At 36.7% G+C, this 576716-nt stretch overlaps 2 protein-coding genes across 7 annotated transcripts; both read left to right on the forward strand.

Annotated features, from left to right (window-relative positions):
- The first annotated feature begins 16703 nt into the window (after window positions 1-16703).
- ERC2 (ELKS/RAB6-interacting/CAST family member 2) lies at window positions 16704-462148 on the forward strand. 4 transcript variants are annotated; one of them, XM_051627871.1, is made up of 19 exons: window positions 16704-16957; window positions 29182-29985; window positions 72781-73197; window positions 107219-107293; window positions 116778-116933; window positions 122711-122878; window positions 153491-153658; window positions 177276-177413; window positions 184395-184535; window positions 185061-185201; window positions 195306-195499; window positions 201147-201158; window positions 213569-213704; window positions 250974-251134; window positions 318244-318391; window positions 336670-336804; window positions 352758-352823; window positions 402654-402841; window positions 459726-462148. In XM_051627871.1, exons 2-17 carry the CDS (start codon window positions 29329-29331, stop codon window positions 352782-352784), a joined length of 2874 nt encoding a protein of 957 aa, XP_051483831.1. In that variant the 5' UTR covers window positions 16704-16957; window positions 29182-29328; the 3' UTR covers window positions 352785-352823; window positions 402654-402841; window positions 459726-462148. The 4 variants fall into 4 exon arrangements, with proteins under 4 accessions (XP_051483831.1, XP_051483833.1, XP_051483832.1 ...); XM_051627873.1 differs by lacking the exon at window positions 185061-185201 and adding an exon at window positions 188634-188669; XM_051627872.1 differs by lacking the exon at window positions 201147-201158.
- Window positions 462149-477969: 15821 nt separating this feature from the next.
- WNT5A (Wnt family member 5A) lies at window positions 477970-492619 on the forward strand. 3 transcript variants are annotated; one of them, XM_051627848.1, is made up of 5 exons: window positions 477970-478266; window positions 481664-481797; window positions 482933-483198; window positions 487919-488211; window positions 489760-492619. In XM_051627848.1, exons 1-5 carry the CDS (start codon window positions 478261-478263, stop codon window positions 490216-490218), a joined length of 1158 nt encoding a protein of 385 aa, XP_051483808.1. In that variant the 5' UTR covers window positions 477970-478260; the 3' UTR covers window positions 490219-492619. The 3 variants fall into 3 exon arrangements, with proteins under 3 accessions (XP_051483808.1, XP_051483807.1, XP_051483809.1); XM_051627847.1 differs by lacking the exon at window positions 477970-478266 and adding an exon at window positions 479142-479278; XM_051627849.1 differs by lacking the exon at window positions 477970-478266 and adding an exon at window positions 481063-481240.
- Window positions 492620-576716: the final 84097 nt, after the last annotated feature.

Below are 576716 nucleotides of genomic sequence, written 5' to 3' on the forward strand. Positions count from 1 at the left end.
AGTCCCCGTCAGCCGACGTCTCGCAGGACGTTTTTAATCCTTAACTTCTGCTGTTTTTAAAGGGTAGATCTGTTCAGGAGTCGCTTGGGCTTCACTTCGGGCTGTTTCTGCCTGACAGTTGGACTTTGTGATCCAACCCGTTGCGATGGTCACGGTGTGGGGTGGGTTTCCCAAACAGTGCTCCAGGTGGTGGAGATGTTCTTGAGAAGCGTTTTAGGAGCCGAATGTTTGTAAGCACCGTCCAGTCTGTCGGTTTGTAGGTACAGGTTCTTGAATTACAGGACATGTAAACACGCAAATTAAACATCCACTTTTTGTCTCCTTTTTTTTAGGAAAAACATCTTCGACTTATGTAAGAAGGATTTGCCTGTGTTGAAGAGTATAGTCAGAGACAATAAAATGCTTCAGAGCCAGTTTAGATCTTTTAGTCTTCAGGATGGCATTTAAGCTTACATTTAAAGCCAAATGCTTGCTGAAATCCTGCATTTCAAAGGCTGTTAAGACCCTAAGACTTATCTTGAATAGTGACAGCAATATCAGTTTTGCCCTTTTGAGACTACAAAAGAAAACAAATAAGCAATAACAGAAACAGACAGTGAGGCCGAGTTTAATGTGTACACAAAATCTGCCCTCTGCCCTACTATCTGAACTGCTTTGTTTGTCTTTATATAAAATTAACGTGTCAGTCACGCAATTTTATCCTTTTTTTTCAATATTGCTTTGCAGCTGCTTATATGATATTTACTGATTGATACATCAGTTCATGAGTCTTTGAAACTTTCACTTAGGGATTAGAAGAAGGGAGGAAAATAAAAGAAAATCTGGAGTTTCCCAAATTAATAGATTTATTTTATATTTACAGAATTTGGAATAATACACCCAACCAGGCCTGTCTCCTAATTTGTGTTTGAGACAGCAGGTGGCAACATAGTTTCAAGCATGTCTCCAATGTTTAACTTTGTCATACACAAAATAATCTTATAAGGACTATAAAAACAATTTTTTTTTTTCCTGAAACAAGTTTCACATTATATTTGGGTTTCTTTTACTATTTTATAAGTAAAACATCTGTGTTTTGTTAGACAAGTGTGAAAACGGGTCCTTTCTAAAAGCTGATGGTAGTTGATCAAATGCAACTGAGGCTGAAAATAAAATTAATCTTTAAATTGTGTACTTGCCAGTCTACTCTATAGCCTGCTCTTTTATCACGATGTTCACAGCAACATTATGGCTGTTTTTCTGCTCATAGTGAGCCTTTCCTGAGGTGTCCAGGATGACATCAGAATTAAGTGGTCTTTTTAATGGAAATGACTGGTTTCAGGACTTGGAAAACAATAGTACCATTCTATTCTTTGTCTACAAGTTAAGCCTTCTAGAAAAGTTGTTCTACAGTTATGGAACTGGAGGGTCCAGAATGGGAGAGGCTTGAGGGGTACAATATGCAGGCTAAATTGATAATTAATCACAAATCTATTTCAAAAAGCCACCCTAATATTAAGAGCAATTCAGACTCTTAAAATCAAGCTGTTGGCTGTAGCACTGTGGGGATGGGGAATGCTTTCAAACATGTCCCCTATGTTAAATTCTGATCTATATTTATTGCTGGTTGTAAATGAACACACATGAAATGTTGCAGAGCATTCATGCATTACAGTAGATTACAGGGAGGCTGTAGTACAATTGTACCACTACATCACTATTCAGTATTGATAGCTGCAAGAAATAAATCACTTTGTTTAGGTCACACCAGTTCTACAGGAAACATCTACAGAATCAAGAGATAATTACATTTGTGAACTATCTGAAGAAATCCAAAGATTATGTTTCCTATTACTGCCTGTCCAAAATATTATATAAAGTGCTTACGCTTTTAGGAAGGAGAATAGAAGAGATGATATTTGTTCCTATGGAAAGCTTGCAGGCAGAGTTTCCACTCTCTTTCATTCTCTGAGAAATCAATTGCGAGCATTCTTAAGTCCTTGGCTTATCATTGCAGAGGACTGAATAAAAATTCTTTCAGGCTATGTGCGTCTCTCCTAAGGATCATGAAACACTGTACAAAGCACTTCAATCACTATTAATTAAACTTTCTAATAGCCCATATTAGCAAGGTAAGAGGATCAGATTTCAGTGGGAGGTAGGTGTTATGAAAGTCCAATCAAGTGTCTGTCTTGATCTCCAGACACATAAATACCATTATTATCTGGCCCTAAATGACTTAAGAGAACAAGTCCCATTGATTTTTCAATCACTTACGTACTCCTGAAAACCCCACTTGGAATTGTTACTTTTGTTTTCTAGGGAGAAAAATGGATTGGCACAATGTTGTTCAACGTTGTTAGTAATAGCTTCTGGGAGCTAGAGCAGTGGGGGTTTGGCCTGGTTTGTAAATGTATTTACAATACAAACGCAGCTGAGAGGATGGGCTCCTCAAGAATACATTTCCTTGGGACTTGCATATGGAATGTTGCCAGATTTGTATTTGTCACTGTATGGCAGAGTATTTTTGAAATAGCTGAATATACTGCAATGTGGTTTGTGTCCATTAATCTGTTTTTTAACTTAATTTTGTGGGAAGGGATTCCCAAACCTCTTCAGAGTAACATTGTTTTCATAGAAAGTGTGTCCTTTTACCTGACAGTGACAAACATAAATCATTATCCTTCCTCTTAATACTTGTATGTAGTTTCTCTGGGATATCCAGCCATTGCAGATGTGGTAAACTAAATCAGGAATGTCCTTAAGGTGTATTTAATTTTTCCGAAATAAATTTAGTAGTTTAAATTACAGAGAAGCTGTGAACAAGAAGGTAAGGTGGGCAAACAGTAGATCCCTGCCAAGAGCTCTACAGATGAGCATTGAAACAAAGATCACTACTGAAGAACAGCAGCCCTCAAAGCATGAAGATGTCTTACATGCTACCAGACAGGTTCAAATTCATACTTAGTTTTCAGGTCTTCAGAAATTAAGTGGGAAACCTAAACAGTTTTGGTCTTGCTTCCAATACTTTTTAGGGAACAGAAATGGAAGTTTTGAGACTTATTTTCTTGATTGCTTCCTGCAAAAGCACAACGATGAAGACTATCAAATTTGTGCAATTAAATGCTAGCATGAGATGGTGTTAATCTCTAGCTAGCATACTTGAAAATTAATAAAATTGCAAACTTGGGAGTAAACCACCCAAGTGTATGTAAATTGAACCCTACAAGTGGAGTTGGACTGTATCAGAACAACAGTGAGTCTTACTTTTCTATTGAGATAAACTCTTTAATTAGCTTCTTGGGCTTTACAGAATTTGTCATAAGTATTTGTGAAGTCTTTTCTATATTCAGGTATCTCACAAACACCTATGAATATTATTAACCTTTGCATGCACTATTGTTTGTGGAAATTGTTCAGAGATTACACACTTCACTGAATATTTTTTAAGAAACAAAATTGAGCCTTGCTTCAAAAAGACAAGTGTATCTGCTGCATATTTGTAGGCTGTACATGGCAGGTGGTACTTTGAAATTGCACATAGCTATATACAAAGTTCTCACCACAGTGATTTCCTGGCCTGTCCCTTCACATGGCAGTCTTAAATGAAAAAATTCTTAAATCCATCACAAAACTTATTTCAAAGTTTCTGTGACTAAAAAAGGGATTTTTATGTAGTGGTGACAGCACTGATAAAAAGTGTAGAAATAAAATAGCACCTATTGCACAGTGAGGCATAATGTTATCAAGCAAAGAATGGATTGTCATCTAGATTAAGAGGCTGCAGATTTTAACCAAGTTTCTTTCTACATTCTTACCAGTGAAGAAACAAAACCTCATGGTACTCTTCTGTAATACACAGTGACTGTCAAAACACAGATGAGTCGAGTAATGTTTCTTACCCATCTTCCCTTCATCAAATGTTAGGGAAGAGTAAAACATGCATAAATATAACTATTTTTTGGCAACGAGATTAGAATGTTAATTTCATAACACTAAGATGTAGCATCAAGTCTGTGTTTTTTTAAAATGAAATTACTAATGATTAGCCTATTAAGTGAGGATGGACCAGTTTTTCTTCTGAAGGATTTATAATATATTTTTCCTAAAAGTATTTTGGATGTAATTTATAACAAAACACTATTAAAGCAAAGATTACTCCTTAACATTTCATTATAGTCAGGAAAGCATCTCCTACAAGACTTACAAATGAGCCTCTTACTTCTCAAGCCTTGGCTGAAATGCATAATGCAGAAATCTGACAAGCGTTAAGTACAATTTGCAAGATGCTGAGAATTCAAAAGTCTTCATTGTCTAGGCAGGAATTCCCTGTACAGCAGGGAGTTTAGGTAGGTTTTCTGCATTTTATCAGTCCATGTTGTTTTATTAAGGCATGACAAGCATCTCAGAATTATGCTTTCACAGCTCAGAGATTTTGCTCCAGGTTAATAAACCTGATTTTTTCCTCTCCCATTTTTCCCCTTCATAAAAATCCAATAAACTGTCAAATATCTTATTTTCATTTTCTTGAAGGAGCATTCTTTTGGATAGAGTATCATATTTGCTCTGATGCATTCATCAGCTTCATGCATAGTAACTATCCCGTGTGAACTGACTAGGTTCTACTACACATAGCAGAAGCATTTACTATTCTAAAATTAACATCTCACATCATATATATATAAATACCTGATGTGACAACCACAAAAACTGTCCTCACAAGCAATCAGTTAGTAGGGACATACACTAATGAAAGCTAAATTAAAACAACCAAAACCTCAGCAAGAAATAGCAGAAAATAATAACCAAATAATTGAAGCAATAATTATGTTTATGTGTAGATGCTATCCAAGATGAATGATACAAATACAGTAGATCAAACACTAATAAAATAAAGCTATATTATACTTTAAAAATTCAAGATGTTATCTTAAACTCCAAATTAAGAGCCCGAAATAGTGGAGAAAAAGGGGAGAAAATTAAGTCCTTTGCATACAAAAAATGGATCAAGCCATTGAATTTTTCTGAGGAATCATTTGATCTGTTGTTACAGAGTTACCTTTCTCCCCTTCTCATTCTTCTATAAAGATACACTTTTTAGTGCAACTTATTTTTAGAAGAAAATATCTATTCATTGTTTAAAAAACTGTTAAGATATAAACAAGTCTATCAGTTAAACTGGGAATGTTCATCAGAGCCTGGCCAAATCATCATGCAGAGAATTTACTGGGAGAAAGCACTGAAGCAATCAAAGTTAAACCAGCTGCAGAAATAGAAAATAATAGCTTTAGCAAATGAGTGCTACTAGTAATGTTTCCATCACTGTGTATTATATTGTTTGTCTTCTTGGGATAAAATCTAACTTATTCAGAATCTGAACCATTCTTATTTCTAGAACTTAGGTAAAAGAACTATTCAGAAGGACCCCAGAAGGAAAGAAAAAGCATATGTTCCTGTTGTAAGGGATCCTGTCTGAAAAGTGAAAGGGATGTTCTGAGCTTCTGAGGCTGCTCTGTTCAGTTGCTAAAACCAAATTGAGTTGCATGACTGCCTCAACTTGGAAGTAAGGGAAAGTATGAAGATGCTTATTTCTTTACAGGAAATAAATGGAGCTCTGTAATATCATAAAAATAATAGAGGTAACAAGAATAAACAGAAAAATAAGAGATGTAACAATAATAAACAAACATCCTGACTAGCAGCATTAGTTAGAAAATGTGTGACTGAGAAATCAGCTATGAGTTGATTTTTACCTTCAAATGAAATAATGGAAGTATAAACAGGAGAGGAGATTATTGTACTTTATGTTACTGGGAGATAAACATATTCATGCATTTAAATAGATATCCTATATATCAATTTACTGCAAATCAAGAAGTGTTACTAAATGAAACCACACCTTCTTTTATGACGTGCCATAACCACAGGGTGACAGCATGCTAAAAAATCCTTATTTTCCCCAAAACTGTTAATGTGCTGTATACTTTTTACAATTCTTTCTCATGGGGCAGGAAACTAGAGAAATATTACCTATGTTAAAATAGTCAGTGAGGGACACAGGAAATACAAATACTACAGTTTATCCTAACATGACTTAGGAAAAAATAGTTGATATACCATGTGTATTGTATTCTTTAGGAAATATATGGTGTATTCAGAAGTTTTGTTAAGATGACCAATCTAAGATCACAGCACTTTTGTGTGATAAGGGAAGAGAAGCAGATCTACAGGCCAGAGGCAGATAGAAACAAGCGGAAATACCTAAAACCATGTTCAAGATGCTTTTGTATTTTTGCTAATCTGATTAGGAAAAATCTAAGTAGAGTACCAGCAGATTGAATAGAAGGATATTTGTGCTGAGGGATAAATTCCCTCATCTGTCCTTTTCTTTCTGCAAACAATGCCATTTTCGTATGTATTTCCATATTCTCTGGTCCTTCCCTTTATCAATATCTGTTTTTTTCCCCAAAATTTCAGCACATTTTGTTTTTCTTCACCCTTAAGCTATGGATTGTACAACGTACATGTACAATGTACATTCCAATGTACTTTGTACAATGTACATGGAATGTACATTGGATTCATGCTTATATTTAGGTAAAAGTGGTAAACTTCACATTCTGTATTATCTAGAATAAGAAGAATACGAGGGAAAAACTTACATGTCTGGTTAGCACAATTTTCTATTTGATCACATGGGTTTTTGGTTGGTTGATTATTTCTTTCCTTATGGTCGTTGTTGATTTAACCCTAAATGAAAAAAAAAAAAAAAGAAAAAAGAAAAGATATTATTTTCCTTTTCCTTGCTACTTTTGTAGTCCCTGTAAATGTATGAAGAATCCTGTTGGGCAAGTAGAATTTTGTATACATTTTCCAAAGATACTCTTGACATTACAGGCTATTTTTGATAGTGAATCTGTCCCTCAATTAATACAATGTCATAAATGCACCTAAATTGTAAATTTTATTATATTTTTGCTTCCCCTCCCTCAGAATTTCACAGTGGTTATTACGGTTGGCAATAGGTGAATCTTCATAGGTTTCTGTAAATTTATAAACTCTGCCCTAACTCTTCTATTTCCAGAAACTTGTGGGATTTCTCTTCTGTTTTGTGGAGTACTTTGTAAATCTTTTACTGACTAAATGGTGCATAAAAAAATTAATAAAAGCAGTAATAGCAGATTCAGGTCAGACTAAATAATTGCAGAAATTGGTTTGACTTAGAAACCATCAACTACACTGAACTCCTTGCCCCACAAAAAAAACCCAAAACCAACCAAAAAAACAAGAAAAAGGCTTTTAGAATTGGAAATGTTTTGCTTTTATCCTAATGTCATGTTTTAAACCTGTCCAACCCTTGGGTCTAGCTGAAACAGGAAATGCAGCATAATGGATGGAGATTTAACAAAAAAAGAAAAAGATAACCTGTGGTGATGTAATGCTTTCTGAACAAAGCTCATTAATTTTAACTTGCTTCTTAAATCAAGTTGGGCTTCGATATATTTCAAAGTAATTTTAATATATCTAACAAATGCTCCTTGCTGAGTATTGTAATTTTCATATGTGCTTTAGAATTTCTGAAGTTTTTGAAATTCATTTAGATGTAATCTTCAGTCTCTGAAGAGAGTGTTCATTGTATCTGTAAATAATTGTTTTGCAGAAAATTGGGAAAGCAGCCTGGATCTCTTGAATGGTTTATGATTAAATCCCACTTCATGATTAAGCTTTGCCAACTGTTTTGTTTCTACCATGAATGCTTTATATATATGGTGTGTATATACACATACATGCATATATTAAATATATATATATGGCGTGGTTCTTGTATGCATACACAAAAATGTATGTAAGTATATACTGTATTTCTTTTGTGTTTGTTCTGAAAGCTTTGTAGTGCTGAATTAGGTAAGTTTGAATAGAATCATTTGGGGACACTAGTAATTCAGGATGTACCTTTTGAAGAGGCAAAGGAGCTTTATTAAGAAAAGGAGATTAAAATGTTGTGCCATAGCTTTCAAAAGTGTTGTTCTATGCTTCAAAGAAAAGTACACTTATCTAGCTACCGCAAGACGAGACTGAATTTGTGATGACAAGCATGGCAACAAATCATCATGTAGCTTATTGTAGCTCAAGTCAGTCCAGTCTTCCTCCTACAGTGATTTTTCTCTGTTACTGCAATGCAAAGGTACATCTGATAGTGTTACTGTATTATAATTTGGAAGAAATTAAATCTGCCAGCAGTTATTCCAGTATCTACAAGAAATTGTGTGTGTGCTTTCTGACTTGTATTTAAGGAGTTAAAATACAGAGCTAGATAGATGGTGTGCTATAGTGTCAGAAATGACCAAACAGGATGTCCAAAGGTAGCTGGTCAAACAGACACATGGCTGGGAGCTGAAACACATTAATTGTTATTCCAGAATAATTGGGGTGTAACCTTTTGCCTTCCTACTTCCTTCTTCCATTTGCAAAATAGGTCAGTATTATTAAACCATTTGATAGGACTTTTCTTCAAATATGTTAGATTCTGGTCTAAGTGGCATCTCACTTTCATAATATGCACATTGCTCTGGTTCCAGTACCACAGAAAAATGCATTTTCATCTCTATGGCTACAGGGCATCACGCAACATGAGTTTTGGAAAATGTTAACAGATGGGCTTTATTTTTTTTTTTTTATTTTATCAAGGTAGACAAAATTACACTAATATTTATTCCACAGTATACTGTTAATTTATCCAAGTAACTGTATGACAGCACTTTCTAGATAATAATTGTTCCTTTTTCCCGGAGAGATATGTATTTAATATAAACAGTAATTTAAATATATACTTACTCAAATTATGACTCATGAACAGGTTGGATATGTAAATAAATAAATTAGGAAATTTAAAAATAGCTTAGAATTATACTTACTGTATTAATGAGAAGAGTGATTGTATCAGTAGAGCAGCAAAGGACAACATGGTTATTACATGAATCTTACATTTTTTATAGTTTCTCTTCAAAATCAGCATAAAAAGAATGTGTCTTAGGAAAAGAGAGGACAAAATGTTAAGAGATTCAGAATTTTAAATGAATGAATAACCATAATTCCATTGCAATTCCCCCCCCCAAAAAAAAAAACCACAAAAAACCCTACAAAACAACCAAAAAGCATTTCTAATTATTGCAGTAGTTTATTCTGGACTTTCCCCCCATCTCTCTTTTCCATTTCTTCCTTAGTATATTTTGTTCTACTTGCATGCAAATTTGTGATTTCTGTGCCTCTGAAAGTGTTCTGCTTTCCAAGATGATCTGCAAAAAGCATCTCTAAGATACATGCTAATTAATATGGATGGTTTGGTGACCACAGCTTAGATTTCAAATAGCAACATGCAGATCTTAACAATTTTCTGTTCTATATAAGAGCTGTGTGATTTTGGAACACCAGTCTGAGCTTCACTAGCATCCAGGATTTGTCTTTTAATAACTTAGTGTAGGAGAACTACTACCCCAACCGTCTGCTTTATGCTGAACTCTCTGAAGCAGCCAATTTTGTCTTCCAGAACATGGCTGCTGCACATGCTGGGTGCTGATTGCAAGTATTACCTTAAGAGAATCACTTTGCAATATTTAAGAAAATTACTCTTCTTTTAAATGCATTCTTTTGTGCTTTTATACTCCTGCTGGTTTCATCACACCAGGAAAGAGCTGACAAATAGCATTGTTTAACTCCATGGCTGCCTTTGCTGCTACATTGTGTCTATCAACAAATTGGGAGGAAGAAGAGGACGACAAAAAAATCAACAACCTGCAGCTTCTCAAGGAAAAAAAAAAACAACATCTAGAGCAAAGAATGTAGCTTGTCAACAAAAAGAAAGCCTGTGCTGTAGTGCAACTAGAGTGGTTTGTCTGCGTCACAAGATGGGAGCAGTGTTTGAGAAAAACCTGAAACAAACATTCACAGCCTCTGGACAGCCCTGAAAGAAAGAGGATAATGATAATATCTGCTACTGAGCATTTTTCCTTAGCTTTTGCATGTTTAGGCACATGAAATGTGCCTGTGTGTGTGCTAAACAGCCAATATTAGAGGTGTTGAAGATCTAATGGGTTTACACGCAAACAACCTGAACTCACCTTACATTGCTGAGTACTGGCTGCTATGCCAAACTAAATCCTTTTTAAGCCTGATCTTCTTTCTTCACTTCTATTCCTTATAATACGTTGTGGATCTCTGTAATCTCTGCTCTGTAACAAGAACACAGAAGTAAAGAGCCACTTCACTCAAGGGAAAATTTTCAACTACCAAAATATGTTGCTTTCTCTAGTTGTGTTCCTGTATTCCTATTTTTTTTTTCCTTAGAGACAATAAAGTAGTTTTGCTTAGATTCCCTTTTATTTCTAAATTAACCCTTCTATCTGTCAAGCATAGGCCATAAGGCTGTTTAGGATCCTAAACCTGAAACTCTACTGAAACACCAACATCATGAATCCCGTTAGTTGCATGAAAGAAGCAGGCAAAGTATTTCCAGTGAGATAAGGTTTGTGTAGAGAGGTAATATGATTTTTCAGATGAACTGCTGTAGCTGCAAAATATTTCTACTCATTTTCAGATGTATTCCAGAGCTGCCTGCTCAAGGTATTAAAAAAAAGGAATGTAGAATGTAAAAATGTATTTTGGAAAATCTGAAGTATATTTTAAATAAGGAGAAATGTTACTAAAAATATGCTGTTGTAACTACTGCCTCCTGTTTCATCCCAGTAGCTCCCTGGTTCCTCCATTCATGTTAGAGACAGTCATATATAGTCCTCATACAACACTAGCAGCACAGTCTGCTCAGGGATCAAGAAATCATGCTCTGTATTGTAGTCTGATCTCTTGTATTTTATACAAATATTTGTAATTGAGCTATATTTCAGCAATTAATGTCTTCATCCTCCATTTCACAGTGGCTGCTGCTGCTGTAACACATGGGTTGCCTGTCTGTCTTTTGCTGTACGTGTTCCTTTCCTGAAGATTCCACAATAAATTCAGTACTGCATGGCAAGATACTCCTTTATCTCAACATGAAAAATCTTGTGCTTCATAGTTTATAGATCACTTTATATAGGTGTCTTACATCCTGAAGGAGCAAGAAATGGTTTAAGTACAAAGGAGTTAAGTAATATTTGTGAGGTTTCCCATTTTCTTACCTTCTCTATAGCTGAAACATTTGTAGGAATTTTGCATAGGTATTTCTTTCTCTAGCTAGTAATTTCAGTAAAGAACTTCACCAATACTTCTATTTATTTCTGTCACTTTATTTTTTCTGGGTGTTCTGAATCTGTTCCTGAACATTTTTATATAGCTTCAGCAGAGATGATGAGTTTCTTCTTTCTTTTTCTTTTTTTTTTTTTTTTTTTTTCTTTTCACATCTGCATAAACACTATGCTACTCAGTGCTAATGGACCGACAGGGACGTACATATTTCTTCATTCTCAAAGGACTGAGCAACAGCTGTATATAGGCTTCAGTTTTGCTTCCTGTGATTTGAGGTTTCTGTCATTTTTCAGCAGCTTCAAATTAGTTTTCTTCCTAAGATTACATCTGAATGATAAAGAAGAAAAGGTATTTGGAAATCAAAGTTACTAGGGTATATTTAATCTATAACCAGAATTGGCTGGAAAGAAAATTAAGTTATTTCCACTAAGCTTTAGAGTTTTATGCTTTTCTGTTTTGTTTTGGTTTTGTGGTTTTTTGTGGTTTTTTTTGTTTGTTTGTTTATTTGGTTGGTTGTGGGGTTTTTTTATTTTTATTTTTTATTTAAGACTCCCAACAGACTTAATTAAACCGTGAGAAATCCCACAGAAATGGACAAAGGAGATGAGGCACAGTCACATACATGTTTTTTTTTTTTTCCTTTAAGCAGTAGTTTATCAAGTGATAACAGAAGCAAAATAGTTCCTTCAATTTCAAGAACTATGTTATGAGAGTCACCTTCTCCATCATTGCAGTCACACCTTGAGCATATTCATGCTTGCAAATTGCCTCTGCTGAGATTTGCAGTCCACTAGAAAGAGATGTGTCAGACTGACAAGGAGGAACTCCTGTACATTAGCAGCCATTTTTTAACTATTTGTAGGGAAATGTTATATAGCATCAAGCAGATGATTTCTCCCTCTGTATTTTAATTTGTGAGGCCTTTTATTTTTTTTTTCCTATATAGCTTAATAAAGAAATAACAAATAACTAGTTCAATTTAATAGATAAAATAAATCAAACTCAATTCCCCATAAATGTATACCTTACATAATCCTATGGAGCATTATGGAGAGGGTATAAAGTCTAACACCACCAAAACAGTAGCTCTATAGATCCTCTTTAGTAACATATGAAAGACTATCAAGTCCTTTTGTTATACACATCACAGTGGTGTGAACCTCATGCCTTTTATGTAACATCAGTTATTAGCTGATAACTGGTGTGACTGTGAGCTGGACTGGCCATCCATGGTCAGGCTTATTATACCTCTTGTTCTGCTGGACATGCAGTTCCTCAACAGAACCCACAACAAGTACAAAAGTAGGGAAGCATCTGCAGGTTCATTGTCAGTCTGATACTCTGCTACCTGGTATATACCCACTTTGTGGTTGTTTTTTTTCTTTAGTTTTTAAGTGATCATACAAAGATACTGTTTTTTTTCACTCATTTCACCTTGTTCCTTAATTTGATTTTTCTGGGAAGCTATTTACTGTAGAAATCTGATTCTATTTTGGGAGTATTCTTGTGGATCAAGTTTCTAGTTCCAACAGGCTTAGGTAGTTTAGTTCCTGCCCAAATTCTTCCACCATGTGAATATGATAAAGATAGTGATGGAGGCTTCAGTGCCCACCTGTTTAAAATTGGAGGAGATTGTCTGGCCAATAAAAGGTTCCCTTGCTAAAGAACTGCCCTGTTGCTCTGTTATGGGTGACTTGGAGAACTGAACCTCAATTACTTTCAGATAAAGTGCCTCATGTTGATGCACGTAAGTAGGAGTTTTAGTATCTAGATTTATTTTTCAGAAATGAGGTAGATATTTAAAAGCTTAGGCCTTACTGAAAAGTCAGTTGGACTCTTAACTCTAGCATGTCTAAACCGTTTTTAAAAAGTTAACCGTCATCTAAGAGTTTACTAGTCTGTGCTCATTTAGCAGCAGCTCTAGTGTAGTCACTGAGTATAGTTACAGATACAATAGTGGTAGCAGTAAAACTGTTCCCAGAAAACAGAACCAAACAATTAAATAAAAAAAAAAAAAAAAAGTAAATAAAGGACCAGTGATAACATTCTAGGTCTTAAAAAATTAAACCTAATTCAAAATGTTTTAATCTAGATTAACTGCATGCTGTTAGGGGCTAATGGAGTTAGACATTTTCTGAGAAGTATTTTTAGGTCTCTGAAACATATTGTTGACATAAAAGCCTGTTAATAGACTTATTGTGAGAAGTGGCAGCTGAAGAACTTTGGTGAGGTGGGTATTTTTACTATTAAGTAATTTTGCTATTTTTGCACTGTATGCAAATGAGCGGTGTGTGCCAGAGTAGCTCAATTTCTATCCTGAATAGATTAGCAGTGCAGTACATAATAAATTGTTTACATTATGCAGTTACAAAATAATAATATACTTTCCTTGTTTGTTTTTGCATAATAATAAGTTGTAATGAATTCCATAATAGCATATTGTGCCTTTATGTATAACATGTAGTAACGTTTTTCCATCCTTTATATAGTATGTGTCACAGATTAATAATAAACAAAACTTGACTAGGGATTTTGAAAACTAAGATAGCAGAGTTTGATTGGTGATCTGTCATGAGGAAACTATTCATTATTTATACTTAGAATAACTAAACATAAAAATTGTAATAATAGTATGTTCTACACTTTCCTGTTTCAAAAAGAGTATAACGTAGGCTAAGGAAAATAGCAGACTTTAAAATCAGTATTTTATATGTACTTTGTTTAGGGTTGAAGTTACACTCATTTAAATAAAAAAGAATGTTGTCATTTCAATGGGGCTTTCACAGCTCCTGATGTATCTTGATAATATAAGCAGAAAGAACTATAAACACACTGCATTTTAAAGCAGAAAGCTTTTAAGAAAGCAAAAAAATTCAGAAAACAAGCAGAAGTATCCTAGCCAAAAATATATCTGAAGGTAGAAACTGCCAAAAAGTGCAAACCTTATATATAGAGTCACATGACACTTATAAATACTGGTTTGTTTTACAACAGACTGCTTTCCTCTAACAGTTGGCTGAAAGATATTTCTAGTGGTTAATGCATCAGAACCTCTTACAAAAAAAAAAAAAGCTTAAAAAAAAGCATGCTGGTTTACTCACATGATCTGGCTTTCTTCTTTTTACTTCTTTTTGTCCTTAATGACACCCACCTGCATAATGACACCAAAGACAACACAGGTTCCTGTGATTAGGCTGAAATGAGAACTTTCATCAGCTGCAAATAAGTCAGTCTTAAGTACTTTTGTCATTTATCCTACCCTTTGGATTTGGATTCCAGCATTGTCTTAAATGTAAGGAATGAATATTATTGAAGGGTTTGGATTTTGTGACCCTGAGGCTGCTTGCATGGATGGTGTTTCTACTAATACAATAAGAAGATTAGCTGTGAAATTCTGACTATTTTTTTTCCCCTTCACTTGGACTGCACATTTTCTAACAACTCTTTTGGAACACAATTTGGCATTTTTTTTTTTTTTTTTTTTCACAAAGGTCTATACCAAATCATCTTGTCCATGGTGGGTATAACCTATTCTTTGGCACTGGTAGTACTGACAGTTGCCCTGCAGATGGTCTACTGCTCCAACACGGTCTACGATTAATTCTGCTATGAACTTTACTAAATGATAGCAAGCTTAATTCATTGCAACATTGTTGCAACCTTATGGCAACTCTATGGTATCTTCCTATAATGGTTATTCCTAGGAAAGAAGATTCCTGGACCACTGGTTGTCTTTCAAAATGATCCTAGGTTTTGCAGGCTTTCACAAGGCTCGTAACCTTCGCCAGTGAATGAGTCACAAAAAAGATAAAGCAGAACTTGATGTTCCTGTCTTTTCATATGGACAGGGATGGTGTGATACACTGTTTAAGAAACTGTCAGTAGCTGATGCCACTTAGAAGTCCTGTCATCATTAACAGTACTGAGATAGAATTGGTGTTAGCAATACTGAGAAAGGTCTGTAAGATATTCCTACTCCATGTTGAATCCAAATTAAGCACTAAACTTTAGAAAATGGACACTTTTTGTTCTTGGAAGCATCAGTTGTAGTGACCCACATTTTTCTTACAGATGCAGACTTGCTCAAGAGTACTTTCTGTTTGCTTTTTAGATAAAGTGAACCTATTTGTATACAAAACCATACCCCTTCTTGTCAGTTTCTCCAGGAACAGATTTTCTCTGTCTGTAATTTACATGGTTTTGTAACCTTTTTAACAGAAATGTCTTCCAGTAAATATGCAGGTTTGAAAAGCAACCAAAGCTTGCATTTTAATCATTGTTTATCCCACTCCTTTGAACTCAGAAAAAAATATTTGCCCTGTATTGCAATTATAGCAGAGATAGACATTGTAAGAGTAGGTCCTTTGGGGAAATAAACTGCTATACTTTTGTGAATTGCCTTCTAGCTTTGTTTTGAATATTTACATCTCTAAAGAAATATTCACAAGAGCAAACTGCTTCAACTGGCTTTGGATAATTCAAATACAACATTGAAGGGATTATGTTGGTTTTAAATGTGATTGGTTGAAATAAATTTCATTTGACATACTAGTAGCAATTCCATAAAAGCACTGCTTGTCGATAGTGGTTAATAGTGACTTGTATAGGTGCTTATGTGGACAAGAGAGGAATAAAATACAGATTACAGTAAAACAACTACAGCTGTGAAGTGCTGCTTAAACACATTTTTACAGCAATGAAGTTACAAGGAGGCTGATAAATTTGTGAGAATCTGTGTAGGTTAAGATATGAAGTTGAATCGAAGTTAAAGACTGAGGGTGATCAGTTACGATTGTATCAGGAGTAATTAAACTCAAAATATGAGAAGAAAAAAATAGAAGAGGAAAAACTTATTTTTTGAGATGAGAATTCAGTGATATTTATAGAAGTTTCCCTCTCTTTCCTTTTAATATAGAACTAGATTAATAAAATATCAGGAGTAATTTTTAATGCAGTTTACAGCTTTCTGATGAAAAGGGCTTTCAGGCTTCACATAGCAGCTAATCACCTGCTTTTTTTCCCTGCATGCTATTTTCTAAAAAAACACAAACATGGATATCCTCTTAATTGCTTTTCCACGTAAGGCAAAACACAGATTTAGATACTCTTTTTTTTCCTGTACATGTATTCACATATAGTAGTGGATTTCTTGAGCATCTGGCCTTGAACATTTTTGGCCTCTGGTGAGCAGGGACAAGAAAGCAATTTTGCCTCTGCAGTTTTATGCAGGCATCGGTGTATTTTTAGGCTACATGACAAAGGGTAACACACTTTCCTTTCAGACCTTTACAGGGTGGGGACTGGAACCCATGGGTTTGCAATGAATGGACAGAGAGAAATGCTCCGAGAAACCCATGGGCTTGCAGCGCGTGTGCCGCCGCAGCCCGCGCCCTCCGCCCGCTGTCAGAGCTTGCTGCTGCCCCCGGCGGCAGGCCGCTCGGCGCTGGTGAAGCCCCAGCTCCTCGGGAATGCTGGGAATGTTGAGTCAGGGACTGGCAATCCAGACAGCCAGGCTCGCAGCTGACTGAGGGAGACTCGCTGAGGGGCGGAAAGACGAGGGACAGGAGCACAGAAGCCTACCCCGACTGCAGCAGGTCCCCTCTCTTCCTCCCCTCGAAGGTGTCCGCTGGCTCCGGCTCTCCCTGCCGCCTCCTTCCTCCGCGCAAGGGAGATGTCAGCTGAACGTGATGTTGTAAAATCCATGTGAGGACGACAGACAGATGCAATGATTTGAAAGGTGAGAAGCTTAAACACCAATATAGCTGTAATACATTACTGTAAATTTATTGTAATTAAGGAAATTGCTATATATTGCTTTCTGCAGCTGTCTGGTGGCTGAAATTGGAAATGAATTTGCAGAACAGGCTTTTAATATTGCTTTAGAAATACGTTGTGATAAATGGGACCAAGTGCACATCTTATTCTCGTAACAGGGTGCCTCTCCCTACAGAACCGACAACCAGAAATGTCTCTTTGCAATTTCTCCTAAAAGCAGCCATCGGAGTGTCAGGTCTTTTGTGCCCAGTGTTTAAAAAGATATTGTTTTTAAAGTTTTCTAGAACAGAATAGATGAGACTTGAAAATTCCTGGCTTTATATCTAAATACTGGATAATGTTTGGTGTCTTAAAAATCGTGTCAGGAAAAAGGTGAGAGATTTCTGTCCCCTTTTAGTGGCTGGCAAATGGAAACCAGAAACTAACAGGATATTTTGCAGTTATATAATTAATGAATACTTACTGGGGTTCCTCATTTATGATTCTGTGGGCTTGGTTTTTTGGTGTGGGTTTTTTTTTTTTTTAACATATCATTTTAGGTTGGACAAGAGTGATGCATATGATAAAATCCACGCGTATATTCATCAAGGATACATATGTATGTTGCTGAGAGTACAAGATTAATAATGTGATGAAGCAGGAATATATATCTATTTTTTTTTTGTTAGTGTGTAATTGATTTCTAGGCGGCTACCTGCTAAGCCTTGTGATGGATGGGAATCTACTCCCTTAGCAGCGAATTGATATTTCCCTGTTGATGGACACAGCAGCCGACCACTTGCGTTGGCAGATACAAGCCCGTTGCAAACAAGCACGGCCAATACGTGCAGTCAAGAGGAGGGCAAATCCTACTTGTCAGGGTTAGTTCTCTGGTTGGCTTTTTAAATCGGTGATTTCATTTAACTGCTTGTTTGTTTGGGATTTGCTTTTATTTTCTATTCCCGTGCCCTCATTCCCCCAGCGCAGACCCAGGGCGACCACCTCATTCGCAGCCTCCTCCCAGCAGCTCCACCGGAGCAGGCCCTGCTCCTGCTGCCCCCTCCTCCGAAGGGCGGGGAAGGCGGGGAAGGTCCCTCCCTTCTATCAAGTCGCTTCTGCGCTGGCACTTTATTTCCCTGTGGCGAAGTGGAGGACGGAAAAGATCCTCCGTCTCATGCCTGCCCCCTCCCCCGCCAGCCTCCTCGCCGCCCCCTCTGAGGGAAGATGCTGTGGAGATCCAGTACCGCCCTACCCGCTCCTCAGGAAGCCGTGAAACTCCACAGCGTTGCTTCAGCTGCTCTTTCCAGGGCGCAGGGACAGACCTGCCGCGGCCGGTCGTTTTCCAGCCCCGTTGGCGGGGGGCACTTGGGACTGTATTCCCAGCCTCGCTCCTTGCCAGCGCGGGGTGGGGAAGGCAGCCTGCCAGCTCCCTGGCCCAGCTCCGACGGCTCTGTCAGAGCAGCGCATCCACTCCCCCACCTGCGTCTCTACAGGAACCCCTAAAGCCATCCTCCTTCCAGCGGGATTTCCTTGAATTCTCCTAACAGAAAGGACCTCCCCCCGCTCCACCGCAGCGCTCCCTGCCTCGGCCCCGCCCCTCCCTGCCCCCCGGGCGGGAACGCCCCGCGGGCTCCGAGGCGCGGGGCTCGCGCGGCGCTGCGGGAGGTGCCTTCAGCTCCCGCTTCTCCTCAGGGCCCCGCGGCTGTTTCCCGGGGTCAGGCAGCTTGTCATCTTACCCTGCTGCTAGTGCTGGCTGCTGTTCTCTGCCTGTTCTGTGGAAGAATTAAAAGGCTCATGAGGCTCCTGCCCCTCCGCGGTCTCAGGTGCTTGACCCTCGCGTTTCCAGATTTCTTAGTTCCCTGATTTAGAAGAGGGAAAGGTCCCTTTTAAGAGTCTACTCTTTTAAACGCAGAGTGTGTAATAGTAAGCTCATCTAGTTCTCTTAAGGAAATGTCTCTGTGGGAACCGCTTTGTTACCATTTCTTGATGTAAGAAACTGACAAGCCCAAGTCTTGGACTCACGAGTGACTGTGTTAAGGGGTTGTGTGTAAAGAGAACTCTTTCCACATCTCTTCAGTGCTTTAAAAAGAAGCCTTTTCATTACTGTTGTTTTTGTTTGAAAGCTCTCTGTGAAACAGTTTTCAAAACCATCAAGTGTGTTAGCATTTTGACTTTTCCTAGAGGAAATACGTGGGAGAGGACTGACTGTCCTGTCAGTGAGGGGAACATAGTTTCTTCTTCCAAAGGATGTGGGCAGTCCCTGAGATTTATGACTTCACAGCTCAGGTTGAAACTAGATGTTTAAACTATGGAGAAGCTGTACAGTATCCCTCACAAGTGCACCAGGGTGGGGTAGATCTAGTTAAGAAAAGAAAGAGTTCTTATTTGGTGTTTTTTGTGATGCTAGTTAATTTGTATCTATGTCTTCAAATAGACATTTTATTTTATCACCACTAACATTTCTAAAACAAGGGGAAGGAGGTAATGTTTTGCTAATGAAAATGAGTATGTGGACTGTCCTTGTAGGGTAGTGCTGGGCATTGAAAAGTGTTTCTGTTGGAGAAAGTGTGTTTAGAGACATTTGGAGGAGACTTTGTTGCTGTTATCTTTGAATAGCTCGTATTTTAATCCTGCTCAGTTGGTGAGGTACCTAGGACTTGCATGCAGTCTTCCTGAGTGTGGATTATTATATGATCTTATTTTCCCTCTTCACTCTAGCATTGGGTTATCATGCTTTCCCTGTCTAATTGTGGGGGGTTCTTTCTTCCGATACCATGAAGATGGGTTTATGAATAGAAGGTGTCTTCTGCCTTGAACTAAGATGCACCCCTTTTTCCCAGTAGGTAGAGAATTCAGTTGCTGAAATGGTTTCCCTCCTTCCTGAGCATGAAGGAGAAAGTTGGTATGCAGAGGCATGTTTTGTTCTTTCCTATTCTATTGTGCAAAATGGAGTTACTTGCCTTAGAAATTGTGTGTCTTTGGTCTTCCTGAGCATTGACCTCTTTTTACCTTCTATTAGTGTTTGAATGCCCTATTCTCACTATACTTATGATGTGCTCTCTTATCGTTAAGCTGCACCCCTCATATTCCTATGAGTGGTTCTTTAATTCCCCCTAACCTGCTAGTAGTTAAATTCTGGGTCAAATTCTGTTGAATAATAGTATAAGATAGAATTATGCATGCCAGTTGCTCTTCCTATGTCTCGCTTGCTCTGAAGGCTGCAAAAAGTTGGCAAGGGGAGTGGCCCATATTCTTAGCAGCCAAATATCAAGTAAGCACATTTGGCCATCTTAGAATATCAAATATACCTGATAATTTAGAGAATTCAGCATGCATGTTTTTGTAAAAAATAATTCTCTGGTGATTTTCTTGCTTTAAAAAGATGATTCTTGCCAGACCTTTGAAGGATGACTAACAGAAGAGTGGGTTGTTCACCTGTCAAACAGGGTGAGGCAATCAGCCTGTGTATCATTTCCAAAGACAACATATGTTCTCCCACCTGTGTGTCTTATGGTGTTTATTATATTTTTATCCACTATGATGCATTTGTTATCTTCTCAGTTTAATTTAGTTGTAAGATGCCTGAGATATATATGGAGATGATTAGTCAGATCCACCTAGAAACTATTACTGTGATACTGATTTTTTCCTTTTGTAATGATACTGCTCTTTTTTTTTTTTTTGGTGAGATTATATTTGTTTTCTTTAGTTATAGGATTGCTTTAGAATATTTTTGTGACATAAGTTTTAGGTTTTGAGTGATCTTGTATGTACTTAGCAATGCTGAAGTTGCTTCAATTATTTATTTTGCAATGCTAGCATTAGCATATATTTTTTACAAAGCCCTGGCAAAAAGGGCAAGAATTAAAGCATAATGAGACATTAAGTTCTTTGGTGATCATAGTTGATCCAGGCAAAACTCAGAAATGCAATTCTCTAAATAAACTGGCTAGTGATGTTTCTTCTGGTCGATATTTAGAAGAAAATACAAAGGCAGGTCAGCAGAACCATCAGTTAAATCTTTTTCTGGAGCACTTGATTTTTAATTGGTCAGTTTTTTGTTACATAATACATTTTATAAGGAAACAATCTTTCTGGAATAAAGTAATTCGGATTTATATTGCTTTGCTACTGCTTGTATGCAAGATGCAACAAACATAATTTCTTATTTCCTTGAAGCATTGTCGTGGACTGTTTGTGGGGTCTAAGAAAGTTTATATGCATTGAGATTCGATGTTTGTTTTCATAAGCAAGTGTAATGTCTCGATGAGCTAACGTTTGTAGAGTAGTGTATAAGTTGTGTTGTTGCTTTCTGCACTGTTGATCTCAGGGAGTCCTTATGATTCATTAGTCACAGCAGCTTCTGAAATGCCCTGCTTTGGAATATCTTAAATAGCCAGATTTTGTGTTGGAGTAGTTAGAACAATTAGGAACTCCAGCCTCATGTCCTTTTAGAGACAGGGTGCTGAGCTCTGACAAAGGCAAGAATAGTAGAAAAGATGTTTTAGCAAGGTCTCCAGATAAGCCTCCGTTACTGTCACAACATTTTGGTTCTCAGAAACCTGGAATTCCTTCACAGTGTTAGTGTAGAGTGTGAGATGGCCGATTTATATGTTTGTAAAGTTGTATGTCACTATGATCTTTTTAATTTGTAATGAGAATAATGGGGGACAACTCTAGTGTCAGAATTTGTTCTTTTAGGATGGCAGATGGAACATATCTAAACATTTGTGGTGTACCTTAGAGTTTCAAGTTGTGACGAGATGCATGGGGAGCCTTTGACATTTTTGGATGTTTAACAAAGCTTCAGCTTTTCTGAGAAATTTTAAGTTTAGATTTTTGAAAGGCAATACCAGCTTTCTGGAAAAAAAGTGCCTCTACTGAATGCTAGCTGAGTTCTAAAACTGTGAAGCTTCTATAAAAGAGAATTAAAAAGCTTTTGCTGACTGCTTAAATTTACTTGAGAGTAATATGACTGAAAATTCTGATAATTCAATCAGAACTGCTTGTTTTTCAACATTTTTCGTACTGCATTTTGAGCAAATATTTAATTGCTGAAATTTTCTGATTGCGTGAGAAGTATTAATTGCAGTCACCACACCTGACAATACTAGAATGCCTGACAACTTCATTTTCCATGTATGTCATTAGATGTATATTCAGCAGCCATTCCTGCTTTTTCTTTCATGTACTGTCTCTTTTGTCTGAAATAGAAATAAAGGGCAGGCAGATGTGATGAACTATTCCTGTGAGGTGTTAAGTGCCAGATCTCTTATCTAGCATTGATGGGAACTGAGGGACACAGCCAACTTGCAAGATCAAAACAGACTTTGAAACTAACTTTATACACAAATACATATATACTATTTTTATAACTAATTACAAGAAACAGTAGATAAATTAATGCTTATTGACAAATAAAAATAAATATTGCGTAGGCTATCGCAAACCTTACGCTTATATTAGAAATGCAGATTCAGGACACCCTAAGGAACCTAAATGAAGATGATGTTGCTTTTAATGTTTCCATATATGTTTTGCTTTTACAGACTTCTAAGGAGTAGCAGAGTAGTAGGAAGAGGTAAACATGGGTGATTTTCTTCTTATGATTAAAAAATTGGGGGGCAGAAATAAATAATTTGATCATTTTAATAGTGGTAAGTAGGAAAAAAGAGTACATTGCCCTTTTTATAAAAACAATGGAGGGCTTGTGTACCCCCATATGAACCATATGTTCATTATCATTTTGTTACTTTATTAAAATAAGGCGTGTTGCTCAGATTAATAAATAAAGGAAGCACAATTTACAATAGATTTTTCATTCCCTTTGTCTAGTTTGTACCAGCTTCTTGGGTATTTTTGTTTTTTGTTGTTTTTTTAATTTTTATTTTAATTCAGCACAGATAATAGAAAACATACAAATATTCTCTTTCAAGAAGATGTGTTGAGCCACTGTAGAGCTGTCAAAACCCAAGGTAAACCAAAAGAATGTGCCAGAAATATTTCTGGCTCTTGGTCACTACTTTGAATAAACATGCATCCCTGGGCTACTGTGTGCAGTGATGGTTTTAATTGTAATAAGCACTTATTTATGTGATTCCTTTATTTTTTTTTTAAAAAAATCCTTACTATTTGCTAGGATTTGTGTTTATGGAACAGAACTTTTTCTTCGAATCTCTTTCATTTTGTGGGGTCTCAAAATACAAGGAAGATGAATCCTGGTGGAGAATATAGGAGCATCATCTTCTGCATCATCTCTTATTACTTTTTTTTTTTTCACTATATGTTATTTGGGGAGGATAACTCTAAGGAAGAATATCTCAAAGTTTTATGTAGTATTATGAATGTTTGAGCTCTTGACTAAATATTAATATTGGCAAGTAGCTGTGCAAAACTATTAAGTTTTTGGCTAGTATCCAAACTTACTGCTGACTAGGTGATTCTGGACAGAGGAGGAGAGACAAACTCTAAATGAGCCCAGAGCTTTCTAAGCATAATTGTTAGGATTTTTTTTTTCTCACCCTGCCAATCTGTGTTTTGGTGGCTGCTCTGACCCTGTTCTGTCTGCCTGTGAAGATGGTGTGAAGGGTTAGTCTGTGAGATGTATTGACAGAAAGTGAGAAAGTACCTCCACACTCAAATACTGCTTATCAGTTGATGATAAGAAAACACAAACACTGACCCTTATGAAACTAACAGTGTGCCCTAGACTGAAAAAAGCCCAAAACAACCCCCCCTGCCCCCAAATCAGAAGGAAAACAAGTGTCTTTATCTTTCACTAAAAATGTTTGGCTGCTGTTAGTAATATGAAGAACAATTTCTGAATGGTTAAGATAATAGTAGTCAATGCACTTCCTGAACTTAGCTTGAATATTTTATCACGTTATGTTTTCTGTAATGGGAGTATCTCATTAGGAAAGATTTGCTACATTTTGTCATCTCTGGCCCTATATCTAGTGACTGAAATCTGTCTACATATCTGTGTGTTTTCCAGCATAGAGTGATTTGATAATTTTTTTCAATAAAGTTGTTAAATCTGCTGTAGAATTATCCACATTGCATGCTGTCTTAGCACCTGCTTGTTAGAGAAAGCTCTAATGTGAAACTGGTGAGAACTGTCCTAAGTGTTTTGGGCTTAGGAAAAATTTGACAGACATAATGCCAGAAGTTCTTGCTTGCTTTGAACTTGGTGACACTGATTCATTTAAATAGCTTAAGAAAATGGGTTGAATTTTTTTGGGTGAGGGAAGGATGTGGAACCAGTGAAAAATCAGAATTTATGGGGGTTTGTGAAGACAGTATTTCAAGGAAATGGTGTAATTATATAAAATGTTGAAGTAATGTATTTGGAAAGTAAATTGAATGAGACAGACCTTCCCATAGCATTGTATTACAATCCTATGTTTGAAGTCTCTACAAAAAAAGAATTGTAAAAAGGCAAATAAAATGCAATTTTCCGAAACCTAAGTGATGTGGATAATGTGAACCCGTGATGATGATGTCTGCAGAGTGCAGGTGATGAGAGAGGGCAGAAATGCAGGAATAAGGTAAGCGTAAGTTAGAACAGCCACTAGGAACTATTTTAGCAGGAAATAGACTATTTTTTGCTGGTTGGGATTTTCAAGGCTGATGAGAGCATGGTGGGGGAAATGTCTGCCTTCCATACCTCCGTGAGAATGCACTTTTAATTTTCTGAATCCTTTTATATAATTTTGTTTACAATACAAAATATTAGTCAGAATTATAATGGTTGTTTTTAAGTCATCCATTATGTGCATTCACATTTTTTTAAAGAAAATAATGAGAAAAGTAAATAAGCATTTATTTTTTTTCTTGTGCTATTAAGCTGATTTGGATTTTAAAACTCAAAATAATCCTACGGGAAAATGCATGTAGACCATGGTCTACAGTCTGTCCCAGATGGACTTTTTGTCTCAGAAGTTTTTAGAGTGTTAACCTTCATGAGTTTTATTTGAGCTTCTTTGTGCTTGCTACTGCAACATCTATAGCTCTGGGCTCTGATCAAGAGGAATGTTATCTCTTTAGTTATGGGTATAGTGTTTTTTTCTGTACCGCTCTCTTATCCCCATAATATATGGGATTCTTATGTTTCCATTTCATTCCACTTATCTTTCTCTTCACCCCTTCCACTATGGAGCGTAAGGGCTGTGCTTTAGTTCAGCAAACCCATCCTTGAAAAATTGGGTGACAAATTATTGCTCTCAAGTAATAATTTCAGCCCTCTCCACTCCAAATTAAAATAGCAATATAAAATCAATTTAGTTTTCAAGAAAGTGGAGCAGGCAGGATATAGATGATTCTAAGTTCATCCAGAATGGCTCTGTGTAAGCAAGTTCTGTGGGAAGATAGAAGGGATCTCCTATCTTTCTCTTTTACTCTGGGCAGTAGATGATCTGTGTGGCAATTGTTGAAGCCCTAAGGCTGGTAATGTTACTTCATGCCTCCAGTTCCTGATATGTTGAGACACACCATAAATCTCCTGAAGCTAGGAAGGCTGTACATATAAGCATTAAAGAGTAGAAAATAGTGTAGGTGCCTTTCTTCCTTCTTCCATAAGGGCTTTTACTGTGTCTGACACTTTTCATAGCCTTAAACATAGGCTCAGGGTTTTTCCTGAAGATGTGTACAGTTCCAAAAAGCACATTTTTACATGCCTTCCTTTTTCCAAGGTGTCTGTGAGAAAGTCAGTCTGAATAATTCAGGTTGTAGTAGGTAATGAAATGCAAATTAAAATAAAGACTTTATTTACATCATATTATCAGCTTTTGGTCTGTGAGCTGTCCTTAGCAGCTAATGACAATAAAATATTTATCAATGTGCTTCCATTTTCTATATAGAGGTCTCCATATTGCTTTTAGTCTTCTTAGGGGGAAAAAATAAAAATACTAGAATTTAAATTGTTGTGGAGGTAGTACCATTTTTTTGGTTGTTGGTCTTTTACCTCTGTTTTCCTGTTGTTTTCAGAATTTTCACAGGTATATGAAAATTACAATGTTGAATCAATATGCAAACATTATTACAGTAAAGGAGAAGTCTTTTGGATCAGAAGTCATGGTTTTCTTTTCCAGTAGGGCTTGATAATAAACATTGGAGTGCTAAGCATGATAAGTGTTCTCTACTTTGAAATGAGAACTGCTCAAAACTTCACACAAGTAGATAAAAGACAGACCACAAATAATGAACTCTGAAAGGCAAAGTTAAGTACCTAGAAAAACATATCAGAGACATAAATAAAAGGCTAAGTAAGATTTTAAGTGACTCAAATTAAGAAGCATAAAAAACTTATTCATCAGACTGTGGCAATGGAAAGGAAAAGGGGTATTGATATGGTATAAAGGTGTTATATACCTGTATTTTTTAAGATCAACAAATCTGCACCAGCCCTCACCACCTGGCCATGTATCAGCTCTGCTGCATCTAAAAATATTTTACGGTATCCAGTTTAAATTTACATTGACAATTTATGCTAGTAATCTTAGTTTTTTTACCAGGCCAGATTTTTTTGAGGAGAATTGTTATCGGTTGCTTTTGCTCAGAATCTGCCCTGAGTCAGTGGAAGGAAAATGGTCTTCAGCTCTGGTCTCATGTGATACCCTCTTTGAAGGAGCTACATAACTTTTTCAGGAAATTAGAAATATGCAAGGATGGATTTATCAGAGTTCATTGTAAGTTATGTTATTTCAGCCAGGGGATTCAACCACTGGAGAATTAGGCAATTGCATTGCCCCTAGTCACCATGAAAGATGTTTTTTATTGATCACTGCGTTGACATCGGTGGATGGCAATTTAAAAGGGGAGCAGGTTTTGGTATTCTAGAATTAAAAGTAGTCATGTTATTTGGAGTTACGTGATTCTAAAGTAGAAAAGAGTTGCTAGAATATAATTTTGTATCTGTCTTCCCAAATAGTTAAAAACTACATTTTTCTCATTGAAGTAGGTACTCCTGCTTTGCTTTGTGCGTAGCTGAAGTGTTTTTACACGGAAAAAAGTGTCAATGTATGTAGCTGAGCTGTTTATTCGTGGAAAAAAGTGGTAATGTTTTATGACAGAATTACTGATCTTGTTAATATGGCTTGCGTGAAACAATGTTATTTTTGGATTGTTTAATCCATTTTGCTCAGGGCAATGTTTGCATTGAAACAAATGATTTTTTTTATTAGCCTGGGTACAGTACAAAGAGTTCAGTGATTCCAGATTATCAATATTGAATAAATACCACAGTCTTACATTTTCCCCCAGCCCCTGTAGTGGCATTGTCAACACTTGAGTGCAGTGCCGTGCCTTCTGCCTCTGCATCCTGTGGCTGGGCACAGGACTCTTGTGACCTCTTGGGAAAGAGCTGAAAAATGGCAAGAATGGCCACTGTTGTATAATAGTAGTTGAAACATCTCAGCTTATTTAGATATATACTGGTATTTCAAATGAGGAAAAAAAAAATAAATTGCTTGAAACGATGCTGGCTGTTGTACTTCATAGAAACATAGCATATGCCAAGCAATTATTGGAATTCATATAAGCCATGGGGTATATATTTGTGTGGGATCTTGTTTGCTGACATAGTATCCATAATGTTTTATGCTAATATTGTTGGTGAGGATTTAATATGCTAGAGCTTATTAATAAATGTAACATCAAATCATCCTTCTGCCCCTGCATCAACACTTTTTTTTCCACAGCAAATGCAAAACAGATGTTTCAAAACAATGGGAAATAATGTATCAGTAGATAATGAGGATATCTTGAGGATATGCTTAAAGATCACTGGATTTGACTGAATCAAACTTTCGTTCTTGATGGAGCCAGGCATTTTCAGTAACGTCCAGTTAGGACAAGGGGCAGTGGGTACAAACTGGAGCATAGGAGGTTTCATGTAAATATGAGAAAAAACTTCATTACTGTGAGAGTGACAGAGCCCTGGAATAGGCTGCCCAGAGAGGCTGTGGAGTCTCCTTTGCTGGAGATGTTAAAAACCCACCTGTACACATTCCTGTGTGATGTGCTCTGGGTGATCCTGCCTGGCAGGGGGGTTGGACTAGATGATCTTTCAAGGTCCTTTCCAACCCCTACGATTCTGTGATTCTTCCTCTAGTTACCATTGAAATAAATGGTGCTAGATCTGATTAATGACTACCAATTTAATGCTACAAATTAATTGAAATGTTCAGATTTGTTTAAAAAAAAACCAGTGGGTCTATCTAATTCTAGACTCCTATTGTATGTTTATATTAATGCTATGTAAAATCAATAAACTTATTTGAAACTTGGTAAATGTAAGATGATGATATTGAAGAATTTGAACACAACAGCATTGGTCCACATGTATTTTTTTGTTAAATACATTACAAGGTCTATCAAAATAATATATCTATAGGAAAAAAAAATAAGAAAATGGTATTTTACGAAGCACTCCTTTTCTAAATGAAATCTTAGATTATTGTCATGTAACTTTTCCTGAGAAGCTTAATAACAAATATTAGCAAGCTAGTACTTCGTTGAACAAATAATACTGTATTGTAAACATTATAGTTGTTTAGAAGGAAATATTTGCTCAGATTAACTTAGTTTTATTGTTAATATTTCTGACTAAAACCTGTTTGTACTGGTTACAACGAAGTACTACAAACACTGTTTCCTTCATACTTTTCCTATCCAAAAACCTCTTTGTTAATCCAAGCAGATGTTAACACTCTTGCTTATTTCCTTGTTCTTTCTTAATTAATCTACCTGTACTAAAGAATATACAGAGCTGCTGAACTGCTACTTTTATACTATCTTTTGAAAATACAGTATCTTAGTTTGGGTAGTTCTTAGTGTCAAAAACAGCTATTTTTTTTTTTTTTCCTTTATATAATTTCACACAGTAAATCATTTAAGTTTACATATCAGATAAGATACTTTTTTTGGGCCCATAGTGTTTATTACAACATATAAAGCTTGTTAAACTACATCAAAATGTCAAGACTTTTTCTAACAAGAAAGAAATCTGCGGTTTTTTTTCCTTCTGAATGAAATTAGCTTGAAAATGCAATTTTAACTGCTCATTCTAAATACAAAAATGTATAGTACATTATATTTTTAAAGTAATTACTTTAGGAAGTAGGTTGCTTTGTTCTAGTATCTACTGATTACTTGTAAAGTTGCTTTCCAAGCTGAAAATGTACCTAATTTTGTAATATCTCTTTTCAGGTCTGACTTTGGAGGAACAATAGATTTTTTTTGCCTACTAGAAGAATGCAGTAAAACTGCCAATATTTCTAGCCGGAATTATAAATTTAATATTCAACTTAAGTGTTACTAATTTCTTAGTAAATAGTACCTCAAAGTAGAAGAAAAATGTACGGAAGTGCAAGAACAATCAGCAACTTAGAAGGAAGTCCCTCCAGGTCTCCTCGTTTGCCAAGATCTCCTCGCCTGGGCCATAGGCGAACAAGTAGTGGAGGAGGAGGAGGAACAGGTAAGACGTTATCAATGGAGAACATCCAGTCCCTTAATGCAGCCTATGCAACATCTGGACCAATGTATCTGAGTGACCATGAAGGTGTAGCTTCTACTACTTTCCCAAAGGGCACAATGACTCTTGGAAGGGCTACAAATCGAGCTGTGTACGGTGGTCGAGTCACAGCTATGGGGAGCAGTCCTAATATTGCTTCAGCTGGACTTTCGCACACGGATGTCCTTTCTTATACTGATCAGCATGGAGGTCTGACCACATCTTCACACCATCACCACCATCAGGTTCCTTCTATGCTGAGACAGGTTAGAGATAGTACCATGCTAGACCTGCAGGCTCAGCTTAAGGACCTACAGAGGGAGAATGATCTTCTCAGAAAAGAACTAGACATTAAGGACAGCAAGCTAGGCTCTTCTATGAATAGCATCAAAACTTTCTGGAGTCCTGAGCTAAAGAAAGAAAGAGTACTGAGGAAAGAAGAAGCAGCCAGAATGTCAGTTCTTAAAGAACAAATGAGAGTTTCCCATGAAGAAAATCAGGTAAGTAATTCTGAAAGTTCTTTCTGGTTTGCAGCTAAGTACTTAATGTTTTGATTATGGTGCTGTATGTTGTGCTGGAACAAGATTGAGATTTACAGCAAGAATTGTATGTCTTGGTCTGCCTGCCTCTTGCTGCTGAACAGTAGGAAAGCATATTAATAAAAATCTTAATGCAGATTATAATTTTCTTGATGCACCATTATTTCACATTATAGCTAAAGGGAATGATTGTCTATAAAACTACCCATTTTCTTATTTTTGAGACTTTCTTTAGTGCTTTTTTTTGCAGCAACTGTGTAAGTATACTCATTAACCTTTTCTGAAGAGGTACATGAACCACTTCTGTAAAATTACAATCAAACATCCAAAGGCATATTTTCTATGACCTGTATATGGATGTAGGTGTCCAATTTTTTAAAGTTAAAAGAAGATGTGATATTAACCCCACCCCCCATATGCAATATTCTGTAATTCTTTGTTACAGAATGAAGTTGAAGTTGTTTTCAGCTGTGTCTGGGAGACCTGGGTATTAAAGAGAGAGCATCTTGTAAATATGTATTTCAGATACCTCTAGTCACAACATAACATTATTTTCCCAGTTACAAAAAGGTTATTCATCCAGATTAAAATATTTTGAAGCTAGTCAGGCTTTGAGACTCTATGCTGTTTCACAAAGCTGTACAGAACAGAGGCACAGAATAGTTTAAAGAAAAAAAAATTTCTTACTGCTGTCTCTGCGCACTTTTTGGCTGCTCATCTGATTTTAAAGCTGCTCCTTTTAAGACCATCTGTTCACTTTCCCCAAACAAAAACATTATCCTGTATTTCACTTCCAGATTCCCAATCTAAACTTGTTTGTTGATAGGCAACAACAACTGAAATTTTTAGTGTACTTCCCAGTTTTTGATCATCAGTGCTTCTCACCAAACGTTCCACCTCTTAGGTGTGTCATGAACCTAAGTATCTCTGGAACTGGCAAGCCCGATACCAGTTACTTCAGTGGAAAACTGGGTCTTGATCAGGAATTTAGTACAGTGAATAATTTTATTATTTTCTTGTATGATTTGTGTATCTAGGCTAACAATAACAGTTACTGAATATTTATTTGTAGTAGGTGCACTTAGATGCTGCTAGAACCAATATTACCAAAAACATGTTTAGTGGTGATTCTGCTATTCAAAAACCTCATTGTTTAGTCATTCTAATCTTGATGGTGTCACCTTAGCAGTAGGGTAGCCTTTTTTATGGAAATGTCACAGTAATACCTTATATTGGCATTTGGAATCTGAATCTGGTGTTTAGAGACTCTGTCACCTGCCAAAGTTTTTTTTGTGTGTGTGCGCTTTGTTTTTTTCTAAAGCTATTTCCTCATCTTGAGGGGGAAGTAAATTGGTAATTCAGTCTAACTCCTATTAATTCATTAATGATATTTTCTTGTATGGGTTAACCTGACAAAAGGACTATATTTACCCTATCTATGTATTTAACACAAATCTTTATAATAAAATAATATATAGACTGGGTAGCCCAGTATTCCATTACTAACAAAATCATAGAATAGACATAGTACACAGTGATATACTAGTACTCTTTATGATCCAGCTACAACTTCTGTGTGCTTAGCTCCCACTGGACTTTTCTCTGAATTAGGCCAGTTGCTTTTGGACCTATGTAAAATTCTAGTGTCCACAACCTCTTATGACAGTGAATCCCACAGCTTAACATGTCATATTGTCATATGAAGAGCCACTGTTTTCTTGTGGGTGTTTTGTTTTGTTTTTTCTTCATTAGACTTTGACTACTTTGGCTAGTTTCTCCTGTTTCTTGTACTGGAATAAACATAAAATAGTTGATGTTTGGTGCTGGTCTCGGTGTCACCTGTGATTTTACAGGACATGGTCATTGCAGCTCTCCCTCAGCTTTTTTCCCAGACAGAAGAATCTTGGCATGTGTTCCTTTCATGAAATTGTGCTGCTACTTTGATTCTTTTCTGAATCTTTTTTCAGACCTATTGCATCTTTTTGAGGTATCATTATTTTCATAATACAGGTGTAAAGTGGGTTATGCATGGATGTTATAGTTTTTGTCCTTTTATTCTTGATGTGTCTTCCAACAATTCCCAACACTCAATCTGTATTTTTTCTAAATTTGAATTAATTATTTTTTAACTGCTGCTGGGTACTGAGCTAATATTTTAATAGAAATACTTATCACGACTGGAGAATCTCCCAATGGTTGTAATAATTTTGAAGGTAAGATTATTTACACTAGTGTCAATCTCATCTGTCAGCTCTTACCTAGTTGCTTAGTCATTGTGAATCTTTCCATTTTACTTTTGTCTCTACTGCCCTGAATAACCTAATAGCATGAGGAAAATCAGTCATCTTATTGTTCATCTTGTTCTTTGATTTCTCTGAATCACTTAGGACAAAGCCCAGCCACAGGTTCCAGCAAAATTCCACCAGGGCTTTCTGTTGGTTTTATGACTTGACCATGTGTTTCTGCTATTTCCTCTCTTGTAATCAAATATTTATGTATGGAAGGACCATCCCTCCTATCTAATTGCTGCACAGTTTTCTTGTAAGCATTTGGAGAGGAGTCTTTCTGAAGGAATGGCTTTGGCAGTCCACACTGATTGTGTCAGCTATTTTGTCAGTCTTATCTAGCCACATGGTATTGATTCTTTAAGCCAACTAATTTAACTGAAATTATTAAGAAAACTCTGTGATTTAAAAAAAAATAAATTATGTCATCTACCACATCTATACTAAAAAGTGATCCATCCTTGTGCAGCTGAGGGTTTCTGGCTTATGAAACTTCCTTTCTTAAAAGCAGACCTTTGGTACTGAAATGCTAAAAACTGTCTTCATATTGGCCAAGTGTGATGAAATTAAACCTGAATGGGGTCCTTAGTCTCACAGCCAACTCTGGGAACTCCTAAGAGGCTGGAAAAGGGCAAATCTAGCTGCCTGCCAAAAAATAAATAAATAAAAAAAAAATTGTTGCAGTTTCTGGAAAATATCAGAAGAACAAAAAGAAATAAATTATAAACTGAATTAATAGAGAAATGTAGAGGAAAATTACAACACACAATATGGGTTTTTCAAGAATAGTGTCAAACATCTTGGTTTTCTTGCATTATAGGAAAACATATTGACATTAGAAAAACCGTTTATGGTGTCTTAGAAGATTTTAATTAGCAAGCTGGTGGGACGTATGCAAGATGAAACTGCTGTTATACAAATGCCTCTCAGATAACAAGATGGTGTCAGAGTGTAATTATTAATGAGTCATGATGAAATTGGAAAGATGTCCTGTAGGATCTGGTAGGGATGTGTTGTGTTTGAGGCTTTCATCAATGTTCAGAATGATGAATATATATTACACACCCAGCTGGGAAGGGTTAAAAACATGCTGGAAAATAAGATTATAAATGAAAACTAATTTTGCAAATTGAGGAAGTAGTCTGAAAAAATATGTATTTCAAGAGAATTAAATATTTTGAAAACGAAACGAGACCCATGAAGAAGTTTGTGGACAGTAGCTTGGACATTCCCTATCTTCTTTTGAGAATGATATTACATTTGAGAATATGAGCTTGGAGCACCTGTTCTTTGATATTTTAATCTAGAGTTAGTTGTCTTTCTGTTCTTGTTCTTTGTGACGTATTTTCTCACAGCACAATTAGTATTATTCTATATACAAGTTGATTAAATACATAGGCAAGAAGTACTCTAAATCTTTTGAACTCTTTAAAGTAGTTCTTAATCTTGGAATTATCCATTTACAATCATCCATTTCTATCCCCTAGGTAGGCTTTCTAACTTGAATGTGTTATATAAAAGAGTTAACGTAGAGAGTTTCAAAGGAGAGCAGAAGGTTATGAGGTGGAAGGAACTGGGAGGACACAAGAAATGATTCAGCAGTATTCATTCCTAGAGTTGCTACCTGTCTATCAAAAAATGGGGACAGCTAGCTTATCCATTTGGATTAGCTGGTTCTAAGACAACATATTAATGCTTATCAGTTGACACGCTGCTTTTATGACACTGAAATAAATGAATTAGACTTACTGTGACATTTAAAAAATAAACTGTAAACTCAGCTGCACAAAATACTGTCTCTTTTCCCTACTGATAAATGTCATTACTGAATATTACTTAATACAAAATGAATGACTGTTTGCAATGAAGAGTGGTTCTTTTTAATGTATGATATGGTTATATGTTGTTGCTGGATACAAATGGTGAGTTTGATCCTTTTTTTTTCCTATTCTTACAGAAAACCAGGTGATTTTAATTTGCTTAATATGTTCTTTGAAAACATGTTATACATTTTGATCTTTTGAAGTTTATTTCCTGTCCTGATACTGCAGGAGCTTGCTTCTGATTAACGAGATGAAGAGAGAGGGTAAAAAGGATAGTGAACAGTTCCTCTGAGAGGCTTATGTTTTTGAATACAAATTATTCCTTGAAATAATTTTTATGTATCTGTAGCAATATGAGTAACTCATAGATGCTGCAATCAACAGAACAGAGCTGATAAAATAACCAGTAGATAATGGTGTATGTATTCTTGAAGTTGGTGTTCATGAGAGTAGTTACTCAGTGTTATTTCACGTCCTGTTTACTTTGTTTCATGATAAGTACCTCAACAGAACAGTAAAACAAAATACACTAAGAAATGTCCTTAAGTGATGTTGTCCTTCTTGGTATTAATTAAACTGTATTTCTAGTAAAACCTTGGTCAAGCTAATATATACATTCTTATAAAAAAAACAAACCACAACAAAACCAAACAAACAAAAACCCAAACCAAACATACCATAAGCTTATTTTGCTTTCTGATGTTTTGCACATAATTAAAATTAAACTCTTTTAATAATCTTTTTTACTTGTAAAAGAAGAGACGGAAAAGCAAGAGCTATAATTTAATTTGCTGTAACTTTACTAGTTTACGTCAGGACCAGTCAGTGGAGTGAAAAATAAATTGAAAGTTCTGTGTATTTATATGTGTAAGCTATACATACTTGGAAAATATGTATTAATATAGTCCTATAGTCATAATAATGTATCATTGAAAGATATTATTTTATTGTTAATTAATTTCAAAAGAAGCTTGCCACTACTTAACTTCACCCAAAGGTTTCCATGGCTGGGATCACCCTGTCTGCTTCCTAACGAGACAGTCCATTGCATAGACCCTGCTGACATCCTCTAAATACAAGTCAAAAGAAATTTAACATCTGTTATCTCCTCACTCTGTTTACTTCTGTGACTATTCATCTTCTTTTGAGGTATTTTATTTACGCCTGTTGAAATTCTGGAGATTTGGTCCTAGTGGAATATGCAAGGAGTGGCCAGCAATTGGGTCTTCAGCTTGAGTTCCCAGGTAGACAGTTTCTTAATAACCATCAAAGTATACACTTGATTACTGGTTGGAAAGGTGGTCCCCATTGTTCCTAAATACCAGAGGTAGTTAGAGGAGTTTTTCTGTGTATAAATACCTCTAAGCATGTCTCATTGTCTCTGTGTAAACGTGCACAACAACACAAATTTTGAAGCTTACTGTGAATGTTTGTGAAGTACAAGGTTACACGTGAAAGGTAAGGCTAGTAACCTGAGAAATGGAAATGTTCTGTTCATGTTTACTGTTTCCTGAGGTATGTTGTCACATCGATAAACTAATTAAATAAGAATAAAAATTAAAATTACCATTTTATTCCTACATATCTCTTTTCAAGAAAAAGTAATCAGTTTAAGTATTTTGAACTCATTTGTAATGTAGTATTTACAACCAGTGAAAATCTCTTTAAAAGCTATTTTAAAGCTAATAGGTTTGGCACATTCATTCACCTTATTTTCTGTTTTTCACTGTACTGTTGTTTCTGTTTTCTTTAGCTTTTTTTAATACTTCTGTCTTAAGAGCTGCATGCATACTTATTCATTTTAACTTCATTTTGGATGTTTTCACTGTTTTCTTAAGTTAAATTGGAAATCTAGGTAAGTGCAAAATATTTATTTATTTTTTAAATGAGATGTTCAGGCATTTACATGTGTGGAATAGATTAGACGTTCAATATAGAGCAAAACTTCATTATCTGAAAATGAAAGCATAATGAAACAGAAGTGTTAATAATGAGTCTCAGTCAATGTTCTTTGTAAAGAAACGTAAACAAGACCAGTCCGGTTTTTAAGGACAGGAAGATTGACTGTGTAGTAGAAGCAGCATTCCAATAAAAGGTGTTTGGAATTGTGTAACACTATATGGCCCAGAATTGTGATATCTTCAGCTTTGAACATATTCATATTCTTAGCTAATATTTGATGATACATGCCTGAGGTAATACTATAAAGAGTGCTGCTGCTTCTGTTGTGGCTTTTTGTCCTGTAATGGTGGTGATCATCTGTTGCACAAAATGAAGTATTGTAAGAGGAGTTCCTAGAAAGGCTTTGTGTTTATTAGTTGACACTCCAGCTGAATTTAGCATTTTCATCCTTTTTTCTTTAATTTCACTTGCAACTTCATATGGACACTGTATTCTGTGTTCCCTGTTCTAGTGTTCTCTGAAGAACCCTTCTGATTAACAGTAATGATTGTGTTGCTGTGTAAATAAAACCCTTTGTACAGAAGCCAGGATTCTGACAGGGTCTCAGGGATGATAACTTCAAAAATTTTAGATCTAGCAGGAGACAGACTAGGATAAAATTACCTTTGTTATCATTTCTTTAGGCTTGCAGTGCTGCTTGAAGGTATTCCTTCAGTACGTACTGGTAAGCCACACCTCAAACATGGCAGCTGTGGCTTTTTTGCTGCCTCCTGCCTTAAATTAGGGATGAGTCCAGAGTAGACATTCTACTAGGGTACTTTATGCTGTCAGAATGACATAAAGGAGACTGGGAGAGAACTAACTCTTGTATATAAACCATTGAGTTTTGTTAGAATTGGGAGGTATAGGATACATCATATAAACAGTAAACTATTTAATAAAGCAGGAACTTATTTTGAAAGCAAGGCTTAAAATGCATAAATAAATTCTCCTGAAGAAGTTAACTAAACATTTACTCTCATGAATGATACAGTTTATGACAGAAATCATAGATAGTACATTGAATAGAATCCTCGGTGAATTTCTTTCCACTGTTTGCAATAGAATCTGCAGTTCGTGATTTTAAAAAAAACAAAACCAGCAAAACTTTTATTTCTTTTGGCTTCTGCAAAGTGGTTTCCTTCCTGCCTTTTAGCTTTGATGAAACCTTACAGTTAATTTGAAAATAATGCTGGAAATGACTCTTAAGTTTTTTTCATCATCTAAAGTGGAGGAGAGAAAGGGCAGGAAGTTCTGAGAGAGACGAAGTCTTTCTCACTTAAATTTTCACTATAAATTTTTTTAGTCTGTACTGTTTCAGGCATTTTCCCTCACTTTGGCCCTTTCATCTTGACATTTCTCAGTGTTGTCCCTAATTCATCTACTGGGCAGCCAATAATGCCATATTCTATTAGCGTGCAATAGGGATCTCCATCCTCTAGGCTGTTTTTGAAAAACAACCCTCCTGGCTGTGCTGCAAAGCATTATTTTATTTTATATATGTATATAATGTATAGGTATATAATGTATATGTATATAATGTAAAGATAAACTTACTTGACACTTCCTAACCTTTCTCTTTTATGTTATTTTTCTGAATTTGTAAGATTCATTTCAGATTATTTTTATAGGATTGGGGGAATGTTATGATGGTGACTTAATTTCTTGGTCTCTGATTCAATTTTGTTCTGAATTTTTGTGTGTCTGAGAGTTACGGTTTGTTCATGTCACGCAGGGTCACATTCCAACTTTACCTGCTGTTTGCTCTGTCCAAGGTGTCTAGCATTCCTGACTATAGAGCTGTGTGCTTCCCAAGTGCCAGAGAGTCAGTTGTAAAAGCTGCCACTTGCAAGATATGATTTGCTACTTTTAATTTATTGCTAGATTATGTCAGTTGAGTTAGCAAAGAAACTAGCATTCAGATGCCCTTGGTATATTTTGTGGAGGAAACCTTCAGATTGGATTGCCTGCAGCAGGAGCAAATAGCTCTTTTTGAATTTAGTGATTTTTAGAATATTTGGACTGTGGGATGTAGAAAATGCTATAAACTTTGAGTTTCCTGAGGCATCTGCCACAACATAGTTATTGCTTTTACTCTTGGTGTTTGAAGATGATATGCAAAGCTAACAAACAACACGTTAAAAGAAGGCAGTAGATTTCATGTGTAGCGCTTTTCAAACCCTGAAGGAAAAGAAATAAATTATGGTTTTGCCAAAGGGAAAATCCTGAAGCAAATACATGTAAATATTTCAGAAAACACTGAGGTCTTTTAAGGTAATCTCTATTCCAGTTCCATCCATAATTAAATGAGAGTTTGATGTCTCTACCACATTACATTTCTGTAGAAGAAAAGTAAAGGTCAGCAGAAACTAGAGAAAAAGAATAACCAGTACTGGGCTGCAGCTTCAGGGGAGAAGCAAGCCTGGAAACAAGGTCTGTTTTTTGCACAGCCTGAATTTAACTTCATTCACCACAACTCTTTGGGCCCCACCATCCAGCCAGTACTGCCATCAAAATTACGATACTCCACTGGAATGATGAGGTGGTATTCTGGAAATCTGAAGTTCTTTCTGCAAAATCTGTGTTCAGAAAGACATCGTGTTGTGTACTATATGAGTTTTGCTAGGAAGTTTCTAATACTTGAGAATTTTGGCATAATTTTTAATTGTTGGTGTAAAACAACTGCTTAGAAGGCCATCACATTCTTGTGGATAAAATCTATTTTGATTTAATTTTTTAGCTAATTATGTTTATTCTTCTATACCACTTATACTTAAAACTCTCATTTATACTTTGGTTGAAATGTAGAAATGAATAAGCTGCATAATGGCATAGCTGTGTATGAATAATCTAGTACTTTCCTTACACTAGAGAGAGACTTTTGTCTTCAGATTCCCTAGTGGAGTTAAGGAAGGGATGAGGGAATTATAGAGTAGAAAGCAGAAGTATTGCTTAAGCAACCAAAACCAGGCATTGTTCATCCTGTTCAGGCAGTTCTTCACCTGAAGGGGGAGAGCTGTCGGAATGAGAACTTAAACACTTAGACAAGAATTCTCATGATAGGCTTTTCCACCTGAATACACTGTGTTACACTGACTTCAGGATAGCAAAATGAACAAGCAGTGTCAGTGTTACAAATTTCAAGAACAAATATTTCTAAATAATACTTCAGAGAAGAGCTTGTTTTTAGATGTGTATAGCTATAAGCAAAAATATTAATTGAAGCCACCAGTAATAAAGATTTTACTTTCAGTAAGTAGGGCATTGTCTTTTTCAGAACTCAGATCTCACGGTGTTTTGCTCTGTACAGAAGGGGTGCCACCAATGGCTAAGCATAGAATAGAGTATCAGAAGGAAGATTTTGCAAATTTGCAAGAAAATAGAATTTTCTTTAGGAATATATTTTTCCTTATTGTTTTCAACATTAAAGTCTTTTTTTCATGTCACAGTCATCTCAGAAGAAAGTGATAACTTCAGTTGGAAACTGTTGGAAGACCTAAGGTTCTGAGATATTTTTAGGTGTTCTTTTCCCGTATGTGTCCAGATGAGTAAATTTGTTTCCAAATGCATGAGGGAGAATCTATCCTTTATTTGATGAACCAAGTTTTTGGAATGATGTGGGGTAAAATATATAACAAACTTGGTCCCGTATTTATTAAGCATTTTTTTTTTGGCAAATTATGTGTATAATTTAACTGTTAAGTAAATGTCCTGAGTTATTAATATTTTAAATATCTAAAACTAACTCAATTACAAAAAACAGAGAGAAGTAGTTTAAAAATAAGAAGGCATCTTTTCCTTATATCAAATTAATCTCCACTTAATTATTGTTATTCTCTATGGTGTTTTCCTCTCTGCCTTTCTCCCCCTCCCAAGTTGTCTTTCTCTTCCTTTGCTGCATATATCTGCCAGTTTTTGAGAATGGCTTTCTTGTCCAGCTGGCATTCTTTTCATGGTTACTTTTTCTTTGCTCCTGTGGCTGCCAGATAGTGGAAACTTCGTAAAGCTCAGCATTGTATATGTATATCTGTGTGTGGTTTTGAAAGAAGACCCATAGTATGTAGAATTTCTATACGTTTCTATTCTTAACATCCTGATGAATTTTTACTCTTAATAGCTTTCAAGGTGTTCTTCTACCTTTGGATATCCATTAGGAGTGGGTAATCCAGCTTGTAGAGTTTTGTTTAGAGTGTTTCACTGAAGTTTCACTTATTTCAAATTCTACTGCTTGTGGGTTGTGACACTATATCCTCTCTATTTTAATATCCCAACATGAAAGTTTATCTGCTTTGACAAATCTGTGTGGTTTAATGTCTCCTGGCCTTTGCCATCTCATTCTTTTTCTGCAGGATTTTGGATCTTAATGGGAAGGGTGACAGAGTACTTGCATAGTCTCTTTATTCTTGTGCCAACCAGCAATCTTGCACATTCTTCTACTCATGCTTTTCCCAATAGTTGTAATTAGAATTTGTATGTCTGCAGGATGTGCTACATTAGGGATAAAATACTTGTTTTTTTTCCCTGGGTTAATTTTCAGCTGGATCACTTCCCTGAGTGCTCACATCTAGTCATGTGCTGGTGCAAAGCAGCTAAAGTGCTGGATGGCTCAGGGCAGGAGCTCAGATTCTGTGCTAAGCCTCTGTGCTACAGAAGCTTGACTGCCTTTGGCACTTTAGAAATTTCTTGAAAGAAAGCTTGAATATCTGTACTACACCACAGACATATATCAATGAGTACAGAGAATAATATTTAGACATCTTTATGTATTTTGGACTTGCATACTTGCATCATGAGAAAATGAAGTGAATCAGTGAATACTGATTCTTGTGACTGCAGTGTAGAGCAGTATTTGCCATTGAATTACATTCTCTTGGACAGATTTGTAGTACATTTTTGTTCTGATATAGTTTTTGGTGTTTGCTCTGAACAATTTATTTTCAAATGTCCATTTTTTAAAATTATTCTTTCTTGATATAACCTGATACAATCTTTCAGACTTGAAGTTTTATTTTCCTCTTTTTTTTTTTTCTAGAACTAAGTAATCTGTTTTTTAATTATTATCTGAACAGATGAGGCTTTCTAAAATGTGCAGAAACACACACAGTTTTTAATGCAAAAAAATCTAGGAAATGTATTTGGTTATGAAGTAGGCATCCTCCTTCTCTCATTTTATTGTTTAGCTCATTTTTACCAGATAGTAGAGAATTCTGGAAAATGTGTAACAAGGTTTGCTGCTGTTTGGTTTTTATTCAGCTTGCAAAAGGCTAGTGGGAGGATTGCGTGTGATCAAGACGAGTGAGTCAGTGTGTATGAACTCCTTATTTACACATTTTACACATTTACTCTTATCCTTTTCTTTTCTGTTTTGCTGTTCAGCTGTGACTAGGCATTTTCTTGGACTCATAAATGGAAAGTCTGCAGTGTCTTGAGGCAGGAATTCTGTACTCTGGAGCGTGGCTACTGACTTTTTCTAGACTGGCAAGGTCAGGCATTTAAATACCAAGAGTGTTCCCTTTTCATTGATGCTTTGAGTAGTGTAGTCACTAAAAGCAATGTTTTGTTCTGTTTCACTGTGCAGAAGAAAGACTGTACCAGACATCAGTCACATCTGAAAGGATAAAAACCTTAGGTGTGAGGAGCCATGAAAAAAGGTGAAGTTTCAAGTTCCCCAGACAGTTTTCCTTACCTTTTTCCATATAACTGTACTCCATGAGTAAGCACGTGGAGTGCTGTACTGCAGGATCAGTTTAGCTGAAAGAAGCAATCGTTTGGCAACATGTATGTGGACCAAATGGAGGACTTTAACTATTTTTAAGCCATTATAATGAGCATAAAAATTGATGAACTTGTGTTCAACTTTATCAGTGGTCCTTTTTTTCCTATTGGCTTGCTGTTGTCTAACCAAAATGGGTTTACATTGCATTGTTTACAGTTCAGGAAACAGGAACATCCCTTTCCTGGCAATCTGGAGCAAGTCCTCTTTGAGTCACACTGAATTTACCTTCCTTAGATGAATATCATCTAGTAGATGATACCTGTTCAAGTTGTTTAACTTGCTGCTTATAGCATGACTTTTAAGATATACACCGATTATTCAAATACTGAAATCAGGCTTCACTTTTTTTGGCAGGCTAGAAGCTGTAGATGGAAGAAAGGAGACTAATATAAGCTCTGAAAAAGCTAAAACAGTTTTAATTAAAGCAAATTAAAAATGTAACACCCCTGCCCCCCAGCAGCCCAGAAGACAATAACTAATTTATAAAATAACGATGCCTTGAAATGTTCCTTCATTTGTTTTGAATACTGAGAAGTGTAATTATTTAACTAAGGCTTTACACAGTATACAGCAAGTGAACAATTCTAATATAAAATTATTTTGAAATTGTGAAACTTTAGGGTTTAGACTTGAAGCAGGAAGACCCATACAAAATCAGTAAAGTAGTAGTTTTCTTTTGTGCATTAACATAACTGCAGTTCCTACGGTTATGTTAGGAGAGCAGGGAAGGTGGATATTCTCATGCAGAGGCAACCAATGAACTTGATATCAATACATTTGCAGCTGTTGGATAACTAAAAGCAGTGCAGACCATGCTGTTAAGGAGAACTTCATAATTCAGGATGGTTAACTAATATTTTGTTTTATAAAGCCTTCTTTTTTTGTTAAATTTTATTCACAAGTTGGTTGATTTTTAGACCAATATGTGTTGCAGCTCTGCTACTGTGTTGGTAAAATAGTGATAAAATTATAACTTAAGGTTGTTTCAGAAAGAAGGGGGTTTCTTGTAATGCCAAATTTGGATGAAATTATTTCAAATAAACTACTAATTTATTTTGCATTTCAAGAAATTATACTGAAAAATTTACTTATGCTTCCATGAACTCCACGGAAAATAAAGGAAGAAAAAAAGGTGTGAATTGAGGAGAACCCAGCAGTGGCTTTGGCAGGTTATATAGAAATGCTCAACAATTCTAGTATCACTTGTACTATGTGTATGCTGTACATACTGTGTATAAACTGTACACACTTCTACAGTTCACAATCCCGTTTACCAGAGTGCCGGGTAAGAATCTTAAGCAAAATAGAGCAACTTGTGATAAATGCCATTAAGAGCAAGTGTAGAGTCATACCTTTGCAGTACTTAGCATTTTAAAATTCTGCTTATGCACAAGTACATTGTTGAACTTTGCATTTCAAATTGATAGTTCTTGTATATGAAGCCATTCTCCATGTTATTGAAATTATGTAATTTTTAATTTTAATATCTTTCAATTTTCTGCCATTTTGCTTGTGGTTTCTTTTGCTTCAGCAGTCTATTCTTTGAATCGAATAGTATCCAAGCAATGAGTTAAGTGAGTCTGAGCACAGTCTTACAGATTTTTGTAGTGCTGTTCTGTTTTAAGTTGACATTTTCCTCCAAGGTGGGCAAAACCTGAACGATGCAGCAAACTAAAAGGCTTTAGTGATGTTTTCTATTGAAAGTTGTTTGTTTTATGTACAGAAATCTTTAAAATAATTTAGCTATGCTGTACTAAGTATTTAAGAAACAAGTATTTTAGATTGTCTGTATTTCTGAGAATTGTATCGTTTCATTCCAAAAACAAAATCTCCTGTACAGCAGCTAAAGAAGTTCATGCTCTATTGTGCAGCTGGAAATACTCACTCAATAAGCAGTTTTACTTTTTTTTACCCTGTTGGGTCTAGTGTAAATCTTGGTGTTCACAAGCCTTATTGTCAAAGATTTCATAGATTCTAAGCATATGAATTTCATTCCACTGTTGCTTTTGAGCATGGATCTCTGCCATCAAATCACTTCCTTTGCCTTCATCAATCACAAAGAAGTATTTTTATACTTTAGTGACTGAGGCTTTGATTTTTCTAGTGTGAAATACCACATTAGCTTTACATCGGCTTGAAGTATGGTTCCTGCTATTTTTGTTGCTTGTTGCATGGATACATACTGTGCTATAAGGATTTCATGATTAAATGTCAGCAAAACTGAACCCAAATCTGACCTTTAAGACTAGAAAAAGCTTTACTAAATAAACATTCCTATTAATCTTTTTAAATACAGGATAATATTAGTAAAGTTCAAATTTTAACTCTCTGTAGTTACTGATTGGCAAAATAGAAACCAGGAAGCTTCATATTAGTAGAACACAAGACCAGTGATTGTGCCCAAAGAAGTACAAGAAATACTTTTCTTGACATATCTGATTCCTTACTGTTAATTTCCTTTTTTCCTTTTTTGAAACTGAAAAGATAGACTTTCAGGCCTCCCTCCCACAGTGTTTGTCAGTTCTAGTTACTAACTGTACACTTCATAATTTTTTGGGTTTGTTTGTTTGGTTTTTTTAAATGGCAAAACTGGCAATTCGGAACCAATATTAATTAAGGAAAGGTGGCAGCCAGTGATGTCATCTGGTAGGGGAAAAATGGAGATAGAATCCCACCATTTTCCTCAAAGGGAGTGGGATGCACACAGGGAAGTTTTGAATAGGTAAGGAAGTCTGGTTATTATCTAAGGGTCTGGACTTAAATAATATTCCCTATTTGGCATCAGAGCTATAGTCTAAATATTAATTTCAACCTAGATATTATTTGACCGTCTTTTCATCTTCTGGGTAGACTATGGGTGTATTGATGCACAATGTGCTAGACAAACTGTGTCTCCCACTTTCCCAAGTTATTGTGTAAATTAACCAGGTTGACTTAGAAAAGCTGTACATCTGCTCTTGGTTGGGGACTGTCCCTTTCCTTATGAGCAAGGAGCACAGAAAAGAACAGTGATTTTTCCTGCAACCTCAAAAGATTATTTAGATTTTATTTAATTTTAAGATGGTTATTAGTTAAAATTAATGTCAATTGAGTAGATTGTTCTCCTTTCAGAACTTTAGGCTAATTTTCTTTTAATTGAGGGTGACAAACTGAGTCCTGAAAGGGAAATTGCAGTAAAAAGGTAAAGAAAACTACCTTGCAAAAATTAGATGCAATGGAAAAGTATTTTTTAAAATGTCTACTAAGTGGAGCACCAAGAAAATTTACATTTAAGAGTGCATAATGCATAACTAGTAAGAATTAACAGCTGGAAAATGCAATATTAATCACTACTTTGATCCTCAATGACTTTTATAATTATCAGACCTGTCTTCTCATAGAATAGCTGAAGAAGCAATGAATTTAAAGTATTTAAAACTCTTAAAGGACAGATTAGTGTTTAGGCTGCAGTTCAAACAAACAGTTCTATGCTGTCCCTGCTGTTTAGCTATATCAAAAGCCATGCATTTTGAGAAAAGTTTCATTGTCTTTGATTCTTTGCTTTTAGGACATTGTTTATTGTCTCCTATTTTAGCTTAGTGTTGCCTGTGTTTAAAAAGAGTTTATACTTTTAGTTACTTAAGCCTCCAAATGTTCAGTGGCACAGATAGTGTAGTCTTATTTCCTTGGCAACTGTTAATATTTGATCTGCAATTGCATCTTGGTACATGTTATAACCTGGCCATGTTCAAGTTATGTTGCCTTTCTTCTGACCACACCTTGTACCTGATTTTTATGTGAAACATGAATAAAATATACTTAAATGTAATACTGAAAAAAACCCCTGAGCTCGCTTCACTTTTTTTAAACAACTTTGAATGTAGAGTTTCTATCTTCTAATTGAAATATCTGTAAAATACATCTTATTGTATTGTGATATGTGATATATGATAAAGGATATGTGATAAAGGCCAACATTTACAAAAGACTATAGGGTAGCACAATAATTCATACTCTTATTTTTAGGTACCCAACACTTTTCTGTGTTTTTTATTTATTCATGTGTGTAGAATCCATAATCAATAGCTGTTAAGGGACCAGGAATTCCCTTCTTGTTGTCAGCAGAACAGCTCTGCAATAAGTTAGTCATAGTTCCTTTTATTCTGTTATTTTTAGTTCTATGAAATTTTCATTATTGTTTGTACAGTGGCAAAGCTCTACTGCTTTTCCCCTAATAACTTTTAGATATCTCCAGTTTCCCTTTAAGAGCTTTATTAATTAATAACTTGATAAAATAAGGGGAATGTTTTCCCAATATCGTAACAGAATTCTGTCTCTACCAGCAATATAAAAAGTATACCCCTTCTCAATTTTTATGGAATATCCTACTACATTGTACTGGTCAGATTTGCGTGGGTAGTAGGGGTAATTTTTGTCCGTATGGCTATAATTAGAAGCTGTGGCAAAGAATGCCTTGCATTATTTTCCTTTTTCCACATGTCTACAATAAGGCCCTTAGGACCACAATGCTCAAAGCTAACAAAAATTTGAAGGGAGAGAGGACCCTCCACCCATTTCTCTTTCAGGTAAAAGCTGCACTGTACCTTTATCACAAAGATTTTCTTATAAGCTTTTTTAGCTCAGAACTGCTCAGCTACATAATATGCACAATTCCTCTCTTTCCAATTGAGACCCAGTTATCACAAACCTGTGTGCATTCAGTTTTCATGGTTGCAGAAAGTCGTTGTCTAGGATTCTGACCAATACATTTAGCAAGCATTTTCAACACAGGAAAGGATACGATTTATAATATATAGTAGAAATATCAACTTATTGTGGCCATTTATTCTAGTGGGAATTCATAAAGCAATTAAAATCGAAACTTCTCCCATAAATGAGCTACTGTTACCCTTTGGCTTTCTCTTCAGACACTGAAACATAACAATTTAAAAATGGTGGCAACAACAGAGACCATCTGTTGATATTTTTAATATGCTGATAGGGAAGGAAACTTTTACTTTTCAGTCTTAATCACATAAAGGCTATTTATGTTTGACCAACTTTTTAGTTATGCCTGAGCATAACTACCTTTCTCCTTGATAATAGAATTCCATCAATGTGAATAAATAAAACCACAAAAGGTCTGGAATAGCTGCTGGTTTAGCATATTGGATGCCTTTCCAAATCCCATCCAGCATATCTGTTCCTCTCCATGATGAACTGCTGTGTTTTGTAAACTGAAGCAGGAATGTGTTAAAGTATTAGTGACATATCATTATTCACAATTACATGGCCTTACACTCCTCTGAATATCATAGAAGTATGGAAGCATTTTTCAGTTGTCTGTAATCCAGGTTTACATTGGCTATTTTGACTCTAAATATTTATAATGTTCCATTAGGTGGTTGGGAGGCTTTAGCGATTCCAGCATCCTTCTTTGTGAGGCTAAAAATATCTTGTCACACAAAAGTAGTTTGAAGACTCACTGCTGCTTCCTTTATTGCGGAAACTAGCAATCTGGATGGCTGGTTTTAGTTTTCAGCAGAGGCTGAAATAATAAAATGTTTAAACAATATATATTTAAAAATTAGTGTTTTGCCAGTGGAGCACTGGGATAATAAGACATTTGAAGGGAGGAAAATGTAGCTGGTATACAGAAAAAAACAGAATTACTTTTTCAGGATTTGGTACAAACTCAGAGGTTTTCCTTAGCACCTTGTTGTGCCATAAGTATAGGCTATTTCTTTCTTGCTGGATTTTACTGAATCTGTCTTTTGGCAAATCATTTAAGTAGTCAGATGCCTTTGATTAACTTAAATTGCTAAAATCATCTTGTTAATGCCGCCTTAATGTCTCAGGTTAGATGGGAAGCCCTGCAGTTTGTTGAATAAAATACTGGTTACAAGAAAATGTAGCACCACATCTGACCTCAGTACTAGTGCAGGGAAAGAAGCTGGTGAGGGCACAAACTGGTGAAAAGAAACTTGGTCCTAAATGCCTAGTTTGTAATTTCAGGGATATGCCAAGAAAGCATAGTTGTATTGATTAATGCCAGCCTCAGGTGTACTGGAGACACAAGCAAACTCTGGGCTTACCTGAGGGGAATACTAATTAGCACTAGCACACCTACTGTTCTGTCTTGAGCACTTAATTGCTTTAGCCCAGGTGAGAACAGGGATTCATAAAACAGAATTTAATGACTGTATTAGAAAAATGGTTGTGAATATGAACATAAATTAATCCCTAGAGTAATTTCCTCTCTAATATGAAATAGGAAATGTTTCTGCAAAGTTAGCTTTATATCTCACATAACAATTTAACTTTTTTACAAGACGTTAATGCAGTTTGGGTTTTTTTAAGTACAAAAAGGACTTATTCTAATGTATATGAGGAATATTGGAATATTTATTCAAATATTTAATTAGGTGGAGAAAGAGGTGTGTTTTTGATGGGTCAAATCCCATGGTCCCAGCTAGTTTCTATTGGGTGAGGTCATGTCTACCACTAAGAAATTGTATCACCTAAACTTCTGTCACCTTCTGGCTGCCAGCTTTGCTGTGCTGCTGAAGCACATGTGTGCTTGGCTGATTTTGCTGGTGTCTCTCCTCATTGGGAGACATTGCACTGGCAAAGGCACTGAGCATGGTGGGTGAGAGCCCAGAGCTTACAGCTGCTGACATTGCTGTGTTACTGGAGTGCGTCCAGGCTGGCATTTTGCCAGCAGCTGAATGTCAGCTGAGGCTGTGTGTCATTTGTGAAGGTGGTTTAGTGGAAGGACTGGATTTTGCTTGCCTCATTTTAAGATATTCTGGATGTTGTGGAAGCATCACAAAAAGGAGGCGATACCTTAGCACAGAAATTGGCAGTAAATGACCTATTGTGAAATACAAATTAATGTGATAACTTTGAACAGTCACCTTGCTTTGAAAAAGTTAATAATGTGATTACAGAAATATTTCTTTTAAAAAAATAATTAAGCAATTAAATTGTTTTATTAGGAATACTGTGCTATATTTCAGAAGCATACCTGTAACTGAATTTTTACTGTACCCTGAGACTACTTATATCATTCTTACTGTGCATGGAAATGGGTGACATAAATGCATATATGGTTTAGGAAAAACATGTCTGTCGTTACTGGATGAATGAAAGTATGTTGAGAGATGAGGCTTATGGCTTAAAAACATTTATGAAACTATAAATATATTGAAAGTGGGAGTTAATTGAAAAATTGTGAACTTTTTTTTTGTAGTTTCTAGATTTATTTTGTAACTGCTGTTTGTACCTTGGTAAAGGAAAAAATCAAATAGCAGACAGTAGGATAACTCCTGAATACATCTGAAATGTGAACATAGTCTTGATACCAAATACAAGAAAACAGGAGTGTATGAAGGCCCTGGCTTTTAGTTCCTTTAACTGAAGTGAATGTTGCTCCTACAATGCTCAGTACTCTTGGTGTAAGCAATGTGTTTTATGTGTCTTTTCTTGAGATAGAGAAGGATGTTAATTTTAAAATTAGTTTGTGCAAGCTCATACTTAATGCAATGTGAAAAATGTCAAGGGAAATTGGAAGCAGATCTTGCTACCTTAGCTGTTGAATTTGTGCTGTGAAACAATTTTAAGGTCTTGCAAAATCCCATCCTAAAGTAAAACATTAAGTTTTGAAAAAATGATGCAATACATACTTGATAGCACTTGATCTTTCACGGTCATGAAAATGTAGCACTGTGATCACCAGGACGAAGGAAGTTGCTAATTGCATGTGATAGATTGCTAGTGCCTTCTTCACTTGCTGTGAAAATAACAGCAAATATGACCTGATTCTCCTTTTATCAATAAAAATTAAAATCTTGTGGAAAATTATCTGTACAAAATGTGAATATGCGCTGGAGTTTTTGTGTATAGATCTATCTTTAAAACCTTTTCTACTTGTATCCTTTCTATTCGTATTCTGAATCATCCTATAGAAACAATTTTGCAGGACTTTGTGTTTTCTTTTTGAAGATATATATTCAGGACTTTCCATACAGCAATAAAGCTAACTGATATTTTAATGTTTTAATGTATTGGAAACAGTTATAATATTTCAGTCTTGTATAGTGCCAATGGCATATCTGGAAAGATTGCTATTTGTCAACAGTCCAATTTGTAAAATGGTCTACTAAAACCCATGTGTTTTAGTTCTATCAAAATCTGAAGTGTGATATCACATCAGTTGAATGAATAAATGTCTACAAAAGCCTTTTCCTCCTGTAAATAATACTGTATTCTCTAGCCAGGTGCCTAAAACCCCTTTCCTCATGAGGTTTTTTTATACATATATACATGTGTGTTAACTTTTTCTAAAAATGCAGTTATTTGGTGGTTATAGAGCAAGAACAGGGAATAAATGTTAAGAGTGTCTCAGAAGTTGGGAACTGAGTTGTTTATTAGTTTATGGTATTTTTGCATGCTGTAAAATACATTTAATGATATATTGGCCCAAGAGGAAGGTATTCAGTCTTTATAACGATGAGTGGCTGGAGAGTTAAATGCTCCTCTAGCTTTAACTTCATAGATTATGGTCTAATTCATAAATTCATCTTTCTCTGTGATAAAATTTAAATGGATGACTTTTAACTTCCTGTGCCAATTTTCATTGTGCCAAATCTAACTACCTTCAGTCCTTTGCTTTCCAGCAAAACTACCATCTGTTTCACGAAGAAAGGAAAAGAGTTGAAGTCTTGCAATTAAAATTGGCAATTTAACAATAGTGCTGTATTATTTTTATTGAACATTTATTTAACAAAGTGGTAGTCAAGTTTGCCAATCAGTGGGCCATTGTGTAACTTGATTTAATGCCCATAGGAAAGACAGCTGCTAAGAAGTATTTAGATTTTATTGGACAGATCAGAGAAAAAAAATTGGCAAATTCAGATTTTTTTTAACATTTATTTTTGCATTTTTTATGTGATGACATAATCAACTTGCAGTATTCATTCACAGAAGGTTGTTACTGGTTGTTATCTCCCTATATCTTCTCTTTTACCTAGGCTGTTCTGTATGTATGCAGGTAAAACAAAAATTTGATTTCTCCATTATGCTTGTGTTCAAACTTGCCTGTCTTGACTAGTTGTGTATTGACGGCACTGTCCCAGCTCTTGTTCTGGTTCCCCAGTTGTCTTTTTATGCCACTTCTTAGGTCAATCTCTTTGCCTTAGCTGCTGTATTACTTCCCCCAGGCTTATTGCTTCTCAGTGCACACTTCTTATTTGCATTTCTGTGTTCAGTGTTGCTTGTATCTGTAAGTCCACCCTATAGATAGAATGTCTTATTATCTATTTATTTTTCCCACCTCATGTGCCCTTTGCCAGCTAATGACGTTTTTCCGGTTTCAGCTCCTTGCCATTCTTAGCGCTTTCTTCTAGTTTTCTTGTCATGCTTTTTGCCGCACAGAAGTTCTAGCATGGTTTTTGTGCTGGGATTGCCTGTGCAGTTGGAGAATATACTTTGTGCAGATCCAAATGAGTATTAGTGTTTGCTTAAATGAGTTGTAACTGTTTCTGTTGGTGTCATCTTTCTGTTGCCATCACTTTCCCTGTGAGTTATAGTGTGGGAACGTTTGCAAAAACAAGCTTCTGGAGTGAAGGGGTGTCAAGTATTTGATAATATGACTTAATATTTTACTAAACATGAGGAAAGAGGGAGGCATATCACGTGCTTGGAATGATGGTGGAGGTAGGCTATGCTTCATATGCAGCTTCAAAATAATTATGAGCCAACAGAAGTGTGTTACTGCATGTTGAGAGAAAAATAATATGACAGTGGAAAAGGAAAATATGAAACAGATGTACCATATGGTCCTGTGTTGTTTTTTTTCTATAATAAAACCATGGGGCATGCAAGAATAAATGTATTACTCATTAAAAAAGTAGATTTTATTTCTTTTGCAAGGATTGAGGAAAGCTCAGGATTTATTTTTCAGATTGATTCAGTGGAGCTATAGTTATGCTTCAATGTAGTGTTTACTACTATAACACTGATCAAGTTTGTTAGCTTTTTTTTTTGTTTTCTCTTCTTTTTTGTAGTGGTCTTTTTTGGCGCTTGGGAAGGGCTTAAAATGGGCCTTGAATGCCCTGAAGAGCTGTAATAAATATTACTTGAACAAGAAAGGACATGGTTCTAGGTGCAGAATTTGAGGCCAAATGTACATGTATCCAAGACTATATAGGTATTACTGGGGAAATAATGGGTTTTAGAAGGTCTGTATAGTTATTATGCACTGGAAAGTGGATACATTTGCTAAGAATTCCCTGTTGTTTCTGGCAGTCTCCAATTATTTTGCAATAGCATAGGGTAGATCACGGCTATGAACATAATCCTTCATTTTACTTGTGGGAATTACCTGGATTATAGAGTGTATTTATTTAAAAAATATATCCTTACCTCCTTCCTAGAATTTTAAACAAACATTCTTTTAGTACTTCATGCAAACTGACCCACCGGTGAGGAATAACATGTATTTTTTCTTTTTCTTTGATGGGAAAGATGATATTTTGTTGAATGCTGGTTATAAGTGTGGTTATATAAGTTCCTCTGTGTTCTCTATGTAAATAATAGAAAAGTTTTACTGATTCATGGTGTATATGTGAATATCAGCTGTATGGTGTGTTTAATTAAAGTTCACTTCACTTTAATTTGCATGGAGCCTTGGGAATTGAAAGTCCTAGGTTTGTAAAGGAAATAATGAATTCTAGGTAGGGATTTGATTCCCTGCCTCTTTTTTTTTTTTGGCTTTGTGGTGTCATTCTGTAGGCTTCAACGAAGTTATTCCAGATTTGCAGAATAATGAGTAGAAGAGTTAGGCTCCAGTATAATCATAGAATTGTTAAGGTTGGAAGGGACCTTAAAGAAAGATTGAATATGCTGGGATTTTGTGTTGGAAGTGATAGCAAGTGGTTCATTATTCCACTGAATGCCACCCCAATTCCTCTCCCTATATAGGGCACCCCTAGAATCACATAATGTATTTGGGAGCATCATCCAAATGCTTCTTGAACTCAGACAGGCTTGGAGTTGTGACCACTTCCCTGGGGAGCTTGTTCCAGTGCTCATTTTTTAAAAAAGAGACACGGAGATGGTGGATCATCTTCCCTGTTTCGTGACTCTATGGAAATTGCTTACATTTCTGTAGATTTTGGATTCCAGTATGTAAAAATACTGGGATATTAGGAATAAGATTGTGTTATATATTCATAGCATTTGCGTATTCTAGATTGAGACTCAGTTATGCTATTGATGTACCTGGGCTAGACAGTCATAGACAGCTGCATGTGATTACTGTTCCTATTATGGCTTTGTCAGATGGCCTCTTGCAATGCATGCTTGTGATATCAGCTAATTTTCTGGTTACTGTAGAAATGTCAATTTGCATTCAAATCAAGGACTTCTGTAGAAGTTAATATGGTCTCTGAGTGTGTCTGAAAATGAAATCTTCCACTAAATCCTCTGGACACTTAACAATTGGAAAAGAAAGGAAAGCTCCACAATTTTCTCTCTCCAGCACATATCCTTGAAACTTCTACAGAAAAGAGATATTAGTCTTGAATTATTTCTGTAGAGTTTAGCCTTCTGTGTTTTAGAAATTAATCTGTATTGAAATAGCAGATTAGAAAAATGTTAAGTAGCATCACCATAATAACATTTTTTTTGTTCTATCTCAATTTTGTTCTGTGTCATTTACAGTAATTTATCACCCACATGACTGGTTTTTATGTCAGTAAAATAACTTGCTCAATATGTGCCTCCTGGTTTCACATATGAGACATCACATTTCTCTAATTTTTATTGAAATATTAGAACTTCACTTAATGATAGAGCTGTAATGGCATGTGAATATCCCAATGTGCAAAGCAGGAAGAGGAAATTGAAATTTTCATAAAGTATGTGTATACCTTGCTTTGAGATATTAGTGAACCTTGTGATTATTTTTTTTGGGAGTTTTATTTTTGTGAGTGAATTCAGACTGGCAGGACTGTGCACTTAGAACAAAGAGAGGGGCTGATCTATTATCTGTTGATGCTTCTCTGTAGCTGTTTTATGTAGTGATGTAGAAGAAAAATTCCTTAGCAGGCTTTTTTGATCATGGAATTCAGTTAAAGAATTACTTCTCCCAGCACTCATCTAGTTTTTCTAGTTTTATGGAATCCTGCTTTTAATAAGGGCATAAAACCTTATTTAAATTGGCAATGATGTATATTCTTTGTGTTATCACTACAATTTATTTCTGTAAAAATTCCGATTCCCCACTAAAAGCAATGAGGTTCAGCTTTGAATTTTTGAACATAAAAAGTTTGAATGATAGTCTTACTGTGGGTGTTCTGCAATACCTCCAGGTCAGATAATTTGTACAAAAAGTGAGCAAAAGGGAGTCCATCTTTTCTGTCAAGAGCATTTACTGAAAGTGGAGTCAAAGCTCCTATACTGAATAGACTAAAATGTCAGCCTTTGATACACAGGTTTTGAAGGGTAAAAATGAGGCCATTTTAGCAACCCCCTTAGGAGCTACAAGGGTTCCTTCATTTATTATCTAATGGGATCTAAATTTTTATGTTCTTAAAAGACTTTCATTATGCATACTTCTTACTTACAGACCCACTCCTGATAGTGTCTAGCTACTGTGTTGGTTGACACAGTAAAATAAATAGAATCAAACCCTGCTTTTGTAATATTGTTGGGTTTTTTTCTGTAGCATGATTTAATTTCCTGTATCGGTTCTAATCCACTTATTAAGATGAGCTGAGATTTCTGCACTGAGCCTTTCTTTTTTTTGGTTCCATGTGCTTTTTGATCCGTACTGTGAGACCCGCTGACTGTTGCAGCCTAATATAAAGCTTGTGATTACTTCTCTTGCCTACCAGTTCCTGTTATTACCTGACAATTACTTAAGAGCCTATGGTTTTGCTATTTCATCAAAAGTTACTGCTGTTCCAGTCATTTAAACTGTTACTTGCTAGGTAAGCAACTGAGACCTGTCATCTAGGAAAGGAGGGGGGAAAAAAAAGTAAAAACTGCTTTTTGCTTTCTTTGGCTTTTTAAATGTTATTTTTTGTTTTTTTTTCCTTCAGAAGAACGTTCATTGACATTGCTCTGGCATAATGTTTCAAGATAGAGTTGTTATGCCATGTAGGAGTCTAGTCTTTCTACTCATTTGAGCAAAAGAACTTTATAAAACTTACAAAGTATTTAAAAATATTTTATTTTGAAAAATCCTGTTTTGGGGATTACTTTTGGGGTTTTCTTGAGACTTCACAGGCTTCCTAGCAATCTTGCTAGCTTGCTCCAGAAAAAGTTAGTTAATGCACTTAATTTCCAGACAGACTCCTAATATTTTTACTTGGGAACCATTTTTTCACTTTTAGTAAGTGGCCAGGAGCATTAAAAAGGAAAACCAGTTTGTTTCCAGTTTCACACAGAGGGGGTGTGCCTGAAAGACTTACAGCACACCCTTACCTTTTCAGTTAAAGGAAACATTTCCCTACTGTTCAATGATTTTCCCTCTGGGTATAGTATCTTATTAATAGCTGCTTCCTCCATGGACAGTGTGACTGAAAGCTTTGTGGTATTTGTTCTTTACACTCTTCTCCCAGTGTATTTGGTATGGGACAGCTATAATCTAACTCAGGAGATAGATGAATAGATGGGGAAGAAAAAAAATCAAATTTCATGCAGCCTTCCAGTTCTTATTCAGGGAAAATGGCTGTGAAAAAATGTAAAGAATGGTCTCATGTAATAGATTTCAGTGTTATTTTGGTATTGCTGAATGGGAAATGTGTGAAAAGTTCTTAGTTGATAGTTTGGAGCAGTAGGATTAAATTTCCAAGTGATTGTGAGGAGGTTTTTTTTTTTTTAAATTACTTTAGTTTGTATGTAATTATTAAGATGTTACATATTTCTATTGTTTTCCCATCTCTAAAAATACATGACTAGCATATATTGTTGACATATTCTAAAATTATCTTAGTGTATGTGCAATTATAAATTACAAAATTTAAATGTAACTCATGCAGTTTTAACATTAAGTTGGGAAATCTGCATGCAGTATTAGCTTAAAAATAACACAAATAGTTCAATAAATTTAGAAACTCGCTCATTATTCCAAAGTGTCAGTGCATTTCAACTAAGGCATAACTGTGGTATGTCACATTTTCAGTAACAGACTTGCAGTATAAGCTGGAAGAAAAAACTTATTTATTTGCATTCCAATAGTGCTGAGAGATTCCAATTAAAATTATTTTATATGTTGTGATATAAGCAGCATCCAATGGTGAAAAGTCCACAGAATATGGATAACTCTGATTAACTCTATAAGCCTACACTTATTTTTCTATTAGGTTGAATGTAGGAGTAACTATATTCCCCCAGTCGTTAGAGTCCAAACCTGTTAAAACTATTTTTTTTATGCTTATTTGTATCATATTCCATCACCCTTGTGCTTGTGTATGTCAAGGAGTCACTGATTACCTAGGTAATAATGATATTGTTGATATAGTTATGTAGGATTTTGAAGCCCTATATGGTAGAACTAGAGAAGGTACTACTGAGCAAGGAAGGAAGGGTAAACAAAAACATGGGAGGTTGAAAAAGAAGTGATATGTAATAGAAATCTGTGAGAAAAGCATGAAGAAAAAAGAAATAGCTGGTATTTCTCATAAAATGAGAACTGAGAAATAGCAGATGAAGGTAGCAATATCAGAACTAGCAAAAGAGAAAAAAACCTGTTGAGCTGGTAGCTCATTGATGTAGGACTTTAGCTTCAGAAATTCAAAAAGTTATTAGATATATAAAAGTCTTTCAAGGACTGTTAAGTTTGGTTTGTTTTAGTTGTGTTTTTTTGGATATAAGAGAAGATTTCTCACTAGACTGATCACATATTCACAATCATTTCTTTAAAAGCACAGAAAAAGGGAGCACTTATGTTGTATTTAAACTGTGGTTGTCCTTTCCTGTCTGTAAGTTTAAAAGGTGAATCACCTGTGTGGACTGTATTCCAAACCTCTTACTGAATTTAAGAACAGAGCGATCATAGTCATGAATAACAAAGCCATCAGTGAATGGTGACATCATCTGGGCATATAAAATCAATCTGTGTTCCAGACATTCTTTCATCCTGGTTTTCTCAACCAGGGATTCTGTCTCCAGTCAAGAGAATCAAGTGCCAGAAGGTCATCTGTCTGGAACCTTGCTCACAGTGAAACTAGATTAATTGTCAACAGATACTCTTGTTCACAGGCAGATTGTGTTAACTCACTTAATAAAAGTGGTTCAAATTCTAGCAAATTTCAATCTCTAAATAGGAATTGCCACTATAAAATAGATGCTTAATATAAAAACAAGCAAGTAGATCAGTTACAGGATGTTTCAGGAGGCAATACATTTGGGCTTAATAAAGGTTACATTTTATTAGGGAAAATAAATATATTGAGATATACCATCTGGTCAGGGTTATTCTGACCTTTATAGACAAAGCTTCCTTTGAGTGGCTATCAGTTACCTTAGAAACCACTTAGAATTCAAGGAACTAGATAGAAAGTACCAGAAATTGTTCAGATGTAACGCATTAGTTTGAATTAAGAAAGTAATACCTGTTCAGAGGAAGGAAGACTGTCAAAAGGGTTGTTTAGTTTAAAATCAAAAGACAAAAAATGCTTCAATTTCTGTAACTTTTAAATTAGCACATTTTGATGTTTCTTTCTTATATCATGTAAAAACTTAGATTTTTCTGAGGAGGAAGAACCAGCAAAAGCATCGATGTTCTGAACAGTCTGATTAGCCAACACTGTTGCAAATATTCACATTATTGCTTCAGAAAAAAAAAATAAATAGAATAGTCTGAAAGTGTGCTATATTTGGATAATATTTATAACTAGCTACAGTGCATTGATTTATTTATTGAATAGCATTGTCAGATGCTTGCAATGAATCAGGCCTCAGAACCAGGAAAAAAAAGTCTGTGTATGAGTAAGAACATAGTATTCTGGTATTTTGTATCATACAATGGAATCTTAACACAATAAAAGCTACAAACAGACTTTCTTTTGTAGGTAGGTATGTGGTTATAAAATTTTTGAATTTTGTCATTGGGATAACTTTCAGCACGGTTTCATTTTGAACAAACTTTTAAAAAGGGATTTAGTATAGAAGAAAACACAAAAGAATTTGCCCAATAATTCTGAGTAGAGCTGCTTGCTTATTAGGGTTTCTTCTTAAAGTGTAAGTTAGACTAAAAAAATTTAGCTGAACAGAGCTCAAACACCAGGTTCCCAAAATGTTGTTTCACTACCTACATGAGCTATTATCAACTTGTCCTGAACTTTGTAGTTAGTAGGAGGAAAAAGGGAGATAGAATATTCTACAAAACAAAATATTAATGTAGAGCCTATCTGGTTATAAAAGTAATTCAATGTATAATTTTTCTTTATCTTCTGAAATGGCTGGAGCCATTTTCTTCTTGATTGTGTTCAGTGTTAGTTAAAAGATCAAGCTGACTGAAGTCTTTTAACTTGTCAAGTAAACATTTGGTATTATGCTTCAAGAAGGTCAGGATATTTTGCATTTTTTTTTTATTCCTGGAATTTATCTTCTATGGCCCAGCTTGATTAAACCTCCTGTGGCACTGAGAAAAAAAGAAGCAAAGCACTTAGAGCAAGAAAAGTGTTATTGACTAATTAGAGATTAGTGCTATGCAAATTTAACTCCCCCCGCCCCTCAAATACTCCTTGTGCTAAGCAGAATGTCATCACAGAAGAGTTGCTTGGAACTATACAGTCATTATTTTTATTTTTTTATTTTGCTTGCTATAAAGAGGAGAAAAGTCCAAAGAGTTAAAGAGTTTTAAGCTCATAGACAACGAAGCATTTTGAATTTGATTTGGGTGTGAAAGGCACAAAAATTATTTTTCCTTTAACAATGTTATTTTTCCATCTCTTTGCAACTGAAGATAACCAGCAGAGCCCTACAGGATGGCAGCATCTTATATTACCCTTTCCAAGGGGATTTTTTGACCAGTAGACTATGTGGGTGTCATGCTTCTGTTTTGTCTCAGAAATAACTTTCAATTTCCCTCCAAGCAAACACAAGTAGTCTGAATAGATTACACTGTAACATATAGACCACTTCTAGAATTTCAATTAACTGAGAGATGAAAAGGGATGAGGCTAATGTAGATACATGTTGATGTTTTACTACAGCTGATAAGATTTTAATAGAACCATAGAGTAGAATATATTTACTTTCATATTTATATGTGTGTACAAGGAAACTTTTTTTTTCGGAGGGTTTGGTTTTGTTGTTTTGGTGTTTTTTTTTTTTTTTTTTTTGAATGGACAACCTTCATCTTTTAAAGTAATCAATAATAAGTGCTTGAGATTTTCTACAATTGGCTTTATCACTATTTCTTGTGAGGAAGAATTCTTCAACACAGAGGAAAATGGAATGGTTATTCAGGTCATTATACCCATATGTGTTTCATATTGAATATGGATAGCACATACTCAGGATTTCTGTAGGCTCTATTTATCAAAGGAAAAAAAAATCCTCTCTAATAAGTATAATATGTTTTACTAAGGTTTTCGACAGTACAAGTGGCAGAGGGTTCTTTTAAGCTACATTTTTTCTATAAAAGAGTTTTTCATGATCAAGTTTCAGAATAGCCTGGAATTTTTTCGCTTGGTAGACAAAGTACCATGTCTAGGACTGAACTTGTATTGCCAATACAACTGGGAATATTAAAGAGAGAAGGTCTGTGCAACAGATGAATGATGAAAGCTGTTCGAGGTATTTCAGTAAGACAGCTTGGAAAGGGGAAGAAACCCAAAGAATATCTTTGGCATGGCTTGACTATTAAGAAAGATTGAATGTGCTGGGATTTTGTGTTGGAAGTGATAGCAAGCGGTTCATTAGTCCACTGAATTTCGAACTGTGAAAAAAGTTATAAAAAAATAGTACAAAATATAGTGGCTTTGAACTGCAGCTCTTTGGTTCACTGCTGTAGACATCAAAGAGGTCATTACTTCACTTAAAATTTCTTATTGTTTTGGGGTTGTTTTTTTCAATGGAATAAGGCAAAATAATGGTAATGAAGAGGAATGGAAGCAGGAAGAAGAGGGGAAAAAAGCATTGTAGAATTATATCCTGTTTTGCCTGGGATGATGATTAAAGACTTAGCAAAAGGAAAGCATTCCATTGACCACCTCTGTTCTCTTCTGTGATCATTTAACATTTCTGTATCAGGTATAGGAACTGATCATATGAAAAAAAATAAAGCCTGCAATGCAGGTTTCACTGCCAACATTCTGGCAAGTGATCCTATTAGAGATAAAAGGCAGTGTAGTACCTTTCAAGCTCTATTTTATTCTCACTTCTAGGACTTGTAATCTCTCTTTTCTGAACTCCGTGGTCATGCTTTTTGATGCCCAGTCCTTCTCTTTGAACACACTGGCTGTTCTGGTTTTTGCACCTCTTCCACACTGGCTGACAGTTCCATACCATGAAGTGGCACCATTCCTGAAGAAAAGTTCATAATTTTTTCGTATGTAGAAATAACTTCTAATAAATGTGCATAGGATGGTGGTGATAGCTGGCCTAAGAGTACACATTATAAAGACCAGTTTGGAATATGGGAAAAAAGCTAATGCATCATATTTTTTGTGAGACTGCCTTCAATGGTACAGCGTGAGGGTTTTTTTAAATTGTTTTGTATTTTTTTTTTTAATTGCCACATAGGCTATGGGGTGTGGAGGGAGCACTCAGCATTGCAGCTGATTTCCAGCAGCTTTCCACTTAAGGATCAACAAAAAGCAGCTAGAGCAGGAACAGAATTATGCTTTATCTCCCTGAGCCTTTATACACACCTTTATATCTCATAACCTTTATAAAGAAGTTTAATTTTTATTGTGTTCAGTTATATTTTAAAGAGTGTATGCGCTTTATCCGGTTGTTGTCTAAGTAATTTGTGCTGAAAAATCTTTTTCCCTAGAATTCTCCTAAAATCCTAGTGTGGTGTCTGAATTCTATCTAACGTTACGTTAATTTATCTTACAATAGTTAAATAATATAAAATATGAATGAAGTGCAGTACTGAACCTAGGTAATCTGGTTTCTGAGAGACTAACTGCAGAAATATTTTCAGTATTTTATGAGTTGGGATAGAAATTGTTATCAGTGTTGTGAACCAGAACTCAGAAAACACTGGAATTCTTTAAAAGAAGAAAAATATTTGTTTTCCTTGAGAAACATTTTGTCTGGGCATGCTTGCCTCCCCAGATAATGATTGCCAGTGCAGTCAGATGTATATATAACAGATGTACAGCAGAAACATTAAAACTTGAAAACCTTTGCAACACCACAAAGCAAACATAATAAAGGATCATGAAGCTTTCTATTTAAATCAAATGTTCTTCTGATGAAAGTTGTTAGATTAACTCCAGTCATAAAATTTAGTTCATTTTTATATAGTTATTTTTATCTTAGAAGTGAAGTTAAAAGCATGTGTAGTACAGCAAAGAAGATGGTGTTTCTCTGTTTATAATTGTTACTTGATGTTCTGCTTTCAACCTAATGATCTCAGTGAAGTTTCTCTGTGTCTAAAGGTTATACTCTGAAAAAGGCAGGGTTTTAAATCCCCAAACAGGGATATTGTTACATCTGTATGGTGGTTCACTGCAAAGCAATGATAGTGCTTTGGACTTTTGTGAAGTGGATTTAGTGGTATTTCCTGAAGTACTGAATAATATGTTGTTTTGCCCATCAGATTGGAAGACCTTCTAGGCACACTGGGGCACAGTATGTGGTATATTTTGCTAACATCTATTGTATGCTAAAATTTCTGCCGTTATGGCTATAAGGGGTTTTTTAATCATTCCATCATGTTGGAAAATAGTTTATTCTGCTCATTTTTTGTTTTTATTTCCATGTATTTTAACTAGTCATTATATCTGTGTGAGTACTTGGGGAAGTAACAGCCCCCCTATCCACAGTAGAATCATAGAATCATTAAGGTTGGAAGGGACCTTAAAGATCATCAAGTTCCAATCCCCCTGCTGTGAACAGGGAACCCTACCACTAGACTAGGTTGCACAAAACCTCATCCAGCCTGGTCTTAAAAACCTCCAGAGATGGGTCATCAACAACCTCCCTGGGTAACCCATTCCAGTTCCTCACCACCCTTATAATAAAGAACTTCTTCCTAATATCTAACCTAAATCTCCCCTCTCAGTTTAAAACCATTATCCCTTGTCCTATCACTATCTTCTCAATGAAAAACCCCTCCCCATGAAAATAATAATTCAGATATTCTTGATTTAGTTTTTGCTAATGCATGAGTTCCACTGAAAATACGTTATCTGGGAAATGCTAGGTTTAAAGGAAAGCTGCAATGGCAAAATACTTAATGAGCAAAAAAAACCCCAAACAGATCTGAGTGAGAACTTGTTGCAAACATGTAGGAAAATGCAGAGAAAATGTGAGCACTTATGGAAGAGAGGGAGTAATCAGGTAGATTCAAGCAAAATAAAAACTGTAAAGCCAGTTCATGCAGTTAGTACGGTCCATTTCTTGTGTGCTGCTCAAGAGTAAGAAAAAAATCATCCCGTTATGGAGATGCATCTGAGTGTGAATTGAAAAGTAGGAAGATCTAAGGTTACATAATTTCTTGAAAAGTTGAAAGAGCCCATATGTTTTTTTAAATTATTGACAGTAGCTTGATATGAGCTGAACAGAACACATGGAGTGTTTTGGTTGATGAGTATTAACTTTATACTCTCACCCCCAGAACAAATCACCTCTGGTCATAGAGTGCAAAAACTAGGGATTAAGGGAGGATGTGTTGAAGGGGATATTAGTCCTGATCACGAATCTGTGCTTAAATTGCAATGAATTTGTATTATATACACAACAGATGTGTAAGCATGTGATTTGGAAAAAAACCCCCAACATAGCATTACAAGTAAATAAGCCTTTTGTGCTCTGAGGTGGCTCTAAAATGCCTTACCCACCCCACAGATCTTGTGGTTTTTATCTGCACTGTGGACTGGTTGAAAGGAAATCAATATTGATGTGCTTGTAGAGCTTGTGTTGCCTTCTGTGAACATACGACTTAGAGGACAGACCAGATCCTGAAAATGCTTTACCTTTTCTTGCCTTAATAATTATTTTTTTGTGTCCAGTAGAAGAGTGGTTGCAGAGTTTTAATAACTACTTTTTTTCTTAATAGCTGTATGAATGGAATAATCTTGCAGCATGCTTACTTAAGGGCTGTTTGAGAAATAAGGAAAAATATGCTACAGGAGACTGTTGGCAGAAAAGAAGATAGTGGTAATAATTTAGAAATTCAGTACTGTGGAATGCAGTTGGCCTCAGATGACCCTTAGTACCTGCTTGTTTAAATGCAGTTGGCAATGAAAGGCTACCCAGAGGCTTCCGAGCCCTTTGAGTTTGAACCACTACTAAATAGTAGACTAGCATATGGATGTGCTATTTCAGCACTATAGCAATTAAGGTTATGCTGTGTACCTGGGGGAAAAAGAATCCACCAGCATACAAGGAAAGAAAGGAATGGGGGAAGGAAAAATAGCTGTAAAAAATCTTCAAGTAGTTTAAACTCAGTATTTACTGCATTCAGTGGCCCTCCTGTAGTGGTTTAATAGTGGATCTGTAGTCCTAGCTGAGAAATGTCTTGCTATTTGTGAATTACTTTCAAATTAATACCATTAGTTTAATATATTTTTTTCCTACAGAAATACACGGGAGCTTTTATAGTCGTGTTTAAAGAATGTAAAGTCAGTAGTAATTAAAATGTAAAATCCTAAATACTAACTGCCTAATTAAAATTCAATTTATTTTGTGCAGTACTGGATGTTGAATGATGATTAGGAAGATCTAGAGATTTAACCATTCTTTGATGTATGTTGCTGTGCTGTATTTGTAATTGCTTCTGTCCACACCCGCCCCTCTATTGAATTATGAGGGAAAAGTTGATATCTCTTTTAAGAAAAGACCTGGCTTAGGCTCTTAATTTTATTTTTCCTTGCTTAAAACTTCCGATTCTTACACAAGTTCATTTGTTTCTTTGTTATTTTGAGAATGTGACCGTAGTTTTCCCTTTGTTAATGCTTTTAAATTTTGCTGTAGGATGTGGATTTAGTGCCATCCTGTGGCAAAACTTAGTAACTGCAGTTTTATTTTTTTCGTACTGGATTTAGGCCATAATCAAGAAGATACTCCTATTAAAACTGACAGGAATAAATACAGATTTCACAAAATTTATTGTGAAACAAAAGTTTTCCGACTTATGAAAGCGTATTCTTTCAAACTGCTCAGACCTTTGGAGGTCAAAATATTGTCTTCTTAGTAATTTCTTTCCTGCGGATCTGCACTTCTTCAGTAACTCCGGATGAAATGTCTTTGCAGATGGTAGTCTTTCTTTGTGAAGCATTATTTTTTTCTCTGTTGGATCTAAATAAAAACTTTTTTTGATTGGAACTACTGAAATCTCTATATTGATTTTTTTTTTCTTAACTGTAGCAAAATGCATAGATCTAGAGCTCCTTTTCAGCTTGTTTCAATGGAGAATGATTATGTGTTATTGTTAATCAACTCAGTCCTATTCCTAGTAGAGAAAAAAAAAAATAGAAGTTGGAGAGTGCTCTTTTATGTATTTTGCCCGATTAAAATATAGTAGGGAGAGGTTTAAATTGGAACTTGATTTATCACTTTTTTATTTCTGGCTTACTGAAAGCTGTACTTGAAATAGTCATGTGAATAACTTATATTCCTATGATTTTGCTAGTGGTTGCGTTACAAGGATACAGTTATAAGTTTCCAAAATCAAAATGTGGAGAGGTTAGAGGTCTTACAGACTGTTAAGGTGCCCCACTCCTACAGTGTCCAGTGGTGATAAGATGAATGCATAGGTCAGTGAAGATTTCTTGAATAGAAACTTTAAGGACTGTCACAGTTTAATGCTGGGCCGGTAATCAATGAATGGCAGATGCTCTCTATTAACCCTTCTCCCTTCCCATACAGGGAAAAGAGAGAGAAGCAGTCATTTCACTTGTAAATGAAACATGTATATTTGCAATGCAGGGCTCAGGTTTTCATCTAGTCCTCTATTTTTCTTATTCTGTCTCTCAAATCAGTGTAAAATAATCACTGGAATCTCTCTGAGAAATCAACAAACCATATCAGTCTGTTACATTTCCCCATATTGTTTCTTAGATATGATATGCAAAACTTTTACAGTCTATGGCATGTGAAGGTCTTCTGAGAAAGGAACAGATGCTATATGTTATGGAAACAGTTGTTTACTATTTCTAATGTAATTCACATAATTCAGTGTTTTGTCCATTACTACTTACTGACAATAGCAAACATCTCTATTTCAGTCTCTTATGATCTTATTATTTGAAACACTGGACACCTATATACTTTTATGTGTGTTTTTCTTTGATAGCTTCAGCAGAACCTGTGCTGAAATTCCTGTCCTCAGAATTTCCACAAGAATTCCTGTCCTCAGATTTTATTTTATTAAAAAAAAATATATATAAATGTCACTTCTTTCATTCTTCGGAGGTACACTGCAAAATATGAAAAAGGAGCCCAGTTCACCCAATTTTTATCCAAGAAAAATATATTTTTTTTTCAAGTTAATGGTGATTTTCTGCTAGAAGTTCCTAAACTTTATAGGAAGATCAAACAGATAAAGTGAGCAACTGAAGATCAAATACCACAGGTTTTTCAATGTTTGAAATGTGATTTTGTTTACTCTCAGTGCTCTCCTTTTGTAAGTGATATCTTGACTTGGTGCCTGTAAAAGAATTCCTTGAATGCAGCTAGACCTCAGTTTTTGAGAAATAAAGTAATTTGCCTTTTTAGCATTCAAGATTTTTGTTATTATTTTGACTGAATCAGCAAACTGGACAGTATAATCTTCTATCCAGAAAGAGAGAAGAAGTTGCTTGTCAAACATTTTTTAGCTCATCAGGCTTTTTTAAAGGAGGGAATCAGAAACAATGAGTTCTTAACTTCCTGTTCTTAATGAACTGGAGTTTGCACAATGGTTCATACTGAACTAGTGTTACCAAATGTAATACCCAGGTTTTCAGACAGTTGCATTTCAGTTGCCTGTGACCACAGAAGCATGAATAGAGCTTGGCTCCCTATGACAAATGCAAATCTTAATTCACATGCAGTCTTGCTATTTAAGATATTCCCAGGATGTGATATTTGGCTTTTGATTCTGGGCCTACTGTGGTCATTGCTAAATCTAATTTCTTCTCAAGCCCCAACACAGCATTGAAAGGTGGCATCCTATGGCATTCTACAGTTGTAGGGGAAAAAAAAAAATAAAAAATGAAGTCCCTAGAGCTTTTTCGAGAAAGAAAATTGCACTGTAGTAAATCAGTGGTCTGTGATGGAATCTGACAGGGCAGTGTTCAGCCTGCTGCTGGTCCACCGAAAACACAGTATGTGATTTCAATTTGAGGGGAGCTTTGAATATATTTCTTAAAATGAACAAACCCAAACATACAAACCAAAGCACATCCCTGTCCTCTCCCAACATTTTATTAATGAATTTCTGTATTGATAACATAAATTTGTAACTGATTTTATGGAATAAAGAAGATTTTTAAACTTCTAATTATGGTTAGACTGTAACAAGTAATATTTTAATAATTTTTCAGACACTTTAGGAATATGTTCGCATGTTTGAAGATTGGGAAATAGTAGCCCTTATTGAAAGTTCAGTTTGTACCTCTGCTTCTTTGCTTATTGGTTTGATAAGACAGACATCAGGGAAGACTCTCTTCATATCCCACCCTTACATGGTATAATATCTGATTCCTGGAGTAGTCCATCTCTTTATTGCTTATCTTTTCAAATTGTAAGAAGTAATAAACTGATATAGTGCAATTGATAGCATTTCATGGCAGCTATTCTGTATTTGCAGTATGAATTACTAGAATTTCAGAAAGTAAAAGATTTAGTATAGGAAATGCTCACAGAAACTCACAAATGTTATTTTTGCAGGAACACTCTCATTCATAGGGGAACGCTAGTGGTCTTTCTGCTCTTTATTGGAGAGTACATTTGAAATGGTTCAGAACAGCCCCTGTTCTGAGCTATTGCAGAAGTACTCAAAATTCCAGTGTGCTCAGTGTGTAATAGTGCTTAGAACTTGAGAAAATATCTCTCAGCCCACAGCAAGTCAGAATTGGGAAAGAAATATATGTACAGATTGTGTCTTAAGAATTAGACGTACAAGTACTGTGGAACTTGCAATACTAAAACATTTTAGCCTGCAGTTACCTCTCAGTAATAAATGGAGATCCATTTTTGTATAATGACATCAAGTTCTAGGCAATACTTATTTTTTGTACCAAAATATTTTTGTGAAATGACCCAGAAAAGCTGACTGAATAGTAATGAAGTCTGATAGTTCATTTTAAGCATAATGTATTAAGTAATATAGATTTAAATGTACATGATATTATTTGACTTGCAAAGCATGGTATTAAGGGTATGTCTGATAGAATTTGACAAGCCACCCAATTAAAAAACATAAGAAAAATTAAGACAGTAAACAAGAATTCTTTTTTCAAATGCATGGTGCTGCCAGCGAACAGTGTTATGCAGAAGTTGTCTTGCATCTGTTGCACCTCCAGAATTTTTAGTGCTGAAAATGCGTTGTGTGTGTGATCTGAATCTCCTGTGGTTCCTCACAAAATTACATCTGTCTTCTCCTTTCATCTCTTTCTATCAGTCCTGTCATATTCAAGCAATATTCTTGTCACCTGATCCTTAGTGTTGTTGTTTGGATGCCAGGATTTTTAAATTACATTAGACAGGTAAGCAAAGGCATGGGGATAATCCATTTCTAAATTTATGACATGAAGAAAATATCTCCAATTCCCTTGCAGGTTTTCTCTTACAGAAGAAAGTAAAGATTTGCATGTTTGTCCAACTGATCCAGCCCTGTAAATTCTATATTTATGTCCCAAGACATGGGGTGTTCTAGTACACTTTATTCCCTTCAATGCATGCACCAAAGAGCCAATGTGATAATGAAAAGCTGCTTATTAAGATATCCTGTTCCATCAAAGAGTTAGCTGCTTAAAACAGTCATCTGTAGTATGAAGAATAAATTTGGAAAAAAATAGGGCATTATACCATGCCTTTTCAAAGGCTTTAGCAGATCATAAATGACTTGCAAAATCCTCTGTCACTTTTATGTGCATTATTAAAAGGAAAAAAAAAAAAAAAGAGTACACTGAAATCTTCAGTTAAGTTGTATTTCCAGCTCTTCTGGAAGTCTTTGTCACTAATCCATCCCGATGTGCTCCTGTGTATTCCTGTACTGCCAGCTGCCTGGTGTAAAGGAAGGCACTTCAGCCTCACCTCACATCCCACCGTGCAGTGTGGGGATTGCTGTTGCCTAGACCTGTTCTCTTTCCTGGACTCCAGTTATTCCTTCTAAACATGCAGGGTTTTGTGTCAGTCCCTGTTTTCACTTTGTCAAATTTTTTAGTTCTCACACCGGTTCAAAGTTCTGGCATTGAGAGGACAGAGAATGTTATCACAGTAGTCCTTGTTTCTCAGTTGTCCCAAAGCCAGGTAAGAGGGTCCCAGAAGACAAGGACATTTTGTCCTTGTGTTTGGAGTGGAAAAGAAACAGGATAATCAGGAGCTAAGAATGGAGCCATGAGAGATGGGAGCTAGAAGTCAACAAAAAGACAGTGGGAGGTAAGAGGGAGAATTGAGGCATTAGGTGGGGAATAATTACTCAAGTCCAATAAAGGAGCTATAGCACTTTTTGCATAGAGCACCAAAACCCCAAATAATCTTGGATATGGCTACAGAAATAGTTGTTTCTATTCTACTGGATGATCTTTCATCCCCTGTAGTCATAGTGCTGTAGTGAATTACTTAGAGCAAAAAATTATCAAAGAATGTACTCGGAAACCTTCAGCAACTTTAGTGCCCAAGTTTGAGTGATCCATTTGAGGAACTAGCATGTTAGTTTATCACTACGTTACAGGAAGCCGCTAGCAAATTATATATAAATGGATGTATATTTCAAAATCCATCACTTGATGATAGCATAAGACCATTTTCTGCCACCAAATTCTTCAAGTTGGTTTTCCCAGTCAAGACAGCCCCAGCTGTAACTGTAACCTTAAGTTCTTTCACTTCTTCCACATTAGCAGCAGGCAATTTTTTACAAGATGATAGACTGGATTCTTCAACATGCTCTTTGCTTTTGATGCCAGGGTGACAGTGCAAAGTAAAAGAAGTTGTGCACTTCTGGAAGTGGAGTAACAATTTAAAACCAGTGAGTCTCCTTGTCATTTCCTTGTCCTCCACTTTTCAGCATGTATCTAAGGCTTTGGAATGCTACGTCTGACCCAAGGCATACTGTGGCATGCAGACAGTACCTTTGGGACTAGCCAGTTGGCACATATTAGAGGAACTTCCTTGTGTAGAACGTGAATTGGAATCTGGGAAGGGCCGTTAATTTGTCTTTCTTTCACAGTTTTTTTTTTTTTAATTTATGGGACAAATTTTGAAACCTACACTGTGATTAATTCAGAGAATAATGAACTTCCTGTGCAATTCCATGGATTGCCTCTTGCAGTTGGGCTATAGAGAAGGAATAAAAATGTTCTGAAAAAACTGTTTATCTATTACCAAGAAATTGGCATAGAAATGTTTCTGATCAACTGGTCTGTTTTTAGTAGAAATTATGAAAAATATGATAGCTCTTGCTTGTTTTGGAAAATCCTATGAAGTTCTCTCTCTATGTACTGACAGCAGCGTGACAGATATTCACAGTACTCCTACATTCCTCCCCCACTGCAATTAATTTTACAATTTCTTTCCACCCTTGCAACATCTGTTCTTTCCTGCTCTTAGCTATCTAGAGATACAAAAAATTGTGCCAGCACAAGTCTAAATCTGGTCTGTCATATTCAGAGTTTTAAGTCTTGAACATATACAAAAATGGATTCTCTTATGTCAAAGTATCAGTAGTCTGCCACGGTCCAGGCTGTTAGTTTCAACATCATTACTGAGAAGCAGCCACAACTACTGTTGTGCTTAGTGACAACCATGGTTCTGGGTAGAATATAAGAACCATGTTTGTAGGCTGCTGTGGGACAGAAAGGGGAGGTAGCTGGTTTGTTGTAACTGGAATTGCTGTTTCAGTTCTGATTTCTAATAGTTTCTGTGTTGATCCAACCATTTTGGCTTTTACAGCTTGCATTCAGAAGGGTTGTATGTTAGCCGCGGGTATGTTAAATTTGCTTTTGTTTTTGTCTTATAATGCTTTAAATATTGTAGAGATTAGTTTCCCTTTGCTTAGCTAGAGTCTTAAAATAGTCTTAGAGTAATAAATATTGTCTACTTTATCACTGTGAGGACATATATTAAATAAGCAGATTGGAGAAAACAATTACATTATTTTGACTGTTTCTAGACTAGCAACTGATAGTTGCTGAATATTGCTGTTGCTTAGTAGTGAAATAATTTTGAAATGCAGGGTTTTGGCTTACTGTACTTATGCAAAGTAAATTTTATATGCATGTTATTTCAGCCAGTAATTATTCTGAAGAATGTATAAATACGAGATTCATTCTTCAAATAAATACCCTGGGACTGAAACTCTGTTAGCTCACATGGACACGAACTTGAAAATTAATTAAAAGGGAAATTTATTTGTATGATGTTGAATAAAATTTTGTTTGCTCGAAAGAAAGCATTTAACTTAGAAATGTTCTAACTCAATATAAAATGAAAGACAATTTAAAATTAAAAATAGCATGAAAAAGTTTAAAAAACTGAAATTCTAATTTGAAAAACAAAGAAGAAAGTATTTCTTGAATTACGTTTTTGAGAGGTGCTGTTTGTTAAGCATGATGCAAATTTATGAATAGCTTAAATGGATACAAATCTATTTTCCTATGGCCACTCATATTGAAAATTTTCAATAAGCTCAAACCAAAGCTTCCTTCCATAAGAGGAAAAACAAGTAAAGATGCATTAGATATATCAGTTATATGATTCCAAGTGGGAAGTAAAAAAAAAAGCTGGAAATATCACCTCACCCACCCTCTCCACCCCAGCCAGAAACAGCAACACAACCTGAACAGAAAAAGACCTCTTCTTTGAGCTTGAAGATAAAATTATGAATTCTTAAATACTTCATAAGAATCCCTTACTAGTCACGCCACTGAAACAAACTATTGAGTGTTATTGTAAGTAGCTTGCAACATCATCAGCTAAGCTAGAAAATGTTCTCTCACATGAGAATGGAGATTTTCCAGTGTATTCTTTGAGGCATCTGTCACTTTTTTTTTTCTGAGAATTTACTTAAAAGAAGTGAAACATTTTTCACTGTTCCCTTGCCTTTTCCATCTCAATAGTTGTATATTGAAGAATGTAATGTAGTGTGAAGGTGGTCTCTGTTATGGCCTTTAGTTTAAATTATTGTTACAAATTGTCAGCTTGTAGTTGTGCTAAACAAGAAGGTAGTATCAAAGGAAACTGTTGTTTGTTTGGTGGTGTGTTTTTTGTAGTGTGTTTTTGTTCTTTTGTTGTTTGTTGTGTTGTTTGTTTTTTATTATGTGGAGTTGCAGAATATCTATACATGCAAAAAAGTCTGGTGCTATGCATTTAAGTGCCCTGTTTCCTGCACCCAGGCTATGTGACTATTCAGAACTCTTCTTTCTATAAATTCAGTGTGTCATGTAGGCTGTGAGGAGGGGAAAAAAATAAGAAAAATAGATAAAAACACAATCTGAAATTTGCATAATAAGCCATAGTAATTTAGGAAAATTATCTAATTTCCAACCTTAACATGGTCAAAATCCTTTTTGATTTTGACTTGTGTTGCAGAAGATGAGATTTACCTCTTGAACAAAAAAAGGCCCTTGTGCTCAGATGTAGTACAGATATTCTATGACAAGTTACTGTGTTTTGAAAAACCTTAAAGTGTAAAAAAACAGTAAGATAAAACAGGAATGTTATTATTCATTGTGGGGTTGATTATTTCTAGTATGTTTTTCTTTGTCTCATCTATTGATCTATCTGTCAACAGTTTAGGTTTATATATTTGATTACTGTGAAGTTGTTGGTGCTTTTCTGTATAACTCAATAATTTTTTTTTTTTTCGGTTTAAGGTTCTTTTTGTTGAATTCAGTTCTTTCTGTTGAATCTCCTTTGCTTGCATCTGACCTTTATTTATGTTGATTTTGCTTCATTTTTTCATTTACCATGCTGTTCAGTTTTTGGATGCCAGGAGAACAAAGGTTTGTCCACTATTTGCAGTCCATTTATTTTTCGAAATTCACTAATGCTTATTGTGCTTGTTTGCCGGTTAGAGATGCAGTAATCCTGTTTACTAAACATGTTCATAGCTTTTGTTGCCAAAATAAAAGAAAAAAACCCCACAACCAGTCCCAACTTAGCCCTTCCCCAAAGCCCCCTTCAATTATAGCGAATGCCTTGATTGACTTTATAAACAACAGTACTGTTAAGCACTATGAGGGGCAGAATTACCTTTAGTCTATGAAGTAATTTAGAAAACACGGAATACTGAGTCTTTCAGCTTTACAGGTACATGTTGACTGATGGATGTGTGACTGCCTAGTGTTTTGGTTTGTTGGTTTGTCTTTGCTATTTAATTTATCTGTAGCTGACACTATTTTGTATGCGTGGTTGTTGTATCTTTTTTTTTTCTAGAAGCACTTAAAAGATGTCATTACAAATATGGTCACATGCATTTCCTATTTTATAAAGGTCATTAGATATTGGTTATCATTGATTCTAATGAATTTTGGTAACAGCATACCATCAAAGACTAATCCAACATTCAGATCCTAAACTGACTTTTTTTCCTTTTCTTTTCTTTTTGTTGCAGCATCTGCAAATGACAATCCAGGCACTTCAAGATGAGCTTAGAACCCAGAGAGACCTTAACCATCTTCTCCAGCAAGAAAGTGGAAACCGAGGGGCTGAGCATTTTACCATTGAGCTCACAGAGGAGAATTTTCGAAGACTTCAAGCAGAACATGATAGACAAGCTAAAGAGCTCTTCCTGTTGAGAAAAACACTAGAAGAAATGGAGCTTAGGATTGAAACACAAAAGCAAACACTAAATGCCAGAGATGAATCAATAAAAAAGCTTCTGGAAATGTTGCAAAGTAAAGGTTTGCCATCTAAAGGAATGGAAGACGAAAATGAGAGAACTCGAAGGATGGCTGAAGCTGAATCTCAGGTTAATCATTTAGAAGTTATTTTAGATCAGAAGGAGAAGGAAAACATGCATCTTAGAGAGGTAATGAAAAACTCATTTATTTTAAAAGTATTGTCAAAGTTTTTGCTCAGTTTTAGAAATATGCTTTAGAGTGTTTAAATGTTGCTGCTCTCACCTTTTCGTTAGAAAAGATACCAAGCATTTGTTTTACACCTCTAGTAAATACACTACAGGACTATATGAAATTTGAAAGCAAGCATAAGAAATTACGGAAGAAAATAAATCTTATTTGGGGCTTATTGTTTCTGACATTGTTGCTTTCCATAGTTTCTTTGTATTTTGACAAGTCAGTGTTTGGAAAATGAAGACTAGAACTACTGAAGAGGAAAGTAACACCTGCTGAGATAAACTAAACTGTTATGAATGCATGCTACTTTTGTATTTAATTTGATATCCCTTGTGTTTGAAATCAGTGTTTTAAAATGTTTTGCCTTCAATATAACAAAAGCTTCTGCCTGTGTGCATTTCTCATGTGTTCTCATGTGTAATAACCCAACTTTTTAGGTGGATGTACTACATAATGTTGCCACATGAAAACCCTGGGGTGATGGTCACATTGTTCTTTTAGAGGTCCTTAATTTGATCCCAAGCCCCCCTGCACCAGTTGTCCACGTCAGTTGTGAACCCATTTTTGGGACTGGATTTGGGATGATTGAATTAGTGCAACTGAAAGAAAATCAGGCCTAGTATCAAGCCTGTCTGTCTCTCAACATTCCAGCAGCTCATCAGCATTATTACATGCCTAGTGTCAGGCAAAAAAGACAGCGTGAGTCTTCCTCAGACCATTTTGCTTCCTACTAAGAAGGGTGAAAATTGCAGGGAGATTGAGTACAACCTACCCACAATAAGGGGAATCAAGGCAGACATGTCTGTTTCCTTAGAAACTTGTCTGAACTTTCAGTTGAGTAAAAGCACCAATTTGCCTGATGGATAAAAGCATTAATAAAATGTGTACAAGAGCATAGAAAACTAATATTGGCGCTTGTTCATCACTAAACACATGAATGCTAGAGATTAAGAACAGCTATTTATATGTACAGAATGTTGTAAAAATATTTTATGCACAATTACTATTATATGTAGGTTATGGCTACTTTAGTGTGTTTTTTTTTTCTTCCCCCTTTTTTTTTGTGTGTGTGTCTTCTCTAACCTACAATATGTATTGAGGACACAGTGGTATCTGGGGCATCTCTGAAGCTTGGAAAGTGGAAAATTTGCAAGGCACAATGGTACATTTCAGTAAAGCTTTCTTGTGGAGGTGTGGAACTTTAATCTTTTCATAGGGGGAATGTTAATTAAAAAGTGATGCCACCCATTAATGAAGTCTAAAATTCAATGCATCCTGAAAGGAGTTGCATAGGGAGTTAATTATAATGAGTTTGAGATGAGAGAAGATTGTAGGAGAAGTTCTATAAACTAGCAGACAATTTCTTGGTTTAGAACTGTTATTCTCATAGTAGTGTATACAGTCTGTTTTAAGGATGGATGATTTTCAATTATTTGTTTTGTTATGCGATTGTATTTCACCTGTTACATCATTAACACTTAAGTTTATAGATTCTAATTTGGGTATGTATTGGACATGAATAAATTTACAGTGGTAACATTAAGAAGGTTTCTAATTAGCACAGTAGGTGAGAGTAGTGAGAGAAATAGAACTAAAGAGAGCTTGAAATGGAGATGAAATGTAAGCTTCCAAGTAAACTACTTGAACTTCCAATTTATTGATTGGTCCAAGGCATGCTTAAAGGAAATCATATTGCTACTTGCTGACTGTGTGCTTTTCTCCTATATTTATACTGAATTAGTTTTATGTTTCAGACTTCCCCTAGGGTGACTCTCAGGGGTCAGGAAAAAATTTTCTCTCTCTGTTTTTATGAGGATATAGAGATTATTTTTCCTCTGGAGGGCTGCAAGTATAGAATGGGGTTTACTTACTTTTGCTTAGGACATGTGGGTATGCCTTGGTAACTTCTCAAGGCTTAAAAATTTACTAGGTTTGCTGTATGGATTCTGGGCATGCCAAATTGGCAGGAACTATCTAGTGGTTTGGAGACTTTGGCTAACAATTTCTGATTTTTACAATAATTCAATCCTTTGGGTGAAGGCTTTTCTGTCTCTAGCTCTCTCCGTGTTGCACATGGTATTTATGGATTTTGGTTTTTTAAAATTTATTTTTCTGCAGGTTTGAACTTTGTTGTAGGGAGCTTGGAAGTATGATGTGTAGGGTTACAAACCCCTTAGAATCTAATGTTTAGTAGATGGCTGCTTATTTTTCCAGGAATTTGGATTTGATCAAGTGGGCTCTTAGAAAATCCTCTGCTGTTCAAATTTTGTCTTTTACTCATTTTTTTGGGGTTAGTTGTTTGTATGCTTTGGAGGAATATCAGATATTCTGTATGGTTTTCTCTATTTGTTAGAAGTCCAGGTGGATCAACTTTTGATCTTCATGTGTCACTGGATAAGTCCCTGATACTCTGCAGTGCTTGTTTGAATTACTGTCACTGCATGTAGTCTTTATCCTGCTTGAGACAGTTTGCTAACATGATAAAACAGGAATTACTCTGTTGAATCATCTGCAGTCATCTTCCCAGTGGATTGTTGTGTTGTTTTTTTTTACTTAGTGTTTGTTAGTTTTCATCCTAGCTGTGTAAATGACCATGCAGAGTTAAGAGTTACTTGATTACTGGATTATTCCCCCCTGCCCCAACTGATAACGCTTTAAGAGTAAACTGGAACTTGGATGCTTTTCTAATTAATTCAATTGATGAATTATGTGCTATTTACTCAAATTGTGTTGATCTTTCTATGTCTTTAACAAAACATTTGTAATTTTAGAACTTCATCTAAAATATCCTTTTGTATTATTACAGGTTGAAGCATAGAGATCATGTGTTGAGTATATTTCTGAGAAACTATTGTCATGTGTAAGATACTGTTTGACCAAGTCCTGAATGCCATGTTTTTTAATTAGCTTTGCTATTTGACTTTCTGAAAATACACTTGAAACAAGTTAAGGAAGATAAACTTCTTTGTAGCAGTAAATTGAGCTATTATAAGCCCCTTACTTTTCTAGTGTCAGTCTACATTTACAATGATAGATTCTGATGTAGTCTCCACCTGAAAGAGTGCTATCTGGGAAAAAAAGCTGAGCAGAGTAGAAATGAGGTTGAATGTGAAAAAAATATCTGAAGACTACTGATTTTCTACAGCCTGAACGCTATAGTAAAAAGCGTATTTAGATGAACTTCTTATAACCTGTGCTGTTGGTATTTAGTTTAAAAATACTTTCAATCTGAGGTTTTTAATTTTCTTGAAATTTGAATGTATACCATCTTGCTAGCATTTAAATCCTAGCTGGAGAAAGGACTTCTTGAAAAATAGTGCCAGTGTCTTCTCTCCTGTTCGTTCAGTCTTTCAGATCTCTCAGCACGGTGGAATAGAGAGCTAATGGTTAAGAAGCAGGATAAATTCATTTTGTTATTATTAATCATCGTTGGGTGGAATTTCAAACAAGCCAGAAAATTAAACTAAAATGCTGTGAGAGAAACTGAAGTGACTGGTCATGAAACATTGACAACTAAGGACACCCTCTTCCATGCACTCATGTTTCCAATAGCTGTCAATTCCTGGACCTGCGTCCTCCTAAGCACTGATCATACTAGGAATTGAATAGCAAGGGTTATGTTCTTTGTTATTGCAGAGCTGCTTTTGTCTAGCTAGTAGTTTTGTAAAAGTTCACTTAAATATATTTATAGAGAAATAACTTTTCTTCTTCTCCTTCAATTTGTAAGTTATGCAGTGTTTCTCATACTTCTGCCCATTTCATGTAAGCACATGCATTACCAGAAGCCAATATCCTACTGCTTTATTCAAAATAATTTGCCAAATATCCAAGAATCATGGAGAAAAAAAAAATCTTTAAACCATTGATTGTTTCTTTTTATCTGGTGAATAGCGATGGCAAAATTTCATAATATAGCTGCTTTCAAAGATCTGAATTTTTTTCAGGTCTTAGATTATATTTCTAGGAGAAGGTATAGGGAAGAGCAAATAGCCATAAGAATAACTTGGGGAAAATGAAACAACCTCTTTTTCCTTTTTTTCATATTCCTAGCATATTTTGACTGACTTCAGTGTGTTAACTACCTGGCCCTCAGAGATTGTATATTTCTGCAGTCCGGGGTCTACTGCATCTTTATACTTTGTTTTACAGAGGCAAGGTGATAGGTTTACTCAAGTTCTGTATTTGAAAGTCTTAGGAATGGCAAGTTTGAGGCTTAATATACAGGAGGAGACTTCAGCTGATGTTGGAATCCTGCTCTTTTATAAGAACAGCAAAGAATATCAGTGTTGCTAAGGTTCATTCATGTTTGGGAAATAAGCTATGCAAAAAACCTGGGATTAGGCTTCTTTCCCTATATGAAGGAATTTAAATATAGGCAATGATCTTTCACAAGGCTGGCTAGATTCTCAGCTTTGCTTTAGTTATAAAGAAATTTCTCTAGTTGCTGATTCACAAAGGAAGGTAGAACAAATAAGTGATTGAATAGCAAAAAGCATAAGCAAGTGTTTCTGCTTCAGTTTTGAAGACGCAGCCTATTGAGAAGAGAATATTGAGCTCTTTTCCACGGTTTCAGAGAACTTCTGTCCGGTTTTCACTTAGTTTTCCATCACTGAATGTCTGTAACATCACTCAAATATTTTTGTTAATGTTTTTAAAAGGTAGCTGAATTTTGTTGATATTGTCCAAGACAAAATGATTTACCATTTGCTTTGATAAGGGAATAATGTATCCTGTATGGAACAAAGTCATCTTTGCAAACACACATAAGAAAGGAACATCCTTGGGCCTGGCAGTCTCCCTGTAAGTATGTTAATGGTTGAAAATCTGTCTTGAAACCATAATGTCAAATCATTGCATTTTAAACATTAAAAATTAAATACCATAAAGGTCACTAAATACACAGTCCTGTCAGAAAACACAACTGTCTTGCCTTAAAATTCTTAACCTGGTTATCATGTGTCTTTTCTAGAATTTTAAAGAAACTTCTTTTTTTCTTTATAACTTTGGGAGAATTGTAGGTAATACCAGGATTTTATCATGTGGAAATCTAGCACAGATGTTTGGTATTACTTTTTTTAAACATAGTGACCACACATTATTTACCCTAAGTACCATTAAGTATTTTTTTATTATTGCTATTAAAAACTTGCCTTAGGCAAAGTCCCACTAAATCTCTAGTAAAGTCAAATGTTAAAATTCCAGCAAGTATTTTATTATATATACATACACGTATATTACATATGCCCTTTCTATATCATACAATTTCACTAAAACAGAATCTGAGATCATATAGGATTTTATATACACATTTTAACTCCTATCTTGCATGTATTCTTGGAATATTGTTGCACATGGTTTAAAGCGACAGCTTTTTTATATTTAGTAGAAAGAAGAACAACACAGCTTCTTTATTATTATTTAATGTGTACTTTTAAACTTTCAAGAATTTTTTTTTTTTAAAAACTTGCTCTATCTTTGAACTCAGCTTGGTCAAATAATGGAGGCTGCTGAAAGGATTTGAACTGCCATCATGAATTAGTTATTGCATGTTTTTAAAGTTATTAATGGAGCAAAGTTCCTTCTTACACTGTGAGTAGAACAGATGCCTTGCAGACTTTTGGTGTTTACTGTAAATGTCTTACACTGGAGCCAGTAGTAATTTACTAAGGAAATGCTTTGTCGACACCAAACGTTTCTTCCCTGAAGTTAGTTATATAGATTAACAACCATTCTAGTCTGAACCTCTTTATTAGGTTCATTAGTACCTCCTTGCTTCTGTTTCTCCTGGCTCAGCTCAAATTAATCTAATCAGTTGCTATAAAGACTATTACTTTCTATCAAAATATCAATAGTAATATGTGTTTTTAAGGTGACCTCTTTAGTATACAGAAGCACTTTGCAATGTTGGCAGTCACTCCAGACGTGAATGTAGACAGAACCTGATTATACTCTAGAGAACAGTTATTACTTCCAACTTAATCTATTCAGTTTCTGTTATGCCCCATCATATTCTTGCCAGGGTGCTTGGTTGAAATGGTTTTTATATGTCCACTTGGAAGATTAGAAAGCTTTATTCTAATTAATTATTCTAAATAATCAGTTTCGTTAAAGACAGGATTGCTCTCCATGACATTACCAGTAGTTTGGAATCTAGAATATGAGAAAGCTGTCAGTTTGAAACTGATATGTAACAACCTCAGAAATTATTTTGGGAAGGGAGGAAAATAAGAGATTAATGAATAAGCTGAGTTTTCTATTCCTTTAAATAAATTAGAAAAAGAAAAAACTTGTCAGAACGTGGAAATGTGCCACTCCTACTGAAATGGATCTAGACTGAGAGTGATTATTCATCTCCTTGGTTGCTCTGCACAATGCAACACCTAAGCAGTGCTATCTGATAGAAGCTGGGTTTCCTATGATTCACTCAGGGAAAAGTAATATTTCTACCTTCTTGGAGCTGGTAAAAGTGATGCTGTGTTGTCTAAAATGTAAAGACAATAAATAAAAAGAGGAAAAAGAAACATCACTGACAGTTAAAAAAAACCCACCAAAGCCAAACCAAACACCAACTACAGAAACAAACAAAAGCACCAAAATATTGAAGCTGTAGCTTTACTGTATACATAGCTCATCATAATGATTATGTCTTGCAGTTCACTGGGATCAGTCAACTCAAAATTAGGGAAATGCTTCACAGAAGAGTATGAATGTATCTTGCAGAACTTCAGCAGTCTAAATAAAACAAAAATACTGTTCTGTGTTGCTAATGTTTGCATGCTCACAGTTTATTTTTAGCAAGTTATCTCTCAATGTTTTTCTTAGTGTAATATGTCTCTTTTATAGATGAGGAAAATGAAGCAACAGGTAAGTCAGCAAAACTGCCTGTGTCTTCTCAGAAACTCAGTAATGAAACAGTGGGAGGGATCTGCATGAATTCAATGTGCATTCCCTGACTCCTTTCAGTCCACTGCGCAAATGTAACTGCAGTTGTTCAAAGCGGAGAGTCTTTATTACAGAAAAAATTGATTTTAAAATCAAATAATGTATTTTAACATGCTAACTTGTTAAAGAGGTTTTGTTTAGAACTAGAAACTGCTGTAAGCAACTACAGTCAAATAACCTTGAGGAGGAGACAAATGGAAATGGAAAAATCTTAGAAAAAGTGTAGTACTCATAGTTGTGTGAGGAGTAGGTCTTGGGTAAGATGGTTTTAAGCTGTTACTTTATCAGATGAGTTATTGGGGTGGAAGAGTTGCCATTAGATGTGAGATTCCTAGGACAAATGCTGCTCCTTGCAAGCATGTGTTTCAAACCAGATAGACCTAGAGAGTTTATCAGAGGACCAGGTCTGCCTACTGCAAAGTAGTGAGTATTTTGAAAATTCAGGGGGATCGTTTCAATTCCAAGTGTGGGCAAGAGTGTACATCCTTAACATTTAATAACTTCTGGTTGTATCGCAAGCTCATCAAATCTCTTGAGGGGAAGATCTAATATTCTGAAAGGCCACTGTTTTCTATTTTCCTCCTGTTGCTTACTGTCTCTTATGTAAAATTATTCTGGTTGCTCTTCAGATTTTCTTCTCCCTGAAACATACAACTTCAAACACCAAACAAACCCACCAAGGCTTTTTAGAGCCACTTATGTATAATGAATATATTTAGAGTAGTTACTAGTTTTGTATATTCATATCACTGTTGCTTCTAAGATTAAGGACGGTGTTAATAGAGGCAGTTATATGAACTCAGGGGACTACTTTTGCAGGTCTTTAGAGTTTGGACCCTTGCCTGTTCCTTCCACTTTTATGCAAAAGAGTTGAGTAAAATTCCTGCTGGTCTTTTAATAACACTTCATAGTTCTTGCTGAAGGAAATGAAGTGATAAATAGAAATGATGCATGATCCAGAGAGGTGTGAATCAGAAATGTTTCCCTAAGTACTGTAAGAGAAGTGCATGTGCAATACCCTGTTATAGATTGAAACAATTTATCAGATTTTTCTGAGTGGTGAAAGACACTGTAGTGTTTCCTACTCTGTAGACTCAGGAGGTATAAGGGACATATCTAGTATATTCTTTATTGCTCTGCTTTTTGCACAGTATATTTGAATTTATTCCTTTAAATACACCTTTCATATTCTTTCCTAGACACTGGTGACCTGATTTCTAATTCACTTCAAGCAAGCATTTAATGTGAAAGTTTTACAAATGGAGTTAGTAAAGGGACATCATACTAAAGGGAATGTGCTTCACACATTTTTCTCTTTAAAATCTGCATTTCTGAAATGTATTATTTTCATCAATTAATATGTAACTAACAGATATAAATTTCTTTTTTCACACTGCTTTAATTGGCTTTGGCTCTTGACATCTTTTATTTCCCTGAAAATATTTACAAAAATAGGTGGCTCCTAGGTTTTAGATTTATAACAATGAATTTAAACTAAATGCTATGTTTTGTCTTTTTTTTTTTACTCACTATTTAACTGAATAAATTAATTGACTCATTAATTAAACTAAATAAATGTTTAGAAGAAGTATTCTCTTAACCACGTGATCTTTAGGAGACATGATGTCTTTCAGCAAGTTTCTGCAGTAAGTTAATTCTTTTTCTACTTTTTCATTATCAGCAGAAATTTTACAAGTTTTATTAACCAAAATTGTGGTCTTCAGATGCTGAACACAAAATGGTATGTTGTCTACTAGCTATCTGAAAGTATTAGGGGGAAAAAGATGTTACTAACTTGTGATCTTATTTGCCACCACTTTTTGTGACTACAGATAATGTTCAGATGGTATTTTAAGATTGAACTTGTTTGAGTTCTGGTTTCTCTTCTTCAAGTGAAATTGATTAATTGCAACTGTATATAAGCCATCAGAATCAGTCTGTTCTGCAGTATTGTATTTGACAAGAAACAATTGTTTGGTAATGAAGTAATACATTTTCTATGGTAGTTATATGCAGAATAGGTCAAACTGTGGTTCCAGTGGTTTGTTTGTGGCTGTCTTTAAACTGTGGCACTTGATGCTTCTTCACCAGTTCAAGATATCGCACTCACAGGGGAGCTGAAGTGCCATACTTCAAAATAGAATAATGTTTATGCCAACAAAAAAGAAAAGATACGTTTGTTTCTGCCATGCTTGCAAAGTGTGATTGAGTGTTGTAAGTTCCTAGATCTTACTAATGGAGAAATTTAGTAAATTTTGTTGTTTTAAATGAAAAAATAATCAATGATAATGTCATGTGAGCAGTACATGTTAAAATTCAATTAGGAATTACTTTATAGCTATTTTGATTATGCAGCACTATCCACATTGATAGAAGGGTTGCATGAACCTTTTTATGGTTTCCTGGAGGAACTGTGCTATGAAAACTGGAGGCATGGAGAAATGTAGCATATTCTGTTTACATGTATTAGTGTGATTAGGAGCCGAGATGAAAGACAAAACCAAACAAGCCAGATGGTAGCCCAAGAGTAGAGAATTTTTTTGTCTGATTTACTTTGTCAAAGTTCTTTCCTTTTGTACTTAGCAATTGGTTTATACTCTACTGTCATATAACATGCTAACTATCAAGTACTTAATGGTTTACTTCTGTTAACATCTGATTCTGCAGTCATACCTTTCTTTCAAGACGCTTGTGTAAACTCTTGTTCAGAATCTAGTTTTATAGTTTACAAAGAAAGATGTGAAAAAGTATCTCCTGAATAGTGCTTATGTTGGCATTTTGAATTCCAATGGGAATGTGACAGGTCTTCTCACTGAACCTCAGTACAACTGTGTACATGCTTGTACGAATAGTCCCAGTGAACACAGTATAAAATTGCATAGCATAAGGAATTTATATTAATCAAAGACCTAATTTCTGTGCTCCTTATATCACAAAACAAACCCCAAACATGGAGATTTATCTGAAACTGAAAAAAGTTAATAGAATACTTCATTATGATAAATGCTGTGTATTGCCTTAATATGGAGCACTACTCCCAAACACCACTTAGCATTTACATACACCTTGCTTTGTTTCCTCTGGAAAAGTTAGACTCCTGGATATATGTTTTCATGAATAGGCACTGTGAGGTTTATCAAGATAGACTTCCAGGTATATAAAATTCATTCAGCATGGGAGGTCATAGATGCTTATCAGCTAATGTCCTATGAATTGTTACAGCCTTGAAGGTACTGCAGTTTGCAACACGAGCAGACTGTTAGAGATCAGTAGGTTTGTAATTATGCAGCTTCAAATGTAATATTTCCTCCTAAAAAAAAACAAAACAAAACAAACAAAAAAAAAAACCAAACCAAAAAACCGGGAGGAAGAGCGCCTAAATAATTACGAAAAACCAGCCGGGATGGAACTTCATCGGTTGGCACCCTCCGTGCGAGGGCTGTGGGGTTGCTGTGGTCACTAGATGGCACTCGTGAATGAGGATTGGTTTTCACGGATCCCGTGCCCTGGTTGTTCCCTTGCGTCCCTCCTTTTACAATGACAGGATTAAGAGGAGGACTACCTCAGTTTTAAAGTCGATGGAAATACATTTTCACAGAAATGCAACAAGATTTTAAAAAACCAAATTTATTATTAACTCCGGTAGGAACTGAAAAATTGAAATATTCTATTGAAAACTTAATATTTCATCTTCATGAGTTATTAATTGTTCCTTCATTATCTTTGTGTAGTAAATAGTGCTTCAATCATTCTGTTCCTTGAAAAGAAATAGCTGGGACTTATTTAAAACAGCAAAAAGGATGCACTGTTTCTATTAAAATGTAAAAAGATTCAAAGGAAGGCTCTCATAGATCACACAATGGGCCTTTGCAATTTTTTTAGTTTTAAAATTTATAATTACTCAACATGCATAGGACTTTTAAACGTGAAATCAATAGCATAGAATATATGCAAGACATTAAAAGAATTTCAGAAACAAAACCTGTAACGAGAGACAGAACATGTTGAGGAGCTAGTGACCATTTGGGTTGAAGGAAGAAACAGGTGAATCTGAATACTGCCAAGTCATCAAGAATTTTTTGCCAAACTGCTACACATCAAGAAAAATTTGACATTTCTAAACACATCTCAAGGATTTTCAGTGCTTGACTTTGTGTTTAGCCCAGGGAGCCTCTATGCTATAATGTAGTTAAAACTAGACCTCATCTAAAAACCAGGATAGTAAATAAAATTAAAAAATGCAAACAAACTAGTTTCAAATTCTGCGTCAAACTTGTGTGTGTGTGTATAATGCCTTGTGACTTATGTCATTATACACAGAACCTTGGAGCAATAGGGATTGCCTCAAAATTTTTTTTCCCTTTCTTTTAAATGTGTAGTGAGCAAAGTAATGAAGCAACCTTTTACAGCAGTATTGAGAAGATGACTGGGGATGCAATTGCATCTTTTTGAAAGAAGAATTTAATATAAAATCGCTGATATTTATAATTTAATAATATTTTATAGTAAAATATGGTTGTGAGCTTGTCAAGTGTACAGGCAAACTGTGACAGCATATTAGGGAACCACCTTAGGTTATTTCAATTGTTAGCAAGTTTTTTAGCAAGATCTTGAGTTCCTGCAGCACAGAATAGAGCCACTGCATCTCACAGTGCAAGGCTTGTGTGAGACTCCAGCATTCCTTGTTTCAAAATTATAGTGAAGGATCTGGCATCCAAAAGAACAATGGTTTCAGTGAGAAAACATACTACTCTTCTACATCTTAAAACTCATATGCTGTATCATTCATGATTAATTTATCTGTCACAAATATTAGTAATTAAGCTTTATTTACATTTTTACAAGTGATTGTGGAAGTGTCAAATGAGAGTACCCAATACACTGCCTCCTCAGTTGTTGCCTTTGCTGTCATCTACTAAACATCAGTTTTGTTGAAGAAATACAGTACCTTCTGTATTTACCATACTGATAATTCTAGAGAATGTAGCTTTAATTATTTACCTTTATTTTTTCCTTTCACATAGAAGATTCCTGTGGAGATTTTTGAACAAAGTTGTTCTGGAGATTTTTTTTTTTAATTTTGTAGTGCAATTACACATATATGCCACAAACAACTTTTGCTTCTTGTAGTGCTCTCTTGGTGACCTTTCTCACAAAGGAAGTAGAATCTGTTTTTTTCAAAGTGTACCATCATAGCACAGGAAGAGGGAAGGATTTTTATTGCAGATGTTTTGTTATTGCCAACTGAAAAGTTCATCTATTTCAGGTCATTGATGGACTGAACACCTGCGTGTTTCAGAGTCAGAAGAATCAGTTTGTTCTCGGTTATTCCTGACTTGCTTGGAGAGAGTAATTTTCAGCTCTCAACTTGAAAAAGGCATATTTTCGCATAGGAGTACATCCGGCAAACAAAGGTTTTTCTGCTGATAACAAATCTCAGAAATCATTATCAATATAATGTTACCCTTTAGCCTCTCAACAGTATTGTGAGTGTTTACAGAGTTCTTGGCAGTGCTTGCATTCCATCTGCATCATTAATGCACAGGATGATTGGACGGAAGAGATTGGGAACAGATAAACATACTTCCTCTTCTGTTTTTTTCTTATCTAAAAAAAAAAAAGTTCATTTTAGCACCAACTCAGATGATAGAATTCATCAAAACAATAGTGGACTTCAGGATGATAAGACAGAGCTTCTGGAAGGATTCCAAATCAGGGCTACTTTAATAGTTTTTTTCCCACTCAACCCTTCAGCAGGAGGGGTTTCTTGTTGCTGACACATGTAGTTGGACGCCTGGTGCCACATGTGAACTTGTTCTTTAATTTGCTAGCCATTTTTTCCAGAACAGTTTGCATTCTGGCAAAATAAAAATACTGGTTTCTGTCTCAGGAAAACCTGGGTGTGTTTTGTCTGATGGAAAATGCATTTTAATTTAAAAATCCTTTTAGTACTTTGGAAGCAGATTATTAATACAATGTTATTGTATTAACAATAACAACCTGGGTTTTCCCAGTGCATGGATATGGTGGTTGAGCTTCAGAGGAATCTTTGATTCTATTTCATATTGTGGAGCTTTAACTAATGCAAATGTATTTGAGTATTTCCTACAGCCTCTTCCTGGTAGAATCATTGTGCAGTATGGCAGTGATAAGCTATGTAAATAAGAGAAACTGTAGGCTGTGTAATTATAAATACTAGTAAGCAGTGCTTGGAATTCGTAGGTACATCATCATGTTGTGATGTTAGTGGAAAGCTTACCAGTTATTTAAAACATGCTGATAGTCTTAGCAGAAGCTGTCCAGAGAAGATAAACAAAAGAATTAACTTCATGTTTAGTCTGCCAGTTGTGAGGGTTATTAATCTGTGGATTAGTTGCAAACAAGGATATGAAAGAGTTCTTGGGTCTGTGGCTGGTCAGAGATCTCTAAGGGATGGTTTTCTTAGCCAGTGGTTAGGGTAACTAATACCTGCATTCCTATCATTGCAGTTATTGTGACTGAAGCAGGAGTTCAGCTGGCATCTCCTGCATTGGCATGGCCTTTGGATTTCTACAGCTGTTTCAGCTGGCTGTAGAGGCCATGTTCAGTAATCTCTTAAATCAGATTTCTTGTCACTGCAGGAGAGATCTATTTGACATCTGTCTTCTCATGTTTAGTAGTATGCTTTTTGGAGAAATATTTACTATAGAAAAATAAAATGTAGACAATTGGAAGAGCATGAAGGAATTTGCAAAGACATCTTGTTATGTCAAATTCAAAAAGGTTTTGTCCATTATTTGAATAATTACACTTGCCATTGTGACAGCTAAATGTATTTGACTGTATTCCTTCCAGGTAAAAATTATTTTTTGTAAACTTGCAGGCACTAGTGTTTCTAGTTCTTAATAGACTGCTGCACCCTAAGCTTGCAGGGACTCACAGATTTGTGAAAGAGCTGCAAGAATTCTTCCACAGAACACCCTCCCCTCCTTTTGCTGATCTGAGTTGAGTATTCTAGTTCTAATATGTTCAAGTCCTTTGTCTCCCATCCCTTTTTTCATTTGACTTTGAAAGTGCAATTACTTTAGCAATAACAGTATCAACCCTTACCCACTCCGTCCCCCTGCACACCCCCCCCCCCCCTTACCAGTTCCACTCTCACCTGTACTCAGAGCACAGAAAGAATAGCAATAGGTCATGTCATGCCACCTTCTTTTATACTGTGAGTGTAGCTAGGAGGCATGTGCAGAAAAAGCAGCTGTTATAGCTCTGATACGGGTGTATAAAGCACACTAATAACCTTGTCTGTCTGTTACACTTACCTGGATAAACATGGAATATGGAGACAGCCAAATGTTTTTAAAAATGTATCTTACACAAATACATTTTTTCAGCAATATGAATTCAAGCTCCAATTTAAGCAATCTATAAAGATTGCTATCTAGTAATTCTAAAGCAATTTAATAATTCTGAATTGTAGTACCTGTGCTTCTGTCATGTGCTTTTCCATGTTTGTTCACAAGTGCAAAATGATTTTTTCTTTAGCAACATGGTAAAGTTTATACAAATAGCAAAAAGAAGAGAGGGTGTTTTTTTTTTATTGGTTTCTTGAATATAGGAATGTAGTTTTCTCTGTAGGGTACTTCCTGTATTCAGAAATAAAATTGAAGACAAGCTGTCTACATTTTGCACTAGTTCTGCCTTTTGCATGTATTTAGAGGTCTAAATGTCTGATTTGTTCCTTCTACCCTTCAAGCTTTGAAAAACTATACATCCTGATTTTTGTTGTAAAAGAACAACAAATTCAAAAATTGATACTTGCTGTGAAGGATAGACAATACATGCATGCAGCATGTTGAAACTGCATATTCTCTTACAGAATGCCTGGCAACTGTGGAATATATTTAAGAAAATATTTTCTCTGGTGCTTTCTTCTGTGAAGAATCTATCAAAACCTTGGTAGGAAAAGAAAATATCTTTAAAAGTTTTCATTATGTTCTCAGGTCTACTAAATCAGGGGTATTAAAAGAATATATTTATGTGTTCTGGTACCTAAACAAAGTAATTTGTAATGGGATTGTTTCACTTTGACAGAATTGCAAACTGTTATTAACAGTGTAAAATATTAAGTATGAGACCTTTTTTTTTTTTTTGCTAACAAGTTCCTGCAGGACGTAAGATTTTAAGATCTTGTCACACTTGGAGGGAGAGCCTCACCTAACCTGGAAAACAGGGAGATAAAAACAGAAGGAAATAGACCTGTAAAGAACAAAGCTCTTTGGGATTTTCAGGGACTGGCTTGGAATCTCTTGAAAAGAAACTGAGTTAATGATTGACCTTGCGGAAGAAGTGAAAATAATGAGGTGTCATTGATTTTTCATAATTGCCAACACTATAGGTGATAACTGGAAGCAATATATTGTTTTGTAGTCAAAACACCCTTCAAAAGCTATTTTAGCTGCCCTTATACCAGAACAGGCAGGCAAAAAGTCAGTGTGCTTATATATGAACCTGTTAATCTTGTCTGATTTAATGTACTGAAAAATCAAGCCTAACTGCTGTTCTCTTTTTTCATTTTGTTTGGTTTTTGTGCTTGTTTGTGTTTTTTTTTTTTTGGTTGGTGTTTTATTTTTTTTGTGGTGCATAGCTTTTTTTTTTCTTCTCTCCTTTTGTTTCTTTAATGAGCAAGTAATTCTATGACTTTTTAATGGAGGAAGGTCTGTCCAGCTTGTTTTAAGTGTTATGATAAAATAGCACTGAAATAAAGAATGGTTTTAAACTCTTATTTTTGGAACACATGGGCTGTATGAATTCAGGCTATGACTTATTTTGTTTGATGGACCCGTCTTTTCATGTACTCTTAATTATAAGAAAAAGGATAAAAATAGAGGAAATAGCTGAAGGTAGCTGAGGAAAATATTGTACTGCAGCTTGGAGAGTGGTGTGAACTTCCCCAATGCATCTTCATACTATTTAATGAATGTTCAGTTAGGTTCTTAGATTATTTTTTTCATTCTAGAAAAGGCTTTGATAGTCATTTTTATATATATATATATATTTAATTAAGTTTTTCTCCTTTTGCTTTCTCTACTCACTTTTGACTCAAAGCAGAGACACTTATTTTTTAAAGTATTTTAAGAATTATTTTTTTTTTATTTCTAAAGCACTGTTATAGGAGAACAACCAAGTAGTTAGAAATTATGAAGCACAAAACCTGGTTTTCTGTAGAACTTTGAATGTCTTAGTCATTACAGAAAAGATGCTGTGTTTCTACAAGACAAAACTCTGAATGTAAAATTAGGCAGTGCTTGGTTTTTCCATACTGTGGTTGTGTAGTCAATATTTTGTTTGGCAGAACTTCTGTGCCATTTGCTCTAGAAACTGGAAGGATGTGTATTGAACGAAGAGGGATAAGAAAAGAAATGGCGGTATGATAGATTAAAGGGACTATATGTGACTTGAGATCTGATGTATGTTTCTGGCTTTGTCACTGAGTTTCTCCTTATTGGTGGCCCATTTACAGGCAGAGCTTTTGCAAATGTCTGCTCGTGTTCCTGATTTTTCTGGATTATTTTCCTTCTGATGCTTAAAAATTCCGTAAACTCTAAGCTCTTAGAATTGCAGATGAAGTCATTGGAAGTTTCAGATAATCTATTGGGGGAAAAAAAAATAATCAGTTATCCAGTGGCTGGGGCATCTGACACTTTGTATGGTGGGACACATACTGAACAGCTCATGAATGAGAATGCTGTGAAGTCAGAACTGTGAAATCAAAGCACTATTAGGTAAGAATCCGGGAAAGGTATTTTTCAGAAATAGCCACATAAATAGGGGAGAATAAATATGTAACTTCAGAATAAAGTCCAAAACATAATATTAATTTGCACTTTGATTAAATTACAAATGTCACAGAACTTTTAAGAGCCTATTCATTAGGAGCTGTTTTTTATTTTTGAGAGATAAAGATCAAAATTATAAAAGTTATGGTCATTCATATGTTTAAGACATGCATTGTGCTAAAAAGAATGTGATGGTTTTATAGAATGCTTTCTGTAGTCCATTAGGCTGTAGTATTGCTCTTTCATAATTCCTTTTACTACAATAAATTGTTTAGTTCATGCATACTGTGTTTAGTCAATAAACAAACATACAGAGCATGTGGAAAGTTCATTTTCCAGAGGTTTTGGAAAAATCTAATTAGATGAGAAAATGTAGTGTTACGGTAATGCAAAAACTCAAGTATGACATACAGACACTTGTAATCTGAGCACTGCCCAGACTGCTTTCTGTTAAATGTTTTCTGTTGGAAATTACTTGCATTAAAACTGCAACAGTGCTTTCTGATGAGGGAAAACCCTTTGAATGATCCTGTTCTCATTACAAAACTTTAATTTCATAACTCAGAATATTCAGTATTCTCCGTTTTAATGTAATTTTACCAATGCAGTCATCTGAGATGTAGAAGAGGATGTACTTGTTCTAGATCTTGCTTGGTTTCTTTGAATAGGCTGTGCTGGTATTTCAGGATATTTGGAATCTAACAGGATATGATATTTAAATTCTTTAGAGTTAGTCTTGCAGGACACTGAGTGACATTTGAGAAATTAATTTTAAAAAGTAAAGGCAGCACAAGATGTGTTCAGGGCCTGGACCTTTGGAGTCCAGTGAGTTTTATATGTATTCATGTGAAAGTAGAACATTTGTGCTAAGACGATGTGCAAATCTCCTACCATTTGCAAAAACAGAAGGTGGTGTTGTTCCTGTGAAAGCTCAGTATGCCACTAGATTTTTAGTCCTCATAATGCTGCTAAAATGGTAAATAGCAGCTCAAGATTTCCCAGAATTCCTGGAGTGAAAACTCACTAGCTTTCTAACAGCTTGACAGAAGTTCTGCATTAATTCAAATGTCATATTCCCAAAGGAATATTTGAAACTTGAATTAGCAATAGGATTTTTTTGATGTGCTAGTGTTTTCCTAATAACATAATAAATTCAGTCCTTAAGAAAATGAGAGTAATACTTATGTAGGGAGGCACCATTTTCACGAGTGTTTAAAATTAAAGTGACTGTGCTTTATCCAAGCTTGAGTCATTATCCACTTTGTAATTTCGATGCTTCTCTGGTAGACGGGTACATGCAAGCTTCAAAAATGAACAGCATTTGCTATTTCTTGTAAAATACAGAAAGGTGTTATTGGCAGTGCTGATGCTATATTAAATGGCCTTGGAGCAAGGACTGAAGTTGAGTCACCCTGCTAGCTGTAGAGGCTTGTCTGTCTTCTGTGTTCCAGTGAATCTGGATTCATTTCTGCTCCAACGAGCTTTCACCAATGGAAGTGTAATATGCTGTGCATCACTCCAGGGTGCTTTTAGAAGGGAAGCATGATATTCAGTCTTAGCAGAGATAATCAGGATACGTCTTTTAGTTGCTCAAGGATGGAAGGACCAGGCAGAACACACTCTGAACATCCTTGTTAAAGTGAGTTCCAAGAGGAAGGCAAAGAGAACTCTTTAGTTCAGGTAGATCTTAATTCTGAGCAAGTCGCTTGGTTTGTATCTTAGAGCTGACAGTATTAGAGGCACTTGTGAACGCATGTGGAACGGGAGTGATAGACCTCTGCAGTACTGTCCACTGATGGAAGGAAGTTTCTATTTAAATGGTTTGGTTCTAAGTCCCTATATTCACAAATTACAACTAAGCTTCAGAAAGTCTTACTTTATAAATATCCCACCAGCCATGAGAATAATCAGATTGTTTGCTTCAGATCTAAATTTCTCTGATTCTGAAGGGTCACAGGACTTTGAATAGTAGGGGAAGCCTGTTGTAGTTATTTGTGTAAGCTGTATTATCTGGAAAATAATTTGCCTACAGTTTCCATTGGTTGTTGCTGTGTGCGAGTTGTTGTTCTTCCTCTGTTTTTCAGTCCTTACGCTGAGGCAGAGTTTCTTCTCATTCATGCTTGGAAGATCTGGTCTACAATCACCTTGATCCATATTTAATGACCTTATAGAGCTAATCTGATATTAGAAGTACAGAGCCCGATTTTTCTTCAGCTTGTATCAGTAGATAAACTTTTAAAATTTAGATGGGTAAAGGTAAATAATTATTACTAACAAATATAGCTATAAACATCTATATTCAGATGATGGCAATTGAGCAGAACTCTGCTGGTGCTTGCTTAAGCAATGTGCCTAGAACATTTTGTGTGCAACTATTGGAAATGAATATAGCTCTTGATCAGGAATACCTAGATCGAGAGTAAGGCTCAAGAGTGTGGAGTAATTTAAGGTAAAAATAATTCAGATTAAGTGTAAATTTTTTTTTTTTTTAAAAGCACTTAAACCCTCAATACCTTCAGAAGCAATGCATAAGCAAACCCCGTGTGCTAGATCTTATTTTTAATTCTAACTTTAAAAGTACTGTTTATTGTGACTCAATCATTGCAAATCAATCGTTAACTATGAAATAAGCTAGGGTAATTGAGACAATTACCAGGAACTGATTTTGAAAAATATTTTGTTGTAAAAAGTTTGTAGCGCTGTTATTGCTCAAGAGATAAAGATATTGAGATTCAAGACTCCTTCATTAGCTATAAAAGGAACCAACATGTTAAGAGAAATTTTGAACTGCTCTCAATTTTATTTTCTTAGCAAAAAACCCCTCATTGACTTGAAAATTTCTCACTTTGTGAAACAGTCATTGATTACTTAAGAACCCCATAAATTGATACTTAATGTGTACGTAGGGACTGTTCTGTATGCATACATCTGCAGATGGGGAGAACATCAGGGTGTAGCAGAAGAACTAAAGGGGGGCCTTCAGGGTGCCCCACTTCTTCCAGTGAACAAAGGGTACTGGTCATGACTGCACCACAGAAGTCCTACCAGCCTTTCTGTGGTAAGTTTCCTACAGTGAATGAATGATGTGTCAATTTCATTCATATTTATGTTTGTCACCACAGAATTAACAGTTTGTGCATGAATTTTGGAATATTTTTTTCCTCCTAATTTTTCAGTTAAATTTACTTTATCATTTTATTTCAATTTATCAAATTATCTTTTGTTTTAAGGGGTTGGAAAATGGTATGAGCTACAAATCAACTTAGGGTTTTTTTTGCCTTTTCCTGTCTTGCAGATACTTTTCTGTTAGGAAGTGCCTTGCATAAGAGAAGGGTCAGAAGAAGAAATTGATGATCCCATCTTGAAAGACTAAATTGAGGCAGGTAATGATAGTTTCTTGGCTCATAATTTTTCCCATTTGATATGAGGACTATATGGTAGCTGTGTCTTAGAATGCTGCATGTGATATATTAATGAAGAAAAGAACAGAATCACAATCCTTTTACCTAATTGCTCTGTGGAAAAAAAAATAAAATAAAGCTCCATTGTACCATTTTTTCTCTTAGATCACCCCTGTGATGAGACCATCCAGAGTACCATCATTTTCCTTCTAGAACATGTGGATCAGAAGAAGCCTGTGAAAAAAGGATTATGCTACACTCATTTTTTTTCTTTAGAAATATTTCCTCATGTTGTAAACTGTTCTAAAGAAAATGCTATCATCCAAAATTGCAATAAGAGCTTATAATAAAAGCATATAAAACATAGTTATTTTAAGTATGTTTTTATTACAAATGCAGAGGAACTTTGGTCTTGTTCTTCCTAAGATAGTACACTTCCAAACCTGTGCTTCTAGGTATGGTATGGAGGACTTCAACACTGAAAGAGACAAGTGCACATATGACATCTAATTTATAAAGATGTTTTATTGGTGATATGTTTGCTACTAAATGAAAATACTATAACCATTTCCTTTTTATTCTGTCCAAATCAAGTGAAGCTGATGTCAGATACTTCACAGTCTTTTCTGAGTCTGTTAACTTAATTTCATCTGCTGTGGTTTTGGAGCAGGGTGATGTCATTGATTAGTATTACACTTGACTTACACTGATGTAAATAAGGAGTCAAACCATTGGTTCACAGAGACCTACTGACCACTGAAGTTCAGTCTTCTGAATAATGGCACACAGCAATATCCAAATAGAAAATGAAAAATGTATGTAAAGGGAGCTTTTAGCATGCTGAGATACTGACTATGGACCTGTTACTGAAGAGATTTTTGTTAGGTAGGAGTTCCTGCCAGAATTTTTTGACATTTGTGGGATAAGTCCATCAATTGGCGGGATACGTGAAGAAGTGATTTTGGAAATGGAAGTTTATGTGGTAAGTCATAGGGGCCTAGAAAATCTACTAGAGTCCATAGAGAGCTGTAAATAACTAGATAGTATTTAACCAAGAAGAGATGGAGTAAGTAAACTATGAAATAAATTGTTTCTGTAATATGTCAACAGAGTTATGTAGTTGGCAAGTTTCCACCAGGTAACTTTTTATACTGTCTAGATTTCTGTTCTTACTCTACACGGTTTCTCTCTTCTGTGTACAGTTAGCATGTTATAGTTTTTAACCCTTAAACTATTTATAACTCTATTTTGAGTTATCCTGTGCCAAAATGTCTTTATGTCCAAGCTTTGTTATCTGATGTTAGCAGAACTTGGGTAATAGCTGTAAGCAGTCTATTGCTATATTTAAATTCAGGAAAATCTATCAATGCAGAGTTGCTAGGTAAGTTACTAGGTTTGTTGGTGTGGTGTTGTGGGTTTTTTTTGTTTTGTTGTTTTTTTTTTTTCTTCTCCCCCTCCTCCCCCCTTCATTTAGTGATAGTATTGTACATTCTGTATTCACTCAGCTTCTAAATGCACAATAAGTAGCTAATTAAAAATATGGAACATACATAAATGGCATTTATACCTGTACTGAAGATTTGACATGTTAAATCAGTCGTTTGCCCTTCAACCAGTGACAGAAATAGAAGATTCAGGCTCCCTAGTGATACACAGAAGGCTCAGACTAAATTCTTCACAAGGAAGCTTGGAAAAGCCTAGAAAGTAAACTACCATATTTGAAAGGATTGTTAGGACTGACCTTTGTCTAAGCCCATAAAAACTTAAGTAATAGATATGAAATAAATGTGAAATGCAAAATCTCAGGCAGCATTAAGATAAAGAGCTGTAAGAAATGAACCTGAGAGAACCGAGCAGATCAAGTTGCAATGTTTGCTCTGTAGTGTGAAGGTAGTATGAAATATAGAAGGATGTAATGATGGGACACAAGGTAATACTTTCAAACAGAAACAGGGTAGAAATTCAGATTAGATGTAAGGAAAAAATCTTTACTGTGAGGGTGGTGAGACACTGGAACAGGTTGTCCAGAGAAGCTGTGGATGCCCCATCCCTGGAAGTATTCAAAGCCAGTTTAGGTGGAACTTGGAGCAACCTGGTCTAGTGGAAAGTGTCCTTGGTCATGCAGGGGGTTTGGAACTAGGTTATCTATAAGGTCCCTTAGACCCCAAACCATTCTATGATTCTATGAATTAGAAATCAGGAATTTTTCAGATTTGCTTTTCTTGTTGTGACTAGGGATTCTCAGAAACAGATTGTTTTTTCCAAAGATAATTACTCCTTTTAAGTTCAACTAAACAAATGCAAATCTCCATAGTAACACTGTAGATTCTTCTGTTAACCTGTGCTCTTGCAAATTTGCTTATCAAACAGAAGGTGTTTTCACAGTTGTATAAATACAGTCTTTGTCATGTAGTTAGAATATAGAAATAAGATCAACAATTTTATTGGCCATTTTCCCTCTAGTAGCATGTGTTGTATATCCTTTCTTATTTACTTTGAAGGTATTTTATGTGCTTGGCTCATTTGTGGGGGGTTAAAAGTGTTCTAGAGGGGAATTTTAGCTATTAGTTGTACTACATAGCATATATTTAGTTCAAGACAAATGTTGGAGGGACAGCTTATTCACTGAGACAACTTTAACATGATTCTTTTACTATGTTAAGAGATTCTACATATCTCTGTTCATTAATGAGATAATTACCCTTCACCTATCATGGGAATTACTAGCAAAATCACCTGTGCTAATTGAAGCAATATCTCATAAAAATAATTGCTGCAGCTCAGAAATATTTTCGTAAATAATGAGTTAGAAATATTCATTTAACTTACGTAAGTAAATAACCTGAATCAGCCATTGCATAAATGTATATATTGCTTTAATACCATGACTCTTGGGTTAAGTTAGATTCGATTTAGGTCAGTAATCCTAAAATTACTTGCTTACTTCTCATTTCAGAATTAATTTCAGTTTTATGATAAGGGGAAACCATCTAAAGCATCCTTTTCCATGTCACAGAGACATTTAGAGGAGGTTCCTGCTGTTCTCTGTATCCAGGGGTGAGGGCAAGAAATGGAGAAAAATAGATAAGTTGCAGAGTGATTAGTGTGGCCCAGCTTTGCCTCCCCTGGTGCCAAACTTCCCCAGCTCTACTGGGAGACAGCACAGCATGTCCACTGTGCTGCTTAGAGGCTATTGAGCTGAAGAGAGGCACTGTGCATGCTTTCCACATCTCAGGAAGCAGCACTGTGCGTTCTAAAACCGGTGAGTCCTGATTACTGTTGGCCCATAAGGTGTCCCTAACGGACTATTTGTGAGTTGACTTTCACCAAGAAGTAAATAGTTCTGGAGTAGGACTTTTAGGACTGTTGTTGTTAGACTGGGCAGATGATGTAGCTCCATATGAAACACTGAATGTGTGTTCTGACCTACCTGTAACACCATAAAATGAGAATAGATCTAATGCATAATCAAAATGCTGTTGGCATGGCTTAGTGACAGGATGTACCTGCTTATGTATGGGAAATGTTTTGCATTTTTACTGATGAAATGGATGTGCATTTGGTCCTATGATTAGCGATGGACTGCAGGTTTTTCAGGAAAATGGTGGCAATGTGCTGGCTGGCATAACTAGCTAGTAGGCAGGAAGCAAGAGGCTTTGGGCTGAATAAATTGTTCTGCTTTCGTACGCACGGTGGGAAATTTACCACTTTTGGTGATAAAAAAAACTCTCATTTTGCAGATGACAACTGGTTTTCTGTTGCTGATGTCTACTTAAGATTGTGTGAAACTTAGCTGTATAAAGGTCCACATAGATGTCTGTTCAATAATGCTGGCAATCAGTATGTGCAAATATGAAGGTATGAACTACTAGTGCATAGTGAACTGCTAAATCATGTAGCTGGATCTAGTTAATGATGACTTGATATTCAGAAAGCATTTTTTTCCTGATTTATACATGGGTCCTATTGAACTGAACTGGGAGTCCAAAGTAAAAAAATTGAAGTTGAGACTTCTAATGGCTGTAACCCATCTGCTTTTTATATATTCTTCAGTTCATCTGTGGGACAGAGATCTCATGAATATGCATAGGCAGTTAATTGATTAGCAGAAACAAATCTTGAAAGAACACACCATTTAATAAGATATGGGTAGTAGATGTTTTAGCTTTCTTAAAGTTTGTTGTATTTGACAAACCATCTTAATTTCATGTTTTTTCAACAGTTTTTCTGAATTTTATGTTTTTTATTAGGTTATGAATCTTTCAGTAGAAACAGTTGCAGGAACTTCCTTGTGGAAGGGAGCTAAACCTGACCTTTGGATGACCTGATAGAAAATGACTATTACCCTGTTTGCAACTACACATTTATAGCTTTATGTTTGTGATCTGAAAATACACTTGTATAGTCCATCCTTCTCTATGCAATGCCACAAAGTTGCAGAAGGGCACCGAGTTAGAATTGCTGCAGAAATGATGTGGACTTTCCTGGTGTGTACCTGTAATTGTTACTTTCTTCCACTAGTCTGTATTTACATTATAGGAAGGGTCAACGGCTAAGTTTATCATAGTCTGATTTCCACAGACACCATTTTGAAAAAGTTATTCCACAAGGCATTTTGTCAGTGGGTTCTAATTATCTTTTGTCTTAAAGTTCTTTGTACTTAAATGGTGGTGCTGTCCTTGCGGTCATTTTGACATCTCTATATAGAATACAGTCTTTCACAGCAGAATAATTTGTGTTTTGCTCTATACTGTGCTAGAAAGGTCTACTTTCAGACCAGTCAATGTATTTCTGGCCTGAATCTGTTACAGCTAATTGCACATTAGTAAACTACATTGTTGCATTTCTTTGCTTTGTAGCCAAATACTTTGCATATTAGGAAGCTGGCTATTTAGGCATAAAACGTTGCAGTAGTATGAGTAATAAAATGTACTAGCTTTTGCACATTATGCTCCCAAGTGATTTTCTTTTTAGGGTGTTTGTAAGAAAAGGTATACTTTAATGGACACAAGGTTTTAAATAAACCACATCCATGTAAAATTTCAGTTTGTGTACTGCAGAAGATAGGAGTTGTCAGGATACTGAACAAGAGCCCAAAAGGGTTGATGGCATCTTGGCTCTACATAGCATATTTGCCTGAGCCTGGCTATGCTGAGGTCTGATAGCAGTGTACAAGCAATAATAGGTGGCTCAGTCTGGACTAGGCTCTCACTCTTTTATAATATGTGTTCCTTAACTAGAGTATGTGAAAGCAGACAAAGATTGTTAAAAATGAAATTGTTCATAAGATATGAAGGGAAAAAGGGTAATGAATGCATTTAGGTGTATTAGTGTTGGCACCCCATTGTGAACCATGCAATTAAGTAAACCTGAAGTCAGTTTGTTCACTCTAGGTTGTTCAGGTAATGGGCAGAGCAGGAGGTTGTCTTGATGGGAATCTGCCTGCCCTTGTTTGTGGTGAGAAACTGTGACTCATCTAAATCAGAAAGCCTTCCAATTTTTCCAGGTGTGTAGAGAAGGGTTCAGAATGTCCAATAGCATTCCTGTGTCAATGATTTCTGCCTCAGCCCCTCCTTGAAACTCTAAAAGAAATGTTTCCTTTGCTTGTTCAGCCCCATTTTGCTCCCCAAAGCATGAGAGGAACAGGAATGTGAATGGGGCTTCTCAAGAGAGAGGAGAGATAGGAAGAGAAAGCTGCTCCTTCTGGGGTGTGAACTGAGGTCCCTGGAGTACCTCCAAGCTGGATGTGAGAATTGCATTGTCCTGAGCTCCACATGAAAGAGAAGATTAGATCATTTGAAGAAAAATGGCCTGGAGAATAGCAGAAGACATTATTCAACCTTTGCCTGTTACTCTCTTTCAATTCCTTTCTACTCCCTAAAGATCTCCTGAAACTAGTGTCAATCTAAGAAGCCTTGAGCTGATTCTGCCATTATTTTGAAACAAAGATGACATGAAATGTTTAAAATAGGAGTAACTCCAAGTTTTTGACTTTGAAAACATAGATCTAGATATCAGATAATACATAAACATAACTTTTTTTTCTCAGTATATTAAAGCCCTTTTAATTGTTGAAACCATACCTACTGTCTTCAGTTCTTCTGAGGCAAAACTGGCTCCAAGAGTTACCAAACCAAACCCTATGCTTATACTGAGGTAAGTTTAGTGCCTAAAAATGTAAAAAATGGAAAGCCTTAGATAACTCTGGTTTGTCATTGCTGCCACATCTGCTTTACAAATGGTTGGATTTTTTTAAATACACGTGGTAATATGTTCTGTACAGAATTTGGTATCCTACATTATGTAGTGTCTTTTCAGTTTGATTCCAGTCTTACCCTGTTTACATCATCACATGGATTCATAAAGTTCTGAAAATTCTCCTTTAGGATCTGATATTAATCAAAACATTAACACCAGTAATTTCAGTGGAGATTATTTTGACTTAGATCTTTAGAGAAAATGAAGCCATTAGATATTTATGATATCTGTGCATTCAGCTTTTATTATAAGTACTGATGCACAGCAAAGTAGTTTGTAATCTCTGCCTTGCCCCTTGGGCTGTAGGTATTAATGTTCAACACATAGTTACACAAAAGATGCAGCCTCTAAACGTGTAAGGAAGTGGGGTTTTGCTGTTTTTTATTGCTCCAGGTAAAGAAAAGGAATGAAACAGTGATATTTTTTTTTTTAATTTATATTTTATTTTTCTTTAAAAAACACTGCTATACCAAAGAACCAAGGGACTTACACATCTGAAGTCTTATTAGCTCTGATGTTTGTTGGCTTTGTTGATTAAGGCCTGATGGTTAAATACTAAATAACCTAAACCAACAGTAATTTTAAAAGCATGTAAGTAAAACCCACCCATGTTTAAAAAAATCACTTTCTGGAGAATTAGGGAACTAAAAATCAAAACCATAAATTACTTTAGCTAGGGATTTCACTGAGACAACGTGGGAAGAGACAGTAAGGGACACATTAAAAGGTAGGCAAGAAATACAGTAACAAAGCAGTATATTCATTAATAAAAATGATATTAGTAGATACATCTATGGAACTATGCAACTATGAACTATGAAAATAAAATCCTGTGGTAATCAATTTAAAGCATTACAGCAACATGGGGATGTGCATCATGTAGGGAATGCATAGTGGGAATGTGCAGTGATACTTGGACTAAGAACTGATGTTTTATCAACATTTTTGTTGATTTCTACAAAAAAGTGAACAATGTGTTTGAAGTTCAGTGTACATTAACACCAGCTAATACATTCTTCAGTAAGCTTAGGAGATCTGTCCAGCAAAGTGTATGAATTATATAGTACTTCTGGCTCTGAGCAATCAAGTGTGACTACTTTTGGCAGTGTTATTTTGCTTCCATTTAACAAGTAACAGTTAAACTGGTTTTTCACTTGCATTCAGGCTGAAGAGGAGCACAGATGCAGAAGAGAAATTAAAATAGTCATTGGTTGTGTGCATAGGCATGAAGGTGGGGAAAGCACTAAAATGGATATTACCCTTTGTCTTTTTGCTTGTTTAGAAAAGAACTCTTAGTTTTTAGCTTTTCAAAGGAAACTAGCAGGATGTTAGTTATTTGAATATGAGAAGAACTATTCCTCCTCTTGTATGAACTGGCCCATAGAAATACCACAAGCACTGTACGTTGGCATTGCATGTGACATCCTATCTCACAGTATTGAATGTGCTTAAATGAAGAGTGGAGCTGGCACACAGCAGCATCTCTGTTGTGTGTTCTGGATCTTAGAATTGTGTTTGGTAATCTTTGTTGTGACTTTACCCTTTTATGCTTTCCCTGTGTCCTCCTCATGGCAGGAGCTGGGGAAGTCTACTCTTGGTTATGCCCTAATGTGCAATTCCATTATTGCTCCATGGTTAGTATTGTGTTACATTTGTTGTAAAACTGATGTAATATTTCTTTCTTTTTCAGCCTTGTTAAAAAGATTCTTTGTGTGTTCAACCTTTTAAAGAGTAAGGAACAGTTTTGGAGGGTGGAAATAATAGGTTTATTGGATAAAGGTTTTTTTAAAGACTATGGATTATATAAATTTGGTATGATATGTATTTTACATTATTAGAATTTGAAGGTATGATTTTAAAAAAAGATGAAGTCTTCAAAAAATGCATATCCCACACTCAAATACAAATGTCTAAAATACCTTGGTTTATAACTCCCACTTATGTTTCATTCATATGTCCTAAGGTAAATTCACTCCTTTTAGTACAGCTGGGTTATTAATAAATGTCTATTTTAAACAGTTTTTAAAAAATTGGCATGCTTCTCCATGCAGTCTTTAAACTTCAAATACACTGGAAAGAGAGAGGTTTTAGCCAGGATGTTTCCAGAATACACACGCTTTGCAGAAGTGTAAGTGGCGATTGGAACTTCAATTTTCTGAAAAGAGAAAACTATTTATTGTCAAGTTTCTTTCTCTGAAGGTATTTGTGAAGTTTTAAGGTTTTCCTTTTCTTAATTTTGGAGAAGTAATTTTGGTAAAAGGAAAAAAGATTGATGATATTGGGCAAAAAAATGAATTATCTTCTAGACATTTTGTTCTTTCTACAAAGAAAATAAATAAATTTTCAAGAATTCCACTGAAAATGGTGTTTCAGTAGCTCCTTTCAGGAAACATTCTATGTGCTTTCAGTTAGAAACTAGATTGTCCCACATGCATTTCAAACTCTGTACACAAATCGCTTTTTCGCTTGAAACTTTTTATATGTGGTCTCTTGCCAGAGGACACTTCCAGTATGACAACATACGTGGTCGCTTAAGGTGTTTTTGACATAAATGTCAAAGAGATGCTGAGTTTCTTAATTTCCTTAGAGTCTGTCTTTAGGCATATTGGTGAAATATAAGCCCTTTTTTATGCATGAGTTCAGGAGTAGATGGAGGTATGATCATTGTAAAAAATATTTTGGCTAGAGATTCCATATAGAGTTTTTATTCTGGTGCAAAAACTCCTCCTTCCTCCCTTCTGTCTTATTCACACACCCAAGTTTTCTAATGATGGCCAGAATGAGTGTCAGAATCTTGGTTCAAGGGTACTGCTGAGGCCACTGAGGTTATTGTTAGACTTGTCTGGGGTACTGGACTGTTAACTATTTTATAGTTGTTTCATGGTGCCTTTTTCATGCCATTTAGTCCTATATTCTGTATTCATCAAAACTCATATTTGTCTGCTTATCTCCAGTGGAGAGAGAATTAGGCATACATCTGAGGATTTTGCTTTCCTCTGAGAACTTAGTAAATTTAAATACGACTCATCTACAATGAAACTTCCTTGAGTACAGAACTCCTATAGTTATCAACTTTATAGCTTCCCATAATTTTTCATTTTATATGCTTGTGTCCCCATTTTCATTTTTTCAAACTATAAAATTCATTGGGATTTGACAAAATTTCTTTAACAGGTTCTCACAGGGTTCAAATACCTGTGGTAGTGGGTTTTTAAAAGACGACCAATAACAATGTGATTTCTGGAATCCTTCCCAATAATAAGGTTTTTTTTTTCCTACACTCTGGAGCCAGACATGAACATTTTCAGTCTTGTCAGCTTATGGTTTCCAGAAAGATAAAGACTTCAATCAGGATTTCTTAAAAAATACTTTCATCCAAATGATTGTGATATCGTTTAGGCTGAGGGATTGATGTGAAGAGTTAGAAAACAACAAAGAGAAGATAAGCTAATATGTTAAGAATAAATACATTCCTATATGTTACATTTTGGTAGTATTCTATTTAAACAGAATTTGACTAGTTTCTCTAATGGTATTTTTGGCTGAAGTAACACTACTGTTTAGACACTTCAGGCGAGTGACTGTGCTTTTACTGAAATTATTGTTCAAATTATTTATATATGGCTGATTTAAATTTTCAAATTCAGACAAGCTGATCATGTAGAAGCAATTCTAAGACTTTCTTTTCCAGGAGAATGGAAGCAGTCTGGTTTGAGGTGTTTGAGAGAACTAGCAGCTCCTATACTGTTGCCTGCTGTGATTTACAGATTTGTACATTTTACCTAGGAGTACAAGAAGCTAGATTTACTGACATGATGGTTTCTCATGCCTGTTTTTACATTGCCTTAGGTATAGTTTCTGCCATCTTTGATCCCTCTTTCTTTTTCCAGTGGTTATGTGATTCTCATATATTTGTTCCTATTATGTCTTTATTGTTTATAAATCTTGAATCTTGTGTTAATTTTTTATAATCTTCTGGTTTATGATACTGGTTTTCCTTCTCTTCTTTCATCTGTAGAAGCTTAGCAGTTGAAATGCAAGCAGTCACTGACAGTTTCATGATACCACCTCTACATTGCCCATTTTTCTGAAAGTCTTTCTTTCTACCACTTTGTGTCATGCTATTTTATGCAGTTTTATGTAAATGGGAGTGTGATTTCAGTGAAAGCAAATCTCTGAGAAATTATTAGTATGGCTGAACAGATGATGGCACAAGTACTTTATTATTTATATCAGTATCAAGAATTTCATTCAGTACTGTTCAGGTTAAAAGAAACTATCAGTGATATTGGGTGTTTTGTTGCTTGGGGTTTTTTGTTTGTTTGTTTGTTTTTTCTTGTTTGCTGGTTTTTAAAAAAGGGTTTTATTAGGCTCCATGGGCCTTTTATTACATGAAATTAAAAAGATATAGCAACATTGTTCAAAAAATGACATAATGGATAAAAATCTGCTTTCCTTAGGCTATAAGGACCTCATGAAATGTTCAGAATATCTCTTGGTTAGCTGTTCAGGCAAATTTGACACCCTCCAGAAGATTTCAGATAGCAAAATAATAATGTACACAAACTGGTAGTGTCTTTGAATCAGTACCCCAAAGGTATGTCCCTGAATCAGGTACCCCAAAAGAAAAAAATGTATACATGGAACAATATAAATTCATGAACTGAGCCCTGTGAGAGTCTCCAAACATTTGAATCTGATTGGAAGAAAACCCACACAAAATAATAAAGTGGGAGTCATTTTCTGATCTTCTCCAGAATCCTAAAGTCTGCTTCATTTTACCGTCATGGATAGAAAAGAAAAGCTTTTAAGTCAGCCAGAATCAGATTGATTCATAAAGCAAACAGGAAAAGTATTATGGGGCAAGGCTTCATGCTATGATAGACATCTAGGAATACTCATCTTTGGCAGTCTATTCATCTTTGGCTAAGGGGGTGGAAACTCTGGTTTGTCTCCCTGGGTAATGTGTGGAATCCTGTTTATACTCCAACTCAGTTTATGTGGCTTTGGGGAGCAAAGTCTGGTCTTAGAATTAGCCATAATTTTTGCTGATCAGATAGTGATATAACTGGCCAATGACTTTTCCATGACTTTGTGGGAGAACTATATGACAAATCTATGAGATTCTTATTTTTTAAAATGTTTGTTTAGTGAAGGTAATTGTTTCATCTGAGACAAACAGCTGGTGGTGATTGAGAGATTCCTGTTTTGCGAAGATTTCTTTCTTTTTATAATGCAGAGAATTGTAAATAAAAAACAAGGAAAAAGGACCATTCAGATGCACTTTTTCATGTCTAGTGCAAAATTAGAAATTTACTGTTGTCATATGTTAGAGGTAGTTTAAATATACGTAAATCTTTCTAACATACTTAATGTAATAAAAAAGCATGCAGACCTACTGAGCCTTATGTATGCATTCAAGTGCATGTACCTAATATGACTTATGCAGGCAGTGCTGTGGTTTATCAAGACATGAACGGGCTATGTTAAATCAGACTCTAATTTAACAGTTTATCTAACTGTTATGTTTCTGTGCATCCCTTCTATGGAAACAGCAGAGTGGGCAAAATAGAATAGGCAAGACAGGAACCCAGGCAACAGAGAAAAGAAGAAAGAGTTGGATATATTCTAAGAGCTTCAGTCATTGACTAAATTATCATTGTTAGCTATGGTACAAATAGGGAATGAGAAACTGCCCATGTCCCCAGACATTTGTGGCTAAGATAATGAACAACATTATTGCTGAAAAATGGGATCAACCTGGTGTGACCTAAAGGGTTTTAATTTACTAGCCATTTGACCATAACTTGGCTACTTCACAGTAATACTACAGATCATAAGTGCTTATCTATTTCTGTATGCATATTTTTTTCTGTTACTTATGGACAGCTTCTTTTTACCCAAAAATGCATGCTAAACCTGAGAGTTTTGGGATGGGTGTCTTGATATTACATCTTGTCGTTTACTACACTTCAAGTTAAGTAATCTATGTTTAGTTAAATGCAGCACCCATGACTAGCTTGTCTTTCAGCTATTTTAATATATTATACCTTGCAATTTTAAAAATGTTTTTTAAAAAGTTGTTTTTTGTCAGTAGATTTTAATTTAACAACATACGCCAAATCACTCCTACTACAGTCTTCAAACAGTGATTGTTTCTCAATGTCGTTGATAAGCAATATGCTTGTTGCTAAATAGAAAAAGGAACTGATTGGTAACTCATGATACAAAAAAATTATGACTCTTGAGCTGGTGGGTTATTTGGGAAAGAAAGACCCAGAAATGTGCTAGGGTAGGCTGAGTGCAGGCAGGATAATAAATGTGCACAATCCATAATTAATAATATTTTTGACTGTTAGTCTATTAATTGATTGTCATTGTTGTACATTGTTTGCTTCACTCAAGAGAAGGGGATTTGGGAGATGGAAGTAAAGATAATTAGGATCCAGAGTATTATGTTTTTTTGTGGCCCTGCTCCCAAATTTATGAGGTTCAGCTGGGAGAGGCATAATTTGGAAGACACAATAGCTTGGGTTCTCAAGTCAGTTGATGTTTTTGTGGTGAATGAACCTAGCTTCTCTGCCTAGCAGGCATAAGTGTATTTTTCATAGTTGTAAAGTTGGCTCAAATGTCTATGTGGGGTATTAGGGTCAAAAGAATGGAGAGAAAGGCATTTACCATGGCAATCCAGTCCTTGAGAGGGGAAGGACTCTAAAGAAGTTTTGTTTTCTAATAAATTGCTCAGACTGTTTGTAGCAATGGTATAAGCACCATCAAATTTGTAAATGATGATGTCTCATTACAGCTTTCACTTATCTATGTAGAACAATGTAGTTTTTTTATTAAGATATCTTATCCTGAGATACAATTCCTGCATTTATAAGTGACCGAGTGCTGCCATCTTTTTTCTTATTCTTTTTTTTTCTTTTTTTTTTTTTTTTTGTAAAGACCAGTAGACATTAATTCTGTTACCTGTATGTCTTAACTAATGCAATCTATTTTTCTTTTACCTGTGGGCACAGGTGCATTAAAAAATAGTATGAAAATGTGAAAACCAAAATGTAATTGCTACTGCAGAGGATGCTGCATCAACCCACTATGTAATTATTATCTTTAAAATGTCAGATTTAAATATGTCTTTAAATTGCTAATTTCAGATGTTAGAGGAATAGCTAAGAAGAAATGACAGTACAAGATTTTTAAATTACTTAACAGTGTTCGAATTAGTAGCACAACTGAATTAATTAAGTTTTGATGTTTAGGCAGAAACAGCAGCATTGTATTTAGATTAAGTAATTCCTTACTGGCTTTGTCACCATTGACATTAATTATTGATAGGGGGTTCAGAAATAGCGCATGTGCTGTCAGAGTTGCCTGTAATATAAGATAGGGACTGCAGTGATGCTAGAGGGATTCGAGAGAGAGAAGCACCTGTAGCATTTGGAGTTACATGCTTCTAATAACCAGACTTTCATTTTGCTCTAATAAATTCATATGAGTGATTAAAATAATAAAAGATGAGTCGTCAGGCTTATTTCTATCGTGTCCCTCCACAGGAATTGCATAGAAGAACCCAACTTCAGCCGGAGCCAGCAAAGATGAAGGCTCTTCAAACAGTTATTGAAATGAAGGTATAGTCTTTGCATGTTTTCCCATGTATTATTTTTGCATGAACTCAAGTACTGAATCTGGCTGGGATGGTGTTAGTTTTCCTCATAGCAGCCTGTATGGTGCTGTTTTAAATTTGGGACCCAAACTGATGTTTCAGCTGTTGCTGGATAGTGCTTACACAGAGTCAAAGCTTCCTCAGTTTTCTACTCTGCTCCCCCCGCAGCAAAGAGGTTGGAGGTGGAGAAGAGGCTGGAAGGGAATGCAGATGGGTCAGCTGACCTGAATTGACCAAAAAGATATTCTGTACCAAAGAATGTCATGCTCAGCAATGAAACTGAGAGGAAAACATTCAGAGTCATGGCATGTGTCTTCCCAAGTCACTGTTATGCATGGTGAAGCTCTGCTTTCCTTGAAATAGCTAGGGATCTGCCTGCCTATGCAAAGCAGTGAATGAATTCCATTATTTGCTTTCCTTTCCTGCAGAGCTTCGCTTTACCTATTGAACTGGATTTAACTGCATCCATGAGTTTTCTCACTTTTGTACTTTCAATTCCCTCCCCCATCCCAGTAAAGGGGAGGGAGTGAGCTGCTGTGTGACACACGTCTTCCATGGTTAACCCACAACACCTTGATTTATAACTTTTACTGTGACATCATTAAATGCTTCCTTATATTTCTCAACTTACTTTGCTGTGAAGCTAGGAATAATTAGTATTTCTTTCTCCTAGTTCTGTTGTCTCAACAAGACTTGATTAAAAAAGTGCAGCATTGCTCAATAGTGAGAACAAACTATTACTTTAAAAAAAACTTGGAGGAGAAAAAAAGTTTTAGGTGAGCTGAAGTAGATGGAATATACTGACAAACAGAAGCAAGCACAAACTCTCCAAGGCTGATGTAAAATGTTTTTATTATTGATATTTAAAAACAATATTTCTGCTAGTGATTATTTGGGCATCATTTTACATCTAACCTAAGGAAAATATTCAATTTAATGCAACAATATGACAAAATGTGATGAAACTCTTGTCTTAGTCCTGAATATAGTTTTCTTATATTTTATATTATTACTAAAGTGTTGTGGCTTTTTCCCCCACAATAACAGAAGATAAAAAAAAAATTAAAAAGTGAAAACTGATATTTTTGCATAATTCTGTGTCTAGAATATACATCTTTAAGAAAAATACCATGAGACTTGAGCTAATTTGTGAGTGGGCAATGCTGCCTGAAATACATTAATGATGGCCTTTCATTTCAGTCTGAAAAGGAAGCACAAATTAAAGACCTCATTTTGCCAGTGACTTCTGTTATGAGCAAATAAGTTCAGCATGTCTGAACATTGTGGTAAATACACACAACAGAAGGACTTCATAAGTACAGTATTTGCCTTTTAATAGATAATAATTAGTTTGGATTACCTGAGTAGCAAAGAAGGTACATCAGTGTCAGTATTCCATCCTCTGTTGTGTGTTTGCCTTTGACCTTCCCTGTTTATTCTAGTTTATTCCAATGTATGCAATCTAAAACTTAAATTCTATGATTCTATGGTTTTTGATGTAACTTGTTACCTCAAGTATACAGGAAAGTAGGATGATTATTGGCTGAGAACTTGTTTCATACTATTAATATTCAGAACTATGAATGTGAAAGTTTTGGGATACAGAGATAGTGTATTGGAATAATTTGTTGTCTTCCATGTGGGTTATTAACAATGGAAGGGTTATGTTGCTAAATAATTTGCAATTCCTCTTTCTGTACCAAAACTCTTTCAAAAAATAATGGAGGTGGTGGGTGCATGACACATGGATGACACATGTGATGACTGTAGTTGCAGCTACTCTGACAGTGTCTGTCCCTGAGGACAGTTAAACTGTCTTCTCTCTTTGTCTCCCAGGAGAGTTGGGAGTGGTACAATTTTCTACTTTTTAAAAATGCTCAGTGAGGACTTTCATTTGTCATGGGTGAGGCTGTGATCATCATCCTGCTGGAGCTTTCTGATGCAAAGCTGCCTTTTGCTGCTTTCCATTCTTATGAACACAAGCTCCTTTGGGGTTGCCAAGTCTGAAGTATCCCTAATACTGAAAAGAAAAAAGGGGCAAATGTAAGATGTTGAAATCCAGATGATTAAACAGCAGTTTTCATTCCAGGTTCCAACTTTGGAATGTTTTCAAGTAAATTTAAATTGTTTTAATCCAGACAGCATTTGTTTTGGAAAAAAAATATAAAAGAACATTTGTTTTGAATGATCCAGCATTGAAGCAGTAATTTCCCTACAGTGCTGAGGGTAGAAGGAGGGAGAAGATTGCACTCTAATATGGCAGTCTGAGGCCAAACACTCCCCTGTTCTGAGGCTCCAAGCAGTGTACATTTCTTTTTACTACACCCAGCCTCTTTCACCCCCTTGCCACATGAGCTTTTGTTTTGAGTCCCCACCCTTGCTCCCCAAGGCTCTGCCAGGAGGTAGCTTTCCCTCCTTTGTAAATCCCTCTATTCTTTCCTGTGGTTTTCCTCTGTCCCTTGACATTGCTGGATGCTTTGTGGTCCTTTACAGTCAGCCTTTCCTTTAATCCAATGAAGTATACCCATTTCTCCTGCCTATCATTTTATATGTGGGTTTTCTTGCCCTAAACAGCTTTTTTTTTTCTGCTCTACCTTTCCTCTACTGACACGGTCTTTGTTTCTCTCTGAAAGCTTTGCAAATATTGCCTTCTCTTTAGCATTTTTATTTTCTGCATAACTGTTGACTCCTTGACCAGTCTCTATCTTCTGTATACTTATTAAAAAAAAAAGAAAATTCACATCCTATATCTTGACTCCTATTGCTATTACTTTATTCCTTTCAGGCATCTCTTGTCTTTCCAGATGCATCACACAGGCCTTTCTTTCCTGACTTTCTTGTTTTGCTTCCTAGACACCTTTGCTTCCAAATGCACCATGTCTTTTTCTTTTCCTTTGCAGTCTTTACACTTTCCTGCAGCAGACCTTTTTCTCCAGTAGCCCTTCTTTCTCCAAGAAAGTGGAATCACAAGACAGGAGGAGGGCAGGATGCTTCCTTTTTCCACATACTTTCTGTTATTTCTTCAAATTTCTATTTTCAAAAACTTGCTTAATCACATTGTAGATGTTGATTTCAAGAGATTTGTTCTGCTTTGTTTTGTTCTCCCAGCCTTCCACAATGGTTTTCTGAGAGCCATTCTCTAGAAAGTGGGGAATACTAGGTATGCTGTCTGTATCCTGGATTTAGTAAAGGGTAGAAGTTTTGAAGTGCACATCTGCCCAAAACAGTGAGTTACATCATGGAGCTCATGGCATTCAGAGAAGAGCCACCAAAATGTTTTAAAATATTACCAAACAACAAATGACTTTAGAAGCTTAATTTTGTGTAGTGTAATAAATAGGAAATGACAGAGCAAAGAAATTATAGTCTGTAGATACCTACTCGAGATATCTTAATTTAAAACAAACAAACAAACAAAACAACAGGAAAAGTCCTCTCCATAATGTAAAGAAACATATTTCAAATTGCAGTGCATGAAAACTGGACATAGCAAATGCACATGAAAATATGGTGTGTATATTTAACAGCATTCATATAATTTTATTTGTTTTATACAGGAAGCCAGTTTAAAAACCAAACCCAACAAGCAAACACAAAACGAACACAACAACAAAAAATACACCTGGTACATTGAGATGTTGCACCCATGCACACTTTGTGTATTGTGATCTGACAAGTGCCAGATCACTGATATCTTTGAATACCAGTGACATCCAAAGTTGATTATCACTGACAGATACAATAAAAAAGGATAGAAGGAAACACGCTTTACATTATTTCAACAAAGATAATCCTGAGCACATGAATCAGGTCAAAATTTGCTCACCTCTTGTACTGCATTTTATTCTGGGATCATCAGTACAGGAAGGACATGGATCTGCTGGAGTGGGTCCAGGGAGAAATTTTTTACAATGAGGGTGGTGAGACATTGGAACCAGTTGCCCAGGGAAGTTGTGGATGTGCCGTTCCTGGAAGTGTTCACAGCCAGATTGGTTGGGGCTTGGAGCAACCTGATGTAGTGAAAGATGTCCCTGCTCATGGCAGGAGGGTCAAACCTAGATGATCTTGAAAGGTCACTTTCAACCCAAACTATTCTATGATTCTATGTTCTTTTTCAGACAGTTCTGGGCTTAAACTAGTGGTATCACTTGAGAAGAAATCAGAAATCAGTTGCCTAAAGATATGGCATAAAGCTAATTCTAAGTGTAGGGTGTTGACTATTCTGTAATATATATAGTCTAGCAACATGAATATAAAAATCCTTAAAAATGGTAAGCTGTAAAGTAAATGAAAATATTTGTGGTTTACCTTACTTACAGAAAGAGCCATCTTTGTATATTGATCCAGCTTTGATATTTCAGGTATGGGTTTGGTTCTACAAAAGCGTGTGTGTGTTTGCAGTGCAACATACCCCTAGTGTTAAGATTGCATGAAGTTTCACTTTTCCTTGCCTTCAGAAAGAAACTTGAACATTCTCTGTATTAACTTGATAAAGGTAAAGTATATGGTAAGAGTTGTCATGTATGGTCTGTCAACTGCTTGTGTGCATAGTTGCATTTAAATGCAAGTTTAATTAAATGCGAAGTTTCAAATATTTGTTTCTGATTGCTTGTTAAATGTTCTACAAGCAAGATTTTTGCAAACGTGTTTTAAATTTATCAGATATTTGAAATGATGAAGAGCAGGATTTCATTACTTTTCATTTCTGAGTAAAACAGACTGGAATGCTGTGCTGTTTACAAATGGTTTGATCTACTCTTTCTTTCCCCCTCCCTAATTGTTTAGGAGATGTGTTATAGCACTCTTATTGTAAGGAATAGATATATAAGATTCATTAAACATTATTGTGGAAACTCATTTGTAAACTTAGTCTCCTTTCCACTGTGCAATATTATTTTCTTGAGTGTCAGGACACACACTAATTTTCTCATGTTCCAGAAGAGATAGATTTTTGCTAGGTTCAGCATAGAAATAGCCCTAACCTCTCAGAGAATATCTGCTACAATATTTTAATAAAGGAGATGAGGAATAAGTATTGATTCCTGCTGGAAGGAGGAGATAGATTAGGGTGAGTATCCTGATCTATATTACAAATCCTGCTATATAATCTTTTAAGAGATTTAAAGGCCTGGCTGGAAAAGTCGGCACAAATGTTGCATTGTTGTAGAACTCAGATGCTGTGTATTAGTACCAGTTAATAGTAAGCTGCTTTCTTAATATTACTGCGAAGGAATCTTCTTTGTGATTCAACACAGACCTATGCAGTTTGTTAGAATGCTGCTAATGTGGATAAGTCTTAGAGGCTTGAAGGAAATAATTGCATCTGTTCCTATTTCAGTTTTGGAAAGATTGCCAGACCCTGTGCCACAACAAGAGCTGGCTGAAAGTTTTCCATTTGAAGTTTTCTGTGGGGAAATGCTGATTCAACTGAATTGGAAGAATTTATGGGAATGTGTCTATTCTGTCAAAAATTTTAGTGAAAGCAAAGCTATCTAACTTCTATCCATCCTGTAATTCATCCCAACTCACTGGTGGCAGCACCCATTGGGAGCTCCAGGCTGTCTGTATTGTCTTTAAGCAACAGGAGTCCTCACTTTCTAGCAGTTGACCAGCAGCCTGTCTGGTGTATTTGCAGAACTGCCAGTCCTGAATTGTACATACATTAACAGAACAGCACGTTTGATTCCTTGAACAGCCTGTGAAAGCAGGTGGAGTCTGACTTATCTTCTGTCTCATCATCACTGATGTTTTTGATAAATTATTCTGAAGCAGATTTTAGTCTTCAAAATTTGTGAAATTTCTGACTTCTATTCCAATAAAATGTAATACAAATTTGACAGGTGATAATTTTTCTACAGGTAGAAAAACTAATTTTTGCAAAGCTGTAATCACAACTTGCAGAGATAAATTGAAAATAAGCTTGGTGAGTTCAAACTCATTGTCATAAAGTACAAGTACAAAAAATGCTACCAAAATTTGTTAGATATTTCTTGTAAAGTTTAAATGTTGTTTCGTGATGTATAAACCTTCTAAAGAGTGTAACAGTCAGTGTTATAAATTATTTCTGCCATGTTATATTTGCAAACATGTAAAATACGACTGTAGTACAAAAAGCCAGACTCTTAAACACTTGGCTGGAGAGATTATATGGGGACTACTCCCAGATGAGATGTCAGAACAGGTCATGTAAGTATTAATACATTTCAGTGCAAAATCATTCTAAAGTGCAGCGAAGCTTAGGTTTTGCTTTTATCTTCAATAATAGGAGTAGAAAATTTCTAAAATGAAACCTGATTGAGCAAGCTGATTTGACTGTGGCATCTGCGAGAGCTACAATAATTTATTGTTGTGCATAAGGCCTGTTACCTTTTAAGATTCTTTTTTCCCTTTTCTTTCATTAATTTCCTTTTCATGCAATTTCACTGAATGATAGGATTTAGTGAGACTTCTTCCCCTTTCTTTTTTCATTCCATCCAAACTTTTAATTTTACTTTCTTCCTTTTTAAAGAAAAAAAAAAGTTTATGGAAGAAGTTTTGTGAACAGAACTGTTAACATCTCAAAAATATTTATTTTCTGTCATGGGAATGGGCTTGTCCTTTAATAGAAATATTAGGGGTTTTATTATCATAAATACACAGTTTACTCTATGGTATGAGTCAATCTGATTCCATGGACAAATATTAATAAAATGTTTAGGATTCTGCTATTGGAAATGTCATGTTAATAAGGTTAGGCTAACATACTGCTTTAAATTGCATTTTACCTTTAACTTGAAAAGCTATTATTAAAAAAATCCAACTCCATCATTATATTAGCTATAAGCATATAGCCTAAAAGCTGGTTGGAGGTCTTCCAGGATGGGGTAGGTAGTTTGTTGTGGTGGTGTTGCTTGGTTTAATTATTTATTTTTTTTTTTATAAGCTGCATCTCAGTGCGTTTCTGTTTCTACATTGATTTTTAGAATACTCTTTCTCTTTGGATGTACCCTTCAGGAAAGGAAAATATGCACTGCTGATTAAGATACTCATCAGCATTTTCAGTATCAGATATTTTCCAGAAAAAAAACAAAACCTCGTGAGGTAAAAGATAAGCAGCAAAGTTCAGATTCTAAGGATTGTTTCCTTTGCATTCTGACTTTTTTTTTCTTTTGTCTGGAGCATCTTCTCTGAAAGGGGATGGAGTTAATTTGGAAACTTGTAAGATGAATGAAAGTTTTTGGTATTCCCCTTCAAAATATGTTACTCTACCTGTATGGCATTGAACCATGTCTGCTGTCACAGAAGGTGGTTCTCTTCAACACCTATTTCAAATTCTTTTGTCTCAAGATTTCTTATTGAAACATTTTGCATCTTTAACGTTACTGAGCTCTTGTCTGTATTCAAACAGACTAAAAAAATCTTCAAATAGGATTCACAGTGCACTGCTCTGGTAGAGTCCTCTCACATGACTCCTATAGTGTGAATTACTGTTTATGACTCACTAATAATGGAAAAAGATGTGGAAAAATGAGTTTTTATTTACTTTACAAAAGAATAATATTATTAACTACAGTAAATGCTGTTTTTTGAGATGTGTTGTCCTAGACAGGGACAGGATTGGCTGAGAAGCAGCATTCTTTGTCTTTACTTAAAGGCACAAAATTATTCCAAGATGCTCTGCCCAGATACTCTGGGCAAAAGTATCTGTATGCACTCCACCATGTTTGGTGAAAGGGCATTAGCTTCTGAGAGAAACATCTTGAAAGACCACAGTTACTGTAAATTAAATCATGTTATCATTTTATTTTTAAGTATAATTCATCTGGGAGTGAAAATTGTAAAGAAAAAAACCAAAACTTAAATTGTATTATGAATACTTAGCCTGTTATATCTTGGCAAACATCCAGGATTTCAGACTGAACATTTTTACCTGTTATGAACAGCTTTTATACTGCAAATGAAATAGTTAAAATCTTTCTCATTCAAAAACCTCTATTGGTTTAATGTATCAAATAAGATAACAAAAGAAAATTTATCTCAATCTGAGACTCATTATTTACTATAAAGATAAAATGACATTGTTTAGTCCTTACACAGCTTTGATTCCATATGGATTTGTAACAGTAGATACTAAATCTCAAAAAGAATTTGAGTTTCATTTTTGCTTTATAGTGAAAGTTCAGATGCTTTTTGGAACTTTGAAATATCCTGTGTCTTAAGTTACTAAATTTGCCTGGTTGTATTATGAAAGAAGTAATTACAGGAGTTCTGGTTTTGGTTGCTTTTAGGTAGCCTAGAGCAAGCATTGGTGTACATCTAGGAATCAGGAAAATAAAACTAATTTGGAAAAAAAGGAAACACAGTTGTAGTTTAGCAGAGTGATTCAAGCTTAGCTTGTCTTGGTTAAAGTATAAATTAAGTTTGTATTTTCTCCCACATTAGCATTCTAGTTTAATATCCTGACCCTTTTTTTTTTTCTTTTTCATTGACTTCACTGGAACAGGAACTTCACCCCAATCTCTGATTTTTAATCGGTTGTTGCTCCTTCATGTTCTTGAACTGATTGTCTGACCATCTGAATCACAATGTTTTCTGTTTCTTGACAAACGCCTGCCAACTGGGCCTAAAGTATATTTCCTAATGAGTTGTTTAGCAATGCTCCTTTAAACAGAAAATTATGTGAGAAGTTTTTCCAAATAATTTTTTAATCTTTCTAACTTTCACTGAAGAGATTGAGTCCATTTCCAAATGACTGGCACCAAGAAAAAAAATCCCTGGGTGTTTGAGGTCTGTGCTGGCAGACATGGCAGCCATTGTCTGTGATGTAGAAATCTTTTAGTGGTTGTGGTTTTGTTTATTTTGGGACTCATAATAAAAAGTGCTCAATCATCCCATCTTAGTGATGTGACTGAATTAGTGTAGTAAAAGTATGTGAGGAGACAACCTTTGTGCTTCCTGACAAGGAAGCAAGCAACAGACTCTGGAAATAAGGAAACAGCCTCAGGCTGTCAGGTAATGAAGTGGCCTGTCATCCTGCAGCAATGGTGAACTTGTTGCCCTAGGCTGAACTTTGTGTTTAAGAGCTTGGAAGAAAAACTTGGCCTAGATGGCTAGCCAAGCAAACAAGATAGGTTATCATGTACATATCAGAAATAGGGGATCTTCCATTCTCCGTTCATCCCTAACTATATAGGAATGAAGGTGGAATTTTGACCAGAACATTTCCTCTACAGAATATGCAACAAAATGTAGCATTGCACGCTGTTTTCTGGCTGTGAAGAGGTCTGTGTTCTGCATTTCTTTAAGCTCAAATCAACAGAATTACTCTTGGTTTATGACATGTGCAATCTGGATATGTACCATCTATGTTTGCTATCTTATTATTTTGTTCATGTAAGTATAGCTGTTATTTTGTTATGTATTAATATACAAGTTTCATATAATTTTCAATACTTTTTTCCATAACTTAGGATACAAAAATAGCTTCACTTGAGCGCAATATAAGAGATCTTGAAGATGAAATACAGATGTTGAAGACAAATGGAGTTCTGAATACAGAGGACCGAGAAGAAGAAATCAAACAAATAGAAGTTTACAAGAGTCACTCAAAGTTCATGAAAAATAAGGTAAGGTCTATTAATAAAGTAACTTAATGCTGTTTAAATAATGGAAACAAAACTTTTAACTTGACTCTTTTCAACACAAGCAGCTGTCTGCACATCTTTTGTTGGTAATTCTCTGCTGTGTGATACTCTGTAGCTATGGAGGAGTGAAAATAAAAGGTGTTTGTTTTGATTAAGGAAGAGATAATCAAGGGGCTATTTCACCACTTCTGCAGAGGCTACTACAATGCTGAGTCTTCACTGTGTTCCCTTTTCCCTTTCTTTTGTATGGTGTTTTAATGTTGGCTTTTTGAATTAGTTCATAATTTTGACTTGCACTGTGTTGGCACAACTTGTGTATTTTTTTTTTTCTGTTTTTGATGGATTTGTAGTAGGGACTGTGTTTGCATAAATGACACTAAATTGTAATTTTCTAGTATTTTGAAGATGATGATTTGATGACTTTGTTCCTGCAGGGTACCTTTCATTTCTAATTATTGTACATAGATAATTACGAGTTGGCCATAAGCTGTTACTACATGTGTAGTGATGTAACACGTTTCCTGGTATCAGTCTCACAAAAGAGTATTCCTTCTTCATTTTTTTAAAAATACATCAGAAGTAAAGCTTGGTGTCTAAATTGTTGTCCCAGCTGGTCTTTTTATCTTTTTTTATTTCGATGTGCTCAGCTGCTGTTTTGGAATGAGTGCTCCAAATAGTCTTTCTTGTGAGTTCCAATATTTCTTTTCTGGTATTTTTATAATTGCCTTAAAAATTGTAATAAATAATGTTACACTTTGTGCTGATTTATTCTCACCTCTCTACCTTGAATGTGTTTTGTTTATGAAGTCATAAAATAATAAACTAAAGTCTTCATAAAAAGAAAAAAGTTTGCGATTATGGAGGCTGAAGCTGGTACTTCCATTTTCATATCAATTTTTTTTTTTTTTTGCAATAGCATTTAAAAATATTTTTAAGCAAAATTCAGATAAAGTAAAACAAGCCACAACATCCTGAAGTCAAAACACTGGAAGGGAAAGCCACGCATCTCATCTCTTGCAGTGATGTTAAAAATTTGACCATAGTGCCAGAATAAAACCTAGGCAAACAACTTTAGTAGTCATGATTATTATAAATTCTTACTTTATTTTAAAAGTCTTTCCATCCTAGTTAGTTTTCAATATTTAGGGTTTTTTGTATATGTGAAAATGGTGTATGTGAAATTTTAGGGAATTGAGATGGATTGATTTACTTTTTCTAAAACTGTGTGCTTGCAGAACTGCTTGAGGAAGAGCTGGTACAATTACCTCTCTAGAGGCCATGTGAGCAAGAAAAGTAGGAGTTAATTGGATTAAAGTATAGTTCCTTGCCTGCCATTTTCTGTTGATGCTGAACGTACTTAGCAATGTCGCTGTTTAACTACAACGTTTGCGATGTCAGGTAGATAAATACTATTGCCGCCCTTTTCGATTTGGGCAAGCTCAGATTCAGAGGAAGTATATAGCTTGTCTGTGGTCAAAGAATGAAACTTTCAGGACCTTCTGGAGAATCTGCATTCCCTGATTTTCAGTTTTCTTGTATAAATAGGATATAGCATTTTTTTTTTCATCTCAGAAGGGCTATTAGTGTCTCCCAGTCTGGAAACTCTAGCATCCTTTAAACTACATCACAGGAAATGCTGGTGGCTTGTATCACTGGGGAAAATTTTTATCTTTTCCTTGGGGTTTATGCTACAGAAGAAATGAGAGTGTTAATGCCCATATGGAATTAATATGTATTTATTAAAAAAAAAACAAAAATTACTCAATTGGAAAAAGTATCTTTTAAGCAACTGAAAAGTAGCTAGATTTCCTAAGTAGCATTGTCATCAAGAAAATAATTTTGCCTATTTAAACATAATTACTTTAAAAGCAATTCAGTTTTAGAAATGTAAAACAAAACTCCTAATACATCTCAGCAAATCTGTTTATCTAACAGTAAATGTACAAAGCCTAGTATGGTATTAACAATCTTATGATGTTTTTGTGAGGAAAAGCTTCAGTATATCCCTGTGGCATAGAAAGCAGATGAATGAGAAGACTATGAAACATGCCTTGTTTTGTCACAGTCTTCTGATCTTTGATGAATGCCACATTCTGATGAAACTTTGCCTGTTTTCTTTCACCAGTCCTTTTTTCCACTTAAAATTGAGATTTGCAGCAGAAGATACTATTTTTATCATTCATCTGAGAACCTTTCAAGGTGGAAAAGTATTTATGTAGCTGTCAGCAAACAGATCTTATTATACCTGATCTGCTGAACCTGAGATTGTTGATAAATTCTGATAAACAGAGGTCTTGATTGATGGCAAAGAGCAGAACAAAACTCTTCTCACAGTTAGCAAACTTAAGTGTTATAAAGCTCTTAATATTTCACATTTAATTTTTAAATAGAACTTGTTTTTAGTCTGTTCTTAATTTAAATAAATGAGAAAGTGCTAAATGGAGGCTAATGCTAAAAATTATTTATGTGAGTGGAGAGAATGCTGGGAAACATTCCTTTTCTTAACTTCATTATTAGTAATATTAACTCCTTCCAAATATATGGGCTTTAACTTTGACTTGCAGTTAAATAAAAGTTGTAGAAATGAGAAAGAAAACTTGCTTAGATTATTCTTTTCTTACACACTTGGTGAGGACTCTCCTAGCTCTGTTTTTGAAGAGGCAAAAATTGCTATCACTCGCATGACATAGAAATTGTGAAAACATGTATTGAAATTTTCATGACTAAGGGATATGAAGCTTCAAATATCTTCATTAAGGATATGAAGAAAACGCAAAGGATTATATGCATTTTAAATCATTTAAAAAAATGATTTCTGCTTTGCAAGACTTCCTTTGCATCCTAGGGGTTTGTCCTTTGTCTAGCAGCAAGATATTTTAAGGAACACTTGTGCATTTTTTTCAGGTGTGAGTTTGCACTCTGCAAATTAAGTAGTTCTTTGAATACCAGAACTCTCATGCTATCAACAGGAATGAGTATGAAAATCTAGTTATAGTTCAGTACAACTTCAGCAAATTACTGTTAAGATGAGTTTTAAAATTGTTTGGATTGTAACAAGGCTCTCTGTAATTAACGTTTGTGTGCAAGAGCTTTTCTCATGGATTGCATGTTCTACATGAGCTTGTAACAAAAATACGCAGGGAAGAAAACCTACAGAAGGTTTGGTTTTTATGGATAGGCCTGGAAATGTGATAAACATTTTATAAATAGACCTTGACCAATATAACCTGTTGAATCTACAAATAGACTTTGTAACAGTCTAGTGCATGCAACCACTCACTTCATTTGCATTGGTACTGTTTTCCTTTACTTAAATCCTTCACTTTAAAAGCAGTTGTCATTTGTTACAAGCGACCAGAGTCTTATAATGCATAAATCAGCATAGTTTCATTTCATGGGATTCTTTACTTACAGATTTAGCCTGTTAATTTTAATATTTCATATGCAGGGGAAAAGCTCTGATTTTTTGCTTTGTTTTCTTTGTTTCCCAGTTACTCCATGTAATGCCATGTAAGATTTGGGTGTGTAAAAATAATGTAAGAAAAGGGATAATGGCTTTCTGGAAATGCTAGTATATAAGGAACTGAAATAATGGGAGGTGACAGTGAATCATAAATTGAGAAGGAAGATAAAAGAACTAGGGTTTCAGGAAAGGAGGTGAGGCAAGATCATACTGGGTAATGTTGCAAAAGCAGTGACAGGCTAATTACAAGTATGAAATATGTGTGATAGTGGCAAGGTCAGGATCAGAGGACAAATTTGAAGTTCTTTAGATGCTACAGCACTTACACCCTGAATTGTAGTAATCTTCACTGCAGTCTTTATAAAGTACAAAAACATGTTTGCCTTTGTATTATTTTTTTTTCTTTTGTACTGAGCTCAGGAGATATCGTTGAATCCATTGAGAGCTCCAACACAAATTCTTCTGGCAATTTGTAGATATTGTAGTGAGAACTTTATAGTAACCAGGTTCTGTCTCTGAAACACAAAGAACATACCTGTGATGAAAATTAAGCCTTTTTTTTTGTGTGTGTGTGTGTTGATTATTTCTCAGGGTGAGTGTTGCATCATGGAAAAAAGTGGGAGGAGTTTCTAGGAGAGATTAAGCGTCTGTGATGTTCTCATGGGTTTTGTATAAAGCATGTGATGCAAAGAATATTGACTGCAGATATATGTTTTGTCTTTATATCTTGTAGGCAGATTTTGTCATTGTTCAGTATATATATTTTAGTCTCGGTTGCCATTCTTGCCTACACATTCTGGAAAGGGATGGAGGAAGGTTGTTTCTTTCAAAAGAGTCTTCTCTAGCAGTTTCTTAACTGTACTCTTTACATTTTATTGACATCTGTTTTCTGCATGGGCCTTCTTTTACTTTTATTTTTTCAAACTGTGAAGGTGATTGCTTTTAGTGCCAGTATAGATTCTTGATTTTAAACAGTAGCTCAGGGGTAGCTTGCCAAGTATCAATGATCTAGATAAACACTGAAGAGAAATAAGGAATGAATATATTAAGATGTACGTACATGTGGACTTTAATTGGAAGAAGCATTTTTAAAAATTTAATTAATGTCTGTTGGGATGGAGCTGATGGGAGAGAATGGAAAGAGCTCTTCCAAGCACTTATCTGGTTGTTGCAGAATCGAAACTTAAATTCTGAAGAAAAATGTGTAGGCCTTACTGTCATCAAGAAAACTTTCTAAATAAAAAGGAAGTGTGTTTTCTCTGACTTACGCAGATGCATGGAGATGTTTTCTCTTAAATCCTTCTCATGAGATATGCCTGAACTCAGATGGTGCACAGTGTTGTTTCACTGGACTTTAAGACAGAGTTGTATGTCACTTAATTCGCCATCCTTTAGTATCATTCTGTGTGTTGTCCAGTGCTTTCTTCAGGTTCATGAATTCTGCATCCATCACACTGCTGTGTTCTGTGGCTACCCCTCCTCTCCTGAGGAAAGGGAGAAAAATCACAGTTCCATGACGTTTACTGATGAACCTTCAATTCACTGTAATTCAGAAGCTCCTTCGTAGTGACTGGGTTTCTGCTGTTTCCCCTAGGGTATGCTTTTACAATCTCACAGACCTTTCACTCTGTGGATTTTTATAACATTTTCCCCAGACTTCTTTAAAGTTAATTGCTTTGGCTCGGCTTTCTTAGTACCTGAGAATTCCATATGAACTGCCAGAGAGGGGAAAAAAGGAGTTGGAGATGGTGGGTAACAACATACTTGTAAGAGGAGTAAGGTTAAAATTCCCCTCTTCTATTTTCCTCTTTGTATTAAGATGCCTGCTTTCCTTATCAGGCTCCTAAAAGGCCTTGCTTCACTCTGGCCAGTGGTAAGTCATAAGACTCATGCTTTTGGAAGGAACAGGCTATTGGATTGAATTTGTACTTTTATGAACACTTATTTTTCTATGCATTTTTTTCTGTCCTGTCAGACTTGCCTCACACAGGATAAATTCCTTTGAACTTGAGTGAGGTCCATGGTGAATTTATAGGCCAAATCATCATATATAATCTTTAAGAGTTTCCTTTTAACTTCTGCAAGAACAGGACCATCATTCTTAAAATAGGGTATGTTAATTTCCCAGAACCTCAGTTGAAATTGTGAGTGTAAAAAGTAAAAATCTTAATTCTCTTCCAGAATTTACAGCTGTCTAAATTGTATTATATCATAGTCATTTACATCTTTAAGCTTTTAAGTGCAACTATGAATTGGAAATGAAATTATTGATCTAACCCTTTTCCCCCCATTACAGATTGACCAACTGAAACAAGAACTCTCAAAGAAAGAATCTGAACTTCTTGCCTTACAAACTAAGCTTGAAACCCTTAGCAATCAGAACTCAGATTGCAAGCAACACATTGAAGTGCTTAAAGAGTCACTTACTGCCAAAGAACAGAGAGCTGCCATACTTCAGACAGAGGTATCGTATCTTCTAATTATAAACCCTAATAGAAATATTTAGTTAATAGCATGTGTCAGGGTGATGTGTTTTTTGCAAGTAAAAGGCAAGTTTTTAAAGAATAGTGAAATAATTTAAAATCCTTTAAATGGCAATATATTTGGTATATATTTTTGGTACTACACCAGCTCTCTGAGAATTTTTTTAGACACACCTATGATTACATTTAAAAAAAAAAAAACATTTGTTCCTGATTCTTATTGGCTTCAATGGGGCAACTGGGCCTTTAATGACTTGATTATTATGATCTTGTTCCTTGTTTGTTCATCTATTTGTTGACTGAGTTTTCCTTTTGGATGCTATGGCTTGATGCTACTTTTCTGCTGTATATTTCTGTTCTGAAGAGTGAAACTACTGATATTTTGAAAGGATCTGTTGAAGCGTGCATGATATTAATTTGTCATTATTGTTTCAAGTACAATCAACATTTATTTCAAAAGATAAATAATTTCAGTCTTTAAAACATGTCAGTGCATTACCTATGAATGTATCTAAAAAGTCAGATCATAAAAATACTGGTACTGGAATATAAGGTTGAGATGGTTGTCACATTTGAGAGCATACAGTCCATTAGTTTGTTTCCTGGGGTTTTAAAAAACTTCATAGTCTTGAAGTGCACAATACTGATTAGATATTCAGGGGTTAGAAATGAAGAGCAGTTTCTGAAGTTAAGTGAAACTGAGACTCACAAAAGATGTGTGGTTAGTTTGAACATAGTTTTTGCCTCTTTTGGCTAGACTTTGAATCTTCTTTAAACTAGCAAGCTATCTAGTCTTGTTTACAGCAGCTTTCTGCTGGTCAAAAGAAATACACTCATTTAACCAAACACAGGATTTGTCATGAATTGCTGTGAGAGCACTACTTGATTTCTCTTAACAATCATGAAAACAAGTGACAGATCTCTGTGTCCAAACAATTTTACAGGAAAGAAAATAAGGTTCTTCAAGGCTGACTTGCATGTTCTAATTATGTTCTATTGTAACATTTTTTTTAAGACCCTCAGGGTTTTGGCACATTCCTTACCACCCTGCTGAATGCTAGGGAGTTTTTCTGGTTAAAAATGGTTGCCAGAATGTCTCTTTTTCACAAACTATTATGTTTCAACTTCCAGACTGATTATGCAGAGTCTGTTGAACTGTGGGTATTCTGGATAAATGTGCTGGAGCTCTGAGGAGCACAAAAGCTGGACAGCAGCTGAATTTGTAAATTGCTTTGTCTACTCCTTTGTTGGCCAAAGTCCTTGTTTCTTAACAATATTTAGACGAAACCAGAAAGAACACACCCTTAACATAAGGAACAAAAAGACAGCTCAATAAAAACTGTTGACTGTAGACCACTCATTGGATGCTGTAAGTCTGAGGGGTTTTTAAAGCTGAAGTTTCTAGTGTTAGTCATGAGATGGTTGGAAGCAGGCTGTTTGTGCTGCTTGCACATTTTCTTTTTGGGGATGGAAATGTCTCCTTCTTTCTCTTATTTCTGCTTATTTACTCTTCATGTATTTTGACTGACCAGTGGGCCAATACGGGGACAATAAGAATGAAGTACTTTTTTGTTTGTTTTGTTGCATACTTCATGGTATGTTTTAATTAAGAAATTTGTGCCTTCAGGCTGCATTCTCCTGTTACATCCTGTACAAACTAAATGTGATGCAGCAACATAGGAAAGTTCAAAATGATGCCTCATATAACTCAGCAATGTTTGTCTTCAGGACTCAGAAATATCCTGTCTTTCAAAAGGACCTTTTACATCTCCACTTAATCTTTAGTTTGCAGAACTCTGGGGAAGTAGAGAGAATGATTATATCTCCTGAATATGCTGTGGTAGCAATCCAGCAGTGATTCTAGATGTAGCAGGTTTTGTTCTCTGCAACCAGGAATAGGTAAAATATTTTATTTGCTTATAGAAACTATCTCCAGGGCTCAGATCTTATCTAAGGGAGGGCAGTGGCTTCCAGCAGCAGATGGAAAAGCAGCTGCAGGGAGATGCAGGGTGAATGGCAGCCCTCCAGCAGGTGGAAATCATTATGGAAGGAATTTTTTACTGTACAAGCTATTGTTGGTGATTCCCAGATGAGTAAACTTAATAACGTTTTGGCCTGCATTAAACCATGCTGCTTTCTTCCTACATGTCTGCATTGCTTCTTTGCAGAATGGATAGTTCTTGTTCATTATCGTTGTAGAATTTTATGTTGTCCTAAAACACGCTCATAACCTGCCTTGAAGGGCTGCTTTCTGGAGGTGAAAGTAACCATCAAAGGTCAGTTCTAATCCTGGGCTGAAAAAGATACTGGTAGTTGCAGTGTCAACTTCTTGTCTAAATAGGATTACTGTGTAATCACCTTGCTGTAACTAAATCAGCTTAGTAAATCCTGTAATAAAAGAAATCCTCAACAGAATCTCAGTTGTTTCATAACAGGCCTTTTATGATTATTAATAGTGGTATTCTGCAGGTTATCTTCAGGTTTTGGAGACAGCAGCTGCATATGATGAAACAGGATGCAATTTATAGTATCACGTAGTGGTTGAGGTTGGAAGGAATCTCTCGAGGTCATCTGGTCTAGCCTTCCTACTCAAGCAGGGTTGCCTAGAGCTGGTTGTCCAGGACTATTTCCAGATATTTTAATATCTCCAAGGATGGAGACTTCACAACCAATCTGGGCGACATGTGTCAGCGTTGGTCACCAGTCATGTTTCCTGATGCTCAGAGGGAACGTCCTGTTTGTGCCCACTGCCTTTTGTCCTGTTACTGGGCACTACTGAAGAACCTGGCTCCATCTTCTTTACAGCATCCTTGCTGATATTTATACACAGAGATAAGATCCCATTCTTCTCTAGACTAAACAGTCCCAGCTCTCTCAGGCTTTTGTCATATGAAAGATGCTCTATTTCTTTAATAAAGCCCTTAAGTCCTTAATTACTTTGTGGCTCTTCACTAAACTCATGCCTATGTCTCTCTTGTACTGAGGAGCCCAGAACTGGACACAATACCCCAGGTGTGCCCTGGCAGTGATGAATAGAAGGGAAGGATCACCTCCCTCAACCTGCTGGCAACACCCCCCCTAATGCAGCCTAGGGCATTGCCTCTATTTGCCGCAAGGGCAGATTGCTGTTGTTCCATAGTGTCCGCCAGAACCACGAGGTCCCTTCATGCAAAGCTGCTTTCCAGCTGGTTGGATCCCAGTGGATACAGGTGCATGGAGTTTTTCTCCCTAGATGTAGAACTTTTCCTTGAACTGCATGAGACTCCTGTCAGCCCATTTCTCCAGCCTTTTGAGGTCCTTCTGAATGGCAGCATCACCCTCTGGTGTATCAGCCACTCCTCCCAGTCTTGTGCCATCACAGCAAACTTACTGAGGTACACACTGCCCCATCATCCAGATCATTAATGAAGATACTGAATCGGACTGGATGCACTATTGACCCCTAGGGTACAATACTAGTTCTACTTGAGTTCCCTGATTGTACTTCATACTTCTCCACCTCCCTCCGTGGGTCTCACAAGCCAGACCTAGTAGGGCATGAAGCTTAGAAGTAATCTGTTAGTATTCATTGAAGTTTCTTGTAGTTCAAGTGTCCCTGGAAGTTCACTAGTTTTATTGATGGTGATTTCTATCCATGTGTGTTATTCAGTAGAATGCATTATTTTGTGTATAATTTCAAGTCTGGAATTTTCATGATGTCTTGGGAAAATTAGCTCAGAAAATATTACTGCCTAAAAGTAGTGAACTAAGTGGACATGTAGACTTTTTTTTTTTGAGTATAGTTAATATCTTTCAACCAATGGTAACAGGATCAGATTTTGGGTACTTTGTCACGTGGTGTGAGAAAGTTTAAAACCAACTGTAAGTCCAGATCTAAACACAATGTGCTTTTTGTGTGGTGTTTCTTTTGTCTTAGTGATGGCAGTATTACGGTGGGGTTTTTTTTTGAGGGGTTTTTTATATAGGTCTATTTGACTTAAAAAGCTATCGTTTGAAATTTTTATTGACAGCTGAAACAAAAAGATAGAATCCTGTAAAGCAATAACTATCATGGTGGCCAGTGTTGGGAGGTCTGAAAATGGTTTATTGCCAGTAAATAGAAAAATGCTTGGAATCAGTCCTTAGAAGGTTCACCACCTCTGCTGCATGCATTTTATTTTGTTCCATTTGTAAGGGTATATATGATAGTAGTGCCAAACTATGCAAACTTTTCCTACCCTAATGTACATAGCCTTAGTTTTGATTATTTCTTTATTAATGATATGAAAACCCTGAGATAGGATGTAAATGAGCCATGGTCAGGCTACTCCAGCTATAGAACACCATAAATGTCCCTGTGCTCCATAGGGAATTGCTAAAAGGAAGAATATTAAACTCGCTGAGATTTTCCTTGCTATTTAAGTTAATTTTTAAATGAAGCCTTGTGCTGTTACTGCAGGAGGAAAGAGCTTAAAAAGCATGAATGATCCTTTTTGATGATTTAAAAAATGAGGCACTACCATTTGTATACTTTAAAAAGTGGTAGACAGTACAGTTTGAGACTGTAGTTGTGCATATTTGCAATGACTGGCACTTAACTGTTGCTCTTACCATCAGGAAAAAAACTTCCAGAAATTGATGCAAATATATTAATTTCATCTGTGTAGCTCAATGGAGAAAAACATTCACTTCATACAAAATTCTGACACAACCACACTTAGCACTTTATTATTTAGTGTGTCATTGCTTTAGATAACACACCTGCAAACTGGCAGGTGTGCTGTTTGGTGGTTAATGAACTGTGAAATAAGTAAATGTCTACTAAGAAGTTTTGTAAGTTGTAAGCATAGTCCTGTCAATGGAGAAAATGGATTAGAAGGTGAAGTCAGCACTGTAACTGGATACTGATATGTTCAGTGTACGTGTATTCATATAGAGAACCCAATAAAAATGAAGAGGGAAGGTGACTACAGCAGGTATTTATTGCAATCTGTTTTTTCTTTTAAACAAATCTGTTTATAGAGAAGGCTTGTGAAATGATTGACTTCTTGGCAGTTCTTAGTTTGCATAAAGAGCAAATAAAGCAGACAGCACAAAATACTTGGAAGAAAACTACAAACACTTTATTTTTCTTTCTATTACATTGTGGATATTTGATACTGCTTGAAATGTAAATCTGCTTTTAATTTTACAATAATAATGGTATAACTATAGTTGTTTCACTCACATTTTTATTTTTCTGAGTTAGAGTTTTACTTTGAAATTGTATTTTGCTATTGTTTTGTGATTTTTCTTGTTTCAAGTTGGGATGGGCCAGATATTTCAGTGTGGTCTCTGCTGCACTGCCAGTGTATTGTTCTGGTAGATCTGCTGTGCATGCAAAGGGAAGATCACACACTCTAAAAAACACTATTCTGGAGGCTTGTGCACCACTTTTTTCTGTCACTCAGCAACTTTTCACAGCTTTCTTGACTGTGTGCTTCATATTTCAAATTCAACTTTATCTTGGGTTGAATTTGCCAGTCATTTCACTTCTTATAGAGTTTTCACATTTTGTGGACCCCTTGGACAGTTTAGAACAGGAGGGAGCAACATAGTGGCAAGGGAGTAAATTCAGAGTCAAACAGAAAGAACACTTAGTTTAGCAAAATGTTATGTTTAAATAGAAGTAAACTGTGAAGCAAAGGTTTTTTTTCTCTCTCTCTGCTGGAGGATCTCAAGAGTTGGCTTTTCAAACGCACATCAGATGGCATGGTTTGGTTTCAGTGCTCTCCATGCTTTGAGGAGGAGGTTGGACTTGTAACCTCCTGAGTTGCATTCCAGCTTAAGTGACTCAATATTTCTCAAGTAGGTGATATAGGTAATACTGTCCCAAGGGTATGTATTTTCTACTTTGTAATTGATATGCTAGCATTCATTTATCCAGAGAGATATTATATGTTGTTTTATTTATTTGTCCTACCCCCCCTTCTGTCTTTTGGGACCACTATAAAAACTTGAAATGGAATTGCCTGCAGGAAAGGTGACAGAGTGGAGAGTTCCATTTGCAGGGCCTGTAGAAAGTAGTGCCCAGAGACAGGAAAACAGATAAAAAGAAAATGGGAAAGATGAAAGTACAAAGATAAGGGCTGTGTACTCTGTGTAAAGACTTTATGCAAGTTGTTTGGAACAAATAGTTTAATGAATGTTAGATTTATCTTACTGCCAAAGCACTTATTTTCATCTTAATTAAAGTGATATATAACCATGGTCTCCCCCACCCACTCCCCATCCTTAGATTTACAGAACATTACCTTGTTGCCATTTAAAACAATATTCCATTAGTTGGCTTCAATAGGTTTTTGTAACTGAGCAAAATTTACTTTGATAAGATAAATTCAGCTTCAATTACACTGGACTCTAGTGGATGGCAATGATCAGAAAAATATTAGTACTGTTATCTGCTGATTAAAAACCCTTGCTCTAACTGGAGATGTTTTGGGAGGAATTTTGATAGGATTGCTTCAGAAATGATTCTTTATATACTTGAACTATTGCTTATATTGTCATTATGTCTAAAGTGCCCACTTATGATCCTAGTGTATTGGCACTGTACACAAAGAAATCTGATGAGAAACCTGTCTCAAAACAGTATTGAAATTTCACCTGGTAGATGCAAAACCAAGGGGAGCACAAAGAATCTGTAGCTTTTCTAATAGCCATAATGACTGGTAGATGGAGCCCCCAGTGTAAAACTGTTAGTGCTGTTTTCACCTGATGCTATAATGATGAAGTGTGAGAAGTTACTTAAGTAGTTTTGCATAGTTTTGTTTTTTATTTTGTTATTGTTATAGAATGTGTTTACAAATTATCTCCTGCAAAATAAGCAGCAACTCTATTTTCTCCTGAATAATTTGATTCTGTCATTCTTTGGTGTATTTTCAACTAGCTGGTTTGGTAAACTTAGTGCAATTTCAGTTTTGTGGCTCCCATTTTTCTTTTCTGATACAGTGAAAACTGCTTTTTCATTTCATATATTGGACAAAGAAGAAATTTGAACATAAATGTACTATTTTTGTTTAGCCAAGTGAAGGAAAAGATGTGTGGCAAAAGCTGCCTTTCTGAAATAGATTTAGTTCTTCACATCTCTAGCATGGTAAGTCATGGCATTTGTGTAGCCTTAAGGCTTTAGTAAATAAGAGTCCTAGTGGACTGTTGGCTGGCACAGACATGTGGGAACAATCATCTTAGTTTCCAGTTGTTGCAGGGAAGAATCGCGGTTGTGCACAGTGAGCCATGAAAGCAGTGGTCTGACACTCAAAAACAAGCTGTGCTCAGCAACTACTGTGCGTGATAGCACCTAGTTAAATAAGGATATTAATGTCCTCAGAGCAAAATTTTTTAAAGATACATAGTTAATGAGAAGGCTGTGAATTTAATTAAAATACAAAATGTTCTCAAAGGCAGGATGCTAATTAACATTTGCTGGACTTGACTGGGTAAAATGTGATTGTAACAAAGTTCTGAAATAATCTGTCTCCTTTGAAAAATGTGCTTCTTGGATCTTTCGTCATGTAAGCAGTTAATGATGTTAGGAAACTGTTGAGTTAGTTGACTGTGGTGCAGTTCTCCATTTGTTTGATTCTTTGATTCTTGTGATTATTTTGATGTATGGCACTTTAATGTGTGGCATTATAACTTGGCTTTTCAAATCAATCCTTTGCCTTTCTGTTTCCTGTCATATACCTTCTCCCTGCTAGCATTAGTTACATTCTTGCTATGCAATAGAATTTGTAGTGCAGTGTTAGTTCAAGAAATAGGATTGTGGCATTAAGTAACTTGAATCTGTATAATTGCCAAGTATTAATGATAATCTAAGGCTTCCTGAAGAAGATGTGTTCTATAGAATCGGAGGTAAATGAGTGAAAAAGGAGCAATGAGAAGAGTCAGATTGAGCAGCAGATCAGAAGATGGGTTTAAACAGGCAGCCAAAGAATGCCTACAGAAACCAAAGCATCCTTATCCATTTTATTCTAAAGGGTGGTGAAACTGGATTTGCAGAGGCAAACCTTAATTCTGATAGTTTTGTATGCTTGGTGTTGATTTTTTTCAAATTCAGTAATAATTTTCAGTTGATGTAGTTTGTTTTTGTAGATTCTTCATATAGGGTGTGCAAATAATCATTGCCTGTGCTAGGTTCTCTTTTGCTTTCAGTGGAAGCAAGTTTGATGGAAGCAAGATTCTATTTTCTTCATAGTAATCACAGATAAATACTAAGATATTTCATTGTGGAGCTGTTTCATCTTTCTGCTTGGGTGGTATAAGAGGAGATTGCTTTTCTCCTACAGAATATATATATGTTATATATAAATATATATATATAAAATAGCAGTTTTATCTTCTTTGGTCATGGCTGATCTTTCAATATAAGAATTAGTTTGCTTTCTTGTTTATTTTGAAATGTTACCAAACTTTAGGAGGAGCTGAGAGGGGGAAGATAAGTTGCCTTTATTTCATCCCATTTTAGGATTTTATGCATGATTTCATAAAATTGTGGTGAATGAAATAGTACATATTTAATATAGCTTGTAGGTTTATGTTTGCAACAGACTGGAAACAATTGAGAGTAGTTTTTCTAAGCATAACCATAAACATAATGAAGTTTATCCTGCCAAGTGTCAGGCCACAAATACAGACAGACACGTGTGGTCAACCTGCCCTCTGTTTCTAGAAAAAGTGTTGTTGGACCAAATCAGCTAAGCTTAACTCAGGCAGGAAATCTTTGCCAGACTTAACCTAGACTCATATACATTGGTGACTCATGGTTGCTGCCTAGCCCTGCAGCTGTGTTGGTTTATCAGGCATGCAAAAGTTCAGGCTGAAGTGCCAGTTGCCTCTGTAATAATTTTTCAACATGATTCTGTGTACTAGTGTCCTGGCAGGAGCTGGTTTACTGGTTTACTCTGTGTCATCTTCTGTCATAAATTTTGAAGCAGTCTGTCACATACCTACTGACAGGGTAAGATTGAATGATGTATGTTTTTTCTGAACAAAAAAAATGCTTTCAGGAGTTGTTAGCTACCTGATAATTCTGCATCACGCATTTTTAGAAATTACAGCTTTTGTATAACTGAAATCAGCTCTCATTCCTCCTCCTCTAATTGGGAAGCTGAATGAAAAGGGATTATACAGGGAGTGGGAGCAGGCACAAGTGACCTGGGAGGAACAGGGAGAGACTCTATCTGAGCATGCACATCTAGGGTCAAGAAAGCCAAAGCCCACCTGTACTTTAGAATAGCAAGAGATGTGAAGGGCAACAAGAAAGGTTTATATAGGCACTTCAACAGCAAAAGACTAGGGAATATCTGGGCTCACTCATGAATGGGAGAGGAGACATGATCCTAAAAGACATGGAGAAGATCAAGGTACTGAATGCATTCTTCACCTTGATCTTTACTGGTAAGACTACCCTTCAGCAATTCCAGGCAAAAGTCCCAGGGCCAGATAAACTTAGCCTTGGTGGAGGAGGATCAGGTCAGGGAATGTTTAAACAAACTGGACACGCACAAGTCCCTTGGCCTTGCTGGAATGCACCCACAAGTGTTGATGGCATTGTGTCAATTATCTTTGAAAGATCATGGTGGTTGGGGAGGTTTCTGAGGACTGGAAGAAAGCAAATGTCACTCATTAAGAAAGGCAAGGAGGATCTAGGGAACTACAGGCTGGTAAGCCTCACATCAATCCCTGGGAAGGTCATAATAGGGAAGGAATAATCCTGGAAGCCATTTCCAAATGTATGACAGACAAGAAGGTGATTGTGAGTAGCCAGCATTGATTTATGAAGGGGAAATAATGTCAGACTAACCTGATAGCCTTCCTCAGGGAGGCAATTGCCATGACCAGGATTGCACATAAGCATTTACTGTTGGTGCTGCTGAATTCCTACATACTAGTGTTCCGCAAGATTGCGACTGTGTTCTGTTAATCAAGCACTGCCATTTCTCAGGGTTTTCTTGCTAAAATCATCACCTAGTATTAAAATCTCGTGTAAGTGTATATTCTAATTTATGCCAATGTACCACTTATTTTCAGTCTGTCTTTCATTTTAGCTAGAGTAATTACGTTTGCAATGTAACTCATGTTTAAAGTATACTTTGCCTTATTAAAATAAAGATGTGAAGGCAAGAGACTGGTCTTTATTTCTGTTCACGCTGGCGTAATATAGTTTACAGTTATTAAAAAAGCAGATTATAGGCATTTTCTGATTCTATTATTCTGTAAATTCCTTCCTGAAAATATTAGAAATTAGATTAAAATAAAATATATTTACAAAAAGGAAAGTGGTTATAACTAGTTAACAAAACACATGAATAGCAATGACTACATACACTTTGAATACATCAGGATGCTGAGACAAAGGACAAGATTAGCCTTATTTTCACTGTGCACAGGCCAATGATTTATGAATTTCACTAGCTTTCAGTTTGCATGCCTACTCCTCAAAATGTCTGACACTCTCCACACATGCTATTGTCAGGTTTGGCTTTTTTTCTCTAGAGCTTTTGGGGATATGAACTGAGAATATAGTGATTTTTCTTGTTGGTTTTACTATCCCTGAACATAACATAATTCTGTGAAAATAAAAGTACTTTTTTGGATGTGTACACGAGTAAACTCTGCCTTGTATTTTGTTTAAACTTTTGCAGTTTTTCTGGTTGGATTGTCCCCAAGAAAAGCTCTCTTTTTTTGCTGGAAGGCTGATAGTTTGATTTGAAATCTGACATTTTCCTTTGCTTATATTGGGTTGGTTAATTGTTAAGTGTTTTTACTAGAGCATTTCTCTTTTGCACTTAGTGGCAAAAACTCTCTTTTAAAGTACTTCATGTCTCTAGTGGCTCTGATGTTTTTTAGGCGAGTGGATATCTTGGAAGATAATCTTAGTTCAACTTCACTGTGGAAAGGATGGTTAAAGCACAATTACACAATAAATTCTCACCACCTGCATAATGAAAAAAGTCACAGGATAGCTGGAATTTTGGGACCTTCTAACTTGCTCTTGTGCAGTGCATTTGACACACATCCTATGCAGCCCAGTCCCTGCATGCCCCTCTCTGACTTTGGGGCAATCCTCAGGGAGGGTTGATTTGCTGCGGTTTTTTTCTTCCACTGGGTGTTTCCTTGTGTAGTGCCAGGCTTAGTGCAAGCACATTTAGTTGTCTGTGCTCTTAGTGCAGAAGTTGTATGAGACTGATAGATTGAGGCTTAAGTTCAAATCAGTCATAGAATCATGTACCTTGGGAGGAGGCTGTAGAGGCCATTTAACCCGAACTTCTGCTCAAAGCAGGTCTTAATTAGGGCAGGTTGCTCAGGGCTTTGACCAGTCAAGTTTTGGATAACTCAGGGAAGTAGATTCTATAACCTCTCTAGACACCTGTTCCAGTAGTTGACCAAGCTTGCTGTAAAAAACATGGGTATTTTGTGTCAAGGTGGAATGTCTGTGTTCCACTTGTCTCACCCTTTCCCAATGCACCTGTGAGAAGTTTGGCTCTGTCTTCTCACACACTCCCACTAAGTAACTGAAGACTGCAGTAAGATCTCCCTGAGGCTTTTTCTTCAGAGTGCACAAACCTGGGGCTCAGCCTCTCTTGGTATGTTTTGTGCCCCAGTTGTATGACCATCCAGGTGGGATCTCAGTTTGACTCATGCCATTATTTCAATATCTCTTGTACTGAGCAAGCCCAAACTAGGCAAAAAACCCTAAGTATGATCTCACAAGTTCCAGAGACAGTTTCCCCATCCTCAAAGTAGGTGTTGCCACTTCCTCTGGTGAGTTGGCTTTGTTTTCTGCTGGTTTAGCTATTGTAAAGAATTTTGTGTTATGAATAATCAAAAGAAGCATTTCTAGAATAAGCGTGTGGAGTTGTAATGTGTTAGCTATTATTCCAATAGTTATTAATAGTTATGCCTAAGTCCAAGAATTACTATCCCCTTGCAGTTCTAACAGAAACGATTTGATGAAAAGCTTATATTATTACCTGATTTGTTATTTAACAGTTCAGTGTATTAAAAATATTACACAGTAGTCCATCAAGAACAAGAAAACTTTTCCTATCCAAAAAAAAACTGTGTCACCCATAGACCAAAAAATTATTAGTAAATTTATCTATGTGATTGTATCTTATTTTTCTCCATTGAGACAGATCCAATTTTTGTTATTCAAACACCAGGGTATGTTTTTCAAAGCTTTCCTGGGTCAGTTGCAGAATTACTGGTAGTTGGTTTTTCTTGATGAGCAAATGGTTTTGATGAGCAGCTGCTCAAAGAGAACATGAAAAGGAGCCATGACAGCAATTTAAGTCAATCTGATAGCACCTGCTATCACCTGGTTTCATCTCTTCATGAAGGAGAAAGAGATCCAGGGCATGTTTATGTGGTTCTCTGCTTCCATCTCCAGTTGCTGTACTGAACCCCATAACCGTCTCACAGAGAGCAGGAATAAAGGCATGCCAGACTTTGAAGTTCAGGGCCTTTTTATTTATGTCATTATTTTTGAGCTGGCTGAAAAGTGACGTGCACGTGGGAGTTTGACACATGGGTAAGAATCATAACAGAATTCAGATATACTATGTTGGATTTTCCCAATCTAGGAAAGAGTTCTTGTATGGCTATAATAGTTTTATAGGTCTAAAATTTAGTGATAATAGTTAATGCAAATTTAAAAATATAAACAGTCATCATTTAAAATGTCAAATGTAGCAAGTGAGAGGGAACTCAGGATGGCAGCTGTGATGTGCCATATTGATAAATCAAAATAATAAATTCAAAACATATGATCTCAGTAATGTAATCCAGATTATGCATTAGAGGGTAAAGACTCTGCATTTTGAGCACTACAGGTTTACTTTGCCTTTGACCTGATGCCTCGATGTACGCTGAAGGTGCTGTTGCTGTGTTGTGATAAATCATATTTGTGCTCAAGTGGTTATATCAACCTAAATGAGACATACAAGTTTGATTTATAGTGTAAAACTAGAAAGGTTCTTATTCCATAAGAATTATATTTCCTTTTCTTTGTTGCATATGTTGCAGATGGAACTTTAAGGTACCAAAATTTAGTAGGGGGGAGGGAGAAAGCTACTTGCTGTGGTAAAGCCTTAAAGTGAGTGTGAGAGCATTTTTATACAAGTGATGAGAACCTCCTGGACATGATTGACTTAAATTAGCTTGATTGCTTTTTATCAATTGCAGCTGCACTATTTAGCATAAAAATGCAAAACATCCAAAAATCATTTGCCTTGCAGTGTAGTAGAAAGATGGTTTTAGTTAGTCTTTCAGATGTTTCAAATGTTTATTCTACACAGATTCTCTGAGAATGGATCCAGAACATATCTAGTTACAGAGAATTAGTACAGATATTGTAAACTTTGAGAAAATTAATTAAGGAAAATATGCTGCTTTATGAATTACATATTTAGGATTTTGTTTTTTTTTCCTTTTAACTGTGTTAGTAAGTTAAACAGTTCAAAGATATTTGTTGTAGTGGCATAATCAGACATCTGTTGTTAAAAGCTAAAAGAGAAAGACTAGAACTTCATATGTGATGTACAATTGTCTCACTTGCTCTCTCAGCCAGTGGCATGGTTGAAAGAGAAATTCTGAATGTATGTAAAAATAAATTTCTTGCTAAATAAGATGAGAAAATGTTAGGCCAATGTTGAGGATTGCAACTCATGTTGAATACTTGTCCAGGCAAATCTTGCTACTATTATTTAAAGTGTGTGTTCTGTTTATTGAGGTTTTGGTATCTATATCTAATTGCCATCTGAGTTTCCTTTTTGTGGGATTGTACTGCTTGTAAACTCAAGATCCTGTCTTTGTTTCAAAGGTTTCTATTTTTAATTGGCTTAATGATTTATATAGCACGTGATCTGGAAGCTAATTAAGTGCATCTTTGTATTCCTTCAATGCTCAATGTTACCTCATTTACAGGAAAAATATTAATATATATAAAACCTGCATCTTTTACTGTCATGGATAGTAACCAGCAACTGTGCTGAAGAAGAAATACTATTGTTATGCTAAGCAATAGACTATATTAAATAATGAGATTACCTGAACTCAATCTTTTGTAGACTTTTATGTGTTTTTGATACAGGATGCCTGCATTGAGGTAAAAATGTTTTATTACTCCTTAGATTTGTTTACTCTTTCTTGTAATTTCTTGGATAATTATGCCAGTTTGAGCCTTAGATTCTTGGAATTCAAGTGTTCAAAATGGAAAAATAGCCCATGAAGGGCATGCTTAATGATACTGTTTCAGTGGCTGAATGCCTATTAGAGGTAAAAACTTAAGAAATCACAAGAAAGTACGGGGACTATTTTATTACTATGGAAAGACACCTTTTGCTCCTCAGGTTTGTTCTTTGATAACATTAAAAATCACATAAAAATATATTGTTCAGCAAATAAAGTTTTAATTTTTTTTATTCCTCAGTTAGGTCTTGCAATCCAGTACAGAGATGAATGAGTGTAGAGGGTTGTATTTCTTCTTGCATAAATAATAGAAGGGTTTAGAAAGTTTCAGTTACAGAGGCACTTAATTGCATCTGCACAAGTTTACTGACAGACTGCAGAGGTATTACTGGGGGTATAACATATGCAGGAAGAACAAAGGCTGACTTTCTTGTCCTAAATTTAATTTTCAGGAATGATAGGTCTAAAACTCCCTGTTTTTGGTAAAGTGAGATGGAAATCAAAGAGGCTAATACACCTCTGTATTTGCAGATATGATTTTGTAACGCGATCTTAAAGTAGATCTATATTTAATAAATTATTTTCAGTTGTATGTGGTTGGTTTTATTCTCTAACTAGAAGCACTTCACTTCTTTTTTTAGACTTCCTTACTAAAGATGTGCTTGGAAATGACTTTCTTTGAAGCATAAATTTAAGCTCTAAAATGCTTGTGAATTTTCCCGTTCAGTTGAACTGTGTGAAATATGTATCACTGCATGGTATTGCAGAGAGCAAACCACTAGGTATTTTTTAAGACAATTTGACAGCACAGAGAGGAATATTAGCAGTTCTTTAACATGTCCTTTTTAACTTACTAGATTGGAAAAGTGAGGAGTTTATTAGGAGTTTATGTGATACATGTGCTGGTAAATATAAATACCTTTAATCCGTGCTAAAATTTGCATTAATATTCCTTTTGTATGCTGACATAGTCCTATTTCTTGAAATGTATCTTTATTTTCTCAGTTTTTTAAGGAGATTGGGAAAAGGAGCAGCATTTCACACCCCCCCCTCGAAAAACAGATGAGGAATGATACTTGCTTTCTTATTTATTTTTAGAATTTTCTTGAAGGGCAGATTTATAAGGCTTCATGTTAATGTCCATGGTCAGAGACCGGGAAGTGAATTTTCATACTCAGGTTTAATTTCCACTTCTAGTAAATCTGCTCTCATGTAGCCTCTACTTCCATGTTAAGTAGTTATACCCTGATTTTTAGCAGTAATATTTGTGTATACATGAATCTGCATATCTATATATGCACTAAATATGTATAGACTAAAATAAAATACACTAAATATATATACTATATACACTAAAAAGAATATTAAGAATGAATAAAGAGTCAATATTTAAAGAAAATGAATGTGTCTCAAATGTATTCTATAGCATGCTGGCAAAATCCTTTTCACAGTCATTTACACCTTCATATTTATTCCTGGAGGTGTTTAAAAGTTGTCTGGATGTGGTGCCTGGGGACATGGCTTAATGCTGGACTTGGTAGAGTAGGGTTAATCGTTAGACTCAATCTTGAACGTCTTTTCCAACCTAAGTGATTCTGTGATTTAAGAATAACCTGAGTCAAAAAGGGTTTAAAATCTTAAATCCTAGAAGTATTTAAAAGACTTACTTTCAAGTATGAAAACTCAACAAAACTCTTTTGTACACGTTCTATTAAATAGGAGGAATTCTGTTGATATTTTGTAGGAAACAGAATAGTTACTCAAAGTTTCCAACATTATTTCTAGCATACGATTTAGAACAGAATTTTCCACTTCCGTTCCCAGGTTGGACAGCATTAGGTCTGTAATGTTAGAATTGGTTAATAGAGAAACAGTGTACTTAGCATGGAAGAGAAAAGACCAGCTTGGGTTAATCATTGTTGAATTTTTTTTTTAAATTTTTTTACAAGGTAGACATTTTAGTTTGTACTCAGAATCTTGTGGCTTATGTGTTATTTGAATAATTTAGTATTATTTGCATATTACAGTCCAGCCTTCCAGCAATTTGGGTCTGCTGTGTGGAAAAAAAATCTGTAGAATGTTTGTTTCTCCTTCCTTCTTTAAAAACAGTGAATTTCTCTATTTTTACTTTACCAAAAATGGTAATAAGATTTTTATTCAAACTTTTCATAAATTCACTTTTCAGAGCAAACCAAGTCAAGAAAAAGCTTCATTTTGAAAGGCCTAGATAAAATATTTTTTGGAAATTTCTAATTGTGCATTTTTTTGGCTCAGCTGAACTTTTGTTTCAAGAATTAAAATACAGGAAACTTTTCCCAGGCTATTTGGCCTTGGTCTCTCTTGGAGACCACCATTTTATCACACAGAACTAGCTGAGAAGTTTGTAGGTGTTCATTTGTAGCTTTGTGCTGTGAACTGTTTTCAATGGCCATTTTAATATCCAACAGAGTTCTGAATTTTATTCCTAGGTATTTAATTTGAAGCTGTTTTTCAGGACCTCCTAGAAGAATGAAATGGCAGGAACAAATTGTCTGCTTTGTGCAAAATTGTTTTCCTTATGGCTAAGCAGTTCCTCCACTGCCCTATTAATTGTTTTGGTGTCTTCATTATGATCTATAGTAGTAATTGTATTTCACCAATATGTATTTCCTTACATACAACCAGAGTGTGACACTCTGGTTGTATTAGATCTATACCAGCCACTTTTTTTTTCTCTTTTTTTTTTTTTCCTTCTGGTTAGGAGCTTTATAGGTTGAAGATTTGGTGAAGAGAGCTGGGAAAGGGGGAAGAGGGAAAGATTTCTTTCAACTTGTTCCACTGTAGGTGATTGTGGTTTAATGATCTTTCCATCTAGGTTTTACTGCAGTGCAGGATCAAAAGTGGATAAGTAGTTAATGAAGTTTTTGTTTTTGAAATGTAATAAAGTGTACATGGTATCTGGTATTGTCTTGCATATTTTGGAGGAGGAAAGAATATGCTGGCATCCTGGACATGACAAGAGATTTATGGGTTCTAGACTTTCTTGCACTGTGAAGAATCAGAGTTGGGTCATATTCTCACTGAATTGGTGAGCAGTTGAAGAGTCTCTAGTCCCCATATCTTGGCTGTCCCTATTGGTTTTTGTAGGTTGAAGGGCTCTTTCTCTGAAAGTAGTTTTCGAGTTATTTGATTTGTGATTCTTTTCTGAAGGTTTCCCTTACATATTTAATAGTGTGAGACTAACTTCTATGATACAGTTTGTTTTCATATCTGACTTTACATAGCTTGTCAAGACTTGTACAAAACGAGCACACACCAGTTTTGTTTTAGCTTTCTTAAGCAGATGCTATTCTGTCCTGAGAAACAGAGTCTCTCCCAGATGGAATATGATTGTGGTAAACTAGTAAACCTATAGCTTCCAGCTGAATAATAAATAAATGCAAGATCAGATCTTGACATGTCTCTAACTTGTTGCTAGATGATCTGGCAGACTGGATTCAGTAAAAATATTTGGCAAGCTTGTCTCTGTTAGTATGTTAGGAAGCCTGTGACTGGAACTTATGCAGGAATTAAATCAGACATAACTTTTTATTTTTACTGTGTAACCCCTATTATAACACTGTATTTATGCAAATAATAAAATTATTGCTTTTATGTCCCTAGTTTCAACCTCATGCGTTTATTTGCAGTATTGTTGAGTCTTATCCTTTGTCATAGACTTTTCAAACACTTAAAAATGAGGTGAAGATCTGCCACTTCTGTGGTGACTGAATTTTTTTTAGAGTAAAATGCATTCTGCAATTCTACCTAAAGTGCCTCAAAAATGTTATTGCAAAGCTGACATAAAAAAAGGAGTTAACAGTCTGGAATCTGAAACTGTCCTTTTAGTCTTTTCTCAACACACTGCATGCATATCAAGCAGCCTCTCATGGTCTAAGTAGTCTTTCCCTGTCTGGAATTCTTATCACAAGCCAGCACAATCTCTGGAAAGCAGTTTGGGAGTCTGTTTCTGTCATAAGAAGTAAATACATTTGCAGTGTCTAAGATAGGCAAAATGGTTGCATTGCTGTTTCAGTAGGAGTGCAGTCTGCTTTTTGGTTGAGATTCTTGTTATTAACAAAATAGTTTAACTCTAGCAGTATTACCAAGCCTCATTTTCAACTGATGGGACATCTACTATCTGTAAGACATCTCTGAATATTGACTTACAGAATTAAATGAACATGTATGATACAGTGTTTTACAGAGCAGTTTCTTAAAGGGCTCAGAATATCATGGAAAAGCTGTTCGTTACCATACATCTGAAAACTACTCAGCCCTCTCATTTTAGATCTTGACTCACCCGTTGAGTCTGAAAATTGTAACATTTGAAATATGATCTAAATTGTGTATTTATATATATTTTTTTCTGTTTTTAATTTTGTAGATGTTGGTTTTTCTACAAAGACTTTTTTTTGGTAAACATTTTAACGTTTATTTCAGATCTGAGATTTTAAGAAAATAAGTCATTATCACATGACCCACAGAATGCTTTCAATCTTGTTCTCAAAGCCAGTTGCAAACCAGGCTTGTGAAGATACATGTCCGAGGTACTAGTAAAGGCTTCGGCCATAGTAGTAAATGAAAAGTTTCCAAGCTATTCTCTTATCCCTAAACTAACTGACATAATATAGGTATGGCTATTCAGGTATGTTCTCCTAATATTGATTAAACAGATACAAACCTTCAGAAAATTATTGCCATTAGCACTCTGGAAGGCTCCATGCATTAGATTAAAAAAAAATTAATAAAAAAATGTTGTTGCCATTAGTAGGTATTTGCTTAACTTGTTTCTGTGTAAGAGACTGCTGGAAAAATTGAGGGAACTGTAAATTTGCAAAAATCAAGTAATTGTGATATGCAGGTTGGCTACATAAATACTTGAGTTTTATGTAAGAGTCCTTAAATTTGAGTAATAGTTTGCTGTTACAGTCATAGCTTTTTCCTCTTATAATGTCAGGTCATACAAGAATATCTGTTCTTTTGTTACACCTTTTGTTATTCTGAGCACAGAGCTCTTTTCCCTAAGTGAGCTATTAGGTGATATTCTGTTGTTATTCTGGCTTATCTTTGGCGTAGACTAGTCAACACAACCACTCATATGAGAAGCAGTGTTTTGTACAGATACCACATTGAGGCAATGCTGAAAATGAGTTTTCAATTGTGCAATTCAAAAGTTTTAAAACCTTGCCAATTGTAACTACAAATATGTATTTATATTGTTTGCTTTTTAATCTCTTTCACCTCTTATGAAAGAGTTTTTGTTGCTGAAATTTTTGCTTTGGGATCTTGGATTTAAATTTTCTTCTGAAGTTCATATACCAAGTTTTACTTCCAAAGCAGAATCTCAACAACTTGCTCCTCTTAAGTATATTTTATGTGATTTGCATGTATTAAACATTTTCATTCCTCTGGAAAGATGGTTTGATCTTCAATTAGCCATTTCTGGTAAACTAAGACTACACTGCACTGCTAAAAAAAAAAAAATCATCATCATCAGTGGAGTTTGAGATGCCTATTTAAATAATGTATAGCCCTGTTACCAACTGAATAATTTCTATATGTCACCCAAACTCAGCTACATGCAATAAGAAAGAAATTAATTTTAAAAACCAGCATGTAAACAGGGTGTTTTGATACAGCTCTGTACTACAAGAAAATATACACCCAAATATGGGTAAAAAATACTATGAAGCTAGGAAAAAAACCTTAAAAGTTTAATATACTGACCAGACCTTTCTGGAGAGGGTGGCTGATGTCTGTAATTGCACAGAGTACAGAGACCTTCTGAATAAGGGCATGATGAAGTGTTGAATCTTCCTGCATAGTACCATTTTGCATTTTTATAAAATTATCTTTTAAAATCCTTTTATTTCTTTAAAAAAAACTTGATTGTAGGAGAGTCTGCGAGCTCTGGTTGAAATGTATAAATGTTGGGAATATGCCAGATGTTGGGAAACTGAACCTTGATCGAGCTATTTTCCCTTGAGAAGAACTTCCTTTATGGGCAAGTTTCAAAAATAGCCAAAACGGACCTTGTAACCAAAGTGACAACTTTTCTCTTCAGAACCTTACTACTGGCATGTCAAATATTCCACAAAATTTTTTTTTTTTTTGTCCATGCAATGTAGTAAAACACTGCACTCAGTTCTGATAGCAGGCAAATACCTTCTGTCTCACATGTGCAAGGGGAGTAAGCAAGAGGGTTGCTTTGTTTTATGTGCCTCAAAAGCCAGAGCTAATGAGTGAGTTCTCAGTCCTTGAATGGCCTAGAGAACCAAAGCTTTGGATTGAGGACGAGTGGTGGAGCTAAGCAGACCTGTAACACTTGCTGCTACTCAAAGTTGATATCAAGCCAGCTAGAGTTTACTGAGTATAGGAGAATATGGAGACTGGCTTGTTGAGACAGAGAGGATTTCACTTTCAGCTTTTATATTTGCAAAATTTTAGAGGTGGAGTTTTAATCAGAGAGTAAAAGTATTTAGAAGCTTACTCACGCTCATGAAAAATGCAGCAGCTTGCAGAAAAAAGGCTATAAATTTGTCTCTGCAAAAACGTGGGCAGGAGAGATACAAAAGCCAAAATTACATAGTTCTTGAAGAACACACTGTATTCTATTTAAAGTGAACAGTGTATGTTCAGTTTATTGTTTTAACCTTCTTCTCTGTTCACTGTGTTCTTATGAATAAAAGAAAAATATTGCCCAAACTGTTTTGTGTCGCTCTGTTTATGAGCTGGCTTTACATCCTAGAAGATAAGCTTGTAGCCAAGCTGATTCCAGCTGGACCTACTGATTTAGCAATGTCTGATAAAGTGGGTGATATAAACAGGTGTTCTAGTCTCAGAAAGGGTGAATAATGAGATTCTTCTCCAAGAGATGTCTCTCTCAAAACTTGTGATACAGAGAGGTCAAGGGAACTGCTCACCCCTGCAAGCATAACACAAGTTGTCTAGCTCAACACCTTTGCTTGAATGTTCTGAGCAGGTTACACACCGAAATATGATTTTAAAAATCACACCTTCACTGCTGTGTCAGCTATCTGTAATAACTGACTCCTAGTAATGAAACAGAATTGAACAGAGAAAACCATTTCATGTCAAAATTCTATTTTTATCCTGTATACAGCTAACAGGTCTATACTGAGGATTCTTATGCTATTGTGGAGTTCTACATGTTTATTTCATGAAGCAGTTAAATACATTGGCTTGACTTTAAAAAAAAAGCATTGTGGCCTCAATTCACTTTCTATTAATCTGATACAGTATAATAAAATTTGAATGTTATTGGAGACAGAAATTTCAAAAGTTAAAAGCTTCCAAGATTAATAGTTTTGCAAATTGGTTTTAAGTATTTTGAATTTATAACTATCATTATGTTGCTAAATAACATTGACTCTGGAATGGCTGTCTTCCTTTTGCAGTAATTCAAAAATATTATGACAGCTATCGTTTTATAGTGAGCATAAAAACCAGTGAGGTAAGTTCAATGAGGTAAGGTTAGTGTTGGAAGTTGTATTAACAAAAACTTTAAGTATTAGTACACGAGTTACAATTCCCATGTGCTTTCCAAAATTTGCTGGAACTGAAGTGAATATTAAATTCTGAACTTTGGACTAGTTGCTTTAAACTACTTTTAGTGGTAGGAGTAGGCAAAGTATGAATTTGAATAAAACAGCTGTTTGGCTTTTGGCTGCATTGATAAGCCACACATGATCAGAATTCCTTGTGGCACACAATGTTCCACAAGGATGAGTTTCAGTCCTGGCTAAAACCTTTTCTAGTGTAGTTTGACCAGCCAATATTATCAGTGTTCTCTTTTAAAGAGCAGCGTTTTTTGGACTAGTGGAAAAAAAGAATGAAAGAAAAATCAAGATTAATTAGTAGAGGTGATGGCTGGACTAAGCTGTTGGGGGAGGTAGGGAGCTGTGTGAAACATGTAGGTACCATCTTTCCAAGAGTAAGTAAAGGAGAGTAAGTGCATTTGATGCATTTGCACCATCAGGTGGTTCTCTCATCCTTGGACAGAAGGAGCTTGTGACAGGGATTCTGTGAGGGAAATGGTGGGAGATGGGATGAGTTTGCTTTCCTGACTTGAGCAGCCAACATCTTCCTGTGTTTATAAACCATCTTCTAACATTGCTTGCTGGCTGTTCCCCTCACCTGGAATGTACTCAGCTGCTTTAAACCCCTCTCCTTTTGTCAGTTCTTAAATACTGAAAGAAGACAGTGAAACAGGTTGCCCTTTAAAGAATATCAAGCCTGTTAACTATCAGCTCTATAATTTGCTGAATTAAAATGTAACCTAGAGCAACCATAGTACTCAGGGTAATAAGGGTGGGAATAATATTGAAATCATGGTCAAAAGTGGGATTTTCTTCTATGAAGAGAAAAAGCTAGCTAACTCACTGAATTTAAATTTGGAACAAGAATTCAAAGCATAGTAATTATACAAAATTCAAGTGTCTGCAGCGTCAAAATGTGGCAAAGTTGTTTCTTTTCTGCCCTGAATTAAATTTATGTTGATCAGGTGTTTTTGAAAGAAATGAATGTATTATCCTAAAGATTACCAGGTATAGCTATTGCTTTGAAAAAAAGTTGTTTGTCAGAATGAAAAATGAGGGAAAAATAAGACAAGGAGATAGTTAATATTTTATTTTTGTATTTTAGAATAGGGTCTTTTTGCTAGCTCTGAAGTGGAGAGTGCAGTTGGGAATAATTTCTTACGTTTGCAAAAGGACCAGTGTGAGGATTTGCTCTCTGTACTCAACTCGCTACTTCTGTACAGAAAATTGAAGTGACAGATCTTTTATTTTTTGTGTGGATTAAACTGGTTTTTGTCATCAAAACTTAGTGTATATGAATGTATAAATGTATATATGTATAAATGAATGTATAAATATAGGCACTTTCATAGCAGTTTGGTTTTAGATTAACCAAAGTGGTTCCTCAAAAGATGGCTGCATAATATGCTAAGCGAGCAAATAGTAGCACAGAAAAGTGTCAGCAGTCCTGTGGAGCCTGTAGTGGCTTCATGAGGAAGGAGGGGGATGATGGTACAAAAGGGCATAAGATTAACTCTTGGACACAGTGGCAAATATTGACTGCAGCGTGTGCTGGAACAGAGGTGGGATTAGAAGGGAGATTGACAATGGGTTACAGTTTGCCTCCTCTGTTACCTCGGGTACTACAGTACACTTAGTACTTGACTAGTTTAAAAAAATACAGCCAAACCTTTGCTTTAAATATATGTATTTACGTTGGTAAAATAAATAATTCTTAACAGTGAAACACAGTAGTGCTTCTTCATGCTTTACTTCCTCATGGAGCTCCATAACACTAAAAACACTTTCATAAATTATTTATATATAATATGGCATATAAGTTAAACAGTTAACACTAAGGAACTTCAAGAAATAGACGTCACTACTGGAGCTGGTCATGAGTGGCGGGTGATGACATGAAGATTAATCAAGTCCCACTTTGAATATGGCAATTTTTTGCCACTTACATGAACTTTTCTTTCTGAAGCATAGCCCAATTCTGAAGTTTTTGCAGTGTGTTGTATATTTCCAGAGCAAGTGACAGAGCTTATTGTATTAAATAGCTGAAATAAGTAGTTGCTGAGGAAAAAGAAGTTAGACAAAATTAAAAAGCAATTTACTTGGATGGAGGTCTTTGAAATGTTTTATGTGTTAGATATCAGATCTGGTTTTACTTTATTTTTCTGGAAAATTATGGTGTTCTTCAGGTTGCCAGGTTTTACTAGTAAATGTACTGCCAAAGCTTAGGAAAAATAAGTCAAGGACTCTTAAAATTACGTAGTGTTGAGTGAAAAGCCAAAGAGAGAGGTTTTGTGTACTAGAAATCCTTATCCTTTCAAATATAAACATATATATCTGATGCTGTAAAATGACCCATATTTAATTTCCTTTCAGATTATATTTAAAATGCCATAGGCGTAAAAAGAGGAGTAACAAAATGGCAGGCATTTCTCATGGTGTATTGGCTGCATTTAGAATACTTCATTGTTTCATTATTTTTGGGAGCTGTGATTTCACACTGCTGGTTTTGGGAAAGACATAATTTCTAATATCGGTAAATTCATCCTGGCTATAAATGAAGTAGTATATTTTGCTTCTTGTCTTGTAGAGGAGCTGATTTAACAGCTTTTTGGTTTTACACCATCTGGAGGTTCGTATTTGACTTATGAAATGATGTCATACGTGCTTAGCACCAAACAGATACCATATAGTAAAAGGTCACATGCAGTTCAGGCTGAGGTAGTTTTATTTCACGTTATGAGAAATGTAAAAGTCTTGGCTCATGATTACTGGAGGCAGAAAGAAGAATTTAGGGAAGGAGAAAATGACTGACATAACCAATGTTCTTGTAAACCTCCACATTGCATTCCTGTGAACAGAAAATAAATCTGTGTACTGAAGACCACACACAGTATGAGTTGCCTATTCACTCCCAGACTGGCACTGGCTCAGAGTTTTGCCTTTCTGAAAACTCATGTAGAGCATTGATTTCAGAGCAGCTGCTTGCTGTGGATGTTATTTGAGGGATGAAATGCCTATTCTATGAAAATACCTGGGCTTCAATGTGTGTGTGTTTTTTAGAATTAAAGTGCTCAGCTGTATCAGTCTCAAGACATCTGACCTCTATTTGAGGAGATGTAAAAAAATAAAGATATATTTGGCAAATTTTTTTTTTCCTTCCTAACAAATGTGTCAGGGCACAATATAATTTGAACTCCCCAAAAAATAGCTTCTGTGAAGGAAGACTAGCGATAATTCTGTTTCCTGTTCTTGCAAGGAGAAAAGGATGACACAGATCAAAAACCATGCTGTGTTATGAATATTTTTTCTTTTCTGATCTTAGTGGTTTTAGTCTAAGCTCTCACATGGACTTGGCTTTAATTATAATGTATAATGGTTAAAGTATTTCTGCACAGAGAGGAAGAAAAAGAGGGAGTATCATATAGGGTATTGGTATATGACAATCAGAAATAAGAATTTAAAAAAAGTACGGTTGACAAAAGGTTAGTTGGAATTTCTGTGATCCAGATTGAAACATGGCAAATGCTGTGTCAGTAACCCAGCTTGTTATCATCTTCCCATCATATTTGAGAAAGATTTCTGTTTCACCAGGAAGGTGAAAATCTTTTAAGAAGGAGTTTAATTGTAATTATGTGGAACTCAAATTCTGGATAGGACTGTAGAGCATTTGCTGACCTATAGTTCATTGGGAAAGGGGTGAGAAAGACAACATTTCAGTCTCCTAAGTATGACATTGGATTTGTTGTGGCTTGTAGGTGATGGCTCTGAAGCATCCAGAATTACTCACCTGTCAGAGAGTGAGGTGTAGGGGCAGGAGACACTGTTCTAGGCAAAAGTTAACACCACATACATCTAAATATATCCAGATCTTAACTCCACGTGTAACTTCTTATGCAAGAATGCAATGAGTGTTCATTAATAAGTGCTAAAAAGGTACCATGGAGTGGAAAGAATTGACCTAAGGTGTTGATTATTTACATGAAGATGTGTGGAGTAATCTGTTTATGGCATTAACAAGGAAACAATCTGTTTCTGCCTTTAGAGGCAGTCTAGCTAACTCTGAAATACTAGGTGCCTGATACTCTGTGGCACAGTGAAGGTCATAACCCTTGTGCTAACTTAAAGGGTTTTTGTGTGGCTGGCCTGAGTGTTAACCAGTGAAAAGAAGGATGAGACTGCAGCTCTGCTGCAGAGTTCCAAGTGCGTTTCTTTATGGTGTGAAAAAAAACCACCATTGTGCACCTTCTCTTATCCCTCCAGGTTGAATTTGTCTTTGTTTAGGGAATAGCAATATCCTATTAATTGTGCTATGAGCGGGCCAGTGGTGAAAGGAAATGCAGAAATGTTCAGTCATGTGGTGCTCTTTAATTAATGGCTGTGTGAGAGCAGGACTGAGGTCTGAAAAACTGGAGTGGACAGGGCTCTGCTCTCTTTTCCTACACAGGTTGTCACTCTTGGACTTCAGAGCAGTGTACTCCTCCTCACAGCTCTCCATCTTGGGCTCCCAAGGTTTAATGCCTAAAATTCCTATTCCCATGTTGAACTTAGCGAGCTGTGATGACAGAGGGTGTGGGAAGAAATCTGTGAAGAGGAAGAATTGTCTACTCAGCCCTTAGGGTGGTGACTGGGTGGGTAGAGAAGAAAAGACCATTGACTCAGAAACTGCCTGGTCCAGCCAAGCAGAACAGAACTGTATCAGCACACGTGTAAGCTGCTGTATTATCCCAGTCAGTAGGGAATGGTATCACTGCTTTGTTTATCTGTGGGTCTAATCACGTTCATCTCCCTTTGACTTCAAGCATTAAGCTTCTGCCTGGTGGCACTTGGAAAATGTGACTCGTAGTGCTGGACTGAAGAGAGAAGCCCTTCTGGAGCTTCTGCTGTGGTGTTACAATGAGCTTCTCAGCTGCAGCCTAAAGGTCCAACAGAGATTTCTGTGATTTGACTTATGCGGTTGCTTTCAGACATTAAGCAAATAAGTGATTAAGTTTAAAGAAGATGTGGTAATGAGTTTCACATGAGGTCTTTTGTGTTTATTAAATTTGCTACTAGTACCATTTCTGGTTCTCTAACTGAAATAGTAATCTTTGAATCTCATACTGCACACTGCTTACAAACTGCAAGATCCTATTACTGCAATATTGCAAGAAAGTATTAAAAAATAAAATAGATCCAGTAGAGTATAAATCTTTTTTCCAGTATATAGAAAAGCAATGAGCCGTTTTAAGAGCAGGAAGAACATGCATTTCGAGATCAAATAGATCATCTAAATTGGTCCCAAACCAAGTTTTAAAATGGCATTGCAAAACCTTTTGCTTCAAATAAATTTAGCATTACAGAACTCAGAATATAAATAAAAATAAATTTGATTTGCTGATTGTTTTCTACTTCAATAATAGTCTGATTAACCAGGAATGAAGTGCTTAATACTCATGGACCCTTTCTAGCTATTCCAACTGCGTAACTTAAAAATGCTAAACTATTATTTATGCCCTTTCAGTTACTTTTATTTAGCCTTTTATTATGAATAAACTTTATTAATTTGTGGGTAATGTAAACTTTAAACCCTAGTTCTTTATATTCTGACATTTGTGCTTGAACTTTGGATCAGTGAATCTAAAATTTCTCACTTGCCTGACTTCCTGCAGCCCTCTTGTGGATGGAGAATTACTCTAGATTGCCACATCATATATTCTCAGTCCAAACCTTGTCTTCTCAGTGGCGTACCTTGCAGCCAAAACAAGCCTTTGTGGGTCCACTTAATGTGAACACCTCATAGTTTCAGAGCTGCAGAAGAAAACAGTATCAGAAAAATGGCCTTTATTCAAGGAAACCTGTCTTTGTAATGAGAAATGTTTGCACTCGCTTTATCTTGGTTCTCTACTTTGCATGGTACTATAATGTCATTCTAATGGCTTGCAAGCCTTGCAAAGGATCTCCATGCCCATGCTGCCACCTTGGTGTGCTTTCTGTGCTGCATGGCTTCTTGCTTTCTCTGGGTGGAGCGGAAGGGCAAATGTAGAAGGAGGTCTAGAGCAGTATTTTTAGTTTCTCCTCTCTTGGAATTTAAGTTTCGATGTGTTAACCAGCCTCCTGGAAAACGGAAATATTTTGCTAAGAATAAACTCCTTTATTTCTGTGCACCAGGCTTGAATGTGGGAGTTTGAGACTGTACAAGGAATGCAGAATTGAATCCATGCTGCTTAACAGCTTGTTGGTTTTGTTGATCTCTTTATGATGTTTAAAATTTCATGGCTATACTATATTTTCTGGTGTTATTTTATTTAAAAATTAGCCTTTGAGGCTCACGTTAAAAAAAAACAAACCAAACACAACCAAACACATCTCTTTTGGTCTTTATAAACTTTATATATAATTAAATCTGATTTTTCCCAAAAATATCCCCACCCAGTATTCTATGCTGGGTTGCCTGTGAGCTGCTCAGTGATTAATTTGTAACTGAATTTCTGAACCAGAATGTGGAAAAAGGTATGATTTATTGAAAGTGTTCAGTGAAGGGACCAGTGCATGTAAGGTGCAATTCTGGCAGTACTGATGGTTAAGCCCAGACATAGTCTGTTGCTTTAATGAATTGAGTTGTCTACTATTTTATTACAAAAATACCTTTAATTACAAAGGTATTAGGAATAGAATTTATGTGATGGATTCTTTCTTTGGCATTAGTGAATTGAGTTCCACCCCCCAGCCCTTCCATCGTATTTTAGGTTAGACAAATAAACTGATAAATATTTAAATCTAGAGACATACATTCCACTTCAGCTTAATTGATTTTTTTTTCTCCTTTACAAATCTTCTTTGTCTGTTCAACTTAGCCCACTTTTCCATACACTTTTCTAAACGTTCATGTAGGAATAATGTTACTTGTTCTTTCTGTTTTAGTGAAATGAATAATTTTTCATTTTGCATATTATCAAGGTCAGCAAAGATGACATGCATCCTATTTTGAATCTCCTACAGTCCACAGGCAGTATCTTTATATTCTTGAATGATTACAGTATTGATTCATAACTGTCTTTTTCTTTCCTACTACATAAAAACTTCACCATTAAAACTTGCAAAATGTCTTTTTCCAGCTCTGCTGGAAAAAAGCACTTGCTGTTTCACCTTGTGGTGTCACCTCCAACATCAGATCACTTATTTGCTTTAATCCATTCCATCATTTCAGTTTAATTAAAGGAATTTGTGACAAGACCTATTATGTTGAATACCTTTTTGGAAGTTCTTGAGAGCCAACAGTCTGACTAGTATATTAGATGTTCTCAAAGATTGTATCAGTGAGCATCTTGACAGTGACTGTTTCCTCTCCTCTTCTCCATGTGGAGTAACACCTTTTCCATTTGGAATCCTACCTTACCTTGTGGGGTAACTACTGTAGGCAGTGCTTAAGTAGAAAGGTATTACCAAAAAAATCTAGGAATTTGAAGCTGTGAAGTAGGATTTTAAAATCTCCTTGGAAAAAGTTGCTTTCCTCTCTAGGTCTTTGTTTGTTCCTCATTTTTGACAATTTTTGTGTGTTTCCACCTGGATCCATGGGCATATGGTTACTGCTGTGCCCATGTCTATTTATATCGTGCATACTTTCCTGTTTCTTGATTATACTCCCCAAAGAGCCAGATCACTCCTTTTCCCTCCATTTCCTCCACCAGGTACCCATAGATCAGGTATGTTTAGATTTTCCTTTTTCTTGCCACTTTGCTCTTTGTTTCACCAAATGTTTTTCTCTCTTTTGATGATAATATTTATGCTGCTGTCCTTGAAGATGGCTGCTGTGTCCCCTCCCTCATTGTAATGAAGGACACACAGCTATTTTTCCTCCTTATTTCCAAATGCTTTTATGAGTAGCCAAGCTTTTAATTGCAATTAGTAGTAGAGCTGCTTGTAGAAACAACTGTATACAAATAGTAACCAGTATCAAGTGATCTACAGATTTTTTCCAGACCATAAGCAAGTATTTGCCTGACCATAATTTGAGAACTGTTTGAGCTGCATTAAAAAAGTAATAAAATTGTATTCTTGAGCATTTATACAGCAAAAAATGAGAAAACCAAGGTTACCAACACCTTCTGGGCTCTTAGAATGCTTTTTTTTTTTTTTTTTTTTTTCCTTTTTGGGATTTCTAGAGAAAAAAAAATAATAGTTATTTAATGTAGAAAAATTTGGTGAGGTTCTTTATTAAGACCTCTCTCCTTAGGAAAATCCTTGGCATATCCCTTCGTCTATTTGCCAGGGATTTGTTCTTAAATACAGAAAATTACAGTAAGGCCTATTTGTTAAAAAAAACTTCTGCACTATACACTGGAGGAAAGTGAATAACCTTATGGTTTCCCTAGTTGCCATGTGTTGGTTGAATAATTCTGTTTCTAGATTACTAATCTGTGCTTAAACCTGTGCAGTAACTTTAGTATCCAATTGCCCACTTTGTGGCTTTAATGGAGAAATTAAGTGCAGGATACAGAACACTATTGTCAGTGAGTCATATATTTAATAAGTCAGGATGATGTTTTTTTGAGTCCTTTATGCATATGTCAAGCTAGGACTGTTTTAATGCTATTTCATGTTTTGACTACTTTACTCTTTCATGCTTTGGTGCTAAAAGTGCTTTCATTGTTTAATTACATTTTAACATGTAAAAGAATCTCTTAGAGATAAAGTTGTCAAATATACATAGAAAAGAAATAAAACTTTCCTCAAGTGACAAAAAAAGGAAATTGGAAAAAAAGTAAATAAAATATGCTAATAATCTTGACTCAAACCTAAATAAATTTGATTTACTTACTGTAGGTTGATGCCTTGCGGTTACGTTTAGAAGAAAAAGAAACCTTTCTGAATAAAAAAACAAAACAACTTCAAGACCTCACAGAAGAGAAGGGAACCCTGGCTGGAGAGATTCGGGATATGAAAGACATGTTGGAAGTAAAAGAAAGAAAAATTAATGTCCTTCAAAAAAAGGTAAGATCACTGATGAAAGGATATGTTGTAAAACTTTTGAAGCATATTTAAAGGGAATATACTTATTTCTTATGGCACATGACTTCTAATACATAAAGAAAAAATGCAATGATTAAGTCTGGAATAATCACATAGTTCTCTAATATAAAATGTGTTACTGATCCATGGGATCATTTCAGTGGTATTATGTCTTAATCATATCATATCACAAAAATATATCATGCTGCAGTTAGCACAAAATTATTGGAGTTAAATGTAAGCCCTAAAAATTATGACAAAACTTATTCCTCAACATAAGGGATTGCCTTATCCTAACTGACAAGGATTGCTACTCTTTCAAAATAATGTAAATAAAATGTGTGCAACTGCTAAAAGGTTAGGATTCTGCATTCTTCTTTAAAGGTTTTTTTTGTGGAGGAAAGGGAGGAGGGAAGTGGAGAAAGAACCTAAATTAAGTCGATTATCTACTTTTCCTGTGAGCTAAAGACATTAAGAAGGGAGGCTCCCTCCAAACACCCTTGAGTCTGATTTCTGTTTTTTCACTAATTTAGTCAATTTCATTTACTCTCTTTGGGAAGCTGGATTTAATAATTATAGTTTCCATTGTAGGGGGTGAGGAGGGAATTTCCTGGAAAGGCAGCTCTGCAAGGATTCTGCATACAGTAGTAGAGTGTTTATTTGCCATATCTTTTTTCTCACACTCACAAAAATATTTATGCTAGCAAGGGATGTTCTGTGTGTGTGGTGTCTCACTATTGTATATCTATAGGTGCACTTGCTAGCATTCAGATATGTAAGAAAAAGTTCCTGGCATCAAATACGTTTTACTGTTTCTTCTCCCTCATTTTACAGCCACTGAAAGAATGTCTGCTCCTTATTCTCTATTGTTATGCAGGTTGTTCATGTTACTGTGGTTTCCCTCTAGGATTCATATTGAGTTCACATGGTCTAGCTGTGCCTCTGTCTGCAGTTGGTTAAATACAGTCTTTAAAAAACCAAGTCCTTATTTTCCAGAAACTGAAAAGATTAGCTTTGGCAAGCCCAGAAGTCAGTCCTATCAAAACTGGAATATAGATACTCATCCAGTTTAATCTTATTTCTGAATACTTGCCTTGTTAGCAGTGTAAAGATAGCAAACTGCAAGCCTTTTATCCTGTGCTGAATGCTAATTGCTTTTGAACATCACTTGAGAATTTTGAAGAAAAAAAATGTATTTTATGGTTAGTATTCCAGACTGCTCCCCTCCCTCCCTTCCTTCCCCAAACCAACAATTTACAGTTGGTATATTTAGATCTTCAGGAGATGGATCAGTAGGAGGAATGCGGATTCAGGGATCAGAATTGTGAGATTAGTATAACTTGTCACAGAGTTATCAGCACTGTCTGTCATGGAGATGTGCTCAGAAATATGCAACATGCCATTTGCAAATATGCCATTTGTGGTTTTAGTACATCATGGCTATTTTATTACAGATTGCAGATGCTCTTGCCTCTTTTGCACCTGCTCCTTAATGAAAATGATAGTTCTCAAGCTTCACTATCCCTCTGCCCTAAATTATAAAACATTATGCTTGTGAGCTGTATACAATGTGACAGATAAATCCTGATAACTACTACTTGCATAATCAGAGTTAGAAGTGGATTTTTTTTTTTTCTTCTGGTAAATATGCTTCATAAATACTGGGTTTACTTAGAGAAGAATGAATTGTAATTAAACAATTATTGAGTCCTCCAGTGGACTGTCCTGCCTATATATAATTTCTTTCGGACACTGCCCAGGTTGCCATCTTTCTCTCATGAACACCCTCTGAAAGTGAAGGAGTTACTTCTAGTTCTTCCTCCTAAGATCTCTCTAGGCGTTAGATTCTTCTGACTGTATTATTATAATGCTTGTCTCCATTTTATTATTTCTGTGCAGGGCCAAATTTTATACCCATGCATTTTTATTTACTTCTGAATAACGAGTTATTTTGGTGCCTTCATTCATTGATGAAAGATAGATGGCTACATCTCTCTTCATGCAGCCTGAAGTGCTTCAATCAGACTAAAATAATATTTGTTTTAACGGTTGCATTCAAGTCATTGAAGAAGGAAGAATTTGTACATAGTGCTTAAAAATGTTTCTGTCAGTAATATCCTGAAACTGACTAGGAAGGAAAATGTAACTTGGAAATATGTAATTTCTAATTCTGTAGTATTTCTCTTGAGTCCATTATTATCAGCCATGTTAAAAAACACAAAGCAGACCAAACCAAAACCAGAAAAGCTCTTTTTCGAAGTTGGAATTATTTCTTCTCCTTTCTGGATAGCTGTTATGCTTGAAAGACAGGACAGGTTCTGTTGAGGTCTTGTTACCAAAGGTGTGGAAGAAACAAGAACATTGGCAACAAAACAGCTGTGGTGAATCGCACAGGATGGCATAGAACACACATAATGCAACATGTTGCAGGAAAAAATAATGGGCTAGATAATAAGCTAATGATGCATTGAGCTTCCAAGCACTGGTTTTCATTTAATTTTTGACCTAATTGAAAACCCACTACATTATTTAGTATAACTGGTAGGCTTAGGAGAGGCCCAGTACTGGAACGTCATGTATTTAGAAGATTTGGATCAAGGGAGATTGGCATGGAGTAATAATAAACTTATTTCAATGTCAGAGGTGCAATATTACTTAATATTTCTTTCTTTTAGAATCTTTGGCACCAGTGTTCCATTTTAGTGCCAGTAAAGTTGGGTATGCTGTTTTAATAGCCTTGTTTAACCTGGCAAAGCTAGTCTTACACCTCATATCTGTCAGTTTAGCATGCAGAGGGGCAGACCTCAGAAATCTTTATTTATTTCTTACCAGAATGTGCAAATTCTATGATTATGGCCAAGTTGTAGGCTGAAGGGCAGAAGTGCAGAATGATGATTCTTTCATGTCCTTTTTTGCTCCCAAATTTTCTCCTTGACACAGTGGCTCTACCTGGTGTGTTTCGTCCTCTAGGAGTCTGTAGACGTTTAAAAAAACAATTGTACGCTTAGAAGTATGAGTATCAGTGTTGAAAACAGTAGCTGTTGAGACAGGAACAGCGTAGAGGATGTAGACCTGGATCATATTAGGACAACAGCTTGGGGAAATTCTTTTGTGAGGATTATTATAAAAGAGCACCACGTAAAGGGGGCTAATATAGTATTCTGCTTTGACTTGCAACATAACTTTTCATGTAAAATGTTACAGTTTCCATCTTTAATAGTTTAAGCTTTGTGATTGATGAAGTGCTACATGACTGAGGGCCCTAACCTACCAGCTAATTAGCATTTGTAGGAAATGTCATAAAGTCTTAGCTCTCATGTAATAATTGGAATCTGTACTTGAAATGGCTGGACTGTGCTCTCTAGGTGATGTTGTCCAGTTCATTTAAATTAAAATGTGTTGTATAATTAATTGCATACTTTACTCTTGGCTGTCTTCTACAGAGGGGAAATTTACATATGGTCAAATTAGGGGTATACCAGTGTAAACAAATTAGTCCTTCCCTTGTGCTTAGAAATTTGCATCAGTATTATTGCTTGATGCCGGAATTTTAGCTGAGAAGACCACTTAAATTGAAACTTCTGCATTCAGAGAGGTCCAGGAAGACCTAAGAGACTGATTTCTTTAATTTTATCTTAACAAATAGAAAGTGCAAGCACATTGCTGATAGAAGGTACATTTGATTTTTTTTTTTCCCCATGATTTAGTCAGTTGAGATTATGTTTCTGTGGTCCTGTAAAGGGATCATGATGGCGTGATGAAAGACATTAATATTAACTCGGACAAATTCTATCAAAACACTCTTAATAGACTGTCACATCAACTGGGATTTTGGAATTACCAAATCAGAATTCTATTATATTTCTGGAGTGAGACAACAAATTCTGAATTAGTTGTTCTGTAAAACAGACTAGTGGTCTTACAACAGACAACGAGTGTTGCTAACAAAAATTAGGGAGTCGTTCTGATACAAAATGAGTGTTCTTGTTTTGAAGATGCTGTGGTGACTATTGAGATGTGTATTACATTAGGAATGTTTCTTCAAATAATGTATGCTCACTTTAAGGATACAGCATTCAGTGTACTGAGTATTAGAAAACTGTACTTTGGCTGCTTATGCTTGCAGCTGTGCCAAGTCATGTTATGTTATTCAGATAAGGTAATCTGAAAGTGAAATTGAACCGAATATAGCCAATTGTTCATCCAGGGTGGTGGTGTTATTGATCCCAATACAACGTCAAAAACCCTGCTCAGGACCCTCAGACTTTGCACGTGGTACACATCAAGGCTGTCTGAATAAATATAGAAAAAATGTAAGCCTAACCAGTGCAGCTGTTTAGATGCTCCTGGCCTGTACACTGAGAACAGTTCCATTAAAATCAGACAGTGGCCATTTTCACTTTCCTTTATCTCCTTTAATTTCCCATTTTTTGTACCACACTGCACTTGTAAGTTTTTTTTCAGGTTATAAAAGGTGACTGGAAATATGTGTCTTAATGGAGGTTTACTTTATGAAGCCAACCCGAATGATCATCCAGCCTAAAACTTTATCTATGGGTTTAAATTAGTCCTTGCACCTTGAAATCCATGGTAATTGTTTTCCGGTCTGTTATTAAATCTGGTTTTTCCAAGGATTTTGCTGCCCACTGAATTTAGCAGGCCAGTGTTTTGTTTTTCCCCTTCACTTCTGATGATCTGCTTGTTACTGCTGGTTTTTTCAGTTCTATGTCTCAAAAGCAGAATAGTTGGATCACACACTTCTGCTTACAGACCTATTTGAAAGCAAGCACTAGTCTTTATAGAAGAAAATCACTGAACTCCTCAAAAGAAGTTTCATGAGATTCTAGACCCTTTTTTATCTAATGCCAGTTCTGTAAACAGGGGAACTTTTGAATATCAGGTATATTGTAAATAATGAAGCCTCAAGTAAGTGAAGAAATAATGACTGCGCCTGGTCTTGGTGTTAAAGTTGTTTGCAGATCTGCTCATAATAATCATGTCTAAGCAGGTCTTGTCTTTATCAGTGGCAGCTGACAAATTCATTAAATGGCTGGAGATTTTTTGGTACCAGGTGTTCAGAAGGATTCAGAAGCATCACTAGGTTTCAGTATAAATAGCTGAAGCTGCAAATGTGTCTTAGGTTATAGTAGTTATTCCCCACTGTAAGCAGGAAGGATCTATTCTTTAGTGTAGTCTTCACTTCTCAGAAAGCATGACAAGAAGCAATGTGTATGCAGTTTTCCAAGAAACGGTGGCTGCTTTTGGTCAAACTAGTTTGGTTCATATACCAGTAACATGCATCGCTGAAGAGGTAATGAACCTGTTTACTTGCATGCTTGAAAGTCCTAAATTCGTCTTTTGAAATCCTAAAATTTTAAAATAATCATTTGGCTGCCTTTGTATGCCACCTAGTAAAAAAGAAAAGATATATAATTTAATTCATTTGGGGTAAGAGGCTGATAGTGAAAGTGAAAAAAAGTGCTAGTTATTTGAAGAAACAGGCTGAAATATGGAATAAGTGATTTGAAGAAAGGCTGCATTATATTTGTGTAGTTTTAATTTTGTTTTGTGCAGTAGTATGATACTATGACTATATACATTATTAACTAACACAGTATTAACTTTCTAAATGTAATTACATATATGGAAAGGAGGCAATCAGTTGTAAGACCTAAAATGTTATGTAGTGCAATATATTAACGAGAGATTTAAAAAATCACTTTTTTGGGAAGTAGTAAATGTATATGTGCAGATCTCAGTATTTAGAATTTTAAAGATAAATCCTGAAGTGTACATATTGTAAGTTACTCTAGATCAAGTTATGGCAGCTACTTTTGAGGGGGTTCTTCACATGCAACTAAGATGAAGGGAATTGAATAGTTCAAGACTCAGTTTATATGTAATATACAGAAGTACTCTTAAAACCAGTATGCCATTTGCAAAGTGGGTCTGAGTTTAATGAGATAGTTACATAAAGGTTTCATACTGCTAGTGTGACACCAAGGTTCTTGGGGAGGAAGGAAGCTGCCATTCAGGGCTGAAATGTCAATAATAATTAACAAAGTTATCTTTAAGTTCCTAAGTTATATTCATGCTGAGAAAGCAGCTAACTCACATGCTGGGAATTTTAAACTGTGTGAAGAGTAATATTTTCTTTTCAATGGAGCTGGAGGAAATTTCTTTTGAAGTGTGAAAGAGCTAAATTGTGTATAGTGTGTCTGGGCAAAAATAAAGTAGAAGTTGTCATATTTGGGAGGTGCAGAAGAATTCAAAGGAATTATTTAAGGAAATGGATGACTATATATCAAAAAATGAATGAGGGAGAATCAGAATTGCTTAAGAAATGTATTTTTCTGTGAAATAGTCTTCCAAGAAATGTAATAGACATCTGCTGATTGAAATTAAAAACGATAAGGAAGATGTTCTGAATGTAATGGAGAATCATTTTACGTTAGAGAGGAGGTATCCTGCTGCCATGAGCGTTTATTCATGTGATTCAATGCTCTTGGAGCTGCACCTCTGAGTGGCAGCAGCCTGATGATTTCCTCACTGTCTCAACATGAAGGATCAGTCAGTTTTACACCTGCCAGCTGTTTATCATTGAATCCTCATCAACTCATTTAAATGCCACAAAACCAGATTCTTTAAAAAGTAGCCCATGGAACTAAGTTTGCACACACCCAAAAGGCTCGTGTGTCTGATTTACATGCTAATCTTCTCCTTGAAAGCTCTATACAGCTCCACTCTCCAGGTGACTGATTTGTGGTAGGGAGGAAGGAGGTTGGGTGGGTTCTTATAGACATTGAAAAGGGGGATTCACAGAAATATGCTGCAGCTGCCTCTCTGAATCAGCAGCCATTTCTCTCTGTGTGTTGTAGCTGAGTAAAAAAAGTACTCTGTGCAAGGCTCCAAAATTTAGGCCCACTGGATTAAATTACCATTTTAGACATATTCTGCAGTAGAATAAATACATGTGTGTTAAAAGCATAGCTGTAGCTTCAGAATATGTAAAGTGGCAAGCTGGGAATTTGTTGCCAAGTAATACTTTAACTAAAGCAACAGTTGCATTATTCTGCATATCATATTTTGTTACACAGCAGGGCTGATTACACCAATATTAATAGAGATGTTTAACTTGCATCTTTTTCCTTTGGAATACATAAGTTGCCACCTTCAACATAATCCTTTGTGAAGCTGGGAACTGTGCACCCTGTCCGGCTACTATATTTGGAGGTGTTACAGTGTAGAGGGAGCAACTGTTGATGCTACTAGTTTGGGGAGATGGAATTTTGTGTATTAAAGCTAAGTCTCCGTTCAAAGTTTATTAACGTTGCCTATAAGCAAAGTGTAATGATAAATTTTGAATCAAAATAAATGGTTTGTATGATTCTGTATCATGGTTCTAATATGCTGTTTCAAATATGTTGCTATCAGGTTTTTATTAATAATTCTTACTCCCTTTTAGCATATTTTAGCTAAAAATTATTAGAAAATTGTGGATAATTATTTTAGGAAATGCTTCCTAGGAAAATAAGTTCATTGGCTTTTTAATTACCTGCAGTAAAATCCATGAGAAGACAATTTTAAATCTTGATTGACTCAGAAATGTATTCTTTTGAGCCTATTATTACTGAACAATTCAAGCTTTGTCATACTCTGATGTGTGAAATATTTAGCAATGTAGTGACTGAATAACTTGTTAATGTAATAAACCATCCTGAAATAAGAAAGTAGATCCCGCTGCCCCTGTTGATCTTGCTAGAATAGGCAGTTACAGCTGAACTGCAGCTCGACCTAATGTATCACCAAGCATGTTATATCTGGTAATAAAAAGAGACACTTCCTAGTAAATATAAAAGTAGACTTATGTATTAGCAGTTGTTTTTTACCAATTTTGTAGTATATTAAATTTCGACTCTTTTGTTGGCATAGAATCAAACACCTTAATTTATGCATTGCTAGAGCTCCTTGATGTTGGCAGTCATGCTTTTCTGGTGGTATTTCATTGCTGGCTGTCTGAGCAGTCTGTGACTAGACTCTAATACCTTAGTAAACTGGATATTTTATCACTTTTGGAAGAGTGTCACCCCTCACCTTTGAGTGGAGCTCTTACTGGCTTTATGAAAGCCATGAAGTTCAAAGACTTAAGAGAACGAATGCAGATAAGTTTAATGGTAACAATAAATGAGAATTGTTATCTTCATACTTCTCCCTTCATATTATTGTTACCAGATGTAGCCAGAGCAAGTGGTGCCAATTTGGTCAGATTGCTTTGATAATTTTCTTGTTGCCAAGTAGTATGTATTTCTTGGTGGTAGAATCAGCAGTGGTATGTTTGAATATGAGTAGAATAAGTCCGACTTTACAATGGAATCTGAATCTAATTCACTTCCTTCTAGCACACCTGACTTTGATTTTTAACGCCTAGCCAGGCACAGTGCTAAGATCAAAGTGAAATAAGGAGAATGGAGTAAAGCAGTTCTTGGAAAGTAAAAAGGAAAATGGCATAACATTGCATAATCTTTTATATATGTAAGAAATATTGGGTCTATTTGCCCTTCAATTAGGAATAAATCTCATGCCAGTGTAAACCCGTATTTATCTGGGAGAAAAATCAGGGCCACTTGGTTCATTGTGTAAGAGATGCCTTGAATTGAGGCCATAGATCTCCATTCATGTCCCCAGACAGGCACAGTCCTTTATTGCTCTGTGTTTAACCCTATGACAAAATGACTGTGCACCATGGGAATTTCTATTCTCTCTGTAGTACCTGAGTGAGGGTGAGAAACTGCTGAAGGCCTACACGCATTTCTAAACTATTTGTCTTAAAGCAGCTGCTTGTTGATAGGATTGTGAGTTTGTAAAAGCATATTTTAAATTTGAGTGAAATGCCTACTGTGACCTATCCCAAAATCTTAATCTGTGGTTAAGACTGGATTTGTGTTCTGGCTGTCATGGGAGCCATAAATATCTTGATTTTAATGTTTATTTTTAAAAAAGAAATCTTTGACTTTTGAGAGTTCCAGATTTATTTTTTTTTTTTGCATGTCAGGAGGTGGATGTGTGATAGTAAGCAGCTGAACAAATGCAAAGAGCTTCAAAGTATAGAATCTAGACTACAGTGGAAGGTAACAGAAAACAGGAGTTTGCTAATTTAGTTGCAAAAGAGATCACCCCTGTGTACTGTCTATGGAAACTAGTCTGGTAATTTGCATTAGCTTTACAAAACAGCATTTCTACACGACAGTTTTACGTATTCAGTATTTTTCCTTGCTAGCACTCTAAATATTTACTAATTATTGTAAACTGTCATTTTATGAAATACATTGTAATTCCTCCTCTGCCTTAAAATGTATGAATTAAAACACTTTCCACGAGTCCCCATAAATTATTCCAACACTGGGGAGAGGAAGAAGTGTCACCTTATAGACAGGTAGCTGCAGGCTGGGCAGCAAAATGAACCAGTTCACACCATCAACCTTATGAGTTGTCTCCCCTTAGCAAGGCAGGAGCATTACTACTTCTTTGGGCATGTTGTAATGCTGACAGCAGTGTTTAATGCTGACAGACATACCTTCTTACCTGAGACCTGTGCTATAGCTCATGCGGCAGGATTCACTCCTCAGTAAGGGCTAAATCTGGGGTGTTTTTGGGGCGGTCGGAGGATGGGCAGTGCTGCAGTCACTGGTTGTCACTGTACCTTAAATTTTCTGCTGCAAAGCCTGTTAAAAAAACCCCAAACAACCCAAAACCACAAAAAGGCACAGGAACAGAATAGGAAGAGTTGCTTGTTTTAAGTTTTAATATACTTTTTCCAGAACACCTGATGAACTCTCATAGACCTACCTGGTTAACTTTTTGTAATAATGCTAAAATATGAATTCTCCAAGTAGAGCATGTGGAAAATAATATCTATATTATACTTAGCTCAAGAATGAAGCTCTTCCCTGTGTCTAAGAGGCTTTTTATAGCATTGAGCTGCCATCATTCAATCATTTAAAGAGCACAGACTTAGTATCTACCACTTTCTGAATGGGAGACACTGAAAATTGAGTTGTTGTCAGACTTTTGTAGTGTTCATTATTAAGCAATGCTCAAGTTTTAAAAAAATAATTTTGAAGTTAAAGTTAAGCACATGTTCTTGAGGAGAAAGCCTGACAAAAATTAAGTTTGTAGTAATGCTTGCAGAACTGCAGAGATAAGTTACTCAATATATGTAATACATTTTGATATAGTCATCATCTCTAGGGCACTTCAAAGTGTTATTAATTGAAACCTTCCAGCTTGCCACTCTTCTGAAGGTTTTATTTAGTATCTGTCAAACCCCACCATGGAGAGGGCATATGTTTCAGGTAGTAGTAGAAGTGAACATGGAGCTGCCAGGGTTTAACACTATGGGAGAAACAACTGCATCTGGCAGTCTTTGAAACTTTCCATCATCCTGTGTCATTCTCCAAGATAAAGTCTTAAATACCTGTCTTAAAAAGTAGGGAATATAAGTAAGAGGAAAAAATTCTACAGGCATCAACAACCTGATGAAGATCTGGTTGGGGGAAGAACTATTTCTGTGTCTTAGACCTATTATATACAAATTTTTCTTTATTTTTATAGTTGATGATATGGGAATGAGGCTGAGTTATACATATAAACCTGCTGATTTTTAGGAGGAGATATATGAAAAAGGGAATTCGGTGAAAGATTTAAAAATAAAAAGGGCAATTTTTCATACCAACAGCAAACTAACCTAAACACAGAACTAGTTCAGATTATTTCTACTTCCCATCCAGACCTTTGTCTGAATGCATTGCTGTGGTACCTTTGCTGCTACAGAAAATCTGAACTGTTCAGCAGATGTTGATTAAAGACATCCAAGTTGCTGTGTTTAACGTTTCAGTTTAAGTTTAGTGGTGCTTTGATAGTTTATATGTATGAAAGGCTGTGTCTGGCCTCCAGTAACTAATAGTGAAACTTAATACGTGCATTGTCTTTTGCGCAGCTATAGTGCAAATATTAAATTACTTTTCATAGTAACAAGAATCTTAGTTCTCAGATGAACAGCATTTTGAACACTACAACTCTTAATTGTTACAAACCTATGTACATTGACCATATGCTAATTTAGAATGATTAGGAAAAGACATCTTTAGAAGAAGGGGACAAGGAGATACATTATCCTGCAAAACTTTTCTTTCATGTAAAGTCATTACACTGTCCGTTATAGATGTATATAGATGCTCTCTCTAACCAAGAAAAGATGGTTTCCCAAAAGGAAATTTTCCAATACAAAGCGTATTCTTATTTCTAATTAATTCCTGCCTAACTGTTTAAGCTCTGCCTCTATGGGTTTTTTCCTGCTTCTTAACCACTGGCACTTAAAGAAACTCATATAAAATAATACCAGTGAAACTGGATTCTCTGTTACAAATTCTCAATCCCAATTTTTAAGGCAGGATGTTCTTCTAGAACAAATTAACATAGCTGTATTGAATTCATATAGTCATCCTTTATTTTAGTACCTAGAGGGCAGACCTGTTATTTTTACTTTCCATATAAAGTTTTTCCTAGTAGAGATTTTTTTTTTTAATATTTAAAATAATTTTCCATTATTAGGGCTTCCATCCTCTCCCTTCAACCTGTCTGCCCCATTGTTCCTTACTCTGAGAGTAAGGAAATGTACAGTTTAATATTTTCCCTGTCTTGATTTTGATGAAGCATTATTATTTAGAATGTTTTACAGGAAAATTAGGAATTAAGAGAATATTAGAAATCTCTGAAATTATTTCAGAAGACTTTAGGAAGAGGTATGTAATTAAGGATTAAAGTTGTCAGCAGTTTTAAAGCACTGTATTTATACTTTTTCTTCCTTCAGGTGTGAAATGTCTGATTTATAAATTCTATACAATCAATTTATCATTTAGAATGAAGAGCAGTGCACTTATATGAAAGTCTGTGAATTGAAAAGATAATACTGAGAGTTCTCTGTTTTGGAACAAACAAACAAAGAGATAATTAACTCTCAAGGGAATGATCTGTACCTTTGAAGTCTTTATACCAAATACATTTAATATCATTATACTGTTCTATGTAAAAGTCATGTTGTGAAACTATTAATATAAGGAGATCTAGAATTACTGTAAAATGTAATTTATGGCCAGAATTGTCTAATTAAACTAGTTGTATCATGCTGCAGTAAAAGTTAGACATCCGTTGTACTCGTAACTGTTAAACACTCCTGTAGAATAATATGATGTTTAAATGTGCATTCATTTTGCTTTTGTCTAGACTATTGTATCTTTTATAGCTTTCCATTGGAATAAAAACCATAGGAATTTTAAAATTCAAACCTTACAAAGCATGTTAAATATCTTTAAACCTTTCAAGAAGGGAAATAAAGGTATTCTTTCACTCAAGCTGATGATTTAAGTGGTAAGCCTAAGCTGCCAATAGAAATATAGAGTGATATTGGTAAAAACAAAACAGATATTCTGAAAGTATTACAATGCATACGTACATAAATTAGAAGTATATTTTAAAAGTCAAGAAAAAATGGGAGATTACATATTATGATAGATTTTAAATTTGGTGTTAATTCTTTAACTGAACTGTTTGCATAGATGTAAATAATAGCTCAATTGGGCTGTGACTTTATGGGCTAGAAATATTGTATTATAAACCAAAGTTCAGGAGTGACTGTGGAAAGAATGAACATAAGAGAACAAGAATAGAAGTAAAAAAACCCCTGAAAATCCTTCAGGTAATAATAAAAAATTATAAATCCCAGCATCGATGTGAAAAGACATGAATTGGCAACTACAGTTAATATCAGGAGAACCTGAAGAGAGAAGGCAGACTTTTATCTCAGATGTGACCTTCTTAAATAGTTACATTTAAAAAATATTCTTCAGTGTTTCAGTTAAGGGGAAAAAAAGAGTTCAAATACAGAGAAGAATTTTGGAGTGTTAATACCAGGAAGTTGAAGGGAGTGATTAATATCAATTTAGAAGAGTATTTGCAATGGGATGTGGTAGTAAACATTGCCAGAATTTCTGTCTGCAGAAGTACTGGATAGCAAAACAAAAGATAATGTCTTTCTAGGTGCCTTTGTGTCATCCCACCTCAAAAACCATCCTTGATTTCAAGGTGTTTCATTGCCAGAACAATGACGGAAATGTGAAATAGTGAGATAATAAGAATAGTTAGAGACCTGACAGGGACAGGAATCTGGCCAAAACTAAAAAAAAGCTTAGTTTTTCATTCTAATATTCTGAGGGTATAAATATCACAAAAGAGGAGAAATGGTTTTGGGCAGCGTAAAACTTAGAAAATGAGTAGCATGAAATCGGATTGACAAGGAGATCTGTTAAGTGACTCGATAGCCTTCAAATGGGAAAGGAAATTCAATTACCGTAGGTTTTTCAATGGTAGGTGCAACAGAGGCCACAGTCCTGGAAAGGATCTTAGTGTGTCATAGAGTGTTCCACTGCCCACAAGCAGGATTTGATGGAGATTCTTGCAGTGAATGAAAACATTGCATTTTCTCTAGGGATTAAGCCAGACTTCAGCCTCTCTGCACCAAAACCTGCTCAACCTTTTATATTTGAAATGAAGTGCAGTTTGTAAGGTTTCTGCCTGTTATTCACAACTCTAGATGATGGCTCTTTTCTGTTAATTAAAAAATAAATAAGTCTGTTTTCTGGGTGTCTTTCTGTTTTGCTATCTTAGTAATTTTCCTAAGTATGTGACATCCTAACTCAGGAAAAGCTATGGCAAATCTGTCTTTCTGTTATTTTTCTGAACTCGCTTTAGTCTTTCACTGGTTAAGATTGTTTCTGTTTTACTGCCTTGTTTTCACTGACAAATATTTCTTATTAATTTAGCAGGGCTGTGTTGCTCTTTAATAACTGCAATTACTTTGATAACATATTGTAAAGTAAAAAAGCTTTATTTAAAATGAGGTAATATGCTTTATAGTTTTTTTGCTTCTGATACCTTGGATACCAACACCTAAATCTGCTTGCAGAGCAGGTTGGTCATCTGTTTTAAAGCATATGTTATTCTTCTGATTCTTTATACATATTTCCCTTTTTATATTTGTGTATTTTAATGTAGTACCATAACATACACATCTGTGTTTGGTTTGTTTGTTTTTCTTTCTTTTCTACTTCCTGTTAGCCAGCATATTGATTTCTCTGTGTTCATTGCTCTGGAAGACTTCCCATACTGCTGTTTAACTGCCTCTTGCTCTCTTTCTGCAGCTCTTGAGGTGCCTATTCTTATTTTTATTTCCCTTGTAGCTTCCCTTTTTAGTATTCTCTATTGCCTAACACTTGTCTGTAAAACTTATCTGCTGCCTCTCTCTTCTCACCATCTGTTAACTTTTTTTTAATGAGACCTCCTGTAATTTTTCAATCTGGGCAGAGGCCCCCAAGTCTTCCCAATTGATACAGACATTATAGGAATGGCAATGTACAAACTGAAAGGCTATACACTGTTCATCTTCAATGACTTGTATTAAAAGTTCAAGTTTGCCAAAGCAGCTTTTTTTTCTAAATGTGAGTTTACTTTAGAGTATATGTACTTTGCTGCCTTGTATGCTACATAGCTTAACAGGTATTTTTATGCAGAATCTTACTGAAAAACTCCTGTGTAAGTTAACGTATCCTATTTTATATGCACCTATACCAAATAATACAAAACTGGTCATGAATAAGAAGTTGTCAGATGTCTTCAAACAGCTGAAATACAGGATTGAGCAGAAAGGTATCATTTTTCATTAGTAGTTTGGAGAAGCAGTGCAGGTCATATTTTCAGGTGCTCTCAATGTGCAATTGGGCTAGACTTCAAAAAAAGTTCAGCAATCAGTCTTTACCCTGTATCATGTAAAATATTGTGAGATGTAGGAATTCATACTGAACCAACCCAGCTTGAAAATTTGGCCATGAATATATACAGATGGTTGTTATAAGAAGCATTAGCTTGTTAAGAATGAGTGTCCATTTCTTTGTGTGTCATAACTGGAATGATTGTATTTGCTATCTGGAAAAATACCTATTGAATTTTGAGTTATATCACAATAAATAGATATAATGAGAGCAAAAACTTTTCAATGGATGTCTGACAAGACTCTGAGTCCTGCTTAGAAGAGGCCAGGAGTCAAGCTGTTTTGTTCTGAGAATTTATTGGTCCCTGAAGAGAAGGAGACAGAGACTGAGTATTTCCAGATACACAAGTGGATATTATCAGCCCAGGCTTCTTTTGGCTAGCTTCCTGGTGAAGGTTAATTTTAGCATTAAGTTCCAGCTCTTTCTCAGCTGGAGTCTGGCAACAGAAGCCAAGCTTTCAGTCCAGGAGCTCCTTTCTGTGTGATGGCCTTCTCTCTTGGCTCAGTTTGCCCACTGACCTGCTTTTATAGCCCTGTAAAAGTATCAGCTGACTGGAGGGCAGATCCCTGCCCTAAGCAGCCCTAGGGGAGTTTTGTTCTCCTCTCTGTATGAAAACTCGGCACACACATCTTGTTTCTTAATGCTTGTTGATTTCTTTGAATCCTTCCTGTTACCCATTCATTTCAATCTTATGTTATGGAAGAAATCTACAGTCTCACAGTAAGTAAAATGAGTGAAATATTTCCTGCAGTGGTTGCACAATAAAACAAACATGGTTGTTTGAGAAGAAGAAAAGACAACTATCACTTTTGATCCCTAATTGTAATTGCATTTACTTCTATTTATTGATGCAATAGGATGCTCTCAGTTCCTACATCTACATGAGAGAGGAGGCTGTTTCTATTTCTAGAATAATTTTTTTTTTTTTTTTTCCTAGTCACAGGTAATAGCACTTTATTGCAGGTACTGGCCAGAGAATTGGCTGCATACTCCCAGTAAATTATACACATTTTAGTGATAATAGTTAATGGATTATTTTCCTGTCCCAATATTATTTTTTCTGTCCCAAACTAAGGAAAACCTGAATTTTTTTCTTTGGGTAAGCCTTCAATCCTAGTGAAATTTTAAAAGATATCATAATGATGCTTTATGCTTCTGTACAGTTTTCCTTAAGATTTTAGTAAAACCCAGTTGATACTTCATACATTTAACAAACTGAATCATAAAGAATGTATAGTGACATGGGAAACACTTGCACATTATGTGAGCAGGTGTCTTGACTTTTCTGCTGACTTACTTGCTTTCCTCAGCCTACTTTAGGAAAGTTTAATTACTTTGTAACATCCATTTGGAAGCTTGATATCAATGTAAATTTGATGTTTGTTTTGTTCTTTGCTTCTTTACAACCACTCAATGGTGAACATGTTGAGTGGACTATCAAATAAATGGACAAAGTGAACCTACAAGACTAAACAGTATAGTAGGAAAAATGTCTTCTAGACCTTAAAACACCCCCTAAATCACTTCCTCCTTAAGAGGGAGATGTGGTGTCAGGAAACCTGAAAAAACACTTGTAGTAATTACAGTATAAAAGCAACTGTTATTCCTGTTCAGATGGCAGAGCCCTACAGCTTCTGTCACAGCTGAGAGGGGTTCAAGGCCTGAAACTTTGTTCGTAGAGCTTCTGAGGAAAGTAGGCGTCAGGTACTGCAAATCTGTGAAGACTTGATTTCTTTTCATGTTACTGTACCTGTAAAGTATGTGAGAATTTTGAAAACCGTTCAATTAGTTATCAACTAATGGGAAAAAGAAATGTAAGAAGTGGGTTTCCCTATTATTTTTGGAGTTCTGATAAAGTATTTGCAATCAAGTTCAATATATTACTGCAATCATGCTATATAGCAGACATTGTAAAAATACAAAAAAGTAAACAAAAATATAACTTCCTCTGTTTTCTCATTGCAGAAAAACAAGTATTAGAGCCAATTGTTAATATTTCACAGAATCATAGAATCCATTTAGATTGAGTAAAACCCTTAAGCTCATTGAGCCCAACAGTTAACCTAGGTTGAAAAATTGTATATGAAATTTTTGGCCTTATTTGTTTCCTTCAAATGAAAGAAAAAAACCCACAAACTACAATGGAAAGCCACACTGAACAGTAAGTATCTTAATACTTAGTAACGGCTTTGAAAATATTCAAACTTTGCAGTTAGAGAAAAAAAAAAAGAAAGATATTTACGCAGAGCTTGCGGCCATTGCTAGTCATTCAAACAGGAAGTAGAACATCTACGAGCAGAAGGAGTTGCCTGTCCTGGTTATTCTGTTTTCTCCTCCTGCAGCACTTCTGGTGCTGCCACCTTCTTCTAGTTTTTATCTTCATGGTTGCTAGAAATGTATTTGATACTTTTTATGGACAATCTTTTGTTGCATCTTTCTTGTTTAGAGGTTATATTAGTTTTTTGCAGTAAAGACGCATGATGATATTAGTGGTGGAAGTGGCTGAAATATTTCAGTCTTCAGTTTTCAAAACCATATGCATGCTGGCTTTGACATTATTTTAGTTCTCTGCATTGTAGATTTTGGTTTCATTCATACAAAAAAAAAGAGTGTATCTTAAGTTAGAACTAAATCTAATCTCAGGAAGGCTTGAATACACCATTTCTTGTATTTTTCTTAGAAATGGTTTTCAACTGCTTGTCATTACTTATGTAATGTTGATCCTTCTGGTCAAACCGAGTTATAACTGCCCTTCAGTTTTTATTTTGTGTTTGATGCTGCTGCCAACGTTTGTTAAGTACTTCTTCATACCTTTTACACCTCTCCCTTCCTGTCTCCCTATTTTCTTTGAAAATTTGAATCTCCAGATGTCAGCAACAGTGTAAACTCTTGTTTATCTGGTATTTTCTTTGTTTTGTTGCTACTACAGCTGCAGTGTTCAGTACTAAGAGCATGATTTCTTTCATTGCAAGTACTGTTTTCTGTGGTCTGGTCTTTCTTTTTCACATATTTGTTATATTTTCCAACTCTTTTTTTCTAAGAGAATATCATCTTTGTCTCTCATTTTGCATAACCAGTTTCTCTCTAGTGAAGGTATCTTCAGATATTTTTCTTCATTTTTCAATTGCACTTAGAGCTAGCCATACACACTGCATAGCTTATTGCTTTCAAAGAGTGGATGTGATTGTCTCTGTTTCACATCCTGTTGACACTACTGTAATTTTCCACATTCAGCTTAATAAGTTGTTGCTTATGAATAAACAAAATGAGTTGCACTCTTTTCTGTATTTTTTTCATATCAGGTGCAAATGTATAATATGCATCTCTGTTATATCAATTTATTTTTCCTTTAACTTTTTATGTAGATTAATTTTAATGCTTTATTTAGTACATTAGTGATAGCTCTTGCAGGTTAATAAGAAAATAGAGATATATATGGCAGTGAATAGCTTTCATAACATCTTGGGTGGTCCTGGAATGCAAGTTGTACAAGCAAGCACTCTTTTCTATAGCTCAGAATTTCAGCTGAATTCACAGTGCTGAATTTTTGAAGATAATTTATTCTAGCCATTGAGCAAGGCAGAGATCAAATTCTCGTGCAGTCTTCCACAACTGTCTGTAGACAGAGCCTGGCCTAACAAAGTTACTTGTACTTAGTATGTTATCCCAAGGCTTGACATTTGTTCTCTATGAAATGGGACACATGGCTTGCCAAACATGTCAGTGTGTATTACAAGGAACAACATAGATCCATGAGGTGTAGTTTCCCTGTAAATTCTTGGTTGGCAGTGTTAATACTGGATAATAGTAGCATTTTGTAAGCATATAAAAGATATCTCTTAGGTAAGTTACTGGTTTGTGGAGTTTTTTTGAGCTATTTTATACAGAATTATTTAAAAATGGAATTATATACATTAATACAATAAACATGCAAGAACATTACCCAGCAAAATGTGATGAAAAATTTGTTTCACTGAAGGGAGAAAAAAGTGTCACAAATGCTTCAATTTCATTTGTGAAATGATGTACAATTTTGTATTGCATTATTTCTGTGAAGACACTAATTAGAATTCAAGACTTATTTTTCTTAAGCACTGTATGAACTAAGATCTTTCAGGCCCAAAGCACTTACTACTTTGTTAAAGACAAGGTCACGTGTAAAGGTTGTCAACTTCAAACAAAGCAAAAGGGGAGATGATTCTGTTACGTTGGATAAAATGGGCACGGCCAGGTGGTTCTTAATAATGTAAAAGTAGTGGGTAAAAAAAAAAAAGTCTTTGATGGTATAAGAATAACGAACAACCATAAAAGTAAGTTTTCAATCCACAGTTTTGATCTGATCAGCTCTGTAATCCTAATGGCAAAAACCTGATGAGCTTGAAGAAGCAGAAGACATGTAATAGAGAAATGCTGTAACTTTGGAGGGGAAAAATCTAAGTGTAGCTCAGGACAAAGATTCAGTTTACCTTTTTTTTCTGGCTTCTTGTTAAGGTCTTAAGTATTTTTCTGTTTTTTTTAAACTTGACAAGTGTAGCAAAATTCAGAAGGATTATTATCTGTCCTGCTTGGATTACATGAGTTGGGAAGGGAGCAATAGGATAATTACAAGCTCATGGCACGTCTCAGTTGCTTTTGTCATCAGGTGAATGTGAGGGCTGATGTCTGAAGCAGCATTTGCTTAGCTCCTTTGTGACAGTCCCTGTGCAGTTGCACTTTGCTTCTTTGAACTGTACTCCTGAGGAAAGTTTGATGTAAAAACTATTCAGGCAAGTCAGTTGACTTCTGTGAAAATTGTACAGATCCATTGACTGGAGACTGTTTTCTCCTCGGGCACACACCATGTCTATGGCCAGAAATGGTGACAGTAAAGGACAGTGCTGGTCATAAGGTTTGGGCCATCTGATATCTCTGATATTTAAGAAAGCCTTGTGGGGGAAAATAATGAAAGAATACAAAGCTAGAAGAAAATTGTGAACCACGAGGTGTATTGTAATCTGAAGTAAGTACAATGCTGCTGTAATGCTCCAGTTTGGCAAATATAAATTTGAACGTAGTAAAAGGAAGAAACTTTGGAAATATTTTAAATTGAGTATTTTACCATGTTGTGGTAAGATTACCAGGCTTTTTTTCAATTACCTTAGTAAAGTTAAAGATTAGTGTAAATATTCCACTTTACTAAATATATTTAGTTGCAAGTAATTTTTTTTTCTTCTCAAAATTCTATTAACTGTTTAAAGTAGAATGTGACAGTATTTGAGAAATTGTTCGGTAGAATTAGTTTTCTTAAAATATGAAGGGTTTTATAGTAAATAATGACAATGACATTGTACAAAAGTTCTGTTTCCTCACCTGTTTCAGTTTTAAATTTAAATGAAACTATTCTTATACTAATGATCTGTCAATGGAACAGACATGACCCAAGTTTTCATATGAAATAAATATCAAATTGTTCTACCTTGAGAAATTTTGAATAGAGCAAAATGAAATTTAGGGATAGAAAAGAAAATGCTTGTTGTCTGAGATTTTTAAAAATCAGATACAGAGCAGAGTGGATAATGTGGGGAGCTAAGTGTAGGTGTTTGACTTTTCTGTTTCATGAGCTATGCCTAGGAAGTTTCTGATAAATTCTCTCTTACACAGTCTTAACCTCTCTTATACTTGGATGCCTGTCTGTGAAGGCAAATTGGTATAGCATGAAGTGTTTTCTTTGACTATGGAATATTTTTGCAAAGTCTGGAGTATAGTACCTTAATTTTGATAATGAAAGGAATTTTCTTTTGAGAACTTGGGTTCCTCTAGAATTTTAAATCCTGTCTGTGAGTGAGATTTAATTTAATCCCCTGAGTACTTAAGGAGCATTCCTGAGAATGTCACCAAAAAGTGGCAAGATTAGCACTTGCAGTTTATTGACAGCATGCCTCATAGCAAAGACATTTATCTGTAAGGGTATTGTTTTTAAAAAGGAATAAAATCTGTTTTAAGCTCTGGGAATATACACACTTTCCAAAATTCAGAAAGTATGGAACAGTTTCTTTTTGTACAGCTCAGGGCACAGGACGTAGCAGTTTACAGAGGAAAGAATTATATGTTGACAAAACTACACAGTAACTGATTTCTGATCAGATAAAAATATAAGGGCTTGAGGATTAAGGAACTCTTTACAGTCCCTGTCATAAATTTAATTCAGGCATGCTCAAAAGTAAGTAATTACTCAGCAATAAAATGGTATCCTTACATATATGCCTGTATCCAAATATATGTTGAAGAATGACAGAGGTTACCAGGGGATCTGTTATTCTTTCTGGGTCTAAAAAACCCAGGAAGAACTAAATCATATCTTGTGTTCCAAGATTCTAGCATGTGAGACTGCTCAATCTCTTTGTCTGCTGTAATATTTTTGAGAAGTTTGTGATTAACTGGTCATAAAATCTTGTCTGCATGAGCAGATCTTTACTAATCCTGTGTCCATCTCAACAAACAAACAAACACTCTGCTGTATTGATTCTTCTTTCACATACCCCAGTGTGGTCCAGTTCCCATCGAAGTACTTCCTTCCTATATATAGCACAAATAGAAGAATAATCAGATCCTTTCATCTTATTTTATCTATGGACTATCCACTGAATGACTTATTTAAAGCTGTTGTGATTCAGTGGGGATGTTTTTAATTTGCTGCCTGTTCTCTTTACCTCTGAGGAAAGAATTTTGTAAATGTTGAATAATTTTAAAACATGTTTTCTTAGTTAAGGGTTCGATCATATTTTAAATTAGTTTTAAGAGGAAGGAAATAGTGTAAATACTGTGGAATTCAGATAAGCACTGTGCATAGGAAAGTAGTGCTTCAATTTAGAATGCCTAGACTTGGTAGGTCAAGCTGATGATAATACAGGACCAGATCTTGCCTATGTTTCAAAGACATGTAATCTCTATTCTCTCTCCTGTTTTAATTCGTTTTTACTTGAGAAATTATTTTGAAGCTGAAGTGTGCAATTGCTTAAGTATTCCACAGGGTGTCATGAGGTAGTTGTTGGAATCATTAATACTTGGATGGAAGTAAAGAAACATAGTGTGCAGTCCTCTGAATACCAGTTAATGTAATTTTATATGTGACTAATACACATGCTATAAAATAAAAAGTTCTTAACTCATTAACACATGTATCTTATTTCTGTATCTGTATAAAATGTACACACAAAAAAATTATGAGAGGTCATTTACAAGAGTGAGCTATTCTCTCAGGTCTTCTATATATACCTTAATCTTTTATAGTTTACAGACCAAGTGGAATCTTTGGCTCATATAAACTATGAATATAAAAAATAAAAAAGGTACAATATTTATTTTGCCATAGTTATAAAGAATTTCTAATTGAAATGTGCTCCTTCAAATTTACTTTCAAATCTTAATTTTACTTTTAATTTTGTCTAAAATTTATATTTATTGAAATTATATGTATACAGTGCAAGCAGACGTACTGTGGATTTTATGATTTGTTATTATAGACGTATGTGATGTCAAAACTTAACTTCAGACTATCCTTCCTTCACTTGAATAATGTAGTAGGAGGACAGTTTTTACCAAAACATGCCCCAAATTAAAGTGTGCTTGATTATGGTGATGTATTTTTCCATATGGAGACCAAATTTTTATTGACATAACTGTTGACTTTTGCATGCTGCACATGCATTGAATTCAGCTTCATATGTGTAAAACTGCTTTTAAATACAGTTTAACAGTAATTGGGAAGGATCCTGCATCTGTTTAAATCTGAATTGCTTTAAGTGGAAATGACATTGGCCATGGGAAAATTACATTACTTTATGAAAAGAACAGCAAAACTTTCTTTCAGTGGCAACAGAATATGATCCAAAGTGTAAAATCACTGATGAACGTAAGAATTTGAATCTCTGTTGATCTTAATAATTTGTCTAATTTTAATAGCATATATAAAACCAGTTTTGAAGAAACTATACCTTATGGATTTGTGCATATTTATCCTATTACATAAAGTGCCATACTAAAATAATAATTAATTTTCTTGATACTGTTTACTTGATACTGTGCTAAGTATTATGGAACAAATGTTGGGTTTATGCCCGTGGCATAATAATGAGTGGCACTAAGAGCATAGGATGCAGGGAGGTTGACTCTTTTGACAGACAAATAACAACATTTTGCACATATGATATTCCAGATGTACTCTGCATTATTCCCAGAAAGTCATAGTGTCTTATAGCCACAGGTGATTGCCATGACAGTCAGAAGCTGAGTGCTTTTATTCAGATTTGCTTGATCCTGTGGAACAACTGTTTGTACAAAACTAGACCAGTTTAAGGTTCCCTGCCTCTCCCTTTCTTTGTCTGTCTTATTGCAACTGGGATAATTGAAAGGGGTAATTCCACACATACTTTGAATTACTGAGATAATGCAGTACCTTAATCAAGAGTGATTAATATCAGAAAATATTTAAATAATACCTGGCTACACTGAGTTTTTTTCTATAATTTATTAGGAAATTATACTTTTTGGCTAAAGAAAACAAAACATAAAGGACAAATTAAAAACTCTTTATATGAAACCATGTAAAACTTGGCAGTGTACTGAGGCATGTGTATCATATGTGTGATACCTATACATTCATTTGATCCTAGCACCCAAATCCCTCTTTGAATGTTAAGACCAGGTTGGTGAATATTATGATCTGTTTATATTTTCAGATTGAAAATCTACAGGAACAACTCAGAGACAAAGACAAACAGCTGACTAATCTGAAAGACAGAGTGAAGTCATTGCAGACGGATTCTAGTAACACAGACACAGCACTAGCAACCTTAGAAGAAGCTCTGTCAGAAAAGGTAATGTTTTCTCATGGGACCACGGGTGATCTAACACCTGTAGCAAAGCCTATGGGCCTTGTCACAAAGCAGGTGGCTTTGTTCTGCCAGGATGAGCAAGGAGTGTTCCTGGCTGCTGACCTGGAACAGGACTCTAAGGTAAAGATTGATGTCCTTTTAAATGGGGATGGCCTACCAGTTTCAGTGAGATCAGGGTTTTTCTTCCAGTTAACTTCGAATATGAGACAATCCAAGTTAATTTATATGCCAAAAAGTAGTACAAGCATCCACTTTTTTTTTTTGCATTTTAATGTGTATAACTTAAATGTGCACAGATGAGTGCAACTAATTAAAGTATTATGTGCCATTCTGCAGTATGTAATCCTAGGAAGGTATTTTGGACTGTATGTGACTGTAAAATGGTATTGTGGCTGTTGACACTAACACCTGAAATGCTAATATTGGATTTTAGATTGCTTTGTTTAATCACTAACATTTACTTGGTCATCAACTGTGAAAAATATTGGCATTATTATTACATCTGTGGCTTCAGATGGATAAGCTTTACAGCATTTATGCAGTAAAGAAACTACACACATTTTGTTTATATTTCACTGCTAATCTGGGTACAGTTCTCACCAATCTCACATCATACATACATGAAGTACTTTTAAATCTGTTTTTCCTTCATGTACACTGTCTTTTCTGGATTAGTCTATGTTGCCACTTTCCCAAAATGACCACACAGCTGAGAGTTAAAACACACTAACCATCATGCTACTGTTGTCAATTTGGAAAGCAGAGTGAGTGTCACACTGCAAACTTCCCAGTTCTCCTGTGCAACTGAGCATGAAGCAGTTAGCCAAAAGCCAAAGCAATCTTGTATCCCATTTTCTGCCTCAGCTCTATCTGCAGTGCTTCAGAGAAAATGCACTTATGCCCTACTTAGCTGGGGTGATTTGCTGAGTTACTATCTGTCTTCAGTGGTCATGCATTTCTCTGTTGAAAATGTTAAATTAATGTCAGTTTGCCAGGCTTCATAGTAGAAGCAACAAGTGTGGACGTATTGAGTAGAACATGTACAATTGTCTTCTCACTGCAAGAAATGTGAAAGGTTAAGTACTGGGTTAATGCCTAACCCAAATTAATGAGTGGCAATTAGTTGTTTTCAAGGCATTTTGTACCAGTACCATTCTAAAATCAGTTGAAATAAATGTAAACTGATACATAAGTGTAAAGGGGTTAATAATTTTGAAGTTTTGTATGTATCTAAAATGAAAATGTTCTGTTATTCTCAGTCACACAAGTTGTGACATATTACTAAACTCAGGATGCATGATTTTTTTTTAATATTGTAGTGAGGACTCTTCTCAGAGGCTGTGCTATAGAATTTCTTTGAAATGTGACAACACTAGAGACCCTGAGGGTATGAAAATTTTGTATCAAGCTTAACTTGATGACTGTAATAAAGGTTCAAAGGCTGATAAATGATGCTAGTTTTAATGTTTTGGAAAAATTAGATCCTTTTCTGAAATGTATTTTGCAAGTAATGTCTTCTTGATTTGGAATTACGTGGATATATATGAACAGACACTTTTTTTATAGAATCAGCATGATGATTTTTCCAAGTGGAATTGATTAGAACTCATGTGGAGCCCCTAAGGTTGAATCCTGTACAAAATAGTCACTTATGTATAGTTAGCTGAGAAAGGCATCTTTCCTGCAGTGTTTGCAGGCTATTTCGAGTCCCCTATACGGTGAATCTGATGGGAAGTTTTCCTCTGCCACAGAGATTTCAGTCTTTTTGCAGTTGATGAAGGCCCTGGGATCTGCTATGAACCAATATTGCTGAGAAGTGGTGTGAAGCTGAGTTGTGCTGTGGTGTCTGGTGACTGTTTCAGTTGCTTATGGAGAGATTGTTACTTACAAAAGCTAGGTGGCAGGATATAAAGGGAAGAACCCTGCATGTAGGTGATAATTGCTTATCATTCCATATTACTTCAGAAACGCTACTTTGGTAATCTAAGGAAAAGATAGGTAGAATTATAAAATAATAGGCTTTTTTTACAAATGAACATTATAACTGGAAAGTGTCAATTATTTTATGACATGCCCAAATAATTATGCAAATTAGTGTCTGTGTCAGTAATAGGAACACATGGCTTGAATTTTAACAGAAAATTTTAATTCGTTTTAAATTGTGTTGTTTTCTTATGACTCCCTTCTGTATTTTGAGAACTGTGAGCTTAATTAAATTATTAAATCATTAATATTTGTCCAGTTTCTGAACAAATACAGAACAGTATAGTTCCTACGCAGTTACTCAATGCTTTACAGTGACTGGTAGTCTGGAAAGCAGTATCCATGTTAAACTTTAAAATCTAGAATATGGAATGTCAGTTCTAAAATACGTGACCTTGCCCTTTAATTTCATTGGCTAAATTTGCTTATGAGAGAATCATGTTATAAACATTCAACTTCATGATAATTCTGATGGATTTTTTTGTTTGTTTGTTTTGTTTAATGTGTGACCACTTTGTCATATTGGGAAATCTTTTTACGGTTGAGGAATTCTTAGTATATTAGATTAAAAAAGAAAAGCAGCAGTACAGAGTAGAATTAATATGAGCTTTTGAGAAAGAGGGTACTTGATCTTAGAGCATTAGACACAACGAGGAGAAAGTTTCCAAGCATCTCTCTGCGTGATTTTGAATGATGTACAGAGATATTATGCACAATTCTTTCCCATTGCCAGTTTCTTGAAGGCCATACTTAGAAGGTAGGTTTTCTGCCTTAATTGTAGTCTCTGGGATCTACGTCTGCATTGAAGGAAGCCAGTAGGCATCTTCTAGAAGTTCATAATGAAATATTATATCTAGCTTTCTTGTGTCTTTTGGCAGCTAAATAAGTTGACACGTCTCTTATTCCTATTTGTGTCCAACTTTCCAATTCATTCTGGTTGGTCTCAGTGAGTGATCTTACTAGTCCCTGTTTCTGTCTGCAGTAACATTCTTAAGACTTTATCAATAGTTATTAACTTTTTCCACTGCAAATACTGGTAGAGATATAGAACAGATTTTTGTTCAAATGAGAAAAACCAAGAATCCTTGGTGATAGTTTCTTATTAAAAAGTGCATCAATATAAGTATTTTTAAATAAACTTAAATTTGTAATGCTTTCAAGAAAGGATGCAGCTTTCATTCAAGAAGACCAGCTCTCCATGGAAATACATTGCTAGTTTGTATGCTTTTTGTTCTTTTTCTGCTGTATCATCTTGTTTTGTACTCTGGGATTAGGCAGTTTTTGGCTTTACCTTAAGTTTTGTCAATTCCAATAGTTTTTGAAATTTAATTTATATAATTATGAAAAAAATGCTTCAGATGCTCTTTTAAAATAGAAATTAAATTTATTTAGACTAGTTTAATTTTAACTACAATTTATTTTAATTGCTCTTCTTAGTTTCTATGGGAAGAACATAATATTAAAACCTGATCATAGGATATGAGTAAATGATGAAGTTATTTTTAAAGTCCAAAACTCAGGCATTTGAGCATTTATGTTTTTCCTGCATTGTTCTTGAAAGTACTCAGATTGAAATTTTGGCTCTGAATTTGAAAATATGGCTCCTTGTTCTTCATGAAAATAGATTTTCCAAGTATCTGTCTCTGATTTTCTTTCACATTTCGTGATGAGGTAGCTTGGTAACACTAAATGAGTAATTACTATAAATATCATAAAATGGTATAAAAATTTCCTGAAATGGATTCCTTGTAATCTTTCTAATTTTCCAGCAATATTGCTGATATAATTTGTTGTCTTGTCAGGAATCAGAAATGAACCAGCACAACTTTAGGTATTAATTCAGTTCTTTACCCCGAAGTTCAGAGCCTCTCCTAAGTGCTGAAAATTCTTAACAATAAAGGTTACATTGCAATGAACAAAAGATAAGTTTACTCCTATTAAAAAGAAAAAAAAAAAAAAAGACGTTTGTAAATCAGAATATGCAAAACTGCTATCAGCTTCCTTGATGTTTTAACAAGAAACTTTTCAAAGAATATCTCAGCTCTTGGACTGGCCCAAAGCAGCTCAAGAGGTTGCTTTCATGAAGCTGATATTTATAAAGTTGGGCCTACTGTAGCAGCATACAGCAGATAAGCAATGGAGTATGTCTGATAATGGAGCTATATGCTGTGGCAATTCAGTTTCTGCTTCTGTGATAAAGTGCAAATAGATTAGACCTGTGAGGTCCTAGATTAGCGCTTAAGGAAAGCTCGCCAATGCAAATAAGCTTGGAACAAGAACACATTGTTGGGATTTCTGCAAGTTAGCTGTTAATCAAGTATAATGTGGTATATTAGGGCCTTTTAACACGTTTCTGACATTTAGCCTTATGCAGCTGACAGATAAATTAGTCTTCTTTTGTGATTGACTGACAAAAAATGTATACTGTTCATTAATAAGATGAAATAGTATTATGTTTAATTTGTTCTAGAAGAAAAAAATCATTTAGGTAAATAAATCTTCAAGAAAGAAAAAAAAAATGGAAAAAAAAGGTACTGCAACTGGAAGTCACTATTGTATAACTAGAGAAAAAACAACTTAATTTATCAGAGGGACATAAATGCTCGTAGTGGCTCCAGGAGGAACAGATTTGGAACAAATCACATGCTTTTTACTTAGGCCTAGTTTGACATGCAGTAGTAGACAAGTCCTATAGCAAGCATCTATACAGATTAATAACCCACATCTGCTTTTGATACTTGATCTTAACAGCTCATGTTACATAATAAAATACATTACATCATAGCTTACATTTGTTAGATAAACATTATGAAAAAGTTAATTTTTAAATATTTAATAATAAACAAATAAAAAAATTAGATGTAGATTAAAATTCCAATATGCTTAGTTGCACTTACACTGGGGGCTGCAATTAGCGCTCTAATAAGCAACCACTAACATTTCAAATAAGTAAGGATCAATATGAGAAGCTGAATTTTTCTGTTGCTTGAATTGGCATTTAAATATTTTCAGGGAAATGTATAACCATTAAAATGAAATTCATTTAAGAGCAGTCAAGTTTAAATAATTAGTTTAAAATAATAAAATATTCAGTTCATACAGAATCTTATTATCAGTTTTCAACTTGATACATGCCAATATTATGGCATTTAAATGAAAGGAGAGTAAATAAATGGGAGATCTTCAACAGGTTTAGTGAAAGGCAGGCATATAATAACTGAAAATACAAAGGGACAATTATGAAAAACTTCCCAGTCTTCTGTTTTGTAGTAACTAATTCCTTTGCTATGTAGTATTGAAGGAGGAACAGACTACCAGCAGAGGCAATAGACAGTTTTCAGCAGAGTTACTGAGGTGTTCAGTGTGACAAAGGGATGAATTGTGAAAATGGGGGGCAAGAAATAGCAGAAGAGAAACCAATGTTTGAGGTGCAAAATCTAGAAAATGTCTCTGTTCTACACAACCAAAGAGACTGGAGATTATCTAGTCCAACTAAGCTGCTCAAAGCAGGGTCAACTAGGGCATCTCCTCAGGATCTTGTCCAGCTGACTTTTGAACATCTCCAAGGTTGGAGACTACTCAGATGGAAATCACAGCCTTGAGTTTAGGCTCTTTTAAATGCATGTGAGTATGGTTTGTACAGCTGCTGAAGTGTTGCTTGTATTGTAATGTTTGTTGAGATATAATAACCACTGCTGAGAGTATATTGATATGGGCAAAGGTAAACTTTGTGTGTGTGTTATGTGTGTGTATATATATATATATTTCTAGTGCCTGTGTTTTCATAGATATGGCAGTATAAGGAATCAGGAACAGAGGGAATTAGCGTGAGATCTTCTGTCTTTCTAATAATATTAGATTTCCATCAGTCTAGTCCAGTCGTAAGAAATAGTATTTTAAGTGTTGGACCCTCTCTTAAAGTAGTTTTTGAAGATTTCAAGCATAAGCACAAAACTACTTGAACAGAATATGTGAGTATGCTGATGGTTCTGCCTGAGCCACACCACTGCTAGTGTAGAGCTTCATCAGTTAGCATGTGGTTTTGTCCCCTGTAGGTTTAACTTTCCTAACTGATATTGCTTCCGCTGCCTCCCTGATTACCACTTCAAAAATAATGCTAGTAGTTTCCCTGATAGTCTGCTTAAATTTACCTATTCCAAATTCAAATGCAAATATAATGGCTATTTTACCTGAAATATTTTTCTCTGATTAGCATTGGCATACTTCAAGTATTGTAAATGTGATATTGAAGAATGTAACCAAACCATGCTACTGCATCTGCTTTTTACAATTTACTGTTTGATTTCATCACCCATTCCTTGACTGGGCATTTTTAACAATCCTGTGTAATAGTAACTTGAAATCAGCAGAACATTTAAAATGTGGTTGAGTTTAAATTAGTAGGGGTACTAATAATTAGATGGGGAAAAAAATCTTCCTCTGTGTATAGTAAGTTGTATCAGGGTACTTTTGCTGTGTCTTGGACAATTTTTTTTTTTGTCCCCTCAAAATACGATACATGTAAATTGTATGTTACTGATAGTTAGCAAGTGATTGATTTCTAATTAGATTTGGAGGCTTGAAAATGTCTTGTAAATGCTGTACAGGCTACTATAATTAAAAAAAACCAAAACACCAAAATCATTTCATGCTGAGTAAACTGGTTGTGGTTTCAGTTTTGAACTTCTATTCAATACATTACTGAGATGAATGTCTTTCCATATCTATCACAAGACTAAATATATTCATACCAGTATAGATATTTATTGAAGCTTCTGTACAATGTTACTTTTAGCAACCTTGAACTGATGCTTTTGAAATCAGGGGGAATCCTGTATTGATTGTAGTACCAGTAACTCAGTCATCCTCTGTTTCTGAAAGTTATTTTTTCTTAGTGCTACTTAATGTAAAGAAATTTTATTCTGTCTTGTCTTAAAATTATTCCCAACTTTTTCATTTTCCAATTCTTTCTCTTTTTAGGAAAGAATTATAGAGCGCTTGAAGGAGCAAAGGGAACGAGATGACAGAGAAAGAGTTGAAGAAATTGAATCATATAAAAAAGAAAACAAAGACCTCAAGGAGAAAGTTAATGCTTTACAAGCTGAACTGACAGAAAAAGAGGTCAGTCTTTTCAGTAAAATTTATGTTCTTCTATCTATGTCATTATGATGAAAGAAAGTGCATTAGGATTACTCTTGAATCATTTTAAGTACTGAAATTCTGCAATTTCAGTGGTCAGCTTCTGAACTGCTGTTTTCTTAAACATTCTTCATAGTCCACACTTTGTTACATAAAATATTGCTTGAGCTTTTTGCGTAGTTGTGTGTCATTATATCCATTTTTTTCCTTCACATAAACCTCCAGTAGGCTCACATATTCCATAGTGGCTCCTGTTTTTGTCAGATAGAACAATAGACTTCAAACTTGTCTGTGTTGTGACTGTTTCTGTGTTGCACAGCATGTCAGCTCCTGTGGTTCCAGTTTGTTGTCTTCTCAAAATGGTGTATTTTGCTATCATTGTGCATTTTTGTGTTAATTCATTTTGGGGAAGGGGAGGGGGAACAGGATCGAAGTCATTACTAAGTTGGCAATAAGTTAGTGTCTTGGTGCCTAGGAATTAACTTTTTACTTTTGGTCATTTTCCAGTCTAGTTTAATCGATCTCAAAGAACATGCATCTTCATTGGCATCAGCAGGGCTGAAAAGAGACTCCAAACTTAAGTCTTTAGAAATAGCCATAGAACAAAAGAAAGAAGAGTGTAGTAAGTTGGAAGCACAGTTGAAAAAGGTAAGTTCCATCTTAAAACAACAAACGACAATCAGAAAAACATCCCATACCCTCATTTTGAAAAGATGAGCTTATTTACTCTTCTAGAGTAAATCTAAAATCTACCCATCTTATGCTGTTTGCTGATGCTTGCATCAAATACTGCTAATTTTTTCTTAAGAGGATTGTACCAAAGCCACTAGTGAGCCTCAGAAATGATTCTGAATATCTGTATGAGGGAATTCTGAGAAGCTGCTACAAGTAGATAAACTGGGAACAGGACATTGGAGGGAAAGTAGAAGGGCAGAACGCAAGTATCAAACCAGCAATTTATATGTGTATGAATTTATACTGCTATTAGAAGTAGACTCAAATGTTGGTAGTATGGGAAAAAATTTAAAGACTTGCACAAGAAATACTGTACTTCCTAATAAGCAAAAAACAAAGCAAAACAAACAAACAAAAAATCAGCTTCCAAAATGCAAACTTTAGCTAGGTTTTATTTTGGCATTTTTTTTGGCTTTGTTGGTGAGCAAGTGTTTGAGACAATTAAATGAAATAATGCAGTTGACCTCAGCTAGTAATTCAGTATTTCTATTCAGCCAGTACTGGAAGCAAGCATTTTTAAAAAAAGGACACTAATCCTATATTGTGTAACATTGTTTAAATTGATGCATTAAATGGTTTTGCTTAAATGGTTTGCAAGTTTGTTGATGCTTTTTCAGCCATACGTTGTTTCTTTGACCTTTTTCTGTGTCATTTGGGAATGTGTGCTCTCATTGTTTGAATCAAACTCATGACATTTGATGGGTTTAGGCAGTGTTTGCCTTCTGCAATTCATGACTATGTGTATGTCAAACATGATTTTTTTTTTTAATTGATATCTAATATGTAATTTTCTAGAAAAAAAAATAATCTGTCTATTCTATGAATGTTACGACCGCTGGGATAATATTCTGACACTCTTTTTACCCAGGTTGAGTAGTATTGTGCTCTGTGTTTAATCAGTATTTCAGTAGCCTTACCTCTGAAGAAGGTACTGCAAAGTGTAAAGAATGCCAGATTGTAAACCTTACATTTCTAGTATTTTTTAATTCAAAACAAGTACGTGCAATTAGATGCCTATGCTATATGCTTAGTTGTGGAGGGGAAGGAAGGAAATAAATATTTTAAAATAAAAATATTCATAAGCTTTTAATGGAAACACAACTACTTCAGATGTTTGACTGCTTAGAAATGTTTTTAATGTCAGAACTAGAATGTCCAAGGAAGCTGTTTCTCTGAAAGTTCTTAATTTTTCTTTTGTTAGAAAATATGTTTGTTTACTTTGCACTTCACTACAAAATAAACCTCATTACAATCTGAAATATCTTATTTTCTTTGTTTAAAAAACTAGTTAAAAACATTTTTAAAACCCTAGAAGCACAGATCACTTAAAAAAAAAAAAACAACAACAAAATCCTCTTTAACTTCTTTAAATCCTGAGTCAATCTTTTATGACTGTACATATAAACACATAATATGTTCATGGAAAAATAAGCACTTAGGAAAGTCAGAGTGTCTCTGGGATGTCTTTCATATAAAAATGAAGTATGTTCCCTGTGATTGTTACATGAAAGTTGAAAACATAATAGTTTTATTATATCATAAATACAGCATAAAACCCCAATGGAAATTCACCCAACATTTGTAGGAGACCAGGTATTTCCACAATAAAATGTAGTTACAGCCTTCTTTGTGGGCATGTTTAGCTGAACACAAACAGTGACTGTTAATGATAGTAGAGTCCAAACAGTAATTTTCAATTCACATTTTCTCTAATAAAATACTTTATGTTCAAACCTGTAAATATCCTGTGTTAAAAGTAATTGGTCCCCAGGAATATACCTTCACCATATTTTCACTCCTTAGGAAACTAACTGAAATGGGGATCTGGCTCATTCTTGCATATGTTTGAAGTTAGGAGGGAACATCAGCTTAGTTTGGAGTAAATTAACCTGCATGTCCCATAAGTGTGCTCATGTTTGAGCATTAAGCACTACGGAAACAAGAAAGAATGGGCACAGTTTGTGTCTTTCAAAAGTGACTCCAAAGAGCTGGCTATTTTTTTGAGAAATTTGCATGCAGCTTATGTTACTCTGTTCCAAAACAACATAGAGATGGTACTTTTCATTATTTTGATTTCTATGTTTTACCTGATTATACTAATAAATATGAAGATAGTATTCTGTGCACTTTTTTTAGAGTTAGTTTTCCATGGCCAATAATATTAAGAAGAACGATTCCTGAAAGAAAAAGTGTACAATGGGCAAAGTCAAACAAACTCTGTAGATTATTTATTAAAAAAAAAAGATTTAAAAGTTTGTCTTGCCTCATTTCTTCTCCTTCCTATTTTTGGAGAGAATAAAATACATTTATTGATAATAAAGATATATTTTTTTATTATTTGGTCTGATATGTCAACATATTTTTCAGTATTAACTGGATTGTTTGCATTTCAGCAGGAGAAAATGTGCTTATTCTAAACCCACTGTTTTAATTTTAATTACAGTAGGCATGTTTCATAAAGTAATAAATAGGATATTTGTAAGGAGTAATTATTGATGTAACCGTGCTGTATTTTGGGATGCAAAATAATATTTTAAACCATAAACATGCTTCTTAATGTTTTTTGTGAAAAATATTATGGATTGAAATTCTAAAAACTAAAAAAAAATAATAAAATGCAGAATATAATGCTCAATGGTTTTTTTTGTTAAAATTCCAGAGTTTTTGTTGACTTATTTTGTATTCTAGTGAAAGAACAGCAGGAATTGCCTAATAGGTAGCTAAGTGTTTTAAATATATATATGTGTGTATATATATAATCCTATTATCCACTCTAGAATTTCTTCCTTTTGTTATTTTTCATTATCTTAAATTTACTTGCTTACTGACATATTTGCAGTTGCTAATGTACTTTTTGCCAAGCTGTACTCTTCGAATGTCATTCTGCATAGAAAATTCAGTCGTGTGATAAACAAAAGGAAAGTAATAAATTTAATGATACCATTTAATTAATCTTTCATTATTACCATCTTTGAAGCTTTGGTGATAAATTGCAGCCTCAGCCAAAAGCACTTCTTGTGATTCATTGCTTGAGACTAACACTTAATGTATCATCAAAAGTGGACACCTTTCTTTATTTCATGGGTTATTTAACTTGAGAAAAGGAAAGTAACACAAACCTTAAATTTCTTACTCCAGCTATTCTTTATAGGAGCCAAAGTCAACATTTATGTTTCCCCAGTGCCTCTCACTTTCACCAAGGAATGTTTAGAATCTTAAATTTCTACTTTCTTATGACAAGTTCTTCTGTGCAAATGCACGGGTTTTGTTGAGCTAATGCTGTTTTCCTGAATCTTTCCTTCTTTTCCTGTCTGTGCTTCACTCCCTCCCAACTTTGCAATGTAGCAAGCTGAACAGTTGTTCAATCAGATGTACAATCCAGTAAGTTCTTTCTTAAATGCCCGCTGTAACATATGAAAGCATGAGGATCCATCACCTTATTGTGTTGTGCTCTTCCTCTGTGGAGCTTTGCAGAATTTCTTGGATACTCACGACGTTTTATTCATTATATCCAAATAAATGAACTTTGTGGACTTCAAGGCCATTTTAAGAATATAAAATATATTGAATAGGTGCATTTAGTGTTTCTGAGAAAACAAACATCCTAGCCTTTAGGTCCTCAACTTCTCCATTAAACAAAGCATGCAGATGATTTTGATTTGTTTGTTTTGTTTTTATTTTTCCCACTTTGCTTTGCCTTGTAATTCCTCCTTCTGCAGTACTTTATTTGATCCTTCAAACTTAAGTAACTTCTAATTTATGCAGTTTACCTTAAGGGATTAAGTTGATTATGTGAATAATAGTACCTAGATTGTGACTGGTGCTATTATCAAAAGTCCATATGACTAAAACAGTTCAGTTCTAATTAAAGACTGTATGCATTCAGCATTTTTATATTAAGAATATGAAACATTGTATTTAATCAAAGAAAAAGCTGAAATATAAAATTACAAATGGAAAGGGCAATGTTTGAAAAAGCCAAACAGTATTTCTTTGGCTTGTTTAGTGTTATTATGCTTGCCAACATCAACTTTAATTGCACAATATCTACCCATTTTACGTGACAGCGTTCCGTTTTAAATTTGAGGAAGAGCTGTAACAAACATTCTGCAGAGAACAGTTCATTTTTTGGTTGAGACTTTTACATTTAATGTGCTATGACTATCACAGGACAGAAAAAAATGATGTAACTGTAATAGCAATTTACAAGCTATAGTTTACATAGTAATCATAGTTCAAATTACCATGTAATTGGGATAGTATCTCTAGAGCTGGTTATGTAGCTTAAGTCATGTAATACTATACACTAGGGAAGGTATTGGCTGCACTGAAATCAATGAGAATTTGGCCATTAATGTAAGTTGACCAGGATTCCAGCTTTGGAAACTATTATTGCTAAGTTTTGTAGCTTCTAACCATGTAACAGATATGTCATGGCTTACGTATGGGAAAAGAGAGTCTTACAGAATGTGCTGTATTGGCTTTTAAAAATACTGGTTAACTCTTTTTAGAATCCTGTCATAAATTGATTGTAAGCAGTAGATGTGCTATTGTAACCTGTACCACCCAGCACCTGCTGGTCAGAGAGCTTTTCCATTTGAACAATCAAATCCTTTCTTCCGTATCATCTTGGATCACTTTTGTGGCAGTTATGTTTCTATTCATATCATTTGCACTCCTAATGTGTGTGTCTTCTCAGACAGGAGTCTTTTTTGTGTTAGTTTTTTTCTTCATTTTCATAAATGCTTTCCAGTCATTATTTCAATATTAGTTCTTCTCCTGTGTGAAATGTCTTTGTTACTTCCTAGTCTATTTGTGTGCGATATTCCAAAGCAAGTTAGTCCTTTTTTTTAAATTTAATTTTTTTCTGCCTTTATGTGCTTAAATTTCAAAAGGACAGCTTGTCAGCAGTTCCAAAATAGTGGATGCAAAATCCTTTTCCTTTGGCACCAGGCAGCAATCATGGTATCTCCATAAGACAGGTTTTCTAAAATTAAATTTTCTTGCCTTGTCATCTTTTTTCTTCCACTGGTCGATCGATCGATCTACCTATCTATCTATATACATATATCAGTCTACTTTTAACAACATAAGTAGTAATGATCCTCTTCTGTCCCAAAAGCACATAAAGTCTTGAAATGAAATAATTTAAGTCAATGGCAACATATTGTTCGAATTCCACAAGGACAAGATTTTACCTCTACGCTTAGAGGTGGCATATAAGCAGTTACCCAAAAGACTTTTTGTACTTCAGATCATTATGAAGTTTTATTTAATAGAATGTTTCCTTAGCTTTTTTTTTTTGTTTGAGAGTGATAGTGTTATAAAAACCAGAGGGCAATCTGATCTTAAAATGCTGAAGTGTTGATACTTTTTTTTTTTGTGCTGTAATGTGTCTTTTCTACTGTGTCACACAGGTATCAGCTTCAAGACTTTATTGCTGAATCTATTTTGCAGTACAGCAATGTGTTTTGTATGCATTTGAGTCCCAAAAACATGATATGGAAATGATTTCACACTGTATTCACCTGTGTGAATAAGATGTGATCAGAATTAGGCACACCTTTCTTCATGTTTGTTTTGAACGGTGAACTTGGAAATACCCAATAAATTATTGAGCAAAATTGATTCTAAGAAGTTACATGTTTTTTTTGTCCTGTAATGAAAATATAATGATGTACTAAGCTTGGAGTTCTGGTGAACCTTTTTTCTGAACAGCAAAGACTTAATATTTCAAATGCTCCATAAGAGCAATTTCAGATTAAATTTTAAAGTATTTGCAGAATCCAGTCTGTATTGCTTAGAGCAGTCCCTGAAGTTAAATTAAAAAAAAAAACAACAAAAAAACCCCTTGAATTTTAAGTAGGCTACAAAAATATGAAGATGACAGCAATTTTTTTTAGTTTATTGTTGAAAGTAATAAAATTTGAAGGATCTTACAAAGTAATTTCTTGCATGTAGATTCTGCTGTTCCCTTTTTTTAAGTAAATACTCGCTTGATTCCTATGTATGTTTTTCTGAAGCTTTAAAAATAAAATACTGTATATATCCATCCTTTTCTCTAATGCAGAATAATGCATGCATGATTGTACCCTAAAATTTGAATAGACTAAATAATCTGTTGTATGCCTATAACACACTATTTTGGTGTTTCTGTAGGAAATTTGTGGTTTACATAAGGAAATGTATTTTATTTCCAAAGTATCTGTAGTATTAAGCAAATATCAGAACAGATACATACTTACTCTAAAACTTAGTGACATTCTAATAGTAGAGTGATAGGCTAACTTTCTGGAATGGTAAAAATAACATAAACCAACATAGTCCTACATTGACAGGCAAAATATCCATGAACCAAGTGTGCTAGTTTGAAACTAACCTAGTCTACACACACAGGTATTATTTACAGGTATAGATTGAGAGAGCAATTACTTTGCTGATGAAAGGTATACATGAACCAGTCACTCTTAGCCATAAAAGCCCTATAAAGCCAGAAAATATATTCTTCCCAAGAAAATGGAGAATTTAGGGAGAAAAAGGGGGGCAGAAAACAAAAAAAGAGAGGAGAACAGTAATAGGGAGAGACTTTCCGATTCATATGATAACCAAGCAGTTTCTGGTTAGAAGTGATGCAAGCCTGTGTCTCTGACAGCCTGCAAAAAAGCCAGATAATTCTGTCCCTTTCAGATGGGGGGAGGGTCAATATCAGCTGAGCTGCCTCCTTCAGGCCTAATATTTGACCTCAGAAGTCAAGTTTCATCTGTCAACAAATCACCCTTGATCTGTATATAACAAAGAAAGTGCCAAGTTAATAATAATAAAAAAATCTTCCATAGCCATAAAATATAATAAGGTACTTATAAGTATTCTGTCCCTTAGTCCTGGGAATGTCAGATGGATTGTGTTTTGCTCTCTTGTAGTATCAGCAGCTTTGCTCACATCCGGGTTCCCTTCAAGGGACTTGTTGCAAGTTAAAGCACCACCTGCAGACACCCTTTTAAAAATGATCTTGCTCCCCTTTTTAACTAACCTTCATTTCCCTTCCTCTTTAAGGCAATGTCCTTGCAGAAATATGGTTCCTGCCAATACTCCAAAACTATTCTATAGGAAGTGCTTGTAAAAGTAGGGGCAACCAGTTTACTTGGTGGTTTGCAAAACTGGGATGTGTTTGCTTGTTTGTTTCAAAAAATATTCTAGTCTTGTCTTTGAACTGAATGCTAACATTGATTTATATGTGACATTATGGACAAGTGTGCTGCACCTCAAAATCCTGTATAGGTTGGATACTTAATAATTATGGATTTAATCATATCTTATAGGTTCTGCTTCATGTTGAGAACCATAGGGAAATACAATGACCAAGTTTTTGCTATTGAATTTTCCAAGACATATCCTACAAATATGGAATGGCATGGGTACTACAGAAAGCACAGGAATTTAAAATAATTTTACAATTTAACATTAATTTCCTCAGCATGCTATTATGCAAGGATTATAGGGCTAAGCAGAAGAATATAATTTATTCCTGTTATTTCAGGTGGTTTTTTTTGGTTAAGCTGTGCAGTAAACAGTCTGTTCTGTACATTCCTGAGCTGCTGTGTATCAGGAATATTCAATGACAGCTGAACATTTGGCCCCTTTGCATTGATGAGACTGTCATTCTTGCTTAATTATGTATTTTAATCATAGAAAGTCCTGTGTGGCAATGAAAAGGGAAAAAACCCATAAAAACCAAACAAAACAAAGCTTCTCTGTCTCTTCTGCATTGTTTCTTGTCTTGGGTTAAAACAAGGAGAAGCACATGGGGGAAAAAGCTCAGGCTGAAAGTGAGAGTTCTTGTGTGCTAAAGTGAAGAAAAGACTGTTAGGGGCAGGAAAGTGGGTGTTTTGCCTATTTATGAAATTGTGGAAGCAAGGCTGGTAAATAAGTGAATTAAACACTAAAATAAACAGAAGGGAAAGAAAGGTGACAGGGAGGAATATGAAAGAGTGGCAGCCTCCAGAGGGGAACTGTGAGTTTCTGGATTTACCCTTAGGAGAGAAGAAGAAATCTGAAGAGCAATAGGGAACAATATGCTGTTTGCACAGGTTTCTTTGTATCTTAAAGGTGGGAGATAGCTTTTAAAATTTTTTTCCTAAAATGAATTTACCTTTACCAACATATGGAATTATTTTTATTCTTTGCAAAAGAATAATGTTCATTTAGGGGAGATAAGACACTGTCCAATTTCTTAATAAAGCTGATGGAAAACTGAAGTGATTTGCAGCTGGAAAGTGGTACACAGTCTCTTACATTATTGCCCCGACTACATTTAGTTCAGAAATTACAAAGTTAGCTGAAAGTAAATTTCTTGACACAAATATCAGCTGCTATAAAATAAATCAAAGTTTATTATTAAAGCAGGAAGATTTACAAGGATGAAAAGGAATTGTCTGTTGCTAGCATCTCACCCAAACAGTGAAATCAAGATACTTTTTGGATGTTACCTTGAAACGAGCTCTGGGTTAGAAAGTCCTGTATCTGCATAGAATTCAGGGCTGGAGCATGTATTATTATTCTAAATGGACAATTGGTGAGCAAGGCCAGTAAGTTTAGTAGGTTTTTCGTGTCATTCCCCTAGCTTATTTTGGTAACCAAATATTTCTTCTGAAGAAAAACCTCACAGTAGGATAAACAATGCTGAAAACCTACTGTCTTCTTATTATCCTCATGCTTAAATGATATGTTACATGCAACCTCCTCCCCCCCCCAAGTTTCTTCCCTTGTAATTTCAATTTTATAAATTGTTGTATTTATACTAAACTCAGACTTATTCTTTATTTATACAGAAAAAATTAACCATTGCAAAGAATGTGAACCTTCTAGTATCTGTAGTTTATATTCTTTCCAAAACACGCATGTTTCATTTTGAGCTGCATTTCTTTCATTGCTTACTTGCATTGTCTGTTCCCTGAAATTAAGAAGATAAGTAGGTCCTTGTCTTCTTTGTGTAACAAGATGGCTGGAGGACCTTCACTTCTCAATACAAATTTCTGTAAAATTATGTGTTAACAGAATGTTTTCTGAATTTTCTATGTTTAATGTGTACTGCCTTAAACTACTTGTTTTTTCCTTGCCTGCTCTTTCAAGATGCCAATTAGGAATAATGGGAAGCAAGGGGTAGGCTAAGCATTGCAGTGCATTGGTTTTTTTCCATCTGTCTGTGATTATTTCAGCCAAAAGTTTAAAGCACTTGATGCCAGATCATGCTCCCATTGAAGTTAATTGGGTTTTTGCCATTAGGTTTGATGGGAGTAAGATTGGGCTCTGCACTGTTGTCGTTGTATTCATTGCCTTCTTTCTTGTCTGTGAAACTGCCACCCATCCATGCATGTGTTTGCCAGGTTTGTGCTGTTTTCACCAATGGGCTTGTTCTTCTGATGTTTCAGGTTAAGTATTAATGATAAAAGAAAAAGGATTATTGGGTAAAATGTCTGCTGAAAGCAACTTTTTAAAAATTGCTTTGGCTTACAAACCACACTGCATAACAACAATTTCTTCCTTTTAAATTCTTGGTATCAAACTGCATTTGAAACATCTGGGGATACAGATTGCAATATGTATATATGTATTTGTGTGTGTATATATATATGGGGGAAAGAGGGAGAATATGCTTTATTGAGATATTGCCTATGTATTTGAAATGCTTCAAAAGCTTTATGTGAATTCAATTTAAATACAAGGTTATTTTTTTAATTTAAAGAAAATACCCTTAAAATATGGTCACCTCAATATGTAAAAACCTTAATAAATCCCCTCTCCCTTCAGGATGGTCACATTTGACTATAATGGTAGGCTGTGAAGATATTTTCATTCCTATTTATAGTAGAAATTTTCTGTAGAAAATGTTGTCATCAGACAAAAATACCCATAATCCTTTTTAATGAAAATGTGAACTTTGAGACTGAAAAATTAAAGCATTCAAAGCTATATAAACTGTTGTGATGCTTATGTTTTTTAAAAATATTGATTCTGAAGGCTCATGAGGCTGAAGAGGAGGCACGGATGAATCCAGAATTTGCAGACAGAATGAAACAGCTTGACAAAGAGGCATCGTACTATAGAGAGGAGTGTGGCAAAGCTCAGGCTGAGGTTGACAGACTTCTAGAAATACTCAAGGAAGTAGAGAATGAGAAGAATGACAAAGATAAGAAAATTGCTGAGTTAGAAAGGTAATTCTTATGTTATTTGTCTTACATTGAGTGGCGTTTTTATTTACTTGATTTTCATTGCAGGGCAAAGAAGTTAAGAGTAGGATGTGTTTTTTAACAGAGTGTTTGTTATGTCTTGTAAAATTGAATCAGAAATGGAAAAAAGTGGCTGCCTGAGAACTGCATCTCCTGTCTGCTGACTGTGGAACCGTTTAAGGTTTCCACTTTTTTAAAAGGAACACATATAGGGAAAGTCCTATGCTATTTCCATGACCCTCCCAGGAAACGTTGTTGGGAAACAACCCTGTTTTTCTCGTAACTGGTAAATCAAAATTGTCTTGATGTGTCTTCAGTGTAAGCAGCATTACTAATTCTCAGTGGTCCTGAAATATATTGGTAAGTATTTCTAACATGTCTCATTATTTAGTAATCTTTGTAGGTATTTCTAGCCAGTCTCACGACTATTTAATAATAGTTGTAACTATTTCTCAGTAGTATTCTGTAGTCTGCTTCAAATTAATATTTTCTGACATTGACCAGTGTTAATCTTGTTTCTGGGAAGGTTGTACAGTCTTAATGGACACAGGAAGGTTTTGGGATCCATTTTTTTCTCCCACTTTGTAATTAAATGATTCTTGGAACCTTCTCCCGTATGTTGGGCTGCCATTTGATTGATTAGCAATTTATGTGGATCTGATTTCTTTGTTCCCTTCCTGTATTTAGGCACTCTTAGGTAAATGAAAAAAGGAACTCTATGTTTTCAAATTCTTCATATGATTGTTTTCTAGTAAAAAAAATAAAAAAAAATTAATTGATATAGATCGCTATATTTATTTGAATTAAATATACAATTATTTATTTAAAATCAATGATTGCAAAGAAACAAGGATCCAAGGGATGCAAAGATATTGCATTCAGCCTTGTCAGCATGCAACCTCTGAGAAGGTCAGGTCTGAGAATCCTCTAATAGATTATGTAATGGACAGGATTTTCTATTTTTGTAATAATTTCTTTTGAAAATGCAATGCTTTTTTATCAGTGGAGTTTTGGGGCACCAATTTGCAGTCTGTTATTGTTGATGAGGATGTTGATCCTGAACTAAATTTTCAAAAAATAATTTGGTACCCCTAGGTAAGCACAGACTTTTTGAACAGGATATACTGCTCTGTGAATGTGATGAAATAGTTAAGCTTTCCTATGAACCCTTAAGTCCTCTGTAATGCTCCCAATAAGATATATGTGGCATGACCAGCTAAGAACACTAGTATGTTGCCATTTTTGGAAATTTTCATGCTTTACGATTTGTTTGTGAATTATATTAACTGCAGTGCAGATACTCACTTGATTTAATGTAGGTACAGCTTTTAGGATTATTTCCAAAGTCCCATACATGAACTACATGAATAAATTAAAAATTGTAAGCTAGGACAAAAAAGGTTTTACATAAAAGCTATCTGTTATTGACTTAATCAACAAAAATCATAGCCTTCACTTGCTAATGGAGTCTTAAAGCTACTTTCTGCTGTGCATAAGGACAGGCTCAGAGTAGTTGATCAGTACAGAAGGCCAGAGACCAGTCAGCAATATAAAGGTGTAATAGGGAAATATTTTTAAAGTGGGTATCTAACACTTCTTACTTAATCAGACTCAACTTAGGTTTCTCTAAAATTTAAATTATTTACTCTCCCTCTTCCTTGTTTTCCAAAAACATCAGCCTAAAGATCTAAATTGATACACAGCTGTGCCACCTGTTGGTATCCCCGGAGAGAGACTTTGATGTTGAAATTCCCCTTTCTAAGGGGTTGGGTGGAGTGTAAATTGCTGTAACATTTTATGAAGTGCTACTGTGCTTTCTGCTTGTAATGTCTACTAGATGAGTTCATTATTGAAGAGAAGAGGTGGAACCAAAGCTCAGTTTTCCCACTTTATGGGAATAAAGCATTGTGAAAATACTGCAATTTTAACAGAAGCATATTTGAAAATGTTCTTTCCTTCTTGACCTGCTGTTTTGTAATTAATAATATCAGTTCTAGGTTGCTATTCTCTCCTTTTTCTCTCTCTTTTTTTTTTTCTTTTTCTTTATTTTTTTTTTCCTGCTCAGGGACAGCCTATCTTCAGCACTTCCCCTAACCAGGTGCAAGGGTTTCTCTGGGGTTTTGTAGGAGAATGCTCTTTTGAAATGTTTTGGCTGGTTGACAGCTTGCTGGGATCCATGTTCACTGCTACACCGCCTTTACATTGCAAGATAATTACAACAACATAAATTAGCAACATTTTATAAACATAAATTCCTGAGTTATAATTTAGAGTATTGCTATGGTATCTTAAATATTTATTATATTCACATATCAATTTGTTAGCATAATGAGGTGTACAAGTACAAATCAATTTGAAAAGTAAAAAAAATTATAATTAAGTTATAATTTCCAAATTCAAATAAGAATTAAACAAGATAATTAATATTAATGTTCTACTATTTGTCAGAAAGAAAGGTAATTCTTTTCGTATTAATGTGGCTTTCTTTCCTCAGGACCTATCACACTTCCGAGCTGCATCATTTAAGATTCACACTATTCCTCATATATACAAACATGCTGGTTTGTTTCTTAAATTAGTTTGTTTCTTAAATTAGTCAATAGATATTAATTTTGTATTTTATACCTTCTTATTACTATATAGGACAACCAATTCCTTCTCCTCTAATAATGCTGTTCGATAACTTCTATTGTATCTTTCATGATTTGTTTATAATGAGAACAGATTAAAACTAAATGCAGTATATCCCAGTGTAAAGTATTTATTTTTATAAACTTGGCTTGATTTTTTCTTTAGTTTACTTGATGAAGGAAATGTGGTGTGGTTTTTTGGGTTGAGTTTTTTTTTTTCCTAAATGAAACTGGGTAAGATAGTGATCAGCTTAAGTGTTAATGTGAAGGGCCTAGCCAAAGTGAGGTAACTGCAGCTGAAAAGGAACTGTCAGAATGGAAGGAGTACATTGTTTAAAGCTTTTATTAATGGTGTTAGAATGAAAAGTGTATTTATGAAATATGCTACAAAGTTTGAATCAGGAAATTAAGTGAAATACAATAGTACAGAATGCATGATTGTGAAGGAAGGACCGGTAAGACTGTCTGCTCTAAGCGAAGGATAATCCTTGATACAGTTTAAGAAGAGAGAGACTGGGTGAATTTGCTTCTAGCAGTGTCATCGTGAGCCGTCTAAATAACGAAGCAGACGTCTAAGTAATGAGGTGTGAATCCTAGTATGTCAGAATAAATGTTTACAGTAAGGATAGGAAGATATTAATGTCATCAAGCTGTAGTGAGACTCCACGTGGAACTCTGCTATATAATTCTCATCCATCATATTTGCCAAGGTTGAATTGAAACTGGAAACAGGTGCAGAGAGGGTTGGTGGGATAATCAAGGGAAGAGAGTGTTGCTGTTGCAGGAGGAGTCTAAACAACAGTGGTTTGTTTCTCTGGCAAAGCAAAGACTTGGTAGGGATGCTGGTTCTCTATAAATATGTGCTGAAGTGAAATAAGTACTGAAGTGAAAGAAGAGTGATTTAAGTAAAAAAGTGTCTTGGAACAGAATACTGTGGATATACATTATCCATTAATAAACATAGGGTGTATTGAAAAAGAAAGGAAGAAAAACTTTTCTCATTTTCAGAGGAATGAAGGCTCTGGAACAACTTTCTAAAAGAAAGGGAATGAGATACCCAACTGCTTTTCAGATGCAGCTTGATAAATTTACTGATGTGATATGACATGTGCTTGCCTGCAGTTGTGTGCACAGGTTCAGTCCTCAGAGTCTTGTGCTCTTACAAGGATAGTGGGCTGCTAGCAACCTGTCTGCATGTCATTTCTCAGTGTTAACTTTACCTCACTTAACATTCTATAAACATCTATGCAAGCACATTGTTTTTATATTGAGGGATTTCTTAAGGATGAGAAGTGTAACTGAGTGCTCTCAGAATGCAGGAAACACAGGTATCCAATAGCCTGCATTGTGCCCTTTGGATCAAGTCAGAACAGCTGGGAGAAAAAAGGACACTGTATATGGGGGTATGTGAAACTGAGGAGGAAAAAGGAGCAGAGAGGCCTGTCACTGGAGGGACCTGTAAACAACATCCCAGTTGTTCTCTGGAACCTCATTTAATGGGATGACAAATTCCATGCAGAAAAGTAGTGTTTTTGGAGGAAGAGAACTAGACTAAGAATTACTGCCTCAAGCAGGGCCATATTTAAAAATCCCTTGTCAATTGCTTTGAGTGCCATTACTGGAGAGACCAGGCTGCCTGTCAAGCAGCAACCTGCAGTTGAGGACACAGTGGTCTTTTAACTTTGTTCATCCCCAGGGACACAGAAACAGTTTGGGCAAAGATTAATAATAAGAGAGAGAACAAGACTGGTATGTTACCTACCTCCTTAAAGAGAGCTAGGTATGAAAGGATAAATATTATAAACCTAATCAGACTGTTACTAGTTTAGGAGTGAAATGCTGTAGCTTGGTGGTGAAGTGATAAAAACATAGTGTATCTTAGATGATCAGTCATTTGCTTGATTGAGTGTAGCTTCTCAGCAAAGCTTACAAACAATATGAAAGTTCACTTAAAAATACTATGATAGCTCTGAGACAAAACCACTTTTCTTTTAAAGAAAGTTTGGGGTTTTTTACTGTCCACTTCTCATATGCAGTGGTAAGTTCTGGGTAATAACACTGTTAATGCAGATTTAAGCTGCAGTCAATTCAGTCGGAATTTGGATTTGAATTCTGATGAAAACAAGTCCACACAGTACTGACAATTCATAGCATAAATGACAAAACAGCAACATGTGGAATAATTGTGTTAAAAAAAAAAAGTATTCTCCTGGCTTTTAAAAATTTTTCTTTATTAAGTGAATGAAAAGCTGTGTACCAGTGACAGCTTTAAGGAGCAGTCTAGCTGGATGTCAGGCTAGGATTTTTTGGGCCTTAATTGGAAGAGTATGTTGGAGAATTTTTAACAAATAACTTATCAAGCATTGGAGTATTTTCAGTGGTAAAGTGTTAACCCTATTCTTCAAACTGAAGAAAACAATTGCTGTCAGCACTAGAAGGGGCTGCATTTCAGGGGTGCTAGGGGGCAAATATCTGTCTTTGATAATTAGGTATAATGCTTTGTGAACATCTAAATGGTATCCTTGAACCAGCTGCCAAATTGTTTAGTCGGTTTGGCTTTCATGAGAAGACTTGAGGAATGTGGATTATCAAACCTTTGTAGGTTCAAAAGAAGACTTTTTGGTATACGTTGAGACATTTGAGTGTGAGCAAACACTACCAATATCCACCTAATTTATTTGTTCCATTAGGTCTGTGTATGCATTTGGATGGTTATAAATATGGATGGTTTTCCACAGTTCACAAATGTCAAGGTGACATTTTACTTTGAAATTTGTTTTATTTAGTACACAAAAAGGTCATACTGCTATAGAAATTTTATTTTACTTCTTGCTTTCTCCTCCCTTTCCTTTTATTTTTATTTTATTTTAATAAAATTTGCTGATATAACATTTGGTTGTTATATTTTTAAAGAACTAATGTGTTCCTCCCTTTATTCTCTTTTGCTGTCTTCCTCCTTACGTTTTTCTCCACACTGCTGCTTTCTTCCCTACTCCAACCAGCTTGACTTCCAGGTCAGTATTTTCTGCTCTCCTATTTAATTGCTCCTTCCACAATGAAGGTTTTCATTGATGCTTCATTTATTTGGCCATTTTGATTTCATACTAATAACTTCTATTTGTCTCTTTTTTTGTTGTTTTTGTTTTTATTCTGCTTGTCCCTATTGTGAAGTTTTTGGTCATTCAATTTCTCGATCAGAAACTTTACAGCAAATGAATGCTTTTGACAAAAGTCTGTAAGAAAAAACAATGCTTATTAACAACATATTCAATTCATATGTTGTTTTGTGTGAAAGTTTTTTTCTTATTTCAGTTTTATTATCTTTTTATTATCTTTGTTTAGGGACTTCAACAATGGGAATAACTTTTTAGTAGACAATCCAACCCAGTTGGTAATGGATGGAACAATAAGATTATACGGAGAGATTTATAGTTTAAGATCAGAAACTTACTTCACTATCACCACTTTTTCTCTTATTGGAAACACAATAGGATGAGTTGGAGGGGTTTGGCTTCTGGTTTAGAAACTTTTTGCTGTTTATGCTGGCCAGAGTCTGAACCAGCACATAACTGCAAGAGAGATGTACCTATGTGTCTGTTTTATATGCTGTGTTTGTATATAGCATCCTCCAGTCAGATTCATGTTTTGCTTTCTTCCAGGTTTTAGATTAATTTAGCTAATCCTTGTGTTTGTACTTGTGCACTGGTTTGCAGTAATCTCGTAATCTTATGAAGAATTATTATGATTTGCAGTCTACAGCCAACATAGTGTTCTCTTAGTAAGCCCTGAAATTAATTTTTCTTTCTCATGCTTATGAATTACTGTGAAGTGTGTTTTAGTGAAGTCTTAAAACACCTTCTTGGTATTTTAGAAACTAATAACTTCATATGACTTAGACTACAGATTTATCTGCTTCTTCCTTTCCCTATTCATTTCACAAGGCAGCTTTTAGATTTTTTTTTCTTCCCCGTGGCAAATATTTCAGACAGCTCTATGCTCTTAAGCTCTTTTTAAAAAAATTATTTTTTGAAGTTGGTGGTTGAAACTTGTGTCCTGTACTGAAGGAACTTTGCTTTTGGAAGGAACAGAACTGGGTTTCAATCATTATCAAGGTAGAAAGTGTTTACTTAATGGAGGGTGAATAGTGCAAAGCTTTCCCAAGTGGATTTTAGATACCAAAGCTTTGCATTTGCAGATACGGTTCCAGGTATGAGGTTGCCATGCATCGCATTTGAGTAGAATTGTGGCAAAGATCTGATCTGCCTTTATAATGTGTTCAGATCTGAAGTTTTCAGAATTTTTATGGCAATGTATACTTTTTGCACAGCATTGCTCTCTATTCATATAGAACCAGAGCTTGTCACCTTTGGAGGGTTTTGGTATCTTAGTCTCAAAACCAAGCATGCTTCAGATGTGTCAGGGCAGTTTCTGACGTGGATGCCTTTGAACCATATGGCCAAAGATTGCTCATTATGGAAATCCTGACAAGATAAGAGGGTTTTTCTCCTGATGTGCTTTAATGAACCTCAAAGTTACAAGTTATTTTCCAGCTGGAAAATTTTGTTTCTTAAATTTGAGTCTTACTGATTGCAGTAATGAATCAGATGAACAATTTCTTCTTATTGTCTGTCTACTACAAGGACATTCTAATGTGCTTGAATGGACAGTTATTACAGCTGAATTAGAAAAATTGGTTATGCTGAAATTGTCTGAATGTGACCACTCTGACATTTCTATCAGAACATACTCAGCATTGATTGAAAATCTAGCCAGAGAGTGCTTAAAAAAAGGTATTATATGATGAGGTTGTCATTATGGTTGATTTCACAGGAATTCAATGATTGGTATGCAGAAACATTTGTTTAGCAGTTGGAGGTGCAATTTCTGTTATGTTTTATTGACCTAAAAAACAGCTGACCTTGGTGAAGCAAACTGTCCTCATAACCCTGCCAACTTTCATCCCTCGAGTCCTAGATAAGTTGTAGCATATGATTAGTTTATTGTGGGATTTCAGTGAAGTGTTAAGTTTTCACAGCTTGAATCATCATTAAGGTCAAAACTTAATTTAAGATAATGGCCTATTAATTTATTTAATTACTGCTAATCAATATGTTCTTAGCTGTCATTTTATTAATCCATATTTACATAGGGTTAGAATGATTTGAAAAATGCTGCATCTGTTTTATACCATGATAGGCTGTTGATACTGGTGGCAAACAAGAACATTGAATACACTGGCAAAACCCCACCACAATGTGCATCTGTTTATACAACACAAATTGTTCTGAGCACAAAGATCAGTACAGTAATCTATTTTTTTTTTCTTTAAGTTACAGCAGGTTATATACTCCCTGAACTTTTCTGCTTGCAGATAAAGGAGAGATGGATATTTTTTCCATGTATAATATACTGACCAGAGCTAGAAACTTTCCCACCAGTCTCTGATGCTGCCCTTCCTACTTGTTTCCGTGGGAGGGTAGAGCTCAATGAGATGTGTAAGGCAAGGTTTAACAGAGTTTTAAATTTAACTTACGAGCCTTCCACAGTTTTGTCAAATGTCAGTTTGATGCTTCCAAGGGCAGAGTGATATGTTGTTCAAAGATAATTTCCCTGGAGAAAATGAGATAGTGTAGTAATGAAAACTGAGAGAATCTGTGACATACATTACTCTTTTGAGAGACTGGTTATTCTGAGTGAGAAACATAGTTGTGACATTGGATAACAGGCAGATTGTTGTCATGTCTTTCTGGTTTAGTCTGTTTGCTACATATGCAGAACAAACTTTTTAACGTTGTGAACATGTTAATATTTAAACATTTTGAAAGAGGTTAAGATTTGAGGTTATTTAGATTTTGGTGATTACATGTGTGGTTTTTGAATTTGTGTAAATTTACATTTCATTTTATTTAAGAAATAAACTTCATATTTTCCTATTTCCTTGGAATTCCACTTTCTTATAGAAAAGAAATAAAATAATAATATATTACAAAATAAGAAAAAATCATAGTGATAAACAATTAAAAGATATAAATGAGTCCCTGGGAGTGGACAATGTATTATTGTTCATTTTTTGTCCCACTTACTGCTGAACCTGTCTGGTCAGTTCTGTACTTCCCTTGCAGTTTTCTTAAAGGTGTGTAGAAGTTAAAATAATAATTTCTGAGACAACTCTAAGTGGATTATTCACATAAAGAAAAATATTTTGTAATTTCTCAGTGATGTGGTTTTGTGGGTTTCTTTGTGTGTTTGTGTTTTTTTTCTTGTTATTTGGAGCATGAATATTCAATGGAAGGAAATGGATATGCAGCATAAACGATATGAAGAGAAAGAAGCTCTGTTATCTCTGAAAGGAAGGTATCCACTTGGGATTGGGCTGTACCTGAGACCACAATTCTGTGTTGGGAAAGAGAGAACACAAGGAACTGTTACTCCTCCCTTTTCACAGTTACTAATTTCACACCAGAGCAACATTTCTTATGCTTTTCTAGGCCTGCTGCTTCTACTAGCTTTTCCCAGGGGGACAATCCAAAGAGGGTATTTCTTTAGCTCTTCACTGTGTGACTAAGCAGCCACAGAGCATCTCCTCTTGGGAGCTTGATGACTGTCTAGGTACAATGTTGTCAGGATTCCCTGTGTGCAGTGGGAGGGGTGTGTGTATGAAGAATCACTGTGAGATAGCACAGCTTACCCTCAAAAAGCTGTGGCTGAAAAGAGACAGGGGAACTAAATTTAGGAATTGGGCTCTTGGTGGAACCACTTCTGCTCGCATTTTTTCCTTCCAGAATGCAGGAGCAACTTGCATGGACAATGTGATTGGGACTGGATTGAAATGCTCCAGTCAGAATTTATAAAAATCATACAAAGTGTACCTGATTTATTGGAAGGTCTGAAGAGGTTACTGCAAAAGCATGGAAAGTGTGATTTATATATTGAATGATAATGGCTGGATTGATCCTGAGAACTCCTAGGTTGAGCTGGGAGTTGAAGTCAAAAGTTAGAATTTAGAAGGAAGTTGCAATGAAACATGAAGTCCAGCAGAGGAGGTTTGGTCCCTGTGGCTGTCAGGCTAAGCTGGGCATGCTGTGGAGCCATTAGATGCAGAGAACAGCTGGACAGAGTCAGGAGTTGGTGGTGTTTTAAAGGTTTTTCCTTTTTAAAGGAAAAGAATAAAATAGAAGAAAGCTTACCTGGACAACAGCTGGAAATGACCTGATGAAGCAGCAGCAGGGCTGCAACTCCTTGGTTGCAAATATTAGCAACAAACTGTTTCCAGTTACTGGTTACAGTTATCACTAATGGTATAAATTAATAAAATAGCTGATCAAGCAATTGCCATATTAAATCAGATCAAATATCCTTCTCATCTAGTGTCCTGTCATCAGCAGTATGTATTATTATTTTTTTTTTTAAAGAACAACATCAGAAGAAAATGCAAACAACCCTTAGTGTGTGAGAGAGATGTGTGACAGATGAGTCTTCTGGTACAGATTTCGCACATGTTCATATAAAGTGTTAGCCAGTAGGAATGTGCTGAGAAAGACAGTAGTGCAACATACTGCATTGGAGTTTCAGTGGTTGCAGTGCAGGTATGTGTTGAAACCAAGTGATATGAGCCATAATTTGGAACAGAATTTTAGGAGGTCTTTTTCATTCATACACTATCCTCATTTCTAGCCTCTCTCTAGGGCTTTGGAGGGAATGGTGTCAGACTAAACACTTCTTAAAAAAAAAAAAAAAAGATTTTGGAAAACTTCCCAGATTGTGTGTTAGGTAAATCCTTCCTCCCACAATTTTGTCTTTGAGGTGAGAAATGTTTCAGTGACTTTTGTGACACTCTCTTTATTCTTAGTAGGCAGAGTTCTTGGTTCTCTTAAGGCAACAATATCTTTTTGTGGTGCATTTGGAAGCAAAACAGTTGTCACACTGAAGGACCATCACAATCTGAGTATTAAGAAATATTAAACCAGGCTTCAAAATTTGAAATACTGAGATTTAAAGGGAGGAAAAACTAATAAGAAAAAAAGGATTATTTGAATTTGTGGACATATATATATATATTTAAACCCAGTAGTAGAATCACCTTGTCTTTTTTGAGATCTGTAGATCTGTGTGGACTGCAAGGTTGCTCCTTTGAGTGAAATTGGAATAGCTATATAATGCATTGGTAAAAGGAACTCAGGATGTAATTAAAACATTGAATATACTAAAATTCATTTATCTTACCTAGTAATTCTGGGCATTTAACTTTACAACAAAAATTGAGGAGTTATCATTTTTTTCTTAGAAAGTTTTCATTTAAAACACTTTACTCATGTGCCTATATAGTGGTCTGCATTAATCTCTGAGCTTTTCATGTTGATCTGCCAAATTTTCACATTAAAAGCAGAGGGGTTAACATATTAATAGTGGTAAATTGCTTGATTATAGCTTTGGAACATTCTTAGACTCCATTTTACATATGTTGCTTGTTTTGTGGGAAGAATATGTTGTATTAGTGGTTTCTGCCATTTTTTATTAGGGCATAAAGCTAGATGAATGATTTGGCCTGGAATGTATGAGCAATCTAGCTTCTGAGCATCACCTACTTCACTAAAAAGAGGGTCAATCCCACTGTGATTTTTATCCATTTATTTTGGAGCTCAGCACTGCTGGACATGCTGGTTGCATCATTGTAATTTAACTTCTTAATGGTTGTGATATTTCCTTTAGGTTTTGCATTTAAGGTATTCTTGATTTTTTTTACCATAATGATAATTTTATTAGTTAACAAAAAGAAAATAAGAAAGGTTAAGAATAAGAATGCCCCCTCTCAAATTTTAAAAGACATTTAGGATTCTGATAATTTTTTTAGGTTACAGAATCTGGATTGAAAAAGCAAAACAAAACTTGAAAGTTGTTTTTCAAATGCAAATGACAGCATAGGAAGATATGACAGTACTTTATTAGGCTTTCTAAGATTTATGATATTCTAAGTATGACTTACTAGACAAATTTAGCAGTCAAGCATGAAGCTTTCTTCTAAAAAAGTGATGGTTATTTGAGGTATGTTGTGTTTTCTTTGTCATAACAAAATTTCAGCCTGTCATGGTCATAGGTTTTCTTATCATGACAGTACGTACTTTCCCCAGACAAACCCATCTGTGGGTTGTAAGTGAATGAACAGTGTCATTACATGTTTGTATCAGGAATGTGTCAGCCAGTAACCCTCTTAACTTGTGATTGCAGTTTGCTGGAGTCCAACCCATCTTTGTTTTTCAGGTTTACAGATTAGTAGTGGCAAATTCCCATTTGTAGTAATGGAAAATGTCAGAAATAATGCCTAATGTTGTGAATATCTTAATGAAAATTATATCTTTTGGCTTTCAGTGGGGTTGGATCTGAAGTTTAATGAATTGCCCTTATGCTTTTGTTTCAGTTTTGACTCAATAAATCAAATGAGAACCTATGTGTGCTCTCATTTTTAAGACAGTGAGAACAACTGTTGGGAATACTTCTGCTGAGTCTTACTGCAGTAAGGTATTTCAGAATGGACATTCACATGGACAGGATTTACAGGATCAGGTCTTCTGCATGACTAGCTACTGAGATCCAGAGTGCCTAGTAAAATGCTAAGATTAATTTTATTGCCCACAAACATTGATTGTAAAGGTTTGGGCTCTTTATGAAGGAGAAAGAGATGACATGTTAAAGAAAAAATCAAGTAATAATGGTAATATTCTACCCACTGCATGCCTAGAATAATAGATGAAGATGTTTGACTGTTTAAAATGTGTACTGGATTAAATTTTAAAATGTTTTTTTGAGACTTTCTTATTTTATAGAAATTACTTGATTCAACTAAATTTTCATATTTCATAATTTTTCCCCCTGAAAACATTCTTCGATAAGTTTATTGCACTGTATTTTCTTTTTTTTTTTTTTTTAATTCATTGAGGGGTACAGGTTCCTAGTGTACTGGAGAATTTTTTTATTGACTTTCAGACAGTTGATCCCATTGTAATGTTGTTTTTTGAGATGAAAATTAGAGATATTCCTCTAGAAAATGTTACAGATTTTGCTCTTAGGGATATTTTGCATGTCTGCATTTTTTGGATGCTTTGAGGGGAAAAAAAAATATCTTTATGCAACAGAGTAAAGCCTAAACTGAGCATGTAACACTTATTTTTGGCTGAGATTACCATCCTTTTGGCCAAGGTACCCAGGTGGCTAATTAAAGCAGGAATTAAATGAAATAGTGTGATTTTCTATAACTATCAGAGATGAAAGCATTGACATTTAGACAACAGTTACTCCCGTGAAATGAAATCTGAAAGATACTCACATGTATGCAGAAACTAAATGTTAATATTTGTCTTGAAAAGTTGGACTGAAGGAATTAAATGTACTGTAGTTAGAACAATTTGCTATTCCAGAAGAGCAAGAAAAAAACCCCAGAAATGAACATGATGAAATGTACTCATTACAGTCAGTGATAGTCACACTAGCAAGAACTGATGTCTGTTTCTTAGAAAGACATTTCAATTGAAAACCAGAATAGAGTGAACAGTGTAATTGATGTAAGGGCATCGCGTAGTTTGCAGAACAAGATTAAGGGGCTCTAGGTTCTTTGGTTCAGACTTCGTAGGACACAAAGCTTCAGGGCTGTTAAGGAGTTTTTTTATCTTTTCCCTTTACCTGTCTTTTTTGGGTCTATAATGTTCTAAATGTACTTAACGTTTAGCAGTCATACTTCAGTGGTTCTTCAGTATCAGAAATCTGAGCTGCTGCAGTTGTATTGATTCTTCTGGTGATGGGCTCAAGGCCATTTTTTCTGAAAAAGCTGGATGCTGAGATAAAGAGGTACAGGCATTGCTGTGGTTAGGATACCTGATCTCAAGTCTAGTGTCCAGTTCAGATGGAAATTAATGGCTGTACAGCATTCTGTTTGTTGAGAAAGATTATTGGAAATTATTCCAGATCAGGAGGATTTAGGAGTAATGGGGAATTACAACTAGCTGATTTTTACTGGTGTAGCATAACTGCAGGCTTAAAAAAGTTCATAAACTCAGTTTAATGCACAGTAAGGTAGTATCTAGAGACATATGTTATTATATGTCATCTTTTACTCTTCATCAGGAATGAGAGAAATTCTAATGTACTAGATGAATCAAATTTTATTTTGAATATTTTCCTATATCAGGTGTTCTTCATCTCTTTATTAAATTCCAGTATTCCAGTTTTCTCGTATTTGTATGGCATGAGTGTTTGCTGGATACTGCTCTCTATATTGAATAATCAAATGAGTTGGAAAATGTCCTTGAAGTCCTTCAGTTTGTAACTGTGGAACAGAACTTGTTTTGGGTTTTTGTTTATTTATTTATTTCTGTTTAAGATGTGCTCACTTTCTAGCTCCAAATTGAATGTGACTTAGCTTGACTCTGAATTGGTTTTGTTTGTTTTTTGTTTGTTTGTTTGTTTATTGTTTTTATTTTGTTTTGTTTTTTGTCCATAGATGAAGCTGCTAGATGTTTTATGACAAGGGCAGACTGGCTATAACCATAGGAACAAAACCAGAAATTTTACTTTGTTATCTGAAAAACTGTCATTAACCAGACCTTTTAATGTTTGGCCAAGATTAGGGACTGTGTGAAGTGTTAGTCATCCACGCTGCTTTTTAGACTGCTTTTTTCCTTCTTAAATGTTATGAGCTCAGATCATAATTTCTGTAAGCCAAAAGAGGTGTTGGTACCTTGGTGTCTTCTTGGGCCTGGGTGCTTTAGAACTAGTTTGAAGACTGGTTTTTGAGGTATGTGAAGTTTGTAAAATTACAAATTCTGTAATAATTAGTGTTCTATAGTAATTAGTTTGAGATGACCATATAATGATTCTAAAGAATTTAGCTCACTCTAAGATAATAGAGACCGAACTTCAAAATGAACTATAACAATGTGGAAACTCAGAAAGGTGTGGATTTCATCTTGCTGCTTTGAGGCAGTTACGCCATCAACCAAAGAATACTTTTGCATACATTTTAGTACCAGAATATCATTAACTGTTACAGTTTACATTTCAGATTTTGAAGACGTATATCTTAACAGTAGTGTTTGATTTATTTTATTCTGTCTAATGAATTTTGTGGTCTTAGAACTTTAAATTGAGACAGTGTAGCAGAACACATGAAACTTATTCCTCATGATAAAGAATAATGTAGGCTCAACTGTATACATCAGCATAGCTACTACTAAACTATCTGGATATTTTATATCCTATATGGTAAAGACCTCTGGTATTTTCTGCTGACTGTGTGCTGTTCCCAGTTTGTGTGCATAATTTTTACTTCTAATCTTTGTTTTATTCAAAAGCTTTTTAGGAACAGAGCCACATGAAAAAATACCAGAGCGAGAGTACTCAAAAAACATACTGGATCAAGGATCATATGTCATATATTTGCTTTGTAAATAATAATAATAATAGTAATAATAATGAGGAATATGTTCTTATATTTATTTCCTCTATTGAACTCCTCCTGTACCTTTAATGCAGCAACTACTCAGCTGGGCTTTTTAACTGCAGCATTTTCTTTTCATTTCCGTAGGCATGTAGTCAGTGGTGGAAGAAAGTGAGGCTACGACACAGCTTTCTTTTATTTCCTTCTCTTCAAGATTTTGCATATCACAGGCACCAGATGTTTTGCTTCGCTGCTTTACCATATTCTACTTTTCAGTGTGGCATTAGACAGAAACTGAAATGGGAAGTTGTGAGGGGGAAGGGTGATGAAAGAAGCAGTTAGTATTGGCATAAAATTGAACTTCTTGCAGAGATTAAATATAAATTAATTTATCATTTACTCAGCATTAAATTGGAAACCATTTTATATTTTAACAACACAAAGTCATATTACTGCCAAAATCTCTGCTGAATACTACATTTTTATGTGAAGCTCTGAAAGTAATTTTTCTGATATTCATGTTGGTTTTATGCTGATTAGGTCTGTGCTTACAAGTATGCAGCATGAAAGAACTGATCTTCATTTGGGGTTGCACAGAGCGTCTCACGTGTATTTGAATAGAGTGATGCCCTTTGTCTTGCTATATCAAGTAAAGTTCTTGAGGAACATCAGTAAAAAATAGATCAATGGCTAAACCCAATGTATTCCTGAAGACCTAGAAACAAGTTTAAAGTGGAACATGCAATTTCTGGTTGTTTTTCTATTAATCTGTCAGTGTAACTTAGAAATTTCCCTGCTGATTTTAGCATTGTCATATTGCTTACTTATTACTGGTTGCCTGTGGCAGAATGTTTTGTTTTTCAGATATTTAACCTCTTGTAAGAATCTGATAAATTACTATGATTTATTCTGTACTCCCAGGTCTATTTAGGTAGGTCTCATGTAGGCAGGTTTCTTCTCACTGTTCTTTTGTGTACTGTTTGTTCTCAAGTCAGCTTAACTTTGGATTTAAATATGATGTCAGAAATCTACCAAGAGGCAGCTGGAGTGCTGTACTGGTGACATCTTTAAGCTGAGGAAAAAAGTGTTGTTTCTTAGGAATTTTATCTTTTTGCTAAAGGTCTTTATAATGGGAAGAGAGCCTTAGGTGTATAATTTGTCACAACTCTGTCTGGGTACTAAAAAAGATGTTTGAGAATATTTAAGGAAGTTACAGGCTAAGGTCTCAAAGTCTCTAGCATTACAAAATGCTAACTCCTAACCAGTTTCTTCAACCTGGAGAAGCTCAGCTGTTCATCATTCAGTCACTGTTTTGTGTAATATGAAAATGATTGTACTAAACTTAAGTAAAATTTAAAAGGATGGCTTTGGAGTTTTTTTCTGAAACTGGTCTATTTTCTGGAAACAATGTCTTGTTGGGGATTCTTTTAGCTTCACGATATGTTCAGTATTCATGAATTTTATTTCTAGCATTAAAAACTGAATATAAAAGAAAAATGCTGTAAACAGATAATGAGGCTAATCTATCTGTTTGTGCTTTAACAAGCTGATGCAAGCTTGAACACAACGATAAATTGTGGATAAATCTCCTTTTCAAATACTTTAAAAATGTATCTGGGAGGTGGATGTAAATTATTTAAAAAAATGAAGATTTTTATTTTACTTAGTTGTACCCAATTTTATTTTTCTAGGCAAGTTGAAGTTACATTTTAATAACAGATTAATATTTCTGTACTGTGTCTACAACCTTGTATATGAAGTGCTTCCTAAGAATTTTAATAGCATGGCACATTTTTTTTTATTAGAGAGTCATTAATTTTTCAGTATAAATAAGTACTGAAAAAACAGTGTTAGGACAAATAAACCAGTGACAGAACTAAATATAAAATGACCTAGTTTCTTTAGCTTAATAAAATTGATGCAATAAATGTATTCTGTAACTTTTTTCTTTCTCACTGAAAGTTCTAAATCAAGGGAGACATTTTCAGTGATCCTTTTGGGCATTGAATAATATTCTCTTCATTTGCCAAAATAGGATTAGTGAGTAGATCTCATTAGGAATTTGCACATGACTTTATTTTTATATAGATAAAAGGGAGCAAATTCCTCAAAGTCAAAGAAAGTTGGGAAAATAAGAACTAAGGAACCAAACAGGTAGAAAGCATTACAGCAAGGATATTTTTTCCATGCCTGCCAGGCAAAATTAGTTTGCCTTCTTTCGTAAAAGGATGTATGCTAAGTCTCAGAAAAGCTTCTGGTAACATAATTAAGAAGATCCACAGCAAAAGATAAACAGTGAAACAATTAAAAAAAACCCCTTGGATATTGTCTTAACAGAAGAAAATACAGAAGAGTTGTAAAGATGGTTTAATTTTCATTAGAAGTTTTAAGTCTATTTGTTGATAAAATTTTGAAGAAAGAAGTGTAATTGTTTTAAAAAGATAGAAATGTAATGTTTTTGTTATGTACAAAGTATTTGTAAAGGCATCTTTATTCTTCATGGCATCTTTATGACCTGACCTTCTACCCCATCACGCTTTAATCCTCAGAAATGTTGTATTTATAGTTCAGGTTTTCAAAATTAGAATTTCCACAACATTCGTTAGTTATCACCTTCACCTCTTACTTCCTTTGAAATTAATGCTACTAAAGCACTCATTAAAATTGTTCCCAAACTCACTGGTGTGTAAAGATTGTTGATTAACCTTCCTCTGCTACAACAGTTTTTCCGCATAGCTCTTAGAACAGGTATGAGTATTTGAGAGCAAATGATAAAAAAAATCTCGTAGGCTGCAGTAATTGCTTTACCCTTGTATAATCTAATGGTGTTAAAACTATTTTGTTATGCCATCTTGAAAGCAAGATGAAGTTTTATTGCTTATATCTGATGTTTGGAATACATGTATCTCTTTGAGAATTGATATCTTGTGTCATATTCACCAGTTAATTTATAAAGAAGTGGTAATTAACACTGATGCGTATGTATACAATTCTTAGACATATGAAGGACCAAAACAAGAAGGTTGCCAACCTGAAGCACAATCAGCAAATGGAGAAAAAGAAGAATGCACAGTTGTTGGAAGAAGTTCGTAGGCGAGAAGACAATATGACTGACAACTCTCAACACTTACAAGTGAGTTTATGTTTCAGTTCTGTTTCACTGTCTTCCAGGTTGTGTATGTGTAATGAGTCTCTTCCCACAAAGAGCTGATGGCTCCGGGAGTGCAATTCTCTATCAGCTGGGATATCATAATCTGGTTGAATAATCAGATAATTTAATGAGTATGATTTGATCTCTGTTAATTAGTAGTGGAATAAAAGGGTGAGGATGTGTTGTCCAACAGGGTAATGGTGAATTCAGAATCATCACCAAAGATAATATTTATCTTATGTACTTAGATGTAACATAGAGGAGCACTGGAGACAGCTATAGCTGTCTCATTTGACAGATGTCTTATAATCATTACTGCACAGTTACTACATCAGCACCTTTTTTGTTAGAGCTGGAAAGAAAAGGTTCTCTTATCTTTTTTATTTAAGATAGACTTTGAACCTTTGAACTTTGCACCTAGGATAATTTTTACAGTTTTTAATGTATTGAGTTTAGGTATTGAGATTTGAAGGTTAATTAGTTGATCTGGCTAAATAGTACATTACACACTAGGGGATTTGTATTAAAGCCTGCAAAACATGTCTGATGCTTGACTTAAAAATCATACTCTGAGATCTGACCAAGAAAAAACACTAAGAGAAGTACTGATTTCTGTCAATGATATCCATATCTCCATACTCAGTGTTTATAGGCAAGTCTAATTTACAGTGCAAAATATCAGTGTTACCTTGATCTGCTTAATATAATGGATTTCTGGAAAAATTTGAAGAGTTGGAATTTAAGACTCACATGCTTCTTCTGCCTATCAATAGGTGCTCTGCATTTCCAGCTCTTCCTCCAGTAGCTGCAAGGGCAACAGGAGGGACTGTGTGCTGGTTGTCAGTGCTGCTGGCATGCTGGGACAGTTAATCCTGCCTCCTCTGACATAAGCAAAGCAGGCAATCAGCTGCTTCCAGCAGTATGCTGCCATACCAAGTTTCCTGCGTCTAAAACGTTTCCTCATTCCCTTGGCTTATTTCTTCCCATGCCTTTCTTAATGTTGAGCAGTGTGTCCATGCAGGGCTCGATGTGTTCTCCCTTTGCAATTTGCTGCTTTAGTGAATTAGACTGGTTGTCACTGCGTTGATGAGAGGAGGCAAATCCACCTGGGTGAAAATAGTTTGATTGGCTTTACAGATTGTGTCATAAAAAACCTGAAGATATGCAGTTGCAAATACAAGTTTGACTCCACAGCACTTTGATGTTTCAAGTAAAACCCTAAGGAAACAAAGTGATTGGAGAGGGATGGAAAAAAGGAGCCAAACTTGAACATCTGGCAGCTTTTTCCTTCCTCGGCAAATTAAGATACACAGAGTTGCTTTGGTTTAGCAGGTACAGGAGACAGATACCATTTCACTTCTTCAACAAACCCTTTCCAAAATGTGCTTCATAACATGTGTCCTTGAGCAATTGCCTCTTTTATAAGATTAAAGAAGATGGGGAGCTTTCTTTTTCCCCTGTACTTCTTGTGAGGTAAAGGAATTGTTACTATCTGTGGAAGTTCCTTAGGATTTGCTTTAGAAAATGAATGACAGAATTTATAGTAAAAGGAAATAATATTACTTCTACAGGTAACAGAAACATGTTCCTTATATACTGGGAGCTTGAGGTTTCCCTATCATAGCAGGATTCAGGGAGCTTTCAGTTGTTCCACATGAGTGCTACAATGAGCCGTGCAAGTGAACAAAGAATTTGACATTAAGTAGTGGAGGTTTCATGACTCTGATGCTCATTTATTCTGCTGGTAGGAGACTGCTTTGGTTTAAAGTTTTTCTCTTTTATAGTTTATTGTTTTTATATGTGTAAGCTAGATACAAATATTAGATGTGAGCATCAAGTCATGTTCTTATATGAGTCTGGTAAGTAGGTAGTTGAGGGGTTAAAAAGCCAAATGAACTCTAGAGCTTACAGTGAATTAGCCTTGGTATACAAAGGAAATTTTTCATAGGATCTGTTTGGAAAAAAAACCAAAACAACAACCTGCTCTGTGGAGTTGTTTAAAGTGCAAGTGTTTCTTAACATGCAAGGTTTTTCTTTTAAGAAAAAGTGAACAAGAGCACTGGTTGATGCAGTTGTGGTTTTTACTGGCTTGTATGGCTTGGCATTTTAGGGTGATTTTGGTTTGAGTCTTTTGTACCTGGTCACGTAAAACTATTTAATGTATTTGGCGTGAGATATTTACTCCTGTAATATTTAGCCACAAAGGCCTGCATGCAGGGATGGGGCACACCTGCTTTCCACAGGTCTGAGTATGCAGTTACATTTGTGAGTGTTCTAGATCTGAACTTATTTTTCCATGTGTTCAAAAAGACATGTATAATGCAGTAGGCAATGCATAATTTTCTTTCCTGTCAAACCCAAGGGTAGCATACATTCCCTAGGAAGCAATATATAAACTGAAGTTCTAGTGATGTGAACATCTATAGAATTTGAATTGGGATCTAAGAGTTGACTAAATGAATAATCTGAAAGAGTAGAATACGTGATCACTCTTCATACTAATTTTCAGTTTATAAATAATATATTGAGTTAATAAAATGTTGTAACGGTAGTGATAAAAGGATTTGTTTGAGGCAGGATTTGCGGAGGGAGATAGGATCCAAGAAAAATTGTGTTTTGAAAAACAAGTTTCTGGGAGTACTATACATTTGCTAATTAAAAACAAAATTAATTGATATTTCAACAAATACTGACATAACATCTTAGTGAACTATAGTGATATAGCTACCTTTTCTTGGTATTCTTTATAATACCTTCTACTATGTTTATAAGCACTCCTAGCACATAATGCTTGTGTTTATATCATGCTTGTTACATTTGTGGATAATGTATTGAGCTGTTAAAGTACATACTAAAATTCTCTGGCCTGATGTAATGATTGTATTTGTTGGCTAGCTGTGATGTGCTAGGTGTGAAAAGCTCAGCTGAGAATTCAAGAGCAATTAGCCTGGTCAAATTACATTCATTCCAGCCAAGTCTCAATCCCTTTTGCAGAAGTACTGGAAAAGATGTAATAAGAAGGCTAGTATAATGGTCCATGGATCATTCAGGGAGTCATCCAGGGAAAACTGAAAGCAATCAGTTACAGTGCCATCCAGTTTGTACAGCTCATAGAGAGCTGAAGCTCTACCTCTTCAACTGTCCACTTACTTTCTGGTAGGTTTAAAGAAGTTCAGAAGTCTGTAGTTTCCTTGAAGCTTCAGTAGTATGTAATAGCTCCTAAGGCTTGTAAAATCATGTATATTCGTGACACTTTTCACTATATTTTTAGATAAAAGCCTCTTAAAGGTGGTTCATATCCTAGCATCAGTGCTTGCAGGTCAAGTTTGAGTCTCTGATGGCTCCATCTTGCAGCACTCTGGGGCAACTGCTGTGATGGAGAGTGTCCTGGGATGCCTGGGGAGGGAATTCACTTTGGTCTCCTTCAGCTATCAACAATAATTGTGAGTGATGCTTCAGGTGTGGTTTTAGGGGGTTATTTGGATCACTGTAAAATTGGAAACATCAGGGAACCAGACTTTAGATTAATTCTTGAGAATGCAGAATAGTTGTGAGGTTTTCTGCTTTTTCCTTCCACAAATCAAGGGCAGACCTGTGCAAATCTTGCCAAATGTGATGGTCATATATTACATAAAGCACCAAAGCAGGAGAGCTGGCCCTTGAACACTTTATCATGAAACTTTTTGACAACGGTGTATCTAACATGCCTTCATTTTTCTTTCTTTTTTGTCTGTCTTAAAAAGATAAGCCTTTTGAGAAACACTGAGCTAAGAAATATCAGGTATGACAGGCATCATGTCAAAGTTGTGCATAAGTCCTCAAGTCTCTTAGCAGGATCTCAAAATATTATAGGAGCAAGATGTTTATTTCCTGAGATGCATTTTTCTTGATTCTTGTATGGAACATGTTTGTTCCAGCAACACTGGAAAGGAAATATTTGCATAACATTGAGAGCTTGAGTAGGTTTGGTTTTGATTCTGACTTTCAAACCTGCTGCAATAACAACAACAACATAGTCCTTTCTTTTCTCTAGAGTAAACAATAAGTATATGCGTGTAATAGTATTCCCCAATGTCTCGTGACACAGCCTCAAAGGAATTAAAGGTATGCCTTTGATTATACTTTTCATAAATGTTAAATATCAATCTAATAACTGAATTGGACCTTATGGGATCATACCTGTACTTAGTTCAGAGACACTTATTTGTGGAAACTTTAAGCAAGCAGTCAGACACACGTGTCACAAGAGAGTTGCAGGAATGAGCCTGAAAACAAAGTTAAGAAGTTTAATACCCTATGCTGCTCTAATGTGTCTTTGACTCTCCTGATGTTTTACATGCTTGGGTTATTTGCCACAATTCTCTTTTAGCTAGTGTGAATTTTCTTTGGGCAGAAATTCACATGCTGACAAAAGATATTTCACTTAAAAGAACGTTTTTGAGTGAGACAATGTGTAGTTCTCATTGATTTCAGCAGCTTGATCACTGATCTTAAGTGTGAAGTGCTGTGAAAGACTGTGTACACACATTTTCCAGTTGTCAATATCCCGCTTTTTTAAACAGAGGCAAGATTTCCTGTTTTTAATCATTCTCTGTTGGCTGGAGATTCAGTCTTAGGTAATGACTCAAACATAATGAGGAGAAAGTCCTATTAAAAGAGATAGAAAAACTGGGTAGTTAGTATTACTGGTGTCCGATTCTCACCATGTGAATATCTGTGGTATCTCACTCACTAAAAATAGCTCCCAAGAGATTTCACAGCTAGTCAGCATGAATCCTTAAACTTGGATTGGTTTCTTTATTTTTCACTCTGTGCTTCAGCATCTAATTTGTATCTTCACAATATGTCTAGAAATACCAAATGTACTGAAGACATAGCACATTGCCACATGTTATGTCTGTGTCTTTTAAAATAAAATAGAAGCATGGTCTAAACAAGAGGTATACCTGACATTAATTGATTCTAATTTTTCTCTTTATATTTTCCTACTGCATTGTCTCAAAAACTTTGAAATGACAATATTAATAAAAAGAGGAAGTCTTGCAAATAAGAATGAACAGAGAAGTGTAATCAGCTCAGAGACAGAGGCAGCAGTTGTGATTGTTATGGAAACAGGCACTAGTGTGCACAGCTGACATAAGGCAGGAGAAAATTTGTTGTGTGAACACACAGCTTTGTGTTTATTTGTGCTGAAATACACATGTAGTGAGAAAACAACCTTCTAAGATGTAAAAATAATGACTTATTGTATTAAAAGTGAATTCTAGTTTAAGGATGCATCTGAACATGGACCAATACCTGTCTGGAAGTGAGAGTGAGAATTCCAAGTACTTAGGAGGTTGTGTAAGTTTCTGTCTTCAGAAGGCCGGTCATTTTGTGGGGGAAGATGGAGATAAGATTGGGATTTTGTCTTTTACACCATTCCTCTCTGGTTTCCACAACGTGCCGGCTCTGATGAGTAGAATTGCTCCCTACTCCATTCAGCTGTGGGCAGAGGATAAGGAGAAACAGGTGACAGCTCTTGAATTGCCTTTCTCAATGTTCTGAGCAATCAGAAAACACAGGTGAGATATATTGGAGATAGAATTTTGGAAATACATGCAGAGGCAAGAGAAAGGGTAACATACAGCCTGCAATGCTTGTGAAGATACTACCTCTTGTTAAGATATCTACTATCAGATACAAATATTTTGAAACAGAAGCTGAATTCTTTGCAAGTCTGTAAGAGTCACCTGCAACAAGCCTTTCAGTCTTTGTGTAAGTTAATACAGAATCATAATGTTTTGAAACCAGTTCAGTGACAAATTCAGAAGGTGAGGTAAACTACAGCTAGACTGAAGTTCTCCCTTTAAAGTTCCCATAGGCTTTGGATAGAAATTTATTTTTATTATAACTGTTGAAAGTTAAAAACTTACTTTACCAGAGCTTTTCTTCAATGGAAGCAGAAGCTTAGTGATGCACCTGACATTTAAGATCAAAGGCTGTGATGGTCTTGTGCTGTAGAAATCCTATTTATTATTGTAGCCCATTCAGGAATGTTTTAATCAACAAGCTTATTTTAAAAAATTCACGAGATACTGTCAGTTTTTTACAGGATACATTTGTTCAAGCTGTTGCAAATACTTTTATACAAGTGAGTTGATTCCAAGTGCAAGTGAGGTATTTCTGGCTAGGTTCTCCATATATAGTCTATTATTTTAATGAACTAACATGCAAAAAAATGTAAAAGTCAATATTCTATACTAGTTTTCTGCGACACATCTACAGAATGCTCTTCAATGTATTGCTTGAAAGCTAAAATATGTTCTTGTATCCTCCTGTTTTCAAACTGTAGGTTCCTTGGTGACTGTAAAGTTTTATGTTTGAGTGGTTAAGTGGAAGTTTGGTCAGTTTGTAAGAAAATGAGTGTTTGTGTTTTACCTTTATAAAGCAAGTGTTATGTACTAGCCAATGCAGAACCTAGCACAGTAGATTACGCATTTGTGTGCATTAGTCACATGTTTCACAGGTACTTCCTTTGGCTTTTCTCTGCTTCTCTAATTATAGCTGGATTTTGCTAAAATAGATTATAGCTAATAACAGTAACCTCAAAAAATGTCCAGCCTTCAGCAAAATGTATAGCTTATTCTAAGTTTCACACAGTTCAGGGGGAACTTTTTCTAGTGTATATCTAGGAAAAAGAGACAGGAATTGCATTTTCTTAAAGCAGTAATTTTCATGTAGCTGAACATAATTTTTTAATAGACATGTTGAAAAAGTAAGACTCAACAAAGCTGTCTTTTCTGTGATGCATTGATAACTGATCTGTAAACAATATCTTTGAGTGGAGACTCAAGCAGTGGGTAATATAAATTGATAGTGCTATATATTAAATAAATGATCACCAGTTTAGAAGTACATATGTATAAAAATCAGACTAATCGATTCAAACACACTTAAAGGAGGGGTGGAACTTGGTGATCTTTAAGGTACCTTCCTACCTAAACTGTTCTATGATTCTGTGAAGACTATTGAAGACACAGCTAGTGCACTTATCTTCAGATTTCTAACATAAATAAAATTCACATTGTAAACATGGATGGACATTAAGGAATTTTTCCTTCCTTGGCCTGTGGAAGTTCCATAAGTTGTGGATAAATTCCATATGTGTTGCTGAAACGTGTGTTGAACTTCAGCCAGTAGTTTAAGATTATGTTGAAGAAAATATTTCTGAAAGGTTTCAGATGAAGAAAAGTATTTGAGAGTCTACAGAGGGCAGGAAGGTTGATTGGTAGGTCTGAGGATCAATACCAGAAGTGTTTTTTTTCTTTGGGGATTTACTTTGACATTTGTTTTCATTGTGCACTGTAATCCCCAGAAGCCAAAACTACTCTTGTTATAAAACGTCCCTATAGACAATCTGTGAAAATCTCACTCGAAGATCAGTTTCTACCAGACTCACAGTCTCTTAAATCTTTTTTCCGTTGTCATAATTGGTAGGCTGACAGAAGTGACTCAGTGCTCTGTGCTGTGTTGTTCTAACCGGCTATAATAATAAAAAGTTTAGTGGGTAAGACATGAACAGTATAATTGCATGATATGAGTATATATAAAATAGCATTAATATTATTCTTAGAACTATCCCAACTTATTACTTTTGGATTTTTAAGCCAGTGCACAGTATTATAGAACATATATAATTATTAATGCAATATTTGCACTATTAGAAGGACTTACAGAGCATCCCATGTCAAGAAGTCTTGATACTGACTCTCTTGTCTTTCTCAGTTTCTACAATAAGGTCAGAAACAATGTTTTTCAGTGTTGTCTAAGTAATGTTAATTCACTGTCTTCAGTACCCAAGAATAAAACCAGGACATCTTGAAAGGGAAACAAAGTGAAATTTTAATTTCTAACATAATTGTTTAGAAACCTCACAAGTATTTTGTAGTTAAATTATTTCTACTATGTGCTTTAATAAGTGCCTTGTTAATTGAAAATGGCATATATGGCAAGGCACTGGAAGAAAAAGATTGTGTTGGAAAAAACAAAACTGCAACAATAGGAAACAGGAAAAATTTTATGTGGTACACCTTTTTTTCTCCCCTTCAATATTTATGTAATAACTCACACATGTGGGACTCCTGTAGTCTCCAGGGGACAATCACATTCAACATGCATCAAAAGAAATTGTTCAGTTAAACCAACTCGCCCTACCCAGCAATAATTACCGCAGGTTTACACTGAGATATAGTTGCAAAAGGTTAGTCAGTAGGGCATCTGCAAATCAAGTCATATGTCAACTCTACATCAATAACCTCATTATAATAGATGTTAGTATTTCAGCACATGACTGTCCAATACAGCATTCCATGTATAGTTCATGTTTAACTTCTACGTTGACTTATAGCTTGTGTAATATTTTACTAACTTATGTATTTAAACACTATATTACATAAATTATAATCAATGACAAAAACAATGATTTAGATTGAAATTCTGCAATGTGAAGTTGCAATAAAATGTCTGACCCTATTTGTGTAGCTGTCTTCAGTATAAGATGAATATAGGAGGTTTAACCTTGTAATAAAACAACACTGTAATGGAAATTTGTATTGGCATAGATTTTTCATGTGTAGGTGTTTAACAATGTTATCTACACTTTTTTTTAGTTTTCAGTTTTCACAAATTAAAACTGTTTTCCTATAAATATACTAACAAAAGTAATCATGCTCTAGTATACAACTGTTTAGCTAAATTCTGTGCAAACAGTATCTCTATATACTTTGTTATACTCAAAGCTTATCCATGGGCTGTAATGTTTTTCTCGAAAGCTGGAGAGGATGGATGAAAATATAAAAAGGTTTTAAAAAACCTTGTAGTCTGCATCAGGCTCAGATTTCTAGCAAGTTTCATAGTCTGATCGTGTTGTATTTGCCTGTTTGTAATCAGTGCTGCTTGTTGCTGCTGTCAGTTACCCTCCATAGGTCATTCTCAATAGCATGCAAGTCTGTTACCCGTACATCTGGTCAGTAACAAAGGTTTTGCATGAGGTAAGCCTAAGTAGAATTATTTTGCTTGGTTGCTAATACTCCAGATTTATACCACTTATCTCTCATTACAAGTGTTCTGTAATAGCCTTACACACTATTACTTACAGACTGCCTTGTGTTACAGGCTGGAAAGAAGGGAGGTGAAGGTGCTTCTTTACGTAATCCTGTCTAGAACGTTTCTACCTTGGAAAGCTTCCTAAAATTCTTCATTATAAATGCATCTTTGCTTTGAGAAACTTTCATGTGATAGATTTCATTAGAAGATATTGGGACCAAATTTCACTGTTCTACTTTTCTAATCCCTCTTCCTGAACTGCTTGGTTTTAGTTGGCCAGAAATTAGCCAGTAAAATTAGTGATGGTAAAATAGTTAAGTCAGGGAAAACCAGGTGTGATTTTCAATTCTCAGGCTGAACAATCAGATCTTGGATTTCAAGAAAATATATTTCACTTCTAATTTAAACAAATGTAATGTGACCAGATTAAAGCCACTTAGAAGCAAACAGATATTGGCCATCTAGTTAAATTTGTAGTCACTTAGAGCAAAGTCATGTTCAGATATTCAGTTCTTTACCATGGAAGCGTGAGAGTGAATTGTTAATATTTCAGGTTCCTAACTGTTTTGCAATACATGCAAGTCAAAAGTACACACAGGCTACCAGAAAATACTCATTTCTTACTAAAGGTAAAGGTAAAATATATTTGACACAGCATGCTTTATTAATGAATCTCAAAGTATTTTACAGAATAGAGGCATAACAAACATATTGAATGAAACTTAGTCAAGAAATAAAGAAATAGTAAATAAATAATAATAAAAGAAAGAATAAAGGTTATTAGCAAAGTGTCCCAGATGGCTAATGGCACCATTAAGGACCTAGTCTTACTATATCCAGTATTCCATTTGCTAGTCTGAACTGTTAACTGATAAGTGTTACTCCTGATACTAAAAATGTTTGCTAATGAGTTGCTGCTGATTGAGGTACTTAGTGCAGGTGAATTTTATAGTTTTTGGTCCAGCGAGTAACTAGAACATTGGTTTTTAGCATAAGAAGGCTACATACCACATTAACTATTTTGCAGCAGCAAGGCCATTTTAGTAGTCTCTCACTTCTCTGTGGATGGCCTACAATAGCTGCATATGAAGAAAAAGAAGAGAGTGCTGCCATTTGCGGTTTAGATTTCTGGTATAATGGATGCAGCTCTTTTTTTAACCTAAATTATCAAGATAATCAGATAATTCAACAACAAACAATGCTGGAGTGCAGTACATTAAATTTTATAGAAGGCTGATGTTTATCTGTTCTTTCAAGTCACAGCTAGGGTCCTGACTGCCCTAACAAACATTTCTTTGATCCTCTACTTCTGTTTGTATTTTTCCATTTCTCTTTTTCCTTGGGAAACAGTGTGTTCTGCATCTGAGAAAAATTCCTTTCCTAGAAATACCATGGAGAAAGCTGCACAGAATGCAGATTTTTAAAAGATTGTCTTATAAAATAATATTTTGGAGTTATTATTTCTATTTCTGTGGATATTTTAGTGATATAAATTAGAAATGCTTTTACAAATGCATTTGTTCTCTAGTGGGGTAGAGTTTTAATAAGCAGTATTATTTGATATCAGCCAGTCATGTTTCTTTTCACAGCTGCATATTGGCATAATGAAAGAAGCATTTTACACCTACTCTTTAGCTGTCACATACCTTTGTTGTATTGATAACTACCATAATTTATCCATCTAGAAGGTATGACAAAGATAAAAGCCAGGTGTATGTGATCTCCCCTCCTCTTTTTTTCTTTTTTTTCTTTTAGACTTCAAAGGGACAGTATAACAATATGAACAGTGTGTCACGTGTCACATGAGTGCTATAGACCCTTTGTTTTGAAGAAAGAATTTTGTGTTTTCCTGCATATGGGGTGAATTCCTGGCTCTAGTAAAGTTAATGGGAATTTTGCCGCTGCCTTGTCAGACAAAGATTTCTCACATGAGGAGAAAAATAATTAAAAAAAAACCCTGTACAGACAAAAAATAAACTTGAAAGGTCATTGAGAAAGCACATCTCAAGTACAAATGGAAACAGTCCATTGTCATTCGTCATTTACATCTGATCTGTTGATGGGAGCTGTAATTTGTTAGAAAGGACCTTCCGCAGTCAGCTGTAAGGTTTGTCAAAATTGGCTTTTCGGTCTGGGTGTTCTTTTATAATAACATTTGGCTGCCAAGTCCTAACAAATATAATTACTTCTCTTAATACAGACATTGGAAAAGACTGCTAGAAGGCTGCTGTCTGGTTCTCATGCTTTCAGCGTAGGCCTCGATCTTTTATGCATTATGGCTTTGTTCACCTTTTGCTCATGAAACTGATAAAAACTAAAATGATTAGGGCTATAAGCAGGATAACTAATATCTCAAACTCCTCTTTTGGAGTTTTTTATAAGCATATCACAGGAATACTAGAAAGATATCATATAAAACATTACCTAATAGGTTCCTGTGCAGAAATCTTCACTATGAATATGTTCATGGGGTAGCTGGAAGAAGGTATCACAAATCCATTGTGGTAGGATATGAATGATTAACTATACTTTCTAACTTGTGTATTGTTACTTCTCTTTGGTGCTCTATTCCAATTTTCAGCTGCAAATTGCATTCTTTCCTTACTTAATTGAAATGTCTATAAAGTACCTATTACATTAAAACAAATATTGGTCTATCTATTAGATGAAATTATGTATCTCAAATCCCGGACTAAAGGGATTTATGGACTAAAAACCTTACAGGCATCATGAATTTTATTTAAAGAAAATTATATTGCCTCAGATGAAATGGGTGTGAGCTATCAAAAACCACTTAAGGAAGACCAATCAGAAACCTGCATAGTTCAACAGCAGGATAGAGGAAACTATCAAAAGCAAAAAATATCTTTGAAAGAACTGAAATTTTTTCAATTGAGTAAAACAGAATCACAAAATCTGGCAAGTAAAATGTGAAAAGCACAAGCAGTAAGACCAGGAAATACATGAAGCAAAATCAGGAGTAAATAATGAAATGCATTCACACTAGTAATTGTCCAATGTGTCAGAAGGCAGAAGCCTACCAGAGAATCTATACAGCAAAGGTAATTAAGACATATAAAAAGTGCTTTGAGAAAATAAGGTGATGAGGTTAAAAAAATGAAACAAATTTATTTCTCCTGTGTTCACAGAAGAGGAACTTGGGTAGTTTCTGCTTCTGGGACTCCTTTTTATGGGCAAAGTATTGGGAGACTTATCTCAGAGTGAGGTGGTAGTAGAAGAGATTACACAACAGTTACTAAAACTAACAATGCTATCATCATAGGATCAGTAGATAATTCATGTTGAAAGGGACCTCAAAAGGACCATCAAATTCAACCTCTTGTTAAATCAGGCTGTGCTTATGGTCAGGCCAAGTGGCTGTCGGAACCAAGTAGTTTTCATTCTAAAGTTCTTGGAAATTGAGGTGAAGTATACGAACTTATAAGTTGTTTAAAATTTCCTTTTTACGAGAGGACTGGAAGCTGGCTAACGTGACATCTGTTTCTAAAAAGGGTTCCAGGTAAATCTTGGAAAAGCACCTTTACATATGACATCTGTATTGTACAGATCAAGAGAAATTCTTTCTAAAAAGACAAAACTAGTGAGCATGTGGCAAAACATAGTATGTTGGGGAAGGGGCAAGTGCCTTTCCTAAAATTAAGTAATTCCTCATGAGTTCACAAGTAATGATATTTTTCAAAAATCCCATAGGAATCTCTGTTGCGACTGGTGTATTTTTAAAAGACCTGGAAAAGAGAGTGAACAATTTCATGGAAGTCAGCATCATCCACTCCAAAACCAAGGATTGTTTCTTTGATTGTGTCTTGCAAAATCATAGGAAACTGGATAGTATCTAAAAATAAAACCCATAAGAGTAATTTTAAAAAGATAAATAGAACTGTCATAAAATAAAAAAAGCCATGAAGACGTGAGGCTATGTAATCATGTTACTAAATGCAGTACTGATGGCAAAAAGCTTAAATGTAACAGGGAAGAGTGTAGTGAAAAAGCTTATGCAGAACAGAGAACAGTTTGGCAAACTCAGGGTGATTTATGATGGTAGGAGGAACTCTGTGGGTTTACATGGTTTTGACCCTAAACCTCCAAAAATATGTTGGATTTGGCAAGGTTTGACTTGGAGTTTTTGTCTTCCTTTAAACCCAGAAGTCAAAGCAACATCTGGGCCATGATCCAAAGCCAAAGAAAAGGTTTGGATGAACCGTACAAACCATAACAGCCAAGTTTCGCACAACTCTAATTACCATAATGGTTTTCCCCTTCCTCCCTTCCTCCCTTCCTCCCTTCCTCCCTTCCTCCCTTCCTCCCTTCCTCCCTTCCTCCCTTCCTCCCTTCCTCCCTTCCTCCCTTCCTCCCTTCCTCCCTTCCTCCCTTCCTCCCTTCCTCCCTTCCTCCCTTCCTCCCTTCCTCCCTTCCTCCCTTCCTCCCTTCCTCCCTTCCTCCCTTCCTCCCTTCCTCCCTTCCTCCCTTCCTCCCTTCCTCCCTTCCTCCCTTCCTCCCTTCCTCCCTTCCTCCCTTCCTCCCTTCCTCCCTTTTCCCCTTTCCAGAGCTGCTTTTTCTATTTCACACTCTTAATGCATAGGAGTCTCTATATCCAGTAAGTCTTTTTTACACTAAGTGCATAAAGAGGTGAAGAATGACAGCTCAGAGGTTTTGTTTCTTATTTTTGTGTTACAGCAGAATTTGAACAAAGAGGTTGTAGAAAACCATCTGAAATGATGATGTGTCTTCATGTCCATTTTGGAAATATTTTATATTGTCTTTTTGGTGGAAGTGATAATGTTAGATACTTGGCCTTCCTTGTGGGTTTCAGAATATGAAATGACACGATTAAGACATCCAAAGCACTGAACAGTTTAAGAAAGGGATATAGTTTGGCTGCTTTCTACCACTTACTAACAAGTATCTCTTAAATTCTAGTAATGTAAATACCACTTTCCAAGGAGACAGCCGTGCCTGTACAGTAAATGGTGCATGTTCTGCATCTCGTTTGGATCTCATGAAACTGTGGGACACGATATGTTCAAGCTGCTGGTCTGAGAAAGCGTTTCAAATCCGTAGTCTGTGTGCACATCAGACACTGTACATATGGTAAATGATAAACATACCATATGGGATTTGTGAAGTTAAGACTATCAAATTCCTCTCCCATTATATGGTCAAATCAAAAACATATTATTCTTTACATTATAAGGGGTTATGTTTGTGGCCCCATTTATAAGGCTGCAAAGCTGATCATACTTTAAGCTTTCCTTTGGCCTAAAAATTTTCCTGGTAACACTCAAGTTGTCATTTAAAAAAAGAAAAAAGAAAAAAAAGTGTGGGTGTGTGAAATTTGCAGAAGTTCAGCCAAATTTTGAATTATAGAGTTCTGAAAACTCCACATGTAACCTTAGGCAAATACTGCAGCTCAAAGACCTGAGCCTAAGGTTCATTTTGAAAACTCAGTTTTCCAAAATTTAATTTTATGTATTGTGAAGATGTGATCTGGAAAGAATTGTTGCAGTCCTGGCAGCATCATGACCATATATGCAGTTTCATGATAGTTTTATTTTTTTTTTTATGTTGGCTTTGTAGACTGGAATAACTTAGTATCCTCAGCTGAACTGTCAAGTGTTTAACTAAAAATTATTAATTTACTATTGTCGTTGTTACTTGCTTTCATCTGACAAAATTCTTCCGATCTTACCCCTAAATTGAAATTAGTAAAAAAAAACAAGAGTGGAAAAGCAGTGACCACAGTAAACTGTGGCAATAGGAACCTGTGGGTATTAAGGGAGGAACTAGAAAACAAAGCTCCTTAAAAGTTTTAAGTCAGGAATTGAGGAGAAGGGGAAGAAACAAAGATTTTTTTGTTACTCTGAATGCTGCACAACCAACTTCATTTCTTTTACTATTGGTTTTGAAAGCAAGAATTGTATATCCTGAGTGCATTGCAGTGTAGCTCTGCTGTTGTATCCCCTTCCCATGGTAAGTCAATAGTTGAAACAGATTAAGGAGACAGACTCTTTCATGCTACTTTGTATCTCTGCGGTTGAACTCCCTCAGTAGGTTTGTGTAGATTATTTTCCCCCTTTTTTTTGGGGGGGGAAGGGAGAAGGGGCAGGTCGCAGTATGTTTCTCCTACAACTAACAATAAGAAAGCTTAAAGTATGTTTCCTTTGACATCTCTCCATTACATTTTTTTAAAATGAAGATTAGTCTTTCAGCAAAAGACCTGTGGGGAATTTGTAAGCAGTAGGGATATAGCTGGGTAATGCTTGTTACATGTGGAATGTGTGGCTATTTCTTTCCATAAAGATGGTACAGGTGTTTCTTGTAGGTGTGTCACACTGATGCTGAAGAATATGTGGAAAAAAAATATATTCCACCCTTATTTTATATCCTTTTCAGCATCCTCTTCTCCAGGGACAGGCAGCACAGAGAGGTTTTTACATGTGAAATCTTTATGTAGATTCATAAGCATGCGAAAGGCTTCTGCACTTTTACACCAACACTTCTGACAGTTTGGCCTGGTAAATAGACATTTCATCAGTGAGGGGGGTCACTGAAAACTGTATAGGAAAAAAGAGTCAGATGCTTGATATTGTAGCCTTGAGGGAACTGGGATAAAAGTTTTTGAAGAGACAGGGAACACTAGAAATACACGGGATTTACGTAAAATGTCAGACTACCAACATACATGCTTTTAAAATGTATTATTTTTTAACTTACAAAAATATCTACTGTAAACAATGAAAATGTCCATCTGTAGCTTTTGTTAGTGTGTTTAATTCTGTGCATTTTACTTAGCTAGGAAAGTTATCAGCGGAATGGCAGAATCAGGAATGACATCAAGAATCAAGATTGCTATTTCATGCATCATGAACTGATCTCATCAGTTGAGATGGAAATTAAGTACCTGGGTATAAGTTGACCTTTTCCCCACTTGCTTAGTAGTTAAAGGCAAAATATTATGTTCGAAATTAGGTAAAGATACACATTTTTCTATAAGGTGGATAAGACAGTAAACCACAGCTAACTCGATTCCTTCATGTGGACCAAAACTTTTATGGATGGAGGCTGCAAGACTTACAACTTGGAAAATCAAAAGTAGGGAAGTAGAAGATGGGCTCTTGGGGTTGTACTCTGTCTCTACAGCGTCTTTGGGTAAATCTGCTTTCACCATGAAACTGGCATATATATCAATCTCATGATTTTAGCTTGTTCTTTTCCTTCCCTGCTGGGGATTCAGATTACCCAGCTGGATCCCTATGAGCAAAGCACTGTTATCAGTTGTGTAATGAAACCCTATCATGGGAACTTTATTTGACCTGTCTACTAGACACGTGGCTCAAGAGCCACAGTTTGGAAACTCATTTCACATACAGCCAAAATGTGGCTTAGGATAAAAAAGATAAGCAGGTATATGTCTTAACAAGTATCTGTTTAAAGACAATAAAAAGCCTGAACTCAAACAAGGAAACTCATACAGCTGAAGAACTAAGCATCTCCAGCTGTTAGCAAGCATGAACTTGGACTTAAAGTTTAGCTGAGCTAAGTCTGAACCCATTAAAAGAATGACATTAAAAATAAAGGACATCTCACTGATTTTATTGGTCATTCAATTATGCAAAACAGAAATAATAAATTAATATTTTAAATATCTAGAAGACATTTACAGGAAAAATCTGGTGACAAAGCAAGCACTAGTTAACTGACAAATCTAGGAGGAACGGTAGGCTTAGTACAACATTTGAGCAGAATCTGCACTAATAGAATTGCTGCGAATTTTTTCATAGGTTTTAAGAATGGTAAAATTAATGTTTTAATGAAATTTAGGGGCAAAATGGTTCCCAGAATGACCCCAAGTCTGAAAAGATGAACCATTTCTTTCTGCAGGACTGTAAAATTGATACTGCTGAAGGGAATGAAATTACCAGGCAAAATCTGAAAATGTGAAAAGGAACCAGAATATGTAGTGAGTGATGTTCCAGAGCTGCAAAAGTAAAATGGATGCAAATGGGACTGCCATGGGTCAACTTTTGTTGAGTTGTTCAATGCATAAATAATACTAATTAAGGAGGATGTGCTTTAACTGCTGCACAGGTACATAGGGTCCTCAGTTACTAAGGACTTGGGTAGTAGAAGCTTAATATTAAGTTTGAAATTCCTGGTTATATCCCTTTGCATCCCACCAGTTAGTTCTGTGCTTTCTAAAACACTACAGAGATACCAATGAGAATGTTTTAGTATATGCGAGAGTGCAGAAAAAAGCTAAGAAGATTGTGTTTAGGTCTTTGTAACAGAGTCCGTGATTTTTTTTTTAAAGACCTTAATTATTTCCCCCCCCCCCCCCCCCCCCCAAACTTTTAAATCTGAACAAAAATCCATAAACTTTATCTGGAGAATAATTTGTATGATTTTCACTGTTTCCCCACTACTCCTATGCTACAATGGCATATCCTGAACATGAAAATTACTTAAATGATGTAAGTCACTTGTAAAAGCCCAGAATAAACTCCAGCCATCAAGGCCTATAATCCAGCCAACTGGTGTCTTACTTTCCAAGGAAAAAAAAAAGCCAAAATAGTTGTTCAAGTGGCTTTGTCTCATCCGCCATCTGAACTGTAGTGCAGTGTCTTTGGAGACAGATGGTTTCTGAGATTTTCATATGATCGTTGCACTTCATTAAGCAATTACGAATCTGAGAGTATGGTGTGTATATATATATATATTCAATTCCAGTGTTGTCAAGGAAAAATGCACATGCATTAGTGTAACATATTGAGATTTACAGTAGGGCACTTCTGTCCGTGTTACTGGATATCAGAGGACCAAGAGTATCTGTCGGTTCTTATCTATCTACTCACAGCTGTATTTAAGCAACTAATACACTTTTCTATAAACAACTTGATTTATGGGCAGAGTTGGCCACTGAGAAGTAGAGTTTTCATGAAGGGTAGGAGACATGTCATTCTTCTTCAGTTTAGTGGGGAGATAAAAAAATTCTGGCTCCTGTTGTGCCTTTTGGTGTTCAGTACTAGCCATTTTACTCTCTGTAATACTTGTGAGTCCTTTTCAATTTGTAATATATTTTTCCCTTTCCTAAACATTTATTTCCATGAAACAGAGAAGTGCTTTTAGTACTTGTATTCTAGTTACTATCATTAACTCTTTGATAGACTTTCTTGATTATAAGTAGAAACATACAGGATTTTGACTTAGATGGCTGAGAATTTTCTTCCAGATGACTCTCTCTGCATTTCTGTAAGCTCTTTTCACCCTGAGATTTTTTTATAACTTTGATTCCGTACAAGGTTATACATTACATATCTAGTGCTGTGAGGCTACATTAGTCCTACCTATGTGACATATCTGAGTGGTTTTGAGGTTTCTGAGGTATTAGTCTGTGAGCCATGCACTGCAGTAGTTTCAGTTAACAGGTCTGCAGTTTTTTGTGATTGGTCCATATAGCTTGGCAGCTAGTTCTGTAATTCTGCATCACAGCCACCCTCTGTGGATGTAATTATAATAATTATGCCTTACCAATGAATTGAGAGGGAGTTGGTGGCAACAGTGTTTTGAAAGGAGGAATCAGGAATCTTAACATAATTTCTGTGCTTCTTTCACACAACTAAATTGCATTAGTATTTGCAACATGAGAATAGACACGTGATCATATAAGAGATGCATCTACTTAATGTTTTATTTTTTGTCCTAGCCAGCAGAACAAAACTGGAAGTAGAAGAATAAAAGAATTAGGGCATAAAAAATAAGAATAGACAGTGTTTTATCCTCAGTATACTGCCTTAAATTCTACCAGTTGGTGGCTTTAGAGATATTTTAAGCTGGATATAGCATGTATATTGTCATGTTTAGAAGCCACAGAATTTATAAAGTCTTTAAACATTTTTGGCACTGGTTTTGGGGGTGAGCATTGCCCCAAATATTTGAGCTGTGCAACTTAAAATGTCATATTAACTTTTTCTTTTTATGTGGTTTTTAAGCCTGTTGCCTAGTAATGTCCTTAGGTGCACACAGTTCTTTAGTTGTGAGAAATAGCTCATCTTCTCTGTATCACTTATGGTCTCTCCCTTTTTCAGTTGTGCATTTTCTAAGCAGAAAAGTCCTGCTTGAAAGTTTGCCTTTTCTCTTTGCAGGTACTTTCCAGGTTATTTTTCTATCTTAACTGGGAGAGTAGTTTCTTTTGCACTGATTTTTGGCAGGCCTGGAATGTTTTGTCTAGCGAATTTTTTGAGCATTTTATGCTACAAAATAAGATAAAGAGGCTTTATATTTTAATTTTTTAATATTATATTTCTTTATACATTTATGTTTCAAGTTAAAATAACATAGAGAAACAGGGCTGGAAGGGATGTGAAGGTGTCTTCTAGTACATCCACAGTACTGAGTATCAATGATACCACTGTTATTTCTGAGAGCAGTTTGTCTAGCTCATTGCTAATGACCTTTGTAATAACCTTGTTCATGTTTCATTGTCAAAAGGTATTAAAAGAGTTTTCTAACATATTAGCCTGGTATCTTTTTCTGTAATTTCAGGCAGCTATTTCCACATTGGATACAGGGAACTGTTTTGTTTTGTTTTTTTCCTCCCCATTTGTGATAAGTCTGTATCTGAAAATGCATGTCATATTCCTTTTCTTTTCTTGAAGCTGATAAACCCTATTTCTTTTAGTCTTACCAGAGAGGTTATGTTTTCTAGTTTTCTTACTGTCCATGTTGCTTTTCTTTGTAGTCTTTCCAGTTTGTTCACATCTTTGAGTAGACAAAATTAGATCCAGTTCTCCTGCTGAGATCTTGCCAGTGCCAAAGAAAGCAGAAGGATTACTACTATATACATATATATCTTTTCATAGTGTGTTTTTCGCAACAACGTGACACTCTTGACTTGTGATCTTGGTGTCTTGATCCTTTTCTTTAGTAGAAAAAGACAAGTTCTTAATAAGTTATTTTGCTTCCTGGATTTATGGACTTTGTTAATTCTGTTGAAGTGTATGAACTATTAAATATAATATTTTTTTTTTTCCAGTTCAGATCTCAGGTTTGGCAAGATGTCTTAAAGTTACATTTTTGCTTTTCATACTAATGCTATTTGCAAAATTGTAGTCTTAGTATTTGGTGTTATTAATAAAATAATTGAATATCATATGGCTCTAGAAGTTCCTATTTTTTAAAATATCTTTCTAGTTTAATAGTGAACTGTTGGTGACCCACTACAGTTTACCAACTAGTTTGGCATCTGTGTTATGTTACTTTCATTTGAATCAGATTTTTCTTTAGCTTGGTTATGTGAATATCTTGAGATTTGTTACTAAATCACTACTGTTCTTGTCCTTCCATAATGTCAGTTCCTCTCTTATATGAAAAAAAACAGGTTTGTTTGACATAACTTCTTGGGAAGTACGTGTTGGTTCTTCTGAGTGTTTACAAATAGACTAAAGCAGATTGCTTGTTCCTTTAAGTCTCAGAATCAAAACTGACCTACCTGTTATTCTGCAGTCTTCCTTATTTTTTTTAAGATTGAAATTATAAATGTAATTCTGTATTTTTTGGTATCGCAACTGTTCCCCAGGAGTTCTCAAAGCACTTTTTTTCTACAGCACTGAGATTTTATCAGCCATTTTTATTCCTAGGATGAAATTCACTAATATTAAAACTTCCTGGTATTATGTTGCCTGTTGTTTTTTTCCCCCCACTAATACTGAGATTTTTCCTTTTCCTCCTTAGTGCTAGCTATTTGATCCATGCTAAAATGGTGTAAAAGAGCATCAGCCTTTTGGTGATCTTGGCATAGTAACGTAATACATTTAGAGATGTGTCAAAGAGTGTAAGCTTAATAGAGAGAAGCCTAAATTGTTCACAATTGTTCACTATAGCTTTAGTAGTTTTGCTTGCGTCTGAGTTTGTGACACACTTTTAAAAGTTTGCAAATTAAAGTGCTAATACTGTCTCACCTAGTACAAAATGTTTGGAGATTTAAAGTTAACCAGATAGTAGAGATTTTGTAATTATGATCATTAAAGGCCCCAGGAGGGTTTGATATCTACCAGCATCCAGTAACTTTAGCACAGACAGGTGGTAAATTATGAGGGAAATATAGTTGTAGCCTCAGGCAGATACTCGGCTCACGCAGCTGTTTCATGCATTCTGGCAACATGACTCAGTTAAAATCAAATAACATTCCTTATGCCAATATTTCTTACCTGCATATGAAACCAGTTGTCTTTCATTTTGCAAAAACATGATAATTCAAAGAGCATTTAAAAATGTACTGTTTCTCACACAGAATTTATATCTTGCAGCTGCACACTAATCCAAGTGAAATGGAGTAGAGTTTCACTTTATCAGCCAATCATAACTTTAAACTGTTTTCACAATTCATCGTATAGTTTTTAAAGCCAGATTTAAGTCTGTATATGAAAAATAGTCTACTTGATGTATGAAACCATAGATTAGTCAATATGTATTTAAAGTAGTACTTCAGTAACAACAGAAAAATGACTTTAGAGAATTTACAGACTAAACTCTGAATGATACACATGGAATGCAAGTGTTATGCCATCAGTGCAGTTAGGACTATGTGTGAAAGGAGTAGCTGAAAAATACAGTTAATTTGCTCGAATAATCTCTGATCTGGAGACACTTGAGGTATGTAGATTATTAGACTGTCCCATATTGTATCTGCTTATTAGCCTTTTTATTTCTGAGATCAGTTATGCACCAGATGGAAGATGGGGTGCATCTGTTGTGTCTGGATAAGGCTGAACCTGTTCATTATTTCCTTAGTTGGAATCATGGAAGGAGGTGAACAAACAATAAAATTCCTTCTTGGGACTAGACTTGTCATGTATTTGTGCTAGAAGATCATTTTTCTTCTCCTAAGGCACTGCTGATAATTCAGTTCATCTCTCCATTGGGAAAGACACATCTTGCTTCTTATGCCTAATTTAATTCCTTCTTACAGATTATTAGAATTAAAGAATTATTAATCCCTTATATTATGAAGAAAATCATCATAATGTGTATACTAAGCACTTCTTGTCACACAGCAATGCTCAGGTGGTGGTTGATACTAACTCTGTGGCATACATTTGAGACTGAATTGTATATCCAGTGTCACTTACTTCATCATCTCTACCTGAAAGTCTCAGGAGAATCGTTAGATGTTGATTTGGCCTTTTTAAGTAACTCAAATGAGAAATTTTGCTTGGCTTAAGATTCTGTTTTAACAGGAAGAAAAGGGTTAGAAAAAACTTCTGTTGGCAATAATTTAAAATTTTATCATTCATACCCGTATTATTTTTAATGTATATTTGGTTCTTCCTCAGCAATCTTTTTATCCTACATAGGCTTAGATAAGTTGGTTTAATATGTGAAAAGGGTTTCTTAGAGGATTTTGGTACTTCAGGGATTAGTAATGTGATTGTATAACAAAATTGACAGAATTGACCACATGGGTGACTGTCACAATCTCCATTTACACAACACATTTCCAGATACTCAAACTTAGCTACGCCCTCATGTACTGTTTTGCTAACAAACTCTAATATGACTTAAAGACAGCTCCTAAGAATGAAAAACTATTCACATTTTATGCCTACTCGGTCCTTTAATTCTGTTTACCATGCCAGATAAATTTTTTAATTGATGCCAGTTATTATATTTGTCTATTTTGCTGTCATCAAGCTGTTAAACGTACTATTCAGCTTTTTTGTATGAATAATGCCTTTCATATTTCAAATCTGTTTTTTCAAAAGTAACTTCCTGCTATAACAATATTTTCTGGAAAAAAGTCAAGAACACTTAAATACCTTAGACAGGTTTTACAAGTTAACAATTCTGCAGTAATTAGTCATCAGGCTACTTCTGGCTCCATGGATTTAAAGCTATCAGAGTTTACTATTTTGTGAAAAATATGTTTTACTTTGTTTGGACATGCTTGTCATAAGTTTCTTAGTATATCATTATCCTATAAAACCTCCCACTGGCAGTGTCTGGAAGAAAAAAAATACAGTGTAAACTGTAGAAGACCTAATGGCAGCTTCCTGCCAACGTTCATTCTTGAGTCAACAACGTGTGTTTTTGTTTTTGCTTTTGTGAAAATATGTTACAATCTAGTCTTTCATATAAGTTTGCTAGTTTTATTTATCAGCCTAGTAGAGCATATATCCACATCTTCTAGTTTCCCCAATTTTTTCTTCTTTTCATTCCATGATATCTCTGTTTCTGGTCATACCACCAGTGAGTGTTTGCACACATAAATTAGGCACCTAAAATCACTCATCACTAGAAAATTTACTGCTTCTAATATCTTTCTCATGAACAGTTGTGTTTATTTCTGAGTTGCCTTCTCTGGTAAAGACAGCAGGGCTCTCAGCTTTGGTTTAGTCCTTTGTTTTTTCAAGACTCTCATTTTAGATATTAGGGTGTATATGGGACCATGTGGACCTTTAGCAATAAGCCTGTGCTGGCAGTATCGAAATGGTTTTAGTTTATAAATGCAACTCAGAGGAAAAAGAATAGTGGATTGCTATCTGTACTAACTATACAGCTTCTACCCTGCTGAAGCCAAATGCAGTATCCTCTCCAGAGGGGATATAATTGGCTTTCTTTTTTCTCTTTGAAACCCCATTTAAAGAAGGCAGGGAGGAAGATTGCTGTCCTTTAAGATGAGGAACTTGGATCTTCTTTCCTGTGTTCACAAAATGCTTGTTATTTAGTTTGAGAAATCTTTAGACCTCTTTTTGGCACCCTAACTTCTAATTCTACTTAAGTAAAATACACAGATATTACAGAATGTATTGCAAAAGTGGATTATTTAATTTAATTTTAATTCTTCAAACATTCTTTGCCAGTGTTTCACATATTTTGGAATATGAAATGCTTGGTGCTTTTGTAGTGTTGCAATAGCCTAGTAAATGAGTTGCTGTTTTGTTGTAGTATGTTACTGTGCATTCATAGCAAGGAGGGTTACTCTTCTATTGAGTAATTTTTCCTCATCTTGAGGTGGAATTTTATATATAATTTTGCATGAAGCACCATGAGATACATCTCAGATTAATCTATATTCATAGTGCAATCCAGTAGGATACCAGTTATTCAGATAACTTGTATGACTCTAAATTTGTCTGAGTTTGTGTCATGAGGAGTCAGTGTCAGACAGGAAGACATGTATAGCAGGGAAGTTTGGATAACCAGGATCATGCTGTGAGTATTTAGGTTTTTTGATGAGCAAATCCATTAAATGTAGAAAGGCTATATTTCTTTTTGTTCATTTATAGAAAGGCTCTTTAATATTATGCTATCACATGATTTTACTGAACAGATGTTGTATTATAAGCCATTACTTTTGAACTTGCAATGAACAGTAGATTTTAGATAAGAGGCACCAGCACAAAAAGATCCCAGACTGAAAAAGCCAAGTTAGAACAAGAGAATTGTTGAGGTCTAATTTTGAACTATGCTTTTATTTACTCATGGTAAACAGTGTTACTTAAAAGGAAATAAAGGAAAGCCTTAATTTTTAAGTGTTCAGCTCTCTTCCTAGATAAGAAAATATTCAAAGCACATCTTGCATGTATTTGCTTTTCACTGTTGTTTACTTTTTTTGTCTTTTGTCTTTGTTAGCCCAAGGAAAATAGTCAGATATGTTGATTTCAAGTACCAATGATTTAATTTTATTTACTTTAATTTTATTTTTTACTAGCATTGAAACACTGTTATTTTCAGTATCCCTTATACCAATCAAGTTCAAGAAAAATCCAACTTTCAGTAAAAAAATGCCTGCAATTGTCTAAGCTGTTTTACTTGAATGAATGAGAATTATTGAGGTCATCTACACATTCTGTGGAGACTTTGCTTTGTAGAATTTTTTTCTGTGGAATTCATCATAGAGAGAGGATGGAATTTAAATGTCATTTATGTGCATATGGGTGTTGCTCGCTAAAGTGATTTTTGAATGTATGCACCAAGAAACTGGAGAAATTAGATATTTGGGAATGGAAATTGGTGGTCTTCCAGGCAATATTGGATCTAAAAGTGCTAAATCCTTTAATAAATAAACCTCGATTCAGACTGGAATGTCTTGGCTTGATCTTAAAGGTGATATTATAAAGGACTTCTAGCTTTTGACTACCTCAAAGATAATTATCTGCACATTCCAATCTTGTTCTGCCATCAGCAGTGCTTGAGGTCTAAATGGAGCAAATGTTATTTTCACCAGAAATATTTTATATTTAGACCATCCTCATTCCCAAACATTTAAAAAAAATATTTGCATCTGAATGGAAATAGAAAGAATAAAATAATTAAATATATAACCTGCTTTGTAAGGGTTCTGTGTGCTTAACACAGGAGTCATCATTTCAGCCATTGTAGGCAGTTTTTTACTATGCCATCATGTGTTTTGAGCACATTGTTTTGGTATTGATGTTACTGTTTTTGTTAGGCTGTGCATGAAAGAATAAGAGGGTTTTTTTGGTGAACATTTTGGAGGTGAGAACTCTTAAAACACATCAATATGATATTGAGGATTTTGCTCATAATACAGATCAGATGCTCAAGAAATTTCATATACTGGAGCTATTTTTGGAGACTGAAAAGCCCATTTAAAACACTGCATATGTAAGTGAAGCATTAAAGAGACATATTTCTATATCAAGCACTTTGAAATGGATAGAAATGCTCTTCTGCCTTAAACTGCCTGCTTAGTTCATAGTCCATACTATGGACAAATCTAAGTTTGTTTCTTTCTTTCAAAAGCTTTACCTGCATGAGTAAAGTAGATACTTGATTCTTTAAAGGACTTACCTGCTGGATATAGCAAAGACTTCTGTAATGAAATTTGTTTGTGAGATTACAGTCTGTACAAGGCTGAGAAAAAAGCAAGCAAGTCTTCATTTCTAACAGTCTGTACAACTATGTATGTATGTAAAGGCATTCCAATATAGTTTTAATTTATCCTCACTGGTGGGATTGTGTGTTCCTTGGATGGGGACTCTAGATCTTAAAATGTGCAACTTCATGTGGACATAGTCATCTCTGTCCTCTGAAGCCAAACCTGTCTTTGGATGAGAGCGACTTAAAAATAATAAAAGATATGTTCTGATGAAATTATTATAGAGAATGTGAACAGTGGGGAGGGTGTTAGTTTACATGAAAGGTGAAGCAGATCCAAAATTCAGTTCTCATGAAGGCCAGTTTAAGCCTCTCGGCTGTTTTTAAAATCCTGTTAATTAGTTTGTTGTCTTAATGCTCTTATATTTTGCCTTGAAACAGAGTGAGTAATATCAACTTGTAGATCTGCATGTCTTTTCTTTATACTGTCCTGCCTTTTGCCTCATGTGGGAAGTGGATTGAGAGACTAAGAAGGAAAACAAACTTTTAGCTGAGGAATAAAAAGCACCTTATGTTAAAGATTCTGTTACTATTTTTCCTTTTTTTCATCTGGTGAAAAATATTTTTTTTCTCATCAAACTTTGTTTAATATATTTTGTCTAAAAAAAAGTATTTATAGCTATATAAAAGTCGGGCTTTTATATAAGTGCCCATTGCTTTGGTATCTAAATAATGTTCATACAGGAACAGTTACTATAGTAAAATTGTTAGTAAATTCCTTAGAGCAGTTATTACAGTTGCACAGTTCAAGCCAAGGCTTTATAGTGCAGTTTCTTTTAGTTTTCTTCATATAAAGTTATTATTACTTTATCTATACAGAAACTTTCTTCGTACTACCTGCAGATAGAAATCCTGCATCTAATGAGGCTGCTTTTTATAAGGATTCCTGTTGTAATGTAATGTGAAGTGTGATTTAAGGAAGCATGAAAGGTCTATCTAAATGTTGACAGTACTGTTCTTCAATATTTATTCTAGCAGCTGGCAAAAACTGCTTGTAATCACTAAATGATAAAAGCTGCCATACCCCCAGTTGTGGAGCATGTAACCCATGAAAGGCTGAGCAATAACTACTGGTAATAGTTGGGAAATCAGTTAAATTCTGTAGGGAAGATCTGTAAGAATGTTTCAACTGTCACATCTTTGGACTGAGAAGATAAAAATGCAAAGACAAAGTTAAGTGACTACTGAGCAGAATTTGGAACTGCAGAATATGGAGAAACGTTCCAACACAACTTAGACCAGTAGATGGAGAAGTTGGAGCGGTAGAGTTGGTTTAGCAAATTCTGGGAACTTGCTAAGGAGAAATGCTTTGCCAAATGCATATTTGGCTAGTATATCATTAACTGCATGAGGGGAGACAAGCCTAGGTGCTAGAACTGTGAGTTTTACAGTATTTGTATTTTTATACTTGGGCCAAACTCTCACAAACCCATGTGACAGAATAGAAGTATCTGTTTTCTTTTCAGGTGATGCAGTATTTTAAGTGACAGCTCTCCATCTGGACATCCTCACTAAGTCTTGTTTTGGTTCAGTGATAGTGAGACAATATGTTTTTAATACTTGGAAAAGAGCAAGTTCTGTAATTCAGTATCTTTGTTTTTTCCAATAATATTTTTATTATTTGTTAACTGCTACTGAATTTCACAAATAGATGGAGATTAGTTTTTCAGGAGCTAACCTGGACTAAAATTTATGAAGTCTCCTTACTTCCTCTTCCTTCCCTCACATAGTGATTTACGAATATTTTGCAGTTTCAGGACAGTATTTCTTGGGCCATTTTCTTGCCTTATTTTCTTCTTCCATCTGTGTAATCATAGTGAGCCTACAGAGTTTCTTTCCTGCCTGCTCTGTATGTGCAGAATTCTGCACATTTAGTCTCTGCAATTTTGCAGCACTGCATGCTGCCTGTGCAATTATGCATAAGGATCTATTTAGTTGCTGCATAGTTTCCTTCTCAGCTAGTGTGCCTGCAGCATTGTGGAGGCATCTGTGAGCTTTGTTGGTGCCTCCTCGGCTTCTGCTGATGCCGGCAGCCCGGCTCCCAGAGGCAACAGGCTGTGCAACCACCCTCACATCTGGCTCCCTTTTTGTACAAGTAGTGTTTCCTGAAACTGTTGTTCAGTTTGGCATCCTGCTCCCCCAGCACTGCTTCTTCCTCCCGCAGGGAATTTCTCTTTAGTGTGTTGATTTAGGGGAGGCACTGAGATCTGTGACTGATTTATCCACTAAGCTCACTACTGTGTGGTAGGTGTGGGGATAGTTTCATGAACTGGGAACTACAATTTGAGCAAGTTTTGTGTTGAGCGCTGGGAAAATTTGACATGCTGACTGTAAACTGCCTTCATGGAAGAATTCCTGGTGACAAATTCTGGGTTGATATTTTTGCTCCATCATGTGATCATTCCTACCTTATCATGTGTTAATAATGGAGTCCAGTTGTCAGACATTTTGCTGTCCCCTGCAGGCCTCCCCTGACTGTCCTATGGGCTGTCCTATCCTGGACAGACTCAAAAGCACTTCAGTTCTGTTCCTATTGACTGGTCTCTTCCTGAAGTGACCTTTTAAAGCAGTTTTTAATTTATTTATATTTTTTTGTAAGAAAGATTTCCTTCTAAGAAACCTTTCTTTTCCTGAAAAATACCAGAAATTACAAAATATATGTAACCTTTATTTTTAGATCTTGTGTGCAGTTTATTTAACCTATAAAGACAGAGCCTGAATCAGTAGACTTGTCTTGCTTATGTTCGTACGTATGAAGCAACTCTTTGTAGTCCTGCTCCATGTATTCTCCTGTACTTCACCCATGGCTCTAAACAGATTTCAGTAAAGATGTACCTGCCTGTTACTATACCAAGTATTAACATTTTTCTTGATAAGAATGATCTGCAAAAGGTTGTGCCAGAGCTAGAACTTGGCTCTTTAATGTACACATATAACGTGACTTTTCTTAAGGTTATTGGTATAGCTGATATCGCATTATATACAGTAGGGATAAATTTCAGTTTTGAAACACATAGCATGTGCATGCCACTGTGACTTTTGTAGGAGTGCCAAGCCACTAAAATATTGCATACATAATTTTATTGTAAAAATGCCATAGAATTAAGTAAACAGGAAAAAATTATCTGCATTTACGGAAGAGTGTAGATAGAGCTTCCTTGGGCATTCAGTACTCACATGAACACTATCTTAAAAGTCACAGTACCAAAGAGGGTATCAGATTTCTTTGGTGCAGAACCTATGCCTTGTTACCAGTTGCATGAACCATTATTTATCTTGCTTATTAATATTTGTTACCTTCTGTCAAAACTGGATACTAAACCGTATTTTCTGAGATTCCTCACATAAAACTATCCAGGTACGTTCATACAAGAACATTTTCACTTTAATAAATCTTATGTGCTATTTCACGATATATAAGCACATTCTAGTGCATGGAGAAACTCTTAAATACATAAACTACCCATTTGCAGTAAGACTTTACACATACCATGTGAATCTCTGGAAGTATTCTAAGGGAGAAGCGTTTCTAATTTAGTAATATATTGGGATTATGGATTAAAAGCAGTGGGGAAGTAAGTTTGTGCAGTGTAACCTAACAAGTGTGCTAAGAATCAACTTTTGGCAAGAAAACTCCCAGTTTGCCCTCTCTCCCTGAAGTTGACCTGGTGGATGAAATAGTAGATGTGTGTATGATTCTAGGCATGCCTTCTCCAAAGATCAACATTTGTACACACTTTAGTCACCTTTTATACGCAGTGCTATTGACATTAACCAGAGAGGCCAGTCTGACAGCCCTGTGCTTTAACACCAGCTAAAGAGTTGCTCTGCTCTACTTGCATGGTTTATCTGAAAAGACTCAACACTGAAATCACACAGCGTAATTGTTTTCAGTCCATAAGAGTTCTCTTCCAGATATAATATCCTGTAGGACAATTGACCGTCCTACTGAAATAAACATATGTTCAATAGCTAATTTTATTACATATTTTTTATACTTCTGAAAAGATTAGGTCTAGCTCTGTGATTTTTTCAATATATTTAAACCTGATTCCATTTGAACAACCATAAAACACATTTAAAGCTACTTTCGTAATTAGGTTTGCAAAGTATTGAATAAGTATAAGTTAGAGCAGAACTGAGGCCACCAGCCACTTAAAAATAATCACAAATGAAGCTAAATGGAAAACAAGAGAAATCTAATATAATATGTCAAAGAAATAATTCATATTCAAATGAAAAAAAATTAAAAGATGTTACTTGCTCAGGTGCTTGGTCTTGTTTCCATTGCAGCACATGTCTGGATGACTTCTGGAGTTGAATGAGGCTGACAGTGAGTTAGGCCTCATCAGCATGAAGTTTACCTTGGAAAAAGAACATTTGTTGACTGATTCTTGCAAAACTTTGAATACTGTATCTTTTATTTACATGAACTGGGTGGTTTTGGTTTTGTTGTTTTTTTTTTTTCTAATTTATTTAGCATTGCAGAATCAGAATGTGATATTAATTACTCTGTCATATAACTTGCTAGTGAAAAAAGTTTTTATTTGGAGAAAAGCATTCCAGCTCCACCTATGAGGAGTAACCTACTGTTTTGCCCATCCTTTTCAGTTTTGCAGGAGGTTCCATTCACATTTTGAGTGGCTTGTCATACAGTGTTTTCTAGTTGAAACTATAGCTGGAGGCCATTTGTCTTTCACAAGATGAAGTGTTTAAGTAGATGACAGTATTCCTGGGACTACAGTGGAAGCATCATTTTTGTTTGTACTTGAGAATAGTTTTCTTTTTCATCTGTCTAGAGACTCCAAAGCACAGAGGTTAACATTGTTTATAACATCAGTTTTGTTTAATATAATTAAAACAATACATAGGTATACACATGCATTAAGATATTTTGGTTGCTTGTGGGGGTATTTTAGTTTGGCTTTTTAAGCTGATTAATTCTAGCTAACTCTTTATTACCAATATTTTCCAAAATTATTATTTTTTTCACTTATAGGTGAAATTACTATATTAATTGGAAGATGAGATTATGAATCCAAGAATTATATTGTTGTGGTCCTATATTTTTTGAATTACTGAGGTTTAGAATAAAAGCCAGTCAATGTTCTAACTGCCAGTATTGAGAAAGTTAATTTTAATGCACCACCTAGATCTGCCCTGCAAAATCTTAAATTAGTTTAAGACTGCTACATTATTAATCCTTCAATTTAGGATATGTATTTCTTATAATCTATGGGAATCCGCTACATTCTAGAATATTTTTAGGTAGAGATAGACATGTGTCTCTGCAGAACACCCTGGTGATACAAATTAACATGACTGGTGGGCACCATGTGACATCCAGCAAGGAAATACTAACTAAACTACCTTCTCTTCTCGACTGTGGTCCCTAGAAGCCTAGATGGGAAATATGTGCTATATCTATACTGTCCCTCTGCTTTCTCTGAATAAAACTAAACCTCGGGTACAATTAACGTAGCACTTAATAAGAGATTTAAATAGTTTAAACCTTACTTTATGTAATAAAATAATCTCAGTAAGTTTCCAGTTTCAAATTCTGCAGCATTGCATCCCATTTGATTGTGTTGCATTCCAATGGAGACAGGAAGCCAGTTCATGAGGATTGCTATTTCAGTGCTTCTGCTAATTTGTATTATACTACTACTGCATTGCTGGTTGGTATCATTGGGCCCTACTTGCCTAGTCTATGATGATTTTTAAAAAAACAGCCTCACATTGAGAATTAACTGTTATCCTTGATTTTATAAATGTTCTACTGAATTTTCTGTCAAATCCTTCACTTATGATGTTAATTTTAAAGCTTATATGCATTCTAGACTATGGTTATTTTTTTCTTCTTTGACAATATCCAAAATTGAGAGACACAATCTGTGTCTAATTTCCTTATTTGGAAAGCTTCAGGATCATCACCCTCCATAACTATACTGGTTTTGTTAGACCTGTTTCCTGGGTTTAAAAGCTGTGATGGAAGAAGTCAGAGGTTAGGACTTTGGCTGTGGATGACAAATGGGATGGGAAGAGAGTTGAGGGGAGGGTGACAAAGAGGATATGATATTTCCATGTCTTGCAAAGCTCAGCGTGACACTTTGCTACGTCTGTTTGCTTTTGTGAAAAACACCTTTGTAATAAAGCTGTTTAAGCAGTTGTACTCTGGAGAAATTCCCATTAGAAGCAGAGAGAAACAAGGTATTTACAAACCATATTGCAGGACAGTGCTGGGAAGTTTGACAGCAGTAGGACTGATGTTGGACCTCCCGTAGGTGTGTAATCAAATCAGTCATGAGATAGCAGCCACTGGTATGGGATCATGGGATGCCTGGAGCTCATCCTGAACTGTGCCAAGCATAGGCAATCTATTAGTACAAAAACCTGAAGTCTCCAGCCCATGAGTCAGTGGATATTTATGTGTACAAATCCAGGTTTTTATCTTTTTTCCCTCATTTCTGTGCATGTGATATCTGTTCTTTTAGTCCAGCGACAGAATACATTTGTGGTAAAGCCACAAACAGAGCATTTAATGAATACAGTCTTTCCTTTTTTGCAATCTCATGTTTAATCATGGGGGGAAAAAGCAAAGATAGCTTTTATTAATTAATCTTCACAGAACTGGAGATAACTGAAATTTATATTGTGCATACCTTGCCAAAAAGAAAAAAAAGCAAAACATTTCCTTAGTGGATGAAAAAAACAGAAGCACCTTTGAAAACAACTGCATGGATTTTTACGCTGGCTGACTTCTTTTTTTAAAAATGCTGCTTACATAAATCCATACTGGATGAACGCAATAGTTTGTTAAACCTGTATTATTATTATCATCATCATCATTATAATCATTACCATCATCAATACATGGTAGGATTTATTTTACTATGTACAATTAATAAATAATGGGTGTACTAACACAAGATTCAGTTTTAAATGGAAGTAGGTATGGAGTTTTTTTATAGCTTGAGACACTCAAAAAAGTTTGTTAGTGAAATCTGAACTCTTGTATTTATCAGTAATATCATTGCTAAAATGAAGTGCCAACCCTTTAAAGATAGTAATACTAAAAATACCAACTTGAATTGCTGGAAAGTTGCCAGCTCGTCTTCATCCAGCAGAAATACATTAAACATGAACTGAGAAAACATGCAACTGTCCCTCCCCCTCCTTATTCCCACAAACTGGAACAGTATTATGTTAGCATGAGTTGTGCTGAGCCGAATCCAATCTGGAATTAAGAATGCTCCAGGGCTTTTTTAATAAACTGTCATTCATTTGAACTCTAACCTTCTTTAATTTGCAGAATCTGGTAACGCAGATGTGTACTTCAGCCACATTAGTTTCTTTATCTTTTCTTCTCTTGGTGTGAAATACTGCTAATTTGACTGTAAAATGTGAAGCTGCAGAAGTAGAAGGTGTTCATTTAAAATAGACTTAAAACTAAGAAAGAATTAGGATAGTTTAGTTTGCTGGTTTTCTGCCATTCTGAAATGTAAACCTAATTCTAGTACTAATTATAATAAAATCCTTGAAGTGCTGATGTCAGTTAGGCTTTCTGAAAATATATATATATATAAAAAGGCTTTTATTAGAAAATACAAAGAGTAAAATGAGCAGGCCATTGTCTCTGAAGGGGAAGAAAACCCAGTTAATATGTGTTCAGGGCATAGAGGACATACTAGCTAAGAACTTTGTATTCAATGAGGTTCTCACAGTAAACTCTTTCCAAACATGAATTCCTGTTAACTCTTTAGCTGGTAGAGTTAACGTGGCAAGCTACGATAAGAAGTAGTTTGGCTAAGAGATCCAGTAGGGCATCAACGAGGAGGCTCCCAGATGCGGTGGGCCCTGCCCAGTTGGCTCAGCCTGCCCCTGGGCAGCTCGGAGCTGTTCTCTCCTGCCTCCCTGACGGGTGGCGCTGCAGGGCCGGGCTGTGCGGGGGCTGGGCTGGGCCGCGGGGGGCCAGGAGGTGCTGCTGGTCAGCAGCGAGTGATTTGAGAGACTTTTCTGAATTGTCGGTGTAAATAAAGGTCTGAAGGATGCATATGTGGTAATTAAGGTAGAATAGGTGCTTCAGTTAAGGAGGAAAAGCATAGAATTACGTAGGTTGGAAGAGGCCGTTAGGATCACCCAGCGCAACACTGGCTGGATGAGATGCTACAGGTAACAAATAAGGTCTTGAACAGAAATTTTGTCTCGATCCTTTACATAATGGTAAGAAAAGTATGTAGATGTGTTACTTGGTCGTTATTGAACTGATACCTCAATAGGGGATTCAGTTCAATATTCGGACAGTGGAAAAACTAAAAAAAACCTGGAAGGCAGGACCATGCCAGTGTTTAAAGAGGAAAGGACTTCTGGAAGCACATTATTCTTTAGATTAAGTGCCCCAAAATGCAGCAAAAGAAATATTTCCCATAGATCAGAAAGCTAAACTTTTTCACTATTAGTACTGATTTATTCTGTTACTTACACTAGGACCAAGAGGTAGTAAATTGACATTAACCCTTAATTTTTTCCTGCTATAATTTTAATTCTAGTATCAAAGAAGATACATTTACATTAAGTTTATATTTTATAATGCTCTTTACCCCTAGACTTTTATATCTTGGTAAAACTACCTACAGTATTTAAAGTTAATTTTCTGTTGTATCTACTACAGTTTTATAATAAACATGCTAAGATGGTTGTGTGTACAACCTCACCATTTGTCCATTTACATTTGATACTAATGGATTAAAAAAAATAATAAAAAAATCAGTTTGTTCTGTCCTCGCTTGCCAGTTGAATTCTGCTGTAGGTGTTGGGAGACAGTTAACTAGGAAAACATACACCTCTGAACTTGGGTCATATTAAAACAGTGAAGGAAGGTCTAGCTGGCAAATATTGTGTTGAGAGTGTAAATGAAAGTATAAATTTCAAGTCTACATGTGTTAATGATTTGTGGTTTGAAAAAGTTTTCATATTTACATTTTTGGAGGTTTCTTTTCTCTCTTTTAAACTTTGATCTCTTTTGTCTGGTAATATTAGGAGTATGTTTTTAATACACATTAACAAATCTACAGCTTTGTTTTCCACAAGTCTTTAATTTGCTTAAATGTTTTGAACTGTAACTGGTGTGATATATCAGAACTTAGGTGAGCATTCAGTCAGACAGCAGGTTGGGTACTATGTTCAACTGAACATGGAGGAAGAGTGGTGCGATGGCGCCAAATATATGGAAGTGCTACTCTTCTGCCTTTTTTGGTTCTCATCTGCCAAACAAATCTGCAAGTGTGGAGTGACTTGGTGTTTAATGATGCTGTCTCGAAGCAAGAGTCTGTATGAATTTTTGTATATTTTCTGTTCTTGAATATTTTTTTTTTCTTCTTGGGATTTAAGTGCAAATCCAGTTTTTTATTCTTTTTATTCCCCTCACATATATATTTTCTCTTTACTACTTCTACTATGAAAGTTCACTAGACAGTAATTTTACAAAGAAATTGAAAGCCTTCTTCTTCATGGTTTACTTTAGTGGAATTTTGCACCTGCACAGACTTTGCTGCAACATTTGCTCTCCTTGCTGGTTAATTTATATCAGTAGTGCACTGGTTTAACTGTCTGAGTGGAAGGTTGAACATCAGTATTTTCAATGTTGTTGGTAATTTTGTTTTTGCATCCATGTAACTTCTTACGCACTGAAGGGTAGCAGACACGTTACATTATTCCAATGATGGTATGAAAGTGTGTATAATGATGCAGATGCAGCTGGTGTAGAAGGTGTAAGTAATAAGTGTATCATTTTGAAAAAGGATGTGAGTCCTTATTATAATTTGATGAAGACTGTAGTATCAATTCTGCTTTATTGAACTTGTTATTTAGGAGGCAGTGTTCAAATTGAAACAAAAAAATATGTGGCTTATATACACTGATTGCATGCTAGTATGATTTAGATAACAACAACAAACAATAATTAAATTGAGAGAGAGGATCTTATTTTCTCTTTAGCCATCCTGATTATATGACCACAGTGGAATATTGTCAGACTTTTCAATACCAGCAAAAGTGAACACTTTTCAATGAGTTGCATAACATGAATAACTGGAATATATCCTCTCTCCTGCTTAATTTTATTTAGATGTTCGTCCTGAAGCATTTTCTAATCTATATAATGTTAGTATTTGGACAAAGGAGGTGAGAAAGAAAATACAGGAAATAGGACTTTCATTATTTTAATAATTACATCTTGTAAAAACAAATTAAATCTGTTGTTCACTTGCAGATTTTAATGTAAATTGTATCATTTGAATAGGGGGAAATTATACTGCTGTACTGGTTACCAGAGACTATTTGTGACCCTCTGGTTTTGTGAAAATAATGAGTCACCGCACAAATAAATTTTCTGCTGCCAGACTACCATGTTCTTTAAATGTGGTGGACTATATTGTATACTTCTGGTTTGTTTTTCTGAAAATAGGAAGATTTTATGAATTCCTGCAATAATCAATTTATCCTGCATCCAGTTGACATTTAGCAATGCTAAGGAAAGTGTGGGATCATCCTAACTTTCTTACTTTTCATGTTTCAGAGATTCTCACAGTTGTCGTGAGGAAAATAACTCAGTTGTTGTTAGGGCAGTTACAGACATTTAAAGTTCAGAGTTTTAGGGTAACTCGGGTTAGAAGGAACCACTAGAGGCAACGCAGCCGGAATCCCTGCTCAAAGCAGGGATAATGTCGAAACTGAATCACGGTCTTCAGGCTTCATTAAGTCAAGATCTGGAAATACCCAAAGAATGGAGAGTCTACAGCTTCCCTGGGCAACCTGTTCTGCACAGAAGGGTGTGCATTTTTGGATGAAAAATACTTGGTTTGTCATGACCAGATTTTTTATTCAAATGTACAGATATATCTGAGATTGCTGTTGTGTTGAGTCACCACTAACACCACCACCTCGAATTTAAATAATATAAATGGTGCAGAAAATACTTATAAATTTGTCTGTATGTGACAGTGGCCCAGGTTAAGTAGGTTTCTGGAGATCTGTTTCAGTTCTGTTTATTATAAATGTTGCTTATTACTCAGTGGATTCTTTTAGAATTTCGATAGTACTTTTGTTAGTTTTAAGAACAGTTAAAATAGGAATAGGTTTGAACAGCAATCTACTTAAAATAATTCCTTTTATATGGGGTTAATTTTCTGTATGTAGATTTAATACTTATTATAAAGAATATGGAGCTTAAAAAGTTCTCTCTCTTAGGTAGAAGAGCTGATGAATGCACTGGAAAAGACTAGACAAGAATTAGATTCTACCAAAGCCCGTCTTGCCTCAACACAGCAGTCCTTGGCTGAAAAAGAAGCACATCTGGCTAACCTGAGAATAGAGCGAAGAAAACAACTTGAAGAAATTCTAGAAATGAAGTAAGTACACTGATTTCTCTTAAGTTCTAGAAAAATTAAAATTACTTCTTTCTTGCTATAAGAGAGGGTTCATTGTTTTTTTCCTGTAAATGTTTTTTTCTATGAATATATTGAAGTCTGAATCTAAAGACTTTGAATAATTGCAAGACTGCCAAGTTCTTTTTAAAATATGGAAATGCAAAATTCTTAGTTTTAGAAGTACTCAACATTTGATTTGAGAATTTTTGAAAGCTGTCCTTTGTTACATGCAAATAAAATATCAACATGGTATAGATGGCATGAGAAATGGAGGGTAAGTGTGTAGTTAGCATTCAACAAAGAAAATTCACAGTTATTTCAAAACTGTTTTATTGAGGGAGAGGAAAAACACCAAACACTTGAGCCATATGTAACTTCAGCACAGTAGTTGTAGATATCCTTACATTTTAAAGGAAGGTGAATAATCAGATAAAATGGTTTAATTAATACTGTTGTAAATAAGACAAAGTAGAGATACTGGTGTATGTTTACTAGAGTTTTATAGGTTTTAAGAATGGCTGCCATGTAATATAGGTGCAGAAATGCTGTAAGGTAAGCATGAATGTTGCAGTGAAATAAAAATAACTGCTTTTGACTTTAATGTGGTCTATATCTGTATAGAAAAATGGGAACATGTATGAATTAAGAGTAGTATGTGATATTATATTCTACATCAATACATTTTCTGATTTTATTTTCTGTGTACATTTTAATTTACCTGTGATAACTCAGATGCTCAATGCCAGTATATTTTATGCAGTCATCTATTCTATGTGAGTGCTTTGGTCTGTTTCTTCAAGTACATGCTTGATTTTCATCCTAATATTAGGATTATTTTTTCTTATAGTTGTCAGTTTTTGAGAAACATAGGGGGGAAAAAAGCAGTATATTTATTTCTGTTCTGGATTTTTTGCTTGAGCACACAAAACCTTGCAGAAGAACTGTGTAGGGCATATATCTTCAGACTGGAAAGTGAGGCTGGAAAAAATGGGTGAAGTTTGAATTTTCTTTTGATAAAAGCTGTTCTGTTTTATGGTTAAAGGACTGAGTGAATGGTAATAGTGGTGAAAGTTCCAGTATCAAAGGTCCAATTGAGGAACGGTTTGAAATTTAAAATAAGAACTTGTAGTGTGTTTATACGGTATACATTATAAAAGTAAAATTAGAAGAAAATTTTAAATTAGCATCTAAGAAGTAAATGATTAAAAATTTCTTGTTAAATGTGGGGGTTTTTTTATTTGAGTAGTCATTAGTATGGTTTATTTTGTAAAAAACTTCTTTAGTTTTCTTGTATTTGGCCTTTGATTTCTTAATGCTGCTTTGTTAGCTGTGTAAGCCCGTAAAGTTTTTCTGCCACTAAATTTTTTCTGTCTTCAAGATAAACATTTGATCATATACAATTTTCATTTTAATCCTGAACCAACCTAAAATTAATTTGAAATACGAAGTCAATAACAAAACCCTTGTAGCCTGTAATAATAAAATACAATCAATTATAATACATCTTTCTTCATACTTAGGCCGTCCCTAATCCTGATCCTGATCAGGTTCGCTGATCCTTAGGTAGCTTTCCCGGCTAACTGCATTACCTATTGGAGTTTAATACTCTAACTCATGTACAAATCACTCCCCTGGAAATCTATGATTCAGCTAAAAAATTAGAATTAGAACTTAGTTTGATTTAAAAACCCCTTGTATTTTTTTTACCTTTTAAAATTCTATCCTACCTTTAGTTCTCTGAATTATGTTACAAGGCTGAGTTTATATTGGAGATGGAATCAGATAGAACTTCTATTGCTTGTGAGAATGAAAGAAATTAATAAGGCTTTCAGATGTCAGGATGGTTTTGCTGGATAGGAAATAGGGTTAATGAACAAAACAAAATACATTACCCTTTTTTATTTGATAAAGTATTCTCAAAAACAGGTTGTTGAACTAGCTAAGACCCAGACATCCACTGACAGAATAATGATAGTTCTCTGTTGTAGTACTGTATTTAAGTGGTGTGTCTTCTCTCTACTATTTAAAGATAATTTATTAATTGGAAGTATTGACCATAACTTCTATTTGTAATTCTTAAAATTTAGTATTGAATTATTACAGTTTTTGGCTGCTAATTTCCAGTTAAATAGGCATGAACTGTATCTTTAAGAGTATTCATTATGACTTCCGATGCTTACATTATGTTCAAGTTCCAATCATAACTCTGCATGCTAAGCCCATCTGGCTGACATTGCCAAGATCCATCTTAATTTACGGGATGGATTTATCCATCTTAATTGGCAACAATCCATTGTCATTTTTAGATAACTTCTTCAGTTGTCATTGAATGTTGCAATATACATTCAGGTATTTAAGGAAATTCAGAATAAAAAAAGAATTGCAGCTTAATCTTTTTTATTATCTGGCTGGTCTTTTTGAACTGGAAGCTTGGTAAGTGCCCATTAAATGAAAAGTAGTTTGATGGAAGGAGGTAAACATCATATTATTCTTAACATGCTGCCTAAGTATGAAAAAATAAGATTTATTTTAGAGAATACCAAAGTATTAAGTTTGGAGAAGGATTTGCATGTTACTTTCTAAATACGTGAATCTTTTTTCCAAATGTCTATTAAAAATATTACTGTATTAGTTCTGGAGGAAATATTTTTGTTATGGTTGTATTATTTTAGCAGTGCACACATAACTCATCCTGACGTTAATGGAAGTTATGCATACATGTTAACAGTGAAATGCAGCATGTGTTCAAATCCATCATTTTGCCTAATTGTCTTAATGCTTTGTGCTTTTTCTGTCTCTAAGCATAAAAAAAGATAATTAGTGCACTTTTAATAAGCTATGGTTTAAAAAAAGAATCTTTATTGCATAGTGTGACAAAAGGCATATTAATGTTTTTTTAAAAATTTTATCATCAACGAATATGTTTCAGTCGGCCTGAACTTAAAAATTGGTAGTTAGAAATGTATATCAAGACCACTTTTTCCAGACACTGTTTTTGTTTTCTGAGAGTCTGCAAGAAGCAGCACAGCCCACTGAGAACTTCATAAGGCTCACCTAGAAAAGCTTATTCATTTTGTAACCTGAAGGGATTGAGGATAGAAGTTTCTGTGCTGCGATGCAGTGGAGGTTTTTTCAGATGCTTCAGAAATGCCATATTTGTGGAACATACTTTCATGACCACAAGGCATCCACAATGCTTTTGTACAGATGTCCTTTCCTTTATGGTGGTTCCTTCCAAAGCTCATAAACCTGCTTGCAGCAAAATGAGATAGCTGTGTAGAGAGATAAATGAGTATTTCTCTAATACTAAAATTGCTCTGTGTGTGTGTGTGTGAAATGAATACCTGTCCTTATGGAAAGTGGATTTTACTCTAAGGGATAGATTATCTTTTTAGAAATGGTGAGAATTATTTTCCCTTTAAAAAATATAAAGTTTGTTTTGGAGGGCCAATAGTCATACAAGGAAGTCTAATGGCATGTGAGGGAAAATATATGACAGCTATTATCACCTTTTTTGTTAGCTCAACTTCTGAATTATGTGCCTGTAATCTTTAAGCTGTAACCACTGAAGTTAAAAACAGAACAAAAATCGCCAACTTTCTGACCCCTGAAACTTTGTTATCAAAATTTGGGATTTTCCTGCTTAGAAAGCTCTTTAATTATCTTTACTTTGAAATATTTTAAAATACAAGATTAAAAACAAAAATTATTTTACTGTGGTTTTTGCATTAATTTGATGATCTTTCAGTGACCTCATTGCAATGTGACAAATGCTGCACTTAGGAGTGAGTGGCCATGGAATTAATCCGCAGAAGGCTGAACTTTCATTATTTCACTTGAAGATCTGTGAATTCTTAATTTTTCAAGATCCAGCTGTTAATTACTTTTTCCTCTAGCAGTCAACTCAGTACACTCAGTGCTCTGAAGCTTTCAGAGTATCCTGAATGAAATTCTTGCCAAGAGCTTGAAAGGCAATTTCCTTACCTTTGATAGAGTTCATGCCATCACCTAGGGGTATTGCTAAATCAGTTTTGTTGGAAGTCCTGAAATTCACTACAAGTTTCCAGAAGAATATATACATTTTCCCTTATGTAGAATAAATCAGATTACTTCAGTAATGAGGCATTAAAGATCTCCTAATAAAATAATCAGCTACTAGTTCTTTCATTCAACAACCAAAAGAGAACATTGCTGTGCTGTCAAGAAAAAAATTACTTTTAAATTAGATTTTGCAGTAAATTTTCTTACAGTGACAGTATAAAATTAAACATCCCTTCCTTTGTTTAAGAATGTCCACCATTTTTTTTCACTGAAAATAATAAATGAATATTGCTTATCTTTGTTTTTTCAGTATGTTTACTTTATTCATTTACCAGCACCTGTGTATAGTCAAGGATGAAATATTTGTGGGAAGAAGGGGATAAAATGTTTTTTCCAGCAAGCCTTCAGTCCCACCAGCTGCCAGTCTTTGCAGAAGTGCTGAATACATTCTGCACTGTTACCTGCTGGGTAAATGGTTCAGCTGCTCTGCCAAACAAGGAGAGGACACTTATATTTGCCACTAGATGCCAGTCTCGGGTACAAGACTATGGTCTGGATCTGCTTAGTTCAGCAAACGGAATAAGCCCCTTCACAGAGTAGGCAGGAAGCTTGTGTTGTTGCAGGCAAGAGAATCGGTCTTGTCCGTTTGTCTGTCACCTGGTCCCATCCTTTCCTTTCGTGCAGGAATTTCAAGCATGGACAAGTACACAAATGGCTTCAAGTGGACTTCTGAGTTTATTGAAGGGATGAAGAGGGTCTTTGAAGGGATTGCGAAAGTCAGGAATCACAGCCTAAGGGGATAACTCTGTAAGATGTAAAACTAGAGAGTCACAGTCAGAGTTTGTAGGGACGTCAAAATGCTTTATGAAGTACTAGTGGCAGAAATATAAGGAAGTTTACAATTCATCTGGTTTTCTGCAGACATACCCTTTTTTTCCATCTATAAATTTTACTGGAGTACAAGTTGGGGATTTCACATCTGTGTAGCAGCTCAGCAGGAGCTGCAGCTCTGACAAGGGCTGTTGGATGTCCAGAGGATCTAGACATGTTTCCAGCACCTGGACAAATCAGCTCATGTCCCTGTCTTACATTCTCCTATTACTATTTCAATCTATCACCATCACTAACTGGCACCTGGGGAGGGAAAGGGAGAGGAGCTCAACATGTTTTCCTTTATTTATGTCCCAATTACTCCACCCTAGGAGGTTCTGTCACCCACAGGATAGTGGTTTCTTCCTCATTGCTGTGGGTACAGCTATGGTCAAAAGTGCTTTTGAAATCTCTGTGTGAGTAGTAAATCCAGTGCATCTGGAACATTTCAGAGTAATTGTGTATGCAATTCACCTGTTCAGTGCATACACAGGCCAGAAGCATGACACTCTTGACAGGAAAATCCCTGATGAAATTGTAGGGACTCTACTTGGATGTAGTCATGAAGTTAATTTCCTTTTTTTGGTTCTTCCATACAGCAGCAAGGATGAGGAAAGTGTAATAGCAAGGTAGGAGAAATTGGGAGGGTGATTTAAGGTTGGAACTCCTCTTTGAAATTACTTGGAATTCACTCTTGAAAACTCTTTAAATGATAGCTTCCCTATGGACACTGTCTGCTTTCTGTGTTACAGTTAGACGGTGCTCCCTGCTTTTCAGAAAGGAAAGCAAGAAGGTGGGTAGCTGTTTGTCTTGCCTACCCTGGAAACTGAGGGCAAAGATGCTTGGCTTATGCTCCTTTTAAAATTGTTATTTTCTAAAAAGAACCAGCAGCTACCTTGGGGATAGTTGAGGACGAAATAGGTACTACTGGCTGCATGACATTAAAGGATACTCTTGAATTAAGTTTGAGCAAGTACATCAGGGTCAAAAGTCTTAGACTATAAATATAGCATTTTTATGAAAGCAGGTTAATTAATTTATTTTTTTTTTTCTACTCTGACAGCTCTAATATGGCCTTTATTTTGAGTAAGATATCTTAACATTCTGACATGAATTCTTTAACATGTCTTTACTTAATAGGTATGGTAACAGAGCAGTGCATAAAGTGGGAAGAAATACATAATTTTTGGAAAGTAGTTTACTATTTTTTGTAATTGTATTAGAGGGACTATTTTGACTTGTTTCAGCTGTGGTAATGTATTCCATAAACATGTTCAGTGAATGGATAGCAAGTTGATTGTCTCAAAAATTGTACCATTTCAAATGTAGAACACTAGACTGTTTTTTAGTAACCTGTGGACTGCTTCTATTTAATTGTAGGATTCATGCTGAGAGTGTAGAGAGTCATATCCCAAGTTAAATACAAACAAAACAGCAGGATGTTGATACAACTGTGACTTCCATAGGAAGTAGTTAGAATGGTAATGTGGTCTCCTTCTAACTTGGGTGGAAAGTCTCTTGTGACTGCTTTTGCCCCACAGACCTGTAACACAGCATGCCTTGACTAACATTTTTGACACCAACTTGCAAACACCATAAAGATTAGAGAAACCCAAATGAAGGCTTTGTTCTCTGAAACAGAAGCTTTCTTGACTAAAATGAAGAGATGTTTTTCGTTTGTAAACAACGAAGGGCCACAAAGCAATAAAATGTTTCTCCCTGTGAGAACAGAATGAGTGAACTGTTTACTTGGGGAAGCACTTCTCTTATTTAAAGACATATGAGTGTCACCCAGTTCCTGTTCACTTGAGTCTTACATGTGCAGATCAATTTATAGTATACTTTGATTTTATTTTATAGAATTCATGGTATTCAAAAGTTTAGCATGGGAAGAAAGTGTTTTGTTTCTTTTCTTCAGTTTGTTTTTGTTAAGGTAATGATTTACTTTCAAAATAGATTGTCACCTGCTGTTGAAGGTTAGTAAGACCAGTGTAGGATTTCTCTAAAATGTGATATGAGAGGCTGTGTTTTGCCAGCTTTTATATCCTCTCCCGTGTTTCCTTTCCCCTTTAGGCAGTGGGAGAGTGCAGTATCAAACTTTTCAAAGTGTTTGCCTCCCAGGAAGGTAATGTCTTCCTCTGTTATGGAATGGCAGTAGTGATTCTTATGTCACAGAAGCATTGTCTGAAGGTGAACTGGAAGAGTTCAAATATATTCCAACATTCTAGACAACAAATATTATGGTTATAATAAATAAGCATACTTCTTGGATTAAAAAATGGGTCTGGATTTTGACTAGCTTATTTTCTTAATCTCATAAATCTTTTGGCTTAATTGTCATGTGTTTCCATGAGTATTGTTCTCTAGAAACCATAGGAACGTAAGCTTCTGATTCTCTAGGTGTAAAAATGGTCTTCCCGGTTCCTATGATCCCTACAGTCTGATGTGTTTGCGAGACGGAACCACACTTTGATGGTAGCTGCCACTTTGTATCCTAGTAGTGTACTTTTCTCTCTGTTGTTGTTGTCATTATTCTTTGCCCGTTCAAGTACCTTGCCTCAGTAGAAAAGTAACAGTTGATGCTCCAGCAAACATTTTATGTTGGAAATTCCACAATGCTTCTTAGGGGTTTTATTCCTTGAGTGCTTTCCCCAGAACCTGAATGGTAGAGAGATCAAGGGGATCCTGCAGCTGCTTTATGAGGGAGAGACTTAAAGACTTTTCACACTGGGGAGGGGAAGGCAGGGGAGGGATATGTTTGAAGTTTGTAGAATCTCAAAGGAAGGCATAAACCAAAAACAGAACTGTTGTTTGCCAGATCCCCCAGCATGAGGAATATCAGGCACTTGCTGAAGTTAATCAGTGATCAGTTTGAAAGAGAGAAGTGCTTTGTGGAGTGGTTGGTGGGTGACCTTCTGGAACTTGCTTCCACAGAGGGTATGGTGGCATCAGGTGGCTCAGAAAGGGGCTAGGCAAATTAATGGACAAGAAGTCCATAAATGGCTCTTTCTTTAATGCTCTTTGGCTGTTATTTTTTAACTGTGTTCCTAAAATTTTTCTCTCTGAAATAATTAGCTTTTTCCTCCCACAGTACTCACACTGAAACACACACAGTTAATGATCAGATAATGTTAAAAAATTTTTTTAGAACCACCTATATTAATTCAACTAATGCACTCCAGAAAGATGAAAGGCCACACTTTGAATAGCCTTTTACATCTTTAGTTGCCCATAGAGTAAAAGTGGATTTACAAGATGATACAAGTGACAAAATGATTGTTTTAAAGTGCAGGTTGTAAGAGGGAGATACGACAGTTACATGACATTCTCTAGTGATTGAACCACTTAGAAGACATATAGGATTAACAGTGCTTCAGGTTTACAGGTGTCTGAAGCTGCCTGAAGGACTTTGAGGTGTAGAGAATTCTAGTCCTGTAATGCAAATGAAAATTAGAACAAACAGTTACAATTCAAAATCATTACATTTGCTTCTTTTCTTTGTTTCCTTGTTTTTCCAGTAAATAAACCTCTTTGCAATGCTTTTCTGTTTTGTGGTGGGTTTTTTTTTTGTTTGTTTTGTTTGTTTGTTTTTAATTTAGAAATGTATAGGGTTTTAAAATACACCAGTTTAATCCATGATGTACCTTGATTCAGAACATTCTAAATTCATGTGAGATGGAGCAGTATTCAGAAGAAGATAGTGTTAAGGATAGTATATAAAGATGAGAAGAGACTATGTGTTAGTATTCAGTGAAATATGGACAGTGGTGAAAGGAAGAGGGCTGTACAAACTGGAAGAATGAAAATCCAGGTCTGGATTCTTCCAAAGCAAAAGTAAAGTTTGAAGTTCCCATTCTGTTTCTAAGTAAGCATAATTAGTGAAGTGTAGTTAGTAAAGTTAACTTAAGCTTAGCTTACTAAGCAATCATAACTTTTTATCTAAAGAAGAAAAAGTTCGTGTGCTATTTACTAAGTATAAAACAATTTTTGTCTGGCTTTTATTTCACAACTACCTTTTTTTTTTTCTAAAGATATAGGAAAATAAAAGTAACAAAATCATTTAACTGGAAGAAAAATACTATTAAATGTTATACTCAATAATTACTGTTCTTGACAAAGCTATATATGGTTCGTTTTAAAACTACCTTAAAATTACTTTTATTAACCAAAAACTTTATTAATGATAAAAATGATGAAATAGCATGGCATTTGTTTTGAAGTTCAGCTAGCACAGGAATGTGAAGGTCTCCACTTCTGATAATATACTGAAAAGAACAAGTGGCTTAAAAGACAGAAAGGAAGGAGTAGGAGGCTGAAAGTAAAAAAAAGAAAAGTTAGGCTTCTGTTTCTTGGATTTTTTTAAACCTGACTGAATTACACCCTTGTCTACTGAAACCCTCTTAGTATAATTCTCATTGGCCTCTGTGACACCTAGGGCAGTGCTGATCAACTGCAGGCTCCCCTGTTCCTAACCTCAGCCAAATGAATATGATTCTAGCAGATGTTTCTGCATTTTAGACCTCAAAATGTGATGGGTCAGGTTTTTTTCATTTTTCCAGTGGCAAATCTTGCATACTGGAGACCTCCGACATGCAATTCAATGGTAGGAATTATGAGCTGAGGGTCTCCCCAGTGGGATAATGCTGAACTTACTGTAAACTCGGATCTTTGAAAGTGGAGAACCAAAGACATTCAAAGGTTTGGATAATTTAAAATAAATTACTAGATTATTGTATAAAAATATAAAGTGTGCTCAGAAATGTATAAGGTGATGTTTTCTATTAAAAGGGAAGGTTCTTATACAGTCTGTGGGGAACTGAATCAGAAGCAATTAAACAGGAACATCTTTCTTAGTGGCAGAAGGGAAAGGTTTAGTTAGCTTCCTCTGTCTTCCCATTACTCCTTAGGTGCTATGAAGTGAATCCACGGCTGCCTCCTTTCTGTGTTTCCTCATTCCTCCACATGCCTCCAGCAAAACAAGTACTTCTCTGTGTACTGTGAAAAAATAATTCTAAGTTCCTATTGCTTTGTTTCCTCTGATTAGATCCTCTACTGTCTAGTAAGGTGCAAGGTGTGCTTGAAGTTTCACTCCTTCATGTCTGAGAGCATTCATTAGTGCTAATGTGTATTCTCTCATGCTTTCTAAGGTGTGAGCTCATGGGGCAGCATTTCTGCCTGCAAGGGAATAAGTAGGATTTACTCTTTTCTCTGAGATGATAACACCTGTAAGAATTGTCAGAGAGGTCTGTCCCTTGAAATGAACCAAAGAGTTTCTGTCTTTGGGGAAGGAAACACACTCACACTGTATTTTAAATCCAAGAGAATGTCACCACCTTCTCGTGGTGTTTCTGCTCTCCCTGAACTCTGTGTAGCTTACCTAGTTAGAATATGAGCCTGGCAAGACTGATCAGTACTCTTAATTAATGCAGTGCCAGGCATAATGGGCTCCCATCCTTCATTGGCCATTTATGGCGAATGCATTACATTTATGGCCAAACACTACTTTAATAAACAAGGAGATAATAAAAACATGTATCATGTTACCACTGTCAACACTATGTAAATAATGTGAGTGTAGTTATATTGTAGTAAAAGGATTCTTCAAATATGATGGGTAAAATATGGCATAGCATACAAAAATGTGCTAAAGCACTGAATTTTTAATGAACAACACCTCTCCTCTTAGTATTGTGCTGCTGGTTAGCAGAGGCTGATTTATCATGATTTATGTGATGACAGTGGAAATGAGGATGAGCTCATCTCAGTTTTCTCCGATTGTGAGCAAACTTGGCTGTGTCCATGCTGTTGTGCAGTGTACCCCAGGGTGACTTAGCAAAGAAAAGCCCTTTTTAAGAGGGTACATAAGTCTGTGCTACATCTTATAGTCAATCTGTTGTGCCCAGGATAAACATCACCTTAAAAGGATGCCTTGGCTTGCTTCCTTAGGGTGAAGTGGCTTCAACTGAACAGAAAACTTTTCAAGGTGAAACAGAAGCTTGGTGACAGCACAAACTTATGCAGAATATTGTTAGGGGAAATTTTTTCAATTGTTGCTAAACAGAAATACTGCATTTGTAAAGGAGCTTGCTTAATCCTTACAGTACTGTGTTTATAATGTTACATTTTAATGTTTAGAGGTATATTGGAGGATGCAAGTGGAAGACTTGGTTTATTTTTTTCTTCATATTTAATAGTGAATATCTCAAAGCCCATCCAGTTTTAATTTTGTAAAAATGTGGAAACTGTGATTTACTGGCTTAGATTAGAAATGTAAAAATACTTTTTGTGGTTAAGCTCTTCCCAGTTTCTAACCACTCCTACCTCAAACATGTAGTTTATCTTTCTTGCATTTGACTCTGACCAAAATGAGGCCACACAGGCCTCTGAGGATCACCATATTGCTAAAATAATTCTGGTTACTAGGAATTCTTCTTTTTTGTTTCCCAACAAACATTGCATTCTTTGAAGACTAGTTTACATGATTCTCATCTTCTAGGTGGGAGGGATTGGCCTAACAGAGACAGTTGTGAAATCTACTACCTTGCTCTTTTTGTTTTTGAGCCACCCCGAGCTTTCTTTAGGGTTAGGAAACAGAGATAAGTACTAAGTAGAAAGTGTGGAAGCTAGGTTGTATACTATAGGTAGAGCACCTCTGCTTGTAACAAAGAATCAAAGCTAGCCTAGATACTTTTACATCCTTATATTACATGAATTGTGAATATATTCAATATAAGTTATTGAATTACATCCTAATTACACTTAAAATTACATCAATAATTTTATATCCTGCCTTATTTCTTTTTACTCAAAGAGTTTTGGATAAAATGTAGTCAAGTGTGAGCACAGAACCTTACTGCATCAAGCAATGAGCAGCAGTGAAGGGACTTCATTGTTGATATGTTCAGTTGTCTGCCATGTTATGGCAAGCTGTGTCCCAAAGACTGATTAGGAAAGAGGGATGCAGTTAATAGGAAGAGTGATCTGAACTTTTAGAACCCCTCCCTCTAAAAGCTCCAAAATGTGAAATTTTCTCATCTCTGTTTAGGGGATTTACTGTGTTTGATAATTTATAAGTATTTTGGTGAGCTGGGCACCCTCATCCAGGTTTTGTATGACTATCTTGAGAAACTTTTTGGTCTTCTGTCTGGTCTGTAAAGAAAAGGCAAGTGGTTCATATTTCGTGGGGCTTAGGGCAGGAGCTGGTTTTCGGACTAGTCTGAACTTCAGTAGCAAAAAAGGAGAGCTTATTACATAACACCTAAAGAATAGGAACCCAAGAAGCGTGGTAGATCATCATCTGACATCCAGCAACCTGATATCCTCTTAACTGGGCAGAAGGTACTCTGGCGTTCATGAACTTAAAGAAAAGATTTTCACTTATTTGAAAGTATTTAAACTTTGAGCAGGCATGAAAGAAACTTGACTGCTTTCCAGCTTTGTTTTGGGTGCCCATTACCCTCCTCACCCACTTGGATTATTTTTTCAACAACGGAAAGAAAACTGATGAAATGGAAACACAGTCTCTATGGCTTTTGTGGCTATGCATACATGTGCACACCCACTGCTGCCCCTGCCACCAGATCCTCTCTTAAAAAAATAGTACAAGGATCCAATCAGGATGAAAATTGCCTACAGTGTTTTCACAGTTGTATTAAGAAATATAATTTATATTTTTTTTCTCTTAGAAATATCTCCCTTCAACACTTCAATACTGTGATGTTTTGTTTAGTCTAATGTAGGTTTTTGTTAGTATGTAGCCTAAAAATGAATCTAATTAACAGATGAACTTAGGAAATCCCTACTGTAATTTGGCAGCTAAATGAATGGGGATATCAGGGTATGACAAGCAACTTCCACTTAAGGCTAATATAACTATTACCTCATTAGAAATGCAACTTTAGACTCTTCAAATAAAACCTTTATTGAATTTAAAATATGTATTTGACAAAGGACTGGCTGAACTTACTTGAAACTGGCTTTGCAAAGTTGTGCAGCCTTTATTGATACTGACTAGCTTTATAAATGTTTATCTTAATTATGTTTTATTGTGATTAAAAAAGATTGTAGATACTCTGCCATTTTTGTAAAGTGAGCTGTTGGAGCTTTTTTGTTACAGATGGGGGTAGGGTACAAAGAATAGCCCAGCTCCAGAGAGGAGGCCCCTCACAGGCCATATGAATCCACTTACATGTAAATTGCTTGTCTATATGAATTAAGGTGAAGGTTATGAAAGAACTGCATTTCTGTGTTTATTGTAGGATTTTTGACAGTCTCTTTCCTCTTTCAAGTAAATTTGGCTTAAGTCCACAGTCAGTACAGTTTTAAGTAAACTCCTCTTTTGTTACATTAACAAGGTTATAACATCACTGAGGCAGATTTCCAGCTGCATGAATTGAGGCCTAAGCATGCAGACTGAGAGGATAATTAAAACCTTAGGGTGGGTGAGTTAAACTACCAACTAAAATTGGATAAAAGGCTAATTGTCCATAGCAACATAATACATGTTTCTAAATACCTGTGAAATAAAGATAAATATTCGTGGTCTTTTAATTCCTACTTGAAGGCTTGGATTCAGGTTATATTTTAGGGCATATCGAAAATCAAAAGTAAGTAAATAGAAAGCCTAAGAGTTATTTATCCAGATATTGTTGTATTTTAGTTACTAATTAAAAAAACAGAATTATTTTGAGGACTTCAGTGATTTTTCTTACTTTCATTAGAATACAGGAAGCATTTTTGTGCAGGAAGTATGAGCCTCAGTGTGTGATACAGTATATCAGAATGGACTGACGGTGCTTTGTCAAAATTTGTCATATCTCTTTTTCCTTCCTCCTTTTTTTTTCGTTATTAAGAGTGGAGTTACATACCTTTGGTGACCTTCAAGAAGATGACATAGAGTCAGGCAAGATGATACATTACCACAAAGTTAAAAAAACAAAATGGGTTGTAATGGCAGCTTGTACTGAACTAAATGAATTGTGAAGGCCCATTTGTTATTCATTACTGTTCTGCCTTCATAGGGAGCCTTTAAACTTCAGGTCATTTTACACTAGTACCCTTGTGGCATGGACAGCATTTAATACATTTTTAACAGCTTTTACATTTCCATGGTTTGCAGCAGTGCTGCTTGAATAATTTCTGTAATGAAGGTGTTTTAAAGTAGTTTAGAGTTACTTTGGGGGAAAAAACAGGAAAAAAAAGAAATAATTGGGCTGATGAAGTGACTTTATATACTAAAGAGCTAAGCATGCACAACTTACTACTATAAAGTAATGCATGCTGATTCCCAGTGCTACAGAAGTACATCCCTGGGGAACTGTGGTGGGTTTTTTTGTTTGTTTGGGGTTTTTGTTTTTGTTGGGGGTTTTTTGGGTGTGGTTTTTTGTGTGTGTGTTTCGTGTTTATTGTTGTTTTGTTTTTTTTAAAGGTAAATAGAACTTTAGTTGTTTTTTCACAGTGGTCATTCCTTTGGGGAAGGAAGGTCTGAGGATAGAAATTGAAGAATATTTTTTTGAGCTATTTCTGAGTTTAGGGGTCTGATGGAGAACATTCAACATTTTGGCATATGTGGGGGAAGTGTGCATACTAACTGTCTATCATAACCATTAATGTGGGTATCTAAAGAACCCAATATAAAATGAACAGGGAGTAGAGGTTAGAATTTTGCTGATCAGAATAAATGTTGAGTATTTCAATACCTCTCAAATGGTTCAGTGGTTCTGTAGAAAGTCAAAGCAGAAAGGTGAGTACCAATATACACCAATCTGAGAATAATTTGTTCAAAAGTGCTGAACAAGTCTAGAATTCTTTTAGAATGATTTATAACTCTAAGGAAATGCATAATAAACCCAGTAAAAGAAGGTAATAATTTCACAAGCTCATGCTTTATCATAGATGATAGTCTTGCATTTGCTACCTTTTAACTGTGTAGTGGATTTAGCTGCCAAAATCTGTATTACGGTCATTTAATTTTTGTTCAGAAAATATTGGAACACAAATGATGCCCTGTATTTCAAGATTTGTTTCTGAAGAAGCTTAATTAAGAAAATGTTAGTTTAAATGTATGATGGTACTTCTCCCAGCAGTCAGTCCACCCCTGTGTAGTAGATTATCAGCATTAATTCTATACTTCATTGCAAATGGCTTTCACTAGAGTTTTTTATTAATTTTAATGTTTTGTGAGGATAAATTGTAACAAAATACATGTGGATCACAACAACCATATGAGAAAGAAAAAAATTACCCATTCTGTGACAGGAGAAGTATTTTTTCTTGAGATTTTGAATGGTACATATTTTAAAACTGAAAGGCTGTGGATCTTTTGAAAACAGCAAGCTTTAGATAACATTATAAATGCTACAGTGATTGTTTTTATTTAATATCAGAGAGACAGTAGAGTATAAGGAACTGTGAACTCTAAAAATCTTTTTGCTGTTCGGACAATATATTTTTTCAGTAAAATTAAATTATTTTAATATAAGTTTTAAATGTTCAGTTGCACCAGTATTACTGGCTTTTCCCTTTATAGAAATATTTGTCTTCTTTTACCTTTGCACTAGCTGTGTAGCCAAGTCTGATTTGTGAACAAAAGCTTTTGTTTGTAGCTTATTTGTCAGAAGTGTGAAATAAAGAATGAGCTAGAAAGAGGAGACTTCCAGTGTTTGGGCTACCATAATTAAAAAAAATATATTAGGTAACTAATATACTTTAATATTCACTCTGTTAGCCCTTTGACATAGGGCTGTCTTATTCTTGTTCTTTTTTCCCAAGAGCAAACAACATCTTGTAATACATAACACTGACATATTTTCAAAGACCTAGGCTTTGTAATTTTACCATAAATATTATACTGTGATATATCAAAAGCAGTAGAACTTTAGGGATGCTGTGTATTTATTTTTTTGTATATGTGCATCTTTGACTGAAATTTGATAATAAAAGTTGCCTACCCCAAAGTCTATGGAAAGGTATGTAAAAATCCCAGACCTAGGGATGTGGAAACCTACTTTTATATCAAACAGCTTCTTTCCTACACTGCATTTTTAAAAAGTATCTAGGTTTTGAGATAGTATAAGTGTAACAGTGGCATTTTATTTTCATTGATCCTATGCAAATCAGTCCTATGACAGATCTAATGCACCCAGGCAGGCTGACAGTTCTGCCTGTCAGTCATTAGAAAGTGGCTCCACTTGCTGTTGGCACAACAGAGACATGGTGTGATGGGATTTGTGAGAAACTGCTAATGGTTGGAGCTTTGCAGTGTGCCTGCTTCCATCTAGGCTAGATGAATCTAAATGCTAAAGTTTCTGTGCAGATAACCAAATTTGGCTAAATAGGTATTATGGTTTACTGAATATAAATTGAAAATATTATTGAAAGGACAGATAAATGGTAACCCACAGAAAAAAAATCTTGTGATTGTGGTTTTTTTGTGTTATTCTGGCATTACAAAGCAAGCAGGAGGTTTAATTGAAGAGAACTCTATATTGTAGATCTTGCAAAACTATAAGAAAGTCTCCATTTGTATTCTTTCAGGTGATTAACCCTCAAATTGATAAGAACAGTGACAGAATAAATGAGCACCAGGTAAAAGATTCACATTGAGAGCAAGCATCCTGATGCACTAAGGAAAGAACTGATTTCTGTACTAAGTGGTTCTTTTGACATTCACCTTTGTGTTTGGAGCATGTTTTAGATAGGAAAAAGCATCAGTACTTCTAATATAGTTTTCATATGAAGGCTAATGTAAATGCAAGCAGAATATTTGATGTCATCTGATCCCAATTTGTTTCTAAATCAGGTGAACCACAAAGCAGTTATGTTAGGGTCTCATAAAGGGCTGGCATGGATAATACAGTGTATTAGCAGCCTTATTTTTGTATAGGCAAGAGTTTATAGGGACTCAAGGTGAAAACCAGCAGATTCCACACTCCTGCTTGCCAAATCTATGGAATGCTTGAGAGAACTCCTTTGTGAACAAAGTAGTAGTGGGATAGGAGCAGAGTTTAAATGAACTGCAAAGTAATGTACTGTATATTCCTTCTGAAATTATAATTTACTATGCTTACAACTCAAAGTTAATTATTATAGTCAGCTAGAGTCTAGAAAATGAAGACATTGAACAAACAGACCACATGCCTTGTTCCTTTATAATTAAGATGCATAAGAGGGACGAGATTTGGCAAAACAAAGGGAAATATTCTCCAGTTGAGAACACAGTATCTGTTGTCTGAAAGCTGGTATAAGCTAGTCTTTCTTCCATTGGAAGATGGGGTATTGCCTGTGAAATTTTAAGGCAACAAATGGTTTAAGTGGTATTCCATTCAGAGGTTTTGACAGCACGACTGTGTCTCTTAGAGTCACAGCTAGGACAGACTCAGGTTAGCAAAGCATGTTTTCTTGAGGAAAATAATAGAGGTACCAATTTTTGCCAGGAACCGTCATGTCAGTAACGTGGTGAATAAACATGTTGTCAATAACTATTATGTTAACATTTCTAGCATTAGAGAGAATTTTATTCCCAGTAGTGGAAACGAAAGATCTGATCTTCAACTAGGTTATTACTAGAGTTTAGATCTTGTAAGAAACGGCACAAGTTGACAGATTTCAGTGGTGAAAAGCTGGTTAAATGAAGTGAGCTGCAAAGAGCAATAGTCATGATACAGTTGGGCAGAGACAGATGTGTAGATGAATAACCAAAATTAATAGCAGGCACCCTTTAAGGGCTGGTTAATCTGCCAGTAGAGAGTCTGTCTCTTTTCTACTCACTAGTGCATCAGCTCATAAAAAATACAAATGAGCCCAATAGCAGCAAGAGCCTTAAGATCTGCTTCCTCATTAGGGAAACTTCAGAGAAGCATTTCCTATGGCTCCATATCTTTTTATACCTTTTAAGAAAAGTTGTTAGCAGGAATGTGTAGACTGAGTTCTTGTGGTGGGGGGTGGGGTAGGGAGGAAGTAGTGGAATGAATGTATAACAGGAAGAGTTTATCTTGGATAACTTTGACAAACAGAATATTTGTACACTTTAATGGTGAAAAATGTATTAAAGTGTTTGATCAGTGCTTTTATATGGTAGAGAAGAACTATCTAGTGTGGTTTATATTTTTAAAAACTTTTAGCACATCAAGAACAACGGTGCTAGTAGATAATGTGTGATATTCTGTTCATTCTTGGTTATTAGGGGTTTGGTAGCAAATTCTCCTGGTTTGCACAATCAGGGCCAGCCTAAGGAAAAGAGAACCAAGGATGGGCTCTCCTGACGGTGCATGAAAAGTTCATGCCCTGTAAGTTGTGTGTGTAGGGTTGAAGGATAAACAAAGTTGCAAATTTGGGGTGAGAGAAAATGCCCTTTTCAGAAACTGAAAATAGCAAGACAGGGTAGAGCAAGCTGGGTAAAAAAACCCAAAATGTAGTTCAGCCTTAGAGAGCATCTGTGTCACCTAGTTGTAGAAGATCCGGTAAAAAGCGAGATGGACAACTAGGAAGAAGAGGTCACTGGTCAAGAGGCACACTAAGGCTTGTTCAATTGTAATGGTAACTTGAACTGATAAAGTTAGTTTAAGAGGGTTTAGAAAAAAAGAGCCTCCCTGCCTGAAAGATCCAGACAACAACAGCAATAGAGAAGTTATGACAGTGATGTGCTAACTTGTAAACCTGTGTGATTCACCCCAGAATTTTGTTCTTAAAATTTTGCAAGATCTTTCTCAATTTGTCTGTGTTTATCTGCGTCTATAAAGCACTTCCACACACTCACATAGATTTTGTGTTTGTCAGTGATGTGAAAGACCTTTTAAACCCCTTCTGCTGTCCAATAGGTTACAGAATGACAGCTTTTAAAAACAGTTATTGACCTTATGGAATCTGGAAAATCCCATACTTTGAAAATAAAAGGTTTTCCATGTCAGAAATGTAATTCATTAGTAATTTTATTAATTTATCTAAATTTATACTTAGGCTATGTTTAAGTACTTCCTGTAGATCTGTAATTACCCGTTGACATGCCAATTCCACACAGATAGAGTGTCAAGAGATTCGGAAGCTTTTCTCCCACTAGGGAACCTCAGAGACCAAGAAATGTGTTAGCTATTTAGGACAAGCATTTGCAGCATTAGACAGTTACATTATCAACATTTGTAGAATTATTTAAGTTCCTATTTAAGGGTTTAAAATATTTGTATTTTCTTACCTGTCTTCTCTACACAACAAATTTGTTAGTTGCCAGTTTCATGGGAATTTTGTTTATGTTTGGCACAGTGGGGATGGCCTGCACTTTCTCATTCATCTGCTGTATTTGCATAACCTTGCAGAGTTAATGGTTGCCATTCTGACAAATTAAGCTGGTTTCCTATGTCTTTAATGGATTAAATCCTCTTGGACAAGTTGTACTTTATTTTCACAGACTATTAGAATCACAGAATATTAGGAGTTGGAAGGGACCTCTGAAGATCGTCTAGTCCAACACCCCTGCCAGAACAGGACAACAAAAAAAAATTAATCCATTAATAGTGTTTGCTAAGTGTTGTAAATAATATATTCATTAATTTTTTCCTATTGACAATTGACTTGTATGCTAAAAAAACTTACCTGAAGAATATTTAGCAAATATGGAGCAAAACAAATGTTTTATCCATAAAGACAGAATACAAAGATTATCAGTGTTTAATAGAAGAAAAAATGTGTTATTCTTTACTTACTGTCAAATATTTGAAAACAGTTTGGCTGTGAGACTAGTTAAGGTTTTTTATTACTTTAGAGTAGAATTTTACTCAGTCCCTGATTCCTATAAAGATTTTTTTTTTTTTAATTACACAATTATAGTGTACTCCAAGTGTAGAAGCATTATGTATGATATATGTGACAAACAAGTTCCCTGACAACTGCAATAATATGTTGGAGTTGTAAAGATGTGTAAACAGGTTAGAGGCAAAATACCTGAATTCACAGAAATTGAAAATGTATGTTAGTCTTTTAAATGCCTGAAAATGTCGTGTATTGCAACTCGGGTCATATATAAAAGTAATAATCTGTATGAACCAAACAGTATTGAATCTGAGATATTACCTTCTTATTTATGGGGTAGTGTTTTGTAGAATTCTTAAATTATCAATAATGGACATATTCTTGAAGCATTCTGGAGTGGTAGAGAAGCAATGCTTCTGCAGTTTTCACAATAAACAGAAGTATAAAGCTACTTCATTTTATGTAAATTAAACTTTTTTACTGAAGTTTTTTTCATTGTGAGAATCAGGCTGTACTTTAATTTTGCACTACTTCAGGCTGAGCATTTCCAGCTTCCCTGCCTGTACATTTTCCCAGAAATGCACCTGAAGTTTGGGAATGCAAATATTCATGTCTGTTCATCACATTGGCATATTTAGATAAATTATTTACTTATTTATTTGTTTGTTTATTTATTTACAGCACCATGAAGTTAATCTGTAATGTATGTGATGCTTTGGGTTAGAACTGCTTTGTAATTGTAATGTATTTAGGCACATAGTATAGCTACATGGGGAGGAACTGAATTATTCCTGGCTACCAGACCTTTATTCAGTGCAGTAGACCACACATGCACTACACTATGATATTTTTTGGTAACAGATCTCTGGCAGTATTCCTAAATTCTGTATGTTTTGTACGCATGGACTTGTAAGCTAACTTTTCTTTGTAAGCTAATCTGACAATTCTATTTCTTCCAAATAAGTCCTAGGCACGAGATCTCTCCATGGATGATAGAGTAAAACAATGCTATTTGTGAGATATGACATAACAACAAAATATTAAACAGGAGCTTAATTCTCCCCATCCTACCCTGGACCATGACAGTGGGCCTCCTACTGGGAAATACAATGATCTATTATTAAAATGACAGCCCCACCTAGGGAGACAACAGCCCAATTTAAAAAGAGCCAAAAGTGCCTCCACTACCACCACCAGCAATTGAGATCAGCTGGTGCACTAACAATCCCTTGATTTAAACATCTGGTGGCAGGACTTTCTCAGTGGAGGTCTGTTGACTGTGGAATTCTCTTACACAGAGACATACATGGTTTAACAAAGCCAAAGTTTCTTTATCCTCAGGGTACAGTGTAAGACTGTTTCCTTTCCCAGGCAGAATCATTTGCTGATGGTTCCAATGGCATCCAGTGCTGCATTACAAGAACTGTCCTTGAGGGATATAGCCAGTGATGCCAGAGGATGAGCTGCTCTGCAATGTCAATTAGTGTTCTTCACCAGCTCTTCACATGTAGCAGAGCCCTTGAGGGAGCACAGCGTTAGAAACGTCTCCTACTGTCTCGTGGGAATTCTTCATTTTTGCACATTTTCTCTGTTTTACAGAGGTGCACACTAATTACTAAGTCAGAATTCTGTTCTGCATCTGAGAGCCTGTGTTCAACTGACAAATTTCCCAGGGTGCTTCTTTAATTAATTTCCTGAAAATGCAAAAAATTCATTTTTGTTTTGCAGGTGTAATTATTCAATGCTTTTTTCTCAGCTTTATCACGCCTATAAAATATCTCTGTGCTGAAGAAAACAGTTTAGCTTACTGTAAAAATTACCAAGCTATGACAAGCAGTCAGGATGCAGTGGCAAAGAAGGTGGGGCAGAGGAGATAACTGTTCCTTCAAGTTATCTATGGACACTAATATTTATTTTTTCCATAAAGTTAAGTGTTTCTTTAATCATCAGGTGAAATCTGCAATCTTCATAATTTGGTACTACTACACATACTTCAAATGATGAGCTACTAAATAAAACATAACATTATGTATTTCACAACATAGTTTATTTATAGCATGTTAGGAAATTAAGACCACACAGTGGAAATAATACTCAACACAGATATGCAAATCAAGAACAGAACTGGAAAGGAAAAATTAATAGTTACCCGTGAAGTTATGATGTAGCATGACACAGTAGTGTACCACAGTACTAGTACTCTAATGTAGATACAAAGCTGTACAGTTCATCCTCCCTGCCCCCAAATCTTCTACTTTACAAAGTAAACATAAGAAAGAAGTTAGCTGAAGAAGATAAAAAGTGTGTATTGACTTGTGAGTGCTTTTCAACCGTGTTTTAGCTGCTTATCTACATGATGAAAATTCATTGTTAAGCGTGTGATAAGGAAATGCTGCTACTCTTAAAATGTCTGTAAAACTTTAAGTGCAGCCACAATCTGGAATACTTCCCTGCTTTACCTTTCAGTGTGAAAATGGAAAAGGAAAAGCTTAAGTGAGAAAAATTATAAATGTTTTCTGTGCTATTTTCTGTTGTTAGAGGGAAGTCTTTTTAGTAGCCCGTTACTTAAGCTGCATACTGCCTTAAGTTGTTTCTTCCCTTCTATTTTCACTTTGTGTATATTAATGTAATAGAAAAATTGACAATGTGTGTTAAAACCAGCTTTGGTCTAAAAACTCTGGTAGAAAGCACTTGGAAGTAATGTTCCCATATCTCTCTCAACTGCTTAAGAATGGGAATGACAGAAGCCAGGACACCAGTGCTGTTACATACGGCATGCTTGAAGTGATGATTAAATTGAGACTTCTATTAATTTCAGCAAGCAGCATAAAAAAAGTTATATTAGCAACTGTTCATGTAGTTTTATGTTTAGCTTCTTTATTTTTTCTGTGCACTTAATGAAGCTAATTCTACACACATGCTTCTCAGTGAAAGAACAATGCTAGTTTATATAGAAATAAATACATATGCCTTTGTATGTCAGTGTAGAAGGAAATATGGTATTGGCAATACTGCAGAATGTGTTGTTGCTGTTTGTGGAAGAGAAACGTTCAAAAGACACAGGAGAACTTGTCCCTAAATCCCTTCAGTGTAGCCTTAGTTTAGATTGTTTAAAATTTGTTTTACATTTAATCCAGACTGATCTTCACTGCCCATTACTTTTCATTCTTTTTTGCATTGCTCTTTTGAGCGCAGCTCTGTGCTTTAGAAGAAAAGAAACCAGAACAGAATAAAATTAAAAATATTTGTGTATATAGTGTGTAGAAGGACATTTATATCTTTATGTGAGAGACTATGTTGATTGTTTGGGGTATTTATTTCTGGAAAAAAGAAAACTAGGCTTAAAAAGGATTAAAAAGAGAGATAGAATTCTGTTTTGCTAATTTCTGCTAATAGCTCTTACTGAATACGTGCAAATTAAACAAAAATAAATGCAAATAACAGAAATTCAAAATATTTTTGAAGTCATTTTAGCAAACTTACTTAATATCCATTCTTGTATAAAATAAACACCAGCCTTCACCACCTTCCCTCAGGCATAGTTAAGGAGTATAGGAATGTTGTTCCAAAACGGCACGTGTCTTTGCAGTTCTAATATCATCATTATCCAATAGATGCTATCCCACAAGTGGGAAAACAAAAATGTATTCCAGAGCTTTTTCTGCTCTCTACATGTGTGGTAGAAAATTTCCATGTACCACATGTGTCTCTACTATATCTATATGGTATCTGCCAAAATAAATATTTTATTCCATTTATTTTTAGTTGGTATTGCACAGGTCCTCCTAAGATTAAACAGTCAAAGGTCAAATAAGTTGAGATGAACTATAGGTTTAAAATAGTTGTGCTGCTCATAATTATGTGTATAGAGGTTTTTAGATATATACACATACGTACATAGATATATAGAGACACATACATACTTGATTAAAAGCCGAGGATGTTTGTTCAGCAGAGAAGCAAAACCATCATTATCTGATTGTACATGGAATCCAGTGGCTGCTAATCAAACCCGGAGCTGCATCTGGTTAAACATACTTGGCACAGACTTGTTACAATTAGAGGTTTTGCCATGTCAAGGGAATCTTTCACTCAAAGCAGCGACCCATATTGTACTGAACAAACACATCAGTTTTTAATTGAGAACAATAGCTTAACAAACCACTTCCCAGGACCACTGAAAGAAAAATATGTGCCTGTGGCAATTCTGGCACTGAACTTTGTTTATTTGAATCCATTTATTCCAAGCCGGGGTTCAATATACCAAGCAAATAAAAAAAAATTAAAGTCAACATGGAAAACAAAGTTAAAGTGAGAAAAATACAGTATGCTGAAATCTAATGCCAATCTCTAATTGAAATACTTGTTATTTAGCAGATCTGTGAGTATATGCTTGTGCCCTCTCTGCTCTTTTGTAACATTGAAACCTGAAATAATTTTGTTTCATAGTGTATGATTTTTACAATGTAAATAGCTATGTTGTAGTATGTATTTACATTATAAAGTGAGCATTGAGTATAGCTTTTTTATACATAATTTATTCTACATCTGTATTTGACAATACATTTCAAGAGAAATTCTTGTATATTTATAAATAGCTGGAAATGGTAACAAGAGTGTAATAAGACAGGCTGAGAGAGTTGAAGCTATTCAGCCTGGAGAAGAGAAGGCCCTGGGGAGACCTTATAGTGGCCTTCCAGTACCTGAAGGGCCTACAGAAAAGCTGGGAGAGGCTTTTCGCCAGAGAGGGCAGTGAGAGGACAAGGGGTAATGGTTTTGAATGGAAGGAGGGGAGATATAGGTAAGACATCAGGAAGAAATTCTTCCCTATCAGGGTAGAAAGGAGCTGGAATAGGTTGCCTAGGGAAGTTGTGGAAGCCCCCTTCCTGGAGGAGCTCAAGGCCAGGTTGGATGAAACTTTGTGCAACTTGGTCTAGTGGGAGGTGTCCCTGCTCATAGCAGGGAGGTTGGATCTTTAAGGTCCCTTCCAACCTTAACCATTCTGTGATTCTGTGAATAAACATTAAAGAACAAAGTGCTTAGTTTGGGAAATTAGGTGTTAAATACACTAGCCAGGGTCAAAAATTTCTAACTAGGACATATGGCATTCTCAATTCAATATCTGCAGTCTGAGTATATATCTGATGGTGTAAGACCAAGGTAAGTGACTGAAAAAGAACAGTAAAAACTCCACACAGTATTTATGATACTGGAATAAAGTTTAAGATATTTTAGTTCTTTTTGCTGTTTTTCTACAGCTTTCTCAGGATTTTAAAGTCACAGTTTAATAATAAGTTTTCAACCTGAGGTTTCTAGTAGAAAAATATTACCATCTGCTGATTACATGCAGCTGTGTGTAAAGTTGGTGACTCAAAAAATATTATACCATCTAGATTAGTAGAGACTATTAAAGGTTCTAATAGTATTTTTTTTTTAGGCTTGTCATCTCGACAATTAGGCTTATACTCAGAACTTTAATTCTTGTTTAGACTGTCAACATATTAGTATAGTTTCTGACTAATGACTGGAAAGAACCAACTTTGTACAAGATGGGGACACAATACGGTAAGAGGAGGAAGGAGAGTGAAAGGGAAGTGGGAAGTCTCTAAGTATGCCCAATGAATCTGTGAAAGTAAAGGAGCAGAATCTTAAAGGTGAGTTAAGTGTTCTGGAAATGCAATGTGAAGTTCCTAAAGAAGGATGGATGTTTAGAGACAATGAAGTACCTGCAGTTGTGTGAACTATTGACTTTTAAGGATCTACCAGTAAAGAACTGACTGTGAGAGATGTGTAGTCTCAAAGCTTGTCTTTGTGATCAGAAATTTGAGGCCATTTTACCTAGAAGGGGTATACCCCAATCTGTTGCAGTTCTTTATCATTTGTTTCAAGAGACAGTAAATGCAGTTTTAGCATATTTATTATGAGATCAATAGTGTTATGAAGTATGAATGGTGTACAAACTCACCATATGTTTTTTTTTCTTTGAAAGTGTATTCCTTCTGGCAGACCCTATTCCACATCAGATATTGTCTAACCATATGACTATTGTGCCCTGGTGGCCAAGAGGGAAAAACTAGGGTGCACTGAACAGTATAACCAGCTGGTCAAAAGAAATTATCCCACTGTATTTAGCATTGGCGTGGCCTCACTTTCATTACTGTGAGCAGTTCTTGGTCGCACAATTTAAGAATGACGTTAAGGTACTGGAATGCATCTAGAGGAAAACAGTAAATCTGGTGAAAGGGCTGGAAGACATGTCCTGTGAGGAGCAGCTAAGGACTTGGGTTTTGTCTAGTTTGGAGAAAAGGAAGCTAAGGGGCATCCTCATTGCGCACTACAGCTTTCTAAGGAGGGAAAGTGGAGAGGGAGGACTTGAGCTCTTCTCCCTGGTATCCAGTGACAGGATGTGTGGGAATGGTTCAAAGCTGTGCCAGGGAAGGCTCAGATTTGTCATTAGGGAGCATTTCCTTATGAAGAGCATGGTCAAACACTGGAAAAGGCTTCCTAGAGAGATGATTGATACCCTATACCTGTCAGTGTTTAAAAGGCATTTGGACAATGGCCTCAATAGCATTCTTTATTGTTCCACCCTGAGGTGGTCAGGCAGTTGGACTAGATGATCATTGTAGTTCTCTTCCAACTGAACTACTCCTATTCTAGTCTAGTCTATTCTAGTCTACTCCTATTCTGTTCTATTCCATTCTAATCTGTTCTATTCTATTCTGTTCTATTCTATTCTATATTCTAGCCTAGCCTATTCCTATATTTTACAAAAAGCATTTCTGTCCTTCTGCAAGTAACTTAAAACTGGAATAAACACAGTATTTTATAATCAGCTGATGCGATGGAAATACAGTTGTTTGCATGTCAGCATTTTTTGTACCATTGGGCTCCAGCACTGCAGGGATCTTGATGCATTTACAGCTAGGATGTTAGTTTTGTTAAAATAAGACTAAGGAAGGAAAATACTCAAGGAAATGTTCACTACTTTCTTCTATCATAATCAGTATGTATGTGCACATGGTTTTGTATCACAAATGCTGTTTCAGTCATTATTTTTAGTGGGGTTATGCAACTTCTGTGTTGTATGATAATTTTGATGCTGCTGCTGTTTACAGTAGAATCCATTGCAAACAGTGTTGCTTAAGCTTTGTATTGGGTGATTTGTAATTAAAAGGTACTTGAACTAGAGTGGGTTTTTTTGCCCGTGGATGTGAGACCTTTATAGCAGAATGTATTTTGGTTTAGGAGTAATGAACACCAGAGAGCTAATTTCTTTCTTTGTGAAGGATACTTTTTTTCATGTTAGCTCACAGAAAACCAGCTCATAGTGCTGGTGACAAGAGAAAAACTAGTCTTCCCAGATCCGTAGGATATTACTTCCCCATGTACTATAGCCCACTGTCCTAGATTCTTTTGACATCATCACAAAAGACCTGCTTTTTTTCAGTTATCACTTCCTTGGTCCATTCACATTCTCCTGATTTACTAACATGCAATGAATATGGAAGCACCTCCCTGTAATTTCTTATTGATCACTTTGTCCAGGCAAGTTTGTGCAAACATAAGTGAGACTCAGTGAATATCATCTTTTGTAGCTGAGGTAAAATTAAGTAGCATTCAATTGCAAGGACAATTTTCTTTCAAATGACTGCTGTTTCATAGACCGCTAAATAGAGCATTTTGCTCATGCTCACTGCTTTTAAAATGACACTGTGAAAGTCAGACACTGTGACATCAGTGGCAATTTTGGCTTTGATTAAAGAAAACAGGATCTCACCAGCAATTTTTGGCAGCATTATCGTGTGTATTGCAATTAATTCAAATTTTAAGGAAAAGTGGTTACAAAGTATCAATAAAAAGAAACACCATCCTTGAAACTGCAGATTAGAGATGATTTTTATTTGTATTCAGGAAGTATGGTACCTCCTAGCAAAATTACAGTGCATGTCAATTCAATAATATATGGTGACATGTGAGGAAAAATTGCATTGTAGCCATGTTGCTGCAGTATGCACAGATGAGCTCTTCCCTGGGCTGTTGAGAGAGGGTCATTCATCACATCATCTAATGGAAGTCATATGTTGTGGAAACATACTTTAACTATTCCTATCTAGGAGAAATAAATATACATTGAAATGTACAGCTATCATTTCAGATAACAGGATATAAAGAAGCTTTCAGTCATTCTGGAAAGAGTCATATGCTGTGCTCTAGTTCAGATAAAGTATTTTGTGGAATTCTTTCAGTTACATTAATTAAAATTCATCTGAACTTGGCAAAGGAAGAACTGGAAAGGAACTGTTGTCCTGGTGATACGTATGCATTTTTCTATGTAGTCATTTAGTTGTGCTTCATAAAAAGGGCAGTAGACTTCATAATAATAAAGCAAATTATTAAGCAACATATCAAGCAGCTATTGATGGAGGAAGAGCCTGTATCTGCATGCACGTAATGCATGACATCAAAGCACAACAATTTATTAAAAATAAAAAGATATTTCATTTATTTTATGACTGATTCAAAAAAATATTTCTTGAGTGGAAAACAACAACAACAACCAAACCAAAAAAGAAAGCTGTTTTAGATACTATAGGTACTGTCATAGAATCATTACTAGAAAGTTTAATAGGGACTAACGCATGAGTGGCTTTGCATTAATGCCAAGGAATGGTAATCAGTAAGTCTTGGTTAAAAATCTTAATTAGGTGTAAGCAAATATTTTAAATTTATATTTTATATTTGCTTGTCTTTTGTGAGCTGTATTGATTTTAAAATGAGATTAATTTTTTAAGTTGAGAAAATACATATTTATAACTCAGAAATATGTTGTATATTGTATGATTAGATGACCTAGAATGTGAGACTTAATGGAACATTGCTGGAGGTTATGGTTAAAATCAGTTTTATTATAGCCATTTTATACACTGTTAGGATGATTTAATTAGCTAATAAGCAAAGGAAGTTATTTCAGCCCTCATCTGTTAAGAGGTTGAAAGAATCAGATGGTCCATATGGCTGCATTTAAGCTTCCTGTTGTGTATTTTTTTTCATCATTCAGATATCTTCTTTGTATTAATCTGGGGGATCAAATAAGCCAGACATGCCTTAACTGGCACCAACAACAAAGGCAAACGCCTTGTAGCTGTGAGACCTCATGAAAGCCAGACTTTGGTCTCTTTGACCTTTTTAATACCATTTACACATCTACAGAGTCTATTAGTGACATTTTTCTTAAGGTGGAATTACTCACCTTTGAGCTTAGTATAAGCTGAGAACCCAAGATTAGATATTTCACATGACACAAAGTAGACGATGATAAAAACAGAGGTTTTATTGAGTGCATGCTGCTTACATAATATTTAAGTAAATAAACTATTGTAGAATATGCATGGCTCCTATTTATTTTGGAATTATATTTCACTTCAGATAATCACTAAAAATAACTTAATATAATGGATAAATAGCTCTACAAAGCAATCTTCCTTTCAGGAAATTACTCATTACATGTAATTTTCATGTTCAAGAAGAGATTGAGGTCTATCCTGTAACAATACAAATAGTGAGTCTACTGCACAATCCGAATTCCAGCATATTTAGTAGTCTAATCACTGTTCAGCTTATTAATAAGTTACTTAGAAAAAAAGAAAAAAAGGAACTGATGTGCCTGTAGATCTGCTACATGAAGAGAAAGTTGGATACCTTGACATCTACTCCCTGGAAGAACAAATAGTCTTTCAGTTAGTTTATAGCTTGGCACACTACTGAAATTCAGTTGTCTAGCTTTTTGAATAAATATTTATGAAGGGTGCCCTGCACAGTTTCATTGTGAATTAAGAAATATTGGCAGTTGAGCTGATGTAAATCTACAGAGGACCAGAGACAAACATTTCTTTTGATCTTTGTCTTACTAAAGACCTGTAAAAATGACCAGAACCTGATAACATTGTCTCATCTTGTAGAGCCTGATCTGCTGAACATGTCCTACAGGGTGCTGAAAGTAATGCTTTAGCTGAAAGGCATGGTTACAAGTTCTGAGTACACAGAAGCAGGATTTTACTTCACAGTTTTTCAGTAAGGTTTTTTAATTGCTTTATGGAAATATATTAATTCTAGGGTAGTTGTGAAAATTAGTTTATTCTGTGGAAAATTCTGATGAACTATGACATTTCAGCGTATCACTGCAGACAGCATAGTTTTTTACTGTGCCCTTATAATATTTTAAAATATTTTAGAAAAGTAAATAAAAAGACATTTTGCCTCTCGTGCGCATGTATCCATAAAACAAAAACAGCAGGCTTTGCTGTAATGTGATCTGCAGCTTTTCTTTAAAATCTGTGTAAACTATTTAAACTAGAAGAAAAGTCTCTGTTTATCTGTGATTGGTATTTAAGAATCAACATTTCTATTCTGGTATTCTCTGACTGAGAAGCTTTAATGTTTGCAGCATATCTTGTAGTTATATTAGGACTGCAGATGATAGGCAGAAATAGCCAAGCTGCATGTATCCCACTCAAGCAGAAATAAAAGAATGCTCCTGAGTTCTCTGTTACAATTTTGTATGTGACTGTTGTATTCCATTACATCTATTGAACATTGTGCAGACAAATTTTGTTATCCAAACCTTGCTTATTGTCTCAAATTAAGTTGTACTTTTGTCAACAAAACCATGGGAATCTTTGCTTTCAATGTTGAAGTACATTGACTGACATGTCTTAGTGATCTCAAGGGTAATCCTTAATCGTGGCATTGCAGTAATACAGGATGGAGGTCAAATGGAGTGATGACCCGCAATTTTTCTGCAGCAGAGGGCCAACGCAGGCTTGCTGTAATGGAAAAGGAATTGAAAAGTGCAAGCAAATTCAGCAACAGACAGGAATCAAAACTATTTTTGTTAAAGCATCAGTGTGTGACCACATTTTACTAATCAAATAAGCTTCCATGTTTATAGCTATGTTATTTTAAAATTTGTCCAGTGATGGGAAAAAGGGGTTTCTTTCTTCTTAAAACAAGCAAGATTTGTTTTGTTGTTTCACTCATTTCTCTGCTTGTAGTAGAAAGAAAGGTGGGAAAGGTTCTCACTGGATCAGAAAATAAGAGGAACTTACTTCATTTTAATTGATCTGTTGTGGTTGAACCACATCCTTCACCTGCCAGGAAAATGTTGTACCCTGTTGACTGGCAGTCAGTGGCTCCTTCTAGAGCTATTGCAATAAGGAAAAAAGAAATATCACTCAATGTTTATGGGAGACCTGGGAAAAACTGGGTTCCAATCCTTGTGCCAGTGGATTAAAACCCTTAAACCCTAAGTTACTCTAATAATTTTACTTTCCTGGAAAACATTTCTTTAGTTTTATCTGGATTTAGTAACACTCAATTTTTGTACAAGCTTCTGTTGGATTAAGGTACTGGTAAAACAGAGGAATAGAGTTATACTGAGTTCTGTTTCAGATAGTGTGCCTATGATCAGCACACGGATGGCATTTGAGGGTGTTGGTTCTATCATGTATTTTTTTGTCACTGAATTGCACCTCTGTATTGAGTTCTGTCTGTAACTTAAAGAGAGAACTTAGTCCCATTGCTGGAAACCTCTCTACATAAGGAGTCTGTATGTGTGTACAAACCTGCATACCCAAATGCATGAGAACTGATTGGGTTTCCTGGGTTCTTTTCTGAACTTTTGATTGAGAAAAAGCCATTCTCTATTCAGTAGTGATATCCCTCATGGTTCAACACAAAGCCTTAGCTGCAATCTTTAGAACATCAGCAGATATTGAGGGTAGACATATGTATGGTTTAGGTCTGTGGTATGTTGTGTGTTTGTGGGGGAAAGCATGAGGTTGTAATTAAGGTTTTACATTGTACTGTGTGGAAAGATTAATGTGTTTGTCTGTAATGTGTTTCTTCATCGCTGGGAGACAGGGGAAGTTCTTAATAATGATGACAAGCCTGTCACTGAAAATATGCTTTTTGGGCACTGGCATGAAATTAAGTATTGTCCCATAATTTGTCATATCCTGGGTTTGCCTTGGGAGTTATACATTTATTCAGCTTTTTTTTTTTTTATTTTAACATGAAATTTTTATTAAGAAATTTGATTATAAAGACTAGTCAATTCTTCTGTCAATTTCAATTCTTGTAACTTAAATTTATAATAGAATATTAACTTTAAGATTTCATGAATAAGGATTATCCTGCAAGATATTTGGTCACAAACTGCTCAGTTTCCTGAATCTCAGATGTTAAAAATGGAAAACAATATTAAAATACTTTTTAAAAATAATAAATCCTATAATTTAGATTATAAAATATAATTTTCAGCGTGCATTTATCATCCTAATCAATTGCTGTGCTCATGGGCAATGGTCTGGAAAGGAGGCTGGAAGAAATAGTGAAATTTGCAAGGCACATCATGATGAAGTTGGAGTATCACTGCTGTTCAATTTAAATGGCTGAAACAAAGTGAAGTAGTACTGTCACAAAATAATTAAGGAGGTAATAACCATATAAAAATGGTTACTGAATGAATTTTTGCAGGTTTTATAACTACATATATTTCAAGTTTGTTTAGGAAGTGGAGTAAATATTGAGGAAAAGGTAGCTGAAAGGATTTTAGAATGTTAGAAAATGAGAGGAGAAATATTAGGATGAGGCAAAAATCTTGGTGATTTGTATGGAAAAGGAAACTAACAATTATGTAGCTGAACCAGTGAGGAAATACTGGAGAGAAAAAAAGGTTGGTACTGAGGTGCTGGAGATGAATTGGGTGAGGCAGTGCTAAAGAGCAGCACTGCTTCTATCTAAGGGCTTATTTTAATGTAAAGTATATTTAAACCAATTTTGTTCAGAACAATGATACTTTATGTGTAAATTATAACAACTGCCTTTTCCCATCATTCGCTAGACTATAATAAATACTAGGAAATGAGGCAGTGGCATTTTATCAGCTAAGTAAGGATTTGATTTGTTTCAATGCAAAGTCTTAGCATAGTTCTAGGCTTTTTGTCACCAATGAAGAATCATATGTGAGACAATTTTTTATGATTAAAAAGAAGTAATTTGATTTCCATTTAAATCTTTGATATGTGGCCTATGACTTTCCATGAAGACTGTTATATTGTCATCACCAGTGCCAAATTCTTCATCCCACAGAGAAGGCATTTATTGTGCAAGTTCCTGAATGAAACTGAGTCATGAATGTTGGCTGGATGACGAAAGTGGAACATTAAGAATCAGATATTCATACTTATCATTATATCTGTATTTCAATTTACTGGAGTGATAAAAATTGTCATTAATATTATTACATTTTTAATGGTGGTCATGATAAATGCTTCCATAAATCTATTATGCTTTTAACTTCACATTATATTTTCAACTCTTATACAAAGAATTTTAAACATTCTACACTACTGGCAAGCAGAGTTTATATCACAGTGCCCAGAAGGATGAATGCCTTGGAAGGCCAATGATAAGGAAAAAAAGGCTTTGCTAACAACCATGGTGGAATTACGTAAAGTGATATGTGTATGAATGTGGCAGTGAGAACACTGAGTACAAATAATTTAGCAATAAATTTCTGTGTTTAATTATAGACAGATTCAGACCAGATTTTTTTCTCCCCAGGCATTTCTATCATGGGAGAGATATCAATGTACTGGCTTGGAAAAAAAAAAAAAAAAAATATAAGCAAGAAAGAAGTTTCTCATGAGTTTTGCTGAATTAGTGACTGAACAATGCTTTAATATACCAGACCTCTCTCTGAGTAAGAAATATTGCGATAAGTTATAAACTTAGTTCAGCTCTGAATTATGCATTGTGTACTTAGGCTATACTAGACCTATAGTGTGTTTATCTGTTGACTTCCACTAAGATTTAGGGTCTATTTTGACCTAATAACTTGCTTTATTTTGTTTGACATATATTTTATGTCTTCCATGTGCATGGATACATAAGATACACAATTGTGGGTGAGGGTCTTGAGAGAAAGTGCAGCACTATAGGAACTAATAGTAGTGACTGTAACATTAAAAAACAAAACAAACCCACATCCTTGTTTTTTCATCCTGAACTGTTCTAGAAACCTTCATAAACAGTAAGAAGCAGAAACTAAAGAAGTGATTATGCTTTTATTATGTTTTACTTGGAAAGTCCAAAACACACACACACATATTTATATATATACATATAATTTTTTTAAAAAAACAACAACAAAACAAAACAACAAACTCTCACCATATCCTGCTGACATGCAGCTGTTGTGTTCAGTGCAAAAAATTATTCTACAAAGTATACTGCTGATTGGCATCCTTATACTACACCTCAGTTTGTGGTTCTAGTATTAGAAATGAGATCAGTGAATGAGCCTGTACAGCATGTAAAGTGCTCTTAAGATTAGATATGACTTTTGATTGCACTTATTTGATATTAGAGATTGCAAGAATATAAATTATTCACAAAGCAAAACATTTTCAGTAATATGATCTTTGCTATTAAACAGAGAAAAGTTAAATCTGAGCTCAGCTACTGAGTATATAAACTATTTTTGAATTCTACATTCTGTGTCTTTTAGCTTTTCCACAAGCTTTTCCTTTTACTTTATGGTTTAAATAGGAAGCCAAGGGCAAACTTATGTTGTTATGGACACCTCTTGTTTCAGTGCACTCCTGAAACTAATTGTTGCTTTCCCAGAGATGTATATAAGAAGATTAAATAAAAACAAATTCTGTACTTTTAGTGGAGGAAGTGTAATCGTCTACGTTTATTAAAGTTTTAAGTGAGGTGACAGGGTAATCCTTGCTGTTTTGTCAAAGAGGATGGAGGAATAAACAAAAAGCAAGAAAACTCCAGAAACAAAACCAAAGCAAGGAAGTAATCTGTCCAAAGAGAGCTTGCAAACGCAGTGGAGTTAATAGATAATATTTGGAATCTTGTGTTGTTTTGCTTCAGTTCTGCCTTTCTGATGTGGTGTGCTGCTCCAGAAGTACTAGCCAAGCTTGTGAGATTCTGTGTGGGGAAGCTGATATCAAAGACTTAGTGTGGGTACCTTTTATTCAGTTTATTTGAAAATCTGGCTGCTTTCCTGTCCTACACCACAGACGAACAGTCCTGAGCGTAGGGCTCTCCTTGTGAGCACAGAATTGTGGGAGATCTGTGGGGTGTGTTTCTAGTTTTGCCTAAAGTAGTTCCTTTGTATAAAGTGCGTGGGCATCAAAAGACAGAACCTGAAAACAGTGTGATGCATGTTGGGTAAATTGATGTAAGGTCAAGTGAGTGCTATAAAGTGAATATAATAAAATACATTGTTCTGTACACTGTAAAGAATAGGCCTTTGGCGGGAGGGTAGAAATGTCCATGTTAGCAACAAGAAAATGTTATGAGCAGTTGGTTCTGTAGGCTGGTTTGGGTTTTTTTCTCTTGAGATGGACAGCATGGTAATGAATAATTTCTCCTGTGAAACTCTGGTATAAGCATACTGGTGTAGAAGATGGTCATGAGTGATTTTTACAAAAGCTAGTGCAATTTTAATGGAAGGTTGTTAGAGAGGTTAGCAGGAGTGCAGTGTCAGAGACACTGATTAACTAAAGATGATCTTCCTGTTCTATAGAGCAATGGCAAGTCACAATTCTAGGAACAGTTTAAGTGCAGCCATACATCACTATCTGGAACAATTAACCTTGTCAGGTCTTGTTAGCTGGGATGCAGCACTGTGCTGATGTAGCCACAATCCTCCTACTTTGGAGTTACTTAATTTGTGCTAGGTCAGGGCTGCATAGAAGCCCTTTGAGCCAGGAAAGATCATGTGAAGCAAGATAGACTTCACAACCATTCTTACCTTTGCCTAATTTTTCAACTGGATTACCGATGGGTCTTGGTTTACATGGTTAATTTCACCTTTGTATCACTATGTTTGTCATATTGTCTGACATTGCAGTTTTTGAAAGGCTAGGAAAAAGCATATCTGGAGAATAAGATATTAAAACACTGAACTATTTGTGGAAACTTTGCAATGGAAATATAATTTATCTTCTTATGCAGTGATTTCAGGATCAAGCTGAGGGTGATGTGCCAGGCAATGTAATATGATTATTCCTGAGGGTGATGTGCCAAGCAATGTAATATGATTATTCCTTGCTTAGGAGCCAGGCAGTATATCCTTTTTTAAATTATTGTATATTGATGACTGAAAAAGAAAGCTTGACAATCTGCATTGAAAAAAACATCCCCCCCTTAAGAAGGTTTGTCTGATAAAATGATGACCTAATAGTAAAAAAACAACTCAAAAACATCACTGGGCTAAAACAACTCTCCCCCATTCTATTTTTATATGATTGCATAGTTTTTTTTTAGAACTTAATGTTACACTTTGGAAACACTTGTAAGTAAATAGTGTTTTAAATTTTCAGTGGAACCAAACTATGATCCTGTCAATGTTTAAGTAGCGCTTAATTTTTAGAATGCAAATACTTTTACTGCCTTTTATCAAGTACATACATAACCACCAGCAAAGTCAAAGCTTGGGGATGTTCCCAAAAGAGAGATGTAAACACCATCATTAATACAGTAAATTATGCTTAATATGATTCCTAGAAGAAAAACAAAATTCAGTGTTATTTCATGATACTAGTAGAGGAAACTTTGTAATCTCTGAAGATGATGTTATGCAAGTTGAAAGTGGCAAAGCAGAGACTTACCATGTATAGTTTTTGAAGAAAAAAGGCCTTTTGCTAGGTGAACAGAGATATTATTTATTGACATTGTACATCTGCATAGTACGGGATAATAAATCCACATAGAAAAGCAGCCACAAAATAATTTTACTATTACATTTGGTGTCCTGGGCCAGATTAATCCCTGTTTTTTTTCTTGTAAGATCAGCAAAATGGCACTAGAGATTAATTCATCCCTTATAAAAACACCCATTCCTCAACTGCAAGTCCCAAACCCATCACCTTCCCTTGTATCAGAATATAACCAAAACTTGTGTATCTGTGTGTATATATGCTGATTTTTCATGCCTTTTGACAAAAGTTACCATAACATACCATTGCTCATTCTGTGTATGCTAGATGTTGTAAAAAATAAAACTCTAAACAATGAGTAACTTTCATATTGGATCTTTTTGCATTGTTTAAAGTCTGAATCCCTGAAATTGCAGTCACTCCTACTGTATATGGGTTTGTGAAAGCCAAATATCCTATGTTCTTTAAGCAAGACAAATTTTTTGTAGTTGTATAATGTGTTGTGTTTAGGTCTGTTAATTCTGGTCTTGCTGTATGAGCAGCAAGCACTAACTTCTAACAGAAAGGTGATGTCTTCTAGGTAAAAGTTTCAGGTCTCTGTATCATAGCATCACATAGAAACATGAAGAAGTTGCTATTAAAATTCTTAAGTTTAGTCTCCTTGTGGAAATTTTTACTCAAGATATTTCAGACTTAACATGAGCAACAAAGGTGTATATCTTTAGCTTAAAAAAAAATATTGTTTTAAGTTGCATAATATCTCTATGTTACATATAAGTATCGCCCAACTACTTTTACATCTAAATATCATGATAACATCAATATAGTTAACTATTGCAATATTCCTGTTGCAATACTTGATTCCTGTTTTGCAGATTAGCAGTCATCTAGAAAGAGACAAGCTAAATATAAATAATAGTGTATACATCTACACAATCAAGCAAGAGATCAGTAGACTTTTCTAAAATGACTGGATCAATGGTGGAAAATTCATTATATGTTCTACAAGCGTTATCAGCACTAACTTTTGTGATTCATACCCTGAGTCACCTGTCAATGGGCAAGTTCCTGTATGAGATCTTTCACTAGGTATAACAGAGAGATTAATGAAGCTAGGTGACCTTCTTTTCTCTCCTCTCAAGTGGAAGTGTCTTCATTACTCAAACTCTCAGGAATGTTTGGTAGAAAAGCTGAAAAAAAAGTCTGTCACTGTGTTGAAAGCACATCAGTTTCCAGCTCCCCCAAAGGTAAACAGTTGAGATGCTCTTAATAATATTTTCTGTTTGCCACAGATTGGATATTATTTACCACGTTGTTTTCTTCAGAAAGCCCATTGAGTTTCTAACTATACCTTTAAACTCTTAAATACCCTTTTCCTAATTTACCTTTAAGTTATATTTCCAAAGTAATTTGTAGAACCTAGGACAGAAGCAAGAGGCACATCATTGTCTTATGACTTGTGTTCTAAACTGTTCTAGACATGTTAGTACTGGACATGTTAGTGCTAGACTAAGAAGTCTAGCACTAGTTAGACATGAGAATGTGGAAATGTGTTCTGGAGAAATTTCTAAGAAGGCTGAGAGCAGGTAAGAAGATCAAAGGTGTATGGCAATTTTCAGTTGTGTCCACGGCACACAACAGCTCTCTTTTACTGTGCATGTTATGTTAACAGTTCATCTTTCTCTGAAAGCCCTGCCTTGCTTGCAGTTAACAAAGATTCATTACCTCAACTCCAGCATACCATGTCTGCCCTGTAGGAGGTGGTGACTCATCTTCCTGTTTCCATCATCTACCTTCAAATGTGCTTAATGCATTGCCTGTTGACAAGAATTGTTTCCTTGATGGTCTAAATTTCTTTTGCATATGTAGGCAAGGATATAAGGACATAGAAGTAATAGAAAACTGTATCTTATACAATGTGAAATTCTTCAAACAGCATTGATTTATGAGGCAATATCACAGATGAGAGACATGATGCATCCTCTGTGGAAGTAATTTTATTATTGCAACGTGGAGAGAATATATTTATTAATCTTCAGTGGTATTAATACAAGATTTTCTTGTGGTATAGTAAGATATTAATAATGAAACTGCACTGGTACTTCACACAGGGTCATTTATTTATATGTAGATATCTATAAGGTAGCTGAATGTTAATGAAGAGTAGTCAATCTCATAGATGTCTTCAAGGAGTTTATTGAAATTTTAACTACATAGTCAGCCAGTTAGTGACATCTGTGTTCTAAAAGCTGTAGGCTGCAGATGAATATGGGATGTTAGTTCTGTGAATTAATTTTTTTCTTAATTGTGTGCCACAATTCTTTACTACTTAGCATAGCAGTAAGTAATTTATAAATAAACAGATAATGAGGCAATGAAGTTTTGGAAAGTAAAGTTTTACATGAGTGGAAAATACAGAATTAATTACTATCATAACTGTAGATCTTTTAAGAAACAAAAACCCTACTAATATTTAAATGGGTGAAAATTAAGATAGAAAATAATTTTTCTGTTAGTTCACATACTTTTTTGTCCTCTGGCTGTATTTTGTAAAGTTCAGCAGTCGGGCATGACTTAAGAAACAGTGGAGTTCCCTTAGGGACACTTTGTGGATTAGAGACATACTGTAGCAGAAAATGTAAACATGATAGAGCAAAGAGCAAGGTCAAGCAGAGCACTGTCTGTTAGCAAAAGATCTTAAAATTGATTCACTACTTCTCTATAAATACTCTCTGCAGAGAAATAAAGATCTCTGACATGTAGAATGGGTGATCATTCTTGAAGGAAGGTTTTACATAAAGTACATTTGCTTTAGGAGAATAGAAAGATGACACTTTCAGATAATCAGCTACGTTATTGCAGTCCGAAATTCATGTTCAATGTAAAGGCTTGTTAGAGCATCAAGAAGAAATTAATTACTGTTACCTATATAATTTCTAAATTTGCTAGGATTATAGATTTATGTTGTGCTTTAAAGAAGGGCATGAAGTGAAGCCCAGAGAACTATTGCAGTGTAATTGATCTAAGGTAGCAATAAATCTTAAACTCCTTGAACTGACCTTTAGGGCACAACATCAAAAGTTGCCAGTTATGTTTAATATAAAATTGCTTTGCTTTAGTTGTATTGATTTTTAGGGCAGTCAGGCACTGTCAGTGTCAAATGTGTGTGCTCATCACCTCTTGCAAATTAGTAATATCATGACTTTAGTCTGAAGAGTCTCCCCACATTTTTGAATCTGGTAGTGGGCTTCCCACCTGTAGACAGCACTGATGAGTGGCTCTGACAGATGCAGATTTAGGTGGTATGAATTAACATTCACTTAGGAACAGGCAGAAGTGCAGCGTGTTCCTACTGATGCTGGGGTTTGCCACTGGAATGATGGAGGATTACAAGTGATGTAATTTTCTAAAGTATTTCCTTAACATGCTACATGACTTCATTTTGCAGGTCTGTTCTGTTTAAAAGTCTCCTTCTTGAGGAAACCCTGTCATAGGGACTGTGTTCTCATGCTAAAAGCAATATGCAGGAAGTCTGAGAATGCCCTAGAGATATTGTAATTATATTATTATTCCTTTGAATTTAAAATACTTGCTCTGATGATCCACATGTTACTTTTTCATATATGAAATCTGTTACCAGTTCTTTTCTGCCTTCTTTTATTACTCTGCCACTCATCTTTTCGGTATTTTTTTAAGTCTAGAGAATTTTTGTAATTGATTTTTTTCTGGTGTGAAAAAAAGAAAAAAAATTGCCTAAAGCACTAGGTGGATTCAGACAGAATTATGTCCTTTCCTATGATCTGCCAATGATTCTGTTCAAAACTTTGGAAGACTTGTTTTGTCTTAATGAGGTTGAAGACTCGCAGGTGATGTACTTTTTAGTCAAGGAACAGAAAAGAAATATGAGCATGCTCAAAAGATTGATAGTTGCTCTTACCTGCAGATTAAATAAGATTCTAGAGAAACCTGAAGAATGTTACAGAATATTTGTGACCCTTTACTAACTCCTACAACCACAAATAGATGGGGATTTAAGGGAGGATCTTACAAGTAAGAATGTTCTGTTCCAAAACAGCAAAGCACTTAAGCACATACTGAGGTGTAAACATGGGGGTAGTTCTGCTGAACACAAATCTGATCTGCTTATGAGAAAGCCCGTGTTTCCATTCTTTAGTGAAGAGGAGCAGACTGCTCTGTGACTTTCTTGACTTGACCCTATTAGTTAAGGAAAATAATCTTAAAGGGATTCTGTAGAGTTGGAGTATAATCACTAATGGTGATTGCAGGTTTTTTGTTGGGTTTTCTATGCCCTTGACTCAATGAACCATTACAGTCACTTGTTTCTGTTATGACTTGTACATCTATGTATCACTTTTGAGGTATCCCTCAGTTTCTTCGAAGTTGTGGCTTCAGTGGTTTGAAAGAAATAGAAAATACAAAGTTTCTCTTGCTAGTTGTAACTAAGTGGCACTATATGGAAAAACTAGGCAAAACTAGGTTGGGTTTGGTAAGTCTTTTTGTAAGAAAGATCATGTCCTTACAAGGGAGAACACCACATTTGGGATGAACAGAGAACCATAATAATTTCAAATACATTACATAATAAACCAATTCCCTTTCAATTTCTGGAATAGGAAAGTGGTAAAAATTGTGGATAGGGAATGGAATTCCAGATAGACAAATAATTTTGGCAGCTTTGATCAAAATCATGACAGTGAAAAACCACTGATCAGTACACAAGCAGTCAGGAGTTCTGCTGGAGTGATATTAAATTTTAAAACAGGACCATTTGGAATAATGAATGAAATTCAAGTATTGTGTTTTTTCACTCAAGCTTAATTATTTCCCCTAGTCTGCATAGACCAGTAAATGCTAGAGTAGTGCATAGTGTAGTTATTATTACCATGTTTTTTGCTTTACTGAAACTGCACTGGGAAGCAGTTTTTATAATTCTCAAGTTTTAGATGGATCTCTCCCTTCTAGTATTCATTGACTCCAGCACACAATATGCAAGTTACTCTTGAAAATGTGCAGACATTATTTTAATTTCTCATATCTCCAGCATGCTTTACTTATATTGGTATAAATCTTCCAGTCTTGAATTAGCTGTTTATTAATTTTACTACTATTTTTACTGGATTTTACTTGATGCATCTGAAGTAAAGAAAAACTATAGCTTTCAGAAAGTGGCACTGATAGTGGAACTGTTTGTATAAGTGAGTTTTGGGAGCTAAAATCCATCTCTTTTTAGCTGCAGTTGTTCTCATTAGCAGTCCTTCCTCTAGTGAACTTCAGTAGGATCTGTACATAGGAATAGCTTGCAGCAGAAGACCAAAACTTGTGAGATTACACAACAATCCATATTCAGTCTTAAGCCAGTGAAGCTAGTGAATAAAGCTGTACTCAAAACCGTAAAACTTAGAATCATAGAATCACAGAACGGTGAAGGTTGGAAGGGACCTTAAAGATCACCAAGTTCCAACCCCCCTGCCATGATCAGGGAACCCTACCACTAGATCAGGTTGCACAAAACCTCATCTAACCTGGCCTTAAAAACCTTCGAGGATGGAGCATCAACAACCTCCCTGGGCAACCCATTCCAGTTCCTCACCACCCTTATAGTGAATAATTTCTTCCTAATATGTAACCTAAATCTCTCCTCTCTCAGTTAAAAACCATTATCCCTTGTCCTATCACTATCTTCTCTGATGAAAAGCTTTCCCGTAAGCCCCTTTCAAGTACTGGAAGGTGCTATAAGGTCTCCCTAGAGCCTTCTCTTCTGTAAGCTGAACAGCCCCAGCTCTCTCAGCCTGTCTTCATAGCAGAATTTTCTGATTTGGTTTTTGCTGTTTTTGGATGATTTTAGAAAAATAAGTTCCATCCTTTATTCCTATTCTCCATCTTCTTCATAAAATTATTTGAGATAAATTGAGGAAGATCTGGGTGATAATTTAGATAATATTTTCAGGACTCTGTTTTTCTTCCTTTTTCTCTGAACGTTTACACATAAAATAATTTGGTTATTGTTCTGCAGTTCCTACTTACTTTAAAATGTCAGCATAAATACAGTATTACACTTGTATCTGATATGAAGAAGTTTCTGAATCAATCAAGTTAAAAAAAAAATTCTCATGAAATTATGGCAGGTTTTGGTGTTTTTTTGTTTGTTTTTCTTTCTGTTAGAATTACCAGTTTTAAAATGCTCACTTGAAGTGGAACAGGCGTTGGTCTAACTTTTGTAATGGAGATTGCATTTTCTGTAGTGTTTTTTTTTTTTCCTTTTTTCGCAGTCTGCTCTCTATTATTAAAATAGATTACACAAATACATACTTTATTCCTGCATTACATGTTTAACTTGTATGGCAAAATCAATAGATTTGGAAGAAAATGCTCTATATAAAGCAAATCTGGAGTAAGCTTAGTAAGCTTTGGAGCAAAACAAATGTTTAGCTCATTCAGCTAAATTGAGTGGCTATTTTGCTCAATAAGGGATAAGGATAAACACAGCACTGCCATCTTACATGCATGAGATCAGTAAGATGGAACTTTTCTTGTGGATGATGTTTGCATTGCAGATTAATCAGCTGAACACATGCTGTGCAATTATGGTTTTACTACATTGCACAATCAGCTTTGAAAAACTGTTGGGTTCATGCTGTTTTTGGGAAAAGAATTGGGAGAAAAGCAGTATAACTGGATGAAGAAAATGCATGATGTTCTTTTCCATTAATTCTTATCTTGCTTTTTCCCTTTTATCTATACCCTGTTTCTCTGAGTCATGTACTCAGTCCCATTGGCTCTAAGCAAAAAGAATTTGATTCAGTTTTACTACTTGCTTAAGTAACAATACTGAGTGTCTCCTGAACTCACTTTTGCTCCTTTTGCTCTCTGCTTCAGTCTCCTTCCCTTGTAAGTCATTGCATATGTTTATTGTATGTGTCAAATTGTTCAAACTGTTATTTCTAGATTGTGTTATTTAAGATTTATTTTTAAACTGGAAAATACAAATTCAGTGAGCCTGTGTGGACCAGTGTTGACACCCTGTGGCTAACTAGATTAAATCACAGATGAGTATTTAATAGGGATATCCTATGGGACATCTCCCAGACTTTATCTACTGCTTGGATACAGTAGTCTTATAGCTGAACTTTGTATTAACTGTGCAGCATGTTTCTGCTCTCAAGGGTATATGTGAAAATAGTGCAATAATATAATGAATAGCAACTGAATCTTATAGCTACTTATCCTTATTCAGTACCTTTTAACTGCAGAGACTTTAATTGACTGGGAGTAAAGTATACTTTAAGCACTGGTAACAAGGTTGATTTTTAATAACATCCATTTGATTTTTGCTATAGATTTAGGACATAATGTGAAAATATAAAGCCTTTTTATTATATTATTTTCATTATTTAGCTGTTTAGTTTAGCTTTGAAAGAAAATCATATACTATTCTAAGTACTTTTTAATCATTCTTTAATGAAACTCTGTAAGTGAAGCCAAAGAATAAAGAAAACCTCAGAATAACTTAACCATTCGTGAAGTCAAAGAATAAATTTTTGCCAGTACAGTTAGTGTGTTCATCAAATAGTCATGAATAGGAAATCATACTGTCTTCAGGCACTCAAGTAAAATGATGATACTTACAGCATAACCCCTCACATCAAGAAGTTCAGGTTTTTTTGCACAAATAAAAGATTACTTAATGTTTTCTTCCCTTATCCCCTTTCCTCTTTCTTCCCCTCTGTATCCACATACTCCCACTTCCATAGGAAGACTCTTGCACCAGGTCTCTTTTGCTGCCCAGCACAGAGGAAGGGTAAGAGGGAATCTTTCAAGCAAGCAGGTGCCAAGCCATTTAAGACTTTGTAGAGGAAAACTAACACTTTCAGTCTCACCCAGAAGTTGGCAGCCAGCCAGCGCAGGTCATGGAGTGTTGGTGTTAAGATCTCTGTCTAAAATATACGACTTACTAAATGGATTGCTGCCTTTTGCATTAGCTCAGATTTCCCCTTGCATCAGTGCTAGAGTTGCCTTGTGTTGAGTACATTGCAGTAATTAGCCCAAGAGGGCACTTTAGACTAAATTCTTACCTAATTTTACACCCTCCACAGTGCCAGTCATCCCAGTGTGTAAATGGTATGTAAATCAGAACAGAGTTATGCTATTAGTTGTTGACACTTGGCACCATTTTGAACTGTCTTTTCTCTAGAACTGTACTAACTTAGAAGCCTTCTCCTCTTCCTTTAATAAATTATATGTCAGCTGTTTGTGGACATTTTACTCACTAATGCTATGTGGCTTATGTTCTTCATTAAGAATGATTACTAGATCTATTAAAAAATAACAATGTATTTTATTAGGTTAACAGAGGGGTTTTGTGGCAGCATATTTTTGGATAATAGCTAGTTGAACCTTTTGTTCTCCTTATCTCTCCATGGTAATTCACTGCACCAGTCCTTGAGGTAAAGTTAATTTAATATGGTCCTTTTGATATTTTTCCCTTCACTTTAATGCATAAGACTGGGAAGAAAGCTGCTTCCTTGTAGTGCCCCATGGGTCCCTGCCACCCCTCAAACTATCCTCCCACTTTAAATAATGCCATAGTCCAAAAGACTCTGTTACTTCACATTTACGCTGTCCAGGCGGCTTTCACTGTACTGAAGATTTCTCTTATGGTTTTGAGGGAGAACAGGTCTGCCTTGCTAGCTTCTCACCCTATCTCTCTTTAACTTCTCAAATCTCTTTGCCTAGTTTCAAGTTTCATTACACATGCTTTGACCAGCTCTACTTGTTGCCAGTTTTAGACTTCTGCATTCCAGTTATTATATTCACTTGGGAATAAAAGCTTGATGTGCTATAAATTTACTTTTCTTTTACAAGAAACAGAATATAGTTCTTTGGAACTTAATCTATTGTCCCCATTTGTCTGATAACCTTTGAGCTGCTTTTTTTTTCTTTAAGAAAGTGAGTGAAAACATATTTCAGTGTTCTTATAACAAAGTATTTTAGTATAAAAAAACAAATTGTAGGGATTTACTGTATTTCAATATATTCCTACAGGCAAGGAACTGAGTCATAGCATTTAGAAATTTTTATACAACTCATTTAACCAAAACACAATGTGAGTTCTCATTTAAACTTTTTTTTTTTGTTAAAATGGGAAAATATATTTCTTTTCTCTTTAAGTGTGTTACTCTTCATAATCCTCCATAAAACTTGAAAGTGTCAGTCATTTAGATAATTGAAAACATATAATAAACTTAAGACTTATATAGTTATTAAATTAACTACTGAGTACATCTAAGACAAAAAATTTATAGCAATATTTTTTTCCCCCAAGACTTTTTTGCTTCTAATTATGCACTGAGGAAAAAAGCCTCACCAAACCCAACAAAAAAGATTTTACAGTTAGTGAGGTTAAAATATTCTCTTCTGTTTAGTCTTTCATCTTGAGTTTTGAGAAGATGAACTACCATGTTTATCATTCTTATTTTGACCTTAACCTTTTTTTAATGAAAGAGACTTAAAATGTCCCAGCTGGCATGTCTCCCACTGTTGTGAAAAAAAAGGAAAAAAAAAAAGAAAAGAAAAGAAGAAAGAAAACTTTGAGTAGTTCTTTCTGTGCAGTAGTCCTAGCAGAATGAATAAAACCTAATCGTGTATTAGGCAGAGAGTCAGGAATAGTGTTATTTGGAGATGGAATTTGAGAGATGTCTTGTGCCAGCTTGTTCTCAATCCCAGGAAGAAACAGTGTAGAGAAATTGAAAAGTCAGAAAAGATATTATTATGTATGCAAAAGCATTAAATATACTTCTAACTTTATTGTGTTTGAATCAATAAATACAAGCCCAGCAATCATCATAACATCTTACCACTTGTAATGTCAGGTAGTTTGGCTCAGTGCAAGGTTTACATACCAGACCATTAAATTTGAACTAGGACAGTCCCTGTGATTTTATTGGAATTTACAAAATGTGTAGCAGCTGGAGATCTGATTTAAGGAGCGTTATGTAAACCTCTCTGCCTCACCTATAAAGCACACTGAAATTAGCACTCTGAGAATAGGTTCTTAAACTAGTATCATAAGGGCACCACTTCACATAAACCAGCATATTCTTTGCTTTGCTGCACAAGTATTGCAATACACAGATTCTTTTTCTTTTTTAACCAGTTTATGGTTGAATTTTCACAAATCTATCTTACATCAAATGTAAAGGAAATGAGGGATGTTTGAATATTGAATAGTGTCTGACAGAGCACCTCTGAATGGAAATTGCTTTGCTCCAGATCATTTCCAGACAGATGTGGGAACCAGCATAAGGCTGCCCAGGTAACAGTAGTACTTGGTCAGGATCAAAGATGAGAAATAATTCAGTGCCTTGGGTCTTACTCTTAAGAAGAACATTCTGTTCTATTACTCAGAATTCGAATTATTACTTTTACTTGTTGGCAGTTGCTGCAATTAGAGAAGTCTAAATAACACTTTTTGTTTTAGAAGAGAGCAAGAATAAAGCAGACATAGGCTGTCACCTATGAACAAGGTTTAAAGGAATGAGATTTTGGGACTTCTTATAGGAGCATTTCACCTAAAAGCTCTCAGTAGCTACATACAAGCTGTGTATAAAACCTGCATTTGTTGCTGATTATGCTGAAATAGAGTTTTATCTGGATAAAAAGTTATGTTCTTATTATAGTACTTGAAAGAGTGAATATGTGAATATGACTGCTAATTAGCACAGTAGAAAGTTTTTGAAAGCCATACTTCTATGTTTGCAAATATATGACAGTGTGCATTGATGTAGCATGTTGATGTAACAGGGACTTCACTCAATGTGTTCCAAACCCTTGGGTAGTTCCTTTGGATTAGATGTGATGTCAGTATTTCAGCTGTTTAGCCCTGATATCTCTTCTGAATTTTCATTCAAAGCATAAATATGGGAGAAGGTTATTATGTGTTCTTTTAATAGAACAGAAGGCCTTTAATTGATATGGCAGGCTTGGAGTTATGTTTAGTTGTGTCAGTGACATGGACAGAGCCGTGACTTCTGTCAGTATCGTGGCATTAGCCAACTAGGCCTGTTTTAACAAAATCCACTGCTGTACCAGAGGGCCAAGTAGTTCTGGATAGGGGAGAGACTCGAGACATACCTTAGCTAGTCTGTTTTTCTTTGTAAAAATTGTAAATTGTTGATGGAGTGAGATTGGCAAATTTGTATTTCATGAATGATCTCAAGTATTTACAGCTAAATATTCCAGAAGCTGTTAAATTCTGTTAAAAAGATGTCAGGTAGCATTTTTTTTTTTTATGTGGTGTCTTTCAAATAAGAAAAAAATATACATGTATCTAAAAAGTATTAGCTTGAAAGCTGTTGGTGTCCTGGAAAATTGAAAAAAAAATACTCTCAATGTGTATTAAAGAAATATAACATAATTAAGCATTCAGACTTATTTGATATGGAAGCAGATACCCTAGTTTATTTTTCTCTTTGCGATGCTGTTGCATAAGGGATAGATAATGGTAAAATGATCTTTTAAAGCTTGATTATGGTGGCATAATGTAACAGACACTTTTCAACACAGCTATAGTGTTTCAATTTGCAAATTTTACATACGAAAAAAAAAAAAATCAGTCTAGCTAGCTGCAAACTTTTAAAGACTTTAAATCTGCCAAATTATAGCCACTTATTTTTGCCTGACATATTTTCAGCTTAGACCCACATAGAGGCTGCCAAACTTGTTTCTTTTCATTACCTGTTCTATGTCTGGCTTGAAGTTTAGATTTTAGAAAATGGAAAAAAGCTGTTTGTGAAATCACAAGGCTCTTGAGCTCTTAGTTTCCTCTTAGTATCAACGTTTATTTATTTAGGCTTGGGCTGGGTTTCAAAAGATTGAAATTGGAAACAGAGAAGGTGACTCTGAATACCATTTATCTGTATGTAAGTGAACATTCAATGTACATTTAATTTAAAAAATTGCTGTTTCCTACATGAGGGAGATATTTTTCACATTGTTAAAACATTTTTAGAGGTCACTAGGTGGTCATGTCACCAGCAGGGAGTTTTTGTTTGGCAGGCTGCATTAGCAGTTAGTAACAAATGCCTCCCATGATTCTGTGTTCAAAAGGAGTTGCTTTGCAAGTAACAAATACTTACAACCTGAGAACTGAAGTATAAAACGTAGTGACAGGGGAAAATGTTTGGAAATGTAAAACAGCATCTTTAGTGGCCAAATTGGAGTGTTTAGGGAGTTGAAGATTACGTATCTACTTTATACTTGAGCTTGGAGTTTACAGAAGCAATAATATTTTCACTACTGCAGTGGTGAGTCTCATCATTTCTAGTTAGTAAAACACTGTACATTTTCAGCTTACAGAAGTCTTTGGTTTGGGATGTAATTTACATTTGCAATATAATTTTCATCAGGTCCTTCATATTTGTTTTAATTTTTATGTCCTGATGTGGTATTTGAATATTTTGTGAATGCCTATAAATATTCTGGCTTAATTTTCCACAGATTTCGGATGTTTTTAAAAGTAAGAAGAAATAAAACCGATAATGACCATGGTGATGCTCATCTGAAGCAACTGTTTAACTTAATTTCTTAGGACTGCACTGATTCACACCTATGTTCTCACCCTAACATCAGTCCTGTTTCCACAGAATCAGTCCCAAAGTCTCCACAATCCCTAGGCTTTATGCAGCTATATGCCCTTGATAGGATGTCTATATTTTCTATTTAAACTGATCATGTCCAGAGCAAGGCCTTCGTTGTAGGAGAGTGTCTGTTGTTGACCACACAGCCTGCCAAATTGTGTTTCATATGAGGGATACCTTCTATGGACAGTCTGAAAGGGATGGACAAAGCTAGAACTGGGATGAATTGGATTGAATTTTTCCTTTGGTATTTCAACATCTATTTTTTCTTAAAACAGAGTTTTGCACTTCTCAAAGGCAGCTTCTTGTTGATGGAAAGTACTGAAAGTATGAGAACCAAGAACACCTCTGAGCTACCGCGGATGAGATCTGCACGTGATCTCATCATCTCCCCGTTATGCTTAACTTCCACAGGAAGGAAACTCTTGAATAGAAGATAGCATAGAACTGCTGTGCCTTCTGATCCTGTGACCTTGTAAAAACCAGGCCCCCACTCTGGATGAGCTGAAGAATAATGTGCGCCATCTGTGCAGTCTACATGTAGCATTGGGAACCAAGAGTCTTCAACAAAAAACAGTTATTGGAAAGGCACATTAATCCAATTAATACCACATGGTGACCTTATGAGGACTAGAATCCTTGGCGTCCGTTTTCAGAATTAGGCCTAGACCAAATCTAGCAGCTGGATTTTCTTTACACTAGAGGGTTGCTAGGCTTTACTTAGCTATATATTGCTTGTCTATTGTCCTTTTGAATAGGAAAAGACCAGGCCTGAAATTCTTTATCTCTATTTTATTATACTCAAAAGACACATTCTTATAATTTTTCTGGGGATTCCTGGCAGGAGCTATATGAAACTTAATCCTTACCTCAAAATCTGCTGTACTAGATTAGTTGATGTATTACTATGGTTACGGCCAGACAAGATACAGAGGAGTGTTATCTCAAGTCTGTGGGCCAGTGGTATATCAAGCAAGGAGCAAAGGACTTCTGTTTCTTATGTGGGAACGTTACCTGGTTGCTCTAAAGCCTTGCCAGCAAGATTTCTTATTTCCTTTATTATTATGGGCATTCTGCTCAACCAAGCTGTGTTGACCTTGTTTTACTCCTGAGAGGTGTGATTATATTTATCTTCATTGTTTTGGGCTATAATGGTGCAACATCTGGAAGCCGTGACTTTGGGCTGAATAATGGCACAGTCTATGACTAATGAGATTTACTTAAAATATTTTCTTGAGTAGGGTTTCCTAGAAGTGATGTTAGCTGATTGGAATAAAAAATATTTACCCAGTCCAAGATTTCCATGGCCCTTTGTAGGGTTCTCAAAATTTTAGTTTCTTTGCAAAAGGGATCTGTGGGATATTTTGAATGTTTTTCAAAAACTTCATTTTTCTTTAGTCATTAGGCTAAAGAAGTTACAGGTTCTTTAAGAACGCATGTATTAAATTATTTGTTATTTTCTGGGTTTGTATTTGTATATTAAAGAACAGTTCACCTTGAGGAAGATAACTAAAAATACATCTCTGAGGTGGAACATGTTGGTAAATGCTGGTTGTTCTTTGGAGAGCTAACATCCCTCTGCTTCTCTCCTTTCCTGCAGTAGCTAGAGGTTTCACTGCTGGAATAAATTATTTTAAGGTGATTAGTGTTCCATCTTTAGAAAGTGAAGGTTATAGCTTTTTAACTAGAATTTTTTATCAACATCTTTAACAAATCATCAGTGAGGTGCAGTAGTTGTCAGTAACAATTTCTTTGCTGACTTTGAAGTCATAGCTGCTGAGACTCTGGTCTGCTACTTGAAAAACTAAGGCCTCTCTCAACAATACAGACATATGCTAGGGTCCTTTGGGCAATTTAAGATGTTTCCTGAAAAGAGGTCCAACTCACAACTCAAAGAATTGTTCGTTTTTAGGTACAGCCTTGAACTTTGAGAACTGATATTCATGGTGCTCTGATGTATTCAGTTGACTTTACTATCACTACCTGATGTTTAATTACTGAATAATGACATTAATCATGAGGCACTATATGAATAAGCTTCACAGATAAACTCTGCCAGGTAGCTTTTAGGTTTTTCCAGTTTGTCCATCTATTGCTTGTGTATCAGCTGGCTGGAACCGGAGATGCTGGGGCGCATGAATCAGAGATGTTAGACTAGCCAGCTTCCTGGCTCAGTGACAATGCTGGCACAACTTAGGTAGTCAGCACTGATATGTTAAGTTCCTTGTTCTTCAGCTCTCTTGCTTCAAGCTAGTCTGCTTCCTGTAAATGTGAACTGAATATGTCACCCTTTATAAACATCATATGCACTCTGTTCCTCCCAAACAATTGTAGCTGTTAGTAATTGTTCATTACAAAGTAACTTCCACTAATGCTCAGAAGCATGGAAGTAATTTGGGGAGAAATATACTTTGTTCTTTTGTACTTAAATAATATGACTCTCTGCCTTAAGGATAGGCTTAAGACAACCTTAACTATGGGACCACGGGCAGTATTCACGTAGTATAGTTTTTAAATGGGCAGAACAGCCAAACCAATTATATCTTTGCCAGGTTTTTAATACTTAAATGTAGTTTTAATGTTTTAAATATTATATGTATTATATTTATACGTAGTGTTTCCTACTTTTAAAAATGCATCAGTCCTTTTTTATCCAAAGCATTGGCTTCTACTGTTAAAGTTTTTTGCAGGTACTACAATAGCCTATATATGTTTCTCTTTTTTGGAAGAATTAAGGGAGACATTGATAAACTCTTGTTGCACCTGATACTGATCTGAATTTTTTTTGTGTGTGTGTTTAATCTTCTATTCCAGAAATTAAATTCTGTCTTTTAGCATCTTTTGGGCAAGTTTTTGTATTATTTTCTTGTTTGGGAAATACTGTTCTAGCCAGCTAACATAGTTCTCATATGCTTTTCTGGAATTCAATTGTTGTATTTTGAGACTGCACATTTTCTTTTGTCTAGGCAGCGCATCCACCACCACAGTTGCCTGCAGAGTTGAGTTGTAGTGATTAACTAGTTCTCTTCTACAAAACAAGAAAAAAATTCTCCACCTGTATCTAGACTTTGATTTGGTTAGTTCTGGATTCTTTGAGATGCTAAGGTGCTGTTATTTCCTACCACCTGTAGAGAATCTCTAATTACTGCATAAATTAACAGCTGTTGTTTCATTTCTCATAGCAATGGCACTTATTTCTATTAGCATTCCTCCTTCTAGTGGCAGCTCATCTTAAAATGGATCTTATTAGTTCTATGAGGCCACCCGGGTAGCAATTTAAGAGAACATTTTCCATAGCAACTACTTCTTAGGCTCCTTCTGTCACAATTCTTTCCAGATGTGCTGTTGATTCAGGTAATGTTAAAAATCTTGCTTAGAAACATCTTATTTTTCAGTTGTCTTGGATTCTAGAGCTCATCCATGGTTATAGTAAGTCTACAATTTTGTACATAGCTTAAAAAAAAAAAAATCAACCACAGACATGCAGAGGCCCCAGAAAGTGTCCTCTGCTTGATTCTAAGCTTCTTTTTGTTTGAATTGACAGGTTATTATTTTTCTAAAAGCATTATTGATTAGCTTTTGGAAGTATTTTATACTTTTTTGCTGTGCCACGGCAACTGTAAAAAGTTAGCAATCTCTATTAATTTCAATGTTCTTGCAGACTTTAGGACTTTAGGTCTTTAGGACTATCCCTGTGGACAACCTGATTGTATTAACTGACTATCTGAAGTGTCTGAGTACTTTTCAGTATTCAGTGTTGAAACCTGGATTCATTTTCGTCTCGTTTTCTTTTTTGTTTGTTTGTTTGTTTTATTTTTTAAATTGAGTTTAAATTTGAAGAGATAAAGTTTGTCATCACTGTTGAATGTCAGATTTGAAAAAGAAAACTGAAATTGAATGCATTCTGCAGGATGTTTCTATGTTGTGCTTTTATTTTTCCACTGTAATGTGTTAAACCTGGTGTATTACATCTTCACAATCCTCTTTGCCAAAAAGTGTCATCCATCCTGATCTAAGCATCAGGGTTTCCCTTAATAATCCCTTTTGATTTGATTCTTTAAATTCCTTCTGATTTTGTTTCTTTAAATCCCTTCTGATTTTGTTTCTTTAATAGAATAATTTAGTCTCTGCTTTTGTGTTGCTCTTGTAATGTCTAGTACAGGTTTAAGCAGCTTGGCTGCCAAATACTAAAGCCCTCTGTAGTTTTTGTTGACTTAAAGAGTTCTTAAATTTTTGTAAGACTATGAACATGATGTTACCCAGTGCTCTGCAACAGATTTGTATATTTTCTAAGATAAGGCTATCAAAAGTTCACAAAATATCTATATAGTTTTTTTAAGATGTATTTTTGAAAGTATATTGACTTTTTATCATGGCTTTTTAGGATACTTCTGTATGTTTTCTAAAGTCCTACCTTAAAAATAGACTTTGCCTGATGGACTCAACATATTTTGTTTCTAACTGAATAGTCCTTTGTATCCTTCCAATTAATTAAATATAAAGAGGAGGGAAACTCTCAGGCCCTACAAATCCTGCAAATACAATGAGGTGGGAGGGAAACATTGCTAATTCCTGTCTTTTTCCATAAGAGAAAAGCAGAGACATGAGAAAAATGCTGCATTCTTCATTAAGAAAAAAAGATTTGAAAATATATACAAGACCACCATACACAGTTCTGTTACTCCACTGTCACTTTGAAGATCACAGCAGTGCATTCATTGCCAACATATATGTCTAACTGATGAGTAAACTCAGATGTGTGCCATCTGGATGGATCTCAGATCCTATGGTTGATGGAGCCACGACTGAATGACTACACACATGTGTCTGAAAGTCTGATGTCTTCTGACAGGGCCACAGCTTGGTCACAGTTTTGACATGGATCTTTTTTTTTCTTGCCCCTAAGTATTCCTCAAAGATGAGAGAAAGGCCAGGAATGTCTCATCAGAAATTAAAAAAAAAATCTCTGTATAACTCTCCCTTCCTGCAGATGTGCTCCTTTTCCAGTTACTTCAGTGACTTTGGAACAGCAGCAGAGTTTAGCCAGTTCCCACTGGCTCCTCAGAAATACCCTCTGTCCCCTACCACCCCTGCTTGTGATCTGGGTGTGCAAGCTGCTGGCCCCCAGCTCCCTGCTATGACATCTTTCTGTGCTCCACTTGTCAGGTTTGGTAGCTTCTTCAGAGAATATCTTAATATTCCCTTTCCCCAAGAAGATTCACCACAGACAGTTATTTTTAACATATACCTGAGAATACTCAACTAGAACAGATGCCTTCTGACATACAGTTAGCTTGTATCTGCAAAAGGGAGTGACCTAACTGTGGCAGAATTTGATAGTTAAAACATTAATAGGAAGAAGCAGCAGTTTGGTTGACCTGCCCAACTAATAGTAAGTGCCACATAGTTGTTATTTGTTTTGTTTGTTTTATTTTATTTCTACCTCACTGATTTTAATAATTTTAAAAGTATCATTAACTTTACACTAATCAATGTAGTCCTATGGGTGAAGTAATTTTAACATCTAGTTTTGTAGTAAAGTTTTAACTAACTTCATCTTAATTCAAAAGCACACTCTTTCTTTGCCCTCAGTAAAAGTCCTCTGGTTTTAGAAGTTTTCCTAAGACTGTCAGAAATATTATTCAAACCAATAGAGAACTTCATGTGTTAGTCCTGTTAATCTGTTATGGTATGTAAGAAGTTAATTGTTTATCAAAGCTAAACATGCTACAATATTTTGTGGAATTTTCTTAAAATGTCCAACTACTGTTACTTCTGTTGTGATGACCTCTTCTTGCCATTCAGGCACCCGTCTTGCTGGGCACTGTCCCTTCTCTCTGATGTAGTTCAGTGATATACCTTGTTCCTTCTCTTGTCTGCTGTGAGAAAGTCAGTACAAACTGTCTTCACTGTGAGTCAATGTCTTATCTTAGGGCTCTGGGACTGTACATATGCCTTTTCTCTTAATAATGCTTCCTTAGTCTGAAACAAATTTTGAAACAGTTAACCCACCAAAGAAGATCAATGAGCAAACTTCTTTATGCAAAGTTGAATCATATGACGGTCTTCATGCTCCTGGCAATGCTTGTGAATAGCTCTATTAGCAGGGAAGTAATGTAATTAAATAACATCATGTGGTATCCTATCTCTCTCATTCCCAATCTTTTAAGATAGTCATTAAAGAAATATTTGTGTGCCGTTGGCTAAATCTCTCCCTCTCCTTTCTTATAAAATATCTTGTGTCTGCTCTAGGCTTTCATTGTCTTTACTGATACTTTTCTTTGTTGTTGTTACTTTCATATGCTGTATTTTGAGTGTGCAGCATTTTATTAAAAACAAAGGTGTTTTTTAAATTGAGGTAAAGTGATGGAGGCAGGGTTTGAATAAATGTTCTCTGACAAAATGCCTTTAGAGGCTTACGTCTGTAGATATCCCACCCCTAAAGGAAAGGGGGCCTGTTAGTTTGAGAATAAACATCTTAATTGCCTTTACTCAGATCATAGAATCAAATAATGGTTTGGGTTGGAAGGGGCCTTAAGGGCCATCTAGCTCCAACTCCCTGGCCATGGGTAGGAACATCTTCCGTTACACCAGGTTGCTCCAGGCCCCATCCAACCTGCCCTTGAACACTTCCAGGGATGGGGCAGCCACAGCTTCTCTGGGCAACTTGTTCTGTTCTCTCACCACCCTCACAGTAATTTTTTCCCCAATATCTAATCTAAGTCTACCCTTTTCCAGTTTGAAATTATTACCCCTTATCCTATCACTCCATGCCCTTGTAAAAAGTCTCTCCTCAGCTTTTCTCTAGCCCCTTCAGGTACTGGAAGTCTGCCATAAGGCCTCCCCAGAGCTTTCTCTTCTCCAGGCTGAACAATGCCAACTCTCTCAGCCTGTCTTCATAGCAGAGGTGCTCCAGCCCTCTCATCATCTTTGTGGCCCTCTTCTGGACTCACTTCAACAGGTCCATGTCCTTCTTATGTTGGGGACCCCAGAACTGAAGACAATAATCCAGGTGGGGTCTCACGGGAACCAAGTAGAGGGACAGTATTACCTCCCTTGACCTGCTGGCCACACTTCTCTTGATGCAGCCCAGGACACGCTTGGCTTTCTGGGCTGCAAGCAAACATTGCTGGTTCCTGGTGAGCTTCTCATCAACCAGCACCCCCAAGTCTTTCTCTGCAGGCTTCTCTTAATCCATTCTCTGCCCAGCATGTAGTTGTGCATAATTGCTTTTTTCTGTTAGCACCAATAATTAGTGGTGTTAATGGTTGGTTTTCTTTGGCTTGATCATAAATAGATATCCAATAGTTCCCAATATAATGAAATCTTAAGAAACAGTATGTCTGGAGCAGTATGTTCAAGTTTCTTTTGTACCTAGCAATACTTTATCAACTAGGCAAATTGAAAAAAATTAAATATAGTTAAAATGAAAATATCAAGATGTAATGATCTGTAGAATTTCCTGTCTCTGTCAAATTAAGCTAAGTAGCAGTTTTAACATATTTATAGTGTAGCAATATATAATGGATGTCATCATGTTAATAATGGTAATGATGGTTCTGACTTCACAAATTTAAATTAGAATAACTAAAATATTAAAACTGTCAGGCTTTGGAGTGTGTGTGTCCAAATTTCTAAAGGGTTTCTTAGTTTAAGGCTGACATACAAAATTATACTCTGACATGTATTTGTTGCTTGTGGAAAATATATGATACTGGTTTACATAATCTCTGTCTGACACCCTATTTAGTAAGTGAGCATTTAAACTATGCCCTCAGATCAGTTATCAAATATGAATTATGCACTGCCAAGAGAGTGCACTTTGTTAATCGTATGTATTCAGGCAATTTTATTTCTTGAAATTGCCTTCTAATATGCTGTAAAGCTCAAGATTTAAGTTCTAATGCATATTGATACTGATTTCTAGATTTTTTTTTTGGAACGGACCTAATTATTCCCTCTGTAATCTAGTTCAAAATTCAGTGTGATCTACATGGATTTTGATTTTTATTATATACGTTTTTTTAAGCACAGCTGCTTGTAGCCTTATGGAAATTAGAGGGAGGACCTTCAGTTTCTGCTTTCAAAATCAGACTGATCTTTTTAAATTTCCAGTGGACAGGAAGTAAATACATTTTAGTATATTTTGTGTTATCTCTTTGCCAAAAAGATAATTTTGTTGATCAGCCTTTACTAAAAGTTGAAAGCAAGCCCTACTCATTCTTTAACATAACCATCTGCTTTGTAACAATTGGCCATTTGGAATATGTTGTCAATAAAAATTAAGAAGAACATGCAATTAACAAATGTTGCTGGGTTGTTTGTTGTTGGGTTTTTTTTAATATTCTGTCTCTGCACCTCAGTTTTATATGCCTTTGACTCAAATGTTTTTAATTCTCCGCAAATTCATTAAAACAGTAGTAACTCCTAATAGTAACTTTTTTCCAAGCTTGAACATTTATTTGGCAGTTCAAAAACCTTACCAAGATCTATATGCTAGAGATCAAGCCATTCATCCTGCCAAGTACTTTTATCTTTGTCTTCTGTAAACACAAAAAGTAGTGTTGAAGGATAAGGAGGGTGACAATGACAGATTACCTATAGTTTTGTTTTCCTATTTAACTTAGGTGGACCCTGTGCAGTGCTGTGTTCTGCTGTAACACAACCCCATGCATTCAGATGCCATTGTTCATGTTCTCAGCAGTCCCCAGCTCTAGGCTGTACTGTGTGGCATGAAACAGGCAGAGGTGTTTTAGCCAAGAGTTGTGTTCCTATGGAGCATCATACAAAGCCAAATGAACAGGAGTCAACTCTAGCAAAAAGCTGCAAAACCCACAAATAACTGTTATCTTTGACTTCTTCAGCTGTGTTTTGCAGCACTGTGAATTCTTCTTTTTTTTTTTTTTTCTCTGCATTTCTCACAGTCTGAAGCTTGTTATATCTACTCATGTGTGAGCAGTGCTGCCTGTTTGGATGAAATGATAATGCAGTGGTTATTGAAGCATGACCTATGAAACTATGATGTAATTGATTTCACAGATGAATATGTCTTTTCTGACGGGGTCTGTTTTACTTGTCATTTCTAAAACATAAATCATAGAGACATCAGAAGTGCAACATAATAAGGCTCGAAAAAGTTCAAAGGGCAGTTGAGTGCCTACTTACTTGCAAATTAGCTCCAAAAGATGCGCATGAAGTTCTTTCTTTGCATTTTAAAACTTCTTTCTGAACTTGTGCCTTTATAGTGGATGCTTTACAAAAGACCTAGATGCACATTCTAAATTATTGTTAAGAAGGGGAAAAAAAAAAGAAAGGAATAATTTAAAATTGCCAATCTAAAGACAATAAAGTTACTGTTATCGGGGGATGTAAGGTTGGGTGTGTATGTGGGAATAATGATACACATGGAAGAAGCACTGAACCAAGGCTCTTGGGAGGCAAACTGGAGGAAAAGGACAAATGGATAAGATATCTGCCTTTTCAAGAAATTCCTCCATGATTATTCAGAATCACGTCCTCTCTTTTCCTTCTTTCAATTTACTCTGAAATTTCACATTAGGGACAGCTGCTTCTTCCTGTGTCTCCTTGATTCTAGCACAATGAAAACAGACATCTAATACAGGTGTAATATAGAGACTATTTCTTGTCTGTCTCACACAGTCTAAGCTTTGGTATCTCCTCCTCACACCTGCTTCCAGCAGAAGTCTTGATCAAATGTAAATTCAATATTTGATACTCATAATAATATGAAGAGTGCTTGCTGAGGTGGGTTAGAGTGTGTCAGAGTGGGGTCCCCCTGTCTTTCTGTCCCACAGTTAATGAAGTAGTTGTCTCTGCTTCTTGGTGTGTTTGGACTCAGTGTCAGTGGTTCTCAGTGCTTGCCATAAGGGCACCAGGCCAACCTGAAGTGCTGATTCTTGCAGTTTTTCCTTCTGAAAGTATTTCAAAAAGGATTGTTCTTTGAAAACAGTGCAAAATAATTGTTAATTTAAAACAATTAAGTTATATTCTTTTGTAAAGCATAGTTAGCCGTGTAATTGGAGAGATACATTTTCTGTCAGCTTCAGACATCCAATTTAAGAATGTCTAAAATCACTGGTGACTGAATTTATGTGTCTGTATCACACAACTAGCTTAGACTTACAATGTTGGTATTGAATATACAGTTTTAAAATTAAATGGTTGCGACCAGTATGTCTTGTTTTTTAAAAAAAAGTTTTAAAATACCAATAATATTCTGAAGTTTATTTTCTAAGATGCATGCACATCCATAATGGATTAACAGCATGTTTTAACAAACCATTTATTTGCTTTAGGAGTGACAGAGAGAAGCTGTTTCAAACAGGATCTCTCATCACCGCCTATCTCTAGTCACCTCCTACTGAACTTAAGGTTGAATACTGGGGGTCATAAGGGAAAGAAAACAATAATTAAAGGGAAAAAGTTGATTGAGCTGTTTTTTTTCTCCTTCAGTACGATTAGCATGTGAGAAGCTGGCTGAGCACTCTACTGTATATTATTAGTTCAAACATTTCTGACTTGATTTAACTTCAATGATGACTTTTTAAGTTGCATTTCTGTATTTTGTGGAGAATGGCTCAAGTAGTAAGCATAGTAAAAGTTCTTGTTAGAAGATCTTGTTGCTATAAATCTTGATCTTGAAATTCTGTTAGATTACGTTTGGATTGTTTCTAAGAACTCACCCCACCTCCCAAAAAGTTGTCATGAGTTCTTTTATTAAAGCTCAGAAAATTATTCTTAGACTAACAGAGGTGGGGAGTAAAGCAGGAGTGTTTACAGAGTTCACTTCTAAATTGACTGTGATAAGTGGCAATGCAATGTATTATGATTAGAGGTTTCTGGGAGACTCTTTAAGAAGGTTAACTGCAAGGCAGCTCTCAAAAGAAAGCATTTATCTTAGTGGTCATCCTTCAGTGTTTTATACTACTGAGATCTTTTTGTGGGTGGTTAGAACCATTTTTTGTGTTTTATTAGCTGTATCTTGAATACCTCCTACAAGCTGAATGACAGTTTAGGGTTATTAAATCTGTTCTTAGTACTTTTTTTTATCCATAGTTAATCTTGGCTAAATATATGCTAGTGAACAACCCTTTTTTCTCAGTTGTTGCCCATATTTGTTAAAGAAATTATTCCATTTGACATTTGTTTAGGCTGCAGTTTGATAAAATACTGTATACAATATACTTTTTCAGTTTGGCATTCAACAGAGTCTTTCATGGATTTATTTCTTGTTGCATTATCTTATCTTGCCTTCTAGTATGCTAAGGCTTCCTTTTCATATTAAGTAATTTTTTTTTCAGTCCAAGACAGACACTTTCACAAATGTATACTCTATGTCTGTATTGCTAAAGATAAGATTGCGTTTTTCAGGTGCTAGGTTACTTTTATAATTGAGTTGCTTTGGTATCATCTTCTTTCTTTTATCTTATTTATGGCATTTTTCTTTAATTCATTTTTTTCTTTAACACTACCTTCATTGACCTTATGAAAAGATTTATATTATTTTAAACATTTTGTTTGTCTAAAAGCTGTGTTTATTATCAGATTAATGGTTGACAGATGCTCCAAGGAAAGACATTTGCATATTTCACTGATGAATGGCCTAAGCAGTATAAAGTCATTTTTGTCTGTAATTGCTGGCATGGAAATTTTCACAGCAACTTGACCATTCAAAAGTTTTGTATTTTTTTTTTCTTACTGTGGAAGTAGAAATTTAAAAGATCTTCTCTTCCAGTCATACGTTCTTAAACGAGACACAGAGTAGATCAGCTTTAATACATTGGATCACTGAATGACTGGGTTGCTGGTAAAGCCGTGGGGTCTTGGGACAAGATCAACTATTGCCCATGTCATTAGTAACAGATGTTTGGCTCAGTTATTCAAAAGACTCCACATTCTTCCTCAGCAATTTCTTCTAGTATGCACTTGTTGTTCATACTTATCTGCCACTATCATTAGACTGTGGCTAGATATTAGGAGGAAAAAACCACAACTTTTTTCTCCTGCAGTTAATGGACATTACTTCTTGTTCTGTGTGCCATAGGTATAGAAAAAAAATGTTCTGTATGAGTTTGGTGTTGCATTTTATATTATCATTGTCATATAAGGAATTTCTCTGACTGCTTTTTTTGCTCTCCCCTTAACAGTCTCCACATTTTTGATGGAGAATCATATCCAAACTGAATTCGATATTCCAGCTAAGATCTTACTGAAATAATCACTTCTGTCTTGCATTTCTGTTTATATTTCTAATATGATGTTTGTCTTTTTTGCAACAGATCATTAATATGAAGTTCTTAGTTATCCAGATGGCATCTTTGGTTTGTCAAGACATCTTTATTCCCATCTTTATAGTACTTTAATATCCTCACAGTCTCAAGTCTAATTGATATGTAATAAGTAGATTTTCTAGCCCATCATCCAAGTAGTTAGTGAAAATGTTAAGCAGAGTTGAATCCTGAATAGCTTTGGGTGGGATATGACTTAGGTAAATAAATTAATTCCTGGCCACTGGGAAGGGACTGTTCCTTTCATTGTTTCTTTTGTATTTTAGTATGAAGTGACATTAAGTGTACTAAGCTATTTGTACAAGCTTTTTTGGAACTTCCCCCTGGAATCATTAGTACCTCAAGTCCTGATCTTGCAGCTTCAAGTGTGCTCATCAAGAGACTGTTATGTTCACTGTTTCTGTATTAAGGAAACTAGCTTGAGGTGGTATGTTGTGGTATAGTAGAATGCAGTCAGGCTTTGCCAGGGGTGGCATTTCATTTAATGAGTTTTGCTTTTCCAGGGAATACTCTCCCTCTCCTCGTTGTAATGACCAACTATATTACAGTGGAAGAGTTATAGACTGGGAATCCTATTAATTACTTTATGTATGTCAAAGGAAAATCTACAGAATAGTTACCAATGTGGAGCAAACGCTGTTAAATTTAACATGTATTTTAGTAATCTGAGTGTTTACTTAGTTTTACAGTGTACACTTAGAGTGATTTTTCTTGGTGTTAAAAGTACTACCCTATTATTTGTATAAAAGATTAGTTTGCCAAAAAAGAGAGGAAAAACTACTAATAGCAAAAGGGATTACTCTTTATAAATATTACTGTTAAAGAATGTCATTTAATTCAGTGCTCTAATAAATTATTTTAAAATGTATTCTATTACCATAATTTATTAAACAATAAGGAGACATTTTGGCTGCAAATAGTGATAACATCTCTATAGAACTGTATTTGGATAGCCTTTTTTTTTTCCTGACACAATAGATAGTTAGGAATTATAAATTACACTTACACTCTTAAGTATGTTAGCTGGAGAATATATCACATTGTATGTTATTCTTGGTGCAAGTTCAGGGTCTTGTTTTTCAAAAATTCTGGCACAGAAATGCATGATGAGTTTGTTTCTAGCAGCAAAGTGGAAGTGTGTTACTCACCTGAGAGATTTAGACAAAGACCTTCCACCTGTTTACATTTTTAAATTAAGTTTACCTCATGTTTGCAAGTGAGAAAGTCAGTATTTCCAGCTATTTTGCTGGCACGTTAGGCTTTTTCCCACTGGTCAGATAATCTAATTTCAAATATTTCATGCAAAAAAGGTGATATTAATTTTTTAGCAGGGTCACTAGGTAGCTAAAATAAATTGCTTCTGTCAGATTTGGTTCTTCCACAGATAACCTGAAGTATATTGGCAGGGTAGCACAGCAACTTCCACACATGTTGGTAAACCTGTGTGTGAAAAGCAACACATGAGATATCATCATGTAGATCTCCAGCTCTGTCACCATACGCTCCTTCATAAGAACTTGCATCTCTTCACTTACAATGCCTCACCAGCATGGGCAAAGAATTCTTCTACCTCTGTCTCTCAGGGGTTTAGTGGAGGATTGTCACTCTGGTATGCTAGGCCATGCAGAAGTAAAGGAGATTGCTTTGGTTTCTTTAGATGCCCTCTCTCAATCTGTATCTTTATTTTTTTACTCTGTAAAATAATACTAAAAATCATTGGGTCTCTCTGTACTCCATATATATTGAAGTAGTTAATTACCAGGGATGTAAGCAACCAAAATGTATCATTTGGTAGAATATATAGTCCTGCTCTGCTGAACTCCTGGTAACCCGGATGCCTGGTTAAATACATTTGAGGTTGTTACTGTTCAGATTATCCATGATAATAGACATAGATAATATGCCGACATACTCCAGGAGTGTGTCTGTGCAGACAGGTGCAGACAGATGCAAGCTTGCTCTGCCCACATTCTGAGCAGGCTGTATGTGAGCCAGTCCCAGTCTGGAAGCCATCAGCATGTTGTGTGGCACTATGCCCATGCCAAAACACCTTGTCTCTTAGATAAATGAGGCTTTACAGCTTCCGACCTGAAACTGACTCACATGCAGGCAGCTTCAAGAGTACTGGCAGTGTCAGTTTGCATTCAGCTGCCCATCTGGGTAGCTGTGTTCATCATTCCACATTGCTGTGGAAGGACTTCAGTAGAAGTCCCCTTATATTCTTGTGCAGTTGTCTCTCAACATTCATAGGTTTAATGCCTCCCAACTCTACTTACATTTACAATAAAAGATAAAAAATATATTGACAGTAATTCTGAGAGGCCAATTCAAACTCGTGCATGTGCTGTGGGTTAGATTCAAATCTTAGAGCATCTCAGTGGAGCACTTACGGAGTCATATGACAGCAGCTATTTCACATGACTATGAACCATTATTTCCTGGAAGTGTTTGGTATGAATCATTATTTCCTGAATTGTTTGGTTACGTGTTTTCTCAAGTATTTTCCCAAGATAGAAGTGATGTACTGAATGGAATTATCCTGTAAGCCACAAGACAACAGAGAAAAAAAGATTTTGTTAGCTTTCCTGTGCAAAACCTTTCTTATAACTTCTGGTTTGCTTTCATAATCCCTCGACACCATCAGCTGAGAAAAAGCATGCTGGGGCCACAAAATCTTGTGGGTTTGGGATGCAGAATCCAGAGGGCAAATTTTTCAAAACGTATTGACTGTTTCTTCTCTCCTGTGGAAGGTGTTGCCTCATCTGCTACTTTAAAGTGAGACTAGAGAATGTTGCACAGTTGAATAGTTATGACCACAGGAATGTGTGATCATTTTAGCTGGCAATAATGAATGTTAGATGTGAGTGAATCCCTTTATCAGATGTTGAAACAATACCAAATCATTCAGTAGTGCTCTGACATTTCTTCCTCACTAGTCAGTTTTGTGTTTTCACTGCCAATTTTGAGGCAGGGAAATAATCTAAACTTTGAAGGTGAGGTAAAATTTCAGTATGGCTTCATGTAGTTTTCAAGTCAATTTAAAACTTTTATTCTGGTAGTGGCTTTTTACAGCTGTAATATGTGTTAGATATAATTAAATGACATTATACATCCTTATGAACCTTGTAGATGTCGAGCATTTACCATGAAATTTGCTATTAGATGAGTAGACATATTGGGTTAGGCTGGGATGGAGTAGTTAACCTATAAGCTTAAAAAAATATATCTAAATGTATTTAAAAACCTTGACATTTCTGAGATGTAGAATTCTTAACCTATTTTTATTCTGAGTGGTTTAGATTTGTGATGGTTATGTGTCCTGGTCTGTCGATCCTGAGTCAAACCGTCACATTAATGTCAATGTTTATCTTCAAATATTGAATAAGTATGTCTTTAGCCTGACATGATATAAATAGATTAATATTTTGCTGTTTACCAGAGGTACCTACTTTACAGCAATTATTACTATGAATTAACCATTAGGATTTAATCCCACTGGTGTTAATTGTCGACAGGGCAAATCTTTGTCCTACCTATTCTAAAAACAAGAGGAACATTGTGAAACCTTTTTTTCATGATATTAAAAAAAGACACAAAATTGTTCCTTTATGCAAGTCAAGATTGGAAAATATTCCTTGATGAAAACCACTACAACACGGCTAAAACTCTGACTAACCTTTCTTTGTAATTTTAATACAGTCTGCTATCAAATAACTGTAGAGGAACTAATCTAATCTTATTTGATTTGGAAAAAGAATATTTTTCCTAATAATGCAATATACTGTTTCTTTGGCTTTAAAGTCACAGAATACCAGTTACTAACACTTTCAGTCAGATAGGTTATCACCCCTGAAAAAAACCATCTTCTAGGGTTAGGACACATTTCTAAAGCATAAAAGTGCAGTCTTGCATGTCAAAGGTGCTGTGGAGTAAAATCAGAATTATTTTCCCTTCTGTTTGAGCCAGATGCTCAAAAGAGGCATATTTAGATTTTATGGTGCATAAATTTTCTGCTTTCTGCAAGGTGAAAGGAATTGTTGAATACAGTAGCAAATCTGCTTTCTTCTATTTCAGTGCAATAAAAGTTAAGGTTTTAATTAAAATATTAAGGAATTGGTATTGTATTTGAGCACAACACATGAAAACACCAACAGTCTTTTACAAATTACCATGCAGAAAGCTCTGTGATGTTTATAGAAAACAATAGACCTATATCTCGTTTCAGATTAGCATGATGGATATGGGACCTTTTGATATATATTTTTTTTCTTTAATACCTGTTATTTAAACTAATTAATAGCTTTCATTTAAATTAAGACTGTTAGAGACTTGTGGCATCCTCTTTTAAACATCATTTAACTGTGATTAGAATGAAGACAGAATAATAAATGAGACTACTTAAGTGTATGAATAAAATGCAACTGTTTATCTAAAACTGATCCATGTCTCATAACTTTGAGAGTAAAATAAATGAGTTGTTTTTCTTTGACTCCATCAGAAATATTTTCCTTTAAATATTTACATTAATACATTAAGAACTTTGAAATAAAAATGAAATAGATTTCCTGACATATTTACTGGCAAGGCAAAGGGCTATGAGCATTCCAAACTTTTAGCTCACCTTGACTGTATGAGGTTCATAAGCCATATTCTTACATTTATTAGCAGTTGGAGCCTAAGGTTAATTTATGGCTCATTTATCCATGTTTATTTTTTAATGATTGATCTTATATAGGTCTGGAAAAAGCATAGGCCATAACATGTTCTGCTCTGCTAATAAGTATTAATATTTAATATTTAATATTTTTCTTGGCTGATAAGTCATAGTCTTTCATCAAATGTGTTACAGAAGTTGAATATATATATACACATATACATTATTTTTATTTTTTAAAATAAGAGGCAAATTATTGCCTTGCCAACATGGGCATTTTAAAGCATAAGAAATAAGATACTGCAAGATCTGTGTTTTCAACTGCATGCTGTAAAAATCACCTTTGTCATATGTTCTCACAAACTATTTACAGCGTGACCCTGCTAGCTTTCATGTAATTCTATATGCTTCTGAGTGCTGTAAATTTCTGTTTGCTTTGTGGAGATTGAGCAATCAAATGCCAAAGGAAAAGACTCCTCATGAACGCTTAGATAAAGGAACTTCGTTTCTAGATGATGTGTTTTATTTCTAGATTTATAGTATTATGGTGATGCAATGAATAATAATAATGAATCCATAGGAAAATATTTAAGTAAATGGGAGGACAATGTCCAGCAATTTCTGAACTGGGGTCTTTGGGATACCAAATTAACAGAATAATATAAAAATATGTTTTATCTTTATCATTTTGCTTTTTATTATTCAGTCTGTATGATTTTAATAATTCAAAACAGTTTGATGTAGCATATTCTAGATATTTGGGAAAGTGAATTAAAAAAACCCCACCAACTATTTTTAAAAGCAAAACATTTCACATAAATATTTTTATATATCATATTGTAGTACTGAGGTAAATATTTTAGGAAATAGTTAAATAATGAAAAGTCTTTAGAGAGAGCTTCTTGGGACTACTGATTTTGTAATTTGAATAGACTTGACAGTGTTTGCTGTTTATAGAATGTTCAGAAGGTAATTGTTTGTTCTCCCAGTGGTTAAAGGAAACATCTCATGTAGTATGATCCAATAGCATGTGTTCTGTTGCAATGAGAATATAACAATTCTTATTTTATTTTATCAGACAGGAAGCTTTGCTTGCTGCAATTAGTGAAAAAGACGCAAACATTGCCTTGCTTGAACTGTCTGCTTCAAAGAAAAAGAAGACTCAAGAGGAAGTAATGGCTCTGAAAAGAGAGAAGGACAGATTAGTACATCAGTTAAAACAGCAGGTGGGGAGACATTCGTTTTCATACTTTCATGGCAACAGGAAATTGGCATTATTGTCATTTGTACTGTTTTATTCTAACCTCGTATCTAAAGTCTTCAAGCCGGGTCTGATGTGATATTAGGTACAAAAGGTAGGAGATGTTCAGTGTAAGTGTTTCTGCATTGCTTCTCTATGGTTGTTAAGCATTTAGCTGCACGTTTCCTTGGCTCATATTATATGCAGCCAATATACTCTCTGTTTTCCCACCTGCCAACCTTCTTTATCATGTGAGACAGAGGAGAGTAGATGCTCCTTGCCAGTAAGGAGGATCTATCCATTCTGTTGATTCTTTATAACCTTCTTCTCTAGTTGCTTGCTTATCTGTTGTAAAAGAATCGTTTTCAGAAGGTTTTGGGCTTTCTGAATGGTTATCTGGAAATCATGATGATCCTTTAAATATATTCTCAAATAGGTTAAAATCACCCTGTCATCAACACTGTAAGTCCTTTGAGGCTTTAATAAAAAATCTTGTAGTTACAAACTCTAGAAACAGATTATTTATCACAAGCAAATTTAATTTATTTAATTAATGAGGAAAATAACCATACTAGACACAGTACACACATCCAGACACAGTATATAGGTCTCTTCTCTCTCTCATTAAAATGTTTAAAACTCTGCATACAGTGCCATGGCTACCTGCCCTGATTTTTAAAAGGTAGTAATAGTCATAACCCAAAGAGGTACGGAGGGAAGAAGGCAAAGGTTGTTCAGATAACCAAGGACTAAAGGCCTGTACTGCATGTCATGTATGTTGTTAAACGCCTTCCCTTTTTCAGAATAGGTGAAAAAGATGAGAAAGATGGTTTTGGACCATGTCTGGAGGTGGTGTATCTGATATTTCCTTTGTGTGACCTTACTGAACTCTGCGATTGTTGCTTGAGGAGAATAACATCAGCGAAATCCTTCTGCTCTTAGCCTGTCAAAGTAACCGGTCTGCTCTTAGTCTGCCACTTCACAAATGAGCATGCCACATCAATAATGTTTAGAACATCCTGCATAGCCAGTGTTGTGATTCTTTATTCTGAATCATACTTTATATACTGTAGAACTCCATGCACTCAAGAAGAGAAAGTTAAGGAATACGCTTGCTGCTGCTCTGAATTCCCAATAGCTCTGACCTCATGCATCTAATCATTATAGCTTTTCGCCACAGGTCTATAAAAATAGGAAACAACCCCTGAGCCTGAGCTTATCAACCACTTGTGGTGCTAACTTCATTACAGACATTCCAGCCAAGTACCTGTGTTCCAGCCATGATGCATTCATGTCTCAGGTCAGTCAGCTGGCAAGGAGACATTTCACCCAAAATTTATATGCTAAATAGGCAGATGTGCTTTATGCTTTTTAGTAGTTCATTCCACTGTGCTGGCATAGGAGCAGATCATGTTATATTCAAAATAATTTTAGGGAATTTTATTATTTGTTTTGGAAGATATAAGGCAGTTATTTTCTCTTTTGGTATCTTCTTCTTTCACCTTTATCTTTCATTACTGAAGAGTAAATGAATATACAGTTTTGCCATGTTCCATGTCACAGATATTTTAAAATTGTTCATCAGAGACTTGGGCAAACTGTTTTGGTCTTTTTTTTAATTGTTGTTTTGTTGTTTGTTTTTTTTCCTTTTGGGTCAGGTTTTTGTACCTTTAAGCAATTGCTGGAAAAGTGTTCAAAAGATTAATAACTTTCTTCAGACAGAGTAAAAGATTGCTACAGAGGCATTGTTTTGGATTACTTCAGTTAGCATTGTAACCAAATACTTCAAATACCTCCATTATTTATAGTGATAGAGATCTTCAGTAAGGCTATTTAACTAGATTAAATTGATGCCAAAATAATCTCCCTGTTATCTCAGACACCACAAAAAAAAAAAAAAAAGAGACACCAGGAGCAGGAATGTGGTTTAACTAGGTCACCACTTTATTACACTTAAGAATTATCTGATAATAGAAGTTGTAGAGATGATTCATACTTCTTTAATCCCTTTGGGGAGAACCACTGTCACCCCCAAAGCTTCACATGTTCATCCAAAAAAAAAGGATTGTTAGTGCTACTCTTCCCTGTTATGCCTGTGCTGGGTAGCAGGGGGGAAGTGACAGATTCCACACTGTGATATATCCACCCTGTTCCTTAGTTTCTTGATAGATGCTGTCTTCCAGTCTATATTTGCTTCACTAGAACTTTAGTGAAAGATCAGCTGCAGCATAAAATTTTTTCTTATGGCCTTATTTATCCCATACCCCATTTCCACAGCTATTAAAAAAAGAAAGAAAAAAAAAAAAGCCCAACTTCTCCAACCTATGTGATTGTTAAAGGAGAGATATTGATAAATATGAGAGTATGACTCACTTGATAATGCTAAACATTAGGCTCCCAAATTCACTCCTGTTCTAAACTGTAGAAGCAATTTTTGCATTGACAAGCAAAGTAACATAGTGGTCAGTGATAAAAATCCACATTCCCTTCATGTATATCCACAATAGCAAATGGATTTTTGATGCATCTAACTATCCAAATAGGCAAGTCTTCTGTTCATGGCTACAGAGGCTGAGAACTCATCAGGGCAGCAGGGCAAAGGATGGGAATTGCAGAATTTAAATAATCCCAGGAGTTTATTTTTATGTTGCTTCTAACAAAGGTTGTCTCTTTCAGTTAGTGATGGGAGAGCTAAGTTGTGTGTGAAGCACTGTGGCTGAAAATCGTAGCAGAGCATCACTAAGAGTAGGGCTTTCCCTGTTCCCTAAAGAGGTGTCAGCTGATAAATGTGTTGCAGACACTCCTCCTTTCTCCTTCAGCATCTGCAATTCATTTATTCTGATATATTTACACCCTAGAGGAAGTCCCATTCTTAATTTGCACATCAAATAATGTGTCTCCTGACCTTGAAAAATGCTGCTATATCTGTTCTGTGTTGCTACGAAATCACTACTATTACAGGTGCATCCATTTTAGATTTCTTCATTAAATGTTGTCGTGATTTGGGCCTAACACAACAAAGAACCAGCCCCGTGCCCCCTCACTCAATTCCGCACCCCTCCCCCTGGCACACACGCACCGTGGGATGGGGAGGACAAAGGCCAAATGAAAGCTCATGGATCCAGTCAAAGGGCAAGGACCAATTAAGGTCATGGGCAAAACAGACTCAACTTGGGGAAAAATAATAATTTAACACTAATCCAGTGCACAGGACACAACAACACACAGAGCAGGCTTTACATATGTTAACCCCACTCCTCCCTTCTTCCCGCCCAAGTCACTTTGTTCCAGGTTTCTCTCCCTCCTTCCCCCCAGTGGCACAGGGGGATGGGAGGGGCTTTAGAGTCAGTTCACAGGCTGGTGGTTGCTGCTGCTCCTTCCTCCTCAGGAAGGATTCTTTACATCCTCTCCTGCTTCCCCATGGGGTCCCTCCCAGGGGAGAGAGTCCTCCATGAACCTCTCCTTGATGAGTCCTTCCCACAAGGTCAGGAGCTGCTCCAGCATAGACTACCTATACAGTCAACGGTGCTTTGCGAACATTCATCTCCCCTGCTCCGTGGTCTTCCCCATCTGCATAATCCAAGTCCACTGGCAGCAAATCAACATTCACCCCACCTGGTGCCTTCAGGGAATGTTCTGCCATGTTACTCCATGAGTGCAGGGGCACAGCCTGCCCTCTCACCGTGGGTTGCAGGGAAACTTCTGCTTGGCCAGTTCTTCCCCTTCTTCCTCACCAACCACAGGTACCCTCTGCCTCTCCAGCCCAACTCTTCCTAACTGTTTGCCCTGCTCAGCTCTTAGATCAGTTCTTTTGCATGTTAATTACAGAGGTACATCTATTGTCTCTCTAGTGGTTCCTTGGATAGTGTTTTGGCATTAAGAGAGCTTTTCAGCTTCTTACCAGAGTCACACATGGGGCCTCTCTGCCGCCAAACCAAACCAGCACAAATGTAAAAAAAAAATTCTACTGTATTTCAGAAGAATTTGTTGTACTCCGCTTATTTTTCTGTCTTTTACAGTTCCTGTGCTACTTCTAATATTCTCAAAATTTTGCTTAGAAGTGTTCTCTTCAGGACCAGACTTTCATTTCACCATTGTGGTAGACCTGCAAAACAGATAGACAGTTGTTGCAGTGTAAAGCAGAAGTTAATACAGATGATATCTTAAATGATGTAGACAAGCTATTGGGAAATAATTTATAATAATTTTAGAGTGCTAACTGTAGTTAAAAATTTGCTTGAGCATAATTTCACCTTGCCTGGAAACCTACCTGCGTTGTTGTAGATGTCAGCAAAGCTCATAGAGAAGCAGCATCCTAGAGCTTCTTTAGATAATCTTGCTATATTTTCCTCATTGTACTGCAGGGTTTATGTGGTGATGCTACAATTGACCTTATTGCATCTGCTCTCCTTATACCCTGCATGTCTCCCAAGAACATCCTGTTTTTCAAAGACTTGTCATTTTAGTAAAGAAGCACTAATTTGAAATTGACCTTGAGTGAGGATGAGCTTTACCATCTGAGGTAGAAAATATTTTTTCAATCAAGTTTTATTTTCTGATTTTTATAGACAGGTGAATCACTTTGGCCTAAATAGCCTGTTGGAAAACTTCAGCCCTTTCACTACACCATTATATATCTGACAGTTTGATTTTGCTTTTGTTTACAGTTTGGGGAGTTTCTTTCTATCTCAGAAACTCTCCAAGTCTCTGTTTTTGCTGCTGTCTCTTTCAGTGTTATCCTAGACTTCGTCATGTAGTTGATTTCAAATCATGCTGTACTGTGCATCCTTCCAATGGATAATATCTAAAAAAGCACATTATTTTCCAAGCCTAGGATGCTGGTTTGCTGTTGCTATTCAGTTAGTGGCTTCAGTATCCTAGGTAGGATTGCTGTAACTTGGAAAGTCCGCTGCTGATATGAAAGAGTAAATAGAAAGGGCTTTTTTTTTGAGTTACAAGAGCTTCTTTCTTGAAAGAAAGAAGAGAGGGGTGTGTGTGTGAATTCATCAGCATTAAGGATTTCTGACTGTATATCCTCTTTGAAGTGTAAGAAGGGAACTCGCTGTCTTCCTCTGGAAAATTCTGTTGATGAAAGTAAATTTCCTAGAGTCAGACAATTTTTTTCATACCAAAAGTGTGAATACTACTTAATATTTCCTATGCAGGAGAGACACAACTACTGCTTTTTCACCTAACTCTGATGAGGTCAGTGAGGGTTGCAATGTAAAGGAAGGGGTTGTGGAGTTTCAATGGATAACATTTATAGGTGCTTACCTAGTTGGAACATCAAGATTTTTGCAAATTCACCTACTGCTACTCAGAATGCTATGCAAGAGCTGTGGTGGCTCCCATCATGTTAGGTCCTTGTAGGCCTCAAAAGCCTGCTTCATATTTAACGAGATATGGCACAGTGTGTATGCGATGTCTTAAAGGTTCAGGAGGTCAATTCTGTTAAACTCAGTGGAGTAACTCAGTGAAGTATTGAGGTTACTCATAGAATTTTATTGCTATTGGAGTAAGGCCAGAAAAACAGATTCTATTGCTGTGCTGTAACGTGTCGCAGACTTGCACTGGGATTGAATTGCCTAAATGCAAACGTAGCTGCTGTCACCACAGATTTACACTATGAAAAACCTTTTCTGGTAATTCTGGTAGCCTCCTGAAACATCCTGGTGTATTTTATATTTCAACTGGAAGCTTCTTGGCACTCCATAAGCTTCCTTAGGGTTGCTTCTGAAGAATATTAACGTTATGCCACAGGCAATGAGCATTCAAATTCCATGAGAAGAAAACTAAGAGCTTTTCAATATCTATGAGTAACAGGCTATTATCTAAACAGGCACCATTCTGGCAAAGATAAAACATACACAGTGTACTGCCTCCTTAAGTGTGAATATTCATCCTTGTGTATCCATGTCATAAACTTTCTGTTATTTTGTGTCTTTTATTTTTAATGTGGTTTATCTTATAACAGTCTTGTCAGCTTTTACTGAGTTTGAAGGCAAAGTGTTTACTTCCCAAATGCACCTCACCCCAGCATCAAAAGGATACCTACATACTTTTCTTTTTAATTATTCAATTACTTTTTTAGTTAGGACTAAATATTTTCCACATTGACAAATGTACTAATTTCCATTGGTTGACAGCATCTGCAGCGTGACACAGTACATCACAAGAGTAATCTGAAGTAAAATAGAATTAAACCAGAAAACTTAAAAAAAAAAAACTCTTGCAAATTTCAGGGTTTTTTCTCCTTTAAAATAGTTCATGAATTAAATAGTGCTCCTAGCACCAAATATGCATGTGAATACCTTTCTCCATTTCTTCTATTCTAATTTTTCTGGCCTTTGTGAAAGTCAGAAACATTGTAAACTAGCAGGACATTGATTTTTGTTATTCATCACTATTTTTTAAACTGAAAAAGAAGCATCTTAAAGAAATGAAATATGCTGCCTTTGTAAGGGAATGAGAACATATGTGATTTATTTAAAACATGAAGCTACAGCTGTACAGTTATTAAAGACCAAAATTATTTATGTGAATGAGTTGAGCAGTCTTTTTATGGATTGTTACTCTGTGAGTTATTTCTGAGCTAGGTTAAAAAGTTTGGTTTTATCTCAAGAACTAGCTTACTTTTAAAAGTTTTTTCAAATTACATTTTTGTAACTTAGGAAATTATTTGTATCACAGTGTGCCCACCTGTAAAATTAGTAGTAATAATACTGATCTCAGTCTTGCAAACAGCTTCCCAAAAGGAATGAACATATTTAATTGTAATGATTTAAATGCAATTTAGCAGCTGCAATCTGTCAGTTAAGTATTTGTTTAGTGGTTTAAGTAAATGGGAAGCACAGTAATGCACTCCCAGCAAAACAGAACCACTGGAGTAGTTCTGATTCATACACCAAATACTGCATTTTGAAAGCCATAGAATTTTGTAGTAGGCTTAAAAATCTTTCAGAAATAGAGTATTAATCTAGATCACCACAAGGGCTTGGCTGAGTGATTGCATAATATTTATAATCACCCTGGCCAAAAATCCATTTGAGAATTCTGAGACAGCTATTTTTAGAGAAACTTTTATAGTGATGCAATCCTTCATGAAATAATTAGCTTAAAGTCCATTTTTAGAACATCTCAAGAGATTTTGGTAAGAGTGGAGGACACTGCGATGTTACTGATTCATTCTGAACTTGGATACTGTGAGAAAATTTCCCAGTTACCTCTTTTCATGCTTGCGACATAGAGCCAAAAATGTAAGTGGAGTTGGCCTAAATGCAAGGACTCCTAACTCCTTGAGAGCATTTTATTTTTCTTCTCAAAACATGAAATTAGAAACCTTCCCAGTGTTTTCAAGACTGCAGGTGTACAGAACACTCTGGCCAGAGGCAAAGCTGGTGTTTGGCAGTCTTCTCTGGTCTATTAGTTCACTACTCTATATTTCATCACATGAGCATATTGCTAATGAAAAAAAAGAGTGAGAAACAATCAAGGAATTTAAAAAATCTATGTAACCACAGTTTCTCAGCAAAGTAACCACTAACAGTATTTTCTCCTGCATGCAATACATAGTAGTGCTCTTAATAATTAGCCTCCAAATATTTCAGATAACTCTTTCAACAGCAAAGGAGTAAAATGGAATTGAAGGTAATGTGTTACATTACAAATACTGTTCTAGTTCTACTGTTCAAAAATAGTGCTAATGTGATATTAAGGTGGTGACATCAAGCACTAAGAAATAACAAAATACCCCAAGTTGTATTTTTCCCTGCTAGATTAATTAATCTCTATTGCATTGTGGTTTTGATGCTATTTAAAATGTTTATATTACTGTATAAGAATAGGATTAGAAGTAGTTGTGATTGTGATTATTCTGGCAGCCCAAAATATTCTTCTGTGACACTATGTGTTAATTAACTGCTTTTAAGCCCTCTAATGTTTAACAAGTGGGGAAACAAAAAAGTCTTGCAGTGCTTTCTTATAGTGTCTGTAGATGTTATTGTCAATAGAACTTGGAATCAGTAGCACTGTCCTAGGGTTGTGCTGGTTCCTAATCACTATTGCTTCTGTTTCTAGCATTGTCAGATGTAATGTTTCTGATTTTCTTGACGGTAGCAATATTATAGGAGCATAGAATACATTATAATTGTAATTATAATAATGATTACTGTTATTTGCACAGATCCGCTTCAGGGAGATTTATAGTACTGTTGAGTCTAAACGTTTGTGCACAGTAAATAGAATCCATGTTCTAAAGCCATTCACATGATACAAACATTTGACCACTGCTATTATTTTTCCTCTTCTGTTTATGCTGTATGCTATCCCTCATAATATTGCTCCTGCCCACACTTTAAGCCTTTAAGCACCTAACTTTGAACAGAGGAGTCATCTGAGACCCTTTTTTAAAACACATGCTACAAAAGCTCTTTGTTTAATTTTCAGTAGGTAAGAATAAATAACTTCATATAGTGAACTCTGTTACGAGGAAAATCAGTCCAGGTATTTTTTCCTTAAAAATACTCAGGAGATGTAGCAAAAGGACTGTTAATCTCTGATTCTAAATGTGTCCGTGCAGATCCCATTGACTTTTAATTCAAGTAGCCTGTGCATTTAGTAGCCTTAAATTTACTTACTATCTTAAAAAAAAAAAAGTAATTTATACTTTTCATAATAATGAGAAATATCCTAAGGCAGTATTTCTACATGTTGTAACCCTGGGTTTTATCCTCTTAATTTGTAGTCTGAATTTTGAATCTGTATTTTTGAATCTTAATCTGTAACTCCTAATTTTGCCAAGTATAAGCACAGTTTAGTTATAAATTCAATGCGGACAGATTAATGTAGGGGTGAAACAATGGAAACAACTTCTCCCTATAGCTTAATGCAGCAGGCTCCCTATGGCACAAGGAAGAAAAAGAATATGTGAGTGTAGCTGCTGGTCTTTGCCTGATCAAAGTAGTTAAATTCAGAAGAAATGTTCTGTGTTGGAAGTGTACTAAAGATGTTGGCAGTGTTCACACAACACTTTTCACATATTCCCAGTAAGGTTTGTGTTATAGAAGTTGAAGGACTCAAGTCATATCTGGATATGACATTACTTTTTCATCCTTATGCTCTCAGGAATCCAAATTCTATTGAATGGTGTTTTTACACAAGCATTTCCCAGTGAAGGGGACTTTTTTTGCCTTGTAGCCTATAGCAGTCAGGCATCACACACCTCGTACACAAGTCCTTTCCTGCTGTATGGTTGGTGATCTGCTTTAAAATCGGTTTCTCTTTGTTCTCTGTTCAGAGTTTTCTCATTCTTGAAGAATTTTTATCATGTCTTAAGCATGGCCATGTCTAATGGCACCCTTTTTTCACTGGTGATAAACTCATTGGGAACTTATATTAGAATCTCCTCATAGCAATAGCTGCCATAATGCACTTTGTTCAGGATGGCTGTTTAACTCCACTGAGACTAAAAGTCTTACATGGAATAAATAGGTAATAGAGATTTAAAAGAATGTGTATATTAACACTGGAACTTCTGTAATTTTTTTATCTAACTGGCTTGATAGGTGAAAATGGGTATTAAGTATCTCAGATAAGAATAATGAGTATCTCCATTACAAATGAGTGAACTCTAAGCCAAAAAAGTTGTTTTATTTCTCCATGAGGCGTTTTTGAAACAAGTCCTTAAGTTCCACTAAAAAGCACCCCATGATGATAAAGCTAAATATAGTTTAGCACCTGATCTCACAGTGCAGGGCTAAGTAGATGGTGATTTAGAAAAATTGCAATAATTTGGTGTCAAACTTTTCTGCTCCTGTGGTGGTGGATAAAGCTTATAATTTTTAAAATTCAGCATCAAACAAAAATATTTTATAGGTAATATCAAGACAGTCTTGTGATGTTATCTCCCTTTTGGTTCATACTCCAATATACCATCCATGTGGTGAATTTTTTGTTTTTATTTTTAATTTCTTATTGCATATTGTAGTCATTTCAACTTGGGCTAAACTTTGTATATGATAAAATTGAGAGCTGGGCTTGGAAATGAAATTGCAAAAGTGACAGCTAAATTGGAATATTCAGAGATTAAAGATGCTGACAGTCAATGTTACTAACCAGAGATTTGCAGTTTCAAATATCTTGTTTATCCACATGAAGTTTCTGATTATTTTCTGGTTTTAAATAATTATTATGGAGAAGTATCTTTTTAATGACATATTTCCTTTTGTAAAAAAAAAAAAAAAAGAAAAAGAAAAAGAAAACAGAAAAACTTACCTTCTTAAATTGCTTGTCTGCATTTACTAGGACCTGGCCTGAGATGTCCTCAGGCAGCTACTGTTTCAGAGCTTCAGTTGTGCTTTTTTAACCCACTTCTTTGTGTCTGCATTTGTACATTCTTCTGTGTAATTAACAAGTTTAGGATTTGGACTCAGATGAATACTTTTAGCATGACTTTAGCCTGTAGGTTACCGAGGATGCTGTATTATTACAAGATATTTCCTGTGCTTCAAGCCATACTTCTAATTCATAGAACTTAAAAAGACTTCATAACCACAAGCTTAAAATGCTTTAAAAAACCACAGCTAAAAAGTCAGATGACCATGTTCAAATCAACATAACTTTGTTCAATCACAAGTGTCAGGAAAGTTGAAATTTGGCCTTAGTACTTTAGACAAGTGTCTGTTTGGCACTCGGAACTACTGCCTGTCTCAGTCTGCCAAGTGTTGAATATCCCAGCTAGTGTTTGTAAGATTATTATCCTTCTGCTCCTGAAGAGCAAGACTTCCTGTGAGCTCTAACTTCTTTCAAGATAAGCCAATCACGTTTTGTCAACTTGCAAAGCAGCAGGTGGAATGGTTGTGAATATCAGTTAACTTGTACTCTAATTAAAAAAGCTGAAATGTATGAAAAACTTTTATGTTCATGTTCAACACTTATATTACCAGGTTGAAGTATCTGAAAAAATCTATATTGGAAGCTGCTTTCCATTGCTGCACAGGAGTCGAGTATCTAACTTGACCAGCACCTGCTTTTGTATTTCACCTGGGAGAAAGGCTGAATTTAATGAAAACTTGAAAAATACTCAGTATTGTGTCTTAGTTCCTGTTTTTTGTCCTGCAAATCTGGGGAGGGCAGACAGGGCCCAAAGAACAAGTGTTCTGGTTACATGTTTGTTACAAATGATACAAATTCTAAGATTCTAGTGTAAAACATCACATGAATTAAGATTAATATATAGCTAGATATAGATGGGGAAAAATTTATATCCTTTCTCAACATAAAAACGTTACTGTGTTTTTTTGCTTCATATGCAACAGTTGTATCACTAAGGGGAGGTAAAAACTATCATTAAGGAGTTAAATGAGGAGTAGCCAAACTTTTCTCCAATAAGCTATCAGGCACACTTTTAGCCTGCATGCATCCTGTCTCTCACACTTTCCAAGTCAAGTCATACACTGTAACAGGAAAAGAAAAACATGCTTATTAGCTCATTTGGAATTTAACATCGAAAAATTATTGTGTTCTTTGATGGAGATGGGAAACAAAGCAGCAAAACCCATGTTAAAGTACAGTTAAGAGTAAGAATAAAAGAATAGATCATATTACCAGGGATGTTATAAAAAGAAAATGCATAATTAAAGCACTCAGTAAAACATAACTCTACCCCATAGTGATGCATTCCAACACCCACATGGTTATGATTATGAGAGTTATTTAGCATCTGGAAGTCCTAGTTACCATACTGTAATGTTTTTGTTATCTTTTGGTTGCTGATGAGTGCTTGCAAACACAGTCTTCATTACTTTTTTTTCTATTGGAATTTTCTTGGTGTCTAAAACCTCACTGTTATAAGCAACAAAAAAGCCTAAATATAATATGATCACATATTTCTAATGATTGAAGATAAGAGCATAATTAATTTTGGAAATAATTAACATTATGTTCCTAGTATTATGCTGTTTGAAGTGGCCTGAATAATTGGCATAAAATAATAACAGCTCTGGAATACTTTGAAGTATATTAAAGAATACTTAAGGCCACTTCCATGCAGCTCTGGTATTGGCAAAAGGTCATTTTAAACAATGGACAATTAACAAATCCTTTGGCTTATGGAAAAATAGCACAAGTCCTCTCAAAACCGTAGTTGATGAATATATTTTAACAATTTTTCTCATTTAAACACAGAACCATAGAATGATTTAGGTTGGAAGGGACATTAAAGTTCATCTAGTTCCAGCCCCACTGCCATGGGCAGGGACACTTTCTGCTACAAAATGCATTGATTGAAGACGCATGTGACCATTTAAAACATGGAGAGCAGACTCAGGGTTAGGCTTTTAAACTATATTAGCCTTGGAATTCTCTTTTTTGCTTCAGCTAGATGGTTAGTGAACCAGTGTTCAAAAATCTTGAAGTATATAAAAAAAATTATGCACAGGAAGTTTCAACTGAAAATTCACAATGAAATCTCTAATTCTCTTTTCTAGATGGCAAATTAAGCTCAGTATTCGGGTTATTATCAAAGTATTTATACAGGATGTGGGTGGCTCTAGTAAGCTTGAGATGCTAAAAGAGGGTGGAACTAAATGACAGTGATGTCGAACATGCTTGGGTTGGAATTCAAACTTGTTATTTTTGATCTCAGAAAAAAAAATAATGATAATCAGACAACACAAGTGAAATAAAGGCAAACTTGATGAAGAGCTAAAACCAAAACAAAACAAAAAGGAACTTGATCAAGTTCTAGAAATGCAGGCTTTACATGGCATTTAATTTTAATTTTCAGTGTAGCCTGTAATGATTTCTTTGGTCTTAAAGGTGACCATAATGTTTACTTGGGAACACAGCATTCTGTGTAGCTACTTTTCAAGTGTAATAGTCCACATTGTGGAATATTTTGTGTTTGTTTTGTGTTTTTTTTTTAATGAACAAATAAATGCCATTTTTGTAAAGTCTTCATTTCATGTGAACTGTTATAGTGCTTTAATGGATTGTGAGAGAAAAATGTAATTTGGTGAACTTTAAGGATGTTTGAGTCCACGTTCAGCATTTGTTGTCCAATATTTAATTAACTGTAACTTATCAAACAACAAATCAGCTCTAAATTGTATTCCATGGCAGTTAAAAACTTTTGTTTTGTGCAACAATGAAAATGATAGAAATTCTTCACTTGTCTTCAAATGACAAGAGTTTTCAAAGAATGTGTAAAAATATTGTTGTAACATGAAAACTGATTATATTTGGAGAGAGTAAGTATGGAGCTACCTTAATTAACAAACATTTTGTTAACCCTTTGGTAATGAAATTCAGGCCTGAAGCACTGGATTCATACTGGAAATTAACTGCAGTTGCACATACTTTCATTAAATCCAGGTTAATTCCACTAAGTTTGTGCAACTTCTGGATAAACTTGGGAGAACTATATCGTCTTAAGTACACAATTTCTTAGATACTTACCTTCTGGATTTCAAAGTTAAAACCAGAATTTTTAGTGTTTTCTAAAATTGCTGTCTTAGGAAAGAAAAAATCTCAAATAATTTATTAGTAAAAGCCAGGAAAGCTAGAACTAAACATCTGCTACATGTAGATCTTGAAATGCTTTGTGGAAATATTAGCCTGCTTATTTTCATATAGTGAGATTGCAAGAAATAGAGGTTCTGTGCCATTAAAGACAAGGGGCTGTTGCAGAATCAAAGCTAGCATGTGGGTCTCTAGATTTTAAATTCCATGCTTTAGTAATTAGACCACAGGTTATCTCCAGGATACCTTATAGGCCTTGTATCTGCCTCCCTCTCACATTATATAGGGAAAATTTCTACTTTGTTGAAAGTGATTATTCTAGAACTGTTTCAAATTTTATTTAGTGAACAGAAACTAAGAAAATCTAAAGGAAAGTAGTAGCTACTGAATACTCTTACACCTATGTCCCAAAGCAACAAATCATACTTTTTTTTCCTCATTTGAACCTCATTCATGAGAGTTTTGTTGTTAACTTGATCCAGATGACAGATCAAAGCATAGTTCCTGACTGCCACCTTGCTAAAATATTTTTTAAAAGACAGTTTTAATATTACAGTTTTACAGTTACAGATTGCTGTTAAGCTATTTAGTCTGTTACCAGTCAATCAAAGACTTTCGCGTCACTTCAGTAGATCCTTAGTTAAATTCAACAGAATTTGAGGAGGACAAGAAATATGTCAGTTTTCTTACAGTGCTAGATCATAAATTCTTTGTTAAGTGGGTTAAAAATTCAGTTACACATACCATTCATGACCTTGACAGCTTAGCAAATAGTGATACTGGAGGATCAAAGACAACTGTTTCAAGCCCTAAGGGTTAATATACCTGTGCACAAAGATTTAAGCTGCTTTTGATTCCTCTATCATTCTTTTATTTCAAAATGGATACAGTATTTATTGAATGTAGTCAATAATTTAAAGCAAAAAATTCTGTGGAAAGTGTTGAACCTACAATTACTCAGGCTATACCTGGTCTGCAAGAAATGCAGTTAATTAATAGTTACATTTTACAAGTTAACATCTTTTTTTTCCTAGTATAAATCCAAATTAAAAACTGCTCCACCTCAGATATGGGCCAGGTGTTCACCACACTATTCCAAAAAGAACTGTTGGTATGATAATTTTGTTGTCAGAGCTGTGGCTATGTAAATTTTGAGAAACCCTGTTTTAAAGAAAACTTAATAAAACCAGTTTTGAGACGGAAATGTGAATAACATTGTGAACTACACAACATAAGTCTTTCAGATTTGGAGTAATTTGTGCATAGTAACATATGACAGGTATTAGATACGGCACAGTTTAAATGCACAAACAGTCATCACTCTAATTTTCACGAGTTGTACATTCCAAGACAAAGTTCCCCTGTCATCCAGAAAAGCAATTGAATAATCTCTTGTGCCTTCAAAAGTAATGTAAGACAAGGTCTTGGATGTTCTTGAACAGGAAATTGTCAGGTATGCTGCGGGTGTTGCAGGAAATGCTGGCATTGGCAAGTCAGTAGGAGGTGTTTTTCCCTTGCACTCAGTACTGAAGCCATGTCCCAGTGTGTTGATATGGGACCCAGACCATGAGGATTTACTGTCTGTCTGATGCACCGACACCCTATAACGCATATACCTTTCTGTATGCTTCTGTGTGTGTTTGTAGGTAAGTGTAGGGGTGTGAAACTCTGGGGTCCTGAATTAATGCTAATATGGTTAAAGAATTTCTTCTTCAAATAAAAATATACCTGGCATTTCAAAGCCTACTAAAGATGAAGAGTTAGCAAGAGAAGCAAAAAGAAGTAATTTCACAGATTTTGGTTTAAAAGGACCTGAAAAGGATGGTATCATTCCTCTGGATGGCTTTGCTTTTGTTCCTCCTCTGGAAATCCTCCTGTTTTTCCTTCTCCAAAGTCCTGCTTTTACAAGTTTGAAATTGTGCCATGTTTTATAAAACCTTATATAAAACTAAGCACACCTGAAAAATACAGTTCAGTTAGAAAGTGTAACAGAGACAATAGCTAAAGCAAAGACAAACATAATATCGAAATCTTAGTTATCATTGTGAAGAGCTAGCAAATAAAACCAAAAAGCCTTTAAAAATAATATTTTGCAAAATACTTAGCATCATTTTAAGAAGTTAAAGACAATCACAAATCATATAAAAGTTTGAATGGCTTGATGATCACTGGAGTGGAAAAGAAGTTCTTGTTTAACATTTCATATGTACTTTTGCTTCCAGAACACTGAAGGAAGCCTACTACAGCATTAACATTTCTTTGCACACATTTTACTGCAATCTGGCATCCAAAAGGAAGAAACATTAGAAGTGGTTTATTTATATTGCGGCACCAAATGAGAAAGATGACATCATTCATTTACAGTTCTTATCCCATGACACGTCTAATCCCCGACACCTCATTACAGGGGACACTTTTAGGATTGCATATATCATCTTGTTTAACTTTTGCATTCTTTTATGGAATACAGTTGTAAGGTAGGAAATTTAAGGCTGTTCATTGATAAGAAAATAAACTAGTAAAATGTTAGGAGCTTACCAAAGAGGCAGAATATTACAGCGTTTACAGTAAGTGGGTTATTATTTGTCTATTAATTCTCCATATCTTCCACTCTTTTGTTCACAAGTCCTTCCTCTTTGAATATAAAGAGACACACCATGATGATTCAGACTGAGTTAGTCTTTTAGCAAAATTGTTAAAAATCCATAGCAGAAATTCATAGAGCTGTATCCTTCGTCCCCATTGATTCTGTACCACACTGAGAAGATGCTCTTTTCGTGTTATAGGGGTGCTCAGAAAGAGTCTGAAATGCTGAAGCAAGCGCACATCTGATCTGTGACCGTGTCTCTGTCGTATTGTGGATGCCCTAAGAGTTTGGGTTGGTTGGTTGTTTTTACTGATTACAAGTCCCCTCCTGGAAAATAGTTTTCTATGATCCTTCTAACGGACATCATACAAAGTGCTTGAGAACCATTGCAACATTAAAAAAAACCCAAAAAAACAAAAAAGTCACATTTCCTGTGATCCCTGTGGTTCATGGCTTTCCTCACATTATGTTTTGTTATACTTCAAATATTATGTAATATGAATATTTAGTTTGCTTTTATTCAAAATCTCTTTTCTACTTTGGAAAAAAAAACAACAACATTTAAATTGGGGAATGTAATAACAATTACTGAGGTATTAAATTTTCTATTAAAACATACTTATCGGTGAAATTTTCCTAACAGAGATTTTGATATGGGATTGTTCTCATAGGAAAATCAATTTACAGTAATCCTGGAATTAAATTCACCGTATATTAGTTATGGGACACTAGCTGTCTGATGGGCAATTTGAATTGAAAGTCAGTTAGACCTGCTAATATAGGAACATGCTTGACAAAATGACTTGTGTTTAAATTCACCTGTTTATGTTGGTGCTTTAGAACTTATTCATTTGGGCAAAGTCCCTGGGGAAATGTGTGTATCCAGCATCCTCACTGGAGTTGCAATGAATTCTGCTGTCTTGGAGCATGGCTAGAGCTAATCTGTGGCTTTTTGCAGCTGATTTCAATCTCTTATCTTTACTGTTCACGGAAAGTGTCTATGTACAATGGAGACTTACTTCTGCTTGGTTAACTCAAATGATGTCCACATAGAGAATTGGCATGAAGCAGGTAATGCTCATTCATGAGCAAACTTTGTCTTATAGGGTTCAGGTGAGGTTTTTGACAAGACATTAAGTGTGTTCAGACTGCTTTCTTTTCTTTCTTTCAGTCATCTGCATGATATTAATTTTATACATCTCTTATTGATTCTTCTAATGTTGGAAGAGGTCTTTGAGAGTTTACAGAATTTTCTTCTGGATTTTGTTAGTAAAAAAAAAAAAAAGAGTAAAACTTGATAACAGGTTTGCCTGAGACAGCCTGCAGTGCTACTGTCAGAAAAATAAGTACTGTATTGGGCAATTGGTCGTAAGATATTTTTGGTATGATGAGCAAGGTTTGAATTCCTTCAGTCTATATATTTTCGTGGTATGGAATAAATGTAATAGTGATAAAGAGCAGCGATGAGTCTTGTTATCTTGTGATGACATAGATTTTATTGTCTGTACACAGCAGTAGCTGAAGTATCTTTTTTCAAGATCTGTATCTAAGACTTTCTTTCATTCAATAACGTGTCAAGTTCCATAACCACTTATTTCTCTAATTGCCTTTGTCTTTATCAGTTAGTTTTCAGATTCTTTTAACTTACTGTTACCAGGGTGATTCTGGTGTAAAATTAAAATAAGCCAAAAATAGAGCTTTTAGCATAATTATTTATTATTTTTGTTGACATGCCTCAGTAGCTGACTGAATATTTGAAGTATACTTAATACGCCTTTCGGTGAGATTTTACCAGCTAATTGACAAAGCATAAAAATAGACTGGAAAAAAAATAGGAAACTGTTCTGAAGGAGTAAATTTAGAAAAGCTGGAGTGCTTTTTCTGACACCCCTCAAACAACATTCTTGATCATATCAATTTCTGACTTGTGCAATTCTACTCATGTGAAAACCGAGACAGAGGATGTGTTCACATGCTGTATTTTTTCTATTTCCTTTTCTTTGTAAGCCAGCAGTCTGGATTTCTGTTGTTCGATGCTTACAGTCACCAAGAAAAAATAAAAAAAAAAAAAGAAAAGAGAGCTAAGGTCTTCCTCAAACACTGTTAGAATAATATATGCTAGAATGTAACAGAATTGTTTCCCTTTGCATCTTAAACAGACACAAAACAGAATGAAACTGATGGCAGATAACTATGATGATGACCATCACCACTACCACCACCATCACCACCACCACCATCATCGATCTCCTGGGAGGCCGCAACACTCCAACCACAGACCCTCTCCAGATCAGGTTAGTCACCTCTTTTTTTCACTGTCAGTTTTAGAATTTTACTATTTTTATCTTTCAAAATGTTCCAAAGAAATAATAAGCAAGTGATGTGCTATTTGAACTGAAATAGCTCTGGAATCTCTTTTCATCCCTGAAACAGTTTAAACACTTTGACTTTTGTCTGGTGTCTTGTATTTTACTTCCCTATCTTTAGAGGCTTCAAATAATTTTGTAAGTCAACTTTTTCTATAGAAAATCAGTAAAAAATCTCCTAATTAGTGGCTACTACTGATTTCAGAAGTATACTCTTTTTGAGATAATTTTTTGTTTATTTAAAGTAAATGGATTATTCATTGGTATTGAAAAACCTGTGCAGCATTTCCACTGGGAAGCTTGTAAACCAATTGTACTAAAATATTTTTGAAAGTATCTTTCTGTTGAAATTTTCAAATAACAGATATAGATTAAAAGAAACAGTGGTACATGTTTAACTAGGCAAGATAAACCAAATTCCAAACCAGATTTTAAAATGCTTAGACGTCAGCTGTGCTGCCCAGCAGGCTGTGTGTTTCCAGCTGATACTGGGAGCTACTGGTCTATTTCAATTAAATGTGCTTAATAAGTAGAGATCTTGTCAGCTCCGGATAGAGTCTGGCCTGAAGATGACTTTCAAATGTTAATACAGACTTCTTTTCATTATAGGACTCTTTAGCCTAATACAATAGGTAAGAGTTGAAAGATGTTGGGTTTTGGGAGTAACTCAGTCACAGTAGGACAAGGGGGAAGTTATTAATGTACATATTTATCTGAAGGAAGAAAAACATTCTATAGAAGCAAGTAATTCTTTTTCAAATCAAGAACCCTGGGGAAAATTAAAACATTGCTTTTATTTGAAGAATCATTGTTTGATACAAAGTTAGTTTATAAGTTTATAACGTCTAGGTAGAAATAAAAGGAGAAAATGTTGGTGAAGTCAGAGGATGTATGATAGTCTACTTAATTGTGAATAGGAAACGGGCAAATGATACTTTTTTAGAATGACCAATAGAGTTGCACTAAAGACAGGAACTGGTAAGTATGAGAAAAGTCAAGTTACTGTATATCAACTGAAAAAAAACCAACACAACCCCTCCCCCTCCCAAAAAATGGAACACAGAATCCTTCAAGTTCTTGGAACACTTTAAAAACAACTTTTTCTTTCAGAAATTTGGGGTGGTTATTAAGGACTTGCTGCCTTCGTTATAGTTCTGTTTCTGATTATCAGAGAGAAGTTGGCTAAGTTTATAAAAGAAGGCAAGATTTTCTGAAAATTACCATGAAATAAAAAAGGTTTTGGCTTTCTTCAAGGAATAGAAAGAAACAGAATGAGGGCAAGAGATGTGGAAAAAAAAAGGTAACAACCACCTCTGTGTTACTGAAACCCAGACTATGGTTTCAACTAATTCAAGCAATGTAAGCCTGTAAAAAAAATTGGAGGCCCAAGACAATGTAGGAGAGCTAAACATTTAGTGAAGGCAATGCTTTTCAGTGCACAAGAAAAGGTTACTTAAGTAAGAATGGATGAGGAGCATAATGAACGTCTGTATCAAAACATCTTCAAGAGTTTAAAAAACTTAATAAATTACACAAATTATGGAAATGGATACATGATTAAAATAGAGCACAAAAATGCTAACTATTTTACCAGTATTTACTACTACTAGTATCTCAGTTTTACTCTGAAATATTAATTATTGTATTCAACAGCTTTCATGTAGGATATAGGTGGTCCTTGGAGACTTGAAGAAGGCAAATATTGTTCTCATCTTTACAAATAAAAAGTATGAGGATTTATAAATAATTTTATTTAGACCCTGGAAAGTTATGGGCTAAGTTATTAATCAGAGAATTAATAGGAGGCCATTAGCCTTTTTACTGTTCATTTTCAGGAGCTTGATGCCTGTATCAGACTGTATGATAGAATCTATCCATCTCAGGGTATATCAGATCCCTTTATACGTGCTTTGCCCTTATCCTCTTGTCATAATCATTACCTAGTGGCTCCTACTCTAGACCAGATCAACTATTTTTATGTTACGTTCTTGAAGATATGAGAGTGTTTATCACTATGTGCTCGCTTTATTCTTGCTCTCTTTCCTAGCTGACAGTTTTGGGCCACCTTTAAAACAGAATGCAGGTCTAGATGTCTGTTACTTAGCATGCTTTTCCTATATTTAGCCTACCTGTATTTGTAAAGGAAATCTAATTCAGGATAACTGGCCTTGTGGCTAATGAAGTGGTATCTGTAACATATTTTGAATTCATAAGGCCTTTAATGGTGTCCTACCATATATTTGTAATATCCAAATAAATACATTAATTTGTAATATAATTCATGTAATGTAAAATGCATTACAATAGTAAAAGTATAAACAACACTATTACAATTTAATTATGAAACCACCATGAGATGGGTGTGCAACTGATACAAATAACATGCTGCAGACAAATTTTTTATTATTCATGTTCAGACAGGGGGGATGTTCACGGCAGATTTCCAAAGAGGTCTGTCCATCATCTACACCTGTGGAGTAATTTTTTAGAAAATATTTCTGTGATGAAATAGAAAAAAACATTAATATTGTTTATAAGGAACAAAGCTGCAAGCAACTGCTCAATAAGCTGCTTCAGTCTCAATAAATGGGATAGACAGTCTAGAATACATAATCTGAAATTCAGTAAAGACAAGTCCATTTACAAGGGAGAAGTCACATGTATTGATGAGACGATAGTATGGAAAATCTGGATAGTACAGAAATCTGGATTGCACATAATATGTGGCAACGATGGAATACCCTTGCAATGAAATTGGATCTAATTCTGGGATGGATGTAATACTAAAAAGGAAACAGGAAGCAATTATTCTGTTTTTCTTGAGCACTGGTGAGACTTCATCTGAAAAGCTCTGTACAGTTTTGATCACCACGCTTTAAGAAAAATAGGCAAATTAGAAAGGGACAAAAGGAGAGCAACAAGAATGATAGGAGTTCTAGAGAACATGACCTGTGAGGAAGGCTTAAAGAATTGGGTTTGTTTAGTCTAGGAAGTACTTAAGGGGAGACATAAGTCTTCTAATACATAAAATGTTGTTATAAAGAAGACGATGATCAATTGTACTCCAGTGCCCACTGGAGTGGTAAATTTAATTTATACCAAGAATACCTAGGTTATTAAAATAGGAAACTTTTCCACCATCAGTCTAATTAATATGTTAGTGGAAAGAAAATATGGACACTGTTTCATGTAGGTGTAATAGAAGCTCCTTTCTGGGAGATTTTTAAGAACAGGTTAGATTAATATCTGGGGCACATGATAATAGCTTTATTTCATCTTGTGTTGGTGCAGTGGGCACAGACTAAGTGTTCTCCTGGAATACTGACATCTCTAATTTTTCACAGCCTCTGTGAGCAATGGATTAGCTCTGCAAAAGCTTACTTGTAAAGCATGAAAATAGGAGATCCATAGCAAAATCCTTGCTGAAATACTCTTTGAAAACAGTACAGTCAATGATCATTATGAGTGAAATCTAGTCATTGACTTAGCTTACATTTTTCAATAATGGATTTTATTTTTTACTTTCTGTGTTGTCTTATTTACCATTCTGTACAGCATTCTTCTGTACAGCAATTTGGTTGCCATGTGCCACACAAAGCTGTATTTCCCATTCAATAGTGTATTACCCATAAATTCTAGATATATGTATTTTGATGACTATAATCCAACATACTGTTAGTGGTTTGAAACCACAGAATTAACTGAGAAAAATAATAAACTTGCAAAACTTGGAGATATTTAGTCTGAAGAAAAGGAAGCTGAGAGCAAACCTCATTGCACTCTGCAACTACTTGAAAGGACGTTGTAAAGAGGTAGGCACTGGTCTATTCTCACAAGTAACTGGGGATAGAACCAAGAGGAAGTGGCCTCAAGCTGCACCAGGGGAGGGTTAGACTAGACATTCGGAAGAACTTTTTCACTGAAAGGGTTGTCAGACATTTGAACATGCTGGCCAGGGTGGTGGTTGAGTCTCCATCCCGGGATGTGTTTAAAAGTCATCTTGATGTGGTTCTTGGGAATATGGCTTAGTGCTGGACTTGGTAGAGTTAATGGTTGGACTCAATGATCTTGAAGGTCTTTTCCAACCTAAGTGATTCTATGAAATCATCAGAGAGCATTTTTAATTTTGTAAGGAGACAAGAGAGTGGGGCATATTGTAATATAAACGTCCTTTAATTTAATGCTGGAAGGATTTTTGAAAGTTTTCCCACAAGTCCTGGAGAGAAAGGTAAACATACAATTTCTCATTTCTATGGATAATGCTGGATTATATACTACTTTTATGGAGGTAAATACATTCATCTTATTATATATGGCTGTAAAAGTATATTCATGTGAGTATATATTTGTTAAGAAGAAATTTCTGATGTAAAACACTGTGAGTCCATTCCCTCTTTAAAGAGGATGTTGTACAACCAGTTCCTTGGAAGAAAAATACTCACACATCCTGCTTGAAATATGCATATGTTTTATGTGGTGCTGCTTGGTTCAGGTATTGATATTTTGTTTTAATGACCATAGTTTTTTTTATAACTGTTACCTGGTACCATATCCTGCTATGGGCAGCATGTGGCAGCATGGTTCTAGATGTAGTAAAGGATGGGATCTCTGACTTCATTTGAAAGAACTAGTTGGACACCTTTTTGCAGATGTGATGAATGTGTTTAGGTCTTCAGGCTGCTGCTAGGAAGCAAAGCCAGGTTTCCATTCACTCCTTGCCTTTATCCCTTTCTGTTTAGAGGTATCAGTTGGCAACCTTTTTTCTCCTTGTATGTCTGGATTTAAATACTTGGGAAGATGTAAGAAGCTCCACAAGCAGTAGGAAGACTAACTGTCCTCTGCCCATACACACGGTAACTTTACAGCAAGTAATGATGTGTTTGCTAGTTCTCTTGGTGCATCTGATTTTTATTTGATATGAATACATTTCTGGGAATCAGGTGCTGCCATGTCAATAACTTTGCAATATTAACCATTTTTATTAGTCATCAAAAAACTTGGGAAAAAGATAGTTTTGCACCTTTGCACTAAAAACTTAAATTTATTTTCTTCAGTTTTGGCTTGCAAGTTGGCAGTCTTTCTTAAATCCCACCTGGAAACATTTTGGCAGTCAGTGTGTATCCTGGAGTGCAGGAGTAATACTCCTAGCATGAAAATGAGCTTAATAAGCGTTCTGTACTAGCTTCAGTTTCCAAGGATGTGTAGTATGTAACTCCTTGTAGTGTGCTTTCCAGTAATCTAATCTGGATCGTTGCATCCAAGATCTAACTGGAACAAAAAGAACCTGTGGCTAAAAAAATTTGAACTTCCAGATCTAGAAGCTATCCTGTCCCATAGTGCAGGCTTCATCACAAAACTTGTTGCCCAGATCCCTGTCTCTCTTATTTATCACCTCTGCACACTTACTGGTTTTCCTGAAAAACTTTTATTTTGCCCACATTATCTTTCAGTTTTCTTCCTTGTATTGAAACTGCTTTGAAGGAAGTGTCTGTTTGTGTCACACAAGTGACTGTGAGCTCTTGAAGCAGGTTGCTCTTACTGTTGGGAGTTGACAGTAATCTGCACCCTTGTATTCCCTGCTACAGCTGCCTTACTGTACTGCAGTCTGCAGTCCTCTAGCCTTTTTTTTTTTTTTTTTTTTTTTCCTTGCACATTTAGTAACATGACAGGCCTGTAAGTTACTAACCAATAGGGAATTTTGTCTCGCTAACTGCAAGTCTGGTCAAATTGAGATATCTCATTTATTTTGGTTTTTTAATCTCAGAAGTCTTTCTGTCCATATTTATTTATGATTAATTTCTGTGGGCATTTTCTATTCCTTGCTGTCTCTAAAACAACTCTTAATTTGTTGGCATATAGAACAGATCTCTAGCTCTAGGATGGTCTCCACATAATAAATAGTTGTTTGTTTTTACTTTGCTGTCACCCAGGACTTTTTTGTTAAAGGTCATAGGATCTTTTCTGTGTAGTTGAAAGGTCCTAAATTCTAGTTGCTGCTTATGGATTACCTAGTAAAAAAGCTGTACTTCATTGTTTAAATTAAAAGCAGCATCTCTACAGAAAAGAGGGACTTAAAAGAAGTTGTGTAGGTAATCTGTGACATCTATGTGCCTAGGATATACTTAAAGAAGTATAGGAAGTTTTAATAGGAAGTTTTTGTATTTGAAAGGGCATATGGGAGAACTTGAATCTGCATCCACGCAGTGAAAGACCAAAAATGTAACATGCAAAGAATTTTTGTATTTCAGGATATTATTGCCAATCCTGATGATTACAAAAACTATCAAGTCTTCTTACTTCCCATAGTACTGGAGATTTTTAAAGATGCGAAATGTAAGTTGTTTCTCATCTCGTGTTTCCTGACTTCCCAAGCTGTAGTTGAGTCAAAGTTGAATACTTTGCTCCATGGTCACCAAGGGTACAAATATATTTTAGTTTTGTTTTATGAGAGATTATATTCTTATAAAAAAGAATTCTTAGATGTTGTAATTGAGGATGGAATGTCACATGGTGTCATAAGCACGTAGAATGTCCTTTTACATCTTTTAATCCAGTTTGGCTGTGCAGAGATTTTGTTCCATTTTTGATGGCTCCTCTATCAAGTGGTGGTGTTTAGGAGTAATTTGTCACAAACTCACCATCAAGTTTTCCATTACTCTGAAACCTCAGCAAAGAGACTCAAAAGGTTGTTCAGGGTTTATGAACTATGCTTTTAAACTGAACCTAAACTGTCTTCTGAGCTATCACCCTAAAGATAAAGTCCTTCTTATTAGGACAGTGATGAGGCAGTGTGTGTCTGTGAAGCTTACCTTGCTGCTACTCTCCAGTCACGAAGCCAACTTTTAAAGATGTAATAGCTGTCTTTATATTAAATAAGTGTCATTTAAAAAAAAAAAAAAAAGCTCCTAAACTCATTCATTTGATAACTCACATTCAATGATGCATGAAACTTGACAAGAATCTTGACCGTAGGAGTATGCCACTAAAAATAACTTTCAGAAGAATGCTGTGTGCCCTCAAAAAAAGTGTTTATTGATTTGTGGAGTGGTGACTGGTCTTGGCAAGACATCTTTGTTCACCAGATGGAACTGCTAAATATCCTCAGATTTGCTGAAAGACTATATGTGAAAAACTCTGACCAGGTTAGATGGGATTTTGTTTGAGGTGTATGACTTTGAAATAAGAGCCACAGGACAGTCAAACAGAGATTATTATTTTAGTGTCTGGGTCCTGATCTGCAAATCACCATATTGATCCATATATAATTTGAGGGGAAAGGAGTGCATGCTACTTTGCGTATTTTGGCAGCCCTGGCTGTGAGCACAATGCCTTGTATTCTGTGGCCATACAGGAAGACTGCCAACCTCAAACTCCTGAATAGGCCTCAGGAATATTGAAACTTGGATTTGTATTTTTAAAAGCCCATAAAAGGGAACAACATAAGTTAAAAGGAAGACAAACATAAACCAAGACAGGTTATTTTAACTTATTCAAGTAACCAAATTTATTTGAAAAGCATAAAAATCTTCAAATTTCTTTAGACTGCAAGTAGAAAGTTCAATCTGAGAAGTTTAGTATTTGGAAAACTGAAATACAATTTTTGGGAGTTTTCTGCAACATTAAACTTTGACTTTTAGCTGTTGAGGGGAAAACCCAAAGCACCAGGGACATTTTAGTGTATAAGGTAAGTTATATGACATAGCTGTTTAGTGCAGCAAACTGGAATTGTTGGCTTCCTCCTTGAGTCAGATTTTATTTAATATTCTGTGTTACTTTATCCTGTATGTTTACACATTGTATTTGGGCAGGTGTGAGCTTGCTCTTGTCTGTTCTCTAAATGTATGTGAACTTGTTCTGCTGGTGCCTCAAGCTGCAGGGAAGCACGCAATTGCGTTAAGGCAGTGCTGAGCCTGCACTAAGCTCACTGGAGTCACATGGATTTATTTAATTTAGGAATTTGGGCAGGGCAAGGTTTGCTTGTCAGTAGATTCAGTATAAACAATCCCAGGCATATGCACTGTAAATAACTTGTACTGTGCTCAATTAATTAGTGTTTTGAGATCTCAGGAGTGCAGTGCAAGTTAGTCACATTACATTTTTACATTTTACATTTGTAAGTATTGCCTCTAATTTTTCATCTTTGTTACACATATTCTCCCTCTGGAACAAAGAACATGTGATTCAGATCACACATTGTTCAGACTTGTTAAACTGAATGCAGTAATATCCTCTTTGTATCATGGTCACCATTAAAAACTCAATTTTCAGGTTAACTAGAGTTATAGCTATATTGTTTACTATAAACAGACTGCTGAATGGTGATATTCTAACAAGGATGTAATTTCTGCCTAAAGTCTGCAAAAGTCGGTGATATCATATGCTCGTTTCATTAGATGCAGAGAATTTTTCCTGCCTCTGGCATCTCTCTAGGTATTTAATTGCAGTTGTGATGGAACAAAAAAAGAGCTTTGAAATTTGGAAGTTGAATTTCATCTTTCAGGGATACTCTAGTTCTTGATTTTTGGTATACTGCCATTGTACAGTTACAGCCATTATGCCAGTGAAAGTTTGTAATATTTCTTAATGCCTTTTTTTTATTACCTCTTAATTGTAATTATATTGTAGCCAGATACTTGTTCACGAGTTTTGATTATATTAAATTTGTAATTTGAGTAAGAGACCAGCTAAACCAGAACTCTATTAACAGTAAGAAGCAGAAAATAGATTTTGCTGTCCATGATACCTCCAAGAGATGGATTTTGTATATTGAAAAGTTATACCTTTCCTTTGCTTACAGAAATGAATTTATTTTATGTTTTGAAGTTTAATGAATGTGATATAAATGTATACATACTGCTCAGTGTGTATATTTATATATATCTATATTTATATGTTAGGTTTGCAGTCTCTTCCACATATGGAAGAATTTTTTGAGATCGTGTTTAGCTATAGAAACCTCTCCCCTTCACTTCCTCTGAATGTGTGTGTTAGAATATACAACACTTATATAGAGGTTTACGTTTATCTTATATTTCTTACTAGAAAAATTAGCTGCCACCATCATCGTCTAATATAGGTCTTTAGACCAACTGAAAGAGCCAAAAATGCATTTCTAGGAGACAGTAACTTGATAACAAAAGTTGCATATCTGGTGATGGTTACTTAAGTGAGATAACATGTCACAGGCTTTCACTACAAAGGAGACCATAAATTTTTGCATTGCAAATCTGATTTCACGGACCACTTCTTGTAAGCAGCATTGGGTTTCCGCTTCATCTAGTGATAAAGCTTTAGAATGCATGAATATCTGGTGAAACATCTTATTCATGTTAATGCTGGTCTGGCTGTTGTAAAGTAAGTGGTCAGAAACAACCTTCCGCTTACCCCCATCACCAGTATTTATGTTTGATTTTAACCTAACTATATACAAATAGAACAAATGGTGAGATGGGTTTTATGGTCATTTTCATAATTGGATGATGCATAGTTACTTTTGACCCCTTCTGCTATGGATAGGTTTGAAAATAGACCTATGGCATAAATCCATACTGCTGAAGCATTTTGTGAGATTTATTCGACTCCTTGAATATACAAATGAAACATAAAGTAAAGACCTTCTAAAATTCTGCACACTAAAGCCTTAAATGTATCCACTGTTAGTGTTTCCCCTTTCCAGTTACAGGCTCAGTTCTTCAAACCATTCATGCACAAAACTCTTCTGTAGTAAATTGTTCTGTGTGTGGGGAGTTGTGAGTTTAGTTCTCAGCTATGTTTGCTCCTAGAAACTGAGCACCAGATAAAAGTCTCTCTAAGCTCTGAAAGATGATTTTAGGCTGTTCTTGATTTGAAAGAAGTGTCATTACTTCACGAGTAGATTTCTGTGTCACAAGAAGAAATTAATATTTGTTAATGTAATTGCTGTAAGTAGGACAGTTTCACAGTCCAGAGCCAGTAGTTACATGCTTAATGACCCATTAGTAGCCATAGGTAATGAAGAGAGTAGCATGAATCAGTCATCAGAAAGTTAGTTCAAGAGATGAGCGGGTTATCACTAGATTTATTTAACCCAAGTTAAGACATTAATTCTTAGCATGCTGGCACATGAAAGGGAAATGTGATGAGCCTTGTCAGGAAGGGTCTTCTATTGTGGGAGGAGAGCCAGAAAAGCTTAACTCGTCGAGTTTTTAATGTTGCCTGTGTTGTGAAAACTTTTAGCTAAAACAAGATCAGGATATTTATTTTTTTATTTTTAATTTTTATTTAAAGACTGGATTTTATAAAGATACTTGCATGCCACGAAAGTAAGAGGATGTGTGCTGTACTTCAGCTTTGTGGGAGTATTTGCTGTCTGTTTTCTTAGTCAGTTTCACTATATTCTTCACTTCAGGTAACCACATTTTATGCACCAGCAGGCATCATAATGATGCAGAATTCTGCAGTCTTTGAGTGTGTCTGCATTAGGGTTTTAGTTCTGATCAAGTGCAGATTTGAATCAAATTTCCTTATCATTCCCACTAACTGCCCTATGGTTCAAATCCAGGAGCATCATTGGAGTGGGCACACTGAATTCCTTTTCTATTAAATTTAACTGAAGGATGCATTCCAGGAGGTCTCCCAACACAGTGAAATCACTAAAGGGAATTCAGTCTTCGAGACAGAGCAAAATGAGTCCAGAGGATCTGTCCCAAGAGACCTGTCTTGTGTAGACACTGGTTCTCAGTACCAGTTGTATCAGCTGTTGATCTGTTGCTGTGGCAGGACATTGCTAAATAGAACCTCTTGCAACTATTTCATGTTCACCAGTAATCGAGAGAATGCTATATGTAGAATATTTACAAATAGACGTATAATTTCTGGCACCTGATAATTAATTTTTTAAGATATGCTTAATCATGTAGAGTATGAGTAAAGTTATCCTTTGTTTCTAACTTACTGTGTGACATGACCCATTTTATCTGGAGGCCACTGTCTCAAATTTACTATTGAAACTGATGAACTTTAAAGAATTGATGGCTGAGAAACGTGCCTGCAAAACTTGTTTTGAGATCCACTTCAATAATAAAACAGAAGACATCTTTATACAAACTTTCTATTTTTTTTTTTCCTGTATGTAGTGTTTTCCAAGCACTATTTCTTAAGTTCCTCATCTTGCTACTTTGAAGTCAATTTTGAGGTTTTAATATTAGGTTTTATAGCAGTTGGATCAGAACACAAAATCATAAACCCAGATATTTATTTTTGAGTTGTTAAAGAAATATGATAAATACAGCATAGAAAAAGAGAAATTACTTGCAAAAGAATGGGATGAAATAAATGAATTAACAATCTATAAATAGCCCATCTACATAGGATTTCATAGTACTAGATTTTATGCCAGTGTACTGTACCTAAACATATGTCCAAATATAGAAACTTAGATGTCAGTCCTAAAGATACAAGGCATTCAACAGCTTAGATATTTTGAATTTAGAATAATTTTATAACTAAGCATGTATACTTATTTATCAATTCAAATGGTATTTCTTGAATTCTGGGTTTTTTCCCTTTTTCCTTGTCTGTAATTCCTCTTTTGCTTTGCATTTTTTGTCATTGAATTGCTGTTCTTAATCCTATAAACCTATGAAAGATCCAAGTTTAAAAAGCAGTTAATGTACACAAGCATTAAACAAAATTTGCTTGGTTATAGTTTATTGTTTGAAAGAGCCATAGATTAATGACTATGTAGGATACACACTGATATAAAAGAATAAGCATATTTCTAGAAGCCTCTAATCCAATATTAATAAATGATAAGGCATAACTGCAGCTTTTATTTTGCTTCACGGTGTGTCATGAAAGCAAAAATAGGTAATGAGCTCAATTTGTCTCAGAATTTCAGTAAAGAATTCAATATTCTCTTACATTATCTGTTTGCAGATATCTTAGCTTCTTGATCCTGGAGTTCATTCATAAAACCGATGAAACCTACAATCCTGATTCTTATGTACTTTCTATCCAGTGCTTTTAGGTAGTTGTTCCCAGCCATACAGAAAAATCTGTAAAGCCTATAATACTGTTAGGATTTACACCTTTAAATATCTGCTCCTCAAAATGTAACAGGCAGCATAATATCAAGGATAGTTGAGACATATCTCATAATTTTGATCCAATGCACTAGAAGGAGGCAGTTCAGGCATGAGAACAACCTGTCTGCATAATGGGAATACTGAGTGATCAGTTAGTTCTTTCTATACTTCTTTTAGATCTAGTATATTTTATGTTCTGACTCCTGTTAAATTAAAAAGTAACAGCACCTATAATGAAGTTGTAGTTCTATTAATGAAAAGAAGGTAGAAATTCTCAGATATCTGTAGGAATTTTACTTCCTAAATATTGAGCACCAAGTATTTTTAGGTCAGTTCATTGCCTACCGTCAATATATATGACATCATTAACTAAAAAATAATGTGTTAGGTATAAAGCACATGATTGTGAAATAGTGGGGGTTTTTTTGATGGAGATGCTAAGTGGGCGAGCTCTGCTTAGGTTAGTGCAAGTCTATTTATCTTCTATAAATAATTTGTGATTGGAATGGAAAATTAGAAATTAATAGATTTTCTGGGGTAGGTATAAATCAAATCAAAATACTGTACAGATACAAGTTTGTTTTTTTTTTAAAAGACAGTATGTTGAAACAGGTTTTGAGGTTGCTCGTAGTATTAAAAATTTAAAATCCAGTGAGGGTTTGTTGTTTTTTTTTTCTACTTAGTTGTCTGTCAAAACAGATCACTGTATTTAATTCATGTTTTAATGAACCGGTTAGTCACTAAAATTGGAAAATATGTTATAAACTCTGCACAGAATAAGATCAATGACACAGACATTTTCACTAAAACAGCTGTGAGGAAAAAAGACAGGAAAGGATTTTTATTGATTGTAGATGTTGAAGGTGAATTGGCATGATAATAATCTACACCTAACCACTCAATAATTTCTTAATTAAATCTGTAATTATTTTGGATATAGTCAGACATATCTTTTAGAAAGTGTCCAAGTCTTGATACAATATATTCCAGTCATCCAGGCCTGAGGTGCTGTTGAAAAACATGTACTGAGTGCACTGTAGTTACATCGTAGAAATCTCTGTCCAGCTTTTTTCTGCTAGAGAAAAGAGCTGACTCCTTTCTTTTCTCTATGTGCAAGTTCATACTGATCAAACAATCTCTTAATATTTTCTGAGTGACCAGTTATGTTGAGTATCTCTTGTTTTTCACTGCCAAATTTGTTTTTTAGTAATTTTGTAGCTGTTTCCTGATCTATTTACCATCTTTCAAATACTCACAAGAGTATGACATGAGCACAAGATGTGTAATTCTATTAATGGTCTTCTGCTACTGCAAAGATACAGGAAACTTTTTGATTTTTATTTTTCTATATTTCTCCTTGTAAATTCAACATTGTATCACATGTTCACTTCCACCATTATCTGTAAAGCCTTTTTGATATCATAATTTCAGATGCAGTTCCCTGTCTGCTAAGTTTGCCTTGGATATTTTCAGATGATGACACTGTGTATGTGATTTCAGTCTTACACTTATCTGATTGATAACATTTATTTTGCCAATTCCAAATCAGTTCAGTTTTCCAAGCAATTTTTCTCAGACTTTTTGAGATCCTGGGAATACAGAAGAAGCTTGGGATGAGAAAAGATAGCTGTGTTTTCCCTTTCTTCTCCAGCAACATTCTTTCAATATAGAGCTAATTTTGCTGACACCATGTCTTGTGGCACATAATCAAATGCCTTACAGAAATCTTGGCATATTATTTCAAAGCACTTACCTTATCAAAAAATGTCTCTTTGTAATTGAAAAAGATATAGTTAATTTGACAGAACTGGTACTAAGTTGAGCAATGTTGATTGACATTAATTGAGCTCCAGCTTTTAACTGACTGCTTATTGCATATCAGGATCAGTGTCAAACTATATAGTTCATAATTTCCCATAATACTATTTAAAAATATTTGACAATATTTGATTCTTCAGCTCTTTTAGAATTCTGTCAAAAAGAGATCATGCAAATAATGGAAGTAAAAATGAATGTCTGCCTGTCTGAAGAATTACAATACACTAAACAGCAAAGCAGCTGGATGTAGTTAGGAGGAGTCATTTAGAAACATACCGAGTTTCCCATTCTGATGATTTTTGCTGTTTTTAAAGGTATCACCAAAGATTAACCTAATGAGTTCTGTTGGTGAAATAAGATCAAACTACTCAGTAGAAAAGAAACCTTTCCGTCTTTCTTCAACCTTTACTCTGGCAAAACTTGTGTCAACTTCAGTCAATTCAATTAGAGTTAGTAGGTCTGAATAAAAAAAAAGTAGCTCCTGTAGAACTAAGGGGAAGGACTTGGGTTTTCAGTGAGGTGACCCCAGCTCATTGGAAGTCTTACAGAATCCATCCCTTTGTTTCAAAAATAAATAAGAATGGTCAAGCCTTACTGTGTCTTTGCTTTTTGGTGTAGTTGTGCGGACCTTCTAACTAAGATGTGTTCCAAGCTAACTGTAAAAAATTTACCCACATTTCTTCTGTGTTAAATGATAGCTAAGTTTATAGTGGACTGTCATATTTCTTTACTTAATTCAGCAACATGCAAGACATCTATCTTAACATCTGGTTTTGAATAACAGTTGACATCTGGGAGCTCTATTTTATTCAAAGAATGGACTAGGAACAGTAGTGATACTGGCAGTGTATATTTTCGATCTAAAACTCCTGTCTATTTCAATTATAATTAATTACCATTCATTTTATTTAGCTTTTAAATTTAATTAGGTGCCAGCAATATGTTACACCAGCTAACTTTCAAAGTTTTGTAACTATAAAATGTAATTTTTTTGTGTGTTTCTATGATATGAGTGGGTGAATTTTAAAGATATCTAAAATGATCAGATTTGTTTTTGGTATTCTGCTTTAAATGAAAAACATTGTGTTGTGCACCTCTGTGTTCTAGAAGCTGAGTATCACATAAGAATTTGGCATGGTAGAGCTGTCGTTATGCATGTAAACTTCTATGTGTATGTATAAAATAAAGAATAATTATTTTAAAAAATGTGATCTTCAGTAATCACATCCAGGAAAGAACATTTCATTCTCCTGTTTTAATGAGTGATTTTTATTTTGTTATTTTTAACTTCAAGTTTATAATGAAGACCTTCTGCTTTCAGCATATCTACAGTAAAACAATCCTTTTAAAAACAGATTGATGAAATTGTTATGGTTTTTTGTGTTTGCCGTTAGTGTTATCTATCATTAAAACTCTAAATAGATGAATAATCCAAATTATTAAAAAAACGGAAAAAAGAGAGAAACTGTCTAATAGTATTTAACATGCAGTGTTTAATAATGGCTTAAAAGATAGATTAAACTGATAGCATGTTAGAAAAGTGCACCTCACTAATGATTTTATTTTTTTCTGATTCTTCAGATTTTTGTGTCCTTTAACCTAACTGAATGTAAGACAATTTGATTACAGTTGTTACTTTGCTTACTTATAAGGTTTTATCTATTTCTGCTGACAATGTTGTTTTGAACTATATGCAGTTAAAAATTAGATTATCTGTTTATATTTAATCTTATAATCTACTTCCTACACACTGTTTTAAGTGGGTGGGAAAAGTGTTTATGTCACCGTTCTTGATTTTTTGGTTGCTATAGATGCAGATTCTTGTATATGTAACACAAACTTGATCAGTTGTTTTTGCTGGCTGACATTTAAGAACAATAAATCTTGTTTTTAACAGTGAGGAAAATTGTATTTTATATGCACCAAAATAACTAACCTTTTCGTCTTCCATTCCAATGCTAACACCTTCCCGTGCATCTCCTAATGTCTGGCACTCAGGATGATGAGGAGGGCATATGGGCGTAGCCGTTCCTACAAACCAAAGTTCCAGTTTTGTTTTGAGAGGTGAGAAGCTCTCTTTTCTATCTCTTTGAAGTTACACCCTATTTTTTTATTATTTTATTTTTAACTAAGTGAAGCTGTGTTTTTCTTGACAAGTGTTTTTGTGAGCCCTGCAAAAAATGTTTTGTCATGTGCAATGAACAATGAGAAATTATGTCTAACAGTTTAATAGCCTAATGGTTTAAATTTTTTTTATAGCCTACTGTGGCTGAAGGTGTAGGCAGGTACAAAACTTTAGAAGGAGTGTGTTTGTATCCTGTTATCAGTAGGTAAGTATTTAAACTAGTATTAATCTGCTATAACATCTTGAAAATCCTTGTGAGAAAACTGTAATGTCTTAGCAGAATGAGTATGAAAGTTTAATGCTTAAGAAAGTTTGCCACAGATTAAGCATACAGTTTTACTGGAATAGTCATTCTAATACACACAGAAAAAATGAAGCTACCTATTCAACTAAAATGGTTTAGTGACATTTTAAACTAAGCAACAGGTGCTTAATAAGGGAAGTATCATCTGTGCAATAAATGTTCTTTTTCTGAAATAATCTCATGGACTAACATAATTTTTGTTCATGTATACTCGCTTTTTAGAATAGTTACGACATGCAAAATTAGTGCTGTCCATAATGAATAGTTATAATTATAATGAATAATTATTATAAGATTCAAAAAGTGTAAAATAAAATAATGGGCAGTGTGATATTGTTAACATTTAGAAGAAAGCAACCTTCATTTATCATAGGATAGTTACAAACTTTATTTTCTTTTTATGCTTTTTGATTTTATTTTAAATGTCATGCTTGACATACAGGTTGTATGTGTAGATAACCTCTGCATTTATGGAGACATGTCGTGCATGTGGTAACAGTGGGAAAGGCTGTGACTCTCATTCTAGTATTTTTCAGTTACATTTTCCTCTTTCCTGAATATTAACATCCTTAAAAATAATCTGGAATTGTTCTTTTTTATGCAATGAATGTAAAAAAGCTGTATGGGTCTTCTTAGTGTTATGTTTTAAATAATTATCAAGTTCTGTTAAGAGTAGCTGGGTGATTTTTTAATAGCAGTTTCTGATGTTATTTAAAAGTAATGCAATTTTCAGTGTTTGTCAGCATCATTCTTGTGTTTTGGGTGTGGAGAGCAGACCTTTGTTTATTTTCCAGGCTCATAGATATTGCCAATTTAAAACCAGACATTCCACTCTGACTCTTTTGTTCAAATGCCAGCATAATTTATCTGGTATCATTATATACCAGATCCTTGACAAATAACTTGTTCGCTGTTTCTTTTCAGGTGGGGGAGCACTGAAAAGATGACATAACAAATAGCTGGTGGCAGGCATAGCCTGTCCTCCAGACTGATGAGTAGATCTGTCCTTGCAGGTAGAATAGCCACAGCATGGCAATGGCTGGCATAAAGTGAAAATTCATGTTACAGGCTTCCTTCCCTTGGGGGAAAAATAAGTTATGTACCAGACCTATAAACCTTTCTGAAAATACAGTGATAGTACTGAATTTCTTCATATTCACTGTTAAGAGCTATAAGAATACTTTAGAAAAAAATACTGAGAAAATATATTAATTATATACTATTATAAAATAGTAGTTACTATATTATATAAATACATACAAAATATAACTTGCTGTGGGATATTCCTTTTAGAATCCTCTTAATAATGCTGTAGTTATGGATCGAAATGAAAAGTGTCTGTGATTTAGTTTTGGAACTTTTTAATAATTTCTATTGCTATTTAAATAAGATGCACAAGTTTTGTCTTGGATGCATGTGGCTCAAGGCTGAGTGAATTTAGTAACTCCAGTGGTTAGGAATCGGAGTGAACTGGACTGTCTTGAATGTTGCATTACTTTTAAAAGTGGCGATGTTGACATGAGTAAAATATCCAAGTGATTACAGTAAATCCATTTCTGAGCAGAGTTTTAAAGCTCTAGCCATAAACTCTTCACTACTGAGGACTCTCTGCTGTGTTCTGACAGTGTGTGTAAGAGAAGTCTGGATGGTCTTCTCACCAAGGGAAGGCGATAAAACTCCCTGAACAATTGCTCCCCACCAGGAACCCTGGGTGCACTGTAGCTGCAGGTTTAGGCAAGACAGGTTGACGCTTTTTGCATAATAGGAGTTGAATGCATGAGTGGTCAAACTGATTATCTTTCAGCAGCCTGTTGAAATAGATCTGGAGACTAGACAAACGGCACAGGAAGGAGATGGAGATTTCATCTCTATGTAGGAAGGAGATATTTTCACTCTTGATAGTGTAGAAACTCTTAAAACAGCCCTTAATTCATGGTGTTAGACATGTTTCTTCCTCTCACACTTTCTCCTGGTTTTCATAGCAAGCAGTATGGATGAGGGAAATCAAATATCTCTGTCAGTTGAGTGTATATTAAAATGCAGACAATACAGTTAAATGGTGTGTATATCTTTTTTTACAAAGCTTCTGTATTACTATTTTTTTATTGTAGACTTCAATCAAAAGCTAAGTGTGAACACGAGAAGCAGAGTCTTGACAAGAGTGAACATGAGGGATGTATTTTATGTTGGAGAGGAAAATACAATTTTAGCAACAATTTAATTTTAAAAGTATTTGAACCACAAGAATGTGGATTTCTAGAAAAAAGTCCTTCACCTTACTTTTTTATAGTTTCTGTGTTTGCCATGTTTTTTAGTTATACAGGTTAAATTCTATACACTGTGGATGCAGAAGTTCCAGTGTTTTGTTTGTAAAGTACTGTAGAATTTATTCTTTGCCACCTGTGAAGTAAATCAGATGTTTTAGAAGATGTTTAGGAGTGCTTGGCCAAGTTTATTATATCTCTAGAACAGGGTTATCTTCACACCTGAAACAAAGAGGGACTGAAAAATGTGCCGGTCAGCAGATGATGTCTAGTGTTCTTGAAACTGAAATTATAAATCTAGTCTGCAAAATTTGAATTTAGAAGCTGTACAAAAATTCTGCAATTTTAAATTTTACCTCGGTAGTCACTGAGGAGGCAGTCTTTGGGAGGCATCAGTGTCCTTCAGCCAAACAACGATTTAGAGCGGAAAATGTCTCTAGAATGGGTGAAAGAGTAAAGCTTCTTATTTCTTGTTCAGGCAAATATTCACTGTTCACTTCGAACTGTCGGGTGTATTTTGTATGTGTTTTCAGGGAGGAGGAGGAGAAGGCTGTTTTAAAACAAATGTGGTGCCCAGCTTTGTTGAGATGTGGTGAACAGTTTTCTTTGAAGATGTCCTTACTAATAGCAGTACAAAGCCTAACAAAATTTGGTCATGTTACTAAATAAGGATATGTTTAAAGACATTAACTATTAGCTATTGTTCTTCTTTTTGCTTTCATTAATTTGAGTCAAGAGTTTTGTAAATAATTATATTTTTTTTTGGTGTTTGGCTATTCCATTTAGCCTGTTTTGGAAAAAACATGTTAACTTTGAAATGAGTCTCAGTAGCATGCAAAGCAATGGAAAAATAAGGAGCATGACTGTTTGCAGTGTTCATTTTAATTCTCTCATGGAGTGTATGAATACTCAATCCTTAATTAGCTAAATGGGTGTTGCTGCAATGGCTGGAGCCTGAGGGCATTTTGGATTTGTGAATTTTTAGACATGATTGTTGTTTTACTGCAACTTGGTTTTTACTAAACAAAAGGAAGAACCTCCCTAGAAAAGTTTGTTTGCCAAACCATGAACAGATTTGTGACTAGTCTTCATTCCGGTTAAAATGCTTTTATTCATAATGAAAGATACTTTATAATTTTTATTTTAATTGGGAAATTTTATATTAGTTGAAAAATTACCTTTTCTTTTTTCTCAAAGATACCTTTACTACTGCTAGTATTTTGGGTTATTAATTGCCCATGGTTGAAGAAAGAGGGTTTTCATTAAAAGTACATAGGAATTTGTTTAGCTGTATGTATTTGTTTATTTTTTATTTATTATATACATTAATCTCTTGACAAATGTGAAACTTTTTCTGTTTCCTATGGAATGGAAGATCAGTAAAGATCAGAATTCTTCTGTTGAAAAAAAAAATAGTGGTAACTGAGCCTATTGAAGTCAATGAGATTCTAGTTACATATTTCAGTGCTGTTAAGTTTTCACTCAGAGCAGTTTCTGTATTCTGATTGTTTCTTAGTCTTAGAAAAAAATCTGTGTGTATACATCTATGTATTCTCAAAGAGATTTGTACAAACTAGATGTCTTTTCTTTACTCTGACAGGCATTTATCTTATCTTATCCTTGGTATTTATGAGACAGCAAATCACCCTCATGTCTCGCTACAGAACTTTATTATATAAATGCAATAATTTTGTGTCTGTCAGTTGTATTCTAGGTGTGTGAGTCAGGTCATTCTACCTGAACTTTGGCCCCAGCTTCTTCATTGCAGGTGCAGAAGGTGTGCAAACAGTCTGAAAATGTAGCTGATGAACTGAACTTCAAAGCTTTTGATGTAGTCAGCCTAAAGACAACATTTACAATCATCAGTCACTGTCTTTTATAATCTTTGAGAGTAAAAATAGGTGACATACATAGCAATTTTCAACACTGCAGAGAGTGAGAAAAGGCAGAATGTATATTCCCACCTCAGCTTCATTTTGAATTGCTACAGTTGCTGGCAACAGAAGTAGATAATCACTGACTTCATACCAAAATAAGTAACACATAATCTAGATACAGTTTAATATCTGAAGCTAAGCTGACATCTTCAAAAAAGTAGCAAAAATCTGCTTTAAAGTGCTGAAGTCAATTATGAATTGCATTTTGTTGGATTGCACTTCTACAAACATTTATGTAAACATATTAAATTACTATTATTTGACTTGAAAATAGTTTTAAACAGGTTTTTGTGAATATTAGGACTTGCAGCACAGCATTCCTCTGGGAGGGTCTTGGTTTGTTTGGAAGTAGAAGCACTACCTGACTTAAAGATCTATTCAAAGGTCGTATGACCTAAAATTTGAATGTTAATATTTTACCATTGAATACTAAAATAGGAAGAAAACCAGTTTTTAATAAAGATGACATTCATATCAATTGCTCTGGGAAGTTTAGGAAAAATACAAGAGAACAGAAAAGAATACCAAATAAAAATTATCTAGTATCTATTTTTATACAGAGAGATATTTAATATACTGTAACATAACATAATTATTAGCATATTTATTTGCAGTTACAATTGGTTACTGCTTTAAAAACAAAACCAAAAAACCCACCTCCCTGTGCTGACCTACTTAACATCCATGAAATACCAGTTGTCATTTCTGTCTCTTGATTTCCTCAAGGAAAAGCTTTGATAGAACATGTCTGTTATCATAGGTAGTTCTACCAGCCGCACGGCCTGGAGCCGGTTTTGAGACACATCCCTGTCTTTTATGCTTCATGTTATTCTAGCAGTGGTTTTTAATGCAGATTTTCATATCACACACATGCACTTTTTCTGGGTATGGTGGCCAGAGCTCCGACTGAGCTGCATGAGGTGTAGATGCAAAGAAACTAATAAAAGAAGGCACTTGGCTGTTTCAGCAGGCATATGCTGGTTGCACAGCCATTCCCTTTTTCTGCCAAAGAAAGGGCAGTGGGAAGGATAGGATTGTCTTGAGTTTGAGTCATAAATTGGTGGCTGAAACATGATAATTTAGAAAGAATTCTACAACAGAGGGTACAATGCATAAATCTAGGAAAAAAACCTGTGACGTTATTAAAGTCAGTATCAAGCATCTTGGGAATGCTGTTTTGACAGCATTAAGCTATTTGTATACTTGTGCTCTAGTACCAAATATTAATACAATGGATTAGAAATAGTTAAGGAATGTCTGTTAATGTTCCACCTTTGTGCTAATTGCCCATTTCAAGAGGCCACATGGCAAAGAGCAACTTAAGTCGTGATGGAATGTCCCTGCATAGCACAAATGGCAGAGTCTTGCTCCTTCATTTTCCTTCAGTTTTGATCTTTGCTTTATGGACACTTCACCAGTGGGAATGTTTAGAGGTTTGTTTTCCAGAAGAGCTATGGTGGTGGTTTCACTGGTTTCCTACTTTCAGATCCTTTCAGATCATGTGTCTGGCCTGATCATGAGTTCTTCAGCCTGGCTTGGCGTTCTACCACACTGAGTGAAGTTAGCTAAACAGTTCATGTACTAGTTTTATTTTAAACCAGATTTTTTTACTTCAGTGAGCGAGCTTCTTGCTTGAACAGCTTTAGTCTTAGAAGGGAGTGAGAAAAATAGCTGAAATTTCTTTCAACAGCATATCTGGATGCAGATGAGGAAATCCGTCCACACCTTTAGACCATGGGCAGAGCATTTTACAAATAGCAGTGCCAGTAGAAGATATTACCACCCACCCTTATGTGCTTATTACTATTCTTCTGTTACATATTGCTACCCTCCCAGATCTCTCAACAGAGGAAATCACTCCCATCAATCCCATATCAACTTCAAGCAAACCGAGCCAGGGTAGCTTAAATAGTGATGAATGTCTCTTCAGCAGGAAAGCCTGTTTATTGTTGCCTGGTGTGGATTAGAGAACACCCTGACATCTCTGACTTTCTGTTGGAAACTGTGTGGTAACATCCAGCTGGTGGTTAGAGAAGAGCAGGTAGTGGCAGTAACATCTTCAGGTATTAAAGCTGAGTCTGGAAGGGAATGAGGTCCATAAGCTGAAAACAAAAAGGCCCTTACTGCAATAACTCTATCTTCAAAGGGTCTTGCACCAATTTAGGTAATGAGGTTATTAAAATAATTTAAGTTAGACTGGTGCACTTTTCTTGTTTAACTAATAATCAGAACCTCTTTGTTCATTTGGCAGATGACATATTTTTACCAGATGCACATGAAGATCAGTAATAAATGATATTTTTTCATTCTATATGGGAGCTATAATTTTGGATAGAAATTCTGTGTTAAATTCTAGGAAAATCAGTTTTTAAAAAAACAACAACAAAACACCACTGCAACTGAAAACTAGTTTGGGTAGATATTGCCATATGTCTTTGCTGGGTTTATTACATTAATAATATGATTCATTTTTTCCACACACAGTTCTAGCACCTTGAAATGCATAAAGTGATACATTTCAAACAAAGCTGAAAGCTTTGCTCTTCATAGCAGATCTTAAAGTCTATCCATAAGGGTTTATGAATGACTACTGTTTCCTAATGTGGCTGAAGCCTAAATCTTTATTTCTTGGAGCCATCAAAGCAGCACAGTACAGTCACATTCTTTGTGCAGTGTTTTACATCTGTTGTTCTGCCTCGTGCATGTGAGCTTTTCATGAGGATTCATTTTAGTTCTAAGAATATGGGTAGGGTCAAATGTAAACACTGAAGCAAGTTTTTAATGATTTAGGAATTTTGTTAGCTAGGATGATTTTGATTATGGCAGTTAGAGGCTTTAGGTCTGACTTACATTGTTTCTATACCCCATAGGAATTTCTACCTGTGTAAGTAATAACAGATCCTAACATTTTGATTGAATGAATTAAGTTGTGTTCAAGCCTTTTGGGTGGAAAGTGCTCTGAGATCGCCCTTACATTTTTGAATGCAGTTGAGTATTAAATCCTACCTGCATTAATTGTGTGTGTGGGGAAAGGATAAAGGTGAAAAGCTTTACACCTTTTGCAAATTGTTTTTATACTAGGTCCTGATCCAATGGTGAACTTGTTTTCAGTGTCATGCTACTGGAAGAATTTTTTACCAAGTCTCTACATTTTCATCTCTGCCTAGTTCTATGCTGTAGTTATTATTGAAATCTGTGGTTAGATTTCATGAATACATAACTACTTATCCACTGTATTTAACTTACCCACACAGGTACTCTGTATGGGGCTAACAAAATTTTTGAGAAATATAGATCCTTCAGCACTCATTTGTAAAATATTTATGAATGGTAGGTCATGCTTTTAAAAACTTATAAAACTACTTGAAATCTATTTGCTGTTTTCTCTTGGATTCCTTTACCAAACCAGATTTAGTTTTTATTCCATCTTTTATGCCATTTTAGTAATTCATCTTCCAGGAGATCTTTTTCTTAATTTGTAAAATTGCTTAATTTCTAAAGGCAGTGGCAGAAACTTTAATAAGAAGCTGTCATATATTTAATTGTTTTATAAATCAAGTGAACAATTTTACAATTGCAATGTTGCAAATCAATTTACCTTGAGGCTTGTAATGTATTTTCAGTATGTTATTAACAGATGGAGAAATACCTAGAACTTGAATTGCCATTCATTTTAAGAAAACATTATAAATGCTAAAAAAAAATCTGCTAGTAGTACTAGTTTTAGAATTGAACCTGTCAACCAAAAAAAGCCTGCAACTATTTGCAAGAGAGAGAAGAGCTCCTTCTCAGGGGCTAATTTTTTTTTCAGTTACATCTCGTGTTTAATTATTTCTCTATTTTTTAATTAGAATAAGTGAAGTCTATTTGTTTAAATATTTCAGTGTCTTGGAGTACCTTTTCTTTTGGTTTTGTAGGAAAGAGGGCTCTTATTTTGAAAACAACTGAAGTTGTATGTGAATCCTCCACAGATATCTTGAAAAAAGTTTGGGAAGTTTTATCTGGAGATGATCCTTCAGTATAAGCATCAGAAGGAAAATACCCTTTCTTTCTCTCTTGAAAGCAGTGTAACTTCTAGGAATGTATTTTAATACAAGCCAAGTGAGAATTCTGCCTTACTTACAGAGACAAGATACTATAGAAAGAAAGAATATGAGCTCTCTAGCTCTATTTAACTGCTGTTCACACCAAGACAAAACGAGTACTGTCAACTACTTTTACAAATGTGCCCTATGTTTCCTTGAGGACTGATAGGTTTAAATGTAGTGATTGTCTCCTTGACTGTCTGGCAAACTTTGATCTGATGTTGAAGTGTTCAAAAGCTGCATGTGTTGCGGGATTTCAGCAAACTTGATCTTACAGGTTTAACTTAAATATTGTTTCCATTTTGAAGTCTGTCATATGGGTATACCACAAAGAGTGTTTGGTTTTAGCCCTGCTGTCTTGGGTGGTGGTATGCAGCAAGTAACAGAATACTGGGAATAAAGAAAAATCCTGAAATGAATCCCTCCAGCTATGGGCCAGTTGAGAGCTAGAGAGACAGGATGTAAAGTAAAACCAGTATGTCAGTCTTTGATCAAAGGATAGATTCCCCACCACCACCCAGCAGGTGATCAACGCATAAGTACATTCTCTTCTAAATGGACTGATTAGACAAAATTAACTACCTGCTTAGCACCCACAAAGCAAACTTCAGTTGATAAACTGATGTTAAAAATATTTAGTTTGCTGTGTTTGTGCATTCAGATTTATGAAGTTATGTGATCTGATGCACTTAAGTGGCTATTGAATTGTCGTATAATATGAAATTGTCTAAAGGGAGAATTACTGAGCACCTAACAAAACTACATTTTTATTTTCAGAAAACAAGCTCTTGCCACAAGTAAATCAATGCGTGTTTTCAGTTGTGTGTGCTTTCTGTGTTTGAGAAATTCATTAGTAGTCAATTGCAGTACAAGCATTGAGTATGGTGAAACAACAGCACAGGGTGTGGTTGTGCCTGCTCTTATGCATGAAAGCTGTTCAGAAACAGAGTTGACCAGCTGGAAAATCTGTAAGCCACCAACTATTTTTACATCAAAAGTAATGGCAGTGGGTGTTTCACTTTGTTTCTGGAAGTGTATACTGGGTTTAGAAATCTTTGTTTTCTTCTGGATTCATCTAATGTTACTCACCGTGTGCCAAATACATGTTTGTTGAAGAGGAAGGATGTAGCACATGAAGCAACCATTGGCCCAAAGAATTTTCAGAGCAGTAACACACTAATCTCAGTAAAGTGTCATCTCACTGACTTCTTTAAGGACAATATTTCACACAAGAACTGTAAAAATTGAGAGTATGTCATCTATGCTGCTCTAATTTTCATTATTATTAGTTGCTTTCCAGTAAAAATCAGAGATACTGAAATCTAAATCTAAACCATCTCTTCTATATTTTGCTTTTAGTATGATATAAAAAAATCTCACCAGTGAATGTCTTTTTAACAAGTAGCCTCACTTGGGTTGTCTGATAGAACATAATCTTAAGAAAATTTTAATTCAAAATTCATAGTACAACCAATGTTCCTACCAAGAAGGATCTACCAAATATCATCAGTGAGAACAGTGCATTTCAGAATATGGAAATCAGTGAGCTAAGTACTATGCAAACTGCTTTTTTAATAACTTTATTATGTGAGATCAAATGTATCTTTACATATGACGCATATGGTTTTTACTAGGATCCTGCTAACAACAATTCATTAAAGCATTTATCCTGTTACCCAAGGACTCTTAATATCTTGATTGTATTTTTGAAGCAAGGATGCAGTGCCAGATTCTGAACCAATGTGAAATAAATCATAACCAAAAGAGATGTCAGCATTCCAGAAATAAAGTCTGGATGTAGTGTTTTAGAAAATACACACACACACAGCCCCCAGTCTAGAAAAGCTGTACTGGATATTGTCTTTGTACTGTTCTGTGAAAAGAATGCACTGTGATTGCTGCAAATTGAGTGCTACAGTATTGATATTATAATGCAATTTTAGCAAGCTCTGGTTTTCCTTATCTCAAGAAGCAGTAGTTGGAATATAAAATCTCCAGATTTGCATGAGACGTGTTTGACAAATTAATGTAATTTAATAAGATGGAATAGCACTGTTCTAAAATGTTATTTGCTTATTGTTTTTCTACATTCTTCCCACAAATGGTGAGTAGAGTGTGCAGAGTCTGCAAGAACCTAATATTCTCTTGGCAAATGTTTCAAAGATTAATGATCAGGTACTTCCAACACTGGTGTTTTTAAATGATGACAGATGAATAAAGGCTTTGTAGCAAGGAGAAAACAGGTGCTGAGATGCAGAAAGATTTATTCTGTGTATTTTGAGGCTTTTTTTAATAGCAGAAAAGCTGCTTCCTTCAGTGACAAGTTTTCTGTTCTGTGGTTGTAGCTGAAGACTATTTTTTGTGACATCCTGCTCAAAGTCCTGTCGTGATATAGCATAACAAAGCATCACCCTTTGTCCTGATGTGCAGTCCTGACTGCCAATCACTTGGTACCTAAGCAGATAGGCACTGTCCTGAATGTCCTCGGGGTGAATTCTTGTTTGCATTTCCTTTACAAAAAGCGTGCCGTTGTTATTACACCTGCTGGTGTTCAGTGTCACTGACCTCTCACCTAATGTACAATCAGGTGCTCTTTTTTAACAGCAATCTGGCATTCAGCCCACTTAAATTAGGTTCATTTGTCATGTACTCCTATCTGCCAGCAAGCAAACTGGGGAAAAAGAGGTCAGAGTAGGGATTTTTCAAATGTAAATGTTTCCTGGGAGCTGCTGTTGAAATTTAGACGTGCCATTCAAAATGCATGTTACTGCCTGCCCTCTTTCTTAGCAAACTAATTGTCTTTTCCAAGTGCTTGCTTTTCTGGGTGTCTTTGCAACAGTTCTGCATGAAGTCGTTGCCTGCATATTTTTATTGCCAAATATTGTTGCAAGCAATAAATAAATCACTGGGCTGTATTAAAAGCATATTTTACCCAGCTGCTGCTTTGAAATACTGGATTAAAATGGAAAAAAAAAATAATTTGTTTTAAACCACTTACAGGAAGTGGTATCATGCAAAAGGCTGGTTTAATTTCCAAGTATCTTGTTGCAGTCAGTGCTTTTGTATGTGGGATGTGTACAGATATTTATTACAATAAGATATTAAACCTGCCTTTGCAAAATTATTTCATTTTTTCCTCCTTTATAAGTATTTTTCTGGCTAACCTAATTACACAGGCCAACATATGAGTAACATGGTGAGATGTAGATTCTGGTAGCTGATGATGTTACTTCTTTTAAAACAGTGGTAATTCTTGAATAATTGTGTGGATTCTGTCAGCTTACTAAATGTTTCAATGCCTGTGACAACACTATGACTTGTATAAGATAGTGATCCTTGAATCAAAATGATCACAACAAGATGCGGCTTTCCTCAGTAGCAGAGACGGAGCATGAGGAGGTAGGGAGAAATCTGCTTTCTTCCTTGCAGAATAATAATTTATTGCTTGTTCTGCCATTTTCTTATAAAGGAACGGAAACTTCATCAACTAATTGTATACCATTGTGCTTGGATAAAGTAATATTAGCTAAATAATGTAATACCTTTTGCTTCTGCTTTGGCATTTCCGCTGTCAATAAGAAGTAGGGAAAAAAATTTCAGGTTGGTGATAAGTCAGTGAGAAGGAAGAGACTGGCTGTGAAATTGGGAATGGATTTTCTGAGACAGCAGATGGACAAAAAGAGGGTTTTTTTTCAAATCTATTAGTGTTTTATGTGGTTGAGAGAAAGACAGACTTGCTGACCACTGCAAATGTTTTCAGGCAGGTGACAGCAGGAAGCTGAAGAAACTGTCTAGTTTGAGCACCAGGATGGGGTGTAGTTTGTTTTGGTAAGATTGAACATCTGAGGTAAATGATGAAACAGGTTATATGGGTTATGTCCAGTGAAAGTGGTAGTCAAATTGTATGCTAAGATTTAGGTTTAGGGGTAAAATTAGGACTTGGGTAGAACAGCAAAGGACTGAGAAATATAAAAATAGTGATTATTTCTTTGCTCTCCAAGTTATTATTTGATGGGTCTTCTCCACCGCTTTTTTTTTTTTTGAGGTTTCTTTTGTTTTCATTTTTTCTTGTTTCCGTTTTCTTATGTATCTACAACTTAATCTTCAGGTAGTCCTACTTGGTAAATAAATTGTATTTGCATGTCTTTGCTGATAGTTCATAATCTGCATTCCTATCCCAGATCCAACTAATTTTCTGCAAGTTAAAATAATGGCTAGTGCAAGCTGAGGGCATCTAATTATTAGGCTGAGGAAATATATCTAAAATAGGTTCTCTAGCTTTTGTTTCTATTTTCTTGCTTTCCTCATCGTTTTATTGTAATGTGACTTTTCTAATATTATGTAAATTATTACTATTTTCTATTATTATTTACTTAATAATTTGCTTAGACTCTCAAAATAGTCGAACTGGCATGAGCTGTAGTTTACCTCTGCAAACACATAAAATGGTCAGCTAGCCGGTGAAATCTCAGAGCAAGAAGGTGGAGGGGGGTGAGGTTACTATCTACCAGGACTCCCAGATCCTTGGAGCTGCTTTCCAGGAGGTCCACCCCGAACCTATATCGGTGCATGGGGTTTGGAAATTTTTATTTCCCTAAATTACTGGGACTCAATACATTTACATTACTACATTTTTGTAAGTCTTGTCTTACAAAATGTTACTGACAACAGATCCATTAATCACATGCTTAGCGATAATAAAAAATAAGACACCCTTTTGATAGCTATGGGTTTTGCCACTTGAAATCTAGTAAATTCCCCTTTTCTTGGATTTTCTTTTGCATGACTGTGGTGTAAGGGATGTATCATGGTGAGGAATATGACCAAAGTGCCAGGACAGTGTGAAAGGATCCCCAATGCTAAAAAAATGTGAGAGGGGTTTGATTCACCAGATCTAAGGTTTTGTTTTTTTTAATGTTAGGGCAGAAATCAGGCCTATCAGGTTCCAGATCACATCTGTAGCGTTTTCCCAAGGGTTTGCCACTTAGTAAAAAGAAGGCCTGTTGCGCAGAAGTCTTAAAAGTATAAACTCAGCTATTTTGGTTTTGTGGTTAGGACAGTGCTGCTTATTGAGTTTCCAGGTAGGAATCTGTTAAGTTCTCTAGCACTCAATAAATTATTCTATGGGCATTGAGCTAAAAAAAAAAAAAAAAAAAGTCAAGATGCTAACAGTATCATCATTGGATATTAGTCAACTGGTCTATCTGCTTATTTAAAACTATTATAAAAATGCTGAGATGGCCTCTGGCATAACTTCCTCCTACTGTAAGGGCATCTTTTTACTTGCTAGTCTTATTTACAGCAGTTTCAAATAAAACTCATTTATTGCCTTGTCATACATGCTACATTTTGTTGGTTTATTTTTCTGTTTGCAAGCCTGAAAAAGTAAATACATTGTGCTGTTTAGATTAATGAATTCCTAATTGTTTTAGCTTCTGAATGCTTGAAAATTTGATGTGTATTGAAACATAAATATGCCAGAGTTTGGGAATGAAAGAATAAATTAAATGTCTTTTTGTTTGTAGGCGTATTTTTTTAATGTACTATTTTATCATCATGACATGTTCCAGGAAGTTTAAATCTAAATTCCTGTGGCAAATTGGCTTGACTTTCCTGCCAGGGTCAGGGGATTGAGTAGTTGTGCCAAAGTTTTTTATTCATCCCTATTTACACAGTGACTGGAAGCTTTGAGAGTCACTCATTCAAATTGCTCATACCTGAACTGAACCCACATGAATGTAAATCCATTTGGCATTTACCCATCCCATTTAATTTGCATACTTAGCTATATGGTTTGTATCTTTTTTTGTAGGCACAGTCAAATAGTGTTTATTATTTTCTGAGACTAGCTTGACTGGCAGCATCCTTTAGGAGTCAGTGAAAGAAGGAAGGGGATATAAAGGACACGCTCCAGAATAATGCCTCAGTTTGCTGTTCATCCACAGGTTAAGCAGAACATGTGTGTGCTGGCATGTATGGTAGTGAATGTCTAACTAGCTGTGTGGTGTGAGGGCCAACGTGACGAGGCACAGCATGCCAGTTTTCCTTCCCAAAGGATCTAGTTGTTCATATTGGCAGGAAGTTTTACTTACCAAAGTGGTTAGCAACTGGCAAAGTGAGCACATCCAGGTCTGAGGTATTCCTTACACGTTTCTTCAAGGGAATTTCTTATGTTTTAACAAAGGTACAGTATGCAGTGTTTTTAATATTCTGTTTTATTTATTAAGGCTAAGAAACAACTGTATGAGTAAGGTCAATATACAGTAAAAGTTATTTTAGGTTGAAGGTCAGTATGTTGGTCCTTGTGGTTTGCTGTTTAAATCTTTAGGGATTTTACATATTAGCAGCCATTTCCTGGAAGCAATAGGAATGATGTGAAATCCTCATAGGATTTTCACTTTTCATTTTCTCTGTCTTCCTTTTAGAGGAGAAAGGTACTCATCCTCCTAAAATTAGCTCATTTCTTAATTGTAATGTTTATGTAACTTTTGAAGACTTTTATATTTTGCATGTATTTAAGTGAATACTTGAATATGTTTTTAAAAGTACACAGATCTTATTCATATAAAAACTGAATACAATTAGATCAGTTGAAGTGTTATGTTTGGAAAACCTTTACTTTTTTCTCATCTGTTCCAAATATAAAGCTACAGAAGGTGCTTGTTTAAGTGTGCAAGTCCAGGGAATTCTCTCCTGACTCTCATGGACATGATGTCTCAGTGCACTGGTCTATACTTGAGGCTTTTCAATACTGCATTTGATTTAGGGCATTATTTTTCTTGACACATGTTTTAAATATTTTGCCTAAGGGAATATATTTCTCCACATAATTAATTGAATGATTAAATTAATTTCTACTCTTATGAAAGAAAAATCAAACCACAAAATGGTTGTAATCTTATCCCAAACAAAAGACCCTACAAACCCGCAAGCCAAACCCCTGCACAAAACAGCACTTTAAAGGTAGCAGACATTTTAAAAAATATTTTTATTAACATTGTTGTCAACATTAAGACACACCACACTTTGTTTTAAGGGGTTTTGATGGCACAGTGTCATATTTAATAATTTGTGATCATTACAACAGCCTGGCCATTGAAAGACTATCTGTGGTTATCTGGAGGAGATCAAGGTGAATCACCTGTAGAACAAGGCCTTGTTCTACAGCTGTCCTCCTGGAAAAGGAGCACAAGAATTTCAAAGAATGTTACTGCTAAATCCATCCTTTCACCTGAGTTAGAAGCTTTCCTGTACGTGAAGTTTTAAGTGCAGATGAATTATTTCCACAATAAGGCTCCTGTCTTGGCAGTTTTTAAGGCTTGCAATGTGTTCTGCTGTCACTGTTTTGTCAGTAGGATGACAACAGCTGGTCTTTGATTGGAACATGAAGAAAGATGTGTTGAAGTCAGATAAGCATCACTGCTAAAGCAGCTTTACCTCCCAATTTGCTGGCCTTTCTAATATGGGTAGTAATAAGGAATGCTGAAATTGAGCTTTGTACTTCATTTAAATTATAATCTTACAAGATATGTGTAAGTCTTGATAAATATTTTTTTTCATGTTGTATCTCTGCTTTTTGAGACAAAATGTGCCATGTCACCTGGCCCTTAGTAGAAGTTCAGAAGCATTATTTTCTTGTCATTCCTTAGGATCATGATTTGCCTTTTTGGTGACTTTTTTTTTTTTTTTTTTAACTTGAAGTAATGTGTGGTTGGACAGCAGTACTTTCTTTTATCTGAATTTCCAAAGCTGCACTTGTATGACCACATTCAGCAGCGGATTAATCCTCAAATACCTTGGTTCATTTTTCATAGTTGCTGCCAAACAGACCTCCGTTCACACACCGTTTTATTCTTTGTGATACTTGTAATTAACAATTACTTATAGCAAATCTGCTTCTGTATTCTGCACAATGAAAAGTAAGCCTTACTGATACAAAATAGTAATGAAGATAAACAGCTTGAAAATGTACATCATGAAACTTTCTCTCTCCTCTTTTTTAAATACCATGAAATGGAATGGGCAAGTAGTCTGTTGCTGAAATGATCCTAAGTGCCTTGGGAGACAGTGGAGATTTTCAGAATTTAAGTAGGGGTAAAGAAATGCTTAGATCTGGTTTCATCTGATCTTGTTTGATTTTGGTTGTGTACAATGATGAATGGCATTCTTTTAAAAACGGAGTATCAGCTCTAGTGTCTACTTAAGCCCACTGGATGCCATTTAAATTGCATTAGGAACAATTGGATCTGGGAAGGTGTATTTCCAAACAATAAATGTGATGAGTAACTAATCTTTCAGCTTTTTAGTGATTTTTAAAAATGTGTCATTGCTAAATTTTCTTGCCAGAAGATTGAACCAGTAAACTTTTCAATTAAACTGTAGAATGGAGTTGACTATGACTGAAATGGTATTCCAGTTTTAGTTCAATAAATGTCTAACATTTTCAAAATAACAAAACTTCATATTCAGTTGCAGTTGAAGTGAAAAAAAAAAAATAGGATTTAGCTGCTCTTCTTGATCTATTTCTAATCTTTCTATTGTATTCAAGATAAATATATTATTTTGGTATTTTAAATTTTCAGTACACTAAACTCAGCATTTTCTGACATTTGCAGAAGCTGTTTTTTGACTCTTCATGTACTGTCCAATGTCTATATTATAAAAATGAACTGTCACCTATTTGTGTCATATAGATACATTTGACCATTACCCCAAGTATATTTTTAGCCCTTGGAATCATTAGTTTATACATTTTTTGTAGTGTAGTTATCTGGAGGAGATTAAGGTGATCTGGACTAAAGCTTTGAACAAGACATATTTCTTTTTAAGATGGCAAACACCCAAATCATATCATATCTTACATGTGGTACCTCTTATGGAAAATTATCTTTTCAAATTTTATGCATTGCATAAAAGTGAATGGAAAATTGCCTTTTTAAAAACATGCTCATTTTATGCAACAGGAACTTAAATGGGGACTTCTTCATGGGCTTTGATCCAAATGGATATTAAATAGTGTATTTAGAAGATCTTTCAAAAAGAGGAGTTAATTTAATTACAGCTTCTTCTGAGACAAGAGAATTGTGCTTGACCACTGGTAGTACTTTTATGAGAAAAATACCAAAGATGAGAGTTTTTAGTAATTGTATATGGAGCTACCTATGTGAAGGTAGTGATTAACTACACAATAGGGAAAAAACTGCACAGAAAACTAACACGAACAATTCACCTTCCAGAAAATATTGCTAAATAACAAATTACTTTCCCTGTTTCCTCCTGCTGAGGAATAACGGGCCAGTGCCGTGTTGAAGAGACTTGGCTTGGTGTTTTGCACAAGGTAGATGTGATGACGCGTGATAACAATAGCAATAATTATAAAATTGCTACTACTACTAAAATGGATAGTAACAGTAGAGGCTTGTCTGCTCTGAATATGCTAATTTCTACTAAAATTTTAAATGACAGGGTTTTTGCATTGGTGTGTTAGAGCAATTTGTTTTTTGAGAATATACCCATTGTGACACTTTAAGTGAACATTGTGTACTTTATCTACTTGCAAGCTGCTATGTGACTAGCTGTCACAAAGCAAATGACAAATCTAAAGAAAGAAATCTAAGATAAGTTCTTAATTTTCTTCCTGTCTGAGACTCACAGACCCTATTACATTTAAAGAACTTTACAGTATTAATTGATTCTAGAAGAAATGAAAAGAAGGAGTAAATTAAAGCCCCGTTAGTAGGAAAATCTTGAAAAGGGTCTGCTGAAAAATTGTGAGATCATTCTAGGAAAACTGATTTACAGTAAATTTAATGTGCACCATGTTTTTTTTAAAAATCCTTAAAATTTTAATAAAACTTCATTTCTGAAAAGGTCCAGTATCAGTTCCAACTAATTAGCCCAATGAAAAGCAATTAAAATACCACTTTTTGCAATGAGAATTTTTAGAATTTTTTTCTTTTACATTGTTTTTAAGCAGATAGACTCAAAAGTATTTTAGCATCTGAATCCATTATTGCTCTCTTTTTTCTTACATATTAGTGAATGTAAACTAAGACATTTTTAGTCTCCCTGGTTTTCATTCAGTTTTTCAAACAAAGTGGTAGTGACTAAAACAATTCTATCAGCCTCTCAAGGAGGCAAATTTAAGCTTTGGCAACTTGCCATAAACATTTTATTTATTTATTTACCTATGGGAGGGGACTAAGATGGGCCAAGTGCCTCATTTTGTTTTGTTAAACAAAAGGAAAATTCTCTCCAGCTTGAATCTTCTTCAATAAGAAAGAATTTGTTTTCACATTTGTCATTTAATTATAAAATAGCAATAATTAATAGTATTGAAAGGAGATTGGTAAGTTGAATACACAAATATATTGTAAGGGAGAAAACAGGTCTCATGATATTTAACTACATTTAATTGTTTTCCAATTATTAAAACCCAAAACAAAAAACAACTTTGTTAATACTGTATTTTAGTATAAAAACCAATTTGCTTAATTATTGATTGTTAGCATTCAGACCCTGTCTGAATTGACCATTTTGTTTGCTATTTCCAAAGCTCAGCCAGTATTAGAATTTGAAGTTGAAATTCCATTCTGAAATGTTGTGTATGTAACTTTGACTCTACTACCCAGTTTCCATCTGTGCCCCTGTTTTGTTCCTAGGTGTGATGTAAGTCTTGAAAGTTCTGTTTTCAAGTCCTGGTTGCATTTGTAGCTGGGTAGCATTTTCTGGGGAGACATCAGTTCATGGGGATAATGTAATCAATCTCAGCTTCTGAAAACAGTTTGCAAAATTCCCACCTGATTTCTGAATCCAACCCATCAACTGCATATTTGGATTGAACCTTAGTAATCCTTTTGCCCTACTGTGAATTCAAAGACTGACACCTCAGCTCGTCTCTGGTTTTTATTTTCCATGCTGTAAATAATAATGGTGCTTTTAAAAAAACGTTTCTAAGTAGCATTGCTATCACTTTCATTTGCTTTCCCCCTATTTGCTTTTTCCCCAGTCAAAAATATTTGTGTCTTAAACTATGAAAATAAAAGTCAACGGAATCAAAAAGGCATATGTTCAAGTTAGTAGGATGGTCTATGATGTTCTTCTTTTTAGCATAATTTTTAAGCAGTATGGTGCTTCCTTTGAAACACAAATCAGGGACTTTTGATGATTTAGCAAAGTGCACAGTGTGGAAGACTGACTGGTAAAAGACTTAGAAGCAGATGTGAGTCAGAATACAAGAAACCTTATGTATCATGGATAAGTTATTACAGGGATCCTTTGAGGAAAGTGATACACTGTTGATTTTAAAGCTTAGAAATAGCATCCTGCTGTATTTTCTACTTTTAGGAATTGCTATAGCTGCACAGACTGTGCAGGCTGTGGACTGGTCCTTATTCTTATGGCTTAAGTAACACATCTTTAAGTATTACCCAGACCCTTATTTCCCAGGTGGCCTTTGCAATGGGTAACTGCACTGTTCTGATAGTATTAATCTTTATAAACAGAGCTGAAATTTCAGGATGTTTCTTGGAACAAGGAAAGGTGCTTTCTGAATGTTTTTTTTATACTGCCTAAAATAATGACCACTGTAAAATCACGCTAGGTGAAGTGAACTATAACAATTCATTCATTTAGCATGTTATTAATTTTTAGCTTCTTACTGAAACATAATAATTTTTGATGTTAATGCTCACAAATTGTGATTAATAGTCTTTCTTCTTAACCACTTATTCTGTCATACTGATTTTAGTTCTAGATGTAGGAGTGACATTGATTTAGATAATTTTCTTGCAAGATGACAGAACTATTCAGCATGTAACGCAGGATTTCAGACCTTATGGAGATGAAATTGCATGACACTGCAGAAATAATTTGTCCTGAGATGTTAATCAGGTTGCAAAGCTGTGCTGCTTCTGGTGGTGATGGTCAAACATTCAGGTGTAGCTTAATACTCCTGCAAGGTATTGCATTGTTACTGAGATATGCCTTTAGCCCAGGGCTGAAGCTGGGATAAGCTTTTTGAGCTGGAATTAGACAAATATGGTCTGTGGGAGATTGCAGCTTGTTCTATTGAACTTTTGTTGATTTTACTCAAAGTAAGGTGTGGCTTGAAGTGTCTTGATTCAATTATACATCGATTAAAGGGTGGATAGATACCCTTTCTGGAAGACAGATGTTACAAAGATAAACTGCTGTCATATACTCTAATATTGTTTTTGAAGATGATTTATCACCTGATTAGCAGAGCTGTCAGAATTAGCTTGTATTTATTTCCTAGTCAAGAAATCTTTTTTGAAGGCACTGACTTTTCTCTTTAATTTTAGAATAGTAATCTCTACTGGTTCCTGTAGGGAGAAAAGGCAGGGATCTCTGCTTCCCAGGAGGTAGTTTTTGAAGTATGAATGTTTTACCTTTAAAGAATAGTAATGAGAAAAATGTCAGTGGAAAAGTTTTTTCTGAAGTATTAAAAAAAATAAGAAAATCCATTATTCTATGTCATGTGACAATATTTTTGGTTACTTTGTCCTGTAGATATATTTTTCTTGGAAATACTTGCTTTTTAGTGATTGAAGATATGGTTGGCCACTTGATTAGTTTCTGTCGAGTTCTGTTTCATATTGAACCTTAACTAGCCTGCACTTAAAATAATTTATTAACTTGGTATCTGGATTCCTTATTTGAAGTCTGTCCTGGAAATAGAAAGTTTTCTATATTGCTGTCAATAATTACTTGGACACACAATCAGTATGAAGAATTAATGAAAATGACTGTTGTAGTTTCAGATCTGCATGTGTTGATTTAAAAGAAAAACTGGCACAATTAAATAAAATTCTCATAAATTGGAGCTCTTGGTATACGATTTGAGTGCAAGTAGATTTTTAGAAGCAAAGCTAAACAGGAATTTGTGATTAGATTTTTTTTTACTTTTTCAGCATATTTTCCAATATATTTTCTTGCTGAAGTTTCCATGCAGAGAGAGGAAAAGGTAAAAGAAAGATTTTAACTGGGAGTCTAAGAGAAGTTTGGGAAATGGAATGAATCACTCTTCCTTCTAGTGAGAGATTATGAAGATGGTTTAATCTTTCAGTATAAGTGAGTGTTCTACTGACAGGGTCTCATGTGAACAGATTAAACGTCTGAGACGTTTTTATCGCATTGATTCATTCCCTTGGAAGAATGCAGGCTTTTACTTATTTTAAAAGATGATTCCCAGTGGCTTGCTGAGATTACATCTTGCATGTGAATTTTTCCTGGAATTATGTTACATGGGAGTGACAATTTTTAACAGGCATGGTTTGGTTCAGGTGGTACTGCAGAAAATGAGTAGCTGAGTTTAATGGAAAAAGCTAACATATACACACGTGTAGCAAGCAGCTCTGGGGGAAATCTGTAGAAAATGTACTTGAATAGTGCATGTGTACTCAAAAAATAATATTAAAAAAAATACTGCTGACTTATATTCTTAGAGAACAGGCGGTTGCATGTAAACCATCCTCATGTCTGGGGTGCTTCACAACCAAGTGGCAGTTCAGATCATTTTTAAAAGCGTGTTCATTGATGGACAAAAGCGAATAAATACTTTCTGAGCCAAACCTGACGAATGCTCAGTGTTGCTATAACCCTTGGTCCCATTCTGACAGATGTTAGGTTTAAATAAAAATTTTAGTTAAAACTGAGAAATTAATAATATTTTAAATTTTCTGCTATGCCTTATCATGAATAGATTTTTATTTAAGATTACGTGCCTGCTTGAAGCAATGCTAACTTCAAAGTTAGATTAAGTTGCTCAGGCACTTGTTGGGTTTTGTTTGTTTGTTTGTTTTTGTTTTGTTTTGAGTTGTGGGTTTTTTCTTTAATCAAGAGCTCAGACTATATGGTCAGGGAAATATATAGAAACATATAAACAGGTAGTCCAGAAGTTAGGATAATTCGTGTACTTATCTGCTTTCATGCAAGCAAGGATGAAGCATTGATGTTGTAGAGATGATGATAAACTACCAGATGTAACCAAAAGGTCTTTGCTGGAATTACAAGTTCTTTGTAAATGATCCTTCTCAGCAGGAAGACTTGGACCTCGTATCAAGGAGACTAATTCAGCAGTAGTCAGAAACAGAGAAGTTAAGACTCAAACTTACCTGTGTATCTGGAGATCATTAAATGCCCTTTTTCTATAGGAGATTGAACTGCTGTGAAAGGAACAGAGCACATACCTTTCTGGGGACTCCACCAGTGTCAATACACTCCAGTATGTGAATATTTTAGAGCAGTCAGGAGAACCCTATGAATGGACCTCTTCACTATATTTGGAAACCCTGAATCTTCTCTGCCTTAATTTCTCCCTTTAGATTATTGGCCAGCTGTACAGTACTTTTAGCTGTCTTTTAGGAACTGAGATGATAGCAACTAATTTAATGTTAGCAACCACTAAACTTCCTTTATCGATAGCCCAGCTTGTCCATTTTCCTAGCTTCATAAAATACAAGTCAAATAAACTTTTAAAACTGTTCAATTTTAAAGATATTTCATAGGTGAGCAAGGCATTCTGACTAGTCTTAGTTTACTATTTTATAGTTGTATGGTACAGACAGCTAAAAAGTAAATCCCAGAAGGCATCAATGATACATGAAAAAGCAGAGATAGAACAATGTATATGGAAAATACAAAATATCCAAAAGACTTTTTTATTATCTCCAAAAGCTTATCCAAGGATGTTTGTTGGTGCTGCTGTGAAGGATGCTCCTGCCCTTTCCTTGACTCCTGGCTGCCTGCTCTTTTTGCCAATATTAGTACTCATGCTCAGCTTGCAGATCTGGCTGAACACTAACCCTTCCCAAACCAAAATAATAACAATTGTTTTGTGAATCAATGAGCTTATCTAGCTTGCCAGTTAGCCAAATGAGTAGTGATGCCAAAAAAGGCCAAAGATGAAAACTGCATGGCTGTGACTGGGAGGATCGGGGGGGGGTGAGGGGGTTGGCACAGGAAAGCAGGATGTCCCCTTTTAGCAGGAGAGCAGATAAATTGAAGGCAATTTTAAGATGACGCATTGGCATAAATTGTAACATTCATAGTTACAACATGTTTGTCCTTTATAAGGAATGTACTGCTAAAAGAAACAAACAAAAAATACATGGAGTTTGTAATAACTTTGTTCAGTCAATATGTTTTTTCTTTGCCTTAAACAGTTCACTTACATGAGGTCTTTGCATTTTACCTGCATTCCAATTCTTTAAAGGTCAAATAAAAATTCACCCTCTAATATCTTTACTGACTCAACATAACGAAAATGGAGTTTTCCCATCATTGCAGGCTATAAATCATACAGACTATTCTTTCTTTGGATAGATTTCAGTTGTCATTTCTTATATATAGCACTTGAAAAATTATTTCTAACCAGAAGTTGAACTTCTGTAACAAAGTGCCTATTCATTAGACATGATATTGCCTGGATATCAGAGGGGTACCTGCAATAGCCTTTTATCAAAAAAAAAAAGATAAGATTCCTCCTTTCTCTCTGACTGAGCCAACCTCAGCAAGGAGAAAATAGGACTTTTTGTATCCAGTTGCAGGTAGCTAACTCAATTGCTTTTCGTTTGGCATTAATAAAACATTTTTTTCAGTTGCAGATTAAGCTCTAGGAGCAGATATCTTTACCTAGAAATACATTCAATATTGTAATGTTTGAATTTATTAAATATGCTTACAAATGAATTAGCATTACTTTAAACATATAGAAAGTGAAATTGCTGGCGTTTTCCATTTTTCACAACTAGACAATCTTAGATATGTACAGCCTTTTCAGGGAAAGCTGAGCAGCAGAATGAGTGAAGTCAAAGTTGATGGAAATATAATTAGTTCTACATAATAGGCTATACCAATTGTAGAAAAAAAGGATTTCAAACTTAAACAAACCAGAAATATATAAATAAGCAGCAGTCCTTGGTCTGCTGTAATTTACATTCCAAAAGGTGACCTACACATTAAAGTCTCATTCCTCCAGTGCTCAATAAAAGTTAGAACAAACTCTCTGGCTTGGCATGACAATCCCCTGACATGGAAGAAAAAAGGCTTCTGAGATGATACAAACTGACACTAAATTTTGTAGGTCTTCCAAAGAACAAAAAGTCTTTTCAAATAAAGGCAGATTTCTTTATTCCTTGATTCTTTTTTATTATGACAAATAAAATTTAGTCAGATTGTAGATGTTTAAAAACAGTCTTGAAAATCGTAGTTAAATTGTTCTCCTTAGAAGTGCAAAATGAGCCCCACGCTTAACTCATGGTATCTGGCAAGTCTATAGGCATGGATTTTTCATCAGGTTATTCCATATATTCTTACAAGAGAAGAGCCAAATGTTTGTGTGTTTTGGTTGTGGGTTTCTTTTTTTTTTTTTTTTTTTTTTTTTTTGGGTGGGGGGTTATTTTATTTTATTTTCAAAGTGGTTTGATTTAGGTGTTGTTTGCCTAAATTGATTCTTTAACCAATGCTTATATTGAAATAATGTATATTGCATGTATGAATAGCTATTTTTAATGGGGAGTGTCTGAGAGGAATGTAAGAGAGATCTGATTTTGAGGAGGAGTGGGGTGGAGAGGGAGGAAAATCACAATAGAAAAGGTCAGCAGAAAGCAGTGTGCTTCATCCATAAAACCCTGGTGCCAGGAGCTTGAGAAGGCAGGATCTGTTAGCCAGGTGTCAGCTGCCAGAAAGACAAGCAGAGGATCGATGAGTATCTGTTGTAACTGGCTGTGGAGTGGAGTGTGTGCACAAAGCATGGCCTCTATCTTCTATCACACCACATATTTTTCAATTCTTTCTTTGCTATCTGTTTTGCTATTGCCTTCAAGCTATCTAAGGATTCTGTAGTATTTTCAGGATAAAAATAAATGTATATCTTCCCTGCAAATACCTTTTTCTGGATAGATTGTACTTGTCAGGATAGAGTTGTATCTGGGTTGACATGAGTCTCATTTCTTATCCTTAATATGTCCCTTATGCCAGTTTATACTTCTAGACGCATCTACTTTCACTTTTACTCAGTGTGTAAATAACACTCTTCATGGCCTCTGAATGTAGTAACAGTACAAAGATGTCTCAAGTATCCTAAGTGGGTTTAATCATAATATTGAGGGAAAGAAGAGGAAGCACTCCCAGGAACATGTGTGTTACAATGTGGGCAAAAGGAGTGTGTTTACTTGCGTTTCCTTTCATGTAGTTACTTGCAAGGTGCTGCCAGCCCAAATTCTACTTCACTGTGGCTGGGTGGTCAAAAATTAAATGCTTCTTCCTTTTCTCCTTATATTTTCCACAGCGTCTTCTAGAATCTGATATTCAACTCCAGTGTAATCACACTGGAGTTAATTTGGTATGCTATTCTAAGATTTGGAGGTGTGAGAAAAAGTGTAAATTTGAGTTAGTCTGCTATAGGTTCCAGATCATATAATCATAGTGGAAGGGACTTTCAAAGATCTTATTTTACCCCCTGCCATGGACAGGAACATCATCTCTGATCCACCAACATCCTTCTCTTCATTTACAGTGTGCTCATTTTACAAGCCCCATTTTGCATACCTGAGTTGGTGCCTGTGCATGTGCCTTCCACAGCTTCACTTTTCATGTCAGTTCTCCCCTGAGCAGTTGTTCCAAGTATAACATTATTTCAATCTCAAATGTTTTCATTTGTAATCCCTAGACAATTATGGTAAAAGTTTATGGTAAAAATATTTCTCACCAGTTTTATAGCTGGTAACTGCCAGAATATCAAACAAATCTGCAAATACCATGGCACTCATGTTTCCTCAGAGCACTCTTTCTTTAGGCCTAGGGAGCAATAATAATTCATGCATCTGTGATCTGCTGGCCCTTATTCAGCTGGACTATCACCAGCACCTAACTAAAATGTCTTTGTCCTGGCACTTGACCCTTAACTGCAAGACTTTTGTGGCCCTTGGCAGAGCTTCTTTCTACCAGGATGATGTTGAGTGAGGTTGTGGGTATCTATGCAGTACAGGTGTGTTTCTCTTCCATATGTATGATAGGAGTATTCTTCCTGGTGCCTCCATGGAAAGAATTACACTTTCTGCTTTTAGAATCTGTACATTCCCTGTATTAAATAACATTTTGGAAGATACTTGGACATTGCAGTAAACAAATAAGCTTGCACTTTATTTCATATTACTGTATTATTGTTAATTCCTATGTATTATTCCATATGCCATGTATATTAATTTGATTTTTTTGGTACTAATAGCAGTTGCCTGTCATTAATTTTGTTTTACCAGTTGCAAGCTGGTTAGAATAAATAGATAAATAAACAAATAAATGGGAAGGCGGATCACTGTCAGGGTAGGTCAAATTTTAGGCCTTCCAGTCTTGATCTGTCACTTTAAACCCCCCCCCCCCAAAAAAAACCCAAACAAAAACCAACCACCACCCTATAATTCTGTGAAGACATTACAGTCTATTAAGTTAACAGTGTAAACGTTTATTTAAAGAATAGTATTTTTAAAAACTTGTCTCTCACCCAGTGTGATAAATAATCAAGGCTGGATTAATTTAAAAACTATCCAGCCATGAAGCCATAGGTCATAAGAAGTTTATGTGAAGAATGCAAAGCTGCAGTCTCAGGCACTTGCACTGCAGAGCTTACTAGGTGCAGGATCCAGCTCTTACGAAGCTTTTGATTTTGTCATATACACAACTGGGGAGTGCTTCAAAAGCATTAACGTTAACACTTCAGTTGGGATTAAGTGTTGCATGTGCCAAACTGTCTTCCTGTTTTCAACATTTTTCCTCACTTAATTTGGCAGTAGGAGGACATACAGGGCACATTGTATACGTGTCGCTACCAGAAGAGATGAAATTAGGAGAAAGGAGTGGTTGGCCTTCCTTTAATGTTTGCATTGTAGCTGATAGGATTAAATTAAGTGTAAAACTATTGATACTAAAACAAGGAGGCACTCTGATGAGCAAGAATTTATCTGACTTGGTGTCTGCTGGCAGCACGACCATGTAAAGTGCCTGGAAGGGAATGGAGTGAGATGTTCTTTTTCTCCTGGAGGGCTTCTGAGATCTACCCTCTCTTACAGCAGTTAGGGCAGTGTCATTCCTGAGCTTTAGAAAACCCAGATACCTTTGGTCTTTAAAAAGAAAAGTGCACTGGTTTGGTATATCTCAATCCAAATTTCTCAAGCACAGAGGCTCTGCTGAAAAGTGCAGTATCCTCTCCTGGTGTAGATAACGTCAGCAATCTGAGTCCTGACCATGCTTAGTTATGCAGTTGTGTGTGTGTATAAAGACTCAGTCACATCCTTATGTGTGTGTGTATAAAGACACAGTCACATCCTATGGAGAAGCAGGATGACAGGAGCTTTTCACTAGCTGAGGAATACAGACACACAGTAGCATTTCAGCTCCTTCTAAAGAGAATGTAAACTTTTTTTTTTTTTCTTTCTGTAACAACAATTGTCTACTGAGTTCTTACAGATATTATTTTTCCTCAGTCATATTTGATGTGGAATTTGGAAGACAGCGTGCTAGGAATATGAATTTTTCAACATCCTCTCCTAGAAAGCAAATTGACAGAGACTATCTGCCCCTTTTTTCTCCGTCCACAAAGAGTGATTTATTCATGGGAAAACAAACATGCCTGTGTTCCACTGCGGACTGTATCACCACTTGATGTTTTATGTGCCTCAATTGTTGTGTTTTCAGATTGTAAGCCCCAAGGGGCAGGGACCATGTCTTCTTTTGTTTGTACAGCACTGAGCCTACTGTCAGCACTCTATAAATAAGAAGTAATTATAGTGTTATGCACCCATGTATTTTGAAAGCTTGGGTCTGCTCCTGTTGAAATCCAAGGAAATTTTTCCCTCTTCCTTCAGGGACAAAGGATAACATACTGTATTATCTGGAGGAATTTGTTTTACACTGGGGGTGTTTGTGAGGGGGTGTTTATGTGAGGAAAGTAGACTAAAAACTATAATGCATCCTTTTTAACCACGGTGCTTTATTATATGAAGCTGTTTTTTTATTGTGTTAAACAAATGTATAGGAGGTGTTATGAATTAAAAATACAGTTTCAAAAGATGATAATCAGTTTTCCAAAGCCAAAAACTTAGCTTATTAATGCGATAGTAAAATAAAAAATGAAACTGCTACCAACTATGGAAAATTGTAATTAGAATGGAAAATTCCATCATTCTACTCAGTTGGACACAAAGGTTTTTCTGAGTGCAAGGAGCACAGAGAATACTAGAATAAGAATGGGAAACCTGTTTTGAGCTACCATGTAATCGAAAGGCACACAATTTTTTTTAATATATGTGAAGCATACTTTAAAGCTGAGACCTTGCGTGCTAAGGTTCTGCCTGAAGTGAAGTTTTATGGCCAATTTATAAGGTCTTGCAAACAGGAGTTTACAGTGGAAACAGTGACTCTTACCTTAATTGTAGCAATGTCAATAGCATTGCTGTAATGAGCATCTGGCTACATTCCATCTGTTGACCACACCAACAGGTTCTGTGCATCATAAAAGACGTGTTTCCCCTCTATATTTGATTTTCCACATGTCAATCCCTCCTACGCACTCCAGCCCTTTCAGTTTATTGGAATCCCAACATGTGAACTGTGTAAGTGGTGGAGATGGGTGTTTGTTCACATGGCAGAGACATCCCGACACATGCAGGCCTCATAGTACACTTTTTCAATGGCATGACTTGCCCTTGTCACTTCCCCACTGCCATCTAAGTCACACTGGATAGACATGGTTGATTAGCCTCTCAGTTTCATGTGGCATATTAGGTTATGGAGAGGGGAAGCAGCACTATGCTGTAAATGCATGAGGTCTTGCAGCAGGAGAGCATGAGATGAGGCCAAAAGAATGAATTGTGTGTTTAGCACATGAGACTTGGCAGATATAGTTACTGGCATGTGTTTGGGGGAAGCTTATATTTGCATTTGTACAAGAGAAAGTTATGCATTTAAAAATGTTACCAAAACCAAACTGCATAATTTTAAATGAATGCTGGACAATTTCATTTCTAAATCACTTATTATTTTTTTTATTTAATCCAGTAATTGAATAAATGCATCTACTAAAGTAGGTAAAGAATTTGAAAAAAACTCTCTTTATCTATGAAATACAAATAAGTTAGAATTTTGTATGAGCAAATGTTGCGCAGATGTGTGTGTGCAGCAGTACATGCAGCTGCTCTTGTTCTGTGCAAGTCTGTTACTAAAACTTTTAATGGGTGATCTAATCTTTGCCAAAATCAAAGTCTCATCCATCTCCACCAAGGTGAGATGCTATGAGCATCCAAGCTACTCAGTGCAACGATGAACTTATTTTTAACTGGTCAATGCTTGAAGACCAGAGCATTTACTCCAGGAACAGAGACAATTGATAGTGAACTGTCTTTGCTACAGACCCGTGTCTGTGTTCTAATATACACAGCTTGTTTATTCCAGAGCAAGGAAGAAGTAGAAGTATGGTACCTGCTTGGTGTCCTATCCTGGTTTTGGCAGCATTCAGGCAATGCACCCGTCCAGGTCTCAGTATCAGAGCCTCTAGCTGTGCTTTAATTTCTCCTCCGTGTCAGTCCTGTGCTGCTTTTGCTGCTCCTCTATCATGTTTATGCAGCCAAACACCAGTCACTGAAATGTCTCTCCTTTTTTGCAATATACATGTTTGCATTTTTTGCTTTTTGGCGATTGTAGCCAAGGTTTCCTGGGTCCACCATCTGAAATATAAAACAATCTTCAGGGTCGCCAGCTTCGGTAGTATGTTGCCCAGGCACCTGCTATAAACTTGTGTGGCAGGTTTTCATAGGAAGCTCTTGAGCCCTTTAGAAAACTTAATGCGGACATGCCTGAAGAGATGTATTACAGTTGTGTTGTATATGTTGTGGTTGCTATTTTTATTCGATAAGCATATCAGTTTGCCCCTGAGTCTTTTAACCTCATTAGATTTCTATTTAGATATTGGATAGTTGCATAAACAGTTGTAATAGAAATCAATAATTCTGAATGAGCAGAGTGATTTTCAATCATTCAATGAGCAGTGTGATTTTGTATTTTTGCTTTCAGTAAATCACAGGAAACGTCACAAATCAGGAAATGTGTACTTAGAGAGATTTATTGAAAGCAACTATCTAAATTAGTAGGTTTTGGGCATTATTTTGCTGACCTTTTTGGGGGGCAGTATAATGTTTGCCCCACAATTTGTTAGAATTGTGACAGGCTTTGGAGAGCTGGGAAAGCTGCATGCTCACCCTTACAGCCATTGCATTCTCTTTCTCTGAAGTGGGTGATTTCCCACGTTCTTTGGAGTGTTTCTGTTACCATTGATTTTGGCTGCATGGGGCAAATAGATGTTTTATCTAAATATTACTTGACATACTCGACTTTCTGTTTGTAAGTGTAGAAAAAATACCCTTTTCAGTAGTTTCCAGTAAGAGGACAAGGAGCAATGGGCACAAGCTGGAACATAGGAAATTCCATTTAAAGATGAGAAAAACTTTACTATGAGTGTGACAGAGCACAGAACAGGCTGCCCAGGGAGGTTGTGGAGTCTCCTTCTCTGGAGATATTCAAGACCCATCCAGATGCAGTCCTGAGTAATGTGCTCCAAGGGATCCTGCTTTAGCAGGGGAGTTGGACTAGATGTCCTCTAGAGGTCCCTTACAGCTCTGACAGTTCTGTGAAATGAGATTATTTCTAAAAGTGTAAATTGCTGGGATTAAGATGCAGTTTTGCTGTTAAGGCTTTTTTCTCTGAAAGGTAGTTTCTTTGCTTTTCTTGTTCATAGTGAGAAGATCTGTAGTTTGTCGATACATTAAATGTTTGTTGCCTACAAAAGACCATCTTTATCTAATAAACCTTAGCGGGAGTACTAATTTTTGAAATGTCAGAGGAATACCATAATCATAGCTGGCATTGTTTATACAGACAAGAGTGAATAATTCCTTTCAGTGAGGGCAGATGCTCCATGAAAGAAGTGGTATTGGGAAATGACTACTGAAAGAGGAGTCTGAACTCAGTCAGCTGAGATCCACAACTTAACTTGCGTTCCTCGGCTTGGTTGCGTGCACTGCAACTACATGCTGTCTAGTTTTAGCAGAGCTATTTCTGTGTGGTTTACATTAATGAGCATTTTATTGAGTCCTGGATTATTTTGTGTCTCCTCCAGTGATGTCTTCCACGAAGTATTTGATGTGGGAAAAGCTTCCAGAACTTAGGAGTGGAAAATATTTTTTTGTTTCAATTTGTTACTGTGCCTACCTCATAACTGATGATAATGGCTCTGGGAATATAGTGAACTAACCAGGTGTGGCAGGAGTGTAAGTGTATGAGAAGGTTAGTGCCTAGGAGTGTTCCATAGATCTTACCTGATCATCTGCTTTGTAAACCTACCTGTGATTGTTGCTTTTCTTCTCACCTTAGACTTGGAAAAATAAAAAATATTCTAAGCTAACAATCAGAATGATAATATGGAAAAGGATGAAGACATACATCTAATGTGCATTATATTGATTTATAAGATGTTCTGTGTCTTTAGAGAGAATTAAAAAACATAATGTTGTGTGTAGTGGCTCTCATTTTCCTTGTTTTAAGCCTGTGACATAGTACTGTATATAGGATGTTTGGATCCTTATAATAAAAACCTCAGCCAAGTATTTTTGTTTGCTACTTTAAGGTTTTAGGCATAGCAGTTCAAAGTTGGGTTATTTATTTATTTGCTTGTTTTCCTTGATGTACTCAGAGAAGATAAGTATCCAAAGAATCAAAGACTAAAAGGTTTTGGATTCTTTGAGGATGGGGTTGATATATCTGTTGGAACAACAATAAACAAGTTCTATTTTATTAGAGCCTAAATATTTCTCAAATGTTGGTAATTAAATTGAGTCCATAAAGGAGCTAGGATATTAATATCAAGGGTAGATAATTCAATATTAGGAGATGCCAGATTGCAATATTCATAATTGGGAGTGTGTAAAGAAGATTGAACTTGCTCACCACCTGCATATTGCTGTTCTCCGAGGTCAAGATTTTCCTCTGAAAGCTCATGCATAAATACATACTCAATATTTAGTTTTTACACACCTTTTTATACTGCCTTGAATAGCAAATATAAGGGAGTTGTGATTGATTGTACAATTATGGCTAATTCTAATTTCATTTAGAATTAGTAGGTGATATGGAAAGATTTAGAGCACTATGTTTGAATGACTGCTGCAATCTCTTTTTTGCCTTAGAAGGTATAAACCTAAGAGGAAAACAGACTGTGTGTGTGGTACAGGAAAAAGAGGAGTGAGAAGAAAACAGAGTTGCTCCATTTGCAGCTCTGTCGTGGGAGGTAAATAAAGCAGTGTCTGATGTACTATCTTCCAAAAGTAAAAGGAGCAACCACATTCTGATCTGATCTCAGATACTTGGCATGTAAAAGAAGGTATCTGCACAGGCATGACAGTGAAGTGATTAAGTGCAGCCTTATTTTCTTCAAGTAGGCCTCTGTACAAATTTGGTGGCATAATTTCTGTCCCAGAATTTAAAAACAGTTGAATGCATTCCTAATCAGTAGGAGATCTGTTTGTGTCATGAAAGAGCTTTCATGCTGCAGTACTTCAGTTGGTCTCCGCTAGTGCTAAAGAGCTAATCATCACTCTCACTGTTTTCCAAGTTAACAACCAAGGCAATCAAAAAGGCCTTTTCTGTCTGAAAGCTAGTCCTTAACTAGCTTTCAGTGGAGTTGCATATAATGGTTCATTGCCCCTTGAATTTTTTTCAGGACCTAAAGAGACTGGTTTAGTCACTAGCAGTAATGTATCAGAGCAGATCAGCAGCAGATAATTTAGGCTGATCTTGTTTGATTTTATGGGTCTCCTAAAATCTTTGTTTCCACATACCTAGCAGCTTAAGGGACAGACATATGATTTCAAGCTGCTAAACTTCAAGGACTGTTGTAGAAGGGGCAAGAATGCATGGTGGAGGAAAAAAGGGTGGAATTAATGCTGAGAAAGTATTTGACTCTGGTTTATACTCCATTGCATTTATTTTTAGACATGTCTACACTGAATGTTATACATTTCTGCATCTGTTTGTGGTACAAAAAAGCAAAAATGAGATGACTGAATTTTAATAAATGTTTTCAGATGTATATAGTTCATCATGTTCCTCTAAGAGGAAAAGGGAATGTTCTTTATAATTCTAAATATAACTTAATATCTACAACTAAGGGATTTTTGAAGTTGTTGTTATTTTAAAATAACCTTTGTAGAAATAGAGTTGTACCTTTCAAATATTTAATTAATATAAAATTTCAGTGTGTCCTGAACTTAGCTCGGTTTTCAGGCTGTGTTGATTTTGAGGTGTAGATGAATGGATTAAAACGTGGTTTGGTCTTTCTACTTTCGGAATGAAAAAAAACCACAACAATTTAACTTAATTCATGTTTAAAAAAAACCAACGAACCTATATCTTGAGCTTACACTATTTACAAAAATAGAATTCTGATGTGGAAAATAATAGTCTAAAAGGTAAGAGAAACACAATAATCTAATGAAATTATCCACCATACACCACCATCCTTAGGAACCAATAATTTTGAATTTTATGTAAGACATTCATTTAATGAGGTTGAATTTTCATAGCATTCCCATAGCATAAAACATACAGTATCTTAGCAAAAGACGTGGCATTCTCAAGAGCCAAAGGAAGATAAAATGTGTTTGTATTCTTATCGGTGGTTCATTTTCCCTAGAAGAATAAGGAAATGCATGTGCTGAATGAACAGACAATGCAAACAACCTTTTTTTTTTCTCAGCAAATAAATCTGATTTTAAAATATCTTATATTTTTATGTTATAATTATATGTTAAATACTGATAAGTACTTATGTTTGAAATGGCTGTGATTGCTGTCATTTCTTCTACTAAGTTGTTGTTTCTCCTTTTATAGTTATCATTTGCATTCAATAAAGTAAATAATAGCAGGTGACAATTATTTTAATTTTAGACAGGATTAAGCTGAATCATATTTAATGATGGGATGAGTGTCAAAGAAGCCAAAATACCCAAACAGAGATCTGTCTGGTATCAGCTAGGGATCTCAAGGTCTCACTTTTTTGTCCTTAGAGCTTGATGTATTTATGGAGTGTAGAATAGTGGATAGTTTCCTTTTAGTTTTTTACAATTAGACAAGTTATTACTGGTATGAGCAGGTATTTCCTACATGAAGGACAGGAAATATTGCTAATACACTTAATAACCCAGCTAACAGAAGAAAAAAAAAATTAAAAGGAAATGCTTTAAAGGCCCTCCTGGTACACTCTTACTATTAAACACATGGCAGCCCTTAGAAATAATAAACAAACAAATAAATAAATAAAACCTTACAATTTGAGTGTGTTGTCTCTGGTCAATTATTTGACTGTGGTAGCAGTACTGATAGTGGTATCACACCTATGAAAAGTGTTATTCATCCAGCTAGATTTGAAGGTGTGATCTACAATCCATCAGTTACCTTTTATGTCAAACTATAAAAGCAAGTCTTAGCTTTGCTCCTGAAGCGGAAAGGTGGCGTTCAAGCAGCTTGTTCTTTTTAGGTATTATACACAGTTTATGCATTATGTTCCTCTGAGAGGCCTTTGATTGCATCTTTAATCATAATCAATATCTGATGTTAGTTACTACTATTATTGTGTGCTCTTTTTAGTCATTCTAAAATTAAAAAAATAATGTGTAAGTAGGAGCTATTATATTTTGAAAAACTGAAATGACCTGTTTGCAAATTTTTTTTCTTTATCTATTTGTATCAACCTGCTTTGTGACTAATTGAACCCCTAACTGCATTTTGAAAAGTAATATTTTACAAAATTTTAAAAGCAAAAAAATATTCTGGCTTTATGTGTTCTGATAACTTTAAATATATTTCATCAGCTCTAAATAGCAACATTCTCTCTGGCACTACTGTAGCTTAAAAGTGTTATACATCCTTTTTCCTTCTATTGAATATTTATGGATACAAACATTTTTTACTCCTGTTATGCTGGAGGGCTTTTTTTTTGTCCTTAGCAAACGTATCAACATATGAATATTTATATCAATATGTGAAATGGCTACAAGTATACCAATATGTACATGCCATTATACAATGCACAAAAATTATATCAATATAGATTATTTTCAAAGAACCTGCATGGTATTCAATTTGTTCTGCTGGTGCATTTACTATAGGGTTTTTCAGCTGTTTTAACAAATAGTTATCAACCAAGATTTTCTCTATCCTTTTTTTTTATCATTACAGCACTTCAGAATTCCCTTTCTGGTTCTGACAACAAAAAGAAACAAATTATATAGGTTACTACAGTGAAGCAGTCATATGGGTTTGTTTATCTGTATAATATATTCCCAGTTTATAAGCCTGCCTAGTATCCTTTCTTCTTCCCCATAAAGAAACTCTTTCTTTTAGCTGATAATTTTATAAAGTTACTTGGAACATTTGCCAAATGAAGTATCTGCCTCAAGAGTTTGTACTCTGCACAAATGGTTGCATGTGCTCAGCTCAAAGTAAACTAGTAAACAATATAAGTGGAAACTTCTTTGGAAAGTTTTACTTATCCCTTTGTTTCAAGTTGGTGTCCTGAGTTATACAAGTTGGATAGGGATAATTTCATGTATGTAATTTTTGTTGTCCAAGTACATGTTTGTTAACTTTGGTTAATATATTGGCTCTTACAAAAGTCCCTCTTTTCATAGCATCATTAGGTTTAGCAGGTAGGATATCATCTTCATGATTAGCCCTGGGACTGAGGGATATTTCCCTTATGTTCAGCTTGGATGTCTTCTGTTGTGCCAGGTCCAGAGCTGAAGCTGAGAGATTGTCCTGTTTTTTCTGGGTCATCTGCCAATCCATAGCTGGAATTTTTCTAAACAGGTTGATTTGAGGAGATAGAATGAGAACCAGAGAGAACTGAGACTGACAAAAAACTTGACACGGGAGGGAAAAGAGTTTGAGAATATATCTCACTACAAAAGGAAGTGTGAATCCACTGCAGAAGTAAAGGTAGAGCTGAGGCAGATGTGCAAACAGGTAAGAATGGTTGGTGGCTCAGGAGACACGGAGAAAACTTAGGGCTGCTAAACTGAGCTGTGAAGGAGGGGGTTGTGAGATGGGAGCTGGAGGACATGGTGGTATAAATAAAAAATGATTGAATAAGGAAGTTGGAGGGAAAACTGTAACTGGCTGAGCAAAATCCCTGGTGGTAGTAACAGAAGAGATTCCAGAGAGATGAGGATAACTACATGTCAGTAGTGGATGCTGAAGTTCAGGTAACTGAATGCAATAATGTCAGAAAAAGCCTGACATCCAGGTTCTAGAAAAGCCTGGATGAAACTAATCGTTTTGTTTTGACATAAGTGTTTGAATAACATTCAATTAACCAAGCTTGAAGATCAGATATATAAAAAACCTATTTGGTCATGGGCAAGTGTCTGATATCCATTCTCTGTCCTGATTGAGGCAGGAGTCCTGGGGAAAATCATAGCATGCAGAATTGAGGACTGTTTCATACCTAGTATCTAACAAGGTACAAAATTCAAGCTGAGCAGAAAATCTTGACTCTGGTACTTTTTAATTTTACTTGTTTGAATTTGAAAGCTGATAACGTTGTTACGCCATACAAGTTCCTTCTGTGTGTAATACACAGTAAGTAGATTGCAAGATAGTAAACAAAATTCTAGAAAGTCATTGTGTAAATCTAAAAAAACTTGTTGGTATGTGTCTAGGCTTTAATCACAGTATGTGGTTAACATTAGGCTACATGACAGAAGGAAGGAACAGATTCTCAAAATCTTTTTAATCAGTAAAATATTTGCTTGTTCATCACTGCAAGAGGTTGAATATGCAGCAAGAGATTTGCTTTCAGTATTTTATCTTCAGTATATATACCTGTATCAGTTATCTTGTAATTTTTTTAAACATTATTTTGAAATCAGTTCCATTATTTTGATAAAAGTTTCCTCAAGTGAGCTGCATAGACCAACAGCTTTTACTACAAGGCCTAAAGGTGTCAACATTGACAGGTAGTTGTCTTTTTCTTTAATCTACAGGAGAAAAACTTGAACTTGAAAAAGCTAAGTAATAAAATAAATAGACTTAAAGAGACATCTGTGTGCCCTTATGAAGAGTGAGAGTATCAAAGGATACATCAAAAAGCTGAGGATGATGTGTTTCAAATAAACCTTGGCACATATGACAGTTCTCTGTGTAGGTTTTTCTCATAAAGGTTCAAGGTAGAATAACTTAAAGGTGGAAAAGAGTACAGCCAGAATATTTGACTTGTCCTGTAAGCAATTTTTTGAGGTAATGAGAGTATAGCATGGACCTAATATGTAGAATTTATCGTCCAGGAAGGCAAGTTCCATGCATCAGCAGTGTTTACAAAATAATAGCTGTCAGAGTACATGATGAGGTTTTTATTTGACAGGATCTGCTCAGTAAGTTAGTGCTTCAAGTAAACATGAAATCTAATAAAATTCAATAATGCCATTTTGTGAGGCTGGTGAAGAAGTCTGAAGTCTATAGTAACCATCAACTACAGCTTGTGTTGCTAGAAACTTAGAAGGTATCTAGTTATTCTGAAAACTGATGCTGATATGCTTACTTTTGATGTGGGACATCTTCTGTGATAATTTTTTTCATGCCTTTGATATGTCCTAAACCAGTAAATAATTGTAATTGCAAGCTCTACTTCATAACAAATCTTCAAATATATGCAGTCCTGTTCTCTAGGCAGAGCCTCCCCTTCAGCTAGTTTGTTAATTGAAGTCCCCTGCCTAAGACTGTCATACCAACAGTTTCTGTTGTTTTCTGAATAAGGAGATTGGCATTCCATCTAGTGTAAAAACAAGCAAATTTGTCTCTCTTGATTTCAGCAGGTTGAGAAAATCTTAAACTGTGTTTTCCTCTTCAAATTGCTATTGACACAGGCTACAGAACACCTAGTATGAAGATGAAGCTTGGTAAATCTGTCTAAATCTTACATTGTTGAAGGCTGTGGTTGCTCTTGCCATTGTTTTTCTTTGCAAAGCTCTCTGCACAGATCAGATCCTGTTTAAGCAACATCTGACAGTTCACTGGGTGCACTGCCACCTGGAAATATTGTTAAGGACATGCAATGAGCAGGAAAAAAACAGTGATGCTGAGGTTGGATTCTGTAGAAAGAATTAAGTAATTGTTTATTAAGCTGATTTCTTAAAATGCGTGTGTTCAAGATGTTTTCATTTATTTTTTTTAAGTTTTCTTAATATTTTAAACATGAAGATCTGTTTATATAAAGCAGGATTTTAATGGAAGAATAAAAGAAATAATCTTATTTCACCTAAAAAAGCTTCAAAGTCAGTCTGTCAGCTTCTTTCTGGCAATGAAGCAGTTGCATTATCTTTTTAATGTTGAAATCAGTTCAAGTCAGTGAAATTTCTTTAATGAACTTTAGGGCACATCTTCAAAGAAACCTGCAATTGAACCTGTGGAAAGGCCGATGCCTTTGAACTGTGGAAAAGAAGTTTATCCTAGATTAGCTTGATCTTTCAGTTTACTCTGCCTTCTAATCTAGTAACAAAGATCTAAGCTTTAAGAATACCCCTGAACTGCAGTGACAACCTAGAAGTAGTGTATTGTTATGGTTAAATTCATTACTTCCCTTAGGTATTGGTATTTTAAATTTGGAAAGATAGCGAAGCTGTTTATTTTGTACTGTGAAAATGAACATTCTGTGTCTCCCTGAGCACTGTTTCGTTGGGTTTTTTTAGTTTTGTCACTGCCTTATAAATTGAAAATTTAATTTTGTTTTTTTTTTTAATTCTTTCTCTAACATCTCACTGTACTTCCATCCAGTTCAGCTTTTCATCACCCAAATGTGGAACAATGTGCCTTCAAATGTGAAAGAAATATCAAAATCTGGAAGAAATTATGAACTGATGGTGAAGGGAAATGCTGAACTGTATGGAAATAAGTACATTAATGTATAGGCTGAGATGCATGTAAGTCTGTTTTGAGGGACACTTCAATTTTAGTTTTAAGTTCTGCTTTTAAATTTCACAGAAATATCATATAATATTTGCTTTTGTGAGTACTTGAGGAACTTTTGGTTCTTTTCTATAGAAAAGTGTTCTTTTCAGTAGAAATTCCTTTGGATTTCAGATTTTCTACTCTTTCCAGTGCTTTGCTCGGTGCTTTGCAGCTGACAATCATAGGGCCTCTATGCTGCTTTTATTTTATTAAGTGGAACAGGTCGATTCAGTATCAGAGCTGGTTATGTTCCTTCTTTGGTCAAAGTGAAATACAGGTCTAGCTAAAAACTAAGTGACCACTAGCTTCTTCTCTTCAGTTATTCTGTGAAATGTCTTTGATTAACCATCTCATTTTGTGGAATCAAGTTGGACAGGAATAGTTATCACACAACTGACAAAAGAAAATACACCTTTTACCTGTAAACATTGACCTCCATAATTGATATTGTTTGATGGCTTCTTTTAATTATGGTCTACTAAGAAATAATCCAAAAAAGTGCAGAAAACTCGAGTTAGCTAGAAAATCTCATTCACAATTAGATGAAAAAATAGTATATAAAACTGGATTTTTGAAGGGGGAATTATAGAATAGAAGAATATAATCCGTGGTTGAAGGAGCAGAGAATAACTGGAAATTAAAATGATACAGATATCAAACATTAAAAATTAAAGGACACTATATTTTCCTGTATTGTATTTGATTTTGAGGTTAAATCCTTGCCCTGTTAAAGTCAGTGGGAGTTTCGTCACTGACTTGATTGGCACTCTTTCATCCCTCATCTGTGAGAAGCAGTTTCTGCTTCCTTCCTTTTCTTCTCTCACTCCAGTTTCCTAAGGATTTATAATCTTTTGCATCAAAAGGAAATTTTTTCTGGGTAGATACTGTAGTTGAAACCAAGTACCATGCAAAAAGCTGGTTGACCTAACGGGCTGATTGCAGCAGAGCAGACGTTTTGAATCTGGACTTTCTTGATTATTGAGGGTATAGGATCTTGAATGCTTTTATCCTTTTATTGGTCAATGCACTAAAGTGCATGCAGACAGAGAATGTTAAAGTGGCAGTCAGATAAACTTGTTAAAGCAGTGGGAGTTTTTCCTTTCTTTCTATGTGACTTTATCATCACAGTGGAGTTAAAAGGCAATTAGCCCTTCAGCTCTTTTCTGGCCAGTTTATTGGCATTTTACACACAACTGTTGAATAGACAGTGCCATATTAAAAATTCCAGTGAAGCTGGCCTGGGGATAACAGACTCTAAATTTCAGGTTAATGTAGATTTCCTTTAGAGGAACTATTGCCAAAAAGCTCAAGTAAAATTATCTAAATACAGTACCTATGCTGCTTGTACTCGTAGTTGATGGAAAATTGTAGTAGTCTTGCTACATGCTGTGTTACATTTCCAGGGAAATATTTTTATAAAGACTGTGTGATGAAAAAGTTTATTCCTTTAGTAATAACTGGCTACCCACTGTGTTACTTAAGGCAATGAACATAGTAAGTAGAAGTAGATGTTTTCATCATAATAACAACAATTATACTTGCTTTGCATTTCTGTAATTTTCATCTGAGGTCATTACAAGACTTTACAAACATGGATTATTTATTTCTTTCAGTATATGCAAAGGTGGAGGAGAGATTGTTATGTCGAAGTTTCAACTAAATGGAGTTCAAAATTTGTATTCTTTTTTTTCCTTTTTAGAATTTTAAAGGAAAAATTGTGGGGTTTTTGATAGACTTGACTAAGAGTATTATTTGGTCTTGATGTATTCATTGCTTCTATGAAGAAACTTAGTTAAAATTTGTAACTGATTCTAAGCTGATTCTAATTTTCTGATGTTAAGAACAGATAATGAGAAATCCATTGAGGTCTGTGTGATTGAAAACCAGATGGTAAAAACAAAGAGTAGATCTTACAGTTTTAACCTGGCCACATGCATTGCTTAGACTCCTCCAAGTTGAATGTCACCTAACTGAGACATCAACAAAAAGGCTTTTTATAAGTCCAGCTGAATTTTGGATCATATCCATTTCAATATAGGGAGGAAAAGCTGGTAAGATTAAAAGCCCTGTTTTCATTATTATTTAGTTAGCCACTCTAGAGAAGGCACTCAGATTTTGTTCAGAGGCTAAGTGGTGGATTTTTCCATGGTTGCTATCTCTTAGGACATTCTTGAGTGGCATATTGAATTGGACTGTTATAGTGAGAGAAAGAAATGATTATCCTATTGGTCAACTTAGCCCAGCGCATGCTGTCGCTACAGATTTCTTGTGTGCTAACAACTTGTGTAGACCAAAATATAGGAATTGTGTGAGCTTCTGTTTATGTCGGTCATTACCTGGCCCAGGTGTATAGAGCATTCACAGTACCTCAGAGCAATGAAAACACCGTGATTATGGCAGCCAAAGAATCTGGTCAGCAGGAGCAAAACCAGTGCTGAAGCACCAGGAGTGGTTCTGAGTTTTAGGCCATTTCTAGCAGCTGTCTGGACTATCTAGGCAAAAGTCATTTTTTACTATCTACAAAATGCACAATTTTATTTTATAGAGAAGTATCAAATATAACGTTAAAATCTATGCAACTGTTTAAAAAACGTTAAGGACTATAAAAATCTAGGAACTTTAAATCAGTCAGACTAACGCATTAGAGCAAGTGACCAAGACATCTGCAACAAACAAAGACTTCTGAAACTGTGCCCAGTGTCTGTGCACCATCTTTCCCCACACAGATGATATTGCTCTTTTCATATCAGAAGAAGATGAAGAAAACAGTTTTTTTGTGTCCTAGATATATCCAGTTCTGCTGATGGGCAGCACAGAAGCCAGGAAAGCAAACAGTAACACAATTTCAGGGAGGTGCTTAGCAAAGGCAGCCTTTTAAAAACTTTGGTAGTATTGAAAGGCAGCTTCACTCTGTAGGAAATCTTTAGCCTGTGAACAGAGTAACACTGAGATCCCAGACTGAAAAATGATCGTTAGTTAGAAATAACCATAATTTACAGACACCAGGGGGCAGAATTAAGGTTGCAAGGAGAGCTATAAACCTGGCGTTTCCAACCACTTAAAGGGCTATTTATGTTCAGATTCAAACACAGTTTTAAATTTAAATATTTGAATTATATAGAATTTGGTGCAAATAATGTTCTAAGTTTGTGGAAACAAAAGCATTTAAATACACTTGGAAGAGAAGTGTGGTTGCTTATGTTATGTATTAAAAAGGTGAATTTAACTAAACGCTAATTTTAATTAATTTCAACTAATGTCCAACACATTATTGTCTGTGAATAAATTAGTCCAGCTTTCTAAAGGAAAAACATCAAACAAATCCTTTCTTGAAAGTTAGACCTCTTATTCTTACTTTCTGAACTGTAGAAAAGTCTGCAGATAACTGCAGCTTTTTATATCCAACCTGACCTTCCATGTTCTGAAACTAATTTGCCATACTGCTTCTCAAAGTCTGCTCAAGGACTTCCTTTAGCAGAATAATGTGGTTCTTATTAAGTACATCCTATAAGGCCCAGGAGGATTGCATGCAAAGGAAATAAAACGGAGACACAAATGAATTTCCATCCTCCAGTCAGATATATGATATTGATGACCAGGATGTATATGAAGGATATTGTAAAGAAGACAAAGAAAAAGAATTAAAGCAAATGTCTGACAAATTGGTTGTCTTCATACACAAAGATGACAAGTAGAAGAGATTGAGGCATCAAGCCAAATAGTTATATAGTCAACAAGTCTCTTTGAATCACATGATTATTTGTAACCTCTCTTTTAAATAAGGCCTCACTTTAAATTACATCATCTTGAAAGACTTAAAAGCCATGAAGTTTTACATGAAAACTGATAGTTTCTCTTAACTCCAAGTCTTGTTTTTCACTGGTATAAATTTTATATTTTCACAAGAATACTGAGATATTCTATTAAAGTGGAACTCATTTGGGAGATTCCTTAGTTTTTTAATTAAATTCACCAAATATAAATAATTGTGAAAACAGCAGCTTTCATTTCAAAGTCTGTTTCTTCCTTTAGTTACAGTTTTTATATAAGGTGGCAAAATATTTTAATATTAGGCTAATTTGATGGAAAAATGCATTGAAATAGCTTGAATGTAGTATCCTCTCTATAATCCCTCGTGTTCTGGTTCTAGTGTGTCTTGCCTAATGTAGCTAAATATAGATTTCAGAGGCTTTACAAGGCACTTGGTTGTTGAGGAAGATTTACACTCTGTATATGACTCAGAGCACATGTAAATAAGTGAAAAGACTCTGGAACTATCACTATTTTTCATTTTATTCTTCCACAACATGCAGAATTTGGATAATCCTTATTCTAATATGATTTTCCTATTAATCTGTTTTAAACCATGAAATCTGATATTTTCACCGTGACTAATCCATGAAATTTGTCAACTTTGTCTGTGATTTACACAGGCTCTATTTATAAAGAGTAGTTGTTTGAATCCTAAGGCATGGAATATTATTTCCCAGCATGCTTTTAGTGTCTTTTTGCTAATAAGTATAAACAAAATGTGCTCATTGATTATATTATTATTTCAAGATCAGGAGGTAAAACATGAGGAATGCTCAAGAGTATATTCCCCATAGCAGTGTATATGATTCTTAAGCCATTAAGAAGAAAATAACCTATCATATCAGAGTTAGTACGAATGGTTGTGATCATAAAGTTTACCTAAAATAATTGGATAACTTGCTTGCAGATTAAAAACATATGTGATACTTGTATGTCTTTATGCTCTAGGCTTTAGAATTAATTGCTGTCAGCACAGAACAGACCAAACAAAAATAGATTTGCATCAATTCTTTGTAATGGGAAAAAAGCTTGAATGACAGTGAGGATAATTCTATTTTGCGTTTGGGGGGAAATGGCTATACAACAGTCACATACTGGAGTGCAATTTACTATATATGGGAAAGAATAAAGATCCTTTATGTAAATGTAATAGCATGCAAGTAGTACCTTCAAAAGGAAAGAAAAATGTCTCTTGTGTACAGAAAGTTAGTCTGCTCCAGCTGTCCTCTCTCACTTTGTGGGGGAAAGACATTTGGGGAAGGGCCAAAACACAGATATTCACAAAGCATCCAATTTTTGGTTCAGCATAATGTCTTAATCAGCTTTTACAGAGCTGCTCTGCTCTGTACTAGACATGCTATAAATGTGCAATACATCCCTACATGTAAATAAGTCACACTCCCTGTAGTGATGAGAACAAGATGACTACATATTTCAATAACTGCACAATGCTGCAGGTAATAGAAAACCAGCAGCATCGAGTTGTTTTTCAGCTGAGCAGGGTACCAGAGGTGGAAGTGCTGAATATTATGGCTTGTGTCTACATCATTGTAAATTTGTGGTCATACAGTTGTTTAAAAGATCTCCAGAAGTCACACACAATAACATCACAGATGGCCAGCTTGTGATAAGATCCATAGACTGGAGCCAGCTAGCAAGAACTTAGATCTATGATCTTGTCTTTCTCCAGAAGAAATGACCATAAATCTATTTCCTTGTCCATCAAATTATCAAAATAAAGACATAACCGGTCATGTTCCCTCGCTCAATCATGCAATATGAAATGCCTGTTTTGTGATCAGATAATGGGTGAATTTCTGGTTATGTGCTGAGTAAAGGGCTTAGGAAATAGAGTCTTCAGGTATATTCTGCAAATGTCATGATCTTCTTAGGGGGTTGCCCAATCCATGGCAGGGAAACTCTGTGCCTTTGTGATTCTGGTTGGCTTCATTCTGCCCTGTCTCTCTAAAAGGAGGAGTGTGGTGAAGAAATCCACCAGAGGCTATTAAGGGCTGAGATACTGTTTGCAACGCATAAATTCTGTGAAGGTTTCTTAAACTGGGAGACTATATCAGAAGCCACCACAGGAGAAAGGGTGCCGTGGTGAATGGACCTGTGATGTGCTCCAATGTTCTTTAGCTCACTACCAGGCCTCCTGTAGTTCCCCCACCACTCAGATGATTCTCGTATCAAAGTGTTCTAAGGGTCAAAGGCAAGTATGGCCTCTACTCCAGACTGGAATCTGTTCTTGACCTAAGAATTATAATTTCTTTCAAGCTTAGTAGAGTAGTCCAAAAGGTTATTTTGTGGTGGACAGGGAAGAATTTGGGGAAGGCAGCTGAATGTTTTACACTTAATGTTTTGCACTTCTCTAGCTAAAAATCAATTTAAAATTTTTGGGTTTTGTTTGTTTTTTTTGGTTACTCGTAGTGTAAGGTGGAAGGTAAGTGGAATCTGAGCCTTTAAACAGTATTTTGAAAATATTGTGAATGAAAAATAGAAGTTTAGCATGAAAGTGTGATTTTATAAAATACCAGAAAATTTAGAAATAAAAATGATCTGTTGATCCTAAGTGCATCTTATTTTTGTCTCTCAATATGTCTTTTCAAATGCCTTACAAATAAGGTTCCCGTCTGAACCTTAAATCTTCTCTACTACTACTGCTATAATATGGAATTTCTGAATAATCAATAGGCTTAAATAGATTTTTGTTACTTATTAATTCTAGATATCCTAGATATTTGCAGCTAATAATTTCATATATATTTAAACCAATATACATTGAATTGCTCAGGACAGAATTGAAACCATGTCAAACTAAAACAGTTTTTGGCTTTAGAAATTTACTGAATTGTTAAGCAAATACTCTTGTGTATTCTGCATTTAGGCTCTTAAAAATTATCTTTATGTTATAAAGTATTGTGTTTTACATGATTAATCTGACATGTTCATGTAAGACAAAATGCTCTTCAGTATAAATCAGGTCTACAGAATTTACCTAAAATTTGTGGAGTACGAAAGTTCTACAGCACAGTCTTTTCCTAATGTATATATTTATCAGCTAAAATCTTGATTGTTTTGCCTGTATTATGTCACTCATGTCTGGAAAGAACAGCATCCTGCTGTTTGTGAAGCTGGTCTCCTGCTGCTACTTAGCCACTTGTAGGATTCTGTCCCAATTGCTCTAATCCACTCTGTTTCAATAGCACCATATTTGGACTCTTTCACACATTCCTTTGCTGCTCTGTTTGGGATGCTCTAGGAGCTGAATTAGAATGTTAATGTTCCGTTCAAAACAGAAGGAACTTCTTTGTTAAATCATTGTATAAGGAATGACCTCTCTCATTCCCTTGGACAGAATTTCTACACATGCACTATATTATTTTCCTTCAAACTGCTGTCCAGAAGTTTGGGGCACTATTTCAATATATTGGTTTACTTCATACAAATCAGATCCAACATGAGGTTTAATGTTGCAGCAAGTCCTGCTACCATCTTAAATTATTTCTTTCCTGTTGTAACTCCTCATCCAGAGCTAAATGCTCCTTGTTACCATTATGTCAAAGGTTTACTGATATGTTTTTGAGCCCATTGTGCAAGTCAGGACTAATTAAAGCAGAGAACCAAAAGAACTCCAAAAATGGTGTTAGAAGTGATGCCAAAACACAAAGTGCAGTGTAGATATTTTTGCCTTACTTTCAAGAAGTTAGCAAAGATTTGCATTTGTATTTTGCCAGCAGGTAAAAAGATCCCTAGACAGAACAAGGTTCAGAGAAAACAACTTCAATCTTGGTTGGTATACATTGTTTGTCACTTTACTTCACACCTAAGCCTATTGGGTGTGGAACTATTTGTGGCTAAGAATGCAAATGAAAGGACACGTCAAACTCCTAGGCTTATACTTGTTCTTTAGGGAATTTGATTTAGTTTACTGAAAAATAAAAGCATGATTGAACAATTATGTGAATTTTACTCTATGGATAGAAAGACATTCCTTGGACACATGTAATAATGCAGGAATCTCTGCTGTAAAATCTCAAAATATTCAGTGCAGTCTATGTTGCTTATCTAGGTGTATGAAGGGAATTAAGGCACTATCCAGGTAAAACATATTTTAAGTAATTTCACGAAATGTCTTTCACTTGTACCACACTCCCTTCACTGAAAAGCTTAGTATATTTTTACCATGTTTGTTTCAGCTGTAGCTTTCTGCAGTCCAGAGTTTCCTCAGTGTGCTGAGATTACCATCAGCAGGAGCCAGGATCTGATGAGAAACATCATCCTGTAAATGGGGTTAGGACTGCACGTGGACACTGGAAAAGACAGCAGCTACAGCAATTTCATAATATTTAAATTGCAGTTTTGCAGTTAGCAGTGGAACAGATAATATAAGGGAAGAATAGGAGAAAGAAAAAGACTTCAGAAAGTGAAGGTGAAACAGGGAAAAAGAAGAGAAATATAGGAGGAAGCAGAGGAAACCATACTGAAGTTGTGGGACAAAGAAAAAAGTAATAGCCTCCTTTCTTGCTTGCATTTGGCAAGTAATGTGTATATGATTTGTTCACAAATGTGTTAACATGTCTAATGATAGAAACATACAAGAAAGAAAGACATTTAGAAGTTTTTATCAAGGGGTTTATTTTATGTAATACAAATTGAAGAGATTTGTAACTGATTCATCTATGCGATATTAGCTTGAAGAGTTGTGGTTCTGCTGCTCCTTCTCTGTTTGTACTTTAAAATTAATTGAAAGGCTCATTGTTTTGTTTAAACTGTGAAAGCTTCCAAGGTCAATGAGTGAGGTAATTGACCTGCCAGTTGTAGGACAAAAATATGTATGTTAAATTGCATAATTAGTTTTAATTGCATAATTATGGTGTTTAATGTGTAGAGGTCAAAGGTTACTATTACATTTAGAAGTCATGGCAAGAAATACAAAAATAAGCAACATGGTTTAATTCTGTATTTCTTTGGGTTTTAAAAAAGGGGTACACTGTGATCTATCTGTGACCTTGGATATTTGATGATTATAGCAAATAATATGTTGCTATTACACTTTTTGGAATCATAGAAACACCTTTGTAAATGACTAAGTGACTGTACCAAAGACTTCATTTAGGTTTAGAGTGCACGAAAGTTAATCAACAGTGGGAACTCAACTGACAGCAATTTAATCTGATTGGGTAAGGTAATTACATGATTACCAGGAGTGTTTATATATGGACAAGGATATTTTTATTGGAAAAAAACCTAATTGCTTTCTTACTGAGAAGAGAAAAAAACAAACAAATTTGTTGTCACAGGTTAAGAGGACATCCTTCGTTCCTTGAAATAGCTTCTTTTCATACTTTAGTAACAAAATGAACTCATAATTCTTTACAAATGTGCACTGGGTTTATGCTATGAGTTCCTCTATTTCTATGCTAGAAATAATGGTGTCATTAAGTTGTTTTGGTTAAGAAGGTCATTGCTTACACATTAATTGGGCGATAGCCCAAAGGTGTCATGGTGCTTGTAATTCATGTTCTCTTTTACCGTGCATAAACATAGTTGCTTAAAGACAGGTTGATTTTGCCAAACTTAAGCCTAAAGGTCCATTATACTAATGGATATTTCTGGGAAGGAGGGCATGATTAGCTTGTCTGTGGTGGTAAAAAAAAAAACACAACAAAACCCAAAAACAAACAACAACAAAAAAATCTGAAACAAAACAATGTAGAAGATAGGCAGATAAAAGATGATGTTCCTAAATGCTAGAAGAAACAGTCTCACTTTAGATGCTCTGAATGATCCTTTAGAAAATGCTCTTTCAGTCTACTGACAATGGAGGGAGCATTGGGAGGTGAATCTTCCTTAACAAACTTCAACCTCTATGAATACCTCCCTGAAGTGCACTACAGAGTAGAATCCCATTTGGCTAATAAATAGTGGCTTGCTACAAAGCCTGGTAAATTAATGGGCCAGTCCTGGCCTTGGCACTTGGAATGGTTGTGTTAGAGTCCAAAAAAAAAGAAATTGAAACTTATAAGAATAACTTCATATTTCATTGGTAGCTATTGAACACATTCTGCCAATGGAAATAGCAAACAGTCTAAGGGATAATTGTAAGGAATGAAAAAAACTAATTAACTAAATGATAAATAAGAAATAAATGAATTTTTAAAATGAGCTATATAATTATGGGAAGTTCTGTGATGCAATCCATGTTCTAAAAATATTTTTTTCTTCCTTTTGCTAATTTTTCCCTTAATACGTTATTTAGAAAATATTACAATTTTGAATTGTTTTTCTAAACCAGATGATCCAGTCACTGTTGGAGGCACATAGCCACGGCAAAATCTCATGATGTACATTGATCACCTGTCCAACCTTTGCCTAGAGTGTGATCCCCAGTTCCTTCAAGAGATCCATCTTTACCTGTCTATAAAGAAGAGGAGGAGGGAGTCATCTGGGATATTCAAGTATCAAAGTTTAACACCAGAGCAGGTTGAATCTCCATTTATATTATTTTCTATTATGTGTTTCTAATATGGACTTGATTATTTGGTTGAAGATTTTTTTTCAGTAATTATATAGTATGCTCTGAAGTTTTACCAGTGTTAAACCTTTTTTGTTTAGACTCCTCACTTATTAAAACTACATATGGATTTTTCATAGTTTCATGGTGTGAAATAGAACCCAAAGTCATTCTTCTATTATGAAAGTTAGGTAATACTGAGCATGCTGGCTGGCTGTATCTGTCATCTGAACATATGCTTATCACAGAGACCAAGATATCTTGTTTAAAACTGTGCTGTTTACTGTAGTGGTACCATTCTGGATTTAGCACATACAACCTGCCAGGTCCCTGGCAAATATCCTCATTTTCATTCACTTGTTTCAGGGAAGTTAAACTTGCTTCTTACTCTTCAATTTTCAAGAGGACTTTGATATCCACTAAGCAGACAAGGTTTCACTCACTGTGCTTAGGACTGCCCCTCTCAGAGTCTAGCACAGCCCACACACAATCCTGGAATATGTCCAACTTGTTCTTTGAGCAGAATGTGAACCTCTGACCTTCTGGGCCTCCGGCAAGAGTGCTGCCTACTGAGCCACCAATACCCAGGCCATCAATAAGTTTTAAATGCCAGTTGCAGACTTCACAGAGATAATGACTTCAGTGTGTAAAGGTTTTGTTGTGGAGGCTGCAGTCTCACATATGGCGTGACAGAGTAAATATGCTAAAACCATAGAGAGCTGTTGCATAACTCGCCTTGATATAACAGTTTTTGTAATATGTTTCAAGGCATGGAATATTATTTAAAGGGACCCTATTATGCAGGCTTAGGCCCAAAATGAAGCTATTATAAAAAGAATGTTTAGCAAAAACAGAAATATGTCCATGAAATTGTTGGAGTGGGAATTTCAAGATAAACTTACTTGGATTTAAACAGTTGCCTGCATTACATTGCACTGTTGCGCTAGGGAATGAGAAACAGCAAATGAAAATACTATTAAGTGAGAATCAGAAACTGAAACTGAGCAGAATTAAGATAAGAAAAGTCTATGACTGTTGTTATAGCTTCTTAAAAATCTTATCATATCCTGAAAAAGATGAGAAGAAAAAGTAAATTCCAACATAGTAATTCAAAGTAGCATTACTGAAACAGGTAAATAAATGTATTTGCATTTTTGTATTATTTTTAACCTGCTCTTAAGTAAGTTCTTGCATTTTATATACATATAAAGCAAAATTTATATGAAATTAGCTTTAGAGTTTTGACACATTTCCATTTTATTGATGTTCTCTATTTAAATTTAGCATTAAAAGCATACTAAAGACATGGTGATGCTTGTGAAATTAAAATTGGTAAATGCAATTACACAAAATGTTATTTATAAATTTTATCAAGAAGAAAAATGTAGCCAGATTCAAGCTAGGACTTACATTATGGGAAGGTTGTTAGATAAATCTTATGAACCTTCTATGGAGCAAAGGCCAGGAACCCAGGACCTCTTTTCCCAACTGAGTGCCCAAATCACTAGGCTACAGACTCTTGCTCCCTCTTGTGTTCTTTCTCTGGCCCGTTGAATCTTGAATTATTTTCTCTACAACGATACAGCTTTAACAGGAGAAGTTTAATATATTCCTATCTTTGTCCCAGCATTTAATGCAGCCTGTAGCCTCTTGAATAGAACATTCTGCTAAGAGACATTGCTTTGACTCCTAGACTGAAGAAGCTGTTGGACTTGGGGATTTTGCTTCTGGGATGAGCAGTGCTGCTGCTAGGCTAGGAATGACTGCTGTTCAGGTACCATTTTAGAAATAAATAGCACCTGAAGAATTTGTAGGGAACTCACCTAGCTGTTATTTATTAGGCTGGCTTTGAGAACGCCTGTTGGATCAGACTCCTTAGATCATGTCTGCAGGGGTGGGATTCATTTCTGGATCCAAGCCCAACTTAGCAGAAACTGTGCAGGGAGATGTTCAGACCTGGCAGGGAAGATAAGCTCTGGCCCTGCACAAAGATGCAGCTCCTGTGTCTGGCCTATCTTACCATGGAAAGCTGTACTATCTTCAGAGAACAGACATCTCCAGGCTGAGACAAGGGTCCTGAGACTCACCATTTTGGCTGGAGTTGCCTAAATTCTGCCAATGTCCCATTTAGAATTCCCATATTTTTAGGCTGTTAATATGTTTATTTTAATTTAACAGCTTCTTTGAACGTAGTACTGAGGGTATTTTGTGAATCTGTTTTTCAAACATAAGTTGACTTCAAAACAAGGGGATAAGAAGAATCTGTGGCTCAAAAGTGCATTAACAGTTATAGGCCATAAAAAAAACACAAAATACTGTACATTTTGAAGCTCTGAAAAGTCAAATCGCTTTAAATGTGTTAATGCTTTTCAGGCAGTTCTGTAGAGAACGGTGAGTATTAGATCTGAACTCAGGAACAGTAAACTAAATTTAACTGCACTGTCCTTCTTTCCTTATTCATGCAAATGCACTTATCTGACTCAGTGGAATTATTCTGGCAAGTCTATGTCTAAGATCAACTAGAATGAGTCTGGTTTCCTTTTAAATTGAAATGCTAATTTTGAAAATAACATTGTGAATTATTTTTAGTCTGAAAAGATAAAGATAGTATAAAATTAGAACTGTGGAACTTCTTGGCAGCTCTTTCATTACTGTTTCTACCTGTTTAAAACACTAGAGGAATAATGTGATTCATTTCACATTACTTTTCTGGCAGCAGACATATTGCCTAGTTTGGTATCCAAATGTGTTACATTGTGAACTATTGCTGCTTTGTAATATGGTAAACTGGGAATGGTTATGGTGGGAATAGAAACTTACATTTAAGACAGGCTGTTGGTTTTAAAGACAAGTCTTTTTCTGCCTTGCTAGTACCTATTTTCATAGCAGTGGAGCTTTTCATAAAGCAGGATGGCACTCAGTGCAAGTAGGGAGGGTGCAGTCCGTATCCTGGTTATTGACTGAGTAGATTTATGTGCAGTTCATTTGGCAGCATTTATGTTTCCCCACACAGGACTTTCACTAACTCATAACTGGTCTTTAGAAGGGCTATTGTTTGCATGATTTAGTGCTATCTCTCCTTTCACAGTGAACAGAAGTTAAATTGCTGAAGATTGTAAGTCAAGATCATAATAATGATTTTGTGTGCGTGGGGACTGACCAGTGCAGGGATCTGCTGAGCATGGGGTTGATTTAATTGCTCTAGAGAAGTGAGTGTTTGTTAGTGTGTGAAAGGGGGAAATTGGTGGGTGCTTAGATACCAGTGTTACAAATTTGGGATAAATCACTAAAAACTCATTGTAATAACACACATAATAACAGACAAGTACAGAGAGGCCTGAAAGAATGGAATCAGAAAATAGAGTAGAAGAGTAGAGAAAACACAAACATTTCTACAGAAATGAATTTTTAAAAAACTATGGCTTGATAAGAGTGGCAAACTTTAGAGGCGAATAGAGGTTTCCTAATTTTTGTATAACTTTGGATAAAACTATCCAAAGAGAGGTTTGTCAATGGATTATTAGTAGCAATGATTCCTCAGCCTGAAATAACTTCGTATCTTGAATAGCAAAAGATTGCATGGCCTGTTCTCACTGTCCCCTCTTCAATATTGCCACAAAGGAAAAACAGACTATTCACAAATGTCTGAAACTTATTTGCATTCACACTCAGAAATACAGAAGCTGCTACAGCATTTTTCAACTTAACAGATTTTTTGATAGAAATAGTTGCTTTATCAAACCTGAAACCTCTCTCATACCAAGAGTAGTTTAGAGAAATTTCCTTTAGGAAGCTTTAATTTCTAATAGCAAATAACTAATTTATTAAAAATGGAACCTCTCAACAAGAAACCACGAGAGAAATCTGCATTACAATACCCAGAGCCTAATCGTTAGGGCATTATCCTTTAAGACATGCGACTTTGGTTCCATTTCCTTTTCTGAATCCAGCTGAATAGAGACTTAAACCCAGCTGAATATCTAATGCATCCAAGGCAACTGTCATTACCACTGGACTATTGTCTGTAATAGGTTGGGTATCTCTGCTTTTGTGGAAATTGTGAAAGGATTTGTCCTAATAGTAACAAGACCTTTCTGAAATCTCCACAATTCCTATAGGCTAGGAAAGAATCTTTGTGCCTGGCTTTATTCTAACCCCCAGGCTCTGAAGAAATGACTCTAATAATAATTATTTTATGTATTCATACCAGGCAACATTTATTAATCTGGACCCTAAACTAAATCTCAATATCAGACTCCATGCAGAGCTGTCTTTTCCATGCCTCTGGTTATGCCTGTCAGCTATCTCAGGCTTTTCTCTGGTTTTCCTATATCCACACTTTAAACATTTCAACCAAATCTGCCTAGCAGTAGTACTTGGGATAGAACAGAAATCAGTTTAGTGGCATTTTTCAGTATAGTTTTCTGTCTCTGTTTTTGCACCTTATACTTTATTATGGCAAGATGAACTCAGTGGCAATCACATTTGAAGATGCTTCTAGTTGAAACGTGCACCTACTGGAAAAAAATATTCCTAAACCTGTCGTAAATAATTTGATTGTGGCTGGGACATTGTTTTAGAATATGTAGTCAGCGATGGATTCCATGAAGCTACAGGAATCAGGATTGTGCCCTGTCAGTGTGTAAGTATTCTTCTGAGATTACCAAAAGGGATCAGTTACCTTGGTAATGTGTCCACCAATATTTATTGTGTCTATTTCTTTACACAGGCTAAAAAACATTCATCATGTGGGAATGTTGGTCCTGATCAACTTGAGCTGAATTTAAATTGATGACCTAAAGGTTAAAGTCTCTGTATCCCATTACCTCTCCCTTGGGCTGTCCAGTTCCCCTACAAATGGATTGAACACCATTTTTAGTTTAGCAGTGGCATTGAAGGAAGAGCGGCCTTTAGAACTGTTGATCTGATGACATGATCAGTGTCCTGTTTAAGAAAAAGCAGATTTTACTATGACTTTTGCAGTTTGTCAATACTTGATGAAGAAAGTTCTGAACAAGTATTCAGAGGCTGGACTAATAAGTTAACCAGCCTGTTAGATAGCTTTAATCCAGTCATATGGGAACATAATGCAGTGTAGCAGCCCGGTGAAACTTGAGATTATGAGAACAGCTGAATAAATTTAAACACGTTTTTGAGCATTTTAGCCTTTGTCATAAAAATCTGATAATATAGAAGAAAAACTCGTAACACTTTCTTTTGGTTTTGTTATTCTGTACAGTAGTTGAGAAGACTTAACATTTCTTGTGTTTGCTGACTTTAAAGAAGTAGTGACAATTTCTAACACTACTTTTTGCCTCATATGTGGACTATTCTTTCTCACTCATTAAGGAATGAATCTGGTTTCTGTTTTATTCAATATTGTATATACATCTCACCCATAAATATTTAAACTAAGTAAATATAGAATCTTAAACATGGAATATGCTTTCATTCTAAACTGGTGGCAGTGGGGGAAGGTAAAAATATTTTATTCAAATACCAGTGTTCCCTTTGAAAGAGAAAAATAAAAGCATTTTGTCTACAAATTAGAAAGATTTTGCTTGCTGTAGAGTAGCAAACTTTTTACCAGATTAGACCTATATTGTTATATTTATATGTATAAAGGTCAGACTGTAAAGGATCTATAGGAAAGGGTTTGCAGACACTCACTTCAAAAACACGTGGCTAGTATTCAGCTCCTATATCTGGGGCTAATTTAATTCTTCTTCCCCATTCAAAGTGCCTCTCTCCTGCCTACAAATGCAGAACAGATTCCCTGGTAATTTTCTTTCTTGGAAGTACCGTTATTTTATTCCTAGCTGGGAATAGCATGAAATGGAAATACATTTATGACTCTGCTTAAAAACAAACACCAAACAAAATAAAAGTAAGGATAATCTGAAAGATAGTTCCATAACAAATTGATGCAGAAAAATGCAAAAATATGAAGCATATTGAAAAGTACACAACTGACATTTTCTCAAGGAAAATTTCCTTTAGTATACTCACTTTTTGAAGTAGAGTAATGTGGTATATCTGCAGTCCTTAATTAATTTTGGCTTTATTGCTAGTCAAAACTGGTAATGCAAATTCATGGTTTTAATTCGATCCATGCAAGTAAAGTTCAATGCATGTCTAGGTATGCAGTGGGTCTAGATCCTATTCTTACAATACAATTAAGAGAGTTGTAAAAATAAAGTTTTATTAAACTGAATACAATGAATAATGGGCATTTGTGCTTTACAATGGTATGACTGTGTGACTAAGTAACTCTCCTATGTATATTACTCACCTTCCTTCCATATATATTGTACAGTCTGAAAAGCTGAGGGATACTGAAGGTTACATCCTGAGACACAATCCTGCAGAGGCTTTCTTGAACAAGGATAAGGTCTTTTTTATGTTTTGGAGTCTGTGGTTCAAACTGTAGCTTGTGTAGGTAGCTAATGGGCTAGACCAGCCCCTTAGTAAAGTCTGGATCCTTTTATGATCCTTTTATTGTTGAAACATAAAGTAAGCTTTGATTATAAAAGGTGTCTTCTGTAAACAAAGACCATTATAAATAGAGTACTTTGTGTTTACCTGGCAAGATCAGACCAAACCTTGAAACAGAAATGGAAAGTAGGTAATATTTTAATATGCACTAGAGATGTGTAACTAACTGATCAGTATGAATCTCCTTTGTTGAATTTGATAAGGTCATCAAAATCATTTTCAAAGGCGGACAAAAATCCACTCTTTATTTCAGCTGTTTTTTCTTTCTAGACCAAGTGTCCAAACTGGACCAGTGGTAAAGAATGCTTTAGCTAAGTTTAGAATTGCTTCTCATTTTTATTTTGTCTTTCTATCAAATGGAAAAAGAATTTGCAAGATAGCATTAAATGGTGTAATCTCCATTCTTGTGGAGAACAGGAGGGTAGAAAAATATTTTCAAGGAGATTCAGTGGTTATTGTTGACTTTTTAGTATTGAACCTGTGTTTGTGGAAATCAATGGCAAAAGCTTTATTGATTTCAATCTCTGCTGGTTAAAGTGTTACAATAACGAATCCTAAATTCAAAGATGAATTCTTAAGAGTGTGGCTTTGTTCTCCCATGCACACTGACAGATACAGGAAGACCAAAACCTTTCTTTGGTGTTAGATCAATACTGTAATGAAAATGCAAATTCTTGTGTATGCTACCACAGCTCCCAGAGAAGCACCATTCACACACTGGTCCACAAATTTAGTCTGTGTTGGCACAGAGCCCTTAACATGGAAAGTCAAGACAGAAGGAAAGTGTCCTGTCATTTCTCCCTGAGCTTTTATTTCCCTTCTCTTCGAACTGTCCTCCTGAAATTTTCCACTTCAGCTACAGGGTTACTCTGAGTACTTCCTTTTGCTAAATTTGTTACATGAATCTAGACCTCTGGTCTGCAAGCACCATTTTCAGATGAACATAAACTTTTGTTCTTTTTGTGGGCTTCTTAACTCTGCTGTGCAGAATGAAGCACAGTCCCTTTGTCTGTAGTTGTAATATACTTCATTAGTTTCCAGAAGACAATAACTTGCTTTATTCCCATTTTAGAAGGATTAATTATACTCAGAAAAAGCTCTCAAATAGCAAGCAGAAAAGGAAACCAGATGTTGCGGAGTTATTTAACCAGTGTTATTTGCGGACAAATATTTAAGCTATGTGATTAATTTTGTCATGGAACCTTTGGAAGCTGGCTACTGAGGGAATAAAACATCCAAAGTGTAAATGAAAATGTATTTTCCCTGATAGTATCATTCTTTTACCTAACTACTGCAGGCAAATACTTTATCAGTTCCTGGCCAACAAATTTGCAAAAGTATTTGATTAGAACAGGAACAATCCCCAAGGCATATTGTGTATAGTCCTAAGTCATAAATAGGCTTTTGTTGCATAAGGCACAGTTGTGCATTTGCAAGAGTTTCAGTTTTCTGAGTGCTAATGAAATGGTATAGTGATAAACCTCTGTGCAAATTTGTTTTTCTTACAGATGCAGAATCTAAAATAATGAGTGTTTAGAGCAAGTAGATTAATTCATCATTTGGACACAAATATTTAAATGTGTTTCAATGAGAGCAAGCTTCACTTCTGGAAATAGCATTTGGCAAATCAGACATGCAGTTTCTCTTATAACAATGGTTTGTATAGTCAGTTAAAGTTAACATGTGTTCCAAAACCAGTTTCTATCTGTTTTAACTGATTTTCATGTTGTTTAGTACCTGTAAGATTTTTAAGATGTCTTTCTAAATTGTAGTAGCTGTATGTTCTAGGCATTGTAGGACAAACAAGAATATCAGTGTGTATTGTCCCTTTCATCATTTCTACATTCTTGACATCTCAGATATCTTGAACTGTGGTATCTCCCCAAATTTGTCTTCCAGCTGTCGTCTTGAGCACCTAGAGCTTGTCTTCTGCCAACCACTCCTGCCTCATGTCATTAATAGAAATTATCTAAATGACAAATGTTACAATATTCCAGTTACTAATATCTCAGCACGTGTAGAGATATATCTCATGTTCAGCTTTGGCTTCCTAATTCAAGGAAGCACCTCATCCTTCTTTTGCCAGATTTGTTCTTTTAACGTTTTTCATCCAGCATTTCAGTGTCTCCTTTCTTACAGCCTCTAGTGGCTCTTCATTCTCTTATGCAGTCTTTCTGCTGTGTTATCTTTTCCCTCTACAACCTTTTCCAGCTGCAATATTCCTTCCAAGCTTTCAGCTTAATTTGATTTATTTTTTAGTCTATCTCCAGCCTCTTTTCCCTTCTTTCCTCATTAGTAACCTGCAGGCTCTTAAACTCTGTTCTTCCAAACTAGAAACCCCACTGTCCCAGGTTATCTCATCTATCTCCTACCTTTTCAGCTTTTTCTTGCTGTTTTCCAATGTCACAGAAGTTTTGTAAGAGTTGTGTGACAGTGATTTCACTACTCTGTTCTGACCTTAAAAATTCCTGTTACTTGGGTTGTGCAAGTGCTGAAACCTGATGGATTTTGCACTGAGCATAGTCAGTGAAAAAAGAAAGTATGTAGTTTCTGTCATCAGAGATGATAATAATCTGTTCCTCTTTTTAGAATACCATTTCCTGTTTATGGGAACCCATTATTGCTGACAGTTTGTTGCCAAGAGACTTCGTTCTGAAATGTATATTCATCTTAAGGTGTTTGAGCTTTTTTTTTTTTTTACTATATGAAAGAATTGTTTGCTTTATGTAACTATTTCCCTTGTCTAAATGTAATTTGCAGAAAGTGGTGATAAATATTAAATCGTTCTTGTGAAACTGTTAAATTGTCAGTTTGAAAACTTAGTAAAACGTTGATGTTTTCATTAGATCCCAGTACTAAGGAATGTCCAGCTTTCATCATGGCAGAGTTGTTTAGTTCCATGTAAGTCTAACTACTCTGCCCTTGGGAGATATCTTAACATCACCTGCTCCTAAATTGAAAATTATTTGTTCAGTTATTTGTTATTATTTTTGGTGGGGTTTTTTGTTGTTGTTGTTTGCTTGTTTGTGGTTTTGTTTGTTTTGTTTGTTTTTTCTAGAAAGGATTTTTTTTTTTTCAACAGACATCTTTGATGTGGGACAGAATCCCTGCAATGTAAAATAAATCAGAGCCTGAGATGCTATTAAACAACCCTTTAGTTCAAATACATCCAGTTCTAGATAACCCAAAACTGTTCCTTCCTGCCCTTGTTCTCTCTTTCTTTATTAAACAGACGTGTAAATTTTGGACAAACTGTTCTTTTGGCTGCATCATGAGCTTCTAATCACTGGCACTTTGTTGGTGAATGAAAATACAGTGCTATGTAGAACACATTCTCAGTATCCTGAATAACAAAAGTTCAGGAATCAGACAGTACATTAATGTCATTCAGCATAAAATAGAATCAGAAAGCTGAATGTTTCTCCTCTCACCTAAACAATTAACAGCATCAATTTAACGAATAACCTCAGAACACCCTTTAAACTGTATAGAGTTTATCTATACAGCCTTGATGTAGTTGTGTGTAAATAAGAACTGCAGTCAGATTTACTAAGCTGTGTTTGGCTTATGCCTGAGCAACAGCTTTTCCTTTTTTTTTCTTTTTTTTTTTTTGTTTTTTGTTTTTAATAACACCCTGCTTATCTTTCAGAGGCATACAGATGTAGGGCCAAATCAGATTTTTCTTGAAAGGAATGAAGGAATGCATAGATAAATGCATTAGTACCTAGTTGAAGCTTAGTGTTTTGAATTCTGTAGGGCTTTTTAAAAGTAATGATTGAGAATATTAGCAAGTAAGTTCTTTCAGTAGATATGATTCTTTGGGATGGAAAGTGAGCGTGAGGCAAATATTACAGGACTATAAAAAAAAATAAACAAAAACTTTTAAAAGAACCACATACAGAAAGGAGGAAACAGATCTTAAGATGTTTTACATTTATTTTCCAAGTCCTTGTACATCCAAGAAGCCCCAAAACAAAAATCCTACAGAAACATCATGGAAGTGTGAGGTGTATTTAATCTCTGAAAACCTTACAGTATACATCTCAAAAGAGAAAAATACCATGTGCAGGTATTTTTCAATATTTAGGAATATTCTGTATAGGAAAGTGTGTAAGAACAAGAGTTGGTGTTTCACCCAAGTCATTCTTGTCAGCTGATGGCAAGGTACTACACAGCACTATACATTCATGTCCTCAACTCCATTGAAATAAAAAGCTTCTAGGCCCTGTCTACTAAAGCTTCCCTCGAAAATACTTTTCTGGTTTGTCACACATGACATTACATCTAGCTTTAAATCTCCTTGGTATCTCCTGTGTTTATGCATTCTGCCTCCTGATCTGCTTCCTTGTGGCAGCCTAGTTAAGATTGCCACATGTATGATATGACTGTTATAATTCCAGTCTCATAGACTGCACAGAGGGATTTCTTAAATGTACCCTTTACTTATAAAATACATGTGAAAATTACAGAAAAATGGAGAAAAACATTTCTGTGTTATTCCCTTCTTTGCTTTCATCAACATGTTTCAGAGTAGTTTGGTCTCTGAGTTTTTCCAGTGGTACAGTTCTCTTTTATTCTTGTCTTTCTATTCTGATGGTGTATGTCCACTTAGGAAACAGTTATCTTTTTAGAAAAAGCCTGTAAAACTTATTCTGCTTCTCTTCTTCCCCCAAAGTTTTTTCAGTTCTGACACTGTAGGTTCTTCATTGCTTAGTCTTTGTTTTTAAAACAAGAAATAATTCAATGGACAACCCACACTGTCCTACTGGAATGGGGCTGTGGCTTTATCCGTGGCCCTTTGATGCAGCATCAGACACCTAAACATTAGGCATCTCTTCCTGATGTTAGAAAAATACCAGTTAAAGAGATAATGATTGAGAAAGACCTAATTAACCGAGGTCTCAACACGGAACTAAGATTTATTATAGATTTATCTTTCTGCCTTCCGTCCTGTTCAGATTGCAGACACAGATATAAAACTTAAATTGTCACAAGATGCAAGGTGATCTACAGAGCAAGTTGTATGTCTAGGCTAAGAACACCTGTGAATTTGACAGCCACAGCATAAAATAATACTCTCTAGTTCTGGGCAGAGATAAATAGCATTCCTACTTGCTTCACAGCAGCTCTGAAACCACATCTTTTCACATGAAGTGTAAGGAAAGGTCCTAGTTAATCCCATAGTCTTGATCAATTATTTGCTCCAGTGCCACAGAGTTGAGGAAGCAGCAAAAAAGTATTTACTTTATCCCAAGTTCAAAATACTGATCAGATAATTAACAAGTAAGTATAACTTGCTTGTTTTGTTTTTGGTTTGTGTTTTTTTTTCTTTGTATATGATGAATTTATAAAATGGAGGAGAAGAAGTAGAAAAATAAATAACAAAACACGTACATGACATCTATTTCTGTCAGTCCAGTGGAATTGCTTAAAAAAATAACAGTTCTCAGATGATTATCTGCTAGGTTGCTTTTTATAAAATGTCCACTTATGGACCAGGAGGTCATTGCATTATATACTATATATATGCATGTGTGTATATATATATTTATGATCCTGATAGTGTAAAAGAATGGGTTTGAGTTTGTAAATAAGGTCTGTGTGTGTGAATGTGTACTAAGCAAGGATGATTTGTATTTGTGTGTGTGTGTGTACATACATGTTCGTTTCATGTAGATGTACCTACTAAGCAAGCTTAGACAACACTATGCAAAGAGCTGTCTAAACTTGTTTCTAGGTTCCAATCCTGTTTACAGCCTCTGGGCATTTTTTTACTGTAAATAATAAATAGGGGGGAAAAAAATTTCTACTAGAATTACTTATTTAGCAGCACTTCATAATCTAGTAAATGTATTTCTATACTGGACAGCACCAGACAGGAAATAGCTGTCATGTCTGCTATTGGGGTGACAGCTGTTAGTTAATTGAATCATACTTTCTAGAAGCCTAATCTGAAGCTTTTTTATAGTTCTCTCTTATACTTCTAGGAATTTCACTTTTTGAAAATGTTAGAAAAGGCTGACATATTGGTAACTAGACTAGTCATATTGGTAGTAGAAGTTATATATGCTAAATATTTACAAGTGCTGTAGGGCTACCAGTTTGTAAGAATGTTGAAGTTCCTTCTTTTTCAGTAATTGTTTTATATTGTGTCATTTTTAACAGCATTTTCAGAAATCAATATTCACAGAACTGTCTTGTCAATCAGGTCTAAGCCTTCTAACTTGCATGTCTTAAATGTAAGTAGGTAATAAAAAACAAATGCTAATTATTATCAAAAAAGGGTCTATTTTGTATGTTTTATTCCTCCATTTTATAGAAGGTTTTACATGAGTCTGTAGCAAGGATCCAGGGATTTGCATATCTTTTGATATAAAAAAATCAATGGAATTTTAAAGGGCTCTTCAGAATAGCTGCCTCATCAACCAGTTAGACTCTAATTGCAATGAAAACCTTGGTCGATAATTGCTAATGAATATTTTTAAGTGTATTTGATACAGAATGTCCATGCTTTAAATGCATATATTTGTGTCTAATATTAAGTTTATATTTAGCTTATGTGTATTTTAAGATTTGGGAATAATCTAGAGTTATTGTTTTTCATTTCAACTGGGAAAAAAAAAAAGATTGAGGTTGGCTGAGGCTGCCAAATTACCTAGTTACACCTAGTTAATCATTAAATCCTTTCACAACATGACTTAGAAATATACTAGTTAAAAACATCGTACATAATCAACCTTTAAGAAATAGTGTTTGGCAGCTTTAAATTTGTACTAAACAAGGAATGAATTATTGAAGCACTGAAACAATGACAATCACAAAGCCATCTAGATCCTTCCCTGCTTTTGTCTCGTTCACAAGAAAAGCACTTGTTATCTCTTTTCAATTTATATTCTGCATTTCTGATCTATACACTCAGTTTGGAAACAGAAGATCTGAAAATACCTAATGACAATCCTTGCTTCTTGAAGCTAAGAAAGTATTTTTTTTAGTTCATCATAAATCAATTAGTAATGATTAATATTATCTACATAGTATGAAACTAACCATTAAGAGAATATCTAAATTATGGAATACAGGAAATTAGCTGGTACATGGCTTGCATTCTTTCTAGCTGGGTAAAAGTGCATAGCATAAATATCAAAGTTCAGTCATGTATGACTTCCAATAAGCATGCTGTCAAATACAGTAATAGCTCTTCTGTGCTATGTAAATCCAAGCTACTGAACAGTTATCAAACAGTTAGCTAAATGACATTCTTTTGAAAGCTTTTAACTTAGCACTACCACAAGATATAGAGCTAATAACAAAAACAGCTGCATAGACATTCTAGGATGCCATAATTAAACTGATAAATCTGCAGTGACATATATGTGTGATGAAGAGATCTGCCATGAGTAGAGTTTTTTCTTTAGTGATTGTATGTTTATCTGTTGCTTCTTGTTGAAGAATAAAACTCCATGCTAAAAGCCACTTGATACTTTTAATGAAAGTAAAAAGGAACTACAATTTTGTTTAGAAGTTTCTTAGAAAAATATTTTTTAACAGAAAAATCGTTGGTTTTCCCTACTTTTTTGATAAACTGATTAGTATTACAGCAAAACCCGTGACCAGTATTCCTTTTATCATCACCAATCCATGCACTTGCAGCACATGGACAAACACAGAAAATTCTTTCAGAAAAAAAAAAAATGACTACTGTGTATACGATTTATTGAATCATTGCTGGAAAAATCACTGATTTCTTAGTATTATGGCTTGCATAGAAGTGTGATATCTTTTCTTTTAGCTCTACAATTGAGCTTTCATTTGAATAGATATAAAAATCTCTAATGCTGGACCTGGTTCTTCCTTCAAATATTCTTTGCATTCCATCTCATTTTCAGATATCAGCTATATTTCCTAGTCCCTGTATAATTGAGAATGAATGGGTTCAACTATGCCATTGCCTTCATGCTGTTTTCCTCTTCCCATTCTTATGTGTGTTGGTTTATCTTGTTTTAGGTTTGGAAATTTTTGGGGGTGGTTGTGGGGCAGAGAGGGTTGTATGCAGCATATGCAGGTTTCAGTTCCTGCTGAACACTCCAAAAGCCCTTCCCTTTAGAAGTATTGAACTGCTTCGTAGCAGATCAGAGGGTCAAGTTCATGTCTTGTGCCCTGGAAGCTGTCCATCTTCCTAGCAGAAACTCATAAGTTCAAGAAGTCTGTTCTGATTTTGAGACCAGTTGGAAGCTGCAGTAGTAAATGAGAGCTTGGACCAGTTCATGGTGAAATAAAGTGTGCAAAGAACAAATACAAAATTAATTTGAAATTAGAGTACCAAAACCTAATGGAAATGTTCCCTACTTATTTAGCATTGTCCACACTGATGATGATTTTTCCACACTAAGGATAACTGCTTTTGCTTATGGCTTCAACCAATGTTAACATCTGGTTATTTTTTTTGCTGTGAATTTTTCCCATTGCAAAGATAATTGGGAATTAATTATGATGTTGTAACAACTGTAGTAAATTACTATAGAAAGGTTAACAAAAGTTTATTTTAGCAGGTGTTTCTATCTAGATCATGGACCATGCTGATTAGTTCTTTTCCTTATTGCTGTATAAATCAGCTGGATGAATAGAGATGGACTTTCATTTAGTCTTTTTTCTGTTCTTTAATGATAAATCTGTGTTGCTTTTGGAGGTGTTTTTTGAGCAGTGAGTTTTGAGGGAGAACTAACAAATCTTCATAGGTGGTCATTACAAACTATTTTCACTTTCTCCTTGTTATGATATGTAACAAGCTAAAAAAGTAAATGCCTTGGGCTAGATAGAAATCTGTAATAAGTCATCATACATGCATAAATGCTATGATCGTGGTTCAGAAAGCCTGTGGAAATTTTGGCCTGAAGTATTTTGGAAAATGTTTCGACAATCTGCCAAGCTCTTTTCTTCTTCCAGATTAGTTAGTGGTTTCTCTGAGTGCAGGTTACCCTTCTGAATTTTTTTCCAGTTCTATGCAAAACTACTGATGTATTTCAAAATTCACTTTGCATGAAAGCAAAGCTTGTATTAATTATTTCTTTAAAAGATAACCTACCACTAAGGTATGTGACTGCAAATACAATAGTTTCATTTTTATTTTCAAAAACATTCACCCTTACCAAAGATGGCGTCATGCCAGTTTCAGGAACTCTAATGTGACTTGCAAATGACAGCCTCCAGGGGAGCAGGAATGCAGCACTCCTGATGCTGGCCCCAGGTTGCTGGGAGCCAAGGCAGTGCCCTGCTCAAAGTGTCCCACTTTGGCCACTTGTCAGAGCAGGAGCAGCCACTGCCCTGGGCACTGGTTCAGCTATTCAAGTGACAGTTCTGTGTCTCTTTCTAAGTATTATCAGCATTGCTGCAAGTGTAGGATCTTTTCAGGCTGTTGATTTCAGGAAAACCGGGATGGTTGCTGCAACTGGCTTTTGCCCATGGAGCAGAAGCAGGAAAATGCAAGTCCTGTTTCCTCTGCTGGGAAGGCCTGTGCAAGGCAGGTCAGGACAGCATGATGTTCTTCCTGGGATGATACCAGCCCCTGGGTCAAATATCCCACATGAATGGCAGGGAAATAACAGCAGTGAAATGACGGAAAGCAAATAATCTGGTTTGCCTGTACTTCTGAGAGATTGCTTTGTAAGCAGCGTGACATCTTGCTATGGGTGTTAAAATACTTGTGACATTCTGTAAGTGAAGAGTTATTTATGGGTAACACCATGACTAAGATCTTGTATCTAAGCACTGCCCCCTGATTACATATATAAGTGCCTGTCTGTGTGTGTGTGGCTTTCAGACTCTTGTAGAAAAGTGGCTGGGTATACAGATATGAGGGAGATATGCTTCCTTTTTTAGGATTCTGTATATGTCACTAGTTTGGGCTTTCGTGTCTTACAGTTTAGGAAAATGATCTCTATATGGGGATACTTAGGAACATTTTTGTTGAAAAATCTAAATTTGTCTCCAAAAAAATGTTTTGAAGGATGCAATACTGAGTACAAATTCAAGTTCAGATTTGTTAAGCAGATGGGCATTTTCTTTTGAGAAATGCTTTTGAAAAGTTTTAAACATTTGTTTGTTCTATATAGAAATCGAATTAGGATGAATTCATTGACAAGCACAGCAGGATTTCTACCACAATGTTGAACCTTCTTTGCACAAGACAGCATATACTTTTGCATTTTTTCTTTTATAATATGTCTAATTTTACTGCATATTTGTGTTAATTTACGTACATTTTATATACATATGGTCTGTCACTTAGTTCTCCGCTGCGTCATTACACAAGAATGCCAAAGCTGATTCTAATTGTTCAGCAAACTAAGGGAATTCAGGGAGGTTGCCCAGAAATTCAATGTTACTTAAATAAAATACACATGTATTTTAAACCTTTTAACAGACACATTCTGTGCCATATCCCCTTTACTAATATTAAAATAAGACTTATCAGCACAAGTTGCATAAGGTTGTGCTGCTGGAGCCAAATCCTGGGATCAGCATCTAGGCCACGAGCCTGCAATCAGTTACACTTATGTTGAACTTCATGCACATTTGTCATTCTTTTGAAATCAGCAGGATTATTCACCTCCATAAGACAAGTACGTGTGGAACTGTTTCCGTGAGCAGACCTTCCATTTTTATTGGCTTTTTTATGAATCTGAGAACAGGAAGAGAAAATCTGCATTAGGACCACAAAATTTAGCTCTTAAGGATCATATTGGAGACAAAATGTTGGTACTTGGGCTGCTGGAAGTCACTGAAGGAGAAAAGGATAATGCAGGCGACACGCATGGTCAGTGGCAGAAGGCGTGTTCGGGGGGATAAAAGAGATAATGGTGAACAAGAGAGTGGAAAGTGATTCCCTTGGTTCCCTAGTTGAGCTGAACCTTTTGAGGCCCTGTGAAAAATCACAAGCACATAATGAAATTATAGGAATGGCAGGAAAACGGTAGAATAATTGTAGAAGGCAAGATCAGAAGTTTTTTTTTTGTTTAAATTCTTAACATCTGGATCTTGTGAATACTTTCATGCCAGATTTTCACAAGCTGTTTAGTTGAACCTGCAGAAGGATGTTTTTTGGCTCATCCTAAATGGTAATGTTAATATCATCTAGGAAACATTTTGTCTTCCCTAGACACTGTTTTTTTTACATCACTCCTGGAAGTGCTGGATGCAGTTTGCACTGTCATGCACAGTAGTAGAATTTTTTTTCTGTCAGTGCCAGTGTTTAGCAACAGAATTTTAAATGTATGAGTAAGTCTGATATTAATGGTCATATTTCCTTTGGTTCTTCAGTTTTCAATTTTTGTTTGCATCTTCGGGATTGAATCTTTTAATAATAACATTCATGCCCTCCCTTCGCTGTCCAAATGAAAGACCAATAACAGGTATGAGAAGATTAAGACAGGCTAATTAAAATCTTGTTGTATTAGATGAATGTAACTTCTGCAGGTAACTAATGCCTTTCATTTTGAAAAATGATTTCAAGCACTTGAGGGAATTTGGAATGATATTTTATGTTTTATTCCAAGTAGTAATGTAGAAAGGAAATAAGACTGATTTTATTTTCCATTTTTGCTGTCTCTCTTCTCTCTCTGTTCTTTCTCTTGTTGAAAAACTATTGTCATTTATGTCATTAAAACACAGAATTATTGCCCCCAGACTTTCAGTGAACCACAGCTGTTGACCTTTTTTGTCAAAAGCTTTGAATACAAAGCTACATTGGGAACATTTGTAGCCTGTGGACCATGACAGTACTGTAGACTTCTCTCCTGTCCCGACAGAAGAGAGTGCCAGAGGGTGTGCTCACATAGTGACTGCATTATTTTCTGGCAATTGTGATAATGATTTTCTTGCTTTTGGTTTTTCTGCCTCCTCTCAAGTGTACGGTCATCCTTCAAACCTATTATACCACCTTCTGAATACTGTGGCTTTGTCCCTTAGGCTGCATAATCTATTGTTTGAAACGTTTACCAGGCTGTACAGATATTAAATTAAGTGTTGCAGTGTTATGTGGAATATGTAGATACTTGAAGCTGGATTTAAAAGACATCTTGATTTCCTTGCAATGTAATAGTATATTACATTGAACGGAAAAATTAAAAATTAACCTTTTCTAGTATAGGAAATGATAATTTTCATTGAAGACTTATAAATATTAAATTAAACACTGAATACTAAGCATGTGAAAAACTCAAGATGTCTTTGCTTGAAATATGCCATAAATGCTTTTATTTTTCCTGGAGATTAAATTAAGCACTTTTCAGTAGTGCACACCAGCTGCTGCATCTGTAAGTAAACCAAGTACTTTCCCACAGTACATGCAGTATGTTTCATTCTTAAAGCATTTTTTTTTGACAGGTAATCTTTATTCTTCTACATACAAAGTCAAAATTAAGAGGATAAGTAAAAATTATAGGCAAAATATGGTGTGTTTCACTTCTGTTGATTTAAATGGAACCATATTTTTATTGACAAATACCAGGACATGCAAAGCTCTGCTTCTGAATACATAGTCTACATGTAGCATGAAGTATCAAGTTTGGATCTAATTTCCTTCTTTTCTGTACAACTGACATTTCCCCAGTCTTTTTCTTGTGAATGTGCAGGGGAAGCAGGGTGGTAGTGGAAGGGAATTCTGCTTTTTTTTCTAAGGCTAATTTTCTCTGTGAAATTTGATCTCTCTTGGTTACTTTTATGAGATTTTGCAAACAGAGAAGGAGCAATGTGATGTGAATGCAAAAATCATACATTTTCAATACAATTCATTAGATTACACTGCAACTTACGTACAAAAAGAACCTAAACTGAGCTTTCCAAGCATTACCATAATTGCAAGCATACACTTATTCTAAATAGTTTTATTCCTTAGAGAATAAACAGATACATTTTTTGTTGTATCCACAGTCAAGCTCACTTAGAGGTGCAAGGAACAGAAATTGTGCTTGCAATTCAACTGGCATTTTGAAATTATGCTGGTAGAAGAGAGGCTGCTTTTCAGAAATATGATTTCTACACAAATCATAGGACATTATGCTTTTTTTTAGCAGGACAAAAACATTCCTGAATATCCTTAGAATCAAAATCAGGGTTAATGCTTGAAATGTATGCACTTACTGCAAAAAACCTCAATCTGTGAGCTAAATGTGATCTACAGCTCCAGCTTCTGCTCACTGCATGTCCCAGGAATCAACATTAGGCACACAGGGGCTGCTATGATTTAACAGGAGTGCTGTTTAGCTCCTCTGCTTTTAGGTAAAACCAAAGAACTATACTAATGTCCAAAAGACTATATAGCAAAAGGATGAACAGCAGCAGTAAGCACTGATGACAGGGGTTAACAACTTTTCACCCAGTAACGTCTTTTTCTAAATTAGCAGCAATATTACTTAGTGATGCAATGTCTTCAGCTATTTATAATCAGAATAACTGTTTTCAAATTATATTGTTATATTGTATACAGTTGTTAGTAGTATATGCAGTGTACATTTTCTTCCTTTTTTTTTTTTCATGCCAGTGTGCTTTGTAGTCTGAGCTGAATTAGCCAGGTTATAAAAGACTTTCTGTGTTGTCATTTTTTACTGCTGTCATTACTGGTAGGCCTGTATCTCACCATAAAATGTTGCCTGCTATTGTTGAATGCTCCACATGCAGACTGGAATGCTCCATAACTGCAGGCAGCAAGTTTAGACACCTTGCTGTACAAGTACTGCCTCCTTTCCTGGTTTTTTCATTCTGAAAATGTTCCTTGCTAGAACTAGTAATACATGTGACCATTCAGCTGCCTGGAAAAAGCATCCCAACACATCTTATTGTAGTTAAGAAGGTGACTGGCATACAATTACTGCAGGGTGTGTGATAGGAAACGGATCTGTTGGGCTGAGGATTCAGTTCAAAGCATGGGAATGAGCGATGCTGCTTCAGTCCTGAAGTGAGATGGAAAAGGAGAGTAGGAGAGTAATGGTAATGACTCCTTACACTAATTCTGGACAAAGCACTTCAGATTTATGGTGGGTTTTGAGTAAAACAATTATATTGTTTCTACTCAAAATCTATCTTGTTTTCCGGTTTAATAAACTGTTACACAAGAGAGGTACAAACATTTTCCTTTCTTTCAGTAGTTTACACAGTAAATCTATTTTGTTTTCATTGTAACTGTAAGGAGAACAGCACAAAAGGTGTTACCATAGGAATAAAATGCTGATTGAATCAATTTTTCTCTAAGTCCTTCATAATAGGAAACAGAAGGAACGTATATTCTGTTGTCAGTATTGTGTTCTTATTCCTCTTTGTCTTAGGAGACCTCCTAAAACTACAAAGCAATTATAATATATTAAAAGATAAAATGATAATTTGTTTTTGGAAAGCCCATCACTGGGGAAAAGTAGAGACTTAGAAAAGGTTAAAATAGTACACCAAGTAATGCAAGAGGAAACAAATTGGTGAGGACTGTAATTCTAAGCAACTAGGATCCAGTGAGGGGAGGCCAAATCCACCAAGGTGCTGGTGCAGAAGTTCTGATCTGTCAGTTTCATCTTTCATGTTGTTATTTCCTAAATAGAGTCGTGAAGTAGTTAATGTTAATATCTAGAAAATCAAAATAAGAAGGTCCTATCTGCTCACTTAGATGTTTTGATAATGAAAGGTTAAACACAACAATGACCCATTTTTGGTTGGTGTTTAGTGGGTTTCCCCACCCAAAAAAAAAACAAACACAACAAACAAACAAACAAAAAACCCCACACCTCTAAACAACCAACTTATTTAAGGCTGTTATTTGATTCTAACTCTTGGTAATCTGGAAGAGATATGTCTTCCTGAGCTAAACTGTAAGGGAAATAATATGCAGGGATCTCCAGTGTTTTGGGGACAAATGCAGAAGCCCAAGAATACTGGTCAGAAAAAAGGCTGAATTACTGAGTCCTGCAAAGGTGGGGTTTCCCATGCGGAATGGCATATGGCAAACATGGGAGAACTTGCAGAAATTATATGGGGAGAACAGGGAAAGGGTGAGAATAAGAAGAATCAAGAGATTAAGGTTTCCATGAATGCATGAGATGGGAGATTTCAGGCCCTGCTCATGTTACTTAAGTACACTGAGACAGATAATTCCTTTGATGTGCATTTAATTTCTTAGAATGAAATTAGAAGAGACTGCCTGCATAGTTCAGGAGAGTGGTTATTAATTAAGAAGGAAATTGCAATAACAAAAATAAGAAGTATCTTTGGAAGAAATAAGAATGAAGTCAGAACTTATTGGCAGTTTTTCTCCCCATGCAATATTCTTGGAAAACAAAAAACAATACTGAAAGCCAAGTAGTTATTTGTAATGTCATAAACTAGATTAATAGGCTGAGATGTTTTAAAATTCTTGACATAATTGAAATCAGTATCTATATGAATTGCCAAAATAAAATACAAGGATGACAGATTCATAATATGAGAAAAATAACATTTTTAAAGCACATTAGATGCAAAAACATTAGAAATTATTCATCTGATTTAATTGTAATCTTTTGCCAAAAACATTAATGCAATACCTTTGAAGAGTAATTGGTATAAAGAATATCCTCAAAGAGGAGCATTTCCACATGCCTAGGCTTTATTTTGCCCTCATTAAACTTTATTCTGAGTTGAATACTTCCTGCCTATAGCATAAGGATTAATCTTGTTCTGCAAACATCTTAACCTCTTAGTTTTGTCACATGCTCTCTGATGCCTTTTCCAGATGCAGATCAGTTAATGACAATCAAATATGATTTTTAAGCCTTTTAACATTTTCAGGTCTGCCTTTCTTATTGTTTAATCAGATAGGTTTGAAAGCTCATTCTGGTCAGCTTGTTCATCAGGTGAAATGGGCAAATTGATTAAGCCTTAATTGCTTTCAGGCTGCATAGGAAACAATATGTACAGTAAAACTATAGTTCAACACAACCATGAATTAAGGATTGAAAAATTATAAGAATGGAAGGAGCTTTAGGCAGGTTTGTCATCTACCTTACTTTTAGTCCCTGCGGGACTGTCATCTGCCTTACTCTTACTCCTGGTGTAAAACTTTGAAAGAACCACATAAGAAAACTCTATAATCATATTAATTTCTTTATGGCCTTGTTTTTTTTCTAATTTAAACTTTAAATCAATGCATTTTTTGAGTTAGGAATTGGCTATATGTGCATCACGATGAATCCCTGGTCGTTTGCTAGTCTAATTGGATAAAATTAAAGATTATTGGTTTTATTAGTTTCTATCATAATTAAATGAACTGATGCCATTGTCTAGGAGCTGGATTTATTTCCTCATGAGCTTAAGATCAACTAGATGCTTAGAAGTCAAGATGATGTCACAGAAAAGGAGATATATTCAAATTAAAGTCTAGACTTATCTCTCTCTCTTCCCACCCTCTCTTTCTCCCCCTCTCCCCCAACATCCTCTTTTCCCCACCCCCATTATCTCATGAACTTTGCTTCTCACCATAAATTTGTCTGACACTGACATTTTCAAGATAGTAAGTCTAGACTTTTGGAAACTCTGGAGACTAATGAAAAAGTCATTGAGGTGCTTCTTAAAGTGTCTTGGGCAGCGTTCCCAGGGCACCTTCGGCATCAATGTTACTTTAACATTTCCATTCAATGTTTAAAGGTCTCCTCCATTAACTTCTGCCTGAAGCTAACTCTATGGACAAAAAAAATGTTTATCATAGGGATTTGGTGGGTGTATGATCCAGTAGGATGTTTCATTAACTTCTCGTGGCCTCTACAGTCACAGTGAGTCTTAAGGATCTTTGCTTTTGCTGTGTCTTGTGAGTTGAAGGGTTCCTGCTCCTGGGGAGATAATACTGGCCACAGAAAGTGAAGGATACTGGCTATTTGGTTTTGCCTGGTATTAAGCAGTCATTAGCAGCAGATATCTTACACTCTCTGCATGTGCGATCTGACTTCTGCTGTGAAAACAACTTTACTAGTTGCCATCTGGGACACTTTAATTGATTTTAGAGATTTTTGTGCAGCCATAATTAAAGACTGCTGTCTAGCAGAATCTAGCAGAATCCTCTTGGTTTTTTTGTTTACTTGCTTACTTAGCACTCGTAATGTTGATAAAAAGCCAAAGGAAGAGAATCACACTTCAGAGGAAGTCTGTTTTGGTTAGACAGGAGCCCAAGGAGCATAAGAAGGAGTTAGGCTGCTAGTGGACACCCAGAGACCTCTTGTAAGCTCATTAAAATTATCTCCCTAGTTAATGTCTTTTATCACTTACTGCTAATGAGTCTGGAAGAGGTAGAGCTTTGAGGGATGTCATATCTTTTCTAAAAGGATAGTTTTATCTGAGAGTTATGGGAGAGGTTCTGAAAGCCTCAACTACATTCCCTGTTTTCACAAATATTATAATGATTAGTGGTGAAACAGTGTACAGAGGTGAAGATCCCAGGAGGGCAATTTTTCCAGGTGCCAGGCCCTTTTTGCAAACTAAAAAACGAATGCACTTTTTGGGACTTGAAGCAATACTACATGCCACAGGATTATCCTTTGTGGCAAACATTGTATTTCCATTAGTGAAATGGAATTGATTGTATAAAGAATAAGTATAATAATTATTATTTAGATCAGTCCTGAAAACTTCTAATTCCCAGTGACTACATGTTTAAGAGTATGGAATCAGGTAATGTAAAGATGCCTGATTTTCAAAACCTACCAGCTGAAATGATTTAACAAAATGTTCAACACTGCAATATGGTTGCTTCCCTGCTGCTAATGACATGAGTCTCCACCATGTAGTGCCTATATTATATGCAGTAGACTTAAGTGTATTTATAAAGATATTTTTGAGGCATATTTAAGTGTCATTCTGTAATCCAGTCATTGGTGCAGAGATTTGGTGAGAAAGATTTTAATTCTTTTGCAAATGAATAGCCTAGTTGTCACTTGCATTAAATTGCTATAGTTCCACTCAAATCAGCATAGCCATGCTCACGTTTTCCCTGCAGTCAGCCCTGTACTTTTGCCCAGCCAGCAGTAAGAAACCTGGGCAATAACTTTGGTGCATCTCTCTGTGTCTCAGTTTTCAACCAGTCTTTTCTGATACACCAGTTCCTTTTGTATATAACAAACCCACGTGTTTCTTTGACCTTTCTTGGGAGGTTGATGAATGTGTTTTTAAGCATCCGTAAGTGAATTGTAATATATGCTAAAATTATATTTTTGCAATATTTCTGCCAAAATGAGCTACAGTGGATGGCTTGTGTCCACATTACGTTGGAATGTGCATGCTCATAAAATTTTACACCGGACATTTGACATTTTGCCAACATTCATTTGCTATCACATCACAATCGTTTCCTACTTTAAACTTATTAGGACCAAGTGCATAAAGAAGCGTAGCTGTGTGCTGCTTAGAATATTAGATATTTAGAGGGGAAGAAAAGATGAAGTCAGAAAGACTGTATGAATGTCTACTTAAACAGCATAAGAACTCTTGAACTTTATTCCTCCTTCCTTAAACAACTGTATGAGATGGGTGTAAAAAAAACCTACAAGCAATCTTTCTGGTATTTCTGGTATCTACATTCTAAGAGCTTATCTCTAACTAAGTTGAGGAAAATTTGTACCAATAAAAAGTCAGAGCTATTATGTCTTCATTAATATGAACATAAGCTCTAGTGCAGGAAATTACAGGTCAGAGAGCCCTGTGCTGTCTAAAGAATACAATGAAAGGAGCTGTTTTCATGACCAAAAAATATTTAAAACAGTATTTCTTCCTTTAAATAAAATTATAACTAGAGAATGTAAAGGAATATTGTCAAGGTAAAGTATATAGCTCCTATTTTTTTTATTATTATCTTGGTTTTCTGCAGCAGAAGAGAGTACCAAAATTTGTATTGAATTTAAATTTTTGTTCATTTTCATATTTTTATTTCATTTATTTGTAGGGAGGAATTGAGACTATTTGCTATCACATTTGGCAATAATTAATTACCTGCTCTGGTCTTGATGTTTATAATATTGTTGTGTGGGGGATCACAAGGTTAGGGACTTGCGGGACAAATTAATTATTTATGTTATTTCTAAAATGTCAGTGCATTTCTATTCCAGTTGACTTTCCAAAATATATTTCACTCCTTTTTTTTTTTCTTCCCCCCCCCAATGTATACACCTGTATTCTGAGCCCTACTAAGCAATGCTGTATTTAAAATAAATTATTACTATTGGGCCTAGATATGCTGTGTGGGAAATCTGCCATACACCTCCACATTCATATTAGCAAAGCTCTATGCAAACACAGCTGCCTGTCCCTTCAGCTGGCAGGAGGATCAGATGGTCTTTTCTAGAAATGTGCACCTTTTTGGCCTTTGAAGAAGATGGACTGATAAACATGTGTTCTCAGGTATTCTCAATTGCCAGTGATATTTTGTAAAGGGAAAAATGGACTCTGAGAGGAAAGCTTATGAAATTAAAAGTAAGTTTTTATTAGTTGGAAATAAAAAGAAAAAAAAAGAGGAAGAGAAATACAAGAGGGAATATGAGAAATAGAAGAGGGAATAAAAGAGGAATGGACGGCCCCAAAAGCTTCCAGTTATTCTGTGTTACTCAAATTTTTGTACTTTACCTGAATTATCTAGATTTTTATACTAGTTTCCTATGTTACATCTATATGACCTCACACTATAAGAAACAGAAGTACTTGAAAGAAAAGGAACAAACAAGTCTGGTCTTTATTAGCAAAAGAAAACAAAGGACTAAAGCAAAATTTCTCCCCTTTGTAACCACATAAAGTTAAGAGGCGCAGCACAGAGCTAGGAGACAAACAGCAGAACAATTACTTCTGAAGTCTGCAGGAAGATTTACAGCATTATATTTTAAGGAGCTTAAAACCATATTTATGAATGTTTTGCATTTTATATGAATCTTGTGAAAAGATATTATTTTATTGGATTTCTCTACTTTAGGACTAAAACCCATAGAAAATTAGAACTGGCTGCACAGCAGGCTGTTCAAGATTTCCTTCTGACCCTGTTGTTGCTGGGCTTGGCTACTTAATTACATTTATTTTGTGTCAGTGTCTGCTTAAAATATAATTGTCAGAAGTTGTTTCATGAGAGAGTAAGGATTTCAGATGGAATGTTGTGCTTTTGACCTACCTCTGAAAATGGAAATGGTTCCTTATTGATCTTAGGTATTTGGAATCTTTGAGTAGCAGGTATGTGAGATAGAACCAGTTGAATCAATGAAAAAAAGGAATTATAAGAAGGAATTGAAAAAGTCTAGTGCTGCTGTTTCTTCTGAAACTCTTGATACTGAGGAGAAAATGAGAAAGTCTTTGTAGTGCCTTGTTTAGGCAGATGCCCCTCACAGCACCTTGCTGATGGAAGGCACTGACCCCACCCCTCTACAAGTTCTTCCCATGGCAAATGGGTCATGGGCAAACTATCAAATGCCATTTATTATCACAGAGTTCCAGGTGTTTTTGTTTTCCCTCTTTATTATTTTCTTTAAAAAATAAAACAAAACAAAGAAAACTGACAGTAGAATTCTGTCCATGATTGCTAATAACATGACTAAAATACAGAAATTGGTAGGATATGGTGGGTTCCAACATGAGGGAGGGTGTGAGTCCTCTAACACACATATAGCCTGAAGCAACCCCTATGTCTTGACTGGGAATTATGCAAGTGCACTGGATATCTTCTTTCTTCAGTGTCTTTTTTATAAATAAATAAAATCACTGTGGACTGTTCTGCAAATGAGATAAATTCAATTTAGGAATACCATCTGCATTATGTGTTTTTGGTATATGGGTGGGTAACAGTAAATATTATGTAACCGTTAAGATTTGGACAAAAAACAATGCCTTGCTATCCCCTTGATAGTCCCTCATCCCCTGACGTATTGAACACTCATTTTCCATAGTTAATCTCTTGGCCCATTATTTTCATCCAATGATTGCATCAGATAATACATTTTAGCTTGCATAGTCTAAACAAGTAATCCCAAGAGATTAATAAGATTGTAAATGTAACTAGAATTAATAAAGCTTAATCAAGAGAAAGGATTAACATGGTACTATTTTTATTCTTATTGTCAATCACTCAAAAGGATATGCAACGCAGAACTTACCACAGAGGGATGTAGCAACACTTCAGCATTTCAAAACTCCCCTATTTCCAAGAATTCCACACTGAAACCATGACTATTTAAAACAGAATTAAGAAGAAAGAAACTATGCCAATTACATTAATTCTCTGCCCATTGCATTTAAAAACAAGCTACAGTTAAAAATATAAAATAATATTGGATATAATGCATGAAAATCCAGATGTGTGGCATGAACAAATTTATTTGAACTGGTCACTTAACATATAATTAATCTACAAAGAATTCCTGATGGTGGAATTCCTGAACTTCCATTTTGAAAAAAGCAATGTTGATTAGAGGAGATCCAGGATGATTTTTTCTGACTTTTCACTTGCTGTTGTTTTGTTTTGTCAGAATAAATTTTCATACCTATCTTTGAAGTAAAGCATTGACTGTGTCTTCCAGAGATCTTCTTTAATCTTTTTCTAAACAGAAGGTTCATTGTACTCTGTTTAATCTTGCTAGGAATGCAGCTTTCAAGGTCAATTGTTGTCCACTTGGAGCCACGGACAATAGAAATTAAAAGAAATATATATATTACTTCACCCATTCCATCTTCCTATCCATGTGAACTACTCTCTAAACAGCATTTTCTGCTATTCTGCTCCTGAAGCTATTCATTTTGGATAATAACAAGCTTCAAAAACAGATTTTCAGTGTATGCAAGACTGAAATTAAATACAAAAAATAAGGAAGTTTGTTTTTCAGTTAGGCCTTAGTATCTAGCTGGAGTGTGTTCTGAGTGATTAACTTATGTTAATTTAAGGATTTACATTTTTTCGGGGTGGAATGTCATGGCAGGGAGTGAGGGCTATAGTCTAATAATTCTAGCAATGAGTAGACCATTATTCTACCACAGGAGATGGAACACTCTGCTCCACCTTGTTCTTTGCTGCCATTTTCAGTCTTTGTCTTATCTGCTTAGAATGTTTTTCAGTATGCTTGCACAGCCATTTCAAAGGCTACTTATTATACAAATTTGTGATAACTATAGACATAGTTACAGATCCGTCCTCCCATTGGAATAAATACTTCTCCCCATCTCATATCACTCTGAAGAGTGAAGATCTGGAGAGGCCCACATTAGCACTGTAGTGTATTGTGCTTTTAACTTTAAGATAAATAAAAACCAAACAAACATGTCTTTGTCTGACAAGTGTTTTTTTTCTTGGGCACACCCACTTATCCCTCATCAGCCAAGATAAATTGCTTCGGAGGGAGGACTTCCATGTTCACAGAAGGAATGCAGAAATTCTTTCTGTTTTGTACATTCTTGGCATCTTTCCTTTGTTATCAATTTCATGTCCTCTTTGTGTTTTGAAGCTCTGCTTGGGAAAGAGGTTATAAATATTAAAGCTCTGCACAAGTTCTTAAGAGTTATTTAGGATTTTTTTGTTTTGTCTTAAATATTCTTTGTTTCTGCTATTTTTACCTCAAAGCTATCCTTCCTCATCCAAGCAGTGTATTTTTAGCCAGTCCAGATAGTTTAAAAAAAGATTGTTATTAAATGGACAGAGATTGCTTTTTGCTTTCTTCATTTCCAATTCTGTTGTAATATTGCCAGAACTGAGAAACACATACTTGGAACAGATATTATATGGAAGATACAGAATTTATATTTTGAAAGTACTTAAATGAATCCCCTGCCATATACACAAAGAGTTCTTAAGTACTGGAATGTGTCTTGTGTTGGACTTCATGAAGAAACATCCAAAGACTTTGTTCATTATTGCATAGGACTTTGTAATTAAAATTCTAATGAGATCAGGCTGTGGTTGATACAGTTTCTGTATCACTGTAGACAATGCAAATGTGTTTCTGGCATGGCTTAAATTAGATGAGAATTTCCATTTTCCCTCTCATAAGCATTTACAGTAATTATTGATACATACTTTTAACATCAGGATTTTGACTTTTAACTAGAAGGAAATATATACATCATACAGAACCTGTAGCTGTAGACCCCATTTTTAAGTTCAGGTTCCCTTTCATCCTGTTCTAGAAAAATATAAATTACATGGAACTTTACCACAGTTCCCGGTATTTTGTTTGCCTAGTTTGTAAATTGTCTAAATAGACCCTTTCCCTTCATATGTGAGGGTGCAGATCCCTCTGTCCCTCCCCAAAGTCACCCAAAGTTCCATAGAGGAACAGTGGGAGAGGATATGGTGTAAGCAGTGAAACAAAAAGTCCAAGTGCAATGCAAAAGGAAAAAAATAATACTTGCTATAATTGGAAGGTCCATAAATTACTGTAGCCCTGGGGTCAAATGTTTATGTGTGGAATTGCTGGACCATTTAAGCAGCTACTCATTAAAACCATGTAAATGCTTGAACAATCAAGCTATCATTTTACACTGATACTTGTACCTACTCCCAAGAAGGGAAGGCAAATATGCACTGATAAGGATACATATACTTTTAAAGAAGGATAGATTCCCACATACATAGCTCTTCTCCACACAAACATTCCCTTTAAGGCATACTGCCAGGTGAATTCTGGAGACGTTTCAAGCCAAGCATCTGTATTCAGGGTTAGGAGATGCTAACTTATGGAAAAAAAACCCTACAAGAAATATTGAAAAATCCCTTGTAGGATCCATTTGTTTGTTTGTTTGTTTGTTGCCTGTAGTGCACAGGAACAGTGTGGGTTTCCCTTGTGGAGTGAGCCGTGAGATCTGCAGAGATCAGAGGGAATCCTCCAGGGCCACGAAGCCATCCTCGGGGGTGATCAGTGCTTCTGCATTACCACTGCACTGCAGTCTTCCCCCCTTTCAGTGTCTCAAACACAGAGGAGAAAAGGTTTTGCTCAGCAATGGTAGTTTGCTCATAGTTTAATTAATCCTCAACTGCATTCACTTTTTGGCAGCCTTCCAGTGGAGTTCGGCAAGGATGGTGGATATCACTCATGCCCGTACCTGCCTTCCTCCTCTTCCAGAACCAGGGAAGTTTCTCTGCAGGTTCAAAACAGCAGTGAAATCCATCAGTCCCCTCAATGTACTTCAGCGCAGAGGGGCCCTCAGGTACAAAATTTGCAGTCTGCATTTGTCTAACACATGGGGTTAAACCCTGTTTTTCTTCTAGTGCACTCTTCTCTCTTTAATTGCCCAGGGTGTTTTATCTCTTCTATCTTGGCCTTTCTCCATGTCTGTATTTAAATTCAGTTTTTCAGTTTTCCCAGTGCTTTTCCCTTCCAATTTTTGATTGCAACTGTTATGATCAGCTGCTACTTTGTTCTTCTCTGATCCTTTCACCACCCCACTGATATGAGGTCCCTCATTCTTCAGCCCCACGTGATTTGAGTGGGTGAGTAGTGAGCAGATGACAGAATTAATTTGCAGGTGTCTCCCTCCTTTGCTTTTGACATCCTGTCATTTACCATGTCCTTATATTTAGAGACTTATTTCTCAGAGTTGTGCAATCCTTTTCTAGGTTACCATTGAGCAATCTTAGTTATTTCAGAGACAATCTTTATATAAGGAGATATTTTTTTGAGGGAAGAGATTTTCAGATAATTTTCCTATAAAAGCAGTTGAATACAGTAAATTGGAAAAGTCATGGAAGTAGTGGCATTTTAAAGCATGTCTGCAGTGACTCTAAGCTGTGAGAATGGAGTAGTTTGCAATACAGCAAAAATGCCAAACTTAAAAAACTAAAAATAGTAATAGTAAGATTTGTTACTGCATGTTCCTTTTTCATCTTTAGAGATGACGTGTATTGAAGGTTTGGTCTGCTCTACCCACAGTTGCCTCCTGGTGAGGTGAGGTGAGGCATGTCTGTTTGCAGGAGTGTGGTGTGGTTGACTTGTACGTGAACTTCTTATTTACACTCTCATTTGTTTACAAAACCTAGGATGATTTACTACAAAGAGTGTTCAGAGTATTCCTCCTGTACATCCTGTGCATGTCTCATTGTACCTGGTGAACATCTCTCATCCACACCATTAATTTTGTTTTCAGAGGGAGAAGGGTAAAAGGAAAGGGTGTTTGTGCAATAATGGAATCAGGTATGAGTGAAGAATTCTAGACACGTATGAAGTGCACACCTAAATCTAATATTAATGTATTTAATTCCTGGTTAATTTCCCTCTCAACATTCTAGTGTGCTCTTTATTATTATTATTTTTTTTCTTTTCTGTTGCATGTCTCCTCAATACCATTCATTGTTCTTAATCATTGATATTCTGCCTCATTTTGGGAGTAGAATGTAAACAAAATTGTCCAAAACTGTAGGTCTTGTGAACAGTCCATTGTCTTTGAGCACTACAGATATTATTTCCCTGGAATACTTCACCTAGCCTTAAGGGAAATCATCTTTCTCTTTAAGAGATTTTATTTTCATTATTTTAAATATTTCTGAGAATGACAAGTGGGATTAGCTGAACACAGTACTCATTTGGGGAGAAGAAGGATGACTAAGAAATTTAAATTACATGAGAGCCAATATTCCTTTTTATGGGATTCATGATGTATGTTGTTGTATGATTACAGAGTTCAAGTATTACTATGAAGTCATTAAAGGAGATGCGATTTTCTTTATCTCTAACTGTGGCCTTCAAGGCACAGAACTCATAGTAAAACAAATGTGTGCACATCTGTGATGTAGTAGAAAAATAAGTAAATGCTGAAAAAAAAATTCTTTCACTAGTTCTTTGTTCCCACTGACTTAAATAAGAATTATTGGTATTAAAACCTTGAAAAACTAAGCCAAAAAACAGTGTTGTGCAACACTGTTCATGGAGTGATTTGCAGACAGATGTGCAGAATTCAGTTCTGACATTCAGTTTCTGACCAGAAACCACCAGGAAGTTCCATCATCTCACAGCATCTTTATGGAAAGAAGGGTTTATTTTCTAAAAACAAATTTATTTCCAAAATCCTAGATTGTTTAAATTGTATTTCAATGTGAAGCTTTAAAAACAAAGCTGGCATCCTTTTTGTGAAATTTAAAAAGCTCGTGTTGTTTGGTTTGCTTTTTAAACTAAGTCTCTGATACATCAGTCATTTTATATTAAACTAGAGATGGGCCAAACCATGCTGAACAAGCCTAGTTATCTTTAAGATGGGACAGAGCATTTGACCAACTGGGGAAGGTCACGGAGCGAAAGCTTAAGCCAGCCTGTCTAAGAAGGGAGTCTGCAACAGTTCTCCCTGTCACAGAAGGCTTTTTTACATGCTCTATTTATAATGTCTTGTTGCCATTTTATTGTGCCTTTAACAGCTATGCAAGGGTGATTAAAAACAGTCCCCAGGTTTCCTGTGTCACTTTTCACTCATCATCACTGCTCTGAATGGTGACAGTTTAAACCTTCCCATGCCTGTTAGCTAATGTTTGTTGAGAACATAATATTGGCCTTTTTCTTTTTATTGCAAACTAGATTAAGCTGTATTATTAATTTTTCATTTTCATGCTTATGGGAAGGATCCAAATCTGGAAATTTAAATAACAATTCATCTTCCTTGTTTTCTGGTCTCTGAATTCCTCTGTGCAAAACTCTACTTGACAAGGCATTACTCTAGAATTACTTTCATTGCCTTTGCCTAGCAACACAAATACTTTTTACACTTTCCAGGCTTCTCTTGTTAACTTCTCAAGCTGATTGTTGTCACCGATATATCTTTGTTTCCTATTTATTTGTTACTAGGTGTCATGGCTCTGGACAGGCTCCCCTGACTGGATGCTCCCCAAACTCTGTCTTTAGGTCCCACCATGCTGGAATTGTGTTCTTTCAATCTTCCTGACTTTGAGCAGAACCCAGGAGTTCCTTTGGCTCAGGCCTCTTACATGCCTTCTCAAGACATGCTCTCCTTATTTCTCAGACCTGCTCTCTGTTCCTTAGGCCTGTATTCATGCTGGATCTCCAAGAATATCCTCATGCTTTCCCAAACCTCAAATCTTTGCACAGTTCTTCTTCAGACCAAGATGGAAATTTTCACTTTGAACTTTTGACACTACACGTAATATACTGAATCCAAAAGACAAACATCTTTATGTCCTTGCATAATTTTCTTCCTGTGTCAGGAACACAACTTTTAAAGAGGGGCACAGTCCCTCTTTGGAAACTTGTAGCCTGTTTCTTGCTGCCAGTCAACTCCCCTTTACCTTTGCCATTACACAATAAGAAAAGCTTATTCTTTGGCCCAAAGCCTGTGCTTTTGTTCATCTCGCTCCTACTATTTGCCTCATCTATCTTCTTGACCCACCCTATCTTCACAGCTTTTAAAAACAATGTTTAATACTGTGCTCCCTTCAGATTGCCCCAGGAGGGTGGTTCTGCCTTCTCAGGCAATCCTTAGCAAACTTGCAGCCCAGCTCAGCACATTCTTGAAGTATTAGCAACATCTTTGCTTGTTTTTTAGTTTCTCTGAAACAGAAGGTGTCGGAGGACAGTGTCCTCATCAGCTTTACTTTGTGTGTGAAATGGAGAGGAAAGAGTGAGGACGTGGTTTGCAGACTGCTGGTAACAGGAGCTGATGTTTACTGTGGAGGTAAAGCACAGCAGGATCAGGCTGTTGGGCACAGCACAGGTTTGCCATCATTATCCTTCCTAGTGGCATCTGCCCTGTGTGCCCCTTCCTGAGTCACTGGGGTCTGGTGGGAGGCCTGGCGCTGTGTCCTGGCAGTGCATGGTGCTCAGGTGAGGGAGCAGCTCTTGAACTATCTGGCTGCATAGGGCCCTCGGCACCTCAGAAGGCACTGGAGACCTCAGGGATGGGCTAAGCTCCAGCATCTCACTGGATGTGTGGGCCAGCTGCTTCTGGCGGCACTTAAAAATTACTCAGAGAAGAAAAGTGGCAGCAGATCAGACTGTGCTGGAGTCAGTGCTGGTTGCTCAGCAGGGACTTGCACACTTACAGCCACACCTCAGATTTGTCATTTAAGAGCTACCGCCAACACATTCTGCACCCAACTGACGCCAGCAGTGGTGGGAGCCCCTGAGCTCCCATCTGATTTGCCCGGCTACATCTCCTCCTCTCGCTGCCTGCTCAGCCACAGCCCCAGAGGTTGTCACCCTTCCCACCCACTCACAGGTGATTTTCAAACACGGACTAAGTGGAACAAACCTGTGAGCAGAGCCTGCGCTCGGCTGTCTGCAAGAGGCTGGTGCTCATGTTGCTCCTCAGTGTGTATTTCCTTGAGACAGTCAATTCCATTCAGGACCATAAATGAAATACTCCTGTAGAATGTTGCAGGGCAGGTGGTTGCACGAGATACAAGTGATTTCAAGTTTTTGTTTATTTTTAACAACGTTATGTAAATTGCACAAACATGAGGTCGTTACCTACTTCTTCTTTCTGTGGAGAAAAGAAGGCTTTTGAGTGAGGATGGCTTTGTAGTGCATATGCCTCTGCTATGCACACCTTCATGAACCAGTTACAGTCTGTATTGGGAAATATATTGTTAATATAGCCGGCTTGGTGAAATTCAGCATTTAAAATGAATGATAGAAAGATAATAAAGAATTTCTATTAAAATTATCAAAAGCAGGAAAGGACACGACCTTCTTATGTCAGTGATGTTTTTGTTATTATAGGAATAAGAGGCTTAATTCCTGGAAGTGCTAGAGTGGTTTTAGTTCACTTAGTGTGTCCTTCATAGTAGTCTGTTTGTCATCTCAACCTTTTTTCTGAAAATGGAATTCAGAATTCTAGCCAAAAACATAATAGTTTTTACTTTGCATTGAGGGTATATAACAGATGGTGAGCTAAAACACGCTTGGTGTTTCAAAATGATTTGAAGACTCATAAAACTGAGTAACACTTTTTCCTCAGATCATGTTTTGATTCTGTCTAGGGAATTAGTAAAACTGTGGAATTACAGAAAACTCCATCTAAAATATTAAGTATATAAATTGTGAAAATCTGTTGGGATTTTTTTCTTGTTTCATGTACCTGTAGTATGAAGTACTCCTGAACTCACAGGAGAACAATGTGCAATTCCTGAAATGTTAAAGAATAGCTATAGTTTGGTGAACATTGAAGAACATTCATTGAGGAACATTCCATATAAGTGGAAGCCATAAGTTAAACCATATAAGTTCAACCATATATGTGGAGGCAACTTACCTCTTAAGAATGTCTCTTAAAAACTGTTTTCTCATATATTTGGAACCAGTGGGAGTCAAGTTCCTTCGGAAATACTTTAGAGGACCTATCAGGAAATTAGGTGTCTAGTTCATTGAACATCTGTCCCTAATATTGTGTGATGGAGAAACTTAAAAGGCACTGGCCCAGTTTTGGAAGTTTCATACCATGGACCTATTTGGTTTCTGCTGGTACCATACATCGTGTTCTTGGACATCCTTAGTAGGAGCCCTTAGCTGCTTCTTCACCTACATTGGCAGCAGGATAAAGTCACTGACCTGTTAATTAGGTCTTGGTAATGCACATTTGGTCCAAACACTCTAATCTGCTTGGAACAGATTAAATTTTCTTGGGTTAGGAAGGAAGAAGAACAGTGTTTGAGGTCTTAGCACACATTAAGGTATTTGTGAATTCTGGAGAAACACACAAGAGTATGGAGCTCAGTAGGTTTTGGTACTCAAAGGACTGTCTGAATCAAGGGGACAGAACAATTCTCTGATGGGGAGCTCAGAGGATCTGACAAAGGAGGTGGCCACAAACCAGCTTTTGAGTTCAGGTTAACGATTTTCACTCTATTTACTCAAGTCTAGCAGAAAAACTCCATTATTGTACCTCACTACTCAGCCGTTGATATAATTTTAAGTTAACATACACATTACAGAAGAAAGCAGGAAACTCAGAACACTTGTATCCAGCAAGTACACAAAAGTATATTATATCTACAAAGAATATACAATTTTGAAAGGGCTCTTAGGCCTGTTTGTGATGTTTACATAGAGAGTTAGTTTTGCCATTCCAGGTGTATCAGTAATATTTGCCTGAAAAAGAGATGCCATCCCTTGGATTTTCTTCTTCTTCTGTAAAGTTATATTTTCACTTTGTATATCTAGTAGCACAAAGCTTGTTTTTCTACAAGTTGCTCTATTTTCAAAGGTAATAGGTAGATATTAGAGTTCCAGCTTTTCTTCCTGGTATTACATGTATGGCTCTATTTGCATTCTCTCAGCTCATGTTTTCTCAGATGCAGAAAATTATGTAATTAGTTGTGGGGTCTCATACCATCATTTCAGAGATGTTTCCCATTTAAATTAAAGGCCTGTTCTTCTACCCAATCAGTAATTGTCTAGATCTTTTAAGATCTCCTTCAGCTTGATTTAATTGTTAAACATTAATTTAGTGGGGAAAAGGCTTCAAAGGGGAAAAAAAAAGAACTGCTGGAGGGGCAAAATATTAATAGGTGCTTAAAAGCAAAACAGTAATTCTTCCCTTTCTAAGCTTGCAGCCCTTCAGGCCTAGTAGAAAAGAAACAATTGACTGTATTACAGGATTATATAGGTTTCATTGACTTAAAATGAACTGAAAGCAGCTGTAGGGAGATTTACCTCAAGTCTTTATATATAGCCATATGAGGCAGAAAGAAAAACAATGTTTTGTTTGAATCAGAAAATACAATTTTCAATGGTGGTTTAGAAAAGGTTAGATAAAGAGAGCATTACTTTTCAACAGGGAAAAAGGTGAATAGAAAATTTCTGTTTTGCCAGCATTGTATGCCATATGATAGATTTCAGCCAGCAGGGTCTTTGTTTTCTTTCATTTCTGTTGGATAATCTTCAAGTTTAGTACACTTGATATCTCTTTTACTTACTAATGACAGTAATACTTCTCTCCTTGAATACTTCTACCATGCAAATTGAGATAAAGATCAAGAAGTGTTGCTTTTTTACAAAAAAAATCATTCATCTCATTGAAAAATACATTGGTACAGGTTTCCCTTAAAGATTTCTGCCCTCACTTGTTAAAAATCTTAATTAAGAAAGATCCAAGGGTTTTTTATAAAATATAAAGTTCAAGATGCAAAGTCAAAATGTATTTTAAAGACCCAGAGTATTTCCTTACTGTGAAATTTTAAAAATATTTGAGATTCATTTTCCTACCATAGACTTTTCTGGGCACCATGTATGTCCTTGAAATGCAGTTAATAGTAGTTGTTTTGTAAACTGTCTGTGCTCAATTACTTTTGTAAATAGGGATGTTTCTGTAATTCCAGTGATGTACTGAGAGTGGGAAGTGTTCGCTTTCATACTTAGATAAAAGTTCACTGTTGTGCTATGATGTTGGGTGATAAGGCATCTGTACATATGCACACCAACATGAATAAACCCTGATGCCTGATATCTGTAATAGAATTTTACTATTTCGGAAAATGCAAAACTTTCTGCTGTGTTAGGATTTCTCTATGAGCTTCTTATTTCCTGTAACTTACCTTTGTGCAAGGTGATCTGTACTAACACCTATTTTGTTAGGCTGTTACTGAATAGCTTCTCCAATACATAGTAGTCTTTTTTTTCCTCTGGGTTGTTCAGGTGAAGTGCTTTTGTGTAAATGTATCTACATCAGGCCCCATTGCGCTGCAGGACACAATTCTGAATGCTATATTAGTTGTATATTACTTTGGCATTGCAGCAGCAGCATTTAAGCAGAGCCAAACTGTGATTTAGAGATATGGAAAAAAAAATTCTGTGGGCATAGAAGGAAAACTGGAATGAAATTCTCACTGATATTTAAAAGTGTTTTCTTAACCTATAGACCAGCTGCCCCGTAGTCCATTTTGACTGGGGCAAAAATGAAACATTCTGGGCCAAGGAAGCACAACTTTGTGCACCTACAAGTGGCAGCTATACCTCTCACCCACTTACTCACAAAGTTCCTTCTTCAAAGGAGAGCCACAAAGAGAAATGTGGCTGATTCTGTCTACAGCAATGTAGCTTTGAAGTACATATCCCTGCATTCTGAATCTCTTCGTATGCAGTTTTCCTATGTTTAAGAGTTGTCTTACATTCCCATATTCAGTTTGTATTTTTATGCAACATACAATTTCTCAAACTTTTTCCAGTGGGACAGTGACTTCTAAAGATATTATAAGTGGTATCTTTTCGAACCTGAATGACTGTCACCTTAATTATCAATTTTGACTTTGATATATTTGTGGAAGAGACATTCTCAACTCACTGACATTCCTGGAATCAATGTTTTGTCTTCCTTTGTCTTTTCTTAAATCATTCACCAAAGGATTATCTTTCTACCTCAGCACAGCAGCTATTACAATACACAGCTTCAAATTGGTGGACCTCATTTTTTGATCCTAAGTTAGAGAACAGCTAAATACTGTGAAAGTAAAACATCTCCAGTTTTTCCACATTTGTCACCCAGAACCAGTGTTCACTCCTTTAAAGAGTTAGCCATGGCTCCTGATCAGCCTGAATTCAGATAATGCTCCATATGTTTTTCAACCTAAAAGTATTGAAAATGGTGTAGTAGCACAGGAGACAGCTTGGTATTTACATCCCACTTTGATCTGTAAGTTGTAAGGGACTTCAGCTTTAGTAGCTGCTTTTTTTAATTATTTTTTTAAATTTATTTTATTTTATTTTTACTGTTGAGAAAATCTTGATACAGAGAGATTAAGCAACTTGTCCTAGGGTCTTCAAAGGAGCCACTAACACTAACTGGAACTCAACACTGAATTCCTGTCCATTGTTCACAATACTTAGACCGAAGGCTAGGAAGGTGACAGTTGCTCTGGCATTCAGAGGAGTTGCTTCCTGGAATCTCAGTCCCAATTTGCTTCTCCAGCAATAAATCCTGATCGTCCTTATCTCCCATAATTTCCAGTAGTTTCCTCCTTCCTTGTGCTATCAGCAGGCCCTTCTTATTATCAATGTTGCCTTCCAGTAAGAGGCCCAGGTATCTGCTACTGTGTGTAGGAAGTGGATGCTTTTGTTCAGGTTGATGTGTTTCATGCTCAAAAGTATTCAGTTCTAAGTGAAACTTCCAAAAGATAAGAGTTCAAGAAGGGAATTTAATATATTTGCTGTAGACATGTTGTCAGACTTGCTAAACACCATCCCAACCATTAGTGGGGGTGGGAAGTGGAAAGTGGATACAAGTGACCTGAAGCACACCTGAACTGTTTGCACAACACATATAATTACTTCATACGTGCATGCACTGACAGTGCTGTAATTGCTTGTCTGATGTACTTTTAGTTATGCATTCATCTGTTTATTTGCTGAAGAGAACAGAAAGATTGACCAAAAATTAAGCATTTGTAATGAAAAATTTTATTTCATCCACATATTCACAAAAAGAAAACTAACTGGTATGTACTGTGAATTTAGGTTAGTGTTCCTGACGAAGTGGATGTGGCTTGTAGGACAGGAGTAATCTCCCTTCTCCGAAGAGACTTCCAATTATTTGTGTATAGGATGTACAGAATGTCCTGTTTCCTTGGCCATGTTCTCTGTTCAGAATTGTGAGGAGGTGTTAATTGTGTTGTTAGTGATCAAAAGGAGTTAGAATGACAGGAAGTTATCACACTTTCCAGGCATTTCGGGGCAGTAACATACAACAAGAAGAGGCATATTTTCCTAAATGAATATACTTTCATGCAGTGGGTTATTCACTTAGCCAGCATTAAATGTAATCCTCTTTGAATCTCAGTGGCCACCTCCTACTCTTCCCCTGTCAGTCTTCATCTCCTGCAAAAGCATGAATTCAGCCTTTAAAAGAACAGTAGTTTGGCTAAATCACTGTGTAGCTTTCTGTAAGAAATACAAGAGGGATTCTATAGAATTAGTGCAAAATAGCTCAAAGTCAGTAGCTCCTAATACTTTACATCATAATTAAAGTATTCTCATTTTGTTTGGTCTCTACTAACTCTTCTGTCTCCTCTCCTCTCCTCTCCTCTCCTCTCCTCTCCTCTCCTCTCCTCTCCTCTCCTCTCCTCTCCTCTCCTCTCCTCTCCTCTCCTCTCCTCTCCTCTCCTCTCCTCTCCTCTCCTCTTTTAATTTTCTTTCTCTCTCTTTCCCCTATTCTCTCTTCCTTTTTCCTGCTTTCTCTTTTTTATTTTTTTTCCTTTTTTTTTTTTTCTTCTCTTTTGTTCTTTTCTAAGACAGAAAGATATTTGTTTCAGTAACACAGCATCATCACCTCCTTTTATGCCAATTTTTATTTCCAGACAAGCCAGCTCACACTGCTGGCCATTGTGATTTACTGCACACCAGCTTTGCAGAATATAATGGAGCGGGACAGTATTCTTTTTGATGTGGTTAATCTCTGTTATACTTGTGCCTCTCCTGAAAACTGCACTGTGTCAGTGAGTCTTTTGTAGCCAATGGTGACAGAAAGATCAACAGAGAGAGGTTGCTCCATTAACCTCTGAAGTAATGAAGTTTCATTTCAAGCAGTCAACACTCACGCTGCCAATTTATTATCATTTAAGAGGAAGTGAAACTACTTCAAGCCACTCTAGTGTCCACATTTTGATAAATACACAGATTGCTAATGTTCTAAAGCTAACAATCAGGCTTGAGGGGACCTCTAATGGCGTAGGTTGCTGTGGCTGTGTCATCATGTTCTTGCAAGATGATCAGTTTTCAACCCCATGAAAACAGGCTAAGCCTATTCCCATGCTAAGTATGCAGATACAGTTTTGCTGATAATGCCAGTTTTATCTCTCCAGGTGAAAATCATGGAAGTACATATGATAAGCATTTTGTATAAACTTTCAAGGGAATTGAATCCAGATCTCCAGACTTGCTTCTATTTAATTCTGATTTCCCAAGGGATTCACATTTGCAAGGGGCTTTTACTTTCCATCTTAGAAATGGACATAACAAAAGTCTTGGGAACATGTTGAAACCCTCAATTTGTTAAAATCTCACAGGATTGTCTGACCTTGTAAGATTTTCATGACCAATAGTCAAATCCTGTGAGAACAGCTTTCTGAGGAAGCAATAACACTGGTCTCCCCCACCTCAGCAGTAAAACAGGCTTGTAAAAGAAAACACTGCAAAACTGGCATGACCATACCCCCATTCTTCCTGAGTTCTGCTCCTAGGCATGGTCTTTGGCACATATTTTTTCCTGCTAAAGGTAGCGTAATTTACATGTCTGGCTTTTCATAAGTAGTGAAAACACTTTTTATGTGTAAAAGTCCAGGTGGTTTCATAGCCATATCATACATTCCTTTTCTCCCAGGGTAACATAAATAGTTATTTATCCACAGTCTTTCAGAGACACAGAATCAAGGTGGTCAGTTAAGTGCAGTATGTTCCTGCTGGTGCTTTGCTGGATTTCTGATGTATTCGTATTTATGCTGTGGGCCAAGTTTTGTCTGCAGATGGGTCTGAGCCTTTGCTTCCTGGGAATATTTGGACATAGCTCCACTGAAATAATCTGAAAGATTTCCGTGGGCTTTTCATGGATCTTTTTAGTGTCTTTCATCTGTGAAGAGAAAGCACTCAGCAAAGCAGGGGGAATGTTACCTGCATTATATAAAAGGATATTGTTTATGAACAGAATACTCAGCCATGGCCTTGTGCCCATTGTGTGAGATGACTGTTTTCTAGCCTCTCCTGTCAATAGTCTGAACAGTCTTTCTCTCCCTCTGAGCTTGAACAATTCTTGCTGTAGAGCCGATTGTCTAGTTTGCTCTCTTTGTCTTGCCTCTAGATGAGGAAAGTGGCTGCATCTCCTTGCGTGGGCTTTTCTGTTATGAGCAATGTGTGCAGGGCTGTGGAACCAAACGCTGGTGGTACAAAAGCTCTACCAAGGGTGGGAGTAGTAGCTGTGACTGGTAAAATTTCTCACCACTAGCTCCATACTGGTAGGCAGCCTCCTGAGGTCTGTATTGGTGGGTTTAGAGCAGTGCATTGCTCTGCCAGGGCTTGTTATAGACCTGGTGCCAGAATGAGGACCACATGCACCTCCCATTTTGCCCCAAAGCTGCATCGAGAAATGCAGCCTGCAAAGCTTAATATTTTTCCTCCCACTCCCTCTCTCCCTACTCCCATGACACATTTTCTATGTACTGAGAAAACGGGTATCTCTAAACTGTCCCTTTTGTTTTCAGGCAGACGGGTCTGGAAAAGGCCCCCTACCAGGTCAGAGCACAAGGCTGCTGTTGGGGTACCTGACCTGACATGCAGTGCTTGGCTTTTTCAGCTGCTCTCAGCTGGGGGTGGATCAGAGCTCTGCTCCCAGCTGTGCCCAGCTGATGGGCTGGGAAGAGCACTGCTGCTGGGGAGCTCTGCTGGACAGCATAGCCAAGGCTATGGCACTCCATAGTGTGCCCAGGAAAATGTTTTGGATACTGGGGGAACAGGGTAAGGAATCTCCGCCACGTGCCCAGTGGCTGCAGAGTTCTCAGACTGCCCATGTGTCCTGGATGCTGCCCTCAGCATTCCTGCAAGGGCATGTCACAGAGGAATTGCAAAAGCTTTCAAGAAATCCACAGCAATGCTAAAACCAGAGAAACATGGGCAGTCCTCTGTGGGCCAGTGCTGTTCCAACCCTCAGTGCCCTCTCAACCCCTCACTTACTCACTATTACCAGCATTTATGCAGCGAATGAGACACACGGTGTGTGTGTGCAGAGGGGAAGAGAGCTGGGATACTTGTGGCGTGGTATTGCAGACAGATTTTCTTGGTATGATTATCAGATTTTCAGGTAGTGAAGATGTTTTCATTTAGCATAAAATTAGCTTGTATTTTGTATGTATTTTCAAAAAGGTGAGTGAGACAAGATTAGGCAATACTGAGTTACAGTTTTTAAATCTACAACTTGTTACTGGTTCATGTCTGTAGTCTTTTTATGTGATTTAAATATACAGTTCACTAATCTCAGCTTCTTCCCTTCTATGTTTAGCCAAAGTGAACTGTTAAAGAATGTGAAATATATTATTTTATTGGCACTGACTCACAACAGAGTCACTGAACTTTTTTGCACTTACAACTAAAATTGGATTCTAACTTTCAAAAATTTATGACAATTGCTCCTTCTTGTGGCTTGAATGTTGACATATAATTAATTTAGGATTTCTCCTTGAGATTTCCTGTCTAGGTTTGTACCTGTCACAAAAATATCCTTGGAAGTTTATCTAACAGCTGGAACACCACGAGAGTCCACTGAAATTTAGCAAAGAGATTTACTGGGGCCAACAGGAAGTTCTCAGAGCAGGATGGCATAAATATGCAAAAAAAGCCCTTTTATTTCAGCTGTTTTAAAGGGTCCCAGTACAGGCTGATAATGGCATAATCCTGAAGAATGCTGACACTGTGTCAGCCAGCAATACCAGCACAGAAAAGGATTCCACAAGCATGGATTGGCACTTTGTTGAATTATGCACAGAATGGAAATATATCTGTTGCCTTCCCTCAATCCCAGCTGCCCTGCAGGTTTCAGCTCATTCTTTTAAGAAACCAGATGTATTTAATGGGAATTTCCCACGAAATGGGTTTGAAATCTATTTTGTTCCTCTGCAGAATTGGAGGAATTCTGAAAATTCAAAATCAAGGTTGCAGTGACTTGAGGGAATGGCAGATAAAATTTCCATTAGATAAATGTAAAATGAAACATATGAGAGAAAAGCAACCCTAACACTACATACCAAATGTCAGGATGTAACTTACCCATCACCCTTCAGGATAGATTTGTTGGAATTATTGTGCATAGTCCTCCAAAAACTTAGCTTTATTTGCAGCAGTAATCAAAAAGGCAAAATGTATTATAAACAATTAGGCAAGAAATGGATACTTAAGCACAAAGCTATTTTTAACCCCTGTCCGTGATCAAGGTTTGACTGCATCTTTGCTATTCCAAACATTTCTGAAAGAGAATTAATAGAGAGCACAGGAGAGGCTAGAAGAAAGGATGATGGAGATGACAGAGGTTTCAAATTGTTTCCATGTAAAGACAGAGTATTGTAATATAATTCTTCAGTTTGGAAAAGAAGTAGAAATATGAGAAGTCTCTAAAATCATTAATAGTCTGAAGGGTGTGAATATGAAATTACTGATAAATTTTCCTACAATGTGGACACTTAGTGAAAAAAGCAGGCAGTGGATTCTAGGTATAATGCAAGCAATTCTTACTCAAATATCTTATGACTGTTGCCCAGGCTTTCCATGCCAACTGCAGAGACCACAAGTATACATGTAGTTGGAACAGTGCTAATCTTGGTCTATTGATGGTTATCAAAGGCAACGTTCCGGATTTAGCAGAGAGCCCTGAGCTCTCAGGGACACATGCATTGTGGGGAGCCTGGTGGATGCATTCCCTGGAGGGCAAAGGCAGGCCCTGCTTCCTTCTGCAGAGGGATAGTGAAAGGCGCAAGTTGTTCCTGATCCACACTTCAAAATTAGAAAATATTACTGGAACAAGCTGTATTTTCCATGAGCCTGCAAAACAATTTGGGGTCATTACTGTGGCAATGCCTAATGGTGCAAGGTACGTACCTTAGGGAATTAAAAAATAAGATTTCATTTCATTAAATGAAAGTAAAGATCCCAACATATTCTATTGGAAAAAAAATCTGCAAAAGGCACAGGTGGTCCTCCTCCTCCTCATTTTTAATGTCCTATGCTTGGGATCTCATAACTTGCATGAGAAATTTACTGGGGGTTTTGTTGGGTTTTAATTGTTAATTGTTGAGCTTTGTTAAAAAGCAATTCCTGGCTTCATCAATTGCTTTTGATGATAAAATGATTGATAAATTACAGTTAGGGTATATGCTGCAAATATTGGCTTGTCCAAAAGCACAAGTAGCTTAGACAAATTAATACAAAGTTAGTTTAGCTTGATCAATGCAAATGCTTATAAAAACAAGTTTGTCTCATTAAAATAATGCAGTGAAAACATGTTCTTTGATTTAATCCGTGCACTTTATATACTAGGCCTCACAACACAGTACACTAAATTCAAATATGAAATCATGGTCCAGCTGTGCTTTTTTGCTGAATCTTGATATAGGAGCGGGCACTGTTTCCTATCTATAGTGTATAAATAGGAATGTGTATGTAGCAGTGGTGACCTAAATTATATCTTTAAGTTCAGATAGAAAATTAGGCAAGACATGCAAGTATGTGGAAAAAAATAAATCTAGACTTTTAGAATTAAATGGGCTGGCTGATTTTATTTGTATTTAGAATACTTAATGAGAAATTAGGTTGTGTTTACAAATTTGGTTTTCTCATCTTGAATGAGGGAGTCCAGTAAGGACAAAGTTTTTTGGTAAGTAGTAGTCCTGAAACTCTTTTGTCTTTCAAGACAAATCTATCTCTTCTTTCAAGTTGTTTCCGTGGAAAAGATTTTTTTAAAATACCAGTTTTGTTCCTATTCACTCTAAAATTAATGGAGAAATGAACAAATTTTGTAGTGCTAACATTAGTCTTAGTTTCCAAGTTGCTTCTATGAGTTAAGATCCACTCTGGGCTTAACTTTTTCCTTAGTGGGGTTGACATATTTGTGCATGCACAGCAAGAGCGTCTTCTGGTTTTGTTTTGCTGTTTTTAATTAGCAAATTGTTGTCCTCAAAAATGCTTTTGTTAATGACTCTTCTTGTGTTTTATTTTGTTCTAACCAACAGAACTGAAGGTATAGTAGATGGTGATGTTCTCACACTATTTTCAGCTATAGTCCAATACCACCACTCAGCAATGAGTTGGTCAGAGATGGGCAACAATGACTGGCAGATTGGTAAGAGTACTGCTGCAGAGAATGCAGCAAAAAGGAGTGGGGAGAAATAAAGCTTAGGCAAGCAGAAAAATAGATTGAAAATAGAGGTCTCTGCACAGTTGAAATGGGAGATAGGGGAAAGAAAAAGGGCATAGGTGTTCTCTAGACAAAACACTATTTGGTGCAAGTTGTGTTTAATAATGGATTGCAGTGATTTATTTTTTTTTGCTCATAAATTTACTAGTCTTGTATTGCTAAACACAGTTTAATTGCAATGCATCAGTTTTTTATAAATGTATCAGGTAGAAATTGTTGCCCTTGTAATGTTACAGGATTTTGTAATGAAGTTCATATTTTTATATGTTTACCTGTATTTGACACTTGCATGGAAGGTCTGAGTATCTGCTTTAGAAATCTTGCAATCTAAGCCTCTGATCTTGCTAACTCTTACACACTTGCATGCTTTTGAGTTCATAAATGGTTAAAAAGATGGTGTTTGGAGATTGAGGGGAGCATGATTTTGCTTAAACAAGTTCCTTATTGCTATTTTAGTATTTCCCTTGATGCAATAATCGTTATTATTGATATGCTGATAACCAGGGCTTTGATCTGCATGGCGTATTATAGGCATGTCCTTAGTAGAAGAATAGACTGTAAGGTCCCTTTCAGGAAAGACTCAAGCATTCCCTTAATGTTAGGTGCACATTTAAGTCTCACTTAAAGTAAAAATGAAAACATACGCTTATATGCTCACCAGAACTGGTCCCTAAGTCTTCCCTATCATGCACTGAGAAATGCGTGGGCAAACCCCTAATTGTGGAGAAGCTCATAATATTGGGGCCTAAAGTATAAAAATTATTGCATAATTAGACCACACAAGTTAGATTTCAAAATGCTGTGTGTTGTTTGGAGGGGTATTTAAAAAATAAGTAGCTGTCGAGCGTGTATGGTCATGTTCACACTGCCACACACAGTCATTGCAATGCTTGAGCAGTTCAAGGAGTTTTAAGTGAATCCAGCATTGGTCTTCCTTCAAATAGACCAAACTTACTAACACTTTCTTTGGTTGTATCTTTTCCTTTTTCACATTAAAAGATGCAACTGTAAATATCACACTTTGCTTTCATAAGTAGGTTCATATCATGAACCACGTAAAATAAAAAAAATGGAGGCTCATGTGGAGGAGAAGAAGATGGAAGTATATCTTGTGTGCTGTAAAACAGGCTTTTGGTATATAACAAAACTCTCTTTTCTTCTATATTATTATTAGTACCTCAGAATGCCCTCCACAGCAGTAGTAGTATTTAAATATAACTGACTGGGTAACTTTAACAAGAACAGGGCTTTTCACTAGCCAAACAAACTCATGAAATGGCATGTTAATGGTTTACCTAAATTAGGAAGTATAGATAGAGACATATGCAGCTGTTGGTACAGATATTAAAATCAATACTCTGAAGCTCATTAGTTTATTTTCAACTCTAGAAGATAAGCAAGGTGATTGGAAAAGTAGACAAAAGCCATTAGGTGCGTCTTTATTAATTTTCTTATTATTATTTTGTGAAGAAAAAGATAAACCCAGCAAACTTTTGCCAAGTTACTGGAGTCATCTGCCCTAAGGACACCATGCTATGCCCAGCACTTCCAAGTAGACTTGTCCTCTCTAGCCAAGAATCCAGCATTTCCTAAGGGAAGAAATAGGCCCACACATGAAGTACCTCAAACCTGCACTCAGCCCTCACCACCTCTCTTCCTCCCCACTCCATTCAGCCTTTGGATACTTCAAAAGAAGGAGTACATCCCTTGTATGCCTGCTTGCTGGCTGAAATGCTTTTAGATTTAAGCTTCCTCACCACAACCACCAAAAGTATTAGTATTTACTCTGGTACAACATCTAGTAACCAATATGCTTCTAACAACTGAGAGTGGTGACAGCCACAGTAACTAGAATTATCCAAGCACAACAGCCAGTCAATTTTAGCTATTAAATATTGACTGACTCTGGTAGAATGCATGAGGTGAAAACCAAGTCATAATCCCTACAACCAGACAAATATGTTTGAGATTTTAAGAATTTCCTTCTAGTCCCAAACTATCAGCAAATCTAAAAAACATGACAGAAAAAAAAATTAAGTCCTACAAATTCTAGAAATTCCCCTCATCCAGACGAAAGCCACAGCTGTGACCTTGCTCAGTTCAGGCAAACTCCGAGGGACAGAAAAGAAACACTCCTTCATCATTGGTGGCCAGAGAAAGACTGTGCTTTGCCTTTGACATGTTTTTCGTCCCTCCAAAAGGAGCAGCCTTTCATTTCTGTGGAACTCCCTGGGCCCTCCTCAGTGCTGCCAGTGGCAGGGAGCTGGGTGCTCCCCAAGGGTGACCATGCCTCAGCAAAAACCCTCTTACCTGACACACAAAGAAACAGGGGAGGGCACCGGGGAAACAGGAACAAAAGATTTCCAACCCCTTCCCTACTTCAACTGTGACCTGTCTCTGTCATTCTCTGCACATTTAACCTCTTCAATAAGTCACAGTTCACTGGGGGATGAGGGCAGCAGCAATATCCAACAGGCTGGAGTGAGAGAGACAAATGCTTCAGAGGCACAAGTGTTCAGCCAACTTATCTGCTCCATATCTAGACTGGTTACTCCTGGCAGTGAGGAATCTGCAGGGATTTACAAAATGTGGGGCCACAAATGTAGTTTTGGAAGGCAAAGAGAAGCTTCAGAGCGCGGGGACCACAGGCATCCTCATCCATGTGCAGTAGAAACCTTGCACTGTTCCCAGAAAAAAAGGGTAGTCCTTAGGGAGACAGGAAGGAGCATTCTGATCTGTACCTCCTATTGTGGTTTATAATTGAAACCTATACCTCAGTTATATCAGTAATATCTCTTTTAATTGATTTAATTAATCTTTTTGTCCATTTCACAATGCAGTTTTAAAAATCCTAATTAAATATATGTTTTGTCTTAAGGAAATAAAAAAATAAGAACAGAGAAAGGAGTGTTGATTTAAACAAGTGGATGCTCAAAAGTGAAACCTATTGCAGCTGAGATTTTAGTGGGCTTATTTATTCTATTGCTTTTTCATTTTGAAATTAATTTCTAGCAACAAAGAGTTCTCTATCCAGTGAAAAAAATCTCTTTTAAGAGAAAACAGCACCTTGAGGTTTCCCTTTTTTTCAAAAAAAAAAAAGTTAAACAAAACATGCAGCAAGTTGCAATTAAATTTCAGTTAACAAAAGGCAAAAATACTCCCTACCTCCATCTGCCAAAAATAAATAGTTTGAAAAGTAATTTCACATCACTGACAATGATGACTGTGTTTATGACATATTTCTGGTGCCATATTCTGCTCCCCTATCACTGCCAGCTTGCATCCAGTATTTAGAAATAAAACAGAAACACATTGAACTTGCTGAACTAGATGTTGCCACACTGCAACTCTAATGGGCTTAGTGACCACAACCTACAGGGGCCAGAAAGTGTCAATAGCAAAAGGGCCAACCTCAATCACTGTCTGTACTTTTACAAAGTTGTTACATGTTTAATTCTTTGCAGCTTGGTTCTCCTGCTGTTTTGGCTGCTCAAAACCAAGGCTCATATATTGCAGCAGCCTTCTCTACCTCATATAATGCCACAAAGGTCCCAGCAGGAGACCTTTCAGTGGAGCAGACAAGCCACAGGCTAGGGCAAACAGGGCATCACAACTTCCTAATAAGATGACTTATTAGATTGGGGGCTTGACACAGCTTTTATTTAACCACTTCTTTTCCCAGTCACCAGAAACACAAACTGTCTGTCTGCTTAGAGCACAGCAAGTGGTATGTGGGTTTGCAGCAGGCACTGCCACATGCAGTCAGTCCAGGCTATAAGGAGACCATGGTTTCTGATGCCATCTTCATCATGACACCAATACAATAATTTTGCCCTTAATGTCAGTTTTCCAGCAGCACGATTTTTTTATTATAATAATTTCATGCTTTCCCACTGGGTTGGTCACTGCCTGTTCAGGACTTTGCATGGGCTTGTGGAGGGCTGGCAGTGAACGGGTTAAACGACTGCAAAGGCAGGATCAGTTTCCTGCCTGCACTTGCAATGGCCTAAGGCAGTGCCTGCTGTTCAGGAGTTAGAGAGAGCCTTGCCTTGTCCCAGGTGGCAGACAGGCAAACCATGTTATTAAGAAGCAGAGATCTCAAAACCTTGATCTTCAAAAAAGGCCCCTAATTAGTCCCTAGCATGAGAATATATGGCATTCCACATCAGCAAGGATGAAAAAGGCTCTTTCAAATTTCATTAAGTAATCTCTGCTATTGACAGTTTTTAGGATCGCATTGGGAACTCCTGTTGTTTGAACCACTTTACCCAAGAACTCATCTTTATTTGTCACTTATGTTTGATTTAACAAAAAAAATAAAGAAATAAATAAATTTTAATGTTCTCACATGCTGCATCTGAAGGAAGTCATAAATGTCTTGACAAAGAGCCCCAGACCTGGTGCTGCTTGAGTTGCTGCTGCCTCCATGAGCAGCGCTTGGGCTCGCTGGAGTCAATGGAAATTCTTCCATCATCTTCAGTATGCTCCAGCTCAGCCCCTCAAAGAGTGTTAGTCAGCTGAAGCCATCCATAGTATTTCCCATAATCCTCTTCTTAATTCAGTGTGAAAGTGACAGATTGAAGAATATGTGCTGAATTTTCTCATCTTTCTGAAGGGCTTTGATTTGAACTAGACTTGTTTTATGTAAATAAAAAGTTTATTAAAAAAAGGAAAAGAAGCTGTCTTTCAACTTATATACCACTTGTCTAGTTTTGATTTATAAATATTCCCGGGAGAGAAGGCATCCTTGTCCAAATAGTCTCAAGGTTCATAAACTTAATCTAATTTTATAATAGAATTTTACAGTAGTTTTCAAGGACTTTCACTCTCTAGAGGGCTTGAATCCATTTGATTTTATTCGTCCCAATGGTATCTGCTTCTGTCCCTAGCTCAGATTAACAATTCTGGCATTATAGCAATATGGAAAGTTCATCACACTCATGCAGTGATTCCACCACCAGCTGGAGATTCTTCTGAAGTTTACTGTATAATGAATTTAAAACACAAATAGCAACAAATGGGATAAATAATTTCTTTGCCAGAATTGGAACAAAGTTAATTTTGGCTTCATAAATAACTTTTTATACTGATTTTTTTGTGAACCTTTCAATATTTAATTAAACCACACAGTTTCTGGATCTTTATTTTAAAATATATTTTACTAATGTGTTCACCATTTCTAAGCTTCATTGTAACTACAAATCAGAAAAAATAAAAGGAAAAATTGTTCTACTTTTAGAATGTAGCTAGGAAGGTATTTTCTACCCTCAAAGAAATACACCTCAGAATTGCTTAATCAAAATGCAGTATTATCATTATCAGGGACATTTCCCATTATTACGGAAGAGGGGTTTTTTATTAGGATTTTGTAAACTAGGTTTGAGCTATTTATTTTTTGAAAGGATTAGTGCATTAAGAGTAGAGCAGGACGTTTTTGCCTTGGTATCCCTGACTGTTGTCAGACAGTTGCAGATCTCCCAGGTAACATTTCCTTAAGTGGAATTTTTAAGAATGACTAAAATTTGTTCTCCTCCAAGAAGGGTGTTTACTTTCTGTGTTCAGTGTTCTTCAGATAATGTGCAGTGCTGCACTTACCCTTCAAATCAAGAAACTTCCTTTAGCTTTACTTGAACCTGTGGGCTTTATTGATTTGAGATGTAAGAAATTGTCTGCCAAAACTTTGGTTATTTTAACTAGTTCTAAACAAAAAAGACTAACATCAGTTTTGACAACAAACAAAACCAGGTTTTGTTCTATCGGTTATGTTTAAAAGATTCCAATTTCAAACCAAACACAACTTGTGGTTATTCTGTCAGATATTTATACAGCCACTGGGGCGCCATAGTTATGCACCGCATACATCATTGTATTTTTAAAATGTACTTAATGAACATTTTTTCTTTTCTGGTAACTACTTCATTGCCTTAAATGAATGCATTCCAATAGAATTTGTAACAAATGAGCACTTTGTGTTTGCATTAATGCCAAACACGTTTAACAAATTTTTAACAAGGAACACTGGCAAAAAGCCAAACTCCTAGAGGGACACTGAAGGAATGCTATAAATTTAAACTAGATTTTACCTTTTCACTCAGTTCAACAAGTGTCTTAGGTGTCTTTGGCATCTTGGCATTGAAAGCTTTCTGTGTAGGTTGGATACAATTTTATGTCTTAATTATTTCTCTTCTTTCCCCTCCTCACTATAGATTTTCACGTCGATGTAACAGCGTTTCACAGGTTACTGTGTTCTTTAGAAAGTGAGAGGTGGGTTTTCATTCTTTCCCTGAAAGTTAAGCCAGGGGGAAGTAGCAAAAACAGTATTTACTGTTGGAATTGTAATGACAGAGAAGTTCAAATACTACATGTCATGTCATTTTCATATCCTGTGTTAAGGGAACTACATAGTGGCAAGCACTCCAGCAGATCTGTGCTACCTAATATTGTTTCTTGTGCTGAGTTGCAAGTATTTAGACTGTGATCATGTTTGCAACTGCACTTCAGGGGCAGGGGAAAACCAGCCCGCAGTGTTCCCACTGGTCTGAGCTCTGGGCTTGCACAGAAGCCACGAACAGATTTTTGGCTGAATCAAACATCTGGGGGGATTCTGCAGTTGCTAAGTTATGCCCACATGGTACATGTCATTACAGACCTTGGGAATCACCTAGGCTGTAATACATGTTCTTATTAAAAGTGTTACAAGTAGTTCTACAAACCACATGCTTGCTCTTTACTTGTAATTTAATATATTAATTTAATTTTTATTATGTTATTTCAGTTTTAATCAAATGCAGGAACTGAAAAATCAGAATACTTAGCACTCATCCAAGACTATTAAGGCACATTACAAACATTAAGCCTTGCAAATTCTTGTGAGGAGCCTGATGTTATCCCTGCTACAGCAAAGAGCAAGTTAGACACAGTAAAATGATACAACTTTCCTCAGTCACACAATAACCTAGTGGCAGGGTCAGAATGCAGAATAGTACTGTGCCAGGGCTTTGTCTTAGTTAATTGAGTCATTCTTTTCATGGTTTTGCACAGACAAAAGTAAAATTTGAGAATGCATTTTTTTTCTTCATGTCATTTAGATTTTGTTGTTGCAAGAGGCACAGATGAGTTCCAGGAGGTCATTTGAGAAAGACTTTGGGAGTTATAGCCTTACATTATAAATGCTGCTTTTCAGTCTAGTTACTTGTTTCCAGAAAATGAAATAATTTCCCATTGTTTGTTGGTACTCTGATCACAGTAATGATGAATGAGTCTAGAGAAGGAAACTAAGGAATTCGTCCTGACAGCTTTTTAAAAGATGTCTCATTATAATGCAGATGACTTGTCATAGATTAAGGAGCAGAAATAGCCCTAATGGCTTTTCATGAATTATATCCTTCTCTACTAACATTTGGTCAGATACCAATTCCCTGCAATAAAGTGGCCATTCCCTCTCTTTCTGACTCACTAATTACCATATCAGTTGTTGGTCTTTTATGTAGGTACCATGTGTAACAGGTTAGGAGAGGGCAATTTAAGCCTATGTGAATGGGTATCTGTTTTTGTATCTGGGTGCTTGTTGCAAACATTTGGAAAGCATATGGAGCATAATGGACATTAACCCAGATGTCAAAAATAGCCTGCATTTTACTACTGTTATTAAACAGTTTCCCCTTTAACCCCTTTGTGTTTACCCACCCTCTCCAGCTTGTTTCTGCAAATCACCTCTGAGAGGAAAGGATTGGAGGTAAAAAGTAGTAATCAGGCAGGTGTCTTTATCCAAAGGAAAAACAATCTGAACAAATATTTGTGGGCTACTACACTTTTATATCTTCACATCCTTCTGCTGCTTTCATTGACTGGTATCTAATGGACTGTCAGAGGTGCCAAACTCATAAGACATTTATTTCAGCTGCAGTACTGCTGGATCTCAGGCCCAATGTATGTTACCTAATTTTATTTCTGTTTTAGAGGTTCAGTGACCTGTACCAAGTACAGCATTGAAGAAACAAATATAAATTTAATTTACTCAATCTCAGTTGGTATTTGACAGCAATATCCTTTTATATATTTATTCGACTTACTTGAGAAATACTTTGCATTTCCTACCTATGGTGAACAAGTTTTTGTTACACTTCCAATAAATCTATGGTTTCCTGATTAATGGGTGGGTTGATTGAGTGGGTGGGGTTTATTCAGGGCTGTCATTCTGTAGTAAAACCCCCCTGAAAATTTGGGGAGCAAGCCAGAGAGAGATTGTATTTTGTGACTTGTTGCTGTTCCTCAGATTACACACTTTATTCTGGGTTCTTATTTTAAGTAGCATAAAAGAGTGTTAATTGCAAAGGAACTTCAACGTGTAAAATATCAAGTATATTGAAGATTTGCTGTGATTATGTTTTAGCAAATATGTTACATGTTTTAGTGCTATAGTTTCTGGAAGGTACTCTCCTTGGTAACTCATATGGGTGCTTCCTATGCCTACGTATATCTTTGAATGATGATTAAGAAATACTTGGCACACAAAAGAATGGGAACTATGTGCAGTTCACGAAACGTAACGCATGCTCTGACTTACAGTTTTCATAAAAAGTTTGCAAAGGTTTTATGTGCCAGAACTAGTAACATGATCTACTTTAGGAACTCCCTGGCTTTCCAGCTCTGCAGAAGTCATTTTTTTCTCCATTCAAAGGCCAGATCCAAAACCTGTTAAAATCAGTGGGAACCTTTCCACATTTCAGTGGGCTTTGGATTAGTCCCTCAGTGTTTTAACCAGAATAATTGTACCAGCCTCCCATTGGAAAAGCAGAACTATTCATCTAAGGTTGTAATATACAAACCCTTATATGTACTTGCCTCAAAGATGTGAACTTGAAAATAGGGATTTCAGATAATTGGTGAGTTTATTCTGTAAATAGTGTTTCATTTAACTCACAGAGTAATTACTCTGATAAATATTAGATTCTAGAACTTAAAGGGGCATTTTGTTCAACTAGATCTGTTTACAAAACAACAGCTTTTCAGCTGTATACAGCAGTGGAAGCATTCTATGGCAATTGCTTCTTCATAAACTTGATGTTTTGGAAACTTCTAAGGATACATAAATGCAAGGGCAGTAATGGAGAATCCCATAACACATTCCACTTTTCTAGAAATAAAGTCAGTGGATAAATGAACAACTGTCCTGTAAAGGAGTAATTTCATTCCTCCCACTGATCTGATATGCAGATAATATGAATAAGACTAGTTTACTTCTTTCTGTTCAATAATAACTTGGCATTTGCTTACAGCAGAACTAGTTTACAATCAAAATAATTCAGGCCTCACTCTTTCTTCACTGACAATCAGACACAGAGACTCATCCAGGGCCTCAGGATGGAAGGAAGACTCTTTCCACTGACTGACTCAGGCTTACACCAGTTACCCCTCCAGATTTTAGAAGTGCCAGCCAAGTCATGAAGAGCAACAGTCATTGATTAGTGATTGCATGGCTGAAAAAACTCATAGCAGATTGTTGTATATTTTAACTTTTATAAATCTGAGGTTTTGTATCCATAAAACCTTTCTTCACTGTTTTATAAATTAAAGTGGACTTTAGGTGCTTCAAATATAACAATTAAAAGTTGCTTTCTATACCTTCAGTTCTGGAGAGCTGCTAGAGGTACTACATATTCTCACCTGCCACGAAACTGAGTAGAAATAAATGGATTATTCCTTTTGTTTCCAAATAAAAATATTTAGTTTTATTAATAGCATTTCCACTTCAAAGCTACTGTGCTTACAGATAAGATCAGAAAACTTACCTTTTCCAGAATCACAAGCACAATAGAATTTCCTATCTCTGGAATTTAAAATCCTTCCCATTTAGGGGGAATCTTGTTGTATAAATCAGCTGTAAAAATAATTGCCACCCTATGAACATAATAAGTGGGTTCAAATTTAATTCAAAACCTTACTTAATCCTCAGTCCCTAGAAAAGCAATATATCCACTGCTATCTATGAGAAGCTTGATTAGGTGGCCACAAAAATGATCCAAGGGCTGGAGCACTTCTCTTAGGAGGACAGGCTGAGGGAGTTGGAGTTGTTCAGCCTGGAGAAGGCTCCAGGGGGACCTCATAGTGGCCTTCCAGTACCTGAAGGAGGCCTACAGGAAAGCTGGGGAGGGTCTTTTTACAGGAGCTTGCAGTGAGAAGACAAGGGGTAATGGTTTTAAGCTGAAAGAAGAGAGATTTAGATTAGAGATCAGGCATAAATTCTGCAGTGTAAGGGTGGTGAGACACTGGAACAGGCTGCCCAGAGATGTTGTGGGGGCTCCATCCCTGGAGGTGTTCATGGGCAGGTTGGATGGGGCTTGGAGCAACATGGTCTACTGGAAGGTGTCCCTGCCCATGCAGGGGAGTTGGAACTTGATGATCTTTAAGGTCCCTTCCAACTCCAAAAATTCTGTGATTCTGAGATTAGAACTAGGATGGGGTTTTTTTTTGCTTCAATCATGTTACTAATTGGAATATTTTGTTCCCTTGTTGCAGTTGTCAGAGGAACTAGTGAAAGAAGAAGGGAAGAAATGTAGCCCTGGAAGGTAACTGATAATCTATTGCATTGGATCTCCAAACATGACATGATATCCTGAGAAGATCACAGATGCAGAAAATGAATGCTAAGGTTGACATCTAATGAAATGCTGCATTAATTGGCATTTTCTCCATTATTTCTTGTAGTCTACTATGAAATTAGATACTTTGGAAAAAAATGAAGGAGACTTTAGCAGAAATTATAAGAGCTTCATTTCTGTCTTTAATGGGTCTTGCAAGTTATGCTTTTTTCACAAAGAAACCATCTGTTCAGAACATTATTGTTTAATGAAGTTCAGTTTAATAGGTTATTTAACTAATTTTCAGTAAATTTAGATTGATTTTAATAAGTAATTCAGATTCTCTTAGATGTGGTATCTGCATTTGCTGATTTTATCTAGTCTATTCTAAAGTATCACTTCTATTGCACTAGATTATCAAAGAGGTATTAGTAAAATGCTATATGAGGGTGTTGGCATTAATCTTACCCCCAGTCAGATGTGGGCTTTTCCAAAAACTCAAAACCAAGCCTTTACCCTCCTCTGTTTTCTTATATCTACTGCTAAAAAAATAATAATTAAAACAAAACCCCCCAAACATTGATAATATAACTGGCATTAAGCTCTGGGCCAGGTTGGAAATGAAATCAATTTTTGGTACTAATAACTGATGACAAAGATTAGCTTTATGAAAATATGGTGTGTGTCTCTGACAATGCATAGGACATCTAATTTGAACATAAATATAAGATTATATACAAAATGTATCTATTCCTGGATGGTAAAAGCTTGAGGCGTATATAAATACATGTGTATGTATATATATGGACATATACACAAGGATGTATCAAGCTTTTACCATCCAAATGCATACAGGTTTTCAACAGTAAAAGCTGGGACTCTTTTTAAAAAATAAATAAGATAAGATTGCTGTGAATACAGTATATGCACTAGGTCTTCTGTAAATGAGGAACTGTTTCTTACTGTTTTCTACATTGAAAAACAGTCTCCAACATTGACCCCAATGAATCTTAGGTGTTAAAAGAAAATACCAATGAACAAATAGCACTTAAAAGGCTGTTTGCATCAACAAAGTGTATCTGTAAAATAAATGTAAAGCACATGAAGGAACACTAAAAATACAAAGTTTTTACATTTGGTGAGAGAATATAACTGACAGTCAAATCTCTACCACTTCTCAAGGAGAGGTTCCTTATGACTCCATGAACATACTCAGTCGGTCTGGCAAACATGTGCAAATGGTTGGCTGTTTTATCGAGGCATCTTTTGGTCCAGGGAAGAAATGCTTCCATGCTGATGGGAGTGGGAATGGAATATCTGCATTTTTAAAGGACAAACAATAAATTTAAGCATGGGTGGCCTTAATCCTTAGTAGTTTTTCTTTGCTGCTGTAAAGAAGAGAAATCTAAATGGATACTCCTAAAGTCTTGCACTGAATTTAGAAAAATTATTTTTTCAACCTGTGGTGCAATTAACCCTAAACATCCTACATGAGCCATACATAGTAACCCCTTTAAAATTCTTGTCTAGAGATGATATTTTATTTATTTCTATTGTAATTCTTGGTGCAATCGAAGAGCAATTTATTCAAGCAGGAGTCCTGCTGGATGCTACTGTCTTCAGTAAATAGAGTAAAATGTATAGAATTAGTATAGCATAGATAATCCCAATTTCATTCATGTTTAAAAAGTTTGTCCTTTAACTATCAATGGCATTTTAGATCTTTGTTTTTGAAACAGCAAAGCTTTTGGGAGTATATTTAGCACATATGACAAATGTTGCACTTGGAAACTCAGACAACAAAACTAGTTTCTCGTGACAAAGTTGTTGTCGCAGTAGGGGACAATCGTCTGTGTCTCTTACAATCAGGTCTTTACCTTAACTCTGCAACTGAATACTTGAAGTAGGAAATAAACTAGGGGGAAAATAGGGTCACAGATACAAAGCTGTATAGTTAGATATTTATGTATGTGTGCCAATTTTGTCACAGATCTTACTTTAGGGGCATTTTTGCTCCACTCATGTTGGTGAGAGTGTTGATCTAAACTTTTATCAGGGCCTACAAGTTAGCCCCAAAGATGATAATTTTGTCTAACGTTTTTTTTCTTTGTTTTGGGTTGTTGTTTTGTTTTGTTTTTCTTTTTATTTCATGTGCTACTTTATGATGTTGGGAGAAAATCTTTTCATATACTAAAATAGAATCTCGGGATTTACAATAAACACTGTGATGTTGGGAAGTATTTTATTTGAGCAATGTTTGGTAGGTTTTTTCCCCCCCAAGTGTAAAGAAGTAAACCAACTTTTTGGTTAACATTTAAGATTATTATTATTATTATTATTATTATTATTATTATTATTATTATTATTATTATTATTATTATTATTATTATTATTATTATTTTAATGTGAGATCAGTCTTGTACTCCACATTCTTTCTTTCATTTAAATGTACAGTATGAATTTTGTATTTAATGAATTTTGTGTACCCAGTATGCCCGTACCTGCACATTGACTTTCATTTGAAAGTGGGTTTCAATTTACTTTTTAAACAGTGTTTATGAAAAGACCTCAGATGTGTTGAAACAAACTATATCTGCAATGTTTTATTTGTGTGTGTAGGGTGATGTTTGAATGTGATGTTCTGCAGTAATGGGTCCGTATTCCCTATTTACCTTAGACCCTCATTTGATAGTGCTTCTTGTAATAATTTTTTTCAAGTGAGTGGCATGTTCTGGATTGTGATATTGATATATGGTTAAGGACATTGATATGAAACTAAGGAATTCCTAGAAATTACCAGTGGGCATGTATTAGACAGTCATTGTAATTTAATGTCTAGTAGAAGTGTAAAGTACCAAGGTATTTAGAGTTCATAACATTGTTATCATGTGTATGGGAAGTATTTAGTGTTGATCAGCTTGTTTATATTCATCAAATAAACTTTGTTTCTTTCTGAAATCAGTGTTGTGTCATTAAAAGTGGGTTTAATGACTGCAAGAAAATGTGTGAGAGATGTTTTCCACATGGTAAATCTATCACACTCCTTATTTCTCTAATTGCTACCATTCAAAGTAATTTATCTTCCTGTTGTTACTATCACATAAACTGTTTAAGAAAGCATAAAAAGGAAAATGTCTCCTAGGCCCCACTCCCAGAAATCCTTACAAGCAACTTTAGTAAAGTGAGGAACCATTTTCTGGATTGGGCTCTTAGGGAGCAATATGCTTTTGAGTGGGTTTCTAAAACATAATATTCTTGTGTGACCCTCTGTAATTGCATAGAAAATTACATTTTGTTTATGTACTTTACTGACCAAAAGCCATAAGGTGTGAAATTCTCTGCACAGTCAGCTCCTTTTTCAGCTGCCTGGTAAGTGGTTCCCCGTTTCCATTATGTTCACTTTTTTTAGAAAGGGAACTTTTGTTGAACAGGAATTTCTTACCTCATAGAACTCCCTGGACCAGCTCAGGGCACACACAGCAGGAGAATAAAAGGTGGGTAAGTATGCATTTTACTGAGGTTATTTGAAAACACACAGTCTCTTAGTTTTAATCTGTTTCTTTACCTATAAATTAGTTTTCTTGGTACAAGACTACTATGTACTAACATAGGATATTAAGTTTCACTTTTAACTACGCCTAAATATGCATTTATTGTGTATTCTACTGATGCCTACTTAGCTTTGAGTTGCAATGCTATAAAGTGAGTTGCAGTTGCTTCTATCTTATTCCTAGACCTGCACAATTTTTCAGAATGGTCTTGTTCTGTACTCAGGCAGTGCCCATATTAGGGGACTCTCCCTCTCACTCCACTGAAAACACACATTTCTCATTCTGTTTGTAGTGTTAATCACTTCCTGCTTTAAAGGCTGCTCCTGCATCCCTGCGCGGTGCAGGGACAAGCCGTGCCAATGTGTCATACTGAGGACAGAGAGGAGGACAGCAGTGGATTTGGGGAAACTGTTCAAGGCTCTCAAGCCCCATTTTCTGTAAGATTGTTTTCAGCGTGGACTCTCCTCTTTCCTCTGTAGAAAGAGGCTGTGGGGACCCCAGGGGAAGGGGCAGAACCTGTGTGTTGGTGTCTGCTGGGCCCATCAGGGGAGGGAAGCTCCTCCAGCCCTATGAGAAAAAGCCTGGGTAAGGGTCAGCCTCTTCTGAGCTTGAGGTTTCTTCCCAAGAGAGCCTGTTTGTTCACTCCAAACTTACGACAAAGTAGCTTGATGTTTGAGCAAGCAAAAGTGTAAGCAGTGGGAGGCACTTGGGGAATGGAGCCATGCATTGGCTTGCATTACAAGCCAAAATCTCAGTTCAGACACACTCTGAGAGCCCCAAACAGCATGAGTTGGATCAAGCCAATTGCAGAACACCTACTGCATCTCCTGGTTGTTCTCTGGAACCTATCAGAAAGTACAAAATGGGGGGGTTGAGGAACCACATGGCTGTGCTTCACCTGTTAGTATTGCTTCTCCAAAACACAAAACTTTTAATAACAAATGTACTAAATCATTCTAAAGCCAAGTCAGCTCTCAGTAAGTAATGCATTTCCCATTACGAAGTCAGTGGGAGCTCTGCATGTCGCCAGGGCATGATTTGGCCCGTATACGACAAGGACAGCTGATGTGGGGCTGCTGTATAGATTTCCCTCCTCTGAGATTAGATTGATGTTACTTTGTGCTCCTAACTTTCCAAACAAGACGCCTCTTTTTCAAATGCACTTTTCCAAACAAGAGTCAACCTCTGCCTTCAGCAGGAGCAGCCCACGACACATCACTACAGATATTGCGTGGCTGGGAGACACTGATGCAGCAGTAGCCCTGATGAGAAGCCCACACTTGATGGATGCAATTGCAGAAACAAGAACTGATTTTGTTTGGTTTTACCTTCCTTCCACTCCTTCCTCTTCAAAATTACTCCTTCTTCAGAATTAGACTATTCTAAAATCAGATCACCACAGATGCAGGGGAAGAGCAGGCAATATGCCAGTGCATCCTAAAGACAACGCATGTTCCTTTGAAATGTGCATTGGAATTTGTGTTGCAGATAGTTATACCATATATTCCCACGGAGCTACAAGTCTCAGGACAAATCCAAGAACTTTGAACTCATCCAGTTTCTAATGGAGGCGCCTGTCCAACTTTAGAAAGGCCATGTTTTTGGTACTCACCCCAGCCAGGCCAGGAGACAGCAGATGTTCTGGCAGCTGCAGGCTGCCTTGTGCTCAGGGAGCTGGGGCTGGAGGAGAGCAGCCAGCTCCCTCCAGATGGAGCAGACAGCCAAGAGGTGAGTGGGAGGCTGCACAAGGAAGTTAGATAGCTCCTGATAGCAAAGAACTGATGATGTGTGGCTCCACATCACTAACCAACTTTTGAGAGGCTGCACAAGAGAAATAAGCATCAATCCACAGTTAACCTGAGTTCAGCAAGAAGCCTTCTTGTCGTGGGAAAATCGATAGAGAGGAAATATCAGTGCAGAATGCATGATAATGGAGCATGGTAGCTATTTTTTATTTGAATGCAATTTGGACAAATGCATTAGTCATAAGTGAGTTATCCAGGGCCTGCCAAATATGCAGCTAAACAGTTATTGTAGCAAATTACACCATCATCTAAACACCTCTGTTTTGGCTCCTAGTTGTCTTCTTTTGCAATAAGGTGTTTTTTTTTTTCTTTATTATTTTTGTCTAATATTACTGTATTTACTGCTCTGGTTACCATAGAAATAAATAATACCATGAACAACAACATGCATACAAGTGACTAAGACCATTTTCTGAGTTTCATGAGGAGAAAATACTTGTTAATGAAGACCTATATTGTTGGGTAGTTCTTAACATATTTCTCAAGTCTGCTGATTTGTATCCTCATATGCATTTTATTATGGGCTTTACGTTTCATTTTAAACTTCCAAAAATAAAGAAAAACAGCTGAAGTACTTTTTTTTTTTTTTTTTTTTTAATGGCCAGATTTTGGTTAGAGGTTAACACAGGCCAAAAGAGAACACAGATCTGCCCTGGAGCTCTTGCAGTTTTATTTTGTTTTGTTTTGCTTTAATAAAAAGATCCTTATTACAATCCACTAAGGTCACAGAAATGTGATCATTATGGACCAGCCATATTCCTTGTGCATAACTCTCCTGCCCTCTGCACCTTCTCCAGCCTTAGATCAATAAAATGTATGAAGGCAGGATTGCTGTCAGTCATGATAAGGGTATGCATTAAGGGACTAAGCCAAACTTCACTCAAGTGAACTGAAACACTGTTGATTAAAAAGTAAGTTTCAGATTGCACCCCATTTGCTGTTTTCTTGGGCAAATGTGTACAGTGACAGGAGCATGAGGCCAAACCATTTCCTCCATATATCAGAATCTGAGCTAAATGGAATTCAGATGAACAAACTGCCTGCCTTTTTGAATTATTTGTGATTAGAAAATATATCTTAGGTTCATTACTGAAGTTCATTGACAATGTATTTTGTTTATAGTTGTCCTGACTGTTTCTAGATCAGCACTCTACTCCTACCAACTCTTAGCACAGTCCCTGACTATAGAATCATAGAATCATAGAATGCCAGGTTGAAAGGGACCTCAAGGATCATCTGGTCCAGCCTTTCTAGGTACTACTATAGTTTATATGTGATGGCTCAGCAACCTGTCAAGCTGAGACTTAAAACTGTCCAATGTGGGGAAACCTACCACTTCCTTTGGGAGACTGTTTCAATGTTTGACTCATGGTGAAAAATGTACCTTTTGTGTCCAATCGGAATCTCCCCAGGAGCAACTTGTGCCCATCACTCCTTGTCTTTTCTATGTGACTTTTTGTAAATAGGGAATCTCCATCTTCTTTGTAGCCACCCTTTAAGTACTGGAACATGGTAATGAAGTCTCCCCTAAGCCTTCTTTTCTCAAGGATGAACAAACCTAGTTTTCTCAGCCTCTCATATGGCAGGTTCTCCAGTCCTCTGATCATCCTTGTGGCCCTTCTCTGGACCCTCTGCAGCCTGTCTACATCCTTTTTGTAGAGCAGAGACCAAAACTGAAGGCAATACTCCAGGTGTGGTCTGACAAACACCAAGTAGAGCAGGATGATGACTTTTTTATCTCTGCAGGTGATGCCCTTGTTGATGCAGCCCAGCATCCTGTTGGCTTGCTTTGCCACTGCAGCACACTGGTCACTCATGTTGAGCCTGTTATCCGCCAAGACCCCCAGGTCATAGTGTTTTTATGACTGAACAAATATCATTCAGTCCATAGGTTAGCTGGGTATTGCTATAGATAGATTTGCTATTGCCTCAGGGAGTAAAATGCATTATATTTAAGGAATCTGTTTTCTAAAACAAATTCTGACCAATCTTTCAGTTTGGGCTACTACAGGAAAAAGAGGCGGCAAAAACCCCCCACACTAACTAACTCCCAGAGCTGTCCCGGTAGCCAGTTTTGAGAGGATTTGTTCCAATTCAGAGCTGTTCACCTTGTCAGAGTTTTCTCACTGAAGTTAAACAACCAGTCTCCGTATCTGAAAGCTGAAGGTTGTAAATCTCCCTTGTGAATGTTGCCTATGACAGGGAAGGAAAGACTTGTATAATTACCACTTGTACTTCCTCAGAGAACATGAGCTCAAGTCTAAAGCAAGGAGTTTGGTCAATAAAACATCAAGGTCTGAAAACTACAAGAAAAGACCTGTCCAGCTCACAGGATAAGGATTTTTTTTCTTGGTTACAAGAACATGAATATTTCAGTGGAAGTCTCTTCTTCAGACCTGAGTGTTGTGCAGGTATTCTTAAATTTTCTTTCAGGACCCCCATAATTTATTGCAATTCACAGGTAAATTAACTGAAATATCTCACAATCTTCCTTCTCTGTGAAGCATAGTGCCCTGGATATAGTTATTGTGCTAAAACACAGAGAACTATTTCCTAACCTGACTATACATGTTGTTATATTCACCAGTGGTTTTGAAACAGGTTAAGAATTTAAAATCAGAGCAAGAGTAGCACCCTATTTCCATGAATAATGCGGCTGGTGAGGCAGAATGAATCACTCTCAGTCCTTCTCAGGTGAGTAAGGGATACCAGTGCTTGGCATCTGTGGCTATAATTGGCAGGATAGCTTATAGAAAATACAACTACTCATGTGACCAAATTTTTACAGGACATAGATCCTGAAATCAATTATAAATGCTTTTGGGGTACTGTGAATGCTCCTGGTCCTACTGAAACCTTTCCTTCACATCTGTTCTCTAAATACATCGCAAGGAATGATTTTGGTTAAAATGTTTATGCTTTGCTGCTACGCTGTTTGCTCTTCTCCATTGCAGCCATAGGGCCATACAGGACTGATTTTTCTCCTTTCTGCAGTGCTTTGCACATTTTTTTAGCTCTTAATTCCCTCGTGCAGCAGTGCCACATGCAGTCTTTGAAAACTTCTTTTTAAAGAAATCCTGTGATTCTTCGGCTGCTTTGCCATCTTCTCTGGGGCTGCACCGAGGACTTTGCATGAGGCTGGAGGCACCTAAGGTAAGACTATCTGAAATTTAACACATGCTTCAGACTTGGATTACCTGAGGGTCCAACTCTGTGGGTCTTTGTTGTGGGATTTGAATATAATGAGCATCTTACACAATAGAGACCAAAATGCAGACAACCTTATAAAATTTTCCTAGTATACATTAGGTTGCCATCATTAGTGTCCCAAAGAAATATGCAAATAGGAAATATTAAAATAGGTTGTTTAGAAATGCTGTTTTTTCAGAGTTCACTTGCATGATCACTTTGGCTCAATGATTATTTTTCCCTCTCACTTTTGAAATTCTAATTATAAATTGTGATGCAGGCACAATTGTTAAACTCTGACCTTGACACCATAAGAAGATTTGAGAAGAGTTTATATTACTTAGCAAAACAGACATTAAACTGCTGTCTGAAAATAAAGTAAATGAGATAGTTTAATTGAGTAATTCATGTGAAACGAATGGTGCCTTGATGTGTGACAGCCTAGTACTTTTGGGAAGGTCAAACACCAGGGAATGAGATTATTTTTTTTTAAAAATAAGATGTTTTTATTTTGCTAAATTTCTTCCTATTTGCATGCTAAAAGTATTTCAGTCTCTGCCTTAAACCATGTTACAAAAAAAATGGCAATTGAACAGATAGTTTGATGTTATGCACATCCTACTTGCACCACAGGAATGAAGATGAAAAGGACATTTCTTTTGAGTGCCACATCTTAGTAAAGTTTTGTAATTATGCTACAGAGACCATATTAACAATTCTTACTAAATACAGGATATCATCTTAAAATTAATACCAGATTTTTAGGAAGGGCTTTTTAACAAATATTTTTTAAATATGATTTCACTTTGAATGAGCTTTCAAAATCCAGTCCAGATATATGTAAAGAATATAAAATGTAAATATATTTTCTAAAGTACTACAGTATGTGAAATATAAATTGTTACATGCTTTTTTAATGCAGCTGAGTGGAGCTCTGTCTCAGATCAGATAGAATCTTTCAGATAAATCATTTATGACTAGATGACTTCTTATCCAAAAGTCAAATATGTGATCATTTACAGAGGTCACTGGCTGTATTCTGCTCTGTGTTCCATAATCAGCTGAAATAAACCCCAGGAGTCCCTCCTGATTGTATACTCACAGGGTCACAGTATAATAAAATACTGCTCAAATTGTATTTCAGACAAGGAATGCTTTCCCCAAAACTATTCTAGTCTCAGGGACAGGACTGTCAATGTTCATTCCAGTGCAAATGGCAGGTATAAAGTCCAGCATTTTGAAGGAGAGCACCCTGCCTACTTAGCAGCAAAAGGCCCTGCTGTGACACACACTTAACTATTGAAGTGACTTTTATAAGGTATATTCTGTACTGCTTTTTTTACAGAGTCAAGCTGGGACTTACAACTAAGGCACCTTTTTGATAAAGCAGAGAGGCACAAAGAAAATACTGAAAAACCTGGGAATATTTTCCTAAGGAGCACAAGCTAGTGTTGTGGGATAGTGAAGAAATACTATCAACTTCTATGGAAACAGAAAATATCCTTGTGATATCCTACTTAAGATAACGCAGCCCTCATAATAACTTCATACCATAGTGTCAAAAAAAACCCCAAACAAGTCACATGATACTAGCTTCTGGAATTTCCATCATTCCACAGAAATACATGTAACTGATCACAAAAATGCAGTAAATGTTCTGCATAAAACCTTACATAAATGAATGAGATTTTGTTTTCCTGTGGAGGTCACTCCAGCAGTAGATGAGTACGTCCACCTCTATGCTGGGTAAGCTACCCTGGAAGCCTCAGAGGTTCTGGAAGGAAATGTTTTATGAAAATATTAGCAAAACAACTGATTAAAGAAAGAAAAGTTCCTAAATTGGCAACCTGTAATAAAGACGATTAGATAAACTGAAGTGCAATTACTATTATCAAGCAATTAAGTGGCTAGTTCTGTAGCTGTGCCTTTGCTTGGCTGCGTTGTTAAAAGTGATATCATGGAGTCACCACTATGCTTTGAATTATAGGTTATTACTGACTGGGTGGAAGAAACACTGTGACCAGGACAGATGCCAGCAAGGCAGGGCTAGGCAATTACTATGGCAGCTCAAAGCAGCACACTAGGCAGTAATGAGTACCTGCCACACTCTCCCATAAGCAAAAATACAGCTACTTGACAAAAAAATGTAGTGTTCTGTAATGATTTAAACAAGACAAGATCATCTCCCATATTTGTGAGACTGTCAGCTCCAGTAGCTCAGTGAGCTGCTCGCATGTTTTTTCTCTGCCTTTGAATGAAGAATTAGAACACAAGGATCACATGTACACAGGCTGTGGGCTTTGGTGCCAGAACTCAGGTAGGTTGGAGTGCAGCAGAGGCTTCACTGCAGAAGTCCTCATCCATTGAATTGCCAGGTCCTGCCTGGAAGCACAATACACTGCACCACGATGGTCTCTTGTGTCTTCCAAGATTATACTATAAGCATTTTTTGGTCAGGTCACCCCTCAAAAAGTGACAGTCTGCAGATTCTGAACAGCAGAGAAGAATGAGAAACAGTCCGTGATAAATCAATTTCCAACTTCTCAAGGCTAGGTTAGTGATTTTAGCCCCAAGTGCCAGGTTTACACACATGGCCATTATACCTCTTTTGTATAGAATATTAATACATTCTACTCAGCCTGGTCCCATGGCTATGCTATCAGTGTACCCTTGTGTTATTCACCCTGGGCAAACATTTGTACTGTGTCATTTTCAAAAGTTTTCTTAATTTTCATTTAAATTGAGGAAATGAATATTAAGCTAAAATTGTACCTTAATCATTGGGCAACATGTCACAAGGTTTGCCTAATCAAATACTTAAGATGAAGAGTTCAAAATTAGTATAAAGCTTAAATATCTTTGTAAAATGAGTTGTCAAACAATGCTGTATTCTAAACAATCTGCTAAGTATCAAGGTCAATGTACAGACTATTATGAAGCTTGAAAGATAGGGTTAAGTTTATCAGATGTATTGCTCATGGTGCATAGATAGATGGCTATGTTCAGAATTATATTTGCTTTCAGCAGTCATGGACAAATATACATTGGCTTAGCTGTTATGACATATCTTTAGTCCTAAGGAAATGATGAATTAGCTAAGTCATCTTTAAGATAAGTGTCATATAAGGGCTAAACAAGCACCCTCCTCTCACTCTTAAATACACTTTACTGATGATATGTGTGTGTACATATTTTAAAGAAATGCTTAGTGGTATTTCAGGTGAGAGCTTCAGCCAGCATCCACCTACATTCCTCCTTGACCTATGCAGATTTTGAGGATCAAATATTGCTACAATTATAAACTCAAGCCTAATCTTCTAATCTTCTTGGAGGTAAGTGGTGCTATTCAGGAGCAGATGTGGCCCCAGGCAACCATACATGGTTGTGACCATGTCAGGAGTAGGAGTCAGACTGGTCCATGCTCATGGTAAGTCTGTGGTGCCCTTTCCTCTCTTCCCCTTCCTGCTTATTCATGGTCATCGGTAAAACCTCCTGGGAGTCCTAATTAGTAATGAGTCATATCATTAGTAAGGCACAGGAATGACACCACCACCATGAGAAGGTGCCAGGCAGAAAATGGGGTTAAATTTCCTAACGTAGGAGTACCATTTTATATGGTTCAAGGAGGATGGTGAAACAAGTGTGGAGATGTACCACCCAGCAGCACCACATGTGCAGCCCCAAAGGTTGCTTCTGCTCTCTCTCTGCTGCTGTAGCTGGGAGCCTGAAGCTCTGCCAGAAAGCAGAGACCCGCATGTGAGAACGGGGCTGCTAAAGGGCTGTTACACGTGAGGGATTCAAGTGGGCTGTGGAGATGAGCCTTGTCCTGTCATTTCTCCATTATCTCCTGGGCAGACCCCCTCTGCAGCTGTGGCCTTCCCTGCCTCAGTCATTCTGTAGCTCTCCGAGGAAGAACAAGGACACTGTGCTTGTCTACAGTCAGTGTGACAAAGCTCCTTGCCTGGTCATCTCTGGAAAATGAGCTCTCTGTGTGTCTTTGTGTGTGTGTATTGGGGAGAGTTATGTTCAGGCCACTCAGAAAAAACATATAAGAGCCCTCCAGAGTTTATGGGAGGTGCCTTTAGCCTCAGTGTTAGAATGAACTGGTAGCATTAGGAGAGGGAAAGTACTCTGTTGTTAAGGAGTGGTGGTGGGATTGTTTATTTTTCCTCCCATAAACTTTTTTTTTTTTTTTTAAGGTCCTAATGGGAACAAAGCAAAGTATTATTCCTCTAAAAGCACTATGCTTTAAGTAAACCAGACTCACTACTTGAAACATTCCAATGACATATGGTGGCAGCAGGGGGATGGCCGATACGAAGACTGGAGAGGTATCACCGAGATAAAGACCCACAGCTTGTAGGCAAAGGCAGAAGGTGGGAGGAGACAGACACCTGCCCTGGAGAGAGGCAGGACAGAGGAGAAAACAGCAAATGCTTCTGCAGCATAGAGTGAACCCTTTGATAATTACCTTCAAAACCCTTGCTATTCCAGAGAGAAAGCTAAAAAATGTCAGAAACTCCATTTTCACGGTCTCCATTACTACAGAAAGCAGAGGTCTACGCAGCTTTCCCAGGCCCTGTTGGCTGCAGGGGATTCATGTCCTCCTTGAACACCTCCTTCAGACACCTGCATTAGCAGTAGCACCTGCCCCTTCAGCTCACTGAACTCAGTGTGCCAGAGCCAGGGCTGGGCACCAGCCTCCCAGAACAGTAAAATAACCATCACTGTGGGGCACCAAATAGCAGCCTTCCCTGCTCCTGTGATAGGGCATTTTTTGACCATCTGCCACCTGGCTGAGTTCACAGCAGTAGAGCCTCATGCTGCAATAGATGTGGCACCCAGTTGGCATCCTGGTTCAACTCCTCTTAGAGTTTCTTATTTTTGTAAAGAATCTTCTCATATCTTTATTTTCCTCCATGCCCAGCACACATGGGTGTTGTACCTGGCCTGAGATTTCTGCAGTGGCAGCAAGGAGGGAATGAAATTAGCGCAGCTGTGTTCTGCACATTAAGAGTAAAAAAAAAGAGTCCACAACTGTCTTTCTTCAGCTGATAATGTAGATGACTCCTGAGTGTTTTGAGGGAGCCATTTGTCATGCAGTTCATTACTAATAATAACAAATTGGTATAGTTATCATCAATTCAAATAAGAAGTGGTTTTGATTTGTTTTGTTCTTTTTCTACAGACTTTGCAGGTTTGTAGATTGGTGTGTTTACCAAAAGCTGTGGCACCCAGTAAAATTCCCTCTGTTGCCTGCTGCTTAGTATTTGCATGCCACTGCATCTAAAATCTGTCTTCACCTGATAAAGACAATTGCTAACCTAGACTCTTTTTTTTCTCTAGTGTTTATTGCTGCTCCCAAATATCCTGGCTTCTTTCAACATCATGAGTTTGGGATTTGAGGGAGGGGAAGGGACAAAGCAGGGGGACATGATGGACATCCATACTATTTTCTTTGTCTTCTAGTCTTTTAACTTGTCAAAGTTTCTTCAGCAATCAGGCAAGCTAGAAATACATAATGATTATATAAAAAGAGAGTTTCCCATGCCTTTTTTTTTGCCTCTGGTGGCTAAGGATATAGGAAAATAAGAATTACTGCAAGATTTGGTATAAAATCATAAACTCTGGCATTTCTTTTGTAGTCTAGCCCTTTTTGGATGTCAGAGGAAAGCAACAGTAGGTTTTAGGAAAGGAAACAGCCTTAGGAAAGTGCATATATGTTTTCAAGGCAGTTACATCTTAGTCCCTTGGAGCTTAAAATTAAAAGTTATCCCTGGAGTAGATGTGCTGGTGGGCAGAGCACAGATGACATATTCAAAATAACATGACATATTTGCTCTAATAGTCATTATGGTGCTAAGTATGGCCTCACTTAAAAAAGCATATATGCAGATACCCTGTGCATAGCAATACCAAAGCAGCTGCAGATGGGCTATGCCTTCACAAGGGTCTAGTGCAGTATGTGTGATAATTCCTGTATTATATATGCAAATGCCATGATGAACTAAAAAGACATATAGAAAAATGCCTTCTTCCCTTGAAAGTTCTGCTTCCTAAACATGTTCTTCGTGATGGAAAACTGTGTCTATCGGCACAAATGTGCCTGACTGCACATTTGCCATTGGCAAAGTGTAAAGATATAAATCACACAGCACTACACCTTAAAATGTGACGTTTTGATGTGACTGCTCTTGCTAAAATGCGTTAGTCTGCAGAAAAATGGCAGAAACACTTCTAAAAGACCAGAAATAATCTCTATCTTAAGAAAGAATTGCAGGACTAGAGCAGACTCTCCAGTCGTGCAGTGTTGCTGTTTGGGGTTCTGCTGTTTGGACATTTAACAATATCTATGCAGTTCCTATTACGTTACTCTGAGCGTTATTTTTTTCCTCCAGAAAACACTTGGATGTCGGCAGATAAACTGTCCTGGTAACTTAAGAGCACCATCGCCAGCAAACCTGGAAAAAGAAAAGCTCGGGCAGAATGAATGCCTGTAACATTGTCAATACTTCTCCCTCCTGCCCCCTCTAGCTTCACCCAGCTGTTTTAAATAGCAAGGAGAAATTAAAATTCTTAAAGCCTTGCAGGATGTTTGGATTTCTGCCCTTTATTTCCACTTCTATGCGCCATAGCTTGAAAATTTGCCCATGATTTATAAATTCCCTGTTCAGCTTTCTTTTTAAAAGCAATCACTAGGAATCACGGCAACAAAAATGATCTGGTGTTGGCTTCGCCTATTGCCAAGCTGCTGCTCACACAGCCCTGCCTGCCTGACCGTCCCGGCCAGGCGTTTGCCTGTGCCCGATCACATTATGCAATTACACGATGATAAACATCATTCGGGAATACAAATGCGAGAGGTAAACAGCTCGGAGCTCTTTATTAGTTTATTTCAGGCCATCTTTCTTGTTTTACTGCGCGGCTCCGCCCCTTTTTACAGTTTTTTGCTATTCTTTACTAATTCTAGTGATTTGAGAAATGACCTTTAACCCACGCAGTTTGCAGACTCCTAAAGGGGATAACTGAAATGCCACAGTAAACCAAAGGCAATAAAATATTATTTACTAGGCATAAAACTAAGGTTGGTCTTCCTAAAAGGAACGAACAACTTCTTTATTCCTCCCCGGACCTAGTGCTACACCTAATTTATAAATTCCTTACTAGCCGTCCCAAGGAATGAACCACAGCCCGGGCTGTGAGGATGCCTAATGAAAAGGCTCCTCGGATAGCATGGAGTAAAGAAATCTGATGGGAGCGATGCTGAGGCCTCGGGCCCCGTCCGGGCAGGCAGGTGTCGGGGGCGCGCAGGGTCCCTGCCCGCCTGCCCCGAGGACGGGGGGGAGTCCGCGCTGCCTTTCACGCCTCCACCGCCCCGTTTGGCAGCCCCCTGCTTTCCCGCCGTCCCGTGCCATGCCTCCTGTTTCCCCGCCATCCCGTCCCATGCCCGCGCACCCGCGGCCCGAGCTGCCCGCTCATCGGCTTCCAGAGCCGGGTACCCCCTCCTCGGGGTGCCCCTTGGGCGTGTCTGCCCCCGGAGAAGCGTCGGACGCCGCGGGCTCGGCAGGGAGAGGCCTCCTGAGCGGAGGGGGCGGCGGAGGGGGCTCTGGGCAGAAGAGCGAGCGTAGCCGTAGGGGCTCGGGGAGGGGATTTTGCCTTGGTCAGTGGCGGGGGCGAGAGTGCGCAGCAGGCGGGGTGCCGGGGCAGTGCTGCGCGTACCTGGCGGTCAGCGCCGGTCGGTGCGGACGAGCTGCGGGCCCGGAGGCGTGTGTGCGGCGGCAGCGGGGCTCAGACCGGCCAAGATGTGCTCTTTCCCCCGTTGGGCTCCTGAAAGGATTTTATTTGCACTGGAATGGCTTTGAAGGAGTGAATGCATTTATTGATAGAGGAGCTGCTCTGGCAGCCTGTTTGGATTTCCCAAGGCTGCTTTGATAATATGTCCCCTCCCTTCCCCCACCCTCCATACCCAACCCGCTGTGGACCAGCAGTCGCAGGCGAATACAGGGGAAATAATGCGGAGTGATGGCAGTGCTGGGAGAACGCTCCCATTTCCTGCCCTTGGGTGCATGTGAGATGTGAAAGGCGCAATAAAAAACCTTTGGCTGAGGGCTGCAGAGCGGGGAAAGCACTCTGAAGTACAAAGCGTCCGCGAAGCCCTCCTCGCCTATAGCTCTCATTGGGTCTCACATGATTTAACCCAGTTTTGTCAACAACTTGCCAAATTTACAGCGGAAAAAAAGACGCTGAAGAAGGAAGACCCCAAACCGTCGAGCCCGCTCCGTCCCCCAACGCCTGGCGAGCGGCACGGGCGGTCGCCTCTCGTGTCTCGGAGCATGCGATAAACAAGACTTGTCAAATGAGCCACCCATCAGGAATGCTGGTGCAGCCCCCTCCGGCTTGGCCATGTGCGCTGCACATTGCGCGCACATGTATGCGAGGGGGAGCCCCCGCGGGGCCGGGCGGACAGATCCGTGTGCGTGTGCCTACGTGTGCGTGTCCCGCCACAGGATAACCAGCCCACGGTGCTGGGGGGCACAGGGCGGGCTGCGCACCCCATCGGACGGGGTAGGCGCGGGGGGCACCGCTTTGCGGGAAGAATTTGTGCTGACGGGGACTCACGCCGAGCTTGGCCATCGAGAAGGGCTCGGTCGGGCGCGCTGCGGGGAAACTCCTCGTGGAGCCCCAGCACCCCCCACCCACCCCAGGACTGCACAGGGGTCCCGTTCGCTGCCGTACAGCTTTAAAATCCAGCCCAGGCTGCAATAGGTTGGCTCCGGGCGCATGCGCTGCGGAGAAAGTTTTTCAGCCGCCGTTGGCTCTTCAACTTTTTTTTCTTTTTTCCTTTTTTTTTTTTTTTTTTTTTTAAAACAGTTTAAAGCAGCGGGGTGAAGAGGAGCGAGGGAGAGACAAGGGGGTAGCCGGGCCGGGTTCAGGAGGCAGGGGGCTGAGCCCCGAGGAGGAAGGGTCGGTTGCAGCGCGACGCCGTCTGCTCTGGCTCGCCCTCCCGCGCGTAACTTGCTCCCCGGCGCTGGGTGCCTTTGCCAGCGATGGATTGGGGGAGCAGCAGCTCCTGAAGCCCCGGACTTCTCCCCTCCCCCTCCCCCTACTCGTCTTGCAGGATCAGTCGCCCCGTAAGACAGACACACGCGCGCACGAGCCCCCCCGCCCCGTCCCCCCTTGTTCCGAAACTTCTTTTTCTGTTGGTGTTTTTGGTTTTTTTGGCTTTTTCTTCTCTGTGTAAAATGGAGGGAGCCAGCCCCAGGATGGCTCTTCAGCCGCGGACGCCCGGCTCCGCACCGCCTAGCCTTTAAGCAAGTGAAGGGGAGCACGCAGGGGGGAGCCGTGTGCCCGCTCGGCTCCATTCGTTCCCCCCTTGCCCGGTCCGCGCCGAGCCGCGGAAAGGGCCGCGCCGGCGGCCCGAGTGCTGCCGGGGGCCGGGTGGGAGCGCGGGGAGCCCGCGGCGGCACCACCTGGGCTGGTGGGACGGATCGTCGCCCGCGGCGCTTTCGCTGCCGCTTGTGAAGATTTTTATTTGCTTCCGCACAATCACGCCCACGGGCGCTGTGTGCGTGTGTTGGGTTGGCTTTTTTTTTTTCCCCCTTTTTTTTTTTTTTTTTTTTGCCTCCTTCTTCTTCTGGTGGTGGAAAGCCCTAATTGCTGCGATTGCTGATGGACCTTGGAAAGAAGGCTGCACTGGTGCCCCACTCCGCAGTCGGACACGATCAGCCCGCGCCGGACAGAGCGGCTGCTCGCCCGCCGCCCCCCGCCAGCTCCGCGGGCCCCCGCGCTCCCCCGGCAGCCGCCGTCGTCCGCTGCTTGCGAGGATACCGCCCGGCTGCCGCGATCCAGGATTTTACTTTCGCCTCGCCCTTTCCCCTCCTGCTCTGCTTGGATTACTTGGCTGCTCTCGCTCGGTGATCCCGCGGCAATGGAGGTGAGTCGGTACGGGGGGCTCCGCACCGCGGGGGGCTGCCGCCGTGGGCGCGCAGGGTGGGCACCTCCTTGGCGGGGGGCGGCCCTGCGCGGGCGCGGGTCTCGGCCAGGGGGGCGGCCCTCTTCTGCCCTGGCTGTCGCCGTGCGCTCCCACATCTCCGCTCTCATACTCTGCGGAGAGCGCTACTCCCCGCTTGGAAAAAGCGCCTTTATTTTATTTTTTTTTCCTTCTATTTTTAAATTTCCCCCCCGAAGAAAAGCAGCCAGCCGCGGGGACACTTGCTGGGCTCGCTCTGCCCGCCGCGTCCCCAGTGCATCTTTCTGGCAGCGGCTCCTAACGCGAGTTTAAAGACATCTTTCCAAACTTCCCAAACTTTCCCGAGAAGGATCGCTATGGAGGAGCTCTACGTCGGCGCTAATGGTGGCCTGTACCTTTAAGGAGAGCTGGCTGGGGGCCAGCGGAGGACCCGGAGTCAGCCCCCCCCGCCTCTCCTTTTTAATTTTATTCAGTTTCTGGAGATTATCACTCTGCATCTCCAGAGGGTCCCGCCTGGGTCAGAATGGAGGACCGCAGCTCCTTGGGGTCCCCTTGGCGCGGCGAGGACTCCATGTTGGAAAGGCTGTTGGCTTTTTGTTGTTTGTTTGTTTTTAATTGTCAATTGTATGCTAAATCGGTTGCACTCGGAGGGTCACGGAGAGTTCAGTTGGGCCGAGAAACGAGAGTCTTCCCCGGCCGGAGCGGGCGCGGAGGGAAGGACGGAGGTGCGCCCGAAACCCCTCTGCAAAACCCCCCCTCCGCCCCTACGGTAGGAGGGAGCTGGGCTGGGGACCCAGTGAGAGCCTTCCCCTGCAAACGTGAAACCTGGTCTCGCCCGCCCCAGATGGATGTGAAACCGCAGCGAGGAGTAGGGGGCGGCCGGGGGGTTCCCCGCGGAGCCGCTGCGCCTCCCGCGGAGACCGCCGCGGTTTACAACTCCCCCGGAGCCGGAGCTCTGGATGCCGCCTTGCCGCAGGTAGTGCTCCCAGAAAACCAGATGCCTTCGCATGCTTTCCAGACACCCCGTGTAAAACAGGATCACAGGCCATCCCGCGGCTGCAGGATCTGTAAAAGTCTCCCTTTTCATCTCGGCAAAGAGCGCGGGCTCCGCATGGGGTGCATTAAATACCAAAAACCAATCTCCGCGGCCCTACAAAGTTGAGAATGGTGCCTCACACTCCTGATAGGCAATGCTGGCGGCGAGTCTTTTTTTTTTTTTTTGTGGGCTTTTTTCTGTTTTGTTTTGTTTTTGATAGCAGCTTGTCAGCTGCTGCGTGCAGAAGGGACGGGCTGGAGAAGCTGGGCCCCCGCCCGCACCCCCGGGCGCAGGTGCCTCCTCCCGCCTCGCCACGCAGCGCCGTGTCAGGACTAGGAGGGCGATAACAGCGATGTTGAGGACCTGGAGGTGCCGTCGCGGGGCAGCAGCCGCCTGTCCCCGTCGCCTCCCGGGTCTGCGGCGGCCGAGGCCGCCCCCTGTCGGGAGCGACGCGGCGGAGCGCCCGGGGGCCGCGCCGGGACTCGGGGGCTCTGGCCCGATGCTCCGGCGCGGTGACGGCCCGGCCAGGCCCTTTGAACGGGGCAGAGGGGCTTTGGCTCCGCCGTCTGGGTCTTGCGGCGGGGGTGTCGCCCGTCTCCCCTCCGTGCTCCAGCTCACTCCGCGCCTGGCGGGCCCCGGCCGCCCGCCCCGCCAAGGCAGCTCGGTGTGCAGCGGGCTGGCTGCTGGGCCGGGCAGCTGCACGTCTGCTGAGGTCCCTCTTGGGCACCGGCGTCTTCAAACTCTTCAGGGCTCGGGCAGTTCCGTGACACATTATTTATGATTATGATTATGGTTATGATTATTATAGTTGTTATTAATTTAAGCACTAGCTGATGAAAGAGAAAACCTCAAGACGCTGGCTTTTGGTTGTCGCAGCGACCTCCTCGCACACCTTGTTTCGCCTCGTCCCTTGCTTGATATGCTCACGGCTTTCGCATCTTTCCCGGGATTTATCCCATCTAAAAGAGACGAGCTCTTTCTGCTGCGGGAGGCCGGCCCCCATTCACCCATCCCCAGCAGGGAGGAAATGGGGGGGCTCCCCCCGGGCGGGGGAGGTATTTACCCCGCAGCAGGAGGCCGGGGGCGAGGGGAGGCTGCAGCCCCGGCGCGGTGGCGGGGAGCGGCGCGTCCCCCCGCACGCCCACGCTGCCGCGGTCCCCGCCTGTGTCTGGGCAGGTTTCGTGTCAGCCCGACTTCCCGCCGCCGCGCTGCGATCCGTCCTCTACTCCCGACCCTTCGCAAACAGAAATAAATTAGAATTAAGAGCACCTTCAATTCAGCATTAAGGGCTTTTTGAGAATGAGTAGGGAGCCCCCAAGTGTCGGAATGTCTTTTTTTTTCTTTTTTTTTCCTCCCCTTCCGAGGGGAGGGGAAATAGAAAACCGTGAATGGCACTGGATAGCGAGTTAAAGAGTCCCGTGTGAGGACGCAGATGGTGATCGCGGGACCTGTCGGGGGGAGCGTTTGACTTGCAAGACGGCAGCCTGGTTGTTGCAGGGGCCGTGTCGGGACGCGGAGCCGCTCCTTGTCGCTCCTGATACCTCCCCAGGCCGGTACCGACCCCGGCGGGGCCCGGGGGCTGCTGTCGGGGCTGTCACCGCGGTGCCGGCGCAGAACTCGGGGCTGCTGCGGCGATCGCGGAGAGCGGGCGGCGGCGCAGCACGGAGGCTGCGGGAGATGGTTTAGGGGGCAGCGGGGAGCGTCTTCCCTGACCGGCCGGGAAAGGCGAGAACCGGCTGCATCGTCCCCGGGTGGGAGCCGCCGGGCCCCCCTCCGGCACCGACCCCCTCGTGGCACCGGCCTCCAACCCCTTCCCGCTCGCTGTGCAAACCTGAAGGCGCCTTTAGGCAGCCGGGAGCGTTTCGTGTCCACGATGCTGGCTCTGGAGTGGGAAGCGATGCGGTAATGCCCGGCCCAGGGCCCGCGGGTCGCCTGTAGCCCCAGGGCAGCGGAGATGGCCGGGCGGGGTGTGGGGGTGGAGTCCCCCGTGTCCGGAGCAGCGGTGCCGTGCGGTCCTGCCCCGTCCCGGTGGGGAGCGGCGCGGCCGGGGCAGACGGGCCGGGCGGGCGCGGGTGGGTGCTGCGGCCGCCCCGGGAAGGCGGTGTCCGGGGAGGGGTTGGGGTGGGGGGTGCGTGGGTGGGTTCTGCCCGGTGGAGCGGGAGCCGCGACGTGCCTGCGTCTGGCACCAAAGCCTCGGCGGGGAGAAGGGCAGACGAGTCAGAGTCAAGTTAAAAGGGGCCCGGGTACTTCCGTTTTTTAAACCTGAATGCTCGAAAACGGTCTGAGAAGCAATAAACAATCTGATCCTTTTTCTCCCCCCTCTAGAAATCCACTACAGTATTAATCCAAGGAGGTGCTTTGGGGACAGTTGGCAGTACAATGGCTTCTCAGTACCTCATAGTGGCTCTCGCCGTTTTCTCCTCTTTTACCCAGGTTGTAATAGAAGCCAGCTCGTGGTGGTAAGCATCTTGTATGACTTGATTTTAAAAGGGGGTGTCAAGATTTGCCTGATTAAATGTCTCTTTACTTCATATGTACTTTGTTTCTGAGGGAGTGCCGCATGGACGAGACAGCAGGGGAATAATGGTTTAGTTGTAATAGGTTATGTTGTACAACGAACGGGTCTCTCAAAGTGTGTGCACCATCTCGTGTTGTAAAATTCAGGTTTTAGAATGCTGTAAAGTAGATTATCCGTGGATTTGATCATCCTTAAATTACTAGAATTGCCTTTTTTAAAAGAGTCTTTTCAACTCCCTGCCTTAGAAATTTTGCATATATGAGAGAAAACTGATTTACAAGTAAAAACTTTCCTTAAACTTTTCTTCAACTTAAATGTTTATAATTTTTATGAAGAAGTACATTTAACTTTCTCTGGCAAATTACCTGTGTCTGTATAGTGTGCAATGTTGGGAGTTCTTGAAATAGGTGTATCTCTGCTGTTTCAAGTGATCTTTTTTCAGATTAATGTCCATTTTAATTGAAATGTAACATGTGAAGAGCACTTTAAGAATGAAGAAAACAAAGTTGATTTTGTTTACAGTGAATATACTTGTCTCTGTGTTTTTGCATGTAGTTTGGGACAAGCTAGAAGTAGTCTGTAGCAAGTTTCTAACCTCTGTCTTCTTAAAGGTTTCCCTATTTGTTTAGGTTAGAACAGATTGAAAAATCCAGACTTAAATTTCAAATGTGTGTTAAAATAAATCGGGGTTTGGGAGGCTTTTTTGTTGGTGGTGGGGTTTTTGTGTGGTTTTTTGTGTTTTTTTTTTCCCTGGCCTTTCAGTTGTTTGGAGCTTCTGTTATTTTTACTATGTCCATTTCAGTTGGTAAAGGACTGCCTAGATGCAAGTCTTCAAGTCTGTGTCTGGCTTCAGTCTCTATTGTATCGTGATAACCACATGGATGGGAACTAATAACGTTCAGTGGTGTCTTTTAAATATTTAAGTGGTTTTTTCTCACCTGATAGCAAAACCAGGAGTTGTATACTCATGTATATAAGATACAGTTCTGTTTGGAATGTACAGAATTATTTTTTTTTTGTGCGTGTGTGTGTTAAATGGTGTCTTGCTTTATTAATCTGAATCTTTCTTTATGCAGGTCTTTAGGGATGAACCCTATGAACCCCATGAACCCTGTTCAGATGTCAGAGGTGTATATAATAGGAGCCCAGCCACTATGTAGCCAGCTAGCAGGGCTTTCCCAAGGACAGAAGAAACTCTGCCAATTGTATCAGGACCATATGCAGTTCATTGGAGAGGGTGCAAAGACGGGCATTAAGGAGTGCCAGTATCAGTTCAGACATAGAAGATGGAATTGCAGCACTGTGGACAACAACTCTGTTTTTGGCAGAGTCATGCAGATAGGTAGGAAGCAACATCTTTGTGATTAAAGTGTTGTCTAAGGATATGTATGGCACATACTGTTCTGCACTTGAAACTCTTGCCAGGTTCTTACTGAGTACTGTATACAATCGAGTGTTTTTAAAAGTTGGCAAAGGAGTTGAATTATTTTTAGCTGGAGGTGATTTCCCACCACTGTCCAGCCATGTGTCTTGGAAAACAAATTAGGAATATATATTTGCATATGGGACCAGAGGAGAAAGGATTATACGACCATGAAATTTTAGAAAACCTGAGACAAAAAATGAAAGCAACCTAAGAGAATTAAAACCAGCAGCATCATGTAAAATTACAGATGTCCACGTCTAGTTCCAAAGTTAGCGGCTGCATAATAAATTGCTTTTGGTCTGGAGGTTAACTGAAAATTGCTGCTCTATTAGTGTTTAAAGGCAACTCCTTCTTGCTTATTTTCAAATATGGTGACTTTTTTCTCTTTTTGAGAAAGGTGGATTTATATTAAAGATAATGTAGCCGGGTAATTTGTATAAAATGAGTTCTATCATCAGGACACAATGTGTGTTTGTAACTCACCTTTAATGTAATCACATCACTGGTAAGAGAGACAGAATCCTGTTTAACATCGTATCACAATTGGGTGGGCACCCAACCCTTTGCCTATCAGATCCTCTTTGAAATGTCCTTCTCTAGTGCTCACATGCTATCTGCTTTTCCTGTCATTTAAAGACCTCGTTGTATTTTAAAGTCCTTGGCAAAATTTTAACCAATGCTGCAGCATGTTATAAACCTTCCTCTGACTTTCCCAAGCTAGATTGCTGATTCTGTGTGAGCAGCTGAAAAATGCCTCTTTTTCTGGATGACATTTGTGATCTTTTATGTAGTGATCAGTACACTGATGATCTCAGCAGTGCTTTTTAGTTGGTGATGTAAAGCTGTTGCCTAAGTGTTTTTCTGTCCTGCTTTAAAAAAAAGGCAACTTTAAAATCAGACTCAAGCTAGGTTTATCTGTAAATGGGCTAGCTCTAGTTAAGGTAGAAGGAATAAATCAATTCACTTTTGGTCTCAATTTTGATAAAAGAAGTTTTTATTTGGACATTGCCAGACAGATAGAAAAAAAATCTATTGCATAGAAGTACCTAATTGGAACAGCTGATTTCAGATAAACAACCTTCCCTAGGCTTTTTTCAATCACAGTATTAACCCCCCATAGAGTTTGTTTTCTTTACCCTGCCTGAGCAAAAGTCTGAAAGCACATGGAACATGAAAGAAAACTTTTTCTGTACACCTTTCTGTTCTATTAATCTAGTAAATGTCAGAAAAATAATCTGTGTAAAATTTGGGCCTTCATCCTTCAGCCCTTATTTATTACCTAAGCAAGTGAAAATTAGCTCAAGAGGACTGTTGGTGTGAAGGATTGGGCCCCTGAACTGTGGTGTCTGTCTCTGGAATAGATGGTTCTGCCCTCCCCAAGTATGACAGGTCTATTTAAAGGTAGTTTCTTTCAAGTTTATAAAATAACTTTGCCGCACCCTTCTGCTGAATATGACTGCATTAGTTGATGTCTACACAGCAATTCATCATGTAATTAAGCCACTTATTCTAATTGCAGATGGAAGCAAGGTTAATAGCCATATTCAAGAGTTAAAGAGCCTAACGAGTGTATTCACTGAGGACGAGAAAGGTGTTGTGGGGAGCAGTTGTATTAGTTCATGCTGACCTTTGGTAATGACCAGTTCCTCTGAGGGAAAGAAAAAATGGGTACTTTTAGAGCTCAGTTCTGTTTTACTTAATTTTGCTATACCCTGGCTTGTTGGGGTCTGTTGGATACTCCTTACTGTCACTGACAGGAGAAGATGGTAGTCAGAGTCAGAATGCACCTAGTTTGGGAGGATTTTGTCATCTGCGCTCAGAGGAGAGCCCAGGCCAAACGCTGACTGGCAGCACACTAATTACCCCAGTGTATAAATGGACAGGATTTATCTTGCAAAGTTAGCTAAAGCTGTACAAATAAACCTAGCATTGGGTTTGGAAACTTGCTCTGTGGCTTATATTTTAGGGCTTTTGTTCTTTGCTGCTCTTGGTTGCTGCTGGTTGCTGGGTCAGGCCATGGTCCTTGCGGCCTTCACCGCCTTGCGCCATCTCCTGGCTTTGTGGCCAGCCTGGGGCTAACTGGTCTTGGGCTTTCCAACAGCCAAAAGTGCTAACATAAAATAAAATAACTGGATCCTCCCCCAAAAGCTCAGTGTAGTTGGGATCCAGTTTATTCATGCCTGCTGTTGAATACTTTAAAAATACAAGACAAAGAACATTTTGTATCTTATGGTCAGGTATAAAAAAAATTGTTCTGTTCTTGCAGACTTTTTCATATCAAGTGTAAGGCTCAGCTCCTTACTATGTGGGTGGCTTCCTACAGTGTATGTATATTGAACAGTTCCATTTCTGTGTTTTATATATATGGGCGAGAGGGGACTCGAACGTGTTTGGAATGTGTGTTTCCTTGCCATGGCTACAATAGAGGGAAGGCTGGACTGTGGGAAAAGACAGATATGTTTGACAGTGAAGGAAACCAAAGTTGTGCCTAAAGACTTAAAAAAAAAATAATTCAGAGTAACTCATCCATGTGGAACCATCACTCTTAATGTGTTCCTGGGGTCGATGACTTGAGGCAGTGTTGGCTTGCAACCTGCAAGGACTTGAAATCAGCTTCAGCAGCTGATGCTACTTTATTATTTGCCTAAATGTTCAACAAGGAGGGAACCTGAGAGGCCACTCTCCTTTCTGTACCCCAGCTTTTCCTTCTCCTTCCCACTAAGAGCAAGTTCTTTAAAATATGCTCCAGGATAATAATGAAAGCTAGTAAAAAAAAGGCAACTTTATGAGTTTAAATCCTGCAATAAACGGTATAGTTAACCATGTAAAAGCATGAGCTAACTAAACACAAAAAAGAATAAAATGGAACGGAAGAGGCGAGTCCTGTGGTCCGAAGCAGACCACGTTTCTTTCCTCTCAATCTAGTGGAAATTTTACTTAAGGAATTAATCCAAAAATGTATGTTACAGATCAAATGGGAACATTAAAATCTCTGTTAGGCTCCCCCACTATAGTTTTCAGTAAACGCAAAGAGTAAGTGAGCACATAAAGCCAAATCTTTTTTAACTGAGAAGCCTACTCCTGTAACCCTTTATGCCCGTAATTCTTGTAAGTATTTCCATGAGCAGGTGTCTGTGAAAACAGACCATTTTAACTAAGAGAGCAAAGTGCTTCTTGTCCTCCTTAGATGTGGTCTTTCCCAACATAGGAGTTTTGATTTTTCCCATTGAAAGCCAGCATCTCTTACTAAATTAATCCCGTGGGTGACAGCTGTTATACTAACAAAGCTACTCTGAGCATGGTGTCATCTTGATGTTAAATATGGACCAGACTGCAAAATATTTATGTTCCAGAAGTGCTCAAAAGCTCCTATTAGATTTGACCTGTTAAGGTAGGTCTTGTACAAAGAGTTTCTGCATCAAAAATTTGCTGCATGAACACATATGACGTGTCCAAATGCAGCCTTTTAAAACCGTGATTTTACAAAGGCCCGTGCTGTTTCCTAACTTCATCAATTGGTTGGACTGAAGATGAGGAATTAAGCTTAACTCATATAAATTGAAAATAATAATAATAAATACAGTCATTCAGGGATTCTTTCTTGGAAAAGACCCAGTGAGATCCTGTTTCTTAAGATGAAAAAGCAAACTTCTGTCAGGCTCTCTGGTACAAGTTTTTTTTGTTTGTTTGCTTCGCTTTTGTGTTCTTTGTTTCAAAGCTTTTCTAGTTGTAGTCAGGACTTGTAGCATCCTTGGAAAAGCAATAGGGGAAGTCAGGGTCTAAGTAAAGGTGCGATTAGATACTGACAAGAGGAGGGTATGTGGCCATATTTTGTGTTGTGGGTACTGTAAGTTTTCTTCCAAAAGTTTGAAACTCGAGGTTTTCAATTTCCTTTTAAGGGCACCAGATGTAGGAGAAAACCTTCAAGGCCTCCTTGTGCCAAGGGTTTTTTCTTCCCTGTAATTTGTAAAGATGATTGTCCATGGACTCACTTGCCATATTCACATGAACTGAAGTGGTGGATTCTAAACAGCACAGGTTGTTGTTAGTTTTAAATAGCCTCCTGCAGAAGTGCCTGCCTTATTCTTAGGGTGAAAAGTTGTGTGCAATTCTGCTGCACATTTCTTTTGGTAACAGGAGGCTTTGTAAAAAACTATGACTTTAAATAAATTGGAACAAGTGGATGAAGTGCATAAATCATGTTTGAGAAGTAGTAATTTAAGAACCAGACTATAAAAAGTTGTGTTTAAGATCTCTTTTTTTTTTTTTTCTGAAAGACAGGGATTCTCTTTCCTTTTCTGCCCCTCCCACACAAGCATGATCGCTTCGGCCTTGCTGGCATCATGCTCTGGCCCCGAGTCACCTCCTCCCCACTCCCTCGACCAAGTTTTCACCATCATGAATGCGAAGCGACTCCTGCTTTTCACAAACACCACGTGTGCACTGGTTGGATTGGTTATGCTCGGGTTTTCTTGGAGTGAAACATTTAGAGAATCATGGTTCAGGGTTGCTCTACCTTTTAATAGGCTGATTAATTTTGGTGGCTCCTGGCAAGCCTTTGCCTCCCCCGGCTCATTGGTGGGCAGGGAGTGGTGTGGGTGGGCTCTCCCCTAACACGCGTTATCTTTCCGTGCAGGCAGCCGGGAGACGGCGTTCACCTACGCGGTGAGTGCGGCCGGGGTGGTCAACGCCATGAGCCGTGCCTGCCGGGAGGGCGAACTCTCCTCCTGCGGCTGCAGCCGGGCGGCACGGCCCAAGGACTTACCCCGGGACTGGCTTTGGGGTGGCTGTGGGGATAACATCGATTATGGATATCGCTTCGCCAAGGAATTTGTTGATGCACGGGAGCGTGAGAGAGTTTACCAGAGAGGCTCCTACGAGAGCGCCCGCATCTTGATGAACCTGCACAACAACGAGGCTGGGAGGAGAGTAAGTAGTCCCCATCCTTCCTTTTGGGGGAAGGACATGCCTCAGTGGGGCATGGGGCAGCGCTGGGTGGTGACCAGCCACTAAGGCTTGGCTCTGTTTTGTTGTCCAAAGCAATAAAATAGCAAATACAGGGTGTAGGTGGGGAAAGAGGATATGAAATTTGTCTTGCTCCTGGTTGTCAGACAGCCTTACCATTTTCCCCTCTCGGGACCAAAGTGTGTTGTGTCATCCTCCATATTGTTTTGTTAAAAGTACTCAGCTTGCTGTGGATTTTCTGCAGGACAGAATTTTACTAGTTTGTATTTTCAACCAGAACAGTGTGTATTGGAGGGGAAAGGGAAGTGCTGGGCTTCCCAGTCTGGAATTGTGCTGCAGGATTGTTCTGACTCTTTTTTTCCCTACTTCAAGAGGATGTGAAAAGCTCCTCCATATTATTAGCAAACATGGTCTTCTGTGGTTAAATACGTCTTTATGGTTTCTTTAATCTTGAAAATGCCTTAAATGAATGGGTGTAAACTTTTTGGTTTTTTTAATAGTCTGAATACGAAGAGCCAAAATCATTATTTTCCTAGAGCTTGAAGTGCCAGAAATAGTCGGCTGGAGACTTTACACTTGTGTTCTAAGGTGAAGAAGGATGAAAGATAATTGAAAATTAATAGTATTTAAATGTGAGAGGAGGGTGTCTGAAAGCAATGGACAGGCCAATTTACTATTAGCAAGAAGAAAAATGACATTTTCACAGTTGCTTATGGAGATTGGAGCAGTTTTTTCCTTCCTCAGCCTCATCTTTGCAATGCCATTTGGCAGCATTAAGACTTTCTGTAACTGCTGGTTGGAAGTTGTCTACAGTATCATCTAATGTGTCAGACCCCAGGATTTTTGGGACAGTGTCAACATGGACTCTCATTTCTATTTGTACAGGGCAATTGACTGGTATTTCCCTGCCAAAGCTTTGTAAAGAGGATATTGCTATGTAGCTCTGTCTCCCACCCATAGGTGTTTGGGGGTTTCTTCTTGGATGAAGTCTCTCTTGCAGAGCAGGGTTTAGGATAGGAGGAGGATGCAAAGCCAAGACCAGACAATCAGCTGCAGCTGAGCCAGGAGCAAGAGGAATCTTAACTCTTTCCCTAATTGCAGCCTCAAGCAGAGATCAATAGAGAGAGTAACTCAGATAGAAAATAAAGGGATGTTTTACATTTCTCAATGAAACAGCAAAATCCTTTCCTGGCTCGAGAGTGAATTCCTCAAATCTGAATGCAGCCTGACTGATGCTGCTGTCTGGGCTGTGTGTGAGCCATCATGGCTGTCTCTGCGGTGGGGAGAGGCTGTGCTCCCTTCTCCTCTGGAAAACGGGGGTGCTGGGGATGCACGCGTGTCTGCTTGCTCTTCTTTCCCAGTGTGTTGCAGGAGGGAGCAGGATGCTAAGGCAAATACCATGGAGGGGCAAGTGGGAATGTGACAGAGGGCAGGAACTGAGGGGAAGAAATGCTTTCACAACCATGCTAATCTTTCATCATCCTTTTTGCTTGCTCTCCCTGGCTTCTCCAGACTGTGTACAACCTGGCTGATGTGGCTTGCAAGTGCCATGGCGTCTCTGGTTCCTGTAGCCTGAAGACCTGTTGGCTGCAGCTTGCCGATTTCCGCAAGGTGGGCGATGCCCTGAAGGAGAAATACGATAGCGCTGCCGCCATGAAACTCAACAGCCGGGGCAAGCTGGTGCAAGTGAACAGCCGCTTCAATCCACCCACCAACCACGACCTGGTCTACATCGATCCCAGCCCTGACTACTGCGTGCGCAACGAGAGCACCGGGTCCCTGGGCACCCAGGGCCGCCTTTGCAATAAGACCTCGGAGGGCATGGATGGCTGTGAACTCATGTGCTGTGGCCGGGGCTACGACCAGTTCAAGACGGTGCAGCGGGAGCGCTGCCACTGCAAGTTCCACTGGTGCTGCTACGTGAAATGCAAGTTGTGCACAGAGATTGTGGACCAATTTGTGTGCAAGTAGGGGACGGATGAGGTGGGAGGAACTGCAGCTGCCTGCCAGCAAGGGGTGCAGGGCCCCTCTCCCTTTCCATAGGACTATCTTCACTTTATTTATAGAGTCCAACGAGTTGTCGTCTTCTTAAACGGGGAAAAAAAAAAAAAAAGGGGGGGTAGGGAAAGGAAAAAGAAAAAAAAAAAAGAAAAAAAAAAGAAAAATATAAAGGTTGCAAAGAGAAGTGCCTGGAAACCCTCTCTGCGTCCATCCCAGAACTGTGTGCGGCCTGTATTTTTGGCAATAATGGAGGAGAACCTGAGAATATTTATTTTACAAAGTAAAAAAATAAAAAAAATTGAATTTTCTTAAAAACAATAGAGTAGTTTGAGGGGAAAATCCGACATATCCTAATTTAGACCCGTGGGACCTAATACATGTGCAGTAGGCAGAGCAACCATGTAATGTGCTTGGGATGTTAGAACAATCCTTATGTATGTCAGGAACACACAGGCTTGTCCATGACTTTTAGTTTCAGACACTAGAAGTTACCAGAATAGGGTATCTAAAGCTGTTCAGAACATGTAGGGCTCTGTAAATAAGGGGTGGTATATTCATCACAAGGTGCAGTGTCAGTTGCATATCTGAACGTGCTTGTTTAAGTACGTGATGCCATTGGAGGGTAAAGAGCAAAGGATCGTAAAGGCTTTAACCACGCTATTCCTGAGCGTCTGCCTCCAGAAACTAACAAGACCCTAAAAAAGATTTTAAAAAACCCTGCCTTTACAAATAGTAAGTATGTTATTCAAAGCAGAATTTGGCCTTATCAGCTAATTGTGATGTTCAAGTGTCTCATCTTACTGAGCAGTACTTCACTACTGCTGAGTGTGGAGAGCAGCTGAGGGGCAGGTTGTGGGGAGCCCTGTGCTGGGTGGAGAGGAGCTGCCTGCGTGCAAACAGTTTCAGTCTCCCAGCCTGGAAAGCCCAGAGAAAATACAATTCCCCAAATTTGAAAATGCCTTAAAAATGGTGTAATAGCTGGCTGTCTTTCAAAACACAGCTTGACAAATAAGTCCTCTAATTTTATGTGAGAAAATAAATCATTAGATATCCGCTCTTGGAATGATTGTTTTTTATTTTTTTCACAGATTTTGGGAACGCTTTCACTCAAGGAGACAATAGTTTCTTATTTTAATAATGTTGACTGGCTATTATAGTTCAATGAAATGTTGCAGCAATACCAAATTTATCATCCTATGTCTTTAATACACATGCTTTAGATAATATATTGCAGATATACACTACAACTGTTCAGACTATACTCGAGCAGTTACATATATATGAGAGAACTGTGGTCTGCTGGTGTCTGGTATTTCAGAGCTTTTTGTACATATATATTTTAATGATTTAAGGAATCATAAAGCTTCTAAATTACAGGAGCAGTTCATTCCCCATTTTCTTTTTCACATCTCTTCAGGTTTTTAGATTGATTCTAACCTTTTGATTTTTTTAAAAAATTATTTTTTAAAAAGCTTTTATAATTCAAAAGTTTTAAGGAAAATTACAAAGAAATAAGCCTCTTCCCAGCTTTAGGACTTTTTTGGGAGGTTGTTAGAGGCAGCACCATGCACTTGAATTGATACTGTTCTGGAGATCACTTCTATTCCACTCTCTCATTAAGGGCATTATTGATTATTGCTGAAAAGAGATACCTTCTGACTCTAAAATGTGCTGCATGTAGCCCTTGTGTTTCAGTTTCTGAAATGGATATTGCTATTTGTTGAACAATCTGTGTTCCCCCCAGTGCTGTGCATTTACAGTGGTTCAGATGCCTCTTTCCAACACAGTTCCATCCACCAAGTTCAAGAAAATGGTTTTGCAAACACCACGTGAGGAAAAAAAAGTAAATCACTTCAGCCTAGTTGTACTAAAGCCTTAATCTTTCACAAGCCTTTAAGCTGTATCATTAAGTTCATCTTGATCATGTATCAGCTTCTTGAATGGCGCTTTATTGCTCTTAATTTATTGTACAAGGACATATTTACCCCTCATCTTCAGATGTTTGCAAAGAATATCTTTAAAGTAAGATAAATAAACAAAGCACTAATTAATTGGTTATGTCACTTTGGTTTTTATTGTACAAAAACCGTGATAATTTTTTTCATTTGCTAAATCACCTCTTGTTCCTTTTTAGTGACTTGTCTGAGCAGAACTGAATCTCACGATCCTAGCTATTAAAACAGTATTTAATGTAAAATATTTTACTTGTCATTCAGATATGTAAATCTTCTATGTCCTTTCCTCTATTCTGTACATTTAATGTACATATTTCTGTCTTGTGTGATTTGTATATTTCACTGGTTTAAAAAAAAAAAAAGGATTATGCCATAATGGAAGATAGACTGTAAAAATAAAACTTTGGTTGTATATTGGGAAGTGGTTTTAATTATCTTTCAGAGGAGGGTTTGTTAAAACAATGAACAGAGTTGATTTTTAAATTTACTACGTGGTAAAGCAGGGAAGTGATTGTTTGCCAAACATACAAAGTACATCTTGAAGTTTTATTTCTATATTAAGAAGGCGTACAGATGCAACTACTTCTTAAATAGAAGGGGAAAAAAAAAAAACGACAAATCCCATCTTGAATCCCTGTGACTGTGAACTAGAAGGCATTTCAGATGGACAATGGATATGGACCTGGGTTAATCTTATTTGTACGCATACGACTTCCAGGGCTGCTCGTAGTGATTCTGGGACAGTGGGGCCTGATCCTGTGAACAGCTTCCTCCAGTAATCCCAGTGATGGCAGCAGGATTCTCATGTGAGTAAAGGTTTTGTTTGGGGGGTATGTGAGGGCACTGGTGTGGTTCCTTCACTCATCACTCTGGGCACACGTGGGCTGTGCAGTGAAGTCTCACCAGTTCTTAGACTCCTCGCCCAGAAACAGAGCATGTGTGAAGGGAAGAATCCTTAAAAAAAAAAAAAAAAAAAAGACGAAGTACAGTGAAGTGTTAGAAGCAAGGAAATAAAGTACAATATTAAAATTAATGTAAAAAATGGGCTTTCTGTTTAGAGCCTGGCTTTTCTTTTAATTGATTTCCTGAGTAAGTAACGTTTTTTTTCTTTCTGCTATTGAGAACTTGATGAATGAGCAGCCTTTCTCTACCTCTTTTCTGCTGCTTTTCTTCTGTTTTTCTTTATTTTATTTTTTTTTTCTCAAGGATAACCTTCTAACATATCGAAACTCCTTCTGGCTGCCAAGAATGTATTATCCCACAATCCAGTAGACCAACATCGTGTGTTTAAAATAGCGATTCTGGGCAAATGCAACGTTCTGTGGTCCTATTACTGACATCTGGTTCAGTTTTCCTTCACTTGTATATTGACCAGTATTCTTTATTGCAAAAACACAGCCCCTATTTAGGAAAGTCAGCATTTTTTTTTTGACTGGATTGTATTCAAGCTCTTCCCAATAACAGAAAAGTTACCAAAAAATTTCTTTATTGGCAGCAGTAAATATCTGAATTCAAAATAGTCATTATGGGCTCAGATACAAAAGAATTGTTTTTAATTTGCAACAAAGTCTATCTGTTTAATTTTGTTAAAAATGCTGTTGTCCCTTGGTTCAGAATCTTGTATTTTTAGTAATCACATTTTTTTGTGTTTGGTTCTGGCTTTGCCAGTACCTATTTTCACCCTGCTTTTCCAAAAAAAATGAAGCCCCAGGTGTTAGCAGGGAGTGTACCAGGAACAGGGAAACTCAAAAAAGTGAATGGCAGCTTCAAGTCAGGCAGAGCATGCAGAAAACAAGCTAAACCCTTTCCTTTCTTAAGGAAGCATTTGGTAGAATGAACTTCCAAAGATGGTACAAAACTTGTGCAAATTGGTACCGAAGCTGAGACAAAGCCTGCTTTACTTTGGGTAAGGATGAAATCATATCTAAACCGTTGGGATATTAATTGTAAAAGGGTTGTGCTTCTGAATGGGAAAGACATGTTGTTTCTTCCGGAGGAAGAGGAAACTACGAAAAATCAAGTGCTCTTAAAAAAAAGAGGTAAATATGTTAATGTATATTATGCATGTACTTGCTGACTGTGGTAGTCTTCAAATTGCTTTTCTATTATTGAAGTCAGTTTGGAAGGCAAGCCAGTTATGTTCTTTTGCTCTTTGAACTGTATTTTAAATCCTCAACAGGAAAAAAAAAAAAAAAAAGAAGAAAAAAAGAACTTTCTTCCCTACTGCAGGCTCTGGTAGGTCAATGTTGCAGCGGGATAAAGGTAGGAGTGCAGGGAGAGGTTCTTACATTAAATCTTGTTTTTTAAAAAGGTGTGATTAAAAAAAAAATCCAATCTGTCTCATGCTCTGCTCTTACATGAAGTTGCATGTGTACGTTTGTATATACTTTGCTGGTATTTTCCAATTGTGTTGGCCAAATTCTGCTTTTAGTTATGGTTAGGCATCTCTCCTGACTTTGGTGGTGTCATATGAGCCTGACATTTTTCGACCAGACGTGAAGGCCCCTCTGCTCAAAGAGAATGCATATGAAATATATCAGCCTTTCTTCTACTGGCTGGTTATTTAAACATGGGTAACTGAATTATTGTGAAACAAATTCTGGGACTGCAGCTGCAAAAGCAGTAATACAGTATATTCGTAGTGATGTTTCTACACCATACCTCCTAATTTCCCAGTTGATTTCCAGTGCAGACAGAAAGTCTAGAATGCATGTGGTATGTTCCTCATCATGTATTTTATAAATGCAAAGGAAAGATTTGTCAATTACTGTTTCTGTTATAGAGATAAAAGTAGGTATTTTGGGCTCTCCTGATTTCTTGAAGACCCCATACCTCTGACTGTGTGCAACGTTGCTGCGTAGGAGCGTCGTTGAGCGGCATGACGTGAAGTTGGTTTTCATAATGGCTCTGAAATCCGGGCTGTGCAGTGTGAATATTAGTACACTGTGTGCTTTTATAGCCAGTGTTGGTTTACGCTGTGTTGTCTTTCCCAGCAGTCTTGCTTTCTCAAATGATAATTGAACAGCAGCAGTCAAAATTCAGCCGACGGAGAGCCCCTGGACACTCCATGGGCAGTTATTCAAACACTTTCTGAACCGGTTTGACCCATTGCTGATTTATTCCAGATCGGTTGTGAGGAATTTAAAAAATGCAAACTATAGTGTAGAGAGTTCATAGCATGGCTCACTTTTTTTTTGTTGTTTTGTTTTGTTTTTGTAAAGCAGCCCTTTCCAAAGTTAACTTCTTTTAAACTTTTTTTTTTTTTTTTTTTTTTAAGTCCTTTCTAGGAGGCACAGCCTGAGCAAAGGGAACAGTCCATGCAATAGAAAATTATAATCTTTGTGCAGTTCCTCCAGCGACTCCCAGGTCCCCAGGGACAGGTTACACTGCAGGGAAGATGTTCAGCAGGGGTGTCCTCCTGCTTCTGCCCTGGCAGCACATTAGCAGAGTGTAGCAGCTGCAGTTTCCCAGTCATTTTACAGTTGGCTGCTGCTTTTTACCTCTTCTTTCTATCAGGGAAACAAGACCATCCCCTGGTATATTTTCCTGCTATTTTCCATAAAGAAAATTACATCTTTACCATCTTCTCTCAAGTATGGGCTAGGATTTACTTTCCATGACTTTTGATTTCAGAAGAGCTAATGCCTAGAAGGACTTCTCAAGTATGTCATTGCATTGTAAATAGGCAACTTTGGAGGGTAAAGGGTAATCCCTGAGCAAACTTGAACTGGCCATTTCTTGGAGCAGGGAGATTGAGGTCATTAATGCTGTAAAATACTGTTCAGCTGTGGTTTTGTGCTTTCCTTTGGGTGATAGGATTCACAGCATGAAAATGGAAGTTGTTACTCAGCAAGACATGAACTAGCAAATATCTGAAGAAAATGGGGAAAAGACCAAGTTATAGTGGTGGGCAAATACATTCACTTTTCTAGCAGTCTTCATTGGTGTTGACTGACATTTATATAAAATCGAAGATCTGCGTATTTCTGCATTTATGCTTTCAGGACTAAAGTATTCCCTTGATGATACTTTCATCTTACATATTACATTTGTGGTTAAGGAGCCTGTAAGAAAATCAAGTTTGAGGACTTAATGAACTAGAAGTAAAACCATAATCAAAGAAACAGCTCCAAAAAATCCCACTATAAAGAAAATGAATGGTGCAAGAAGTGTCAAACAAATACCATTTTTTTAAGAGTTAGTGCTGCTATAGTGCTTGAGCAGGCAAATGGTTACTTCTTTCAAAGACAGTATGTCCATTTGAAGCCACAATGCCCTGTGATTTACAGACATACAACTAGGGAAATGCCAAAGATAGCAGTCTGAGAGCAATTTCTTGGTAGTTATATGCATTATATGGAATGCTTGTTAGTTACGACCTCTGACAATCCTGTGTATGCATGATGACATGCATCTACCTGAAAATAGATGATAAGATTCTTCTTTTTAAGCCTTGTAAAAGTATCATGATCCGTATTGCATTATACATAATAATTTTCTTTTTTTTTCTGTGTTTTGTTTTGTTTTGGTTTTGGTTTTGGTTTTCTGCAGCCTTCCAATATGTCTAGGAAAGTGAATAACTGGTAACAATTGTGGGAGGGGATGCAACACCTTGGCATAAGCAGCAGCTGTACACAGCCTAGGGAATGTGACGTGGAAGTTTCTTCATCCTGATGGTGTCTCCTGTAACAGGGCAAAATGTACAGATCCTGCATAACAGATGCTTTGGAAAAGAATGACAGGAGAACTTCATGAACAGAGGACATAATTCATTCGTAGTAACTACAAGGTCTGATGTACTAGTGTTGCCTTTGCCATGTCATTTGCATGGAATATATATTTCTATACAAACATGTCAAATTCTAAGATCTTTACTCAAGCGTAAGGTCTTTATTATAGCAGATTAAAAGCAGAACAAGCTCTAATGAAGCCAGATGTAATAGGAACTGAATATGTTCCTTGTTCTTAAATTCTAGTGGATTTTATTGTTACCTTGTTAAGATTCAAACTGTCTTCAGGATTTGGCTGACTGAAATGGTAGATTACTCATTGTAGAGGATTTTATAGATAATACATCTCACTTTTTTTTTCCTTTTTTTTTCCTTTTTTTTTTTTTTTTTGGAAGAAATGATATATGCCTTTTCTGGAGGGCATTTTTATCATAGAATCTGATTTAATTTGTAATGTAGTTTCTGATCCTGTCTGTGGTTAGAGAATATGTGGAAACATCCATGCCTTGTGTAGACTCTGTCATCTCTCATGTCGTACTGTCCTCCTTGGTGGCTTATGTTTTCAATACTAAGTTACTATGGCTTTACTATTTTAAAGCCTGGCTCTTGAAAGTGTAGGTAAGACCCCTGGCTTGTGGAGGTTTAGTGGAACTACTTGGCATAAATAAGAGTGGCACAATTTAAACATTTACAGGAGTAGCCAGCTTGACTCTACATTTTAAAAATCTAGGTGAGCAGGAGTAGAAAAAGATGTTTTCTTCTTTGCTTTATTCTCATGGAGAACTGAAGACACCTGTGCTCCATGTCTAGGTGAACTTCGGGAAGGAATAAAAGATCAGTGTCAAATGGTAGCCAACTCTTTCCCTCTATGTCATGATCCTAATGTACTTTTATTATCCTTTGAGATCCTAAGGCAATGTTGATCTGCTATGTGATTATATAATGCTCCAGGACACCTGTGTAAATAACAAACAGAGAGGCTTTTTATAGATACTAGATCTTAGATAAGTGGCTCTAAGAAGTAATATAGAATCCCAGCTGTAAACCCCTGCTACACATACCATGTATTTTTTGTCATTTGTTTATTATGACACGTACAGAAGCTGTTCCTCTTCACATAATTTTTGTAAGGCTTGCATGTGTAAATATTAAATTTGCAAATATTAAATGGAGAAGCATTAAGGAAACCACTAAATGAATAGCTTCACATTCCTCATTCCTGATTCTGAAGCCGATTTTCTTAAGTGTTGCTCTGCTAACACTCAAATCTGTGTGCTTTTTAATCCTCAGAGAGGAACTATGCAATCCCTCAGCCCTGGCCCTCACTGGGTGTAGATCTCAACCAGTGATCTTTAATGGTAACAGATGTTTGCTGGAATCCTCCTCAGGGCACTGATGTTCTGGGTCAGGAACTTGTGGTGTTACTCAAAGCACCCTGTCTGTCAGGGCCCACTGAGGATCTGGCCCTCTGCAGGAACTGCTTTGTTCAGAGAGGTGATTCAAGTGTAGGATTCCTTTGGGATAAAACCAGTAGGAACTCTCCCATCTCAGCTTCATCCCATAGCAGAAATATGGTACTACTAACTTGGCTTGTGTTAATGAGAATAGACTAGAATCTGGAGGGGGGATGCTTGCTTTTTTTTTTTTTTTTTCTCCCCCCATTTATTTTATCTTCTTTTTGTTTGTTTGCTTATTTTTTGTTTGTGTTTTTGTTGTTGTTGTTTTTTTGTTTTGTTTTTTTTTTACAAATTAGCTAACTTGTGAGATGCAAACTTGTTCCAGTGATCCTTGATAGGTACACTTCTGTGCTGCTGAAGCATTGCAGTCCTCAAATTCCTGAAAAAAAATCCCTGAAATCTACAGGATTGAATAGTTCCCCTTCTGTACTTCACTTACTTCACTGGGAAGGTAAGGAACTACAGTGGTGAGTAAACTTTTGTTTACCAGTATTTATAGAGGAAGGTGGTTTTTCATTATTGCTTTTTAAGTACTTAATAGGACACCTATTAAGAATGAATCATGTTTTTTCTTCCAAAAATGTAGTGAGGAAAATTGAGGCGAGAATATAAAAATGTGAATGTGGCAATACTGGCATGATACTGTTCCTGTTTGTAGAGTGTTAGCAGAGGATCCTGCAACCACAGAGCTGTAATTAATAGTCTGTGTGGGGCTTCCCGCTGACTGACCCATAACTTCCCATGGAGTCAAGGTTTCCTTATCCAGCCATTACTTTCAATACAGTGAAGTATAAATGAGTCATACGGGACACTTTAGTCAAGCACCTCAATTAACAAGAAAGTGCAGGGTAAATTCAGTGGCACTGATGAAACTTCTGTTATAAAGAAGCTATGTACAAAGAAGTAATTTAGATTCCAAACGCTTTGAATTTCTGTGCACATTTCTTAAATGTAAATGCTCTATAAGTAAACTAGTTATTCATGATCTCATTATTACCCAACCTGAACTTTATTCAGTGGTGATCATGCATCTTTTATTTTGTAGGGGCAAATGGGCAAGATTATCAAATGCACTTAGTTAGGACTAAAACACATTACGCAGCGTGGCTTACAGGACTTGAAGTGCCAGACCCATCAATGTATTAGAGTAAGTAACAATATGCCACAATTAATTAATCCAATATGATTTCCTAGTGATTGTTAATTTTTCCCCCAGTACTCAGACCTATTTGTCATGTTGGTGTTTATTAATTTAACATTTGATCTGAAAAAAATTCCCCAAACTTCAAAGTTCAGCCTGTTCTTTAAGAGTCATCCAAAAATATGTTTCTTCAGGCCCCAGGCATTTCTGAAGTAGCTGAAGTTAAACAAAAACCATTTCTCTCAAACTCTGCAAATGTTCTAAAAGCTTTAAAGTGGCTCCTCACAGGGAGCTGGAGCAGAGAAGGAACCCCTGGGTTATTTTTGTTGCTGTGCAGTGGCACATGGTTTCCTGGAGGAAAGCTCCAGCATTATCGCTTTTCTGTATGTTTGTGTATGTTTTTCCTTCCTCTTTTCACCTCTGTCACTGAGCTCCTCTTTACCCTGTGCCTGGATTCCCTGTTGAGAAAGTCTGGAGAAGGTGGGGGTTAGATCATCCTTCCAACAAGGATAAACTGAATTAATGTCTGAATGAGAAGATGACTCACTTCCGATGTGATTTTTTTCCTAAGCTTCATGTTGAAAGGGATGAAGACGGACTTTCTTTCCTTGAGGAACTGCACCATCATGCTGGGGGCTGAGGGAAGTATTTCCTTGGTGTGTTTCAGAAACCATGTTTGTGCTCTGCAGTAAAACAACACTGGTAAACCAGTCTGTTGTTTGCTGGCCCCTTTTGCTGTTAAGACGACATCCCTGAGGTTACGAGCGCCGTTGAGAAGTCTTCACCGGAGTAATTTTGGTGTGGTCTTAATTCATTTTCCCAAGCAAAGACTGGTATTCACATAAGATGACAACATGGTTAATCTGCCTTAAGTGTAGGCTCTGAACATATAGAGGCAGTTCTAAGGGAATTGCTTCATTACTCTGAGGATGCCCAACCCAAACTAGTAATTCTGCATACAGTTTGGTTAATATTTGTGTTTGTTTAAAGATTTTCCATTTACTTCTGGAAATTTCTGCCTAGTGCATCCTGCCTTGTGAGAAGCCCTTTCAGTGCTGTTTTAAGTGGACTAGAGCACTTTTCAGTTCTCGGTCGTCACAGAATGTGCTTTGCAGTGGGGGAGTTGAATTAACTTCTCCCAGACAATTGTATTATATGTTATAATACGTGCTGTTGCACTTACATCATACGATAGCTAGTTGTGCCACATCACAGACAAGAGTTTGACATATGTTGCAAAATACAAGTTGCCAGTCATGGACACTTTTTTTTTTGGGTGTTTTCATCTCCAGCAGTGCTGTCATGGTCTCTACCAGCAAACCGTCTCCCACTGAGACCATAACACAAATACCACCAACACCCTGCTTCCAGATGTGTTATGTGGCATGGAACCAGGGACAGATGATGCTATTTCGGTCTTGCATGATAGCTGACAGCAAAGAGGGCACCTTGATATCCTCAAATATTAATGTGCTATTAAGCTGTTTGCAGGAGAGGTCAGTGGCATTGAGGGATGGGGTTCGTTTTCTGTTGCTAGTCAACTGCTTTTTGCCAGATGTGACCTTGGTGAAACCAATCCTGCCTGGGATCCCTGGCATGACCCGAGCTCTCACTCACCCATCTCTTGAACCCCTGATTTTGTGTGTTCAGCAGCTTTGGTCTGCATAGGTGCTTTTCCTGGAGAGCAGGAGGAGATCGACAGCCCCCCTCCAGCCACGCTGCCCTCCTGAGCTGCCACAGAGACGTCGTGTGTTCCCAGGAGGCAGGTCAGGAGGGTGGAGGTGAAGCAATGGGTGAGTTGAGCGATGGGATGCAGAGTGGGGCATCATGCTGGTGTCATGCTAATAACATTGGTATGTTTTATACCACAAGCATTTAGCGTCCTGCTGCTGTTATGGTGCTGATATAACACCCAAAGCTATGTGGACCCACAGAGCTCTAAAAGCCTCTACTGCTGCATGCATAGTTCTCCCCAAATATGCTCTCTGGCACACAAACTCTCTCATTTAAACCTGTCAATTAAACAAGGAAATACTAACATTTTTGCATTTATACAGTGAAACTCAGGTCATGTAGAATGTGAAGAGCTGTGCATTAGCTGTAAATTGTCCTAAAAAAGAGATGTTCTGCTCAGGGAAATTAATATTTGTCCTTGGAAAGTAGTGAACAACGAGGCATACCCTGGATGCTATTTACTGGTGCACTCTGGAGCTACTCACTCTCTTTTGGAGATCATTCTCATAATGGTGAACAAGCTGTTAGTGTGTCATAGCCCTCCTTATGATTCCAATGGGTTGTGCTTCCACTGAAATGGAGTTTAAAAAATTGGAGGCAGTAGGAGGGACTGCAGGTTTGGGCATTCAGTCTCCTTGTTCATGTGTTACTGTAGCACAACACTGCTGTGGTGGTAATACCTTTGTCTTATACTCACAAGAGAAGTAAATGAGCTTTATTTGGATTTTCTATGGAAGAAACAGCAGGGCTGTTTTACTTGTGGCATTTGAATTAGCTTTTCAGAGCTTATTTGACTGCCTGCTGCTTTTGAGAAAGGCAACAGAGCCAATCTGGTTTTGTATGTTGAATATTTTACAGTAGTAAGAAATATGTAATTAGAAGGGAAAATATTTAAAATAGCTGTATGTCTTAGTGTCAGCTCAGGTTGGCATTTGTGCATGCAGTCTCCCTTTTCTTTTTCTTAGTCATTAATCATTATTAGTGGAGGTATGTCAGAATTTATATTTAGATTCAGCTCTTACTGTGTTTCTCATTTCTTGACAAGTTTTGTGTTCTGGAGCTCTATAAAAAAAATCAATCCGCTTTCAGTTTTGTTTTTAAGGTGTAACAAAGTGACTTGTGGCAATAGATGATTGAATTTCCAGTCTGTTTTCCAATGGGAAGCTGAAATAACACATTGGTTAATGTATTAGTGATTATGCTTTATCTGCTGTAGCCACCAGTGTGAAAAAACTGGACAAGGGTTTCTTATATGAAAAATCTCTCCTGTTGCATGAGACAACGTTGCTGTGAACCAACCATCCATTTCTAACATGACTCCCCTTTAGGCTCAGGAGCTGAAACTGTTAAAAACAAAAGCAGCAAAACAAAACAGCTGAAAATAGATGAAGAACGTTGCAGGTTACAAGAAGCTTAATCAGGAAAACACACTGTGAAGCCTTTTCCCCTTTTCCTACTGTTGGTGTCAGAGGGGCAGAACATACTATAGTGGGGAGGGAGGTTCACTATAGGAGGGCAAATACTTTTGAGAAAGCTCAAGGAAAGTCACCTCTCAATCTTCCCTTTCTTGGTTATTTTAACTTGAAAAGACTGCCATCCTTGTGTAAACCATATGAAAGCTGGACTGCAGCTGGGGAGGTTATAATAGTCATCCAGGCTCTTGCTCCTAGGTTGGTGTCCCCTCAGCTGCACATTGTATGGCAGGTCTGCTAAAGCCAATACCCTGTTCATCACACATGATAGTTCTGGCACCAAGGATGGAGAGACAAGCAAATCCACAAGATTATGAAGACATGGCTTTGTAGCTAATACAAAATCTTGCCAGCTGTCTGGAGAAAAATGTCACAGTGGGTAAGCTGTAAAGGCAACTCTATTTTTACCTACTTCTCTGATATTTGAGAAATGTGATTTCAAAACAAAGTATTTAGTAGGACTCAGGCTGACTTCATGGCTACGTCTTCTTTTCTTCCTCTCTGCGTGATATTCCATCCATGGTTTACTAAGTTGTGCAATTTTGATTTTTCTCCTCATCACCAGTCTAATGGGTGAATGGTGATAAGTTTGTAGCTTTGGAGAGACTTTCTTGGCAGTTTCAGTCTATATTTCTGACAGGAAATAATTTTCTCCCTTGAATTATGATTGCTGGGTTACATGAGTGCAGTCTAACCACCGCTCAACTGCTGTTTGTTTGCTGTCTTTCTGGTGTTACGAGAAGGCCAAACTGCCCCATACGAAACATAAAATTAGATGAATTCTGCAGGAAGGGAATAACAACATCATTTTCTGTGTTCTCTTGCAATTTTATTTTACCACTTCTTATCTGAAAAGCATCTTCAATCCCACTTGGAGTCAAGAATTAAATTTGTTTAGAGACAGTTCTTCCCATATATGGAAAACAAATGGAACTGACATTTGTGTGTTGTTTTTTTTAGTGGAAGATCAGTGTGTTCTGCTACAGATGTTTGCAAGTGAGCAAACTAGCAGAATATGTGGACCTTGTCTTAAATCTACAGAAATCTGCCCCATTATGTGGCCTGTATCATTTGGCCAAATCTTGTGTAGTCCACATCAAGTGTGTAGTACTGACCTTTCCAGGATATAAACCTTGTATTTGGATATTTTGGTGTGTGTTCATCTACAAATTGCTGTGGGTCTTACTGTCCTCCTTTCTGCTGAAAATGGATAGATAAACTTAACTCTTGGTAATGGAGGCGCATGAGGTAAACGATTAATGTAAAATATTGTTGCAGTGGGCATGCAGCAAAAACATCTATTATTGCAGAGTTATATCCACAGTTTTGCTGTCAGCACCCTGGGCCAACTGCTCAGTCTCCAGGCATTGCTGCTGGCAGCGTGCAGGCAGTGATGCAGCTGCACCTTCTCTCTAGACATAGGAGTTTGCAAAGTTGGTGAGACAGCCAACTGAAGAGGAGCAAATGGAGGACGTCTCACCTAAGCAACGCCAAACAGAGAAGGTCTATTATTTTATTTTTCTATTTTTATATTTCTTTTTTTTTTTTTCTATTTTTTTATTTTTTTCCCCCAATGCTGTTTGATGAAAATCTTCATAGCACTTGTGTGAGTAACGGTTGAGGAATGGGAGGAGAGGGGCTCAGCCCAGAGAAGCTCTGTCACCGCCTTCTGCGGGCTCCTCGCTGCAGAAAGCCACAGCCGTCATCTTTGATGCTCTATTGAACTTTCTAACGTAAGTGTAAAGATCATCTTGAAGTAATTTGATTTTTGTCTTCATAAAGTCACGCAAGTGTTGCTGATTTGTGTACTTGCTGTGTTTATTTTTGTTGCAAGTTCAGTTCTAGTCCATTTAATCAGTAGGCCAGAGGGTCATCTCCCCTCTATCTGTGCCAAGCCATCAGGAACTCCCTCACGCAAAGTCCAGTTGGCCTCAGCAGTGCGGAGTGAGCAGGGCCCTCTCAGAGGGTGCTGGAGGTGATGGGTGGGGATCAGAACTCTTGGGCACCAGAGCTGGGGTCCCTGTCCAGCCCCTCTGGGTGCTGGTGACAGTGGCCACAGCAGAGCATAAATCCCCATTGCATGGTCCCTGCTGTCACCTGGGAGATGTAAGACCATGTTAATGCAAACAAATCTTGTTAATTCCCATTAAATGCATGCAGCTATAACCCTGTTAACAGCACAGTATTAATTACCTGAGTGGTACTTGGATTAGGTACCTATTTAATTTTCCTAACATGCGTTCATAACCCATGGCAACTCAGAATAAGTTGTGCTCCAGAAACACAGCAAATGAAAACACAATCAGGAGTCCTGCAGATTTTCTTAACAAAAACGAATCTTCACTCTGACTAGGCCAGTGGTGTCTAGTCCATGTCCTGAATAATTCTGAAGTCCTGCCCAGCAGTGCATCCTGAGTTTTTTCCCCAAGGAGAGGAAAGGTCTGAGGGAATATAACACCTGAAATCTGGAACATACCTCTAGTTCTTTCAGCGAACATGCTTCTTACAGGCTGCCAGTCTCAGGTTTCTCTGTGAACAGGGCAGATAGATAGTACAAAGTGGCATACAGGAAAAGAAACTCATGGAAGGCTGAGTCAACTTAGTAGTAAAGATATATGTTAATAAGCATCTTATAACTAATTGCTTCTGGCTCAAATGCAAGCAGTACTCCTATTTGCTGTTTTTGAATTAGACTTGCCTTTACTGGGGAACATTTTACTTTTAAAAGTATGTTGATTTTTATCAAATAGAAATGGCTTTTGTAAAACACCATTCTGACATAAAACAATTGTTGTAAAGGCTGGAATTTTTCTGTAATGACAAAAAGTTTTATTTCAGTGGGATACAGTATGTTAATGTGGGTTTTACAAGCATTTCAAGATTCCTAAAATCCATAGGAGAGCACCAGGTCATGCCGTCTGTGTTTTCCAAGCTGTTAAGAGTAGTTTGCTCAGTACAACTCAGAGAATGAGTGAAGTTCTCAGTACAATACAGCTGTAGTGGGGAGGTGCTCTACACAAGCTGATTAGGCGAAACTGGGAAATTAAACTGCACATAGAGAATAGGAAACCCCCAGTGCTGCCCTCTGCAAGACTTTGTTGGTAGCTGTGAGGTGCTGCAGTTTGTTTTGCTCAGCTGGATGCAGTGGCTGAGTGTCCCGCAGCACAGAAGAAGATGAAGCTCTCCCAGCCCTACCAGCCTGGTCTGGGGAAAGGATTCCTGGTAACCCAAGAGAGAATTATTTGTACTGCCTCAAAAAGCATCCCTGACTTCTCTGGTTTTTGGGTTTTGGCTATTAAGCAGGGGTAGGGAGGCAGAAAGGAATTATTTACCTGTGTGATGTCTGGCTAAATCCCTAATGCCTGATATTAATGTAAGTGTGGTCCTGCAGAGGTTTGGGGTAGACTGTGGGCAGTCCTCTTCTAATTATCTCATTTTTTTTTTAGAAAAGAGAATAAACGGGAGTGGGAAAGTCATTCTGGGGCTGCAAGGGGGAGGATGTGTTGGCTGTGGAGAGAGGACAGTGCTGTACAGAAGACAGCCCTGCACCAAGAGGCTCCAAGTCTTGAAAGCAAACCTTCAAAGCTGCTCTGGGCTGAGGGGGATGAGCAGAAAAGTGTGTGTGTGTATCTGTCTGTCTCTTTCTTTACATTTTGTTTTAGACTATGTAGTAGCAAGGCTGGAAAGTCACCACCAAGACATTATTTTTTCCCACGTGTTTGTACCTACAATCATCCAAGACACCTCTCAGCTGCTTCCTAAATCCCATGCTAACTAGTGAGTGACTGGCTTAGCTTGGTAAGTAGCCGGTGAGATCAAACATGCAGAGTCCATCGCATTGTCTTAAATGATGTCTATGAGCAAGTGCCAGAATTTGCAGTACAAATGCAAAGACTTTGAGGAGTGCTGCTGAAATGTTTGCCTGTGGACAATGAATAACTTGGTAGAAAGCAGAGAATGGTAAAATATGAGCCTCTGAGTGTAATCAAAATTCTTTCTTAAGCTGTTGTCCTCAAGGAGTCTTGGTTTCTGAGTTGAATCAATACCACCTTGTTTTGTGATAGTGACCATTCATTCAGTGTGGAAGTTTTACTTCAGCTCTTCCATGTTTAGTGGCATTCTAAGCACAATGAATAGACTATAAAACCAATACCTTCAAGTAATACCAAGAGATAACAAACATTTTTTCTAAACTGGAGTGTGTTCACCAAACACCTTGCTGGTACCTTTCTGATTTCTTGTCAGTGGTAGCCTTCTTGCACCCTTCAATATAAAGAACTATTACTACAAATTTATTTATTTATTTAAATTAAAAAAAAATAGTTTTAGAAAACAGTTGTTTGATTTGGGATTGGCTTTAGGATCCAGCAGGATGCTGTTGCAAACTGTGTCATTATGGTGAGCTCGAGCCTGCGGTTGGCACATGTGCTCACGTTAGCAGAGTTACATGTGAAAAGACAGAAATCTGGTCTTTCTCAAAAGATGGTTACCTATGAACGATGTGGATGTTGTTAAATATTTCTGTGCTGCTACATATCAGGTTTAAAAGAAAACCTTTGCAAACATTTTTTTAATTTTAATCACAGAATTTGAACAAGATACAATTTACAGACTAAGTAGCATGAATAGTAGTACCCTGCCTACTTGTATATGCTTTTAAAAAGCACAAAGGCTCTTACCAGTGCGGATAAGAATTATTTTATGCACAATGCCTTTTCAGTCTGACTTCTGTTATACAGAGGTATTTGAACTCGCATGGTACTAAGAGAAAACACATGGTCAGCTGAAACATGAGAGAGCCTTTTAAGCAGTGTGTCTTTCAAGTCTGCAGCCATTCCCCATTGGTCTGGGAGCCGTCAGCTCGCAGGCGAGGGCGAGGCCTCTGCAGTTGTCTGGAAAGCCACCAAAGCCCGACACATTGGGGAGCTGGTGGGTTACCAGCCAGTAGAGCCCTTCCAAGTCAGGGGTAAATTCATGCTTAATGTAGTGGTGGATTTCCAAAGGTACCATCTTTGTGCAGAGATGGACTGGATCGCTGCTGATTTCAGTGGCGTTTCTGTAAAAGCGATGTCCTGGCTGAACTCCAGCTTAATTCAGATGGAATGAGAAGAGCTGATGGCTCTGTGTCTCCCACCTACTTTCTGCTTTCCATGGTACAAATAGCCAGTGAAGGGAACATGTTTTCTTTCCCCATGCAGAAGTCTCAGTTTAGGGTGGAGGTGCTTTTCTTTGACTTCACAGGAGACTTTGATGATGTGCCAAGCTTAAAAAAGAGGAGACACTATTTTCCTACTATATTGTACGTCTTAGATCTGATGAGAAAAAATTATTTTCTTAAATTGCATGGGATGTTTGTGGGATTTGATCCCTGGGTAATAGCATGTGGTTTTAGGGCTCTGCATGTCTCATTAGTTTTACATAACCTCTTGCTCTTTCCTGATACCACATTCCCCAGACTTTTCATCCTTCTCCCACTTGCGTTCCTATGCCTTGTGCTGTCACCACCCACCCCCTCTGTTTGCAAGAACATCTTTCCATTTTTGTAGTAAACAGACACCTACTTTTTCTTTCTTCAGGAACTGTCTTTATAGTGAATCCTTCCTTTTAAGACTTTTCTTGGTAAGTCACTTGGATCTGTACAAATTTGATGCTAGACTTTCAAGAATCTGGTGGTTATCTGTTATGTACTGTGCTGTCAGCATATTTAAAGATCTAAAAATATTTTATTAATGTAGGGCTATAACACAATTCAGTAACAGTGTCTGCACAGCGAAGAACAGAGCGTGTTATAACATCTCTGGGACACAATGTCCCAGTCACAGCACATTTCATGGTGTGGTCAATCTATACTTTCCTTGGGGAAGGAAATAAATGTGAACTATGTACTGTACGGAGCTGAGAATTTTGCTGGTACTGGATAAATTGCAAAACAATACAACTGCTTCTCCAGCACTAATGATCAGAGCCATCCTGAATTATGCTAGTGCCTTGGGCAAAGAATTTTTATAGTGTTGCTACTCTAATTTGGAAAGACCACAGTATCCACATCCTAACACAGCCATGGTGTCAGGCAAGCACCAAGCGCCTGCTTCTTGTGGGGCATCACAGTACCAGCACATCTCACCTGAGGCTGCTGAAAGCACTTACAGGTAAAGAGGTTTCTGTCAGGGGCAGAAAGATGTATCAGGCCTAATTTTCAAGTGATTACAACTGAGCATGAGAAATCTTTTTGTTTCCACTTCACTTAGCAAAATGCAATCAATTCCATATTTTCTGTGAAACAATAATGTAGATGACATCACAAAACCAGCCTTAGTGCCTGCAGTCCCAGGCTGATTCGGTTGGAGACAGATTTTCCATGTAGGCATTTTGAACAGCCTCAGGACACAACCAAAAATCCCAGTTCTTTTGAAAGCAGAGAATAAATAACTTTAAATTTCTCCGACTGAATTTTGACATGTTCTTTTTATTGCAAAACTTGGATTTTTCATGCCCTTGTTTGAATTGTACATTAGAATCTCTTACTTGCCAGCATCCCACCCACATATAGTACTACGTCTCATGGAAGTCATCACTTAGTTGGAAATGTGTGCACCATATGCATGTGCTCAACTCCAAAAGTAGCACCCAAGGGTTTTTTAAACTCAGCCCATAATCTACAGACACTGTAAGTAAAATATAAAAGATAAAAGAGAATATTTTAAGATGCTATAAAATGTTTTAGAAACCATTTTAAACCTCTCTCTGCTACAAGGAATCTGAGCAACATTTATTTTTCTCCTTCAACAGGAGAAAAGATAGGAGACTGTCCAAAAACTTTTGCAAGCTTTTTTATTGCATTGCAGGGATAGGAAATGGGAGGTTTGGAGGGAGTAGGGAGGCGTTGTTTGTTTTCCCAGCTAGAGATATCTAAAAGTTTGGGATCCTTATGAATAATATGTACATTGACATATTTCTGGTTGGACGATATTAAGATAACAAACAGACTGTGGAAGTTCCTAAATATGTATCAACATTATAATGCCACTGTCTCCTGTGCTCAAGAGAGGTGTAACCAGCAGGTCAAGGAAGGTGATTCTCCCTCTCTGCTCTACCCTGGTGAGACCCCGCCTGTGGCACTGTGTCCAGCTCTGGGGGCTTCAGTACAGAAAAGCCATGGACCTGTTGGAGCGGGTCCAGAGGAGGGCCACAAAAACTACCACAGGGCTGAAGTACCTCTTCTATGAATACAGGCTGAGAGAGTTGGGGTTGTTCAGCCTGGAGGAGAGATATCTCCAAGGAGGCCTTCCAGTGCTTAAGGAAGGTTATATGAAAGATGGGGACAAAGTTTTTTATCAGGGGCTGTTGTGATAGAACAAGGGGTAATGGTTTTAAACTAAAAAAAGGTAGATTGAGACTAGATGTAAGGAAGAAACTTCTTACAATGAAGGTGATGAAATACTGGTGCAGGTTTCCCAAGGAGCTGGCAGATGCCCCATCCCTGGAAACCTCCATGGTCAGGTTGGATGGGGCTCTGAGCAACCTGATCTGGTTGAAGATGTTGCTGCTCACTGCAGCAGGGTTGGACTAAATGAACGATTAAAGGTCCCTCCCAACCCCAAACCATTCTATGATAACTATGCCATTCAAAAGAATGCTGCACACAATGCTGCTACTGGTGCCTTTGTAGCAGCTGCAGTTATTTTGCTTAACTGAGAAGGGGCTCCTAGTTGTACATAACATTTCTGCAGATCAGTCACCTGCTTTGGGACCATGGTAGCCACCTGCTCTTTGACAGAGAGGAAGCAAATCTCCCCTGGGAAAATGACATCCCCTTTCAGATGCTGTGCATTAGATGGGAGTTTGTTATTCTTTTGAAATTTACTTAAATATTACAAAGAGGACAAGGTAAAAAGGACATTTATAAAAGGACTTCAGAAACAAGAAGAGGCAACGTGTGTATCAAATACTTGCTTTGTGCATAGTTCTGGTTGGGTGACATTTTATATCCTGTTGGCTCAGATCTGTATGACTATGCAAGGTAACAGGCAATGGAAAGTCAGGCAAGTAACACTGAACAATCTTCATTTTATTTGGATAGCTGGGCGTGCGTCTTTTGTTTGAAGCAAGAGATCAAAATCTAATGCCATCACTGTATCAACCTGTTCCGCCCTTTTACTTTGTGTTGCTACTTAAAAAACACCAAAAAAAACCCCACATGAAAACAAAACCACAGCATAAAGAAAAATGAAGAGAGTTGGAAGGAGCTGGGGTCAGTGCTAAAAAAAAAAAATTCAACAAGTCTTGGTAACTAATGGCCATGGTAGTAACTGGTGCCAACCACACTGCTGACGTGGGCTCTGCTTACTGCTCACAGCTGATCCTCTGGAGAGGCTCTTGGTTTTTACTCAAACTGTTTTCCTCTCCTCATTTTAGCTCTCACAGTCACTGTATTTATTTCTGTGTTTTTGCTGTTCCAGGCAATAGGTCATTATTTACTCAGGAAACCTTTTATTTTTTTAAAAAAATTCTTGTTGTTGTTGTTGTTGTCACTGTTTTTCCTTTGTTTATTTGTTCAAGGGCACACTCACGTGGCATTTATCGACTTGAAGTGGAGAAGGGGCAGTTTTTTCTTTTTTTCAAGTTCCATAAATGATTTTGGTGACTCTCTAGCAAGCTTGCTGCTGACAGTCACCTGCCTGCTCATTATCTTTGTCAGTTTTCCAGTAGGAATTTCCAAGGAGTTGTTAATTACATCCCCAAATGACCAGGCTCTGTCTGAAACTTATTTATGCAAAAAAGTCCATCTCCTAGAAAGATCTTCAAATTAAATTATTACATATTTTAAAATACAGCCAAATGCACTTTAAACCTCAGAACAGATATAAGTGTAGACATTCAGATCCTAAACTAAGGGTTTGAAAGAATTAGGCCTTATATGACAATTGCTCCATAGCTGCTTGCTACAGCTCTTCTGCATCTCCTCCTGCCACACTGGTGCCCATTACTGGCAGATGTAGTGCAGGAAGAAATAATCTCTGGATGGGAAAGGTTCTGTGTTGTCAAAACTGTTATATGCATGAATTGGTTTAAATTCCTGTCGCTCATGATAGGTGGAGAGCTCCTGGAATGATGTGTGCCTGCAGCAGGGGAAGGAGGTGCTGCTGTATCCACAGTGGCCCTCAGCAGGTTTGCTGCCCTCAGCCCCCTGCCCTCCTTGGCAGCCATCCCTGGCTGTGCTCAGGGGGATGCTTGGGGCATCATGAAGGGGACGTGTCCTTTCCTCTTTGCTATTCATCCTGCTGCAAAGCTCAGTGGGGCTTGTGCAATGCTTTGGTGTCTCCAGACATCCCAAGGACCCCAAAGCACTGGATAAAGCTTCTCCATTGACTGCTTAAACTACTTCTTTGGCAACTTTATAACAGAGGAGCATCACAAAATACAATTCCAATAGTTCTCAGGAGTGGATAAATTACTTTGAAGTTAAAAAAATCCCCAATTGGTTTTCCTTAGTAAGCAGATAGATGCTTTATATGATCTCTTTGTTGGAATGCTGATTTTTAAAAATTCCTGTTATCGGAATTACTGGCTCCTTCATTTAATAGTCTTATGCTTAGTAACACCACAAGAATTTTGTGGATAGTGTCCATTTTATGCCTGAAATTGTAGCTGATTTGTATCTGGAAAGGCAGACAGAAACCAGCAGTTCCCTGGCCTAGTGCTGGCTTTAGTGTATTATAAAAATAATGGTTGTGTTTTTCCAAATTAAATTAAAATTAGGTCAAATTCTGAGGCCTTCACATGAGGACAAGAGAGCGGCGTGCAGCAGGGGCGGCTATGCAAGAGCAGGAGCCACCACATGCCCCATGGAGACCTCCTGGAGACCCTGGAGCCTTGTACAGCTCTTGCAGCAGGTAAAGAGAGCTGTGTTTTCTCAGTTGTCAACATCTAGGCTCCTGTTTCTGCTGATTAAAGAAACACTAAGTAATAGGATGACAGGTATTAGAGGTCATTTAAATATATACCGTTAACACTATATATTACAAAAATTAGGATGTGTCTTTCTTATGCAAACAAATTCTAAAACTGTGTGTTTTGATGTCCCTTGAAGTTGTTTTTCTCATTGAGAAGGTAAATCACTGAAATACGATTTGCACTCAGTTTGTGTAGTTTGTTTAAGCATTTCTAAACTGAAATGTACTCGGGCTTCTAAGCAATGTGTAGAGGATTCCTTGCCATGATGTTATTACCAGCTGTCTACATTTTATGGGCATTTTGTTCTGTCTCAGTAGTAGATATCCTGAGGGTGCTCTCTGCTGAATTTTGTGTATTGACCCAAATGTGGGGTTTTTTGTTGTTTTTTCCGGTTTATGGTGAACATTCAATTCATTTGTGTAATTAATGTGGACTTGGACTATCTAAACAGTTGATATTGGTCAGAGAAATCTGTGAAGTTTGAAGCATGCTCATCTTCCTGCTGGTTGCCATGATGTGTCCCATAACGTTCAGTGCAGCTCCTGGGGAGCTGCAGGCTCAGTTACAGGCAAGCTGCACTTGGAAGAACCATCACTTCAGGTGCACAAACAGCACAGACATGGGTTTCTCTGCTCATAACTTCTTGGGGGTCTGGACTGTTTTTTTAGCTGCTCCAATCTATGGCCAGTAGCCCTGGGGACTGTTTTAGCAGATTGGAACCCCTTTAGACAAAGAGATGGCCTTGTTCTTGGAAGAAAGCAAGTGCAGGGGCCCAACAGGGTTGTATCAGGACATCTGGTACCAACACAACACACCACTCAGCACCTGGATATACAGTGTCTTAGATACATCAGGTCTTAAGAGACATGAAAGATAAATCCTGGCTATTGTGCTCAGCACTGAACACATCCCACATTCTGAGCAGCAGAGAATGCAGAAATATTGCAACAACTCCATGGGCACAGAGCTCATGCTTTGTCCAGGGCTGTAGTGTGGCCATTACACTGTGGGCTCCAGTGAGGTGGCTGTCTTGCTCTTTTGTAGATCTGGGACATCAGGGGATGAATTGGAAGCAAGTTTGGTTCTTGGTTATTTCTGTAAGAAAATAGCACTGTCACAGATGAGTGAAAGATGTGATGTCTGTTAAAGCTCCTGTTGAGAAATAGTGTATTACAACTGACTTAATTTGAGTATAGGAATTTGGAGGAAATGTACAAGGAAATACATATAGTATATCAAATTAGGTATGCCATCCATGGGGAAAAATTCTTAAGCATTGAAGTCTGTGTATTTACTGCATTGCTTTCTTTTAAGAAAAAAAGTTACACATTCCTTGTCACCTGGGGTGCAGTATTTGGATTGCTTGTGTTCTTTTTGACATACCCTGATCTGCACACACTTTTTTTCAGCAGAGAATTATCCTGATTAAGAAGCAGAGTTCATACCCTTGTATGTTCCTCTTCCATTGTAACTATGTTTTTCATATGTTATTTGTTTCTGCCTGATTTACATAATTGGAATTTTTCTGCAATATTTTTATTGCAGAAAGGAAGTGAGAAATTGAGTGTGTTAGCCAAATTAGCCTACTTCATATTAGTTTGGCTAGCATGTTCATTTTCTCAGTTTGATCTGAAATAGCAATTACATCATGATGAAAGTCAAGCACAGGTTTTGTCTATACATTGCTTGTGTTTATTAGCGAGTTTGGTGTGTGGGGGTTAAATATTATTTTCACTTGATTTATTATTATTATTAATGGCACAGGTTTTTTTTACTGTGTGTGCATATATGTATATGCATATAAACACACATATGTTATATAAAAGATGGCAGTGTGTGGTAGTAAATACATTTCTTGGCATGAACTTGGAATGTCAGCAATACTCATGAGTAGCAAATTTAATTCTTGCCAAGCTAACATAAGAAGATACACAAATATTAAACGTTATATATAGTTGTTTTATGGGCCTCAATCTGCACACATGTTCTCTTTATACTGCTTTTGTTGGGAGAGAGATAACTTTTCTTCAACTAAAAAAATCTGAATTAAAATTCTGTGTAGCTAGGGGAAGGTGCCATCCAGTGACTGGTCTTTTTCCTGAAGAAATCCTTCCTGTTAGTGGTGGGAATTACCTCAGCTGAGGACAAAGAAAAATAGGGACAGAGTTTCTCTGCTGCTTCCTCACGTCATATCTAAGCCCAAACCTGTAAATACTTATGCGTGTATTTAACTTTGGTACTTTGAGTACCCTTAATGATTAAAATGAGATTCCTGATGGCAGAGTAGTCAATCATGGGGAAAAAAATGTTTGCATGTTTGGGTCCCAAGGCTGTTTTTCCTCTTCAGCTGCACCTTTCAGCTTGTGTTCTCTTATAGCCCTCATGTGTGGGAATAGTACGTAATGATCAGGTTATACCATGTCTTACAAAACAACAGCAAAATATTTTCATATGTAGGAGTAATTATTTTTCTTCTGGGTGTCTATTGATCTAAATATTTCTTTTAATTTACCTGCTTTAAAACATTGACTAAATATATGGGAGAATGGTAGGAATGCTAAATGAAAATTGCAGGACTGGGACACTCATTGGAGGAGAATGAAATATGTTATCATGATGAAGGGGCTGGTTTGAATCTTTATTTTTAAACCCTCATTTAACTCTACTGCCGTGTCCTATGTTCTTTAGGAAAAATGTTAATGCTGATTTAATATGCATGTGGTAATCAGAATCTTGCAAGCTATTTGTGATGTTTGGGTTGATAGGACCCAGCTGTTCAATGGCATTTATAGGTACTCCTAGTGCAAATATTTAATCCTGGCTCATCTAAAGATGGTCTATTAAAAACAAAATGAAACATACGGGACAAAATAGCAACATTTCCTCCCTTAAATGTATCAGACAATGTACTCTTAATTTAGATAGTTGCATTTCAAAATGTTGTTTTTTTTAAAACGTAAATAGTGCTCTAAGGTAAATGCAGTGCTTATATTCTCCTGCATGTTGCACTGTGAGTGGTTCTGTGTGTCGTGGTAGATAGCAGAGTGCAGGAGCAAAGGGACTGCCAGTTCAAATCAACTTCTAAGTGCTTTTTAATATCTCTTGGAGATGAAGGGAAAAATGGGGATTTTGTGATTTTCATCTTGATTAACAGGACTGTATTTGAGTAGAATTTACAAAATCCTTCCGTTCAATACCGAGTTTGCTTCATCAGCTATTTATTTGGAGAATACTTGAGAAATGTTGCATATGCCTTTTGGGTTATTTTAAATGGACAGATTTGCTTTAAAAGAGGTTTTAATCTTTATCACATCTGTGGCGGATTTACTACACTTCCTGTAAAAGATTTTCTAAGGTAATGAATATAACATTAACAAAGCCTACGTTTTTATGTGTCAGTCAACATGACTTGATTTTCCCCCCTCTTATTCCATTAGCATTGTTTTTGTTTGTTTGTTTGTTTTTTCCTAAAATATTTCTACTTGAATGCATTTAAAAAACTAAACTGGATGAGAAACATTTCAAAGTGAGCCATCAAAGGTAGTTAGATAGTAAAATAAATAGTAACACTTACTTTGATGCAAGCACACATTTGTTTCTAGAGAAGTTCTTACGATTAAATGAAAGAAAGATGGGCATATGCATTTATTACCTGTAATTTAGAATAGCCTGTGCTGTGTATTCTGCCTATGTTTGTATCTTTTACAAGAATATTGGTAATTTCTGTATCTCTATTTTATAAATGCAAATAAGAAGGATAATGTATATGGAAGTAATGTTACATGGCACATCCTTTCTTAAATATTCTTATCATCCATCTAGATATTTTTAAGGGTCGGTGTGAGTGCATATTCTCTATATGCAGCTCTTCACACTCAAGTGAAATATTGCTCTTTCTCATTTGTCCAGAGTTGTGGTGGGTTGAGTTTTCTGCCTTTACTTTCCCATCTGGAAATCCAATACACCTTCCCATGGGCTGCTTCTTCCCCCACTGAGCAGCTCTGAAAGGTGCTGGTGGGGGCAACTGGCTGCTTTCTTGTTGTTGCAGAATGGCCTGCTGTGATTGAAAGAATCCATATTTGAAACTCGGACCTTTCCTTTTTGGTAATAGATTATTCCTAAATGAACCCTAATCAGAGTGCTGGCAGGTAGTTAACAGCAGCAATCTTTCTGAGTTTATGTCAGAGCCATAAACTTAGGAAAGTAAAATGTAATGACGTTTTTTGTCTTATCTGCAAGGTGAGAATGATAGGAATAGGAATGAATGACTTTGAGGACCTCATGCTCTACTGTTTATTTATTTGAGCAACGTTACAGCTTGTGCCACATGCCAGTGGAGCAGTAATTTTTCCCAGATAGTTAAGCAGCTATTTCATCTGGCCCATAAGCCTGAGCCCAGATGTAGCCATCCCAGCTAAACCTGGTGCCTCCTCCAGTTCCAGCATTTACCGAGTGCTGTGAATCCAGTTCAAGGAACTATTCCCATTTCCTCTTGTGTATTTTTTTCCCTTGTGTCAAGTGCAACCATCACCTCTGCTCACCCCTGTTAAGGCTGAAAAATGTCATCATGAGAGTAACCCCCTCGCCTTTGGTGGGACTTGCCACATCTGCCTGGGATCAGCAGGCAGGGCCAGGCAGGCACCTTCCCCAAGGCTGTGGGCAAGTGAGGCCCAGGGCTAGCCCAGAGTCCTGGCTTGTGACCACTGGCATCTCAAGTCGCAAGGGCTAATCTTCCTTTTTTCCTGCCAGAGTAGCAGCTCTGAGTCTCCCATTTCTAGGCTTGAATTTTCCAGATTGTACCCTAACCCAGGCACCTGACAAATGCTCCAAAACCTGCACTATCAACCCAAATTTTTGGCAAGTTGAACTGCAACTGTGGTAAAGTGAGCTCTCTGTAAGTAGTGTAAAGCTCTGCGTGGAGCTTGGCTCAGTTTTGTACTTGTTAAGGCTTTCTCAAAGGGTGTTTTGGGTTGAATTCTTCTTGGGACTTGGACTAATACAGGAGTGAAGACAAGATGCCTCAAACCGGGCAGTGACAAATGCAAAAAGAAACAGTGAAAAATGAGGAGACAAGGATCTTAAGGAAAAATCATAATAAACATCACATACAGGCTACCCACTTATGCCAGCTCAGCTTTCGGGGTGTTTTTCTAGCCTCTTTTAATATATAGCACAGGCTTCCCCTCAGTTAGGAAAAACATTAAAAATATATTAATCATCCTTAAACAAAAAAACCATGTGTTTGAATGACAGGGGGAAAGTGTGCAACATCAAAGTCAATGTTTCTGAATTTTGAATATCCCCTCCATACCCTTCTCCTAAAATTTACAAACCATCTCTGTGATACCCAAGCCAGGCACTGGTGGGTGTGAGCCACTGCGTGGCAGTGGGGTGGGTGGGCTCCAGCCAGCCTGCAGGGACAAGTGGTCTCTGGACATGGGTGTTTGCAAGATGATGCCCCCACTTCTTACCCTCTGTATCTAGGCCTAAATAATTTAGCAAAGAGCTCGTATGAAGACGACTGTGTTTTCTCTTGTAGCAAACGAAATGGTGTAGCTGTGCTTTAGGAATGAAGAGGCAGGATGACCTTTTAGCTTTCCTTTTATGTGGGGAGTTGTTTGTCATCCACTGCAACAGCATTCAGTGACAGAAGGGACAGGAATGCAGCAGGGTAATGGGAACAAATGTATTCGCATGCAACTTGTGGGTGTCTAAACACAATGAATTTGAGCTGTAGATATAGAGCAGTTCCTGTGTGCACCAAAACTGTTCTTGTTCAGCAGGCACCAAAAGGTCGTCTTTTATGCAACATCAGAATAAATCAGTATTAGAGATCCAATGTTTTTAGCACTGGAGAAAAGGTGAGCGGTCCCTTTTGCACCAAGCTGACTAGCTAGGGCTTTGTAGAGTGGCCAGTGATATCATGATTTAGAAAGATTTAGTCATGCTCTTTATCATCTGGTCTCTCTTCAGAAACCATGTGGACATTTTAAACAGCTGCTTTACTGGTGTTCTTGAGCAGGAGATGCTGTAGATGCTTTCAGAGCTAGCTCTTGATCATACTGTCAGGGGAAGAGAGAGGAAGAAACAGCAAACTGGCAGGAAAAAAAAATGATTTGGGGATAGAAATTTGTGCACACTTACTCTCACGTGCAAATCAAGGGAGTTCATCTCATGTCAGAATAATTACCTCAAATTTGAAATTACTGTACTCAATAGATATTGCACTTGGGAAATTTGAGCAGGCTGATGTCAGAGGAACATGCTATTGATTTGATTGCAAAAGAAAACAGATTTTTGAGAAATTCTGCTTATTTTGGTTGTTATCATCTGGATAATATAATATCAGAGAGAGAAACATTTTGAAAAAAGGACCTCTGGGCTAGTTTAAGGTGAATATTTGATGTGACTGGAACAAAACACGTGTGAAACAAAAGTCTAGATGCTGTGTGTAGCAGGAAGGAGAGTCAGATTAATAAGACACTAGAGCTAGTTAATGAGGCTATGGAGATCACTTGTCACTTCATGGGTGCTTGTCACACATGCATGAATCACAGCAGCCTCTGGAGAGTCTCTGTCACCCCATACCAAGAGGTTGCACTATGGCAGCCTTGTGGAATTTATGTGCAATTGTCAAAAAACAAGGTTATAAAGCTGTATTTTACCCTGGAAGCAGAAGTGGTTAGCTAATGGGGGAGTTAATTCCCAGCTCCGAGCCACCTTTGAGATATCTCAGTTTCTGGGAGCTTCCCATGGGTGTGGAAGGGTCCCCTGTACTGGGGAGCAGACTCTGCAGAATATATTGCTTTTTCCGTGATGCTTCCCAGCAGAGATCAAAGCAGTCAGCACCCAAGTCCTCCCCCAGTACTGCAGATCCTCAAGCCACTGTCCAGAGAAAACATCCCCTTTCCCTGTTTCAGTTTTTCCCAGACGTGCAGAACTGATCTTAGAATTCACATTTCTGGCCTCATTATCTACTTTGTCTATCTTGTATTGTAGCACTTTATTTTCCTTTAGCAACATATTAAGCATGCCAACATATCCAGCACAGCTAATTTGCAGACCAGCAAACTTGTTTTCAGCACCTTCTAATCTCTTAGAAAAAGACTCCACTTTATTTTCAATAGAGACAGTCTGTGAGGAGTCTAGTCTTTCATGTATCAAATCCTGCTTTGCAGCACTACTTGTTTCATGCCTAATGTACTGATCTCCCACACAGGACTTGCAAGAGTGGATACAATTCCCTGTACTGTAGGCTGCTGGACTGCTTGGGTGGTGTTGGAAGTCTGTTTTTAAACATGATGAAAACAGAAGCCCTGCTTACCCTTTTCTCAAATGTCACCTCAGCAATCATAAGAAATTTCTGAAAGAGGCACAGCCAAGTGAGCAGAGAGCAGTGGCTGCATGTTCTGTCTCTCCCTCATGAGCTGATTGGGAGGAACAAGGGAACCTTGGACCTCTGTTTTTGAAAGTATAAGAAGTGAAAAAATGTACTAGATATGTTAATGGAGGCTGAGTCCTTCTGGGGCTGTCAACATCTATGGTCCAGGTGCAGCTGCCAGCTCTGGATGTCCTTACACCACCTTATGATTAGAAGGGAGGAGGGCAGATGTTGGAGGGAGTACCACTGCACACTCATCTCTAAGTGCATCTTCAGATGATCCTTACTGACCTCACCCTGTGTGCTAGGGGCTGCTGCCAGAGACAGGATATGGAGCTGGATGGATCTTTGATCTGCTCCCATACTGACAGTCTTACATTAAAAGCTTGGGGCTTCTTAAGGCTGTAAGCAAATTTCTGTCAAAAAGCCTAGAGAGGCCACTCACAGTATTTGAAATACAAATCCCTGTTTTCCATCCTCCAAGGCAGCAGGAACTCAAAACCTGTGCTGCAGGGCATAGTGCATTGAACTATGGGTGAAAAATTCCCGTAATGCATCCAGTATTATCTGCCAGTCCTATCACCCTGTTCAGCCCCTGAAGAGGACTAAGATAAATGCTCTTTTCTTTCTATGCTAATTGCAGTGACGAAGGAGATAGCTTCTAAAACCTACTGATAAGATTTAAACAGAGGTGCCAACTATTCCCAAGAAGATGTGGAACATAAAATGTAAAGCTTTTCCCAGAAGAGCAATTTCTAGCCATGCTGCTAATTCTGCAAGACCAATGTAAGAGAAGCACTTACTGTTTACTCTAGAAAAAACTTCAAACCTTGCAGCCCCCCTTTACTTACTGGGCATGGGCCCGCACATTGTTGTGATGTCAAATTTGTTCATCACTGCTATAGCATGTTTCACTTTCTAATTTATAGGTTGTTATTTGTTATGCAGTTTGCCTGTTCCCTAATGAGCTCATTTTCCCTGAGTATAGGTACTGATAAATGCTGGGCAGGCAGCGGGTTGCCCTCTGTAGTGAAACTTCCTCCCAATAAAAGCTGTAATGGCAAAACTTCTTTGAAGGAGAGGTATTGTAGAATCAGATGGGATCAATATGTTCTTCTTAGTCTGAAGACAGAGTTACACTGAGTGAAGCAGAGGTGAATTCCAAAAAAAGATGTTCCAGGTCTCGTATAATGGGGATTATGAGACCACTGAGCCATATAAGATATTTTAAAGCCTATTCAGCAAGCTTGCTGGCAAGCCTGCTGCATAATCAGGCATCAAATGGCCAGTGGTGTGGAGTCCATCCTGATAATGTCCTTGTTTACTGTCATACTGAATGCAGGAGTATCCCCAAGAGCTTTGGGGACTGCTACACAAACAGTCCTCTGCCCACTCCATCTATGTGTGAATCTCCTTTTCCCGTGGTGTTCCCATCAAAATCAGAGCCTGCCACTAGTGGCTCATTTTCCCTGAATGATGAGGCTTTGAAAGGAAGATATAAAAAGAATTAATGGAAGCAGGGGGACGTTTCTGAGTCAGTTGGCCATGTAAATTTTGAGTGGGGCTTCCCAAACATAACTTCAATATTTGAGTTGAGTGAATTAACAAGGAGCTATTGAAGCAATGAGCAATGAGCCCTGGATATTTGGCTGCTACATTGTGGTTTTGATCATAAGCATGTTGGAAAAACTGTACCAATTTCCTTTCTATATTAAAAAAACCCTAAAAATACCTTTTTTTAAAAAAAAAAAAAAAAAAGCTTGTGAGATAACTGTAACTGGGGTTTTTTGTTTGTTTGTTTTGTTTTGTTTTTTTTTAATTAGCACTCCTCTCCTGTGACACCATCTAATTTTATCTGCTTTTCTGATGGTAAATGAAAATATCTTGAGAATGCAGTATGGGCACAGGCACAGACTTTAAAAGCAAGGAATGATCAAAGAGAGCACTGGCTAACCACCGAACAATTTCTAATTAGCTCTCAGCTGTCTTTATAGAGTGCAAACTGAATGATAAAGAGTAATTATTCATACAGAGGCCACATAATTTAGACAAATAACTTGTAAAACATAGTAACCAGGCTGCATTGCACTCTTTTTTTATTTAAAATTCATATTTGGGATTGGGTGTGGGGGGGAATTCCTCTGGTTTGAAAAGGGAGGAGTTGTAAGCTATGGAAATCAGAGAGGAGAAAGCATAATCATTCATCTGGCTATCTAGATAAATCCTAGCCAAATGTGGCATTCTTCCCTTGGCATGTCACTGGGAAGAGCCAGCCTTGCCACAATGAAATCCAAATATCTTTCCCTGTCTAAAAGGAGGCACTCAAAATATTCTAGATGGTTTTGCCTTCTGTAGCATTTTTGAAGCGAGTGTTGCACAGTTAATTTGCTTTCAGCATATATTGCAAGAGCCACTAGACCTCCAAGTTCAGAGCAGAATTTAAGCATCTCTTTCCCCAAGATATCAGTATATATTTGTCTGGGTGGTGCTTCATTTGGTTTTTCCTCTCTGGGGTTTTGAACTGCTCTAGTTCCTTTCTGATGTTTGTAGCACTTGCTAATTAATGTGCTGTGTGTATTTAGTGAATGTGCTGTGTGCTCCCTCTTAGACATTAGTAATGAAGATGTTAAATAAAATTGGTTCTAGCATTTATCCAGCAATCACTCACTCTTTGCTCTTACAAAGACATTTGACAACATGCTATATCAATTGCATTTTTTCTCTCACCTAAAATCCTGCTGCTGTATCAGTCTTTGCTCTTTCTAATGGAATCTTTTCCAAATTGCAATTAAGAGCCTGATATTAAAAATCCGGATGTTTGCATATAATTGCATTTTTAAAAAATCAAATTGAACTAACATAATATGGTTTTATTAGCTTGTACAAAGCAGTGTAAGTATTTTCCCCGTTAATAGATTTGGTTGCTGCTTATTATTGTGTGTCACCATGGCAAGGCTTTTCATTTTCTTTTTTGGCTGTTTGTTTCATTGTTTTCTAAAGGTAGATTTATTGCACATATTTGCATGCATCTTTTCCCTTCCTTTCAATCTCTACCAGTACCTTTGGCTCTGCTTTATCTTTGGAAAATACTCAGTTACTGTCTTCAACTGATACTGAAATATGTTTTCTGTTAGAGTAAATATTAATTCTCAAAATTAATAAATTATGCTTGGAAAAGAATACTACAATATTTAAAAAATATTCATGTAGTATTGTGAAATGAATCTCAGAAAGGAATAATTCATGTTGAATTTTAATGAGATCAGTTAATTTTGTTTCTGAAAATGTTCAGATGTAGTTTAGCATTCAATTATACATACAGAGTAAATCTTCTATTTATGATGTTCCTGAGATCATGCACTACAAGTAAACTTTTTCTAATTTTTCTGTCACTGCCCTCTAACCTTTTAAAGACTCTTCATGAATGCAACACGATGAAAAATCATGGGAAAACAGAGTGGTGTTTGAGGATGCAGGTATGGTTTAGATGAACAGTGAAAATACTTATAGCTAGGCTGGATTTTCACTATGTTAAGGGAACCAGGGACTTTACATAAACTCCAGCTAGCACAGAATGTGGCTGCCAGGTTTCTTATGAAAAGGAGACGACAGGAGCACATTTGATTTATTTTGAAAATGTATTGGCTGCCAGTCAAATACCATACTGGTTTTGAAATTGCTCTCCTTGTTTGTAAGGTGTTACATAGTCCAGCCTATGTCTTTGACAGTCTTTGTCCTCACATTCCTGGTCAATCTTTGTGATTTACTCAGTTCCAAGAGTCCTCTAAAGACCAAGGACTTTAATATCTACTGACAGTTTCTTAAACAGAAGATATTAAGATTGTCCCTGATTTTTGTTGCAGCCATGACTTGGAGAACTTCCCTGACCTGAGAAGTCACTTTGATTTGAAGTTAGACACACAGTTAAGTAACTTGTTGAATTAATTTCTCAATGTCACATTGTCTTCAGTAGCTTCACAATGCACAGAATGAGAGAAGAATCAGGCTTTTCCTTCTTTGAAAATTAAATCCAATGCGCTAACTGCTTTTTCAGTTTAGCTTTTCTGAAGCATTGACTATACATTTATAAAAAAATAACCACACAACCAAAAAGGACCAGAAACCCCCTAAAAACACTGAGGGTTAGATTTTTGTGCCAGTCATTGTGCAAAATTTTCATAACAGCTGGTAGAAACACTATTTTTTGTGTGTGTCATGTGAAAGACTTAATATGACTTTCAATTTTTTATTTTTTTTTTTTCAGTTACCATGCAGGAAATCTTTATAATTCACAACAGTGTTTTAGGTTTTTGGGTTTTTTTTAATGAATGTCAGGTACACTTGTGAATTGTTTCCCTACCATATTTTTTTTCTCCTTTTGTTGTTTTCTTTTTTTTTCTCCTTTGCAATCCTTTTTTTGCCTGCACTTTCTATAAAGTTCTCCAATCATTATTTTACATGTAAAAAATGCCTCTTTCTGTCTTCTGTCTCACACATATTAGGAAACATTCCAACCTTTTGATAAATTAGAGTGGTAATGTTGTAATACTTCACATTCTATCATGTTTCTTCAGCTTTATAAAAACATGTAAACTCTTTAGATTTTGCAGCTCTTAGTATGACAGAGGAGGCAGTGGGAGACAAGAAAAAGAAAGAGAGAAAGGAGGTGTTATTTCTTTTTTAAGAACCTGCATCTATTTATCAGCTTTTCTGTTTCTTGAAGAAACATTTCTCTAAAAAGGCAAACTCACCTTGCTGTCTCCACTCCACTCCAAAGGTGATGGCTGGGATTGGAAACTCCTGATTTATTTTTAAAACCAGTTTATTTTTAGTTTTTCCACGTCACTAAGGCACTTGATTTACTCTTCCCTCCCCCCCCCAAGTATATAATCTTTCATACTGTTGTTTAATGTTTTACAGTTTAATTAAGTTCATTCCATAATTTGAAAACCAGGACCAGGCATTTTTTCAAACTCAAATAAGATGGTAGCTTAGGATCAAATAAACCACTGCTTGTGCCACCCACTACCACCCACTACTGTGACCTAAAAGGGACTTGCAACCTGTACACCTGCAGTGCCCCAGCTGCTGAAGGATGCCTCCATTAACTCTTGAGTTCCAGATTTTTGAACTTGTGAGATGATTTTCTGAGGAGATGGATTTTCAACACTACTCACTTTAAAAAAAAAAGCAAAACTTAAAAAAGGATCTGATGACTTGGCAACCCTTTTATAGGCAGGTACTATGCAGAAAGAGAATGAGTTATTTAAAGCTGTGCTGCTGATTAAGTACTCAGTAAAATTAAAAGAAGTGCCCTCTGCATAGTCCTGCCTTTTGCATGTAGAATGTAGTTCTGCAACAGTAATAATGAATCCCTGCTTTCCTTTTTGCCTGACCACCAAAAATGCTTTCTCTCTCTGGGGAGACAGAGCGAGATACTTAGCCAAGGGTGTGTTTTATTTCTCTCAGTACTTCTGCTGCTCTTTTTTCTTAAACCAATGTGGTGTATACTCATAATTTTATATAAAGTACAAAATACGTACAAACATAGCTGTGCATAGTTACAGTTTTGTGAAGCCAGGTTTCTATCCAACAGCTTCTGTTCCCTTCTCTCCAGCTCTTTTTTTATTTTATTTTTAAATTTTTGTTGGACAGATTGTCTTTGCTTTATTCTTCTTTCATCACTACGTACTAAAGCTTCTGTCCAATTCTATCTTTTAAGATGTGTCATGAATTTCATACTTATACTGAAGAGAGAATTAATGGTGCTGACTTCTTTACACAAACCATGTCAATACCTCTTATTTCATACTGGCAACATCCCTTCCTTGCTTGTTCCTTCACTGAGTAGCTGTAATTTTGCTGATTTACTAAGCTTGGTGATGTATACAAATGAAGGGAAAGATAAAGCACTGCAGAATATTTCTACTTGTGGTCAAACTGGAATATTCAGATCTCTTCTGGGCAAAATTTGAGAGCTTTGGGGGCACAACAAACAAACAGAATTTTTGTTGTAGTTTTTGTTTTTCTGGATCAAAATTAGGAGTGGTTTGCCTTTGGGTCACGTCTCATGTGAACTTGCAAAAAGTGGGGTGGAGTAAGGAGAATTATATGAAAGAAGCCTAGTTTGGGCCAATTTCTAGATTAAAAGCAAGTGAACTAACTAATGTTCTGCATCAAACTCTAAGTTTGGCAAGTGCTTACATTTCTCAAATTTTCTCTTTGAATCCAGTATTGTCTCCATCTCACCTCAACAATGACGTGCCTGGCAGTATCCCCAAGACAGCAGCAGTTTCTCCCGTGATGAGATGCCAGGGTAAGGGGAAAAAAAAAAAATTAGAAAGAAAATCCAAACATACAAAGCAAGTATTACTGTCTTTCTTAATGCATTATTTTTGAAAGAAAGTAACAAGTATTAACTAACAGTAAAAGAAGCCTTATAAAATACTGTCTAGATGCTAATACTTTTGCTCTCTTTTTTGGATTGCTTAATACATAATAATGACCTTCTGCACAAGCTCCCTTTGATATTCAAAGTCCATTGCAATGAACTGCTCTTTTCTCAGAGAGAAAAGCTGTAGTACCAGATGGGAATGAAAAAAACCCAATATGTACAACAAAGGCAGTCCTGAGCTTGATGTAACTTTATTAGCAATATGTAGGAAGAACATGACATAACAATATACTATAAATCAGTATGACTATAGAAACACCATTAGAGGGAGCTCTGTTACTTAGTCCAATAGTTTATCTGACAGACTCATAACCAAGCTGCAGATTTCTGATTTGAAATTGGAAAAAATATAGGATTAAAAAAAAAAAAAATAGCCAGCTTTGATTCTAAGCATAGACCTCAAGAGAGCACTCTGAATGTGGAGATCTCTTTTGCTGAAGGGGCACATTGGTTTCAGCCTATTTGTTTCAGGCTGCACTATATTAATAGTATCTGTAAAACACAGAAGCTGTGACTCCGTTCTTTTCATCTTCCCTGTTCTGCCCTCTCTACATCTCCCTCAAAGTATTGAAAGTACTTAAAGTAATGATTTCTTTATTATTTTAAACACATGCACTCTTTTTAGTGCACAATGTGCATGCATATTAACTTTGAGCACAGGAGAACATGAGGCCTATGATTTGAAGATTTATTTTACAATTTATTACAGAATGCAGAGCTGAAAGGAAATAATGTATCTTAAATAGTTTAGTAGTCAGCTAAACACTAATCATGTGGTCCTGGAAAAATTCTTCCAGTTGTTTCTTACTTGCAACAAAACTAAAGTGCCCAGCCTTTTCTCTGCACAGTATTTAATGCTCTTTCTTGAAAGGGATTTTGGTTTTTGACTGTCAGTTTTATTCCTTTCTCATCCAATGATGCTTAAACCAAACTTTGCAGAATGGGGGAGTTCAAAAATAGCTTCTGTTTTTATTTGGTTTATAAAAATAATCCAGCAGAGGAAAGAGACCTAACCTGTGTCCCTATCAAAGGACAGGTTATAGTGAACCTTAATCTTTTTACAGATAGCGCGTCCATGCAGCAGTTTGGTATCAGGCACAAATTCTTAGGAAAGCAGCTTTACTGGCTCTGCTGTTAACAGACCAACTGTTATCTCTCAGGGAGTTTGCCTATGAAGACACCCCAAGATGGGATCTTTATCAACATTTTAAATTCTTGATCCTAGGATGCCAATACATTTGATCTGTCTAAAAGTAAGAAGACATGAGGAATAAGAAAACACAGGAGAGGAAAACCGAGGTCTGCTTCCTCTGTCCAAATCCAAAGAGAGGGGCTAGCTTGTTTCTGTGCAGAGCCAAAGCACCAGTGCTGGGGCTCGGTGAGGGAAGGAGGCTGTGCCTAGCACAGATCATTACACAGCCCAGTATTTATGTAGCAGCCAATGATTGCTAAGTGCTGAGTGCTGGAGAGAGGGAGAGTGCTCATTGCCTTCCTCAGTGACTCTGCACGTTGGTGTCATACATCCCAAACCAGGACATTTATTGGCTTTGAGCACTTGATATGAATAAGTGAACCAATTTATAAAATGGAGTAGCCCCTGACTAGCTGCCACAATTGTAATATTCCTTGAGTTCCTAAATAAATACAGGCTGAGTGAAGAGTATCAGCTGTATTCGAGCAAACAGCCATTAGCACCGGTTTTCTTTTCCTCCTCTTGTGTGGCCTCTCTCCTTACACTTGTGGTAGCTTGTCAGCACTTTCTTTAAAGGTAACACAAAGCCCTCTGAATCTCCCCAACAATGAAAAATGAATTACTATAATGTATAATAAATAAGAATCGCCTCTTAAATCAGTCAGTGGCTATGTTAAAGGGTCCCACAGCTTTTTGCATTTCCAGAGCTGATGTGTGAGTGAGGTCACACTATCCCCAGGAAAGGTGGGCAGGGCAGAGGTGAAGGGGGATTTCTTAATATTATTTTTAATTGCAAGGGGACAGAGCTGGACCATTCAGAGGAATGAATCACAAAGACTGACTCAAGAGCTTAGGAATAACAGACAAAGCTGTGAAATAAATTTTAATAATAAGCAGTAGTGTTTCAAGTTAATTAGTCTAGACAACCTGGTGGCAATGCACTAACAGCTTGGCGCACACCAAGGAGTGGCTAAGCTGGGAATGTGCACTGCCACTGAAGTGAAGCCCTTCTCAACCACTGCTTTTTGTTGATTTTTCAACAGTGGCAGTGGTAAGATAGCCAAAGTCTGGCCCTTACGAGAAACTGCAATATTTCTTCCTGAAAGACAAAGGAGACATGAAATCTGAGTGCTGGCAACTGTGGACAATGGTGCGTGTGTGGGGGGGAATTGTTGGACCAGAAAAAGAAATTAGTTAATAACACTGTTATTTACTTTGCCTGAATTTCCTCACCCTCCCTGGCAAACCTCTTTTGTGAAAGCAGCCGGAAGAGAAGCTGGGTAATTCGAGAGTTCAGTCACTAATGGCAAATACAGCAGAATATTAGTGGCAGCACCTTCCTGCATTTATTGTGCAGAAGCACTGATTGCAGGCAATTGTATTGATCCATTCAGCCACTCATTTCACTTCATTGGAAAATGAATTAATTCTGACAGGCTTTGGCAAGAACTCATTAGTTTGTAGCTTAATGCTTAATAAACTATAATCTCTCTTTTAACAGTGTAAGACTAATTTTCAGCCAGCCTGGGGATGCAGGGAAAACCTGAAGACTTAATTTTTCTCAGAAATTAGTTTAATAATAGACAGGATCGTATGCAAGAATATGAAAAGAAATACATATATAAAATAGGTGAGCAAAGCAGCTACTAGCAAATATGAAAGAAAAACTATCATAAAAATAGGGAGGGGGATTGGAATTTAAGCCCATATCAGAAATTACCTATTTCACTGTGGCAAAAAGCATGAACTACTGGCCTTGGGGCACCACCTCCAACGTTTTGTAAAGTGAGGCTATTTCTGATGGCTTCAATGATATAATTTCCTGTGCTCTAGACAAATAATGTTCAAATGTTCTTAGCATGTTAATTTTATGAATGGGAGGAAAAATCCATTAAAAAATCCAACCTGCACAGAAAAAGCCATATATACAACACTCTACTTCACTAAACGATTGACTGGCCTCTTTAGCTCCAGCTCTCTGCTTTCAGATGCTAAGATCAACAAGTGCTTTGAGCAAGAAAAAGAATTTTCTCAGACTCTGGTAAGTGCTTTGAATACAGCATGATCTTTTTAATTTTTTTTGTTGTGTTTTCACATGTGATTGTATTATATTACATATGTTCTCCCAGCAAAGTTCTTGACATTATCTCGAAGTGCCATCTACAAAAAAGGAATGCATTTATTTTGTTTTCTGTGCTAGATTGATAATCCCACTCTTGCAGCTATGCCATTTACTGTGCCAGATGTTCTGGCCTTTCTGTGTCTGCTCTTAGTTTGTAAAGTATGTAACTCTTTGAAGGACTGTAGCCATCATTGCTTTGACTGGGTTAAAGTATCGGAAAGAGCCACAGATGGCACATGAAAAGGTCCTGTACAAACCTGTAGGAAACCCTATGTAATAATTAGTGTTGCTATACCAGGTGATTTTTTTTTTTTTTCCTACTGTAATAACATGCTCTTATTCCAACTCATTGTAAAGCTGTTGGCCAGTCCTCTTGCTTGCCAACAAAATCCATTTCCTTCACGTTTTATGATAGCAGACAGCCTGATTAATTCAATTGAGGATCCTAGTGACTACTCCAGCTAAGTGAAACTAAATGCTAGTCCCCTTTCTTTTCTAATGCAGCAATGCCATGTACATGGCAGCAGCTATGCCCTCGTGCATCTGTCCTGTTGCAGCCTCCAAAGGCTTCCTCCCTCCCTACCTTCCCGAAAAGAGTTTAAGCCTCCTGAAACTGCAGGCTTCAGACAGATGATGGAAAAAAGAAGTCGTTTCTATCAGTGGTGTCAGCTCCTATGTGCAGTATGGTGAGACTAGTGAGAGTTAATGTCTGAGGCAACATTTATCTGCGGCATTGCATGGATTCTCTATGCTAGAAAAGATCTGGCAGTTTGCTATTCTGGCAAACTTTCCTAGTGTAGCCACAGCTTATACTGGCAAGCTAGTGTTTTGTCTGTATGTAGTTTATACCAGTTCCCTGAATGAAATGTGCTATACTGGCAGGCTCCTTTCCCCTCCCACCCACGTACAGCAGCATCTACTTTGGCATTCAGTATACAGGAGAAGTTTTGACTATAGATCTGTTAGTGTAGGAAAAACCATGCTCCTCAGTAAAAAGGGGGCTGAAAGGAGGTCATGTAAGACTTAGACAGAAAGGTCTCTTTGCATTGCAACTATATGGGAAAACTGAAAGCTCGTATGTTTGGTAAGATGATTTACCAATGCCACTGGTGCCAGGACAAGAATTGTACCTGTGCTGGTTTGCTGTTACATTTTTCCAGGTGGGGAGCCCAGAGGCATTTCTTCTCCTGTGTTGCATAAGATTGGTAGGTGAGAAACTACTGCTCTTGATCAGCGTACTCTCACAAATAATCCTTTTTTCCCTTACAAAAAAAAAAAAAACAAAACAAAACAAAAAAACAAACCCACAACAAAACAACAACCCTCTTTTCCTGAGGGGATGTGGAGTTTGAAATGCTGATGACACAGAAGTCCCTGTCTCTGTTATCTCTTTTTATGGTTCTCTTTGAAGGGGAGAATTTCCCTGCCTGTGGCTGAGATAACAGAGAGATGCTAAGTGGTGGGATTTTTCACAGCACTTGACCATAAGCAATAAAAGGTCAATTTGGACACACATCCCAGTGAACTTGGAAACATTAGAGTTTTGCTGGTTTAATGTGGAAATCAGTGCTTCAATAGCACACCGAAGAGAGCTAATACCTCTTAATTGCCTCTTTCTTCATTTGCCCCCCACCTCTTAAAAGCACATTGCCTTGTTACTTTTAAGTTTAGTAACTTGTGAATATGTAGACAGGGGTTGATTCTTGCCTGTCTCTAACAGGAGAACAAGGGCTCACAGGTGAGGGCTGGGGGGGCCAGGTCCAAACTCCCAAGTTCTTTATGAGATGAGCAGAAGAACCTCTGGATCAAGGACATTTTGGGAGTTAGACATTCACATGGGCTCCAGACAGGACTGGAGAAATACTCATAAGAGATTAGACTGGGGTTGGGAATCACAGAAGCTGAAAAATAGTTGGAGACTGGGAGAATGCTCCCAGTATTGGGAATATACAACACCTTTTCTTTTTTTCTTTTTTTAATTTTCTCATGTGCCAGCCAAGAGACTGCTGCACGCTGAACAGGGGTTAGATGTACCCCAGTACAGCTGTACCTATTTTGTTGTGTATAGGGGGTTAAACCAGCACAGAATTCAAACTTATAGAGCCAGAATATATCTTTCTTGTAATGTTCCTACCATCAAGCAGTAGTTTATTCTTTGCAGAAACACTCAGAAATTAAGGGTCCTATCTGGGTACTTCCTTGATAAAGAATGCTTGGCACAGTTAAAATTTTCAGGGTTTGAGTAATATATTGTGAGGAACTGGAGATAGCAGCACACAATAAATATTTTTTGGTTTTGGCTTGGCACCTAAAGCCAGCTAACTGAGGCTCAGTAAACGGAAATTTGGCATTGCTGCTGTTTGGGAGACTGGTTAATGCAAGGATTTGGAATATAAAAACCAAATCAGAAGAAATATTTCATCTTCATAAGGTGGTCCCTAGGCTCAGTGCTGCAGCTTTTGCTCATGCAAAACAAATTTCTCATACAGCTTATTCATATTAGATAAAAATATCCTGACCGGGCCATTTGCTTGTCAGGTTTATGAACATTTCTCTAGTAGTAAGGAACCCCAGTGCATCCTTCCTCACTTGCCTCCTTTCTCTGTGATGTCTGTGCTGGTTGAAGTCACAACAAATTCGTTGGCATGGAGGCACAGGAGGGAGGGCTGCTCAGGAAACCTCAGGGGAAGCACAGCCAGGGCTCTCCCAAAATATGTCTGAGCCCTTGCGCACATAGTCTGTGTCCCAGTGCCAGGCTGGCTGTCAGCAGGCAAAGCATTTGTCAGATTCTACCCCCAGTTTCTGTTGCTTCCTAGTTTTATTTCTATTTATTTAAACCTTTGTCTCTTTTCTTTGTCCTGCCTTTTCCCTCCCCTGCCCCTGGCTCCGCCTCCCGCCTTTATTTTGTCTGGTGGTGTGTTTTTCTCGGTCTCAGACTGGGGACGGGGCTGTGTCGGGAAGGCTGTGCAGGGCCAGGCATGGTGCTGGGCAGGAGCTGGAGGGCTCACCAGCGAGGGCAGCTGCATTTTGGCTCTCTGCTTGCTGCTTCCCAGCTGCAGGGAAGGGAATGGAGTCGGGCCCTTCCCTGCTGCGAGGGTCTTTGTGGCCAGGGAATGCCTTGGAGACAGCACAGCCTTTGGTGGCTGCTGGTTGTGGCCAACCTCAGGGGGTGAAGAAGGGGCAGGACCTTTGAAAGCCCTTTCAAATGGCGATCAGGACAGCTGTGGGGAGATGACCTGTTCACAAATGGCCACGATATTTCTGCATCTTTGCACTTGCTGGCCAGGGAGGCAAGAGTTAGGGCTGAAGGGCAGGCCTCACCCCGGCTGGGCGGCCATGTCAGGGCCTTGTGGCGAGGGAGCGGTGCGGCTGCAGGGGCTGTGGGGAAGCAAGCAGAGTTTCCATTTTGTCAGCACAAATTATATCACGTCTTTCTTTCTGTGCCTCTAAAACTGTGGTTTGCCTTGGTTTTGGAGTCTACCTTGCCCTCAGCAAGCAAATAAATGCCAACTAAAATAAAAAGGAAGCACAAAACAATAATGAGGCCTGCCACGCGTAAGCAAAGCTTCTTGAGGCTGGACGGGAAAGCAGAGCCTGAAGGGCCAAATCCTGCGCCCTGGGTGCTGGGCCACTGTGGGGCCTCACCCCACCATGGCTGTGTTTGCCCACTGTGGGGGGTGGCCCCTGGCCAGAGGGTCCCACAGGGCACATCCAGGGAGGGGAGATTGCTGAGTCCAGAAAGGGAGAGAAGGCAGTGATGGTAGACATGCAGCTGGAAGAAAAGGCTGCTGAACTGCATTGCTAACACACAGAGAGGGCAGGCAGACCAAAGGGAGAATCAGTAAGAATCTAAGATTTTACTTACTGAAAATCAGTAAGTAAATAAGTAAAACCCACATATTCAGTGGCAGTCTCAATTAGATCCCTTCAAGTTTGCAGATTGCATATGAATTTTCCTAATTGACACACGTAAAAGCAGAGTGATAGTTTCATTTCTTACCTACCATTTCCTGAAGAATGTTTAAGCCTCTTTCCATTTTGCTTGTGAATTTGTAAATGAATGGACATATCATAAAAAGAAGTGTGCCTTACCATTGAAGGGTAGGGCAATTTATTGGCAGAAATTTCTCACAGTTATGTTTTGTTTCTAAATATTATATTGCTGCTAGAATAAGCTACAGAAAATAAGAATTGCATACCTTTTTTAAGTGCACAGATAAATACTTAAGTCCTAAGAAAATTGAAGGAGATTCCCTTTTAAATGGAAAGGGCCTGAAAACAACTTTAAATGAACTTTACATGTGAAGGAGATATATTTTGCATCAGACACCTCAACTACACACTTGTTATAAGAAAAAAAAGTTATGTAATGCATTACTTACCTCTGCTTGAATAATTTCCTATATATGCTTTCCCATCAAGGTGGTGGCAGGTTAAACACTTTATTTTTGCTGTATACTCTTGCTCTTTCTGATGTTTCATGCCAAATTACTGTGGTAGAAAGAAGTCAAATATACTAAAGATGTATATTTTAATTATAAATATTAGAAGAAATGTATTAGTGTTCCTTTTTTATTAATAGCAGATTGTTGGCCAACTAGGCAGCAAAGTTATTTATTCGGAAGACATATGTTATGCTGTGGGGTAATACTACAAGTAGGACATTGCACGTGATAAGTGCTTCTGCTGGCAAACTGCTTCACTTCACTTCTGCTGCCTTATGGGAGCAAATCTCCTGGTGCAAAGTGGCATTTGCCTTCCAACACAGACGGATCAGGGCTAATGTACCCCAAGCGGGTGTCCAGGTCCTAAAATCAAAGCTATCAATGTGACCACATTTGGTGTGAACAGAAATAAACCACTTTTGTGATGAAATAATTTAGGGCTGTTATCTGTGAAGCGGTCAGAAGAAAATAAGTTAATGACACATTGCACGTGCCAGGTTTTTTCTAGGGTTGAACTAAGAGCTTAATTCCATAAAAAGTTATTTTGCTTTTAACTTTTTAATAGCTTAAGTGACTAAACCAGGCAAAAGAAGTTTGGTCACAATAATATCAGAGAGAATTACAATGAAAGAGGTGTTACCGATACAATCTTGGCTATTTTTATAATTTTCTTTCCTTCTTCCTCATCTTTATCAGTGTGTTTTACATAAACCTGACACATTTATATATGTGAAACAGATGCAAAATGAAGCAGTTTTGTCTTCAGTTATGACCATGTTTTTTCAATCATGGAAATGATTTATAGAAATGTTCTTTGCTGTAAAAAATTTCTTTTAAAATCCAAACCACATTAATTATAAATCTAACATTCAATTTATTTTGATACTTTTGGGAATGTGGGGAAGTAAATTTATAATGCAAATAAACAATTTCTTTAAAAAAAAAAAATCATTATTAATAAATGTTGAGATGAAACCAGCACAAGACTTCTCAGTGAAACTACTAGAGAATTCAATTAGATGTTGAGAAAATTAGCTCTCTTTTTAGAAAAATATGTCTCAGATTTCGATCTGCTGTGGTATATTTGGCACTCCTGGGGCCAACCAAACTGTGAAATGCTATTGATGTTGGCTCCTTGGCTGATCAGGCTGTTCAGAGTTGAGCTCAGTTTACTGTGGAATAAACTCTATAAACATTTTGAAGTTTGGAAGAGCTGTGCAGAGGTGTAGGAATGGCCTGAGACTGAGCAGTATGACCAGTAGAGACCAGGAGAATTGGCAAGGTCAGCAGCTGTGTCCTGGACAAGACCATACTACATCATATCCACAGCACTGCCAACTGTGACAACTTTATCACACTTCTTACAAGGCTTAGGGCTTTTCTTCACACCTCAGCCCTTGAAGCATGTGCAAATCTCAGTTTCCATTTCTTAAAGAGTGTGTTTCTAGTCCTTGTGATTGCAAACAGAAGCTTGGAAACGTTAACCCTGGAGGCTGAACACCCAGAAAGCAAATAAAACAGTAAAGTTTTTCTTAAATCTCACTTTAAAGCCAATCTCATTATTTTGGGGGTCTCATTCATATTTTCTGGGTGTGTAGACCCGACTGTAGTGAATGCCAGGAAGCTAGTTCAGCTTTACAGAATTAATCACTCCTGACAGATGTCTCTGTGGTCTGTGGTGCTCTGGTGGTCTGTGGTGAACTGCTACTTCTCCACTCCCTGTATTTCCACCTGCTATTTCTCATTAAAAGGCAGCTAAAAGTACTCTATGGGCTTTCCCTGTATTCCTATTGCATATAAGCGATTAGAGTGCATTAAGCATTATTGAGCAACATTGTGGGAGTTGAATTCACACATTCGTCTTCCCCCTACTCCTTCAGTTGTCTGTGGGGTATTCTCTCAACTTGTGTTTCACTCAATGAAGTATTTTTATGGTATCTTTCTCAAAATCACTTCAGATGTCAGTATTGCAATGTTAAAGTTGTTCATAAAATGCAAAAGGAAGTGACTTTTGCCCTTTTTAAAGTAGACAGTGACATGAGTCCTTTTGACCTGAGCTGGGAGAATAGCTTGTGCTTGAATTAGCTGGTTATGAAAGTTATTTCCCTACCTAGCTGAGCTGCATTGAAGACTGGATCTCTGTTTTCATTACAGCTTCTGTGTAGCTGCAAGCTCTGATAGCCACAGAAAGGAGGCTGGTTTCTGTGGAAGGAAGGAAGGAAAGAATGCATGAGTTCTGGTATCTGTGTAAAACAAAAGCAGTATCATGGAGTCTACAGTTGATCCTCCAATAAACCAATTTTGAAAGCCCTGACTTCCCCTACCCCCTCCTCACTGTCTTCCTTTGATAGGGACAGGAGGTAGGAGCTTCCTAGGAGTGTAAAGATGTCTGGTCTGGCAAACATGAAAGAAGAAAGCTTGTGTGTTTATTTTGCACGCCACAGACTTCAGGGCCAGAAAGCCTTTTTTTTTTTTTTTTTTCTAATTAGAAGATATTATCTTGTTAGAAAGTATATGTTTTGAAGCTTCAAAGAGGGAAGAACAAAACAAATCCTCCTCTTGACCTATAAATACAGTTAGAAAAGCTACAACAATTCACTGAAGTTTACTGTGATAACTTGATTTTGGCCTCAGTCTAGAAGACTTGGGTACTTTGGGAATTGTTGGAATCTTGAATCTCACTGGTAAACTGTGAGAAGAGAAGTCTGAAAGGCTGGTGCAATGCTGACAGGGCGGTATGCAGCATTCCTGCGCATCAGCAGTGTCAAAGTGTGGAGTTTATGACTGCTGTTTCTTTCTCCTCCATCAGTAAACACAATCTCCCTACTCCCTGAAGTTAAATCAAACCACTGTAAAACAGCTCGTGAGTAACCAGGGTAAAATTTCCACTGAATTAATGATATATCTGGTCCAAAATATTTAAGATATAAACAAAAGAGGATAGAATAAGACCGGCCAGGCATGTAAATATTTCCAAAGTGGTTGTTTTCCAGATAGTTTTTGAGCCACCACTGGTGAAAGACAGGGTGGTTGCTCAAAGTTACCTTTGAAAGAAATGGATTGTCATCAGCTTACACCAGCTGAGGATATAATCCCGTATATTTCATGACTGACTGTTTAAAACATATCCAAATGTCCTTGGAAAATATTTTTCCATTGGAGAAAAAAAAAAAAACAACAACAAAAATGTATCTATGAAAAAGTTGGGCAAACTTTAGTAGATGTTCTAATGAAAATAATCATGCTATTTTTAAATAAAAGAAGCTTAAAATCCACATCCAATATGTTTATCTGGCTTTCCAGTATATATATGAGAACAATAATTTGTAAGACAGTTTTCATTTTCTTCCTTAAAAGTGTAGTAAAAATAATGATGAGTAGTAATAAATCAGAAGTAAACCAGAGCTCTTGAAGAAGCTAAAGGCACAGTGATTTGGGAGACAGTGAAATTCCAGACATTTCAGGTGCAATCCAAAATCTTTACAGGTGGACATAGCAGAAAAGGTGGGAAGGCAGCAGTTCCCACAAGAAAAGGTAAAATAGATGACAAGATACAGTAAAGTAGATCAAGACTGGAATATTCTAAATCCAAACCTGGGATGTGTGAACAAAGTATGAAATGTTGAAAATTATCCCTTGATATCTAAAATCCAGTATGCAGGTTTTCTCTGGGAAGTTTGAACTGTATTTGTGCACAGCTCCTTTTTCTGGTGTTGTGTGAAATGAACCCAGACTGAAGTTCCTGATGTCTTCCCTGCTTTACACATGGCCACCTGAGATCTATTCAGATAATAAGCTTCAGAGCAGAGGCTGGGAATGTCATTGATTGCTCTCCTATGGTACTTAGAGGAAGGAGGTCATTTTAATATGTTAGACTTTGAGGTTCTTCCTCAAGGCACATGTTAAATACTGGTACTATGCAAACTGTATTCATATATATACAGATCTTTGTGAAAGTGGCTAGAATCTCTAGCTCCTGTAAAGTCTTTGCGTGACATGAGGGCTGAGAGTCTTTCTGATTAATGTCACTAATAAACTAACCTCCAGGTGAAGGGAAGATGTTGAATGGTATAGAGTTATGTTTCATGTAATTGACTTTGAAGTATTTGGAAGATACGATGTTAGAATGCATTATTCCCAACTGTGTTTTCCTTACCAGTTTATAAGCCTTTTTTTTGTTTGTTTTATTCCATTCATTCTTCCCATGGTCCTGCAGGCCAGTTAGGGACTGATTCTTGTGAAGCATGATTTGTCATCAAAGCAAAGTCTTATCAACAGGATCTTTTGGACTCAGCACATTTTGAAAGGGTTTAGCCAGTTGCAAATGACAAGTTATCAATTGTTACTGCAGCCTAGAAAGTTCAGATGAGATGTTAGGGCTGAACTGATTGGAAAAGCATCTCAAAATTCATTATCTGCCCTGGGTAGCCTCATTCCCAGGTTTTTTGAAGGGACACATCTTACACTGATTAGCTCTGAAAAATTCCCGAATAAGTAATTTTCCACAGTGTTTCTTTAGCCTAGTAAATTATTTGGAGAATACAAGTGCTCCTATGACCTCTGTAACATGCTGGTATGGCTGGTGGATACCAAAACTGAGTCCTTGCTTGGCCTTGGTTCAGAGCCAGGACCTACAAGGCGGTCTTCTACATGTCTGGCAAGCATCCTTAGCTACCAGACTATTTGTTATTTCTGGATGTGTCCCTGATTTTAATTTTGTAGCTGTCCTGCTTTGTATTAACTAACTCTTCATTAAGCAGGGAGGGAAGCAACAAGAGTTGGACGCTCCAACCCTTGGTTTTGTCACTCCCTTGGCACAATTAGCTAGAGAAACTCCTAATACTGGTGTACAAAGTTCCAGATAGCAAAGTTGTAAAGGTCTAGTTGCCAAGATCAGGAATTTGTCTTCTCTTTGTTAACTTCAAAACAGTCTCCTTCAGGAGACAGAACAGCTTTGTTTAGTTTAGCCCCCAGCTGTTTCCTCTTGGCAAAGTGATGGTATTGCTCACTTCCTGCTGGAGGTTGTCCATATTATATAAACATATATGTTGGGGAGCAAGTCCTTAAATGGCACTATCAGAAGTTAGTCCAGATTGATCGTTCACTTCCTTATGGCTATGGGAGGGGGTGGCAACTGATTTTTAGGCCAGTCTTGGAGCCTGGTCTGGGACCTGACTCCAAGTGGTTGGACAGTTATCTGGAGCTGGTTTTGCCAGCTTTGTACTTCGAAAGGTAGCATTCTGTCGTTTCATTAATTCTTGTTGCATAAGATCATGCCTCATTAGTGCATGCTTAATTAGTTCCAGCTCTGTAAGCTGATGCTTTGAACACTTAAAAGCTCATGCTTGCTTTTTTTTTTTTTTATGACAACTAGCAAGTCTAAGTGATATTGTACATTTTGTCGGTTTCCATGGGGTAACAGTTAGTGAAGCCTGCAATTTTCCATGATCTTTTAAAATTTTCCTTCTGATTAGTTCTCTATTAATGTCCTTTGGGCAAAACAAAGCCCTTCAGTGCGGTAAATAGTGAGCATTTGAGTACAAGCAATGTGCTTGAGGGAGCTGATGCAGTTTTCTATGATGGCATGAAAGATATCTATGCCAAATCATACACAGTTCAACGGAACTAGTTAGTTGTCTCTAGAGATAAGGACTGAAATACAGGAGTGGCTGCCTCTAGGGTGGAACGCCCTTTTGCCACAGAGCACTGAATGTGCCAGTTGGAGTCCTTCAACACGTCTGCTCAGCCAGGAGGGCTGCCCAGGAATAGGATGTTCTATACAGCCCTTGTCCTCAGTCTGAGTAGAGCAGAAGGCACCAGTCACAAATCACTCCCCTCATATTTATTTTCACAAAAGATGCAGTCTAGAGTGCTCATATAAATACTGATACAAAAGGTGAATGCTTTAAATGACTGGTGCAGAGTAGTTATATATAGTATGATTAACTTTTTTTAGAGGAGCCAAGGCCTGTCCTTAAGTTTACGAGAGACCTCAAGAGCAGGTGGGAGCAGACAGCAGGTGAAGATTCATATCTCCTTGCAGAGGCCAAGGGCTGTCAGCAGAGCTTTCTGAACAGTTGCATTAAATGAGTATTCTATGCAAATAGTGCTATTCCATCCACCAAAACTGAAGTCATATATCTGGCACACTACCTGCAGATGACAATTACTTGTTTATTTTATTAGATCATGTGCTACTCTCCTGAACTCAAAGTATTCATTTCTAAAGAATGTCTACAGCTAATGAGAGCTCAAACGGTTCACAAAAGCTCAGTGCTCTCTAGAAGGTTGGATCTGTTATTACTACAAACTGGTACATTTAATTAGATATATAACATTTACAAATTAGGGCTATTTCTGCATCTTTCACTTCTGCAGTGCTTTTCCTTTGAGCTGCCTATGGTAAAGTATATACCAGTTAGCATAATCAGTGATAAACTTAGTTGTATACACTGCAAAATTGTTTGCTGTATTTTTCAAGGAAGAGGAGTCTTTAAAGCCCCAACTTGGCTTGCAGTTTGGATGGCAAGATTTCTTCAAGCCTCTGGCTACAAATCTAGAGTATGATTGCTTTGTTCCCTTCTAAAATTTGAGTAATGGATGAATTAGAATAAATCAGACAAAAATGCTCAAGAAAGACTCTAGGTACTGTTTAGTTTTGCATTTTCTCTTAGTCTCATGTACACTAATTGGGACTGTGAGTGTTATTTCACCAGATTGCTTCTAATTCTATTTGTTTAGATAAAAAATTATCTTTCTGTAGAAAATATTTGCTTTTATGTTTTGAAACATGGCTCATTTGAACTGTAAAAGCTATGCATGGAGGTTTTTTGTTCCCAGTAATAGGGTGAATTTGCTGTGTCTGCAAAGTGATTAAAATTACCTAATAAGGAGATGAGAACAGAGATAGTATTTTTAAAGTTATGAAGCAATTGTCAGAAAAGAGAAATCATCACAAGTTTTTCAGCAGTTCTTATAGAAAAGCCACACAGAAGTTGAGGTTTTCCTTTCTTAAAGGCAGACTAGTTATGTATGTCTATATTTATTTCTAGTCAGTTCCCAAAGATCCAAAAGCAAGCATCTGTGCCTTGTTTTTCTTACCTGGGGAGCAGGAAAGCCTAAGTCAAAGTAGAAGACTTGGAACTTGTCAGCAGCTTGCTGTGAAGTTACCAGAGCTAGAAGAGATCAGCAGGATTTATATTTCTTGTATATATTTCATATTGTATGATGAAGCCAAGCAGTATCAAGCTGTACACACCTGTTTCAGCAGTGTGTTCTCACAAAGAACTCAAGTGCCAACTGAAGTATGAAACAGGAGCCTCTGATGTTTTTTTCTTTTCCTTCTAAAGATGTGAGGTTTGTGCAAAAGCAATGGATTTATGTTGCTTGACTTCACAAGTGGAACAGTCAAAAGACAGCTCAGTGGCAGTTTCTCACAGAGATGTGATTTGTCATTGATTTTACATCTCCATTACCAAAGCCACAGGTGATGGAATAATACATTTTTCTACACATTTCTCTATAATGTCCCTCTACCAAGCTGTAGGAAGGGTCTGGGTCCATGTATCTCACAACAAAGACAATCCTCCAGGTGCGGTAAGGCATGTTTGCTTACATTCCCTGATCTGAGCACGTTTTTTTACCACTACATTAGCAAAAACAATGGTGCCATGTTCCAAGATTTAACTTTAATTTAAGGCAAAATAGAGACCTCCATCTCTTAATCACTAATAACATGTATCTAAGCATAGAAAATGTTTGTAAACTGAGCAAATTTCTTTAATGTCCATTGTGAAGACAGAAATCACTAAGGGACACTGGTGCTACCTCATATGTGCCTTTAATAGCCTTGTAGAGTTATTCTTTTGATCAATTATTTTTATTAAAATTGTCAAAAGATCTTTCTTATATTACACAAAAATTCTGTTTTTTCAAGATAAATTATTGATAATCTTTATATGCTCTTCCATGCACAAAATGCTTGTTTGAAGCCCTTAGAAAACAAGAACAACAAGCCCCAAAAAGGAAAGGAATGCTAAGAAAATACATGCTTCTCTAACAAAACAACTTACTGTCAGCTTATGTTCTTGAATATTCAAGAACTGTATCCATTAAATACCATTTCAATGGTATTTTCCTCTCGGTAGAAAATCACTTTTCCAGCATATATATAAAGGAAAGCAAATTTTTAAGGTGTGCCTGTTCTCCTTAACCAGGATCTCTCATAGATGAGATACTGGATCTCTCATAGACGAGATACTGGTGTCACTAAAGGCTCACCAATAAATGGGTTTTGGTAAGAAACCTGGGAAATATTCCAAACTGAGAAAAGTCACAAATGTGAGTGTAGACAAACACTGAAGTTTTCATGAATTTTTATCTGCTATTTGTTCAAGGCTGGATTACATAAGTTTTCCCTTAAACATCTTTCCTTGAAAAGCACTTTTAAGACAAGTACAGGTAAATTGGATAGTCTCATAGTTTTGTCAAGGATGTCTTCATCAGTTGTTTCAGCAAATGTTATGTATATTGTATGTAATATTGAACAAGAAATACTCTGATTGCAGACACTCGGGTATTTTCTCTGCTATTACAGAAAGAGTTGTGTAGCAATGAAAAACATCCAAACTAGTACACAAGCAGTAGAGCATGAGCAGAGTGTTACTGATGGACAAAAGTTCAAACCAAAGATAGCCTTATATCTCCTTTTTTCAGCTGCAAAATTTATGTTGATGAAATTTCTTTCTCAGAGCCTAAGCTCGTGTCCAGCTTCATTTATGTGAGCAATGGAGCCCTGGTTTAACTGAGCTCTGCATTCCACCTACTGCTTGAGCTCTGCATTACTGACATCAGTAACAAATTTTGAGTTCTGTTAGTGCTGAAGAAGGTGGGATATCTAAATATTAAGTGGCTGCTTGAGACACTACCGGAATTAAGAATTTGTTTAGAAAGAACAGATGGCCCAAAAAGAAAAATGTGTCTCAACTGAGGTGTTAAGAGGATTAAGGATTAAATAAGCACAAGATCAGAGGCTAGACTAGGGCCAGAATAAACAAATCTATTTAGTCAGGTATAAGAAGAGGACATCAGAAGAAATGAGAGGAATTAGAAGACAGCGATGATGAAGTTGATTCACAGAGCCTATTCAAGATACAGAGGTCACAGATGAGTTTCTAAACCACACACTAGAATTGTTAAATCAAAAACAGATGACATGCAGAAAAACAGACTATGATGGCCAGATGGCAAAATTCTGTGATGAACTGTCCGAGGAAAAAACCCTCTGTTCGATAATATTGTTTCGACAGGTGACACAGAACCATGACATAAAAAATTGAAACAAAGTTTGCAGTCAAAAAGTCAAGAACATAAAAGCTCTAAGTACTGGGCAAGATACTACGAGATGCTCCCAGGTTTAATGTCAGTACTAGGGATGACTTGTACCAAGTAGGAACATGGAAGACTTTGTATAAATAGTCATTCCATTACCGAACAAAAATAATAGAAAGACTTGTATAAACAACATAAAACTTTCTGTTATTCCATGGGATCAAAATTAACACTGGCAGCTTTTAGAGAAGGTTGTCAGAGACATAAGTGCTCCCCAAAATGTGTTTTTTTTCCTCACAGAAAAATGAATAGCTTGATACAGCCTGTGTGAACTGGCCTCAGAGACAGTGCCTAACATTTCACACAAATTTATGATATTTGCCCACCTCTTCACACCCAGTGGATTGTCCACTATCACCTACAAGATGCAAAGTTACACCTACTAACTTCCATCATCATAAAAACAGAATTATACATTATATGCACCCAAAAGCTGCATCTGTCACAAAGGAAATTCTGCTCCTGCCACTACCCAGTGGAACATCCATGTTCCAGCAAACTTTGTTTTTCCATACTTGTTGCTAAAACAGTCACTGGTGTGTAAAGCTCTCTTAAGGGATTCTGGTCTCTTTAAATTGTAAGTCCTGAGAAATTCCCCTGCAGCTTGTACCTCAGATTGACTGAGCTTCTACAAGAGTACGTTTTTAACTGTAAATATCCCTAAACACCTAAATCCCTACTTCTGAACATGGCCAGATCTCGCAGGCCCTGACAGCCAATGCACTGTACACGTGGTTGTTCAGAACAGCCTGCAAGGACACACGGGTGCGTGGCCTCAGCTCATGGAGAAGGGCCTCACATAGAGTGGGGCAGAAGAGCGCTGCTGAAACCTCTGTGAAGGGAGGCAAGGAGAGAGGTCCTTTTGCCATTTGCCCAAAATTCAGATAACTGAGTTTAACTTCCTTTAAAGTGTCAGAGAACACAGGTCTGCGTGGCCCATGTTGCAGAGGAGCCTGTGCTGGAGGATCTGTGGGGCTCTGCCATTCCCTCCTTCCTCACAGATGCCTGATGGTGACAGCTGGGCCATGGGCCGAGGAGTCACGCTGCAAAGGGGGAAGGTGGGTGGTCCAGGCACCAAAGAGCAGGAATCACTACAGACATCCTAAGATAACTATCTGGCCTGTGAGTCAGAACCCAAAGATACCAGGATTAACAAATTTAAAAGCAAAAGACTTAGCCAGACAGAGATTGTGTATAATCCAGTGTATACATAAACTGCTCTTACACTGCCCAGCCAGTGAGCCTAAGTGCTGCTTGGAGGGGACTTCCTAGTGGGAAGTCACTATTTCTGATGGTCCTGTGAGATGAGTTAGAAAGCGCAGTGTCTAGGTTCTAGCCGTTTTGAACACATATTTTTAGCTTAAGTAAAAAGAATTTCAGTGAAACACAGAGTAAAGGCCTTGTTCCCCTCCACTATACGGTTGTACAGCAGAGTGGCACAGACTAAGGAAGTATGTCCAGAAAGTAGTGGAGCTGATATGAAATATCTGTGCAATGCTACATAAGAAAGAGATGCTTACATAGATAATAAAATAAATACTTACATATAAACGAATTATAAATAAAAATACTCACACAATTATGAATTATGCATGCACTCATTGTGTAATCCCAGGCATCCTGTGGTGTCCAGTGGCAGCAGGTAGTGCAGGACCATAGCTTCACACGAGTAATATCCAGCCTTCACCAGCACATTTCTTAGCATCCCTGTTCAGAAATACATTCTTGTTAATAATTCAGCATGTTAGATGATTTGGCTGATTCTAATATGTAGTTTAAAAAGACAGATCTACTTTGTGAGTTTGTGAGAAAGAAAAACCTGTCTCTTTATCAAAGGGAGAAGTGAAACAACAATGAAGGATGTACTCAATGGTGGCTTTTTTTTTTTTTTCCCCTCAGAGAATTATTGTTTGGATTCAACTTCTTTTCTAAGATAAAAGATGATTTAATTTTTCAGCTGCCAACAAGCACTACTTTGTTAACTAGAGCCATTTTGCAGGTACTTGTGTCTTCTTCATTTCCCATGGAGACATGTCTGGGGGAATCAAGAGACTTATCTAATGATACCTGTGACTTTTGGCTGTTTTATACATAATCTCTGCACTGATGACCTTTGGTAAGGAATAGCACCACAACTACTGAACATTTTATTACCTACAGCAAGACAATGTCTATAAGATGATATTGCACAAAACAAGAAGACAATCCTAGAATCAGCATATCTGATATGTAGCAACCCCAAGGTGTAACTAATGTTAGCACAATGTTATGGTTCAAGCAGGGCGGGGAGAAAATAAATTCAGAGTTGGACATCTCTAGGGGGAAAAAATTACAATTTAATATATCACCCACAAGGAAGCCAGAAGCCGTTGTTAAAAAAAACAACAAATAAAATACGCAATACAAACTCACCCTTTTTGTCACTGCAGATCAGAGCCAAGGGATAACATCATATTGTCACACTCTGAGTGAGTGAAATCGTGTTAGCAAGTGCTTTTATCTGAGTGTTGGTGACACCTAGCAGATACTCCCCAGGGCACTGGCAGGTCACAGATTTGTCAAGTGGTTGCTTTCCCGTAAAACTGTGATTCTTAAGGATCTGTAGAAAAATTAGTTGTCCCAATATTTTTCCTGGTGTTAGGTCACATATACACCACCATACCTGATCGGCCATTCAGACACTGGGTTGTGTGATTGCAGGTATAACTCATAAATTGCAATGTAGGAGTAAAACATTGCAGACCATAAGAGAAGCAAAGAGAGAGGGGGGCAGGAACCAAGACGTTCTGTCTATAGGAAGCCAAATAGGCAAAATAACAGTAGGAGAAGAAAGGCAGTCAGATAAGGAGGAAGAGAAGAAGAGAAAGGAAAGAAAAAGAGTATTAGTGAAGAAAATGTTGATCTTGAGACAGAGTCTGTGTTGTCTTCCTCTAATTTCTGTCCTTTGGAAGGGTAATTACAGTTTTCAGATAAAGTTATGACTCCATGGTGCATCCTGAAGCTCAGCTGTGGTCTCAGGCCATTTCTAAGAAACTGCATAAACCCCTAAGTAGTCTTGCAGTATTGCTTATTGGCAGAGGAGAGGATCAGTAATGGTATTTCTGTGAAAAAAAAATATATGGAGGCCTTACACTGCATTTGACAGCTGTGCTGGGGATGGCAGCTGTGGTCCTGCTATCCCAGACACAGACCAAGCAGGAATGGAGAGGGAAAGGAAAAGCTTGGGAAGTTGCTCTCTGGCAGGTAAATAAATCCTTGATGGAGGCGTTTTTTGTAAAGAGCTATATTGAAACTTTCCTTTACTACACTTTGATGCACTCTCACGTCATGTGTGTACAAGTCCTTGTCCCTGCTAAGATGTAATCTCTTGGGCACAGCTTTTAAAATTAGTCTCTCTTTGAACTTAATGGAGCTGCTTCCATGCGTCAGACTTAGCTGGCAGGATTGGAGGCCTGATGGAATAAAGGACCCCTAAAGGGCTTGGGGAGGCCAGATTCCAGCTCTCATCAGAGGGCACCACATTTTGCTGCACAGAAACAGGGCTGGGTTTGCACTAATTCTGTCATTTCTCCAGGACACAGCTCATGTCTCCTGCCATCCCCCAAAATATATAATAATAATAATATTTTTTTTAAAAAAAGAGCAGAAAACAATAGCAAAACATGTCTCTTACTGTGTTTGGGAAGTGCCAAGTAGTTTGTGGAGGCTGCTGCTGCAAAAAAACTATCAAATGACAGGGATGTGAAGTTAATGAGGATCAGGACACTTGGCGATGGAGGTTTCTGGGCTGCAGGAAGGAGGGGAGCTCTCGGGAGGTCCCGATAAGCATTAGCAGTTTTGGATGCTCAGCCAAAACTTTTGTGGTTTGACTGTTAGTACTGAGTCTCTTTTTTGTTCAGCCGTTACTTTATACTGTGCGGTCTGGCTAGCAGTTGTACAACAGCATTTAAAATATACAACATGCTGTGAGACAGAATGCAGCTACCTTGTCAAAGATGCCAGCATGAAATTACAAAGAGGCTAGTATACTTCACGTGGAGGATATAGCCATTTTTCCTGTAAAAGTCCAGATAGCCAACTTCTGTTATCATTGAGTTCAGGACGCAGCAACTGCCTTGAATAACATCAAGGGTGGGAGAGGGAAGGGAGATGAGTGGGAGAGGGTAAGTTGATGGTCCATATGGGTCCATAAACAGTTTGGCCTGAGAATAAGAAAGGAAGAGTTTGGTGATCTTTTTTTTTTTGGAATTATTACAGTGCAAAGAAAAGTAAACTAGAAAAGGGAAGATTTAGATGAAGGTGGTGGATCACTGGAGAGGTGGTGGAGGCCCCATCCCTGGAGATATTAAAGGTCAGGCTTGATGCGGCTCTGAGCAATCTGTTCTAGTTGTAGATGTCCCTGCTTATTGTAGGGGGGTTAGACTAGATGACCTTTAGAGGTCCCTTCCATCCCAATACATTCTATGATTCTGTGATTTCTTCTCCCAAATGATTGGCTTTGAGAGAAGATAGATAGAGTAGGGCATTTGAACAACAACATTGCTATGACACATCGTGATCCTTTGTACTCTGCAACGAATTCTTCTTTACTTAGTAGTTAACTTTGTATTAGTGAAAATAAATTCCATATTCTTAAAGGAGGTGGAATTAAAGATGTAGCTACCCTAGAAGCTGTGTAAGAATTACCGAGGAAAACTTAAAAAGGTCTCATAAGAAAAAAACAAAGACACTAGATTAGCTTTGAACCTGGGATTTTCCCACACTGCAAATCAAGTGCATTGTCAGAAAAAGCACAGGTGTACACCACATGTACAGGTTAAAATGTAGTCCTGAGAAGCGTGATGACAGTTCTGTGTTCATAATGTATACATCCCAAAGAGTACTTACGCATCTGTTGTAAATTCAGGTAGGATAGAAATCGGGGAATTTCTGAGTTACAATATTGTAAATACAGCTTTAATCTATTGGTACCGATGAAATTATTCATATGTGAATTTGGCCCAGAGGTTTTTCTTTTCCTTGTAATAATAGTTTTCTAGACACCAATATTTAAATACTTATGATCTCCCCTACTTTAAGACATGCAGAAGGATTATCTTGAGACTTTGCTGTGGTCTGATAAGAGCAGTGAGGAATTCTCTGCAGGAGCAGGTCTGATACATACTGTGGGAAGGATGAAAAAGGGCTGAAAAACCCCTGGAGTTTTCACATCTTTCTAAAAGACACAATGCAGCATAAATGGAGAAGATGGGTTAAAAACAGACCATGACTTTGAAGAACAAGAACAACATAAAGCTGTTTATGTGACTTTGTCAAAATAAAAATGTTTTTGCATCAGAAACAGGCAGAAACTTATTTTCCCCACCTCATACTACAGCAGGGGTTTCAGCAAATTTTTGTATGCAGCACAGAATTTAAAGTGGCACATGATTTTGATAATTATGAAAAATCAGGGAGTTTTTCATTTGTAATTTTGCATGAAAAAGCAGTTTGGGTTCTGTGGCCCAGTTTTAGCAGGGTCCACATTAAAGCTTGGCACATAATCAAGCTGTAAGGGCTGAAACCTTTTGGAGATGTGGGGCGTAGGGGATTGAACCCTTCCAAAGAAAAAAAAAGAAAATTTAAAGGAGAAGAGTTGTTGTGCCAACTCCATAAATGAATCTCTTTGTTGTTTTTATCCATAACGTGCACCTAGAAGCCCTGAGTCAGCTTCAGGCCAGTTACACTAGGCACTATAATCCACACATAAGAAATAAGGTGATTGCTGTCATCAGGCTCGTCCTGGCCAAAGAAAGGTTTGCCAAATTGTTCTCCCATAAGGATGCGTTTGTTGGCCAGGCTGGAAATGAGAGAATTTGATGAAGAACTGAACATAGGTTTTGCATCAGGTCTGGTTAGTCCAAGCAACAATAATATTGGGAAAAAAAAAAAAAAAGAAGAAAAAAAGTGACCACTAAGCATCTTTAGGAATTAAATACGTGAGAGAGCTGGCAATAAACTATGTGAACTTTGCTAAAAATCTGATTGATATTTACATAATTCATGCATCCCACAGAGTGCAAACCTGGCAGTCAGAATAGCATTGCTTCTACATAGTACTACTGCAACAGGAAAAGGAAAATATTTTCTACATCCTGAATCAGTTATTTAAGCCCTTTTTACCTCCTTGGGAGTATGACAGAATCGATCAGCCAGGCTGAACAACACTGGCATTGCAAACATTTATTCATACCATCTGGTACAGAGTCAAATCCAAGTAACAAAAGCTTTTATTTTCCCACAAAGGCTGAAGGTTACATAAATGTTACCCACATACTTGTGGCATCCCAACATGTTATTCTCACGTGCTGTAGAGAGATTGACAATTCCCAGACCAGAACAAGACAGCCAGCCACGAAGATTCCTGCAGCACAATTGCTTACTAATACCACTAAATGTACATTTTAGAGCCCTTGAAGAGCATTAAGTTCCCCTTGCTCCTTATTGCACAGATAATATACACGGTCCAACATGACAGGCAACATCTCCAGTGGTTAAACATGAGGCTAGTAGCATTGGGGGTGTTTTTCTTATCTGGGATGACCACTTTCTTGAACTCACTTATGGCTCTATATCATTCAGCTGCTCATAAATTAAGTTGGCATCCTGAACTCATGAAAGTAAATACATATTTGATGCTTCACCAGTGCATTGTCAGTCTCACTGTTGTTTTTTTTCATATTCAGATGCTCACATGAAATTCATTATCCTTTATCATATGAGTTATAAGACAATTATTTTGTAAGGACTTGTGTAAAAACAAAAGTTTGAGAAATACAGACAGCCCTCCAGAAAGTGTAATGATGTGGGGTAACCTGTTAGAAAAATAAATAAAAAATCATTCCTAACTTCAGTTTCAGAATCTGGTGCGCCTTACTTACAGCCTTACAATTAGGACTTTTATATGAAACTGCATCAGACTTTTAAGGGACAAACTGAGATCTGAATCTTGGTACATTTGCTCACCTGCTGCTGGTCTCTCCTGTTTGCGAGATGCTATAATGGGCCAGATCCTTCAGCAACTCCCATTCCATGCAAGGGGCCACATCCTGTAGGAGCAAAGCTGCCAAAGAAGTTTTACATTTGAGCATTCAGGAAAACAGACTTGGTCAGAATTGCTCTTTTTCTGAAGGAAACATTAAAATAAAATAAAAGCAGGAGGGGAGGGAATTAACTTTTTTTTTTTTTTTTTGGGGGGGAAAGAAAACACAAATAGAAAACTTTTAATTCTTTCAACTAAAACTTGATGTGTTTGACATGAAAAATGGAAGGTTTGTTTCTCCAGTGTGCAGATCATGCTTCTATTTTAATGATGTTTTATTCAGACTCTATTTTCCATGAAAAAACAGCACAAGTTCATTGCTTCCTGAGATATGTGAGACATCCAGAATCTCTCCAAATGAAGAGAATCAAATAAAATGTTATTAGGGAACACTAGCTGCTCTGCTTTGATGGGAACTGGACTTTAACCATAAGTAAACAGAGTAACAGAAAATGCAAGAATCAGGATGAGATGGTAAAAACTTTCCAATAATCCTTTAAAGCCGAGCTGTGGCCACACACAGGAACCTTCTGTGCAAACCTGTTGTTAAGAAGCTGCTATGGAAATTTCCATCCTTAAAGATCAGGCCAAGCTCAACTTTTGCCACATTCAGATGAAGCAGGATCTGTCTCTTTTGGAAAAACTATTAATGTTTCTATTACATGCCATTATTGTTATCTCTTAGAAAACAACTTAGGAAGTCTCAAAGCTTGATACTGTCTGAAGTTGCAAGGGCTTCTTGAGGAAGAAATCACTGTATAGCTACTCTGCTTATTAATTTATTTTCCTTAGCCAGGCAAAGCACTATGTGAGGCATATGTCTCACCCACAACCAGGAGCATGTTTAAGAGTTTGGCTTTCATAATGGCTCACAGCTTTCTAGGACAGGTAACATTTAGATGGAACTGGGCACTTCATGGGCACTTACCAGGGCAAGGGCAAATGAGACTTTAACTTTTCCCTCTTAACACCTTTATCTCAATAGAAAACCTTCTACTGTCTTTTAAACATTTTGTTATTTAGGCAGTTAAATAATGCAGCTAGACAAAAAACAAAACAAAATAAAATAAAGTAAAATAAAATAAAATAAAATAAAATAAAATAAAATAAAATAAAATAAAAAAGACCTAATTTATCCTTGTCTGACTAATTCCCAGTCACCTCAGAAAAGAAGCTGTCAAATAAATAGCCAAATCCTATGGCACCTACACAACAGAAGAAAGCAATGGGAATGTTCCCTGGGAGATCAAATAAGGACTCGAGTGTTTGATTTCTATAGCAAGAATAGTGCACAATTTCCAGATGTTTATGACTTTGACAAAAAACTGGTTTACAGATAAGGATCTCAGAAGAGCTCACAGCAAGTGCCGAACTCTGTGAGCATGAGACGAGCAATGCTACCACGTCTGAGCTGTACAGTAAAGGACACAACATTCATTTAAGGCACCAGACAAGACTGTCTGTTGGTCATATAATCAAAAGTGTCTCAATGGCATCATTTCAGACTTCTGAAAAGTCAAGAAAGGAAAAGTCAAGAAAATAAAGAAAAGAAAAAATAAAAAGAAAAAAGAAAAAAGTCAAGAAAAAAGAAAAAAGAAAAGAAAAAAAGAAAAAAGAAAAGAAGAGAAAGAAAATAAAGTAAAAAAGAAAAGAAAAGAAAAGAAAAGAAAAGAAAAGAAAAGAGAAAAAAAGAAAAGAAAAGAAAAGAAAATGAAAGAAAAGAAAAGAAAAAAGAAAAAAGAGAAAAGAAAATGAAAAGAAAAAAGAAAAAAGAAAAAAGAAAAAAGAAAAGTCAAGAAAAAAGAAAAGAAAAAAGAAAAGAAGAGAAAAGAAAAGAAGAAAAAGAAAATAATGAAAGTGAAAAGAAAAGAAAAGAAAAGAAAAGAAAAGAAAAGAAAAGAGAAAAAAGAAAAGAAAGAAAATTAAAAAAATAAAATAAAAGAGAAGAAAAGAAAAGAGAAGAAAAGAAAAGAAAAGAAAAGAAAAGAAAAGAAAAGAAAAGAAAAGAAAAGAAAAGAGCCCTTCTTGACCATATTCCCAGTTTACAATTCAGGACAGTGTCTGGGTCCTACAAGACATGTTTCAGAAAACAGTAGATCTGATTCATAATCATTTACTGAAGGAACTGAAAAAACCCACTGATAATTTCACATATTTTCTTAAAACGCTGTAAGTAGACAAATTAAGGTTCAGGTATAAGAGAAGACAGCATTGAAGAGAGTATCATTATTACTTTCAGTGTTGATATTGCCATAAAAAGAGAAGTATGAGGAGTATTGTGGGATTGGGATAAGAATGATAAAGAAAAAAAATTCACAACAAAATCAACCCCTTTTGTGTAAACAGAAATAATTTTGCTGGAACAGTCAAAAGCAGGAAATTTGTACCTTATCCTTTAGAGTCTTGGAGCTGACTTTTTCAGTTCTCATTTGCCATATAGATTGAAGGTAGGGATGTCATATTTCCTTGGCACCTGGCCTCTAAAACAGAGATGTGTCCATTCCTAGGTGGAGAGTTCAGAGTCAGCACTGCACAACTGAACTGGAGGACCTGATTTTTCAGAATGTTTGACTTTTAGGTTTTGAGTTTCATAACATCAGTTAATTATGAAGGAATCTTTTATCATTTCTCAGTCTAGTTGACCCAAAATCATGCAGTTAGGCAAGAAAGGAGCAGTTCTCATAGTCTGAAATTAGAAAGAAAACTAGTGAGGAGATAGAGATTACTATCAGAGAGCAACATTTGGATTTAAACTAAACTACTTCATATACTTGTGTTCATGTACTACAAAATGTAGCACATGCTTAAGTGTATCAGTTATTAATCAGGCCCTTGAAATAGGCTTACATGTATTAATGAATCAGTCCTTTAAATCAGGCCCTCAAAATAGACTTTAAGGGATCTAATTGGGCTCTCCAGTTCAAGTGGAACAGGGATTTACTTGAGAAAGTCCAATGGAGGGCTACAAGGATGAGAGACCTGGGGCTGCTCAGTCTGGAGAAGAGAAGACTAAGGGGGAATCTTATTAATGTTTAAAAATATCTGAAGCATGGGTGTCAAGAAGAAGAGGACAATCTATTTTCAGTTGTGCCCTGTGATAGGACAAAGGGCAAAGGACGCAAACTGGAACACAGGAAGTTCCACCTCAACATGAGGAAAAACTTCTTCACTATAATGGTGATTGAGCACTGGAACAGGCTGCCCAGAGAGGCTGTGGAGTGTCCTTCTCTGGAGACTTTCAAGACCAATCTGGGTACATTTCTGTGTGACCTGCCCTAGGTGGTCTTGCTCTGGCAGGTTGGACTCAATCATCTCCAGAGGTCCCTTCCAACTCCTAACATTCTATGATTCTATGATCTTTTCTTCTTCTAGCATTGTTAAGCATATTATTACACTATTACAAGACCAGCCTCACTGAAATATGTGGTGGCTTATATACTAGTTCACTAGGTTTGCAAGGGCCATGGACCAAGAAGCTTGTATAGGACAGGATGTGGCTTGTTGAATTTTTAATCTGATTTTAACACTTTTAACAGACTATAAGATCATATTTTAAAATACTTTGCTCTTTCTCTTTCTGTAAATCTACAGTTAAAACAGGCATGTCCTTATTCAAAGCTTCCGTAAGAAAGAGACTCTTGTGTTAAACATTTATGTCTCACCACTATTTTAAAAAATTACTCATATTTAATAAAGTTACGACAAACTGCACAATTTGGTTTTGCACAACAGGAGTCTCTCTTTTTTTCCCTTTCTAGAAAATATACCAAAACAGGTGGCTAGATTTCCTGAAAAAAAGTGCATTTTTAAATGTTGACTTGTTTTAAGTTATACTTAGGAATTTTAAAGGCTCTTAAGAAAAACTTTTTACTAAATCAAGTTTCAGCAACATATACTTTTTCCTTTTCACCTGTAGTTTTAAAAGTTCTCTACATCTTTTTCAATTTTATGTCTGTGGTGCTTATATATTATTTTCAGATTAGAAAAAAAATCTTCAAATACCAGTTGAGAAATGCAGCATGCAATAATGTTTTTCAAGTAGTTTGTTCAGTGGTTACAGTTCATAAGGAATGCCTAAATACATGGTTATGTGGCTTATTTTAATTTCATAATTACTGTAAACAATTGATACTCTAAACACAGTGCAACATCTGAAAGAACTCCGGTGGGGATTGTAGAAAAATGCCATTCAGCCTCTTCTAGAAGTGTGAAAAATGAAAGTCTAATACATTTCTAAGGTATTTTTTGGGGGTTGTTTTTTTGCTTGATTTGGGGTTTGGGGGCAGGTTTTTTTTATTTCATTTAAAGATTTTGGATTATAACATCTGGATAAGTTGAAGGGAGATTTGGCTAATAAAGCAGTAAAACTTTTAAATCCATATTCCTAGATGATATCATATTTTTACAGAGGCCTTTTTACCAGTGAAGTTCACAAATTAGATTTTGTTACTGGTTATGTTGCCATTTTTGGCAAACTAGGGTTTTATGAGCTTTTTTGGCTGAGCCTCCCTGTAAATCTGAAATAGCTTTGCCTTCCCCTTTCACCTCCTTGCACACAGCCATGAAATGACACAGCATGTGGACAGAAGTGAACCCCTTTTCCGTGACAGCAGCCCAGCAGGTGGATGGCACTGCGGCCCGGTTGCAGTTCCCAGGCAGCCCCAGAGGAAACAAGATGCTGAACAGTTTCTGCAAGTGCTGAGAGCTCCCAGCTCTGCCGATTTTGTTGGGATTTGAAGGCATTTAACACCGTGCAGTCATATCAGGCACTGTGGGCTCAGATCACTCTGCTCACAGGCATTCCAGGCTCTTGCTTCCCATCTGAGCCTCAGCAGTACTGCTACTACCCAAAAGAGCCACTAGTACCTCTTGAGCATCTTTCTGGTTTATGGATTTAGACACACTTGTGACAGGCCTCAGAATGGAAGGACGTTAATGAACCATCCAACTGCAATGCCAGGGTTTGCTCTCTGTTCCTCTGACTGTTCAAAACCCCACTCTCTGTTCCTTCATTTGTTGTTATGAGTGCACCACATGGCACTACTACCAGGGGATTCTTCCTTCATCACATTCCTATTGCAAATAATAAACTATTGAATAGCTGGGAGTATTTTGATTCCTTTTATTCTCATGAAGAAACAAATGATCGGGTCTAAATCAGGAAATTCCAGATAGGGTTTGCAGAACTGAAGAGGCTGTGGATGGGCTGGGAGAAGAAGAAGGCAAAAGAGAGATGAAAATTTATTTCATCTTCTTTTTCTGGAAAGATGCCATGAATGTGGGCTGCATTTCTACGTAACAAATTTGAAAGAGTGTTGTGTAACTTGTGTTCAAAATAGTAATTGAAATGTATAGTGTTTATTACATTCCCATATGTTTGTAATCGAGGTACAAGTCTGGTGGATGGGAAGCAAAAAGCTATAATTTGCTGCTTAGCATCAGAGCTGTTGCACATTCATTTAAATAGCTTTATTTATCTTCCTCCCCATGAAGAACCTTCCATACTGTAAATTTATTGAATGGTTAATGGCCCAAAAGTATGGGGTTCATTACAAAATGAAGTATTTATTGCAGTGTTAATTAAATAAAAGCATTGTAATCTTTCCAAATTGAACAATTATGTTCATTTGAACATTTTAAACAGAAAATCTTTTATATACTAATTGAGTTGCATAATGAAAAGCACGTGTAATGGAAATTTTAATCAAAACAAATACTGAAATAATTTGAACACTTTTTACAATATAAAATGTCTACCTCAGTTTTTATTAGAAATATTATAACAGCCAGATTAGTTTCAGAACTCATGACCTTTGAGTGCGGTATATTATTTCTGAGCCGATAGGCCACCCTCACATACCAGTTGGCTAACCCCTGAAACATCAAAGTTACTGCTTGGCTACCAGCCTCAAACCATGACAGACTGGCTGCAAGCCCAAAACCTGACAGCCTGGCGCTAGGCCTGTAGCCTTAGCTGACAGCCTTTTCTGCAAGGGGCTGATGAATGATTTCTGGCAACGGGGGCAGCGCTCTGACTGACTGGGAGAACGGCATGAGAGCAGAAAAATGTGCACAGAACCTCCGCAGGTCTGGAGGAGATGGCGCTTTGCCGAGTGCCCAGATCAACCTCGTGTTCACACCCAGCTTTATATTTATTTATTTATTAAATTTCACCCAGCAACCATCGAATGCTTGCAACTGCAATTATATTTCGAATAGCTCAGCCACCTAACATCTAAACTTTACTCATAATTCAGGACTGTGCTTTTGCTTCTCTCTGTTCCTGTTCTGAACCCTGGTAGGCATGGTTGGCTTTGTTTTGTCATTTGTGAACAACAGCTGAATAATGCATATTCATTTGTGAGTTTGAATAAAATTCCTAAAAGATAAAATTGCATGCCACAGACTTGCATCTGAATTTTTTTTTTTTTTTCTGTTGAGAGGAAGACATGTAAACCAGTCTCTTTTACTGGGAGTTTTCTTGGTTGTGGACCGACATTTCCTAAATTCTGTTCCCATTTTATATTATTAAAGTGAGGCAAAAGGAAAGGAACCATTTTGATCCTTTTCTTTGCTTGGTGTAATTGCACTGTAAGGGGAGTGGTCCATTAGCTGACATCAAGATTTTGCTGGGATTATCAGGAGCTTTAAGGATAAATCTCCAGAAAAAAAGCCCATGAAATTAAAAGGTATCAGCAGTAAGCTGACAGTATCTTGATGAAAGCACTTTGGAAGCAAATTCCTACTCACTTTATCCTTAAAGTGGACAATTATTTATAGGAATATGTAATAGTAATCCCTTGCAATGACTGAACATAGAGCTTTCTATAATAAAATGGGCCTAATTGAATACAAGTGAAAAAAAAGGGTTGTTATTAGACAAAGGAGTTATATTTTCTATCTGAACTGCAATGAACAATATGGCCATGAAATACATGTACAGCAAAGGATTTTAATGGAGCTAAAATAATATCTAAAGTCTATCATTTTGAGATGGGGTGATGGTGTAGATGGTGACTTTTTTTTGGTCTGGTGTACACTGACATAGGTACCAGTCTCTACAGGATAAAGCATGTTAGTCCATTACTGGTATTGGTAACATGAAAGTCTACGTGCGTTAGCGATTTCTCCCTGTTACACAACGTCTTTGTAGCTGGTTGAGCGACAGGCTGCACGTTAACATCAGTAGGGATTCATTTGATACTATCAAAGAGGAGTGATTGTCAACACATAATGACACTGATATTTCTACATCGCTGCTAATGAGATATGCCAAACCCTAGTGAAAAGTCAGCTACAGCAGTTTTTTATATTTCAAAAAACATTTTCATCCCTTCTCTCAGAAAGTCTGAGTGAATTAGGGGAGGAATCTCTTGCAGTGAAAACCTGTTCTTATTTTCCATATATTAGTGTGGAATAGATGTCCTGCTGTTCAGAGCAGAGAGTCAGTGCAAACAGGAGGAAATCTAGCTGTAGTCCTCCTGAAATTATCACATCATGTAAGCTAGATGGAAAAAAAACAACTATAAATGTTAATATGCAGAAGAATACACAAACAGATCAGAAAGCCTGCTACTTTTTGTGCATAGGAATGATTATAGCAATGACGAAGGATAGTGTTGAAAATATTACTGTGTTATTATTCATTATATATACCCTTTTTCACCTAAGACACAGCAGGAAAGATTCTTCTTTCCTGGGTTTCAGAGGGAATTTTTCCATCTCAAAGAGATTTGACTATTCAAAATCCAAGTGAGCAAAAGTAAAACTACTTCAGTGAACAGCTGAACATAATATCCAGAGTATACTTCCTAATGAAGCTATCTAATTTTTGCTTAAGAAACCAAAAAGTAGAGGAGGGGTTTTTGTTGCTTTTTTAAAAAAAGCAGAGAAACCACTTGCAGTCATATTGCAGCCATCTGTGAGAAGCACCAAGACAAATGAACTCGAGTTAGAAAGAGCAGCAGACAAAACATCACTGTGTGCACCCACCAAAAAGCACGTTTGATAGTTCAAGAGCTCACAGTTCAATCCAGGGCACAGGGAGGAGGCAGGATCTCGGCTGGGCTGTGGGCAGTTCCAGGAAGGGAAGAGGGGGGGAAGCACAACCATGGAGAATTTTAGTTTTTGCTGCTGAGGCATGAAGATGAGGACATTGCTCCTGAAAGAAGCAGCTCTTCCTTCTCTGATTAAAAGCTGGCACTCCACAGGCTCTGACCTGCTGTGGGGCAGCACCCACCTGGCTTGCCAGGACTGGCATGGTGCAGATGTCCTTCCTTCTCCAAGGTCTTGGTCAGGAAAATAACTGTTGCACCCTGGCCGAAAGTACTATCCAGATGAGTATACTACTGATGAGTTTTCAATAGTGCTCTTCATGCAGAACAGCAAAAGAATGGTTTTTGCCTGTAAGAATGAAAATATTAATTATTATACTGCTAATAATCACTACAATAAAGCATGGGAGCTGTGTTTTCGTGGACTGTCAATGAACCGTGGCAGCAGCTCCCACAGGTGAGACCTCTGCAGGGTTTGCTGCCTTCTCCCCTTGCTCACACCCCACTGAGACAGGGTTGATCCATCAGCTCACTCTCCTGCCTGACCACTGGGGCTGGCAGCAGATTTAGACTTGTGAAGAGTTTTCTCCTGTCTTGCCGGGAGAATGCCACTTGTCAGTGGCATTTTATTGAGAATTAAGAGGTGGCCCAGGTATTGCTAGGACTGACAATGACTGTAAGCAGAACTATATTCAATTAGAGAAACAGCTACAAAAATCCCTGCCTCAAAAACAAGTCCAACAAGATACATGAAGGAGCAATAAGGGCTATAACATACATCTCAAATACATTAGCAGATGTTGAAGGAAAATGAAATTTGCCTTCTTCCAGGGCTTATTTCAAGATTATGAAAAAGTAACAAAAAGAAGGGCTGTTTCTCTTGTGATTGCCTCAAATTAATAATTTTAATCTTATTCTTATATGATGTCTCATGTTACTTCAGATCAGGAGGTAAATCTCCCAGTTGTTCCCACTAGCCAGCATGTTTTCAGAGCACAAATTCTTGGGAGGTGTGCTCTGAAACACCTCCTGGGCTGCTGCCATCTCTACAAGCCCAGGCCATGGGACTGGCCCAGAGCTAATCCCAGTTCCCCCAGCAATGCACCCAGTGTTGATTTTGCGTCCTTTGTGGACCCAAATTAGACCCACCATGACTGCACTGCTCAGTTGCTGCCATAGATACAGTCAGAACATGCCAATACAGAGAGGGCAGGAGAAAACCTTTTGCAAGCATTTCTATTTCAAATATGAAATTAACAACAAAAATGGAAAGTGGTGTCTTTCCAGTGGTGTCGCTACAATTTCTAGGTTTTACCATTTATTTCAATTAAATTAATCCAGTTCAGTAATTTCCAGTCTCAGCCAGGATTAAGAACTTCACTGTTGAGCTCTGTAAAGACCAGGTCATATCTTAGAGATCCCTTTTTTAAAGTACATTAAATGAAGTGAGTTGAAGAGGAAGGAGAATAGTGTTCTCAGCAGAAGTCAAGTGTAGGGGCCCGAGTACAGTTTGGCATACAGGTGGCAAAATAAATCTGCTTATAAAAGCTGTCTAATGTGATTTTTTTTTTCATCAGACACTTTGGTATGACTCTTTAAAGACATTTAGGACTTAATTCTTACTGATTTTTGTTGAGAGATAGGCACTCGGATTCTCTTGAAAATCCCATGATTTGTAGGTATGCAGATACAGCTACAAAAAAGTAATATTTCTCTGTTAAAAGGAGAAAATATCTTCATCACAGATAAACTGGAGGTTAAAAAGGCTAGAATAAACTAAGATTTTTGCTTATCCCAAGAATGTGAATCAGCTTTAAATACCTAAAATGGACTTGAGGGACAGGGGTCCCTTGCTGGACTGTAAATCACTGGTGTGGTCAAAATGGGCCAAATTCTACAGTCATTACTCATGCAAAACTGCTGTGAAAAATCAGTGTAAGGTTTGCCAGGGTAAAGATTTAGACTTACAGTGGGTGATGGCTTAGCCTTTTATCATTTGTTAGATCAGCAAACTCTTCTCAGCATGCAACATGCACGGAGGATATAATTTAGACCACCTACAGAACAGCTTGTCTGATTCCTAACTGCAAGCCATTAAAAACTAGAATGTAAATATGACATTTGAGCCAATAATGCCATCAACATAGAATGGATTTCTGCTTCAAAATCAGAAGCATATCTTGCCTGACTGGATTTCACAAGCACCACTTGTCTGTGAATTGTCTTCTCCAGGTTCTGAAGTTAAAAAGACCCTGAGTTGGTAACATGCTGCTGATTTAAGGAATATAGTTGGATCAGAATATAACTTGGCTTTGGTGCCATGGAGCGAAGCTTTTCTTACCTGGATGCTGTTGTAGATCAGGAGCAAGTTGGCATACAGCAGCTCCTTGGTGCTGCAGAAGACTGTGAAGCTTGGTCCACAATGCCCTGTGTGAAAGGTTAATTTTAGTTAGTGCTAGAATAGAGCTTCAGAAGCTAAATAATGTTTAAGACCCTGCTCTCTCAGGAGTTAGGCACATGTATGCTAGGCCTTCAGAGCTGAATAACCAGAATGTCAGATGTATAACAACAAACACTTCAGGAGCTGGAGAGAGCTGAACGGCCAGAGATCTGAAGCAAACTGTGTGTGAGGGCACAGGGGGAGTTGATTAACACAGGAGCAGAGGCCTGGATGGAAATTAATGCCCCACAGCAACTGCACCCTGGTGCCAGTGCTGCCTTGGCTGTTCTCATCCTTCAATGGATATTGTGTACACTATTCTTATGGTACTTCTGGTAATTTTAAGCACTGTAGAGTCATAGCCACTTATAGTGTATGGAATTTCAGTGGTGTTTATATTTCCATGTGAAAGCCACTGATATGATGACTTAGTCATTTATGTAACATTAGGGGATAGATGAAGATGGGGATCTTGGCCTCTTTCCATCCTAAAACACATCTTATGTTTGTAACATTAAACCACGTTTGCCTGGATGTATTTTTGCTGCATTGATGAATTTGTGATTAATGAGGTTTTATCATAAAAATTCGGTACACAACTATAAATTACATGCAATTATATGTGCAGAAACAAAGTAAAAAATATTTGGGTTGGAGTGCATAGCTTTGATTTGGCCACATTTACTGGTTATACACAACTGAAACTGGTAGTTTTTCTTACAAAAACAAAGTAATTAAATAACAGTAATGATACTTTTGCATGCAGACTGAGTGACATAATGTGACTTATTGATGAGAACAACAAAGAACAGTGGGATTCAATGTATCCCTTGTGTAACACAGTTCCTAAAATTCAACATTACCACTAGGACTAATTTGGTCTAAAATGGATTGTTTCCCAAAGCGTGTTACTATGTGAAATCTTCTTATCTTTGAGGGGAGGAAAAAGAACAATTAGCTCACTTTACATTTGCTTTCTTTTTCCCTGGCCTATCTCCACTGGTTTTAGTGTGATTGTACGGGTGAAAATGTGGGCACAATTTGATCCTGCCACATAAATAGATACAATACTTAACATCCTGCTGGGGAGACAGAACGCTTAGAATCTGCTGCTTTCAGAGAGTTTGCAAACAACACAGCTATAACATAGTACCTAACTTAAATATTTCCAGAGGTTGTGTTAAACTGTTGAGCCTTAGACAGGAAAAAGTGTTATCTGAAGAAAAAATAGTTCCTAGAAGCTTCAATTGTACCTGGCAGGATGAAATTACTACACATAGTTTTAAAAATAGCTCTTCTTTCAGATTTCAGAGATGACAGATGGGTCCAGATGGCCTAGTGTTACCCTGGTCATGGTCAAGAATCAAATTCTGTAGGTACAGGGTAACTGAACAATGAAAATTGCCCCTGTGTTTGGAGCATTACCTGATGATGCACAGAGTTAAATTGATTGTGAAATACTCACTGAATAGACTGTTGTTAATGATTATCAATGATAAACTTATTAAATGCAAACTGTTTTGCTTGCAAAACTGTTGCTGTAAATAAGAGCTAATCCTGCAGTCACTGTCCCAATATAAATAATTTAATTCAGTTCTGGACAGAAGAGCAATTCCAGTGGTTCAGAATTTATGCAAGTTCTCTGTGTTGATAAATCTTTATGCATGTGTGATACAGGAAAAAATAAATATAGAAATAGGAAACCTATTTCAGCTTTAAATTTCTGAGAACTACTTATAGGCAACAGTGAATAAAAATAATTTAAATTTTGAAGTACAGGTTGATAGTTTCCACTTAACAAGTTTAAAAATAAATTTATGCATCAGAGGATTAATATAGAACAATAACACTGCACCATCCTGAAGGCTGGAAATTGAAAAAGAATAATACATCAATGTTATACTATGATATAATACTCTATACCCGATTTTTTTTTGTACAGAATAACATGCTTTTCTTGGATGGAAGAATCTTGTGTCAGCTCTTAACTATGTTACAGTTTCTTCTGGCATCCGGACTTGGAAGCTAACATTTATCTAGTTGGACAATTAGCACCTTGCAGCCCGATCTGAAACTTTCTCTAGTCCTTCTACTAGATAAACTTAACAAGGAGTCTCAGAATCATAGTTTTCTCTTTACAGATGCCCTTTAACCTCATGACTGTTCCGAGCTATATATTTATTTACATGAAACCCAGTACTTCTGTGAAACACTAGACTGCCTGCCTCTAGTTATTTCCTAAGGGGGTGGCAGGGAGCAAGCTTGTTGATAAGCTTCGGTTTTCATTTGCCTCAGTGTAATAATATTTTGTGAGTTAAAAGCTGGAAATACATTGATCTTCATTGCACCTCTGTTTGAAAGGAATGATAACATACACATCACCAGCTTTTGATGCACAGTTTGGAATGATGTTAATTTTGATCTAAAAGGAATCTTGTGCCCACTGAAGAACTTGATCTACAACGTATCTTAGCTGTGGATGCTGACAGTAGTTCGGATGGTGTTTTAGAGAGTCTAAAACTACAGCCAGCTTGGCTGACTATTGAGCTATGTTACTGTTTTCTTAAGTGTAAAACTTAGTTGGAAAGTGTCTTGTACAGGTTCTGGACACAGCAGGACTTTTAATGGATGCCCCTGCATCCCCCTCCCCAATCCAGGTAAGAGGAGATTCATCAGACACCAGCATCCATTTCTATCAGACCTGTCATTAGGTGATCTTATTTATAAGATCACTCAGGTATTAAAAAAAAACTTTGAAATACTAATCAGATTTTTTAAAATGTAACAAACCACATACAACTTGGTGTCCTTCTTGTTTTGACTTCATCTTACTTGGTTTGAGTCTCCTCTCACCCCAATGTAAGATATTGCACTGGTGCATGGAAGTCACCATGGCTGAAGGGCTCCAGGAACAGCAGTGACCATCCAGTCCTCCTCTGCTGCAGCCATCACTGTCTCCTGAGGGGGTGTCCTTGGAGAAGGAACAATTATCCCATCCAGGGAAGGACAGCAAGTGGCAGTATTACAGTGCCTGCTTGCACTGGGCTGACACACCACGCAGCACCCAAGCGCCGTTCAGCACCGTGGCTGTAGTTGGGACAGTATGTTGTGAATTCCGGAATGCCTTTATTTTCATTTAAGGAAACACAATCCCATAGATAATTATTTCACTGCTGAAGGATGGCTTTCCAGGCATGGTACCTTTGCTTTTACAAAATCTGCCTGTTTTATCTAAACCACCAGAAATCATAATAACAACCCTTCCCCCCCTCTTTTTTTTACATGTAAATTTGCTATCATTCCTTCTCATACTTGAATGTTCTCCCACCTGTCCTCAATTTAATCAGTGAATGTAAGCACATAAATCTTCATGACATTTTGGCAGAAAATACCTATTTGCAGATTACTCCTTTAGGAAACTCTGAATCCAGGTGTTCTTTTCTTGCATAAAGTGTTGCAAAAGGGAAATTTAATGTGACCATATAACCCAAAAAACTGGTTGCATTTGAAATTCTCTAAAGGGGTGGGCTAGCATCTGTGCAAACTTTGCATATCTTTTCCACACCCTGAGTTACATCCAGAGAGCTAAACTGTAATTACTGTAATATCTGAAAAGGGAAGAAATATGGGATTTTACTGCTACAAGCATGTGATTATACAAACTTTTGTTATATATAATGAACATGAACTTGATATTTAAAAGTCCTTTATCACATTTGACAAAAAGGGATGAAAAGTAGAATGTTAATCTCAAAATATATTTTTGGGATGGGGTGAAAAAGGAAAAAAAAAAAAAACCAAACCAAAACATAAAACAGTTGGCTATTTTTCTTCAGCCAGATGGTTTCTAAACAAAGATCAGAGTCTATTTGAAAGTCTGATCATAAGGTCTGCACTAAATAGTTTTGGCATAAGGACTGCACGATCTGAAATTTGAAAAGCCTTTTACCTTTAGTTACTATGGGGCCTGTAAGAACCCTAGCTTTATTTCATACTGAGTTACAACAGAGGTGCTCACTGTTTTCTCTCTACCAACTTTTAGATACTGTATATGCAACATCTTTCTAAGTAAGTGCTATTCTACAATGGTTGGGAAAAAAAAAAAATAAATCTTGCTCTTTTAAAATTACTCTAATTTTTCATCAAACTGAAAACACCTCCCAAATAATCGATCATTAAAAAACCCCAAAAAAACATGTGCCTAAGCAAATGTTTATAGCGACCGTATTAAAAAGCAAACCAAAAAAAAACAACCAACCAACAGCAACCAAAAAAGTTCTTTGTTCCTAAAGTGGTAAGGAGAGCACTGTATTTACAGCCCAGTCTTTAACTTTTCTCCCAAAGGTGAGAAGAGCTGGAGGGTACTTTGTCTATTAATGGGAAAAATAATTGTTTGGGAGAAACTCGGAAGGAAAAGAAAAGGCTGCAAAAAACCACAAAAAAACCCACACAAACTCTAACAAGGAATTAGTAGGCTTTTTCTGTGATAGAAAAACTTAACACAGCCCTCTTCCTCCCCTAAAAAAGTCCTATAGCAAAGCAGATCCACATTCCACACACACCTTTTTCTCTTGAGAGAGGATGGAGAAATGGACCACACAGGACAGTAGTCAAGCTATGTCTCTTAGCTGACACTCCTGGCAGACAGTCAGATGTGATGGAGATAAGGGCAGTACAAGGACTTAGGCAGAGGATAAGAGTGCATTGTTCCAACGTTGATATTCCCCACTATAGACAGATGACATTTTTTTCTTTAAATCCCATAATCACTTATATTTTGCAGAGCAACAAAAAAACCTTTCTCCTTTTGCTACTAACAGACTAATCCTGCAGAAAGACTTTCCTCAGAATTCATACTTTTCTATAGGGCCACAATCTCTTTTCTAGTGAAAAGGTTAATTCAAAGGTCTTTTGACCAGGCGGGAGCGCTCCCGAGGTGGCGGGACAATTGCCGGCACAGGAGGGGAGTGGCAGCTGCGGAGCCCTCGTCTCACACCCGCTCCACGGCGCCCTTACAGCTTCTGGAGCTGACGACGACTCTGGGAGCCAAGATAAGACACTGATGTAAGGAAGATTGATGCACTGATTGTGCTGCGTGAGACCATAGTGTTCAGCTGCTGCTGCTACCTCCTTGCACGGCTTTAAACACCAGCCCCAGTCTCTCAGGGCTTGCTAAGAAGAAGGGGAGGGAGCAGCTGCTGTTGGGGGTCTCAAGTGAGATGCCTGATGTACCTGCTCTCACCTTTGCGGTCCACTCTTGTGTAGCACCCTGCAAGGTGAGCAAAACCAGCCCCTTGCACTGTCTCCTCCATGTACCTTTACCGAGACAGAAAACAAGAAATTTGGATGGGCCCGTGGAGCTGGCTGTTGTTACTGCTGCTTTTTTGGCATCATCAGAACAATCCCTTTAAAATCCCAACTTCCCATGAACTTACCCATTCTGCTCTGAATTTCGGGTGCAGGGATTCCCGCTGGCCACTCTAATCTCCTTCCTGGGCAAAGGATTCTTTTCATACTGATGGCACAAAGGACTTTGTGGCGAGTTTTACACAGCATGCGCAAATGAACCAATCTTCTGTTCACAAACAGGAGGAGAGTTTTCTTTCTTTCTTTCGTTCATTTTTAAGTATTCAGTTCATAGTGGTTTCTTCCTTTTACTCATGCACGCTATCCCAGGGTAGAGAACAAGTTTCTTGCCAAAAATAGAAGCATATTCTACTCCTGGGGGGAAATAGCTCTACTGTTCAGAAATAACACTTTTGGTCTAGCAAACCAGAACAGTTTATAGAGAAACATTATGCTGCTGATAAAAACAATTTATAAGGTGAAATTCTGCCCTCAGTTCAATGAGACTTCTCCGTGAACATCTGAGGGCAGAGTTTGTTTTCTGAAGGCTCATGTTTTGCAGTTCTTGGCTGCTGAATACTAATACCAGCTATAGCAGATATTCTCAAATGGAAAAGGAGGTAGTTGTTGCTATCTAAGGTAAAGATAAACTGGAAAAGAGGCATTAAAATTAATCTCAAAAAAAATAACAAGAAACTAAAAAAAAAAGTGTTCCTCTAAAGGAACAGTAGAGATATTTCTGATGTCGAAATAGGATTGTGTCTCCTAGGGGAGCTGATCTGGTGTCTCCTTTGATACTAGCGCAATGACATTTTCCCATCTTCCATCACATAGTCCCCTTCCCATGCAATGGAGCCAAGTTAGCCTTGGGAGTAGAAGAACCAGATGTGCATTGCACAGCTCCAATGAGCCTGCACAGTGCCCTGGGCTCAGCCCCTACCCCATCTCAGCAGGCTCTTGTTCTCAGTCCCTCCATGCAAGCCTCTGATCCTCGGGCATGAGTGCAATGACCTTCCCTGGACACAAGCCCCTTGGGGCTGTCACCAGGCTGGCAGGGAGCCATCACCTGGCTGTACATACCCATGGTATGGTCAGCAAGCACAAGTGATATTTGTTTTATTTTAATCAGTGCTTTTGCAGTCATTGTAGAGTGCAAAGTAAAAATAATTGCCACTGAAGTCAGTTGATGATCATTCTCCATGGGGTTTGGGTGGGGTTTAGGTAGGGTTTGGTGCAGGAGAAAGGGAGAAGAGACTCAGCTTCTGACAACATTGCTACATGACTTTGGGCAACCTCTTTAATTCGTTCCCACTTCTTTCTTGTCTTGTTTGTCACACGTTGTTTCCTAAGTGATGACATATTTGAGAGTAAATTCAGCTGAACAGTTACCCCACTTCTGAGCTGGACAATATAGGGTTTAGGCACTTCTCTTCTTCATTGAGCTGGTGAGTTCATCTGTTATTAAACCTTTTCCCCCAGAACCAGTACTGGATGTGAGTGAGCAGGTTTTGCAGTATGTCATTTAGCTGGGACCAGCAACAGGTATCTGCAGACATGGCTGCTGGCTGCTCACTCCTTGCTCAGAGCTGACTTGGGCCCTGAGTGAATGAGAAAGCCTTGTCAGCCCGATTCCTTCTGCTTAGAGATGGAGCTTGATACACACTTGGTCTTGTGTATCCCCTGGATACTCAGTGGACTTCAGCCAGCTCTTAATTTTAAGTCCACAGGGGCTTTTCAAGATGATTATAAAAATACCACTGTTGAAAACAGCAGCAGTAAAAGCATATCTTACTTTCTTTGTATGTTGCAATTTTCTCGTCCTTACTAATCAAAATTCTTTCCTGTCTTTAATAACAGCATTAACAGGGGAATGGCTTTATTGCAGGAGTATGGACTCTTTCTGCACGTCTCTTGATTTTGCATTATTCATTACAACAGTGACCAAATAGGACTACATTATCTGGTGAAAAAGACAGAATTCTGTATTTAGAATTTGTCATATGTACAATTCTCATAGTGGTTTTCTTAGGAAAAACATATTGGGCTAGATCTTCCTTTACTCAACTTGATGATGCAGTCTCATACATTCACTAAATCAATAAATGTCAGAGAAGATAGTGTTCTTAATTAAGCATACTAGTGAGAAAGGAGTGGTACAGCATCTTAAAAAATAAGCAAACAAATCCCTAGCTCTGTATATCAGTCCCAGATTCTCTCTGGATTAAAGTTTCTTAATCTAAACCACTGAAAGCAATGTATTAGTCCTAAAATAGATTTCTAAATCCTTCCTGTTTCCATTTACATACTCATGTAACTACTGCTATTCATTTACTCTTCTATTTAATCTAGCTATTTTTTTATCTGAGCTCAGGGCAAGTGGCACTCCATTTCATGACTGAAAAAACAAGTGAATGGGCAGGTGGGGATTCCCAGCCCTTCCAGCCACCCTGCAGGTCCCTGTGCTCTTGTGTGTTCAGACTCACACGGAGGTGCTGGGGTGATTTCTGTCCTGTTGCATGGCAGGGTCCACTGTTTCTCCTGCACTGGTGGGGAGAAATCATGATGAACTTCCAGTGCTCTGCAATTAGCAGTTCCATGTAGAAGTGATGTCTATGGCTGAGGTTGACAAAAAACTGGTCAGAAATCATGTCATGCAAAAAAAAAGAAACCAAACCCTGAACACTTCAGTTGGAATGAAATACTTGTCTGGCCCCAAAGAAAGAGCTTCACCCCAGTTAATTCTTGCTTGTTCTGGAGTAGCTGAAATTCAGTCCTAAGGTCTGGTAATTCTCATCATTCTCCTTTTCTTGCCAGCAAACTCTCTGCCCAGTTCTGCTTTATAAATTCTTCTCCTTCTTTAGAGATGTAAAAAAGCAAACAACCACCCACCACCACCACCAAATCACCAGGGTTAATTCCCTAGTTGTTGAGTCCTTCACCTCAAACACCCACGGAAAGCAGGTGTTATCACCTACAGACCTCACCTGTAGTCTGGGCTGCTACAGCCAATGTGTGTTGGGCTACAAATTTAGGATTGAGCACGTAGTTATTTAAGAGCTAATTATAGTACATGTGCTCAGATTGCAGGTATGCTGCAGCATGGGGAGGTGTGTAGTCCCATCTCTGCTTCCAAAATGACCAATGCAGATATGAAAAGCAGCTGATGAATATCACTGAGAAGCAAAATTCCAGTGTCAGATAAGTCAGTGCAAACTGGAATGACTCAGCTGAAACCACTTCAGGTTTGGTTTTTTTTCAGATTCATATCTACCAGAGGGATGAAATTTGACCTCTTAGCTATTGATAATTTTTATATCATTTTAGAAAAATCTCATTTATCTCACTTCTGTGACAGCCAAGCTTCACTTTAGGAGGGGAAAAAGCTTGGAATTTCTAAGTTGCTGTTTGGGAATTAAAACTCCAACAGAATGATAATCACTGTTAAGCCCATTTGTGCTGTGTAAATAAATATCCCAAAATGTTTTTTTAGATTCTGCCTTGTCTGTCACTGAAACCAAATGTATTGGTGCTTCCAAAATGATCCTCAGAGAGTTGTTTTGCATTTACAGAGATTTTCAGATTGGCAGGGAGCCACTGGACAACTTATTGAAAGTCACCAAAGCCTGCAAGTGATGCAAGGGTTAGACATGGAAGCAAAATTTCACAGATGTTACAGGGCCAATTCAGATTTCACTTACAGAGGAGAATGAGGATAACTATAAAACACACTTTGTTAGAAAATAAATATATGGTTCCAAAAAGATCCCTATTATCACTTCTACATAATTCTTCCAGATGAAAATAATTCTTACAAGGAAAAAAAAAAAAAATCAACTATTCTGCTAACTGTTGAGTAAAGCTGCTGTGAGGACAGTGTCAGTGCAAATACCTGGCTATGTGGTTCTTTTTGGCAGAAGTTAAGGCTGAAATTATGAACTACAATCAACAAGGAGGAGTTCTTTTTTGTTCACACTTCTTTTTTGTTGTCGTTGTTATCCAGTCTATTTTTTCAAAATTACTTGCTGTTTCTTCAAAACATTGTTTTGCTTTTTGAATAGTACACAAGGGACTCACTGTAAGGGTTCACTATTCAAACCTCAGAGGCCTGGTTAGCTTCTGAAGTGATGTGGGATGATTTCTGGTCACTGATTGGATATTTAGGTGAATTGCAATGAATTGCAAATTGCAAACATAACAATGAAGAATTAGCACTATCTTTGTAAGCCTGACTCCTCACCCCTGTGCCTCAAGTTCTCCATCTGCAAGCAGTGATAGAGTGGGCAGCACACAAAGGATAAATAAGGATAAATGCTTTTCTGCTGAGATGCTGTTGGCACTATGGAGTGAGATGGTGTCTTTGGTGCAAGCCATGAGGAGGAGCTCTTTTTGTGGGCCAGTGGTTGGGCACAATGTAAGGAAGCAGATGTAGAGGGAAAAGTGCCACCGATTAGACTGGATTATTGGCAATTTTACCTTTAGTTCTTAGAGAAGAAAGGTGTCCATGTCAATAAAGGAAGTGAACCAAACTTGACTCTGTATCAACATGCTGAAATGCATAGGATCACATAAGGCACAAACAGTACAAAGAATGTACTTGAAAAATAATTCTATTACAGCTGATGAAGGAGGTTCAGTATTAGTGTAACTGGACAGAGGATTTGGTGGTCTTAAGCAGGGAACAAATGCTTTTTAAGGACAAAGCAATCTGCATCTCTGACTCTCATATATTACATGTAACAGATCCCAGGAGTGTGCACACAACACCTGCCTAAAGGCTGCAGTGACACGGGCAGCAGATGCATGGCAGCTTTCCTCACAAGCATTGGCTTGGACTCCTCTGGTTTGGCTGTATGGTGGGAGTTGCTGTTTCAGCACTACACTAAATACACTAGATCTGCTTTGTCTCCAGCATTTTGTGCAGGGAAGACTGTATGCTAAGCTGATTTTTGGCAGGCTGTGAGGGAGAACAGCTGTACAGCCAATGATTAATTCCATAATTGCTTTAAACTAGACCAAAACTGAGACAAAATCTTAGATAGAAACACAGTGCTGCAAATGCTGTGATCAGCTGTGTAGCCAGGAAATGCTAATGAAATAGGTTCAGCAGCTTCAGTAAAGAGCTCAACAGACCTGAATCCCATCATTAGCAGTACAAGAAGGCCTTTTAAAAGTACTATTTCCAAAACAGAGGTATGACTAATTTCCCTCCAAAAGTGAGCACATTTTCCACACGGATTGAAGGTGCCATGAAAGGCAGAGATGCATGTTCACAGCTGTGTCCCTCCTGGGAGAAGCTATTGCCCATTCTTTGCATCTGGAAGCCTAGTGGAGAAAACAAACATCCTCTTTCAATAGTTTCTTCCCTTCCTAGATGTTCCACTCATACAGACTGCTTGAATGTTGCCAGACCCTCAACTGAGGCAGAACTTCCTCTAGACCAGAGACACACCAAGAAACAGATGTACTTTTTTCAGAATTTCTTCTTTTTTTTAGGTATTTCTGCCAAAGTTGCTTTCAAACAGACCAGCACCGGAGGGTGGTTTGTGCATGGTTTCTGATCCAGCCATGCCAGTCCTTCTCATTGCTGTAAAAAGCATATCCCAGTAATGACAGCCAGAGACTTGCATAGGCTTGAAGCTCAAGGTCTCTCATTTAGAGGCGCATTGGTGGGGTCATACCTTCCCTCTTTCAGACCTGCAAGGATACTCTTGTGCTGCAGCTTCCTAGGGATGCTGGCAGATCACTCCCATGGGGCAGCTCTTGCTGACTAGCTCTGGGAATACAGGGAGGGCTTCAGGCACAGGCAACTGGCACTAGTATCCTCTCACACCACCTGCTCACAGTGGGATACTTTCAAAGCTTTGAGTGGGATTTTTAGACTGTGTGTTTAATCAGCACAGTGCAAAGAAAACATATGGCAAATGCTCCATGCAATGAGCTGAATACACAGCTCATGATGACCGTGAGGAGAGCGAACAGAGGCAGTGGCGGGTGCTCTGCCTCAACAGCAAACGTCACCGACTCAGCAGCTGGGCTCCACAGGAGCGGCGCGAGCAGGGCGCGTGGCAGAGAGCGAGAGGAGGCCTTGGGGAGGGCTCAGCAGGCAGGGCAGGGTGGAAGATGGTCTCCACTTGTTTGAAAGCCTCAGTTAAAAGCCGTGTTGGAAACCAGGCTTATCTGGCTCAGAGGCATGCAGCTGTCCAGGTGACAGGCTGCATGGAGTGTCTGAGTCTGTCACTCTTACAGGATGACAGTAAAGACAACACCTGTGCGTGCTGCGACCAGGTAAATGATTTGCTCAGCCTGGTTGCTGAGCTTAAGCAGGAAGTGGAGAGGTTAAGGACAATATGGAAATATGAAAGGGAAATAGACTGGTCAAGCTGCACCCTGCCATCCTTAGGGAAAAGGCAGCAGATGGTAGCTTCACAAGGGGTAGATCCCCAGCCCTCTGGTCACCAGGAGGAAGGAAGGGAACTAGGAAGGAAGGAGAGGACGGGGGGGGGAACAGAAGCAGGTCCCTGCTAGGGATAGCAGAAGAGTTCTCACCGAACCCTCCCCGCATTTCCAGGTGCCCTTACAGAACAGATACAGGGCTCTGGAGATAGGGGACCAGTCAAGCAATGATGCTGAAGAAGCCCCGTCCAAGGAGCTGCCAAAGAAGCCAGCTCAATGCAATAGGACTGCTCCTAAGAAGTTGCCAAAGCAACCAGCTCCTCAGATTAGAACTGCTTCTGAGAATAGGATGATAGTGATAGGGCAATACCATTCTGAGGGGAACTGAAGGTCCCATATGCCAGCCAGACCCTTCCCACAGGGAAGTATGCTGCCTCCCTGAAGCCAGGGTAAGGGATATAACCAGGAGACTTCCTGGTCTGATATGGCCCTCAGTCTGTTATTCTCTTTTGATCTTCCAGGTAGGTAGTGATGAGGTGGAGAAAAGAGGCTTAAGAGTGATAAAGAAAGATTTTAGGGCATTGGGATGCCTGGTCAAGGGCTTGGGTGTAAAAGTTGTGTTTTCTGTCCCTCCAGTCTTAGGAAATGATGAGTGGGTTAACAAGAAGAATTCACAGATCAATGCCTGGCTCCAAAACTGGTGCTACCAGCAGGACTTCGGCTTTTTGTTCATGGTTTGGTTTGCAGGACACCAGGCCTGCTGACATTGGATGGGAAGACCCTGTCCCACAGGGGAAAAAGGGTACTCCTCCTGAAGGAAATGGGCAAGGTAGCAACACAGGATATTGAGAACGCTGAGGTCCTCAATGACTTCTTTGCTTCAGTCTTCTCTGGTGAGTGCTCCAACCTAAACACAAAGGCCACAGAAGATGAAAGCAGGGACTGGGAGAATGTATTACACCCCACTGTAGGTGTAGGGCAGGTTCGTGACTATCTAAAGAACCTGAAGGTGCATAAATCTATGGGACCTGATGGGATTCACCCACAGGTCCTGAGGGAACTGGGGGATGAAATTGCTAAGCCTCTGTCCATCATATTTGAGAGGTCATGGCAGCCTGGTGAGGTTCCCACTGATTGGAAAAAAGGGAACATAGCCCCTGTTTTTTAAAAGGGGAAAAAAGAGGACCCAGGAAACTGCAGGCTGGTCAGTCTTACCTCTGTGCCTGGCAAGGTCATGGAGCAGGTCCTCCTGGAAAGTCTGCTAAGGCACATGGAAAATAAAGAGGTGATTGGTGACAGCCAACATGGTTTCACTAAGGGCAAGTCATGCCTGACCAATATGGTGGCCTTCTACAACAAGGCTACAGAGATGGTGAATGGTGGCAGGGCAACTGATGTCATCTACCTGGATTTGTGCAAGGCGTTTGACACTGTCCCACATGACATCCTCGTCTCCAAACTGACAAGGCATGGATTTGACAGATGAACCACTTGGTGGATAAGAGATTGGCTGGATGGCCACACCCAGAGAGTTGTGGTTCATGGCTCAATGTCCAAATGGAGGCAGATGACGAGTAGTGTCCCTCAGGGGTCAGTACTGGGACCAGTGCTGTTTAACATCTTTGTTGGAGACATGGACAGTGGGATTGAGTGTATCTTCAACAAGTTTGCTGATGATACCAAGCTGTGTGGTGTGGTTGACACCCAAGAGGGAAGGGATGCCATCCAGATGGACCTTGACAGGCTGGAGAGGTGGGCCCATGCCAAACTCATGAAGTTCAACAAGGCCAAATGCAAGGTCCTGCCCCTGGGTCAGCACAACCCCAGGCACAAATACAGGCTGGGGGGAGAATGGCTGGAGAGCAGTCCTGAGGAGAAGGACTTGGGGGTGGTAGTTGATGAGAAGCTGGACATGAGCCTCCAGTGTGCACTGGAGCCCAGAGAGCCAACTGCATCCTGGGCTGTATCAAAAGAAGTGTGGCCAGCAGGGCCAGAGAGGTGATTCTGCCCCTTTACTCTGCGCTGGTGAGACTCCACCTGAAGTACTGTGAGCAGTTCTGGTGCCTTCAGCATAAGAAAGATATAGACCTGTTGGAGAGGGTCCAGAGAAGGGCCTCCAAGATGATGAAAGGCCTGGAGCACATCTGCTATGAAGACAGGCTGAGAAAGTTGGGGCTGTTCAGCCTAGAGAAGAGAAGGCTCTGGGGAGACCTTATAGCACCTTCCAGTACTTGAAAGGGGCCTACATGAAAGCTGGGGAGGGGCTTTTCATCAGAGAAGACAGTGATAGGACAAGGGATAATGGTTTTAAACTGAGAGAAGAAAGATTTAGGTTAGATATTAGGAAGAAATTCTTCACTATATGGGTGGTGAGGAACTGGAATGGGTTGCCCAGGGAGGTTGTTGATGTCCCATCCCTGGAGGTTTTTACGGCCAGGTTGGACGAGGTTTTGTGCAACCTGATCTAGTGGTAGGGTTCTCTGCTCATGGCAGGGGGGTTGGAACTAGATGATCTTTAAGGTCCTTTCCAACCTTAATGATTCTATTATTCTATGATGAGCTGAAGATCTTGAGCTCAGCTATCCTGTCCAAATGAATACTGTTGGCTCAGCTAGGCCAGTCTTCTTATGGCATTCTTTAAAAAACTGCATAAATAAAGTAGCTAATATATTTTCTTGATGCCTTTGGGTATCCACCTTGCATTTTCATTTTCTGCCTCATAGAGAATGACGTTACTATATTAGAGTGGTGAAACATTGTCAAAATATCTTTACATGATACATGAGAAGGAAACCATAGAACAGAGCAAACTGTCAGTAACCACGGTACCAACTAAGAGCCCTTCAGTGCAGCGCTGCTTGCCAGCAATGATGCCTTGCACAGATAATCACTAGCTTCTAAATGTATTACTGGCTTTCAGGGGGAATTACTACAGAAATGATCCACAACAGTTTTCCTGTGTTTCATTTGTCGAAGTCTGCAAGCTTTGCCTGTTCTCTTTGCTGTGGAATTGGAGGGAACTGCTGGTTTCCCAGTGAAAAAATGAAGGCATTCACACCCTGGGTCATTCTGATGTTTGTAATGACACCTTCAACAGGCTCATTAAAGTGCTGTTCCTAAGCATGTGCATGGCCTGAAAAAACTTGTGTGTGTATATATATATATATATATATATATATATATATATATAAATTATAGAAAATATTTTCATATGTTATATATATAAAAAATAAAAATTACCCACAAGTATTTATATGTAGGTATTTACAGTCCCTCACCATTACTCACTGGCAGCTGGGTGCACAAGGCTGCCATTTAAGTGGCTGCTGGCTACTGTGGAAAGGGTAGAGGCGAAAGTGGAACTATGATTGTATGAAGAGATGATGAAAAATTTCTGCCTACAATGAGAAGGTGGCATATTTGCTATGGCAGTCTGCCCTGTAAGTCAGTCTGTTCTTGCCAAGAAACAAGAAAGCTTAGTAAACATCCATTGCCTTTTAATTTAAAGTCTATTTAGTGCACTTCAAATACGAAAGCTTATGAAACCAAGGGTTTGGTTTTGGCTTCTTTTGGCCAGTTAAACAGAAATTATTTACACATTTAAAGGAATTTAAAATACTGTAAACAAAGAGGTGGTTCCTTCTCCAACAGTATTGTCTTAAATGGGTAGTAATTTCAGTTTCATTAATGCTTCTCCCCCTTGTCAATAGTATACATGAGCACAGAT

The sequence above is a fragment of the Apus apus genome, chromosome 9 (genome assembly GCF_020740795.1).
Source record: "Apus apus isolate bApuApu2 chromosome 9, bApuApu2.pri.cur, whole genome shotgun sequence".
Lineage (NCBI taxonomy): Eukaryota > Metazoa > Chordata > Aves > Apodiformes > Apodidae > Apus > Apus apus.

Coding starts and splice junctions, on each gene's coding strand:
- ERC2 (XM_051627871.1), top strand. CDS start 29,329: ATGTACGGAAGTGCAAGAACAATCAGCAACTTAGAAGGAAGTCCCTCC. Junction 29,986..72,780: donor TTTCCCATGAAGAAAATCAG/GTAAGTAATTCT, acceptor TTTTTGTTGCAG/CATCTGCAAATGACAATCCA. Junction 318,392..336,669: donor TACATCAGTTAAAACAGCAG/GTGGGGAGACAT, acceptor CATCTTAAACAG/ACACAAAACAGAATGAAACT.
- WNT5A (XM_051627847.1), top strand. CDS start 479,147: ATGGATGTGAAACCGCAGCGAGGAGTAGGGGGCGGCCGGGGGGTTCCC. Junction 479,279..481,663: donor TGGATGCCGCCTTGCCGCAG/GTAGTGCTCCCA, acceptor TCCCCCCTCTAG/AAATCCACTACAGTATTAAT. Junction 488,212..489,759: donor ACAACGAGGCTGGGAGGAGA/GTAAGTAGTCCC, acceptor TGGCTTCTCCAG/ACTGTGTACAACCTGGCTGA.